The sequence below is a fragment of the Malaclemys terrapin genome, chromosome 18 (assembly GCF_027887155.1).
Source record: "Malaclemys terrapin pileata isolate rMalTer1 chromosome 18, rMalTer1.hap1, whole genome shotgun sequence".
Taxonomy (NCBI): Eukaryota; Metazoa; Chordata; order Testudines; family Emydidae; genus Malaclemys; species Malaclemys terrapin.
The window spans coordinates 4,164,839-4,617,712 of NC_071522.1; the positions used below are offsets into that span (position 1 = coordinate 4,164,839).

General features: G+C 47.7%; 13 protein-coding genes across 22 annotated transcripts; 7 read left to right on the forward strand and 6 right to left on the reverse strand.

Moving 5' to 3' along the window:
* The first annotated feature begins 2,567 nt into the window (after window positions 1-2,567).
* Window positions 2,568-17,560, forward strand: ALDH3A2 (aldehyde dehydrogenase 3 family member A2). The gene is made up of 11 exons (XM_054008089.1): window positions 2,568-2,600; window positions 5,159-5,326; window positions 5,884-6,115; window positions 6,228-6,313; window positions 7,088-7,296; window positions 9,003-9,120; window positions 9,833-9,974; window positions 11,662-11,828; window positions 13,279-13,378; window positions 13,949-14,184; window positions 16,237-17,560. Exons 2-11 carry the CDS (start codon window positions 5,165-5,167, stop codon window positions 16,249-16,251), a joined length of 1,467 nt encoding a protein of 488 aa, XP_053864064.1. The 5' UTR covers window positions 2,568-2,600; window positions 5,159-5,164; the 3' UTR covers window positions 16,252-17,560.
* Window positions 17,561-18,192: 632 nt separating this feature from the next.
* On the reverse strand, window positions 18,193-35,061 carry LOC128825526 (multidrug and toxin extrusion protein 1-like). The gene is made up of 17 exons (XM_054008088.1): window positions 34,810-35,061; window positions 33,089-33,190; window positions 32,759-32,827; window positions 31,419-31,567; window positions 30,578-30,620; window positions 29,843-29,887; window positions 28,424-28,521; window positions 27,216-27,313; window positions 26,350-26,463; window positions 25,728-25,795; window positions 24,617-24,725; window positions 24,016-24,091; window positions 23,170-23,239; window positions 22,333-22,465; window positions 20,990-21,084; window positions 19,891-19,975; window positions 18,193-18,857 (listed from the first exon to the last, which is right to left on the reverse strand). The coding sequence occupies exons 1-17, from the start codon at window positions 34,978-34,980 to the stop codon at window positions 18,637-18,639; spliced, it is 1,746 nt and encodes a 581-aa protein (XP_053864063.1). The 5' UTR covers window positions 34,981-35,061; the 3' UTR covers window positions 18,193-18,636.
* A 3,160-nt stretch (window positions 35,062-38,221) lies between these two features.
* On the reverse strand, window positions 38,222-57,304 carry LOC128825897 (multidrug and toxin extrusion protein 2-like). Of its 2 annotated transcripts, XM_054008784.1 has the most exons (17): window positions 56,976-57,292; window positions 52,806-52,907; window positions 52,288-52,356; window positions 51,302-51,450; window positions 50,618-50,660; window positions 49,597-49,641; window positions 48,850-48,947; window positions 48,154-48,251; window positions 47,589-47,702; window positions 47,257-47,324; window positions 46,474-46,582; window positions 43,540-43,615; window positions 43,042-43,111; window positions 42,164-42,296; window positions 41,328-41,422; window positions 39,804-39,885; window positions 38,222-38,914 (listed from the first exon to the last, which is right to left on the reverse strand). In XM_054008784.1, the coding sequence occupies exons 1-17, from the start codon at window positions 57,120-57,122 to the stop codon at window positions 38,670-38,672; spliced, it is 1,743 nt and encodes a 580-aa protein (XP_053864759.1). In that variant the 5' UTR covers window positions 57,123-57,292; the 3' UTR covers window positions 38,222-38,669. The 2 variants fall into 2 exon arrangements, 1 of the variants encoding a protein (XP_053864759.1); XR_008442751.1 differs by lacking the exons at window positions 38,222-38,914; window positions 39,804-39,885 and adding an exon at window positions 41,685-41,882 and having other exon boundaries at window positions 41,336-41,422; window positions 56,976-57,304.
* Window positions 57,305-68,988: 11,684 nt separating this feature from the next.
* NXN (nucleoredoxin) lies at window positions 68,989-174,515 on the forward strand. The gene is made up of 8 exons (XM_054008462.1): window positions 68,989-69,377; window positions 139,503-139,620; window positions 141,678-141,811; window positions 142,243-142,343; window positions 143,163-143,269; window positions 156,830-157,009; window positions 162,095-162,219; window positions 173,345-174,515. The coding sequence occupies exons 1-8, from the start codon at window positions 69,060-69,062 to the stop codon at window positions 173,525-173,527; spliced, it is 1,266 nt and encodes a 421-aa protein (XP_053864437.1). The 5' UTR covers window positions 68,989-69,059; the 3' UTR covers window positions 173,528-174,515.
* A 5,545-nt stretch (window positions 174,516-180,060) lies between these two features.
* MRM3 (mitochondrial rRNA methyltransferase 3) lies at window positions 180,061-185,225 on the reverse strand. Its single transcript, XM_054008136.1, is given in 6 exon segments — window positions 180,061-180,758; window positions 181,201-181,368; window positions 181,994-182,238; window positions 184,798-185,101; window positions 185,104-185,179; window positions 185,181-185,225. Coding segments are annotated over 6 exon segments (1,431 nt in total). The 3' UTR covers window positions 180,061-180,165.
* GLOD4 (glyoxalase domain containing 4) lies at window positions 185,205-195,858 on the forward strand. 3 transcript variants are annotated; one of them, XM_054008137.1, is made up of 9 exons: window positions 185,205-185,313; window positions 186,235-186,284; window positions 187,876-187,996; window positions 189,018-189,162; window positions 189,372-189,508; window positions 190,264-190,350; window positions 190,611-190,724; window positions 190,821-190,907; window positions 194,754-195,858. In XM_054008137.1, the coding sequence occupies exons 1-9, from the start codon at window positions 185,224-185,226 to the stop codon at window positions 194,907-194,909; spliced, it is 987 nt and encodes a 328-aa protein (XP_053864112.1). In that variant the 5' UTR covers window positions 185,205-185,223; the 3' UTR covers window positions 194,910-195,858. The 3 variants fall into 3 exon arrangements, with proteins under 3 accessions (XP_053864112.1, XP_053864113.1, XP_053864114.1); XM_054008138.1 differs by lacking the exon at window positions 194,754-195,858 and adding an exon at window positions 191,770-193,808; XM_054008139.1 differs by lacking the exon at window positions 194,754-195,858 and adding an exon at window positions 193,404-193,808.
* Window positions 195,859-196,993: 1,135 nt separating this feature from the next.
* Window positions 196,994-213,294, reverse strand: LOC128825562 (diazepam-binding inhibitor-like 5). Its single transcript, XM_054008169.1, has 2 exons — window positions 213,209-213,294; window positions 196,994-198,162 (listed from the first exon to the last, which is right to left on the reverse strand). The coding sequence occupies exon 2, from the start codon at window positions 198,075-198,077 to the stop codon at window positions 197,814-197,816; it is 264 nt and encodes an 87-aa protein (XP_053864144.1). The 5' UTR covers window positions 198,078-198,162; window positions 213,209-213,294; the 3' UTR covers window positions 196,994-197,813.
* Window positions 198,081-215,459, reverse strand: TLCD3A (TLC domain containing 3A). Of its 3 annotated transcripts, none has more exons than XM_054008168.1 (6): window positions 214,782-215,459; window positions 213,209-213,292; window positions 210,502-210,709; window positions 209,442-209,537; window positions 208,455-208,751; window positions 198,081-198,162 (listed from the first exon to the last, which is right to left on the reverse strand). In XM_054008168.1, exons 1-5 carry the CDS (start codon window positions 214,901-214,903, stop codon window positions 208,482-208,484), a joined length of 780 nt encoding a protein of 259 aa, XP_053864143.1. In that variant the 5' UTR covers window positions 214,904-215,459; the 3' UTR covers window positions 198,081-198,162; window positions 208,455-208,481. The 3 variants fall into 3 exon arrangements, with proteins under 3 accessions (XP_053864143.1, XP_053864142.1, XP_053864140.1); XM_054008167.1 differs by lacking the exon at window positions 198,081-198,162 and adding an exon at window positions 206,718-207,681; XM_054008165.1 differs by lacking the exon at window positions 198,081-198,162 and having other exon boundaries at window positions 206,718-208,751; window positions 214,782-215,458.
* GEMIN4 (gem nuclear organelle associated protein 4) lies at window positions 199,778-206,223 on the forward strand. The gene is made up of 2 exons (XM_054008164.1): window positions 199,778-199,915; window positions 202,844-206,223. Exons 1-2 carry the CDS (start codon window positions 199,906-199,908, stop codon window positions 206,029-206,031), a joined length of 3,198 nt encoding a protein of 1,065 aa, XP_053864139.1. The 5' UTR covers window positions 199,778-199,905; the 3' UTR covers window positions 206,032-206,223.
* Window positions 215,460-222,176: 6,717 nt separating the features above from the next.
* On the forward strand, window positions 222,177-311,059 carry VPS53 (VPS53 subunit of GARP complex). Its single transcript, XM_054008008.1, has 22 exons — window positions 222,177-222,260; window positions 229,365-229,445; window positions 230,645-230,694; window positions 231,385-231,451; window positions 253,306-253,392; window positions 253,691-253,806; window positions 255,064-255,183; window positions 261,061-261,139; window positions 265,201-265,344; window positions 266,017-266,159; window positions 266,892-267,033; window positions 269,525-269,626; window positions 273,815-273,909; window positions 280,452-280,694; window positions 282,422-282,569; window positions 283,654-283,736; window positions 287,912-287,990; window positions 292,904-293,052; window positions 298,973-299,042; window positions 305,170-305,307; window positions 306,434-306,538; window positions 306,951-311,059. The coding sequence occupies exons 1-22, from the start codon at window positions 222,177-222,179 to the stop codon at window positions 307,119-307,121; spliced, it is 2,496 nt and encodes an 831-aa protein (XP_053863983.1). The 3' UTR covers window positions 307,122-311,059.
* A 7,719-nt stretch (window positions 311,060-318,778) lies between these two features.
* RFLNB (refilin B) lies at window positions 318,779-323,432 on the forward strand. Its single transcript, XM_054008010.1, has 3 exons — window positions 318,779-318,998; window positions 321,191-321,300; window positions 322,904-323,432. Exons 1-3 carry the CDS (start codon window positions 318,810-318,812, stop codon window positions 323,232-323,234), a joined length of 630 nt encoding a protein of 209 aa, XP_053863985.1. The 5' UTR covers window positions 318,779-318,809; the 3' UTR covers window positions 323,235-323,432.
* An 18-nt stretch (window positions 323,433-323,450) lies between these two features.
* LIAT1 (ligand of ATE1) lies at window positions 323,451-332,346 on the reverse strand. The gene is made up of 3 exons (XM_054008011.1): window positions 332,275-332,346; window positions 331,500-331,776; window positions 323,451-328,573 (listed from the first exon to the last, which is right to left on the reverse strand). The coding sequence occupies exons 2-3, from the start codon at window positions 331,735-331,737 to the stop codon at window positions 328,047-328,049; spliced, it is 765 nt and encodes a 254-aa protein (XP_053863986.1). The 5' UTR covers window positions 331,738-331,776; window positions 332,275-332,346; the 3' UTR covers window positions 323,451-328,046.
* Window positions 332,347-335,623: 3,277 nt separating this feature from the next.
* On the forward strand, window positions 335,624-427,875 carry RPH3AL (rabphilin 3A like (without C2 domains)). Of its 5 annotated transcripts, none has more exons than XM_054008645.1 (10): window positions 335,624-335,643; window positions 352,548-352,644; window positions 366,965-367,077; window positions 369,786-369,929; window positions 372,025-372,154; window positions 379,725-379,811; window positions 396,297-396,468; window positions 409,952-410,065; window positions 410,845-411,018; window positions 424,262-427,875. In XM_054008645.1, the coding sequence occupies exons 3-10, from the start codon at window positions 367,001-367,003 to the stop codon at window positions 424,294-424,296; spliced, it is 933 nt and encodes a 310-aa protein (XP_053864620.1). In that variant the 5' UTR covers window positions 335,624-335,643; window positions 352,548-352,644; window positions 366,965-367,000; the 3' UTR covers window positions 424,297-427,875. The 5 variants fall into 5 exon arrangements, with proteins under 5 accessions (XP_053864620.1, XP_053864619.1, XP_053864618.1 ...); XM_054008644.1 differs by lacking the exon at window positions 335,624-335,643 and adding an exon at window positions 346,649-346,749; XM_054008643.1 differs by lacking the exons at window positions 335,624-335,643; window positions 352,548-352,644 and adding an exon at window positions 346,649-346,749.
* The last annotated feature ends 24,999 nt before the right edge of the window (window positions 427,876-452,874 follow it).

The window sequence follows — 452,874 nt, forward strand, 5'->3', positions numbered from 1 at the left end:
GTTTCCATGGATTCCCCCGCTGTCTGTCTGCATCAATCTGTTGTCTATTATCTTCTGTTTAGATTTGTTTGCTCTTTGGAGCAGGGGCCCATCTTTTGTTGTGTGTTTGTTCAGCACATACCACTGGGCCTCCGAGGTGCCATGGTAATACATATAATAAAGAATAACCTGCCTGACCTAATTTGGTGTTAAAATATGTGGGAGGACTCACTCAGGGGAGATTTTGTTTGTGCACCTGTCTGCTTTGGGAAGTTCATTCTTTCACCGGCCTGGCGGTCGCAGTCATTCAGACAGAACGAAGCAGATTCATAGATTCTAGGACTGGAAGGGACCTCGAGAGGTCATAAAGTCCAGTCTCCTGCCCGCATGGCAGGACCAAATACTGTCTAAACCATCCCTGATAGACATTTATCTAACCTACTCTTAAATATCTCCAGAGATGGAGATTCCACAACCTCCCTAGGCAATTTATTCCAATGTTTAACCACCCTGATAGTTAGGAACTTTTTCCTAATGTCCAACCTAGGCCTCCCTTGCTGCAGTTTAAACCCATTGCTTCTTGTTCTATCCTTAGAGGCTAAAGTGAACAAGTTTTCTCCCTCCTCCTTATGACACCCTTTTAGATACCTGAAAACTGCTATCATGTCCCCTCTCAGTCTTCTCTTTTCCAAACTAAACAAACCCAATTCTTTCAGCCTTCCTTCATAGGTCATGTTCTCAAGACCTTTAATCATTCTTGTTGCTCTTCTCTGGACCCTCTCCAATTTCTCCACATCTTTCTTGAAATGCGGTGCCCAGAACTGGACACAATACTCTAGCTGAGGCCTAACCAGAACAGAGCAGAGCGGAAGAATGACTTCTCGTGTCTTGCTCACAACACACCTGTTAATACATCCCAGAATCACGTTTGCTTTTTTTTTTGCAACAACATCACACTGTTGACTCATATTTAGCTTGTGGTCCACTATAACCCCTAGATCCCTTTCTGCCGTACTCCTTCCTAGACAGTCTCTTCCCATTCTGTATGTGTGAAACTGATTTTTTCTTTCTAAGTGGAGCACTTTGCATTTGTCTTTGTTAAACTTCATCCTGTTTAACTCAGACCATTTCTCCTCCAATTTGTCCAGATCATTTTGAATTATGACCCTGTCCTCCAAAGCAGTTGCAATCCCTCCCAGTTTGGTATCATCCGCAAACTTAATAAGCGTACTTTCTATGCCAATATCTAAGTCGTTAATGAAGATATTGAACAGAGCCGGTCCCAAAAACAGACCCCTGCAGAACCCCATTCGTTATGCCTTTCCAGCAGGATTGGGAACCATTAATAACAACTCTGAGTGCGGTTATCCAGCCAGTTATGCACCCACCTTATAGTAGCCCCATCTAAATTGTATTTGCCTAGTTTATCGATAAGAATATCATGCGCGACCGTATCAAATGCCTTACTAAAGTCTAGGTATACCACATCCACAGCTTCTCCCTTATCCACAAGACTCATTATCCTATCGAAGAAAGCTATCAGATTGGTTTGACACAATTTGTTCTTTACAAATCTATGCTGGCTATTCCCTATCACCTTACCACCTTCCAAGTGTTTGCAGATGATTTCCTTAATTACTTGCTCCATTATCTTCCCTGGCACAGAAGTTAAACTAACTGGTCTGTAGTTTCCTGGGTTGTTTTTATTTCCCTTTTTATAGATGGGCACTATATTTGCCCTTTTCCAGTCTTCTGGAATCTCTCCCATCTCCCGTGATTTTCCAAAGATAATAGCTAGAGGCTCAGATATCTCCTCTATTAGATGTCCATTGCCTCGATGGACTCTTCTCACATGATCTCACTGGAATCTACTTTTCCTTCAAACCCTCTCACACACCCCCTCGGCCCCCCAAAAAAACAACAAAACCAAAACTGAAATGGAGAATTCAAAATTTTCTTTTGGAGCAGAAACCCCTTAGGAAACAGGTTTACAGATGACTGGGTCAGATGTTGCTAGAGGTGTATGGAGATTCCTTGTAAACTTCCCTCCTGGAAATCCTAACATTTCTTTCTGTTGCTTATCTTTTCTTCCTTTCCTGTCTTTATCTTCTTTACCTTCTCTGCCCATTCCCTCTTTCTTAAATCTCTCCTCTTGGATATAGGTGCAGTGAAAGAAAATCCTCTGAGATGCAGCCCGGAAATCAAGTAAGATGGACTGAGACCTAGAGGGAATGGAGTTAAGATTTTAAGGAGAGTGAGAACTGAGATGTTGAGCTCAAGGAGGGAACAGTGGTCCAGATCCTGAAAGATTTTGGCATCTAACTCCCACTAATTCTAATGGGAGTTAGGCACTTAATACCTTTCAGGATCTGGGCCAATGTACTTTGGACTTTGTAGAACCTGCCAAGAACCACACGCAAGAAAATAATTGGCAACTAAATATTAACGGTCCACAATTATGTATAAAGATGTTTCTTGCAAATACTATACAGGTGACCCTGGGCTTGGAGCCAGATTTCCTTAGTGGGAGGGATGAAGTCAAAGTAGGGAGGTGTTAGGGGCAGGGCTGTGTTCTTTGCACTCATTGCTGTCGAGAAGTCTGGGGAGAAGCTGCGTTTAAGGTAATGTCTTTTCATAACAAGCCACTTTTGTTAAATCTTAATAGCAAACTACCTACTCCCAGGGAAGGGGAGCCACTGCGCCTATTTACTATGAAATTTCTGCCCTTTGTTTTCTCAGGCAAGGAAGAGAGCTTTTGCAGGAATAGCTTTCCTCCTCTTGCTTCGGTATTAATTATGTAGTGGAAGCTGCTTCTAGTAAACTCTGATATACAGAGACGTAGAATGAAATGCCTGTATTGTTTTAATAGAGTGGACTGGGGAGAGGGTGACCCTAGATTGAATGAAGTCTCCATTTACAGTGAAGTTGTTCTGTGAACACAGATGGCTTCATTATAACCAGGAGCTCCTATCATTGTAAAATTTGCAATGATCAAGCTGTGTTTTGCAGGGTGGGTGCCCAGCCACTAGAGTGAATGGTGCCACACTTCAAAATAAATTCATTCTTAATATTTACATTTTTTGGTAGCATTTAAATAAACATGAGGGTGTGGAGGGATATGTTTAAATAAATTCCCTAAGTCTGGGAAAGAATGTGGGCAGGGCAGATTTGTCAGCTGCCCTACCTCACCCTGGGAACTGGCAAGAGAGCAACTGGTATCCCATGGACCTCTCTGAAATAGACTTACTGAGAGAGAGTGCCATAGGTCAAGCAGCTGTGTTCTGTTGGTGTGTTGTCCGTAGGCTTTTACTATTATTTGCATGAACATAGGGTCCTTTAGTGCTCAGGAGTCTCTCTGCCCCCTGCTAACTATTCCCCAATCGCAGCCATAATCTTGTGACTTCATGATCTCAAAATTAATGAGCAGAGGATTAGTAGCCTTGCCAACAGCTGCAGGGCACTGGCAGAGATGCCAACTCCCTGGGCCAAGCTGTGGCTCTACCTGCTGGGAGGGGTGAAGTAGCTCTATGTAAATGCCTATGTACCTGTTTGTTCAAATGAGTCCTACATGCTCTGCAAATATTGACTCAGGTTCAGGAACAAGCCTCTTAGGCTGGCTATACCTGAACCTGTCAGGGCCCTGGTGTTTGCAAATTTGCAGAGTAATTTACCTCGTGCCCTAGATTGCAATGGCTCCTTCATTATATCTTCCACCCTTCTCTGTCTCTACCTTCATCTCTCCTACAGTTAGTCCCTCCCTTCCGCCCCTCTGTCTACTCCTGATCTTGTATCCGTTGTCATGCTGCTGCCCTAGGCCCCTGCATCCACCTCCCAGGTGCTGCACATCAAGTGCCCCTGTTCCTAAGGACAGCTGAAATTGCACCTCTATGTGAAATTCAGATCCAAACCCCGTACACTTTCTTTTGCTTGTTCTATATCATACTTGCTGCTCAGGCCTTTAGGGTATGTCCCTACGGCAGCTGGGTAAGTGCCTCCTAGACCGACAGGGCTAGCTCTGCTCTAGCTAGCGTCCTAAAAATAGACAGGGCAGGAGCGAGAGACTCAAGTATAGACCCAGGTGGGTGGGCAGGCTCAAATAGGGGGGATAGCCCATTCCACAACCTCCACACAGCTATTTTTAGCACACTACGTGGAGTCAGTCTACCAGGCCAGGAGGCACGCTACCAGCTGCAGTGTAGACATCCTGAGGCAGGGACTCACTATCTGTGGCACAACTCACAGCTGCACAGCACTGGGTACAATGGGCCTGATTTTTAGGGGTATGTAGCCCCCACCGCTCCACATAAAGTCACGGAGCTGCAGGTGCTCAATGCTTCTGAAAATCAGCCCTAAGAAAAGCAGAACGGGCTGCAGAAGCCACAGACAGATGGAATAAAGCAGGTGTTATGGGCTGGTGCCTGGCTCTGCATGATGGGGGCATGCACCCACCCCCATTGCACCTACTCTGACACTGACCCCACCCACCCCCAACACTGCACTTGCTCACCACCCACCTCCTGGGGACCTGCACCCACCCCTCCATAGTGCTCACCCTGCCAGGGATCCTCTACAAACTCCACGTGCTTGGGAGCAGGTGGGGCATCGGGGTCCCGCCCTTCCCTGGGTGTGTTGGGGGAGGCATCAGGCTCACTCTCCCCCGTGCCCCCTCCATTCTCTCTCTAGGGGGGTCTGGGTTCCACTAGCGTCCCCTCCATTCTCTGGGGGGTGTCCCCCAGGGGCCCCTCCATTCTCTCGGGGGGGGGGAGTCTGAGTCTCTCCCAGGGGCCCCTCCATTCTCTCGGGGGGGGGGGGGGGGAGTCTGAGTCCCTCCCAGGGGCTCCTCCATCCTCTGGGGGGGGTGGGGAGCCTGAGTCTCTCCCAGGGGCTCCTCCATTCTCTCGGGGGGGGTGGGGAGCCTGAGTCCCTCCCAGGGGCTCCTCCATCCTCTGGGGGGGGGGGAGCCTGAGTCCCTCCCAGGGGCCCCTCCATTCTCTCGGGGGGGGGTTCCCCCAGGGCCCCTCCATTCTCTTGGGGGGGGGGAGCCTGAGTCCCTCCCATTGAGGTGGGTGGGGGGACCGGAAGTGCGGCTGCCCCCTACCCGGTCAGGTGACCGGAAGGAGGCCGTGTCAGGGCAGGGGGGTGGAGCGGAGCCGCCTGTGACCGCCGCTCTCTCCGGCAGCTCGCGATGGACGCCCGGCAGCAGGTGGTGGCGCGAGCCGGGGCCGCGTTCCGCTCGGGCCGGTCCCGCCCGCTGGAGTTCCGGCTCCGGCAGCTGCGGGCCCTGGAGCGGATGGTGAAGGAGAAGGAGCCGGAGATCGCCGCCGCCCTGCGCGCGGATCTGCACAAGGTGCCCGGTGCCCCCCTTGTCCCCACGGGCCGGCCGGGCCCGGCCTGTGCCCCGGGGCCCGAGCGTACCCCGAGCTGCGCCGGGCTGGGGAGCGACGCCTCAGGCCTGGGGTGGCCGGAGCCGCCGAGTCCTGCAGCCGCATGGGGGGCAGGGAGGGGCAGCTCAGGGGTTGGCGCACTGGCCTGCTAAACCCGGTGGTGAGTTCAGTCCCCACTTAGGGATCGGGGGTAAAGTCAGTCCTTGGCCCGGCTAGTGAAGGCAGGGGGCTGGCCTCGACCTTTCGGGGTCCCTTCCAGCTCTAGGAGATGGGATAGCTCCGTATATAGGCTCTGAAGCAGAGTCACGTCTGTTGTATAAACGTGTCCCCAGGGGGAATGTCCCAATCACCTCCCCGCTGTTGTGCAATGTGCGCGCTGCGAAGGAGACCGCGCCGTCAGCTCGATGCAGGTTCAGCTTGTGCTAATTGTATTGGCCATCGTCCTGTTTCTGGCTCTGGGTGTCAATATGGCTCCATTGCTTTGGCGTTCACTTACAGAGCACCCTGTTATTTATGACAGAGCGAATGCAATGCATTCAGTTTCGAGATTATGGGAGTGTTGGGGGAGATCGCCCTGATGGTGGACAACCTTCCTACGTGGGTCGCCCCTAAGTCTGTTCCCAAGAATATAATGACGCTGACAGATGAGGTCTACATCCACCATGAACCGCTGGGTGTGGTCCTGGTCATTGGGGCTTGGAATTACCCCTTTGTCCTGATTATGCAGCCTCTAATAGGGGCCATTGCAGCAGGTATGGTATAATCCTTATGCCTTGTTTTGTTGGCCTTTACGGTCATCTTTTCTCTCCTTAGTGTGTTACAGGCTCAAGCAGACAACACATTGTCCTGATTTTTGTCTCTTAGGAAATGCTGTAGTAATCAAACCTTCAGAGATAAGTGAAAATACAGCAAAACTTGTAGCTGAGCTGATCCCACAGTATATTGACAAGGTCAGTAAAAGCCAACACTCCTGACAGTTCTGTTATTTTTAGTTGTTTGTTTGTTTGTTTGTTTTGTAGTGCCTGGGCCCTACGGATACAAACTTTGTATCCGTATCTGATCCACGATCCACAAACATGATCTGTGGATATCTGCAGATATGAAATGGATCTCTGCAGGGCTCTAGACATAAAATTTGGATCCACATCCATCCGTAAACATTGTCCGCAGACATAAAGTAGATATCTGCAGGGCTCTGCCAATCCAAGTTCCATCATGCCAAGTACTGTACCGGCGTGTACCAAAGATGGTCTCTGCCCTACAGAGTTTGCAGGTGGATGCAACAAACAGACAGGGTGGAGGGGGAGCACACGCTAACGGTGAGACTATTCTGAACAACAGGATCAACAGAGGGGAGTTTATGGAGGGATTAGAAGGAAAATCATGAGGTGGCTTTGCAGGTGTCCATGAGGAGCTCATGCATGAGGGAATGTTCCAGGCAGTTAGTGTCTTGTAAAGTCAAGCAGACTGAGTCTTTCGGTCAGTGTTCCGAGCTGCATCTGAAGGATCTGGAGTGAACAGCTCACATCAGGCGTGGGAGACATTTTGCAGTGTTGAGATTTCTAGGCAAACAGTCCAAATGGGATGGTGGCTCTGCATTTGCAATGACCTTGTCATGCAGTGACAGCAAAGTAATGATCTAGTGTTACAAATCTCTTGACCTTTATTGCACCAAAGTCAAGTCAGTTACACAAACGTCTTGCTCTTTCTGCCTGCATTTGAAGGACCTGTACCCAGTTATTAATGGAGGGGTCACGGAGACAACTGAGCTGCTAAAGGAGAGGTTTGATCACATCTTCTATACCGGGAGTTCCCAAGTGGGCAAAATTGTCATGGAAGCTGCTGCCAAGCACCTCACCCCTGTCACGCTTGAACTGGGTGGAAAAAGTCCGTGTTACATTGATAAGGACTGCAACCTGGACATTGCCTGCAGGTGAGCTCGTCCTCTGGGGGTCAGTTGCTGGGGGCGGGGAGAAGTCCATGAGGAGTGTTTGTGGCTCTCACAGTTGGACACATGCCTCTCTGATTATGGTGGCGGCTTATGGCCAGACTCTCCTTTCCTACGCTGGTTTCTCTCTGTCTGGGGGTTTTGGTTGGCTCCCACTTGACCCCCCTTCTGCTTGTTTGAGTTTGGACAAATAGAAACTGAAAGATGAACCGTTTATTTTAGCATATTTGGCTCTGTTAATGTTTTTTAAAAGCTTTTATCTAATTAGTTTAAATACATTTGATGTAGCAGTTTGCACAGTTGATTATACTTGACTGTCCGCATTGGGCGAGGGAGGAGACTTTAAAAGGTGCAAAAAATTAGCTTAAGCTGCCCCCTCGTTATTTAAATGGACCCAATCTTGCAAGTTGCTCCATGTGCAAGTAGCTGGCAGGATGAGGCTGTGGTTTTGGATTTTTGTTTGTTTCATCCCATTCAGTTTCACAGCCATCCTGCAGAATCTAGAACAAAGGGCACAAGTCCAGAGTCCCCCAACAGCAATCTCGGAACACTCCCCCAGACTCGTGTCTGGCAGTTGCCGTGCCTTGATGGGACCCTGCTCTGTAAATTACTGAGCAGTACAAAACCAAATATTTAGAAAGCTGTTTTTAAAATAGGAGGCAACATTCTTTAAAGCAGCTGTTAGAGGCCTAATTCAGTAACTCCGCTTATTATGGATGCTGGGGTATTAACATTTTTCCTGCAGCAGAGCAAAAGAAAATGGGTCAGATTGAAAAGTTGCGGAGAAGAAGCATATTCTATTGTACGCTCATGACTCAGTTTTCCATTTGCCCGAGCAGAGCTTGAGTATCTCGTGTGGGGGCCCCAAGGCTTGCGTTAATTGTAAGAACGCAGAGTTCTTTAACATAAGAAAATCATAGCATGGCACACATGACTTGGGTCGCGTTTCAGTCATTGCAGCCACTGAATTTTTTTTAATCCCACTTGAAGTCTCGCTTTGTCTTTCCCGGATTTGGTGGGTGGTACCGTCTTTCCCAGAACATCCAGCTATATATGCTTACATGCCTGTGCTCCTGTTTAATCTTGTAAAATGAGACTAAAACCTGCACTGTTTGTACAAACATGCACTAACGGTCTTGCTAGGCAGAGACTTTGGAAGGCTGCAGCCTGTAGATATGGTCGACTGATAGCCAATGCTGATGCAGCGTGTTACAGAAAGATAGCTGCTGTACCTTGATCAAGGCTCTTGCTCTAACTCTTGGCTATTTTTAATTAAAGCAGAACACTGCAGGGTTCAGGTGCTCTTGAATTGCTGGAGTTTGTGCTGCTGTTGATCTGCATGCAGCATTGGTTTCAGAATCCCCTGTCAGCATCAGCTGGGGGAATCCTGTGACTCTTAACGGGGGTTCCAATGAGATCATCTTATCTAGGTTTCAAAATTTGTTTACAGAGCACTAGAAAAGAACACCATTGGGGTGTAGTCTCTGGTAAGAAGCATTCCTTCTCTCCCCACCATGACTCAGCCTCCTGCAGGGAGCTGTGCTCCTAGGAGATGCTGAACATCAAGCTAGTAATCACTTCAGAATGGTTTGGGATGGGCGTGGTGCATCGGCAGTGCTCCAGGTAGAGATGTCTCTTTTTGTCAGTAAAACACTAGTAAATGGAGATCAATCCTTTTCTTCCTTCCTTAGACGGGTAGCTTGGGGGAAGTATTTGAACTGTGGGCAGACCTGCATCGCCCCCGATTACATCCTATGTGACCAGTCCATCCAGAACAAAGTAGTGGAGAATATCAAGAAGACTCTCAGGGTAAGTGTTAAGTGACGTGTGCTTTGAAAATCTGCGGCTGCTTTCCTTGTAATTGTAGCCGTGTGTGTTTTGCTCTTGTATTTCAGGCTCATGATGGTGTCAAGTGTGTGCCTTGCAATGTTTGTAAACTGCTTGACAACTCCAAAGCCCTTGTAGCAGTGCCAGATCTGGGGACTCACTCTGGCCTTGGCTACACTTGAGAAGCGCCGCCAGCGCTGCGAGTACTCCACCTCTCTGAGGGGAGTAGCTTGCAGCGCTGCGAGCGAGCGTGCAGCGCTGCAGGCGCTGATTACACTGGCGCTTTACAGATTACATTGGCGCTGCGCTCGGAGGGGGGGGGGTTCACACCCCCGAGCGCAGCAAGTTGCAGCGCTGTACAGCACCAGTGTAGCCAAGGCCTTAGTCAGATGGTCCCGCTTGTGTTTCCTAGTGTCGATTCAGTTTTCCCAAGCCTGTCGAGTTTCAGATCTGTGCTGTCAAGTGTAGCTGGAAATCCACACCCGCAGAGAGCACACGAATACATTTCAAGGAAGTGACAGGCACCTCAGAGGCTGAGAAACGGCCTCATCTGAGTCATGACAGGATTTGCAGCCTCTGCAGTAGTCCAGCGGATGGCTGTGCTGACTCTGGCCTAGGAAGGGAGGTGCCAGATTATTGATCAAACATGTCCAGTTTTTAAACCCCACCCCCTTTTCTTTTCTCTTTTTTACAGGAATTCCATGGGGAAGATATAAAAAAATCTCCAGATTATGAAAGGATCGTCAACAAGCACCACTTTAAAAGGCTCGTGACACTGCTGGAAGGACAGAAGATAGCTTACGGAGGGGAGACTGATGAGGCTACGTGCTTTATAGGTATTCCTTCTACATTTGCTTGGGACAAGAGGGTGGCATATAGCTGTTACCGTGATCCTTATGCCAGCTAGTGTCCGCTCCTCTCTGAGCTGATGTGTAGTCAGACTTCTGGCTCATTTCGCCTGTATTTAATCCAGTTGGTGCATATGATTAAAATAAAAAGCGAATATCTCCTCCTACTCCAGCCTAATGTTCCTACGGGACATGTGTTTGGCGGCTGTTTCCGTGTTTTGATATAGCTATTCATTCTCCTCAGGTCTAGTATGAACAAAGCACTGGTGAATGGCAGAATAACAGACCAGCTTCAGTTTCCTCATTTTCAGGTCTTCCCTTCCCTCCTTCCCCCCAAGCTCTCAGGCTCCTGTTAATCTGTACAAATCTCTTCTAAGTCACAGAGACTTGTGGTACCTGTTTGGAAGTCACACCATGGTGCAAAGCCTCTGATTGTGCTCAGGTGGTGCCAACACCACAGGCATGAGGTCTGCCTTTTGCCTTCCTTTTTTAAAAGGGATAAAGCGTGGGGCTGGGATCCAGGAAACCCGGGTTTGTTCTTTGCTCTGCCACTGACTTCCCGTGTGACCTTGGGCATGTCACTTGACCTAACTGCTAATGATACATAATGTAGCCTGGTCCTATAATAAATGCCAATTGGTACTCCGCTAAGGAGAGGAGACCCTTATGGTTCTTGCCCCAGGATCAGACACAACAGAGTCAAAACTGACAAGTTCAGTAACTTGTAGGGAACCCCAGGCTGTATGGGAAGGGTACTCACCTGGAGACCAAAACACAACCTTAACCACCTTTTATTAATACAATTAATAGAGACAAGAAAGCTCTGAACCACAGAAGCAAATAGCAATAATAGAGTATTAGAGAAATCTTAACCGTTATTCCTTGCCTAGCATATGCTCATACTTATATACTCACACCCCTTTCTTGGAGATCTGGTGGTCAGAGACAAGACAAAGGACCAGCCCTGTCTCTGGCATGCAAAATGGGTTTGATGGTCCGGATCCCCGGTGCTTGAAGATAGGTGATAAAGGATTGAAGGCTGGTGGGCTAGCTGCCTTCTTCACGTGGGTTCTTGCTTATATAAGGCCTGGGAATCAGCCTGAATATTCATACAAAAACTCTGCCTCCTCTGTCCATATCCAACTTCCTCACCCTCATAATATTGGGGTGCCTTTCCCTGATAGGCTAGCATATTCATCCTTATTGACTCATCCCTATTGCTAAAGCAAATTTGTGGTTAGATGTCTGCCAACAATCCTCTCTGAAAATATCCAAGCTTAGTATCAGTTCAGTATTCCTGCGGTTGCTCAGTCTCATGTCAACTTTTCTCATAAGCAAGCTAGTCCCAGTTCCTCAAAATCTAGGGCAACTGTTGGACCACTTTATTTGTGCTAAAGGTCAGAGGTCTATGCTTTACTTACACTAACTTGCTTAGGCCAGTGTCTGTCAGGATGCAGGCCTGTAGGTTCCTTGCATTACTGCTAGTGAAATAAGGCTACTCTGGCCCTACGGACTACGTACCCACCTGACTAGAGCAACAAAACGCCGTTTATTTTCTTTGAAAATTGAGATGGGGATACTTGCTGTGCTAGATGCAGGAGAGTGGGTGGGGCTTCCTGAGCAGAGCATTTATTTCCCTATGTCCTAATTCAGTCTTCTCCCCTGTCTGTTGTAGCCCCGACTATACTCACTGATGTTAGCCCAGAATCCAAGATCATGAAAGAAGAGATTTTTGGCCCCCTCCTTCCAATCGTGACCATAAAGAGTGCGGATGAAGCAATTCAGTTCATAAATCAGCGGGAGAAGCCACTCGCCCTTTATTTATTTTCCAATGATAAAAAGGTAGGTCCTGGGCTCCAGAGTTGGAGACACACAACTCTGCCCTGCATATTATAAACACAGAGCCAGGTTCATCCTTGGCATAGCTTCATTAAGTGCGTTTGGCTTTAGCTCCTGTTAAATCCCAGCTCTTGGGTCCTCTGGAATCTGATATTCCCAAAGCTTCTGGAACTCCCCTATCCTTAATGGTGGCAGATTAAATCAATCTGTTTTGCCCTCACACCCAGGTGGGAACACAACATAGATGGGTCATTTTGACAAGTGGCTTCCCACCACTCCAGTGCTCGTCATAATAGCTCAGGGTGACCGGGCTCTCGAAACAGGTCAGGCCTGTTCATACACCACCAGAAGAGTGCTATGTAAGAATGTGTAGCTTGGCAACGTAGCAGAGACTGAAATACTAGCTCAGGTAAGGACACAGTCAGTAACAGAGGCTGGTAATCTTTAATTACAATATTAGGCAAGTTGTGGCCTCTGGACTTGCAAAGATTCTAGCTAGTACAGATCTTGTACAGATCACTGAATCAGCTATTGCTAGTGGGAACGTGATAAAGCCAAATACATTATAAGCAAAAGGGAAAGGGGTGTGTGCGTCTGTCTGCCTGGGAAAGCGAAGTTTAACCCAGCTGCTGGTGCAGTTCCATTGAGGGCCGTGGGGTTGTACTTGTGTAGCTAAGAGAATTTGTCATCTTGAATCTGAACTCCTAGTTCTAAAACAGGAAAGAACTCTGTTAATGCAGAGTATTAAGACTCTGTACAAAGGGTAGCTCCTCCTGCAAAAGACAGTTATCAGGCATCTCAAAGTCTGAGCATCAAAGGATCTTGTGCCGTCAGCACCAACTTCTTCATGGTGACACCTGGCCCTAGTTAGCCTGCTTGCCAGCCCTTGGAATACAGCTGAGATTTTATTACATTTATAACCATATAAAACCTGCATCTCTTATGGGTGGCTTATTAGAGTGTTTCCTTAGTTGGCCAGTCTCTGGGTTCTCTCAGGGGAACTTTTCAATCCTTCCTTAGTCAGGGCTGACGAATTACCAGCTGAATTCCGGAGCTGTGTGATGTAACCCTGATCAGCCACCCGTTCTCACCTCTTGATTCTCACTGCATTTAGCTTTGAAATATTTGTCCCTTTAAACATTTCTAAAACTTGACTCTATAGTGGTGATCTTAAAGCATTCATCACAATGCTGTAATCTGACAAGAGGCCAAGGAAAATGTTGGGTGCTACGTGAACACTACATGGTGCTGTTTTGGAGACTTCCACCTCCAAAAAAATGTCCCCATTAAATGTCTGGAGAAACAGAACATTTCTGAAGCCACAGGTAGTAAACTCAGTGAGCGGGTTCCCATCATCCCTAAATTTCTTTGTCAAGATCATCCCTCTAAAACTTTATATTAAACACAGCCGGTAGGTTATCTAGCATTGTATCGTCTGTTTGTGTTTTATTAGTTGATCAAAAGGATGATATCAGAGACCTCCAGCGGCGGTGTCACTGCAAACGATGTCATTATGCATTACACTCTCCCAGATCTGCCCTTCGGTGGAGTCGGTGAGTGACTCTGTGTAATAAACCATGAGTGTGCTGTGTAGTCCTGCTCTCTGTATCTTAGCCACTGGTTCTTTCTAATGATCACGTGACTGATCAGAGCCTTGGAGTTCTGTACAGCAGGCGGCCCCTCGTCCTTCTTAAATAAATACAGACAGCAGGTTCCCGTAGAAAGGTGCTGGCCTGAATTCCCCCTGTTTATCCTCAGAACAGGTAGACACGCACCCATACGCAGCTTCCAGCACACCCGCATGTGCTGCACTAACGTTCCTCCACCTGGAATGACCTCTTCTGTGGATGAGCCGCTAACTCCGTTTCCAGGCCCATTCAGTCCTTGGTCCCTCTGCTGAGAGTGCCATCAAGGGGTCCCGGTGTGGTGCAGACACCTGTTCTCTGGGAACGGGACTTAGACCCCCGAAGGTTTGACAAAGGGCAGGTTACTGAAGAGGAAATGGGTTTCGAAAGGAACTTGTCATATTCTGTGTCTTTGGCACTGCTAGCCTGGATGTGCCCAACGGATTAACTTGCCCAACCAACTGCATGCTAACTAGTGGTGTGTGTTGACACATTCAGGGAACAGTGGAATGGGCAACTACCATGGCAGACACAGCTTTGAGACCTTCTCCCATCGCCGCTCCTGCTTAATTAAGTCTCTGACGATGGAAAGTGTGAACAAAATCCGGTACCCGCCAAACAGTCAGAGGAAACTGGACTGGGCCAAGTTCTTCTTCTTGAAGCGATTTAACAAAGGCCGCCTGGGGCTCATTGCCCTGGCCCTGCTGGGAGCCATCCTGGCTGCGGTGATAAAGGTGAGCTTTGGGGCTCTGGTTTTCTGTACCATTGTGTGTTTTCAATGAAGGTTTATTTCTGAGCCCAGTTAGCGCATGGAGGTCCCACTTCCCAGCCTTGCTCCTCTCCTGGAAGCTGGTCTACTGTAACTTTTGAGCTGAGATCTGTGTGAAAGCAGGGCCAGCCAGAAGCCCTTAAATCTGCTTCGATCTCACTTAGGCTAGCAGGATCCAGACCGGTAACAGGGCTGAGCTGATCCTTGGGCAAATCCTCTGAGTCTGCTAGGCCATTATTGCTCTAATTTGATGGGTAACGTGTGAGAAACTGAGTCCTCCTCCTGAAGAACGGGTTGGGACGTGGCTAGATGCAAGAGCTGCTTCCACCACTCTTTCCCCATTAGAGCTTTCTTTGGGAGTAGTTGGCTGGCTGGCTAACGAACTGAATGTGTGGCATTTGTAGCTGCGCATTGCTTACAGGGATACTGAGGAGGGGAAGGTTGGCTCTTGGCTCTGCTGCAGACAGCCCATGTAACCTTGGACAAATCACTTCCCCATGTGGATGTGGGGCTACTTCCCTCCCTCCCAGAGGTGCTGTCAAGCTCTGGAGAGGGGGAGCAGGGCTGTCTGGGTGGCATGAAACTCTTGCAGTTTGGAGTAGATGGAGGATTCAAGATGGTCCATGATACAGAACGTCTTTAAATGTCCAAATGAACAACTTCCAATAATACAGCAAACCAGGCACTACACCAGGAGTCAGCAACCTTTCAGAAGTGGTGTGCCGTGTCTTCATTTATTCACTCTGATTTAAGGTTTCGCGTGCCAGTAATAATTTTAATGTTTTTAGAATGTCTCTTTCTATAAATCTATAATATATAACCAAACTATTTAAAGTAAAGTAAATAAGGTTTTTAAAATGTTTAAGAAGCTTCATTTAAAATTAAATTAAAATGCAGAGCCTGCCGGTGCCCAGGATGGTGACAGTGTGAGTGCCATTGAAAATCAGCTTGCGTGCCACAGGTTGCCTACCTCTGCACTACACGCTGCCTTGGGGGAAGTGAGGGTAACCAGGGGCTGGGTGTGCTGTCATGCCACACAGCATAATGTCAACCCTAACTTGTGAATCTTTCCTGCCACAGCATGGGTAGACTTGCGGGCGGAGGGGAAGGGTAATACTAGATCAGCATGTCAGTAAAGACTGGTTGAATTGGAATCACCATTGGGGATCACATCCACTGTCCCTCTAGTGCCGTATCCTGTCTGACCATGGCCAGCCGGAGATGCAAGATCCCCACATCAGGCAATTGCAGGCTAATCGTTGCCCACATTAGGTCTCCACTCGTCAGAGTTTGGCTTGAGCCCCGAAGCACACGGTTTTCTGTCCCTTCCCGAATTCTTTGTTACCATGCATTATGAGATGAGGTCCCTCTTAAACTATTGTGCCAGTCTGTGACCAACTCTGTCTTTGAAATAAAACCTTATTCTACCATCACCCCGCACCTCGTTACGTGCCGGCTCAGTGAAGCGGGCGACGTTTGGGTTTTCCCAGAATCAGTGGCCTGTGCTGAAGAGAAAAGCCCTGGGTGGTGTCTTGGCAGTGCAGACACTGTGTGCCTGGTCTGTCATTGCTCAGAAGCAGCAGGTTTCAAAGCCAGGCTAGTCCTGCTGAAGCAAGAGAGGACGTTCCTTGTGTGGCGTATTACAGACCCTGCTTGTAGAGGGGGGAATCTTTCAGAGCCATGGATGTGGGTACTGTGTGGAGTGAGCAGGCTTTCCTTCTGTCCATCACTCTGACTCTTGACCCTTACAGCCAGCTCACAGGGGGTTGTGAACAGCTGATTCTTCTCTTGCATGCAGCATCTAGGCTGTGGATTCTACACCGTACTCAAAACAAGAGTCAAAAGGGGGTGAGAATAGGGAATAAGAGACTGACAAGGGGGCCAGGAAAAGCAGTGCCTGTTGGATCCAGAGTTTGTTCAAGTGGGGAATGCGCACCCACCTTTGTTAATATCTAGGCGTTGGAATTTATTCCATCTCTCTGCTGAAGTTATACAAGATCTTTCTTTGCCTTCACAGGTGGCCTACTCTTGAAGAAAAGAAGTGACCTGACCTGCTATAACCAATCCACAGTACTCGTACTCCGAGCGCACACTTTATGTAATGACCTTTTTCAACTTGAGAGTTTTTTACTTTTTTTCTATGAAATATTAAGGGCACAAAGCAATGAGAAGTAAAGTAAGAATGCACTAGCTCGTAACAGTGCTGGGGCTAGCACTTGGTATTGATTTGAAAAGCCATGCGGCAATACAGGGATTAATGCAGCAGTGGGCATAAAGTATTGGTTGTGCAACCAGCGAGAAGAGAACTGCAAAGCAGGAAGCAGAGCACCCTCAGTTGCTACTCTATGCTGTATCAAGACCGTGCTTATGTCTTCTCAGGACTGTCACCTCCTGAGCTCGCCCAGTCTTTGCTGGAGAAGTAGAACGTGGGCTTACGTTTCAGTCTGGGAGCCATCACCGTTCAGTTCCTCCAGTGATTTTTCCAGAGTCCTCCAAAAAGAGGGAAATCAGGACCTGATACACTTAATGTAAAGAGTAAAAGCCCAAAATAAAACAGAGGTAGCCTTTTTACATCTTAATGGGCAGATACATTTTCTTTAGAGTTCTTCCCTTTTATGGTATCTGCCTAGTGTTGTAGTAAGTATCTTCCACACCTTGTAATTAGTCTTCTATGTCTTCCTTTCTGGTGTGGTGGAGACAGATTTTACTAATACTCAAGACTAATTCTGACTAAATGCACATTGAGGCTGCTGCTCACCTTCTAACCCAGGACATGTATCCCTAGAATCTCCCCCAGAAAAAAAAAGATTGTCCACTCGTTAGCCCTGTGATTTAATCTGACCGCACAGTCAACTAGCTGCAGCTTCCAAAGTGAAAGACCTGCTACAACTGTTAGAGGGTTGCAAGGTATCTGTCTTGTAATGCTGCAGTCACCTGTGCTCCTATCTGCCCAGCTTGCCTTTTGTGATGCAGGGGCTGTGTTTAGAGCATTAGGAACTAAAGAATTCACTCTTGGCATATTTCCATTTGCTGCTGGAGAGAAGCCAGAACATACTTTCAAGTGAAGTATACCTAATTTTATGAAGACACCAGTTAATTAACAAGGGACCTATTTCAGCTGAAGGGGAAGAGACTGGATAAACTTAAGCACTAGAAGAGGTTCCAACTTTTTAAAACAAATATTTTTAAACAATAAGGAAAATAACCTGATATACTATTAAATTTCACTGAAGAATTTATATTGAAAAATTATTTGCCTTTTGTTCAGTAGCTGGAAATGTATGCTGTTTAGTTAAATAGATTTTGAAAGTACTAAATAAACGCTGACTGACAAACAAGAATGAATGGAGCTTTGTTGGCTCAATAGAGGAGGCAGTATAGATAAGTACCTGAGAGGGAGTCAGGAAACTGGGGTTATGTGCAGTTCTGCCACTGATTCCAGGCAAGGCTCTTCACCCGACTTTCCCCATTTGTAAACTGGGAATATTTCCCCCCCAGAAAAAGCCCTTTAACCTCTAGGTGAACAGTGCTCTGAGGGGTAAGTTATTACAGATATTAACCTTTCATGCTCTGTCTGTTAGTATAGCCTGGTGCTGGGTATGACTACAGGTTAGGGAGGGAGCCAGCAAAACTCTACTGGAAGCTTCATGCTAGAGCTACCCATATTATTGAAATCTCCTTCCTGCCCATAGAGAGGCGTGAGGTGAGGAAGAATGAGATCTGCACACACTGTTCCTGTGTCAAATGAGTTGATGCTAATGCAAACTCCTTTGGAAAGCTGTTCCTTCCCTGACTACTGTCTCTCCCCGTATGGAGCAGTCCTTTCAGGCAGCATGCATTTGAAGCAGATACCCCACTCTGAGAGCAGAGATGGAGAATATGCTCTGAAGAGGTTCACAGCTAACTAGAGCTCAGTGATTGTCTTCTGCCGTGGCAGCCAAACACTAACATGAATTTCAAACCAGAGGAGCCATTGCAATACCCTCACTGGCAGCTTGAGAGATTTATTCATCATTAAATGCCATTTAATCACCATGCCAGCAGTCCTGTACACACACAAGCTATTGCTGCTGCTATCTGATTGCAAGCAATAAAAGTTCACAGTGGTGATAAGTTATCACTGCTTGCACTGGAGAAGCTGCTGCGGGTAGAGAGGGCAGTCCTCCAAAGTATTTCCAGCCTGTTCAGCCAGCTGTGGGATGAGATTCCCATAGCAGCCTGTGGCCGTTTCCAAGGGCACCATGTAGAGCAACTCATAGTGCTGGTCAGTTCTAGTCTTCTGCTGAAGTGGGATCTTTGCCCTTGCTGTGACAGTAGGACCTGTGGAGCATTAGTCGTCTGTAGCTGGGTCCATGTTTCAGCTACCGCGTGAGCCAGAAGGGGTCTCCTTTTCTTTATCCACACCCCTAGAGTGATGCTAGTGGTGGATAGTAATGACCCTTATTAGAATGCCTACTGCGAGTACAGCAATAGCTCCGGTGACGGCCAGCCCGCGCCGTATGATTAGCTGCTTCACAGACAGCATTTCACCCACAGTGGAAAGGGCAGGTGTGGCTTCCTGGAGCGTTAGCTGGTACGTCTGACCCTCGGTCTTAGTGATGCGCGTCAGAACAACGCCGTTCAGGGCTTCTGCTTCCACTGCAACACAGCGGGGGGTGTGGGGGGGGAGAATGGTACTGCTCAGGCTGTAGAACTGAGTTGCCAGCTGGCAGTGCTAGGATAGCCGGCAGAGACTTCACAAATGAAACTGCTCCCTGGCCCAATGCTGAAGATGTCTCTCTGGGAGCACTGTCCTTAAACTGCTTCCTTACAACCCAGATGATCCCCGCCTCTTCTGCCTTTATGCCTCAATTCCCATTCTTCTAGCTGGTGTTTCCCTCCTCTTCAAAGCCTGCAGGAAGAGCCCTGTGCCCGCCCCTCAGTACAGGGTGCAAAGGAAAATAGAGCTGAGCAGACCAAGCACTTATTAGAAGTAGGAGGGGTTTTGCTGTCTCTGCTCTTTAAAACCCATTTATTGTTTTAAGATAAGCTGGATTGCAGGCCTGCTGCAGAAGGGAACAGGCTCCACCCTCCCAGGTGCTCTGGGCGCAGCCTACTGCTGCTGGTGCCTAGAAATTCCACTTGGGGAGCAGCCTAGATCTTCATGGGTTGAGAGACAGCAGCTCAAAACCAGCACGGGCAAGAGTCCACTCAGCCCAGAGCTATGCGGCGACACCCTTAGTTTCCCTGCAGGTATGTCAGGTTTCCACATTGGGACTCGAGGGTTCCTTTCCTAACACTAGCCCTAGCGTGGCTTGCATTGTAACTAGTGCAGAGCATGGTAATGCTGCTTTTACGCATTATGTAATCAATGCACTTAAAAGCAGCTTCCCCCAAACTGCTTAGACACGTGCACACATACTGCCCAACATACTTGCCGAGAACGGGAGTGATTTTAGTTAGCTACCCACTGGGCAGCGCTTCAGTTACTCAGGAGTCATATATGTGCTACCTGAACATCTGCAGGTCACAATTAAGGTGACCAGATGTCTGGATTTTATAGGGACAGTCCTGATTTTTGGTCTTTTTCTTATATAAGCTCCTATTACCCCCTACCCTGATTTTTCACACTTCTTGTCTGGTCACCCTACTCACAATATTAAGCCATTAGTAAATCAACCCCGTTCCCTACCAGAGGGGAGCGCCATCTTGTGTGAGACAGGAGCTGAGTTCAAATCCTTGCCGGCCAGCTGGCTCACACCTGCCCGTTGCTGAGCCTAGGAACATAAACACACTGTACAGTACTCAGACGATCACTGTTGTATGCAGCAGGTTGGAAGGGAAAATATATTTGTCTTACAAAGCAAGTTTTACTATCACCTTTCAGATATACAGTTTGTCTCACAGGAGCTATTACTGCCCGGCCCTGAGATTTGTGTGACATGAATATGGAGCTTTTACGGGCGTGGATGTTGTGAGTAAAGGAAGAACCCAGAGAGCAACGCCAGACCAAAAAGTATCCAAGGGCTGAGAGGTTTAAGTTGCTTGTGTGTGTTTTATCCAAACTGGTTTGCTCATGAGCTCTCTAGCCAGAGTCGGCATTAAAACCCCGCAAGGATCCAGTGAGTTAGAGGTGACCTGAACTGCTTTCAACTATATATGAAAAACTAGCAGGAGCCCAAACCATGGGCTACACAAACCCCTTGCATTAAGCCAAAATAGCTACAGATCAGTTTTCATGGTGCTGTCCAGCCTTCTCCTGCAACATGGAAGCACTCAGCGGTGCGGGGTCTGGCACCTTTTGCTGGGCTTTGTGTGCTCAGGCTGGCAGCGAAGGTTGCAGGAGCTCCGTGGAACTCAGAACAGGGCCGGGAAGAGGCCTTCCTTCCCTTCACCTTTAACCACGTGGCCAGCTGGCTCCCTGCCATGGGAACAGAGCGGCCCCACTCGTGGTTAACGCGTTGAGAAGAGTGACTGGGGAGGCCCCTAAAGGAGTAACTGATTATTGATTAGTCAGGAGGGATAGATACGGTGACGAGTGTTAGCCAGTCATCGTGATTCTAACATTAATATTTAGTCAGAGCTGTTAAAGGCAGGAGTGGCCAATATGGCGGCATACCAGGGCCGAGAACCTCACCCAAGGGCTGCACTGAGCCCACTGCTGCTGTCTAAGTCACCGCTATTCAGGGACCCGAAGGTGTTTCACTAATAGGTCTGCGCCATCACCCCCCGCCCCCCACTTGTACACATGCCAGATATAACCTGCAATACACTCAAGTAAAGCTGGTTACCTCCTCGGAGGCCCTTTTCCAGTTCATCCGCCCAATGTAGATGACGGAGCAGATGGCTGGGATAAAGGCGCTGATCAGCAAGCCGACCCAGATGCCTGGGAGAGGAAATGCTGGCGTTAACCAGACGAACTCGCTCGGTCCCCAGATGAAAGCTAGGGTGGCAGGTGCTATAGAAACACTTCAGATGGAATCTCCTCCTGGCCCTGCAAGCCTGTGTCTCCCGCTGCTTTGCTGCCTACACACGCCCAGCATGGGCCCGAACCCTTAGGATTGGGCCACCAGGGAACTGGGGAATTGCTCCTGCCCTGTGCTTGGCCTCGCTGTACCTGGTGGGGAGCTGCGCAACACTGCCACCTACTGGCCATCGCTGCACAGTACAGTCAGGGCCCTTAATACTACACCTGCCTGCTCAGGTGTCTCCTCCCCAATCCGAGGAGGGACTCCCAAGGGAAGAGCCAGGCCCAAAGGAACCCAGCCAGGGCGAGGCCCTGAGCAGCCCAGCCAGCCTAGGGGATCTCCTGTTTCTGCCAGACTCCCCAGGTAAGGGGGGAAAGGGGGTGTTAACCAGCCAGGGTGTAGATGAATACGGTGGTGGGAGGGAGATGGAATGGGGGGGAGTTGGAGAGAACACTGGTGTTGAAGCCGAGGTTGGGTTGTGGGGGGGAGGGAACTAGGGGGGTTGTGGGGGCGGTCGCAGCCCCTGGCTTGAAGTGGTTTCCATTATATACAGGGTTTGCTGTTTGGGTCAATGGCTCCCAGCACCCCTGGGGGGGGGTGGAGAGATGGAATTTTTCTGGGGCTGTCAGCCAGTGCTGGAACTGTTCTGGGAGGCGGGGGGTGCGAGATGTGGGCTGTGCGGGGGTTGGGTTTTTAGGGGGAGCTGGGGGCTGGATGGAATTTGGGCTGTTTCAAGGAGGGGCGAAGGGACAGAAGACAGCTCACTGGGGTCCCTGCTGGCTTTGGAATCTGTGCTTCTAAAGCACATTTCAGCTGAGTTTAGTAGGCACCAAACAGGCGAATGTCCCAAACCCACTTCCTCGAAACCCACCCCAGCCTCCGAGCCCCCCCCCTACCAACCCCAGCCAGCACAAGGACGGGGTAACCTTTAGGCGCATTTTAAAGGCACTAAAGTTTTTATGCCTTGGGTTAAAAACAAAACAAAAAAAAGCAGCCAAGAGACATGGCCAAAGGCAGGGTAACAACTTAGCCCTGTTCCTGGGACACGACCAGTGGCGTCTAACCTAGAACATCTGGAGCTGGGCCTGTTTTGCCCTGAGATTTTGGCCTCTGTATTTCCAGGGCTAAAGGGCCAATTCCCTTTCCCCCCGTTCCGCTGTTTGTACCTATCATTCCAATCCTGGCCACGAACAACAGCACGCTTCCCAATGGCAGGCCCACGGCATAGTAGCCAACAGCATTCAAGATCGCGCCGATCTTCTGCTTCCCCACGCCTCTTAGCACTCCGCTGGTTACGCACTGCAAGGGGGGAGGACAAGACAACTCTGAAGGATGTGTGCTGGTTGCACTAAGACCCCTAGGCTCGGTGCTGGCTGCAGCAGCTACCCACACATATTGGTTGCTTTACTTGTCCTTATTGACCCCTATCGAACCCCGGGGGGGGGGGGGGGAAAGACACCCTTATACCACAGCTGAGCCCTCACTTCATGGCTGGTTGCAGCCAGGCAGCTGGTAACCCCTGGAAGCTTGTATAAGAGCCTCGCCCCAGGAGAACCTGCTTTCTTCAATCCAGCCCCTGGCAGCCATGGGCTGCTTCCAAATGACCACGGTTTGTCTCTCTTCTGTACTCACTGCTCTGTCTCCTGCTCACAGACGATCCACACAGTAATTCCTGTAGGCCCAAAGGTAGGGAATGTCTCCTGCGTTCCTTCCCTTCTTTCCCCATACCTACCTCCTCCCTTCCATCTGAATGCACCATGCACTGACTATTAGCCCTGCTATTACATGGTTTTCCTTTTGGCCAGTTTCCCCATTACATCGGATGTATTCGTTCCTCTGAGTCCATCCCTAGGGCCTGTGAACTTGGAGGCAGACATTACTCAGGCTCGTAGCCATGAGCTCTGAATTCTCTCCTTGATCAACCTGGAACTGAATCCCACCAGCGTCAGAAATACCGTCTGATAGCAAATGCAGCAGCACAGCTAATTCCCTGAAGTACTTACACAGCCGGCTTCAAACACGTGGACGATCACGTACACTGGCATAACCCAAGCCACCAGGGCAATGATCTCTCTGTTTGAGGAATGAAGGAGGCAATCGGGCTTAGAAATAAAATGCATCTGTCACAACTCAACTAATTCGTGCCCCTAACACATTGCTGCATTCCGTACAACCTGCTGACCCTCACAAACTTGCACCAATGTGCCCGGAGAGAGACTTGTTTACAGCACACGCTTTATAGTGCAACCGAGCCCAGCGGTACTACAGGGCCGCACCGCAGGCTGGGACTAAACTGTGAGTTACAGGAAGTTCTGAGCCTCGTTTCTGCTGCTGCCTTGGGAAAAGTCAGCCGCTCATAAATCACTCTTCGCCCTCGGCTGGCTGGTCTTTAACCAGCGATTGAGGGTTTCGGGCGTCTTCGTGTGTGATCAGGAAAATCAGTTGGGCCGGGTGGCATCTGCACCGCCCTGCTAACTAAGCTTTTCGCAGCAGACTTTCCCCTGTGACTTGATCAGCTGACGTCTCCCGAAACAAAATTCACTCTGATCCAAATAAAGAGGAACATACACCAAGGCGCGCTCTCTTTCGAGTGAAGCCTGACTCAGAGGCAGCCAGTGAGATCCCGGCTTTGTACTCGGATGACTAAGGGAGACTGAGCGTAGGAGAAGGCAAGTGTGTCCACCCTATGCGTTAAGGTCCCCTGCAGTCACTGGGAACCTTTCCCCTGACTTCAATTTGGGAGCAGGCTCTTCTAAGCCTCCAAACAAGTCTTCCCTTGGCTCAATCTTTAATAGTGACTTGTCATCTTTGTTCTGAAAGGACTGTAGTACCGAATCGGAGCAACTCACCTGTCACTGGTAAATATGTATCCCAGCACATCCTTTGTGGCTGCTAATATGACGCCTACCACCAGGCAAAGAAACCCTGAAAAGCAGAGTCAGGAGTCAGTCGAACAGAGCAAACACAAGCTGACGACTACGTGAAATCCAGTTCCTGTCAGAGCCTGAGCAACCTGGCTCAGGCCACAAGCGTAAACAAAACCGGGGCTGTAGGGTGACCAGACAGCAAACGTGAAAAATCGGGATGGGGGTGGGGGGTAATAGGAACCTATATAAGAAAAAGACCCAAAAATCGGGACTGTCCCTATAAAATTGGGACATCTGGTCACCCTACGGGGCTGTCACCCTGGTCCCTAGGTGTGCAAATCACTAAATAACTGCAGGCGGTCCGGCTGAATCCCACGACTGCAAACAATAGGACGCTGCAGGGGACAACTGAGGTGCAACTGGCACAGATCGGTGTAGGAAGCTTGCAAAAACAGCTGCCCTTGCTATGCCCGGCACTAGGCAGAGCCATGAGCGTCTCGCTTTGACTGGCACCGTAGCACATGGACTGAGCCCCCACTCCCTGGCCACCGAGGAGGGGTGGAGCCAGTGCAGAGTCATGTACCTGTGCACAGCATGCTGGTGGTGGACGATCTCTTGGCCTCCTCTATGTTCCCAGCGCCCAGCGCGTTCCCCACCTGAATGCTGACGGCTATGCTGAGTCCGTAGGGAATCTGAAATCCCAAAGCACCGACACATGTTGGTCTGGGGAGGGGACGTCGTGGGCGACAGTGACCCAGGGGGACGAGTGTTACAACCCCTCCAGCCGAGACAATCGCTCGGAGGCGGCCGTGAGCTAATGAAAGTGAATGTGGAGAGAGCTCTGCAGAGCAGGAGGCAAAACTTTAGGTCGGGCAGAGTGAGGGGCTACAGCCGGATGTAATCGGCGCCCAGGCAGGGGCTCTCATCCTGCCTCTGACCCCAATTCCCATCTGTGACCTTGGGCAAGTCACTTCACCTCCCAGCCTCAGTTTCCCCATCTGTAAATAAGGGAGAACACTGGCCTGCCTGATGGCTGGGGAGTGCTGATAACGTCTCTCTAAACCCCAAACTTCTGGGTATTATGGATTGACAGGCCAGGAGCAGGAGACAGGCACAGGTCTGGGCACATGTGGAAGCTGAGCCCAGGAGACAGATGTGGGACATGTTTGGGGCTGACTGTGGTTAAGGCTAATACTTCAGTCTGAGTGGCTGTCTGGTGACAGGCGTTGGTGTCGTTCGGCCTTAGGCTGATGGCCTCTAGCGCCATCAAGGCTAGTTAGGGGCTGGCTCCGTTTGCTGGATGAACAGGTTTAAGGAACGGAGTAGAAGGCACCTGGGGGCTGCTGTTAGGCTTGTGAGTCCCGCCTCGCCCCCACAGAGCCTCTTCCTGGGAATGGCTGGAGCAGCTACAAATGAATGCAGATATTAGCCCCTCTCGACTGAGCTTGGGGCTCGGATCTGGGGTTGACTCCCTGCTCTGCCACCAGATGCCCTGGGCGACCCCGAGCAAGTCTCTCTGGGCCTCGCCTCCCGCCCTACCCACTGTGGATACTTCCTCTGCCTATTTCGACCGTAAGTGCGTCAGAGCAGGGGCTGTCTCGCGTGGCCTGTCAGCGCCCAGCACAATGGGGGGGCTCTCTCAGGGGGGGCCTTTAGGTGGTGCAGGAACGTAAATAATAACCCCGAAGTCTTACCATGTACGACACCGTGGACACCTCATAAATGATGGAGTGTGCGGAAAGCTCCACTACGCTCAGCAGGCCTGAATTCGGGGGGAAACATCAGAATTTTGTAGTTTGCTCCCCAGAAAAGGAGCCTTTTAAAGAGCAGGTGAAACGTCAGCAGATCGGTGGCTCTCAACCTGTCCGGACTCCTTTCAGGAGGCTGGTTTGTCTTGCGTACCCCAAGTTTAAAAACTCCCGCACTCAAAAACTACTCGCCTACAACATCACACACAAAGATACACAAGTGCCACCGCACGCTAGTACTGAAAAACTGCTGCTGTTCTCCTCTTTACCATATCATTAGAAACTAAATCGATTGGAAGAGAAAGATTGTACTTACATTTCAGTGTATAGTCTATAGAGCAGTGTAAACAAGTCATTGTACGAACTTTTGGTTTGTACTGACTTCGCTAGTGCTTTTTATGTATCCCGTTGTAAAACTAGGCAAGTATCTAGCTGGGTTGATGTACCCCCAGGAAGACGTCTGAGTACCCCCAAGGGTACGTGTACCCCTGGTTGAGAACCACTGTGGTGATCCTCCTTGGGGATGATATTTCTAGTGCCCCATCAACATGCTCCTCCCATCACTAACCTATCAGGAAGCTTCCGATTTCGTAGGTCCACCACTCGATGCATATCATGAGCATGCTGGGCACAGCCAGAGTGATGAAGGTGTCCCACTCCTGGAGGCACTCGCTGGACCAGCCTGGGACAAGAAGATGAAGGGTGTAAAGAGTCAGCCTGGGGGGGGTCAGCACATGGAGAACCAGGAAGTGAAACTGACTGGGTCTATTTTCACTTTCCAGAGCAAGCGACGTGCAAAGAGAAAAAGCCCCGATTCAGATGCACCCAAACTCCAAGAGGGTTTAGAGTTGGCCCTAATCTCTTCGGGGCCTAGGCCATGTTAGAGAGAGTGCTAGGGACCAGGTTGGACATTTCTGTAAATCCCAGGGGGAAACTGCCACCCTTTCTGTACTCAATGGGCCCTCCCAAGCCACGCTGTAACCTCAGCAGGAACTCCAGCAATGGCGAGTGTGCTTTGTCCATTAACACATCCCAGTGGGCCCAGAGAGCCCTAAGTGACACTCTCAAACTCAGGCCCCAGTTCTACAGGTGACTCCTGCACCTGCGCAGAACAGCCAGCAGGATGGGACGGGTGCTGTTCTGATGGCAGCACGGGGACCTCTGGCAGCTTTAGAAGCGAGGTTCAGTTCAGCCAGGAATGCTGCTCACCGACACGACTTTCTTTCCAGGCTCACCCAGCATTCGTGATACGCTCTGTCGATCTGAGCTGTAACTTACACAACACGGCATCTGGCAGACAGGCTTATACCAAGGTTAATATTAACTCTTCTCACCCATGGAATGAAAATCAATGGAAGGGGGAGCTGAGAGGGTCTCCCATGGGAAGCAGAGAGTTTTGCAGACACACGAGAGCATAACAGAAAGATACTACACCTCCCCAGGTCTCCACATGGAGCTTCTTCGCGACAATGTACAGGAACAGGAAGATGGCTTGAGTGTATTGAGCAATAGTGTTTGCGCAGGCGGAACCCCTAGGAAAGGGACAGAGAAAGCCAGTTGGACTTTCGGCTCTTGCAGAGAGCCCTGTCTCACCAGCAGTTGCTCTAGCTGCAGCTAAAGCCTCGCTTAGGAATTGAACTGAAGACACTTGCGCAGACGACAAGAGCATCTCACCCACTCCACACCCAGGGTTGCATTGCTGAGCGGGTACTCAGTGAGTGGGGAGTTCACCTCCCTCTGAAGCATTAGGAATCGGTCCCTCCAGGGGGCAGAATGCTGGGGTGGATGGACTAGACTAACACCCCACCTGCTTATCCTCACGGGCTGGTTTGCTACGGCACAAACATCTCACTAGATACGATCTGATTGGCCGGGACTCCATATCCCAGAAGGCTCCATGGAACCCTTTGCTACCAGTCAGTTTCCAGCTGGCGTGTGTATATTTGCCCTGTGCTTTTACCCAGATAAATGACTCCATCCTACAAATAACCAGCACTTTCCATCTCCCAAGCATTGCACAAACAGGAACTCACAACTGCTTCACTTCCTACGCTAATGCTTTTAGGTCCTGAAGTCCTGCCTCCGTCACAGCCAGTGCTGAGAGAGCAAGTGGGGGTTTTACAGAGGAAGGACGTCAGGGCAATGTCTGTTCTGTATCTGGTGAATATACCCAGTGAGAGGGGACTGCATTTCTGCAATGGCCAATGGGATCCCTATTGATTGCCTCAGGGCCTGGTTTTCTGGATGAAGAGAGCTAATCATACCACTGGGCCAAATATTCGGCCCTTGCTTGGTTTTATCCTTTAAGCAAAGTCCCACTGGCCTCAGCTGGAAACCATGTGCAAGTTAAGAGAGCTTTAGTATCCTCTAGAGATCCAAGCTGTGTCTCAGTAGCCATCCGTGACCATCACATTTGTTCACTTGGGCCACGATTTTTCACAAGTGGCTAATGCTTTTGGGTGCCCAACTTGAGACGCCTGTAAAGGGATCTGATTTTTCTGAAGTGCTAAGCATCTGGTCTCTGAAAAACTGAGCCCCTTGAAAGGAGGTCTCAAATTGGCCCCCCAAAATCAGTACCACTCAGGATCGAGCCATAGCTGGACGTCTAGTTTCTGTCTTCCAAATATTCAGGCACTACTCACATGACTCCGAGGTCCAGCACGTAGATAAAGACATAGTTTGCAATGGCATTTATGATATTTCCAATGATGCCACTTAGCACCTCCGGCCAGATTATCCTCTGAAATTAAACAAAATACAGATATGTATTTTTTTCCAGGGCTCCTGGATTTTTGTTGCCTTGTCTAAAATATAAACATGGCTTCTGGAGAAAGACGTATGTTTGTGCTTCACCGATCTGTTCAATACCAAACTCTTGGGTAGCAATGGAAGCAGATGGGAGTGGGGGAGTGACTGGGCAGGGTAGAACTGGTGATGCTATGGTGGAATTTTATTCAAGAAAGCAGCTTTGTATTGCGGGGAAGTAGCTCTGTATTCTGATTGGCTAGGAGCCTCCAGTTGTATCAGAATTATTGCTCTTTACAAACACCATTCAGGAAGCAGCGGGTTGAGTGGTGAGAGCAGGAGATCTGAGTTCTGTTCCCAATTACATCATTAACTTGCCGTGTAATCCTGGGCAAGTAACGTAGGCCCAGATTTTCAAAAGGGGCCTCTAATTTAGGGTACCGTTAGTCTGTAGGTGCCCAAAATCAGAGCCCCAAGGCCTGATTTTCAGAAGCACTGAGCATCCATAATCCATTTGAAGTCAGTGGGAGCTATTGGTACTCAGCACTTCTGAAAGCCTGACCACAGATTTAGAGGCCACTCCTGAAATGTCTAGTTCTTAACTGTTCTGTGCCTCAGTTTCCCTACATGTAGACTAGGCATAATGGTACTTTGCACATCCTTGCAAAACGTGGCTGAGATCCTCAGAGCTGTGCAAATATTGTTTCTGAGTGGCAGTTCTTACTGCAGAGAGCTCCTCAAAGAAGGAATACAGATGCAGAACTAATACCCTACCGTCCTGCTGCAGTTATTAGTTAGAGTCGGGAATGCCCACAAACCCACCGAACCAGAACTGGCTACAATGATTGACCTTGGAAAATAAAGCCAGAGAGCAAAATTCACGCTTGCTATTGCCTTGGAAAATAGGCGGCACGCAGCTGATCCACTGAAATATCAGCATGTGCAAAGTGAGACGATTAATTAGCTGGAATCTAAAAGGGCAGCTACATGCATTCGGAGTGAGCGCCAATGGGAATGTCATGTTGGAAAACCTTTGTTTTTCCCGAACTCATAACAGAAGTAGGATTGGCCAATCATTAGCACAAATGCAAACGAAGCTGCTGCACTGAACCCAGGCCCTGGTGGTCGGCTCAAACTGCAGCACGAGGACCCTACCTGGCATGCGTTTTATATGTGCTACTGGACATGGTGCAAAACAGATGTGAGCTCTCGGGGCCAATGACCTGAGAGAGAGACCCTGCGCAATGGCACAGAATGAGAGATTTGCCCCCTTTACTCAACAAAGATGTGAACGTGAAGGTAAAGGGGCAGCCTACCTGATTCTGCAAATATCTCGTCTCCAACTGGTACAGAAATACGGCCTGCAAAAATCAGTGAATCAGACTGAGATCAGGGGACCGTTCAGAGCAGAGTCTAGAGATGACAGGAGAAGCAGAAAGCACAGTGCCCAGCTGGTGTTCCTGGGGCACAGGAAGGAGGGTCTGGTTTGGATGGCATCGCTGCGGCTGGGGGTGCAGGACAAAAACGTACTTCCAGTGCCATTCAAAAGACCTAGCAGCTAACAGAGCCCAGGGCTAACTGCAAAGTCAGGGTGAGATGCCGGATTCATCCTGCGCCCCACATTAAACCTACTAAGGCAGCTTGGTAAATGAAAATTTAGCAGCCCCAGCACAAAAACCCTTAAGATGCTCTTGGACACTAGGGAAAAAATAACAGTAGTAACAACATTATCTATTCACTAGCCCTTGAAGAGAATGAAAAAGCGAAGAGAGTTTACTGGCCTGTCCTAAAAATCCCACAGAGCACGTGCGCGGGGCCAGTGCCCAAGTAGATCTTGCGAGGCTCCACCAAGGGCTGTTCCCAATTTTGAACATTCCTGCAGGAAGGAGAGAGACTATTTCGCATGCAAGAAGCCACTGCAGGCGAGAAAGGGGCCATGGGACTCCATTGAGCTGAGGGGGCGGGCGCAGGCGGCATCTGGCTTTGGGCTCTGGGGGAAGTGACTTCCTAGCAGTGACTGATCGAGAGAGTCGAGGGTAATGGGAACTTACGGGAAGAGCTGGGATAAAAATCATCACATAAACCTGGGTTAACCTGGGGAAGATACAAAACCCCAAAATTAGTACCAGGGCATCTTCCAAAACAACCCTCTTCCCCTGCCAGCCCTGGCCTGCCCCTCCGCACTCGCTGGGTAATGTAGGGGGGTATGGGACCAGCAGGACCAGCTATCCTCTACCTTCCTCCGAGCCACAGCTCAGCAGCATTGTTACAAGAAATGGCTCCCCTGCGGAGACCCGTTTGATATGCCGCCTGCCACGGGATAATCCGTGCTGTGCAAGAGGGAGGCAGAGAATTTGCCTTCAAAAGGCAGCAAGATTCAGGGCCAAATTGTGCCTTGGGTTATACCCATGGATGTGACCCCAATTAATACGATGGCAGGGCTACATGGGGCGGGCTGATGGCAGAACCCAATAGGGAGAGAGGGGTTGCGCCAGTGTCGCCAAGGGCTAGGCCCGGCCAATGGAGGAGGCTATACTGGTGTCGCCGAGGGCTGGGCCCGGCCAATGGGGAGAAGGGAGTGCTCCACCAGTGTCGCCGAGGGCTGGGCCCGGCCAATGGGGAGAAGGGAGTGCTCCACCAGTGTCGCCGAGGGCTGGGCCCGGCCAATGGGGAGAAGGGAGTGCTCCACCGGTGTCGCCGAGGGCTGGGCCCGGCCAATGGGGAGAAGGGAGTGCTCCACCGGTGTTGCTGAGGGCAGGGCCTGGTCCATGAGGGGGCTGCTCTGGTGTCACTGAGGCCTTAGCATGTAATGTAAGGCACCCGTCCCCTGGGTTTCTTGGAGAGAGTGTGACCCGCAGCATGGAGCTGTACAAACTGGAGCACACGCCCAACCTGGAGACCTCCGGGTCCTGCCGGACCAGCAGCAGGATCTGCTCGGTGTTGATGAAGAGAGCCCAGCAGGGGAAGCAGCAAAGCAGCAGGATGAGGGTGCCACGCTGCAGGATGATCCCCACCCGCTTCATGTTCTTACCGCCGTACGTCTGGAAAACAAGAGGTTAAATCCAATGGCATCCTTCAGCCACGCTCTCCACCTCTGACCCCTGGACTGCACTAAGAGTCTGCGGGGTCCATACAGGAACTGCACAGGAGTGTCAGGCGTCACCCACTGCCTATTGTAGCACAAGGGCATGTGAGGACTTTGAGGGTCATTAAAAACATGCCCTGGGATCCTTCAGTATCCATGGAAAGCAGGTAGGATGTGGTTTTTAGGGTGGTGTAAGACAGTGGTTCTCAAGCAGGGGTACATGTAGCCCTGGGGGTACTCAGAGATCTTTCAGGGGGTACACCAACTCGTCTAGATATTTGCCTACTTTTACAACAGGCTACATAGAAAGCACTAGTGAAGTCAGTACAAACTAAAATTTCATACAGACCGTGACATGTTCATACTGCCCTAGATAGTATAGTATAAATATATATACACTGAAATGTAAGTACAATATTTATATTCCAATTGATTTATTTTATAATCATGTGGTAAAAATGAGAAAGTCAGCAATTTTTCAGTAACTGTGCTGCATTTTGATGTTTGATTTTTGTAAGCAAGTAGTTTTGAACTGGGGTGAAACTTGGGGTACGTAAGACAAATCAGACTCTTGAAAGGGGTCCAGTTGTCTGGAAAGGTTGAGACCCACTAGTCTAAAAGCTGCTACCACCGTGTGGATCTCTGACCCCACTTAGTGGCTTATGAGTCTGTTACAGCCCTGGAGTTAATGGACCTGGTCCTTTTGCTACAGGAGTAAGAGGCTCATATCTTTAGATCCAGAAGTCCTGGGCTCAACTCCTGCAGCCAGATTGTCCCGGGAGAACATTGCCGTCTCATTCTGCAGAAGCATGACATGTGATTGATCCTTGCGAGATGAAGAGCCACATTGGACCCAGATGGAGCTTTGAACTGCATGTTCTAGGGCCTCTAGGTAATTGCTTAGACAACTGAGTCATTCCTTGGTATGATCCTTTCATAGGATCTGCTCACCTGGGTGTCCTGAAGGGCAAAACCTATGGAGTTTGGAATTTCTAAGGGTTCAGCTACTTGGCTCTGACTCTTCCAGAAGCTCAGACACCAATTATGACAGTACTGTGCAATATAGGCGACTCTGTTCAGCCAGTGTCTTTAAAAAACCACATCATCTCTAAAACAAAGAGATCAGAAACCAGCAGCTGTTACCTACCTGGGATATTAACGTGTCACATGCGGAAGATAAACCAACCCCCACAGAGATGCCAGTAACATTTATAACCTGGAAATAGTCATAATGATAAAACAACAGTGAAAAAACATGAAAGTGCAATTTCAGACGGTCACAGGTTTCATCTAGGGCTGGGTTTGAAAGGCAAAGGCGATGTCAAAGGTCCCCCTCTATCCCAGGCTGCTACCAGCCCTTCAGCTATCAACCCACCGCTCCAACTACCTAGTTACTGTTTGATAAGAGACGTTTAGTATACATGAGCTGGCATGAAAGGATACAACCTATGTAAAGACTCAGAACTAAAATACTTACAGCAACAGCAAGTGAGACGGAGGCCAACTCAACCTTCCCCAGATGGCCACAGAATATAGAGCTTACAATGTGTACCATAAAGACCAGCAACTGGATCAAGGTCTAGAAAGGGTGGAGGGGGAAGAAAAACAGAGATCATGGTGACTGCAGGCTGCAGAGTCCAGGGCAGGAATACACTGAGAGGCTCCCTAAGGACACACTCTTCCTGTACTGTACAAAAGAGAGAGGGCGGGATTGTCCCCATTCAAATGGTTTAACGAATAATGTTAGAATATTTAAAAAAACAACAACAAAACCCAACCCCCAGATTAAGCTGGTTTTAGGTTTATCCACCAGCCATTGGAAATTCTCTGCAAGACTTGGCGATGCAATGACTCTCCGTCACCAACTCGTTTCCTCACGGTTCTAGCCGGTCCCTGGTCAGCTCAGGGTTAATCACTCCACTTGACGCTCCACGAGGGCTGGTGACATCAGACGCCAGCAGCTCTCGGTGTTTTGGCGAAATCGGCCAGACTCTGATCTCGGCTACATCTGGGTAAGCCTGGAGTAATGCTGCCAAGCCCAGATTGGAACGGGTGCGACGGAGCTGCATTTCGACACCCCAGGCCCAATTTACACCAGAAATCTCTCACATTTGGTAATATCTGATCGGCTCCACTGGTGGGAAGAGTCTTAGTCTAGATGGGCCCCAAGCCGCTGCCACCATTTTAAATGCTGAAACTAGCCCTGCTCCATTTCCTTTGGGTCACAGCATCTCCTCAACCACCCCAGCGCAGCCTCCGGCTCGCCTCCGGCTCTTTCGTGCGCAAGACACCTGCCGCAAGGCACACGCCAAGAAGCCTTCAGCAGTGCAGCCTGGGGAAGGGTGTGCCTGCACCCATGGATCTCTCGCTCCTTCCAGGAACAGGGGCTTTCCTGCTAGCGTCTGTGATGTCTCGTTCCTTTCCTTCTCCGAGTGAGCACCATCCACCCGCGTCCCCAGTGCTGGGGGCTTCAACAGTGCCGCACTGTACCCAATCCTACGGTTCCTCCCTCCCTTTCCTCTCTCACCCATTCCTCCTTTGCTGATTATACCACAGGAAGCGGCAAATGGTCATTTCAGCATGCAGCAAAGGGGAGGGGCAGGACCAGGGGATGAACTGAACCATGGCTCCGAGCCTTGCAATAAGAGGGGGCCTGGACTTTCTAGGAGAACCAGTGGACGAAGGGTGAGTGCTGAGCTGAGCTGGGCTGGCCAGCTTGCCTGCCTGCTAAGGGAGGAAGATCCAGGATGGGGCAGGAAGGACGACGAGAATCAAACCCCCAAATGCCACTTAAAACCTACAAAAGCAGCAAAGAGTCCTGTGGCACCTTATAGACTAACAGATGTATTGGAGCATGAGCTTTTGTGGGTGACTACCCACTTCTTCGGATGCATGTAGGTATTCACCCACGAAAGCTCATGCTCCAATACATCTGTTAGTCTATAAGGTGCCACAGGACTCTTTGCTGCTTTTACAGATTCAGACTAACACGGCTACCCCTCTGATACCTAAAACCTACAGGAGCTCATCCCCTGGAAGTCTGGAATCCATCCAGCAGCCCCTTTCCCCCACCCTCCAGCAAGCAGGATTCAAACCCATGTGACTCGGGGCTCTGCTGATCCAACTTGAGGGGACCCGCCTGCACCAATTCACTGGGCAAACGCAAACCCGGCTATCTCTATCCCTCCCTCGCCTCACCAATGGCCCCGACAGCACCAGCAGCTTCTTCGCCTCTTCCCAGAAGTTGAATGGGATCAGCTGGCGAATCCAGCAGCTGCTCTTCTGCCCGCAGCTGGAGGATGGCGCAGGCGGGACGATGCTCCTGACATCTCTGAAGGGGTTCTCATCAGCGGGGCCCGCGAGCTCCATGCTGCCACTGCTCCAGGGAATAACGAACCCTCTTTTCCTTCCCTGTTGGTTAAACCCGTTCGATTCACCTGACCCGAGCAGGCGACCGTTACGTAACCGCAGCAGAGTGCACTTCAGTCATGGCTGAGCGAGCATGCCCCTATCCGCCACCCCCTCTTGTTGGCACAGCCCGAGAACAGGTGATGAGTAAAGTCCCTGGACACACGGAGGAGGAGCAGGAGCAGAACAGCCTCTAGCAGAGTCTGATACTGTTCTAGGTATGCTTGGTTCTGCCTCCATGCAGGGGGTGGCCTAGCTGACCTCTCGAGGTCCCTTCCAGCCCTGCACATCTATGATTCTATGGCAGGGTGGCCTGGACAGCCCTGATGGGGGCAGCTGGAGACAGCAACCTCTGGGGATGGGGAATTCCTGCAGCCAGACTGCCTTGCGATGTTGTCTTGCATGCTAATCAAGGCTGGTACCAGCCCATAATTGAATGGGAGGTCTAAGGACAGAAGAAGTGCTGCAAAAAGTGTCATGGCTGATCCGGAAGGTGGCGTTCCTCTTTCTGAGTCAGTACTCAAGTAAAGCTCCTTAATAAACCCATGGCACTGAGCACGGGTGTCCTGGCCATGGGCTGTGTGCTGGATGCAGTGGGGATATGTGGGCTGAGGAAGGAAGGTGGGATTTGTCCCCTGTGGATTTCACGTTGCTGCCTGAGGCCTTGTCTGCACTGCCAATTGTTTGTATGGCAGCCGTGCCAACTGCCCTTGAGGTCTCAATATGATAAGCGCTGTACAAACACGGTGAGAGAGAGTCCCCGCCAGAGCACGTATCACCAGGAACAAGCTGGAAAGGGAGCGGGAGGTGAAGTGACTTCAGATCAGTGTCAGGGCCAGGAACAGAACCCAGGTTTCTGACTAACAGTGGAGCCAGACTGCTGCACAGGCATAGCCAGGACTCTGGGTTTGGTTTGGTTTTTTTTACCACCACGCCATCTAGAGCTGTGCAGAATAGAATTAGAGGGGCCGGGGGTAACAATGCTGGAGTCCTGTCTACACTGCAGCTTCCACTGGTACTGAACTGTGGCACGGGTAAGCAGTGTAGCCAGTGCAACTTACACATCCTCTGGTGCCACTGAGAGAAGGCACACGCTTTCTGCCATGCTGTTACTGCTAGGGTCTGACTCCATTGCAATCAGTGACAAAGCACCCAGTGACTTCAATGGATGCAGGATTAGGCCCTTCAAGAGCTGCCCGCCTATTATTTTGGTTGGCTGAGGCTTTCACCTGATCCCTTCCAGTGACGGTTGTGCTGTCCTCTTTATAGAGTCTCGGGGTTGCTCCCCAAGTCACCTGGCTCCTAACTTTGGATTAGTCTATCTGCAGTTGGGACACAGCCCCACACCGAGATCTCTGCTCCTCTCTAACATTGCTTGATTCAGTTCCAAGCTTGCTCACTCCTGCTGAAGGAAACCGTTGTTGCCTTTTAGCCTAGCTGTGTTAATGAAAAACCAAGGCTGGGGGAAGCAGGTCAGAGGTGATGCTGGTCCTATAGCTTGTAAATCTGGCCTCCCCCCATGTTCACAGGGTCAGTGCTGGGGATTTCATTCAATGTATAAGCCATTGTACCCTTATACGGCCTTGCTTTGTTCTTTTGCTTTCCCTGCTAGCTGCATTTCTACCTCCGGCCTTCACCTGGTGAATTGAACATTAATTTGGCATCTGATTTCTCTCTGCGTGAAAGGCTTTGCCTTCTGGAACTTTCTGCATTCAAACAGACTCAGCCTCTGCCACTTTCTTTCCCCCCGTCCTGTGTTAGGATTGCCCTTTATTCCCTAACATCATTTGTATTCTGGTCATTCTCACAGTGACCTTTGCTACAGGTTACTCATCCATAGACATTTCTTACTACACAAGTCTGTGCCAGGTACTGGGAGTCCAACTCCCTGTTCCTGCACTGTGGGGCGAACGACTGCAGTGATTCAAAGCGTCTCAGTGCATGAATCACATGCAAGCAGAATTCAGAGCTGACCCCTGCACTACAGTGCAGAGAGGGGCAGGTATTTCTACTACTGTCCCATCTGTCCCTAGGCTGAACAGGGGGAGATGGAACAGCAGTTAGTGTGTCTGCACCCATCTCCAGGAGGGCTATGTTACTCATTGTAGATAGCTCAGTGGTTTGAGCAGTGGCCTGCTAAACTCAGGGTTGTGAGTTCAGTCCTTGAGGGGGCTTTTTAGGAATCTGGGGCAAAAATCTGTCTGGGGATTGGTCCTGCTTTGAGCAGGGGGTTGGACTAGATGACCTCCGGAGGTCCCTTCCAACCCTGATATTCTATGATTCAATTGTTCTGAGTTTAGACTAGATCGAAGATTGACCTGGACGAAGAAGCTGGGAGTTCAGATTAGGTGACGGGGTTTTGTGGATCTCATCTGCTCAAGACTTAGTAAAGGATTTCTTAACCAGCCGTCACTGTAATTCATTAAACCCTCACACTCACTGGAGGGAGCCGGAGAAGAATCCCAGCACGGCGTCACACACATGGACCCGGTTGCAACCATGTGCCACTTCTGTAGTAAGCCAGCTAAGCAACGGTAGCCAAGGGCAGTTCAAGACCTATTGCTAACACGTGCGCATGGCTCAGTGATGGGGATGCAGCGGCTTAAGGGGAGAGATGTTGGTTTCAGGATGAGCCAGTTTGTTGGAATGGGACTCAGTCTAACGAACTGGAGACCGTTGTATTCGTTTCAATACCAGTTAGCGATGATAGAGCAGGTTGTGCTGCGTGCGTCGCTCTGGCTTGAAAATCCAGAAGAAAAGTGGGTTGCTAGTAATGTGTCCATTGGGGTGCATAGCACCAAATGCATAGTTACGAGATCCAGCCATACATTTTCCGGATGATACTTTTCTTGGATCATGCTGGGGTGACTAGAAACTAGTAACATCAGGACAATCTGGAAGCAACCCCTGAGATCAATGAAACAACTGAATGTTTATGCATAAAAATGTACTGCATCAAAATGCTGGATTCCAAAAGGGTGAAAGAAGATTTCTTTACGCAACATGCCTGGTGAACGCTAGAGAATGCCACACAAAGTGCGTGTGTCAGTTTGCTCCAGCCATTGCTGGGTGATTCTATAAACGCTTTCCAACAAAGGAACACTTACCCTCCGTTTGCTTTGTGTTGCATTACAGGAGAGTCCCAGATCAAGTTCTGAAATGTAAAAAGTGCTCTAGTATAACATGGGAGGCACACAGCACATTCAGGGAAAACTCTGTATTTTGACCAAGCAGTGGAACATAAAAGACATGAACAAATACTCCTCAGGCTCAGGAAACAGTGAACCATTGGTAACGTTTGAGCGTCTGTCAGTGCATCAGTACCCATTCTCTGCAAGTGTTGTACAATCTGTCCATCAGCCGCGATGGGGACTTGCCCTACTGGCTCCGTCATACTGCTGTAGAAGGGATCAGCATAATTCGTGCAATGAATGCATGAGTGCTGGGCCTTCACCCAACCTGTTAAAACAGGAACAATCAGGGGTCCTAAACAGAACACTCTGACTTCACCATAATGCCAAGAGAAGTGGTCCTTGACGTGCTAGCAGAATGGATGAGCATCCTGTTTCACCCCAGCATCACCCTTCTTAGAGCACCCAACCATGGCCTCGTGCCGAAGTCCACTAATCCCAGTCTTCACACTGCTGCGCCTAGCCATTACCGGTCAGGAGCCGGACTACAACCCCCACTAGCAGGACTGCAACGGCCACAGCCAGAGCTAGCCCGCGACGGCAGATCAGCTCCTTCCCAGACAAGACGTTCTCTCCTGGAGAGATGGAGCCTGGTGCAGAGTCCTCCTGCCGGATGAGCTGGCGATCTGGCTGGCTCTCGCTCCTGGAGACAGGATCAGGCAAAACCACCACATTCTGGATGGCCGTTTCAACTGTGAAATACTCTGTGGGGCAGATAAATTAGGTTACACGTGGGAGGTTGGAACAGGCAGGGTCTGAGCTGGAAAACAAGCTGCAGAGCTTGAAAGCCAGTGGTTCCCAGCCACTCGCCCCATGGCTGGGACAGGCACTGGTGACAGATCGTCCTAACCCTCCTTTCCTTACCTGGATGAGCCTGGCCTTCGTTTGTCTGCTTTGAGAGAGAGCGGTGTTAGGAGCAGCAGCCGTTGGAGCGCTACTCCAGATGAGGCCATGCAAAACTGAATGGGAAGCAGTGGGCGAGGGCTGGCTGACATAACAGAGGTCTGATTCAGTCCCAGCTGGCGTAGGTGGGAGCCACGCTCGGGATCAGGCCCTCTGTATGCCAGGCTAGGTCCCGTCCCTGCCAAAGGCTAGAGCTGCAGCTCTCAATCTCTGTCTTCCCGCCAGGCGAAGGGCCTTGTTAGGCACTGTATGCCTGGAGACCACCACTTAGGGTGGGAGGGACATGTGTGAGCAAGACCATGCTCACACACAGAGGTATTGCTGCTAGTCTGCTACGAGACCATGAAGCTCGGATATCAGTGGGGCCCTGCCCTGCCCCGTTCCAGGGGAAACCCACCCCCATGCACAGGGTCCATCCCCAATCTGCTGCACTGCTCAAGCTCCCACAGTCCACCCGCTGAATAGCATCGGGCCACAGGGTATGTTACTTTGGCACTTAACCCCACACGTGCCTTATGCAAAACCGGGCTCTTCCTGGCTGTGCAGAGGGGCTGGCTCCATGGAATGTGGCAATAGAAGGCACAGAGCCTCTCTGTATTACAGGCATTACTGGCACGTCCTGTTGGCATTAGCTCAGGGGCATCAGAGAACTGCAGCCCCCTCCCCAAGTCCCAGCCTCCAGCCACGTACCTGAATCGCCTGTTTCATCAGCTCCAGCAAGACTGGAGGACACTGCTACCGGCTGCTCTTTGAGCCCTGCTCGGATTTGAGCCTAAGATAATAAAAAGAGCGAGGTCAGAATCGCCATGGACCCTGTACAGACAACAGTGCAACCAGCCAGGGACACACGGCAGGATGAACATACCACCAAAAACCCTACCACCATCAAGCCCGACACTAAACATGGTGTTCGCTGTGGGCAGAGGACGAGGGAACAAACCACACATGACCGAGGTTTAATCATGTTGCCTAATGCACTCAGCTACTCCAGGGATGAGGCAGGAGAAGAGACGGTACAGAACAGGATTGAAAGTTGCCAGAAGAGCAGAAGGGCTTGTTGCGCCGAGAACTGCCCATCCTGTTGATGTTGCAATGGAGACAGTTAAATATTCCACGTGGTTTAGATGTTCTCTAGAACTAGGAGTCTAATTGCACCTTTCCGAAGACAGCAGCTCAATGGCAGAGTCACTTTACCTCTGACTCTCCATTTCCCATCAATAAAATGGGGTTAATGTGGACAATAAAAGAGTTGGGAAGCTTAAGTCATTGAAGCTCCCTTCATCCGAGGCCCTTCACATTTGAAAAGTACTTTGAAGTCCCTGAAAGGAAAGCCCTAGAGATGAGCTGGTAAGAGGAGGAATCACGGGGAATCTTTCCTCTAGTTTCCTATACACAGGAGAAGATCTCCAATCCCAGGAGAGACTTTCAGTGCAGACACAGGCAAATACTGCAAGCCCAGAGAGCTGCAATGGAAAGCAGGGATCACTTCTTAAACTCTTTCAGCCCCACAACGGCCCCCTAGGCAACTAGAGCCACAGCACAGGATGCAGTGGAAGACTCCACAGAAACAATACTGACAGGGGCCCAAGGGGAGAACTTGGACGCATCTTAGACACCCTGTCCTGATAGCGTGATCTAAAGCGAAATGGCTCTTCGGTTGGGTGTCTTGTGATCCTTCCAGCTGGCAGGCGACTACTCAGGTAAGCTAATAACGTTATACACACACTCCCACCCAGCTCCACTGATCCTGGAGAGAGCCAGCCTTTTGTTATTCAGGTGTCCTTCCAACCCCTCAGACTCTCCTGAACTGCCTCCAAGACCACAAGGCCATTACTTCTAATGGGACAATCCTTCAGGCTGGAGACTGTTCTGCAGGGAATAATCCTGCCCTGCCCCAGAGCTAGGCTAGACAGGATCCAAGCCAACCTGCCCAGCTCGGATTTCTAGGTCTTCAGCTGGAACATGGGAATTCCATGATCAACAAGTGACTCTGAACCCAGGACCCTTCTGCTGCCTCCTTTTCAGGTTTATAACCAGTGAACTGCAGGCGTTCACCCCCCAGCAATCCTGCCGGGAAGCAGTTCTTGAACCACAGAACCAGAGGGACAGATTGTGCAGTTACACCAGTACAGTACCCTGGAGGTCTGTGATTTGCACTAGTGCAAGATTTGACCCACGGTCTTTGGAAGCAACTAAAGAGAGTGTGAATCTTACCTCCTCTGCAGCTTTCTTCCAGTCCATGCGCAAGACAAAAATCAAGAACGAAAGGGCTTGGAAGAAGATGCAGACGGCCATCCCTATCCAGAGGCCTGGAGCAAAGGGAAATCTAGGTCAGTGGTAGCACTTCCATAGACTTGAATGGGAATCTGCATTTGACTCCACATGTCTAGTTGGTTTCCTAATACTTCAGACCTGATCCCGAGATAGACATGCACAACTTGTAATCAAGGCCAGTATCGTGGAGTCCCATTAGTAAGCCTGGAAGACCTCCTCCTATGTTAACTGGAGGCAATGTTTAGTGCATCTTTTAATCACAGAACAGACACTGTGCTGAGTTCTCGTCCTGCTTACCTGGGTTAGCTCCATAAAGTTGAATTTGTGTTACTAAGTCAACACACAAATACAACTCGATTTCTTTGGAGTTGAACTCCAGTTTTCTGAAGGCAATGGAGAAGAACTTGGCTCAGTGTCCGTTCCTTTCAAATTGCTGGTCCCAAGACACGACACAAATGCTGGAGTCGGAGGGAGGCTTCCATCCCTTGGAGGCCCCTGCAGAAAGCAGCTGCTTAGCCGAGCCCAGACTCAGTCATATGCGCAAGTCCCATTGCGGTCATTAGAACTGAAACATGTGTTGCAGAGCTGGGGCCCTGGGGAGGTTAAACCTGGGAGCAGACGTGTACAGCTAGTGGACCCAGCTCTCCGCACGTCGCAGCCACCGGCAAGACTCCTACAGACTTCAACAGGTGCAGGACTGAGCCCAATATAAGCAGTGACAGTCAATTGAACTAGTCAGGATATTCAGCCTCGCTCAGCGCCAGCCACACACGTACCTAGTACCCCGAGCTTGGCAGCGAACATCAGCGAGATTCCAATGGGGAAGCCGATGACGTAATACCCGATGGCATTGGCGATGGCGCCGATCTTCTGTTTCCCGGTCCCTCCCAGCACGCCGCCGCACGTAGCCTATGGAAACATGCACGAGTCAGAGCCATGTTTGCTGGCCTCTGGCATGTAGTGGGAACCTGATGGACCCGGGGGGAGAGGGGAGCTTGGTAGCTATTAATAAGGCAATACTGTAGCGTGAACCCACAGAGCCGAGAGGGGCTGACGTCCCATTTCACAAATTTCCCTCCAACGAGGAGATTGTATATAAAGATTCCTGCCTGAGCTAGTATCAAAAGCAGCGGATCAGTGCACATACCAAGAGGTGTAGCAGCTGGTACACCTGTCCTTGAGAGTGTCCTGGATCTGCTATTCTGTATGCAGCAGTGGGCCCCCCAATGTTTCCATGGGGTGGAGAACTGGTGGGTGCGAAAAGATCTGAAAGTACCACATCAATGGCCGTACCTTGGTGCTATCGGGAGCTCGTGTGTGCTCAGCACCTCCCAAAATCAGGCCATGTGTTTGGGTGTCTAAATAGGAATCAAAGCACTAGCGTAAGTCGTCCAAGTTAGGCAACTTTGACTCCAGATTTTGAAACCTTTAGGTGGCAGGAGCTGGGACGTCCTGATTGTAACAAGTGATGGCTACAAGCACCCTGGGGTTTAAAGTGCCCCATGATGCCACAGGCTGCTGCTTTCAGATGCAGCTGGAATTTTTTCCCTTTAATTTTAGCAGACTGCAGGGAAGCGTCAAAGGACGCAAGACAATAGAAAATGCCAGCCAGTTCCAATCAAGAGTATGTAGCTTGGTGCACTAAAATACTCACTGCTATTGCATCAAGCAAGTGGAAGGGAGCAAATATCAGCATCACCTTCGACACCAAGGTAATAATCTCTCTGTTGGGAGAAAGATGTAATGATCAGTCTGGAGCGTGATATAAGCAGCATGGCTGAACACAGGGCAGGAAGCAAGGAACTCCTGGTTTCTAATCCTAGCTCGGACACCGGCTCGCCACCACTTATGGACAAAGTCACCAAGAGCCTGATCCAAAGCCCAACAACAATCAGTGGGACTCTTTCTACGGCCTTTAGGTCAGGCTGAGTTAGTGGTGCTGTAGTGTTTCACACTGGAACCCATGCTACCCAATGGCTTCCTGTGCTGGGGAGATTCTCTGAGGAGTGGGCTTGCTAGATCTAGGATAACACGCCCCATCCTCAACTGGCTGCTTCTCAGTCTGTCCCTCATACTCAGCAACTGGAAAACAACAGTTCCAGAAAAGCCCTTTAAGTTAAATAATCGTCTTTGATGGAATCAGATTACCCACTTGTCGCTGGTGAAGATATAGCCCACTACGTCCTTCAAGGATCCCAGTAGGGCACCGACCACCACGGCAAACACTCCTGGAAGACAGTCAAGCAACAGCGAATTTGATCAAGATGGGTGCCACGTTGTTCTCCTTTCCTGGGCTGCTGTTTGGGACCAAGATCTCTGGGCTGTTGGTAACATGTTTGTTCACTGTTTAATACAGTGTAGGCCTGATCTTCCATAGAGGAGCTTAACTGAGCCTTCTTTACTGAGGAGTACAGTCCAAATAAGGCCTGCATGTGACCCACCTTCACAAAGAAATTAAAAAAATAAAAAAGTGACAGTCCCCATTTCCAAGGAATTTGAAGGCTATACTTTAACAGCGACACCCTCTTTTTCCCCCCCCAAAACCCTCAACCCACTGTCAAAACCCCATAAAAAAAAAAATTAGCCTGAAATTTTGTAGGGCTGTCAAGTGACTACATTTTTTAATCACGATTAATTTTTTTAATCCCACTGTTAAGCAATGATAGAATACCATTTAAATAAATATATTTGGACTTTTTCTACATTTTCAAATATACTGATTTCAATTACAACACAGAATACAAAATGTACAGCGCTCACTTTCTATTTATTTTTTATTACAAATATTTGCACTGTAAAAAAACCAAAAGAAATATTCAATTCACCTAGTACAAGTATTGCAGTGCAATCTATCCTGAAAGTTGAACTTACAAATGTAGAATTATGTAAAAAAACTGCATTCAAAAATAAAACAATATAAATTTTAGAGCCTGCAAGTCCACTCAATCCTACTTCGTGTATAGCCAATCGCTAAGACAAACAAGTTTGTTTACATTTGCAGGAGATAATGCTGCCTGCTTCTTGTTCACAGTGTCACCTGAAAGTGAGAACAGGCATTCACATGGCACTGATGTAGCCAGCATCACAAGATATTTTTATTTACATGCCAGATGCGCTAAAGATTCGTATGTCCCTTCATGCTTCGGCCACCAGTCCAGGGGACATGCATCCATGCGGATGACAGGTTCTGCTCAATAACAATCCAAAGTAGTGTGGAGCGACACATGTTCATTTTCATTATCAGAATCAGATGCCGCCAGCAGAAGATTGATTTTCTTTTTTGGTGATTTGGGTTCTGTAGTTTCTGCATCTAAGTGTTACTCTTTTAAGACTTCTGAAAGCATGCTCCACCCCCCCATCCTGATCAGATTTTGGAAGGCACTTCAGATTCTTAAACCTTAGGGTGAGTGCTATCTTTAGAAATCTCACATTGGTACCTTCTTTGTGTTTTGTCAAATCTGCAGTGAAAGTGTTCTTAAAATGAACAACATGTGCTGGGTCATCATCCGAGACTGCTAGAACATGAAATGTATGGCAGAATGCAGGTAAAACAGAGCAGGGGCCATACAATTCTTCCCCAAGGAGTTCAGTCACAAATTTCATACATTATTTTTTTTTAACGAGCATCATCATCATGGAAGCATGTCTTCTGGAATGGTGGCCGAAGCAAGAAGGGGCATATGAATGTTTAGCATATCTGGCATGCAAATACCTTGCAATGCCAGCTACAAAAGTACCATGCAAAGCCTGTTCTCACTTTCTGATGACACTATAAATAAGAAGAGGGCAGCATTATCTCCTGTAAATGTACACAAACTTGTTTGTCTTAGAGATTGGCTGAACAAGACGTAGGACTGAATGGACTTCCAGGCTCTAAAATTTTACACTATTTTGTTTTTGAGTGCAGTTATGTAACAAAAACAAAATCTACATTTGTAAGTTACACTTTCAGGATAAAGAGATTGTACTACAGTACTTGTATGAGGTGAATTGAAAATACTATTTCTTTTATCATTTTTACAGTTCAAATATTTGTAATCAAAAATAATATACACTTTGATTTCAATTACAACACCCAATACAATATATATGAAAATGTAGAAAAACATCCAAAATATTTAATACATTTCAACTGCTATTCTATTGTTTAACAGTGCAATTAAAACTGCGGTTAATCTCGATTAATTTTTTTTTAGTTAATCGCTTGAGTTAACTACGATTAATTGACAGCCCTAAAATTGAGGTTGGACATTAGGAAAATCTTCCTAACTGTCAGGGAAGTTAAGCACTGGAACAAATTGCCTAGAGAAGTTGTGGAATCTCCATCATTGGAGGTTTTTAAGGCAGGTTAGACAAACATCAGTCAGGGATGGTCTAGATAACTTAGTCCTGCCTCTGCCTGTGGGGTAGACTAGATGACCTATCGATGTCTCTTCCAGCCCTACATTTATTTGAGTCACAGCAACATCCAGTACAGGTATAATATCAAGTTTAAAGGGAGACTCTACATGGTAAATTCTCAGAGGTGGGGATTTTAAAGTGCTTAGCACGTATTGTTGATAGATTGGAACAAATGGCTGTAATTTAGGCTTCATTAAAAAAAAAAAACCTGTCTGGGGCAGGGTACAAAACCTAGTATCCGCAGAAATGTTTTTAGGGTCAGATTTTCAAAAGAGTTGAACAATGGCAAATTCCTCCCCCAACCCCTACATGAAACAATCTTGCTGCAGTTTTGCATCCGCCGCCCTTTTGAAAATCTGCCCTTTATTTTTTTGAACAGTGAGAGGATTGTCTCCCATCCCCCTTAATTTAAGAAGTTCTCTTCTATGCTGGAGCACTGCCCCACTGCACAAGCCCTGTGCTGCTGGGTTAGGCCCAGACAGGGGACGTGGCTATGAAGAGAGACCAGTCTAGTTTAATCAGCTGCAAACTGATATTACACAGAGTCACCAATGGTGAAAAGGAAATTAAGCCTTTGTAACAGAGTAGTTAACAGGGAAGGAATTTTTCTCCTCTTGGTGCTGTTCCCTTAAGGGCCACCAGGAAAACCTCACTCCAGCAGGCACTGGAGAGAGAACATGCCCACCTGTGCACAGCAGTGCTGTTATACAGGACTTCTTTGCCTGCTCTGCATTGCCCGCTCCCAAGGCGTTGCCAACTCGGACCGTGGCAGCCACGCTGAAGCCCAGTGGCACCTAAGCACGAGGAAACAGATGAGACCATGTGTTTGTGGTTGGAGTCTGTTCGACTATGATCATGACAGGACGCCAATGGCTGGCAGAGCCTGCAGCAATCTAGCTCTCCCCTTGCAGGAAGGATCGGTACAAACCAGCATAACTTGCACCCTGTCACCTCTTCATACTGTCTATGACCCTCCCAAGCTATCTGTGCCCTGGGGTAAGTACTGCAGCATGCTGGAAAGGCAGCAAGTCCTCACTGATTTGAAGAATTTTCCTGCTGGGTTTAGCATCCATGACTGTTGGAGTAATAGCACAGACATAAGGGAAGTGCAACAGGCAGGGGCTGCGCAAACTTCTTCAATGCACCAATCAGAGGCAGCACCCTCTTATTCCAGACCTGTAGTGCCTCCCATGTCAGTTCTGCCAACGCACCTCAGTCCTGATGTGCATTAAAAAGCCCCTGCCATTCCAGACCTCGGAACCACCCCCCACAAGCCCCGGGTTCGCCAATACATCTGCGCCTCGACAGGCAGCAGCCCCTGCTATGCCAGTCTTCTGCTCCCTGCCAATGGCTCTGCCAACCCTCCTCCGTCTTGCAGTGCCACTTGCTATTCCAGTCTTGGGACCCTCGAGTTCTCGATGCGCCTCGATCCGGACACGAAGCGTGTCTCGCAAGCTCGGGCTCTTACCATGTACGCTGCAGTGAACAGTTCGTAGATTACGGACTGTGTTCCCAGCTCCACCATACTGATCAGACCTAGGAAAGAGGCACAGCTTTTGTTTTGCAAACGAGAATGAAAAGAGACCCTCACTCCTGGGGGAAGACATTAATGGGTTGTGATCTGACAGCAGCCGTGGAGGATCAGCCTACCAAACCCAGGACAGGATGACAGGCTGGAGTTGCCTCTGGGGGCATCATGAAGGTCTGCTCAGCCACCTGGGATGGTCCCCAAAACAGCACGAACAGGAGACTCCTGCTAATGTGGGGAAGGGAACAGGCATTCGTAGAAGGCTCTTTCACCTGCAAGAAAGCTCCCAATCTCAAAGGTCCACCACTCGATACACTTCATGAGCATGCCGGGCACGGCCAGCTGAATAAAAGACCCCCAGTCCTGGAGACATTCCCTGGTCCAGCCTGCAACAACAAGCAGGGAGGGATAAGGAAGATGGAGTAACTGCCTCCCTCGGTCCCCGCAGGACGCTGGAGTTGTAATCGCCACAGGCGGCAGCTCAGCATGACCGAGGAGAGCAGCCACGAGCCCCACAGTAGAACTCCACGGGCCCCAGGCCAGCCATTTCTGCAGTCCCATGCATTGGTGTAACGTGCTCAGAGTGATTGAACTCAGGGCCATGCTTAGGCATGAGCCAGAGGCCACAATCCCCCCCACGCTCCACACACTGTGCACGAGTCTCAGATGAAGAGGCTGAGGGGAAATCCTCTGGCAGCAGCTAACACGTTTGCACCTTGAATACAAAATCTACAGGCCTGGCTTCCGGGGCATCAGAAACCAAGGCCAGGCTCCCCTCTGTTCTAACAGCCGCAGGACCAGCCTAGTAACATATAACAGGATGGAGACCTACGCTACCTCCCCAGGTCTTGACGTGTATTTTCTTCCACCACACGTACAGGAAGAGGAGAACAGCCTGGGTGTATTGGGAAACAGTGTTGGACCAGGCAGAGCCCCTGCAGAGAGAGGGTTGAATGGTTACAAGGGGCACATCTATTAAACTGGGGATCATTCCCTTCCCCACCCCTATGTATTTTCTCTGCATGGATTCAAAGAACAGGATAAGCCGGCATTTGATCAGGTTTGAGGCAGGGGCAGGTTTGAGCACACAGCTCTGCTAATGCACTGGGGGCGATATGCAGAACCCACCCGCTGTTCCAGTCCTGGCTCTCTCCAGCCGCAGCTTTCCCAATGCACCTGCATGCTGAGCGGTAGCCCCTAGTTAAACCATAACTCAGCTCAGCAAGGCACTCGCGTGTGCAATCCGGTGACACATCTCGGCAAGCCTGTGTGCCACTGCCCTGGACCGAAGGGACTCGCCTGTGATGAAGTGTAGCATCATGATGGCCTGCTAGGAGCACACAGCCCTCAATAATAGTGATGCCAAACAGGCGTTTCCATTGGCAATCATGGCGGATTCAGTTCTCTACAGGCTGGGTGCACCCACGGACAGAGACCAGCGCTACCAAGTCAGGGAACACCCATGAGAGAACAGGTCTCAGGATCTTTGCTAAAACCCAGCGACCAGGAGTCTCTGGCCCCGTTCATACTCACACTACTCCCAGCTTCAGTGCATACAGGAAGAAGGCGTTCATGGCCACGTTGAGGAGATTGGCTGCAACACCCGTCACGATCTGAGGCAAGATGATTGCCTGGAAGGGAGAGTGAGTGTCTTTGAAAGAGAGTTTCCCAAGTGCCACAGCCGGATCCCCAACTGCTGGGACCAGTTTAGGAACCCAGCAGCCATTTCTAAGTCTAACAGCATCATTTGGGAGGGAATTAAGCCACCTACAGGGCCCCAGGAGGCAGCCAGGCTGATATCTCCTGACCAGACAGAGTTTTCAGCCAGGTCCAGCTGAAGGCAAGATAATGCTGAAGGCGAAGAGGAGACCTGAAGGCAGCAGAACCTGCCATTTGGGAGGCCAACACTGAAATCAACAATTAGTGCACAAAAGTTCCTAAGCAGACGGGGATGGAACTGGGCCTTCCATCACCCGCTCTCTCTCTCTCCACCCCTCAAAGGCCCTGTATTGGACAGACTCATCTCTCCAGCCAACAAGGCCTCAACAGCTCCCTCTAGAGCTCACCAAAGCAGCTCTGTCCTTGAAAGAGGGACAGCGAGTGCCAGAAAACACTGTGCTCCCACCATCGTAGGGGACAAATCCTCTGCCGTGTTTCCCAGGCTGTGCCTCCAGCAGGGAGGGAATGAGCTGTGACCCTCTGCTTTCGCGATGGTCAGAAAGACACATTTCAATCTGTGTCCCACAGTCCAACTAGTTATACAACTAGCAGGAGCCCTACCTGGCTTTGTAAATATCTTGTCTGCAGCTGATACAGAAACGCTGCCTGCAAGACAGAGAGAGTTAGGTTCCATTTCATTAGAGCCACCTTGAGGACATACAGGGCTTCCCACAAATTGCTTTTTACCATAACTTAGTGGGGATCCAGGGATTAGACACCCCACTGTCAGTCCTGGGGCAGGCATGGGTTACAATTAAGGTCACAGACAACAAGATTCCTCTCTTCTTCAGCCACCCCAACTCCCTGTCCAAAGCACTCTGACATGACCAAATACACTGCAGCAGGTCCCTACGCCCTGCTTTGTTTTAACACTTCTAGTTCAGCTGCTCAGCCCTTAATGTTAGCAAAGTTCAGCCATTTGTTTTTCCTTCTCCCCCACACTGGCTCGGTGTCTTGCTCTCCTGCTGTTTGGAGCACTGCCCTTTCCTCAGCTGGGCACCGAACATCTCCTCTCACGCAGGGATGAGGTGATGGTCTCCGAACTACAGAGAGACCTCCTGGGCCTTGCCATTCAGGATGAAGGAACCCAAGAGCCTCAGAGAAAGTGGACAGAGCATGGACTTATGAACAGACTGTGCTCCAAAGCCCCAGAACACATCTAGTAGAACGTGGTACTCAGATGGCCAGGAAGGCACTTTGTCCAACCCAGGCCTGTTCTGACCCCTTGCCATGTGCCTGGCAGCTACTAATGTGTGCAAAATCAAGCAGATTGCAGGTGCCTCTATCGCCCACGGAGACCTCAGGTCCCAGTTATCCTAGGAGATAATTTAATATGCAAAGGTGCTGCCTGCAAAAACTACAGATTCCAGCATGCAACGCTCAGTCTGAGTGACAAGAGGGAAGGTTGCATGGTAGGACCTGCAGTCTCAGGGGGCTGCACCTCTGTATTAAAGATTAAGATAAAGTGGGGCACATTGTCAAAACCCCATAAGTCACACAGGCCTCTCATGTTCTGCGGAGCAGGGAGCACATCCCGTTACCCAGAAAGGTAAAGTGCACAATAACCTTAGCCGCAACTTACGGGAAGGGCTGGGATAAAGATCATCACGTAAATCTGGGTTAACCTGGAAAAACAATGTGATTTCCATCCAGTTAACAGTACAGTAAGAGAAGAACCAAACCTAGCAAGTGTGCACCCAAAATCCCCCTCTGCTTTCTACTATATGTCTTTGCCTGGTAATCCACCAGCAGCCTGGGGCTCCTTGCACACAGGGACAAGTAGGGGACAGACATTATAAGGTAAGTGACTTGGAAAATTGTATGGTGTCTAAACAGGTCTTTCTCTTAATCCAGTGCTGGAGAAGGATGCTGGAGTGAAAGCCCTGGCGACAGCAGTCTTCTCAATGCAGAGAGCAGGTGTAGCAGGGCATCAGCCGTGTAGGTGCTCCTATCCCAGCAAGCTGACTCAGTCATGACCTGGAAGGGACAGAGGGGCATGGAGTCTAAGTGGCTCATTCCACGCTGCTGATCTGCTAAGAAGGGAGGCAAGTCTGGTTCTTTGGCTCCCAGACTGACTAAACAGGGCTTGTGGGGCCTGTCGTCACCACTCAGGGTCTCCTGAAGTCCTGGCGTGGACTCCACAATCACGGAAGGGGCTGCCGACTATGCTGGAGTGGTCGTCAGTATCAACAGGGGAGTCAGAATAGGGGCAGAGCCTGAACTGCTGAGAGGCAGGGACAGGACAGGATTAGATATCACGCTAGACCTGGAGACTTCCGGGTCCTGTCTGAAGAGCAGCAGGATCTGCTCGGTGTTGACGAAGAGAGCCCAGCAGGGGAAGCAGCAAAGCAGCAGGATGAGGGTGCCACGCTGCAAGATGATCCCCACCCGCTTCATGTTCTTACCGCCGTACGTCTGGGGAAGAGAAGTGGTACCAAGAGGTGAGTTATCCGTGGCAAGAGGTGTATGAGGAAATAGGGTTAGATCAGTGGTCCACAAACTTTGTACCTCATTTCACCCCCCTTACCCTTGTCTGTGCTCCCCTCCAGCCCCCCCCCCCCCCCCCCCCCCCCCAGGGCCAGGAGTGGGGCCGTGGCTCCGGGAGGGGAGATGCAGATGGGTAAGGAGGCCAAGGTTTCGGCCACAGCTCGGGCACGGGGCCAGCAGCAAGGGCAACAGCTGGGGCGCAGGGCCGGCAGCCAGGCTGGGTGGCTCTCCCTCCCCGCCCCCTCATGGGGGCTGGCCCGGGCCCCAGCTGCGCCCTCCCGAACGTTCCTTGGTGCCCCACAGATTGGGGACCTCTGGGTTAGATAAATGTGGGGGAGGGGAGGTCATTTAACCGACCTTGCTGCGAGGCAAGACTTTATAAAAAAGGCCTCAGGCTTGTCATCAGGGTCAGAGATGGTCTGTCAGCAGGTCCCAGCAGGGACTGTCAAGAAATTACATATGGGCCAGACCAAGATTCACCAACGCCAATAGGAGTCTCTTAACCTCAAAGGATTTGGATCATCCCCATACGCTGCTAACCCCCTCCATTTGGTGGGGGCAGCCCCCCAGGATCTGCAGCGATGGGGGGAGGAGATGTGCTCTGAGGACCAACCGGGCTGTGAAGCAGCCAAATGGAAGGGTGAGATGATGATTGTCAGTTTTCAACCCTCCTTCCCCCCACATCCCCAGAAGGAAAACCTCTACAGGTGCAAGACACAATCAAAGGGAACAAGTAAACGAGCCGGCCATAGGGCAGTTCCCCACCTGGGACATTAGGGTGTCGCATGCCGATGCTAAGCCAGAGCCAACTGAGATGCCGGTAACATTGATAACCTGGAGATGAGAGCACAAAGAGACAAAGCAACCCATCAGGGAAGGAGAAAGCTCAGGCTGCCAGGCAGGCTCAGAAAAACAGCAGCTGGATTTTTTCCCCCAACTGGATGGAGGTGCAGTGGTGGTTTCAGGGCCTATTTTTTTAGCCTTCCAAACTTGGGTCTAGATAATAGCATATCCTCTTGTTACCAAGGAGAAGCACCACATTTAGTGGAAGGGCTATCTTTAGTTGCAAATCAACACGTTTAATGGTTACTAACTAATGAGAATAAGCCTTTCTTTCAAAAATGAACTACAAAAGTACAATGCAAAACAAGATTGAAATAGATCGTTTTAACCGAGGTTTCCTGCTTGCGGATTTAAATACTGATTACAACTGGTGATTTGAATCACTGTGATCCATCCATCTCACAACTGAAATGTGTAAGGGAAAACAGGGTAATACGTACGGATACAGCAAGCGTCACAGCATCTAGCTCAGCTTTCCCCAGATGGCCACAGAATATGGAGCTGACCACGCTGATCAGGAAGATCAACAACTGGGATAGGAACTGGGGTGGAAAGAAAGGAAGTATAAAAACGAGAAGGAAGCCAGTCAGACATGGGGTTAGGCTGGAACAGCGGGGAGGGTATTTCATAAACTGATGCATTCAAATGAAATACGTTAGAATTAATCCCAGAATCAAGTCAGTTTGATTTTGTCTGTGTGTTAGTGTTACAGTAATACTTAAACCCAGTTTGACGTGTTTGCATGTGTGTCTATACATTACAGTAATACTTAGGCTGTCTTCCTACTGTACTGAGACACAAGCCCTTGTCAGAGGCCTGGTATGAAGCCTAAGGCCTGAACTAAAGTAGTGGTCAAGCTTTAGGCCTCATACCAGGCCTCTGATACAAGAGCTTATGTCTCAGGCTCTCTTCCTACTACACTTAGAAGCCCCAATGGAGACCACAGCTTCACTGTCCTAGGCTCTGCATACACCTTGTAAGAGAGAGTTCCTGACCTAAAGAGCTTACAGTCTGGCAAGACACAGTGACAATTGCAACGGAAGACCCGTCAGGTGCTGCAAGATTTTTAAACCTTACTGTTGCCTGCCCTCCCCCCAGTGGACAGCGTGGATGTTCTAGTCCAGTGGTTCTCAAGCAGGGGTAAGTGGAGGTCTTCCCGGTGGTACATCAACTCATCTAGATATTTGCCTAGTTTTACAACAGACTACACAAAAAGCACGAACAAAGTCAGTGCAAACTAAAATTTCATACAGACAATGACTTGTTTATACTGTTCTATGTACTGTACACTTAAATGTAAGTAAAATATTAATATTTCAATTGATTTATGCTATAATTATATGGTAAAAATTAGAAAGTAAGCAATTTTTCAGTAAGTGTGGTGTGACACTTGTGTATATTTATGTCTGATTTTGTAAGCAAGTAGTTTAAGTGAGGTGAAATTTAAGGGTACACAAGACAAATCAGACTCCTGAAAGTGGTAAAGTAGTCTGGAAAGGTTGGGAACCACTGTTCTAGTCTATCGCCTAGCAGATCTCTCTTCTCTGGGGTTTAAACTCTAAGCTTTGGTTCCAGGAGGTAAATGTATCTACAGAGGAAAGGGCAAAACAGGCAAAAAGATTGCACCAAGTGTTTAAACTTCCCTTATAACTACTCATGAGATTAGTAACTTCTACCTAACCACCATATTGTCCACCCCACGGCTGGAGGGGGCAGCAATACCCTAGTTCTTGGTCTGGAGAGCATGTGATAGGGCTGAAAGATGGAGGACTGTCGCCACACCATTGGCGCCCACTCTCCCCTAGCCCACTGGAAGTCCCTCTGTGAATGCCCAGTGGGGTACAGAATCCAGGCAGAGAGACAGGGCTGAGAGGAAGGGGAAGATTATGACAGGATTATACTCCTGGGCCTTTGTTCGTAAATCTGCAATTTGGAAGCCACCAACCTCCCTTTACCCCATGGGGAGCCTCTGGCAACACAGTACCTGCAAGAGCCAGATCTAGTACAGAAATACAAGGGCTGTTTCTCTGTGAATCTCCCATAATCCACTTGTTTAGGAGGGGGACTTCTCAGCTAGCTCCCCAAGGATGAAACCCCGCCTCACGATGGAAGACTTCCAGCAGGACTCAATGAGTTCAAACTAATAAAGAACCCCAGCCACTCAGTGAGTAATCTCCCTGCCCGGACACATCCCTGCCCTCAGCAGCATCCCAGCCACGTGTCTGGGCAGGAACTCGCTTGAAAATGTACATTTGTTACTTTTGGCTAAATATGGAGCTTGTTTTTAACACAGGCTCTGTGTTTTGCACTTAATTGTTGCAGTGTTTGTGCTCAGAGGGGGCCTAGAATAACTCTGGGAACACAAGTCGGAGAGGCACATGCCACAACAAAAACAAAGGCCAGTGTTCGGAAGTTGTGAAGGCACAGTGTTGGACTCAACTACTGTTTGATACCCCCCTCAGCACTTAGTCTGAAACGTCTCAGAAGACGGTGAATAAGAGAATTGTGCCTCGGTGAAGATTTTCCGTTAATGTCGATTTGCCAGATAAACACAAGAGCCTGCCTCAAGTCACAAGATTCGGGTCTAGGTTTCACACACGCCAAGGTTCAAGGGGGTTTGGATACACAGGGCTGGTTCAGGCCCCATCTCTAATGAAAACAATTTTTTGCTTTCATTACAGCAGGGCCTTGAGTCCTCAGCAGAGGCTGGGAATCCTATTGTATTAAGCATTGTCCAAACATAGTACGAGTCCCAGCCCCAAAGAGATTCCAATCTAAAGAAGACCAGACGGACAAAGGAAGTGTTCTCTCTATTTTACAAACAGGAAAGGAGGCACAAGAGAAAGTAAGGGCCAGACTTTCAGAAAAAACTCAGCACCCACGGTGCTTGAAAATCTCCCTCCGATTGTGGGTGCCAAGCTAAATGACTTGTCTAAGGTCACACAGGAACGTTTGCAGCAGAGTCTGAAATTGAATCCATGTTTCTCAAGCTCTAGTCTAGTGCCAGATTGTCACTTCTCTCTTAAGGCAACATTCTGATCTTCCCTCTCATAACACCTCATCTTCCAACAGCGCCAACGTTGGTCCAAGAACAACATCACGAGAGGATGGAATCCTAGTCACACATTTCTTCTGGGGCAGAAACGACACGGAGAAGGTAGCCTGGGTCAGCACCAAAGAGAGAAAATGGCAGAACAGTGCCCCAGTCCCAAAGGCCAAGGACTTAGGGAGGAGAAGAGGCCCGGGAACCTGAAGGCCTGTTTGGCATCAGCCAGAATGTACCCTCATCTATCTTTGGTTTTTAAGGAAATGCCCACGAGAGATGAAGTGAGGCAACTGACCCCGGGATCCCCTTGAGACAGAACAAAGCAGAACCAACCCAAAGGGTTCTGGGCCATTGATGCTATGAGGAAAGGAGAAACATGTGACTGGCCAAGCTAAAGAAAAGGATACAGAAGGGATAATAAAGGATTTACATCCTTGCCATTACTGTTGTGATGAGGCAAGATGAATCCAAGTAGGACAATTTCCTTGGGAGCCAACTGATGCCGCTTAGCCCCCGGGGTTGGTGATGAAAAACACAAGGAACTTCTTTCCCCACAAGGAGTGATGCTGACCTGGGACCAGGTCTGCGCCTTGTGCATCAATCTGCAGAAAACTAAGCCCTCAATTCTTGGCGGGGTCCAAGAAAGTAACTTGGATGTTCCTTGCACCTGGATCCAAAGGCAACTGTACTAGGCACGAGTCTGATCTTTGGACACTGCTGTAACGCAAACATTGATTTTTTATTTCTTGGTTTGCTAAGGAGCCTTGACCATTGAACTAAATCATGGATCATTTAAGCAGTGATAAGACAGGGCAGTTCTGGCAGACAGCAAGTGATACCAATGTAACAAAAAGAATTTAACCCACAGCCTTTCAAAGGCGAAGATACTTTAATGCATCCGAAGAAGTGGGTTGTAGCCCACGAAAGCTTATGCTGTAATAAATTTGTTAGTCTCTGAGGTGCCACAAGTACTCCTGTTCTTTTTGAGGATACAGACTAACACGGCTGCTACCCTGAAACCATACTTTAATCTGTCAACCCAGTAAAACGGGCCTTTTTAAGGCACGTCAGACTTGCACATTTCTTTGCACTCACGGTTTCTTTTAGGGGGAAATTGGGAGCTTCAGGATCATCTTTCAGCAACTGATTCCCTGTGGCTGTTGCTTCCCTAGTCGCATTTTCTGCCTCCATCACAAGAGGACACATCCTGCTTTACCAGGGAATGCCAAGACAGGCACCGACCGCCAGCAAAACGGGTGAGCTTTCCCTGTCCCGGTTTGGGGGTGACTTTAACCACTGCAGTCCCCCCAACTCCTTGAGGGAGGAAGAACTTAACTAGACCCCAATTTCCCTCAGTTCACCCCACATCAGCTCCACTCTAGCCCCTCGCTCCTTACAGAAATCCCCATCCGGATACCGCCTAACCCCTTCGCCTCTTTCCTGCCCCAGCTCCCCAACTCTTCTAGGGGGACACCCAACCAGACACCCCCCAACCAGCGCCCCCCGGGGCTGCTCAGAGCCGCAGCCCCTGGGCGAGAGCCCCCGCGGCAGGCCGCCTCCTTACCACCGGCCCCCCGATCTTGGCCAGCTCCTGGGTCTCCTGCCAGGCGCCCACGGGCAGGAGGTTGCGGAGCCTCCGCAGGCAGCTTCCCCGCAGCGAGGCGGGCTGGGCTGGGCGCGTCGCGGCGGCGAGGACGGGGACTCCCTCCATAGCCGGGAAGGAGCGAGGTCTGGGCGGCCGTGTTTATATAACTGCAGCCGGGAGCCTCCGCCGCTTTCCCGCCCCCGACAGCGGCACCTCCCTCCCCGCCTCTAGCGCTGACGGAGCCGGGGGTCCCGGCTGGGAGCGGGGTCCCCGGGCCGCGAACCCCACCAGCCCCGGGAGATCCCCCCCCCGGGGGTCCGGCCACGTGGGGAAGGCTCTGCTGCGGGGACCCGCCGGGCCCGACCTGGCCACGTGCGGGAAAGTCCTCCCCCACCCCGGCCTGCAGGCGCCCATCCCAGTTCCCCGGCTCCGGGCAGGCGCCGCCGCCACCAGGGGTCTGTCACTGCACCCCAGCCCCAGAGAGACCCCCGTCCCCCTCGGCTGTCACTGCACCCCAGCCCCAGAGAGACCCCGTCCCCCTCGGCTGTCACTGCACCCCAGCCCCAGAGAGACCCCGTCGCCCTCGGCTGTCACTGCACCCCAACCCCAGAGAGACCCCGTCCTCCTCGGCTGTCACTGCACCCCAACCCCAGAGAGACCCCGTCCCCCTCGGCTGTCACTGCACCCCAACCCCAGAGAGACCCCCGTCCCCCTCGGCTGTCACTGCACCCCAACCCCAGAGAGACCCCCGTCCCCCTCGGCTGTCACTGCACCCCAACCCCAGAGAGACCCCTGTCCCCCTCGGCTGTCACTGCACCCCAACCCCAGAGAGACCCCTGTCCCCCTCGGCTGTCACTGCACCCCAACCCCAGAGAGACCCCGTCCCCCTCGGCTGTCACTGCACCCCAACCCCAGAGAGACCCCCGTCCCCCTCGGCTGTCACTGCACCCCAACCCCAGAGAGACCCCCGTCCCCCTCGGCTGTCACTGCACCCCAGCCCCAGAGAGACCCCCGTCCCCCTCGGCTGTCACTGCACCCCAAGCCCCAGAGAGACCCCGTCCCCCTCGGCTGTCACTGCACCCCAACCCCAGAGAGACCCCGTCCCCCTCGGCTGTCACTGCACCCAAACCCCAGAGAGACCCCGTCCCCCTTGGCTGTCACTGCACCCCAGCCCCAGAGAGACCCCGTCCCCCTTGGCTGTCACTGCACCCCAACCCCAGAGAGACCCCGTCCTCCTCGGCTGTCACTGCACCCCAACCCTAGAGAGACCCCTATCCCCCTCGGCTGTCACTGCACCCCAAGCCTAGACAGACCCCGTCCCCCTCGGCTGTCACTGCACCCCAACCCCAGAGAGACCCCGTCCCCCTCGGCTGTCACTGCACCCCAACCCCAGAGAGACCCCGTCCTCCTCGGCTGTCACTGCACCCCAACCCCAGAGAGACCCCTATCCCCCTCGGCTGTCACTGCACCCCAACCCCAGAGAGACCCCTATCCCCCTCGGCTGTCACTGCACCCCAAGCCTAGAGAGACCCCGCCCCCCTCGGCTGTCACTGCACCCAAACCCCAGAGAGACCCCGTCCCCCTTGGCTGTCACTGCACCCAAACCCCAGAGAGACCCCTATCCCCCTCGGCTGTCACTGCACCCCAAGCCTAGAGAGACCCCGTCCCCCTCGGCTGTCACTGCACCCCAACCCTAGAGAGACCCCTATCCCCCTCGGCTGTCACTGCACCCCAACCCCAGAGAGACCCCTATCCCCCTCGGCTGTCACTGCACCCCAACCCCAGAGAGACCCCGTCCCCCTCGGCTGTCACTGCACCCCAACCCCAGAGAGACCCCGTCCCCCTCGGCTGTCACTGCACCCCAACCCTAGAGAGACCCCGTCCTCCTCGGCTGTCACTGCACCCCAACCCCAGAGAGACCCCGTCCCCCTCGGCTGTCACTGCACCCCAACCCCAGAGAGACCCCGTCCCCCTCGGCTGTCACTGCACCCCAACCCCAGAGAGACCCCGTCCCCCTCGGCTGTCACTGCACCCCAACCCTAGAGAGACCCCCGTCCCCCTCGGCTGTCACTGCACCCCAAGCCCAGAGAGACCCCTGTCCCCCTCGGCTGTCACTGCACCCCACTCCTAGAGAGACCCCTATCCCCCTCGGCTGTCACTGCACCCCAAGCCTAGAGAGACCCCGTCCCCCTCGGCTGTCACTGCACCCCAACCCCAGAGAGATCCCGTCCCCCTCGGCTGTCACTGCACCCCAACCCCAGAGAGACCCCCGTCCCCCTCGGCTGTCACTGCACCCCAACCCTAGAGAGACCCCCGTCCCCCTCGGCTGTCACTGCACCCCAAGCCCAGAGAGACCCCCGTCCCCCTCGGCTGTCACTGCACCCCAAGCCCAGAGAGACCCCCTTCCCCCTCGGCTGTCACTGCACCCCAAGCCCAGAGAGACCCCCGTCCCCCTCGGCTGTCACTGCACCCCAAGCCCAGAGAGACCCCCGTCCCCCTCGGCTGTCACTGCACCCCAAGCCCAGAGAGACCCCCGTCCCCCTCGGCTGTCACTGCACCCCAAGCCCAGAGAGACCCCCCGTCCCCCTCGGCTGTCACTGCACCCCAAGCCTAGAGAGACCCCTGTCCCCCTCGGCTGTCACTGCACCCCACTCCTAGAGAGACCCCTGTCCCCCTCGGCTGTCACTGCACCCCAAGCCTAGAGAGACCCCGTCCCCCTCGGCTGTCACTGCACCCCAACCCCAGAGAGACCCCGTCCCCCTCGGCTGTCACTGCACCCCAACCCCAGAGAGATCCCGTCCCCCTCGGCTGTCACTGCACCCCAACCCCAGAGAGACCCCGTCCCCCTCGGCTGTCACTGCACCCCAAGCCTAGAGAGATCCCGTCCCCCTTGGCTGTCACTGCACCCCAACCCCAGAGAGACCCCTATCACACTTGGCTGTCACTGCACCCCAACCCCAGAGAGACCCCTATCCCCCTTGGCTGTCACTGCACCCCAACCCTAGAGAGACCCCGTCCCCCTTGGCTGTCACTGCACCCCAACCCCAGAGAGACCTCTATTCCCCTTGGCTGTCACTGCACCCCAACCCCAGAGAGACCCCGTCCCCCTCGGCTGTCACTGCACCCCAACCCCAGAGAGACCCCGTCCCCCTCGGCTGTCACTGCACCCCAACCCCAGAGAGACCCCGTCCCCCTCGGCTGTCACTGCACCCCAAGCCCAGAGAGACCCCCGTCCCCCTCGGCTGTCACTGCACCCCAAGCCCAGAGAGACCCCTGTCCCCCTCGGCTGTCACTGCACCCCACTCCTAGAGAGACCCCTATCCCCCTCGGCTGTCACTGCACCCCAAGCCTAGAGAGACCCCGTCCCCCTCGGCTGTCACTGCACCCCAACCCCAGAGAGATCCCGTCCCCCTCGGCTGTCACTGCACCCCAACCCCAGAGAGACCCCGTCCCCCTCGGCTGTCACTGCACCCCAAGCCTAGAGAGATCCCGTCCCCCTTGGCTGTCACTGCACCCCAACCCCAGAGAGACCCCTATCACACTTGGCTGTCACTGCACCCCAACCCCAGAGAGACCCCTATCCCCCTCGGCTGTCACTGCACCCCAACCCTAGAGAGACCCCGTCCCCCTTGGCTGTCACTGCACCCCAACCCCAGAGAGACCTCTATTCCCCTTGGCTGTCACTGCACCCCAACCCCAGAGAGACCCCGTCCCCCTCGGCTGTCACTGCACCCCAACCCCAGAGAGACCCCGTCCCCCTCGGCTGTCACTGCACCCCAACCCCAGAGAGACCCCGTCCTCCTCGGCTGTCACTGCACCCCAACCCCAGAGAGACCCCTGTCCCCCTCGGCTGTCACTGCACCCCAACCCCAGAGAGACCCCTGTCCCCCTCGGCTGTCACTGTACCCCACTCCTAGAGAGACCCCTGTCCCCCTCGGCTGTCACTGCACCCCAACCCCAGAGAGACCCCTGTCCCCCTCGGCTGTCACTGCACCCCACTCCTAGAGAGACCCCTATCCCCCTCGGCTGTCACTGCACCCAAACCCCAGAGAGACCCCGTCCCCCTCGGCTGTCACTGCACCCCAACCCCAGAGAGACCCCGTCCCCCTCGGCTGTCATTGCACCCCAACCCCAGAGAGACCCCGTCCCCCTCGGCTGTCACTGCACCCCAAGCCTAGAGAGTTCCCGTCCCCCTTGGCTGTCACTGCACCCCAACCCTAGAGAGATCCCGTCCCCCTCGGCTGTCACTGCACCCCAACCCCAGAGAGACCCCTATCACACTTGGCTGTCACTGCACCCCAACCCCAGAGAGACCCCTATCCCCCTCGGCTGTCACTGCACCCCAACCCTAGAGAGACCCCGTCCCCCTTGGCTGTCACTGCACCCCAACCCCAGAGAGACCTCTATTCCCCTTGGCTGTCACTGCACCCCAACCCCAGAGAGACCCCGTCCCCCTTGGCTGTCACTGCACCCCAACCCCAGAGAGACCCCTATCCCCCTTGGCTGTCACTGCACCCCAACCCGAGAGAGACCCCGTCCCCCTCGGCTGTCACTGCACCCCAACCCTAGAGAGACCCCTATCCCCCTTGGCTGTCACTGCACCCCAACCCCAGAGAGACCCCGTCCCCCTTGGCTGTCACTGCACCCCAACCCGAGAGAGACCCCTATCCCCCTTGGCTGTCACTGCACCCCAACCCCAGAGAGACGCTCGTCCCCCTGGCTGTCACTGCACCCCAACCCCAGGGAGACCCCCGTCTCCCTCGGCTGTCACTGCACCCCAACCCTAGAGACACCCCGTCCCCCTGCAGTGCACCCCAACCCTAGGGAGACCCCGTGCCCCTTGGCTGTCAGTGCACCCCAACCCGAGAGAGACCCCATCCCCCTTGGCTGTCACTGCACTCCAACCCCAGAGAGACCCCCGTCCCCCTGGCTGTCACTGCACCCCAACCCCAGGGAGACCCCCGTCCCCCTCGGCTGTCACTCCACACCAACCCCTGAGAGACCCTGTCCCCCTGTCACTGCACCCCAACCCTAGAGAGACCCCTATCCCCTCAGCACCTGCAAATTGTGGTTAAATTGGTTATTATTTATTATTTGTATTACCTTGAAGCCCTAGTCACGGACCAGGACCCCATTGTGCAAGGCACTGTACAAACACAGAACAAAAAGATGGTTCTTCGTGGTGTACTCCAAAGGGTTTTCTTTTCCAATCCCCCAAACTCTTTTGTTAGGTTCCGAAAGAGGGGGAAAGCATAATGAGCTGTTGTTTACAAATGTAGAGCACAGTCCTGTTCCCACTAAATCCGTGGGACCTTTGCCATTGGCTTAAACGGAAACAAGCTTGGGCCTGTGTTTAGCACTGTACTTTACACAGTTAGTGACAGTTTTCCCTTCCTTAAGGGAGCTGCAGATGCTTGTCACTTGTCAGGGCTGGCCTCTCATAGGTGGGGGAATGTCTTTGACAAGGAGGAAAGTCAGGACAACATTTTCAAATGCCTGGATCTAAGTCAGGTTCCTAAATGAATATTTAGGCAGATGAGTAATGGCTGATTCAGCTCCCACTGAAGTCAATTGTAGATACAGTTGCTCACTGCCTTTGAAAATCAGGCTAAAAAGGAAATTAGGTATCTAACTCTAAGTACTCGGGCGTGAAAATCTTCGCCATAGCCTATTAGGGAAGGCAGTGGACTGAAGAGATGGAAGAAACACACGTCATCCCAGTCCTTTGATAGAAAGGGAAAACCCAGCATGTTTTATTGAGGGTCTGCCTAGGATCTCACCCATCACCCCCCACGTTAAGATAGAGTCCAGGGAGTGAGTCTTTGTAAATTTCAATCTGCTCCCTGCTCAGAAAAATGACCAGCAGAGGACGACAGTTTGATGTGCATGAAGGAATTTTAAGAAACTCAACACTCAGAGACTGTTGGCTGGTGTCAAGGATGTGGAAGTTGCCTGTAACCAACTATTAATATTCCATCTGTTAGTCTGATTGTTATGTTGTTGGCTAGCTATGTGATAACCAAGGGTTAATTCCAGCAGAAGCTGTCTTGCATGTGCACAGGAAGGGAGACCATACATTTCAGATAACGCCACTGGCAATAGTAAAACAGGTGTGTCACTCCCTTTACCTTCGACCATGTTGGGTTCTCCATCCCTGGGTGGGTACTGAGGAGGGGGGAATCCCAGTGGGAAAACTGGAACAAAAAATATTGGAGTGAGTAAAAATCTGAGCTCTGAGGAGACAGTCACAGAGACAGACTGTCCCCCAACCCCAGCAGTGCATGCCTGGGATAAGGTAGGCCTACCTAAGCTTTAGGTGAGACAGATGTGTGTAGACTGTTCGTTGTGTTGAAAACCCTCTTTTTGTTATGCTTTGTGCCTACTGTTGAGATTAAACAATGCTTTGATTTTGGAAAGGCTGTTTTATGTCACTGTGTTCACGCACTGGTCACAGCCCTGAAAGGGCAGCTGAATCCACTAATCACGGTTGGTAAACAGGGTCCCAATCTGAAGAGTTGAGGAAGAATCCCACCCCAGACAGGTAAAAGCTTGTGATCTGTCACCTGGAGGGGTTGCACTCAAAGACTGCGAGGGCTGAAAGGTGCTGCTAGCCCTGAATTGTGACAGCAGGTTGCTAGGTGAGTAGTGATTTTATCGATGTTGCAACACCAGTTAGGAAAAAAAATGTAGTGGGTCACATTATCCCATAGGGTAACATCATTGTCTTCAGTAGGTTTACACCTCAGACTGCAGTGAATTTGGCCAGTATTTTGAAACCTTTTGTTTTGATGGATCCCTATTGAAAAGAGGTAATGTGTGACTAGCTGTAAGCCAATTGGAGCATGCAGATGCTCTGCCCTTTTAGCGCTGATTTTAGCATCTGGTGCCTAGTTCTGTTCTCAGTTCCCCTGGCAAAAATCCAGAATAATGGCGTTGAAATCAATGTGATTACTCCCATTGCTACTATGTGAGAGAGCAGAACTTGTCCCTTTGTCTGCAGATTTGGTATATGACTTTTCAAGGCTTCCCCCCAGGCGCACGCACATCCGTATTCTGAACTGCAGCCAAGATCCAGTTATAAAAATAAAAAACACAAATGTACCATGTCTGGAACCCGTAAGATTAAGAGCTACCAAATGAGAGAAGTGTCAGAATACAATAGGTTTATGTCAAAGGCTTAACTGTTTGAAGAGTGTCCCTTTCTTGGAAGGGGCCCTGTTGCTGTCTGATGTCCAGATGCCATGGAAAATCAACTCTCCTTTATGGTGGGCTTTTGCACTTCTGAGCTGGGGGTAACACAAAATTAAAAACTAAAGAGTCTTTTGGAATCAAATTAGTTTTTATTTAAGCAACGAAGAGTCGCATGATCAGAGGTGTTAGTTGTCAGCGGGTGCAGTGAATCCACAGATGTAGGGCTTGTCTATACAGGGAAATTGACTGGAATAGTTATTGCAGAATAAGCTATTCCTCAGTAGCGATTCCAGAATAGCTTCCTGTGTGGACACTCTGTTCTGGAATAAAAGTCGCTTTAATTCGGAATGATGAGGGCACATTATTCCAAAACAGAATGATTTTTATTGCAGAATAGCTTATTTCACAACAGCTGTTCCAGTCAATTTCCCCATGTATACACACCCCTAGGCTCGTCCTTCAGCTTGTGCTGTTCCTCAGGACCTAAGCTTTTAACTGCTTCACTGCTGCCTCCTGTTCCCAGGGTCTTGGGCAAAAAACACCTCCAGCAATACTACAAGCAAGTCACCTTTGAAATGCTGGATGCTGGTGCAGCCATCACACAGAAGTTGGAGCAGGGACTAACAGCTGCCCAGCTGCACGAAAAAAATCAAAACCTACTTGCAACCTACCAGCTCACCCACACGGGATGGAGACAACCTCTGATTGTTACCTGCTTATTCTCCAAAAGGTTCTTGTCACTTGCAACAGTGCTGTGACCCCCATCACCAGTGAAGATGTACCCTGGAGGTAAAAATAGATGGATAGGGAGAAAAACTTGAATCACAAAATAAGGACATCTGGAAGAAAGGGTTTCAGAGGACCTAGTAATGGAGACACAAAGGATGAAAAATAGTTTGAGGGAAAACAACAAGGAAAACAAGATGCAGCAGGATATGGGAGGAAAAGTAGGAAATAGGAAGACTAAAGGAAAAGGAGGGAAAAGAACATTGAGTTTGATATTCAAAAGGGTAGAAGCTTAGGGCCAATTTCTCACCTAACGTGCACCTGCAATCCCTGTGAATTGCTCATGATACTGAACACCTACTTGCTCTAATATCCATTTATGCATTTTGTATGAAAATTAGGCTTGTATTTGCATACATATTTTCTCCACATGACCCTGGACTTCTGCCTTTTTGAAAATCAGGTCCAGCACAGTGGTTTTCTTTTCTTTAAGTTCCATGGTAAATTCTCTTATGCATCTGCTTTTAATCTATGGCATCATGGTGATTTAGCCACTGCTACCAAAAAAAACCCAAATCCAAAAACAAACAACCTGAACATTTCCGTGGTTTTTGGCTATCTTAGTTTCTTCTCCAGTCTGGCCTCCTTTTGAGGACATTGATCCCCCTCAATTTAATTTGGATAAATTGACAGGCATAAATCTTTGTTTTACTTTCTCCAGATCCTAATCTCCCAAAGGGTCGAGGTTGCTTGGCTCTGGGATTTTGGTTTGGATCTTTCTGTAATAACTCATACAGTCATTTACAAATATTTACATATTGATAAGATCTGTGTTTAATTTCTTCACATTACCTTCCTACTGACCTCTCCCGCTACTCAGCCACCAACACATCCCCTTTGCCCCTCTCTGCTTATTTCTCTGTGGCTACTCCTTCCTGTCCTAGCTCTCCACAACCCCACCTTCCCTTTTCTGGCAGCTTGTCTCTTCACAAATGGTATGGCCAGGCCTGAGCCGAAGCCTGTGCAGTCTCTAGGCACAAGAGGGAGTGTTAAGGGGGCACTGTGTTTTGCCAAAATGGTTGTTGGTATTGCATTTCAGGTTGCCTTAATGCTTGGGCTGTAAACTCAAATTCATTGCTGCCTGTAGCCACTAGATGTCACTAGAGCACCATTAACTGTCCTAATTTTTTGTTTGTTTTTTTACTATATCACTACAGCCATAGCACCATCTATTTGAAATTCATGTTTGTGTCTGAAATTGTTGTACCATCACTAGTTACAGGCAACACCCCAGGTTAATAGAAGTGAAAGAAGTTAGGGATAAACATTATTTCCCTCTCTTTTCCCAGTTTGTTCCCTTTTTTGCATTTGACAGAACTTTATGTATAGTCCGTTTCTGTTGTCTCCCTTGTACACTCAGGTAAATAGTCAATTTCACGCTGGTTGAAATGATCTATTATGATTAGACCTGTACAAATATTTTTAAAGAAAAATTCAGGACAAACTATTTCAAGTCGGCTGGAATTTTTAAATAATAATTTGGTCAGTTGGCCACATCCCTTTAAAGACAGGAAATAAGTGTATTAGAATCCCTTGGCTGGCTCCCTGTTTCTTCTCTCGCTCTCTGTCATGATAGTTTAGTGACATATATTCTGGTCCTGCAATGAGCTCTGTATGGGGACATGGTCCATTCACGTTGCAGAATCGGGGCCTTATGCATTTGCATAATTTTACTCATGTGAGTAGAGTTATGTTTTTGTTTAACTTTTTTCATTCTTAAAGCACAGAAAGCAGAAACAGCTGTTCATTCATTCTGTATTTCTTGCAGAGCATCATAACTTCACTTGCTGAATAATTGACTGTGACTGAGAGAAAAAATATTATTGTTCTTACAAAGCTTATATCGGACTGCAGATTTGTCTGTGAATCAGGACTGTACATTAAAAAACATGTTCCCTGCTTTGAAGAGCCTGACTAGCTAAATAAGGCAGGACAAACAAAAACAAGACAAAACATATCTTGCTTTGAACCATCTCTGGGGAGCAGGTCTTGGCAGAGGAAAAGAGAGATTGTAATGCTGTAATAATAGTAATGATAATTAATAATAATGTTATTTATAAAATATCCCCGGAGGTGTTCTGGATACAGCACAACAATTTTAAATATAATAAAAAGCAACAAAATTGTAAATCCAGATTAAAAGAATGAAGCATCATTAAATTAAGGGTGTCCTTTACAGCAGCTGGCAGAATTTAAAACTGTTTTCAGGTGCTCTTTACAAATGGAAAGGAATGTGCTGTATAATATACACCTATATCTGAGTCTGTATAGCTACTTATATCTATATATCTCTTTGTGTGTCCAGAGAAGATACTTGTACACAGACATTATATGGATAGGCCAACATTTTCAGATTTGGGATTGGGAGTTTAAAACTAGGCACCAAAAGCCATATTTTGGACCCAATCCTGTAAATACTGACACTCTTGTTTAAATGTACTTGCGTGAGTAATCCCATTTCACTCAATTGATCTATTGTCATGCTTAGAGGTTTTGCTGGTGGGACCAGAGTGCTCGGCACCTCGCAGTAGGGAACCCTGGAAGCAGAATAAGACAAATCAGGTTATTTCTTGATCTATGTTTCTAGTTAAAAGCAACAGAGGGTTGCATCTGAAGAAGTGAGGTTCTTACCCACGAAAGCTTATGCTCCCAATACTTCTGTTAGTCTTAAAGGTGCCACAGGACCCTCTGTTGCTTTTTACAGATTCAGACTAACACGGCTACCCCTCTGATGTTTCTAGTTAGTACTTTGGGGAAGATTCTTCCCTGGTGCAATATGTCGCAGCCCCATTTAAGTCAATTTTCACCAGTCCTGCAATGAGCTCTGTGAACGCCCAGGGATCTGACTACAAGGATCAGACCTTGGATTACTACAAGAGAAGTAATTTTTCAAGCCCAGTTTGGATGTCATTGTTTACACTTTGTTTCCATTTTGCATTTCTGCCAGATGGACAATATAATTCAATTACGTAAGTTTCACTTTTAGAGTCTTAGTACAACAGTGTTTGTTTTTGAAACACTGCAAGAGAGAAATATTTGTTTAAAAATCAAATGTTTTCATTGGAATGTATAAAGAAATTATGGAAACATTTCCTATTGCTGTTAGGCCTTGTGAAAGATTGGTAACACACAATTTAAGTTTGGGGCCAAACTGAAGCTGCTTGTCCCTGGGAGAACAATACAGGATGAGTAATCTGGCTGAGTTAACTTTCAGGTAATTTAAATGTGCATTCATGAGGGTTTGCCTAGTTGTTTGGCTCTTTCCTGACTACAATTTATATACATAAAAATCTAAATTACTTAGTCGGGGCCCTGGTCCTGCAAACACATATGTACGTGCTTAATTTTACTAGTGTGAGTAGTTTCAGTGGGATTGCTAATTGTAGTGAAGTTAAGCACATGCCCAAGTGTCTTTAGGATCAAGGCCCTAAACTTAACCATCTTTCACCAGGGCTAGCAGGGTGGGTGCATTTGCTCTCCAGCTGCAGGATCAGGGATGGGTTTGGGGGAGCCGTGGCTGGCAGGATCCCCTGGGGGGGATGCGTTTGCTCTCCAGCTGCAGGATCAGGGGTGGGTTTGGGGGAGCCGTGGCTGGCAGGATCCCGGGGGGGGGGATGCGTTTGCTCTCCAGCTGCAGGATCGGGGTGGGTTTGGGGGAGCCGTGGCTGACAGGATCCCCCGGGGTAAGTGCATTTGCTCTCCCGCTGCAGGATGAGGGGTGGGTTGGGGGAGCCGTGGCTGGCAGGATCCCCCGGGGTGGATGCGTTTGCTCTCCCGCTGCAGGATCAGGGGGTGGGTTGGGGGTGCCGGGGCTGGCGGGATCCCGGGGGGGGGTGCCTTTGCTCTCCAGCTGCAGGGTTGGGCTGTGGGGTCCGTGACCGCCAGGCTCCGGGGGCGGGCGGCCAGCAGCCCCTGCAGGCTCAGGGAGCCGCGGTCTCGGCCGTCCCGCGGCGGCGGGCCGTGCTGTGCGGCAGCGCCCCCTGCCGGGCAGGCCGGGCGCAGAGCAGGGCTCGGCTCCGCCGGCGCTGGCTGCGGCTCGCTCGGTGCGGGCGGAGCGGAGCGGAGGCGGCCGGCGGCGCTGGGGGCATGGCGGGCGCGCTGGCGGAGGTGCTGGGCGAGGTGCTGGTGGCCCCGGACGGGGAGGAGGTGGCGGTAGCGGCGCTGGCCTCCCGCGGGGTCTCGCTGGTCGGGCTCTACTTCGGCTGCAGCCTGAGCGGCCCCTGCGCGCAGGTCGGCGCCAGCCTGGCCGCCTTCTACGGGCGCTTCAGGGGGGAGGCGGCCGGGGCCGGGGCGCAGCGGCTCGAGATCGTCTTCGTGTCGGCGGAGCAGGAGCAGCAGCAGTGGCAGGAGGCCGTGCGGGCCATGCCCTGGCTGGCGCTGCCCTTCGCCGACAAGCGCCGCAAGGTGAGAGCGCCCGGGCGAGACAGACCGGGCACCGGCCGGGGGGGGGGCTGAGTCGAGGGGGGACCGGGCACCGGCCGGGGGGAGGGGGAGTGTGGCGGGGGGGACGACCGGACACTGGCCGGGAGGGGGACCGGGCACCGGGCACCGGCCGGGGGGGAGGGGTTGAGGCGGGGGGGGGAGGAATGTGGCGGGGGGGGACCGGACACTGGCCGGGGGGGGGGCTGAGGCGAGGGGGGACCGGGCACCGGCGGGGGGGGGGCTGAGGCGAGGGGGGGACGGGGCACCGGCCGGGGGGGGGGGTGAGGCGAGGGGGGGACCGGGCACCGGCCGGGGGGGGGCTGAGGCGAGGGGGGGACCGGGCACCGGCCGGGGGGGGGCTGAGGCGAGGGGGGACCGGGCACCGGCCGGGGGGGGGGCTGAGGCGAGGGGGGGACGATCCTGAGGAGGGAGGGTGGCGGCGAGGGGGGCCCGGCCGGGCAGGGGGCCCAGAGGAGGGGGGGCACTGGGCTGGGGCCGTGAGGGGAGACCGAGCCCTGGCGGGGGGGGGGGGCGCAGAGGCCCAGGGACCCCGAGGAAGAAGAGGGGGGCGGCTGCCGGCTGCCAGGGGAAGGGGGTTGGGGGCGAGGGGAGCCGGGGCTGACGCCGCCTGTCGGGGAGCAGCCCCGGGGCGAGCGAGCAGCCGGCTCCCAGCGGGGGCAGCGGCCCGAGCTCTGTCGGGAGCCGGGTCTCTGTGGGTCTCGTGCTGCCCTGAGGGGACCCCCGCGGCTCCTCCTGCCCCTTGGCCCGGCAGCAGCCGCTCTCTGGGGTCCCCGTTGTGCGGAGCCTGGCCCGGTCGCCGCGGCTGGGGGACCCGCAGAGCCCCGTCCAGGTGGGGCTGCAGCATCCTGCGAGCAGGTGCCCTGTCCTGTCCCCCTCCCAGGGGTGCAGTCCGGGCAACCCCCTGCATGGGAGCTGGGAGCCGGCCCTGGACCCTGGCATGCCCGGGGGTGCAGCTGGCTGTTGGGAGAGCTGGTGGGGGAGAAGAGAAGTCTCTGTCCTTCCTGGTTTACTCCAGATGTGGATGGGCCGCTTGGGGGAACGGCTGGGGGGCTGGGCACTTGGACAAAGCTCCCTCCTAGTTTTGGCTGCATCTGCTTTCGGGACAGTTGCAAATGTGACACCACCATAATGGTCTATGGGAGTTGCCTGCTTTAAACTTAGGGATGTAGAAGGTTCACATCTATCTATGTGGGATTTCAGGAAGGGATCCTTTCTTTGTTTCCCTTTGTACATGGACGTGGCAGGAGGAGGGTAGGGTGATGGAGTGATTTCAATGCCACAGGGGTGACGTGGGGATGCAGTGCTGCATCCCTCAAAAGCCCCTCTTGTTAAAGGAAAATGGAACTCGCGTATAAAACCGCAGTTAATGTTTTGCATCCCTACCGTCTTAATGCTGGAAAATCACTGCGCTGAAAAACATAGCATACGATTTCAGTAATGGTCAGTAGAACATCCCACAGCATTTAGTGGGTGAGAGACACATCTGAAGTGTAAAATAATATTTACTAAACTCCCAGTTTGTAGGGTTTGAATTTGTGGCTGCAGACAAATTGTTCTAAACGTCTAGTCAGTAAAACTGGTTGACACGCTCATAGTCGTAACCCTAGAGTAATCATCTGAATGAGTTAGTTGTAAGGTTAGACAATATTTAAAATTGCCCATCACTTTGGCACAGGGTTGCTCTTCAGACTCTGGGCTTGTCTATACACAGTCATCACCATTTTAAGATATGATTTCAACCTGATTTAGCTAAACTGATGTCAGAGGCTATGTGGGTACTCTTGGTTTAGTTTAAACCAGACTTATTTGGCCTTAGCTGAAGTTGATTAGAAACAGGTCTCAGCTAACCTGAAATAAGAATGTCCACATGAGGGATTGCACTGGTTAAAGTAAATTGGTGCATGTTTCTGTGTAGAGAAGGCCTTGGATAAGTCACTGATAGGTGGGAATTACTAATGCATGTGTATAATATTTTACAGTTTCAAAGTACTGGCGGTTGTTGGTTTGTGTTGGCTTTTATGATCCTTCTAGAAGAAATAAGTCAAGGTTAGATGGTGTGTAAAAAAAGGAATGTTTTTATGTTTTTTAATATCAAGGCCTACTGCTGATTTTGCTGTGTTTAAATCAGATGTCAATTTATAAGCCATATCTAGGAGGGATGTGTAAATAATGTTTTATCAAATTGCATATATGTGAAAAAATAAAATCCACTGCCCTTCATTAGGGGAGTGGGACAGAATCTTTGCTTGCCCTTCATTAGGGGAGTGGGACAGAATCTTTGCTTGCACCGAATGTGTATGTTTTTCATATATAAGCAAAAAGTAAACTTTCCATAAGTGGTGTGGAAAGGGGAAAGGGAGGAATTATGGTGTGGGTGTTTGGAGTTAGAAAAGTCATTATATAAAAATGGTATTTTCTTGATAAACATCTTAGTTCCTGGCTGTGTTTGCCAGTGAAGTGAGCAGATATAATTTAGTATTAAAAATCCAAGCCCCAGACCTGGAATTTGAGGCACATTGGCAAACAGTGGCACCTAGATGGGGTAAATTAACTTCACTGGGGTTCTATGCAGGTTTAAAGGATCTGATTGCAGGACTGGGCCCTTGGTTATTGTTAGTTTTACAGAGCCAATTCAGCTCCAGGGATGTGAGCGGGATTCTAGCCTGCATTATGAATTATCAACAAAAACATCAGCTGGATTCAAATGGCGCTATTAATTACCACTGTTTATTTAAGTGTGGATGAAATACTTGATGCTGTCCAAGATGCAGACAGTCCATATCCCGAGTAGTTTAATCTAAAAGACAGACAACGATCAGACAATAAAACACTGACAGACCCAGAGGCTGGAGTTTGTGAGAGGCAGAATGGCCAAGACTGGATTTGAAGATTCTGGTTTGAGTATGCAGCACTGGCAGATAAGAAAATTTGCTCTTTACAAAGCTAAAAATAATATGCTCTGAAAGCCATTGAAAGCAAATGAATAAGGAGCCCTGCAGTGTCGTTTTTAGGCATCTTTTTAGAATATAACTACACCTGAGTATCTGAAAGTGATGGTTACTTCTGTGCCCTGTGATGAGAGGCTCCTCTACAACAGTGGTTGTTTACTCTTTACAGAAGAAAAAAATAATTTTGTGCACTTTGGAATGGGAGCAGTTTCCCAATTGAAGACTTCCAGCTGGGCTTTGATTAAAATTCTTACCTATAAATTCCAGATTGGCCTGAGCTGCAAGGCATCCAATCCAGATTTCAAACCTCTTAAAGGTGTTTGTCTCCAGAGTTAAGTTCAGTGTTTGGATTCAGAAGCCCTCTGTCACCATGCAACCAGACAGACCTCTTCTATCTCCGCTAAGGGTCTTTGAATTCCACACTGGCTGGAATTCTTTAGGTGAAAGCTTCATTGTAAAGAGACTGTCCGGTGGAGTCTGGGTTGCAAGTCTGATGCCCTCTTCCCAAATATAATTTTATGTGTGTTGGGACCTAGAATTCTGAATTGCGCTCATCTGCTGTCGAACTTGTCACTAAGGTCCTGATCCAGCAAATGGATAGACAACAGGCTTAACGTGATGACCTGGGTAGTCCCATTGAAGTCCCCAGTTCTTGCACGTTGAAGTCAGGGGAGCTACTTGTGCATAAAGCTAAGCCTGTGTGTGTGCGCGCACGCATGCAGGATCATGGCCTTCTTTAACAAGATGGAGTGGGAGGGCAGCTTCATCCTTTAGAGAAACTGAAGTTCCAATTCCCATTCCAATTTTTGAAAAGTTATCTCTAGCATCAGCTTTTCCAGGCAGTTTGCAGCTCCTCTTCCTATTGGTGCATGAGAGGAAGATGGTTCCAATTAGTAGCTGGCATTTCCCTACAGAAAACGGAGAATTTTTAGCTGGTGGGAATTACATCTGGCATATTTTCTTTAAAAACACAACAACAATTCCCCTTTAATATATTTAGATTGTGGGGGAGCTGTAAAAGTGGGAGGTGGCATTGACTTGCCCTCCCATCTCTTAGATTGTGAGAAAACATTAAATAAAAAGATTACTGGATATGAAAATCTTACCCCAAGAAACCCTGAGCTATTCTGGCTTGTCTTTGTGTGGCATGTGAAGTAATTGAAGCTTGTGCTGTATATTTTCAAAACTAAACAGATGTGATGTAGCTTTGGAGAAAGTTTAATCTATGGCTAACGGAGAACGTACTTGTAAGTTATAAGGGCAATTATGACAGGATATAAAATTTCTAAACAGCAGATTTATAACCTCTAGTCCAGATGGTTAAAAGTTTCCTGGTCTAATAGGCGGGTTTTTAAATAGTAGGTTTAATGATGTGACTCATCCAGAAATGCACAAACTTTCTGTTTTTCTTATAAGTACCATTTATTACAGGGGCCCGATTCTACACCAGTGGGAGCTGAGGGCACTTAGCATGTGTGCAGCACCTTGCAGGCCCTAATTTTGTTAGAAAATGTATAGTCCCATGGCATCTGGATGCCCCAACAGAGATAAGGACCCATTGTGCTAGAGGCTGTACGAACATGCAGAATGAGACAACTGCCCCAGAGAGGTGTCTAGGCTTGGCAGACAAAGATAATTTTACAAATGTGGAACAGAGGCGCAGAGAGATTGTGACTTGGTGAAGGTAATATAGGGTATGTGTGGCAGAACTGGGAATTGAACCTGGACCCTCGGAGTCGCAGTCTAGTGCCTTAGACCTGAGTCTATCCTCTTTATGAGTAGTTGACTCAACTGCCAAGATTGTAAGGTCTTCGGGGCAGAGACTATGCCTTGTTCTGTAAAGCCTGTAGCACAGTTTCACCTGCTCACAACAAATAATAGAACAGATTGGGTCCTGGTTTTGTGTTCGTTAGAGAGATATCTGGGGTCCTTTCTGAACACCCAGGGTGGACTCATTATACCAGTACTAGTATTGCTACAGAGATGGGCCCATGTAAACGTGCAGAGTAATTATCATTACATTTTGATCATTGCTCAGTGGGAGAAGAAAATAGTCGTGGTAAAACAAGTTTTTTAAAACATTTCAAAAGATCAGTGCGAAGTTCTGTCTTACTCTTACATTTAAATGAGATCAGGATCAGACCTTGTTTGGTATGTGTACTGAAGCCGATGTGTTCGCCAGCACTATCCATGTTGACTATTAACCAACAGTGTTCGTTTAGACCTATATACATATGGAATTAGAATGTGCTAGCTGGAAGAATCTTGTGCCTTGTAGTGAGCTTGGCAGAGATACAGAAGATGCAAAATTTTCTTTTTAAAGTTATTGTTATTGGAAGGAAAATGCTGAAGGGGTTTTGTTTTTTGGATTTTTAAGTACAAAAGAAACATGAAAATCCAAAGGGGTGGCAACCAGTGGTGAGTTTGTTTTTCTGTTTTGTATTTTCTGTAAAGAGCTTAGTGTATTTGTTGGTGCCATAAAATAATAATAAATAACGATTGTAAGGATAAAATAGTACTTGTGCAGTATGCCAGACAATATGACTGATCTCACATAGGACAGGCTGTTGCATAGAATGGACAGTTCTTAAGGAAAAGAAATGGGGCTAAATGTGTGTGTTTTGATCCATCCAAGTTGGGTGGTTGGTAATGACTGTGCAACACACTGATGGTTCTGGATGTTTACCGCTTATAAATTTAAACAAATGATCTGTCTTGGGTACTTATCCAACCCCTGTAACAGAGCATCTACACAATCTTTAATCCTCACAAAATGTTAATGTTATCACAACACCCTGGTGGGGAAGTAGCATTATCTCATTTTATAGATAGGGAACTGAGTCACAGAGAGACAAGTTAGTTGCCCAAGGTTACATGGAAAGTTTGAAGTGGAGCAGGGACTTGAATTTGCATCTCCCAAGTTCTATGCTAGCGCCCTATGCATTGGGCCATCCTTCCTTTCATCAAATTAAGGAAGTCCTACAGCTGCCAGCTGTAACATTTATAATCCTCTGAAATCAGTTATGTTCTTATGTGAAACTTCTGGATTAACTGTAACTGGAACAAGCCACTTTAACTATGACTAGGTGAATATTCCACCCCATGTCGCTAAGGTTATTCTATAGCAGCCATCACCCTAATTACTTAGGGTGCATCTGGCAACATTCTAAACAGAACTCAGAAATTGCTTTGGGTTCTTTTTTCTCAACAGTAGCCGTTGCTGCCTGTCCTTGGGATAATTGGAATAATACCAGTAGGTCTTGTAGAGATGTTACATAGTGGCACATGCATTATCTAACCCTTTACACCCCCACCCCCAAACAAACAAAGCTGAACAATATGGCTGAAATATTTGACAGTGAATGAATTTTCTCTCATCTTAAAAAAAAATTGAGTGCACAGAAGAGATTGCTCCTCCCACCATAAATTCCTGACGCATCATTAATAAATATTGCAAACCTCACTCCGCCCAGCACTAGAATTCCTACAGCCCCAAAATCAAGACATAATCTCAACCTTGTGTTATTGGTAGAAGTGGCATGATCGGTATCTAGGATACCAGGCGCTCTTCTTTTACTACCACAATAATTTGATAATGCTAATGCTGTGGTTACCAAGGATATAACAATTGGTGGTACTTGTAGCAACAAACTGAATTTGAATAACGTTAGTATATAGCAATCATTGTCTTTCAAGCAGGAGATGTAAGGGTGCAATGGAAATTAGCAAACGTCTGGACATTGGAAGACCTTTTGATTAAGGATGGCATTACGCCTTATTCTGAGCCATGGAATGTGATATTGTGGGTTTGCTCAAGAATAAAACCATTATGTGCTTTGTGTGATTTTAATAGCTATCCTCCAGTTAAGCTGTTCAGGCCTGGTTTTGGATAGCTGTCGGCAGCTGTTGCTAATTGATTTGCCTTCTGATAATGATTGGAGCTGCTCAATGGAACATAGGAGAGAGATGTTGGTCTGTGTCTTTGTTTTTATTTAGGGGTTTTGGTTTAACATTACTCTGTTATCTGTTTGCATAAACAGCTGCTGAGTTTTGGAGGGTTGGTTTACAAACAGCCTTAATTTCCCACTGTCATACAAGGCATTAAGAGCCTCCAGTAATGTAAATGTTTCCCACACAGGTACATCTGTAAGTGTGCACTCATGACTGGACAACATCCTCCCAACTACTCCACCTTCATCAGCCCGTCCTTCATATCAAGAGTCTCACCTCTTTAGGTGGAGCAGCAGGAAGTCTGGTATGGCAAGGACCATGGTGTGTTAGCAAGCAGGAAGTGGCTGAGGGTCAGGGGTTCTCTCTGGAGAGGGAGCTAGGATGGTGACTGTGAGGTGTGGCATCACAGCAGGATGTATCTTCGCACACCACCTATGTTGTTCCTCTTAGAATGTTGGTCATGAATGCCATTGAGTAAATGTATACCCCTCATCCTTTAATATGTAGCTTAGGTGCTGAAGGGTAGAAAGAAGTGGGTGTGTAGTGGGAAAAACAACTAATGAGGGTGTAAATGAATGTGTTTTGGGTGGGAGGGTGTCCCTTATCTTCCCCTCGCCTTACTTGCTTTTCCTGCTACACCCCACCCCCCTTTCTTGCATTGTTGGATTGCAAGTTACGCTTATTTTGCATGCCCACTGGATGCTAAAGAAAGAGGTGTAAATTTTACATGCTTTGCCACTTGTTTACTGATCACCTTACTCTATATTTATGTGTCTGCTTGAACTTTACCCAGATTTTTCCATGGGGGTTGCACCGGCTTAACCTGTGTTCAATTAAAAAACAAGAACTTAAACAGCAACTCTTAGTTCTAATGGAACATCTGCAAGTGTTTAATGACAATTGATGTGGTGTCATCTGAATGTTGAGTTGTGGGTGCTGCGCGAGGAGGAATCTCTTCAGTGAAGTGCTTAATCTTTACACACACGGAAATGAAACATTATTAAAGATGCTCCCAGTGGGCACACAGGGTCCTGAGGATTGGATCTTGTTTGCCTGGGTTTTATTTTTCCCTTCTGTTAGTATGAAAATGGGGCCTCTCTTAATGTGGTCTGTTGCCAAGAGGAAAACAGTCTCTTTTCTGTTTTAAAGAAAAGAAATTTAAACTTGTGTGCCCTAAGGCGAGGGAAAGGAACTCATTCTTGTTCTTTGTCATGACCGGAGTGATAAAATAAGGCTAATAGTAATCTGCCACTAACTCCGGAACATGCATGCTGTGCTTTAGGGACACCATTCGTGGCATATTAATAGAGGCTCACTGTTGAGGTCAGTAGATAAGAAACATTACCTACTTCTCTTACACATTTGCAAATGTCTCTCCACAACATCTTTTACAACAAATATCTTTTCACTACTTCCGTGGGTTTTTTCTTCCTTCTTCCCAAAGCAAATTAAAAAAACAACATCATCATCTGTGCAAGAAGGCCATCCATCATATGAGAAATCCTACAATAACAAACGGATGCAACAATTCAGGATTCATAAGACAACTGGTGTGCAAAGCCTGGCAATAGTGAGCCACCCTCTCATAACAAGCCAGTGAGTGCCCAGCTGTGTGCGCGTGAGCAGTCATATACAAGTTAGCAGTCACGTGTGGTAGAGACAGATTCCAGTGTCAAGACAAAGGGTGGAGTTTTATAAACAATAGTTAAATCAAGGTTTATACAGTTATGAAAAATAGAACCGTTTTCAGTATAAACCATGATTTTCAGAGGCTTATAACTTTGTCATTTGAAATCACATCTGGCCGAGATCAGGGGAGCAAGCGGTCAGTCCAGATGTAGGATTTGTCTTTAACAAAAGATTTCATAAATCTTTTAAGCAGCTTTTGAGTTTCAAAGTCACACACACACACACACACACACACACACAGTTGCTCTCAGCTGCTGTCTGACTTGGTATTTTTGGTGGGGGGCAGAGCGGTTGTAAAATTTTTGGATCTTGGAGATGTATATTTTAAAATACTGGTCCTTTCATGGCATGAAGATATCCCAGTGAATGACATGGTGGTAGCAGCACCAGCAGATTGTTGTTGTTGTTTCTTTGTTACTCAGTGATTCCGAAACTGAGCAATGGGTGATGTATGAAGGCAGCCAAAAGATGCCTATGTACTGTTTTTTATTGTGACATTTTAATCCAGATGTGGAGATGACAAAACACATTTTTTTTAAAATGCAAAGTTGGTGATTTTGTTTGGTTTTCTGTTTGTAGATCTCAACATCTCAACTTTATTATTTAAAAAGAAATCATAAGTAATTGGAACAGAACTCTCCTCAGAAATAGCCTGTTAAGGGACCAATGTGAATATTTATTTGAGGAAGAGTTTAACTTTACTGAAAAAATACAAAATGTGAAATTTTTCTCTTCTACATAGTTCTATAGACAAACACAACAGTGAACATTAAATTGAGATTGGCGACGTTTTGACCATGGAAAAGTTATTTAGTATTTCCACATCAGGAGGACAGCAACAGAGCCAAAACATTTTCTAATCCCTGTGTTTGTTGTTGCTGTTTTTCTGAATTACTTCTGAGTACAGTTTTTATAAACCCATATAGTGACATTGCATTGGTTTATCACAGTTTATTCCCATGCAATTATTCCTGCAATTAAATCCTATCAAGTGTCCACCGGTATGGATTTGGTTGCAGGATAAGGGCCTATGGATGAAATCTGGGTCCCACTGAAATCAATAGCAAAAATCCATACTGACTTTAATGGGGCCAGGATTTCACCCTATATCCGCCATATGCTGCTTTAGTTCTTCTACCCAGAGGCAAAACTCTACCTTAAATATCTTGCCTACATGCTGGCGCTGCGTTGTTTTCCTCCAGTAGGCTATCAGAGAATATAGGCCCCAATCTAAAAGCCACCCATACTCCATCTATGATGAAATAATAAGCATGCTCTCTGGTCCATAACTAGTAAGAAATAATGGAACTTTAACTACTGTTACCCACAATCAAGTCTTGTAATGGAACCTATGGCTTCTGTGGCATTTGGGATGAAAGCTGGCATACATTTTGTATTGCCTTTGGGTCGTGACTTTTAAACTATAGCCCTAAGGTTTTGAGCAATTTTAATGCGAAATTCAGCAGATTTTCTCTCTTATTTTAAACACTTGAGACAAATATCTAATGTTACCACCTGTAGTACTGAGAGAGCTCCCACAAAGTGTTTCATTGTTAGCAGACACCAGTTATGAGAGAATCAAGGAATTTTCTGCATTTCAGTATTTTGATGCTTCCTCTTGAACAGGCTTTTAATGTTGTAAAGCAGACTATGGTAAGGTTAGCTAGCCCTGTTTGGGTAGGGTTTCACTTCTTTTGCGTTTCATCTGGGTGAAATTCTGTACTTTGGATTCTTGTTTTTCAGCAAAGTCCTCAGCATGAAACTGGGGTATGGTTTTAATCTATGTAGTCAGAAGATACTGCATTTTTTTTAGTGTGATCAGATCAGGACAGCTCCTTCCCCCCAGATCAAGACAGCTTCAGCATAACACTCATCTGTTACTCATTGCTAAAGTTTTGATGTGAAATCTAAAGACATGGGCAAACTGAAACGCTTTCAGAGGGTAAATGTGATGTGGCTAGCTGAACTCTGAATTAAAAAGTGTGTTTGACCAACGCTTGTCAGCGCATTTTGGATAGTTAGAATTTCTCTTGTGTGTGAGACACATGTTCTCTTTCTCTCTTTGTCTCTTTTCTCTCTCTCTTACAACTCCACACTCTCACCCTCACACCCACACATTGTTCTGGACCAAAGTTCCAAGGAAAATATTCCGAAGTGATTTAATTACTCTTCAAAATGCAACTTTGTCTCCTGTCAGCTGTGTGGATTTATGTTTGCTGCTTTGATTTGGCAGTTAATGGTTTGTCATTCTTTTAAACCGCTTACACGCTACGGGAATCTGTGATTTTGATGCTTTACAAAGTAGAGATGTTGAATTAACTGCAGCTTTGAACTCTCCAAGGATAATTTCAGACCTCCTGCTTTCAGTGGGTAACAAACTGACTGCTGAGCTTTCAGGTTAGATTAAATATTGAATAACTAAGACTTTATAGTTTGCTTTTTTAACCAGTTCCATAACACATTACAGTACAATGGAATGGATCTTTGAAATTTTGATTGAAATGTTTGTTCTCTAGATCAGTGGGTGTCTTTGTCTTAATGCCATCTCAACATGAGAATAATTAGGATGGAAAGTAGACAAACTAAAGTGATTTCAAATATTGTAAAACTAGTTGAAATTATTATCATTATTATTATTTTTGTCTTGAGTTCTTTCTTTTGGAATAGATTGCATTAACCAGCATTAAAGTTTTGTACTACTTTAATCAGAGCGTCTCTGATCTGTACAAACTTCAGTAACATCTCATAGCTTTCTGCGAGGTAGGTATTACAGCCATTTCACTGAGGAGTAACCTGAGGCACAGAGAGCTAAGGAATGTGCCCACGGTCACACAAGTCCATGCCATTGCAGATAATAGAACTCTACCTCAAAAACCCTATATTTTAAATAGACAAGACTGATACAGGGAAATCAAGTGACTCAAGATCACACAGAGAATCTGTTGGGAAATCTGGATTCAGTTCCCAGTTCTGGACTGGGACTTTCTAGTTCAGAGCCAAAACTACAACATTATCCTTCACTTCTGGTTTGTTCATTTCCTGGGAAATGAGGCACAGGTATTGGTGTCAGCAGTCCTCCTTAGCTAGATTGTTTTCGTGCAGGGCATCCCTTGGTTGCTTTTGTGATGGGTGCTGTGGGGAACATTAGGAGTCCTGAAACCAGATCTGTAAAGAGCATGGGAAAACCTGGCAAGAGACAAACTGATTGAGAATTAGAGAACAAGACCAGATAGTGCCATTTGGTGAGTGCTGAAGTGTGGGGGAACTGTACTCTTCTTAATGCTCCAAGAATATCACGCAGTTTCCTATAATACAACTTCTTTTTTGTGCTATATCTTCCAGCTGCCTCTCCAAACACTTTAGAGGCAGATAACACAGTTGCAGAGTTGAAACAATAGCAGAGGAACTAAAGAGGTGTGGCAACGGAGACTCTGAGAAATGAGCTGACGAGTTGATGAGGTGGAGAAAAAGACATAAACATACTAAATTCACTAATGGCAGAGAAGAGGGGTTAATGAGTAATGCATATGGATGTACCCCCACTGCAGTGTGAATATCCTGCGTGTTTGCCCAACTATAAAATAGGTGCACTTCCTGAGATCTGCCTCAGATTTCCTAAGGAAATGTAATGTCTTACTGTACAGTACAGAGGATTAAAAAGATGCAGAAGTGACTGCTAAATACTTTCATGTCTGTCTTAAAACACTGTGAACAGTTGAAACCAATTTAAGATGTTGAGAATTTGTGGTCTGATCTCAGAATTACTTGTTCTCATTCCGATTGCATCAGGACAAAAGGCTGAGATTTTGCAATGCTCTAGTCTGACCTCCTGCTGGGAATACAGTTTGCAGCCCTGGTCTCAAAACAAACACTCTGGGAGCCTCTGAAGATGTACAGCAGAATGCAAGAGACTGCTGCCTCTCGGCCTGAGCTGTAGAAGTGTGAATTTTAAAAAGGACCATAGATTGTAAATTTAGGAGGAGAGGAGCTGATTAAGAAACCCAAAGCCCCAAATGATGTTGTGTAGATGATATGGGCCAAAATAACTGCAGCAACCACAAACTATGCTTCCAGCCCAATTAGAGCGGTAGGAGGGGATCGGAAGTGCATAAGTGGAATCTCAGAGAAGCAAATTGAGGACAGAACAGACCTTGAAGTGCTCACTCCAAAGCTGAATGAATGCCTGGAATGAGGGATTGGGTAAGGTTACCAGAGAGCTTGGAAAACATCTCTGTCACCCTGGGAAGAGTGCATAGATGTTAGGGTTACCATACGTCCTCTTTTTCCCGGACATGTCCGGCTTTTCGGCAGTCAAACCCCCGTCCGGGGGGAATTGCCAAAAAGCGGAACATGTCCGGGAAAATGGCGGCTCTGTTTAAGAGCCCGGCTGCCTGAACGCTACCGGCTTCGGGCAGCCCCGTGCCTGGAGACCCTGCGCCGCTGGAGCCCGGGAGGGGAAGTGCCCGGCTGGGGGCGCAGGGTCTGGAGGCACGGGGCTGCCCGAAGCCGGTAGCGCTCCGGCAGCCCGGCTCTTAAATAGAGCCGCGGGGACTGGAGCCTCCAGTCGCCGGGGCTGTGTGTAACTGACACAGTGTCAGTTACACAGAGCCCCAGCCGCTGGAGGCTCTGTTTAAGAACCGGGCTGCCCGAGAGCTACTGGCTTCGGGCAGCCCCCTTGCCTCCGGACCCTGCGCCCCCAGCCGGGCACTTCCCCTCTCGGGCTCCGGCGGCACAGGGTCCGGAGGCACGGGGGCTGCCCAAAGCCGGTAGCGCTGGGGCAGCCCGGCTCTTAAACAGAGCCTAAGAGGAGCAGAGCCTCCAGCTGCGGGGGCTCTGCTCCTCTTCGGCTCTGTGTAACTTATACAGTGTAAGTTACGCAGAGCCGCCGGAGCCCCGGAGGGGAAGTGCCCGGCTGGGGGCACAGGGTCCGGAGGCATGGGGGCTGCCCAAAGCCCGAGCGCTACCGGCTTCACGGTTTGCTGGGCAGCCTCCAGACCCTGCGCCCCCAGCTGGGCGCTTCCCCTCCCGGGCACCAGCTGCGCTGGGGAAGCGCCGGCTGGGGGCGCAGGGTCTGGGGGCTGCCCGGGAAACCGTGATGCTGGTAGCACTGGGGCAGCCCTTTCCCCCTGGCTGGGAGTGGGAGGGAGGAGGGGGCGGAGTTAGGGTGGGGGAAGGGGCGGAGTTGGGGCGGGGCTAGGGGTGGGGAAATGGGCGGGGGCATGGCCCGTGGAGGGTCCTCTTTTTTTATTTATGAGATATGGTAACCCTATAGATGTCAATGTCAGATGGGGGGACTAAGTAGGGTGGGTGGGGGGCTAGTTTGAAAAGGAAGAGTTTGTTCCGTGTATGTTCTGTTAGTGAAGTTCTGATAATGGAGCACAAGTTGAGCTACCCTGCATCCTATGTCACCTTGACCTACAGAGAAAGAACACTCCACTGAGTTCCCTGGAAATGTTTTTCTGCCTTTTAAAACTGTGACTAACCCTGACCTTACAATATTTCAGTGTGGAAACAGAGTTCAGAGGTCCCTGTTTAAAAATCATTTGCCAACCCCATTCTTTTTCCTGTTCTACATGCAGAGGAAAATGGTGGCATCATGAGATCTTAGTGTGTGGTAGCTGTTGGCAAATGGCAGCATTGTGGAGACCGCTGTGGGTCTGACTCCTTCCACAGATGATGAGCATGAGATGGGGTTGACAGCAGGAATGTGGGAGTCAAGTGATCTTCCCAGGGAGAGGATTAGAACTGGGTTGGGTTTGACAGCTGGAAAAGGGACTCTCTGTGTCATGTTTTCAATGCAAGAATGTAAGAGTTGGGTGAGATTTAGAAAGGTAATTTTTCTTTTAATTGAGGGAGGAATAATGCAACTGGTCCAAACTGCAATTGCACAAGCAAGCTAGAGAGAGAGAAAAATTCTAGTTGTGTCTCTATCCAAAGAGACTTCACCAGAAGCACAAAGTTGCACCCAATACATCATCAGTATAAACTCTGCTCGCACTGCACCCTAGACAAATGAGATTAATCTCACCCATGAATCTAAAACCCATGTACAGTGTATGCAGATGGGGTTAGGGTCTCACCCCAAAGTCCAATTCCAGCAGAGCTGTGGGAGCCTCTTGGAAGGAGCATGAAATCTGTTATAGCCGATGCTGATGATCTAGTGACAAATCCAGGCTGCTAGACCTTCTAAACATGAGCCTGTGACTTTCTTGAGGGGGCCTCTCACTTTGCTCTGCCTCACGCTTATGGTTTCAGTGCCTAATATATTTCCATACATGGAAGCATTCCTACCCTAGCCTGGGCTAATGCTGACATGCCTTTGCATCTGGACGTTCGTTTCTTGCAGCTGACACTGTACTAAGGCAGATCTCTGAAGTTGCTTTTAGTTTAATGTGGTTAATGAAACAAACAAAAGTCTCACCCAGTTTACTAGCCAGAAAAATCTGTCATTTCCCCTTCCTTGCAAAGGTGCTGGGAAGATTAACTAGTTCCTCTTTCTGCTGAGCTTTGCAGATGCTTATTGTTTAAATTAGGAAGGGCCCAAACCACTCCCTGTGCCCACATCTGACTTTTATATTTCCAGAACACACAGAACCAGCCTCCTTTTTATTGGACCCCCTCTGGTGTGCAGTAGACGTGCCCCTTCCCATACACATGCCCTCCTCCTTTGCCCCCTTCATCACGTCATAGTATAGATGCCACCATCTTTTTTCTCCTGCCGGTCAGGTTTCTCTTTCATCCTGTTTGTTTTCTGTATAGTCTTTCTCCTCCCTTCTCATCAATGATTTATGCTCTTCTCCCCTTGTCCTGCTCTTCAAGAGTTTTTGTCTGCCTCCTGCTCTTGGGGGCTTGCCCTCTCGCTCGGTCGGGCTGGTACTCCTGGGCTCTTGTGATGGAATTGAATGCCAAAGTAGCACAGAAGAAAGAGAGGCTTGTGCTGGTGAGCTGCTGTATGAGCCCCAGGTCTGTTTATAATACCTCCCTCAGAGGAGGTGGGTTGTGAGTTTTAATTAAATGTTTGTAAGTGCTTTGAGATCCACTGCGGAAAGGATCTGCGTAAGGGCAAAGTCTTTCAATAAAACCTGCAGAACTGTGCCACCCGTTGTGATACGTTTGAAACTAAAATGGCAAGATTCGGTCAGTTTGATCTCAACAGCTGGTTTTTCTCCCCCCCCCCCTATCCCCAACCCTTTGATGGTTCAAAAGAATTATTCTGACTCCACGCTTCCAAAAAAAGAGAACCAGGGAGCAAAACAGCGCTTTTATTAGTGTTTGCTAGCGATCTGAGTTCCAACCCCTTCTACTCCTAGTTAAAAGATTCCATGCTGTGCTAGAAATATACACAGAGAGAGTGTTTCATTTGTGAGATGCAGAGCACTTTCCTTGGAGTTAAGCGCCCACTTGCCAGACTCTGTGTGACCCTGCTGACCTGTTAATTGTCCTGCAGGCAGTGAAGGCCAGTCCTCTGTATGTGTATGAGGAGTAAATTACTTAGTGGCTTTTGCACTGCTTTTCCCCAGCACTTTCCTCAGAAGCTGCTGGTTGGGCAGCAACGCTGTGTACCAGAGGCTGCAGGGCTGCTTGTTGGTCAGGCAGGCATCTTTGAGGGCTAATACTGTGGCTTTTTCCTCTCCTCACTTGGCTGTTTCTTTTTTAACCCAGTGCTGGGCACTGCGGAGCCCAAAGATGCAGCAAAGCAGGATTTGAAATGAAAAGGGAACGGGCTGGTGGTGGGTAAAATGCACTTCTCGTTTGAAACAAATGAGCTAGTTTAATAATATGAGGAGAAGGAGGATTCTAGTTAAAGCTTCACCATTTGAGACAAACCAAACTGGTGCTGATTTTGACTTCCTAATTGACCTGTTTCTGCACCAGCCCCGGCTGGGTCCTGAGGGCATGGGTAGGGGGTCAGCAAAGCATGGGTCAGAGAGACACTGTGTTAGCCATGAGTTAGCCAGTTTATTAATCACAAATAATAATTCTCTGACTTTCCATAGTGCCTTCAAGCATCACAGTACCTCTGTGAGTGAGGCAGTCTCTGTGTTTCGGTTTGAGTTACAAAATCTTGATGGGAATAGAACTCAGGAGTCCTGACTTACAGTCCTGTGTCCTAACCACAGTCCTTCCCCAGGAACAACACTGCGGCTAGCTCTTCATACCTGTGCACTTACACATGGTCCTGAGGAATCTTGGCGTTGGAGACGTTGCCAAGGCACTTGAGACACTATTGATTCAACATGGTTTTTTTGGACTCTGCTTAGACATTCTGAGAGCTAATTGCAGGGCACCAGACCATGAACACAACCTAGGGGTGCTGCCTGGATCTTTGGCTTGCAAGAAAGCACTTCTCATACTGAGTAACACCTAAGATTATTTCAACAGGGCCATGGTTTAACCCGTTTCTTTTCCAAGTAGTCAATGACTGGTCTGTACAAAACTGCTTTCCTGCCTGCTACCTTACATGCCTCTCTTTCTTAATGGCTTCATGTTTTAGGAGTTTACTCAGCAGCATGTGAGTCTACTTTTAAGACTCTTTCTCAACCCTTAATGTGAGCTATTATAATTTACGGTACCATAGGCAAGGAGTGTGATCTAGTGGTTAAAGGCGGGGGCTGTGACTCTCCCACTGTGTCATTGTCAGGGCCGGTTCCAGCATTTCTGCTGCCCCAAGCAAAAAAAAAAAAAAAAAGCTGTGATCGGCGGCGGCAATTGGAAAAAAAAAAAAAAAAAAAAAAAGCTGTGATCGGCGGTGGCAGTTCAGCGGCAGGTCCTTCGCTCCCAGAGGGAGTGAGGGACCTGCCGCCCCCGAATCGCCGCAGGTGCTGCCCCTCTCTCTTGGCCGCCCCAAGCACCTGCTTGTTAAGCTGGTGCCTGGAGCCAGCTCTGCTCATTGTAGAACCTTGGGAAAGTCATTGCACCTCACTGTGCTTCAGTTCCTTCAGCTGTAAAATAGGGATAATCTTCTGGGTATCTCAGGTGGTTCTGAGGCCTTATAAAACAAAGTGCCTTGTGATCCTCTGCTAAAAGGCGTGGTGTGTTATTATCTACTTCCAAATATTCTCCTGAGAAAGCTGTGTTGGAGAAGTCATTCTTCCAGCTCTCCCAAGGAGCTTGGGGTGACATAGTTGACTAACATACTTAGAAGATGTCTTTAGCAAGACGAGGTGCAGCAGAAATGGTAACCAAATCCCCTACCCTGCATCCATTAACCTTGTAGCACCCTTTGGAAATTCTTGAGTCCAAGAGTTAGAAAGGGATTCAACTGTATAATAAGTAACAAATTCTCTAGTCCCGCTAGGGAGTAAGTTTTAGTGCCTTAAGCTTGGTTGGCTGATCTCAAAGCACAGGATTTAGAGGGAACATTTGCTGACTGGTTTTCTTAATGCATGTTTCTGCGAAACAAAGCTTTATTTCTGCAATGGCTCATTGCCTGTGGATGGCTCCTGCTGGGATTATACGGCAAGAAAGACATTTAGTCTTTTGGATACACTGGAGCCTAATAAATATATATAGTTTTTAAAAAAAAGAATATGGCAGTTTCAGAGAGCAGCACAGATGGTCGGAAATTGAGGGCCGAGAGGACTTAAGTGCTAGCGTATGGCATAGCTTTGATTTTTAAAAATAGGAAAAGCTGTGGGCTGCTGTATTAGCATTTTTTTTCTCCCATAGAATCATAGACTTAAGGTCAGAGGGACCATTATGATCGTCTAGTCTGATCCTCCTGCACAACACAGGCCACAGAATCTCACCCACCCACTCCTGTATCAAACCCCTAACCTATGTCTGAGCTATTGAAGTTCTAAAATCGTGGCTTAAAGAATTCAAAGTGCAGAGAATCCTCCAACAAGTGACCCGTGCCCCACGCTGCAGAGGAAGACAAAAATCCCCAGGGCCTCTGCCATATTTGGGGTCGGGAAGGAATTTTCCTCCAGGGCAGATTGGCAATCAGCTAAACCCTGAGCATGTGGGCAAGAGTCACCAGCCAGACACCCAGGAAAGAATTCTCTGTAGTAACTCAGATCCCATCCACTAAACACTTCTGTCCAAAGACTTACAGGCCACCTCAAGCCTTGTCTAACATCTCTGTCCTGTTAGCCAGCCTATGAGGCAGACTTGTAGGCTCTGGAAGGACCTTCACCTGTTGGGGGGGAGGGGGAGTGTGTGTGTGTGTGTGTGTGTGCGGGGAGTGAATGAGGTGGCCTTTGTGGGACAGCTTTATTTTCTGGCTTACACAGTGCAGCATTGTCGCATTCTGCAGATTGCACTGATCTTTTTTGATGTTAAACCCTGTTGGAATGGTTTAAAGAAACAAAATATAAACCCAGAATTGTACCCTAAAAGCACTTTTCTCCTTTTCCTGATTGGTTAAGGGGTGATTTGATCATAGTCTATGACAGAAATTTGATAACAGAGCTCTTCAGTCTAGCAGACAAAGGTATAACAAGATCCAAAGGCTGGAAGCTGAAGCTGGACAAAATCAGATGCAAATTTTAAATAGTGAGGGTAATGAACCATTGGAACAGCTTACCATGGGTTGTGGTGGATTTGCCATCACTGGAAATGTTTGCATCAAAATCAGATTTTTTCTGAAAGATCTGTTCTAGTTCAAACAGGAAATAATTCAGGGAAGTTCTATGGCCTGAGGTATACAGGAGGTCAGACTAGATAATTACAGTCGTTCTCTCTGGCCTTAAACTCTATAAATGTTCAATATAGTAGGTGCCCAGGAGTCCTGGGGATATGTGCAGCTCTCCGCTTTCATTTCAGATTTAAAAGTGAGAGCTTGGGCCTCCTGATTGTGGATGAAATCTTAAAAACACAAATTCGAAAGTTTCAAAACCCAGCTGGCTAATGAAAAGAAAGCAATGTATGATTTTTAAAATGGTGTGATTTTTAAAGCAAATCTCTTGGTTTTTCAGTGCTTGGGGTTAGTGATACTGCAGCTGCTTCTTCCAGCAGCTAGTTTTCCTCTCGGTGTGTGTTTTCAGGGCTAGCTCTGTTGTACACAAACAGGACATTGCTATATTAGCGCCTGGATATGACAGGTCTTGGTGCCTTACAAATACTGAGTGTAGCATCAAAGTCAATGACTAGGTCTTCACGGCAAAATGGTGCATTTTTTACATCAAGATAACTCCCTTGATGTGTAGGAGGTGAAGGGCTTGAGGTTTAGGGTTGATCTCAGCTAGTTCCATTGCAATAAAAACTATCATTTCTTATCTTCATTAGGGTTTCCCATCAGGACAGTTCTCTTGATGTGAAAAAAATAACCTTTCTTTGAAGTGAAGACAAAGCCAATGCAAGTTTTGACTCTAAAGTCTATGAAAGTCAGATCAGACCTTACTACAGTAACTGGAATAGTGGGAAAGGATCCTGTCCATATATGTGGCTGTCACCCCCTCTTCCATCCTTAAATTCAAGTGGGTTCAATTGAACTGGCCTGTCTAGTGCATAACTGAGCCCTTTTTGACCTGCTGCTCAAATAGATCTGGAGTGATAAAGTTAAACTACTTACATTGTTTTTTCTGGGGTGTGGTGATTGGTTGGACTCTTTCTGCCTTCAGCCTTGTGCTTTCCAGGCATCCCCTAGGTGTAGTGTCTATTAGATGGTATTGCCACACCTTAGTGGGGCTTGAATTTTTGTCCTGATTAGATTTGATCTCGGGTAGCTTTTATTTTGCTGCTGTTATCCCTGCCAGATTCCAGCCTGGGTAACTGCATTTTCTTATCTAAACTCCACCTGCATTTTCATTCATGTAGAGAATTTTTCACATGCTGCCCTAAACACTTACTATTATTTGTATGACAGCACATAAGGTACGTGTACACAACGAGTGGCAGTCTGCAGCAGTGAATCTCCAAGCTGCAAACATTGACATGGTTATTGACATCATTATTTTTAGCATGGTAGTGCAAACTCCTAAAGACCTCATTCAGTATAAGTGACCTTCGGTGCTAGGTGCGATACAGAGTAAAAGATGGTCTCTGCCCCAAATCTCTTACAGCCAAATTAAAACAAAATTCAACAACTGTGCAGAAGGAAACAGGGATGGGTAGTTTCAAGCTGGTTAATTTTTATTTTGTAAACTATCAGATAAATATTGCAGTCCCAGCTGGCCGCCTTCCTAGCTGTTACCAGCTGGCAGCTTCTTGTCAATATCCTTGGTCGCAGTGGGTCTGATCTGGAGGAGGAATTGGAAGGACGAGGACAGGGTAGCAGCTTTGTGCAGTAGTTTGGATAAGATGATCCCCACGTAGGGGCAAGAAAGCCCCGGAGGTGTTGTGGGAAGAGTGGACAGCTGGATGATGAATCTGGCATGGTTGATTAGTGGAGGGGGCAGGAGCTATGTGATAGGCATGAGTGGATAAGTAGTGAGGGGCTAAATTGTATTTCCGGGAAGTTGCTGTCCTCCATGTGCTTTGCCTTGAAATCACAGTGAGTGCTGGCATTTTATTCCATTTTAAAAATAAAATGCCCTATTAATCCGGCGTGTTTTATGTTGTTCTTTGGCTCTGGTTGACAGTCTGCCTGTCTTGGGCCTCCATCCAGAGTTCTCCTTTTGATGTTTATCTCCAGGAGAGTTTACTGGAGTCTGGATGGCTGAGAATGTGGAGTGGTCTGGGTAAAAGCTGATTTCTCTTTTGCAAATGGGAGACAACAACAGCATGTTACCCCTTTGTCAATTCCCATCCCTCTAATAATGAGCCATTATTATTTATTGTATTAAGGTAGAGTCTAGGGCCCCAGACATGGCTCAAGGGCCCGTTGTGCTAGGTGCAGTACAAACACGTAGCAAAGAGACGATCCCTGCCCCGAAGCGCTTATATTCCAAGTAGACATTGTGACTTTCATCTGAGCATCCCAAAGTGCTTTGTGAACATCAATGAATCAATCTGCCAGCAGCCCGTGTGAGACAGGTATTATCCCCATGTTACAGAAGGGGAAACCGAGGCTCGGGGAAGTGAAGTGATTTGTGCAAGTTTATGGTAGAGCTGGAAATGGAACAGATGCCTTAACCCCAGTACCAGTCTTTAACTACTTGACCCAGTTTTAAAGCCCTAGTCTCCAAATATTTCTGAAATCCTCACTGGGTTGAGACCAGGGTGACTTGGCTATCCAGGGTGTGGCTGGGTGCTTTCACCACAGTTGCTGGAGACATGGCCTGCCCTGCAGGCTGCTGGGGCCAAACAACCCTCAGCTTTATTGTCGTGGAAAGTTTTACCCCGTAGCTTAGCAGGGCCTGAAGTTTGCCCCTTTGGCCTTGTTTGGCTTCCTTGTGACCATAAAAGCTGCACGGGTGCTCTCCAGGGCAGTAGCAGGTGTGTAATGAGCAATATGGAGATGTTGGTGACCTCCAAGGCAAGTTTCAAAGGACGAACCCTCCTCTCACCTTGCCAATAAAACATTTATTCTGGCCAAACTCTTGTAGCTTGTAGATGTTGTTGGGTGCAAAGGCAAATAATTTTGCTAACTTGGGCACAGGTCACTGACTTTTCCTTGGACTCCATTGCTGTCTGGGATGGGTTTTTGGAGCTGGCATGAAGATTTGCTTTGGTACTTGGTGGAGTCAGTACTTGGCCCTCATGTGCCCAGGTATTGTGCTCTGAGCAGCATCTCTGTGGAACATACTGTTTTTATGCACAGGAGAGGCCTCCCTTACCTGCCTAGCGCATCAAGTCCTGGTCCCCCAGAGAAACGCATGCCTTAGAGCAACACAGTAAACAGCCAGGGAGGAATGCAGCAGCCAGCTACTCAAGAGTGGCTAAACCCCAGACAAAGACCAGCTGTTTCAGCCAGCAGTTAAAGAACCTGAATGCTTATACTCCAGATGTTTCCCAGTCCAATAAAATGGGTGTTTCTTGCATACATGGTAGTGCACAGGGTTCACGCAAATCTCAGGCCAAAGCTTATTGCATTTTTCTAAATGTTGTTTTGGGGGGTGGAGGGGTTTGCATTAAAACCGAAATCTCAAGTTTATTCTCCAGTGACAGTAAAAGAGGGGGATAAAGAATACCTTTCATATTCCTGCCTTACTGTAAAAATCTGGCCCGGTGCACTAGATCTCTGAGTGACTGTACAGACCTCCTGATGTCTGCTGTGGAAAATTTATTACAGCAGCGGCAGTGCTGCCTCCTTTGGCCAAACAAATCCAGAACTTTACTCCTTGTCTTTAGGAATCTAAATTCCTGATAGCAGGCCTCAAGAACACAGATTACACAGAACAAATCCTTTTACCAAGATACAGAGTTCTATTAAAGAAACCAGAGGAGCGCTGGAATGAACCATTCCTTTGTCACACCACCAGCACAGGAGCCAATGCAAACATCTGGCACTGAAACTGAAAGCTGTGTTTCTCCTGCAACAGGGGGTTTCTGTAAGATAAGACTTTGTGTTTCTTTCAACCTTCCCCCCTTTCTAAACTTAGGCTGTCTTTGTCTAGAAAGTGTGGGCTGGCTTTGCAGAATACAAAATTCCCATCCAGTTACAAAGGAATAATAAGTTTATGAAGAGGGAGGGTGGGAGTGAGACGGGGGCAAGTGGCATTAAATAAGTCAAGCTTGGTATTTGCAGGTTGTTTTTGTAATGGTTGAAGCCCAGATTAGAAAATGAGATTGTTAGGGTTTCTTTGCCCAAGTGGAGTGATCTACATTTTGGGGCTTATGATGAGGAATTTAAAAGTATGTTTCCAACCCTACAATATCCATTGTACAAATGTGATGGTTAGGTAGGGAATTCTGTGTGTATTCAGTATTTCGTTTCTCGTTGGGAGTCAGGGAATGAGGAGCGTTCTGTTTGTTATTCTATTTAATTGGGTTTGAAATACAGGCACTGAAGTCTCCAGAGCATCTACATTCATGTCTGTTTATCGAAAGCTAAATTGGCCAACAGAAATGTCTTCACATCCAGCCACGTCAAAGGGGAAATTCAGTCAACCCTATTCAGGAGAAAAATTCTTTCAATTATTTGAACTTTTTTCAGTCAGCCAATCACATCCTGAAAAATTCCCCATGTAAACCATTTAAATGTCTTTGCTGACTAAAAGCCACAGTTACTAAGTCATTTGGGTGAAGCAACCTCTAAGGCAGAAGAAGTGGAGCGATTCAGTGATGACACTGAGAGGGTTTGGGGAGTTATTTTCAACTTTTGCTTTTGAATTATTTTCCAGCAAATAACATCTGGTGTAAATTAGCTCTCCGTTGCTACCCCATGTACGTTATTTGCTAAGTCACTGCTGTGCTGCAGAAGCTCCAGTGGATTGCTGGGTCTTAAAAGAATGGAGCTTTATGTTGAAGCAGATGCCAGCAGTGAGTGGTTCAAGTTATACATGTGTTAAGCTTAAACCACATTGATATTATCTCATAAACCTAACCAGTTCTCTCCCCCAACCGAAATAATATGCATTATTTGAATAACCCGTTCAGTGCGTAATGACTACATCCTCATAGCATCATATGTGTGTGTCCCTGAGCAATTATAGAGGGACAGTATTTCTAATGGCTTGAGTACAGGACTAGAAAGCTGGATATTTGCTTTGCCACTGACTTGTTACGTGACGGTGGGCTGGTCACCTAAGCTCTCTCCTTTAGTTTGTTAATTGGGAATAACATTAATCAGCCTTGGGGTAATTAAAGTTTGTACAGCATTTGATGATGTAAAGTGCTGTAGTAATGCTAAATATTATGATTATTATTTATTATGTTACAAAGTTATTGGAAAGAAGATGAGACTTTACCTTGCAGACATGTAAACAAGGAAGTTAAATGTGATTGTGTTGTATCTGCATAAATAAACAAACTTGTACTTAGAAAAAGAAGTCACCCAAGTAAGCTAGTGCAAGTTTCTTCTAAATTTGCTTTTTTTTTAAATATTGTCTCTCTAAAACGGTAACAATCAGTCTGCTGGCAGTGTGGAACCGTGTTTTGAAGCTAATGCACGTTGCACTGACAGCTCTCGTGTGAGTGAATAATACGGCTCCAAGCCTCCTTGTTAGAAGCATTGAAGAACACTGCGGGGTTCCCCCCTTCCCCCTGCTAACTAAATTTCACGAAAGAAAATAAGTTTAATCAAGACCAGACCTTTTTGCAGGAATCAACATGCCATTCTCCCCACCCCATGCTTTCTCCCCTTCCCTCTGCAGAACGCAGGGGGCACTGTGCAGTCTCAGCTGTCACTCTTTGATTATGGAGGAAAAGCCTTGTTTGTTTGCTGGAGTTTAAAGATCCCACCGCAGCAGTCAGAAAACCAGTAAAATGTTAATTCTGGTGGTCTGGCTGCCATCCCTTTTTGTCCCCCTCAAACCCTATTGCTCAGGACATGCCCATCAAATCCCATCCAAGGATTATTTTCGTTCATGTATGAACTGATTTCCCTTCTGCTTATGTTCCACTTACAAGGAGAGGTGCGAGCGAGCTTATTTTTCTGATAATACAAGATGAGAAGGGACCAGAGGTTTGTAAAATGGCCTTCGGAATTACCAACAAAAAGGTTTAAGGATCTGTGCCCCAATAGGATTTCCCACTGGTTTGGAGTCAGTCTCTCTCTCTCTTTCTCTCTTTTTTTTTTTTTGAAGATGAAATTTCTTCTTTCCATTTGTGTTGATGCCCTGCCAGAGGTTCTAGCCGCTTTAGCCTTCAGATCTGCCGGAGGTTACTTTCTCTTGGAAGCAGTTCAAGAAACCATCACTCCTTTTCTCTTTTTTTTTTTTTCGGCATCTGACTAAGCCGCTGCTTTGGCAGCCTAACATGGGGGCTCTTAAGAGCTTGGACGTTTTACTTTTCAAGATGTGAGTTTAAAATTAGTTAATCTGGTAACTGGAAAAGCAAAACTTAATGTCCTGAAGGAAACACGTTTCAATAATTAGAAAACATGAAACAAAGTCTATTCAAAATAACAGTAACGATCTCAGTTAAACCTACTCAAGCAAGGAAATTAAAGACAAGGTTGAAGCCTGTGATAGATTCTCTAAGGTTTGGGCAACCAGGAGAGGTTGGCCAAGTGGATCTTTAGAAAAGGCTTAGCATGACCATTTTTAGACCCACCTGGGGCCTGATCAGTGTGTGTGTTTTGAAAGTAAAGGACTTCTGGGTAGGGCCTGTTTGTTTGATACTTGGAGCTGGTCTTTTGTGTCCTCGCTGCAACTACAGGAGCTAAACACAGCAGCACAGAGACAGCATGCTCTGCTGCAAGGGATGAAGATCACAGAGCTGGTGGCAATGCCTAATCCTCCCACCTGATTTAGGAGTAACGGTGATGTACTTTGAAGAATGCTCTGTGGAAGGAAGGTGGCGTTGCTGTGGGAAGAGCTAATTTGACCCGGAGCTATTTGTCTATTGTAGTACAACGCAGTGACCCTTTGTCTGATGATTCACAGAGACCAAAAGTGCCTTCAGGAACTTTAATGTTGTGTTTGATAGGGGTTTGTTGCACTAAACTTGGAATGGCCCCAGGAAATCTCAAATGGCTGGCATCCGTAGGTTGCCAGGACATGGGGCCTTAAGGAAAAGGGCTATACGCTAGGGAGGAAGGGGAAGCAGAATTTTCCAAATAAATCCTCCGAGTTAAGGGCCGGTCCTCCATTATCCAAGTAGTGGAATCCTAGGGCTGCATTTCAGTCATACCATTTCTCCTTGACTTTGTGGATTTGAGTTAACTCCTTAATATTACTGTAAACTTGTTAAATTTCCCCTTTTAGGATAGGATTTTAAAAAGTAACTAAAGAAGGGGAAAACCCCCCAAAAGTTGTCTCAAAAAGGAAGTGAGTGAGACCTTGTATTACATCATGTTATGTCTGGTCTGGGCGGCAGCATGTGAAAGATGCTGCTTTGTGGGAGCTCTGAGTAGTGTTTATGATCTAGATGGAAGTGTATGAGGCAGGTTTCCAGTGTGGTCAGTTAATCAGTGTGCAGGAAGGGTCTTGTGTGTCGACCTGCCTCCTGTGCATCCATTTCAAAAACGCACCCCTTTGCTCTCCATACCTCCATTTTGCCTTGACATAATAGAATGAGCTAAAACCACAATTGGCCTTGGTGGAAAATGGTTTTCGTGGTGGTGCCTCACAGGTTCTTCTGGTTTTTAGGGAAGATGTGGTAAGTTTGCTGACTGGGGAACTGGCTGAACACACTAGCTTTTGTTGTCAACCAGAGCCTGCGCAGTATTTGATGTGTCAAAGAATTGTATTTCCAAAGAATTCCTATCACTGAGGCATTGACAGATTGATTGTTCACACCCTGGCCTTCAGGCCAGACTATTGTGAAAATTCAAGTTGAGCCTAAATTTTATTTCAGTGGCTTGGAAAGTTGCAATCTGATGGGCTAAAAAAATTGAGTCCAACTCTCACCCTTATTAGAAGCTTGATCTGAAATCCAGTGGCAGCCAAAACAAGGGGGAGTCTGAAAAGCAGCAAAATGGAACAAGAAATGTGCATCTAATTTACAGTAATTCTGTGCAACCTTAGTTCTGCCCCTTTGTGCATATACACTACAGTATAGTCTGTAATGACACAGTTACATACTGTTTATTCCACAGGACCCCTGCCTCATTCAATGCACTGGCTGGACCATGCTCTGGGTTCTGTGGTGGAGGAATCTGTTGTCTGTAGGACCCCTGCTGCATTTGTGGCCGAAGTTGGAAGGTGTGTAGTGAATGAGGCAGGGGATTGCAGGAAGAGAGAGGATGGTCGTATGGTTAAGGCAGTTGAATGCCCTGGAGAATTGGATTCTAACTCTGCCACAGAGTTTCTGTCTGAAGCTAGGCAATTCACGTTAAACTGAACTTTTCACAGGTGATTGTGTGTTCTTCGTTTTCTGCCGCCTGACTTGAGACCCTGGAGTCTGGTTTATGGAAGTGCTGAGTACTCATAGCTGTTATTGAAGTCACTGGGATCTGTGCTTTGAACATATAAAGTGCTATAAATTGCTAAGAACTCTGAAAAGTCAGACTGTAAGCATCTCAGATTCAGAACTAAAAATTAGTGGATACTTTTGACCTTAGTATCTCTGTGCCTCAGTTCTCTATCTGTAAAATGGGGATAAAACGATCCCCTCATATCACAGGAGTATTGTGAAAATACATTCATTAATATTTGTGAAATATTTGGATACTATAGTGATGAGTGCCATAGAAAAACTCACGAGAAAATTAGTAATTCTGTCTTCAAAGCAGGTTTGAATAGCAAGCAGTAAATAAGGCCTAGGGTCACATATTGAACAACAAGGGCAAAACCAAGTATTGAATAGCTGCTTATTCAGTGAGCACCATCCCCCCTGTACACTGAATGAGGTAGGGCCCTATGGAAAAAATAGTGTGTGATCATGACATTATGTGTACTGTCTTATAATGCACAAGGGGGCCGAATGAAGGTGGCACGGGCAGTCTTACTTCTGGCATTTCCTGATTTTTGAGTGCTTGACTTGGCAACCTTAATGTTCTTTTCATGTAGTCTCTTGGCTGTGATATGGTATAAATGACAGGAGACGGGGGTGTCAGGGTAGTATCTGATGGCTAAATGAAAGCATGCAGTTGAGCATCTTGTTGCCAGAGGCTCTGATGGCTTCTCAGCCCAGATGTGGTAACTTACTTTTTTGACCTGCAGCATAAAGCTGAAACTTTTTCAGATCAGTCAGAAGAAATCTTGTGGGTTGTTTAGGTTAGTAGCACCAGATGTCTGCTTTTGGCTTAGCCTAACATAGATTTTGTTTGATCTTTTGATCAACACACAATAGTGGTGCAGAGCCTTGGTTGCAGCAAAGCTCCTGTATCTATTGAAGAAAGGGTTCGAGGAAGTTATTTTTCCTGCGGTTTTATGGAACTTCAGACAGCAGTCGGTCGTTAAGGAAGACCTGACGTGTGATGGCTCCACAGCTCTGTAACTTGATGGAGAGGGCATGTTGTAATGGGGGTGCACTAATAATGGGTTTGCACAGTCTTGAACCAATAGTGGTGCCTAGTTTGCTGCTTCCTCCCCCCCAACCCCCGCCTTCTGAACCTGCTCCAGTTCACTTCCTTCCCCACAAAACGTGGGCTCAGGGGCTAGCGTTCCAGTCTGTCCATGTGGAGAAGCAATATGGCAGCCCAAACTGTGCTCCTTCTTGCAGGGAGAGCTCTTCTGAAGCATTCCACTCATCCCCTCTCCCCTGGGGCTTGACGGGATTTCGAGTGGAGCTCTCTCAAATCAGCAGATGTTGCCAGGCATGCACAGGCAGACCGTTTGGTCTAATTCACTCTAATTATTACGATTCTTGGCAGAAGCTCCATGTGAGTCAGCTACAAAGCATCATGTTAAAAAAGTTAGAGTTCCAAGTCTGACTTCAGCCCAGGAAAGTGAGGAAAGTCAGAGTTAAGTCTGCAAATCCAGTCTGTCACTCCACCTTACCTCACATCCTTTTTGTTTGGAAGGAGCCGGGGGAGGAAGAGAGACAACAGTGTGAGTCAAGACCCAGGAGTCAGCCCAGCTTTGCACCTTCAGCTCTCTGAAGCTGGTGGCAGGGTGTGTAGTGTGAATCCGGGTGGATTGTGAAGGTCTATTAGATAGTTAGGCTTGGAACAGGGCTACAGTTTGAGTCTGAATCAGGGCAAGGCCTTGGATTTGGGGATATTCAAATACAGGAAGCCATTCGCACAGGTGTTCAGCCCCAAATAGTCCAAAGTCATGCAGGATTCTCATGAGATTTCTACTAGGAAGCATAAAGCACTCCTGAGGCTTCAGCCACGTCTGAACCAGACCTGGGAAATAGGCTTCTTCTGGATTGGCTCCGAAACCAGAACCAAAAACCACTGCTGGACTAGAGGCTTTGTAACTATGGAGACGCCAGATTTAGGAAAGAATTTCCCCTGCTGACACAGGAGCTGCCGACCGTGACTTTTTCTGCCTTCGTATGGAGCGTTGAAAGGAGGTTGCTGAGTTGGCACTGGAGAGCCATATACAACATCATCTGTATCCTGCAATTGCTGGGGGTGGGGAGGAGACTGCTTCTGTTTAGTCCCTCCCATCTCATGTCTTCATTTAACCCTAGAATACCTACAGTTGAACACACAGACTGTACAACCCGTGTGGTGTTTGGCTATTAATGGCGTCATAGCCAAGGAACTTGCAGTCTGGCTCCATAGATGAAATAGAGGAAGGCTCAGACCTCGGCAGTTGTGAATCAGTTGTGAGTGCTATCGGTGCATTTCAGAACAGTCCCCTAGAAACGTTGATGGGCGGTTGGTGTTTTTTTGTAAAGTCTTTTCTTAAACCACATAACTTATTCCCCCTGGAATCTTTTTCAGGCGTCTGCTCTGAGTGTGTTTTGGCCTGTCTGTCCATTGCTGGTTTTGAATCCCAGGCCCAGTGGTGGGAAGGTTTTAGAATTAATGCCAGTTGTATTTTTTAAATAGAATTGCAGTGTCCGCTTGTGGGTTTTAAAATAAATATCCTTCCCTTCACGTTTTGCCAGCAAGTAGTCAGAATCCAAGGGCTACATAGCCAGCAACAGCTATGCTACAAGGAAAGGACACAGCATTTCCCCTCTCATCATAAATGAATTTGGGCTTTTCTTTTAATCCGTCTTGTGCCTCCCAAGAGCAGATTCTGCAGCTGCCACATACTAAGAACCGTTTGGTTTGCTTGTCTGTCCTGCTACAGCATGCAGTATGCTGCCTTTATTGTTAGGTTGTACAATGGTCTCCCAAGGGAAATGGTGCGGAATCCCCATTGCTAGAGTCGTTTAAAATGAGACCATTGTACAGTGGGGATGGATATGACCTAATAGGTCTCATCTCTTTTTTGGTAAGGCAGGCAGCATCCCCTAGCAGTTATGTGGAGCTTGGCTGTTTTTTTTGTTTCAGCCACTTGCCCTTACCTGGTGTAAGGTTGTCCTTTCCAAACAGTTTGCTGCTCAGCATTAATTTTTATTTTCCTCCGTTTAATCTGGAGGTTGCCTTGATTTCCTATCTGGTGTCCTTGATCACATGGCCCTAAAGTGCTTTCTTCCTCTGCAGATATTCCTCTGTGCCCAAAGCAGGCAGCTGAGTGCTGGTGCGTTGGCAGCCCTCCTGTTTCATGAAAGATGGACTATTAAGTTCTCCAAAGTGCCCCAGCCTGGGCTTGCCTAGTAGCTGCTTAGGAACCAGAGGGAGAAATGTTTTACAGGGGAGGGCAGCATGCTGCAGCCAGCCCATTATTAGCATACGTGTGTATGTTACAGTGATGCTATTGTTAAGGTGGTTGTCAGTGTTTCCATTATGAAATCTGGGTTTCCACAGTACTAAGTCGTCTGTAAGGTATTTTTTAAAATAGGCCATTCCCCAAGGATATTTTATGAATGTGAAGAAACCACCTTGTGTTCTCAGATGCAGAAGTGCTGACTGTGGAGTGTTGGTCAGTTGCAGTTGTGTAGTGTAGCTTGTTTCCTGTGGTCGGTCCACTCCTCCCTCAGCAGGGCAGTTTGGAATGGGTCAACTACATAATATTTCAAGATCTTGATGTGCTTTGAGCTTAAAGGAAGGGAAGAAATCAAGAGAATTGCTGACTGTGTGGATGAATGAAGGTGCCCTGCTTTGAAGATCAGGCGCTGTCCTATGGAAGATGCAAAAAGGAGACTGTATATTTGGGAAATAAAGATCAACTCACTTTCCTTCCCCAACTACAGTTAATCTGAGCTGGCTAAGGTCCTCTGCACTTTCCATGCTGCGGATGCAAACTCTTACTAATTCATATATTAGGGTAGGTCTATACTTACCTCCGGGTCCGGCGGTAAGCAATCGATCTTCTGGGATCGATTTATCGCGTCTTGTCTAGACGCGATAAATCGATCCTGGATCGATCCCGGAAGTGCTCGCCATCGACGCCGGTACTCCTGCTCCGCGAGAGGAGTACGCGGAGTCGATGGGGGAGCCTGCCTGCCGCGTCTGGACCCGCGGTAAGTTCGAACTAATAAGTTCGAACGTTATTCACGTAGCTGAAGTTGCATATCTTAGTTCGAAGTGGGGGGTTAGTGTGGACCAGGCCTTAGTTGCATGAAGTTATCAATAAATTTGGGACTTGATTGTACCTTCCAGACTTTTATGTGAAAAGATCATACAGAAAATCCTCCCAGTGAACAGACAGGAACACCAGCGTAGGCGATTGGTTTGTGCACCAGGGAAAGAGGACTGTAGATGTGCCTTTTATTGGCATAGGGGAGTGATGCCAAGTGCCTGATAGGGTTGCATATGTTGGTGAAAACTTGTAAATGTCTTTTCTGTGTCCCACCCTAAAAAGCATCTGTCATAGACTCCTTAATGCTGGCGTGGCAGAGCATGTGTTTGCCATACGGACCCCTAGCTGTACTGTAAATCTTCCCCATGTTTGGAAGAGCTTGTCAAAGTGCTATGTTATCCAGCTAGGAGGAGAAAGAGGATTAAAACAGAATCCCTCCCTGTTTACAGACTGTCTATGTGAATGGAGTGTAATGTTCTTTCCTTTGTAATGAAATAAAGCATCACCACAGCAACCCAGGACTTTGGAAAACCTATGGGTTGAATCTTCAGGATTATATCATGGGAGTGGGAGGGGGGAAACAGTAGGACATGTTGAGATTTTTCAGCTTGCAGATTTGAAATGAGTTTTGTTAAAACTTTAATGATCTGCCACCTGCAGATTCCCTGGAGAGTATGAAGGGGAAGGGATAGTGGAGAACAGCATTTGGGACATACACTCTTCCCCCCAGCACCCCAATGAGGGATTTGGTTTTAAATCTTGGTATTTTATAAGTATGTCTAGACTTGGAAGATGTTAATTATTTTGCATTATGTTTAATAGGGCTCTTCCATGGAAGTTGCTAACCCCTTTCCTTCCCACTTTGTAAACCATCTTCTACATTCAAATCTTGTATATATGGGTCTTTTTTTGTTAGCCTGCAGGAGTAGGCTGGGTTCCAGCAAGCCAGACAGTGTCTGGAAGTGTTCAATCGAGCTGCTAGCTAAGAGCAACTCTTATGCTTTCTGGAGAGTTCAGGAACCGGGAACTCACCAGAGCAGACTTCTTTTTTTAAATGCTAATAACCCAAAGCACCAAGTCATTATGTTTGGGGTTAAAACTTTCTCTTTGGTCTTCAGTTCAGTCCCCGGGACAGAGATGACACTTGGTTAGTGAAGTGCTGGGTAAAAATCAAAGAGATTCAAGGTTCAGGTTGAGTTCCAGTGCTGGATAGCCCCTAAACTTGGACCCTGACCCTGCAAAAGGATCCGTGCAGGCAGACCCTTCTGCCTGTTCAGCGTCCCACTGATTCATTGGCTAGCCCATGACACATCTGTTCCCTGAAGCATAGCACTGTTCATCGGGCACCTTGCAAAACTCTGTGCAGTTTGTAATAGGCAAAGCAAATACCGTTATCTCCATAAATCGCAGACAGGCCGTTTCTGTGTAGGGTTTCTGTTATCTAAACCACCTGGCTCAATTCTTTATTTCTCTGGGGTCTGGAATTTCCTGGGGTTGGGCATTTATGCAAACCCTTGAGCTCAAGGCAGACCCCTCTGGCATGCGTCTGCAGGTGGCAGGGAGAGGGGAGCACCAGGGCAGGTGACAAATGCTAGGTTCTGCTACGAAACTGTTTCACGTGATACGGATAAGCAGGCTTCTCCTCTCCCCAGGATCCCATTCCTCAGTATGGAGGGCACTGAGTCCTTCCCTGAGCCCTTCGTGTCCTGGCCACTCGTCTGGGCTTGCCGAGAGACAGCATAGACCGGCAGGGTGTGGAAAACCAGTGCTGCACGTTTCTCTCAACTTTCTCTCTTGTTTAACTGCCTAATGCTCAGCCTTCCCTTTCTGTTTACTTGAGGGTTTGTTATGACAAATAAGATGGATTTTTCCTGGCTCTTGAATTTACAGTATCTAAACCATCAAGATGCAGTACATGGGTGAAGGTGTGAAGTGTGCTGTGATCCAGGAACTTTGGCTGTGTGTGTCTTTTTTGTCTTGTTGGTGTTTACTCATTGCTGTGTGTGCCGCTCACATTTCACCTCCTCAGACTGGACAGGACATCTCGCCTCCGATTCTCGCCAGCTCACAATGCACAGTCTTGTTCCTGGTCATTCAGCCTATAAATAGGGAAAATTGAGATAGGGAAAAACAAAGACATACCTCTCAAGTCCAGTGAACCCCACCGGGCAAGGTGAGCTGTTGGGGAGAATGGGCTGGAAATATGGTAGGTGTTTTGCTAACACATAGGATGGGCTGGTTTGAGAGTGTTCTCTTTCCCTCCTCTTCCCCCTGCAGATCCAGGTTTGGCAGATCCCACAATCAGGATGGTTTCTGCGCAATCTCTTCATTGTTTCCCTCCTGGATTGTTGGCTTCTTGTCCTTCTCCTCATAGGTTCTTTTACTTCCCCCTGCCTTGCTAATCCATAATGGTGATATCGTGTAGCCTAGCAACGCTAACTCTTGCAGAAATGTCTTGAAAGAAAATGCCATCTTCTTTGGTTCTCAGCCAGCTGTACACCCCGAAATACCAGGTGTCTAATCAGATCTCTTAATGGCTTTTCCCTTGGCAAAGTCTGAACCCCAGCACTTGGCTGGGACAGAAGAAACCTTGGGCTCCACTTTTCAAAAGACCAGATCACTAACAAACTGATCAGAAGCTTATAACGTTCAGATGGGTCAGGTGTTTCAATCAATATGTGGCTGATTATTCATCTTAATCCTGGGATTCATCTCTGTTCAATGGCCAAGACTTTACGATTCTTCCCATTTCACTTCTGGTCATAATTTCTCTGTGAGAGGGAGAGGGGAGGTGGAATAATGTTCATGCCTCAGTCAGTGGGCAAAAATTCAGACAGATGGGTCAGCTAGAAAGGGCCTGTTAAGCTGAGATCCTGCTGGCCACCCCTCTCTGTCGCTTGTCCGTAAGTCACTCAGAGAGGGCCCCCGGGATTGGACTGAAGAGTTTTAGCTGCTGCGTGAACGTTAAGATGATGATTTGCAATAATTGATTGAAAAGTTCATACTTGTCATCCCAGGCCTGACTTGTACAGAGCCGCCCGGGGATGACCAAGGGCACCTCTGTGCTTGCATCCTTCATCCATCCAATGGGTATGGGCTCTCGGGGGGTGAGTATGCATGTGCACAGCAGGGGGTGGGGAATGTTTTGGTCCTTGGGCTTGTTTACATGGGAAAGTTTGACCAGTTACACCAGTATAATTATACCAGTATATCTCCCCAGGTGGATGATCTTATTCCTGTTTAAGAGGGGGCTTTTGGGGAGGGGTTTACACTAAAATTGGAAGGAGGTACATAAGTGTGCACCGGGGACTTGTCCCAGTGTAACTATGTGTTAAATTCACACCCTATCGTACACCAGTGTAACTCCCCTGAATAGACAACCTTGTGTCTTTATGGGCAGGCCAAGGACAGTGCAGGGTTTTTGTTTGTAATGGAAGCTGATCCTCGCAGGGCTCTATGCGTTTGGACGGGGCAGTGAGAACGTGGCCAGTTCCTCCGGGGAGTTATGTCACAGATGAAAAAAGTTTTTCTCCAGCATTTGCTAGCGAAGAGAAGTTTGCAAAGCAAGTGGGTGTCAATTTTTTGGGGGGAGGGGGGCAGGGAAGGGATATTAAAACTTGGCAACTCTTTGATCCTATTCGGTATGTTTTGCCAGTCCTGCCCACAAGTTCTTGCCTGCCTGCCCACCCCCTTTTCCTAGCCCGCTGTAGTGTGCCAGTAATTCTGCTAGTGTATCCCTGGACCTGGGGCCCTGTCCGCAGTGACAACCGTTCTGAGTGTTGTTTCTTTTTTATCCAGCGGGCACTGGGGGACTCGAGCGTTTTCTGTTTCACAGACCGCATCCGAATTCTGTCCCATCTCACATTTAGTGGTAAAGTGGACTCTTTCAAAGGTTCCTCCCAAAGGGAATGCTGTTTAATAAAGCTAATGTTCAAAAATGATTTAATACACAGGTTAAGAAAAGAGCGTCTGTACATCTGGGTATAGAGCTTAGATTATCCACAAATACAAAGTTTGTTTTAAAAGTCATATAGTAAACGAAGTCCAGGCCCAAACGAACTGTAAACCACCCGCTTTGCAGCCTCTCCTCCCCCAGCTCTGTGTAAGAGTCTGAGCCTGTGAGTTCTATTGCTCTGTATTTGTGGGGTCTTGGAACTACTGGGAATGAAAAAGGCTCTGGGTTTGGGGTTTCTGATAAAATCACTCACTTTCCACCTTAGGCCCAGGGTTTGGGATTTAAATGCAATAAATTTGGTGGCTATCAGCTCATTTCCCAGTGAACATCGTAAAACTGTCCCAGGCCGAGGGCATTTGGTACAGCTGGCAGTGGTCTCTGTCCAGGAGACGACTGTGCTGGGGTCTGACAGTGCATGGAGAGATGATGCAGCACCAGGTATGGATGGCAGCCGTGGGGACTTGGGGTAAGAGAATCCACTGGATCAAAGCAGCAGTCCTGGGGGACGTAGGGGTGGCTGAGAATGCCGAGCTGGGGTCTGCCCATTGGTGGTCAGGGGATTGTGGTGACGGAATGCAGCACTCTATGTGATTTTCAGCCTCAGGGATTTCATGGTCTGGACAGCTGTCCTGCAGGATTTCGGGGTACTAAAGAATCACGCGCTGGGTCTGGGGGTGGCATTGGGACTTTGGGGGTGCAGGGAAAGTTGCACTGAGCAAGGGCTGTGGAACTCCTGAGTAACTGAAAATGGTTCTGGGGCTCAAGGCTTTCATGTCCAGTTGTGCATATTTCTGAAAAATCAGTGGGTCTGGGTATCATTGCATAGCGGGTGCCTGTACGTCTGTGTGTTGAGTTTTCTTCCGTGAGCTCGGGTAGAGTGAGGCCGAGGCAGAGCAGGGAAGAGGCTATAGCTGGCCCTCTGGCTGTTAGGCTATCGGGGCTCCTGACCGTTAACCTTCATGAGGAACCATGTTTTTGCAGTCAGCAAGCCCGTGCCCTAGTGTGAAGGGGAATCGTTTGGACAGAGCCAGGAGATTCCTTACTTATGAATCAGTCTTCATGTAGGTGAAAGGAATTTCTGTTGTCTGCTTTGTTTCTCTCCTCTGGGCAGAATTCTGCATACCAAGATCACAGCAAAAATCTGGGTCATGAAATCCCTTCAAATCTACAGGGAGAAGAAGTTTCCAGAAAACTTTTGGCAGCGTTCATCCAACTTGGGGGGAAAGGAAGGACGGGGGCGGGGGCTCTCTCATTTTACCAAAGCAAAATATATTCTTTGTACTGCCATCTACTGGAGTTAAAAAGCTTGATGCTGCTTACCTGGATTGTGAGCTGAAGAGAGGACTAAAAACTAATGGATTAAATAGAAGGATGCACAGACTTCCTTGTGGTCATCATGCAGTGCACCCTGCACTTTATCCCAGTTTACTGTGGAAGGAGTGTCATGTAATGCAGTGTTGTTGTAGCCATGGTGGTCCCAGGATATTAGAGACAAGGTGGGGGAAGGCCATGTCTGTTATTGGACCAACTTCTGTTGGTGAGAGAGATGAGCTCTGAAAGCTTCTCTCTCTCACTAACAGAAGTTGGTCCAGTAAAATATATGACGTCCCCCCACCTTGTCTTTCTAATGTAGGTGCTTGGGGCACGGGAGCTTGGGCGGCGGGAATCCTGGGTTCGGTTCTCGGTTCTGCTGTATGACCTTAGGTAAGTCAGCTTACCCCTTTCTGGGTCTGTTTACCCAGCTCTAAAAAGGGGATTAATATTTTGGGATGTTCAGAGCTTTAATTTGTGAAAGGGTTTGTGTTCTTCAGAGGAAAGCTACCATGGGAGCGTGAAGTATTCTTACTATGTTAGCAATGTATTGTGCTGTCTTCCTGTTGTTTATGCATTTGAAGAATGCTCCTCTCAGATACAGTGTGTCACAGTTCATCAGTAGAAATGCACACACCGCTAAATGTACAACCCTTAGATAGAGGGAAAAGGTAATCTGTAAATCCCAAAGCAGTGCTGGGTTCCACTGTTTATCCCATACTTATTACAGATGACATCAAATTCTTCCTAGAGAGAGAGGCAACTAACTCCATCTTCTTTATCAGACCAACTGTCGTGGTATGTGGATTTACCACTCAGTTCTAGGTGGTAGGGTTTATCTGGGGTTGCCCTTCTCAGTGCTGGTGGCTTGTAATCTTGACTTCCATCCTGTGATACTGGCTGGACCCATTTGCTGGCTAGAGCACTGGACTGGGACTCAAGAGATCTAGGCTGTATTCTCTACTCTGCCACTAGCCTGCAGGGTGAGCTTGGGCAAGTCATGTCACTGCTTGGTGCCTCGGTTTCCCTGACTGTGAAATGGGGATAATGATACTGAGCCTCCTTTGTAATCTGCTGATGATCAATGCTATGTCAGAGGCAGGTGGTATTATTATCTCTGTTACTCTTTGGGCTTTCTTGATAGCACTTGGCCATTTCAGCATTCAAAAAGTCTTCTTGAAATATCTTGCCTAGACTCCTATCTGCCCTTGGTCTCTGACCCTACACACACAACAAAATGGACCCTGTTTAAGGCACAACTGAAGAGCGGGAGAATCTTCGCTCTCTAGAGAGATTTTGATGGACAGATAATTCAGTAAAAAGCAACAGAGAGTCCTGTGGCACCTTTAAGACTATGTTGGAGAATAACAGAGAATCTCTGCTTCCACAACTAACAGATGGATTGGAACATAAGCTTTCGTGAGTGAATGCCCACTTCGTCGGATTCAGTGATACCAGTATGTTCCTGAATCTGGATCCACTTCAGTTTCAGTTCTGAAGCTGTGATTGCTTATGGAGGGGCTGGAGGGAGAGAAGTGAATAATATGGGCTTTTCCTACTTACCAATCTGTAGTCAGTTTCCCTGTGTCATGTAAATTGCTCCCTGCCTGCCACACTTGTACATACAAGTCCTCCTTTTCCTGCCTCTTTGGGTTGGTTTCCCAATCTATGCTCAGAGGCTGGTGAAAGATTCCTGGCAGACTTGCGCAATGGCCACTTAATGTTGTTAGTGCTGGTTTGTTAATGAGTGAGTCCTCTGAGTGTCTGAAGCGTCCTTGTTGAAGGATGCTGGCACGCTGACAACACAGACTGGCAAAGTGGCTGATTTCTCATGTGTTCACTCAGCAAACTATTGCTGCAGTAAACACAAATGAATGGAACAGAAGTTCCTTTCACATCTGATGGATATGCTAACCTTTGTTTCCATTATTTCTAAAGAATGGGGCTCCCTGGGGGTGTTATGAATGCTGCAGCAATAACTGGGCTTTCATTTCCAAACATCAGGAAACTCCCTAAAGCAATTTTTTTTTTTTAAATACAGAAAAGTCCCTTGCTTCCAGAATAGCCACAGGTTGGCTTTGTTGTTAAAGGCTTTTAAACACACACGGGCACAAACCAGACATCAGTGCACCACTCCCTGACGTTTGTGTGCCTGTGGATCAGAACCAGAAGTGTAGCTTCAATGCTAAGAAGAACCTTATTAACAGGGTGTAAATTGAAAGGCCATTTCATCTCCCTCAGGGCTGGGTTAGCAACAGGGACACACCATAGCCCGCTTTGTTCCTTCTAGCCTCATTATTTAATAGCGCATGTTGGTTAGGTGGCCTAGGGTGGCAGTCTCCCTTAATCAGGCACTGACTTCACTGATCTACTGACACTTTTATTTTGCCATGTGGTAAATTGAGCTGTATTTATAGCATCTTGTCCTTCAAAATCCCTGGTGAATAATGGAGAGATCAGGGATCTGATCCAAAGCCCACTAAATCTGGTGGGAGTCTTTCTACTGACTTCAGTGGACTTTGGATGAGGACTCAGTGGAACCGTTTTTCAGACTTTTGATCTGAACTGATTGCCAGTTTTTGTTGCATGCTGGGTTTTCCTCTTTGGGGCGTAGATTCCCAGTGGTGTGTCTAATCTACAGTAGAGGAGCAAATGTTAGAACATGAAAGTGGAGCACAGAAGTGCCTTACGGAAAGCTTGTATTACTGGGATTACATGTAAGGTTTTCGTGGTGACCCTGGGCTCTGGCATTCTGAGACCCTGTGGTGCCCTCGTTGGCCCTGTGCGCCAGAGCCCCATGGAACCCTTCATAACTCTGGGCTCAGCTGTTCTCATTCATAGTTTAAAAAACAACACTTTGCCCTACATTTGGCAGATTAAAAGTGTATTGCTCTTATCCCAGAGAGATAAAGTCTGTCTTATTCCTCATAAGAGAAGGCCAGGTGCTCCAGCTGTGATAGCAGCCAAAATGCAGGCCCATATTTTCTCTGGTCTGGAACACGAGTGGAACCAAAAGTTCCCTGGTGCTGTCTGGTCTGAGAGGTGGTACAGCGGGGTCAAAAGCTTTGGGACAAGAAACAGCTGATGAATATAACCATGCTCAGGAATGGAACAGCAGCAGCGTGTGCGTGCGCGCTAGGGGCGTGGCTCTCTTTTTAGGTTTCCTGCCCTTTGATGTGCCTCAGTGTGTGTAATGGACACCTGCCCTCTAAAAGGAAACAGATTTGTGGTATAAATTAAATAAATAAATAAAAAAGGGGTAGGGGTGGGGGGGGAAGCAGCAGCTTTGCTTAATTGTTTTCACACTGATATAGGGGCTCTTCTGTAAGAGCAAACAGCACCTGCATCAAGAGTAGTCTAGGCTGCTCCACTCTAGTGTGGAGATTGGAGTCTCTGGTTCTGCTGCCAACAACCAGCTTCAGTTCTCCTGTGGATTAGATCAGCGACTTCTCCCCCTTTCGTTGTCCAGACACTTTCAGGGTTTTTTTTTTTTAAATCTGTTTAATTTTTAAAAATAGCCCTAACTGGGGAGGAGATGTCTCTGCTGCATGAATCCTGCTGGCAGAGTGCCAGAAACAAAGTGTTAATTCGTATCCAGAGCACTTTATCAAATACACTAAAAAATACATTAGTGATGATGATCCATTAGCTCTTGTCAACTCATGGGGAGAAGGTGGGTTTATTGCTAGTAGATTCAAACTCCCCAAACTATACCCTGCCCACAAGTCTAAAGAATCTTTAGTGGAACACTAGAGTCGATACAGTATGTTACTAGAGCAATGCATTGCAGATGCAGATTATCTTCCAGTTCACAGTTACTCCATCTAGCGACACTGGGTCCAGACTAGGAATGTGACAAATTCATGTTCTATGGAATTTTAAGTTGGTGAATCCAAGCTGTTTTTTTTTTTTTTTTTTTCCCTCTCCATCAGTTGCTGGAGAGCCAGTGACGTCACTGTTTTGTATTAACCAGCATTTGCTTGAGTTAAGATTTGTTTCCAATAGATGTAGTTAGAGTAGAATTTGGATCAATTAAATCATGCTGTTGTGTTATCCTCTACGTTAATGAACGTGTGCCTGTTTTGTGTATTAAAGAGAGGGCTTCTGTTACCAGGACTGTCAGTCTGTCACTGGTATCTTTCAATCAGCCAAGGTGGGATGGGATGTGTGATAAAGAAACCAAAAAAAATACTCAGTCACAAACCTGAACATACTTTAAACAACTCATTCTGCACCCTCAGGTTCATGATTTGCTCTTTCTGATGTAAATAATTTTCAAGGGTAAGAGCAACTTTTTCAAACTTCAGGTTTCAGAGTAGCAGCCGTGTTAGTCTGTATCCGCAAAAAGAACAGGAGTACTTGTGGCACCTTAGAGACTAACAAATGTATTAGAGCATAAGCTTTCGTGGACTACAGCCCACTTATGCATCCGAAGAAGTGGGCTGTAGTCCACGAAAGCTTATGCTCTAATAAATTTGTTAGTCTCTAAGGTGCCACAAGTACTCCTGTTCTTTTTTCAAACTTGTGAGGAATGTAGGTGACTTTGGGACTAAAGGCAGTGATCTGCCTGGAAACGAGGTATTCTTCAGAGGTATGCTGACAACTTAGCCAATTAAATTCACACTCTCCGTTTAAAAAGTAGAAAAACAAGCTGGCACTTTACCTGTATATGTTTGTATGTCTTGGTATCAGGGATGGTTGGAAATTTAATAAACAGCCACCCCACACGTACACAAATTACTTTTCAGACATCCTACGCTCTGTTGCCACTGTGCCCAACACAGACTTTAAACAGCCGCCCTACTTAGAGAAGCTTTACCGTGAAGAGTGTAATAATTATGTCTTAACCTACAATTAGCTGACAGTGATCTCGTTGTTTGTGTCTCTCTCATAAAATTATCTCGTGTAGGGAGTGACAGAGATGAGGCCACACTATATTTTGGGTTATGTTGAACCTGGGGGCACCAAGGGCCTTTTCCCAGAGCATTGGCATTTTGTCTGGAGCTCTGTGGCAGCACCTAATCTACACATTTACTGAAAATAATTGCATGCCACTTTATCAGTTTAGGATTGTATCTTCCTGGCGAGTGGACAATTGCTCTCCAGCAAACAGTTCTTATCTGTCTGGCCCCATTACTGTAGTGTCTGATCTTTAATGGATGGGTCCCCACAGCCCCCCTGTAAAGCAGGGCACTGCTTTCATCCCCATTGTACAGATGGGAAACTGAGGTACAGAGACACTAAGTGACTTGCATGAGATCACACAGGAAGTCTGGTGGGAGCAGGGAACTGAATCCAGGTTTCTCACATCCCTAACCAGTGGACCACCCCACCTCCATGTTGTTTAGGTCAGTCAGTTTTAATCACTAAGAGCACAACCACGGGATGCTGCTTCGGATGCTATGGGCTGTGTTTGGTTCTTGGCACGCACTTTAGGTGCCCTGGAATGAAAGCTGCTGATTCTTTGTTTATCAATAAAAGTCAGTTGGCAGGAGAATACTGGGGTCTTGTCCTCCCTGTAAGAGCAGGTTCTTGGGGCTCAGCTGGTGGAACTGCATCAGGATATTGATCTGAATCTCAGCTGTGGGAACAAGCAATGTTCAGCCAGTCCTGCCATCAAATGGGGAGATTCCACAGCCTGGTTTTAGCCCTGTTTGGCCCCTGGCCATCAGATGAGAGACCAAACAGAATCCTACAGTACAAGATGAAGGCGGGGTACAGGCTTTGTTCACATCAATAGGATTCAATGAGAAAAGGTAAGCTCTGGTGCTTGTGCCTTTAAAGAGAGAGAATTAACCAGGGGAGAATGGAACCAAAAGAGACACATTTGACCTGTGTGCTTTCTTTCTTTAAAATTTGCATGAGTGTGGTAAAAGGTCATCTTAGCTGCAGAATCTCTCCTTCGGCTCCTAGCCTGTTGGTTGCTGATTGCAAGAGCCTGTTGCTAAGTGTTCCAGGAAACGGAATAAAGATGAAGCAAGATAATTGAAAAATGACCCGGAGAGAGAGAGAAGCTCAGAGCTAATAGTCTAACTGCAGAGCTGCCAAATGAGATGAAGATGTTGGAATTTGACTCTTGATGCATTTAATTAGTTCTGACTGAGGGGTGGAGAAGGGGGTGACCATGCCCTGAGCTTCCAGAACAGATCCTTGGAAAAAACTGCTTTGGTTTCAAGCTGATTAGTCAGTTTCAATTTCTGCAGATCTTCTTATTCCCAGATCTTTGCTTTCTAACAAACATTTAGGCTTGTCTATGCTCAAAACACTGCAGCTGTAGCGCTTCAGTGAAGACACTGCCTATGCTGATGGGCGGGATTCTTCCATCAGTGTAGGTACTCCGTCTCCCCGGGAGGTGGTAGCTAGGTTGACCTAGCGCTGTCTACACGGGGTGTGTGTTAGGTTGGTTTAACTGTGTTGCTCAGAGGTATGGATAATTTTCACACCTTTGAACAGCGTAGTTATACCGACCTAGTTTCCCAGTGTAGACCAGATGTTAATTTCATGTACTTTATACCAAAAGGGAAAGAAGTAAAGCTTGTATCCTGCACACTCTCTGTGTGTGGTGATTGTGTTAAAAGATCTCATTCCTCAGATTTGTGTTTGCTTACAGCGTGTTAAAGGATTTTGTGTAAGCAATTAGAAACCACAAACAAACCCAAAGCCCTAAACTCCAGGCAACCTCCAAGGAATCTTTTCTGCCAATCTTTGCTCAGACTTCCTCGGTCAGTTTGGGAAGCAGCACGCCTTTGGGGTTGGAAAGTGGAGATGAGTGTTGTCTACCAGACTCCTGTCTAAAGGGAAGTTTGGCTTAAGTGAGATCTTCAAATCATGTCTTTAGCTCTCATCATAATTAATGAACAGGGCCGGCTGCAGCGAAAAAAAAAAAAAAAAAAAGCTGCGATTGGCGGTGGCAGTTCAGCGGCAGGTCCTTCGCTCCTAGAGGGAGTGAGGGACCTGCCGCTCCCGAATTGCCGCAGGTGCCGCCCCTCTCCCTTGGCCGCCCCAAGCACCTGCTTGTTAAGCTGGTGCCTGGAGCCGGCCCTGTTAGTGAGGAAGGACACTAGTTCACATTTCATAGTGTTTTGGTCCCCTTGAGGAAACTCAATGGTGGGGGAGGTACAGAGCAACCAAAGGGTCCAGTGAGAGTGGAGGGCTCTCAGGGCTTCACAGAATTGGGTCAGTAGGAAGCTTTTGATGCTCAGTTCGGAACAAGAGAGTGACATTAACACTATTATTATTCAGAAGTTATTCAGAAGTTTTTCTTCCAAATCCCTTCTGAAACAGAAGGGGATTGCTTTGTCACCACTGTAGCCAGTCAGGTATGAGCTCAGAGGGTTGAATGTGGACTTCTAGCTCCCCTTACTTGTCTCTGTGCATGTATCTCAAACATTTGATAAGAGCAGAGACTAAAGATTCTATATCTATATACAGAATAAGTGATTTTGCAAGCTCTAGGGGATTTTCCCCTTGTAGTGTGGACATGTTTCCATTCCCTGATACTCTGAAAGCATCCTGTACCTGCAGTCCTTGTCACCACAATGGGGAACTAGCATTCTCCTGGTATGTTACAAAATCAAGTAAAATCCTGAAAAACCTCTTGCCCTGTTTTCTAGTATTTTCAGTAATGGTGTCCCCCCTTACCATTCTTGCATTTCCCGTTTAAGATTCTAAAACCACATTATTTTCCTCTCTCTGTGGATCAGTTGTCAGGGCCCAGTTTTAATAACTATGTTTTAGAGTGATGTTCATCATCCCAAAACACTTGACAAACTCTGTTCACACAGCAACAATTGAAATGTGCCCACCTCAGCAGTGTGAGGAGAAGTTTTGGGCAAGAACATGTGACCAACTGTTAATCTTGTACAAAATCTTCCGGATCCCCACAGAACAGACAAGGCCTCTTTTCAACCTGACATCCCAGCAGAAAGTTGCACTGGGCTGTATTTCAGAAGGATGGAATTGACTGTAGTGAGATTTGAACCTGTGGTTCCAAGGAATTTCAGTCCTGGTGCTGCAGCCTCTGAACCACCTCTTCCAGCTGGCTAGGAGCCTAAAAAGAGGTAATGAATGCAGAGTGCATCTTATCTGACATTTTGAATGGCCCTATGGGATTTGTGTTGTCATCAGTTATTGGAATGAGTGTCTCATTCAGTACAAATTGCTGCCGCTGTCTCTGCACTGCTCTGAGGTTCCATATAAACTACAGGGCCACAGCGAGTCTCTGCTCACTTGGAATCATTCATGTTGCAGGATCAGTTCTTGCTTTTCCTGTTGTTGGATTAACTGACTCCACCCTGCATGATAAACTCCCACAGATGGACTCACCCCTCCAGGAGATATATTGTGACTTCCAAGGGTGAAGTCAGGATATCGCTGAAGGTTCTGACCTTGTTGCTGATTAATAGCTGTCCAGTTTTTTCTTTTGAATTGGTTCTGAGCTTGTAAAGCATGCTGCTTAGGCTTAAAATAGAGAAGATAAAATTGCTCCCTCATGTGCTGTGGCTTCTCCTGTTTGTAGATGCTGTCTGGAGTTGTGGGCCTTGGGCAGCTCGGGCTTTGCAGGACCAGATTTCCTCGCTTTGCACCTGGCCCTCCATGTATTTTCAAACGTTGAGCCTTTGACCGAGCTGCACCAAGGTCTCTGCAGTGGCTCAGCTTCCATCTGGTACCCACCAAATGCTTTTCTCAGTCATTGAATGGACCCCTGGTTCGCGTTGTATGTATCTGTCATAAACCTCTTCACCCCATGGACCTTGTCTCTGGTCCCCTTGTCTGCTCATGTAGCAATGGCTTCCTCTCTCTCCCATCAGTACAGCTGTGGCATCCTTTTTGCAAGAGCCTTTTTCTCTATAACTCCATCTTGTTCAGTCTCCTACTATCTGTCTGCCTCATCAATTCTCCATCTCCTTTCAGAGCTCAGCTGAAAACAGCTCTACTCCATTGTCCTATGCCGCTCCCTTTCTAGGTAATTGTAGTTAATTCTGTAAAGAGTTTTAGGGGAGCGTTTTATCAGACATGCTGTCTACAAAATAAATGATGAATCTAGTCCCTTGTGTACATGCATTCGCTGTTCAGGTGTAAACATTAAATCTAGACTGTATTTGATGTTAATCTGGACTGGTTTCTTAACATATGGCTTTGATTAATTGCTAGTGCTAGACGTATGGTGATATTTTCGTATTTAGACATCATTGACTTGTCTTTTGTCAGCTTTGAGTCTCTGGGCTCCAGCCTCTTTGGAAAAGGGATTGAGTTTTGCTTTTGGACACAGGATGAAAAAGAAAAGGGAAGTAGTTTTGCATGCAGCTTTCTGAAATAATCAGTGTATGTATAGATTGTAAGGCAGAAGGGACCATTGTGATAATCAAAGGCCAGTGGTTCTCAAGCAGGGGTACGTATAACTCTGGGGCTATGTGGAGGTCTTCCCGGGGGTACATCAACTCATCTAGATATTTGCCTAGTTTTACAACAGGCTACATAAAAAGCACTAGTCAAGTCAGTACAAACTAAAATTTCACACGGACAATGACATGTTTATACTGCTCTATAGACTATACTCTGAAATGAAAGTACAATATTTATATTCCAAATGATTTATTTTATAATAATATGGTAAAAATGAGGAAGTCAGCAATTTTTCAGTGCTGTGAGACTTGTGTATTTTTTTATGTCTGATTTTGTAAGCAAGTCGTTTTTAAGCGAGGTGAAACTTGCGGGTACGTAAGACAAATCAGATTCCTGAAAGGGGTCCAGTAGTCTGGAAAGGTTGAGAGTCACTGATCTAGGCTGACCTCCTACATAACACAGGCCATAGGACTTCCCTGAACTAATTCTTGTTTTAACTAAAGCCCATCTTTTGGAAAAAATCCAGTCCTTTTATTTAAAATTTGCCAGTGATGGTGAATCTATCATGGCCCTAGGCAAGCTGTTCCAGTGGTTAATTCCCTCATTCGTAAGAATTTGCAGCTTGTTGGGCTTTATTCAGACCATTCGACTCTAAGGTGCAGATTTCTCCCATTATTTTCCATGGCCCACCATTGCTGCTCTGCTGACTCCTCTGAGAAGTGGGGAAGGAGGCGGTGATATGGGAAAGGAAAGCATTTTCCAGGTAGTCTTGGCCCATGAAGTCATCCATCATGCTTCCTGGTTAGCGGTTAGCCTGACAAGGATTCCTCTACACGGGAACTCGCAGCAGCACTGACCACCACTGTCACTGGGGTTCAGTTGTGGTTGCAACGTCCATTAATGGCAAGAGAATTTAAGGCCCAGAGTCAGCTCTGCAAAGGGCGTCCTTTACAGCTCCGCCTGAAGCTATTTCAGTGGTGAGATGTTTATGGAAACGGATTTTAATGGCTCAGAAAAAGAATTCCCCAGCCCATGCGCACTCTGCGTATTTGAACAAATTGAGCAGCCGTGGCCCTGTGTGTTACTGTAAACATCTCCAGGAGCACAGAGGGGATCAGCTGGGATGGTAGTGCTACCAGTTGAGGGTCCAGAGCTCACCAGAGAGTGCTTAAGAACAGATGGATTTGGTTAATTTTCTGTATGCTCCTTGCCATTGTAGAGTTGTTCCAGTGTGCTTGGGCTGTGGGAGGAAGGATGGGATTCAGACAGCTGGGTTCTCTATTCCTAGCTCTGTCACTGACTCACCATGTGGCGTTTGGAGGCAGTGTGTCCCTTGTCTGTTCCTGACTTGGCTAACCTGGAAAATGAGAACAACAGCTGACTCTCAAAGGGGCTGTGAGGTTTAATTCTTTCATATCTGTACAAGTGCTTTGAGATCCTCAAGATGGAAGGTGCTTGTTGCATATTATTGTAGGAGTGCTGGGGCTCCACAAGTCCGTGCCTGTTTGATACCAGAGGGTTGCTCGGGAGCGCTGGTTTTGCATGTTCGGGCAGTTTTTAATTTTTGATAGTTCTGCAATATTTTCCGACTGCATTTTAGCATCCCCTTCACATTGTACATTTGTAGACAGCATTTGCACACAAGGCAGGCTACTGTCATGGAGGTTTGGTCCTGTGGAATAACTTCCATGCTGATTGTCTGAATGTCCTGGAAAGATCCCTCAACCCCTGCTGCTGCTGGGAAGCTCCAGGGAACATCCTTGACTTCCTAGCCAGCCTTGGATTCATTAAAGGACTACCAAGCATGGCATTGCTTTCTCCCTGAGAGCTTTTCTGATCTGATTGTTTAAAGTTCTCTTTCTGGATTAGCTGCTAAAAATGAAAACAAACCCACAGTAATACCTCATTGTGTGCACTGAAAACAATCCCAGCTTCCCTGTGGATTTTGGAGGCCTTTGTGTTTGGTGGGAGCCCTGGTGAAAGCTCATGCTTAAAACATTTTTGTTTGTTTCTTAATGACTTGGGCTTGTGAGGCCTGGACCCAGAGATAGCTATCTGTGCTGGATGCTGGCTGCCTGCAAGCCTCTGGCAGCCGCAAAAGCAGACTTTGCAGATCGGAAACCCATGCTGCAATGGAAGGTCATTTTGGCAGCTGGCCTATTAAGAATGACAGATGAGACTTGAGACCTTGGGAGACTTTTACTCTATATTCGACATCCCAAATCACCACCCCACCCCTACCCTTTCCTATGAACATATGGAAAAATATCCCTTCCCCATAGAGAGATGGATAAATTATTATTTTTTCTTATTACCTTTGTGTTTATATAGCTGTTTCTTACTCCAAACTAGTCATTTGGGGGCATAACTTATAGGGCCCACGTTTGATGCCCTTTCCCATCTGTCTTGTATTTCTTTCCCCTGTATCCTCTCCTCCCACCAGCTAAACACGCTCTGTTCTTGCTGCTTTTTATTTCCCTGTGCTGTGTGGCTTTTTGCTTTCCCAGCTTCTGATAGGGAAACAATAGAGAGGTTACAGCCACGTTCAAATGCGAAATATATCCCACAGCCCCGTATTATTAACCGGTGAATGTTAATCCTCTTTGTTCATATGGATCAGAGCATTTCACAAGGGTGCTGGTGGAAAAGGGCCTATCTGACAGTCCTGGAGACTGAAGTTCCTCTTTATCCCCAGAACAGGTGCTGCTGGGGCAACCACATGCAAGCTTCCCTGGCAATGTGTCTCTCTCCTGCAGCTGTCCCGTCTCTAGAGGTGGGGGAGAGAATTCAGTCCTTGTTTTGCTTCAGTCTTTGATCTCTGCCAACACTGCCAACAAAGATACCAATCAATGGCAATTGTAGTGGTGGTTCTTGTGATACAGCCAGCTTTCCACTGGGAACCACCAAACAGCCATTGGATGAGAATGTGAGTTGGCCACCATTGCCCTGAGCAAAATTTGAACCAATGACTGGGACGTAAAAGGCTCCAAGTTCCACTGACCTGCACCATCTGCAATATTATTTATTCTCTTTGTTCCCAGCAGTGCCCATAATGTGCTAGGCTCTGCACAAACAAAGGAGGGGTCATTCCCAAAGAGCTAAACAACCCTCCCCCCAAAAATTTTAATTCAGTGGGAGGAATTGGCCGTCATTAACTTGTGACTGTTGCTGCCGGGTTCAGCTAGCACGGTCTTTTGGAAACATCTGCTGCTTGCCCGCTTACTACAGAGCCACTCAAACTGCGCAGGTGTGTGTGTGCCATGGTCGGTGCCTTCTTTCCACTCACTTCTTTCCCCTTTCTAGGGAGAAGAATTTGTGTCCCCCATTGTAGCTTGACTCCTTTTCCATGCCAGTGTTCTGGAGCTGCAGGTGTGCCGAGCTGAGAGCTGTCCATGCAGAAAAGCAAAGTGTATTCTCCCTGGGGGATGGGAACGAGTGATGAACTGAGAGGAGAGTAGGAAGTTGTGAGCAGCTAATGGCTCCACCATGAAACATGTTCAGGACTGACACCCAAACCCGTAATTTATACTCAAATACCACTTTTCCTCTGCTGACCTTCAGTTTTCATCTTTCAGAGGGGTAGCTGTGTTAGTCTGAATCTGTAAAAAGCAACAGAGGGTCCTGTGGCACCTTTAAGACTAACAGAAGTATAGGGAGCATAAGCGTTCGTGGGTAAGAACCTCACTTCTTCAGATGCAAATAATGGAAATTTCCAGAGGCAGGTATAAATCAGTACGGAGATAACGAGGTTAGTTCAGTATGAACTCCATACTGATTTATACCTGCCTCTGGAAATTTCCATTACTTGCATCTGAAGAAGTGAGGTTCTTACCCACGAAAGCTTATGCTCCCAATACTTCTGTTAGTCTTAAAGGTGCCACAGGACCCTCTGTTGCAGTTTTCATCTTGAGAGGAGAGTCTCATCATCGTGTCTAGTTTATTGCTGTTGGGTTAGCAAAGGCTGCTTTAAACGCCCACGCTGAGTGTGGTGGAAATGCAAACTTCAAGCACCATCCAAGTTTGAGGTTTTTACCCAAGTTGCTTTTCTGATGGTGATTTATTTGTTTAGGAAAATTGTATTTTAGTGACCAAATGAAGCCCGGAGGACTGAAATATTGCGGTGTCTTTTGGCTGGACTTGGATGGAAATCTGGAAATCTGACTTGACACATTTATTCTTCCCCTTCCCATGTACTGCCCTTTCTCTAGTTATGCCCATGCCAATGTGAAATTGTGGTAGTGACAACATCACAGAAAACATGGGATAATAGTTCAAGCTAGTGACTCAGAATCTCTGATACTTTCCCCATCTTACTTGTTTTAAATCTATTTTTTTTTTTTTTTTTGAAGATTGTGGTCAGGTGGGTAAAGCAGGGTGACTTAGGGACCACATAGCTTCTGTCTCCAACTTTGCCACTGACTTGCTGTGTGACATTCACTCAGGGCCGGCTTTAAGCTGATTCAGCTGATTCCCCGGAATGGGGCCCCGCACCTAAGAGAGCCCCGCAACATCCGGGGCTGCTGGCGGAGCGAAAAAAAAAAAAAAAGCCGCACCTTGCTTCTCCCCCCTCCCTCCAGCGCTTGCGCCGCCATACAGCTGATCAGTGCAAGCCTGGGAAGGAGGGGTGAGGAGGAGGAATGCGGCATGCTTGGGGAAGAGGCGGGCCAGGGCGGGGATTTGGGGAGGGATCCAATGGGGCAGGGAGGGGGCGGAGTCGGGGTGGAGTTGGGGCAGGGGGGCGCGAGACAATTCGCGTCCTGGTGCGGGGCCCCGCACCTGCTAAAGCCGGCCCTGCTGTCACTGCATCCGTATACCTCAGTTTACCCGTCTGTGAAGAGGGAATGCTTAATTAGTTCACAGAAGGTGTCAGGACTGAGATTCCCACTTTGAACTTTAGGGTACAAATGTAGGGGCCTGCGTGAAAAACTTTTAAGCTTAACTACCAGCTTAGCTTTGGTTTGGCTGCCACCATTAATGGATTTCCTCCCTGGGAAGCCTTGAAAAACCCTCACTAAATCCCTGGTGAAAACAAATCCAAAACCCCTTGGATCTTAAAACAAGGAGAAATTAACCATTCCCCTCCTTCCTCCCACCAACTTCTGGTGAATTAGTTCCAACCCCCCCCTGAGATCTACAACAGGGAGAAATTAACCATCCCCCCTCCTTCCTCCCACCAACTCCTGGTGAATCAAGATCCAAAACCCCTTTGGATCTAAAACAAGGAAAAATTAATCAGGTTCTTAAAAAGAAGGTTTTTAATTAAAGAAAAAGGTAAAAATCATTTCTGTAAAATCAGTATGGAAATAACCTTACAGGGTAATTAAACTTAAAGAGCTTAGAGGACTCCCCTCTAGTCTCAGGTTTAAAGTACAGCAAACAAAGATAAACACTCTGGTAAAAGGTACATTTACAAGTTGAGAAAAACAAAGGAAAACTAACACGCCTTGCCTGGCTATTTACTTACAAGTTTGAAATAGGAGAGACTTGCTTAGAAAGATGTGGAGAACCTGGATTGATGTCTGGTCCCTCTCAGTCCCCGAGAACGAACACACTCCCAAACAAAGAACACAAACAAAAGCCTTCCCCCCCCAAGATTTGAAAGTATCTTGTCCCCTTATTGGTCCTTTAGGTCAGATGCCAGCCAGGTTACCTGAGCTTCTTAACCCTTTACAGGGAAAAGGATTTTGGAGTCTCTGGCCAGGAAGGATTTATAGGACAGCTATTACCCTTCCCTTTATAGTTATGACACGCCCCCCAAATCACAGATAGTGTTGGATGTTTGGTTCCACACTGGCTGTGATTTCTTCCTGGAGTTCTAGGAGAAAACAGAGTTAAAAAGACACATGTACCTTTAGACATACTACTGATTATATAAAAACTAACAATATGTTTTATTTCAAGAACAATTGTTAATTAGTTAACTCTGGGAAACTTTTCCGGGAGAGTGCATCAGCCACTTTGTTAGAAGCTCCCGAAATGTGTTGTATTTTAAAATTAAAATCTTGGAGAGCTAAACTCCACCGAAGAAGTTTTTTGTTATTTTCCTTGGCGGTATGAAGCCACTGTAGCGCAGCATGGTCTGTTTGTAGTTGGAAACGCCGTCCCCAAACATATGGGCGTAGCTTTTCCAGCGCGTACACAATGGCGTAGCATTCCTTTTCGCTGATTGACCAATGGCTTTCCCTCTCAGACAGTTTTTTACTGAGAAAGACGACAGGATGGAATTCTTGATCCGGTCCTTCCTGCATTAAAACTGCTCCCACGCCTCGCTCGGACGCATTTGTGGTTACTAGGAACGGTTTGTCAAAGTCTGGGGCCCTTAGCACAGGGTTAGACATGAGTGTTGCCTTAAGCTGGTTAAAGGCCTTTTGACACTTATTAGTCCACTGAACTGCATTTGGCTGGTTCTTTTTGGTTAGGTCTGTCAGCGGGGCGGCGATTTGGCTGTAGTGGGGTACAAATCGCCTATAATATCCAGCCAAGCTTAAGAAGGATTGGACCTGTTTCTTAGACTTTGGAACCGGCCACTTTTGGATAGCATTCACTTTGGCCTGTATGGGATTTATAGTTCCTTGACCCACCTGGTGCCCCAGGTAAGTCACTTTGTTTTGGCCTATTTGACACTTTTTAGCCTTAACAGTTAGTCCTGCCTGCTGGATGCGCTTGAAAACTTTTTTCAGGTGCTCCATGTGCTCTGCCCATGAATTAGAAAAAATGGCCACATCATCGAGGTAGGCAACTGCAGATTCTCCCAATCCCGCTAGGAGACCATCTACAAGTTTTTGGAAGGTGGCGGGTGCATTTTGCAACCCGAAAGGGAGTACATTGAATTCATACACCCCTGCCTGGGTGACGAAGGCTGACCTTTCCTTAGCGGGTTTATCTAGTGGTACTTGCCAGTACCCCTTGGTTAAGTTTAAAGTAGAGATGAATTGGGCATGTTCCAATTTCTCCAATAGCTCATCTGTGCGTGGCATTGGATAGTTGTTAGGACGAGTTACAGCATTTAGCTTACGGTAGTCCACGCAAAAGCGTATTTCCCCATCTGGTTTGGGAACTAGAACCACTGGAGATGCCCATGCACTCTTAGAGGGGCGGATTATACCCATCTGTAGCATGTCCTGGATCTCCCTTTGTATAGCAGTTTTGGCATGAGGTGACTCCCGGTAGGGTGGGGTTCTAATAGGGTGAGCATTACCTGTGTCAATGGAGTGGTATGCCCGTTCGGTCCATCCTGGAGTGGCTGAGAAAATTGGTGCAAAGCTTGTGCACAGCTCCTTGATTTGCTGTCGCTGCAGACGTCCAAGGGTCATGGAGAGGTTCACCTTTTTCACGCCACCATCCTTTTTTTCTTCGTAGTAGACACCTTCAGGCCACTTCGCGTCATTTGTTTCCTGGGCTGTAAACTGGCAAACGTTTAATTTTTTGGAATAAAAGGGCTTAAGAGAATTAACATGGTATACCTTAGGCTTTATGTTGGAGGTGGGGGAGGCTATGAGATAGTTAACAGCTCCTAGGCGCTCCTGGACCGTGAATGGTCCTTCCCACGACGCTTTCATTTTATGGGCCTGGATTGCCTTTAAGACCATGACTTGGTCTTCTACTTTGAAGGACCGTTCTCTGGAATGTTTATTATACCAGGCCTTTTGCTCTTCCTGAGCATCCTTTAGGTTTTTTTTAGCAAGGGCCAAAGAATGTCGGAGGGTGTTTTGTAGGTTGCTTACAAAGTCTAGAATGTTTGTTCCTGGAGAAGGCGTAAACCCCTCCCATTGCTGCTTCACCAACTGTAATGGCCCCTTAACCTCACGGCCATACACAAGTTTAAATGGTGAAAACCCTAAACTGGGATGTGGTACAGCCCTGTAGGCAAAAAGCAACTGCTGCAACACTAGGTCCCAATTATTGGAGTGTTCATTTACAAATTTACGTATTATGGCCCCCAAAGTTCCATTAAACCTCTCCACCAGGCCATTGGTTTCATGGTGGTAAGGGGTGGCAACCAAGTGATTCACCCCATGAGCTTCCCACAGGTTTTCCATGGTTCCTGCCAGGAAGTTAGTTCCCGAATCTGTAAGGATGTCGGAGGGCCAACCTACCCTGGCAAAAATGTCTGTTAATGCCTGGCACACACCTTTAGCCCTGGTGTTGCTTAAGGGTACTGCTTCCGGCCATCGGGTAGCAAAATCCATGAAAGTCAGTACGTACTGCTTTTCTCTGGGTGTCTTCTTTGGGAAAGGACCCAGAATATCCACAGCTACGCGCTGAAATGGGACCTCAATTATGGGTAGTGGCTGGAGAGGGGCTTTAACCTGGTCTTGGGGTTTTCCCACTTGTTGGCACACCTTACAAGACCGGACATAATTAGCAGCGTCCTTGCCCATTCCCTCCCAGTGGAAGGACTTCCCCAACCGGTCTTTGGTTCTGTTCACCCCAGAATGGCCACTGGGATGATCATGGGCTAAGCTTAAGAGCTTTACCCGATACTTAGTGGGAACTACCAACTGCCTTTGAGGATGCCAGTCTTCCTGGTGCCCACCAGAAAGAGTCTCCTTGTATAAAAGTCCTTGTTTTACAACAAACCGGGATCGGTTAGAAGAGCTGAGAGGCAGTGGGGTGCTCCGCGCCGCCGCCCAAGCTTTCTGAAGGCTGTCATCTGCTTTCTGCTTGGCCTGGAACTGTTCCCTTGATGCTGGAGACATCAGTTCCTCCTTGGACTGTGGACTGGGGCTTGGTCCCTCTGGAAGTGATGCAGGTGCTGGGGCTGTTTCCATTGACTGTGAACCGCTGTCCGCTGGTGCACTATGTGGTAACTCAGGCTCTGGCTGAGCCTTTTGGGTAGGGTTATCTGCTGCTTCTGCCAGTTCAGGCTCGCTGGTGCCCTCTGGCATTGGAGTTGTAGACGGGTTTGCAAGCGCTGGACTCAGGGCTGGCAATGGTTCTGGTGCTGGTTGCGTTGCCAGTTCCGGTTCTGGGACTGGCTTTGGCTGGGTCTCTGGGATTGGATCCACTACGGCTGTTGCAGTCGTTGGCAGAGGATTCAGTTCCACCACCTTTGTCTGGGTCTCCGGTAACACAGACGGGGCCCTGGTGGACAGCTCAGGAACAGGGATGGGGGTGAAAGCTTGCTTAGCCTGGCTGCGGGTGACTATTCCCACCCTCTTGGCTACCTTCACATGGTTGGCCAAATTTTCCCCCAGCAGCATGGGAATGGGATAATTGTCATAGACTGCAAAAGTCCACATTCCTGACTAGCCCTTGTACTGGACATGCAACGTGGCTGTAGGCAAGGTTACAGATTGTGACACGAAGGGTTGAATTGTCACTGTAGCCTCTGGGTTGATGAGTTTGGGGTCCACTAGGGATTGGTGGATAGTTGACACTTGAGCCCCAGTGTCCCTCCAAGCGGTAACCTTCCTTCCGCCCACTCTCAAGGTTTCCCTTCGCTCCGAGGGTATGAGAGAGGCATCTGGGTTTGGGGATTTTTGGTGTGATTGGGGTGTAATGAACTGTAATTGGTTGGGGTTCTTGGGGCAGTGAGCCTTTATATGTCCCAGTCCATTACATTTAAAACATCGCCCTGCTAAGGTATCACCGGGACGAGGTTGGTTGGTGGAGACTGGTGTGGTGGGGTGAGAAGGCGTCTGGGGTTTCCCTTGGGATGTGGGTGGGGCCTTGGGTTGTCCCCGGTGGTAAGGTTTTGTTTCGGCTTGCCCCTTCTGATATTCGCTTCAACTGCTACTAGTTTTTTTCTTTTCTGCCACCTCCACCCATTGGGCTCCAATCTCCCCCGCCTCAGTTACAGTTTTGGGCTTCCTATCTAGGATGTACCTTTTTATTTCCTCAGGAACACCCTCTAAAAACTGCTCCATTTTTACTAGGGAAAGCAGATCTTCCAGAGATTTAACATTTGCTCCTGATACCCAGGCATCACAATTTTTGTCAATGTGGTAGGCATGACGGGTAAATGACACATCCGGTTTCCACTTTAGGGCTCTGAACCGCCGACGGGCATGCTCGGGTGTTAGCCCCATTCTGAGTCTGGCCTTGTTTTTAAAAAGTTCATAACTGTTTATGTGTTCCTTAGGCATTTCAGCCGCCACCTCTGCTAAGGGTCCACTGAGCTGCGGCCTCAGCTCTACCATGTACTGGTCTGCAGTGATGCTGTATCCAAGGCAGGCCCTTTCAAAATTTTCTAAGAAGGCCTCAGTATCATCGCCTGCCTTGTAGATGGGGAATTTTCTGGGATGGGAAGTGGTACCTGGAGGGGGGTTGTTAGCATTGGCTGGTGCATCCTGCTTAGCCTTTGCTACTTCCAGTTCATGCTTCCTTTCTTTTTCTCTCTCCTCCATTTCTTTTTCTTTTATTTTCATTTTTTTTTTCAGCTCCATCTCTTTCTTGTGGGCCTCCTCTTTGGCTTTTTCTTTTCTTTCTCTCTGCTCTGTCTCGAGTTTTGTTAATTGAAGCAGTTTCTGATGTTTTCTTTCATTTTCTTCTGCTTCTAGTTTGGCCAGTTTTATTTTGTTAGCTACTTCTTTGGTAGTCATTTTCCTGTTTTCTTGTGCTGGGTAACCCCCTTTGCAGTTGACAAACTGGGAAGCTCTCAGCTCTGGCTGCTGCAGAGTTAACAGTAACTTTCTAACTAGCTACTTCCGAGGATGTAAAAAGAAAAAAAAAAAACAATTCAGCTTGTAAATACCTTTTACCAGTCATTTGCTAATTGAACCCTTCTCTTAACAAAGGACCTGTAAAAAAAACTTAACACCTCTGCCTTCAGGCAAGGAGAGATAAGATATGCATCTATCTACTTCCAGCTCGGCTTTCCAAGCAGCTAGAAGGAAAAAAAAATCTCACTGGCTTTTGGGTTTAAAATGATCCCACCTCTGCCACCATGTCAGGACTGAGATCCCCACTTTGAACTTTAGGGTACAAATGTAGGGGCCTGCGTGAAAAACTTCTAAGCTTAACTACCAGCTTAGCTCTGGTTCGGCTGCCACCATCAATGAATTCCCTCCCTGGGAAGCCTTGAAAAACCCTCACCAAATCCCTGGTGAAAACAAATCCAAAACCCCTTGGATCTTAAAACAAGGAGAAATTAACCATTCCCCTCCTTCCTCCCACCAACTCCTGGTGAATCAGTTCCAACCCCCCCCTGAGATCTACAGCAGGGAGAAATTAACCATCCCCCCAACTCCTGGTGAATCAAGATCCAAAACCCCTTTGGATCTAAAACAAGGAAAAATCAATCAGGTTCTTAAAAAGAAGGTTTTTAATTAAAGAAAAAGGTAAAAATCATCTCTGTAAAATCAGTATGGAAATAACCTTACAGGGTAATCAAACTTAAAGAGCTCAGAGGACTCCCCTCTAGTCTCAGGTTCAAAGTACAGCAAACAAAGATAAACACTCTGGTAAAAGGTACATTTACAAGTTGAGAAAAACAAAGGAAAACTAACACGCCTTGCCTGGCTATTTACTTACAAGTTTGAAATAGGAGAGACTTGCTTAGAAAGATGTGGAGAACCTGGATTGATGTCTGGTCCCTCTCAGTCCCTGAGAACGAACACACTCCCAAACAAAGAACACAAACAAAAGCCTCCCCCCCCCCCCCCCCCCCAAGATTTGAAAGTATCTTGTCCCCTTATTGGTCCTTTAGGTCAGATGCCAGCCAGGTTACCTGAGCTTCTTAACCCTTTACAGGGAAAAGGATTTTGGAGTCTCTGGCCAGGAGGGATTTATAGGACAGCTATTACCCTTCCCTTTATAGTTATGACAGAATGGTTGTGATGCTTAAGCAAGGGAGTGTAAAACATCATGAGATCTTTGGGTAAAAGGCACAATATAAATGCAAAACATTATTATTAAGCTTGTCAAATCTTATTGTGATGGAAGAATGCCCGTCCTAGAAATGTACAGTCTGTAGTGAAGTGTGTATTCTAGTATGTGGATACGTGATATTTACCCAGTTTTAAAAGTTCTTCTTTCTTTCTGTTCTCCAGTCTCTGACTCTCACCCACTATTTGGAGAGCTTTGCTTAGCTCATGTGGATTAGCGAGTGCAGCTGAGCTCTGTGGTGCCTTTTTGTCTCCACAATGTATGGACACTCTCTGAGGGCAACCAAATTAATAGGCCCATCATAGGTTCTCCCATAAACTTTTCACTGACCAAATTATCATCCATACACTTAGAAGATTAGTAAGGTGTAAAGTTGCTGAATAATCTTACACTGTATATATAACTTCTTGCTTTCCTCATGTACCATGGAATCAGTAAATCTATTGCTTCTGGAGCATGCAGCCATTCTAGGTTTCATGGACCATGCAGCAAGCGGAAATTCCTAGGAACTGGTAGGAAACAGGTACAGCCTGCTGGTATTTGCAGCATGAACAAAATCATGTTTTTTTCCTAAGTAGAGTCTGAATTGACGTCTTTGATCAATTACATTGGTGTAAACATGTAACTTTTCTTTTTAATCCATGCCCAAGACAAAGCCCAGTGACTCTTTGTCCACCTCTCTGTCTGTGTTTGAAGCACAGGTCTGTATTGCTGATATTGTTTTGTATTATAGTAGGGTCTTCTACGCAGACCCTGAGATCATGCCCCATAGTGACTACACAAACACTTAGTGAAACAGTCCCTGCCCTGAGGAACTTATCATCTAAATAGACAAGAGAGACAAAGGATGGAAGAAAGGAAAGATTATCCCCATTTTATAGAGCAGGACCTCAGATGGAGTGTGATTTGCCTAGAGTCTCTCTGGACATCTCTGGCAGAGCCAGAGATTGAACCCAGGGTGTCTGGGTCCTAGTCCAGTGTCTTGACTCTAGGAAAAGGTTGACCCATCGCTATCAAATGGCTGTTGGATGTGGCCTGTGTGAAATGATCCCCATAGGTCGGAGTTGGTGGGGCAGCATGAGGGAAGCTTGCATTGGTGCTGCCTGCACTGTACTTGTTCTGGGTACAGCACCTTTCACCAGCCCTGAATTCTCTTTACAAGTTGAAAACGTAAAACAAACCAGGCCTCCTTTTAGAGGGGTAGCCGTGTTAGTCTGAATCTGTAAAAAGCAACAGAGGGTCCTGTGGCACCTTTAAGACTAACAGAAGTATTGAGAGCATAAGCTTTCGTGGTAAGAACCTCACTTCTTGCATCTGAAGAAGTGAGGTTCTTACCCACGAAAGCTTATGCTCCCAACACTTCTGTTAGTCTTAAAGGTGCCACAGGACCCTCAGGCCTCCTTTGCCCTCCATTTTTAGCCCTGAGGCTTTCACTCTCTGTAGATCATGTGAACCACTGTTCAGTCGCTCCAAGCTCTGCTCAACAAATTGGATGTTTCCATGTCAGCCGTGGGCTGTAGGAAATCCAGTCTGTCAGCCTGTGCAATTTGTATCCTGCAAAAAGGAGGCAGCTCATCCTCGCGCTCTGGAGTGTCTGCCAGAGCCTGGTGGCCATGCACTGCTCTGCCCTCAAATACAGTGCTCTGATTGGCTTGGTTGGTAGTGCAGGAAATTGTAAAGCGAGGTAATTGGGGTGGCTTAATTGGCAATGTAAATGGCCTGTACTGTTGCCTGGTGGGGGGAGGGGAGCAGGGTAACAGGAGGTCAGGATGGAACCATGCGGTGGTTGAGGATGGAGTGTTAATGGGATTAGGTATGCTGGAAGAGAGAAAGATATTTGAATCTGGCTCTAGCTAGGATGAACCTAGTTTACACTAAAAAGAACAGGAGTCCTTGTGGCACCTTAGAAACTAACACATTTATTTGAGCATAAGCTTTCATGGGCTACAGCCCACTTCATCGGAGGCATAGAATGGAACATATAGTAAGGAGATCTATATACATACAGAGAACATGAAAAGGTGGGGGTTGCCCTACCCACTCTAAGAGGCTAATTAATTAAGATGGGCTATTATCAGCAGGAGAAAAAACACGTTTGTAGTGATAATCAAGAGGGCCCATTTCAGACAGTTTGACAAGAAGGTGTGAGGATACTTAACATGGGGAAATAGATTCAATGTGTGTAATAGTTTACACTGGGATTCCTGCCACCCATGTAGCTGCATTGGTAGATACTCCAAGTATAGACAGGGTTTACATGAGGGCAGCGTGATTTGCACCAGGCAGCGTTCCAAATTGGGATGAGCTGCACCAGTGTAACTCACATCTATCCTAAGGATGTGCAGTGTTTGAAATCACAGCGTGGACAAGGCCTGAGTCGGTGAGCTGAATGATTTTTGGCAATGGGATGATTTAAAAAGAGAATTTTAGGCAGAACATCAAAGGAAATGACTTGACAGTGAGATTGTGGTGGAAGGATGGAAGATGACTGAGATTGTGGTGGTCCAAGGCTTGTCACTTGAGGACATTTAAAACTAGACTGGACAAACCACTAAAAAACAGTATAGGGAACAACCCTGCACTAGCTCAGGAGATCAACTAGAAAAGCCTACACTAATTGTTCTCTTCCATCTTTGATCTTTAAATAGTTGTTTTGTTTGTCAATCACAAAATGAACAATATTCTGGGTGGAAACTTGCAGGCAGACACATGAGTCTTCTGTGGCTCCCTGCACACTCGCCATCCTGCAGCTGCTTTGCCGGTTGACTTATGAATCACGTTTGCAGGGATGCTGATGGGACTAGGGAGCAGAATCAGAGGTAGGCCAAAGGAGACAATACATATAGCAGTGGGGGCTTTTTTATTTATTTCGTTTAGGGTTTTTTAGCTGACAAACCCACATTGGTGGAACAAAGTCCGATACTGGAACATGGCGCTGGAAAGGAAGCTCCCAGCAAGAGCTGCTGAGGCATGCATTATTTGATTGTAATTCCGGTGTGGAATAGGAGACTGTTTACAGTGTTGATTTCAGCTGGCCTGTATCTTCTCAAGGGTTGAGGGCGGAGGGGTGGGTAGGGAGAGAACCACCCATGCCACACAGATGGTACCTTTGTCTGCTCAGTGCCCAATACACACACAGCAACAGGAACATCTTGATCATCATCAATGGACTCCTCATCGGGTGTATTTCTAGTGGGGTCCTGCAGGGATCAGTTCTCAGCCCTATTCCATTTAACATTTTTATCAATGACCTGGAAGAAAACATGAAATCATCACTGGTCAAGTTCACAGATGACACAGAAATTAGGGGAGTGGCTGATAATGAAGAGGACAAGTTACTGATACAGAGCGATCCGGATCGCTCACTAAGTGTAAGTAACTGGTATGCATTTTGAATATGGCTAAATGCAAAAGTATGACTGTAGGCCATACTTAGAGGATGGGGGATTCTATCCTGGGGAGCAGTGACTCTGAAAAAGATTTGGGGATTGTGGTGGATAATCGGCTGAACATGAGCTCCCAGTGCAATGTGATGGTCACAAGGGTTAATGCGATCCTTGGATGCATAAAAGGGAATCTTGAGCGGGAATAGAGAGGTCATTTTATCTCTGTATTTGGCACTGATGTGACTGTTGCTGGAATACTGTGTCCAGTTCTGGTGTCCACAATTCAAGAAGGAAGTTGATAAATTGGAGAGGATTCAGAGAAGAGCCACAAAAGTGATTAAAGGATTTGATAACATGCCTTATACAGACTAAAAGAGCTCAATATATTTAGTTTAACAAAGAGAAGGTTAAGGGGTGACTTCATCACAGTCTATAAGTACCTGCATAGGGAACAAATATTTAATAATGGGCTTTTTAGTCTAGCAGAAAAAGGTCTAACACAATCTAGTGGTTGGAAGTTGAAGCTACACAAATTCAGAATGCAAATAAGACATAGTTTTTAGCAGTGATGATAATTAATTACCAAGACCTGTGGTGGATCCACCATAACTGACAAGTTTAAAATCAAGATCAGATGTTTCTCTAAAAGATCTGCTCTAGGAATTATTTTGGGGAGGTTCTGTGGCCCATGCTATACAGGAGGTCAGACTATATGATCACCCTATTCCCTTCTGGCCTTTGAATCTACAAATCATTTTCATTGATCTTGTATATTACACTTTACAGGTGCAAATGCCTCCTCCTCTGTTTAGTAATGCTCTAGGAGGAAATCTCTATCTCTTGTACTTTTTGGGGGGGCAATTGTTTTTCAGAGAGAAATAACTAGCAATACAGTAAAAAATAATGTATCCAAACCCACATATTCAGCTCTCTATCCTTCCTAACTCAGTCCTCCAGCAGGCATAATTTGCCTTGAAACGTCCCCCTTTCTACCTAGAGAAATGTCATGCCCCCCATTCTATTTGGATTAAGGAGGTTCAGCTACACAAGGAGATAGTGGAGAGTTGTGAAGGCAGTTGGAGAAGTCCTTCCCTTCTGAGCTAAGCTTGAATTGGAAGGACAGGCATGAACTGGATTTGAATTGACAGGGCGAGGGCATGCTCCGTTGTCCTGCAGCACCCCACCTGCTGCGTGCAACATCCGGGTGGCCCCCTCACACTTGTAAATCCATTAGGGCACAATGTACAAGCTGCGAGTTAGCATTAGGAGTGAGTGAGGCCATGGGGAGGGCATTCATCTCACTGCACTGACTGAGAATGAAGTGTCATGAACAATTGAGGATGTCTCGACATCCTGGAACCAATCCACAGGACAGAGTTGGAGCCAGCCTGTCTTCTCCAGCTCCCGGAGCCATAGTAATTTTTCCAGCAGAGCAATACCTGTACGTTTCTCAAACAGACCTCTCAGTATTTCAGCTGATGGCCCTGTAATGAGAGACCAACAGGAATTGAGCTCATGTCTGTCTGTCTGTCTTCCACTGGAGAGAGATATGATGATCCCTGTCCAAATAGCATACTCAGGAGAGTGGAGGAAGAGAGGATTGGATTTGTTGTTAGTGTCCTAGTGAAGAACTAAACTTGGATTGCATTGCTGGCAAGAAGTCCCACCCCAGCAATTCTCAACCTGTATTTTATGACTTATGAATCCCCTCCCCAGTCGTTTTCTGTTGTGGGAGGGGGAAGGTGAATTACAAGTTTCTCCCATTCCCTGTTTCCGGTCTCGTGCTGAAACAGGTTTGCCAATTATAATGCTCTTGCTTTACTTCTTGAAATCACTCATGTTGGACAATGAGCCTACACTGGTCAGTTTCACTTCCTGATAATCACTCATTGCTGCTGTGTTTGGATTGTAGATGTTGCAGGGAGCAGTTTAAATCCAAACAGAAAAATGTTTCCCTGTTAGGTTCTGTAAACCACGACTCCCCCGCTGATTGTGGGGATTAAACTAACAGACAATGTGCCTTTAAACAATTCTAAGATTGATCAGTATAACTGTGCTCCTAGGGGGGAAATGTTTTCTTTTAATTTTTAATGTACAGTATCACTTCTCTGTAAGAGGAATTTTTAACTGCCCCACCCACAATCTCCAAGTACCAAATTAATTTATCTGCTCACTCGAAACTACTATCAATATACTGACCTCCCCAAAGAAGAAACCTAAACCGAGCTGCACTGAAGTCTGTCCAATTGTCAGGGTGGTGGAAAACAGGATCTTTTAAGGGTCCTTCAGAGGAAATTAACAAGACTCTGAAGGCACTGCCTCCAAAGGAGAATTTGAAGGAAATGTTGCATTGCTTTTCATTTAATGGAAAGCAGCAGCACTCCATATTGGGAACACATTCCATTATTGTTGACAGATCTGCTCTTGAGTTTTTAAATTAACTTTGTCTGCTTGAATTTCCCAGGGTTAAGGCAGAAGCCTGGGTTGCAGTAAATATGATGATATTGCTTGGGCAAATGCCTCTCAGAGCATTCATCTGACTTGGATGAAGACAGGCAAAAGTCTTTATCCTAACACGGTTTGAGGAGTGGAATCTAGCACAGTTTCACGCAGCTAATGTGACAGTGAAGACACCCTTATTATGGACACCAGTTGCCATACTGGACTGCCGCTAACCAAGTTCCAGTGGGAACAAATCTCACGCTTGGGGTTCTGCATGCACTGAAAGCAGTTTCATGTTATCTTTGTCAGTGGGAACCATCCCCGCCTAGAGTTTGCACTAGTGAGTTAATGCATCCTACGCAGATACCAGGGCTGAGAAGTCAGTCGGCAGGACCAAAAATAGCACCCTGCAGCTGTTAGTGGAGGGGGAGATTCCCATTCCTACTAGCATGCCACTGGGGAGAATGAGAGTCCTCATTCTCCTTGAGACCCAATCCAGTCGGTTTTATTCAGTCTGTAGCCCAGTAGGTTTATAACCTGTCCCCTGGCCGTTATGTGCTTTAGAACAGAGACGTTTCCTGCTGTGTGGGTGTTTAACACCTGTGATCTGATTTTTGTGTCCAACTCCAAGGTTCTCCCATGTACTTCATGCTGGTCCATTTCCAGAGGAAGGAAGAGGGAGGAAACAAATGAGCAAATGATTAGTGACTGCAGTAGCATAGCAACCAATAGCAATACTTTGCCCTCCCATAATGCCTCTAGTCTGAGGCTCTCCAGTCACCTTGCCAACAATAGTTAATGAAGTATATCACTCCGCAATGTTCGTTCTGTTTGACAGATGGGGACTGAGGCTCTGAAACGTTCAGTGATTTGTATGTAAAGTCAAACCGTGAGTCAGGATTTGAACTCAGGTCCTGATTTCTGAGCTCCTGCCAATTAAATCTATTGATGACTTTGTGTTATGGATCAGATTACAAAACCGGTAACTCGGTTTTCCACCGGAACTGTTCTGTTAAGCACCTGTACAAGGTACTAGGCTAAGTTCTCTCTAAGCTATCACAGGTGGGGAGAGGCGCCTCTCCACGGGTCCCAGCCCAGGATCTGCCACTGCCAGGGAGAGGCACCTCTCCCCTGGGCTCGGGCTGCTGTGGCGAGAGAGGGCTGAGGGGAGTTCTCTCTCCCCACCGCAGCCCTGGGCAGCCTGCACCCCAAACCACTCATCCCCGGCCCCAGCTAGAGCCTTCACCGCCCCCACCTCAGCCTTGAGCCCCTTCCCGCTCCCTGAACCCCTCATCCCTGGCCCTACCCCAGAACCCTCACCCCCCACATCCCAACCCTATGCCCCAGCTCTGAGCCCCCTTCCACACCCCTAATCCCCATCCCTGCCCCAGAGCCTGCACCCCCAGCCAGAGCGCTGACCCCCTCCCCCATACCCCAACTCTCTGCCCTAGCCCTAAACCCCCTCCCGGACCCCAAACCCCTCATCCCCGGCCCAATCCCAGAGTCCTCACCCCCCCTGTACCCCAGCCCTGAGTCCCCTCCCACACTCCAAACCCCTCAGCCCTACCCCCGCCACACATCACCTCCATATTGATGCATATAACAAAATTCATTATGCACTTGGATGAAAAAATTAGAGGGAATATTGGTAACAGGTATATTTCTGTATAAACTGGTCACTCTATGTCAGTGGTGTCTCGAGAAGAGAATGCTTCTGCAGCTCCTATTCCAACTGGCTTTCTGTGCGGAGTAGACTATTTAACTTACCAGGAGTACTGTGTGAATCGGGAGTGAGGAGCAGTCTGAAAGGATCAGCTGATTTCAGACTGAAAAGTCTAGATTAATTCCACATCTGTGTTAGGTTTGGCTTGATCCTGCAGATTTGCAACAGCTGTTGGGAAGTGTAGCAAAGAATCCCCTCTTTAAATGCATGATCAAATCCTCTGAGCAAGAAGCATGTTATTTCAGTGTCATTCTCCTCCAGACAGGAAAAGCTGCATTTAAAAGTTGCTGAGGCAGCGTTCTCCTGCAGCATCCTCTGATCTTCCTGTGGTTTCTGATGAGCTCACGTTTGGCTTTCCATCCACCATGGTCCTTTCAGGGGCACAATACATGGTCCTTTCAGGGGCGATTGTTCACCTACTTGTACTGTGACTGCCTTTTCTTTCTCTTTCATTTGCCTTACTGTGTGGATCACAAATGCCAAATTGCTCAGAATAAATTTAGCCAACTTCCTGTGCCAGCAGGCCAGAGGAGACCCTTTGCCAGTAATTGGAGTCTGCTTGTGCCACGTTGACAGCCTTGTAGAGACAGTCAGCTAGTGGCTAGGACTTCGCCAAGCTCCGTTCTTTCACTTTGCACAGGCGCGTACAAACGTTGGCTTCAAGTCTGGATCTTCCCTTCAGTTTCAGGCCACATTGGTGACTTGCTTGGATCTAAGAGGGAATTTCCATAACATGAAACATGTTGCGGCCATTCTCGCCTTTAATACAGCTGTGTGGCCTGCTGATGCTACAGGATCACAGCACTCCATGTTCTGTCTTCAGCCAAGCAGCTTCAAGACAGAGCATGACATGCTGGGCACCTGTCATCTCTGTCGGCTTCATTTTTGTATGACAGGTATTGTCGAAAGGCTGCACAAATTAAAATTCCAGATACTTCACTATGAGGTTAATTAACCATTGGAGCAATTTTCCAAGGGATGTGGTGCATTCTCCCATCACTGACCTCTTTAAATCAGGACTGAAAGTATTTCTTAGCGCTCTAGCTCAGCCATAAGATATGGGCTTGATGCAGGAATCACTGGGTAAAATACTGTGGTCCATGTTATGCAGGAAATCAGACTAGGTGATCACAGTGAGCTTTTCCTGTCGTACATCTCTCAATCTACGTTACTGTTCTATATCAAATGCTGATCGGTCCTCGGTTTTTCTGTAGTGCCCATTCACCTCTGTAGTATCTCAGTACTGATGGAATCTCTTTGCTGTCTTTGTATTTCCAGATGTTTCACTGTGATTTTAACAACGAAAGTTTCCAACCACCAAATGGCTGTTTATAAGTTTGGGTAGTTGTAAGGTTAAAAGCTGAGGCTGTCTGGCACTTACTGAGGCCACTATTCCCTTTCAACTCTTAACAAAACACAGACTATTCTTCTTCGTACAAAGGGGGGGAAATCTATCCCGTTCTTCGAGTGGAGAGGAGAGAATCCGAGGGAATTTGAATTACAGAAATAAGCAGTAAATGAAAAAACCCAGTTTCCTATCAAGGTTATGTACTTTCGGATCAGACCTGCCGTAAAATGAGCCATTCGTCTTTCTCTTAGAAGTGTCTGATCTGCTTTGGAAAGCGGAGCGTGATTGAAAGAGCTCATTGCCATGGGAATGGTGGTAAATCTTGGCAATCATCCTTCAGTGCATGCGTTTTTCATTTCCAATCAACTTTCCCAATGCACAGGAGAATCATCAAATCAGACTGCTCAGACTTTGAACAGCACATTCATGTACTTTCTAATACAGACATCCACATTAATACGGCTAGTGCTTGGAGACCACTAATTTGCTATTCAGGCCTTTCATAACTGGGTTTATATGACAGCACATTCTGGTGTTCTTAAATGCAATTGTCTTGTTTGTTCATCCGTGTCTCATGCTGCATTTAAATTATAGCCCAACTAATAGTCTGGACTTATATAGCTGTTTGTCAAGGGATTTATTTATTATTATCACCACAGAGCTCTTCACCAATCTGAGCTGTTTAAACTTCACAGGCTGCTGCATTGCTGTGCAAAATGTTCTCAGCCCACACTGAACAGGGTGTGAAATTTACCAGGTTTCAGCTTCTTTTACAGCTGAGTCTTAGCACCGCCCAGCTTTGATGAGGTTCACAGATGTTTAGAGTGGACCAGGGACTGATGGATGATTTTGAGTTGAAGCTATGTGATAGTCACAGCTCTGTGTGGATTCAACAGGAAAGTCAGCCATTGTGACTGATTTTTATTATTTTGCTTGAGATTTGTGCATAACTGAGCTGGATCCAGTGGTAATGCCCAGCACTATCATAACAGTGACCTGAGTTTGAGTCCCAAGCTCAATCCCTTCTTCCCCCTTTGGTCTTGTAGCCTGGGCAGCCCCAGAACCTCGGGTTGATCTGCAGTGATACCTTTGGTTATTTATACAGCACCCACAGATGTGCAGGACATATAAACCCTGTTGATTATAAATGGCTGAGTTCAGAGCACTGTTGGTTGGGCACAATGTAGAGACTGCTACCACCGTTCCCCCAAAAAGGAAAGCTGCCACAGCATACTATAGGGCCTTGAGGGGAGTCTGTTGAATATGGCAAAGACATGACAAAATAGAGTAAAATGTGAGCAGCTATTTACAGAGAGCTCTCCAGTTACTTTCTGTACCTCTTTATTGTTTGCAACACCCTCTTAGATAGATGCTTGAAAAACATGTGATCCTTGTAAAGATCCCTTTAAACTTCACAAACTTGGATTTACTTTCTGTGTTTTGAACCAAACTCAATTTAACACGGCTGATTTACATTTAGCAAAGTCTTTGCAGCTTTTGTGGCCAAATCCATTTAGCTTGTCCATCAGCATCATCAAGTTTCAGGTAAGATAAATTTTGATAGCCTTGTCAAGTCTCTCAAAACACAGTAACCTCGACAGAATACAGATTTTTGCCCAAGAACAAATTCCAGAAGAGCAAATTAGATACTGGCATTAAAACCTAAATTGCTCTCTGACTCGCACCCTTAGCTTACGTGTCTTTAAGCATATAAAAAGCTAGATCACCCAGTTCGCTCTGGCTGGAGGTTGCATCCTTTTCCCACACCCTTCATCTGTCTTGTCCGCTAGACTGTAAACTCTTCAGGGCTGGGATTGTCTCAGCACAATACAGAGTCTTCAGCATCTCCATCATACAGTGCTTAACACAATGGGGGCCCAGTTTCAACTGAGACTTGTGAGTATTACTCTGATATGAATAAAAGAATAAGATGGATCAGAATACAGAAGCATGTGCTTTGAGGTTTATTCTGGATCCATTAGTTTGCATTGCAAAATAACTGAGCATAAAGTATCAGAAGTAGTGGAATTGTGAGTTTTATTAATATTGAGGCTCCATTCTGCTGTTCTTCCATTGCGGTTTTTTGTTCTCCACTGGCCCAAATGAATGTCATAAATATCTATGGCGCCAGGGAGAGTTTGCAGCACATTATTTGATGATGTGGGAAACTAATGATTCATTTCCTTCCCTCCCCTCCCCTCTGTCCTCTCTGGTTCTGTGTTGTGATCTGATTGCATTTAAGAGGTTGATCATTCATCACCGGGCTGTTTAGGTCGAAGTGCCTTGGAAAAATGTAAGTGAACTGCTCAGATTGGAATGTTTTAGGTACTCGAAGCTCTGAGATCAGCTCCTCAGACCACAGCCTTTCCTGGCTTTTCGTTACGGTTGAAAATGCATTGGAGTGGTTACAGAAGGCTTCCCAAGCCTCATATACACCTGCAGGTTATGCCTTGCCAGCAGCTATCTTTCTCTTTCTATACTTCCTTCTAGAGCTGGTGTTTTTTAGAACTCAGAATTTATTTATCTGTACGTGCAGAAATATGATGCCAGACGAGAAGTGTGTGACCCCAGGTGTGTTTCAGTTATTGGCGTTGGACAAAGTTAAGTTGTGCGGGGAGTTCTAGTCTACTAATCAAGATGGCCAAAATGCAGCAGGGTCTAGGCAGAATCATCGCTCCACATTTCTGGATGTCAGCCATGTTTTCAGTGTGAACATGACTTGGGCATGGACTGGAGATTAGTGTCATGAATGGTGAGCTGGGAGTGAAGGAAGCAGCTGAAACAGGATTGCCTCATGGTGGTGATAGCATATCCCACGTACAGTGCCTTCCAGTCAGAGATCTCAAAGTGCTCCATAAGGGGGAAGCAGAGGCACTGGGAGATAAACTCGTGTGTCCCAGGTCACATAGCAAGTGCATGGCAGAGCTGGGAGTAGAATGCAGACTTAACTCCCGGCCCTGGGCACCAACCGAGTGATACAAGGAAGTTCCGGTCAACGCGATGCCATTTTCTTTTGAGGTCACCAGGCTAGCAGTAGCTGGGCTCCTGTGTGAGCCCTTTGGATGCTCTGCTGCAAACTGCCGCTCTGTCGTCTTCTGCTTCTTTCTGATCGCTGGCCTGTAAGGTGCTGCTGCTCAAAAGTATTAATGGTGAAGCTGCTTAGAGTTTACCTCTTCTTCTCCCTCCCGCTCTCTTTTACAGCTAAAACTATGGAACAAATACAGAGTCTCCAACATTCCATCACTGATATTTATAGATGCTTCCACGGGGAAGGTTGTGTGCAGAAATGGCTTGTTGGTGATCCGGGATGACCCCGAAGGTAAGACCTGGAGCACTGCACACCCATATGACGGCTGACAATCTGCTTCTCTTTTAGCTCCCTTTCTAAAGTGTGCCTGGAAGCAAAAAATGGAAACAAATGAAGATCATCAGACTTACCTCATCAAAGCACTGGATTATTTTCAGCATGAAATTCCCTGCATTGTTCCCATTAGAGTTAGGGTTTCATTTTTTAACGAACAAAGGCATCCCTTCTGGGTTTGCTGTCTGAAGTGCAAATGAGGAAAAAGTTAGATGAAATGAAACGCTGCAGTAAGCATTTCACTGGGGGGACATAGGCGGACAAACTGAGGACCCACCTTTTTCATAACTTAAGATCTGTGCTGCTCTCATCTAGTGAGTGGTGCGGATATTAGTAACACCACACAGTCTGTGACAGAAAAGTTCCCTTGGTACTTACAGATGGTGCCTAAAAGAAGCTACAGTTTTCTTTTCTAAATCATACCATGCGGCATGTTTATACCAGACCTCGCCTTCTCTGAATCGGCAAGTGCTGAAAACAAATAAACATTGCTGCACATATTTGTGGTCCCCACACAAAATGAAAGCGGGGCACCTGCCTGCCCACCTTTGACCCTTCAGCATATGTGCCTCCGCATTCCATGCGGTTGTCATTTCCCCAGTGCGGGAATGACAGATCCCGAAAACAAGCCCCTAGGTGTAACGCAGGGGGCGGGAGCTGTGCAGCATGACAGGCTAAGTATAATTTGTGGTCTAAGCCATCTGGTAATGTTTCTTTAGTTCTGGCTGAATTTACGGGCTGCTTATTCTGGGAATTGGCAGCAGGAATAGTCAGAATATATAGACGCTTTTTTCAGGTGGGCAAGGAAACCTGTGTGTCCATTATCCAGTCTTAAAGCTAGGGACAAAGCAGCCCTGTGTGAGGGAAATGAAAATGGTGACAGCTTTAAGGAAGCCAGCTGCAGTTCCTAAAAGACAAAGACTGAGGTGGGAGTTGAGCTGCAGTAACCGAGGCTAGATCAGCTGCTTCTCGATGGTTTTAAAATGGTAGCTGTTCAGGAAGCAGAATGGCTGCGAGGAGCGGGATGGGCAGATTGACCTGTTCTCTAAAAGATGAATAGTCAGAGTACGTGACCTGCACCCCCAGCCAGGAGCAGAGAGAACCCGACCCTGCAGAGCTCTGCCAAACTCATTGAAAAGGGAAGAATGAAGCAGACGGCTTGCCCAAAGCAGGACTATTTGCATTGTTCCCAGAGAGCATTCTGACATCTTGAGACTGGGTGAATGCACGCAAACACGCTTTGCGGCTTAGAAGTCACAGGGATCCCTGACGGTCAGATCCTGCCCCTCTGTGGGCACTGAGGGTCCTGACCAGAGTAGAAAGCAGTGCAGCTGTGCTGTGTGGGGTTGGGGGGGAGGAGGGAAGAGGATACTGAGAGCCTACGTAGGAGATGTGGACCCCCTGCACGATACAAAGCACGGCTCCTCTGGGGTGTTCTGAGGACGGAGGTACAAGGGCAGCAAGTAGATTTGCAGCTGCACAGGTCCGCTGGGTGAGCACTCCATTGTGGGGAGGAGGGGGACAAATCCGGGGCTGCATAAACGACTTCATCCCTGAGACCCCAGTAGTGGCTGAACCCTGGGAGGGGGGTGTGAATCTCTGAGGGACATCTCTCCCCCCCCCCCCCCCCCCCCCGTGGAAAACCTGATTGCCCGGGATTGGGGGGGCAGAGAATATGGCCCTTTGTAGGGCGGCTCTCCTCTGTGTCTCTCGGGGGGCGGGGGGTTCAGAGCGTGGTTTTCCCTTCAGAACAAATGTGCTGGTTAACGTTTGGTGCCGATCCCCCCCGGGTGTGTGTGGCCCAGTCTCTGGGTGGAAGGGGGCAGAGGAGGTCTACATGGAAAGACATCAGTGCAGATGGATGAAGAGGACTCTCCGCTCCTGTCTGTTGCACGACTGCCCGCCGAGATGCCTTTGGAGAAGCGGGGAGGGCCTCAGTAAAGCCATTTAAAGTGTAAATGCTCTCACTCTTCTTCTCTCTGCCTTCTCCCCTTGCCCATCCCAAACTCCCCTAGGGCTGGAGTTCCCCTGGGGACCAAAACCCTTCAGCGAAGTTGTTGCAGGGCCTCTGCTCAGAAACAACGGCCAGTCGCTGGACAGCACCGCCCTGGAGGGCTCTCACGTGGGGGTCTATTTCTCTGCGCACTGGGTGAGTAGCTGGCACCTCTCCATCGCAGAGTAAATGGAAGGGGTTGGAGATGAATGGCAGCTCTGTGAGAAGGCTGAGCCCTGACTGCAGCTCCTCACGGTAGATAACCACACCTGCGCTGGCTGGACTGCCAGAGTCACTTTTGCAGGGGCAGCTGTGCCTGAGGTGAAATTCCCCTTCCCCTTCCAGGTAGCTGGCGGAGGTTGCACTGGTGACTTTCTGAATCAGAGCCCCCTGTCCAGCAGGCCCAGCCACTTGGCAGACTGCGAGACTGCCTCTAGGCCCCCTGGGAAAGCAGAGCTCATGGGGGCCTCATGGGGCTCCCTGTTCCCCCTGCTGAGGGAAGCTGTGGAGTGAATCGGGCCCATTGACTTAGGTGAGAGCTTTGTCCCTGGTGTCCAGATACTATGTGCTCCTCTGTGTTTTTCCAGTGCCCCCCCTGCCGAAGCCTCACGAGGGTCTTGGTGGAGTCCTACCGGAAAATCAAGGAGGCGGGGCAGAAATTTGAGATTGTCTTCATTAGCGCAGACAGGTAATGTCTGCTGTTTGCTTTGGAGAGCTCTGTGCTGTGCCGTGGTGCAAGGGGCTGGAGGGGCAAGGCATGTCTGCAGGCCAGACTGGAGAAACTCATGCCCCGAAGCAAGGAGGGAGCTGGGAGTTACTAGAAGTCCGGTTTTGTGATGTATTCAGCTGTTTGATATGTGCTCGCGGGGTGGAAGAAACTCCAAGTATTAATGGATACGGCACCTGCTTTAAAGAGAGAACCCAATCGGGCCTCTCCCTGTTGGATACACAAGAGACCGGGCTCTAGGTGTGGAGAGGGAGGGAGGCAGGGCTGGACAGGGTTGTTCTGGATAATAAGGACCCTGCACCCCAACCTGGTAGCATAAGATGGCTCTGATTCCGCAGTGGCCAGATACCTTCACCCTGCTGGCTCTGGGGAGAGACTAAAGGAGCCAGGGGAAAGATGGATTAGCCAGGGCAGGGGTGGAGTCAAGAACAAGCCCACAACCCTTGAGGTGGGCTCGACATTTTGCTTTGATGTTCATGCGTGCCCAGGATACAAGCCCGAGGACTGCGGGGCCCTTGAGCAGCAGCTGTCAGAATTGAGATTTTAAATCTCTTCTTGAAACTTGCTGCAAACTCCTTCTTTGGCTCCGGCTTTAAAATCAATGCGGTCTCACCCTGGGTGGGTGCGACTTGGCCTGCCCCACGTACAGGTGGGCTCTGGGCCCTGGGGAAGTGTCAGGCGTCTGCTGGGCTGCATATGGGCAAAGGGTTAAACAGGAAAAAGGGCTGCAGAAGGACGTAATGAGGGTTCATTTATCTGACCTCCATTTCCATTGCCTAGGTCAGAGGACTCTTTTAAGCAGTATTTCAGCGAGATGCCCTGGCTAGCCGTGCCATACGCTGACGAAGCCAGAAGATCGCGCCTCAACCGGCTCTATGGCATCCAAGGTAGGAAACACCCCCGAGCCTGGCATGAAAATCACTCCTGCCCACTCCTCCCATTTAACTTTGTTCTTAAATGTCTCCTCTTGTTTAAATAAAACAAAAAAAACAGCAAAACAAAGGGCCTCCGGCAGAGCTCTCTTCTCTGCAGACTAACGTTCCTACCGTAACCTGCCAGCCCGTTAGCCAAAACAGGACTTCAAAAGCAACCTAATAATTCCTCCTGGAAACTTGGAGCCTTCCAGGCTTGGATGTTTTATCCCTAATTGATTTATTTATTTGTTTTGCTTTTCTTTAAGGTTTCATTGTTGTTTTCTTGCTCTTCTATGTGATAGGAACTCAGGCCATTGTTCTCTGTAGAGAGTGAGGAAGATGGCGTCTGGTTTGTGTTAGTGACATGAGATTTGCATGTTTGATGTAAACCATGGCTTTGCTTCTGCTCTTCCGGGTGTCAGTTCCAGAATTACCCAGGCCTTGGCTGCTGAGGCGGGGGGAGTGAGAGAGAGATTGTGTGTGTGTTTTTCAAGGTGTTCCAAAGACTTTGTGCACTCACAGGAGCTCTAAATGCAACTGACGTAATGCACTGACCCTGCAGTAAACAAAGGACAGCATTGATCTCTCGCCTAGTGGGTGTAGGACGGGGAAGGATAAATGGGGCCATTAGCTAGCAGGGAAGTTTTCAGTATTTATGCATGTTTCCTCCCTGTGAGTAGGGGACTGAAGGGATTGATTTATGATGGGAGATGAAAAGAACTAAGGATAATTTGGGTAAGTGATGGCTCAGGGGAAGTTGTATGATGACAGCTTGCAAGTGTCTGAGAGATGCAAACACCACGAAGGGAATGGAGTTGCTGAGGGTGGTCCGAGGTGCAGCTACGGGCCTGCCCTTACGCAGGGTCTTGCAAGGCCTGACTCTGTTACACTAAGTCGCCTTCACACCTCTGTGGCAGCATCCATGAGCCATAAAGTGGGTGTAAATGTCATTTACCTAACCCTGACTGTCACGTCAATGCTATCTAAAGAGTTTTGAAAATCAGGGAGAGTAAATAATTGGCTCTTTGCATCTGCACCAACAGTTATTCCCCTTTACAAAATAATCAGCTCTGTCTGGTCTGGCCTGCCTTTCCCAAATCTATGCTGGCCTTCACGTTTCCAAACATGTCCATGAACCATACATTATAAACTGCCCCTCTTTGGAGCTCTGCATACATACCGAGGCAGAATCTTGCCTGTAGATGTTAGGTTATCCTTTGCAGACGCTTTGGGACTATACCATCCCTGGACTTTTAGTCGTTCGTTACTTCTCCAGGATCGAGATAATAGTTGAGTGGTTTAACTGTTTCATCCTTGACCTGTAACCCACCTCTCCCAGTGTCCTAGCCAAATTATTGCCTCCCATTCTGTCACCTCAGTCTGTCCTCCAGCTTATCCTCCTTAGTAAACACAAGCGCATCATGGAGGGATGTGTTGTTAAAATCCTCCTTGTCAAATGTGGATGTGAAGGAACTACTGCTGCAACTACCAATAGTTTATTACTCTGCTGCCTTATTATTGGCTTTTCTGGGTTTGTCTTGTTTTCCAGACCTCTGGTATAGTTTAAAACCCATGTTATTCGTCACGGATCTCCCTAGCTATATTTGCTGCTGTGTTTCCATTTTACTCTCTGAATGCCCCCTTGACATTCCTTCTGTTTCACATAAAACTCTGACAATGCTGCATTGCTCCCGGTAGTGTTGAGGAGCTCTGTGTTTGCTCTCTCTGATTCTCCTTAGTTTGTCATTCCTCCCTGTTTTAGAACTCTGTAGGAGCCAGCGAGAAACCTGTCACTGTAACCCTTAGCAGCCCTGCCTTGTCCCTCTTCATTCCACAAGATGGGAAGCCTGGTATGGCCCTTTCTCAGACGGCGGGCACCAGGCATGTGCCCCGGTAGTGTTTGTTTCACAAGTCTTTAAATGCCTCACAAGTCCATTCACAGAGCTGAAATAACACAGGATCTTGTTTTCTCAAACTCTTCCAGTTCCTGAGTGGAGGAATGCAGCGAGATGACCAGATCTCTTGTTATTTTGCTCCCGTAACTGGCTCCCTTTGGCACTGAGGAAGCCAGGAAAAAATGTAGATACAAATACTGAGTTACTGGGCTTTTATTTGGGTTTCCCTGAATGCCTTTCTCCTAGTGTGGAGCAGGAGGGTGAACCATTCCCACCTTATTAACTTGCTTGGGCATCCAGCTCTATTTATCTTGAGCTTTATTCATTTCTTGCATTGTGGCTATTCAGAAATAATTCCCCATTGTGCACACCATTCCCAAGTTTCATGTGAATTGCCTCCTTCAGTTCCCTCCTCCTACAGAACAAGGACCAGCGATGAATTTTATGAACAAATGGGAATTTTCTCTTACTAATTTTTATTTAGAGAGAGGTTTTGGATTGGTAGAAATCCCCATTGATCCCCTCAAATCTCCTTTGGATTGGCAGTGATTATAGGAGATGCTGCTTTCCTTAAAAATTGGTCTGTCCATCTGTCTAGGTTTACAAGGTTGCCCATCACCGTGGTGTCTGAGAGCATTTAGCGAGAAGCAAACAAGGCAGTCTCTCTCTTCCTGCCCAGGAACAATTTTAAAGTTATTGTAGGGAAATGTGTCCCGTTCTGGACTCAGGAAAGCAAAAACCCTGCTAGTCGCAACAGATGGGATAGCCGGTCCAATTGCTTTTTTCCTTTAAAAACAAGACAAAAACTGCTGCAAATGCTTCATTTAGCTTATCCATGGGACACAGAACTTTGCCTCTGATCATCACAAATCCATAACTAACAGATTTTGTAAAAACCCAGATTTTCTTGTCAGTCATCTTAGAATAAGAATATTGTCAGATGTGGTAGCAGAAAATTCTGTCACTGAGTTTTTGTAAAATGTTAAGTCAAGTGGGAAAGAAGAAAGATGGAAACCTCTTTTCTAGGGGCTAAAATCTAACTGATGAGTCCATCTGTCCTATTCTTAATCTAAACTTTTATACGACACTTATCACCATGGCCCCTGATTTCATGATTGTATCTTCAAAGGATAGTTAATAAAGTCTGGCTTTATCACAGCCAAAGGAGTTGACCTTTAAAAAAAGTTTTTCTGGGAACTAAAAGAGGATCTGGTGGTATGTGTGTGAGGGATGTATAACATAGGGGTTAGCTGGTGTGAAATATGTTTGCTTTCGGGTTTATATGCCAAAAATGCTGCCCTGGATACCATCGGCCTGTATCTCCGCAGATGGGATATGAATGCCATAGGATTGTGGTGGTGTCAAGTTGTGCTGGGCAAGGCGTTAAATTCTCTTTTCCTCTATGTCCCCTCCCCCACAGTTGCTTTGTGAGCTGACACACTAGCTAGGGGAAGCCATCAGTGAAGAACTGGGGAAGACCTGAGAACCAGGTGACAATATGCTCTGTTTTAAGCAGGGCAATAAAAGGCTCTTTTGCACCACTGGCAGGGGGAGAGAGGCAATAAAAGTTCTTGTGAATTGTCCGAGTTGAGCAGCAATGCAGAGAGTGAGTCCTGTAGGAGGGAGATTTCTGCCCTTTGCAGACTGAAGGGGCTAGTGCCTCCACACAAAGACAAGACACTGCTGAAGATGGACCGTCGTCCTTGATGCATTTGCTTTAATTCTCTCCCTCTTCTGCCATGCTTCATAGAGGGCCTCTTCAGCCTTGACCAGAAGTGCAGCTTTCTGGGGGGGGTTTAGCTCACGGGGGCCAGTTGTTGCTGGCTGAGGAATACCTGGAACCTGCAGTCAGTGCGTTTTTTGGGGAAACTTTATTAAGGTGAAGTTACAATAAAACTATTAATAAAAATATTAAATCGCACATTATTTGTTACTGATTCAGGATCAGGTTAATAGTCAAAGAACCAGGGTAAAGAACTCTCCTCGTCTGAGCACACTAAAAAGGGTGACCAAATTTCCCCTTTTTGGTGCTTCTCTTGTGTACATGCTTGGTGTGAAAGCTTTTCTATTACACGGACAGTCCATATTTGACTACGCCACAATTCCATTATCTGTTTTCCAGTAATGAGCAATACAAAGTCTTTCTGCTAACACTAACAAATACATTAATTTGTCATTCTGCTTACAATGTATCTCCCTTACTGGAGCATTACGTGAACCGGTCAGGGGATGTCTAGGGGAAGCTGGATAAAATGAATCTGTTTAATAGTTTCCTCCCAAAACTGACTGGACACAACCATCACAAGTGCAAGTGTGTTCCTCTCTCCCCGCAACCCATCCACTACAGCACCTCCCTAGTAGCAAAAATACTAAGAATCTTAACTGGAGTCAAATACCACCTGTACAGTTACTTATACACATATTCTTTATGAGCTACCCAAACTGAAAATATCGATCCCCTTTCCTTTCTCACATAGAGACCAACTCATCCCGATCAATTTCTTTGTCCAAATCCCTCTCCCATCTTTCAGTCTGGGTTGTTTTCTCATTACCATCTTTTTTTCACTCAGAAACGGAACCTTTTGTTCCAGCTTGCTCCTTTGTCAACTCCTCAGACGTGGTTACAGGTCTAGATAAGAGCCTTTTCGTATCCACATTTCACACTAAAATGTTTGACTTATAAGTATTGAAAATATGGGACTTTGTTCTTGTTTATGTTGTTGCCTGTCTCTTGGTATGATTTCGAATCTGCATCCAGGAGCAGCTGTCTGGGTTGAATAGTCTCAGCTCTTACCCACAACGAATAGTCGTTTACGGGATATTTCTGACGGATGAATTCCTGATTGCGAATGAAAGTAGCAAAGGGGCAGGGCCTCGGCAGCAGGAATATACCAAACCTGCCACGGTGGGGTCTGGATGAATAGGTGTGACCTACATTTCTTTTTCACCCAACAGTTACTATGACTAGCTATATTTGGGCTCTGGTCTTGTTCCAACCGAATCAATACATATTTTAGACTCGTTAAAGGGACACTGTCAGATTGAAAATCCAGAAATCCCCTTGTGTGTTTACCTGAAAACAGTAACCATTTATTCTTTTAACTTTTAGGCCCTGATTTTCTGGGTGTAGTTTTACACTTGCAGGTAATTCGTTTCATAGCAGTTAGATGTCTTGCTATCTGATCGTGCCCGGAAATCAAGTGGGGTCTAAATGCTATGAGCAGTGCACACACATTGTCTGCAGATGCAGAATTATGCCATTAAAATTAGGCCAACAGTTGAAATCAGGCCCTTAGATTTCCCTAGTCAGCAGAGCTAATGTGAGATCTTTACCTTTGTATAAAGGGAATCTCTGAGAGATGAGATTAAGTGACTTGCCCAAGGTCACACAGGAATGTCTGTGGCAGAGCTGGGAGTTGACTCCAGTAAGTGTCTTGACACAGGACTTATGACTGGGAGTTTCAGCAGTGTCACATGATCTGGAGGAGGAGATCAAAGTGCAGAGCGAGTTGGGATTGGAATTCTAAGGGGATAAAGGTCTCAGTCCGGTGAGATGTGTCACAGCCTCTGTGTCTGTTGACGTCACTGGTCAGGGTATTCTCCTTCTCACAGATTAGGGCTCAAAGTGAGTTTCCCAGTTCCTCGCTCGCTTTCTGACTTGACCCTCCGCAGCTATCTCAAATGGCATCAGGTGATGAATAAGCTCTTCTGTGAATCAAATAATTTTTTTGGCATAACCTTGGGATTTGTAACTCATCCACCAAGCTAGGTTAATGTGCTGTTCTTCCTGCTAATCTAGGGTGTGCAGCCTCAGTATGTACGAAGGAATTTAAAGCTGCGCTGTCTGGGGCTGGAATGAGGGGAATGTAATCGCTCGCTGGGGCTTGCAGGCATATGGCGAACAGACAAATGTCCATGGATCTCTTAGTGAAATGCTTAGAATGCAAAGATGTGCGAGTAGCCTGCTGTTTTCCACACGTGTGCATGCAGGTCCAGGAGGGCGCCAGTAACTTCACTTGCTTTCCGCTACGCTGAAAATGGTTCTGAGGAGCCTTTGGAACAAGACTCCTGGGCTGAAATGCATGAGACCCAGCCGGGAGTGTTTGACTCGTCTGAATTTGCCAATTCTAATTTACAGGAGGTTGCTGGGCATGGGAGGAGCAAGACACTCAATAGCAAATAGATGGATGCAAGAGTGGTGAGAACCAGACACCAAAATGCTGGCTCCTTGACTCTTAGCAGCCCCGGATATTAAATTGTCTCTGTCCTTCCCTGGGAGGAGACAAAGAAGAAACATTTTTCCATCTGAGAATGCCAATGTCGGGTTATTTGTGAAGCCTTTTGAATTTCCAGATTCTAATGTTTCAGCTCCCATCCACTTTGTCTTAGACAGGTCGAGACGGGCACCTGAAGCAGCCGTGCATTGCTCAGAGAGATCACTGAGCCTACAGGTCTCCTCCTCCTCTGTCACTAGACCGGTTTGTACAGCGGCTGTTCCTTCTTCAGGCTGCCCAAGTGGAGAGACCTCCCTCCACCCCCTATTCATCGAGTCCCCTCTGCTGGTGGTTCCTGTTGTTTTGGTAGCTGGCCTCTTCTCATTCCTGAATGGCTCCATTGCTCAAACCTTACACTCCCATTTGAACAATAATCTCTTCCCCTGGCTGTTTGCTCAGCTCTCCCAAATGGAGCGGCAGGGCACAATCTGCAGCAGCATTTTTTCCAGCTTCTTGGAAGCTTATTAGCTGCTTTCCAAGCCAGCAAATGGAGCTTGTACTGTGGGGGTCCCTTCTGTGTTTGATGGGGATGTTCTGGCCACTTCAGCCATGCCTTGGGCTTCCTCATGCAAAAAGATACCTGCCTTGATCTGCAAGCCAACTACAAGGAGTCATTCATGGAACCTGTCTGCTCTGTGAAAGTTTCAGTGGTACCAAGACTGTGGGTCACATCCTAGGCTGGTGGAGATTGCCATAGTTCTATTGCAGTCAATGAACCTAGGCTGATTTATACCAGCTCCTGTAGCCTTGGTACCATTGAAACTTATGCAGGCTGGACAGTCATCTTGTTCATTGGGCAGCCATCAAAATCAAGGCAGTGAACATACAGGGTTCTGTTGCTTCCAGAATCTGAGCATTAACATTCAAACGTGGAGCCAAAACTCAGGGCTCTTCTGGGACTGGGGGAGGTTAGGCCAAACGAAGGCTCCGGCCATGTCTACACTACAAAGTTTTAACGACACAAGTTACATCGATCTAAAGCTGCCATGATTAGTACATCACTTGTGCGCATACATACTTGGCTCCTTGCGTCAGCACTGCACGTACTCACCAGGAGTGCTTGCGTCAATGCACAGTGCAGTGCACTATGGGTAGGTGTCCCAGTGTGCATCCTGCCTCCATCCAGTGCACTCTCTCTTGGGAAGTTTTGGCAATGCACAGTGGAGCAGAAATAAGTTGTGCAGGGGTGACTAGGAGCAACTGTCTGCATCCCATAATGTCATTTCTAACCCATCATTTTTGTGCCTTATTAAAAAATCCCATGAACCCGCCAAGTATGACATGAAGCTTTTTGTAAAAGTGGCAGGTCTGCAGCTCAGCACCGGACTGACTATTCGCCACCCTGGTCTTCAGATATGCCTGACGCAGTTCTATGGCTTTTACGCAGTACTGCTGCTGGTGCTTGTCATATCCTTTTCCTGCATGCCCCATGCAGTGTGCTAGGACATGTCCACATTTCTACAGCTGGGCCAGAGCTGTGCTTGCACAGACTGGATCTCCTGGGAGAAGAGGATCTCCTCTCTGCTCCAAGCCGGGACGTGTAGCCAGCAGGGTCAGCCGAGCAGTTTCATGCAACAATGGAGAGCTGCTAGATGTGCTCGCCAATGGACAATCATGGTTCTGGTCTCCGTGGTCCCTGAGCCATGATGTTCACAACTCTGAGCACCGCAGTCAGTGTCGGGCATTGTGGGACAGCTGCTGGAGGACTGTTAAGGTTGACGTAAGTAATGCACTGTCTACACTCCCGCTGCATCGACCTCAGGACAACTACCAGGGCTCAATGCCCCTGGGGGAAGTAGTGTTACTATGTTGGTGTAATGAGGTGCTTACACCAGTAGGAGACAAATTTAAGTGTAGACACGTGCACAACTAGGTCGATGCAAGGCAGTTTACATCAACCTAACTTTGTAGTGTGGACCAGGCCTATGTCTACACTTTAAATGGTACAGCAGCACAGCTGCAGTTCGGAAGGCTTCAGTGTAGACACTCACTACAGTGAGGAGAGGGGTTTCTGCTGTAGTTAATCTACCTCCCCAAGAGGCGGTGGCTAGATTGACGGAAGAATTCTTTGTCAACCTAGCACTGTCTCCACCAGGGAGTTAGTTTGGCTTAACTACGTATCTCCGGGGTGTGGATTTTTGACACCCCTGAGAGATATAGCTATGCAGTGTAACTTAGTCAAGGTAGCAGGTAACTGAGGAATTTGCCTGTTTTCTATTTAAAGGCATTTGAGGATCTATGTTTAACAGTGCGCTTCCCTGCTAGCAGAAATGAATAGTTGTAGTTAAAAATTAGTGGGCGTGATCAGGTTTTTGGGGTTTTTTTTAATCTGTTGGTGTTGAAATGTGCTGAATTCACAGGCCTGAAGACTGAAGTTCTCAGACAGATCAGGTGCAACTCGGACAGTACTGAGTGAAGCAAGCTTCTCCATACTGGCCAGGGCTCTTCAGTCTCTGGGGCTTTTCTGTTAGTATGTGGGGGCTAGATGGGAGGGTGAATCTTATGAAGTGCTGGTGTGAGACCTCAGATCACTGAACAGCTGTCAGGTAGTAACAACTTCCAGTCGCTACCACTCTGGCTGGATTTGAATTGGTGATTTGCAGCAAATCTCTAGTATGACTCCATTTACTTCACTTTGTTTTACACGGGTGAATTTGGCCCTTAGAGATCAAAGGCTCTGTATTGCACTGCCAATCCTCCAAGCCAGCCTTCTGTTTTTTCAATTAAGTTGCATTTTTTGATAATTTGTCCTGCATCATTAAGACTGAGCTAAATCCTGCCCTTCGTAAAAAGATAAAAGTCCATTGAATGCACTGAAGTTGCACTGGCTTCCACGAGGGCTGAAACTGGTCTTTTGGAGTCTAAATCCAACCTCTGTTTGAATTTCTGACAATGAGCCTGTTTGAAAATACTACTTGCGGGTAGGGATTCCAGTCTTATCCCACAATATAGCCTTGTGCCGCTAAACACTCTCCCACTCGGAGTCCATACGCCATGTGTATGCAGACACTTCAAAATGCTCTGCTGAATAAAACATTTGGCTAGACTTTAGAAGGGCAAAGCCCAGTTGGACCTGAGTGAGCAATCCGGCACAGCAGGGGGCACAGCGCTCTTTGCCGTGGGGACTAGGAGCAGAACTTGCCTTTGTTTTTGCAGGACTTTTGTAAAAATGAAATATGTGCTCGTAACCTCCAGGAAGGCTGTTCTTTAACACATCTGCTTCAGCCAGGCGGGATGAATTAAGATATCTATAAAGCTGCATCCACAGCAACTTAAGTGCACTAATCCTTGAGAGAAAAAAATCTGTTAACAATTGTCAGGAGGTCTTTCTACTTCATTTCCAAGTGCTTGTTTTAATAGACTTCCCACCAGCCTTTCCCTGTAAGACTGACCTTTCCCAACCATACAGTTGTGTGGAGAATCATACACCTTTACCTTGGCACCAGAACCTTCCCTCCCTCATCCCCCAAAATACCATCATGATTAGCAGGATCCCATATTAGTTTAGGGTGACCAGATGTCCTGATTTTATAGGGACAGTCCCGATTTGGGGGCTTTTTCTTATATAGGCACCTATTACCCCCCACCCCCGTCCTGATTTTTTACACTTGCTATCTGGTCACCCTATATTAGTTCCAGAATGTTGGGACATTCTTGATGCAGCTCTGTTGGCTTCCAGGAAATGTCTGTGATCAAAGATGAATCTGGCTGGGTTTGTATGGCTATATACATTTATTGGACTCTCCCACTTTCTCTGGTATAAGGAAGTGTATGTTCTCCCCACTCCCCAAGGTAAGACTTGATCAAAGGAGTAACATGTGATATCATGTAGGAGGAGGAACAGCCAATCAAAGTTCTGCTCCTGCACGGTTGAAGTTCAGTAAGGCATTTTGCCATTGATTTCAGTGAAGAGGAGGGCTGGGTTCCAGGTTTCCTGCCACAGAGATCTGCAGGCCAGCACCAGCGTGTTAGGGGATCTCCCTTCCCTCCTGTTTTTGCTAGGGTGACCAGATGTCCTGATTTTATAGGGACAGTCCCAATTTTTGGGTCTTTTTCTTATATAGGCTCCTGTTACCTCCCACCCCCTGTCCTGATTTTTCACATTTGCTGTCTGGTCACCCTAGTTTTTGCAGACACGCTATTCCCTTGCAAGCTGATGTGTTTTTCATCCTGAGGTGAAGATTGCTAACTTTAACGAGCAAAGCACACTGCCAGTGACTATACTTCTCTTAGCTAGCTTGGGATACTACTGCTTCAGCAAAATACCACCTGTTCAGCTTGAGTTTGGTCTTTGAGACTTTGGAAACTGACACCGGGGGGGCGAAGAGGAAAGTATAATTTTGATCTTGGGCCAAGGTCATTAAGTGCCAAGAGACTGGTCTCAGCCTTATATCGGAGAAGGCTGGAAAGCAGCAGGGAGCATTTCAGGACTGCATTAGGCCTCATTACATTTCAGTGAGGTTGAGCAGGCCGCATGGAACGTAGAGACTCAGTGAGGTGAGTTTCAGGTTTCGCTGTGAAAGTTTCACCCACTTTGGGCGTGGAACTCAAAAGGGCTGTGAAATGAGCCCAGCGCTGCGTCAATTACTTAGGACAGAGCTGTGGGAAGGGAAGCTGGGCCCCTGTGAGATTGATAATGACAACCTCCTGATAGCGTTTGTGGCTGTGGCCAAGAAGGAACTCTTCCCACCCAAGGGGGATTCTGTGTTTCCTTTTGCTGCAATCACACCCAGCTCGTAAATCACAGTCTGCCGAACAATGCCTGAGAGCAGAGAAAGCCGAGAGTTGCGCGGCCTGTTTCTGTAACACAATGACGGTTCTCAGTCTTCACTCTGGGAATTCGTACCATCAGTTTGTCGGCAGCCTCTTCATGAGACCTGTGGTTCCCCCTCCCCCAATAAAACACTTTCCCATCAGGCTCAGAAAGGGGCTGCGGCCCCGGGGGGAAAGGATCTCATCCCACTCCCCCATGCTTGCAGCACTGGGACTCAATCCTGCAAGGTGCTGAGCACCTGCCATTGGCATTAGCTTCAGTGGGAGTTGAGGGCATTTAGCGCCTGGTGAGACTGGTCCTTAGCTAGTGACCAGCACTTTCACTACCTCCAGAGCCAGAGTCCCGGACAGTGAAATCAGTCTCCATACAAGTGATGCCTCCAGGATGAACTTTCTGCTCCCTCTGCTCTGAGGACCTAGAAGCAAAAGTGACTATAAACCGACACGATGCAGACTACGCTGAACAGCCTCGTTCCACTGCCTGAGCAGAGCCAACAGCATAAATGATGCAAGTCAGATTGGTCTTAACAGATTCCTTCAGTGTGTGGCAGTAATGCAGGAAAAGAAGAATTGGGGGAGGGGAGATGTTCTTTTAACCATTGTAGCTATTGATTACCAAAGCAAGGCAGCTGGGGCCTGGAACCACTGCTTATAACACCCAGTCCTCTCCCAGTTGCTGGGTTCTCCCCTGTCTGCTTGCTGAATCCACCACTTCTCTCCTAGACTGTAAGCTCTCTGGGGCAGGGGCTATCTTTTCCTTCTGTGTGGACAGTGGGGGGCCTTCAGTGCTCTGGTGATACAAATCACCACTAATGCTGCTACGCAGGATTGAAGTCTGCACAACAAGTAACTGTTGGAAGGAACTGTGCACAGCTGGAATTTAACGTGCAAGCCCATTGGGAGGGTATTTTGAATAGCCTACTGGTCAGCTGTGGAATAATAAAATGTGAAATGATTGCCTGTGAAATGTATTTGTAATCTATGAAATAGTGAAGAGCTCTGGCTTCTCACGCCTGTGAACTGCCGCTTCGATCCCGGGAGCTACCTAGATGTGCCATGTTGGGGTGGGGCATTGTGGGAGAGCTTTATGCTGGCCCTACATGAAGGAAGCAATGCTCTGTAACAGCTGGGAAGCAGGTGGTGGCCTCAGACTGACTGTCGCCCTTTGCCTGTTCACTCTGCCCCAGTGGAGCTGGGAGAGTGGCAGCGGGGAGACAATGGCCTGATGTGGAGAAAAAAGAGTTAGGAAGAAAAGTCAGGGGATGGCTCTAAATAAATAGTTTCCCCTTTAATAGCCTTGTCATGTACTTTCGTGCCCCACCTGTGCTGCTGCCATGTTTGGCACAGTGCTTTTGTCCCTGGTTCTCTTTAATTCTGGCCTCTGCTGGAAGGTCTCCTCTGCTACTCAGTGTCCTTGTTAGCGAAGCTTTAGCGTGTGCATTGCTGTTCCCTGTGCTGCGTTCCTGCTCCCCAGAGGCAAGGGCCCATGATAGAGGCCCACAGCTAAGAAAACGTCGGCCATGGCATTCATCAATACAAATTGTGCACTGAGGCTTTATGAGCTGAAGTCCTTTCAGGACTGCGCTGCCTCGCTGCAGGGGGTGGGAAGTGCGTTCTCTCGGCTCAGTGGGGCTCCATAGTAAAAATCCTTATTAAGCTAATACAGTTCCTGCGATGCAGCTGCTTCTCAGACATCAGGCCTTTCGTCACATTGTAAACGTCAGCCGCGTACGTTACTGAGGCCCAGGCTGAAGTTGCGAGAACGCAAGAGCATCTAAACCCAGTCGCGTGGGGGTAGTTTGGGACGCAGCCATAGTCTGTTACGACAACTGAACAGATTATCTTCAGACAGCTTAAGGACTGTGACTTTCTGAGGCCTTGCAATGCCACTTATCCCAGAGCCTAGTTTGATAGCAGTTAATGGCCACTGAATTGTAAGGATTTATAATGGAAATAATTGCACCCACCTTCCTCCATAGACGTTGTGTAGGGTTGCTGTGCACAGCATGGCCATAGCCCATTGAAGTCAATGGAAAGACGCCCATGGATTTCTTTGGGCTGTGGATTAGGCCCTGAGATGCCATAATCTACCCCAGAGGTGGTTGCATTTGAGTGGCAGCCCAACGGTTCCTGTACATAACATATGTAGCACTGTTCACCCAAGGATCTGAAAGCACTTTACAATCTTTAAAGAAGCCTGGCAGGAAAGATACCTGTGTGGGATTTTTATCTGTCTTGCCGAGCAGTGACCAGATCCACCAAAGCCATAATAATGTGTCCCTAAGTTCACGCGGCAAATCTGTGGCAGAGTGAGGACAGAACCCAGGAGTCCTGCCTCCTAGCTTTCCTGCTTTGAGTGCTAGACTACACTCCCCTCGCAAGGTCAGAAATAAAACCCAGGAGTCCTGAGCCTGCACTCCCTCACTTTGGGAGCAAAAGGTGCTGTAGAAACATGAGATATTATTTGTTTCACCACCAGAATGACAGACGTGAATACAAACTCTTGTCTCATCAGCTCCCCAGCCTCCTTCCTCCTCCCCATGCAGTTATTGTTGTGCCTGAGCCATCCCTTTGTTCTTCCTCTGCCGCAGGCATCCCCACGCTCATCGTCCTGGACACCAAGGGAGACGTGATCACGCGGCAGGGGCGGGTGGAAGTGCTGAATGACACTGAATGCCGAGAGTTCCCCTGGCATCCCAAGCCTGTGCTGGAGCTGACAGACTCCAATGCTGTCCAGCTGAATGAGGGCCCATGCCTCGTTCTCTTTGTAGGTATGGAGTGCTGTGGATTTCTTTCTTTTTTAATCCATTACCTTATTCTTTGGGTTTCATCAGGTGGGGTGGGGTGTCTCTTTGGAGGAGATATCAGTGGGATGCTGTTCGGTGTGACGTTCTCCTTGGCAATGGAGCCAGCAAGGTACTAGATCTTTCTCTCTCTCTCTCTCTCACTCACACACACACACACACACAGTGTCTGGGCCAACACACACACCAGTGTCTGGGCAGCCATCCTGCTCGGTATCTGCACGAGCCAGGGCATTATGGGTACCTATCCCATGGTTCCCAGCACAGCTTCCGGAAGCCGGGCTTTATAGAAGTAGCAATGTACCTTTGGAGAGGTGCTGTACGATTCAAGTGTTCCCGTGAGAGCCGTGGAAATCAGTGTTTGCAGCACTGGAAATCCATCACAGTGGTCCGTGTGCTTCTTGCACCTTTATGGAGCAGAAACCTCGGGAGCATCAAGTTTCCGAAGCTGCGGCAGACTCCGGGGACACTGTGCAGAGTGGTCACTGGAAGGGGTGGCAGGAGCGTTATGGGACTATGTGGAGAAGTCCAGTTTCAAGGCTGCAGCCTCAGTGTCAGCACGTTGTCTATGCTAGTTCTGCCGTGGTGCATGGTCAGCCTTTGCTCTGAGCAAGGGCAACAGTGTGGTGCTGACCATACTTGTGAACCATCCCAGTCTCTTGTGCACGTGAACCCAAGGTGTGTTCCAAGCAGGGCTGGGGCTAGCAGTGCTAAAACCCTCTAGACTGGACCAGGCATAGAGAGTGGTGGACGTGCAGACCAAGGATTATCTTGCCCTCCCCAAAACCCCGTGTTCACCCCAATCCATGAAAATGGGGCTCCTTCAGAAAGGACACTCCCCCTCACCCCCAAAAGAAACCCCCATGTGAGATTCAGCATGACAGGTGTAGTGCTAGGAGCCGTTAGAACAGGGGTTCTCAAACTGGGGGTTGGGACCTCTCAGGGGGTCACGAGGTTATTACATGGGGGGGGTCATGAGCTGTCAGGCTGCACCCCAAACCCTGCTTTGCCTCCAGCATTTATAATGGTGTTAAATATATAAACAAGAGTTTTTAAATCATAAGGGAAGATCGCACTCGCAGGCTTGCTATGTGACGGGGTCAGCAGTACAAAAGTTTGAGAACCACTGTGTTAGAACATGCGGCTGAGTTACACCCGGTTGCTTCCCTTAAAGTTGCAATTCTGCAAATAATGCTGATCTCTCTCTGTGTATGACGCTTGGCTGGATTCTTTTTTAAACAGCAAACAGGTTCCAGAGCTATTCTATGCTGTAAAAAGTGACAGAGAGTCCAGTGGTATCTTATAGACACAGGACTCTGTCGCTTTTTACAGCTCCAGACTAACCCGGCTACCCCTCAGATACATTCTATACGTGTGTGAGAGAGCTGTACATGTGGGATGGGGTGTGCTGGGATGTATTTTGTACAAACTCACTCCATCCCCCAGGATATTATTTGTATCTGAACGTTATTGCTTGCAGGACCAAGCATGTGGAGCGTGCTCTTGGGTCACAGTATCTGAAAAGAACTCCCATGGGTAATGACGGATGCATTTTGGTTTGATCTACCTCTGCTCAAAGCGTTCAGACCACAAACCCGCTGGAACAATCAGGGAGGCATGGAGTCACTGATCATAGCAAGAGAGACCAGTTCTCTCCTCCTCTGGGGTAGAAATAAGAATGGTCTCACTGGGTGAGACCAATGGTCCATCTAGCCCAGTATCCCATCTCTGACAGCAGCCTGTACCAGAGTTTCAGGGCGAATGTAAGGAACAGGACGTTTTTGGAGAGATTCACTCTGTCTTCCCCTTCCAGCTACTGGCACTCAGGTTTAGGGTCGCCCCAAGCAGGGGGTTGCATCCCTGACCATTTTGGCTAATCGCCAGTGTTGGACCTATCCTTCCTGAACTTATTGAGTAATTTGTGAACCCAGTTATACTTGTGGCCATCACAACATCCCATGGCAATGAGTTCCACAAATAATAATATATGGAGATATCCCATCTCCTAGAGCTGGAAGGGACCCCGAAAGGTCATTGAGTCCAGCCCCCTGCCTTCACTAGCAGGACCAAGGACTGATTTTGTCCCAGATCCCTCAATGGCCCCCTCAAGGATTGAACTCTCAACCCTGGGTTTAGCAGGACAATGCTCGAACCACTGAGCTATCCCTCCCCACAAGTTAACTGTGCCCTGTGTGAAAAAGTATTTCCTCTTGTTTGTATTAAACCTGCTGCCTATTAATTTCATCAGGTGACCTCTGGTTTTTGTATTGTGGAAAAGGGTAAATAACACCTCTATTCACTTTTTTCATGGTTTTATAGACCTCTGTCATGTCCCCCCTTTTCTCATCTGAACAGCCATCATCTTTTTAGTCTTTCCTTGTGCGGAAGCCATTCCATACCCTTGATCATCTTTGTTGCCCTTTTCTGAAACTTGTCCAGTTCCACTACATCTTTTTGGAGATGTGGTGACCAGAACTGCTCACAGTATTCAAGGTGTGGGTGTGCCAGGGATCTGTATAGTGGCATTATGATATTTTCTGTCCTGTCCCTAAATGAAGTGTAGTGTTGTAGTTATGCTGTGGGATGGCTGTATCCAGAGGCAGGGAGGGATTAGGGGGAGCTCCATGCCCTTTGTCATGGATAGCACGCTTTTCCATAGCATTAATAATATGGCTTTTGTACCTTCACTTTTTTCCTTTTCAGCCTTGCTTTTGACCCTGATTATTTATTCAGTGGCGCCCAGCATGGACGTGAGCGCAGAGTGAAAAGCCCTCTGACCCCCGCTCTTTTTCCTGCCTCCTTGCTGGGAGGAAGAGCTTGATGGGCTCTGCGTGAGTGAGGCTGTCACTGCACAGACACACGCCTCGGAAGTTAGTTTTATCTTGCTCTAAGTAAAGTTTTTCTAGCATCTGTCGGCAAACAGTGTGCTGGGAGGAGACTCCCTGACGGAGACTGGGGGCTCCCCGTGAAGTGCTAGGAGATGCTCAGCCAACGTGGCAGGCGGCTCTTTGTGGCACTGCACATAATCACTGTCGAACACCCTGATTATCCTAACAGGATGCCAGGGTGCTCGGTGGACATTGGGGCTGCTTAGCAGGCTTCAGAGCAGACAGGGATCCTAAATCCAACCCACTGAATTTTCTAATTTAACTGAAGAAGTGGGTTTTTTACCCACGAAAGCTTACGCCCAAATAAATCTGTTAGTCTTTAAAGTGCCACCGGACTCTTTGTTGTTTTTCTAATTTAACTGAATCTTTTTAGTCTCCAGGTATTGCCTGGACCAGTGGATCTCAACCTATTTACCATTGTGGGCCGCATATGCAGCTCTCTCTCGTGTTCTGTGGGCCACAGCCACACAATATATATACACTCCCTGTATGGATGGCACATGGACCACAGCTGTGTGCTGACTGGGTGGGCTGCGGGTTGAGAACTACTGGCCTAGACCAAGGTTGCCGCGCACAATGCAATTGTCGCTCTAGCAGGTCCAGGGAAGAGGTGGCATTTACAGAGACATCCCATGTCCTTTCACATACCCAGCATTTTAGGAGCAGTTTCTGCTCTGTTTAATGAATACTGTGCTAGCACTCTCCATCCAAGCCTCTCCAGACACACTCTGAACACTCATTAAGTGTCACAGCCATCCTGCAAAGCAGGAAATCAACTCCACATTTTACAGACAGATAAACGAAGCACAGAACGGCGAAGAGATTTGACCAAGGATACATAGCAAGTCAGTGGCATCGTTAGGAAAAGAATGCAGGAGTCATTGTTCCCTCAGCGCCTGGCTCCAGTCACTAGACGCCCTCTTTTTGAAAGTCCCCAAGTCAGTTAGATATACCAGTGTTTTGAAACGGAGAATCCCTCCTTTGGGGGCATCTGGATAGCAGCGACTGTGCTTTATTTTATGGTCCTAGAGCTCAATGCTTCAACTCCGGAGGAGAGCGATACCCCGTAAATAATAGGAGTCTCTGAGCGGCTTCAGGCTCTGGAGAAAGGGCTGGGATCTCTAGGCCTTTGGGGGAGGGGTTCTAGGCTGCAGCATTTGGCTCAACGGAGCGTCAATTATGAATATGACAAGTTTATGGGGTAGGTCGGCCACAGCACAGAGAGCTGAGTTGGAGTTTAGCCAGTAGAGTTTGTGTGTAGAAAATCAATCACAGTCCACCCCCATCGCTCTCTCACACACAGAGACACTGCAGATGATAGCTCTGGAAGCTGTTTAAACAAGCGAGGGAACCGGGGGGAGCAGAGAAGCTGTGTCTGGTGGGCCATGTCTCTGTCCAAGGGCAGACAGAGCTCCCTGCTGTGGTGGGATGGGTATTCTCTCAGCGTCACCTCCAGCAGCTGGAGGGTCGGTCTCGTGCTGGCAGCGGGGCAGTCTGCGCCTCTGAGAACTCGGTGGTGGCACAGTTACCAAGAGGCATGTCCGGGGGAGTTCACGGCGGGGCTGTTTTTTCCTTTGTTTTGATGCTGAAAGCTGCCCCGCATTGAGCTCTTTTCATCTAGCTGCTGCTCAAGGACAGGTTGTGTCTCTTCCTTCCAACCAAGCATTGGTACTTCATTCGTGGCTGGCGTTGGCTGGATGTTCTCATCCCTTTCCACTGCACCTCTGCCAAGTCCCAGCTCGTTCCATAGGGCTGCTGCTGTAGAGACTCACAAGTGGGCAAGCGCCTGAGCAGTCATCCCAAGGTGGACAGACGGGCGGAGGGGGGACAGGCAGTGTCAGATCAGCGTGCTCTCTGGTCTCCAAATGGCTGACTAGCTTCTCGGTGTGTGTTTGGCCCTGCGCTTCAGGGGAGCAAATGCTGCAATGTTTTGGGAGCAGGAGCTGCTCCTCCGGTAGGATTTATTTCCCAGGCTCATGAAAGTACGTTTCAGCTGCTCCCTAATTGCTACAAGGCCACACTGGCTTTGAAGTTGCTGCCACATGTTCTGGCTCCTGTTTTCTCCATGGAATAAAGCCTCCCGTAACACAGGGTCTTTGGATCCGCTTGATTGTAACCTCCCTCTTGTGTTGCCTTTTTCTCTCCCGCTGCCCGTGCCCTGCAGATTCGGAGGATGACGGGGAGTCGGAGGCAGCTAAACAACTGATTCAGCCGATAGCAGAAAAAATCATTGCCAAGTACAAAGCCAAAGACGAGGAGGCGCCGCTGCTGTTCTTTGTGGCAGGAGAGGTAAGAGGGAGAGGAACTTCCTTGGCTTTATTTTTTCTGCTTTTTACATTAAGGGCCCGATTCTGCGGCTCTTAGACCTGTAATTCCCATTGAGGCCGGGAGTTCTGTGTGGGGCAGGGCTGCAGGACCAGGATTTTTATCAGCTACACAAGCATCTGCTTCTCTTTGGAAAGTAATTTGGGGGACTTCCTGCACATCTTGCGAAGAGTGAGCTGATCTCCCACCCACCCTGGAGCACCTGCCCCCGAGGATCTCCTGGCATTTTACAGTCACGAATAAATACACGAATGTAGTACTTGTCCCCAGTATACAGGGGAGTAAACGGGCACAGAGCGAGCCTAGTACAGAACCCAGGAATCCTGGCTCCCAGCAGCCCAGCTCTAACCACTAGACACTGGTTTTTAACAAACCAATCAAAATAGCATTTTGGGAACACAAACTCCCCAGCTTCAGGCCTCTATTTGATAAAACTCAAACTAACCCCAGAAGTTTCCAAGCAGTCAAAGAGAGCGTGACACTCCTAGCATTCTTTAAATGTTTTGCCCTTAAGACGAATGGGGAAGTGGGGTTGGCAGGATTGCCGCACTGCAGGGGTTGTTGGCTTTGAAACTCCTCTTGTGCCAGTTTTCTCTTTGACTTTCCTATCAAATGAGGCCTGTGGTAACATAACATGGCTTCAAGTATCAGAGGGGTAGCCATGTTAGTCTGAATCTGTAAAAAGCAACAGAGGGTCCTGTGGCACCTTTGAGACTAACAGAAGTACTGGGAGCATAAGCTTTCGTGGATAAGAACTTCACTTACTTGCATCTGAAGAAGTGAGGTTCTTACCCACGAAAGCTTATGCTCCCAATACTTCTGTTAGTCTCAAAGGTGCCACAGGACCCTCTGTTGCTTATAACATGGCTTGGGGCTGACTTCATGAACAGGTTGCTTGTATTCAGATGACAGCCTGGGGGCCAGGGCAGAGTTTTGAGGATAGAACCAAAGGGTTTTCTAGATTCTCAGATGTTGTTTAACTGATCGGAGACTCTCAATGCAAGACTCTGGTGTGACTTGTCCATTCCTGACTTTCAAGCCACATGAGACTGTGGAGTAACATCCCAAGCAGAGAGAGGCCCTTCCCTGGAGACATCGATAGACAGGACAGAGCTCTAGCAAACAGGCAGTGGGGAACAGTCTTACTGTGCTTTTCAGAAGAGTGGCCTAGCTGGGACCTGACAGGAGCTCTCCATTTCTGATTCATAGGGGACACTAATGCCTTTGCCCTCGCTGGATGAGGACTTGATGCAATCAGTGTGCACTCTCCCTCTGTCTGTGGGGTATGGAGGGGGGCGGGGGGAGTAGAGGTTGCCACCCACTGCAAGGAGTAGAGACCGCTCCGCTGGTACTGAAGGTTCAGAGGCTAAGAATTCAGAGCCAGCATCTCAATGACTGGACTAAAGACGTAACATTTACAGGCTTCCCCTGATGGGGAGGGTGTGTTTGAATCAGAGAGTGATGTCACGTTGTCAATAGTCCTGCTTCACCCGCCCAGACTGTGCTGCTCTGGGGACTCAGTGCCAAGAGGGGAGATGATGCTTTAACTGGGAGAAGAAGCTGAGTGGCACTTGTTAATTGTGCTCTCTGTTTGCACCCCCCGCAGCCACTCTGAAAACGTACAGGGCGGGCTGGTCAGGCCTAGGGCGGGCGGGGGTGTGTGTGAAATGCATTGCTCAGCACATCCCTTTGGAGCATCGAGCCAAACTGGCCCACTTCTGTTGAATGCGGCCCTGTAACAAAGTGTGCTCTAGTGGCCTCTAATTGGAGGCATTCCTGTGTGAGATTTATCGAGAGCTCCCAAGTGGAGCCGACAGCCCCGTGATGGATGTGTCTCTGCGGTCCAGCTTCTGTCTGTCTAGAGAAGGAGCAGTGAGCGTGTTCCTGGTGTCCTGGAGGGAAGCGCTCCTCCCTGGCTCTGCAGCGCGCTCGGAGCCGCAGGGACAGGCGGGTGTCCTGTCCAGAGGCGTCCCTGCTGTTCAGAGGCTTTGCAGATGGTGCCTCTGGCTGGCTGAGTACCGCATGTACTGGCAGCCTGCTGTGTGCTCCATCACATGCTGCGAGAGCCTCGCTGGCAGTGGGCAGGGTGAATTCTCTTGGTGTGCTGTCAGTGCATCGTGCTTCCCCCCTCGCTGGGTGCAAGAGGTCCTTCGATCACATCTCGGCGACTCCAGGGCTGCACCAGGTTTCCCTTTACACTCTCTCCACAGCTCTGCATGGTAGGTGACCAGCAGTCCTCTGGCTGAGGTTGCTCAAATGTGATTCCTTCCTCAGCTGGCTAGAGAGGTTTCTGCAGGGCAATGCAAAGACCCTCCTTCTTCCTGGCCCTGCTCCACGGGCTGAGCAGGCTGCCTCGGATGTTCTATCATGGTCCTGAAAATGAACATAGGCAATTGGGGACTCCAGGAGATTGGTGGGTCTCCAGCTTTCTGTCGGGTCCTGAGGTGGGGCCTTGGCTCTGAGCTGGATGACTCCTGGGCTCTGCGGAGTCCCTCTGCCAGGGCTGGCACTGAAGGAGAATGCGTTGGAAGTCTCCGGGGCACCTCATGAATATTAGAAACTGGCCAGCTGGCTTGGATCTAAAAAGAACTGACCTGAACCTTCCCCAGAGACTGACAGGAACCCAGGAAGGCTGGGGAGAACTAGGCTCCTTTCCCTGATCCCACTTCCTTGCACCTTTTGTGGGCACGTCTAAAAGTGGAAGCGCCAAAATACAGCGGCAGAGACAGGACGCCCCACAACTCCTAGGAGAGTCTGCGCACGAGACATGCAGCTGCATTTTTGGCTGCTGGACGGAACTTCCGAACTCTTGGAAGTTTGCTGGTTGCTGCTTCTAATACTAAGCCCCTCAGTATTTATTGCACAGACAGGAAACTTGGCAGGGCAGGCAAAGAGATGAACAAATGCAAACCAGCCTTTTCTTTCAGTCCTTGCTGGCTGCTAGGTGTGTCCGACCCCATTCAGCAATACCCTGGCATGGTGCGGCGCGCAGAGGTACTCCTTTAAGGCCCTGTTTTCTTGCTACACCCCAGCAGCACCAAGGGGAGGTCGGGATCAATACTTAAATCTTATTCCCTGGGGAGCTGGCAGCTGACCAAAGCGATTGCTGCAGTGCCACCACTTCCTCGGGCCAGTGTAGGAAAGGGGCTTTTGCGTCTGACACAGGCACCAGGGGCTGACTCCAGTGTGGGTGTGAGAGGATGCAGCTCCCGTGGGGATCACTGAGCCAGATTCAGTGACGTGACTAGCAGGGCACGTTGCAGGCCAGGTGGAAGTGATTTGGCATGCAGTGGGTGAACAAGAGGAGTGGGGAACTCGTGCGTAGCTTCTCTGCAAGCTGCATGTGGTCAGTGAAACAGCAACAAGCATAGGGCTGAGTGCTGGGAATGTCTAGGCCTAAGTTTGGGTCAGCACAACCCCAGCAATTTCACTGGCTGGCACAAGGGTGGCTGAGCGCAGCATTTGACCTTGCTGTGGGACCTTTCACGCTCCAGGCCTGTTTCCTCGTGTGTCCAGTGGAGACAGCGTTTCCCTTGCTGGCTGGGGGCTGTGAGGATGGGGGTTTGTAGAAAGCCTAGAAGCCCAGTGGAAGGAGCTCAGTGTGAACAGATCTTGTCAGCCCTTTCCTAGCCTGTGCTGGTCAGGCTGTCACTGTAGGCTTGAAAATTACAAACATGTTTTAAACAAGGATTGGAAAATCCATGGTGCCCTTTAGCTCCCCTGGCGGGGCCCAGGAGGAAGGGTCTGTGTCTCTCTTCCAGGCACCCAAAGCAGGCGGCTGTCCCAGGGAATCGCTGAGCATGGGGCAGGTGCAAAGCCTCCCATGGCTGTGTAACATACGTGCATGTGCCCAGTCCCCGTGCGCACACCCAGCCCTTAGTGCTCCCGTCAGGGCCGCATGGGGCCTGGAGCAAGTCAGTTCCCTCCTGAGCTCCATTGCACAAAGAGGGGAGCCTACTGTCCCACCCCTGCGGCTCCCTCCCCCATTCCAGGGGCGTGCGCTGCTCTCCGTGACACACACGTCCATCTCTCTCACACGCCGTACCCCGCCCCCACTAACATCACCCCCTCCCCGGCTCAGCCCGGCTCTCTGAATAACCTCCTTGTTGGAAAGGCGTGTATTAGAACGGTGCTGTGCTCGCGCCCCTCCCCTGTAGCCTCTGGAGCGTTTTCTTCCCTAGCCCTCTTGCTCGCTGGCAGTAGCTGAAACACTGATGCTTATTCATGCTGCTGCCAGCTTCCCAGCCTCTATGAGTGGGGGAGCATCCTGAAAGTCCCATTCATCACTTTCTCAATAGCTCTGACTGCCGGCTCCATGGCCATCCCTGCATTGCCGGTGGCCCTGCTCAGCCCTGGCTCTGCAGCTTACAATGCGGCCTGCGCGGGCGCCGCCCACTTCTCTCCCGGCACCTCTGAGGCCCATTTGCATTTATTAGAAGGTTGCAGTGGTTTTGCAACAGTCCAGTAAAGGGTGGGAACTCCTGCCGCCTTGCGTCTGGGCTGGCTCTTGTGACTCACGAGCCAGCTTCGTCTTCAGGCCCATCAGCCGGTTCCAGGTCGGAAGAAGCGCAGGTTGGAAACGTCTGGGAAAATGCGGTGCTAAGGCCCTCAGCAGTTTCACAGAAACAAAGCCGCAGAGACTGGTCAGTCATTCCTCCCCTGCCACATCCACCATCGAACTGGCTGCTCTCGAAACCCCCGGCATTATAAATTACCTTCCGTGGCTGGTCGCAGCTAAGTGCTACAGGCTACCCAGCTGACTAAAAAAATTTTTATTACCACTGTTGAAAAAATGACTCTGGAAAAAGGCCCAATTTCAGATGCTGCACATTCTGGGTTTGGCCACATTAACTGGAGCGCAGAAAAAAGCATCCTACTATGGTGCTTGGAGCCAGGAGTGAGAAATGAATCACTCCAGCCCTGGCTTTGTAATTCCGCAGCTCTGGCAGTGACAAATTGGTTTTTACCCTTTCCCCAGAGCTCTGATTTCCCTGCACGCATTGACCAAAATTAATGCAACCCCTGCTGCACATGCCCCCACCAAGCAGCGCTCTGGTTGGATTCATTACAGCCTCCGTGTGTGTCTGGGGACATCTTGGACGAGGCTCTATTGTTCCAGGATTCTCTCCAAAATATGTTGTTGAATTGTCATTCTTTAATTGGTTGTGTGCTCGCGTACCTTCCGCGAGCTCAGATGTCACGTCTGTTCCTTGGCTCTACGCCTCTGACATTTCACACCCTTCCATTCGTGCTTTGCTCTTCTCTGGCACCTTGTGTCCAATGATCACAAAGCATTTCACAAACCACAGCGATATTGGTACTGAAACCAGTATGATGGTTGGTACTACGCGATCTACCACAACTACGTAGATCTTCATACCCAGAACTGGAAGAGAACTCAGATTCCCCTGCTCCAAAAGCACAGGCCCTTACCATTTGAGTTAAAGGAGAATCTCCATTAGCAGCAATCAGCACAGAGCCCGTGTCACACAATTGATCTGTTCTGATCCCATCCAGCAGAGGGCAGTCACATACACACATTGGCCAGCTCATTCTAGTACTATCCTGTTTTACAGAGGAGGAAACTGAGGCACGGAGCAGTCAGGTGACTTGTCCGAGGCCACATAGTGACCCAGTGGCAGAATGGTGAATAGAACCTGGAACCTCCTAGCTTCTTGTCCTGTGCTGTAACCACTAGGTTACGCAAAGAGCAGGGCCATTAGGAAAATTACAGTTTGTACTAATACTAGTCAGGTGCGGTGGTGCGCAAATTTAATCCCATAAGAACGGCCATACTGGGTCAGACCAAAGGTCCATCTAGCCCAGTATCCTGTCTTCTGACAGTGGCCAGTGCCAGGGGCCTCAGAGGGAACAAACAGAACAGGGAATCATCAAGTGATCCATTCCTTGTCACCCATCCCCAGCTTGTGGCAAACAGAGGCTAGGGACACCATCCCTGCCCATCCTGGCTAATAGCCATTGATGGACCTATCCTCCATGAATTTATCTAGTTGTTTTTTGAACCCTCTTATAGTCTTGGCCTTCACAACATCCTCTGGCAAGGAGTTCCACAGGTTGACTGTGCGTTGTGTGGGAGGCTGAGGCTGGCGGATCGCTCAGGGATTCTGGGCTGCGGTGCTGATCAAGTGTCCGGTGCCACTGACAGCCTGGCCAGCAGGTGGCTGAAGGACTGGCTGGAACAACACGAATGACGTGTTGTGATCTGCGCTCTCTCTGTGAGGGTTGATGGACCGATTGATCAAGGTGACTAACTTTGTACCAGTTTGCTAGATGGACTTGGGCTATTCCACCCAGTGCCCACTGCCTCCCTCCCACTTGAGATGCATGTTGCCCTGGCCCTCCATGGAGCTTGGTCCACCCAAGTCCCAGGCTTGCAATCAGTTGCAGTCGGAGTGGGCAGTGGAGGCACTGTGCACAGGAGGGAGGGAGGGAACAGGGTTAGCTGGCAAAGGCTGAAGTATGTCGTGCGAGTACATGCACGACTGTTCTAACATCTCTCTTGTTCTCTCATGCGTGTGCATGGTGGTGGCTGGGAGGGGGAAGGGGGCCGGTGGAAGGGAGTATCTATTCATGTCCTGGCTGGGGCAGGGTGGGTGGGTTAAGCAGAGCATTGAGAAGTGAACAGCAAATCCCTCCAGCCCTCATGGGTCGCCGAGAGGCTGTTGTGTAGCCTACAGCTGACTGGGCACGCTTGAAGCAGCTAAAGAAACAATGGCTTTGTGCTGAGATTGGATTTCTGAGCTGGCATGCCATTCTCTCAGGACACGCTAGGCGAGAGCATCCTGGCGTCCTCGGGGAAGGGGGCCTTTACCTCTAGCTCCTTGCTTTTATCTCGGTAGCCTGGGTGGCACTGACTTGCTCTTGGAGCTTTCTTAGTTGCTCTCCTTGTCTTGTGACAGACAGTTCTGGGCAGAGGAGTGCAAACAAAGCCCACCTACTACTCAGAGCTGGTAGTGGCTGCAGGGCTCAGATGAAACTTTCCTGCATCCCCTGCTTTTCTTTCTTTGGGCTTTATGCTCAGGGGCAGTTGGCCCCAGGGAGGTCATTCCCACCCCCGCCCATTACAGCTGTCTCCGTTAAGGGTGGTGCAAAGTCTAGAAGAGTGTGGGGTGTTCTAGCTCAGCCATCCTCATTCCATCAGGCCACTCCACGGCGTGAAATCACTGCCGCAGTGAGTCTCCATTTGTTGGTCACTAGGAATGTTGCAACCAAGGCGGCTCAGTCCAGGACTTGGGGGGGCTACTGTTTGGGCATAGAAATGGGCTCATCTCATGCTTAGCGCCTCTTGGCTAACTGCTGTAGCGCAGCCCAGGGGTAAACGCTGGCCACTGTCATTAGAGGAGCTGCTCCATCTTCATCTGAACAGTCAGCGCAGCACCTCATTAAGCACTGCATGATGGGATTTGTAGTCTCTCTGGGCTGCACCTCTGTATTACAGATGATGGCGGAGCAGTCAGTTCCACTGTTTGCAGCATCAGGCCCACCTACCCACAGAAATTGTCCAGTATGAGGATGGGCAAAAACCCATTTTGCCGGTGCACGTTGCAGTGCGTGTTCGCACAGCAGCATGCTGTGTCGCTACAGTTGTGGGGCACTGGGAGTAGGTTTCCCAGCCCTCTGGCTCATACAGTAGTGAACAGGGCTACAGAGCCCCAGAGTTAGCCTTAATATTGGTGAGCGTCCCCTCAGAGAAGAGAGGGAACAAGACGACTAATGGGAATACAGATGAGAGAGGACAGATTGGGGTTGGATGACATGAGGTAAATAAGCCCAAATGATACCTAGGTCATGTCCACTTAGCGACCAGGGCCCCATAGTCAGTAGTTCAGTAAGTTCCCTACTAACAAGCTGCATGGTGGAAGTGGGTTATAGAGGGATCTGAATGAGGTCTGGCTGATGCTTGCCCAGGATCTCTTAGAGGGTGTTCCAGGTGGATGGACAGCAGCATGGAGGTGTTTGCGTGAGGAGGGGAGTGTCCAGGCTGACCTGATGGGGGGAGAGGCACAATGCTGGGATAAAGGAGCTCCTTCCGTCTGCTTGCTCTCTAGGGATCTGCGTTTCCTTGGCTCAGATAAGGACTGCTTTGGAGGAGAGACGCGTGTCGGAGCTTTTTCTGCGTTCTGCAGTTTTGATTTGAGAAACCAGGGCCCAGTAGGAGAGGCTCTTCACCTTTATCTTCAAACACGTTGATCAAATCCAGGCAACTGGGGGAGACACCTGGCTGTTTGTCCGAATCAAGGGCTTGCTGCTACGAATTTCAATAGAGCGCATTTAGCAAAAGGCCTTTCCAGGGAGGTGTATTTGAAGGGAACTTGCCTGCAGAGAGAGCTGTTCTCTTTGTTCTGGCATTCGCTGTATCTCAGGAAAATAGATCAGAGGATCCAAGGCTCAGGATAGAAAAGACTTGTCAGGTTGTCATGTTCGTCCATTTCTCCACCATCACTAATCTGTCTCCTGCAGGATCTTTTCCAGGACTTGTCCAGTTTTAAATCACCCAGTGCTTCCACCACTTCCCTCGAGGGGCCTATTCTTCAGCTGTACAGTTCTGACCTTTCCTTCTTTCCCGCCTCTGCTCCTAGCTATCCCCTTCTCCCTAGAACTGCCCTAGACAATCAGCATCTCTCCCGCCTTGGGGCTTAGACATGCCAAACACATGTAGGTGGTTATTGTATTCCCTCCACCCCTCAGGCATTACATAGCCACGCTGCACATAGTTGGGTCTTTTCATCTTCCCTCCTCCCGTGATTGTTATTCCTGCTCTTCTCTGAGCTCCTTTTGGTACTGGTAACTGCCTCCCTCCGGGACGGGACGCTCGAGTGCTCTGCGGGAGTTGAAGGGCAGAGTGGGCTGATGAACCAGACAGGTGAAGATGAATGCCTGGCAGCGCTGTCGCATGGGAACAGCGGGAGCTTGCAGCAGTGCAGCTAATGGCAGGTAGCGAGCAGCAGCCAGGATAGGGCACTGCTCCCTGCTTGTCAGTTACACTCCAGGATCCCAGGAGTGGGGGGGGGGGGGAGTGGAGCAAGCCTGGCAGCCTTGGGGGGATGCGCTGGTCTGCTGCATGGCTTTTCCTGCGTTTATAGGGAAACCTGCTGGAGAGTTTCAAACCTAGCTAAGTGGTAAGGGGGGTTGTGTTAAGTTAGATGGAACGTACGGACTAAAGGTGTTAACATAACCCAGTCACTGTCCAGCATTCAGCAAGGTTTGGGGCTGGCAGACAGAAACCTCCGCCAACTCACCATTAACAATCCTGTTAACCTTGTATCGAAGACAGAGCAAAGAAGGCAAAACAGGTAAAGCATTTGCAGTGTAAAGTGCTGGGAAAGGCTTTCATTTGAACCACATCCCTTGTTCCTTTTCCTTTAGCTGGAGAAGGCTGCCTCCCGTTGGACCGTCCCTCTGACGGTAACAAAGATGATAATGACTGTCCTTGGCGGGGGGGAGAAATACGTTGGGATGGGCGAGAGCTGATGTTGCTGTTAAAGTCTGATCCTGGTCCTCCCCAGGTGGTGGTTGGGATTCAGCTGGAGATGGTGGAAGTGGTGATATCTGGGTTGCTCTCTCTGGCCGGGTCAGGACATTTCTCCGGATCATGATGATGAACCCCAGGGATCTCAGGAGATTGTGGGGGTGGCCACCATGAAGCTTGCTCCAGTAGCCAGTTTTTCTCACCAAAGTCTCTTTCTTTAACCCACAAAGAGAGTGGTGGGTCCAATAGCCCATCATTTTGTCCACCAATTTTGGTTCACTGATTTCTTGTTCCAAACTTTTCTTATTTACCAGGCATGATCTTAACACCGTCAATGAGTTCTGGCCCTAGGAATCTGAGTTGGGTCTCTGCCTTCTCCATCCAGGGGAGTGGGGGAAAACCTGACTCCCAGGCCTGTGCTGTAACCATTCAGACCAGTGGTTCTCAACCTTTTTTTACGTAGGGACCCCTAAACTTAAATAGATAAACCTGCAGACCCCTACTCCTCCCTCATTATTTTGTTGCTCATAATTTGTTTCTCTTACGTTACTTTAATAGTTATCACAAATATTACTGTCGAGAAATTATTATTATTTGAACAGATCAACAACAAAACAGCAAATCAAAATATTGACAGCTTACCTGATACGAATGCGATCCTTGGCCTTGTTTGGCAGCACACAGCTTGTCCAGTTGAGGGGTAATTTCAGTTAGGCAAGTGCAAAGGTCATCTTGAGCATTCATTCTTGAACAGTGTTTGATTTTTCGTGCTGGTGAGGGCAGAGAATCTATTTTCACATACTGAAGGTGCTTTAAATGATAAACTACAGTGTTCAAGGTGATGTATGGGCAGCGCCAAGTCGCTATTGACTTGAAATGTCAGAACATGGTGTATCATTATTATGTAGGTGCTGGCACATTCACAGACACCCTTGATTATACTGGTGGACCCTAAGTTGAGAACCACTGCATTAGACCATACTCCTCTCTTTGTTGCCTGAGATCACTAATTATGTGGCAGTCCAAGGGCTGTCAAGTTGAAGTGAGGATCCCAGCATTGCCCATGAGTCTGCATCTCCCACAGCCGTATGTGTGATGCAGAAGACTGGCCAAGTCCTAAGGCTGAACAGATAGTCACTGTTCAGTTTGACTACCTCAGAGTTTAGCTGTTACTACAGCTAAACCGTACACCAATACATGGTAATAACAGCTGCTTGTTAGTAAGGATGAGCAGGGCTGAAGCCAGAGAATTGTGATCCTGGTTTGGATTTTGATATCCATTCTCCCCCCACCCCCTCCGAATCTCAGGCCATTGTGCTCAGGGTGGGAGAGCCATGCGATTCGATCCCAGGTCTGGATAAACTGTGTTTGCTTGTTTAAAGCATGAACTGTTTCAAGCCCTGTGGGGTTGGCTCGGTGCTTTCATTGGGGTGGGGCTGGGGTGCTGTTCCCTTTGGCGTGGTCACTGAATCAAGCGTATTGTGCAGGGCCAGAGTTCTTCATGAAATGCGCAGCCTGGATGCTGTGTCACACCAGCCAATTCTCCATCTCTTGGGCTTCATTCTCTTTGTTTATGGGCTCTTTCTTGCTGGCTTTCAGGATGACATGACTGACTCTCTGCGGGATTACACCAACCTGCCCGAAGCGGCGCCCCTGCTCACCATCCTGGACATGTCGGCCAGAGCCAAGTACGTGATGGACGTCGAGGAAATCACTCCTGAGATTGTGGAAGCCTTTGTGAGCGACTTTCTAGCGGACAAGCTAAAACCTGAACCCATCTGAGGGGCTTTCAGCACCGACAGACGTTATTTAAAACTAGGTCTCTTCCTCCGCTAGCAGAGTGCTCAGCGTGTTCTCTCGCACGACCCAGTACCCAGCCTTCCTGTGGTGCCTTGTTTTACGCAATGAATCCTCCTCCTAAGCAGACTCCTGGAGATGCACTTTCAGCAGGGAGTCGCTGGCATTTGGAGACTTTGCTTGTGCTTCATGGTGATATATTCTCTAATAACCAGGCCAGAACTGTTACCGTATTGTTATTTTATACACGGCACTAGCTAGCAGGCAAACGTTTTGCATGGTGTTCTTGCCAACTTAAGCATCAGGCAGTGGACTGGGGTTCTCGGGGCTCTTATATTACACTCCTCTTCTCCCTTCTCATCTTCACCCTTCTCTCCTCTGCCCAGCCCTTCCCAGACAGACAATGCCAATGAAGCAATAAGAGAATTCTCCACTTTGCCACACAACCTCCTTTCCCTCTTCAGTATCAGTGAGCCCACAGTGCCAAGTCGAAGTGTAACTGCTGAAAAGCTCCATGTGGATTGGTCATGATGCAGCAAAGGTCTTCCTCCTAGTTCAAGAACTCTTGTTTCTAGATTGTATTTAGCCTCCCGCCACCTCCATACCAAACACACAGCAGCCTTAGTTAAGTGTCAGTCATATGCGTTTGGGGGAAATCCCACGTACCCACCATACACCCCCCAACCCCGAGCCAAAAGGAGAAACAATGCAGGGCTGCCCTGATCCTCCTCTGCTGTTCTGACATTTTCTCATTCTCTCTTGCCCTTTTCTTTCCTCTCCCCCGCTCCCTGGTATGAAATGTCCTCCCCCTACATTAGTTGATTAAGATGTTCTTTGTAGCTGTTTCCCAAGCCCAGCCTTGATGGTGCTGTTCTAAACACAACCCCAAGCAGCTCAGCTGAGCCCCCAGAAAATTGAGGTTGTAAAAACTGTACATGGTGATTGGAACTTTGTAATAAAATAGTTACAGTCACCTGGTTCCTGGAGGTGCAGATTCCTCACAACAAAGCCATCGTTATGGCTGGGGTGAGGGTTTGGAGATGGGCCCGGGGGCAGGGGGGCTGAGGGAGAAGCATGTCTGGTGAAGACCTGCAGGCCTTACTTGCATGAGTAAAGGGTTTTGGTTTGGGGTCCTCACTGTGGCCTTTCTGTGCCCAAGGGGCTGCTGTACCAGTCTGTGGCTGGAACCAACCAACCTTGGTAGATCTTGGTGCTGTGTTTCATACAAAGAGTTTGTTGTTAAATTGGAACGTGACTCCTGATTGCTGCAGGTTACGGGTTTATCCCATGTAGCCCCTTGTTAGAAGCATTTAAACCAGGCCTTCCAGTGCTGGAGAGTCCAGGTTTTCTGCTTGAGCGGGTCAATGGACACTACTGTGAACAGCTCCAGCACATGGCACGCATGCACACCCATTCCAGATCGGGACCACACATCTCAAAGAACCTCCAGTTACAGTAAGTAACCTCCTCATAGACTCAAAGACTTTAAGGTCAGAAGGGACCATTATGATCATCTGGTCTGACCCCCTGCATGCTGCAGGCCACAAAACCGTTCCTACCCCTTCCCTGGACTCTGCTGTTGAAGTCCCCAATCCTGTGTTTTAGTGACTTCAATTGGCAGAGACCCTCCTGCTAGTGATCCCTGCCCCATGCTGCGGAGGAAGGCGAAAAACCTCCAGAGGCTCTTAGAGATCCTGCTGTGTTCTTCCAACCAACCGTGTATTTTGGAGCTGTGGCCTCTCCTGGATTGGTTAGTTCATCCATGAGCTCTTTTCCTTACGTTGACCAAGCAGTGACAGTATTAGTGGGCTCTGGGGTATCCCAGAAGCCAGTGGAATCTGAGCTGTAAGGTGGGAATATGTATAGTAGAGACATACACAGACACCCCACTGTGTATCAACGCAGTGCACGCTCTGAACAGCTGAGGAATGGAAGAAAAACGCTAACCTGGAAACAATGCCATGTGCTGCTACAGCCCCTTCCATCCACGTAGGTCCCAGGGCCTTACCAACGGGCGGTAGGTAGGTTAGAGTTGTTGGCCGTGTTTCACAGAGGGAGAAGCAGTTTACCGAGAAGGGAAGTGACTTGCCCAACATCTGTAGTGAGTTGGTGGCCCCATCCCAGCAGGCTTTCCCAGTCCGTGGGGGAGAGAGCTGAACATTTGTGTGTTGGGTGCCTCATGAAATGGTGATGTCTGGAGGCCTTGCACCTGTGTGTGTATGCAAACGCACAGCTGGAGAGAAGGGATTATTTTGAAGTTGTTAGTTGCTGCGTCCTCACCCTCCTGAAGGAGGTGCTATTGTCCCCACTTTACAGGCCAGAGAGAGAGAGGGAAAGAAAGTGGTAGAGCAGCACTAGGCCAGCTGCCTGGACTTGCGGGCCCCTGCTTAATTTGCCAGACCACGCTGCCTTTCATAACAAATCAGTGGCTGAAAGCTGGACTGAGAGTCCCTGTAGGCATTTCCTCAGTCATGTAGCTCTGTCGGTGATCATTTCCTTTAACAAACCTACATGCGTCCTTGGGGAGGGGCGTGTTGGGGAGCCATGTGGTGGTTTGTGTGTGTTGAATAGCTGGGAGCGTGCAAACTGCTGCTGCTTTCCCCTTCAGCCCATTTGTCACTTATGGCAGGATTGTAGCCTCCCCTTTTATCCATGCTACAACAACCTACTAAGGAAGGAGCTTGGAAAGCCAGCCAGCTGCGTGAGAGAGAGGAGTCGTATCAATCTAGACAGCACAGACAGTGCTTCAGGGCCTGTATTTTATTTAGTGATCATTAACTAGGCAATGAATAACTCAAAAAGCAGCAGGACTGGCTGTTGAGTTGGAGACAAACACTGCAGACAATTAAGCCGAAGAGGGATTGGTGGTTGGTGGCATCGATCTGGGTTCTGGTCAAGGTGCTAATGTCCATTGTGCTAGGTGCTGTACAAATACCACGTCAAGCCTGTCAAGTGTGACTCCAACCCAGGGGGGAGGCACTGGAGCCTGTTGCGCTGCGGGCTGCTCAACAGCCAATGAGATGGGTCAGTCCAGGTACCAGAGACCAGGCTGCGCACTGGGCAGCAGAAAGGTCTAGCAGCCCTGGTCCCAAGCTGCTGGGTGTGACCGAACAGTCCCGTGCACTAGAATTCTCCACTTGTCCCTCAGGCTGGTCTGTCCGTGTGGCAGTCAAAACGTGGGGTGGGGAGGTCTGCCCCCAGTTGGTGCTTCAAGAGGATTTCTGTCTCTGCAGCTGCTACTCAGGCACCTTTCTCTAGTGCTCCCAGCCCTGAATCACTCAAAATACACCCTTGTAAGTGGAATCTGCAGCAAAATACCAAAAAGTAACTTAAAATCCACCAGGGGAAGGGGGGTGGTAAGTGAGAAATTCTGCAGTCCTGAAGTTTTGACCAAAGCTGCATGCACAGAAGTGGCTGACAATAGGCTTGTCTAAGCAGGGTAATTGCTTCCAGATCCCATTGCCACCTGGTGCATGTTCTGTTTCCATAGCCTGGGTTTCTGGTGCTATAGCGAGAGAATGGTGTCTATGCAGTTTGAATGAGAATCACAATAAGGCGCTTAAATGGGATATGGTTGGTTCATGCAGCACTGGCTGATTCTAGACATTAGGTTAGGAGCAAAAACCCCATCTGGCAGAGGCTGCTCAGGCTCCCAGAGTAGGACTGTAGGTGTAACGCTGAGTCCATGAAATAAAATCACTTAATATGGGGTATGTTGAAGTGACTGCGGCACCTACTCAACTAGGGCTAAAGTGAAGTGTAAATGTTTGTGTCAACCTGGCTCTTCCCCTGGCCAGGGCTGGCATCTGGTTCGGAGGAAGGAGCTGATGCACTTTCAGTCTTGATACTGGCAATGCCTTTGAACGGGGCTGTGTTAAATGCTCCCTTCCAACAAAGGAAAGGTTGGATCAGGATGTGCCTAAGGGAACAACCACATTCTTTCTCCATGTATTTATCGAGCATCCAGTTCCCAGGATGGCTCTGTGCCAAAGGAAATGGTGGGCCACTGCTAAATCATTGTACGATCATGACAGCCTCTGAAACTTTGGGTTTTTAATATGGACTAAGATAGAAAGGGATCTCTTAGCAGCAGCTGGTATTGTAGCTGGAGAGCTCGCGCTCTAAACAAACCATTTGAAGGAGTTGGAGAAATAGTGTAGGGCACCAAGGGGCGTAGTTCCCAAAGGGCTTCCTGCTGCTCCTCGGTGCCAGGACCTGATAGAGCTTGGAGAGCCTAATTCCACCGGCATGTGATCACCCAGGGCCAGGTTTACTGCATATTGTCCTGCCACCATCCAACCTCCTGCTCCCAGATTGAAGGGGGTGGCCCAGCTCTTAAGAGAATCTATTTTTTGGATTTCTCCTCCTGCACAGCCCAGAGCCCGTCTGCTGGATGGGGAAGAACTCAAGGCATTTCCCATAGAATGGGACTCATTTTGCAGTTCTTTCCCTCCTCACGTCCTCTTTCTTCTTCTCCTTCACTCCCCCCCCCCTGCCCGTTTCCTTCAGAGTTTAAATCTGTGCCATGGGGGCACTAGGAACAACTCTGGTTCCCACACAGGCTGCATTCATGACAAATACTGCCACCTCCTGGCAGAAGGCTTAACCTCCGACTTAAATTAGAACACAATGCCCGGAGCTAAAATTGAGGATTAAACTCTAGCAAAGAGTGTTTGATGGAATTGGAAAACTGACAGTCTTTGCAGGGACAGCACACCACCCTAATTGTGCCACAAAGCATCACCCAGAGAAGCCTGTATCACGCATAAGTACCTCCCCCATGTCTGTCTGCTCTAAGGGCTACCATCCTGCTGGTTTGTCCCTGGCCTCTTGCTAAGGTTGGTGTTTACTGAACCAGTGTTGATGTTACTAAGGAACTCCATTAACTGGAATAGCTTCCTGTCCCCTGCACCAGCAGCTGTGTTCACCTCCCACTTCCTTTGCCAAATCTGGATGGGGCATGAAGGTCACAGTAGGAATTTTGCAGCTGCAAGGGTAACAAGATTTCCCACAGACCAACAGTGTCTGTGACAGACTTGATCTATAGAGTTTTGTGGGTATGTTTCACCGTTTCAAATGTCAGGACTCTGCATCCCTCCAATGTGCTACTTCTCTTGCCTCCCGTTAGCCTATCCTGCTGACAGCGGGGACCACAGATTTAGGGGCTAGTGGGGGAAGGGAGCTTTTGAACTGATTTAAGCTATTACCATGAACGCAAACAGCTGTCGGTGCTTTATCACATTCTTCACCATGTTTCTTTGTGTAAACCTACATACACAGGGCCCAGGATTATGGGAAAGGGGGAAAAATACCACCAGCTGTTGCCCTCCACTACAGCACCTGCAGTAGGACCTCCACCAGGAATAGTTTTAAGGGATACAATGGAAAGTTTGCTGGCGGGGACCTGGCCCAAAGCAGCGCTGCAGGAAGAGATAAAAGCCATTACACTGGAACTGTTTAAATAATGCACAAGGCTGCATGAACAAACAGGCCTGGGGAGAGAGAACTGCATTCCAAAGAGCAGCTATGGCAGAGCCAGTGGGCCCCCTGCCATAACTGATTAGCCACTTCACGTCCTCACTGGGGGGTTTACAGAGCACTAGTGACACTACATTCCAATGGATTTTACTGCCAGCTGCTGACACTTCAATACAGAGGTTTTTCCCCTACTGAAAAGGAAGCCAGGGGTGTTTTTTCTTCTGAGAGAACCACATCTCGAGCCATTGTACAATACAACTTACGCTTCATCACTGCTGCACTGGCTCTTACCTTCCCCCCGGCCCTGTAAAGCCACATGAAGGTCAGCTGCATTATGGGCAAGCCAGCCGTGCAGCGTGACCAGCATCCTCTGCCTTACAACGAAGGAGAGAACCTCTGAGGCCCTGGTGAGAGACTCCCTCCTGCCCTTTTCTTCAGGATGGGGGAGTCACCCACCCCAAGAAAAAAAGTCCCCTTAGGAGAACTGTCTGTAAACTACACCCAATTGTAAAACCTCTCCTTTGCTTTTCCTACTCCCAGTAATGCGAGTCACTGGAAGCTAGCTTGGTGTACAAGGGTCAGAAGCGAGAAAGGGGGTGTGTGTTATTGCTCAACAGATAGCACCAAACCCAACCTCATTTCAGAGGTGGGGGAGCAGGCCTGGATTTGAGGACTTAAGCTCACTTGATAGGGACTTAACTAAATCACTCAACGGCTGTGTTAGCAATTGCTAATTCTTTTGACTACCTCTAAAAATGGCTCTCTGCTAACCCCCTTATGGCATTCCTAGGGAACAGGTCAGAGCAGCAGGTGCAAAGGCCTGCTCTCTCCAAAGCCTACACCTTGATGGAAGCTGCAGGTAAGTGTGGCCCTTGGAGTCCCAAAATTTGGGCACACTACCCAAAGTTTCATGTGTTCACTAATGCTAAGGGGCATCAAGTGCAGAAGATGGGCACTCTGTGGAGCCTCTGGGTGTTGAACATGGGCATGGACCTCTCGGGGGCAGGTCTGTTTTAACAGCTGTGCAAGTGTAAACTGAATAGCAGTGGCAAAACCTGTGATTTTATTGATTCCCCTGCAAGCTGCCTGCATGGGAACATACAGAAGAGGAGGCTCGGTCTGTGCAGAATGGTCTCCTGCACAATTTAGCCCAAGGCAGGGAACTTCTGTCCTTTGCTCTCTTGCTTCTCTCTCAGCTGCAATTGTCTCTTCCCCTCAAACAACAGGATGCTCGCAGCCATGGCTGAGTTCAAACTGTCCATGCCTGGGACCACAGGAATAATCAGTCTCTTCCCCCCGGTGCTCTCTGCTAGCCGAAGTGCTTCTGTGCTCAAACCATGGGTCTCCCCACCAATCACCACTGCTGCTGCTGGCGCCCGTGTCCAGTTCTCGTGGTAACATTGAGTGTCAAGTTCTGGGAACCAGGCCTCATCTGTTCCCTGCTCCTCCTCTTCGCTCTCTGAATCAAAAGCCAAGTCCTCTCTGCCTATCGGAGCCTTCAAGTTGTGAGGTCTGGAAACCCAACCATAGCTGCTGGCCTTTCCCGACCTGGCCTTTCCCGACCCATCCTCCATCTTGTCCTGTGTTCTTGGGTCGCGGCTGTCGGCCACGTAGACCTGTGTGTCTGTGGGAAGATAGTTGGAAATGGATTCCCACTCCAGATTGGCAATGATGGGCAGGCGGAAGTGAGCCCCCATGCCTGCACGAAGCACTTTGGGCTCCCACGGATCCACGCAGCCTGTAATAGAAAACAGTGAAGGTGCAAGGGCTCCACAAGAATATGCATTCAGCACCTTGTGCCAGTGAGAGAGCACATCAAAGGAGAATGCTTAAAAGCTCCCTGGGGCAAGCCATCCTCTGAAACAGCCAGGAGGGGTTATATGGGCCTATGGGACTGTAGCAGCCCACAAATTGGAAAGCTAACCTCTCTTAGCTCCCTCAGTATGCAGTTATTGATGGGGCACTGTATTTATGAACCTGCCTTTGTTCTAGGCCCCTAGACTTGCTAGGTATCATGGGAGTATCCACAGAAGGTCCAACACACTGTGAGCTGTTGTGTATTTCCATCCACATCAAGTGAAATCTCATCACTTTTCCAAACGATTGATTTTTCATTAAACTCTCCTGACCCCACAGCTGAAGTCATCACAGACTTCTGCTCTCCAGAAGGAGGGGCCTACCTTTGGTGAGCAGCACTTTGCTGCAGCCTGCTCCAGCTGCAGATCTCAGTATAGTCCCCAGGTTTCCTGGATCGCGGAGATTGTCACAGATAAGGGACAGGGGCAGCCAATTCTGTTGCTGGACAGCTGGGTAAGTCATCTTGGTATGGTCAGGTCTGGAAAAGATTCCTAAGGAAACAAAGGGAGAAAGGCCCCTTGGCAAATGAGGCTCAAAGGCTTTTCTGACACAGCACGGCCCTTGGGATGTATCTGTTTTAATCACTTCTGATTTAACTGATACTTTTGTGGTGGAACCGGAAGTACTGAAGATCGAGTGAGGAGCAGTACTGCTGGAGTCTGCGTAAGACTGTTTTCCTAGTAAAGTAAAGACTGAAAGCATCATTTAAAACACCCCCCCCACCCCCCCATGGGCATCATCACCTCAGAGATTGTAGGTGCCATTTTTCCACAGGCCACAGCAGAATACCTGTATCACCAGGCACCATCAAGGATGTCAGTTAGACACAGGCCTCAGAGCCACCATGAAAGTGCCAATCATCTTCCAAGCTTTGAGGAGGTCTATTGAAATGTTGTCCCCTCCTCAAGTGGAGGGGCAGGTGACAAGATGGTCTCTCACATCAGTTTGAGTGGAAGCAGAGAAATCCTCTCTCTAGCCAATTCTACTTGACACCATGTCACTGGCATGCAGGAATAGGCTAGCAAAGAGACAGTCAAGTTGTATTTGTCACTACATTTATTTTAATAAATGCTAAGTGCAGCTACCCTTTGTTTACTATTTCTAAAGCAAACTTACCTATCAGCCCTTGAGGAGTTATGAGGTCAGACCAGTTCTTAATGTCTTCAAACTTCACCTTAACTAGAGTGGTTTTCTTCAGCTTTTCCTCAGGCAGTTCCTTCAGGTGCCCCACAGTACTGAAGAAGAGAGTCTGGGGCACTGCTCCAGCGTCCAGGGCATCCTTGATAAGTCTCTGACCCTCCAGCAGAATCTTCCCATGCTGGTCGCGAAACTTCTTCGACTTGGCAATTGTCACCACTTTTCTACAGAGAAGATGACCAGTTAAAACTGCTGGAATGTTAGTAACATCTCTGGTCTGCTTTGAAGTTTGCCACTTGCAAGTGGGGGGTGTCACTCGAAACTTTCCTGGACTCAATATTATTCCTTCTGTCCAATGATTGTCTGCATACATATTTTAGAGAGGCTGCAGCTAGTCCTGATATTGTATGGGATCCATTATTCTCACCCTTATTAATCTCTACAGCAGGATCAATATAAGGCAATGGTTCTCAACCAGAAGGGGGTGCAGGAGCCCAACTTTCTTGGGGGCCTTGGCTGCGCAGCGAGCCTTCTTGGGGGATTTGCATTGATCTGCTTTTCAGTACCGAACAAGCCCAAATTTCTCAAAGACTGACAGTAGCAGCACTAATTCAGGTAAGGAGTGTTTTTATAATACCATTTGACTTGCATTTTGATGTAAGTAATTTCAGGTATCTCCTGAACAAACACATTAGCAACAGTAGGTGGCAGTATCCTTCTCGCTATTCTAAAGGGAGAGGGGCCACTGCCAATATATATAAAAAAAAAGGGACATAATTCAAAAAAGGATTGAGAACTCTAAGGGATTTACGAACAGACACAGAAATGGGACTCTGAACAGACACTGACCACAGAGTGCCATGTTAGCAAATTCTTTGCAAGTGCTTTAGCTGAAATCTTAATAGTTACATGGAAAAATCCAAAAGCAAGAAGGCTCATGCACCGGCAGGCAAGCACCAGAGTCAGAAACTTGGTGCCTCTCCCAAGAGCTGACAGAAGAATTTCACATATGTAGCATATTAAGGCTTTGTTCTGCTCTTACCATAACAGCTGAGGTTTTGAAAATTGTTCCCTCTACTGTCAGGACTTACTCTGACATAGTGAATTTCGCCACTGGCCCCAGTTTCTCTCTTTCCATTATTTCATGTAGATGTTTATTATGGCAGTGCCAAAGGGCCAGGCCCCATTGTGCTAGGAGCTGCAAAAAACAGCAAAATAAACAGTCCCTGCCCCAAAGAGCTTCCAGTCTAAACAGACAAGACAGACACTGGGTAGAAGAAAGGATTTAACACGAGCAGAGTGAACAATGTGAAGGCAGCAAACATCCTGCTCGTTCCATGACTTTTTTTTTTTAAGCCAAAGTAAAGAAAACTGAAGGGAAGCAGGGTGATGGGGACAAGGCAGAGGAAAAGAGTAAAAGCAACGGGTGGAGTGAAGCTAAGATGAACTGGTAGCATGCTTTCCTTTCATGGTTCATGTATGCACTCAAACATGGAGCTGGCATGCTCCACATTTGGTGGCAACACAATTGAAATCATAACTTGAAGCCAAATGTAAAAACCTCACTTGTGCACTAATAACTTGGAGACTTATTATGATTTAGCAGATAGTTAAAATTGTGATTATCTATTAGCCTTGATGATGTAAGTCTGAATATTGCATTGACTATCTGAAAGGAACACTGATTTTTACAATGAGTTTTTGCACAAGAAGAACATAAGAATGGCCATACTGGGTCAGACCAAAGGTCCATCTAGACTAGTATCCTGTCTGCCAACAGTGGCTAATGCCAGGTGCCCCAGAGGGAATGAACCTAACAGGTAATGATCAAGTGATTTCTCTCCTGCCATCCATCTCCACCCTCTGACAGAGAGGCTAGGGACACCATTCCTTACCCATCCTGGCTAATAGCCATTAATGGACTTAACCTCCATGAATTTATATAGTTCTCTTTTAAACCCTGTTATAGTCCTAGTCTTCACAACCTTTTCAGGCAAGGAGTTTCCACAGGTTAACTGTGCGCTGTGTGAAGAACTTCCTTTTATTTGTTTTAAACCTGCTGCCCATCAATTTCAGTGGGTGGCCCCTAGTTCTTGTATTATGGGAACAAGTAAATAACTTTTCCTTATTCACTTTCTCCACTCATGATTTTATATACCTCTATCATATCCCCCCCTTAGTCTCCTCTTTTCCAAGCTGAAGAGTCCTAGCCTCTTTAATCTCTCCTCGTATGGGACCCGTTCCAAACACCTAATCATTTTAGTTGCCCTTCTCTAAACCTTTTCTAGTGCCAGTATATCTTTTTTGAGATGAGGAGACCACATCTGTACACAGTATTCAAGATGTGGGCGTACCATGGATTTATAAGGGCAAGAAGATATTCTCAGTTATACTTTCCAATCGCTACAACCAGAAACCAGGACCATTCAGTGCTGGAGTCTGGCTTACTGCTTCGGATTCATTGCCAATTACATTCTGCCCACCTCGGGGCCCACAACTCAAGTAGCAGGGAGCTACTCCATGGGCCAGCAGGTACCTTGGCCTGGCAGCAGATGGCGGCAGTCTGGGTGTGGGGGGACGGGCTATGGCTCCGGCAATCTGCCCGGGTGTTGCGCGATGCGTCTGTCACCGGGGAAGGAGCCCAGGGAAACGGGGGGGGGGGGGGGGACGAGCTGTCCGTTCAGACGTTGTTTTGCTGCCATGGTAACGGTGTCCGGGACCCCTGCGGGGAGAAGCGGATTGGGGGGTGGGATGGGGGTGCGGGGAGCGCCGCAGGGCCTTACCCCAGCCGCCTGTCTCCGGGCTCCGCCTTCTCGAAGCGCAGCTCCTGCCCGGCCGGGCTCTTCTCCGGGGCCGGCCACAGCCGGGCTCCCTTCGGCTCCGCGGGTTCCCGCCCGGCCGCTCTCTGCTCTTTGCGCGGGGGCAGCACGCGGACCGGGCTCCGCCTCAGCGCCCGCACCCAGCGCCGCCCCGCAGCCGCGCCCGCCCCGGCTCCTCCCGGCTGAGCCCGAAGCAGCGCGACGGCAGCGGCGGCAGGACCCAGCGTGAGCCGCCTGAGCGCCGCCATCTTGCCCTGACGCCAGGTGACCCGGCCGGCCGGATATCCGGCTGCGCACGTGACTCCCCCCTCGGCTTCCTAATCTGCTGGGTGGGGGTGTGTGACTGATTACGTCATCATCATGCGCCGGAAGTAAGGGCAGAAGTCAGACATGGGAGCCCGGCGCGCGCTGCACTTTGTGTTCAAAGTGGGGAACCGTGGCCAGAGCGCCCGCTTCTACCGCGACCTGCTGGGCATGAGGGTGAGCGAGCGAGCGGGGGGCGGGGCCTGAGGTGGCTGCGTCTGGCCCGGCGCCGGGGGTTGGCGCTGTCCCCTTCCCCCCTCAACACGCACCCGCTGCCCCGTTCTGGGGCTGGGGTGGGGCGCGGGGATCCCTGGGGGGTTTAATGGGTCGCCAGGCCCAGCATTGGGTTTGCTGGGAGCTGGGGCCGAAGCCGAGCTCCGCCCCCACCCGTCATGTAGTAACTTTGTTGTCTGAAGGGGTCGCGGTGCAATGACGTTTGAGACCCCCCCCCCGCCCCCGTTTTACAGCTAATGGCCCCTTCGTGCTAGTGTGTCTGCTTCCAGGCTAGGGCGTGTCGTGGTGTGCTTGTTCCTGTTAACATCTCCCTCCCCAGACCGAAATAGCTGTACTGTTCCCCGGGCTGTGTATGGCAAGTCCCATAGTAGTTGGTCAGGGTATGTTTACGCTGTACTAAAAGATCCACTGCACAGCCACGGCTGGGCCGGGTTAGCTGACTTAGGCTGTGGGGCAATAAAATTGCACTGTAGATGTTTGTTTGAGCTCACGCTGGAGCCTGGGCTCTGAGACCTTGCAAGGTGAGAGGGTTGCCTCATGGTATGTCTACACTGCAATTCAACACCCGTGTCTGGCCTGTATCCGCTGACTCAGACTCGGGCTATCAGGGTGTTTAATTGTGATGTAGATGCTGGAGCTGCAGCTCAAGCTCTGGGACGCTATCGGTTTGTGGTGTCCCAGAGCCCAGGCTGAACCTGTACACTGCTACTCTGAGCCCCACAAACCTGAGTCAGCTGACTTGGAGCCCTGGGTTTTTTGGTCACAGGACAGATGGACCCTAGGCGTTCTATTGGGGTGTGCTTAGGCCTATTTCCTTCTAAGAACTAAGTAGACTTTATTTGTTACATGTGCTTGATCTGCCAGATTCTAAGACATGAAGAATTTGAGGAAGGCTGCAAAGCTACTTGTAATGGGTATGTACCGTTATTTCTCTTTGTAATCTTTAGCTAAACTAAAACATCTGCAGATGCTGACTAACCAAAAAGGCTTACTTATAGACCTTTGAGCATACTTCTTAAACGTTGCTCATTTCATTTGAAGAAAGTAAGAATGTACCTTCTTGTGTTTGTCTGTGGTGCTTACGTTGGAACATAAGCATTGCTATGGCAGATCAACAGTCTACGTAGTCAGGGCGGCCCAGATCTTCAAAGGCAGTTAGGTGCCTAAATCCCTTTGATTTGGGTTACAGTTCCTGAAAGAAATTACTACTTCATGCTTCTGGGATTTGATTTTATTGTGTTTAATGATATTAGGGCGCCTAGTGCCTTGGGTAGGCATCGTATTCTCTTAAATCCAAATAAATCAATTAAAATAAAATACCCCGCTACCTCCAGTGGCCTTTCATTTCTTTTCAAAAAGAAAGCGCTTAGGCTGTATTGTCTAACTGTACAATTTGCCTAGATCATGATGAGGAAATCGCTTTTTTGACTCCACCTGGTGAGCAGTTTATGCTCTGAAACATGAAGCTTGAGGGCACTTAATGTTATCCTAGCTCTAGCACTATAGTTGCAGTTCCTACGCTTGAGGAATTATGGATCAAATCCTATGAAAACTACCATTGCTCATTCTTTTAGATGGCTGTGCAGTTGTGCCTTCTTAGTCACACATTAACATAGCTTAGCAGGAAAGGTCAAGGGGTGACTTGATTATCGTGTATAAGTCCCTACATGGGAATCAAGTATTTGATAACAGAGGGCTCTTCAGACTAACCGAGAAAGGTATAACAAGATCCAGTGGCTGGAAGTTGAAGTTAAACAAATTCAGACTTGAAATGAGGCATACAGTTTTAACAGTAGGGTAATTAACCACTGGAGCAGTTTACCAAGGGTTGTGGTGGATTCTCCACAAGAGGAATCAAGATTGGATGTTTTACTAGAAGCTGTAGTCTATGAATCATTTTGGGGCAGTTCTCTGGCCTGTGGTTTACAGAAGGTCAGACTAGATGATCACAATGGCCCCTTCTGGCCTTGGAATCTATTAAATTAAGAATTTACTGGAAAGTTACTGTGTTCTGTCACACTTTATGGGAATCCCTTAGTCATGGTGCCTTCTCCTCCTGTTAGCCAGAAGTCATTTTTTTTAAAATGACTTTTATATGGTGAATAAGTAACCAGCGGAACTTGCTGCTGCAATCAAATAGTTTAGTAAATTTCAAAACAAGATTAGACTATTTGTAGGAGAGCTGCATCTGCTGTTACATAAGAAACTAGATAGGAGAGGATAAAACTATAAGGATCCTTTCATGGTTGAGGACATGAAGTAGGCACTGACTGGCATGCTCTTTCAGTGATATAGTATTGTATAAAAGTTGGTATGGTATGGGTTTCTGCACCTTCCCCTGAAGCATCTGGCACTGATTGCTGTCAGGGGTAGGATATTGGATTAGCTGGACCACTGGTTATGTAGTTCCTATCCTGAGGCACTTCTTTCTTGTGGTGTGTGGCGGGGTGTGTGTGTGTCTTTGTGTCTGATACTGACGACAAATAAATGTGATGGTTGTTCTAGCCCTTATGATGGAAAGTGGAGCAAAACAATGGTGGGCTATGGGCCCGAAGATGATCACTTTGTTGCAGAGTTGACCTACAATTATGGAGTTGGAGAGTATCGACTCGGCAGTGACTTTCTGGTAAATATAATTTGCCCTTCTAACGTTCTTTTGTTCTTGTTGTGAGCTTTTTGGCTAGGAGTCCATTCAGACTATGTCCTGGATGCACTTTCCTGATGCTGTTTGATTCCCTATCCATTTTTGTTCCCTGAGCTACTCTTGTGGGTGCTGTTTGCACATCTTTTGTGCAAGGAAGAGGAAGGGGAGAGAGGTGCTTTGTGCTCATGCTGCAGTTGGAGGCCGGGGGGCAGTTGTATTTGTTCTCGGGGGGCCCTCACTCCCCACCCCACTGACAGCAAAATTTGGAGCTTTCTGACAGATCAGTCTTGTGAATGCAGCATCGCTTTTATTTCCCCGGACTTCCAGCCAAGGAGGAACTCACTTTCTCCTCCCAATGGCGGTACTGTGTGTGCTCCTTGTTTCACTGGTATCCTCCTCTTCCCCCCGTGGAGTCAGAGATGGTTGGATGGCCATGGAAGCCACTCATCTGTAAGGTGGCAGAACTCTGGATTTGATTTGGCCTCTGTCTCTGCAAAACCCAATTGGTCAGTGCAGTTCTAGTGGGCTCTGCAAAGACTGGTAGAGCCAGGATCTGGACCATTAAGCTCTATCTCTCTGCTTCATATTTCCCTGTTGTGTAAGAGGTGTATTGACCTCAAACAGTTGCACTAATTTTATAAAGGCAAGATAACCAGCCTCTCAGAGGTCGTTTAGATCCTTGTTCAGGATGGCTCCAACTCTTACCGCAGACCACTTGTGTAATTATTGCCCTTTCTCTTGGAGGAAGATAATTGAAAGCTGGGGGCAAGGAACCAGTATCTGGGCTGTTGAGGTCTCCTTCGGACCAGTAGGTGTTTTAGCCCAGGGTATAGAGCAGAGACTACACTGATGATTGCTCTCTTCCTGGCAATGGATGAAGATTAGGATTCCATGCTGATACTTGGAAATCTATCGGCTGACTTCAGTACCACTGACCAAAAAGATGGTGTTGGTACATCTTTGCACTGGTGTATCGCATGTTTGTGCTTTGTATTCTTGCTAGGGCATGACTCTTCTGTCCAGCCAGGCAGTGAGCAATGCCAGGAAGATGGGATGGCCACTCAAAGAAGTTGCAAAGGGTATATTTGAAACTGAAGCCCCAGGAGGATACAAGTTCTACTTGGAAGACAAAGAACAACCAAAGCAAGGTAACGCATTCATACCCTTTCCTCTATTCATCGGAGACTGAGAGCTGGAACTTCACAAGAGGTTGCAAATCTGGCTTGGCCAAGCTTTATGGGAATGTGTGCCTGCCTCATGTTGTTGCTATTTGTTTCTCATTATCATGAGCACAAAAACCTAGAGTTTAAAACTACAACATATACACCACTAATAGGAAACTATTACAATCTTGCAGATCCTGTGCTAAAAGTAACTTTGGCAGTCTCGAACCTGCAGAAGTCTGTTAGCTACTGGTCTGATCTGCTGGGAATGAAAATTTATGAGACGAATGAGGAAAAGCAAAGGGCTTTGCTAGGCTATGCAGATAACCAGGTTAGTCATTTAGAGAAGTGACTATTCTCAAAGAATAGCATGTTGTGGGATTGGTTCATTTCATAATGACCGAACCTTAAATAAATAAATCAAGCAATCTTACTGAAAATAGCTGTTACTCTAATCTAATCTTCTAAATGCTTGCTTTGTCAATGTGTCTGCCATACTGCCTTCCTGCTAAGAACATACATGTAAAAAGGTGGAATTGTCAAATTGGTTAGTAGTTCTGCTCTTAACTTTTGAACTAAAAGACTTAAAGTACAGGCATCATAATGCCCATGCTTCATTTCATATGTAGGGCTTTCTTGAAAGCAAGCAAATAGCCATATAAAAATGAGAACCCAGCTGCAGCTGCTCAGGAAAGAGGCACAAAGGTTAAGATACCATGAAATATGGTAATTTTGAGGGAAAAGAGAAATCAGTGACCTAAGCTGCTCTTTCTACAGAGAGGTTAACATGAACATGAGATTATCCATTCAGTAATTTGCAGTCAGACTAAATTTGTCAAATACTCGGGGTGAATCATTGTGCTTTTGTTTTTGTATCTGCTTACAGCCTCTGTTTCAAATAAGGTGACCGTGGTCACTACTACCTTAATGCACTGGGAAATAAGCATATGTGGCTTTGACGTGATTAGCTTATTATGTAATGCTGATTAGCATGCATGCAAAAATGCAGTAAAAATTGTATGAATTCTTTTTTGTCTTCAGATTAGTTTCCCTGCAAGCTAGACTGTTTCAATCCCTCTCTTTCAGTGTAAATTGGAGCTGCAGGGCATTGGCGGAGCAGTGGATCATGGCACAGCTTTTGGGCGGATTGCCTTCTCTTGCCCAAAGGAAGAGGTAACAATCTGATTTCCTTCTTCCTTCGGCCCTTTCCTATATTTCCGGGGCTGGCCATGTGGAGGGTGACTCATGGTAATACCAATAGCCACTTGAAGGTCTCTCACCGTCAGTATGTGAACAAGATAATAACATCAAATGAAAGTTCTGTTTAACTTTCTCTTGGTGGGAATGTGATGGAGATGTGGGTAATGGGTACAGTAAATGATCGCAGCCTGATATGACACAACTGACCTTCAGCTCACTCTTTGTTTTTTAAGTTGCCAAACATTGAAGCACTGATGAAGAAGGAGAAGCAGAAGATTTTAACTCCCCTAGTTAGCTTGGACACCCCTGGAAAAGCAACAGTGCAAGTGGTTATCCTGGCTGATCCCGTGAGTGATGTTTGAAATAGTGACAAAATAAACTTTAATTCAGCCCCTCCCTCCCCCCCAGTAATTTCACTTTCTCTCCTGTAAAATCTGGTTTAGGACGGCCATGAAATCTGCTTTGTAGGAGATGAAGCATTTAGAGAGCTTTCCAAGATGGATCCTAATGGCAACAAGTTGTTAGATGATGTAAGTAATATATTCTCTGTATTGTTTGTTGGTGGAGAAGTCGGAGCATCAGGATAGAAATGCATAGGCTACCTGTATGTTTTAAAATCCCACCACAGTCCAGTCCTTCAGCGGCAGGTACACTGAGTTCTAAAGGGGGTCTTTCAGATGAGTGCTTCATGCCGTTCTTCAGATGTTAAAAATCCCAAATAGCTTTTGGGGTTTGCCTCGGTATCCTGGAAAGAATTTTCCTTCCCTGCTCTTGTGAGCTATCCCTCAGTTCAGAGGTAGCTGCAGGATGGAAAATGCTAGAGGTGCAAAGTATCAACTACAAATCAATCTAAGTAAGAGTGGAAACTGGCTTGTTGGTTGTAACGACAATCAGGTCAGTGCAGTAGAACAGCTTCACAAGATAATGGGCTGCTGCTACAGAAATGACAAGCGGTTTCAGGAAAAGTCTGAAAACAAAAGGGACATTTCAGAGCAGGAGACACTGATCCTGTCATGCCTGTGTCTTATCAAATCGCTTCGTCGGATACATTTATCTGGTGCAGCAGTGACAGTCGCTCACCGTACCATTTTTAACTTGCTTCTGAAACTAGCTTGTATTGTTGCAGGGAGTATCTGTTGCTTTTGTTGTACTGTAGTCCGGAGGTGATTCCTAAAGAGCATTGTTTTTCATTTACAGTGTGGTAGAACTGTTTGCTTCAGGTAATCACAGATCAACTTAAGAGTTGGTCCCTGTTGGTGAATAAGTCAGTTATCCAGTTGTTTGACTGCTTGGCACTAACCCAAATAGAATCCTGGACACGTTTGCTTCTGTAAATGGCTGTTGTTTTAATAACTTTATCGTTCTACAAATTGTTCGCTTCTATTTGTACAGGCAATGGCAGCGGACAAAAGTGACGAGTGGTTTGCTAAGCACAAAATGCAGAAGGCTTCTGCTTAGCTGAAGAGAATTGTCTCATAAATGGTGCCTTTAGCTGCTAAACACGTGAGATGTGTCCAGTTTTGCAGTCATGTGGTCCACGTTCAGTGAGAGAATCTGCAATGCCCGTTGATTTAATAAAAAATTCCAGCCCTTACTTAGAGGCTGGATTCTCCTTGCAGAAGTCTATAGGAGAAAAGGGGGAAAGTTTTGTTGTGCTGTGATGGGTAGATTGAGCACTTGATTTCATAACATGGGGGACCATGGACTTGTAATAGGCCACCCTCTCAAGCTTTTCTCTTTCCTGTTGGATTGAAAAAAAACAACAGAGTTTAGTCTAGAAATTCGCTGCATCTTTTTGGTATTTTAGGTAGCCTATATCTACTGCAGTGTGTGTACTGAGCTATCGTACTGCAGGGATTTAGGAGTGAAAAATAATTCAATTTCAAATTCACCCTGTTGAATAAGACCAGAATTAAAACAGAACGCTAGCAAGGGGGATTTAGATTCAATTACGGTATTTTATTCTAATTGGCAGGTCTCTTCCAAATAATTCATGCTGCTAAACCTTGACAGAATGAAAATTCATGGTTCAGAACTGGGTGGAAAAAAGCTCTTTGGAAGTGTTGAAATACTTGCTTTCAAAGCAAAGTATAGGTTAAAGAATAAAGCAAATGCCATATTGATGGTTGGTTCCATTCATGGAAAATGTCTTGGACAACTCCAGGACTTAGAACTTATTGCCAGGAAGCGAAAGGGACAACATTAATTGTGGTACAATAGCAAATAGACTTGTAGTGTATGTTACAGAGCATTTTGTAAGGTCGGTGGCGTTAGCAATGCTTGGTCTGCTGCACATGGAAAAGAAAAGGCCTTGGGGTAGCTACTCCTTGTTGTGAACAGTGCATGTATTGTGTTTTTATGACCTAGATTAAAGCTGGAACTGAGAGCTTGTCTACATGGGGAAATTGATCAGCATAATTATAATAATAAATATCTAGCTCTTAGTGGAACAGCTGTTCTGCTGTAGCTATGTAGGTCAGTTTCCCTATGTAGGCAAACCCTACGGCTGACATCTAGGTTTTGATTCTGAGAAAAACCTCCTTGAAGCCAACTGTAGATGAATAGCTCAGTTCCGGTTAGCTGGCATAAGATTAAAATATTTGAGCACAGCTTATCTTTTTTTTCCAAATAAACCTTAAACAAATAAATCACTGCAGTACTAATGAGAACATTGTGATGAGCTTAGTATAAATGCCCAAGTCAACAGAATGTAAGATACATGGACCGAGCTTCTTAGCTTTCAAACCATCAAGACACAAAGGTGTGACGTAGACCTTAAAATACTGGGCAAAGTCAATGGATGGAATTGGGGGGGGGAAAAAAATCTTAGACACATTAACCAATTCTCAGCATGTTTCCTATTCAGAATTTCTAAAGAATGATGCAGTGACTGACTTGGGAAGAACCAATATATAGAGTTTAAAATGTGTGATTCACAGTTGAGAAATATGCTTTAGTTACCTCTTCAAAAGCTTTGTTTTGTCTCTGTACTGCCAGGGTAACTGTTCTTCCATTTCCCCACTCAGCATAAAATCCTGGCTCCATCTCAAACCATCCTTTCAGGCCAGAGGAAATGAGGTTATTTTGGAGAATGAGGAAAGCTGAGGATTCCCTGATAGTCCTTATTGGACTAGGTCTGTCCTATGGCTTCCAGGCACGTTAAGCTGCATTATATCTATCTGCTAACTGCAGCGCACCAAACACTTGACATTCCAAATGGGAGTTATGTAGCAAACTAGAGCCAGACAGACTTTATTATTTGTCAGTGGGGAAGAGTAAAGTGACAAATGAACAGCTGTCTTGAAATTAGCTTTGTTGTTAACTGTGTTAATTTAACAACTTGTCTTTCTCTGGGTTGAACTGACTTGAATGCCTGCTATTGCTGATGGAACTGTAGAATCAGCATGTTCTGAATAAATATCTACAATATACTTGTTGCATATGTTTACTGGTTTTTAATAGTTCTCTGGGAAAAGTTAAATTAGCCTCTTGTGTTACAAAAACAAGTGAGCAAAAATCAACTTGCAAGCAAATGTCACCCACTTACTTTCATCCAATTTCTTAACATAATAAAAACCAAAATATTTGAAATTAGTCTTTGGTTTAAGCAGAAAGGGGCCAGTTAACCTTCAGCTTCCCAGTATTTTTTTGTTTTTGAAAGATTGGGATAAACTTTTCAGTTCAACGAGGTAGCAATTGTAAAACTAAAACAAAACAACAAAGTTTAACTGAAGACTTGAAAAGAAAAAGTAGCTCAATGTTGGAGTAATAGTGGGCCCTTTAGTATCCTTTCCCCCTCGGTTTTTAATAGTGGTAGTGTTAAGTTTGTTACCAGTCTTTCATTTTGACCCCTGATATCTTAAGAATTTACTCTAATAGTGCCCTTTTTCTTTGTCATTGATACTACACGTGAGACTGAGCATTAAGTATGGTGAGGAAGCTTTGATTTTCAGGTGTGGTTTAAATTACATTGTATGCACACTCTGACTCTAATGTGTCCAGAGATAAGGCTAAAGATTATATTGGAATACATGGGAGCTTATACTGTGCAAGCTATACTGGGCAACAAGGAAACATTTGAACAAAAATGCTATTCATTGAAGAAGTAAATGTTTCAGCTTGCCTCAACTGCCAGATGCAGAGTGCCATTTCATTTGCAGGTAATAGTGAATGTTACAATCTGCTATATACATGGTAACAGGCCTGGAAGAGGGAAGCTGTAGAGAGGAGTGTGTTAAAGTTTTTTGGCTGTGGTTTATTATTTCAACCTGCTTTCAGTAATGCATACATCAAAAGAGTTAATCCGAGGCTATAATTGTATCATCGTCCTCTACTGTAAGACAAAACATATTAACCTTTTCTCTTGCTGTTTGCAGTGCTATCAGAACCCTAAAAGTTACTGCATCATCCTGTCTAGGCCTATGATCTACATAGGAGAAAGGACCACTTGGAATATCTTTCAGTTAAAACATCTGTATTTATATTGTGATGTGAAAATGCACCAAACCCGTTGGGCCTCACACTCTGCATAATACTACAGATTTGTCTAATGCTCATATTGAAATGGACTGTGAACATACAGTAAATGTTGGGAATAACATGCTTAAACTTATCTCTGGAGGGTTGGATCTCAGCTGTTGTTCACTGAGACGTTTTCAAAGCCCAGTTTGAAACTGTTTAGTTTTGAGCGTGTGCTGGATATTGTCTTAACCTTACTATTACATATGTTCACTTTTAAAGAGATAGTGTCAAAGACCCTTTTCAGTAAGGGTGAAGCTGCCTATGGAAAGCTGTCAAATACAGTCAAACAATAGAAATATTTTCCATCCAGTTCCTTAACATACAGTAAGCTTAAGTATCACTTCTAACTCGGGTAAGTGCAACATTTCCAGACAGTAATGTTTCCAGCCAATACACTTTCATAGTTTTGTCAATTAAGTCTGAATTATTGGTAACGGTTTAATAGACATCTTCAACAATGTCTGGCCTATTCTTAAACTGAAATGGACCTCCACAGTTGTGTGAACTCTCAAATAGCAGCTTCCTGTAACTGTCTCTGCAAAGTTAATGTTTTGGGTGTCTCAGCCCCCTCCTTCTCTTGCTCAGCCTCCCTTCTGTGATGCCTCTAGGGTGAGTAAGAGCCTGACTACTGCATGTGATGACATCTCAATGCTGGGGAGTGCCTGAATCAGTCAATGAAGGGGGGTAAATTCCCTGACCAGCTCAGCCAGGCAATGCTGCCAGATACCTGAAAAGCTCTGCCCTGGACAGAAGTGCCTCAAATACCATACAACTAAAACATAACAGGAGGTGAAGATGCATAAACCACACCACAAAGCTTCAGACTCTGTGCATGACACTAATGACCTGGCTCTAATTTTTGTATTGAAATGGGATGTGAATGTACTCCCGGTGTCAGGAGTAGCACGCTCGCTTTTATTCTCAAATGGTTGGATGTCAACCTGTCAGTTCACACAGCCCAGTTAAAAAAAATATATATATACACAGAGAGAGAGAGAGAGGTGGTGATGGCGGCGGCCAAGCCACAAACAAGGGCCCCAGCTCTTGCGTGCTGTACAACACACAACAAAGGTGGGTTCGTTTTAATAATGTGTTGGCTGCTGTAACAGTCTCAGGTTAAGCTCAGTGTTTATCTTTGTATCATTTACCTCTTAAAAGACAGTTGGCAGGACAGCCAGGAAAGTGAAATGGAAACATTATTATTATTATTATACTCAAAACAGGTGGCTGCTGTTTGTGAACTTGGGCTTTGACTACAATGAAATGTGGCTGCCACTGACTGTATTTACAGATTTTAAAATCCAGCTTTTCCTGACTGGTAAAGTTTAACAGGTGTGATCATCCATGCCAATGACAAAGTTCCTTCTGTACACTCTTCTATATATTGTCAGAGAGCCTGCTCCTTAAGGTAGTTGGAGGCCCGATCCTCAAAGGTCTTTAAGTGCCCAACTCCCCATGAAATCAATGGGAATTAGGTGCCTAAATACATTTTGAGGCTCTTTTAAGCGCATTCCAGTCATGCACAAAGTGACTGATGTTTGTCATGTGTCTGTTCTTTCCTCATCACAGCGGGGCAGAAGTGCGTGCAGTGAAGTGGGGTTTGGGTGTGTTTGTTTTTAATTTTATATTAAATACATGCCACTTCGCTATAGATTTGTTACAGAAGGCAAGGTCAAAGAAATACACCTTGCACTTGGGGCAGAAGATGGTGATGTTTGGCGTGGTCCTTAGTTGGTGGTAGAGTTCATTCCCCAGCGGTCTGCAAGACCGCTCTGTCTTCTGCAGTAGATGAGTTTAAGCTCGTTGGAAAGAGTTCCATTGCATCAGAAGAGCGGAGTGGCCAACTGCTGTCTACATCCCAACCCAAATTCTCTGCTTGTGGTGCTGCATGTGTGAAGGGCACATGGAAGGTTTTCTAAATAACACACTTGGAAATAATCCTGTGTTTTATTTAGAGGGGCAAGTACCTGCAAATGGCAGTTTGGATGGTGAGGAATTCATCTGCTTCTTGGTCCTTGACATCATCATTCTAATGACATCACAATCTTTGCCATAGCAATTAATTTAAAGTGAGAGGTGGGAGCTGCTGGACCTCTCAATGAGCCCCCATCATCCAATTATTTGCATATATCTAGTAGCAGCCTCCCACCCTGGCACCAGTGAGAGAAGGAGAATGGTTTCTAAATCAACAGTTTGCCATGGAGTTGTATTGCTTTAGCTTGCTAAGCTGATGTGCTTCCTTAGGGACTAAGCATCAGCGCAGACTCTGGAGCATAAAAAGGTTAAAAGGAAATTAAAGTGGAGAGGGAGAGATTGTCTCTAGATGAACCCTGGCCTGTTCTGGATTAATGATTGCCCACCATTTGACCTTGTAAAGGCTGCCTGTGGAGTTTCTTCTCCACACCCCAGGATTACTGGCAATGTGGTTCCTTCTTTAATTGTCTGGTTTCCACAGGCCCATTTTAGTAAGGGAGAAACTGCACAAGGTCAAACAACAGTCCATCAAGTTCCTCTATGTCCCATCAGCTTGAGCAGCTCTTGTAACTATGGTAAGTGCAACACTGTCAGACAGTAATGTGTTTTTCAAAGGGAGGGTGTTCCTTTAAACAAATACACCGGCTTGTGAAGTAAGCCTCTTAAGTATTGGTAAGAGTTTATCAGAAATCATAAACAATGACTGGACTATCCTTATCCTCAAATGAACTTCCACACATGTATAGATTCTCAAAGGGTAGCATGCAAACGATGCACAATTTTTTTCAGTCATATACACTCCATTGTTTTGATTACAGTTTTATTGGCTTGGCAGCTACGCTACATTGATCTAAGGGTGAGAGGAAACTCCCCAGCAGGGATGTTGGGTCAAAAGCCCTGCTAATGGCACATGGCTGCCTGATATCTATGAATGCTTAATTTTACGCTCCATACTTTTTTTTCAGCTCTTCTGCTTTTGCTATGTAATTCTTCATGGCATCAGCCTTGCTCATCCCTTTGCGTCCATTCCAGGCCTCCCATTTGGCTTTGCCTGTTACATCGGTTGCACAAGGGCAGGGGATGTTGATGTCCCCGATGGTGGCTTGTTTGTAGAGACTGTAAATCTCCAGTTTTTCTTGCTCGGAGGTCGGAACCTTCATTTCCCTGACCATCGCAGCGGCTTTCTCAAATTCCGCCTGAGACATGGTGAGAGTTCAGCGTCAGGACTGCTGCTTCCTCCGCGGTGGAGGGCTTGCCAAGATTCTCAAGGGCTGACCCAGGCCCCGACAACTGGAATGAAGGAGAGTTGCAACAGCAGAGTACGATTTTTAAATGCCTCAATGGAAGAGTGTAACTGCCTTTAGCAGGAGCAATACAATTTTCAAATGGCCTTAAAATTAATCCCAGATTAGGGGAGTTAGCAGATTTTACAGATTTTTACAGTCAATTCTTCTTGGACCTAGCATTACTTTTCCTTTTGGAGACAGGATCTTGGGGTCTGTTTCTCTTTATGTTTGGCAGTTAATCTCTCTACTGGGATAAACATGGTATAAAAATATAGACTGTTTATAAATCTGGTTTGTAAAGTATGTAGCCATTTATTCATCAGAAACCTGCTAAACATATGGACAGCTTTAGTCTCCCTTTGTAACCAGTGTGGAAGAAGATCAAAGGAAGACAATTACTCAACGAAAACAAATTGAGCTAGGAATTTGGTCTTAGCTCTATCTATGTCAGTCTGGATTTCAGGGGCGTTGCTCTGGATTTCTGCTAAGAAGAATATAACCCTCTGTGCCTATATATTGGCAGTTTGCCTCAGGAAGAAGCAGTGTTACCACCTGTTCTGCTATTTATTTTGTGTTTTTCTAAAAGCCCCAGTTGCTGGAGTCAGGTGATTATCCCACAATCTCAGCCCTCATGTAAGAGGGGGTAGAAAAATCTAAGTTTCTATCCCTGATCATTGCCGAGAAAAACCTGAAAAATGTGACTTAAACATTTAAAAATCCAGAAGGCAAATAAAAAGAAACCAAGTATTCTTTTTAAAGTTAATTTTGATGGGGCCTTATACATGATTTTGGAAGCCTTGAGTTTAGTAATACTGGAACAGAACCCAAACCCCACGCTGAACTTTTGTGCCTCCAATGACAGTCATATGTAAATAACTGTGATATCTGCCTCTTAGCTAGTCCAGCAGTGGAAGTTTTTGTGCTATACTAAAATAGATATGTATAAAGTGCCCTGTCATTGTAGCACCTAGCTCAGCAATGCACCTATGCCTATTGATGAAAATACTTCTCTATAACCAATTGCTGACTGCTTGTAAGTTCCTTACGAGGTCTGGGCCCTCTGTTTCAAAGCTGGGTGCACCTAAATAAGAGTGACCCAGTGGGTCAGCATCTCCTAAAACCAGTCTGGTTTGGCTGAGGTGCCTCAACCCTCTGGCTGTGGGGGGGGGGGGTTCTCCCGGCCCCCTTTAATTAAATTTTAAAATGATGCTCTAACACCCCCTCCCCCCCAATGTCGGGGGTGTCAGGGATTCTGTGAGTCCCGGGGAGCTCCCGGCCCATGGGGCTGAGGGAATCTGAAGTGTCCTGGGGAAGCGAATCTCCCTGTCCCGGACTCAGACTTTGACCCCAGCAGGGGCAGGTCAAGGTGGGGAGGGGGGAGCTGAGAGTTTGAAGAGGGGAAGAGTTTCAGTGTCTGGGGGGGGGGCTGTCGGGGGATCCCCCACCCAGGAGGGGCGGGACGGGGCATTACCGACTGGGCACGGCCCTGTGACCGCCGCTCCGTGCAGTACCGGGCAGGCGCCTGCAGAGCCCGCTGTGCCGCCGCGTCCCGTCCCGTCCCGTCCCGCCCCGCCCCGCCGCGCTGCGGGGAGCCGCGGCCACGTGGCTCGCAGGCGGCGGCGGCGGGTGGGGAGCGTCACAGAGCCGGGCGCGCCTGGCTCACAGCGCCCGCCTCGGGGAGCCGCGCCCGCCCCTGCCGGGCCGTGCCGGGCCGCCGCCTGCGCCGGAGGAGCGGAGAGGCCGGGCCATGGAGCTAGGTGGGTGCTTCGCTGGCGGCCCGGCCCCGCTGCCGGGTGCAGCCGCGGGTGGGTGTGGGGACACGCGTGGGGGTGTTGGGTTGGGTGGGGACGCGCGTGGGGTTGGGTGGGGACGCGCGTGGTGGGGTGGGGCGTGCATCAGGGGTGGGGTGGGGACACGCAGCACCTTAAATCCGCCTCACCCGCCCGCTTGCCTCACCCGCCGGGTGTTTAATAAATAGCTCCGGAATAGAAAGTCCTTCCCACGTTTCTGGGCCGGCCAGGCGCCAGGGATCGCAGAGCCTGGCCCGGCGGTTGGCCAAGCTACTCTGAGGTGAGCGTGCGCCCCCGCCGCGTTGCATTACACAAGGATGCTGGACTGGTCCCAGCAGGGCACCAGCCTTCCCCCCCCACATACACCCTTAAATTAGGACCCTGGACTGAGCTAAGTAATTGCACCAGATGGCTGAGTCAGCAAGGGGGTTAGCAGAAATCAGCCCAGAGAGAGAATCGTTTGCCCGGTTGGTACACCCTATTGCATGTACCACAAAAGTGCTTCAGGGATTTTTGATTCCATGTGTGTGCATGAAAGACAGACACTGGCAAATTCCTCTTTGCTCCTCATGCTGTTGCTAGAATGGCCTGCCAGCCTCGCCCACAGCGTGTGAGGAGCAGAGGGTGCCTGTCTGGACAAGAGGTACACAATTCTTATAGAGCATTATACCGCAGCCAGTAATGCTGTTTGGAAACGGTTCAGGAGGGGACAATGCATCTTCTGTGAGCAGGCAATGTAAACAGACACTAAGATTGGAATCCAGTAACAAATACACACCAGCATCCTACAGGGAAACCCCACCTACTGTGGGAATCCAATGCCAGTCCCCTTGATCTCTGCACTGGAGATTTAGAATTAATGGAGATATCCCATCTCCTAGAACTGGAAGGGACCTTGAAAGGTCATGGAGTCCAGCCCCCTGCCTTCACTAGCAGGACCAAGTACTGACTTTGCCCCAGATCCCTAAGTGGCCCCCTCAAGGATTGAACTCACAACCCTGGGTTTAGCAGGCCACTGCTCAAACCACTGAGCTATCCCTCCCCCCAAAGCTTTAGGCCAATGGGGTATGTTCTATTAGGAGGAGAATTTGCAGAGTGCAACATGATCAGTGAGATCAAGGATTGTCTTGGGGCAGTGTTTTAGCCACAGGACTTCCCTGGAAGCAAGGCCTAGCCTTTCCTCTGGGGCGGGCACTTGTATGCAGGATCCTTGCAGGGGTGTCCTGGACTGCAGCTCACATTTTAGAGCTGTGCAACATTCCACCATGCTGGTACGTTGGTCTGACTTTGCCACTGATGTGTGACCTCGCATGAGTGACTTAACCTGTTTGTGCCTCTAGTGTACGTGAGCCTGACAGTAGCACTCCTCCCCCACCCCCCATGAGATCCTCTCTTGGAAAGTGCCGTATAGGCTCAAAGTCTCACAATTCTGTATTTACATACAACACCAAAGCAGGGGCCGTTGCCAAGCAGACACAGGGACTTTAGGCAGCGGGGCCACCGTATTCCTTCCCCATCCCTCAAGAAGCCCCTGTTATGCAGCTTTTGCCTCCGTAGCAGTGGAAGGGCAGTTTCACAGATTCCGTCCTCCTCTGGATTAGAAACCTTGAGTTCTCTGTATGTGAGAGAGAAGTGGTGGGGTTGGCGATCTTAGGAACCAAAGCCCTGTTTGTGCTGTGTGGGCAATACTAATCCCGTGGCATGTTTTGTAAGAGGAGGAGTTTACACTGGTGGCCAGAGCCCACCCCCAGCAGTTGCGTTGTGTGTTCAGTGCATGGGTGTTGGTACACATTGTCCCTGCCTGCCTGCATTTCAGTGCTGCATAATTTGTGAAGTGCTTTGGGACTATAGGCTCTATAGAAACCCAGGGTGATACTACAATCATCAGCTGGAAAACATCCCTTTCCCTGCAAGCTGTTGTGCATGTGTGTGCCTGTGTAATCCTCTTTCCCAGGCTGCCCTATGCTAATGAAGGAGCTACTGCAAGGTGTAAACTGATGGTGTTTTTGTGTGTAATTGGTATGTCTCGTGTTCCTGTTTGGAGTTCAGGACAGTTGCATCATCTCTCTAATCCCCAGATCTGGTGGACTTGCTGCATTAAGGATTAATGCAGGGTTGTTTTTCCACCTATAAGATGGAAGGTTGAATCTTTTACTTCTTTGCAGCATTTCCGTAACAATCCATTAACATTCCTCGGTGTAAGTTAGTTTAAGTAAACTATTTGTGTTATAGCAGTGCCCCGTGCTAGGCGCTGTGTGTACACATAGAAAGAGACAGTGCCCGCTCCAAAGAGCTTGCAGTTTAAAGAGATGAAACAAAAGAAGTTCCAAGGAGTTCCACAGGTTGACTGTGCGTTGTGTGAAGAAATACTTCCTTTTATTTGTTTTAAACCTCCTGCCTATTAATTTAATTTGGTGATGCACAAGAACCAGAGGATGTTGTGAAGGCCAAAACCATAACAGGGTTTAAAAAAAAAAAAAAACTAGATAAATTCATGGAGGATAGGTCCATCAATGGCTATTAGCCAGGATGGGCAGGAATGGTGTCCCTAGCCTCTGTTTGCCAAAAGCTGGAAATGAGCGACGGGATGGATGACTTGATGATTACTTGTTCTGTTCAATTCCTCTGGGGCACCTGGCACTGGCCACTGTCGGAAGACAGGATACTGCGCTAGATGGACCTTTGGTCTGACTCAGTAGGGCCATTCTTATGTTCTTAAGAAAGATAGAGAAAGGAAGTAGTACTAGCCCCATTTTACAGACTGACTAGCCTAAGGTCAAACAAGGAGGCTGTGGCAGAACATTGAAACCAGCTCTTCTGAGCCCTGATCTAATCACAAGAACATCCTTCCTCTCAGATTTAATGGCATGTCCGTGTGTGCTTCTCTTTAAACAGGACCCTTGAACGTCTGTGAGGAAACAACCATTCTGCATGGCGGATTCCTGCTAGCAGCAAAGTTGTCTCATCCCAAAGCGTTGACAGAGTTGGCCAAATCCGACTGGCCCCGGGTCGGGCAGCCTATAACTGATGCCTTGAAGGAGATATGCAGCAGCCGTTCCTCTTCCCCATCCCAACCCAATGTGTGGAAGAAGAAAGCGGTTATCATCATCTGGGCCAAAATCCTCCTCCCCTGCCCCTTGTCCTCCGCGGGCTCCACCTCAGTCGACCAACGGTGGAAGGAAGATGTCTTCTTCTCGGTGGGCAGCATGATCCCGCGTATAAACCGCACCGTCCTCTTCGAGCTGCTCAAGGCTCTGAATGCGCCACGGCTCTTTGTGCAACTGCTGCTGGCGCTGCCCACAGCGGTGCGTCAGCAGGAGCTTGAGCTCTTTGTCAAGTACGTTGTGAACGAGACATCCCTGGTGGACGTCACCTTCTTCCTGGACGTCTGGTGGGAGATAATGAAACACAAGGAGGGCGAGCAAGACAAAATGATCCTGATGTTCAGCACTCTAGCCCATCAACACCTGTCCAAGTCTCCAGATGAGCCCTGCCACCCGGCAAAGAGATTCAAGGGGGACCCCTTCTCCCTGCAGAGCTCCCCCGTGGCCACTGGCCTGTTGACGGTTCTGATCGACGGGCTAAAGCAGCTCTATGAGAGTATCGTCCTCCCCAAGATGAAGTGCTGTGCTCTCGCCAACCTGGCGGAGCTGCTGTCGGTCTTCACGGTGATAGAGCGTGAGTCCAGCTCGTTGCCCGTCAAAGCATACCTAGACAAGATCGCATCCGTCGTCGCCATCTGGAACGACGACCGCGAGAACCGGTACAACGGAAGGGGGCTGGAGGAGAAAGTGAAGGAGGCCGAAAGGAGCGTGAGCTTGCTGTCTGTGGTCAAGCTGTCCAACGAAGAGCTGTTTGTTGGCTTGAGCTTCCTCCGTAGCTTGCTCCAGGGCTGGGGGGAGGAGCTGCAATGCATGCTGAACAACCACAAAGAGATCTGCTACGAAAGCTACCGACTCCTTGACAGCCTCAATGCCTTCGGGAAGAACCTGATCTCCTTTGCCAAGTCTGGAGACCTGAGTGAGGACGAGAAGCAGATGGTGTCAGAACTGGGACAGATCATTGTGGACTTCCTCAAGAAGATCAATCCGAAGCCGAAAGGCAGGAATTCAGACAGCAGTGTCATGGCTTTGGTTGCCATGGCAATTATCGAGAAGAGGATGGACCGGCACACGGAAATGTGCTCCATTTTTGCTTCTGAGAAGGCCTGGGCCTTTTCTAAGGACTGGGTCGCCTGTCTTGTTAAAAACAGAGCCCTCTTCCAGAAACCGGAGCTGGTCTTGAAATTGCTGGAGACCACCGTGACTTTTAGCCTGTCTGCCGATAACAGAGAGAGCAGGGAGCTGCAGAGTCAAGTGATCAAAACCATTCTGGAGTGTTACGCTGAGCTTCCATTATCCGACAAGAACAAAGTGATCTCGGGCGTCCTGGCTTCTTGGGGTGGGCAGGGCCTGTCCTTGAACTTGAAGGCTTCCATGGAAGGTTTTCAAGAGGAGCTGAACTTGGCTTTCAACCAGATCACGCAGAGTGCGTCAGATCAAGGTCTCACCAAGGCTGTCGCCTCTGTGGCGAGGCTGACTCTGCTCCACCCAGAGGCGACTGTGAAGAAGGTCTGCAACCTCGCAATCGTCAACCTGGGAACGCACCGGTTCCTAGCACAGATCCTGTGCTCCTTCCCAGCGCTGAGCTTCCAGGAGGCACGAGACGACCCAAACCAGTCGGGCAGCCTGCTAGAGAGATGTCTAAAGGAGACTGTTTGGGGGAAACTCTCCTCCGCTAAGGAAAAGGAGCAGTTTGTAGAGTTCTTGGCCTTTCTCATGCAGCCGAGTTCAGGGCATTCACTCCTCTCCCCCGCAGAGGTGACCAAAGCCTTTGTCCTTCCCCATTTGAAATCAGACTTTGCTCACATCGAGCTGAGCTTGCAGATCCTCACTAAGGTTCTGGAGGTCCAGCCTGATCCAGAGGAACAGTGGCTCAAGTCCTGCTACCCCTTCCCGCTCCTTCTGGGCCTCTGCAAGCTCCTGGATGGCTACACGAAGTACTGGCACCGGTTCAGGGACCAACACTGCCCTTCGCTGGAGACCAAAGACCTGATTGCCACCACCCTCGCTCAGCTTTGCGACATGGTGGGGCAGAAAACTGCCCCCTCCCCAGAAGTGTGGATCCAGTCGCTGGCGTGGCTACACCGGAAGGTCGAGCTGCTGGACTGGACCGTTGGTCTCCGGCTGAAGAAGCTTTTCGGGGATCACTTCAAGAACGAAGTCCCAGCTACCCTGTTTCAAATTTGCAAGCTCTCAGAGGACGAGTGGACGTCCCGCCCCGCCCCGGCATATGGGGCAGGCAGTGGGCTCCTGGCCTGGATGGAGTGCTGCTGCATATCCACGGCGCTGCGGGAGCAAATGCTCTCTCTCCTCACCGTGGATGTGGACAACCCAGAAGAAGTCAACTTGTTCAGCAAAGGGTTCCTGGTGGCCCTGATACAGGTCCTTCCGTGGTGCAGCCACAGCGAATGGAAGAGACTCACGCAGGTGATTGAAAGCCTGCTGCACAGGCAAGTCCTTCACGTACCGTATACTCTGGAGTACGTGCAGTACATGCCGCTGCTCAACTTCAAGCCGTTTGCCCATTATCTCCAGTTCTCCGTGCTGTTCTTGAGAGGATTCCAGCTGCTCTGCAGTTCCAGCTGCTCCAGCTGGCTGCCGGCAGACGCCTGGCAGCACGTGGTGAGACTCTACAGTAGCAGCCTCACCGAGCTGCTGGGCTCGGTCAAGAGGGATTCCCAATCTCACTGGCACTCTGCCGACGACAAGAACCCCACGCAGGAAGTGTCCTTCGTCTACATCCAGGTGTTCTGCCACGTGCTGCACGTGGCGGCCATGCTGCCAGATGACCGCTCCGGTGAGCCGCTCCTGGTCCTGGCCTTGGAGATCCTCTCGCAGTACGAAACGCTCAGTGCCGCCGACAAGTCCCTGAGCAGCGCACTCAGGAAAGCCAACGAGAAGCACTTCCTGGAGTCCATCACCGACAACGTCAGCAACAAGGAGCTCCGGGCCACGCTCCTGCAGAAGCTGAGCAAGCTGTGAGCCATCCCAGGTGGCAAACCGGTCGCAGATTACACCTGGAGCGAAACGGCGTGTCTCGGCTCCACGGACCATCAAAGCTCAGAGGCGTGACCGAATGAGACACGCCGGTGTTGAACAGAGCCTAAACCCTACAAAGATGAGGAGAAGTGACTTGGGGATTTGTCAGATCTATAATAAACCTTTTCTTTTGGACTTGGTTGTGTAGCTGTATTTTTTAACATGCCTGAGAGTGTCATGGTGTGTTTAGAAATTGAGGTCTGCGTCCTCTGTGAAACCTGACAGTTAAAATAGCCTCCATTTTAGTTGTTCTGGACTTGCACCCGCAACTCCAATCTGGCCTTTTAATATCTTGTTACTGTGTTTGCTGTTAAGGAGTTTCGCACCAGGCCTACAGCCCTGTAACCCTGATCCAGGGACGCTCAGCCTCCATTGGCTATTCAGTAACCAGGCCCCCTGCTAACACTGTCAGCAAAAGGGGCTTAGATCCTCATGGGCAGATTGCGACCTCACCACCTGCCTGCTGGGGAAAATGAAGTGACCCCCCCCCAAAGCAGCTTGGTAATGTATTTGGGTTGCTTCTGTGCTGGGCTGGATTCAGACTGGTAACCCTGACTCCCCCTCAGCCGGCTAGAGCCTCTCTCCTCAGAAAGTGCACGTTGTACAAGACAGATTCACCATCCAGTGGCTCTGGAAAGAGGTCTTTATTCCGACAGGTGTAGTAGTGAGTAGGGGCAATGTTAGTGCAAACTTTAAACTGTCCCAAGAGCTTTTTTCCTTTCCGTTACATAAGGCAAATTATTTGTAACAAAAACAGCAAGATAAAAATGCCTGCAACACCGAGAGCATGTTACAAAGTGGAAACCCACCCATCTGACTGGCCTGTGTAGTTAATAATAATCAAAACAAAACACGTTACTAATCCGACAGTCATTGCAGGGGCGCATTGTTAGAGCGAAGCTTGGAAAGAGCCCATTCCTTTATTCTTCCAGGAACATGTCCAGGGTCAGGCCGGATGCCTGAAGGAATTGGGATTCGGAGAGCTAAGTGCTTTCAAACACAGTCTTCAGCTCTTGCGCGGCGGCTGAATAAAAGCTACAAGGCAGCCTATCCTTTTGTAAACTCCCTGCTTCACGGATAGGTCAGGGCCAGATTTGCCCCTGGGGGAGCTACTCACTTCTGTGGAGTTATTCTCCAGGGACAAATGCAGCCTGTTAGCGCTGGCACCAAAGGTTACAAAGAGCCGGTGATTGTCCTGGTGTTTCTTGTGCATATGGTGATTGTCCATCAGGGGTTTGTGCTCAGAGTGGTTGGCGTTTTGCTTGTGCGCCTGCTAGGGTCTTTAGTCCACAGTTATAAAGAAAGATCTGGTTCTCAGCCTTTAGCAAAGTGCTGCAGTCTGGGGCTGGTCTTGCAGAGGGTGTCGTACTAAGCAGGGTCAGGGGAAACAATTAGTGCAGCAGATACTGTGGGCCCAAGTCAGCGTTGGTGTAAGTGGGTGTAGGACTAGACTAGGGGTGTCAGTCAGTGACCACTGTTCTGGTGCTGCCACCTCCAGCAGCTTGTTGCATTTCACCTATAATTCCTAACTCCAGTTTCTTCTCTCTGGTTCTTTTCACCAGGGCTGAGTTAGTGGGTTGGGTAATCCCAGACCTGGGGAAACATGGCACTTAGGTCTGCATGGAGTATTGCCAAGGGACAAACTCATGCTTAGCAGCAACTAGAAACTTCCCCGGAGGCAATGGACCAAATTCAGCCATGGCACAAGGGCGGTGTAAGGGGAGCAAACTGTTCAGAACATCACCCCATCAGGGCCAGATTCTGCTCTGAGCTGGAAGGGTGTAAATCAGAATAACTCAGAACCTGAGCCAAGTGAACCTGCCCCTCAGTATGTATGACACACTGGTTTTCCACAACTACAGAAGGCCAGATCACACCAGTGACCCCCACCACCACCGCCACTGAATTTGGCCCAGAGTCTTCTGTGGGTGTTACACCCACTGCTGCCAGGTCTGGGTCTGTGCCATACTCTTTCAATGCCAATTTCACCTATTAATTGACCGGAATATTTATAACCAACCCTCTTGCCTCCCTTCTCTCCCCTTTAGCATTTCATTGACCAATAGCTAGAGAGTCTGACAAAGCAAGGCTCTTTAGTGCTTCACCTACATAACCCTCCCACTAGCCAGGTTCTCCCGCAGACAGAAGGACCCAGGACACTTGAGTGTTACAGAAAGAAAGTCCTTCTGTAACAGGCTGGTGCTGCTTCCCTGAACTGCAGCGGAGACAACATAGCTGCTTTAAAGTAAAAGAGCCTCCTAATACTAATGGGCAATGATGTTCTGGTCCCAACCAGGTACCTACAACACTGATTTTAATGGCAAGGCAGCTGGGAGAAGAGCCAGGATGCTGGCTTAGTCTCAAACCTTGTGGTCTGCAGCTGCCGCCGGCAATTATCTATTCTTGTTGGACGGCGAACTGCTGTAGAGTCGGACAGCTTTCCTGCAGATCAGCATGAACCAGTAGAGCTGTGGGGCGATGAGAGAGGCATTGGCCACGTTGCAGTGCATGGGGATGTGGAAAGGCACCATGTAGATGGGGATCCCTGCATGCCTGGCGTAGGCCCCGTACATGAACGGGAAGAGGACGATCCGGCAGAGGAAGAACGTCACCAGGATGAGAATCCCATTCACCTTGTGCAGGAGCGTGTCCTGCATTTTTAGCTGCAAAAGAAACAAAGGCGGGGGTGGGGAGAGAACGCACGGTAAATGCTGCATATAAAGAGTGACTGTCCATTTCTATGTCACTGATTATTATCCCTGCAGTATTGTAATGCCTGGAGACATACAGGCATGTAGGGAAACAGTCCTTGTCTCAAAGACCTGAGCTAGTACACAGAGAAGACAATGGCAAGTCTCTCATTGGCTCCAAAGAGCTTTGGATCAAGCCCATGGACGAGACAACGACAGGACGGCCTGTGAGGGGAGGGTGACTGGTGACAAAGGATTTCCTAAAGAAAGAGGATTGGTGAGGAGAGCTGCTGCTCTTTGGCTGGTGAGGACTTAGTCCATCCATCTTTGACTACAATATGATGGAAGCAAGTGGGAACTAGGACGCCAGTGTGGTCTTAAAACAGGGATTTCCAGATGTGTGGATCACAAACAGCTGCTGTGGGGGTCCTGACCACCTGCTTTCCCCACAATGTTAAATGAAAGAGGGCTCCTAGTTGGATAGAAAGCAGTTCCAGGTAGATCCTGGGGTGGAAAAGGATGAGAACCACTGCTGAATTTCCCAGGTAACCTTGCTGTTAGCATTAAGGCTTTTTTGATCCCAATATTTAGAGGGAGAGCAGCATGGGTAAAACAATACACCCCACCCTGTTCTTTTTAAAGATACATATGGGCCAGGCCTACCTGCATCAGGATTTTGCCCAGTGACACAAACGGAGTGCTCAGTTCCGCCACAAAGATGCAACCAACAAAGAAATCTCCAAGCTCTCCTCTGAGGTACTAGAAATAACCAGAGTGATTAGTGCAGGGACCTTCTTCGTGGCCAAGAGAGGCCCAGTCCAACTCCCACTGATGCCAACTGGAGGCTTCCCAGTGCTTTCAGTGCCGTTGGCTCACACCCCTCCTGAACAAAGCTGGAAGGAAGGTAACTTTAAGGATTACCATGGGGATCGCAGCTTCTCTTTTGGGTCCAGATGCCCCTTCTTCCCCCGAAGGTGGACTTGGAAGCAAAGATTTCTAAGTGTTTAAGATACTAATCGATGGTGACAGATACAGATCAAAGGTACACAGACTGATTAAAGCTTCCACTTGACTAAATTTTATGTTCAGACTAAACTGGTTTCAGTCCTGATAGGTTCAGAATAAGTCTAGGAGCAGAGCGTGGCATGTGCTGCTTGTAGACTCTGCGAAAGGAGGTGGAGGACTGTCCCATCTTTAGAGTCCCACCTACTAGTCAGTCTGTGAAATGTCCTAAATGGGAGAGATGTGGTGTCCCCTGTGTTTCCAGGCATAGGTGCTGGAACTGGTGCTGCTGCACCCCCTGGTTTGTGGTTTCCATTATACACAGGGTTTACAGTTTGGTTCAGTGGCTCTCAGCATGCCTGTTCCCTGGTAGAAGAAGGTGCCCTGGAGCAATGGTTGATGGGGGATGACCATGGAGCTGCACAGATGGTTCAGGAACAGAGTGAAGTGGATGAGGTGGAGCTGGGTGTGGGGAGCCCGGCTGCTGCAGTGGGGGACAATCAAAGGTGAAAGCCAAGCAAAACTCCCATGGATGTCTATAGAGCCAGGATTTCACCCCTGTGTTTAGAGACCACCCAGGAGGTAATGGGAATCAACAAAGACCACAACTGAGGGCACCATGTGCCCAGGCGTTACTCCCAGTCTGGAACCAGGTGAGCGCTTCACTGTGTGTCTCACTCTTATGTTCAGTTAGACTGGCAATCCCGATTGCTGCCCCTACCTGCGCGACGGGCGTGAGGACAACAAGAATGAAGAGATGGTGCGTCACCATGAGGCGATCCTTTTCCAGGAAGCTCCTCACGCTGGCCAGCGAATGCTTCTTCTCCGAGGTGTCTTTGCTTTTGTGCCAATGGCAGAGGTACATGACGTATATGTCGTAGATCATGTATGGGACGATGACCCAAACATACTCTACTGCGAGCCAGTACCTAAGGGGAGGAAGTGATCTCGCATTACCATAGCCTCGTGCACACGCGGACGGCTGGAAGATGGAGGCATGCATGATACTCCACTTTTAGTCTGGTCTAACTCCATTGTCTGCAAGGCCCAAAGGAAAACTTGCCTCTGATAGGCCAACGCCTGCCGTGGGCCCCCACTTTACCCTGCTGCTCACATTTCCATTACAATGTTGTTCAACCTTCACTTCAAAAGCTAGGCTGGGGCTGCTACGCTGCAGAACATCCCCTATCAAAGGATTTCACAGCACTTCCCCCAAGGTGTTGCCCTCCTCTGAACAGACAGAGAAATTGAGGCATTCAGAGACAAAGCTGCTTCCCCAAGGTCACTTCAGTGCCACAGCCAAGAACAGAACCCAGGAGTCCTGAGCTCTAACTAGCCGGGAAGCTGCCACAGGTTAGCAGGCAGCTCCAGTGTCCTGCCAGGTTCTGAGTGCTCTGGTCCTGATGCAGCATCTTACAGGATTGAGCTCTTCAGCCCTTACTTGAAGGGAGAGGCACTTTCGCGGAGCAGTCTCACAATTCAGATGGGGCACTAGTAAATGCTACCTAGTGTGGCTTGTAGAACTGGGCTTGTAACATTGCTGTGCCTCGGTTTCTCAATCAGTAAAATGAGGACAAGAGTGCTTACCTAATCCACGTTCATTACTGTTTGGAAAGCACTTTGGGATCCCGGAGTTAATCCCTGTTAGTTACTTTTGAGATCTCTGCCTGCCAGGTCTGAAAGAGACCTGCAGAGTATTTTATTTATGCAATAAAATCCCCCAGGATGTGTGGTTATTGGGGAAACAGCCGCATGCGGCAGCCTGTTCTCAACGTATCTTGGTGTGTCAATTGCACAACGTGGAATAACTGTAACTGATGCCTTGCAAAGAGAGAGGAGCCCTTGTAAGAACTGCTGAGAATGTTACTGATCGATAACTTCTCCGCAGAAATGTGTTCTGAGGCCTGAACAACCTCTGGTGTCTTGATGTCTAAAGAAACGTTTTCCTTCCATTCCTATTTCAAATGGGGGGTGGGACAGGCCAGAAGGGATCACCAGCTCATCTACTTCCTCCTGTGCATCACAGCAGCCCCTCCCTCCCCACCCCCCAGTAAACCCAACAACCAAAATTAGACTACAGCATTATAGTCCATGGTTACTCTGTACAGCACTTGGCATCATGTGGCCCCAGTTCTGGTCGGGGCTTCCAAGAAGGGCCACGGTACCAGTAACGAAATAATCAGTCTTTGCCTATAGATACTGCATTTCTAATTACTGTGATCTTGAGATACCCCCTTGTACCCAAGTTCCAGGCTGTGTAGACGCCTTTCTTAGCTTGTTCCATGACCATAGCCACTCAACTCCCGCGTGGAACTCTGTTAAATATCTGTTGAAAATCTAAGGCTCTGGCTACATTACAGAGCTTACAACTGCACTGCTGAGGGACTGCTAGTGCAGACACTCCAAGCCAACAGGGGAGTTCTCTCCCGTCGACTCCAGCTTCCGTGATCGGGGGGAGAAGCTCTCCACACCGGGGCTTAGGTTGGTGTAACTGACGTCACTGGGGGGGTAGCTTATTCACACCGCTGAGCGACATATACCGATGTAGTATGTACATAACCCCTGAATTATCCCTCCAGGCGTTACGTTTGAGAGGGTGACAGATTGATAAACCTATTCCAATTGCCTTGAGCGATGATGTTAAACAGGACTTTACCTGTTCGCATGCAGCCACAGAGGGTTTTAACTGTGGCCTATCTATGCAATGGATTTTCTTATAATGAAAAGATGGGACCTACAGCCCTATGACTTAGCCTGATCTCTTAGATTTCACACAATAAACCGGGTTGAACAAGTGTGATAGTTGGATGGGAGACCTCAGATAATACCCACGTGTTGCAAGAAATAGTCCATTCTTTCCTCTGAGTTAATAATCCATCCCTAGTTGGTAGAGCTGTTTCCTTTGGGGTGAAAAATTATATATATAAAGTGCCTTTCACTCATCTACTTTCAGCATTCTCACTAGTTTTTTCTTGTTAGAAACTAGGACTTTCAGTAAGTGTGCTTAATATCTGCATAAAAATTGCCTATAAATAAATACAGATTTATATTACAAATATAAAAATAAAAATAGACTGGATTCTCCTGCCTGTCCTGAATTATTTCAATCCTGAGCAAATTAAAATCTAAAATGCATCAGTGATGGGGGAGATTCCCTTACCCCATTTCTACTTTAAAAAAGAATGGTAGAACAGTGTCTGAGAGCATCCTCAAAGCCACCACTTTTCAAAGAATGGCATTCCTGGAGCATTTCTTTACAGCTGATTTGAAGTAGGAGGGAAGGAGAACACAGGACGTTTATTCCTAGCTACCCCTTACACTCTTCCTCTTTATCATAAAAATCTATTTACGGGCTGCCTGCCCAGCACCCTCTTCCGTGATTCTTGTATAGCCTTTGCAAAATTGTGATTGAGGTTAGGTTTAATTACCTGTCATGTACCACATCCTTGCAATTAAGGACAACAATGATCCCAGAAACAGTAGCCATGGTAGCTTGAATAGAAGACACCATCCTGAAATTGACAAATAAGAAAAAAATCATACCCCTGCTAATCTTGCTGTGACTAGAATGAAAGCGCCTCAGTGGTTGGAGGGATCACTGACAGAAAGGTGCGTATTTACTTGAGTCCTACTCTGCACCCTTCTAGCGTCAAAGGTGATGGTACCTCTCTCCTCCCACACACAGTGTTTGTGTCTGAAACATGCCAATCCTTGGGTGATGTAAACTGACACAGGTCTATTGAAATCACTGTAGTTGCATCACTTTTATCAGCTGAGGATGGGGCCTGCAGTTTTTTTTCAAGGCCTAGCTCTATTAAACACATTCCCTGGAAATAATAATGCAGAATTCCTAAAATACACATGGTCTTGCCCAGTAGCTGAACTATGTTTAGGGTGACCAGACAGCAAATGTGAAAAATCGGGATGGAGGGTGGGGGGTAATAGGAGCCTATATAAGAAAAAGACCCCAAAAGTGGGACTGTCCCTATAAAATCAGGACATCTGGTCACCCTAACTGTTAAACTGTCCCTTTTCCAAAGAGTTTGCATTCTAAAGGTACGAGTAGGTATGAAACAGTACAACACAGACAAACAAAACAGAGCTGAAACATGCTGTTTGTTTCTGGATGTCTCTTGCAGTCACACACACTGTGTATCTGAGACCCATGCTGTGATGTTTTAGATGCACATCACGCAAACACGGGGGCTACCAGAAATGTGCTATTCTCTTCTAGATGTACATAACACACAGTCTGCACAAGTCAGAAATGATCCGCAATTCTAGAGGCATGGTGCATAGACACACGCAGTCTACACGTCAGAAATGTTATGCTGTTCTAGATGGGTGATGCACAGCATCACACAATCTCACCAGGTCAGGGACAAGCTCTTCTGTTCTAGGTGCCCATCGTATCTACACACGCACACTCTGTCCTTGTGAGGATGCTGCTGCTCGGTTCTATCCTAGATCTATGGGGATGTCTATACTTACATGTAGAGTGGATGCTGCATGCCCAGTTAGCAGGGGTATAAATAGTGGAGAGGGTGAAGTGGCTTAGGTGAGTAGAGTGCCCTACAGGCCTGAACCTGCAGAGTCCATACCCTACCCGGGCTCTCTACAGGGCTATATTTAACAGCCTTGAATCCCGCTGCCTCCTGCCAGTGCCTCCCCCACTGCGGAATGCTCCACCCGCATGAAGCTACACACTGACACGTGTGGATGCAGCCTGCCTTTCACTACAGCAGGCGGTGCCTGGACACTGTCTGACACCATCCCGGTAGATCACACAGGCTGCCCGTGTCAGGCTCATGCCAGTGGGATCTAGATCAATGTCTCACACACACGCTGCCCTGTCCTGGCTATGCCCATCACTGCCCCATGCCAGCAGCACTGTGCTGGGTCTCCCACACGCTGCAGCAGGCGCCAGATGTTGGTAGCCAGCTGTGCCGACCTCGCCGGTCGCCTAAGAGACTCCGGATGACTCCCCCATGCCCCCGGTACCTGCTGCTGAGGAGGATCCGGTCCTTGAGGCTCCATGCCGGGGCAGCCCAGCCGAGACTCCGAACGGACAGAGCGAAGAGACCCGGGAAAACCACCGAAGCGATCGCCAGCGTTTGCCACATGAGCTCGGCGGAGTGCCCTGCCCCGCTCGCGGCTGGGCGCTGACAGCTGCCGGGCGAAGGGCTCCCGGAGCGCCAGCAGCCGCTGCCCAGCGGGACTCTCCCCGCACCTGGTTTGTCAACAGCAGGCCGGGCGGCGGGGAGGAGGAGCCGAGCCGAGGGTGGTGGGCGGCTTAGCGCCTCCTATCAGCCACTCGGTCAGCCACTCCCCGGGCCTTGCTCCTCTGCCCCCCGCGGTAAAACGCGCTGGGCTGCTGCTGTGGATTCCGCCCGCAGAACGCGGGGCTGCTCCTCGGCGTTCCACCGGGAGAACGCTCGTACAGCGGAGAGTTCCGCCCGCAGAACGCTGGTAGCGCGGGGCTGCTCCTCGGCGTTCCACCGGGAGAACGTTCGTACAGCGGAGGGTTCCGCCCACAGAACGCTGGTGGCGCGGGGCTGCTCCTCAGCGTTCCACCGGGAGAACGCTCGTACAGCGGAGGGGGCGCCCGTGGAACGTTGAAACGCTTCCCCTGCCTCTGTGGAGTTCCCGGTTAAAGTCTGCGCGGCTGGGGAGGGGGGAAGCGCAAGCCGTGCACGGGTTATCAGAGAGTGCTGGGGTGGCAGAGGTTGCGGAAGGGTGAGTGGGTGGAAGGCTGAAAGTCCAGGGCAAAGCTGCCACTGACTTCGAGGGGGGTGACGACAAAGGATAGGATCCTTTATTAACAACCCCGTTGTCTAGGACCTGAGCTCTCACTGAACTATACTGAAACCATTTTTTTTAAATCCTCCACTAAATAAACATGAAGCTATTTATAATAATTTAATTTACTCCTTCAGAATACTCCTACAAAATTACCAGCCTATGCACAAATATGTTCCCCCTGCTCTTTACGACGGTGATGAAAAAACTCGTGATAGTGTATATCCTGTATAAAAAAAAACACATGGATGAATAGAATTTTGCAAGCTCTGGCTGATGTTGATAGTTCGTAGAAGTGCCTTGGAGATGGAAAAATGCTCAGCGCTGTTCACGTTAAAACACTGTCTGTATTCCTGATGCGGTTACTTTAGGTCTGAGGTCTCCAGCACATTCTGCTCTGATTCTTGCCCCCATTTCATTACATTCTATCTCTTGCAGTCAGACTGTAAGCTTTGCAGGGTAGGGACTTTATTTTCTAATGTATTTGTAAGATGCCACATATAGCATTAAATTAATAATGTCCAGTGGCAACTCTGTGGGAAATTCGGCTATGCAACTACCCAACCTCATCTTCACAAGAGCTACTTTGCCAAGTAACGCTGTGCACTCAGAAGTAGTAAAACAGGTTTGGCCATAATAACCCACAAACCTTGCAGGCAAATGTAAAGTTCTGGTATTGCCAAACCAATCTGAGGATGAAACTATGGTAGGAAGATCAAAAGGGAGGAGTATCTAACAGTGTGGTACTGGAAGAGGTACCATAACCAGCATCATCTCCATCTTTCCAGATAAGAGACTAGACTGTTTAAATATATAGCTTTGCACTTCTATTACATCCTTTATCTGAGGAGCTTAAAGTGCGGTAGAATCATCAATTAATTTAGTCTCAGCACCCCAGTGACGTGGGGGAAACCTTGTTGTGGGTTCAGTTAAAACCTCATTCAAACTGTTGTATGAAAACACCCTTCAATTAAGTTATTTGTAGGAGATGATTAAGGGGCTACCCCTAAAACAAGGCCTATTAGAGCCTGACCAGAAACTAGTACCATGTGGGTGTGGTTAATTCTACTGGGTATTGTAAGCAGGTGTGAGAGAGAACATGCACAACCTGAGAGAGAGAGAGAGAGAGAGAGGGAGGCAGGTAGGGTCAAAAAGGAAGAAAGCCAAGCAGTAGCCTGCAAACACAGTGTTAGCCTGGAAAAAGCTAGAGAGCTTTTGGTCTGGTGTTGGCTAAAGAGGCTTTGGGACTGTAAATTAAGAAACCTTCCCTTGGAGAGGTGGATTACCTACACTGATGGGGAAAACCCCTTTAGTTGATGTAGGAAGTATGTACAGTGTGGTGCTACAGCAGCCCTGCTACATTGCCATAGATGTGCTGCTAGCACAGACAGACCCCTTGTTAGGGATTGAGTTAAAATTGCATTCAAATTGACGTGTGAACACATACTTAATTTAAAATTGTAAGAGACTGTTAAGGGGCCATCCCTAAAACAAGGCCTATCAGAGTCTGCCCAGAAACAAGCATCATGTGGGCAGGGGGTTGCACTGCGTGTTGTGAGTGACCAAGTGGAATTGGAAACTGAGAACAGAGAGAGACAGGAAGAGGCGAAAAACAAAAAAGCCAAGCAGTAGCCTGTGAGTGAAGTATGGAAAAAGCTAGAGAGAAAGTGGTTTTGGGTCTCTTGTTGACTAAAGAGGCTTTGAGCTGTAAGCTGAGGAACTGCTCCTTTTGTTCTTAGCTCCTCCTGTGTTTGGAGAAACAGGACTTTGTAGTTCCTTTCAAATAAACAAGATCGCATCAAGAGAATACCAGATTCCATCAATTTCTCTTTCCAACTGGGCCCCAAAATTTGACTAGCCACTGGGTCATCCCCATTTGACAGGCAAGACAGCTGGCACATAAATAAGTTAACTCATTTGCACAAGAAAACAGAGCTGAGAACATGTCCATTTACCCTGGCTCACAGCCCCCTTCTTTAATCACTAGATAAAGATTCCTTGCTAGTGAGGTTTTCTTTGATACTGCTATAAATCTGTGTAGAGTTCAACCAAAGCAGACCTGACACACAAGATAATGAAATCAGTTTGTAAATAAATGTGAATACAAGTGTCAGGCACTTCCCTGGATGTTTTGTAAATAGTGTGTTGATCATCAGATTATTCCCCATGCAGATTTTGGTTGTATTAACAGCACAAGTGAGCTCCTGTTCCAATAATTTTTGTACTGCCCCATGTCTATTCTCACCACCTTGTAATAAACACATGTAAGTGTAACAAAATCTTCCTAGGCAGTCATTTCCCATTTTGTATGTGTGCAACTGATTGTCCCTTCTTAAGTGGAGCACTTTGGATTAGTCCTTATTGAATTTGATGTGAATGGGAGCCTTTCCCTTTACTTTGACGGGTTTTGGATCAAGCCCTTATGTAGGTGAGTAGCCCCATTGAGGTCAATGAGTAATGGTTGTGGGACTGGCTGCTATACTAATTTAGGGAAATTTCAATTGTGTTTAAGTGAAAGTGTCCATTTAACAAGTCCATAAATCCAACTCATTTAAACTGTACCTTTGAGAGTTAGTCTATAGTGGGACTGAAGCAGCAGCAGCATGTAGGAACATGTATTGTGATTGCCCATATTGTGTAAATCCTGTGAACAAAAAAAGAAATTAATTTTCCGAAGAGACAGGAGCAAACCAATCCCAGGATTGAAATAATTCAGGACAGGTAGGAGAATCCAGTCTATTTTTATTTTTATATTTGTAATATAAATCTGTATTTATTTATAGGCAATTTTTATGCTAATTTGCTTTCCCCATTTTCTGTATTACTTTCAGCATTTCACATTATGGGGGAGAACAAAAGCACGCTTGTGACACTGTGTGCATTTCTGATTATGTTTCATTGATAACAATCTTTGCTTTCCATCAACCGTTACTGTTTAATTGTGTGTTCAGTGTTATCTTCTAAGCAATTCTGGGGAGGGTTAGTAAGTCCAAGGCCACGTCTTTGGTGTTATATATAGATGAAATTTAACTTCTTTGTTTTTGTTTTTCAGAAAGTTTTGGGGAGTAAAGGTGGTGGTGGGAAGTGAAAATTAACATGAGTTATTGAATGAAGAAGGGTCACGTTGGGAGAGGCTAGGCTAAGGTGGGGTGGATGAAGGAACCGTGTAAGAGCTGCTAGCAGGCCTAATGTTAACAACAGTAGCTGTGCTAACTTGCCAGGTGAGGGCTCTGCCAGTTAGCAAGAAGGAGGGGGAGTGGAGAGGCAGTGTTAAGGATGGGGAGGAGCTGTAGTCAGAGGAGCAAGCTAAGTATTTGTGATTTTAAGTGTGCTCTGGGTGTACTAAGATTTTGAGCATTGAGCAATTCCTGATCCATCTCTGAAGTGGCACATCAGAAATAAAGGGCTACATTTATTATTACAGCAGGGTTCTCAAACCTTCCTGGAATGTGAACCACACTGCAAGACATTGTTTCACAGAGTCCCCCTTCTGTTCCTAATTGTAGAACATGGCCACCCTGAGGGCAACTAGTGCAATTGTGACATGGGCAAGTCATACTGGGAAAGTATATGAGGTAGGTTCATCTACTTTTAATACAATGTAGCAGCTGGGAAAGAGGCAAAATCAAACCACGTGACCAGCAGGTGTTCCACAGCCCCCCATTTGAAAATCGCTGCAGTACAATATGCTTAATAGGTTTGTTGCAGGATAAAAGTCTTACTTAGTGTGTGAGGCCTGCAGGCTACGCACCCTCAAACGGAAACACGCACACACACACACGTAGTTGCATGGACTCAGTGGGACTACTCTTGTGCAAAAATGAAGCATGCATATAAGTATTTGCAGGAATCTTTGGGACTATTCACAGGAGTAATTACTGTCCCTGTTCTCGGCCCCTGCACCTGTATTTCTCCTGAGTGGTCCAGCAAGGGCCCCACTCTCAGGCTTCCAGCTGCTGAGCCTTTTCGAGTGGAGACCTGTATTTCTCTCCCTTTGGACTGGGGTTTCCCATGCTGCACTGTTCCCTGCCTTAACTGGCTGATTCCCAGCAGCGACAGGCTGCCCAAGCACACCCGCTTGCTTTCTCTTCAGAGACTGACAAGAGTAATTGTCCACATTTGTAAGTTACTACACAGGTCTTTCTAAGCAAACCTATTTTATTCTTCAGGTAAACCACTACAGAGGAAATACATTGACAAACAATAAAGTAACCTACCCCATGCTAATAACCTTACCAGGCCCCAACCCCATTCTACCATGAGCTCTGGCAGGAACAGTCCTTCTATACCCCAGCCACAGTGTTTCCTTTGTGGTCACAAGTTCATCACAGCTTCAGCTCAGAACAACCACCCAGTCTTACAGGGCCTCAGTAGGCCCAGTCCTTCCAACTCTACCCCAAGGATTGGGGTCCTCCATGGATCAGGAGACTTGTCCGTTTGCTGGATCAGGAAGAAAGCCCTGAGCCAGTTTAAAACTAGACTATTTATCCAAAAAGCCTTTGTCCGTTAGTCCCCAGACAATCTAGTTTGAACTAGTATATGTACACCTCTCCAGGGGTGGCTTCAAAGGGCTGATAACATAGGAAGTACATTAGCCTCCACCTCCAACTAGAGAACACTGCCACAATCACACATACACAATTGTATTTGTAATACAATGGACCCCTTAAAAGTATTAATCATTCTACTTCAATAAGGTTTAACTTCATTCAATAAAATTCATTTAGGATATTACAGGTTAGTGTTGGTCTGTCACAACTACAACTAGGTTAGGCCCTGAGGCCCAGATCCTCAAAGGTATGACCCTTGAGTTTCTGACTTTCAGTGCTAAGAACAGGTTTTGAGAGTGCCAGCTTGGCAAGATGGGAGAGTGGCACCATGTAAAACTGAAACTAAACAAAGCCAGAGTGCGATCAAAGGTCTGTAAGCAGCGGAGTTAGGAACTAACGAGTAGACGAGCTTGTTGGCCATAGGGAAATTTGCACTCCTCTGCACTGGTGAGGAGGATCGTCCAGCAGGGGGTTATAACAGGATGTGCAGACTCCATGGGCTACTCATCATCGAGGTTTAGCCTTATAGACAGACATGTGTGGTTTTTTTTTCCTCTCCCCCTTCCCCCCAATCTCAAATCCTGCCGCTTACAACCTGGTTCTGATGCTTGTGTTTTCACCCTTTCTGAGGAGGATGCAGTAGTATGGCCTAGTGGAACGGGCACCATACAGGGAATCAGAAGATTTGGTTCGGTTCCCTACTCTGCAACTGATCTGTTGTGAGAACCTTAGGCAAATCACCACTCTGTGCCTTTGTTTCCGTTCCTGTCTGTCTTGTCTAGTTAGACCATTAGCTTGGGGGAGCAGGGACTATCTCTCACTTAGGGTGACCAGATGTCCCGATTTTATAGGGACAATCCCGATTTTTGGGTCTTTTTCTTATATAGACTCCTATTACCCCCCACCCCCTGTCCCGATTTTTCACACTTGCTGTCTGGTCACCCTACCTCACTATATGTTTTCATAGCACCTAATGCATGGGGACCTCTAGGAGCTTCTGGAATACAAATAAATAAATATTATAACAGAATATAACACACTGCAATAATACCTGCGGTGAGTTAACTGGGGTCTCTGCTGGAGTGGAATTCACAAGTGTTCGGCTGCGCTACACGAAAACAGGATTTAAGACAGACATAACTATGCACAGAAATATGTAATCAAGACAAACAGATTTTCATTAGCGCTGTAAGGTGGTGGGCCAGCCTGAGCACTCTAGCACCAGGAGGAATAATGGACTTTTGATAAATGAAGGATCATTATAAAGAAAATACACATCTTTTATTCCGGAGTGCTCTAGTGCTCTGAATACAGAACTGGGTGACAGGAGTTCAGTTCCCAGTTCTCTCTGAATTCCCAACCTCGGGCAACTAATTTCACCCTTCAAGCTTAGGGGTGATAACATTTCAGAGGGTCTCATCCTGTCCCCCTTGGGAGTCTTTCCGGCCACTCCAAATTCTAACACCAAAAGCAAGGGCCCTGATAAGGAAAGGTTTGTCTTTTTCCTGGTATCTGACCTTCACTTAATGCCAGAAATCCCACTGGGTGCCTCCAGCACAGCACCCCACTCCTCTCTCCAGTGCTGCCAGCCCACTGCTCCTAGTGCCCCCTCCTCCTTCTCCAGTGCTGCTAGCCCACTGCCCCCACCCCCTTCTCCCGTGCTGCCAGCCCACTGCCCCCAGTGCCTGCTCCAGTGCTGACAGCCCACTGCCCCCACCTCCTTCTCCAGTGGTGCCAGCCCCCAGCCCCTTCTCCACTGCTCCCAGTGTTGCCTCCTCCTCCTGTGCTGCCAGCCCCGTGAACCCTCCTCCTCCCCCAGTGCTGGCAGCCCACTGCCCGTCTCCCCACTCCAGTGCTTGCACTGCCCCCTAGTGCCCCCCCTCACTGCCCTTCCCGCCCCCCTCACTCCTGCCCCCCCCGACCAGTGCCCCAATCCCGAGGCTGCCCCGCCCCCAGGAGCCGGCAGGCAGGGCGGCCGCTGATTGGCCAGAGTCCTCCGGCGTCCCGGCGTCCCGCGGATCCCGGAAGCGGCGCGGGGCAGGCCGGGATGGAGGAGGACGAGCTGGAGGGTGTGGAGGAGCTGGAGGCCGTGCTGCAGCTGGCCCCGGAGGTGCAGCTGGCCATAGAGCAGGTGAGGGCCGGGCCGGGGGTTAGAGGTGCTGGGGGAGGCGGGGCTGCTCTCCCGGGCGGCGGGGCTCCTGGGGGGCTGGGACGCTCTCCTGGGGGGGCTGGGATGGGTTGGTTGGGGGGGGGGTCTGGAATGGGCTGGTTGGGGGGGACTGGGATGCTCTTCTCTGGGGGGGGTCTGGAATGGGCTGGTTGGGGGAGGCTGGGATGCTCTTCTCTGGGGGGGGTCTGGAATGGGCTGGTTGGGGGGGCTGGGATGCTCTCTGGGGGGGACTGGGATGGGCTGGTTGGGGGGGCTGGGATGCTCTCTGGGGGGGACTGGGATGGGCTGGTTGGGGGGGCTGGGATGCTCTCCTCTGGGGGGGACTGGGATGGGCTGGTTGGGGGGGCTGGGATGCTCTCCTCTGGGGGGGTCTGGGATGGGCTGGTTGGGGGGGACTGGGATGCTCTTCTCTGGGGGGGGTCTGGGATGGGCTGGTTGGGGGGGTCTGGGATGCTCTTCTCTGGGGGGGGTCTGGGATGGGCTGGTTGGGGGGGCTGGGATGCTCTTCTCTGGGGGGGGTCTGGGATGGGCTGGTTGGGGGGGCTGGGATGCTCTTCTCTGGGGGGGTCTGGAATGGGCTGGTTGGGGGGTCTGGAATGGGCTGGTTGGGGGGGCTGGGATGGGCTGGTTGGGGGGGCTGGGATGCTCTTCTCTGGGGGGGGTCTGGGATGGGCTGGTTGGGGGGGACTGGGATGCTCTTCTCTGGGGGGGGTCTGGAATGGGCTGGTTGGGGGGGCTGGGATGCTCTTCTCTGGGGGGGGTCTGGGATGGGCTGGTTGGGGGGGCTGGGATGCTCTCCTCTGGGGGGGGTCTGGGATGGGCTGGTTGGGGGGGCTGGGATGCTCTTCTCTGGGGGGGTCTGGAATGGGCTGGTTGGGGGGGCTGGGATGCTCTCCTCTGGGGGGGACTGGGATGGGCTGGTTGGGGGGGACTGGGATGGGCTGGTTGGGGGGGGCTGGGATGCTCTCCTCTGGGGGGGTCTGGGATGGGCTGGTTGGGGGGGACTGGGATGCTCTTCTCTGGGGGGGGTCTGGGATGGGCTGTTTGGGGGGGTCTGGGATGCTCTTCTCTGGGGGGGGTCTGGGATGGGCTGGTTGGGGGGGCTGGGATGCTCTTCTCTGGGGGGGGGTCTGGAATGGGCTGGTTGGGGGGGCTGGGATGCTCTTCTCTGGGGGGGGTCTGGGATGGGCTGGTAGGGGGGGCTGGGATGGGCTGGTTGGGGGGGGCTGGGATGCTCTTCTCTGGGGGGGGTCTGGGATGGGCTGGTTGGGGGGGACTGGGATGCTCTTCTCTGGGGGGGGTCTGGAATGGGCTGGTTGGGGGGGGCTGGGATGCTCTTCTCTGGGGGGGGGTCTGGGATGGGCTGGTTGGGGGGGCTGGGATGCTCTTCTCTGGGGGGGGTCTGGGATGGGCTGGTTGGGGGGGCTGGGATGCTCTTCTCTGGGGGGGGGTCTGGGATGGGCTGGTTGGGGGGGCTGGGATGCTCTCCTCTGGGGGGGGTCTGGGATGGGCTGGTTGGGGGGGCTGGGATGCTCTCCTCTGGGGGGGACTGGGATGGGCTGGTTAAGGGCGGGGATGCTCTCCTCTGGGGGGGACTGGGATGGGCTGGTTAAGGGCGGGGATGCTCTCCTCTGGGGGGGACTGGGATGGGCTGGTTAAGGGCGGGGATGCTCTCCTCTGGGGGGGACTGGGATGGGCTGGTTAAGGGCGAGGATGCTCTCCTCTGGGGGGGCTGGGATTCTGGTGGAATCTTAGATTAATTTATTTATCGTTCAGGTAGTATTAACTTTCCTAGTAAATAAATGTCTCTCCATGCCTTGGCCTGTTGCCCTTCTCTCCCCCCCCCCCCCCCCCCCCCGTTGCTTCAGGCCTGGACTGTAGAGGGAGCCAACCTGTGTGTGGATTTTGTCAACCATTATAGGCTTAAGTAAAGCACAAAAGAACCCCCTGGCTGATTTGGATCTTGGAGAGATTTCGCCCCGTCCCACCCTTTCATAGGAGGCCATTGATTTGCAGTGGCATGCGTCAGGGCGCTCAAAACCCTTTCCACGTGAGCAGCCCACATGTATCCTCCTGGAACCAGAGTCCTCAGATATGCCTTACAATTCTTTGTGGGCCAAAGGAGGTGCAATGGAATTAGCAGCAACTTGTGGTGAAATCCTGGCCCTGTTGAAATCAATGGCAAAATTTACATTGACTTCCCTTGGGCCAGGATTTCACCCCTGCTGTCTGAAGAGGAACCTGTTGTAGGTGAAAATCTAGAGGCAGGGAACGGGAGCTGCCTCACAACACAGCACTCAGGTGACCCTCTTGGGTGTTAAAGTTAACAAGTTAAGTTGCAGACTTTCTTTGAATGAGCTAGAGGGGGTGATGGAGACTGACACAGCGGCAGGGGTGCACAGCACCTATCAATAAGGAAGGCAGCAGCATTTCTTTGTCATTGTTCTTGTGGGTGTCATTTTTTCTATGAGGTTAACGAGTTGTTGTTGTTTTTGTTTAAAGCAATATTCCAGACACTTTGGGATCTTCACATGGGATAGGGGGGAAGATGCTGAACAGTTGAACCATTTTCATTGAGAACTTTAGAGCTGCTAAATTAATCCTGAGGTCTAATGGAAACTGGAACTTGTCTGGAATAATACTACTTTGCATTTCATAGATTCATAAATGCTAAGGGCAGAAGGGATCATTATAATCATCTAGTCTGATTTCCTGCATGCCACAGACTAAAGAACCTCATCCAATATTCTCCGAGCTATAGCATATCTTTTAGAATGATAGCCAGTCTGGAGAATCCACCATGTCTCTGAGTTGTTTCAATGGATAATTATTCTCACTGTTTTAAAAAAATAAAAATAAAAAAATTGCACCTTACTTTTGAATTTGATTCACTTCAGTTTCCAACTACTGGGTCTCATTGTGCCTTTTTCTGCTAGTGACACTTTATTTTAAGTGCCTGCAAGGACTGAGTTAAAGGAACACTATTAATTCAAATTTGGCCCCACATTTAAATATTTATTTATAAAAAAAGCCTCTAAGGCCAATGGCAAATGTTCTTATAAATAATAATAAAAAGCAATGAAAACAATTGTTTTAAAACAAATATTTTGCTCCACTGTTGGAAATTCAACCAACTATGGCACTAGGAACATGAGAATGAAATTGGCTATAAACAAAGGCGCTACTGACTGTCAGTGGCCAAGCTGAGAGTAATGGAAAAAGTTAGCATCCCAGGTAAATAAACTTGTTTATTGCATATGATTTTAAAGTTGAAGACTTCAGGTCTTGCCTGTGATGTATCATAATCCCTGTGTTAGAGGTAGAGAGCCACCTAGACAACACAAAACAGTAGGCCCATTAACCTTAGTGAGAGCTTTAATTCCTTCAGGGTGATGAGATTTCTTTCCTTTTCCTCTCAAAAATATTTTAAGTTCTATATGGAGAGTTAAGATGGGGAGTTTTATATGGAGATTGACTTTGGTCTAGTGTCTGGGCTCAAATCTGTTCAATATAATTACAACATAAGCACAATTTCCCACTGTTTTGGGCCAATAAAGATTGTTTAGGGAACTAGACAAAGATTGTAACATTTTTGTTAAAATGTGCGTCTGTAAATCTCCACTTTTGCTATAACCATAATATTTTTTTACATGTTGCTATAGTTGAATGGTTCTAACAAGGAAACTTTGCCAATCTACTGATTGGTTCCATATCCTACTCCTGGGGGAATTCTGCAGAAAAATATTAAAAATTCTGCACCGAGAATTAAAAATTCTGTGCACAATATTTTAAAATTCTGCACATTTTATTTGTCAAACTAATGCAATATAATCATGCCAGTTTCAATTATTTTGGTAGTTTATTTAAACTACAATACAATGGATGGAGAATGGGAGTGGGGAGCATTGGAAGAAATCCCCAACCCCCCTTGCCTAATAGTAATGTCACCAGGTTTGACCCTTTATTTCTAGTTACTAGTCAACAAATGTATGCAGCCGTATGCTCAGTGTTACATCATAGGCAACTGAAGAGGAAGTGGGGGCTGGGAAATCAAACTCACAATTTATATTGGCTACTGACCAACTCCAGAAAGGTAAGAACCAAACAATTCATGGAGCACATTTTAATAGAAATTTTTTTCAGTCCAAAAATTTAGACCAGTTCTAATCACTAAAGCACTATAAGCATGTATAAGACCATATTGTCCTTTACACCACTCTGGCAATGTAAAGGAGCCTTAAAAGTTTTACTCCTGTTTTATCTTCCTGCGGGAATTCACAAATGTGATGGGAACAATTCACTAAGCAGGTAGGTTGCTACATTCTGCTTTGCCCCACACCTACCTCCCCAGAAACAACCCAAAGCCCTGGCTCTCCACACCAAGTGTGCCGCAATAGCAAGCAAGAGGGACAGAGTCTCTCTCTCCTCTCACACGCATGACTGCCCAGCCTTCCCGCCCCTGTCCTAGTGGTGATTTATGTCTCTACCTGCTGCTCTGAGTGCCTGAACCAACCTGCCTGCACTGCTGGGGAGAGGCTCATGACCGCTCTTGTGGGTTTCCCTTTGCTTCCCCATCAGAAGTCATTTTTCTGTGGGGAAGCAAATAAATTTGCGGGGGACATGAATTCTGCACGTGCACAGTGACGCAGAATTCCCCCAGGAGTAATATCCAGAACAGTTTACAGTCAAAGGACTGCGTGCGGAATAGCAAGTGATTTTCAGGTAGAAAGGTTCACAAAGTGAGTGACTCTCCAGGAGTGTTTGGAAGGAGGCAAAGGGAATATTTAGCAAATATTAATTACAAGACTGTGCTGGGTGTGGGGGATTGCATGAAAGGAGGCACAGAACTGGGAATGAACAAAGGATGGTCTTATGGTTAAAGCTGGGGTTCAGAAATCTGAGTTCATGTCCCAGCTCTGCAACAGGCAGATGAGGGGAGGGGAAGATGCTGGATTCATTAGCTAATGCATTAATTGTAATGTTGCTATACTTGATGGTTCAAGTGGTCTTTTCCAGCCCTACGCCTGCATCTTAGTGATGAAGTCACACAGTTATTTTCTAATGCTGTGTCTTGTAAATAAAATGTTGGATTTTCTGATTAAAAAAGAAAATCTGTACAAACTTCAAAAAATCAATATAAAATAATGATTTTTCACTCCCCTGGGATTTTTTATATCAGGTGACATTGGCTGTAAAGGCTGATATGAATCAGCAGAGGAGGCAGGCTGTCAGGGATAGCAAGGGAGATTTCACCATTCTGCTGCACTAGAGAATACTGCAGTGAAGTAACACATTCATTTCCTGCAACTTTTCCGTAGTGATTGAGGAAGCTTGACCCAGGCTGATGCCCCTTCTCTACTGTATTATGACCTCCCCCATTACCCTTATTACAAGCCTGAGATGCTATACTTTTTTCATAAATATTGTCTTAGTTTTATGTGGTGCCTTTCCATCACCTCTCCATCTGGTTGTCCTGTAGTACCTTGCTGGTCAAGTGCTTAGAGGCACTCAGTTCGATTTCACTGGTCTGTTCATTTGTGCCCCTGCAATGTTGCCACACTCAGCTTACAGTACTATTAGCTTTTCTCGTCAAATGCTCAGTCAAATATGCTTAGCTGTGTGTCTGCTCAGTCACCTGCCAACCACAATCCTCTCCCCACATCCTGAATCTGATGGATGTGTTTAAATCTCCCGGAATCCATGACTCTCCTTGCAGCCATCGCCAACCTTAATCTTTCGTAAGAACTATCAGTACTGTCACTGCTTGCCTCTAGAAACAGCAGACGGTAGCAAGACACAAACAGTTAGTAGTCAAACTGCAGTTTCCCAGCTAGAGTAGGAATCTGAGACAGAGTTTTGTTTAGTTTTTTGGCAAGACTATTCGCTATCACAATCGATCTGTTGTGCTGTCTGTGTTGCCCAGTAGAAGATCAGGGAGTCGGGCCACCTGGCTTCTGTTCCTGATTTTGCCACTGGTTTGCTGTGTAATATTGGAGAACATCATTTAATATTCCTGTGCCTCAGTTTCTAGTTCCCCAAGTTCCTCAGCTGAAAGGTGGACAAATCCCATATTAATAGTAGTGAGGCCCTCTAAGTTACAATCCTTTCAGAAACACTAGATTTTCTCTTTGAAAAAAGCATATCAAATTTAGATACTCCGTGTGCTATGATAGCAAAAAGTTTGAATTGAAGGTTTTGTGTAGGATTTTCTTTTGTCTAATGCAGCTGCCTATAGCCAGCTTGGAATGACTAGAATGACGCACATGGGTGACACCGCGCAATGGCTGATGTGATTTACTGTACATCCAGGACGTGGTTTAGACTGGGGAGGGAGGGATTGATGTCTGCATGGCACAGAACAAACGTAACTGGGAAGGTAATGCATCATATTTTAGTTTATGATGGAGGAAAAATAATTTAACAACCTTACTTGGATCATTGGAGCACCCCCTGAAGACAGATTAGAAAGAGTTGCTGCTCTTTTCTCCTTTTCTGGGATAACTAGATCATTTAACAGATTGACCCTCTCTCTTTTCCATGTTTGCATGGGGTGAAATCTAGGTCTCCAGGGATCTGGTTTGACCATTTTCTTAATTTATCATGTTTGATATTACAAGTTTGTGAAAGACAAAGTCTCCATCTCTCACCAGATGGCCCTACCCAAGAGAAGGGCATGGTCGCAGCATGAGCTTTTAATTTCCAGGCAATGATGAAAAGATCAACATGGTTTTAGATACATAATTAATAGTTTCTGTCTCTTGGGAGTTTGTAGCACATGATTGATTGTGCTGGTATTGAATCTCGGGATGTGCATATATATTACATCTGTGTTTACCCAGTCTGATAACTGCAGGAATTTTAATAGCACAAAGACCTCCAGGGGTTTAATCACAAAAACTATTTATTCTCCATTGAATGAAGGCCTGACTGCTCTCCATGCAGACCTGTCAGGACCATGCTGTTAAACATAATCCCATGTCTGTGTTTTAGTTATTAAAATAACAGATACTGTTTAAGTTACAGATGATCAAGCTGCTATTTTGTGTTTCTTTTCCCGCTCTCTAGGTGTTTCCCAGCCAAGATCCACTGGACAGGGCAGACTTCAATGCTGTGGAGTATATTAATACTCTCTTTCCAACTGAGCAAGTAAGTCAAATGCTTGGGGTTCTGCTGTCCCATGAGCCATGGGGTAACCTTAATGGTGATTCAATGTGTAAATCCCCCTGCATGTCCATGGAAAGACAGATTTAAAAATATACCCAGGGCTTCTTTCTAAAGTGCAGCAAAATTATGACTTTCAGTGGCAATTACTTCTTAAACTCAGACCTAGTGAAATAGAATGACCGTCTCCCAATGTGCTAGCTGCAGTTTCAAATATAATGAAACTTCCATTTTGGTCTCTAGAAAGAAACAGTTTCACTATGCAAGGGTTTGTTTGTTTTTGCAGTTGAATTTCAGATCCTGCTGGATCAATATACTGGGAGGCCCCAAGGATTCTAGCCACACCAGGGATGTTTTGAACGTGAAGTGTCAGCAAGTCCAGTCACAATCAGACTAGATTTTAAAACCATTGTTTCCTTTCAGGGATAAAGAAGGGAGATCTAGTGGCGTTGAATCCTTCCCTAGTTCAACCCACGAACTAGGCTTGGCTTGGGGTTGGGAGGTCTATTGAGATGAGGAGGGCCCTTGGGTGAGCTCCTGAAAATTTGCTGGAACTCCCTAGATTCTGCTGCGTTTGGGATGACTGCAGAAGCAGAGCAGGCAGTAGGATTTTTCCTTTTAGGAGCTTCTGTTCAATTTGTTCTGCTTGATTTGCTCACACCCAGATACCAGTCAGGCATCCTTCATTGCCCTGGATCTCAGGCATTTGGGGCCCATTGCATTCCTCTGGGGGTTGCTGAAGTTCAAAATACTGTAAGGTTGAACCCTAACATACGTTGATCCTATTTGCTTTTTGACTGCGTTATCCACTAGAGGTCACCATCACCATTTCCTTTAACTGCTTCCTCTGAAGGAGGATTCGTAAAATCGCAAAGAGAAATCGTAGTTGTACTCAGCGTGTTTATGCATGTGCAGGGGCAAGTTGAAGAGTCATTGTAGTTTGTAGATCTGGCTTGTGTTCCAGGCTCTGTCACTGACCTCTATGTGACCTTGAGCAAGTCACCAAACTACTTGGTGCCTCAGTTTCCCTGTCTATAAAAGGGGGATTATGCTACTGAACCACTTTTCTAAAGTGCTATGAAAGAAAATGCCAAGTATTATTCAAAGGGAAGTTAGAGTCTCCGATTTGCGTGTATGTAGCGAAAAAACATTTTTCTTTTGAAAAATTGTTTTTTATCTTGCAGTCTTTGGCAAACATTGATGAAGTTGTGAACAAAATCAGACTGAAAATAAGGTAAGTACGGCTCTGTTTCCTTTCATTGTCACATAATTGGGAAGTGGCCATATGGTTGTTAGATTTTTCATCCAACTCTTTCCTATAGTGTGTGCCACTCAAACAAGATTGCTCTAATGCAGTGTTTCTCAACCTCACGAAAGACAATTCGGCACTGAAAATTGTGTTACAATTCTAAAGCAAAGAAAAACAAAACTCCCAGAATAACTTCGGTGGCCAAAACCTTCTTGTTGATGAGATCAAACATCGTAGCTGTAGTAATAGTTGTAGTGCATAAGCTTTATTTTTGTCATTCTTACGTTTGTTATAAAGGTAAGAATAAAAAATATAAGGGGGTTGTGACATTTTTTTTACTTTGAAGAAAGGATTGTCTACCTGAAAGCACTGCTCTAGTGCAGGAGAACCAGAAAGGGAAATGACCAATATTATCAGACTGGGCAAACTGGAGCAAAATGCAAAAAGTGAATTGGATTTTAAAAATAATTTTCATATTTTGCCAATATTCAGTGTTGTTGCTAATATTCAGGAGAATCGGAGGTATTTATAAAAATGTCAGTTTTATGCTGTCAGCACCATTTAAAAACAAACCAACCCAAGTACAATTTTGTTCTTTCTGTGCACTGGTTTTCACAACCGATCTGTGCCATGTATGCAGTGGGTTATGTTGACGTTGTCTGCTTTTCCCCAAAGGAGGCTGGATGACAATATTCGAACAGTAGTGAGAGGACAGACAAACGTGGGACAGGATGGCAGACAGGTACTTGTGTCTTCTATCACAAAAAAATCCCAAGCCTCTCTTCTCCCTCTGCTAAAAAGAAAAACAGCTATGGCATGCAGAAGTCTCAAAGACTCATGGACTTTAAGGTCAAAAGGGACCATCATGGTCATTAGTCTGACCTCCTGCACATTGAAGGCCACAAAACCTCATGCACCCACTCCTGTAATAGACCCCAACCTCTGGCTGAGTTACTGAAGTCCTCAAATCAGGGTTTAAAGACTTAAATACAGAGAATCCACTATTTACATTTGTTTAAACCTGCAAGTGACCCGTGCCCTTGCTGCAGAGGAAGATGGAAAACCCCCCAGGGTCTCTGCCAATCTGAGCTGGGGGGAAATTCTTTCCCGATCCCAAATATGGCGATCAGTTAGACCCTGAGCATGTGGGCAAGACCTGGGAAAAGATACCCTGTAGTAACTCGGAGCCCTCCCCATCTAGTGTCCCATCGTAGTGATGCTACTAACATCTTGCGCGCACACACACGTAACACTGTATGTACCACGGAGAATGAATACACTAAGTCATATTGAAGAGTCACTTACAGACACAGCTGTTATTACTTGTCTTCTGATCAGTCTATGGAAGGAGGCAAGAGAGAAATTGAGTTTAATGAAATCAAAACAGAAACGTGATGCCTGCAGTTGAGTCAGTCTCAGAAGTTGATTCCAGAGGTATAGGAGGAAAGCAGTTAAAAACAGGCCCACTGTTAAGTGGGAATGGATAGCTCAGGGGATTGGTACTGGGATATGGAGCCTTTTAACTAGGTCACTGGTTGGAATGTCCTAGGTAATTACTGCCTGATTGAGTGGCCCCCGTGAAACGAGATGGCAGGTTTCAGTTTATTCTCTATTTGACAAGTGTCCGTACCCCAGTACCCAGAACTTAACAGCAAGGCCAAGGATATAATAGCCATGAAGACTGAACTACCTTCTTACCTGTAGATGTGATTCATCGTTGAGGCACCTAGCACTGTTGCTGCATGTCTTGCAGCTGTTTTATGGGTAAATGGGGAGCTTCCATATCAATCCAGCACCTTCCATGAGTATTACATTTAGTATTAAGAAGAGGAAACAATGGTTAAGAAGTAGTACCTGGAGACAGGACTGCCTTTCCCCCACTAGTAGACCCTTTGGATGTATTTTTCAGTTTTTCCTGAAGTACAGTTTGTGTGGGTTTGCTTCTTTCCTTCTGGAGCACACAGTGATAGACTCTGTTGAAAGCCTCAATCTGAAGTGCACCTGCTTGCAAAAATCTACCATGACGAAAGAATAACTGCTAGGCAAATAAAAGCACTTGAGCCCATGTGCCAAGTGATGAAAGATGAGCTGTTCTGCATGGAAAGGACACAGACCACCATTAAAACGTATTCAGTTTGCCACTCCCAATAGACTGATCTTGTAGTTTATAGTCACAAATAAAAGAACCTACACAAGTAGGTCTTATGAAGTGTGGACTGAGCCCAGAGCTAGGAGCCAAGGACTTCCTGAGTTCTCATCCTGTTTCCGCTGCTGATTCTTGCTGTGGTTTGAGTAAATTATTTAACCTCTCTTTGCCTCAGTATTAATGTCTGGAAAATGGGGGTTGTTTACCTATCGGAGGAGGACTGTTTAACATTGGTATGGATCCCTGAGCACTAAATATTACTGAGTTAGGGACACATTTGGCAGATATCATGGTGGAGACTGGAGACTATTCCTAGAATAAGAGAAAATGTGAAAGACAGCCTTGGTCAGGAGTGAAGTGGGGGCCAACAGAGTGGTCAGGAGAAGGGTGTCAGAAGAAATGAGGTCAGAAATACACATGGAAGGGGAGTTGTTGAGGCTGAGGAGAAGCCAGTGCAGCAGTTAGAGAAGAGGGTTGAAATATGCTCAGGATGACAGAAGTGGGGCAGATGGTTTTGGCAGCAGCTTCTCGGACAGACTGAAGGGTAGAGGGGTGATTGGGAGAACACAAAGAAGAGGAGGAGAGTGCAGTCAAGGGGAAAAAATAAAAAGAGCATGGCCTAGGGTTTTGGCAGGTCCAGGGGATGAATTTGACGAGGGGGACAAAATAAAAGAAGCTGTTCCTACATGGTGACACAAGGCCACAGCTCAGCAGTGTTGGTCAGTGCTGAGCATCCATGGAAATGCTGGCTGTGGAATCCTCTGTAGAGAAACCTCTTGCAAGAACCGCTGGACAGAACTTGAGGAGGCTGCTTGGGATTACCAGGGGAAATGATGACTTGCTGAATGAGTTTCCTAGGCTGTTGACGGATGTGTACTATGGAGGTCCAGCATCCTCCATGTGAAGCTCTGCCTTCTATGTCTCACATCCTTGAGTTCCTTAGAGGGTCACTGTGCCATATCGAAACAGTGCAGGCCTTAGCCAGTACCCTGTGCAGTAGCACTGGAGGGTGTCGGAGAAAAAACAGATTTCTCACTCTCAGGTTGGGTGCAGCAAGTCAGATACTTTATTATCTATAGCAATTGCATGGAGGGAGAGAGCAAAACAAGTCTCTCACAGGTAAACAATTACAGCAAGCATTTATACCTTTTGTTACATACAATAACGGGCAACAGCTGCATTTTGTTTATACATGTCATCCTGATATCTTATTTTCCTCCTCAATTTAGACTATAGTCTACATTCCATACTTATCTAACACAAGGTCACAACAACTTCTCTCACAGTTCTTTCCCACTCACCTCACACCATCCTTGCTTCTACAAATCTCGCGTTATTAGGGTTACAGCTAGCCTGACTCTTGCTCACATAAGGAGACTGCGTGGATTTGAAATCCCCTTCAAATCCCTGTCAGTTCTTTCTCTACTTCCACAAGGGGTAAATACGTTTATGAAGCCCCTAGTTAGTTTGCCTGTTAAGGGACTTATTAAAATTCCGTCAGAATAAAACCACAGAATATTTACGTGTGTGGGGCATGTTCATGCAGAGTCCCTTTGAAGTGGCTTAATGCAGTATTTAGTCATGAGCGTTTCCATGTTGAATCACTTTACTGCTGTTCAAAGTAATAGCGCTTTATTTTACTGAACGTAACCAGAGTGTGTCACGTTAAAGGCAGGTACTCTTCTAGCAATGCAACTAAGCCTTTAATACTTTCAAAGAGTTTGAAATATTGACACCAAGAAATTGTTGGAAAGCTTTATTCTCTCTCAAGGATCCGTGTGTATTTTAAAGGATGGGTGCTTTCCTCTGTGCCTGCACAACATACATGTATGTATGTGTGAACACATGTTTTGTACATGGATTGCTGGAACAAAGCTGTGTCAATATTGGGAAGGGCAGGCTTAGAAGTATCAAACTTGCAGGAATGTCAGTAATTCCAGGCCTCAGACATTAGTAGGTCAAAGGGTATTGCAGTTGAGCAGGTCAGATTACAGAGGGAGAGAAAGTCGTGAATAGCATTTCAGTTAGAGATGGAATTTTGCATTCATCTCCCCAGAACCCAGACAGAAAGGAAACACAGAAGAAATAATTGCTATTCCTGTCCATGCCATAGTTCTTTCTTTCTCAGTGGCTCAGGATGCAGGCGAATGGAGAGAGGGGCCCTTTCAAATAATGGCCTTGTTAATAGTTTGTGGGGGTGAAAACCTTGATCTTTAGCACCGGCTGTCTGTTCTTTTGCTGAAGGGAGCCTTTGTTTGACTAGCGCATGTTCAGTGGAAATATGGATGCTCAGAAATGTTAAGTTTTTATAGGGCAAGAGGCCCAGCTTTTCCCTCTTGGATGGAACAGAGGAAGAGTTTAATTTTCCAAAGTATTGTAAGAATTTGTTTCTAAGTACCGACAAGTGAGGCACATCTAAGAAAAACAGATGCTCGGCTATGGAGCGAATCAATGCTGTAGTAAAGAGAGTGGGACTTTTTAAAAAAACAGCAGCATGCTTCAGGCTAAAAGCCACGCTGACCAGGAAGCCCTATTTATCCCCTTCTGTCTGGATCCTATGTTCTATACGTCATCTGAATGCTCCAACAATTCTATTTTTTCCTGGCAGAAATTTCCCTGCCTGGTGATTCCAGGTCTCTTCTCATTCCTTATCACCCTTTTTCGATTCATTTTGTCTTTTGGATTTTGCTGGAAGTTGATGCGCGTGTAGAAATGGCAGCTACTCTGTAACCTTTTTACTTGGTAATCTCGCTCTTTCCTGCTGTGCCTTCCCTTCTCCACTCCCAGAGACTAAGCCGTAGCAAACTGTTCTGTGCTGCTTAGCTAGAGGGCAGCTTTCCCTTCACCAGTGGGTTGCTTTTAATTTAAGGTGTGTGACAGATGCTGTAACCCAGGGATGACAATCTGCTCTCGTGGAGCCGAACTTGGTTTGTGCATGTTGGTGGACGGATGTGTAAATCTGTCAAAAACGTGCTTCATTCCTGGATTGCGGGTTCTTCTGCGTGCATGTTTGGAGAGAGCATTTTATATTTCAGTTGTTTACCCAGTCTGTAATGTTAATGATTAGGGAGACACAGGTGTGTTTGAGCACAAGATAGAAAGCCAGGAAGTCGTGAGTTCTAATCCCGTCTCTGACACTGATTCACCCTTTGGCCTTGATCAAGTTACCTAGTCTCTCTGCATCAGTCTCCTCATCTCTGAAACAGGGATAATATCTGCCACACTTCCTCTACACTTTTCTCTAGCACAGTCCGATGATGTGCTTGCACTCTGCATTTGTCTCCGTTCTGTGTGTCGGACCTTTTAAATAAACATAAGAATTCAATAAGTAACATTTTAAAATAAAATTCTCTTTATGGCAAGACTCGGTCTCATAGATTCTAAGGTCAGAAGGGACCATCATGATCATCTAGTCTGACCTCCTGTCTGACAGTATGACAGGTCTGACCCAAATAAAAACTGTTATTGCATTTGAACACTCTTTTGCAAAGTGCTTTGCTTACTAAAGAGGAACTTGGTTGGCAGAGAGTTTGCAATTCACTAATCACGTTTGGTATTTTGAAACCAAACATTAAAAACCGCCACGACAAGAACACTTAAACCTCAGATACCATATCCCGGTTGTAATGATTTCATAGCAGCTGAGATGGCCATCATGAGTTCATTACACAGCATGCTGGGGGGGCTTTAAAGAAGCCACTCCCATCTCTTAACCATATAACAACACGTAGGTGACCAGAAGAAGCTGTTCACATCTGTCGGGTCCACGTGGAGGTAGACAAGTGTCATATTTTCAGCCAGTTATTATAACATGGGTCCTGATGCTGCCAGGGGTCGAATAACTGCTAATTTCTGTGAGCGTGGAGGATGCGGGTGCCTTGTAGAATTGAGGGTAAATCACTGTTTTTATAAACACCCTGGAAAGGCTTTGACCTTCTTCCCAAAGAAATATAACCCCCAGATGCTAAGACAACACGAAAGGTTTTATTTGAGCCAACAAAAGCCAGGAGGAGGTGCCAAGCTGAGCCGGCACTCTTCCCTGAAGGAGGCAGTTCACTGTGGTGTGGGAGCAGGCAGTATTGTGGATACAGAAGTTTATTCTCCCCTCTGTTTTTATTGAGGGGATCAACATGTACATTGCAGAAGGGGGGAAGAATATTCAGAACTGTCACCCTTGTCTTTGAGTTTCCCATCTCTCATCTGCATAACTTGGCTGCTGAATGAGGGAACAGGAGTCTGGAGCCTTTCATTTGTAGGTGGCTGGTTCAAATCCTTTCTATTCCAGCGAGAGGGGCCACTAAAGAGCTGAGCACAAGCAAAGTGGGGGTGCTCTTTTTACTTGCCAACTGCATCTTCCCCTTCTGTCCACGAGGGGGGAGCACAACTTTGCTTTTGAGACCAGGCTAGCATTTGATTTTGCTCATCAGCTGGTGGAAGAGAGAGAGTCTGGGGAAGGTATGGTCTGTACAGTGGCTCAGATTTCTCACTAGGCCTGCAGATAGCACAGTTGCTCCGGATCGTGGGTCTTCGCCTACAGCAGCAGGGTGCGTTCCCAGTGCAACATCCAGCCTTGAGAGAGAGTGAGAGACAGGGCCAGGAAGTATGGAGTTCTAATTCCAGGTCCAACGCTAACAGCCTCTGTGCTAGAAGCAGGTCACTTAACCACTAGGTCTCCGTCTCCACTTCTGTAGTATGGGGATAATATTACTGTGCTTCACAGGGCCATTGCACACATTAATGAGTGTCAAGTAGATGAAAAATGCTGGATTTTACTGCCTTTTAAACGGAGAGCCCCAAATGTTTTATATTACCCAAAGGAAAAAAAGTAGCAAGATGGTTGAAAATAAGTGCTTGAATTTAAAATTAAAACGAATCAAATGAATGTAGCACCAAAGGAACCACTTAAAACAGCTTTACAGTCTGGAATGCTCCATCTTCTCCATATAGTGTAACATTTCCCAGTTCAAAGCCATCTGCAGTTTTGAAATTTTGCCCTAGAATTTTCTCCAAATGCAAAGGCCTTTAAATAGTCTGGCTCATTTGGCTTCCCCTTTCTTGTGTGATATTTTTGTGACATCTGTAGGCAATACCGTGAACTTCAAAAATTAACTTGCTAATGACCTCTTTATGGTGTGTGGGGGGGAACAACAGCCGTGGGTGAAACATTCCATGGCAGGGTGTAACAAAACTTTCCTTGGGAGTCCCAGACATCAACTATTTCTGATGCCTTGGGAGAGGCTGGGAATGCAGAAGCTGCTGTGGGTCAGTTGTAACAATATGTAGTTTGGGCTGTGCCTGTATTTTGTAGGGACCCAGTGCTATGGATCCCCCTTTAGGGTTTTCTCAGATCTGACATGGGAAAGGCGCTTATACTGCCTTTGCTAAAAAGCTAAGGTCCAGTTACTGCACGCTTTCATATCTGCTCCAGGTTACGGTATGGGCAGTTCCCATAGATTTTCCACTACACATTTAGCATGTTGTCAGTACATTTCTAATATGCTGCCAGTTAGTCCTGTTTATTACCAAAGCTTCTAAATATGTGAGCTATAATTTATTTGACAATCACTGACTTTTTTGTAATGTTCTTTTGGCCTGAGCTGCTTCACCCATTCCCTCAAACTCCCTTTTTGTAATGTATCCTCTGTATTTTCAGACTCTAATTTAACTCTTTTGTTCCATCTCTGCAGCCAGAACATTTGCAAGCCTGAGTTATTAAAGGACAGACAACTTGAAATCTACTCCATTTCAAAATTACTTAGAATTAGTTTCATATCCAACCCTCTCTGCCACTGTTTGTGGTTTTACTATTGAATTTCTCTACTTAAAATTCCCCCCCCCCCCCAAACTTCCTGACCTTCACAAACAACAAGGGACACAAAGAAATGATTGAAACTGATGAAACAGGTTGTCTTTTATAGGGAAAAAAATCTTTCCATCCCAATCTTTTGTTATAATGATCGTAGGTTTTACTGTTACAACAGCAGATGAACATTTTTTCAGATGGATGTGTGAATTTGTTTTTAAGTTGCTAGTGTCCCTTTAAGAAAAACAAAACATAATTTAACCTAGAAGATTTCCTAGCATAATGGAGGCCAGTCTGATTGGCTTCTAGGTCCCAGTGCAATATAAACATTGAATAATAAGAAAAAGGAAGTGCACATGTTCTGGACAGGGAACAACCTTGCCTGTTTTTTGGTGGGTGAAGATATTAGTTTGGTAACTCAGTTGGCTTTGACTGGCTCCCAGCTCTGTTTTTTTGACTCTTAATATTGGAAATATGTTCTCCTTATCCATAGGAGTGCAGGAGAAAAGACGGCAGCTGCTGGTGTTCATAAGAATGCAAGTAAATTGCTGTCTAGCTTGCACCCAGCTCAGCGGTGGACACTTTAATTAGCTGTCTGGTACTTTCATAAACAATGCTGCATATAAAGATAAATGTGTAGCACCTTTGCCGCTGGGGGAAGGTTAGCAATGCCTTCTCTTCCCAAGCCATGTGCACAGTGTAGTTTGTTGCTATGTTTAAACCTGTGAAAGGACGGAGATGGTTGCATCTGGTGTAGAGAAATACCCACAGCTCTCTTGGGTTTGGCAAGGTCTTAGACTGACATGCATTGGATACTTACCCTCACTCAGCTATGTCAGTGGAGATCAGGGAGGACTTTACAGAATGGATGCAGGGAGGAAGGGAATTGCATATGGAGATTGAGCAGAGGAGGTGAGAGGTGAAAATGATACGGGTGCCACGAAGCCCTCTTGCAGCCTAAGCACAGGGAGAGAGACTGGAAGGTGAGGATAAGACCCCAATCTGGCAAAACACTTAAGTCCATCTGTAATTTAAAGCATGTGAGTAAGCCACTGAAGACAGTTTTGCATAGGCTAGTTGTGCCCTCAGTCTCGCTTGCTGCCACCTAGCCATTGTCCAGTGCTTGTGCCCGCCTCCCTTAAGCTCTGGTCCAGCAAAACACTGAAGTGCATGAATAGTTGCTTTGAAGTCAGTGAGACAGGCATATTTGTGACTTTAAGCATATGACCTAAGTGCTGGGCTTTGGATAGGGTGACCAGATAGCAACTGTGAAAAAACGGGACGTGAGTGGGGGGTAATAGGCGCCTATATAAGAAAAAGTCCCAAAAAACGGGACTGTCCCTTTAAAAATGGGACATCTGGTCACCCTAGCTTTGGACAACAATTGCCAGGCAGGTAGACAGCTAAATTGTGTGTACAGCTAGGCTAGGCAACAACATGCTAAGGTTACTGTCACTTCATCCTCTCTCCCTCCCAGTAACCCACCCATTTATTTGTTTCACGCATGTGTTGTGTCTTGTGTTTAAGAAAAGATTGTTGGCATTTTGGGGTAGAGCCCATCTCTTTACTTAATGTTTTGTGCAATGCCAAGCTCAGTGGGGCTGCGATTCCTGATTAGCGCCTCTAGGTGCTACCAGTATAACAGGTTAGCTTCAAAGCAGGCTTTGAAGAGCCTGTAAAAACATCAGCCTGTTCGCAACAAGTGTTTAAGCCTGACATTTTAAATAATATCATTTGTAGGCTTTTCTTTGGCACAATCACTTTAATATCTCCCATGCCTCTTATGTAGAACACTCTTCTATCATTCTATCATGAACCATTCAACATTCTTGTCTCCTATTTTTCTCTACAGAAACTTTTATCCTGATTGTTAGCAGGCAAAGGCTAATATTCAGGATTTTTGTGTGGAGTGTGTGTGTCGGGGGGAATGCAGATTTAGGGAATGTCTTAAGCTCTGTGTGTAAGTTTAAAAAAAAAAAAAATCCACACCACATATTTCTTAAAACCCAGGCCTTGTGATTAAAGTCACAGAGTTCTTAAGCTTTTGTAGCCAATGAATAATAAACAGAAGTCAAGCTGCCAAAATAAATCAAACTTCAGATTCATTTAGATCATTTCTTTAGCAAGTTATGGCAGTTGGATGGTCTCTTCCAAGCTGTAGGAACACAGTAAGCCTTTCTAGTCTAAAACATGCTTATTGAAAAGGGTTTTAGGCAAATGGCATGCCAAGAAGAAATACTGTTATTTATTATCCTTTTGGACATTGGCCATTAAAACTGGCATCTGCAGCTACACAAAGAGGTCAAGCATAACTTTTGCCATCTGCTGTGTATCCAAGTTCAGGGGAGAAGCAAGTCGAAGCGTGACCTTTTCTTGTGCTTCTATATCATAAGTGGGTAAATGCAGTTTGTCACCATCCTGTAGCTCTGTGGTTCTCAACCAAGGGTACACCGACCCCGAGGGGTAAGCAGAAGGCTTTCAGGAGGTACATCAATTCATCTATATATTTGTCTAGTTTTACAATAGGCTACATAAAAAGCATTAGCAAAGTCAGTACAAACTACATTTAATACAGACAATGACTTGTTTATGCTGCTCTATATACGATATTATACGGTAACGTATGCACTGTATTAGACATGCATGCATTTTATATCATTCACTGATGCATGCAAGCATGTTTGAGGTTGACGTTGTCATGTTGTGTATGTGGTTGCGATGTAAAAATGGATAGCTTTTGGAAACGGGGAGCTGGAAGCAGCAGTAGTGGTGACAGTGACAGTATGATTCACAGCCTCCCAGAATGACAAGGCTCACAAGTGAAAAATAGGCTCATGTATCACACGGAAACGTAAGTTCAATATTTATCTCCCCATCGATTTATTTTTCACACTACGGTAAAAACGAAAGGAAGCAATTTTTCTGTAATAGCCTACTGTGACGGACTTGTATTTGTAGGTCTGATTTTTGTAAGCAAGTAGTTTTTAAATGAGGTGAAACTTGGGGGTATGCAAGAGAAATCAGTGTCCTGAAGGGGTACAGTCGTCTGGAAAAGCTGAGAGCTACTGCTGTAGCTGTCCAGGGTGTGGCTTGGGTCATGTTTTGTGCTGGCAACAGGCAAACTTCATTCCCCGATGGACCCAAGCCCGGAGTAAGTTACAAAGCAAGATCTTGCTGGGTCAGAGCTGGTGCTTTTGCCACATGCCAACTGCATGAGAAGTCCACTCCACCAGTGAAAATGTTAACAGGCAGGAGTTTGAAGCTTGGTTTTACTATGCAGTGCCACTCCCTCCCCACCCCTCCCAATGGGGAAATGTTTATTCCAGCCATTAGGTTGACATGCCTACGGCTGAAGATCCGTCAGCATTTCCATTTATAAATCTCGATTTTCAGGGTTTGTAATGCAGCTGTACAATCCTAGGCCTCAACCCAAGAGTGGATTTATCTTACAAAATCTGAAAAGCGTTATTTTGGTCCGGTTTTGGAGGTACACAGTGTGCGAACCAAACATGGCTCTGATTGATCAGATGCGATTTGGTGGGAACAGCTGAAATGCTGAGTTCTCTAATGGGCTTTACAGGCATGTAATTGACAAGGGCCCTGCCCTAAGGAGTTTACAGGTGAACTAGGCAAATGCGATGCACAAGATTGCAGTTCAAATACACAGGGAGGTGCAGGCCATGTTGGAGTGGAGATCAGATTTGTTGAATCTGGAGGAGTAATGGAGGTTACTGAGATCAGGGCGGCTCTCTGGAGCATAGAGGGTAGAACGAAATGAGGCATGCATGGAATTGCGTGAGGAAGGTGGAGACAAAAGGTGCAGTTAGGAACAGGAGCAGCATGGGGGGTAAAGACTCAACACTTATGAATTCTAAAAAAAATTAGATCAACAAGAGAGAATCACAGCTTGTCTACCAGGGACTTTACCTGTACCATTATACAGGTATGGTTATACTGGTAAAACTCCTTGTGTGAAGACTTATTCTGGAATAGTGTCCACATGGGGGTGTTATAGCAGTAGAATTACAGTGGCATACTTAGACTGGTATAGTTACGCTGCCCATTTTCCCTGTGTAGACAAGCCCTCGTCCACAGCACGTTTCCCCAGTGGCTCATGATACGTCTACACAGAAAAAAAACACCCTCTGCAGTAACGAGCCTCAGCCCAGGTCAAGTGACTTGGGCTTGCAGGGCTTGAACTGCAGAGCTAAAAATAGCCGTGTAGATGCTCAGGCTGGAGCCCGGGCTCTGAGACCCTCCCTCATTGGCAGGGCTGCAGGCTGCGCTGCTGTTTATAGCCTCACAGAGCGCGCCCCAGTCCGTTGAACCAGACTCTGAGGCTCTCTGCCGCGGGCGCGTTTTGCTGTGTAGACCTCCCCTCGCTCTAATAATCCTGAGGCGTTTCCAGTCCTTCAGGGCTAGGCTGTAATTTTACAAACCGCTCTGAGTGAGACGTGGGGAGTAGCCGCTTTGTTTTTTTGTTTTTTTTTTAAAGCGTCTGAAATTATTTGGATTTGGAACTCTTAGGCCCTGTCTGGAATAGGAAAATAGGTGGTGTTTGAACATGTGAGCATGTGCAGACTGTTTAAAACCTTTTAAAAACCTGTCAATTGGTTGTGGTCGCTCCTAGTGGCTAGAGGGCTCCTGGGATTAGGTACTCCAGTGATGGGCAGCCGTGTAAAGCCCTAAGGGCTTGTCTACTTGGTGAAAATGATCAGCACAGCTATAGCAGAATAGCTGATTCCACAATAGTTATGCCAGTTAATTTACTTGTGAAGACAAGCCCTGCGTGGGTCACCTACAGCCAGTTAACATGTTTTTAAAGGCGTTAAACTGAATCTACAGTAGGTGCAATGTAATGTTTAAAATCATGTCAGCTAACGCATATTAGCCAACACGTTTTCCAGTACACCCTATTTTCCTAGACACAACCATGGACTCAGTGAAGAGGGGTTTGTGTGTGGCAGCTTTCAGCAGAGTAAATTGTAGGCATAAGAAATAAGTAGTCAGAGTTTTTCCAAATTGTGCTCCTGTTTTCCCGAGGCTTGACTATATTTCAGAGCAACTTAATCCTAGATTGTGTTGTAATTCTTACAGCATCCTCTAACATGAAATCCGAACAGAGTATTTTTTTTGCCTTTTCTCAAACTGGAGGGACTCACAGGTATGAGACCTTAATGGAAGAAATTGTTAGTGTGGTCACAGTATATAAAAGTCTTTTTGAAAGTGCTGCAGTTGAGGCTCCTTTGAGTTGTTAGATGGGAATTTATTTTTAACCATGCTCGAGGTTTTCATTGATTTCAATTGTAAGTGTGGCAAGGAATAAAAGAAGACTTAACTCTCTGCAGTTGAGAATGGGGAGGTTTCCAGAAGTTCAAAGCTCTCAATATCCTAACCACAGCCCAATTTGTAACATGAAGGACACATTTGGACTTTAAGAAATTGGGCAGATGTGTCAAGTGTCTATAAAATACTTAGCACTGGGCAGTTTTCCAGTATGAGTAATAACATCCAGTGGAAATGTATATTTGCTAGACTCAAATAAAACCAGCAAGTTTTTACTCCACACCAATCAGCATGTGGAAATCATGTAAGTAGTTTAACCATTATTACCAGAACAACGTGGATCCTAGTGGCCCTCAGGCTTAAAGTTTCCTAAGCAAGCAACCTATCCCAGCACATTTTTTTTCTTTCCCCCAATGAAATGTTGTTCTGTAATAGTGCACAGTATAGTATAGTTCCTTTTGTCTGAGGATTTCCGAACCCTTCAATATTTGAACGAGCTCCACAACAGCCCTGGAAGGGTGGATAGGGGCTGTTCAGAGATCACTGCACCCACCACTGAATTGTCACCACGTCACTGGTAGAAAGTGGCAACTGTTCAATAGAGCACAGCAACTCCGCCCACCTTTTTAGGGTGGAGATGAAGATGGCTACCGTGTCAACTTGGAACTGCAAGAGGAATTCAGAGAGGTAGAGCGTAATTCCCTGTGTTGGATTTCGGGTAGGATGCTATGTGCAACATCCCTACTCCTGCACATAAGTGCTAAGACATCCTTTAATTGCCATAAGTGGCAAGAACATTGGTTTTAAAGGGACACATCAAGTCAAAGTCAAATTGATTTAAAAAAAAAAAAAAAAAAAAAGTTCAGTAGTGTCTGGTACTGCCTGACTTCCCCTGCCAATTATGGTTTTACAATCACATTTTCATCTCTTAAAAGCTGTTTTTCTGTCCTCCTTTGCTATGCAAAACACCCAAAACCAAGGGGAAACAATGTAACTGACTATACCCAAAGTGATCTTATGGTTACTTCTAACAATACTGAGGTCTGGTCTACACTATGGACCTATATCGGTTTCACACCCTTGAGCAACATAGTTATACTGACCTTAACTCCCCGTGTAGACAGCGCTATGTTGGCTGGAGAGCTTCCCCTGGTGATATAGCTACCACCTCTCAAGCAGGTGGATTAACTACGCCAATGGGAGAGCTCTCTCCCATCAGCTTAGAGCATCTTCATTGAAGCACTACAGTGGTGCAGCTGCACTGATGCAGTGTTTTAAGTGTGGATTTGCTCGAAGTAAACAAATTTTTTTCAGACTGTGTCATCTTTCATTGTGTGTGTATTTGTGGTCAGTCTCACACTCTCATCCTTATGCACTAATCAAATACTGCAACGTTTTGGTTTCAGTTGCTACAGGCAGACTGTTTAAATCCAAACAAACTGTTTTCATCATCATCAGAACAAAGCTTCATGAAAATATTGTTAAGCTTTGTCAAGCAAACCAAACTTTTATTTTGTCCCAACACCACATTTTACATCTAAACTACCAAATGGTGCCCCATGACTTAAAAAGCATGGAACAGGTTTTCACACAGCTTTTCCGTGTGTCTGAGCGAAATGTTATGTTATCTCTCTTCTTAACTTAAAACATTTCTGAGGTACAAAAAATGCCAAACATGCCCAGAGCTCATCAATTAAGTAGGTTTTTCTAGGTCAAAAAGAAATATGCAGCCCCCCAGCACCATTGTATCATTCAGAGCTACTACTGTGTTGCTTGAAGGTTATATTTTAAGGGGTAAGTAAAGGGGTTTGAAGTAAGCTGTAAGAAATCAAATCAATATTTATTAGCAATTCTACTTCGTACTGGTGCTCCTGAAATTTACAACATTGTCAAGTTTTGTTATTGACAGTTTTGGAAACTTGTACCTTGTTCTAAAAATTGCAGTATAAAACTTAAACCGAATACCAGCTGCTATGCCTGTCTCTTCTCTTCCCCCACATCCCAACCACGTTATTCAGCAAAGCAGCAGGAGACTTGAGTTCTTTAATTCATAAAACAGGGCCAGAGCTCATGTTGTCCGAACTGTGACTCCCCAGAGCCCTTCAGTAGGTAAAAGTAGCAGATGTGGGCCCCACATGATGGTAGTTGTTGACCTTTTTTTGGGCTGTTAAAGTGTCTGGGGGCAAAATCCTGGTTTAGTTTGGTCACCGATCCAGTGACAATTTGTTAACTTTGGAGCTTGCCATTGGCTTCACTGCTCCATCTCCAACGAAGTGCAAAATAATAATCAAGAGAAATATTTTTTCACACATAAACCACTTTCACCCTAAAGGGTTCCCCGGTTTAAATATTTGACTCTCTATTATTTTATTGCTTCTTGTCCCATTTCTGAAACAAGAGAGAGCTGGAGTATCCTGAAAGTATGAAAGAGAGAATGTATTGTACACGAGCAGGCAGACACTCTTTTCAGGGCCTGGGCTTTTTCTGAGAATAAAATACGATGCAACCAGTGTTTGGTGGTGTGAGTTGACTGGTAATTATTAAGGGTGCTCCCATGTTCATGATTGGGGATATGTTCATCCCACTGAGATGAAATGGAAGGGGGATATTTTTATCTCCATGAATGGGGATTTCTACTTATAAACCCCCCATGAACTGAGATGACATTATGCCCCCCACCGTCTTGTTCTTCTCTGGAATCGAACTCTTCGGGATCAAACCAAGGACAAATGCAAGCTTGAGACTCTGCAATGACAGTTAAAGCATCAGCACATCATGCACTTTTTTGCAGAACAGATTAGAAATAACCTTGATAGATGGTTGGAGGTATGGGAATGCAGACTGGAGGCCGTGTGCCAAACCCAGGAGAATACTACTGCTCTTACATTCTCTCTGTCCAAGTCCATGATTTAAAAACTAGTGATCACTGAACAGGGGTATAGAATTTCAAAAAAATATTGTGTAGGTGCTTGTCACTTATCTGGACTGATCCTGTTGAGTTTTTCAATAACTTCATACTGTTATGGGTAAGCCTTGATGTACGGTTTATAGAAAATCCTGCCCAAGAGACAAGCAGTGCGTAGGAAATTTGGCAGGAGTAAGGCTAGCTGATACTGACTCTGAAGGGTGGGGAGATGAAAGGATAGCCCTCCTTTCCTTTCACCATCTCCTAATAGTGACCAGGTCTTACCAGGAGCTTGATAACAGATTTGGATTTTAGTATGAGATGCTGACCCTTTTCTTGTTGCCTTTTCAGACCTTTAGAAAAGAACCTCTGGTAGCCCCCGGTCCTGCTAACCCTTATGCACGTGTTTAACTTTATGAGCTAGAGTAACTTGGGGCTATTTACAGTAGCAAAGTTAAGCATGCATGTAACCACTTTCAGAATCAGGACCCTAATGGTTAACTTTTTAGAGAGAGGTCTGGCTATTTTTATTTTCCACTGCTTTCTCCAGTTATTTTTGATAACTGAAGTGGACAGGACTTCAAAGAGCAACTTGTCATTCCAACACCATATATTTTGTCTAAGTACCACAGGGTAAAAATAACAAAGCAATCTTTAACTCAGGAGACTGATGGCTAGTAATATTTCTTAGACCTCGCATAGTACTCTACAGCTTTAAATCACCAGCCACACATTCATCGCTAATGTGCTTTGCAGAGGTCACCTTAAGGCAAGCTGCCAACTTCTTAAAAACTCGTATCAAAGCAACCTTTATCAGAATACCTCCATGTTAGATGCAAGATGCGATTGTGTGCCAGATGGGATGTTGGCAGGGGATGAAGGCAGAATTAAGGTGGCTTGGGTGGCTGTGAATTTTCCTGCCTTCTAATATTTGCCCTCTTACTATAATGTAAATATGGAATTATTGGCTTTCTTACCTTGTATGATTTTTGAGAAAACACCAACATTCTCTTATATAATTGATACATACTTCAGTTTATTGAAGCTTTTTTTTTGGTCTGTGAATTTTAAATAATGAAAGTGTAACCTACGTTCAATGGCCCTTTCACAGGTAAGGGTTGGATTCTGATATTGTACTCACATTGAGTGGCATCTTACTGATTTGAATAGTCACAGCTGGCCTACCTGCAGAGTAAGGTGCTACTCAGTGTGAATGAGGCAAATCCTGGTTTTATATGATGCTGTATGTCTCCAAAGACTTAGAAACATCAATTAGTAAGTAAGGGCAAGAAATAATCTTTTGATATTTGTAGCAGAACATAAAGGACTTTCCCATAAAACTAGATACAAAAGCTCTGTACAAAGTGTATCTAGAGCAAATATCGTGTACCTTGCAATAGCTTGTGTGCAACCTTCAATGTCTAGAACCTTTTGTACCTAAATGTGGTTATCTGTCAGTTACTGCACTGGGGTTATCATTTAACTTCATTGTGAAATGTTATTGGTGTTTGCCCATCCCCCATGATAGTCACCGAGGAGGCTCTGAATGGAGCTCAGTTTAGCATCTCATACCAAAGAATTATCGGTCCCTGAAGGCTAAGTTTGTTTTGGGTGGTCCAAGGTCTAAATGGATGTCATGACATTGCCTCTGCTTTGGATAAGAATGAAGTAATCGAGCGGTGATGCTTCCATGGGAGCTAATTTCATCTCTTGGCCAGATCTGGCCTCTGTATCTCTTTATTTAGAGCTCTGTTTCCAACATCCCTCTTGGTTTGAAATACCAATTAGTGGTAGCAGTCAGTGCTGTGCTGAAACAAAAGGAAATGTAGCAACTGGCCTCTGGGAAGGACTTTGGGTTGACTTTTTAGAGGCCTATCCAAGTCTCAGAATATGCAAGAACATCACTTTGGTAACGGCCTGTATAATAGCTGAAATGGAGATCTGGTACCTATACAGAGACTATGGTTAAATACATGGGAGAGAGAATTCTTTATTAATTTAGTTTTTGTTTTTAATCCATATGCCTGGGAATGGATATGGAATAAAAGGCAAGATTTTATTATAGAAAGAAACTAGGGGCTAAGACCCAAACTCTATCTCCCTCTCACACAGGTGAGTAGTTAAGGAAGATGTCAATTGCAGGTGAACGATGTAACTATCTCTGTAGGATGTACATTCACTTCACTAATCGAATGTGTTGGATGATTGGCTAAGGAACGTTAAATAGATAAAAGTTAATGCTCACATGATTCTGATACTTCCGATGAGACCTTTTTTCCCCTCTGGAAAGTGAATTATAAAATGTTCTCCAACTTAGTCACATTTATTATAAAAAGTAAAAAACCATTCCGGGGGGGGGGAGGATCCTTCTGCCAAGTTGGTCTTCATTTTGATCTTGGAAACACAAGATTGTGATAAATTTATTTGTTTTTTCAAGGAGTATGTAGCTACAATAATATCCTTGCTCATGGGATTTGATATAAAAAGGGGGATGGAATAGAAGCTTACTTAACAGCAGAAGACAAAGGGAGCTGGTGGTGGAGATGTTATCAAGACGGAAAGGGGTTATGTATAGAGTTACTTCATAGGTCGGTTTTAGGATGCGATCAGGTGGCTTTCCCCACTCAGATACACTCCAAACACAGTTCACACCAGTTGTGCTGGGGTCTAAACTTACTTCCTTTGTGGGGTTTGGTCTTATTCACGTAAGGCACTGAAAATACCACACAAAATCCAGCCCTCTGTCTATAGAGAGTCATTCCCACTTTCCTTAGGGTGAGATATTGAACTACCCGCAACAGTGAATCGACAAAGGATACTTAATGTTTTCAGCATGATCATAAGGAGGTTTTCAAGCAAACACTTCCATCTCTGTGCATAATGTTATATATTCCACACACACAAAATTAGTTATCTTTGAACTGAGGTTGCTAGTTGCATATCCTATGAGTGCAAAATATGAAAAGCAAGGAAAAGAAGCAGGCAAGTCATCCAACAGCCCATGTACAGGCCACCTTTTTGTTCCCCTTCTCAGCCTCAGCAGCCTCCTCTCCACAGTCTACAGCCCACTTACCACCACCCTTCTCCTGAACAGCCATGTACGGATGAAACTCTAACCATAAATACAATTCCACAGCAGGCGCACACGTAGATTTCCATTCTGTAACTTGAACATAAACAATACCAAATTGTGAGTGATCAAGACAGAAAATGCAGTTGTCCTCGGAAGAGCTAATGTGCCAGATTTGGCAACCAAATTCAGTTATTAAAATGTGAAACAGAAAAATGTCAGTCGTGCTTAGAGTACAGCTCTCTACACTGACTGAGCCATGGTATTACCCCTGTAATAGAGCAGCAGGAAGGCTAAGCACTTTTACAGATAGGTATGCAGATAAGGTTGTGCCCCAGAGTCCACCAATGGAGGGCTGGGATTGAAAGCCAAGTGACCCAGATGTGGGGTTTTACATTCCTTCATTCCATAACTTTTGAGTTTTCCATTTAGGTTTATTTTCATCTTTTTTGCTAGCACTTCTTTGGAGGAAGAGCCGATGCTTGCGGGCCTTTGGCAGAAGTGTGATTTGTGGAGGAAGGGAATTGAAGTGAGGGAGGGTGTGAAAATAGGAATGATTTGAATGAAATTGTTGTAAATGAGCCCTTCAGGTCTGCAGACGATAATGGAATTGCAGACCGCAAATAAGTACAACCACCGTCGGATGCGAAAGGAACTGAATAACTTAGGCCAACAAATGATGGATGCACTTCATTATAGAACAACGCACAATGCTTTGAAAGCAAAGAATTGGTCATCCAGCCCAGTGATCAGGGAAAGATTTGGGAGAGATGCCATTGAAACTAGCTGCTCAGTGTACAGTAGCAGCCAAGAAACCTGGGGCAAGTTTCCTCAGTGGTGTGAATCAATGTGTTTGCTGGCTGAGGATCTTGTCCTCAGGTGACTTGTTTTGCATAAGACACATGTACAGGTGTGTTTAAAACTAAAGAGCTCAGTAGGGCCTGATCCTGCTCTATTGAAGCCAAATAGTCTATTGGTTTCAGGGGTGTATGAATTGGGCCCTTACTGAATACATGCTTTACAAAGTTACCATACCATGGTGGATTCAGTTTGTCTAGTCAAATTCCCAAATGTGATTAAATCATAATATGTCTGGAAGCGAATTTTTACAACTGATTTACAAATGTCTGCAAACAGAGGTTTGTAGTTGAAGTGCTGTCACGCCCTTAACTGTAGCAATGATACAGACAAGAATGCTGTCCTCTCTCTCTTCAAGGCCTAGTCTTCACTTACCGGCTGGTCCGGCGGCACGCCATCGATGTTCTGGGATCGATTTATTGCGTCTGGTTAAGACGCGATAAATCGATCCCGGATCGATCCCGGAAGTGCTCACAGTCGGCGCCGGTACTCCAGCTCGCCGAGAGGAGTACGTGGCGTCGACGGGGGGAGACTTCCGGCCGCGTCTGGACCGCGGTAAGTTCGGACTAAGATACTTCGAATTCAGCTACGTTAATAACGTAGCTGAATTTGCGTACCTTAGTCCGAAGTCCGGACTAAGTGGGGACCAGGCCCAAGAGAGATGCTAATGTATGAGCTTGACTGTGAATCTTAGGCCTGGTCCCCACTTAGTCCGGACTTCGGACTAAGGTACGCAAATTCAGCTACGTTAATAACGTAGCTGAATTCGAAGTACCTTAGTCCGAACTTACCGCGGTCCAGACGCGGCCGGAAGTCTCCCCCCGTCGACGCCGCGTACTCCTCTCGGCGAGCTGGAGTACCGGCGCCGACTGTGAGCACTTCCGGGATCGATTTATCGCGTCTTAACCAGACGCGATAAATCGATCCCAGAACATCGATGGCGTGCCGCCGGACCAGCCGGTAAGTGAAGACTAGGCCTTATTCTTACCCTGCAAAGAAGCTGTTGCTGTGTCTGCCTCTGCTCCCGTTTCCCACTGTGGAAATCTCAGAGAAACATGGAAGGAAGGAAGGAAAGGAGAAATTTCTCGCCTTTCGCTATTATTATTTGCAACGTGTTAAATATTTCACCACACACTTTTTCCTTGAAACAATGGGCAAAGTATAATGACCTTCCCTGTGTAATATTACAGCGCAGACCCTGGGAAAGTTCTGTTCGACACTAGGCACTATGTGAGTTTAGATTAGGAGGTGGTTGTAACCCTCCAGTTCAGCATCTAAGCGGCTTTGTAAAAATAAAACATGGTTTGTTCCTTTTTTTTTTTTAATTTAAAACTTATGGGCGCTCCTGGGTTTTTATGGTGGCTGCTGCTTTCCTTTGCTGTCCGAGCTCAAGCTTTGTTGTTATTAAAAAAACAGGAACCACTCTACAGATTGACAGACAGGAGGATGCATGGCAATATCGCACCGTGGTACTTACAAAAACAGAACAGGAACCTGGAAATGAGAGATCCTCAATGTGCTCGATGTGTTCTTAATAGGTTCCCTGTGTTGCTGTATGCCTCGCTCTGGGCTACACAAATCTCACTCTCCTTGAGGGCTGCACTCCTTTTGCTGTTTCTCTGTTATAGCGCTCTGTGGCATGATTTTGGTGCGTTGGACCAAGGGGGATTTCTTCATTTTATTTATTGTTTGTATGATAGTATTAACTAGAGCCCGGAACCAAGATCTCCCCATTGTGGTAGGTGCTGTAGGTACACCTGGGAAGAGGCAGTGTTGCTCCGAAGAGCAAACATTCTAATTAAACAAGAGTTATAAGGGATGGAAGAATTTTAAATTTAAATATTCTTATCCCCATTTTATAGACGGGGAACTAAGCCACAGAAACACTGGAGTAGAAGTCTCTGGCAAAGCCAGGAATTAAACACAGATTTCCTGAGGCCTAGGCCAGCGTTTTAACCACAAAGCCTCCTTCCCCCTTATTTAGGAGACTTATTCATTTAGCAAACACGGCAAGTTCAGTTCCTCTGTCCCCTAGGTAACTCACTCGATACTTTTTCCATTGATGACACCTCTTTCATTATCACATTTTTTTGGTAGGGTAGATATTTTCTTCTGATCCACTGTAAATATGTGGATCAGTGGAGGTTTTAAGTGTCTTTCCAGTTTCACTAGATGGGTGGAAAATATTCTGGTTTTCTTAAATATCGTGACTTTCCGGTTTGTAATCTGTAGAAACAAACTCTTAGAGCTCTTAACTCGGGCACTTAGAGTCCCATTATAAAATTCACATTGAGCCATCGGTCACAAAGAATAAAATCCTATCCAATTTATTTTAAAAAGGTCTTGGGAAATATTCCTTGTCTCAGGTCTTTCTATTCAACCTTGGGACAATACAATTGTATATTGGCCTCTGATATATGGATTGAATGTTATGTGTAGTAAAAATGCTACAAACTTTGCGGTAGGGAGCAACTGCATAGTTCCTTTGATGATGGAAACTGAGTATGAATCTTTTCCTTTTCTCTCAGGCTCTTGAAGAGGCCCAAAAAGCCATTCAGCAACTCTTTGGTAAGATTAAAGATATCAAAGACAAGGCGGAAAAATCAGAGCAAATGGTGAGTGTCAGTTTCTTCCTGGCCTTTAAAGGGAGCGGGAGATCTTCTTTTGTTCCCAGCATTTGTGCTTTGTCCATCCTAATGGTCACATATTGGTAACACATGCTATTGAGAGTTCATTCTGGCTCTAGTTCTACATGTTGTATGTAGGTTCTGAACCCTTGTCCCTATGTTAATGTGGCTGTAGAAGCTAGCAAGGTTCCAATTCCAGAGAGGACAGGGCCCATCACATCCTCTCCTTACAATTTGCTGTAGTGGCTTGGATGTTTAATCAGTCCCTCTTGTTTTTAATCCCTAGGTTAAAGAAATCACACGAGATATCAAGCAACTAGATCATGCCAAGCGGCATCTGACCACCTCCATCACTACCCTCAATCACCTACACATGCTGGCAGGGGGTGTGGATTCACTTGAGTAAGCCACAGGAACTTTCACTGGAGCTTTTATCAATATGGGGCTTTGCAGCTGTATTCTGGAGTACTGGACAGCATTCTAAATAGTTCTTTATTAGCCGATTCTTCTTCCAGGGAATGTGTGCTCACAGAATTAGCAATGGCTATTATAAATTCTGTTGTCAGGTCTTTTCTGCATGTACCCGGTAGGTCCTGCAGTCCCTGTCCCATATGAATAGGAACTACTGTTGCTGCCTTGGACTCGAGTCGTGTCCCTGATAATCAGCATTAGAGGACCATAGTTGCTATGTTGGTGAATAATGTTGTTCCATTCGGTTGGATGTCCTAATTCTGAGTGTGGCCTTTACAAATTAGAGCATCCCCCAAGTGGTATTTGAGATTAGTGAAATTTATCTATTTCTTTAGTTGTTTGCATTTCTAAGGTGCCACCACTACTGTGTGCAGGTGCTGTTACATAAATTACGAAGTACGTTTAATGACCCTTCAAGAGAAGGGAACCCAATTCTTCTCTTCCGCCTGCATTTTGAAACTATGCTTTATCTGTAGTAGTCTCTAGTTGGTTTACTTGAGGAGCACACTGCCGGGGCAATCCACAGGTTTTACTTGTTGATGAGATGAGTTTTGCAAGCAACTGGAAAGTTGCAAGACAAGGGCTAGGCCTGGTTTGCATGGTAGTGAATTACCCAACTGAGAGCCCGCTGCAGAGAGCCTCCTGTTTCTAGACACTTATAGGTTAAACCCAGCCTTCCCAGCTGTACAGAGCCTAAAAAAGAATTCAGAAAAAGAACTAATTCAATTTGACTTTTCATCATTTGCTCATGAAAGACATTAACAATAAAATCAAGGCCAACAGCTTTTCATTATAATTCTCTTCCCTATGAGGCTGTAACTCATACTCTTCTGGGATGAGAAATATCTTGATTTGGGTCAATATGGCAAAATAACATTTACTGCCTTCAAACCCATACTGTGAAGTTGATGCATTCAATAGTTTACATGTTCTTTGCCAAGAGTTACTTTTGACGTCCGTGTTTTTGAAGCATTATTAGATGTATGCTGTCTCCGTTTATTTTAGCATCAGTTAAAACAAATTCTAATGCTGCAGTGGAATGTTAATGAAGATTTGTGTATTTTAGACAAATAAATTTCAGTATGCGTGGCTGTGGCCCAGAGCATGATGAGGTAATCTATGGAATTGCCACCCAAGATCTGCCGTTAACATTGAGCCTGGTTTTATAATCTCTGATTTCCTCTTCAGGGCTATGACCAGGAGGAGACAGTACGGGGAAGTTGCCAATCTCCTGCAAGGTGTTGTGAATGTGTTAGAGCACTTCAACAAATATATGGGGATTTCACAGATACGACAGCTTTCCGAAAGGTAAAATGATCAGTCTTTGTGCACTTCACATGCCTGCGGGGAAAGGAGGTTAGAAAATGCATTGCACAGGGTAACTTTTCCAAGAATTTAAAGGCTGGATACATTCTTTACAATTTATATCCAGCCAAAATGGATAGTTTAAAATTGGATGCAACTGGTTCATCTCTTTAACTGTCCATTTTATTCATAACAATGATTAATATGTATACAATTCACAAATGACCTGAGCTTCCCATTGCCTGGCTTTTAATAGGCACAGTAATTAATTTATTAGCAGTGAACATTGTTTTATGTGACCTCATATGAATCAGTATTTGTAATAAACCCAGAGCTGATCTTTTCCACCACTTTCTTAGCCTCGTGACTTTGGCCCAGAAGTGTAACACAAAGTAGAAGATACATACATTTAAAACAAAATAATGCTCGGGGCCCGTTTCTGTCCTGACTTCCACCTGACTTCAAGGGAGTTGCACAGAGCTTAAGTCAGGGCAGAACTTTTCCCCATAGTGTTGAGTCTGGAGCTTCATGTGTGTCCGATTCCCATTGGTTCATGCAGCTGGAGTCGTCACTTTATTTCCCTCAAAATAACCAAATAAGGCTTTTCTGAATCCACTGAGTTGTGTATGGTTTCCACCTGAAACTGGCCCCACTTGGCTCAGAGCTCAGCAATATGAATGCAATTGAGGTTTGCAGCCACCACCCCACCCAGGAAAAAAATAAATGGACAAAACATGCCTGGTTCTGCTATGAAACTTTTTCACCCAGCTTGGTCATGGTGCTGTTTTTCTGGAATTGATTTAATAACAAAATCCAAACTAGTGAGCTGAGCTTGTGGTCTTTCTCTACACTGCTGCATGGGATACTCAGCCTTGATCTCTGGTTCTGGTCTCTTCTTGAATTAGCAGTGTATCTTGTCACCCAGTACCACCCCCATCTAGCTGATTAAGGATCAGTGTTGAGTGACCCACCCAAGCCGCCTTGGGGTGGCTTGGCTTCAGTTGGGAATTTGAGGATGGGGCTGAGAAAATGTCTCGGAGACAGCTAGTGTGTTTTACCATCCCCCTCACTCCTTGGTGGTTAAAATGAACAACACTGAGTACAGAACTGCCTGAGACCGTGCTAAGGGCAGATCCAAAGAATCAAATTAAACGTGTGCTGCTAACGTTCATGCAGGGGATGGACTGACAATGTTTTCATAGTAATGTGAACTCCTAGTCTTTGCTTTAGCCTAATGTTTGCTTTTTTGCATGCATGTGACTGCCATTCTCGGATATCGAAGCGGGGGCTTGGTATATGAGAGGGGCTTGGCGGAGCTCTGCAGATACAGTGTGGATAGTGGCTTTCGATGGCATCCTTCCTAGGGAAAGCAACTAGCAGTCCAAGGCAGTATAGGATTGCAGGCAATATTGATGTCATTGCTTTGGTGTGTCCTTCTCGATTACTCCTGGTCTGCACAGTACCAATCCTCTGTGAGTGGGGATCCGTGGATGGGACTATTGCTGGCCCTTACACAGCCACATAGTAATGCAATTTTGCAGCTAATATACGTAATTGCTTATGCAGTGAGCCAGAATTCGGCCCGGGGTTCCTTTTCTAATGTGCAGCCATTTATTTTACAGTGGCTTGGACTGTAAAACGAAAACTTTTTGTAATGCCGGTGAAAGACACAGTGGTATCCAGTCCTACCACAAAATCTGGTGGGGGCCGGGAAGAAAATCTTTTTCTGTTTTACGGCCTCTCTAAGATAAGGCATTTAGAAGCGTAGGGAAAGTCTGTTCTTACTATTTTTAAGATCCTCTTTGTGGGATTTTCCTTTCTCTGTTTAGACAGTTACAGACGCACCATCTGGTAAAGATAGAAGTGGTTGTTTGTGGGGTGAAAGAAGAGCTACACCCAACACATTGCTAGGATCTCGTTAGTACTTGACAGGCAGCAACTTACTGTAAAATGATTTATTGTTCTGTAATATCTAACTGAGTTTGAGTACATGTGTCCATGTTCCAGCATGATTTGGAGTTTGCATTTCTTTTCTCTTTCTTGCTTGGAAGTGTTTTAATGATGAATGTAACATTGAAGAAGATTTTCTAAGCTTTAATACTATTTTCATCCTTTCAAGTTATTATTTTTGGTGTACCCATTCATTTGTTCTTTGGATTAACAATCAATGCAACCCAAAGTGGGTTGCGGGGCCTTGCGTGTTTGTGAAATCAAGCAATGCCTCTTAAAAGTAGAGTTGGATGAAGAACGACAACAACAATAATCATTTTGATTATTTTATTTGTTAAATTGCTACATGACTATTTGACTAGTTCTCTTGTTCAGAGTGAATGAGATGAAGCCAAATGTGAAAACTTGGGAAAGAAAAGGGACAGCTGAACACTACTGGGTGGATTTTTGCAAGAAATATGGTTTTAATTTAGGTTCTTGCTGCTTGATGTTGCCAAACTTAATTGTATGTCATTTAACTGTTGTATTTCTACAGTTCTTGGTAAGTAACTCACCAGGTGCTTTATAAGAGATTTGGGTTGATCCTCTTCTATTCAGGTTCTTGTATTGATGCTTTATATGGATCTATTGAGCATCAGATTTTGCATTCAAATTCAGCTGATATTTTTTTCCAGCCATGCTTCTTAAAACAACTACTTGTGGTGTATTAAAGGATGCTGATTACAGTAAACAGAGATACTGTTATCTCTCATTTCTGCTCTGCTTTCTATCTGCAGAGGGAGGATATAATTAGTGGTGAGAAACCCACCCATGAAAATGGTTTAAAAAGATTTGCAGATAGTGAGGGGAAAAAGCCTGGAAAATATTTAGAAGAGACATAATTATAAGTCTACCACAGAAAAACAGGCTAGTTCAGCCTCTTTTTATCTCAGCAGGCTGCCAGGCGCAGTCTAATATTTCTGGTAGCTTTGGCAAAAGGAATTGTGGTTTCTAGTAATTTACTGTTATTTGAAACTTAGTAAAGTTATTAAAAAAAAAAAAAAAAAAAAAAAAAAGTAGGGGGGTAGGAGAGAAACAAAGCCTTTGCTAATACCGATGTAGCCAAAGGTTGAAGGCGTGTGCGAGCAGCCATAGCGGAATGCCCAGTCCGGGCTATTTAGGTTCAAGGTGGCTGCTCTGTGACCGTCCCAGCACTTGCTGGGCATCAGGTAAAGAGATGTTGTCAGCATAAAATTAGCATTAATAAACGTCCAAAACTGAGTTAAACTAGCAACATCTGGAATGGCTAAAACTGCTGAAATTTTTAACTTCTGATTTATATTTCACCATCGATGCTATTGGTGTCGTCTTTGCATTTCAGCTTGGGCACTGAAACAAGACAAGACCGTAGTTTTACAAATGCTTAAACGTGTGCCGTGTTTTACATGTGCAAATAGGCCTGGGACTGCTAACACGAGTGAAGTCACTCAGATGTGTAAGTGTAGCCGGACTGAGGCCTCACTCACTACACTTCCTGTTTCCCTGTTCTAATATTTTGAGTTCCTCACAATGAGGGGAATGTTTAATAAAGTATCACAAAATCACACCTGTCATCCTTGACTTCTTTTAAAAAGAAGAGATTTCTGTTTGTTAGATTTAGTTAAAATCTATTTTAAAGCTTTGATTCAGCAAGGCACATGCATAATTTTTAGCATGTGGGCACTCCCCTGGCAGTCACTGGGACTACTCACTTGCTTAAAGTTAAGCACATCCTTAAGTACTTTTCTGAATTAGTGCCTAAAACAACAAATTCCAAAATTGGGTCTATAACTACTTGACGGGCCTCTTTAATTCGTTCACCTTTTTAGAAGCCAGCAGTTCTCCTGTTCTGAGGTTCCTTTGTACTTTGTATTTCAGCTGGAGTCAAATGCTGATATTACTGTATCCTGTCAAATTTAAGGAAACGGGAATTACAGCAAACAGGTCCACATGTTCATATAAAGTCTCTTATTCACATGGCTCCAGACATGTTTTGAGCCTAAAAGCTTGTTTGTTAGTCTTTTAAAAGATGCTGCTTTCTCAATCCACTTTTTTTTTTTCTTGAGGATCAAGAGGTCTGATCCTATAGTCTTTCCTCACATGAGTTACTCATCAGACTTAAACAGGGTTACACCCATGAGTAAGGGCTGATGGAGTGGGCCTCTCTGTTGCTACAATTTCCCCCCATAGTTTTATTATATAAATAAAATTCCTTTCATATCTGGATTAGAGCTGGTTGGAAATGTTCGACCAAACAGAGTCAGTCAGCCCTGGGGAGCAGCTGGCCTAGGAGTCCAAAAGCCGTGGGGTCTATAGTGCAGCATGGGAGTGACCCTGCCAGCCTGGGTAACCAATGACTGACATTGATGTGAATCTTGTCAATTTCAGTCAGCCGCAGCTGGGATTCTGAGGAGCATATTTTGTTTCAGAAGCACCTTGTACTGGTGTTTCCAAAAGGATTCCCCCCCCTCCACCCCACCCCAAAATGTCCAGTTCTCAGGACATTTAAAAATTTGGTGCAAGCCAGAAATCCCAAATTTCAGCCAGCTCTAAGCTTGACCACAAAATAGAAGTCTGACTGTAGATCTGAACCTGGAACGTTTGTATAAACTTTCAAATAGCACCGGACAGCAAAGCACGTAAGTGAGAATTGCGTTCAACGTTGCAGGTGGAAAGCTTTTGGAAGGAAGATCCATCTAAACCGGGGAAAAGCAGATCATACTGTGAGAGCCGTACCTCAATATATACGTACAAACAGAAAATCTCACCGTCATTTGTCCTGATATGGATTTTTCTGCATTTCGGCACCCAAGAGAAAATGACAGTTAAAGAATCCCACGTTGTTATTGTCACTTCTTGTAGCATTTTAGCTATTGCTGGAACTGAACTGGGAATATTAAAGAAGCAAATCCTTCTTAGATATGGCTGGAGGGTCTTTTTAAACAATCCAAATCCACCCTCAATAAACGTTTAAAAAAAAAAAAAAATCCCAATCGCTCTTGCTAACATATCTGTCTCTATGGAACAATCCACAGTTTTGTATAATCCGTTTTAGTCCTTAAAGCAGTTCCAGTACAGTAAAAAGTGATGGAAGGTTTCAAGGGTTGCAGAGGGACTTAAATGCTTAACTATTTACTTTGGCACATTCCAGAATGTGTAGGCATTTCCATTTCTCTAGAAGAATCAATTAAGCCCTGTCAACTTTTATTTCTGGAAGTTAGACGCTTTGTTCTCTCAGCTAAGTCAAACAAAAGATGGATCTTGTATATGGCTCTTTAAAGAAAACAAAAGATTGTTTAAACATTTCCACCCTCTTGAAGTCCTAGCTTTTTCGTTCTCCTAAAGAAATAAAAGACTTATTATGTGTGACCATAGTCAAATGATACTCGAATGGAGGTATTTAACAATAGGTCAGTCCACCTGGGAGCTGTGAATAATTCCACTCTGGAAACAGAGGTTTTGTGAAGCCTTTTATACATTAAAAATACACTTTTCATTAAAATATCAATGGTGCACGTGAAGATAGAGGCCTAGATTGTCTGCCTGTGTAAACTGGTATAGTTCCATTGGAGTTAAAAGAACTACTTTGATTTATACCAGCTGAGAAACTGATCCAGAATGACAGCACTAATTTATAAGGGGGGGATTAAAATCAAGGATTTCTTCCATTAGAACTTAATAAACACTGTCACAGCACTGACTTGTTAGCCAGATGTACCCAAAAAATCCCACCTGACCCAGTTTTGATGAAATAGCCTACATCATGTGGATATTACTTTAATCTATGCTACATTTTTGTGTATTTTCATCTAGCTGCTTGTGTTGTGTTTTAGCAACATTTGTCGATTTCAAACACAAAACAACTAGTTGTAATTCTGGGAACAAAGTAATTGCTTGCTCTTTCTCCGGCAGGGTAAAGGCTGCCCAAAATGAGTTAGGACAACAAATCTTGGCAGATTTTGAAGAAGCTTTTCCTTCCCAGGGCACAAAGGTATTGTGGCTTTTTTCTCCCTCTAATGAACAGTCTGTTGTTCAAATGAAATGTCAAGCATAATCATCTTGGGCTTTTATTTACTATTTGATCTATGTGTGACTTGTTTTAGGAGATATTTTAGAAAGAAACCTAGTCTCCTGCATGGTAGTGTAATGCGTGTCATTTTCTTACTGTTTTCCATCAAGTAAATGTATGTAAATAGGATGGCATTCAATAAAGACAAATGCAAAGTGCTCCACTTAGGAAGGAACAATCAGTTGCACACATACAAAATTGGAAATGACTGCCTAGGAAGGAGTACTGTGGAAAAATATCTGGGAGTTATAGTGGATCACAAGCTAAATATGAGTCAACAGTGTAACACCGTTGCAAAAAAACCAAACATCATTCTGGGATGTTTTAAGCAGGAGTGTTGTAACAAGACACAAGAATAATTCTTCTGCTCTACTCCACGCTGATTAAGCCTCAGCTGGAGTATTGTATCCAGTTCCGGGTGCCACATTTCAGGAAAGATGTGCACAAATTGGAGAGAGTCCAGAGAAGAGCAACAAAAATGATTAAAGGTCTAGAAAACATGACCTATGAGGGAAGATTGAAAAGATTGGGTTTGTTTAATCTGGAGAAGAGAAGACTGAGGGGGGACATAACAGTTTTCAAGTACGTAAAAAGTTGTTACAAGGAGGAGGGAGAAAAAATTTTCTCGTTAACTTCTGAGGATAGGACAAGAAGCAATGGGCTTAAATTGCAGCAAGGGAGGTTTAGGTTGGACATTAGGAAAAACTTCCTAACTGTCAGGGCAGTTAAGCACTGGAATAAATTGCTTTGGGAGGTTGTGGAATCTCTGTCATTGGAGATTTTTAAGAGCAGGTTGGACAAACACCTGTCAGGAATGGTCTAGATAATACTTAGTCCTGCCTTGAGTGCAAAGGACTGGATTAAGTGACTTCTCGAGGTCCCTTCCAGTCCTACAATTCTATTAATATGTTCTGGATCAGGCCTTCGGGGTTGCAAGAGCAGGCCCTTACCTTTCACTGTTTATCCTGTTGGTTCACTTTTTGCATTTGTCCCTTCCAGTCCTGTGATTCTATGTGAGAGATGTGGCGTTCAGTTTATCTCACAGTATTTTAGATCCATACTCGGTAGTTGTGAGATTGCAATCAATTTCATCTGATTTCATAAGAATATAGTATTCCATAGTATTGCAACTTTTTTTATAGAAGGGGCCCCCAAAATTGCTTTGCCCCAGGCCCCCTGAATCCTCTGGGTGGCCCTGATTGTGGTTCAGCCACTGATTCAAGTCACTTAATTTTACTGCTTCAGTTACATCAGGGGTTCTCAAACTGGGGGTTGGAACCCCTCGGGGGTTGCGAGGTTATTACATGGGGGGGTCGCAAGCGGTCAACCTCCACCCCAAACCCCGCTTTGCCTCCAGCATTTATAATGGTGTTAAATATTTAAAAAAGTGTTTTTAATGTATAAGGGGGGGGTTCGCACTCAGGGACTTGCTGTGTGAAAGGGGTCACCAGGAAAAAAGTTTGAGAGCCACTGAGTTACATCGTCTGTTTTAATGGGGTTAACTTTACCTCCCTCCCAGTTGTGGTGTTGGGATTAATTAGCACTTTAAAACATTAACTGTTAATATTTGTTTTTCTATAGCCATAGATACTCATTCAATATTCCTGTATCCTCTCCCTGTGACCATAAATAATAATGTCTTAGAAACTTAGCAAAACAGCACTGGAAGGGACCTTCTGGGTAATCAAGCCCAGTCCCCTGCTATTGCTGGTAGGCACTTGGAGCAGATGATCATACTGCTTCAGAGAACATTGGGTGACCATTTGAGAGAGAGGGACTTGTTCAGTTAGAAAACGGATCCTTTCATCCAACTGGAATTCATACTGTTTGATGTCTTTGATCATTCGGAGAGGCTGCATCTGGATGGTGTCCTATTGGAAGGCTGCCTAGGAAAACACTTTTCATGGTTAGAAACCTTCTTCTCATTTCCAGATTAAATTTATTCATGATCAATGTATACCCCTTTCTTCTTGTGCTAATGTCCGTTAGTTTAAATAGCTGTTTACCCTTCTAGTGTATTTATAGAGAGCAAGTTCTTGTGCTTGGTCCCAGCTTTTAATAATTCTGGGGGGCACCCAGCTGATTGGCTGTGCATGGCTCTCCTACCATACTCTCTACTGAGCTTATCCAGCAGCCACCAAAAACCTTGTTGACAAAAGACAACACTAACATGAAAGAAGTTAGTCCCAAGGGGAGGCTCTGACTTTTCAGACTTCGTAGAGCAGAGCGGCTGGCTGCAGTTCACGTTTCTTTCCCTAATTCAGCAATCTGCCTCATGAGCTCTACCTGCTGGAAGTGTGCGTGTATATGGATTGTAAAAGTTAGCCAGGCCTCTCTGCTCCATTGCCAGTCCCTGGAGCAGCAGAAAAATGAAAACCCCACTATGCTGCAATGAGCCGGTATGTTCGTGCATACTAAGAAGCAGAAGTCTAGCAATAATTTTGAATTACTGTTTGCTCAGTGGAGAATTTGGATTCCTTGCATGGGAGGAGCTAACTCTGTCTTCCAAAATACCACCACTGCTCCTTGACCATGTACCTAATAAATCATTTGCCTTGTCTCTTCAAGGAACTAACAGAGACTTGCAGTTTCATTGCCCAGGGACGTGACCCATGAATACAACAGAGTCCCATCAGTTTCATGGTTTACTTTTAATATTTTAAATGAGCACCTGAAGGTGCAATTAATGTCCTAAGTTTTTTCCTTCTCTGGAGGCCTGGGCTCAAATCTGGCTTATTTGTCAGAAACAAAATGAGTCTTGTAGCGAGAGGGTTAGTCCACATCAAAGATCCTAGCAGTAGCAGATCCTGGTTAGGAGCAGTTAAAGTGTGTCGCAGGTCATGACTGAATTGTGATGGCAAGGCTGTGTAAAGGAAGCTTGCAAAGTGGCAGCCCCCCAGTCTCTGGCTTCTGACCACTGTTGTCACTATCGCTTATTTTTAATTTTAAAAACTCACTTCCAAGGTCAGATCCTCAGCTGGGGTCAGCTGTTATAGCTATTAAGACCAGCAGAGCTGCACTGTTTTACAGATCTAGGCCATGTTTTTTTATAAAAGGTAACAACATTGGGACAGGCACTGTCTCTTTGTTCTCCCACAGTGGGCCTGCTTGGCGCTATGGGGATGCAAAAGATGGTGATAATACATGTAACAATTCTTAGACTTGGCTTACTTCTTCTTGCTTATCCCTCCTGCAAAGCCTAGAGTTCTCTGAGAATAAAGCGTCTTACATGCAGATGGGCCTCAAAACACTTTAAAAATGTTACTAAGCCCTTGTACAAGTATAGGGATCGCTTTGCCCACCACTGCACTGGTGGAACGCAGCAAATGTTTAAGAACAGGGATTGCACAATGGCAACCTTACTTCAAGCTCATTGAAATCAATGGAGAGACTTTGGAATTGCCCCTGAACGAAGAGTAACTCTGTGTCCAATTGAAACTCCCTTGGGGCGTGGGATTTTACTGAAGATGCTTCTAAGCAACTGTGATGTTTGTGGTCTTCTGCAGTAAAGCTGTGGTATGTGCCAATATTGACCAGCAATCAAATAACTTTCTAAATGTTGAAGCTTTGATCAACTCCTGTCTGCTTTTTATTTTTATTTTATATTTTGGCCCTCCATGTGGGTGGGAACATGTTTGCTTGTCCCAGGATTGCTTTGTTAGCCCTCCTCCTTCAGAGAATTATTCTGTGTATAGTGAAGGGCTTAACAAAAATGATGTGCCGAGCTGGCTGCGCTTTTCCAGCAGGCACCAATCGAGTTGTCAAGCCACAGGGCACCTTTTGCTGAGAGATGTTTCATTGTTCATCCACCAGAACCCAGATACCTGAGCGTCAATAAGCAGGGGCAGCAGCAGCAGTGGTGGGAAAAGGGAACTAATAGTAGAGGACAAAAACAAGATGAAGCTACAAAAGCCAGTAGATTTTGCAATCTCTCCTTTAGGCTTTTTGGCTAGTAAATCTTTTGTTCTTGTTTATTTTGACAGAGGCCTGGCGGACCCAGCAATGTCCTCCGTGATGCATGTCTAGTTGCTAACGTCTTAGATCCCAGAATCAAACAGGAAATCATCAAGAAATTTATTAAACAACACCTCTCGGAATACCTGGTACTTTTCCAGGAAAACCAAGACGTAAGTGGAACACAGCATGCTCTGGTTGGATTTTACGTTTTGCAAAAGAAACAGATTTTGCTTTGTTGGCAGTTACTAATTTCATACTTACCCAGCTTGATTTTGTAATATTTGTTTCTGAACTAACTGTGTCCGAGATGAGTAATGACTTAACGATGTGCTATTGAGTGGATGATGATTTAGGAGATGTGGTCTTGGGCTGTACTTTTTCCTTCTATGCAGCGCTAGTAAGGAACCCGCAGGCAACTAGTGGCCCAAGGGCCAGAGTTTGAAAGCCAGCTGAAAATGGGAATCCAGGAATTCCTAAACTCTAATCCCCCTGACTTCCTCAGGGGGTTCAAATTCCCCTTCTCTAAAACGGGAATAATATGTACCTTGCTGGGAATAAATGAGAGAATGGGTGAGCTTTTCAAAAGCACCTGAGTGATTTAAGAGCACAACTCCCACTGACATTCAGTAAGACTTGTGCTATTAAATCACATTGGCATGTCTGAAAATCCCTCCTGTATTTAAGAAGTCTGAAGATGTGCTAAGTATTATTTTTGTTGTTCAATTCCATATGACTTCAAGTTTCTTAGCCCCGCTTCTTCTCTAAAGCACTAGAATATACTTAGGCAACATGTCTAAATATTAGCAGCTGCAGGACTGTACAGTGTTCTTCATCTCATTCAGGTCGCCTGGCTAGATAAAATTGACAGACGCTATGCTTGGATTAAACGTCAGCTGATGGACTACGAGGAAAAGTACGGGCGTATGTTTCCGCAGGAGTGGTGCATGACGGAGCGTATCGCCGTTGAGTTCTGCCATGTTACGAGGTGAGCACAAACAGTGAATTTTGCTAAGAGGGCATACTGTAGCAATCGGTGTTTTTCCCTGAGTTGATGGCAGATCTGTAAGATTTTTAAAATGCTGCTGCTAAATGTCTTTGTAGAATGGCTACTGCTTGGGACTTGCAAGAGGAAAAAAAAAAATGCTGTTTAGGTGATAATCCTGAAAGAGAATCACAGAAATACATTGAATACGCAGATATTGGTATAAAAGGAAAAACAACTTCCCGGCAGCAGAGCTGTAGATAAGTAACGTGGTGGGGAAGCCTGGGGCTGCCATCTCACAGAGCTAGCTCCTTGAAAGCCAATTCCCCCAGGAGACCGAAAAGTATGCGCCAACCAAGGTCCCCAAAGCTCTTGTCCCTGCTGCTGTTCTCTGACCCCCATTATAAGCACTGCTCTTGCCAAAGCTGTGTTACTGTAGGGTTTTCTGGCTAAGAAGAGTACATTGGATGTAGGGGCTGGTGTCCTGTTACGCACAAACCTCCCAACAACTGTGGGTATGAATTCTGAAACCTAATCTGTATGGGAGGTTAGTAGTTAAATGAGAGTGGCTTAGGAATTAACTTGGAATTTAGTAATGAGAGCTGGTTCGCTATAGGAACTGGACTGAGTTACGACCATAAGCTTCAAATCTTTTTCTTAATATGTGCAGAAGTAATTGATAGTTCTCTTCAAGCAGGAAATCGCATCCTTCATTTCCCTCCCTCTCCCTTTCAGGACAGAGCTTGCTAAGATCATGCGCACAAGAGCTAAAGAGATTGAGGTGAAATTGCTTTTGTTTGCCATTCAGAGAACGACCAACTTCGAAGGGCTGATGGCTAAACGCTTCTCGGGGTGCACTCTGGCTGACGGGACCGTGGTAAGGAAACTTCTAAAGAACAGCCCTACAGCCCCAGCTGTTACAGGAAGAAACTCCCATCCTCCGCTGTAACTGGGGCAGTGAGGTGCTATAAAGGATATCTTTTGAAAGCCCTCCTCTGCTCCAAAGATGTTAGCCCAGAGAGTTTGTGTGGTGGTGGGATCCTGGGGCACAGAGGACACCCTTCCTCTCCTACCTCTTGAGATGCATGGTTCTCCTACTTCAACTCTCCTACGCCTCTTGAATTAAATTACAGCTGAAGCCCCTTTGTTATGAAGAACCACCACATAATTGTGCCGCAGTGTATTCATCATGACACAAGTTTCTTGCACGCTGATACAACATCCTCTTTTCCCCTCTTCTCAGTGCTCCTTTCCAATTACTGCCTGGGGAAGGGGCTTTGGGAAAGGTCCCTGGCAGCTTGCACGCTGCCTTGTCTCATTTCAGTGTCCCGAGCTCTGTCTGTTACCAGCATGCCCAGTAGCTTAGGGAGTGTCCTGGGATTGTCCCTCTGCTTTTTCTGCCTGGAATCTAAGCTGAGCAAGTGGAGTGCTAATCAAATGCTGCCTAGACAGCACAAATTCCAGATGTGGCTCAAAGACCGCAAGTTTGAGGAGCGCTGCTCCGCACTGTTCATCTGCGGAGGCCTGTTTGGACTCTTGTCTTTGAGGGAGCTGTGTAGGTGTAATGGATGATGGATTGAACCATTGCTCTTTGCTGTAATGCACTGGCTGGTGCCAGTTAAAGGGGGAGTTCTTTAACACTTCCTTCAATTGATTGATTGGAGAGTTCTTAACAATCTGATTTTCATTTTTCCAGAATATTTATTATCCAATGTGCTGTTAATTATCTGACTGCATTGGGTTGCTCTCATTATCCCTTCAGAAATGGGATGCACGGAAGCGATTATAATTGAAGATCAACAAAAGAGGAGAGAAGAGGGTTTGAAATAAGGAAAATTAATTTCTTTTCCTGGCAGCCTTTCTCCCACTTCTGATTCTATTTAGGGACCATGAAGCCCTGGATTGCTGTCATCTGAACTCTTTTTAAACATAAAACAAAGCATGTAATTATATACGGGTATACGGACAATACACAGTGGAGACGAGTGGCAGAGGGGAGCTGTAATGCCGGATTTGCTGCAGCAGCACTGTTCTCATGTCTGTAGTTAACTGTTGTGTCAGCAATTCTGTCATAAAGCCCCTGTTTAAAGAGGTTAGAACCAAGTCTTGCCAATGCAGTCTGGGCAAGACTTGGCCAATGTAGTGGGTGGGCCCCTTTTGAATGGTAGGAGTGTAACCAATAAAGCCCCATTCTGGCTTTGCATGCTTTGTAGTGTTTCTGTGAGTTACAAGGAGCTTGCAGAGGTTTCCTGTGTGAGGAGCGCACAGATGATGAGGTGCCACCTCACTTTCTACCAAGCCCGTTGGAGACCAATGGGCAGAACCCTCAGCTGGCAACGATGAACGACACTCCCACCAGCAGCAGAGTTTAGTCCCTTTCCTTGGAGCTTTTGTGCACTGAGTCGTAAACAAAAGATTCCAGATAAAACCAAGCAGCCCAAGAACAATGCATCCCAATTGCGGGAGCCCTTTCTAGCTTCGTAGCCTGTTGCGGAGGAAAGGACACTTGAGCGAGCCACGCCATAGCCACTTGCTCTCTACCTTTCTGTGCCCACCCCCATTACTTATGTGGCAGGCAGATCTCTGGGTTAACCCTTCATGCACTGGGGCTGGCTTCCATATCACACTCTCATACCACCTGTGATTTGCCCCACAGCACAGTCTGTCTTGGCTGACTAGGCCAGTTTGGAAACCATGTGATTTGGAGTCTCACATGGGGATATTCTCCCCCATCTCTATATTTCCACCTAGGCCTGACCAAGAAGTGCTTTACGGGGCTGCCCTCCAATGGGAGCCACACTGCTCCCCTTCCCCTAGCAGGCTCTTCACCCTCTCTAGTGCCTCCACAGCACCATTCGCTCGTCAGCCAGCAAAGACCAGTGCTGGCACTAGTTCAAACTCTGCTTCTTCCCTCTTGAGTGTTTAGCACCAGTTCTGGGCTCTGCTTCTAATGCAGCGAGCAGAATTTGGAGCCCTGAACCGTGACTCGCTGACCACCCAGCTTGCTGGCTATTAAAGATTGCAGGGCTAATTTGGGGAGAGTAGGAATTTGTTGTGGTATCATTAGCCAGAATTTCCCGTCCTGAGGTGCATTGGCAGAGTTGTTGAAGTTGGGGAGCCCAGCACTGGAACAGAAGGGCGTGTCGCATGTCAGGAGTGAGATGCATTGGTAGAGCAGAGGAGGAGGATGGAGGACTAGACTTTAGTTCTCGCAGGAGGTCAGGATTGAGGCGCATTGCACGTAACACTTGGCAGTACTTGCAAGAAATGCAGAAAGGGCTTAGGAAGGCAAAGCGAGAATGCAGCAATGTGGCTGATATCCCAAAAGGAAACTTTCTCTCCCTTTACTGACTTTCTTTTTTTAACAGAAAAAGGCAGAGCTGCCACCTCCCTCCACCAACCCATTTCTGGAAGATGAAAGTGGGACAGAGACAGACGAAACTGTGATAGAGAAAGGCGATATAGATAGAGTAAGTCTTCCGAGTTCCTTATCTGCAAACAAAAGAGTCCCAGTTTCTGAGACTCTCTGGAAGTCCCTAAGCTGTTTTTCCAAATCTATTTGAGAAGTTCATTGTCATTGCCACATGCTTAGCGTGATCTTGGTCCAACAAATACATCGTAGTAATGGTCCCTCACTTGACACATCTCCCCATGTGACTTCAGGTCATAGGTGCTCACTTTATTGAAACAAACTGGTTTTACTCCTCCAAGGTAGGGAGAATGAGCTGGGTTCTAGTCAACCTTGCATGTCACCAACAAGGTCAGCAGCTGAAGCGTAACCGCAGAACCTTTACTGACAAAAGACACCAGAATACAGTTGGGTTTTCAGATCCTAGATGATGATTGCTGTGCTGGCCATAGAGAAAGCCAGCCACAAGGAAAGGTGTTGGGGAGGGAGTAAAGTGTAGGAAAAACTGAGGGGATTCTCAGGGGTGCCAGAAGGCAGGCGAAGGACTAAATGAACTGCAGAACCAGCCCCTGTTTTTAATGAACAGCTGAATGTACTAACTTGTCAGAAGGCAATTCAAGTATTTCTGAGCAGGGAATTGTCTAGTTCCCAGCATGCAAGGAAGCTGGTTTCCTTCCTGGCATCAAGTCTGTGCCAGCCTGTCACGCTATTCCGTGTAGTGCTGCTTGTGGGGGAGGGAGCCCCACTTTTGGCATTCCCCAGATTACTACGCTTGAGAATGGCACCATGATTGGCTGGAGCTGTGAGTGCACTCAGCAAAGCCCCGCCCAGCTGAGGCACACCTGGGAAGGAGGTTTGCTCCTAGGCAGCAACACTTGCACGTTATATATTTCACTCGCTTTTGCTGGCGGGAGAGGAGCAGAAAAAGGAAAGGGTGGAGGGAGCTGGGAGGCAGAAAGCCTCTAAGACATTAGTGCTGGTGACTGAGGACACATGTAAGTGGAAGAGGGTTACTAGAGGGAGCAGAAGAGTGAGGGGAAAGAAATAAAAGAAAACCACCTTAAAAAGAAACCCTTCTGGTGATCCTAGCAGTTAGATTTAATCTGTTTACTTTGGATAGTAATAAAAGGAAACTGGGCCAGCTGCAGACCTGCTTACTGTGACAACAGTAACCTTTTATTATTCCATCAAACTCCAGGAGGAAATAGTTTAAACATCTGCAGCTCTTGGACAGCATTCATGCACTCTGAAATACTGCTTCACTGCTACTGTTAGAAGATTTAGTATTCTGTCTCTCTCAGCCATGCGGGGTGCAGGATGATGCAAAGACTGAGAGAGAGAGACACACACACAGACACACACACAACCTCTGCTTTAATCCAGCTCTTCCAGCCACAGGAACGGTAAACATCACTAGCCTAGTAAATCCCTGATTCCCTGCTGCACAAGGTGGTCCTGTCAGAGCTCCTGAGACCTCTGGGAACGGTGCGTTTTAGAAATGCCACCCATTGCTTTCTTCCCAAAGCTGAGGCATGTACACACCCAACTGGATGCATAGGCGCTGGCAAAGCACAGGATCGGGGGATGCTGGGCAGTTGCTCTCTCCCAGAGTCGTAAAAGCTCGCATTCCCCAATGTCGTTGTTCCTGAAAAGGTTAATGAAACCAGGTTCATGGAGTGTTCTGGCCTCCATAAATCGTTGGTTCACGTAGGCTTTGCAGCCACACGTTATTACTCATTTTTGTGTGCGCTAGTCTTAATTATTTCTCTGAAATGCTGGCGTTTCCAGTCTCGGTGCACATTCCACAGGTGACCCAGTGCCTCCTTGTCTCTTGTTTAGGAAAGCACATGGGAAAGAGCTCTCTAGTTCCTTTTCTTAGGGTGAAAAGGCTTTTTCAAAGCGGAAAACTCGCTCTTCATTGGCTGGGCATTGGACCCAAGTCTCTGGCAAGGGAAGTGAGAATTCTGCCACTGAATCACCAATGCTTTCTTTGCAGGCTGTGAAATTGTCTGGTTGCTAAGAAATGGAGACAACAGCAGAAAGAGTCAATAACAACATTTTAAAATTCTAGATATGGTACAAATATTTGGAGCCTTTAAAGCCTTAATTCAGCAGTGCCCTTAAGCATGTGCGGAACTTTAAGCACACGAACAGCCCCACTGAGACATGCTTACACTCTTTGCTGAATCAGTGAATGAGCTGGGCTTTGGAAATGTAGACTCACAGAAAGGAGGAGGTGCCATGGTTGCGAGTAAGGCTCGGCACATTAAAAATATTTTATGTAATAAAATGAGAATAAGACAGATGACACTAAATTGTGCATGTACTTAATGTTGCAAATCTGACATGAAAAATAGTATTTTTAGTGATCATTTTAAAACATAACCTCCTTCCACCCATAAAATATGTTGTCATAGTGAAAGAGATCATACAGCCCTCTGTGCATTGATAACTGCAACTCTTGGAATTGTGATCTGCTTACCTAAATTCCACCTTAGAATAGTGAATTTCATGTCTTCAAATGTAGGCATGTGTTCATTTAATTATATTTGGTGAATCATAGAATATTAGGGTTGGAAGAGACCTCAGGAGGTCATCTAGTCCAACCCCCTGCTCAAAGCAGGACCAATCCCCCAATGGCCTCCTCAAGGATTGAACTCACAACCCTGGGTTTAGCAGGCCAATGCTCAAACCACTGAGCTATCCCTTCTCCTATAGTAATACCTAGCTCTTCTATAGATCTCAAAGGACTTTACAAAGGACATCAGTATTATCATCTGCATTTTTACACATGGGGAAATCGGTGCACTGACTTGCCCACGGTCACCCAGCATTCCAATGGTGGGAATTGAACCAAGGTCTCCTGAGTGCTAATCCAGTGTCACATCCACTAGACTATGCTGCTTCCTTTTAAACAGCTGCTGTGCCCATCTCTGATGGGGATGGCCTTTCCTTACTATTAACCAATCTTTACAACATCCCTATTTATTTGTAAAGTGCTTAGAGAGCCTCTGTTGAAAGGTGTTATAAAAACACAAACTATTCTTTATTGTAAGAGAGCTCTACAAGTGAAAAGACAACTCTCAGAAAGATCATACATTTATTTTACTACATGCTAGGAGGGGTTGAAAGCACTTGGGAAGACAAGATGTGAATTCAAAATGTCCTTGACACATGGGAGAAATGGTCTGAAATCAACATGATGAAATTCAGTGAAGACAAGCACAAATTACTTCACTTAGGAAGGAAAAATCAAATGCACAACTACAAAATGGGGAATAACTGGCTAGATGGTAGTACTGCTGTGAAGGATCTGGGGGTTATAGTGGATCATAAATTGAATACAAGTCAACAATGTGATGCAGTTGTGAAAAAACGAATCCAATTCTAGGGTGTATTAACAGGAGTGTTGTATGTAAGAGCCGAAAGGTAATTGTCCTGCTCTACTCGGCGCTGGTAAGGCCTCAGCTGGAGTACTGTGTCCAGTTCTGGGCGCCACCACGCTTTAGGAAAGATGTGGACAAATTGGCAAGAGTCCAAAGGAGAGCAACAAAAATGATCAAAGGTTAAGAGAACCTGACTGATGAGGAAAGGTTAGAAAAACTGGGCATGTTTAGTCTTGAGAAAAGAAGAATGAGGGGGACGTGATAACAGTCTTCAAATATGTTAAGGGCTGCTATAAAGATGACAGTGATCAATTGTTCTCTAAGTCTACGGAAGGTAGAACAGGAAGTAAAGGGCTTCATCTGCAGCAAGGGAGAGTTAGGTTGGATATTTGGAGAGGCTTACTAACTATAAGTTAAACTCTGGAATAGACTTCCAAGGGAGGTTAATGGAATCCCTGTCATTGGAGGTTTTTAAGAACAGGTTGGACAAACACTTGTCAGGGATGTTCTAGGTTTACTTGGTCCTGCCTCAGTACAGGGGGCTGGATTTGATGACTTCTTGAGGTCTCTTCCAGCCCTACACTTCCATGATTCTATGGACATCTTATGATGTGAAGGGTCCAAACCAGGTTATATATGTTATTAGCAACTCTTCATCTTTCAAAGCAAATAAACCAGGCAATTAAACACACAAGAATATTGCTAGACTGAGGCAAACCGTGACCCTCTGTACGTTGTTGGTTATCTAGCAATAGAGTTCTGGGTTACAATAAAGTTCTAAAGAACATAAGTCCTGCTGTGCTATCTTCTGTAGAAGTTTGATGGCAGGTTTGCAATCATTGCTCTAAATGGTTTCCTTGCAGCCCAAGAAGCCGAAGGCCCCGGACAACCCATTTCATGGCATCATTTCCAAGTGCTTTGAACCTCACCTCTATGTGTATATTGAGTCCCAGGACAAGTGAGTAACAAGCATGCCCCCCCCTTTTTTTTTTTTTTTGTCTTGACTGAATATGTATTATGACGAGGGTTTTCTCAAATTCTGCTTTGCTTGCTTTAATCAGCAACATCCCTCATCTCTTAGAAAGGATGTGATGTACAGAGATGCGCCTCCCAAAAAAAGAAACCGCAGAGGGATTTTTGTGTTTGGGACACACACCAGGCTAGAAAATTCACAATGAAAGGTGGCCAAAATAGGGCCCACCAAGTCCTGTAATGCAGTCTGTTGCTTCCTTGCTGAGAGATGTGACTCTCAGCATGCACCATTTTGACAGTCTGGGCTGCCAAACCACATTGCAGGTTCCATTAATTTCCGCACCTCTTGCTTCCTTATTTAAAAAGGAGAGTGGCTACCATTGGATGTTTGTATTCAAATCAGGAACAGAATTTAGGCTTCTGGTAAGTTACTAGTGTGGCCTTGGGTTGGGCAAAGTTTGAAGGCCCCTGATGTGATTGGATCATGGTGTTATCTCTAGTCCCATAGGCTTGGAGCAGTGATCCATGTTGGTTTCTTGGGGAAGCAAGCTTTTCTCCCGCAATATGAGCAATGAAGACTCGGAGCACAGTCAACTGCCCCTCCATGATAAATGCTCATCTTTCATCTCATGTCCTACCCACCTATAGTTTTGCTTAATAGTGTTTTGCAACTGACTTATCCTTGCTGTGCGTGGGTTTACCCCTGTGTAAAATGGATGTAACACCTACCTTACAGGGGTGTTCTGAGATTTGATGATTTGTATAAAGATCTTCATATGAAGCGTGCTATGAATGTGCTAGGTATTATCAAATGTGTTTTCTGTCACTCCCAGCCCATCGCTTTGCTTAGTATCTGAGTCACCATAAACTATTAAAGCATCACCATCGTTTCTGACTCACTGCAGAATATTTAGAGATCCTTTGAATGGAAGATGTTCTAGCCTAGGGGCTTTCAAACTTTTCCATAGGCTTGACCACATCTTCATAGACAGTCTCCTGGGCACCTCCCCTCCCATTGGTGATCAAATAACGCCCCTGTGACAACTGCAGTGACTGATTACAGGGAAAAGTGATAATGGGAAAGTATTTAAAATAGTTTAGCTTCTTTTAATATAACTTAAGGGCTGGGGGAGCAGGGAGGAGTCACCATCATGTGACCAGCCAGCTCCCTGAGGCCTACCAGAGGAGAGAAAAATGAATGGACTTAAACTGGATTAAAAAAAACAAAAACAAGGAGTCCTTGTGGCACCTTAGAGACTAACAAATTTATTTGGGCATAAGCTTTCGTGGGCTAGAACTCCACGTTAAACTAGATAGAGGCTCATGGTGGTGATATAATTATTATTATTCATATTATCATAGTCCTAGGAGCTCCAGTCATGGATCGGAACCCTGCTGTGTCCCAGTTGCATTGAAATGCCAGGTAGCAATCCTGGGTCAGTTTTTCCATGTCCCATAAACCTTTTATGCTTTAAAAAAAAAGTGCAATAGTCTGCCCTTCTGGGGCTAGATTCCACTCGCACAGCAGAACAAAGGGAAATGTCTTTTTTCCTCCCTCTCCGCAAGCTAAACACCAACGTGTATGAACATTCCACCCCCCACCCTGCCCCCTTTGGCCAATTCAATCCCTGTTTTCAGTAATCCTACCTCACCCTGCTCCTGCTCTCACATTTTTTTCCTCCTATTTTCTTCCACAGTCCCCAAGATGTTTTACATTAGCTTGATAGCTACAGACAGCAGGGAGTTCAAAGAAAAACTGCCACATTAGCCCAAAAAAAAAAAAAAAGTTTGCTTTTCTGTACAATCTTTTCTCCTGGGATTGAATTTTTGAGGGATCTGTTTGATTGATATCTGCACAGGGGATGTCGCTCAGAGAATTAATTGGGTATTTGGCCAGCAAATAGAAAGGATGGTGGGACAGAAGTGTTGTTTAGTGCTCCCTTAGTTCGTGGCAGAATGCAGCTGGTTCCTTTTCTGCTGGAAAATTGTTTCCATACCAGTGTGAAGAAACATGGAGCCAACATCTGTAGCAGTTTCTCAGGAGATACCTGGAAGAAAGCCTTTAAAGATTCGTGGCTTTTTTCCCCCCAAGCTTGGTTACAATTCGAATATCAGGCATCGGATTGCACTTCAGTCTCTCTGGGATATAAGCGTCTGACTCTTATGCACAACTTCTGTGAGTGATATGAATAGATATAATGTTGGAAATAAACAAAGCTATATTATAGCAGAGCACTAGCTCTGTTAAAGTTGAGACCTGCTAACTATTAGCAACCAATATTTCTAAGTCCTCTAAAATCCCCACAGACTCAAACTGTCTTGAAAATCACTGTGCCTTATTGTAGTCCAGCAGAGGGTTAGTGTTCTGAATGTGGGGTCACTTGCGCAAGGAGTTCCAGGGGTATCCGATAGTGTGTTATACCCTACAATTGACCTGGACTACTTCACGTTATTTGCTCCTACTACCGAGATGATGCGTGTTATCTAGATTGAACAAACTGGCTTGTTAAATACAGTGTGTTCTTTATTCATATTGCTTCATGGCTTGATATCCAGCTCTTTTTCATGAAGATTGTGCATCCTCCCATTCTTCTAATGAAGAACGAAGCACTGGCTATTAATTCTGTCATTGCTTAGCTGACAGCTGTGTCGTGATAGCACTAACTAGGAACTTGTGTTAATTGCATACTGTCGTAGATCTAGAAAAAAGTACTGACGTTCTGGAGACCAGGACAGAGAGCGAATCAAGAAAAGGGTGAGCGTGCAAATAGAAGAGTTTGAGTCCAATAGAAACAGAGTAAAATTCTGCACTTGAGTGATTTCATTGCAGTTTCTCTCTCTTATCTCGTTTTGGAAAATCTGCTCCTAACTAGTCTGCCGTTGTTTGGAGAGACTTCTCGTTTGCATATGGAAGTAAAGATGTCCTGTCAGCAGCAGTCTCATTTCCAAAACCTGGATAGGAGAGATTCCTTTTCTGTCTCTCTCACCTTCTTCACACTTCAGCTCCTAATGGTCGGGAACAACTTTTCCCTATCTGGTGCTTCACGCTGCTGTGAGGCCAATATGTTGTTCCCGTGGTGCGTTGGCAGAAAAGTGCCTATTTGTTCACAGTCCAGCTGCCATGAGTTTGCCAGCTCCCAAGCAACAGCTGCTGCAAAGAATTGTCACGGTCTCCTGGCTCATCAAGACCCAAAAGCACATCAGTCCCCAGGGCCGGCTCCAGGCACCAGCAGAGAAAGCATGTGACTGGGGCGGCACATGCTAAGGGGCGGCATTCTGTCCATTCTTGGGGCGGCACAATCCGAGCGGCTTTTTTTTTTTTTTTTTTTTTCCTTGGGGCGGCAAAAATGGTAGAGCCGGTCCTGTCAGTCCTACGCTGGACAAGACCTCCAGAATGGCCTGGGGACAAATGAGGGTGCTCTGTTGACCCTGCTGGCTCACAGTGAAGGTTGTGCAATCCATCAGAAAAGTGACAAAACAGTTATTTGGACTAACTTAAATGCTTTAGGCACTTGTACAGCATTTGGGCCTGCAGCTACTAAAGTCAATGGGAAAACTTCATTGACATCAATAGAAGCAAAATTGAGCTTCTTGTTTACAATAACTTCCAAATGCAAATTGGACCAATGTCCACAATTAGAATTCCTTCAGCACAGGACTCTCCCCTCCACCCCAAGCCATCCATCCTCTCCAGCTTGCTCACCTGGAAAAGCCTGAAGGAATGGACGGCTTTGCAATATGACCAGAAGGCCAGCTCATTCAGTCAGTCTCTGATGTCTGAAGGGAGGGGAAGTGAATTCCAGAGTTGAGGATCCTTTGCTGACGTGGTGATCCGTGGTATTTGGCTAATGCAGGAACCTGACATTTGCCTGTGCAGCTTAGTCTAAAAACAGGCATAGTACAATAGCATTGCTTTCCCAGCCATTTCAGACAACTGTAGTTGCAGCTCCATGTGCTTGTATTGAGAAGGCTTTGTGGGAGCCAGGAAATGCATTGAACTCGCTCTGCATAGCGGAGGAGAATGTGTTGTGGAGATCGAGCATATGAGGTGTAAAGAAATAAAAGCCACTGCCGTTGCTCACCGTGTCTTGGGATAGAAGAAATCAGAACAATATGGCTGCTGCCTACTCAAAGAGTCAGTTTTGTGTGCACACATGGAGCAAACCACAGGTGCCGGGAAGAAAAGCAGCTGTTGAATTTAGTAGGATGTTTACTAGGACCAGGCCATGTCAGTTATCCTTTGAGACACTGAAGAAATGCTGCAGGCTACCGTATGTGAGCCATCTTCAGTAGGCATCAGCTCTGCTGATGCTGCAGCCATGGCAGGAACCTCCCTGATTCTGCGTCTGTTTCTCCCCTCTGTTCCCATTCACGTCTCCTGACGGAAGAAAATCATCATCATCACAGGTTTGCATACTGCTCTAGGTGTTAGATAAACAGAGAGGAAGGTACAGGGCCTGTCCCGCAGAGCTCACAGATCACTGGACTGATATAGTTGAGTTTCTGTCTCTGGCACTTTGCTAGGCCTACCCTATCTACAGACACATCCTTGCAAAATTGGTAGTTGGCTCTCCATAATGTATTTAATTGCTAAAGGGGCTCCACGGCACAGAATAGGATCATAAGCCATAAGATCAAGGCTGAGCAGTCATTCCTTCCATGTCCCCATGGCAGGCATGTTGTTTCGTTGCTTTCGGTTGCTCTGACTGCACAAATGCATGTAGTTCTTCAACTTCTGCAGCATCAAAGTGGAAGTGTCCAGTATCAGGCTCTTCAGTCCTTGATTGCAAGCCTGGCTGTGGTGAAGGCAGTTGAACCCTGATGCTGAGGGTCCATCTTCATCTGCAAGAGAAAATAAGTGTAATTCTGTTCTGAGACTGTATGGAAATTATGTTTGGAAAGGTGTTACAGGACCTTTCCTGAAGCCCAGCATCAGACGCATAGTGGAAGAAGGGTTATTGTGCCCTTTTCAGGGGAACCCAGTGCACGTGATTCTCCCAGCCCCTTTGGGTTAATTATCTGATTTGCCAGGTCTCGGGCATTGAATGTAGAGCTGGTTGAAAAGTTCAGTTGAAATTAGGCAAGGGGTTGGTTGTTCTTTGTTTAACGGAAAATTGTATTTTGACCAAATGACATTTTTTGCAGAAAGTGTCTACTTTCTGTGGAATATTTTGATATTTTGTTGAAAAAAATGAACACCTGAAAACCCAAATATTTTATCTGAAAACTGAAACATTTCAGTTCAAAATGGCACTGCTGTGCCTCATGGTTGTTGTAGTTGAGTTGCTTTATGGTACCATTTTCCCCTATGGGTTGGGCTGGGTTTTTTGGCTGGACGACATCTACCATGATGCACCACAGCCTGGCACTTTTATGATGTATCTGCCTCTTCTTATCAAGAGGAGTGCATCATGGGGGAGACAGCCTCGCCAGAGAGCCTAGACTATAAAGAAGAATGGGAGAGTAAGGATCCAAACCACAATTCCCATGAAACACCATGGTGCCATTTTGAATGGAACTTTCAGTTTTCTGCAGAAATATTTTGATTTTTGATATTTTACTGAAAACCCAATATTTTCTGTTTGGGGTGGGGTGGGAGCGCTATTTTTCAACCAGCTCTAATGAAACCTGTCACACAGAGACTAGCAAACCCATCCGTACTCTAAGACCAGAACCTGGTATGCTAACACTGAGGTGCTGGGCTTGGAGAAGTGGGACCAAGGGGAACTCCCTTTGATCAGAAGACGCGTGTTGATTCTGTAGTGCTTGCATCAGCCATCTGCCAAGCTGAAAAGCCTTTTCTCCCTAGTGGGGTAGGCAATGAGTGAACTTTGTTGGGGCATATACATCCTATCCCCTGTAGTGATTACAGTTAGCAAAGAGCGGATTAACTCTGGTGCTCCACAGCTCAGAGGGGACAGCAAACAAAACCATGATTGTATACAATAAATAGTCCGTGATTAAAAAGAGCTTGAATAAAAAACACACTTTCATGTGTTAATAATAATTGTTGTCTATTAATAAAGCTTCTTTAAAGGATTTATGTGTTTTCTGCACAACCAACGGAAACCATGAAACAACAAATGGCACCAATGCCGTACCGTTTTGAGCTCGTCCCTTTAAACGGCTTGTTCCACATGGCCTGATTTGGAGGTGGCTGAGCTGTGCAATACGACTGTTACTTCAACTGGTGCCAGGAATGAAACTTGAGCATAGGCTTTATGCACTTGCATTTAATATGCTGAACCTGGTCCTGGCAGGGTTTGTAATATTTTATATGTGACTGGAGAACCAATTGAAGCTGCCATTAAAATTCTGGGTACACAAGGTCATCATTCTTCCACCCTGTTCATTGTTGTTGAACAAGCTTTGTGCTGAATGGGTGGGGACAGGAGAGGTCTAAAGCATCAGACTGCGAAGATTTGAATTCACTTGATTGGTATCATACGACAAGACATCTGGTTTTAAGCATATCTTTTTTTATTTTTTTACCACCATATTAAAATCTCTTTATTTTCCTTGCATTAGAAATCTTGGCGAGCTGATTGACAGATTTGTCGCTGATTTCAAAGCTCAAGGGCCTCCCAAGCCAAATGTGGATGAAGGGGGAGCTGTCCTGCCCAGCTGTGCTGACCTCTTTGTCTATTACAAGAAGTGCATGGTGCAGTGTTCGCAGCTTAGCACTGGCGAACCCATGATAGCATTGACCACCATATTTCAGAAGTACCTCCGGGAATATGCCTGGAAAATTCTCTCTGGAAACCTGCCCAAGTAAGTTTAGTTTCTCAAATGCTAGGCCACAGTCCGGGGATACCGTGTGGGTAGAGATGTGTTGTAACAATAACTGGCTAATAAATCAACACTTGTGAATGCCAGCATTGCACTTTCAAAAGAAACGCGTAGCTGTGGTATGACTCCCTTATGTAAATCCAAAGTACTATTACGTTGCATTGAGAGACAGCAGGAGGATAAACAGAAGAGCTAGCGCTGGGATTTTCAGGAGAGTCTCTGGGAGTTAGGACCCTCTCCCATTGTAATTCAGTGGGAGTTGGATACCCTGCCAAGAAAAATAAACACTGGAGATCTGACTTTCAGAACTGCTTGTGCACAGCTACCCCAATGGCCGATTCAGGCCCCAATTCTCCATTGCCCTACACCTTGTGTCACGTGCAAAGTGAGTGTGAAACTACTAGATAGGAAGAGTAGCATTGTACACCAACTTTACACAGTGTGAATATCAACACAAGAGGCCAAGATGTAAGGTAGTGAAGAGTCAGGCCCTTTCACATTGGGTGGTTGTATATGCAAAAGGCCTGACATACACATCTGTGATAATCACACATGCAAATTAGAAGCCAAGTTGTACAAGCACAGTTTTGAAAATCAGGGCAATCAAGTTGATACTGATGGGATTCATATACTAACTAGTAATAAAGGTAATTTCTTTGTAGGGTTCTGAAGTGTCTTGATTGGAACTATTTTAGGGGTGTGTGTACACAAGCACATAATTAATTGACCTGAGCTCTGTTAAACAGGTGTCAATCCAGCGAAGTCATTGAAGTCATGGATTTACACTAGTGTAAATAAGAGTGAAAATTGTCCCAGTGAATTCACTAGGAAATCGTCAATGTTAGTTCCAGGTAATGAACACATACAACTATTTGGTCTATCCAGGCTGTCTCCCTTTCTAAATCTGGGAGCAGCAGAGTGAATTTCTGAAACCAGCTAAAATGTTTTACATATGGTAGTGGGGTTACATTTAGAAAAGTGGAAAGATGAATTTAACGTGTGTTCTCCAGACCTCAATTACATTCTTTGAACATATGACTTTTTGTGCTCTATTTCTGCTGTCCAAGATAAATATCGCTGTCCTATTTTTTTTTTTAAAGGATTTGGATTATAGACAGTTGAAATAGCCAGGGAATTTCCTGACTCCCAACTGTTCTGATCCTTTGATTAACTGCTGTGTATCAACAAATCAGTAGAAAATACAGGAGATAATCTCCAAATGCTGTTATTTACTATCCTTTTAGTTACCACGGTATTTGAAATGCCTGCTAAACTCGGAGCTATATGTTGAAATCTATTTAGTTATCAGATAATAAATAGCTTATTACCATGTTGCATAATAGCTATTGAGATCTTCCTGTAGCCATTAAGCAGAGTATCGGAGCAGTTGACAACCAAGGTAGGGTTAGCCATGAAATGTGTATTAAATTTGGTAAAGTTCTAATACACTGGAATGGGCTGGATTTTCCATCACTTGAAGTCACTAAATAAAAACTGAACTCTTTCTATAAGATTTGCTGTAGCTGAAACAGAAGGGATGGGCTTGGTGTCGATATTACTGGATGAGATTCTTTGGACTGTTTTATGCAGGAGGTCAGACTAGTTCCTCCTGGCCTTTAAATCTATAAATAGTGCATTTGGTGATGTGTGTACGTGTACCAGAAAGCACAGTTGATGGTTGAGCCTCACCATTTTTGTCTTTCCCGCAGAACAACAAGCAGCAGTGGTGGACTGACCATCACCAGCCTGCTGAAAGAAAAGGAGGGCTCGGAAGTGGCTAAGTTTACTGTAGAAGAACTCTGTCTCATCTGTAGCATCCTGAGCACGGCAGAGTACTGCTTGGCAACAACCCAACAGGTGAACTTCCCTCTGCAACACCTGTAATATTGTATCCCATCCAGCACACAATTATGCCATGGCAAATCAGGCAATGAAGTACTGCTCCTTGGCCCTCAGCTGTACTAAGTAATAGCTTGTTATATTTAATTTTAAAATTAAAGGTTGCTACTCATCTAATTAAAGAAGTCGGGTTCTGTGCTGAAATTGACATAGTAATTTCTGCTGTGCATAATGCTGGGTTAATTGTGGAACTAGAACATTAATTAAAACCATTTTTCAAAGACGAGAGTGTTGATTTTGCTGCCCTTGCTGGATCAGAACGGTTTTGTGACTTAAACCCTAACTGGTATGTCCCTTTTGGGTAGCATTCTTTCATACTTGATACATAAACTGCTTTAATCCAATAGAGGGAGAATCATCAAAATCCCTTCTCCCGTTATCCTTCAAGGCCTAACTTGATTAACCACATTCCTGGTCCTACAATGTAGCAGGGCACAGTGAAAAGAGGGGACACAAATGTTTCCCTCCGGCTTCTCCACCATTGCAGTTAACTCTACATTTAACGTGTTCTCAGAATGTCTTAGCTTAGTGGATGCCCTGTGTTAGCCGCCATCTTGGCCAATCCACTGGGGGTTCAACCGGGGACCACAAGAGCTAACAGCATGAGCTGCTACTGTTTTAACTAAAGAACTAAGGCGCTCTAGCTGGAGCTGTAATAGACTCATAGCCTCTGCACATCTGGCACAAATGGGGACCTGTAATGCACGTTCATCGGAGGGTGACACACCTGGTTTAGGTGAGTTAGTACCCTAGTACATTGTCATGTTAGATTTGTGTGTGGTACTGGGCCAGAAAGTCTGCTTTTACAGCCTTGGACGTTAACTGCTTCAAGGAGACACCACCATTGTGTCTAGAGCTTCTGACAGACAGGAAATCTCTATTCTGGATACTATTATCCACTAAGCAAATCTCAGACAGGTTGCAATAGTCTAGGACCATTTCCTGATTTAACAAGCTGGCTTTTCCAGGAGTTTAGGCAGCTAAGTTATCAATTTAGGTAGAAATCTGATGTCTGTCTGTTACTCATTTTGTCCCCTGACAGCTTGAAGAAAAACTCAAAGAAAAAGTGGACGCAAGTCTCATGGAACGAATCAACCTGACAGGAGAGATGGATACATTCAGCATGTATGTCCAGCAGGGCGTCTTTCTATAATGCTGGCAAATGTCATAGTCGATCTGTTCAGTGATGTAGGCCAGGCCAGTACTAGCAGAATGGCTGGTAGATGTAGGATATAAAATGGTAATGCCATGATGTTTAAGTTGAGAAATAGGCATTTCACAGGTGAAACAGCTGTCTCTCTCCTGGACAGCCCAAAAACACGAGTGGTATTGATCATTGATGTAGCTGTTCCCCATCATTATGGCCAAAGGAACAAAAAGACAGAGAGGAAAGGAAATAGTGAGTTCCCATCTGGAATAACATTCGCATTTTGGCAGCTGTCTGATATTGCTCTTACATTTCAAGAAGGAAGCCATCCTGGTACAGTCTCCTTCCTCCAGTAATTTCCCAGTGTCAATCAGCAGTATTTTCATTATTATCAAACGCCATTTCATGTGGCATAAAATGATCGGCCCAAGATGCAAGATCCTGGCATTTAAGGAACGTAATTGAGGGGGAAATTGTGATCATGCATTAAAATGATTTTTGTCCCATGTTAATAATAAGACCATCGCTGGCACCTTCCATCAGAGGACCTCAAAGTTCGCTCCAACCATCTAGCCTATGAGGGAAGTAGTCTTCTTATCCCCATCTTTCTTTCAGGTGAGGAACTTGAGACATAGCGTGATTGATTGGCTTGCCCAGGGTCTCTCACACAGTCTCTGGCGAAGCTAGGAACAGAACCCAGATATCCTGACTCTCTGATCTGTCACAGCACCACTGTTGCTTGAAATCCTAATTGAACAAGTGTTTAATCAAATTGTACACTCTTACTGATGCTTCTTGTCAGTCCTGGAGTTAAGATTCAGTAAAGATAACAAGCCCATGTTGCTCTGCTGCTACCAGCAAGGCTGTTTTAGAATTTTTTTCCTATCTGGCTCCAGCTAAGACAATTCCTCCTGTCTTGCTGTAATGGGCAAGATGACAAACAAAATACCCACGCAGGATTTTCACACTCTCTAGGGCTCCTATTGCTTCTCCAGCCTGGTTTCCTTCTGATCTGAGCAAACTCCCTTTCTCTGCGCTAGCTCTCAAATCCTAACTAAGAAGAGCGAATCCCTAGCCTATGGCTGAGGTTGGAAAGACTTTCTGTGACATGGTTGAAACACCAAAGCAAATTAGCCCGGAAGTGGGAATGTAAATTGCCATTCTGCCGTGTGGTAGAATTTTCCTAATAAGGGCAGTGTGAGGGTGCGTGCTGCATTCTGCCCTGACCAGCTCTTTTGTGTCGCCATTTAGTTTCAGTTGTGGTTGTCTCACTTGGCGGCTAATGAGATGAGGTTTTGGAAGTTGTTTTGACATACCGTTCACACATTGGCCATTAAAGTTAGACCTTCAGGGCTGATGCGTCTCATAGCAGAGGCTTTTAAAGGCCTTTAAATCAGAGTAGCACTTTGGCCAGTGTCCTGTCAGTGTAGGACACGCCTCTGAACCTCATTTTGATGTAGACATTTTTCTGTAACAATAAACAAGTCCCTTCTACTGGGATCTGGAGCTTAGTTATGCCCAGGAGTAAATAAAGCCATAAAATGTGTCTGGTAACACACCCCACCCACTGTTTTACTGAACGTGTCATTAGGCCTAGCAGCTGGTTTTTTTCTTCTCTTTGTAATTGCATAAGAGAAGGCGAAAATCACTGGAATGCGTGTAAAGAATGTGTATTAGCAATTAGCTAGGGAAGCGTTTGTCATTGGGATCGCTGCGCGGGTTGTTTAGGAAATGACAGGAGCGTAACAAACAGTGTCTTCTTGAGGCAAACTTGAAGGATAAATTGCATCGTGGTCTGAACATGGAACCAAGAAACTCTTAGGGTCTTGCCCCACCTCTGCTGCTGCTTTGCTGTGTGATTCTGGGCAAGTCACTTCGGGATGGATTTGTAAAGGGCTTGTACTGATCCTACTGAGAGGGTATCTAGTGTGAACTTCCTTGCCTCCTTGGAAAAGGCCAGGCTTGGTGTCTCCATGCCTCGGTGTCATCATCTGTGAAACAGGGATTATAGATGCCTTTCTCACAGGGGTGATGTGGATTAATTGGTTAGTTTGTAAAAGGCTGTAAGCTCTGCATCTACGGATCGTTTGTACGGCACCGAGCTCAGCAAGGCCCCAGTTCCGATCAGGGATTCTGGGCACTACTGATCATGCACTCTGCGTTTGGTGCTGCTCGGTAAATCAGGTGCTGCTGCAATCTCATTGCTCCTGTAAGCCACTCAGGCTGAGTTTTAAAAGTGGATTCCGCCCCCCCCCCCAACTTTCTAGCTACTGCTCTTTACCCCAGACTCTGTGCCTGGTGACAAAGCCCTAGGTAGGCTACTAACATATGGAAGCCAGTCACGAGCTACTTGCCTTCTATTAAAATGGTCATGTTTCATTTTGGTGCTAAACCACAACTATTTTCCTACATCTCGCTGACAGCAGACGTCCTGTCGAACTCAGACGTACCCAAGCAGTCCGGTTATCTCAATCCCAGCTATCTTGGTATTGCTTGAGCTTGTGTAGTTTCCTTAGGGAGCAAATCATGTGGCGCCAACCAGATGGCAGAGAGAGACAGCAGCCAAGTAGTAATGGCCACAAGTGTTTTTGTTTTAGTGCAAATGCCACATCATTTATTTTAAAGACAACAGCCGCTTCATCTCTAATATTTTTCAGGCTTGTTTTTGACAGGTTTGCCTGTTAAGGTCACTTTTTAGAAACACATTCTGTATTGGACAGGAGTCATCTTTCTATTTAGGGCACTGCTCCTGTCGTCTTGTGCTTTTAGCTCTACTGGAGAGATCGGACAGCTTGCAGGGGCTTTCCAGTGTTGAGTATGTGTGTGAGAGGAGGGACAATGTGGAGTGAATTGGTAGCTGGTTGATGGTGTCCATCTAGGTCAATAATTGCATTTAAATGTCTAAAGGAAAATTCCAACCCTTGAGCTGGTAAGTTGCAGAGCAGCATCTACAGAATGTTACTTATGGTGGGGGTGGGAAAGAAAGTAGAACTCGGGGTTTGTTACGCACTCGGCAAGTTCCGGTTAGGCCAGCATCATTTGCAAGGCAAATAGCAAAACCTGATTATGGAGAATTAAGAGGTCATTCATGAAAGGCTTGAGGCCTGTACTGAGGCTAAAATCTGTTTAGTTAGTGGGAGGGGGATTTGCCTTGTATACCTCCTAGCGAAAGCCTGCGGTAAAGGCACTGCTGGGCCACACGTCCGTGGGGATGATCCGAGATACAGAAGATGAACATACAATGTTCTTTCACTGTTGTTTTAGGTTAAGGAGCCTCTACAGGTCCATGGTTTTTAAGTCCAAACTTTAGTGTAGTGGGGTCAACTATGGCTCTAAGTATTATTAGTAATTTTTTTTTTAAAGTCCATGGTTTAGCATGTCCTATAATTCTGGAGAAACGAGAACAATGGACTGGTGCAATTCTAGACATGTTATAAATGACCCATCTGCTGTCACCCTGGCAAAAGGAAGACAGACATTCAGAACTCCTCCAGATGCACAGTTTTAGCTGCATTATTTAAAAGCTTTATTGTAAGGTTCTCTGGTTAATATGTGAACAACAAAATATCAAGTGGAAGCCATCCCAATGCTGCATAGTATAGAACTGCCTATTGGAAATGAAATTTTAATTTTAAAAAGACCGGATGCAGTTTTGAAACAGAATCACAAACAGGCTTCAAGGGTGAGCTCTGCCCCCGGTGCTGGATGATTTAGTCATTGGGAGTGACACATGTACATATGTGCTGGAACTAGGAGCACTGGGGGTGCGGCCGCACCCCCTGGCTTGAAGTGGTTTCCCTCCTATACAAGGTTTTCAGTTTGGGTCAATGGCTCCCAGCACCCGCACTATACAAATTGTTCCAGCACTGCTGCCCATGTAAGTGATCTGGCACATTACTGGGATCCCATTCCCCCTCTGTATGTCAAGGCATGGTGAAAGGCGGTCTCTGTCTAGATTATATCACATCTGCTAGCTCCCCTGTAAATGGCATGCAAAATTTCCTGGGTTCTGAGAAATAAAAATTCTAGCTGCGTATCTCTTCACAATTCAGTACAAATGTCACCGTTTTTTTCTCCTTTAACGTTCAGAGAAGTCAGTTTTGGCACTGGGTTGCTGAGTACTATCATAATGCCTGTACTTTATATTTTTCAGCGTGATCTCAAACAGCATACAGCTGTTAGTGCAGGACTTGGACGCAGCCTGTGACCCGGCCCTTACCGCTATGAGCAAGGTAGGTTTTAAAAGAGGTAGCCTTAAGTCATGCTTTGCAGCTGTTGCTCAGTGACACTGTTCAGTTTCACTCGGGATGTTTCCTTTGCCCCATTCTGAGAGTAACTGTGTGGTGCCGGCTTGGGTTTTAAAGCTGCCACCACTTTATAGCTCAAGTCGTGCTTCGTTTCCAGATGAACTTTTGTGTGACTCCAGTAAGAGCTTCTGTTTTCTCACAGCTAAATAAGCCACCTGGGCAATAGAACGCTGCCAGTGAATGTTCATCCCTGTCCTTCCTTTTAGCTCTCAGTGCTCATGGGAATCTTTGAGATTGGGAGAAATTTGATTAACTCTAAATGCCATATGCCCTTTGTGTCTCACTTTCCCCTCCACACCCTCTGTCCAGGAGCTTTCCCAAGCCTTTTCTAATGCTGGCCTGTGAACTGTCCGTCTGGAGGTACCCAAAGGGCAGTATAGGGCTGGGTTGTGCCCTGTTGCTTCTCTGATGCTCCCAGTTACATGTGGCACGGTGCCTAGAGAGGCCAGAAGTCCGACCTTTCTTTGTGAGTTACCAGCTCTTTTGGGTTCTGTGGCAGTTGCATTGTTCTCTTTCGCTCCTCAGCCGAAACGGAGAGCGGTGTTTGTCTTGCCAAGGTGTTGTGAAAAGCCCAGGTTGCTTTAGGCAGAGGTGAGGACGATGAAAGTAGATTGACCTATGGGTTGGGTTTTCTCTCAATTAGAAATTTTAAGCAGAGGTCTCCATTTTGTAGCATCGACTTACTTCCTAACTGCCATGAGTTTTAATAGCATTCTGGTTCGTGATGTGTTCCAGCTGCAACTACCCTCCACCCCCAGTTAGAGTGTGAGTCGGAATGCAGCTGCTAACAGAATTTGTACATGTCCCAAGTGGAAAGAGAAATTTTTCCAGGAAAATAACACTATGTGGGGGAGGGGATTAGCACTTCAGGTGTTGCTTATGTGCCCTGTCAGTCCCTTAGATGCTCCTACCCCCACTAGGACAGTACGTCCGAATCCCTGAGCTTGGGTTGTTTATACCGTAGCAAAACCGCAGGACTGGGAAAGCAGCAGCTGGTCGGCCATTTATTTTTGTCTTTGGAACACCAGCAAAATGAAATCCATGTGATGGGAATGATCGGCTATAAACAAGCTAAGCACTGCGAAACTTGCTAAGTAAATACTTGTCATTTGCACACCCATTCCTCCATTTGCAGCAGGCAGGCAGTTGCTTGTATGCAAGTTTTACTGGAATTTTGAAAGAGCTGGATTTGATGTAAGAGATTTTTCTTTTTTGTTTGTTTTTTTGTTTTTACTTTCTCAAGACCTATTTATTACCTCTCTAGCTGAATAACAAAGACATTAACATTTGGAAGAGTAAAATTTCATTCTGTTTTGGAGTAATGAAGGATGTGCCTATGAATCCACTCTTATTTTCCTATAATATGAATACATGTCTGTTCCAGAGGTATAGTTCAGAGCTTTTACTGTAGATAAACCCTCAGAAATCTGCAAGGCAGACTATTCTGGGCTCTTCTTAATTCTGAAACATGGCTGTTTTCTTGGGAAAGAATTTGTTAGCAATAGAAGCGAATTATGAAATACCCAAGCATCTAAGCATATCTTGGTTTCATTATTCATAGAGATATTTCACACGGAAAATAAATAATGTGAATATCCATTTCAGACGGAAATGGTCCTGGATTTTCTCTTATCGTGAGTATTTTGGGCAAATCTTAAGTGAAGATAGGACTCCACCTTCCAAAATGTGTATGTAGCCTTTGGGTATCATCTTTGCGTCTAAGTAGATAGTTACGTTTAATAACTGCTTCCATGGCTATTGTGGGACACCACTTACGTTTTATGATGTTTTCTCCTGGCCCTTCAATTTTAGAGGTGGTATTTATAATTATAATTGGAATGCTCTAAGTATATGTGGTGCTGCAGAAAGGCATAAGGACTGCACTATCCAAGTGCTTAATCTGACTTGGATAAAAAGGGTACACTAGGGAGACAGTCAGCTTTGGGAGAGTTCACGAGAGAAGTGGGTTTGAAGGAGGAGAGGGATGTTGTTGGATTTGGAAGGCTCTTCGGGTGCAGAGGTAGCATGAAAAGATGTAAAGAGAGTGAGAAAGAAATGAAAGTAGTTTGGGGACAGCCTTAGGAGTATAAGGAACATATGGGGCTGGGTGGTATGGAGAGATTTATTGTATCAACCAGAAACAGTATGTGATGGTAGGTACCTTAGATCGGTTAGACAAGGTGTCTTTGCCCCTAATGGCTGATGGCATCATTGTGAAAGCCAAAAAGTAGATGGAAAACAGTCTTGAAAGTGAGGATAAGAAATTTTACTTAGATACAGAAAATGAGAAGAGACTCAGTGAAAGGCTTCAAATCGGGAGTGACCTGTGTGATGAGTTGGAGAGACTCTTTGCGCAAGGGTATGTGCATGTGTCTGTATAGAACGTACACCAAACACTCATAATACACATCTGCCAGCAGAAAAGCTGCATGCAGCAGAAAAGCTGTGATTTGTAGTGCTGACATAACTCACAAAGCTGAACATTTCTCAGTGAAAGGAACAAAACTTGCAAAATAAACACTATTGCAATGAAGTGACCACGTTGCTGTAACATGAACTGCCTTCATTGGAACATTTGTTATAAATTTATATAATAAAAAACAAGGACTTCTGCAGTTCTAGTTACATAGCAAACCACCCGAGTTTTGCTGGTGGGTTTTTTTTAGGATCCTTTCAGAACCCCTCAGCACAGTATGCTTTTATCTGTGCAATTCTCAGTTGCTCATCCCTTATTCTCACATTGTCACATTTTCTCTCTCACACACACACATGAGTTGAGACCTTATATTTTTGGTTGTTTATGTACAATACCAGACAAAAACTATCTGGGGATATCCCAAGACAAACACAAATGGAAAAAACACTTGAGTCCTGAAGAGTAAATTTAAAATGACAGGAGAAAAGTTACCCTTTACCAGAAAAATTGGGTTCATATTTCTTTGGATGACTTTTCAGTATGTGTGCTCACTATTCCTTTCGTTGCAGCTACGGTTGTCCTATTGAAAAATGTGCACACACAGCTAATTTGAATTTTACATTTTGATAAGATTGTTTATCAGAATTGCTTTAGGAATGAAACCCAGCAAAACAAATTGTCTACAGCTGGGGGAGGGAGGGGAAGTGTTGCACCATCAGCTAAGCAATACTCTTATGATTGTTCTGGATGTGCTCTGTCTATCCCGACCATGCGTTAATTTAAAATTACCGTCGGTGGGGAAGATGTGGTGCTGGGAGTGTGTGAAAGTGCGGCAAGGAAACCATTACTAGGTGTATTTCTTCAGATGTGGTGGTTGCTGTGAGCAGCTGAAGAGCAGTTGGACTAGTCTGAACAATCCCTCCAATGGGAGGTTGGCAGAGTAAGAGTTACAAACTACTGAACAGGCAGTGAGAAAAACGTCCCTCTTGCCTACTGAGTGTATGTGTGTTTCTCTTCAGTTTTGTTAACTTAAAAAGGCTTTGTATGGGACATATGTAGACTCTGCCACTAGACACGGGAGATTTGGCTGCTCTAACCTACTAAGTCACCTGTGCCACTCATAATTTGCATGGAGTTGAATATGGAAAGTCGTATGGAACAAAGCATCTGTAATAAGTTAATAATATCAGGGGAGCAATACATGCAGATCTGGGGCTTAGGCAAGCAAATGCATCCCTCAAAGGAAACACAAATAGTTGTATCTTTCTTCCCCTCAAACTAAGTCCAGTTTTCCATCCTGATTTTCTGTTGTTCCAGTCGTTCATAATTCATCTTAATGGCTTCCTTGAACGTTAGGGCCGCGGTGCTAACCTGGAACCATAATGCGACATGGAATCATGAGTGCTTACCATTACTCAGTAAATGTGCATGTACGGTAAGAGCACTAAGCAGCACCTCTTTGGACATTCTTACTCCTCGGGAAATTGCTATGAACAAAGATGTCTTTCTAGGGACCTCAAGACCTCAGCTGTTCACCTCCTATCAGAAGGTTTCTGCTGTTTGTTTTGTATGTTTTGAACGTTATCAGAGCAGTCAAACGTCTTACTGAAGGCAGCTATTCAGTTGTACTTTGGCTGAAGGTCTAGGAATATGAGAAGGGGGATGGAGTCGTTATTCTTTTGCTGTTGTATAGTTTTATATATGCATTTCGGATGAGCTGAAGTCTTGCATTCTAGCTTTCCACACCAGTAACACTGTGAGGTTTGCTGTCAGCTGAGCTCATGTGGAATGTTTCCGAGTTGCACTGGCTTTCTTATCTCTTTTCCATCTAGCTGTCCTCAGCCTAACCTGTGGTAATGCTCCTACTTCGATACAGGCATCAAGCCTTTTTCCCATCTTGCAGTCAATTTCTGAAAGGCCCAGAATCAGGCTTTATGGGAGCTGTTGAAAAGAAACTTTCAAACAGGCTGGAGTGTCCCCATAACTTACACCAAAAGCTGTTTATCCCTGTGCTCTACCCATGTACATGTGCACACCCTTCCAAAACCCATAAGCACTGGTACATATTCCCACCTCAACTCTGTATTTTGATACATTAGGACCATTCTAGCTCTTCTTTCTTCACGTCTTCTCTATTGTTCAACAGGCCCTATGGTTCTTAGACAACAAGTAACTAAGTTGATGAGAAAATAGGTCTTAGTTTCTCTGCCAGGGGTTTGGTCATCAGTCGGCTGACACAGAGGGCCGCCTGGTTAAAGAATTATGGTAACTTTTTCCAGGAGACTTTCTACGGAGCTTTGTAAAGGCTGGATTGGTAAAAGCCAGTGCTCACTTCAACACTCTACACTGCTGTGTATTTTTACATTGTCTAAAGCCTAATGAATTAAGAGGTCTTCTTTTTTTTTTTTTCCCCCTTGTGCAGATGCAGTGGCAGAATGTGGAGCATGTTGGCGACCAGAGTCCTTATGTCACGTCCGTTATTCTTCATATTAAGCAGAATGTTCCCATCATCCGTGACAATCTGGCCTCCACGAGAAAATACTTCACTCAGTTCTGCATTAAATTTGCAAAGTAGGTCACTGCCTGTCCCGGCGTTCTCTGGTAATTCTGATTGTCGTTAGCCTGGTTATGTACCTGCCTTTTAGTACATTATATCAGTAACTTTTGACATATAGGTCAAGAGCTTCCCAAGTCTAGGGGAATGGGGTCACCTGCAGCTGTCCGTGAGATTGCGAGGTGCTTCCATTCCTTGTCTTGAGTGTCCTGCTGAAGCAAATTTGCTCAGTCGTCTGCATGGATTCCTTCTCACGTGCCCGGACCAACGGTAAACTATTTGAATGATCGCTGGAGCACTGCTTTCTAAGTGCAGAGATTTCTGGGGTGGGCCTCTGCAAAAGACCAGTTTTGAGTGTCTGTATGTGGAGTCCCAGTGCAGGAGAGGTTGACAATCAGCATTTGGTGGATATTTAAAAGAACACTTCAGCTTCGTTATGGGAATCTCTTTTCCTTGGTATAAACCTGTGCCGGCTCCCAACTCTCATGACAATTCTTCTCCTTCTAATCACACACTTTTTAAACAACCAGCAGGCTGCGAAGCTGCATTTAACTAGAAGTAAACACACAGTGCACAATCCTGTCCTAGAGCTGCTTATTTGTGCAAAGACAGTGATCAGTACAGACTGGAAATGTACCTCAGGTATGTGGAGCCTTTGTGATGATCTGCTTCCTGGCCTGCCCATGCTAGACAGGTTAATAGTAATCGGAGGATGCAGAGAATAAGGCTGGCCATTTTGGAGTTCAGGGCCCAGCTCCCACTGATTTTCATTGCAGTCGAGTGCCCACCTCTCTTAGACGCCCTTAAAAATCCCAGCTTCTGAGTCTCTTTTTTTGAGAGCCTTTTTAGAGCCCTGTTTCTTAGAGCCAAATGACCTTTGAAGGGATTATGGGCAATTTCTTTTAAACTCCCTTGTGTTCGTCTGAGACCAATCAAACACTGCAGGCCTATGACCCAGGAAAAAGCTCTTAAAGGCCATGGTAGCGACAGCTACTGGCTGTCGAGTTCTGCATGGCCAGCCCAGCAGAAGACATGAGCGGGAAACACTGCACGTGCCATATTTCATACTTAAAAATACCTAAACATTTCATTCAGTTCTAATAAGCTAATCTCTCCAAAGTAACTTGCAGTTACGGAGTGGCTGTTAGAATCAGAGCTTCAGTTTCTACTTCAGCAGAAAAGGATGTAGTGGAAAGTCTTGAGAGCTATTAGCTTCTTCAGCAGGGCGGATGGCCTGAGAGTTACACTCCCTTTTCCGTCTCCGGGTGCTCATTAGTTTGCATTAAGAAGCAGTTACTGATCAATCATATGATGACACTGCCCATAATCACTGTTCGAAACGCTGTCTCTGAAAATTTATTGCGCATAAGCCTCCTATGTGGTTACATTTGAATTTTATATAGCTACCATGGTGATAAATGAAAAATCAGCTGTTCACAGCACAGTCTAATACCTTGGCTTAGTTGCCTCCTTTTAAACTTTATTGTTAAGCACATACCAAGTGAATTGTGGATAAAGCACCCGGCTCTCCCATCTGGGATGAGTTCAGATCTAAGCTAGTGAGTGAGTGGACCAAAGTTTGTTCCTTGGTAGATCTTGGAAAACTGCAAAACTACCACTCAAAAGACCTCTGACTAAAACTGTGGACCTGCTCCAACGTCCCTTTAAGTTGAGAGAAAGTCCTGCTGTCTTCACAGGGCTCTGGATCAGGCCCTGCATGTGAGAATTCAGCTCCTTTCGTACTCCTGATGATGATGATTTTGCCAGTAAGACTTGCTTCTAAACAGAACCAGTACACTAGTTAATGATATCTTGATCTTTCTCAGCACCCATGTGACACTTTAATACCGACCCATATCTGGGTGCCTTTAAGACGCTCAATCCCTAGAGTATTAACGTTCTAGGCTGGTCTGTCTACTAGACATTGTACCTTTTGTGTGCTACACAACACTGAAAATCCTGTTTGCATTTTGTGTGGGAACATCTGTATCTTTTTGCACCGGCAGCCACTTCTTAAATCTAATTGTATTGCACTAGGGCTGGTTTTGAGTTACAGGACCACGGGGCAGATAAAGTTTCTAAAGTTGCAGAACTTAAAACCAACTCAAGAAATTTGAGCCAAATTTGGAGGAAGAAAATTCCTCACCAGGGACTTGATATGTCTTTCGGTGTATGCTATTTTTTCCCCTTTTTGGCCAAGACTCTCATGCTCCCAAAATAGACTGGGGTAGTTGAAATTCAAGATGACACTTAAGAGCAACACTAATGAACCCCTCTCTTACATTCTCACGGGTACCTAAATCACTCCCCTATTAAATACAAAATATAGTGCGGCGGAAGAGGCTTCCACATCTGTATGAACATTTGCTCAACCTACCTTTGCAAGTTGCAAGGAGATTTGAACGGGGGATAGAAACCCAGGCGTGTGGTAAGGCTTTTAAAGGTAATTATCTTTTCCTCTGCCCCAGATTGGCTTATGTTAGCTACATACTGTAGAATGTTGTGGATAATTAGAGTGAACGTTTTCCTAATGACTTGGAGGGACTTTGATCGGGCATTCAGTGAGAATTACATGAAAGAAGATTGTGACATTCAGGCAGCATATGCTAGTGCTGAAGCAGCCTGAAGTAAATCTTGTTGTTTCGGAGACAGTGGCTGATCTGAACATCAGAGGGTTATTTAAACCTAAGAGATTCTCTATTGCTAGTGACTCAAGAACAGCTGGACGCTTTGAACAACATTCTGTAGCAGCTCATCTCTAAAACGAACGTACTGTGGTTGCATATCTGTCTGTCTTGCTTAGTGAGGTATTGTGTTTAATGCATCATCAGTGCAAGGGATTAGGAAAACACAAGCTTGGCAAAGCTACTCCTGTTGGATGGGAGCCTTTCAAGTGCTGTGGTTTCTGTTTTCAGGCTCCTAATCTGTCTTGCTCTGCTTTATTATTACCTTGGGGACTAGTCTGCTTGTACAAAGTGTTTGGTTATGATTTTACAGTTCAAATTGTAAATGAGTTGTGGCATTAAAATGTAGAGCTCTGAGTACAGTGGAGCACATTTTTCAAAGTGCTTAAACCATGCGCAGAGAATATGCAGTTGAATAAATCTATATTCCTCTTATTGGGACTGTCTACACGTGCTAGAGGGGAGTCGGGCTTTGGAGCTGACTTTAGGAATTGTGCTGTCTAGGCCTTCGGAGACGAGAAGCTCAGATGAGCTGAGATTCTTGGTCATGCTGCAGCATTCTTGATGGCCTCTGCCAGCCAACACATAGAAGAGGGGTAGTGTCACTCATCTTGCCCACCCTGCTGGACATGAGAAGCTGTTTCCAGTTAGACAGGGCATAATATAACATAACAGGCAGCATCCAGGGGTGGAAAGGTCACTCCATCCCCCCTTCTGTGCTCATTGCAGGGAGAGCAGGTGGCCATTCTCTGATGCCTCGAAATTTTCACGCTAAGCAAAACCTCCCCTATTGAAGATTATGGCTGGACAACTGAAAGAGGGAATCCTTGGGCCACGTGAATGCAGATTCCTTACCTGAAATGCTGCAGAATTAAGCAATGTCACTGTCTCCCATATGCAACGTGAAAGTCTTCGCACCAGACCTGCCCTTGGGTTAGACGGACATGTGAGATCAAAGATGCATGTAATCTTGCACGCTCCTCCATTTGCAGTGAACTGCTGCGGCCAGAACTGCTACTGATTGTCCGTTTTATAGGCTCGCATGAACTCGAGCTGTTCTTGGCTCTCTCTAATTGGCCTTTGGGATTTATTTATACCCCTGAAAAATAGACTTATGAGACCGATAACTTTCATCCCTGCCTTAATGCTTTCCTGCAGTAGGGGCTGGTGTTTGTTTTCCTACCGTTGTTTATGCCGAGTTGCCAAGGCTCGTTTTCTCAGGTGGCCAGACTGGAAGCCATTTGGGGGCAGCCTCGGAGCTTGTTCTCAGTAATGATTTTAAAATTGTTCCCCATTGAGGCTCCCCTCCCATCCAGGCAAAGATTATTCCTTGTGAGAGGCCATGGCCATGAGTTGAAAAGAGAGAGGAGAAAATTCTTTCGTTGAAAGAGCTGCTTTCTTTTAACAGTTTTTTGCTCATGTAATGAGTGCTTTGCATGTGCTGCAGACACACAGCTCGTGTCATTCTGACCTGAGTAAGGGAAAGGAGAAATTACCTGGCGAGAATAACTGGTGGCAGGACAAAGAGGGTCTTGGCCAGGCTGCTTCCTTCGCGGGATGGAAATAAATCACTTGACAGATGCAAAGGGAAAACCAAACTGAATTCCAATGACTGCAGTAAGTGGAGCTTTCTGCAAGGAGAAAGAAAACAGACCAATGCAAACAAAATACAGGACTGAGCCATTAAAGCCTAAACCTGTCACTGGGTCCCAGACATAGGACAGGAAACATGAGACATGCAGGTGTTCAGCCAAATGGAGACCAGGTGAAGGAAGCCAAGTAAATTACAAATGAGCGAATCAGAGGAAAAGGGGGCGTTAGTGATGTGGTCCTACCAAACTGCTCATCAGGGTCCAGATAACTTCCTTTTGCTTGTGCTAGCCACTCTCCTTGAGTTCGGCTACTGAATGCATCTAGTGCAGCCTTTTGGTTTTATTGGTAAGTATTGTGGGCCTGAGTCTGAATTGCCTTAAGGCCCCTTTACATCACTCTGGCAGCGTAAAGGGGCCTTAAAGAGGGTGTTACTGCCGGGGTGGGGTAAAGGTAGTGTAACTCGGTGGTGTCCTGTGTAGCTTGGCCTTTTGATTGTCAGCACATGTAAAATTCAGACATGCGTACAATACTGAAACATACACGTCATGTGTCTTCTGTGTACGTTTTAGTTTTGATACGCTGTGGCATAGACACTATAATACCTTAACCATGTCTTCTGGACTGAGGGGTCAACCACTGAGATCCCACCTTCTTTCACCCTCAAAACACATACCCAGATGTAGGCCGATGGCAGTGTTAGGGAGGGGGCTGATGAGCCCTGGAATAACCGTCCACCTGCTGGGAGACCATCCCTCAGAGCAAGGGGCTTCAGAGGGTGCCAGATTGACATGGAAAAGACATTTAACATTGATAAGACTTTTCCTTCTCAAGGAGGGGAGAGGGGAGAAGTTCTGTTTCCATTATAAAAATCACCACCTACAAAACCTAAAATCAAGAAAAAAAACAGAAACTTAACCCAGAAAATGTACGTCCTACCATGTATCATTCAGGGTGGGCTTGTGTTTAAGCACTGAACTGGGATTCAGAAGATCTGGATTCAGTTCCCAGCTCTGCTAAAGACTGACCATGTGACATAAACTCTGGCAGCTTCTTTTCCCTAGCTGTAAAATGGGGATAGTAACGCTGCCTTTCTTCCCACCTTTTGTCTTATCTGCATGGACTGTAAGATCTTTGGGACAGGGACTTTCTGTCACTTTGTGCATATGTACAGCACCTCAGACAGTGGATCTCTGATCTTGGTGGGAATCTCACGGTACTTCTGTAATAGTTATTTTTATGTGTATATAGTATTTCTATATCCTGTATGGAATAGGTTCTTGTTATAAAGATGCTTTCACTCCATGAATAGTTATTGTCCTGGTGTTTTGATATTTATTATATAGTCTGATAACTTACTTAACTGATCCGAACTGACACTATAATCTATTACTCCATTGTCCCAGAAATACTTACGTATAACATGTACGTGGCCTCCAAATTAACTTTTAGACCAGCATGGTTAAAGAAAAAGAACTCTACTTCACCTATTTGTATATTTAAAAAAAATAATGTATGCTCAGAATCCATTTGAGAGCTGTATGCACTTGCAATGCCATAATGGAAAATCCCGATATATTTTGCACAGTGTTAGCTTACGATTTTATGTGACTGAGAGTATTGAAATTCAAATATGTAATTTTGGTACTCTTCTTCTCCGCAGCTCCTTCATTCCCAAGTTCATCAACCACCTATTCAAGTGCAAACCGATTAGCATGGTGGGGGCAGAACAGGTGAGACAAATTAATTACCTCCTGCTGTAGAGCTCTCAGCTTCATGGTGTCTGTGTATCGAATTGCACAGAACTAGGGCGTTTATTGCTAAAGTAGTGGGGTGTTGGTGGTTATGCATTGTCTGAATTTCAATACAGGTAAGTGTCCAGTGATTATTTTAGGGCTTTATGACCAATGATATCATGATACATTTTGGGGAGTGGGGAAGTGGGATACGAAAGATTGCCAGGCGCCAGTAGGCAGGGTGGTCTAGGGTTAGATCAGGGAAGAGTTCAGGTTCCGGGTTTTGTTTCCAGTTCTGCTGCTGCTTCGCTGGATGACTTGGGACAAAGTCCCTTCATTTCTCTGTACCTAAGATTATCCTTGCGTAAAATGGGGATAGTGGAGTTCACGGTACCTGTCTCACAGTGTTGCAGTGAGGTGTAATGCTCCTAAAGGGCCTGGTGAAAAGCACGCGCTCGGAGTGAATGGTTATTTATGGCTAAAGCTACTGTAGGAAGTACAGGTATCCTCATGGGAAATAAAGGTAGCTTGTGTGTCCAGGATCCTCCCTGGGTAACCCACCCAACCTCCCAGCACCACCTATTGTGCTGGCCACCTGCAGTCATGCGAACACAACCGGAGGATGATGGAAATTGAAGCCCGGGACTCCTCTGTGATTAGCTCCCATCATCAGAAGGGTTGGTGCAGAGGCATCCCTGGATGGCTGTATCAGATGTGCCCCCACGCTCCCAAACCAGGTCCAACACAGCGCTTAAATGGTGCGGAGAGCCCTGCGCAATGGTGAATTTCATCCACTCTTCATCTAAATGTCCAGTCTTGAAAGGGGAATTGCTGCAGAAAGCGCCATGTGGCAGGTGGCGATTCCACTGTAAATGAATTGGCTGCTGTGGCTTTTCCAAATCCAGCCATTTAAAGACTGAAAAGCAGAGCAAGGGCTGCCAGAGTGGGAAGGCAAAGCCGTTTGCATAGTAAATAGTCTAGAGACGACCCAAGGCACATTGGTTTGTCAGCCTGGAAATGGAAGCTCAGCTGCAAACATTGCCTCCTTAATGGAGAGAATTCTGATCAGGGCCGGAAATTGCCTCCAACTCAAAGCCAACAGCTCAGTTCTGACTGATTGCCCCTGCCTCGAAGTGCCCAGTAATCAGTCAATATCCATAGCATTCGTATTCGTTTGTGTTCCTAGTCCCCAGACATGGCCGTGGCAAACAAACCATGAAGGTGATTGGTTCGAAATGTTGCATTGTCATTTGGTTGTTGCTTTTCTAAGTGCTAGAAGATTTGTGATGATGTAAACATGTGCTAGAGAGCTGCTCTCTTGGTTTCTTTTATGACTTAAATGCAGAGTGTATCAGGTTTTTAAGTTAGTCTCCTTTTGAGAGAGCAATTGAATCATGATAACATGGCTAGATTCATAACAGGGAAAATATTGTGTGACTTTGTAAAGTTATTTTAGTTAGAGTTGGTAGAACCTGTTTTCTTGAGAACAAGAAGTTACATTTAATCTTAACTAGAGAGATACAGGTGTGTTGATGGTGTTCGGAACAGTTCCTGAGAGACTGGCTAATGTTAAAGGAAGAGGAGGCCGTTTTTATTGTAGTCTTCCCACCACCTGTATGTGCTCATTGGGGAATTGCTCTCAGCACTTTTGACCCTGGTTACACACTGCTAGAGCAGCCCTGGCTTTTGAAGCGTCTCAAGTGCATAGCCCTTGACCTGTGTGTAGGTGTCCGTATTTAGTAGTGGGAGCTGAGGGGGAATGTTTCACAATGAAACGTCCAAGCAACACCCTGCAAGTGGCTTTTAAATAATGTAAAGTTTGTAACCCAATCCAGCAGAAGCCTTGGACTCCTACATTACAGCCAGAATTAACCCTGTTGTGCCTAGGTGCTGAGATCAGTTGCTGATGACATGCTGTAATAATAATAGTAAGATTAAGAAAAATAATGGAAGTGTGAGAGAAGTTTCTGCCTTTCCTTGGCTTTGTTAGCTTGTTTCCCAGCTAGCGTTTTGTTCAAACAGGATATTAAAACGTGGATTGTGTAGATCCCTGTTTGTATTTCCTTTTATAGCAGTTTGGGGAACAAAATGCTGCACATAAGTGTGGGTTGCTGCATTAGACCATGACTGGCTTTGGAGCTGTGAACAGCTTATTGTGAATGTAGTTTAAACAAAAAACGACATCCTTTATAGGGCCTGGGGCTAAGAGGTGTAGCTCCCAGCGGTGCCATTTGTGGTTTCTACAGGTGCTTGCAGCATTCTCTCCAGTTTTTTGCAGCATTTCTCCATCCTGCATACCTGAGCCTGCAATGGAAATTCCAGCTGCACGCACAAGCTGGTTGTGTTCATCTGATGGGTCTTGGCTTTTTATGACGCTTTTAAACAGGCAGATGGAGGCCTGACGTGGTCTGGTGGCTTAAGATGGACCATCACAGCCGTGAGTGAGTGAGAAGGTCTGGTTGGGAAGGGTTTGGGGAAAAGAAGATTGAGGAGTCCTTTTAGATGCTGTGGGGACCTAGGAGGAATGTGATGGGGGAGTGAGACTGAGAGGAAGAGTCCAGTGGGTAAGAGAGGAAGATCAAGAGTTCTGGGTGGAGAAAGGAATTGGAAGAGAGAAATATTTGTCAGGATGTGACTTTGGACACCTCAATTTTGGGTGCACTGCTTGAGACCCCCTTTAAAGGGTCCTACTTTTCAGAAAATACTCGACTCCCACTCGCTGAAAACTAGGCCCAGTTAAAATGTCTCAGTTTGGACATCCAAAATCTAAGGCACTCAAACTCACTAGTGGGTTTTAAAAATCCTGACCTTACTCTTAATCCACGCGCTTCTAAAAATGTCTGTCTGTTTTTGTGTTTTTTTTTACTATTGTGTAATTAAAAGCAGCCAAACTGATTTAAAAAAAAAAAGTTTTTAAAGGCTGAGAATTTGTGCCAAGGTACAGCCCAAAGCAGATTTGTTTGCATGAATTCCTAACCCACTTCTGTACAGGTTTTATAATGAAAATGCTCAGTGTTGTACATCCCATGGACTCTGTGTGTGTCAGATCTCAAGCTTCAGTAAGTGGCAGCCCTGCTCAGGATTCTGATAGGAAATCTCCAAGGTCACTCCAGCTGCTGTTTTGGGAGAAATATAGAAGTAAGGTCCCGAGTACTGGTGATAATCAGAGATCTCATGGCAGTTTTGTCAGGAGTTGATGTTAAGCCATGTGTCCTGGCTAACTTCCAGCGTGGGCAATTATATTCTGCCTCCTGCAGTTCCTTTTGTATTTCCAGATGGATATGATATTCCTCTCTTTAAAAACACTCTGGTGTGGTGGTGCTGATACAGAATGGCTGCTGAGGGAGCTTGGCAAACCCTTTGGAGTGTTGCTGGATGAAAGATGCTGTGGCACTTATAAAATGCCTTTCATCTCAGGATCTCCACGTGCTTTACAAACCATTTCAGACACACCGCAGCATCATGACGTAGATAAGTGTGCTCAGTTTCAGAGATGGGGAAACTGAGGCACTAAAGTGGTCACACAGTGGGGCCAATGGCAGGCTCAGGACTAGAACTCTGAGCTCCTGGCTCCCAGTTCTTTGTCTCCTTTCTTCTCTGTATCTTCCCTAGAGAGCCCCAAAAGTAACAGACAGCAAATAGCACCCTTAGAAAGCAAGTGGTTTTGTCAGTATCTTTGACATATATAGAAACAGTGAACTTTGATACGTACCCATGTATCAGGGAATGCAAATGACTGGACAGATCAGGAGAGTTTGCATTACCTTTCCATTCGGGTGTAGCTGCTGGGTCTGTTGCCCCAGCTATTCTGTCTTAATACACCTGTCTGGTGTCTGGGACAGCCCTGTTCTTTGTTTGAAGACGTGGCTTGGGTGGGACAGGCTTTCAGATGGGAGAACAGTGAACTTCTAATTAATGTCTTAAAAGCTACCAGCTGCCAAGGAATCAGAATCCGGGTCTCTGAGCAACATACTTTTGTGAAATGAAACCGGATCTTTTTAAAAAATAAAATAAAAAGATGTTGCTGTGTTTGTGTAAAGACTGAACTCCTGCTGCTTTCCCTAATAGAAAGCAAATGGCGGAAGTACAATTCCTAGTTGCCTTGTATAATAAACATTATTAGAGACTCCAGGTTGTTACTGGAGCTTTTCTGAATAACCATGTGGTTAAAGTGATTAACCCGTTCCCAGCAGTGCATTTGGGTGGTTGTTATTAGGGTAATGGCATAACTTGTCCATTTCAGTTCTCTGATCACTGTGTTGTCTAATGCAAACAGAACAGTGAAGGTCTGTTAGTCTTTGATCTACCCTGAATCCATTTCATTCGGAGTGATGCTTGTTCTCTTGGGGATGGATTGACAAAGATATTTAGGCGCTTAGGGATGCGGATAGGCACTTAGTGAGATTTCCTAAAGCACCTGCATATGGTAGGTGACTAACTCCTATTGATTTTCAATGGCAGTCAGGTGCCTAACCTGCTCTAGGCACTTCTGAAAATCCCGCTAAGCCCCTATTTGCATCATTAGTTGTCTAAAGACCTTTGTAAATCTGGCCCCTTGGGGCAAACGTTACCATAATAGTGTTGCTTTGTAGTGCCACTGCTGATCTCTGAAGGGAGTTTCTCAGCTATTTAACAGCAGTTGCATTCACATCCAGGCACCGGTACAATGTTTGTGAACGTGTTTTTTTTATTATAGGGAATCCTGTTCCCTCTGCACTGAACCGAGACCATCAATTCATTTCTCTCACACCTTGAGACGGCCGTCGTAGAGTGTCCCTTTTTGAATCTGGTCCACATTTGAGCTGGTGAACTTGCCATGGCCACTCCTTTTGGGATCAGTATCCCAAGGATATTAACTAACGCCAGGGCCGGTGCAAGGAAGTTTCGCGCCCTAGGCGAAACTTCCACCTTGCGCCCCCCCCGCCCTGAGGTGCCCACCCAGCGGCAGCTCCCCACCTCAGCTCACCTCTGCTCCGCCTCCTCCCTGAGCACGCCGCCCCCGCTCTAATTCTCCTCCCCTCCCAGGCTTGTGGCACCAAACAGCTGTTTGGCGCCACAAGCCTGGGAGGTGGGAGAAGTGGAGCAGCAACAGCGCGCTCGGGGAGGGGGCATAGGAATGCTGTTTAAAAAAAAAAAAAAAAAAAAAAAAAAAAAAAAATTAGGGGCACCGCTTTTTGGCACCTCCAAATCTTGGCGCCCTAGGCAACCGCCTAGATAGCCTTAATGGTAGCACTGGCCCTGACTAACGCCTTCGTATGTTAACTCAACTCTGTGTGCTTAGGACCGTAACACAAATGTCCTTAACTATTGTAGGGATTTTTGCAGTGCTGGTAAGGTTGTGGGGAGCACACTTCCGCCTGATTCTAGCTCCTTTGCAGGAATGAGCTGTGTATGTGGATACCCAGAGTGTTTCCTGTCCCATGTTAACAAATCAAGTTGTGTTCCAATTCTGGTTAAGCAAAAATACAGCCCAAATGACTCAGGTCTCTGCTCCGCGGCGGGTCTCCACCCTGCTTTTTAATCCAGACCTGAAGGTTTTATGGTAATTAAGCTCTGGCTGAGGGCACCTTTTCCAGCTTAGCTATTAATGAGCACCAGCCCCTTTCCCATTATGCTGCATGAAGTGTTGGATGAGGCCAGTTTTGTGAACTTTCACATCCCCCGTACTGAGAGCTGCCCTGAGTCAGTCAGTGCAGTGCGGGAGTGGGAGCTGTCGGTATATGTACTGTTCTGTCGTTTTATTAGTGGTTGAGTGACTGCAGACCAATGGAGAGCATTGCAGACTGGGAGGCAAAGGGATCAAGGTGGTGTTGAGTTGGTCGTAGTCACTCGTTAACATTACAGCTTACAAATGGGTGACACACTATGAGCCAGATCCTGAGCTCACCAGGAATCACCGTAACTCCATTAGGGTCAGGGGAGATCTCCTGATATACACCAACCGAGGGGTCTGGTCCTTTGAGGCTCCATCACGGTGATTCATTCCTTCTGTGCCAACAGAGATGTAAATGCCAAGATGTTCTAGGATTGTAAAGAGTTTAACTTTTAGACTTTGTGGCATCCTAGCTGCTAATAGCACTTAGCTGGGAACAGTATAACAGCAGAGTGTGATTAACTATTACAGCTGCTGTTGGACACTCACTCTCTGAAGATGGTTCTCTTGGATCTGCCTTCCATTGGGTCCCAGGTGGTGAGGAAGGCTCCTGCCAGCTACACAAAGATAGTGGTGAAAGGCATGACGCGGGCGGAAATGATCCTGAAGGTAACTCTCGAGATTCTTTATTCTGAGTACTGAGTCTGCTTGACCTGGAAACTCGGAGTGTGACGGCCATAGGGCCCTTTCTTTGGAACCCAGAGTTACCGAGAGCACATGTGCGTATGTGCACATTGGTACAGTGTGGCTGGCATTTCCAGGGCATCAGGGAGTTGGGCATTTCTGGCTCCAGAGCTGTTAGCTGAGGCTTTTCACCAGCACCACGTTCATGGCTCTTCTCTCTGGGCAGGTTCCTTCCAGTGGTATTGAAGAGACTCATGCTTCCCAGTTTAATAAAATAAAATTTCGAACCCCGCTCCCCAGTGCCTGCCAGCCCGCAAGCTGGGAGGCAGAGTCCTACAGCAGCTTCAACACAATACACAGTCCCTGCAGCCTCTCGGATCTGTTCAGTTTCTGTGTAACAATTGACAATTCATAAACGGGACCCCTGGCCCCTCCCTGCTCTGGGATTTGTCACTGCTTTGCTCTGCCCACTTGCCCGCACCTTTCAGTAACAGTATGCGTGGATGGCCCCTTTTCCGTTCTTTAGCCATCGTAGGTTCCGCTGGTTTGCACAGAGACGAGACTGGACGCTGTTTGTTCTACATGGATAGCACAAGCTACCCACAACGGTGTCTGTGGCATGGTGCCCAGACAGTTCCATTGTAAGACGGCCCTGCTTTGGGCTCTGGGTGAAAGGCCTTGGAAGTCTGTGTGGAGATCGTTGGGAGGACAGAGCACAGGGACTGAGCAGGAGAGTGTTGTCCTGAGCCCTCCAGAGCTTTGCTCTTTTAAAGCACAAAGCTTTATCCTGCAGTTTTAAAAAGCAGAATCTGCCTTTACCCAGGTAAAGCTGGAGCAGGACTTCAGCTCTTGTAAAATGTGCATCGTTCCCCTCCTCTCCAGAATCCCTCCGCCTGGATTTAGTTTAAACTGCAACGGTTCTTCATCCTTTGCAGAGGCCAGGTTGTGTAGGGGACAATTCAACCTAATGAACTTCAGTTGGGCTTTTAGAAGCTCGGCTTATATGTCAGGAGAAACTTCTCCCTCCACCATTGATATGGCTCTTCGTATAGCTGGTTGGTGGGTTAATATGTTCATAGCTTGTGTCTGATGCATCTCTCTCTCTCTGCAGGTGGTTATGGCCCCTCATGAGCCCCCCGTTGTGTTTGTTGACAATTACATCAAACTCCTTGCTGATTGCAGCACAGATACTTTCCAGAAGATACTAGACATGAAGGTTAGAACCAACCCAGCAGAATTTACGGTCCTATAATAAAGTCCCCCTCTGGAGAAATCTGAATGCCTTGGCAACTGTTTCAGTGGAAACGTGTAGGGCTTCTGAAGTATGAAAAGGCAATTTACAGAACAAATGCATCCTCCCTGCTCTGAAAGCGTGGAGAGTTGCTATTGATTGATGGTCTTACCCTGCTTTCCCTTTGCGCACTGACTTGGGAGTTCAATTCCAGGCTTCAGGCTTAGCTTTCCTTTGTCCAGAACAGTGGGGTGGCTGTATCCTGCCCTTGCAGGGGAGGAGGAGAAGACAGATTTGAACCTGGGTCTCCAGTAGCTCTTTTCTGGCGCCCAGTGTCCAGGTTCAGTAATGCTCTCACTGTGTATTGTGATTCCACTTTCCTTTTGTTTCTTAACAGGGCCTAAAGAGAAGTGAGCAAAGCAGCATGTTGGAACTGTTCCGCCAGAGGCTGCCTGCCCCTCCCTCTGGGGTAGAGAACACCAGCTCCATGTCCCTGACGGCGCCCACACCTGAGCAGGAGTCCTCACGAATACGAAAACTGGAGAAACTCATCAAAAAGAGACTGTAGATGAACAGAAGCAACATCTGCCGCCCCCCCCCCCCCCCCCCCCCCAGCAACTTTGGCCAGGTCTTGTGCAGGCTCCTCGTTATCCTACACTACGTCACTGAAAAATAGCTGCCGAATCAATGCCACGCCCTGAGACGCATTAACCGTATTGCTCTGAATGAGAAGCAGCATGATTTTGGCAAGGGATGAATGCTTCCCAGGGCTCTGTGCCCTTGGGATAGATTAGCCGAGTGAAACCTGTCTCACTGGGGCTTCTCCATGCCTATGGCTTGGAGGAGATGCAGTGAGTTGAAAATGGTTTGACTGAATTACATCCAAGGTTCGCCTGCTGCTCACACCATGCTAGTCGCTCAGCGTCTAGCTGCAGTTCCCATTTGGGGTCTCCCAATGTGGCGTGTTGGACTCTGCCCTGAAAGTGACAAGACGACATTCCTTCCCCATCATAGAGCTGCTTGTTTCTTTAAAAATAAGATTCCCTTAAATCGCTGGCCTCTGGCCCCTAGGACTCTACCAAGCTCCTTCTAAATGCCCAGGACAGGACACTGCAACATCTCCCCTGTGCTCTGAGGGCAGTACCGTGTGCTGAAGCTGTCAGTAAAACAGCAAGGAGAACCCTCTGTGGGAAGCAAGGAGGGGGCGAAATCACTGCATTCACCAGTCAAATCACACCTTACTGCTAACAAGCCAGCGGTCTCTGTTGCTTTTGCTGCTTTAAGGCCAAATTCTACATCTGCTGAAGCAGTCTCCAACGTCTCATTATTTTCTCACGTGCACTGGGCTACCCCGCCCTCTCCAACCCACACTACACCTCTCCCTCTCCTCCACAAAGGGCTGTTCATGGAATAAGCCCTTGGAAGCCAAGCATCAAATGGCACTATCCCCCCATGCTTGTGGCCTCCTGTTTCATGCCAGCTGGAGCCCAGAATGTGGGTGTGCCACTTTGGCACCATCGCTGCCCTGAAGGCAGAGCCGCTGGAAATGTTAGTTTTAATTATAGGCCTGCTGCTTCCAGGATTTCTTCACAGGATGGAACTCTCTCATTGGCTTTAAACGTAAAGGACCTGGTTCTCCTCTCGCTTACGCTGCTGCAACTTGGACTGAGTGGCTCCAGATTTGTACTGGAATATCTGAGGGAAGCATTGGGCCCCAAATCTCACAACACAGCTTGTTTTAAAGTAACCGGAATTGCAATCCAGTTCCCATTGGAGTCAGCAAGAAGGTGCTCCTTGATTTCAGTAATAGCAGGATTTGGGTTGATGGATCTAAATTGTAAAGTGTTTGTGTGAAAAGTGCTCATCTTGGCACATGCTTGCCTGAGAAGCCTTAACTGAGTGACACAATCCCCTCATTATCCCCACTGGATTTCTTCCCAAACCCCCTGGCAACCTCTCCATGTGGTTCTAAAGGTGTGTTTCAGACCAGCTGATGATACAAGACCACAGGGATTTTGATGGTGGGAGAGTTCATGTGCAGCTTCCGTATTGTAATCCATGCTTTCCTACCCAATCTGCAGGAGGCACGTGCATTCAGTGTTTGTGTCAGGTGAGGAGTCACTGCAGCTGACTAGCAATGGTCTCAGGAGAATCACACTCCCACGGCACATCTGGCTTGCTTCTAATTCTAGTATTGATTTGGGGGCCACTGTAGATCCAGGTTGGTTAGTGTTTGCAGCCACTGTTCAGGGATCTGTAGTTCACTTGAGGGAGAGGGAGAGAACACTCCAGATCAAGTACAGATTTATTTTAACCAAACTCCACACACACAAAGCTATGTCTAAAATTAAAAACCCTGCAGAGTTTCAGTGACACTCGGGAGTGGGGGGCACCAAATGAGAAATGTCCTTATTGAGACTAAAAATCTGGCCTGACAGTAGCTTCATGTTCATCTTTTTTGCACTGTCCTGTCCTCTCTTGCACCTGCTCCTTCCCATGTGCGGAGGGAGGGAAGGAGGGACGGATGCGCGCGCGCACACACACACACACGATTTGTTTAAATCCTGTTACAAGTAGGATCTGTTAGAAGCTGGATGTAATAAAATAACCTGAACCAAACTCTGGTCAAATAACTGATAATGGTTGCAATATGTGCAATATTCTGCATTTCCTTTACTGAGAGCTTATTTGATGGATGCTACATGAAGATAACTATTCATGTTACTAAGCATTAACACTCCTGTCCCTCCTCGAAAGACCTTTATTGATGTCTAGGTCTTGAACAAATCTAATATTTATGCTCCATCCCTGCCTTGTTTCCTTTGCCATAATTTGCTAATTTTCAGCATGTGGTAATGCAAGCTGCTGAAGTTCCTACCTTCTCTATATCTGGCTCATTCCCAGCATTCAGTGGTTGGGGTGACCCTGTCCTGTCACAGGTTTTTAAAAGTGGAATCAGAGATGAATGTTTTGGAAAAGGTCCCATAACTTTCTTTCACTTCCCTTTAACGTCCAAGTATCATTCTCGTATGATTATAGGCCTGCTTTGAACAGTTCTGTTGGAATAAGAAATTTTGCCTTTTTTTTTTGTACTGGCAAATAATACATTAAGCCTGCATTTTCCAAAGTCATTGGTGATTTTTGGATTTCTGACTTGAGACACCTTCAGTGGCCCTGATTTTCAGAAGTTGTATGTTTAGTGGCCCTGTTAAGGTGACTCAAGTCAGGCACCCAATCACTAGTCATTTTTGAAAACATAGGCTCCAGTGTTTTCCCTTATCAGCCCCGTGTGAGTGGGACAGTAGATTCTGTGCCTGGGCTGGTAATGATAATAGTGATTTTTCCAAGACTGATAAATCAGCCTGTGTCCTAATAGTTTATGAACCGATAGACTGATTACAGTAGAATTGGGAAATCAGCAGATAAAATCATTTGTATCTGACCAAAACTGTTAAAATAAGAACTGACACTTAAATGAGAGTTGAGATATTGTAACACCTACATTAACCTTGTCTACACCAGGAAATCTTTACAAAAAACTCCTACCATTGAAACGGGTTCGAATGGTGTGCTGGTGTTAAAATGCTGGGAGTCCTAGAGTAGGCAGCTGTTGGAGGCAGCCGGACATGTACACTGGGGAGTCCTGTATCGCTAAGCATGCACCTGAAACAGTGTTAGTGGGAGGAATTTTTGTCAACTTGGCTAAAAGGAGTGACTACAAGCTCGTTATGTGAACTTCTGAAACCTTATCAGAAAGCCTGTTGTTGGATCACACCACTTCCCCTAGGTGCCGATTATTGTTTCTGACACTTCTGCTAGTTTTACAACCTGCATTCTCAGGGAGTGGTGTTTGCACTTCATACTGATCAGTTTACAAAAGACAACCTAAGAAAAGAGGGTGTGTAGTCTGTCTTTCCTGAAGAACAAATAATTAAACCCAACATGGGTTATTAATAGTTATTACCAAATGCAGTAGCCAAGCCCTATGGGAATGCAGGTTGTTTGCATAGATTCATTATCTGCGTGCTGGACTAGTAACTTCACTTTAAATTATTTTTTTCCTCACAATGAAAATTAGCAATAGTGTGGTCAGTGCTGTAATATACTGTGTAGGGATGAAATCTGAACTATTTCCATGTTTCTTTACCCAGAAGACTCCTAAATTGTCGATCTCTGCCATTCAGAATTCTAGAGATAAAAGGAAAGGTTAATAAAGAAAATCAGAAGAATGTTAGAAACCCAGGTGCATTGAATTGTACCCGGTAAAGGACATGTTTGCATTTGTCTTCCTTGATTTGAAATGTTCTTCTCTTGTTCTTGTGTATTTCTCAGAGTGGACGCTTCTGAAAGTGTAAGTGTCAGCTGGTTGAGTTGTACATTTTCTGAGGATAAAGGAATTGTGTTTCTGTATAAAATATCTTCTTAAGTTTTCTGTCCAGGAAGTAATTTCTTGATGTCTATTGGAGTGTGACACTAAAGCTAATTAAATCATTACTAATGACCCTCTTCTAGCCTGTGTTTTGAAGCAATTTATAGAGAACAAACTGGATCCGATTTGCATTTGGAGGGAGGGAATCTGAAAGCTGTGTGTACACGTGCCCATACACACACCTGCACTGCACAGAATGCAGCCTTTGTCCTGAGGGCGTTTGCTTGTGGAAGAATGATATCCCTGTCTTTGTATTCACCACCGAGTGTTACCTGATGTGTTTTAAAATCCAATTGCGTGGTGCTCATGGTATAATACAACACGTGCTGGCCTTGTAAACTTTTACAAACCTTTCTGTATCTCATTTCTTCTCCTCTCTTAGCAGACGGGGTTTCCCTCTTGTTATCTTTCCACCTTGCAGATTTCTATGGCTCCAGCAAAGTGACCTTTCGCAGACAGTATTTGTATTAGTAGCAGCAGAGCCAATGGGATTCTTCCCTGCCCAGCCCAGGTGGGAGGCAGTCCAGGAAAGTTAATCTTGTGTTAGTCAATAATTAGATGATGATGTCTCTACTGCTTACCTTCCAGAAAAGACTTCTCTGGGTACCTTCTGTTTCCTGTATTAATAATGAAAAGTCAGTGACTTTTAGAATACAATAGATATTATTTTATTTTAGTCCACTTCTTTTGCTCTGAGAGTCAGTGGTTCATTTCTCTCTAATATGTTTCCCCTTGCCCTTCCTCCATCAAGTGATCAGGCAGAAATGTGCATGTTAATCCACCTCTTTCACCAAATTTGCAGTGATGAATGTGACTCTCTGTGTTATATCATATGAGTCATAGTGAGTTTCTCCTGACTGCAGGTTGGGAGTGGTAACAGAGGTTTTCCCATCAACAGGCAATTTAAGACCGGTTGGCTCTTTAACATGCTATACTTACATGAACTGAAATGTTTTATTTCCGGCTATGTCACAAGTTGTTTGAACAAAACACATTCCTCTGTGTGTGAGTTGGTATAGGTGGGGCTGGTAGCACCACCTATTGGCTATCATTAAGGTTGCCTGACACTTCCCATTATAAGATCCTGTTTTCTATTCCTTATACCTCTGCCAAATCCTAACTGTTTGGGCTGAAATTTTCCATGCCAGGTGTCTGTCTCACCATTGCTCTGCTATCAGTGAATGTCTATGAAACCCAGCAAAGTGTCCTGTGTCTCTCTAGTGCTGTTCCCAATAAAGGATGACAACCTACCACTGCTAGTAGTTACTCCATTAGCTCTGTCAGGTGGATCTAAAGGTTCCAACCTTACTGATGACCTATGTGGTGTTGATATAATGCTACATAATGGATTTTCTGTTTCTTCAGTTTGCCTTTTTTTAAAATCTAGGAAATTACACACCAAAAAAGTATGTTAAAATAACATTAAGGTTGCAAAGTCAAGCACTCAAAAGTTAGGAAATGCCAGAACTAATTTTTTTTCTGTGCAACCTTAATTCAGCACACTTGTGTGTATGCAATATGATACAATCTTTAATTCCATGATCACTTACTATTTTCCCCACAGACAACCTTTATTCTGGCATTTCCTAACTTTTGAGTGCTTGACTTTTCAACCTTAATAATGTTCTTTGTATGTAGTTGTGTGTGCAATAGTTATGTTGTGGTAGCCATTTGGCTTGTATTAATGAAAGCATCCACTGTGGAACGTCAGTAGCAATCCTCCCGGTATAGATATTATATATTTTCCAAGACAGGCTCACCCAAATTCAGGTAGTAACAGATGAACGTTATAGTGTTCTGTTGGTTGGTTTGTTAGCTCATCAGGCTGCAAATAAGAAATTCCGTTCCTGTTTATGTTGATTTTGTTCTGTCTAAACCACCATGAAACCCATTTTCTAACCCTGCAAAGTGATCTCCGATGAAACTGATGAATCTGTTACTGAGTTCAGTTACAGCACGAGAGGACGTGGACTGGTTCAATGTTCTGACTCTGTCTTGTCTTTTGTTGAGATGCTCTTGCACTGGGTCACCTCGTAGGCTCTCAGCAGAAGGTTGTGAACCTCGTGACCTTGTTAAAAGGGTCACTTTCTTGGGGATCTTTTCTTCTGGAGCCCCCAGGAGGACACAGTTAATAAAAGGAACAGCAATTATAATTCAGGGTAGGAAATAGTGAAATGGAAAATACAGCAAACATTTCTGTTAATCTCACCAAACCCTTTGCTTATTTTCAGCCAACAGAGCTCACAGTTTCCTGCCTGCTGATAACGCTTAGCACCTACAAAGCACTTTACAAATGTTAACTGAGCTTCCCAAGCACCTGTTTGAGGTAGGTGAATGTTATGTCCATTTTACAAATGGGGAAGCAAAGGTACAAAAATCTTGACCTGTTCAAGGCCAGCCACTGAGTCAGTATAACACAGAGGAGTGTGTGACTCCTGGCTCCGTGCTGAGATGCCACTATACCAGGGTGCTTTCTTCATGTTGGTTAAAAAGGGGCCGTATTAGGCAGCAAACAGAAGTGAAGCTGTTGGATGCTGTGAGGAATTAGATCCAACTGCTAAGGGGAAGAGTGAGCCACCTGCCAGAATCCCAGCTGCTACCAGCAACTGAGAGTGGCAGAGGCGTGCATCCTCCACCCCGGGTTTAAGTGTTTGGAAAGGTGCTCCACACCAGCAATGACACACAGGGATTCTGTGCTGTGCAGCAAAGGGAACTGCTGGAAACTGATCAGGGCTTCTAATAACCAGAGTTACATGCAGTCCATGTTCATGAATTTAGTCTACATCCCAGGGAAACAAACGTTTATAGAGCACATGTTAAATCACCTGCCTTGAAGTTTAACTGAGTGTGATTCAAGCACCTTATGTTTTCTCAGACCACGCTGGGGTGAGAAGCCTGGAATTTCCCATTATTTGGAAATGATTTTTCCATCATTATCAAATAACTCAAATTGCTCCTGTTGTTTTTTTTTCTCTCTCATTGATTTCTCCTCTGGACCAACATCAGTGTAGCTATTGTGTGATTACTGATTAAGCTCAGAAAGCTGGCCTGTGTGGAAAGTCCCCTATGGAACGAGGGTCCTGATAAGTTACTTGTATTCTGGATGCATGTGGGCATTAGAGGAAGTAAATGAGATGGACAAACAAGCTGTTACTTACACACACTGGCAAGCATTTTCAAAAGAGACTAGTGATTTTGGGTGCCCACCTTGAGATGTTTTAAAGGGGCCAGGCTTTCAGGAGGGGCTAGGAGCGTGGGCTCCTTTAAGGGATCTCACAATGGGCATCTAAAATCACTAGTCTCTTTTGAAAATAATGTCCCTCCCATCTTACATGGAGTAACAGGAGCGTTTGTGACACACACTGGAATTGCTTACTGCACCTACGGTCTCACAAACCTCTTCCTCTTTGGTTGAAGTTGAACAGTAACTTGGTGCTGTCTCCCATCAGCTCTCCGTGCTGGGCTGGGTCAGCACTTGGATGGGAAACATTCAAAGAACACGAAAGCACTTGATGAAGGAGGGGATAATGATTCAGGAGATGTGCTCTGAGTCAGTCCTGAATCCAGACCCCCATATAGCACTTGGGTGTCTTTCAGATGAGCGGTAAAACCTAGAACCCTGGTGACTTGTGGTGATTAAAGTTCCCGTGACACTTTTCATAAGAGAGGGTTCTTTAACTTGCATTGTCAGCTGGGTTTGATGTTCTTTACCTTCTGTTCTAAGTTAGTGCGTAACATTGCTGTGCACTGTCGAACAGTTGCCACATTTCAGTGGTATGTGAAGGGTCCCCCAATGCAGCTTGTAGAAGCGCTTTGGGATCCTTCAGGGTAAAACGTGCAATGTGAACATGAGACTCTTGCTCCAGGCTGTCAAAGCAGGTTTAGCATTTGATTTACCGGACTTCAGTAAAGAGAAGGCAATAAACACAGGACACTGAACTCTTTGGCTTTCTGCAAGGAGTGACGGGCTCTTGGGACAATGACACTGGTGCTTTTACTACAGATGTACAGAAAGGAGCAATCCAGTGTGCTCCTGCCTCATCTCCAGTTTAGCTCTTTATGGAAGTATTGGTCTCTACTGAATGGACCAAAGTTCTAAATGAGATAAATCAGTCATCTCTTGGCAGTTTTAGCATGCTGTAAATTCAGACTTCTTGATAGTGGAAATCTAGCTTCTCCCCACCCCACCCCATTAAATTTCTCTAGCTACATTATCAGCTGAGTGTCCTCTGATCTGAGAAGCTTGGCAGCAGCTCTGAAATACTAATCATGTTAGCTTGGAAATGGCTTCTTGAACCTTTTCGGGCCTCTCATTTCATAAAGGGTTTTTGATGGGAGATTTGGAAGTAAAAGGTGATCTGCTTTCCCATTGTTAGAGAGACCAAAATGTCCGGCCTTGGGTGTATTTAAAACAAAAGCAACAAACCACCTGTCCAGCACTTTTACTCTGACCACTGATTTGAATCAGGTTTTTAATGTACTTTTTTAAATCCACATTTTTCAGTGAAGACAAACAACCTAATAGCATTTCTTCAAAGGAATGTAAATTCCTTAAGGAAGTATCCGGAGTTCCCAGCAGTACATAGCTGCAAACCACAGACGCCTCTGGCTGAAGGCTCTGTTCTGCTTTTAATTTGGGGGTAGGGGAGGAATTCTTTTGAAGGGTTCGGGTTCACTTGTGCTGGGCCCGTCAGGCTAGATTGTGTGTTACTGTACAGCAACGTGTTTGCTTTGGCTGCCAGCAAACCTTTCTTTCCCCTAGAGGAGTCTTCCCCCATCAAATCTGATGATGCGGCATGATTATTCAATTAGGATTTTCCGAAAGCCATTCCATTAGCCTTCCTAGCACTACAGGAGTCTGGAGACCTTTCCCTCCGCTCCTCTGTCCCCTGCACCCCCATCAACTGTGCCTCTGTAGCAGAGGCCATTTAGAAATCCAATTAACCGGACAAGTGCTATTTATATAGGACAACATTGTAAGGGTAAGTATGTCTTGGAAAGTACTGTGGCCTACACACAAAGTTGCGTTGCTTTAATGAAAAGCATGCCTTTAAACTGAATTAGGGCAACTTTGGTGTAGTTTCTCATATCAGTTTAAACCTGGTTTATATCAGTTTAGCCTGCCCTTGTAAATTTACAAGGGCAGGCTAAGCTGCTAGACAAAATGTATTTAAGACAATGTAAGTGTGCCCACAAAGGAGTTAGCACCAGATTAACTAAATCATTTTAAAATAGCCCCTTTAAGGCCTGGCCTACACCTAAAACTTAGGTCGACCTAGTTGTGTCACTCAGGGCTTGTGAAATTTTCACACCCTGAGCTCCATCGTTAGGTCGACCTAACGCTCCGCTGTATGTGGAAGGATTCCATTGACCTAGCTACCTTCTCCAAGAGAGGCAGGTTAACTACACTGAGAGAAAAAATACTTCTGTCAGTGTAGGAAGCATCTACGCTATTGCGCTGGTGCAGCACTGGAGCTCTGCTCCTGTAGTGTAGACATACCCTAAGGTAAACTGGTGCAACTTCTGTGTGCCGGCAAAGCCCTACTGGGCCGTGGTCCCACACACCCTTCACACATGTGCCGAACGTCACGCGTGTGACTCCAGTGGGACTACTCGCCGGAGTAAAGTTAAGCACGTGCAGAAGAGTTTGCAGGATAGCAGCCTGAATAAGGAGCTCAGGTTTTAGGCTCTGGGAATGCGCACTGCTGGCTGCTCTGAATAAAAACAGGGAAATTGCCAGAGGATCTCGGAGATTGCTGAAATTAAAGGAAATCGTATCCACTTGACTCCTTATAAACACCCCTACCCTCCCCCCCCCCGACCCCCTGGGCGCTGATTGAATTACGTAGCCAGACCTTTCCCCCGGCAGCTCTAGATAGAGTAACAGCAGAGCGATATTTTCCTCCGTCCCTCCCAAGCAGTGACAATTGGGTGCTTAGAAAGCGCTGACTTCAACCATTACACTGCAATCAGTTTGAAGAGGGGCTTCTTAGAACTCCTCCCGTGTGTGCTAGGGCAGGGAAAATGTAAACCTAGCTCCCGGTTTGCTGCTCTGAACTACCTTGGCTGGGTGGTTTCATGTTTCCATGTGGCTGCGTTTTTCATGTTTCCAGTGTGGTCATTGAGATTTTCTCCAGGGTGAATGTAAGCTGTTTAAAGCGGGAAGGAGGGTCTAGGGCAGCAGCCCTGTCTTCAGACCACCTCTGGAGTACAGTGTACACACGCCCTAGCTAGGGACCAGGCCTCTGTTTTACGATCTGCCTTTATGAGTTTAAAAAATGCGGTGACACCAAAGATAAATAATACCTTGGCAGTTATATTTCATACTTGCACATGGTCTCAGTAAATAGGCTGCTCCCCTGGAGTCACAAGATCTGAAATATATGGCCAAATGAGTGCTCGGCTGTTTGCATTAATAACTAAACCCACTTCCAAGCTGATAAAATCAGGGGAGTGACTTTGAACGGGGACAATGTGGAAGGGTGTCACGCCTGGGTTTAAAACTGTGACTCAGCCCTCTCTTGGGGTGCGCAGGATGTACAGTCATGCAGAGTGGGACTGGATAGGAGTGAATTTGGCTGTTAAATGAGGAGACGTGAAGATGTTTACAGCATAAATTATCAGGGTTACCTTTGGCCCAATTTGAAACCGCTGGGGCAGGGAGTGCTGGCTGCTGGAATGTGACTGCAGTGAAGTAGGGGCTACCAGCCCTTTGGGTCCCCAGTAGGCCAGTGTAGGAAAATCCATTTGTTTCCTCCTCTGAGGGAGACCGCAGGCAGATAAATACCCCCCTGGATTAACAGTACCTTCATGCAGGCAGGGAGAAGGGGTAGTGTCAAGCTCTGGAAGGCTGGGCAGAGCTGTGACTCTGGGTGCCTGGCCTGTGTAGACAGGATGGAACAGCAGTAGATCTTACTCCTCTTCATAACAAAAGCCAGGATAGACTCAGGGAATGGTACTGACAGGTAGCTGTATCAGCCCAGGATCCCCACTTCCCCTATTGTGCAGATTTGATGTCTCTCAGCCCAGCTCTGCGGAAGTACTGACCCAGTGAGTGGTGTGTGGAGATGCCCTGGGTGAAATTCTGGCTCTGCTGAAGTCACTAGAAGTTTTGCCATTGACTTCAGTGAGGCCAGGGTTTCACCCCTTCTTCCTAAAGTCCAGCCAAGCAGAATTCCCTGCAAACTTAATACCCTATAACAGTGTGAGAGTCCCAGAGCAGTGAGGTGTCTCAGCTCAGCTGGAGTGGGACAGAGGAGATGTGGGTGCTGCAGGAGTCTCGGCTACAGGTCTGTTGGGTAACCTAGGGCAAGTGACTGCCTTTCGGTGCCTCTATTTCCCCACCTGTGAAAGGGGGGTGATGCTACTTCCCTGCCCCACTGGGGCTGTGGTGAGTGACCTGCTCTGAGAGCCTGACCTGCAAGGCGCTGGAGAAGGGAGAGCGCTGTTTAACCCGTCACAGGGTCCCATCAACAACTGGCATTTTTGTCTCGCCCTGTGCTGCACCGGAGCCCTGTAAAGCCCGGGGGAAGCAGGCTCGCTGTGCGACAGACACCATCCGAACCGCGGGGCTGGGTCTGAACCCCCCGGCCCCAGTGCGCTGGAGGCTGCGTTCAGCGTCTGGGGATTTCAGAGGGGCAGGGTCCCCCCTTCGCAGGCTGGTTCCCCGGGGCCCGGGCGGGGAGCCGCGTCCCCTCTGTGCAGCGGGGCGGAGCGGGGGGGTGGGACGCCGGGGCCCCGCCCGCTCCAGTCCCCGCGGCCGGGGGCGGGCCCTGCTGCCCAGGAGCCGGCGGGCCGGGAGCGCGGCCAGTGCTGCCGGGCCGGGCCATGGTGGGGACGCTGGCGCTGCCCGAGGGGCCCGAGCCGCTGGACAGGAAGCGGCGCGGCGAGCGGGTGCTGGACAGCCCCGACTCCGGCCTGCCGCCCAGCCCCAGCCACTGGCTGCTGGCCGCCGGCCCCGAGCGCGCTGCGCCCCCCGGGCTGCCCGAGCCGGACGCCGCGGGCCAGGCGCCGCCGGTGAGTCTTGCACGGGCCGGGGCAGGGGCGCTGGGCGTGCAGCGGAGTTGGGGGCGTATGCACGTCAGCAGGACCCGGCAGTGTCCGGGGGTGTATGGGTGCATGCACGGGGCAGCGGGACCCGGGGGTGTATGGGTGCATGCACGGGGCAGCGGGACCCGGGGGTGTCCGGGCATGCATCTCTGCTAGGGGTAGCCGAGGGGCACAGGGGCGTATTGGTGCATGCCCGGGGTTGTGTTGGGGGCGCTGGGTTCAGGCTGTGAAAGTTTTCCTTCCCGATGATCGTGCATCCCCAGCAGGGCTCGTCCCTGGTTCCCCCTCAGCAGTGGCTGCACCTCCCGGTGTGACCGAATGTGGGTGAGGGCTCTGGTGATCAGCAGCGTCCCCCTCCGCCTGTCCCCTCTCTGCAAAGATGCGGCTCCTGCCTGCAGAGTGATGCAATGCTTTGGCTCTCCTGCTCGGCGGAGTAGACAGGAGCACAGTCGAGCTCACAAATCCGCCGGTGTTTCTCGTCCGCTTGTGGTGTGCAGAGATGTCCTCGGCCGGTTCTCTCCCGCAGCGTTCCAGCCCCGCTGGCTAGAGGCGCAGCTGCGAAAGCTTGATCCCTTTGGTGACCGTCAGCTCCTCTCCGCAGAACTGTTTGCGCATCTTTTGGTAACAATCCCGAAGCCAGAGGGCAGGGGGTTAAGGTGGTGTGCCTGCCAGGAATATACTGGAAAGGAAAGGCTGGGTTGTGTAGCTGGCGATAGATTCTTTTTATTTAGATTTTGGTCTCAAGTCACACCAGAAGGCATCCATCCAAGCCCTGAGCATGCGTTTAAAAACCCAGTCGCAGCAGAGTGGCAGTTAGAACTGGTACAGATTTTCACCTGGAAGAATGCATCTAGACAAGAGAGAAGTCGAAAACAAGTGACCCCTTCACCCAGAACTGCTGCTGCTTTACTGTTTAATTTATCTGTGCGGGGGCTGTACCCACAAAGTGCCCAGCACCCTCTTGGCATGATGGAAGTACAGACATCAGTACCAGTGGCTGGTGGCGGAATTGTAGAATCATGAAACTGAGTTATTCATTTACAACACCTCCCAGCTTTCTGTCTGTGACAGGAATTCCATACGGCCCGTCACTCTTGCACACAGACTGTCTGGAGTCATTTTCCACCAGGCCTTTTTAAAGGTCTGTCGCACACTCAGATCTTGCTGAAGTGAAAGCCGCAAACTGGCTTCTAAGGTATAGGGGGCCAGGGGTGAATTCTGGGGTCTGATTTTTTTTCAAAGGTGCTGAGTACCTGCATCGTTCGCTAATTTCACTTGGAGTTTGGGGTGCTCATTACCTCTGAAAACCAGGCCTTTTATTGTAGATACCGGACACCTCACTGGCTCATCTAGATCAAAGATGTGTTTAAGATAATGCAAGGAAAAGGGAGAACAGCTTAGAAATGCCAAAGATTGAACCATAAGATTCTTGTAACATCCAGGGGTCTTAAAGGAGCATTCCCAAAGCTGTATTCAGGAAAAGCAGAATTCGCCTGCTTGGAGGTGCTGTGCTAGCCTCAGCATGCAGACCATTCTCCTCCTCCTTCCCAGCTGGGGCGCCTTGGCAGCAGGGAAAGCGCCTCACAGTCCATATGGTGCTGTAAGAGAGGAGACGGTGGACTTCTCCATTCCTGGAGAAACCCCAAGCTAGAAAGTTGCCCCCTTCCTGCAGCGCATGTACATACTGGATGCAGCTGAGCTTGGGAAATAGGGAGCCGGGAAGGCTGTTCGGAAGTTCATGGAACTTAATAACCTGTGAAGGTTTCTCTTGCAATTGATGTATATAATTGACCGATGAATCCAGTGTTGAGAGGTTTCATACACACTTTGCAAAATATTAATGATGATAAACCCAAACATAAATCCCCGTAGCAGGCAGTTTACATGACACCATGCTACCCCTGGAGGATGTACTGACTCCAGCCCCTCGCGGTGGGGAAGGACCTTTTCTGTATGAAGGCCCCCGAAGTACCAGGCACACCTATTGTGTAAATCCGTGGGTCTCCGTGGAAGTCAATGGAACTGTCAGTCATTTACAGATAAGTCTGTTTTGGGTAATGTTAACTTTATCCTTGACATAGGAGGTGACTAAACATCCATCCCCTCCTGGGATTGTACTGAATTGCTATATTAAAGGGACTCTCTTTGCACTTTTGCAGAATGCTGTGTTCTCTCCCAACCCGCTGCTCTCCAGCTGCCCTGCGAGGTTATGCCCTTTATCCTTTGGCGAAGGAGTTGAGTTTGACCCTCTGCCACCAAAGGAAATAAGGTAAATACAGCATTACCATCAGTTAGTGTTTAAACTTCCCCTTCCCAGGGGCATAGGATGCAGTAAAGATTTAACAGTCACTGTGCAAAGGAGCAATAGGATTTATCAATGTGTGTCTTCGATGCAAGCTCAGTTATTTGTAGGACTGTATAGTTCCACCCAGCCAGTACATTCCTCCACTTATGCCTTCACCCAGCCCTTTGCAAAGGAGTGTTCTGTCTCCTTTAACCACCTCGAAGAAGAATTTTCAAGGGAAGGCTTCCCCTGTCTCTTTATTATGCTTCTTAGTTCATTATACAGCTGCTAAATCTTGGGTTCTGTTTAATAACTTGAAAGGTAATCACGAGCAAAGATCTTCAAAGGGAGTAGCTTTCTAAAGGGTTGTTTTATTAGCGGAAAGGAATTCCACTTTCTTAAGCTGATGGTTTTATAGAGAAGGTTCTATCTTATCAGCAAGAGGTAATCCTGTGAACTGGAGGGAAAAGCTAATATTTCGAGATGTGGAATTTTTTTAATACAGTGCCTCAGTTCATAGTATGTGAATTATTCCTCTGGACATAATTTTGCAGTAAAAAGGAACAAAGTTTCCCTTTCTATAGGCATAAGTAGAACGATCATATTGATCAAACAGCACGCTGATAGATAGGAGGATTTAAAAAATGTTCACTAGTGTTGACAAAGGACCCAATCCTGAGGTTGGAATTGACGCTTGGTACCATGCAGGATCAGGCCCGGTGTGAAGCTGAGAGGGAAAATCTTTTTCGGTGCACACAGGCTTCCAGTCCCATCTCATATTACAAACCCAGACATTCTTGATATTAATTTTCATATCAGAAATGCTCAATACAATAATTGTATTATTTTTTGGCCAGTCGAGTCCATGGTGGTTTTTCTCATGGAAACAAGTGGGTATAATTGTATTTGCCTTGGCTGATGACCCCAAGGATGGGGAAGGATAAAGAACTCCCATAGGACCCTTGATGGATAAAAATACAGAAAACAGCATCTGCTTCCATAGGAGCTGCAAGGGGTCGACAGCTATGAAAATCAGGCCACAGGGAGTCTAAATGGATCTAGGTGCCTGGTTGGGCTGCCAGAGTCTGAAAAGGGTTGTTTAGGCCTCACCAGGCTAAGAAGATGGTTAAACTGATGGCATTTCTGGAAATTCCAATAGAAAAGGAGATCCTGCCTAGAGCTTGTGCTTGGACAAACAATGAAAACGCCAGGCGTGCTACAAGCAGAAGGTGGTTTTCCTCTACCCCTAAATGGAAAGAGAGAGATCGGTGGGAAAATATATATTTTAAATAAAAAAAGCTTTGGACTAGGAATCCTAGTGTTTATCCAGCACTTTTCATCCATGGATCTCAAAGCACTTGACAAAGGAGATCAGGATTGTCCGCCCCATTTTACAGATGAGGAAACTGAGGCCCGGAGAGAGGAAGTGGCTAGCCCAAGGTCATATGGCTGGGAATGGAACCCCTTGTGCCCTAGCTAGGAGATCACCTTGCCTCCCATAGTGTCTTTGGCTAGCTACATCTCCCAGTGAGCACTGGCCGCTGGAGCGAAGTGAGATTCACACTAGGGTCTCTCTTGTGTGTTTCAGGTACACCTCCTCGGTGAAGTATGACTCAGAGAAGCACTTCATCGATGATGTCTATATGCCTGTGGGGTTAGGCATTTCCTCGTGCAGCCAAACGGTCGTCTGCATCCCTGATTGCACATGGCGCAGTTACAAAGCCGAGGTCCACTTTGAGCCTCGGAACAAGCCCCTGCGTTTCGCCAGCACCACCATTGTCTACCCAAAGCACACCAAAACTGTGTACACCACCACTCTGGATTACAACTGCAGGAAGTCCATGCGGCGGTTCTTGTCCAGCATAGAGCTGGAGTCTGCAGAATACCCTGGGAATGATTACCTCCTGGATGGCTGCTGACTGACACCTGTCTCTCTTGCTATGATCCATCCTAGTTCCTTTCTACTGTACTGTACTAACTCTCCACTAGCTAAAGTGGGTAAAAAAACCTAATTGCCCAGTCACTCTAAGGGAACCTTACCTGTCGCTACCTCTGACCCAGCTCATAAATTCAGCTTTAAGCGTCAAAATGGCCTGCATTTAATTTTCTATGGGAATTTAGCTTTTCGAGATACCAGTTTATCCTCCTTTAGAGCTGCTGATTCCCTCCCCTGTTCCCACGTTGCAGTAATCGGGTGAAAATAAGGGAAATGTTTCCAAAGAGGAAAAGTTAATTGCTCTTTCACAGATAAGGGAGCGTCTGGGACAGTGGAAAAATGTACATGATCTTCATGCTGATGTGTAAAACCAATGACAATTCTCTTGCTGCAGAAAATTTAGCAGATAATTCAGCCACTTGTAAACAGAGAGCCATAATTAATTTCAGCTTTGGTCACAGGACCTTGGTAAAGCAGAAAGTGCTGATATCCTTTGGCATAGGCTAGCTGATGGGAAATCCACAATTTTATATTTAAGCAGATGTTTTTTAATCGCATTCATGCCTGTTTTTAAAGATGTTTCCTTTAAGGGGTGGGGGTGTGTGTGGAAAGAGTTTTGATTAGAGCAAGAGTTAAATTGCATTTGGGTAGCTGTAGGCAATCAGCATAGAAGGAACTGAGTTATCTTTCTTCCGGGTCCCCTAATCTTACAGAACATCTTGTGTACTTCTCAGTTAGTTAACCCAGCCTCAAACTTGTGCAACTATTTGTCAGTGCAGCAGATACTAGAATTTGCAGGCACTGTACTGTAACTTGTGAAAAATATTATGCAGAAAATTATCTCTATGGGGTGATGAATTTTGGAAAGCCAAGTGTAGACATCCGCTAGTGTCAAACCGCTAGTATCTGGTATGTGCTAATGCTGGCACTGTTTCTCACTCAAATGGAGCTACAACAGTGGGAGAATGTTAGGAAATCCACAGTGTGGAGGTCATAAAGTGGAAGTAGAAACCTGGGAATCCAGCAGCATCACCTAGGGTACGTGGGAGTGACTTGCCAAGAAAGGCATTGATTGCGACAAAGGGAATGCAAAATTGTCAACTGGCTAGATCCACAGCCATGCCGGTGCTTTCCCTGTTGCACTTCACAAAGATCATTATTCTGTCTCAGTTTTTCGATCTGATGGTGTTGATGATTTCACTGGGGCAAGGAAGGTCTTCCATACCCAGCAGCGTCCTGAGCAGCCCTGCAGTAACACATCAGAGTGCATTTCAGCTGGAGATCACTGAGGGTTGGGGAGTGGGCAGGAGAGAGGTGGTGAGAATAATCACTTCAGAATAACCTGCACCTTAACATTGACTTTGTCACACTTTCATGCACTTTGACCAAACAGGTGTGGCTTTCTAAATCTCCAAAATCGTTGTATCTTTGTTGAAAGAGAGGAGAGCAGCATGGAAAGTGCGTGCTTTCAAAGATGTTTCTTGTACTCTGTGGTGGTGTAGTAGTGATATTGTGGATGTTCCACAGAAGCCGGCTCATGTCTTTTTTTGATATATCTCCCCCAACTCAGATGGGGCAAAATTCATCCCTCTTTAGAGCAACAACCCAAGACCACCTCTCAAAAGGGGACTTCTGTAGGGCATCGGGACAAGGGAAAATGTCATCAGTAGAGAGCAAGGAATGCAGAATGTGTGCTGGCTGGAGATTATTATTGGGGCTGCAGTAAGATAGATCCTGCAGTTTTACAAATGGCCTGTGCAGAGGTATACTTTGCAGTTTGGTACAAATGGCATGTGCAGAGGTATATTCTGCAGTGTGCTACTAATGTGAGCTGAAATGATTCAAGAGACTGAAAGTGCAATGGAAGAGGGGATTTGTTGGGTTTTTTGTTTTGCCTATTGATTCCCTTGAATCAGTTGTTTCTTTAAACCTTGTTTCCTGCCCTAAAACATTTCCAAGGGAGACTTGGAATGCTGAATTTAAATAGCCATCCCCATAAGAGACTATGGGTACAGGGATTCTGACCAGACCTTTGACCCCACTGAAGCTATTGGAACTTCATGGGGTGTGAATCAGGGCCAGAACTACCAACATGACTAGTATAGCCTAGTACCAAATGCACTGAATCTAGTCTGTACTATTTAAGAAATGCTAATTACATTCCCACTAAGACCATTCCTTAAGTGTTTGCCAAAAGTGCAGTCACGACAGGGCACAAGCCAACCTCTGTGTGTAGGGGTTTCAAACATAACTTCTCTGTTGGACAGGTTATTCCATTATTGCTAGCTTGTACTTTCCTCCTGCCACTGTAGGAGACAGGATACTGGACTAGAATGGATGCCTGGTTTACTCCACATCACTGTTCCCCTGAATTCATTACAAGATTTTGGAGAGAAGTTTTATTTTAAAATTGTAACCATGACCTGTTCCAAGTTAAATTAGAAAGAACACTTACACTATGGTTTGACACAACACATGGTTTAAAAACACAGATTTATTGATGTTCCTCTTTAAAAAGATGGTAACTGATGGAAGATGCTTTTTAAAAAATTCAGATTACTATATTGCAACACCTTGGTTCTCACTGTGCAAGATCCAATACATTCTGCTGTCTGTGACATGATTTCCCCCCCCAAAAAAACAACAACAAAGTTTTAATTTGCTTTATCTCGTTTAACTAGTAATAAATTATATGAAAACCATAATTGTAGGGAAGTCTCTTTTTAACTGAAGCCTTATTGGTTGTTGATGGGTCTTGAATGCGAACTAGAGTCACAAATGGCTGGTTCATCTCTACTGCATTAACTCTGTCTGGCTGGGAGTTATTACTGAAATTAGTGGGTAAGTACGGTGTGGAACAGTTAGATATCATTTATTACACGATTTACTTAGAACTAAAGACTTAATATATTCAGCTGATCTTAGATCCTGTTTCTTTTATCAGACTTGATTGTTGCTAAATTCTCTAATAAGCCATATCAAGTATAAAATTGCCTATACAAATATAATACAAATGCTATGGCTTCATGAGTTTAGTAAGACACTTGAAGATGTTCTTTTAAGACTATTGGAAATTCTCCCCACAGCATGTATTTCACATCTGGTACCATTTTATTCCTAAAGAGCTAGTTCTGGTTTCTGATATGTATTTTGCCACATATTGCAAACAAAGCAGTTGTTGTTTTCAAATGAACTGAGTATTTAAACAGACAAAACTCTTTTGATTGTGGATTTTTTTTTAAATGGGGGTGGGGATAGTCCAGGTGCTCTGATGGGCATAGTATATAAAAAGTTATTGGAATGTATTATATATTTAAAAAAAAATTTGATTTGTGACCAGCTGTTCTTGTCAGAGAACTCTAACTTATGTGTCTGGATGCCTACTGTCTTGTTAAATGCTTCTGACTTTCCAGGCTTGTGGATTTTTTTTTTTTTTTTTTTAATATCGATAGAAGGGTAGGAATTGATGCAACAGAATACCAATTCTTTAATTCATAATAGAGTTTTTTGTGTACTTTTTTCGCTGCTCATTTGCCCACCCCTTTGCATAAGCGCTTGGTTTTCAAGTAATGACATTGTTGGAATCTAGTGAGTCTTGAAACAGAATATATTTATAAAGAACCAACCTGCCATTGCAAAAGTGCCAGTGGCATTATGCAGCCAATTAAAGGCAATAGGATTAGAGGATCATTCAGTGATAAAATATTAAAGAAAACAGAGGAGTCCTATGCATATAAGACAATAGTTGTTAGAAAAGACCAGTGCATTCAAATAGCGTTTAAGAAGTGTTTTTAAATCAAAGGAACATATTTCCGAGCAGGTAGAGGGAAGTTACGAGAACTTATTATCTCTCTTCTTTCAGATGCATGGTCTTTTTTTCCCCAAAACATCTCCTTTTGTCTGCCCTTGGCTATTTTTTAATATTCTAATATTGTAAAAGTATTCTGAGGAAGTCGTATGAAAGACATTACTGTGTGTGTGATGAAAAACAAGGGCATCTGAAAGGCTGATGGAATGGGCGGGGAAGCCTATTAAGTGAAAGACTAATGATTTTTTTTGTTTTGTTAATTTTGGCCACCGATGCAGAAGACACCCAGAGCCATGTTGCTGCAGCAATCACGGTATTGACAAGGACAATCCTGTCACTTGAGAAAAGGGCACTTTTCAATTTAGTGCACTTTGTTTCTGATTTAAATCTCCGAGTTCAGGGATCAATACAATAAGTTTTTGTAACAGAAGAAAGTAGTATTGTCTAGCAAGATTGCCATAAGAGCAAGCCAGGCACTGAGACCTGGATTTTAATCCTGATTCTTCAATGCATCTGACCTTAGGCAAGCCTATCTGCATATCACTTACTCTAGTCTCTATGCACAGTATCAAATCACTTAGCTACTTACTGCCTCAATTTCCCCATCTGCAACATGGGCTAACATCTGCCCACTTCACAGAGGTACTGTGAGGCTTAATGCATTCGTGTTTGAAAAGCACTGAGATAATCCAGTAAGACACTGCTATTTATGAATAACGTCTGAGCAGTAAGAGGGTACTTGAGGGCAGAGTAGTAGGATGTAGAGAACCTTTTAATAAAACCATCAAAATAATTGTTTTATTGTCCACTTTCCATGTAGAGTTTTATAACAGGTCTGGCAGAAGTAAATGGAATACCCTGTTAGTATGGGGAATAAATCCCACTAACAACATTGCCGTGAACAAAGGTATATACAAAGTTTCAAAGTGACGGTTTTGTTGCCGTTACTGTTTTAAATACAGATATAAAATAGAGAACAATACTGGTTTACACAACTTCCTGAGAAATATTTGGTAATGCTGCTGGTTGCAGTTCAGACACTTTGGTAGCTAGCTCAGCATTCAGGACCTCTTCTTTATTTTCCTGAAAATAAGGACTGGAGCGATCCTCCTGACATATTGTCTGACCACTGTTTGTGTATGGATCTTTGGTTTGAAGTAATGGGAAATGCTTCAGAGTCAAACATGGCTCTGTGGGTAGCTGTTGCTGGACATATAACCCGTAGCGTTTCCTTCTGTTCAGTTTATAGATACGCAGCCTTTCTTCCTCAGCAGCAGGATCTTCAAGAATCCCATCCCACCGAAGGCTTTCATTGATCTGATCAGAAATGTCCTGCTCTGTTTGGGTAGAGCCTGAAGTATTGGAAGCTGATAATAAAAACTTATTTATTTCTGCATCAATGTGAATCCCCTTTACAGCATTTTGTGCTAGGTCAGGATCCTTCCTGACGCTTAGTATTTCAAGTAACTGAGCAGAGAGGGTCTGATGCTTCCTGCTTTTGCTGTGATGTTTATCTGGTGAAATGAGAAATAATATTAACAGAGAGCTTATACGGCATCACTGTCACCTGGGCTTTACTGTTCACAAGGTGATGAGAAAGATACAGATAAAAAATCATTAAACATAGCACAGACTCACTGCCAAGAAACCAGATTTGTTAACAAAATATCAATCACATAAGAGCTCATTGTTGAGGGGAAATATGTATTTAGCTCAATGACTGACGCCATTTATAGAACTACTGTACTCATATAAAATGTACGTAAGCAGAACTTTTAACATACTCATAACACTTTGATACCAGCATCATGCCCATTGGACCAGTATGACTATTGCGTTTTGTAAAGTAGTTGTGTGCACTTTAGTATTGTGTTTTTTCCAATGTGAATGTTAAACATTTGAGTTAAAAGAATGGCAGAAACTGAAATGAGAAATTGTGACCATTATTTGAATACCACCTCAGGCTTTTAATGCTCTGCTAACCAGGGAAACGAGATAGTCCTTGTGCCAAAAAGTTTACAGTCCTAAACTAGAGAAAGTTTTCATAAATCCTCCCTCAAAAAATCAGATTGAGAGTTTCCCTGCTACAACTAGGATTAATTTCAGTTTTAATTTGTCTCTCCAGTTAAAGGGCTAGTGAACAGATACTACTGAGGAAAAATGTCTCTTGCAAGCTGTGCTGGAGCTATTTTTTAAAGTCTTGCCCTATTTAGGCCTCAGCTTCCACCAATGGTTATTCTAACTAGCTTTTGCCATTGTAATAAATTAGTCCTGCTTCCTTCTAAAGTTTAAACTTCACAAAATAGACAGATTTTTTAAAAATCCCTGATGTTTTAGTAATGTGAGTAATGTTATTTTAATAAGATGCCTGACATAACTTTAATAGTTCTGTTTCTTTACATGATTGAAGAAAACCTCCCCCATTAAGAAGTTTTGAAATTAACCCTCACTCTGTTGGTGTATTAGCAAGCCAAATACTGTTCATTAGAGGTCAAATAAATTTTGACTCGCATCAATTAAATGTTGAACATTCAACCAACTGTAGTTCAGCTCTGTGGAAAAAAAATCAAAAATATATCCAGCTACCTCAAATCTTGTAGCAGTTTTGTGAAACTACCTACTCTCCAACAGATGTCCTATGCCTCCTACAGTCCACATGAGGGAGCTACATGTACTTCCAATAAACCATTTGTTTAACAAAAAGCAAAGGCTACAACAAAAAGTACTAACAGGCTATAATTCTAGGTGGAGGTTCTAAAATGTATAAGATTCCTTCTCACCAAAAGCCCAAACTTATTTCCTGGGATCTACAGCAGCTAATCTTTTTTTTTTTTTTTTTTTAACCTATGACTGAACAGTAGTGAAAAAGGATGTCTAATTATCCCAGTATAATAGTAGTTTTTTACACTATGAACAGGTACGTAAATAAAGCCAATCTCAACTCAAGACTGTGTGTGGTTCTATATTTATAGCTACCCATTCCAAAATATTACACACGCTCTGTGACGTTCCCCTAGGGTTATCTGGACTGGTGATCTGCTAGGTCACTCCAATCCTCGACTCTGGGAGCCAGCCTTCCCTGCTCTGCTGTGAGAACCCCCACTCCTGGCTGTTCACGCACAGCCTCTGGTATGTAAGCTGCTTGGATTGTGCATCTGAATGACTAGCCAATATCTCTGGTCCCAGACACAACCCTATGAACCTCTGTCTTGCAGTGTCCAGTTATGCCCGCTGAATGCTGCAAGCTTATGAGTTTGTCAATTTAACAAAGAAATTGATATGTACCAGGCTTGTTCTCCCAAGGGAAGTTTCTGACATGCTTCAAACCAAATTCACGCTTCAGGTAGAATTAATAAATTTATTAACTACAAAGATAGATTTTAAGTGATTATAAGTCAAAGCATAACAAGTCAGATTTGGTCAGATGAAATAAAAGCAAAATACATTCTAAGCTGCTCTTAACACTTTCAGTGCCCTCACAAACTTTGATGCTTTTCACCACAGGCTGGCTGGTTGCCCTTCAGCCAGGCTTTCACCTTTGATCAGCGCTTCAGTTGCTTGGTGTGGTGGTGTCTGTAGATGGAGGTGGAAGAGAGAGGAAGAGCATGGGAAAGGGAAGGGGGTGACTCACTTGAGAGTCCAACAGATCCTTTGTTGCTGCCGGGCTAGTGTCCTTTGTTCCTGTGAGGCTGGGCTGGGTTTGTCCAATACATGCCCTGATGAGGTCTGAACTGCCCCTCGGTTCCTGGACAGTTTTGCCTGGGCTTGTTTTAAGCCATGAGGACACATTTTCAGCCTCATAACTATATACATTAAATTACAACCTATAACATTATTATAACAACAATGCTCAGTGCATCATGAGCCTTCCAAAGACACCAGACATGACAAACTTTGCATTGGGTACCACACAATCATAAGGATGAACATGGGGGTGTAGGGTGTTCCTCTGAAGTACAGAGCTTCACACCCTCCAATACATACACAGAGGTATAGCAGGCAATCTATACATATGCTGGCTGATCAATACACACAATCAGTAATTATACCCATAACCTCTAAAGGTGATAACGCACTTCCCTCACTAACAGCAGGGACAGCAAAGTGGAGACAGACTTGATTCTCCACTACCTTACCCTTTGTGTGGTCATGTGCACCAGGCAAAGGGCATAAAACTGCCATTCTCATTTGGTAGCATGTTCCATAGAGTGCGCTGGTGTAAGTGATGGTCCAAGGCACTGGAGCATTGGGCCCACTGGAGCTAGCGATATGTTATGCAAAAGCCAACCTGGCCATAGCCAGAACCAGTGTGGCCTTTGAGAAGTGACAGCTGCTTTCCACCATGCACACCTGCCTCCCATCCACTCCTTGCAGGCTGTGCCCCCATCCTCCAGGTGCTGTGCCCATTGGCACCCATTGCTATAACACTGCATTGCTAACCTGTCTCCTCAGAGGCGGAGGGGCTGCTGCCATGCCCGCTGCTCCTGGTGTTACTATCATCCTGGTCTGCTTTCTTTTTCTTCTTCTTCTGTGGTTTCTTCTTGCCTGTGGCCTGTGGTAGGGATGAGGATGGCGTAGGGGTTAGGATCCCCTTACCTGGCTGCTTGCTGCTGGTCTTGCCTTTCTCCTTCCCAAGCAGCAATTCCTGCACCCCCTTGCATCCTGGACTCTCCTGCATGGGGCACACCCTGGCTCTCACACTGAGCTACTGCTGAGCCTGCAAATAGGGGGAAAGACTTGTTGAAGGGCCTTTCGGTGCCCCCTTCATCTGCTGCAAAGTCCACCATCTTCCTAGCGCAGGGCCCACACATCCCACACAGTCCACTCAGTTCACCTCCTTCCACATCACCCTTCCCCCAATCCTCCAAGTCTTTCCCCCTGCATCTTACTCCTTAGAGCCCTCAGGACCTGACTCCAGAGACCCCCGAGTCCTCAGTCCCCCCCAATCCCTGTCCCCTTGATCACACACTCTAGTGATCTGTCATCTATCTCGACCCCCAGTCCATGTCCCTCGGGCCCCTACTCCCCAGACATCTGCCCCCAGAGACCCCTGTTCTCCCCAGGCCCTACCCCTGGATTCAACTCCCCAGAGAGCCCCCCACTCCCCAGAGTCCCTCCCCCGGCCCCTATTCTCCAGAGAGCCCCCGACCCCTACTCCCCACAGCCCCCCGTCCCTCCAGACCCCTAGTCCTGCCCCCCCGGGGCCGGAGGTCACCTTCCCCCCGGAGCCGCCGCCGCCTCTCTCTAGGGCCCCCCCCCCGACGCGTCTCCATGGCAGTGACTCAGCACCAGCTCCCGCGCCCTCCGCCAGAACAAATAGTCCGTGTGTTCCCCGCCTCGAGCCGGGCACGGAGCCCGCGCTGCAGACGGGGGGAGGGCGGCAGCTGCTCGTCCACGGGCTGTTCCGTCTCCAAGGCGACGGGCCTGCCGCCCCGTACACCCCAGGGGCCCGGATCGGGGCCCTCCACCCGCCAGCCCTAAGGTGGGGTGACCCGCGCCAGAGCCCATTGCACGGCTGAGGGCGAGCCTGGCAGAGCCGCCTTGTCCCCGCGGGGAGGCAGAGGCCACTTGTCATTCTCTGGGGGGGGGCAGCCCCTAGCCCAACACCCCCCGGCCCGCGCGGGGCCACAGGGGCTCCCGGCAGGAGACACAGCCCCGCAAGCGACTGACCCTGAGGTAGGACTAACTGAGCACGAGGGCCGGTAAGGAGCTCGCCAAGGCGGCCCTTTGCTCCAATCCCTGCTTAACCCTCACCACAGCAACGGGGTGAGCGCTCTGCGGCCAGGGGTAGTGACAGACGGGCAAGGGCAGCAGTCGCGACATTGCTACAAGCAACAGAGGGTCCTGTGGCACCTTTGAGACTAACTGAAGTACTGGGAGCATAAGCTTTCGTGGGTAAGATGCAAGAAGTGAGGTTCTCACCCACAAAAGCTTATGCTCCCAGTACTTCTGTTAGTCTTAAAGGTGCCACAGGACCCTCTGTTGCTTTTTACAGATTCAGACTAACACGGCTACCCCTCTGATACTTGACATTGCTACCGTTAGGCAGACCTAGCGGAAAGGTATCATGGTTTCTCTGTTCTTTTAGCCGTACTCCAGAGGGATGATGCTCAAACACGGTCATTACTCTTGCTACAAGGAGTTCATAGACCCCGGTGGTGGGCGTGGTAGAAGAACCTGAACAGAGTAACTGCTGGAGGCCCTGATCCTGCAGGGATTTGCACCTGGGCTTCATTTTATGCCCTGTGAGTGTGTAAAGTTCACCACATGCTCATACGGGGTGTAAATTGAAGCCCGTGCCTCAGTCTTTGCAGGATCAGGGACTAACTAACTCTGTTACTATAGCTTGCTGCCTGTCACCCTGTAGCTACCTGTCCCATTTGCAAAGGTCTCCCACAGCCTTTGCCCAATCGCCTGGTGTTTTAAACCTTTTATGCCTGTTACAAAAATCATGATTCTGTTTTTATATACCCGGGTTAGTTAAACCTCAGCCTCTCAACAGCTGCCACACTCCCTTGCCCTGTAGTGACCCTGTAGCTCTGCTTCCCTGAGCCCCATCATTCCCTTCACCAACTAGGACTCTTGCTACACAAATTCCCCTCCAGGGCTCTTGGGCTAAGGTCCTCAGAGGATGGAGATGGATGGCAGGAGAGAGATCACTTGATCATTGCCTGTTAGGTTCACTCCCTCTGGGGCACCTGGCATTGGCCACTGTCGGTAGACAGGATACTGGGCTAGATGGACCTTTGGTCTGACCCGGTACGACCTTTCTTATGTTCTTATGTTCCTCCTGGTCCATGTAGGCATAGTGTCCAAGCATGAATGCTGGTCTTGCTGGAGGCAATCCTAGCAGATTTATAGTGACGAGGGGCACGCTTGGTAGGCTTTCAGGCACTCGCTCTCTCCTATATGTGGCCTGCTTGCTCCTCTGCTGCTAACAGGCGCTTTGGGAAGGGGCTGTTTTGTCTCCCCTCTGCGGAGTCATTGGTTGGATGGGAGGGAGGGGAAGAGTCTGTTTGCAGCAGCCTGTCAGCAAGAGGGATGATTTATGCAATGTGGAGAAGTCGGGAGGCGACACAAGTTGCCATGTGAGCCAGAAATTCATCTCCATAAAGGTCTGTAAATGATGCATGATTCCTGATGTCCTAACAGAGTAAATGATCCGCCTGTCTATAACTCATGAATTTTCTCCCTAAGCATCCCAGTCTAAGCCATATAAATGTAGGGCTTACTCAGTTTTCTCTTCCCTCACAAATACGAGTAGAATTGGACCAATAATCGTGTTGCAATGATGTATTTAGTGCACTGTTACTGTATTTTGAACTAGGCTTTCTCTGCCTCAGTTCCTTCACCTGTCAAAAGAAGATAATCAATCCCTTGTCTTCTGGGGGAAAGGGGAGGGATGAAGGGGCTTGTGGGGGGGCTTAGTTAACTAATGTGTATGCTGACAGGCACTGTGTGTTGGTCCCTAGCAGCTGGAAAGTGACAGAAGTGTTTCCCAGTCACTCTTGGAGCACACAGCAGGAGGGGCTGAAGCATTGCTAGTGTTACAAGGGAGAGGTATTGTCACTACTAAACAGCAGTGTGTTAGCAGGGTATTGGAACCAGAGCCAGAGTCCACTCAGTGAGTCAGTGGCAGAGGTGGAAAGAGAAGTGCTGATGGCCAGCCAGCCCTGTGCTCAGTCCACTACTCCAACCTCACAGGGGTTAGCGGGAGACAGGAGGTGGGGCCTATTAGGGAATGACCCCTATGCAGTTTTGCCAGTTCTCACCATGTTATCACGACTCTGGCAATGTGTTTTTTTTTGTGTGTGTGTGTCTTACCTGCCTCCTGAAAACCTGCTGAAAAGCGCTTTTTCCTGTTATTGTCAACGGGGCTCACACTAGCAAGATGGTCGCTATTTCACTGCAGTCTAGCCACATCCCTCCTTATTATTGAACAAGCAGCAGCACTGCCATTGCATGAGGCATGCAGAGCTGGCCTGGGCTGTCTCCTTGGCAAGGAAATCCCTTCAGCCGCACTGGCATGTGGGGGAAACCGGCCACACTGGGCCCAGTCTCCCTCCTTGGGAGGGACTTGAAAGTAGATTTCCAGCTGATGAAGCACTTTACAATAGGTTCCAATTAACAGGCAAATTCGCCATGTCCCTTCTTTTCAAGTGCCCCATCTTTGAGAAAACCAATTAAGTCAGGTAGCCTGTGACCAACTCAGCCAGCGCTGGCGTAAGTGAGCCATGGCTCAGCTCCGCATGTAATTTCCAGTGCTGACACTGCTGCATGCATGCACCCTGCAAGTGGGTGAGGCTTGGCCCAGGGCAGCAATCTGCATGCACCTCGTAATGCTCTTGCAGCAGTGTGTGAGCCCTGGGCCCACCTCTGCACGCACGATGACAGCTAACGCCTGGGCTCGTGCTCCCAGCTCTGCACAGCCCTGGGGCTGCCGCCTGCTGGGATACTCTGATTGGCTGGGCAGGAGCCGGGGCTGGCGCGAGCTCGCTGCTTCCCGGCTCCTGGTTCCTTGCAGTTGTCGCTAGAGGGCAACGAGGGTGCATGGAAGGGGAGTAGCAACCAACGTGTGTGCACGGTAAGAGGGTCGGGGAACGTGGTTACTTGTAGCCGCCTCCAGCCTTCAATTAAGCAATCAGTGAGCGCCAAACACAGCAGCAACGCTTGCAAAGAGAGCCTGCCGGGTGGTGAGGATTAGCAGTAGCTCCTGTTAGATGTGGTCACGGGGCGCGGGCAGTTTTCAAACAGACTCCCACAGAGGGGGTTGCAGAAGATGGGGAATGTGGTTGCATTTAAATCTGCCAGTGCAAAGTGCTTGCTGTTCCGGGGTGACTGGGAGCGGCCCGAACACAAGTTGCTTTTGCAGGAAGTTTTTGTACTTCGCAATTCAGAAAAGAAAGCAAAATAACCCCGGGCAATAACTGCTGAGGGTGTGCCAGCCTGCCTGGGACAGTGTCACTCTCTGCAGCGAGCAGGGTGGGTGGGCTGGGCTGGGACGGCAGTTTTGCTTGGGACGCTGGAGCAAAACCAGAGACAGGCTGCGGGGTGATTTTTATGCAGGATGTTATTAACGTGGATGTAAGCAAAAAAGTTGTTCGACCTTTCCCACCCTCCTCCCAAAAAAGAATCAACAAGGAGTTCAGGGTTAGAGGCGATGAGGATCTGTCTGTTAAAAGGCTTCCAACCCTGGTGATAAATCACTACATATACTCTGGAGTCGGTACAATGCTAAGATCTCCCTGCATTTGGTTTTATGGCATATGAACTGTTTGCAAGTGTGTGTGTGTGTGTGGGGGGGGGTGTTAAAGCCCCACCGCTGTGTCTCTAATCCAGAAGTGAACCTGGATGAAAAGCATTTACAATGTAGTTACTGAAGCAAAAACAAAATGTTCTCCTCTCATTTCCTTGACATGAAGGGGGATTGAGTTGCATTCTGCTGACTTCCCTCTCTTCCCCCTCTTCCGGAGATTGAGAGGTTTAGATGCAGAGCTGGTGCTAGTCCATTTGGGAGCCCTAAACAGGAATATTTTGCCCTCCCCCCAACACATACTAATAGTTAATAGGGGGCCCCCTTGAGCTGCTCAGGGCTCTAAGCAATTATGCCTATCGCCAGCTCTGCTTAAATGCAGAGTTTGGCAACAGGCGTGCTCAGGCAGGTTGTTATGAAATCAGACTCCCAGGAGCTTTCTCCCAAGACAGACCTTGAGCTACAGGCAGCTGTTCCCTGACAACAGTTAATAGTTTTGTTCTAGTTTCAAAATGTCAGTAGCAGGGATTTCTTGATAATGGGTATTCCTAATGCTGCACGATAGCTAATAGTTCCCTGTGAGATTAGAAGTGAGGAGGGGGGAATGGAAAACAGGAGCAACAATGATATGATATAAAATAACTCAGAATATAAGAGTTTTGTGGACTGTGCGGCCTACAGGGAACTGGCTATTGCTGTTATGATCGATGTGCATTACAATAAGGTCTGGAGACTCCAACCAGGAGGGCTCTGTTGTGTTCGGTGCTGTACACACACACACACAGAAAGATGATGGTTCATCTTTCTGACAACTTCTTTTCAATGAGCTGTTTGTTCAGTCCATCTGTTCCCTGCCATCTTAGGGCTGGTTGACATTAGAAAGTTGAGTTGACCCAGCTACATCACTCAGGGGTGTGAAAAATGTAAACCCCTGAGAGACATGGTTAAGCCGACCTAAGTCCTAGTGTAGACAGCAGTAGGTTAACAGCAGAATTCTCCTGTCGACCTTGCTACTGCCAGTCGGAGAGGTGGATTTACTACAGTGATGGAAGAAGTGTATGAGTGACAGTAGTGCTGCTGCAGCTGTCCCATTGTAGCGTTTCTAGTATAGACAAACCCTAGGTATGTAGTTGCACTGTGCTATCAATATACACTCCTAAGCAGTGTGTGGGGGGGGGAATGGTTAAAATGTTTATTATTTTGGTTCAAGTTTGGGGGAGGAGCTTTCAGAGCTTATGATCATGATAAAGATTGCAGGGTGAATGGACTGTGGGAGATACAGAATAAAAGTTGGGGAAGCTGCTAACAGTCATTTTTGGGGAAATGACTACAGTACTATTATACTGTACTTCTAGACTTGCTAGGAATTACTTAAGCAAAGTAAGCTGTCGTGGGATAAGAGGGAAGGTCCTCTTCATGGATTGGTAACTGGTTAAAAGATAAGAAACAAAGGGTAGGAATAAATGGTCAGTTTTCAGAATGGAGAGTAAGCAGTGGTGTTCCCCAGGGCTCTGTACTGGGTCCAGTCCTATTCAACGTATTAATAAATGATCTGGAAAAAGGGGTAAAGAGTGAGGTGGCAAAATTTGCAGATGATACAAAACTACTCAAAATAGTTAAGTCCCAGGCACACTGCAAAGAGCTACAAAAGGATCTCTCAAAACGGGGTGACTGGGCAACAATATGGCAGATGAAATTCAATGTTGGTAAATGCAAAGTAATGCACGTTGGAAAACATAATTCCAACTATACATATAAAATGAAGGGGTCTAAATTAACTGTTACCACTCAAGAAAGAGATCTTGGTGTCATTGTGGATAGTTCTCTGAAAACATCCACTCAATGTGCAGCGGCAGTCAAAAAAGCAAACAGAATGTTGGGAATCATTAGGAAAGGATTAGATAATAAGACAGAAAATATCATATTGCTTCTATATAAATCCATGGTACACCCACATCTTGAATACTGCGTGCAGATCTAGTCGCCCCATCTCAAAAAAGATGTATTGGAATTAGAAAAAGTTCAGAAAAGGGCAACAAAAATGATTAGGTGTATGGAATTGCTTCCGTATGAGGAGAGATTAATAAGACTGGGACTTTTCAGCTTGGAAAAGAGACGATTAAGTGGGGATATGATTGAGGTCTGTAAAATCCTGACTGGTGTGGAGAAAGTAAATAAAGAAGTTTCAGAGTAACAGCCGTGTTAGTCTGTATCCGCAAAAAGAAGAACAGGAGTACTTGTGGCACCTTAGAGACTAACAAATTTATTAGAGCATAAGCTTTCGTGGACTACAGCCCACTTCTTATATGCATATATGCATCCGAAGAAGTGGGCTGTAGTCCACGAAAGCTTATGCTCTAATAAATTTGTTAGCCTCTAAGGTGCCACAAGTACTCCTGTTCTTCTTTTTGTAAATAAAGAAGTGTTATTTACTCCTTCTCATAACACAAGAACTAGGGGTCACCCAATGAAATTAATAGGCAGCAGGTTTAAAACAAACAAAAGAAAGTTTTTTTTTCACGCAACACACAGTGAACCTGTGGAACTCAGCCGGAGGATGTTGTGAAGGCCAAGACTATACCAGGGTTCAAAAAAGAACTAGATAAATTCAGTGAGGCTAGGTCCATTAATGGCTATTAGCCAGAATAGACAGGGATGGTGTCCCCAGACTCTGTTTGCCAGAAGCTGGGAATGAACGACGGGATGGATCACTTAATGATTATCTGTTCTGTTCATTTCCTCTGGGGCACCTGGCATTGGCCACTGTCCGAAGACAGGATACTGGGCTAGATGGGCCTTTGGTCTGACCCAGTATGGCCGTTCTTATGTACTCTGCCTGAGGTTTCATCAGTTTCATAATAAATGTAAATGTCATAGGATTGACTCATGAGGAAGGTAGCGGATTTTGACTATGGAGAAATGGGCTCAGTTCCATTGCTGCCTTTGATACTTCTGTTGAATTCCTGCTTGTAAATGGGAATAATGGTACCCCTTTCCCCCCATCTGTTGTCTGTCTTGTGTACTTCAAGACCTACCCCATTCAGTGGGGCTTCATGCAGGTGCAGTGATCGGCCTCAGCCTGGATGCTGGAATCATGCAGAATCAGGGCCTTAGATTGTAAACTGTGAGAGGCAAGGTATTCCCGGCTCTGCCACGGGGTTGCTGGGTGACCTTGGACAAGTCCTTTCTTCTCTCTCTACCTCTGATTCCCTCCCATTCACTCTGAGTCTGTTTAAATCAAATCCCAGTAAATCAAAGTTTTATTGTAAACTCATTTTAATCTTCTGTTTTGGAGCAGTGCCAATATGGAATTATGGATCCTTAATACTGGTCCACTCTTTTATCAATATAAGGGTAATTTCACTGTAACTAATCTATCAGTACTATTTGTAATATGCTTATTGGTATGTGTGTATGTAATAAATATTAGTTCAGGTTGTGTATATTTTACATGGAGGCATAAACATTTTTAGGGTTAGGTAATAATATAAGATTTTAAAATATCACAATTTAAGATAAAGGCCCATTATTGAAACCTTGCTCTCAAGAGTATAATCACTCAAATCAGTTGGAGGACTAATGTGAGTAAGGATTGCTAGATCAATCCTTAAATTTGCTTAAGTGTTCCCACTGTCTCTTTTAATCTTAGCTGCCCGCATTATGAATGTAAAATGAAGTAAAGGTAGGAATGTACTTGTCCTCTTTTGAAATAGGGTTGTCATGACGACCCACAGTTCAGTATGAAATCTGATGAATGCAACAGGCCGGCACCTCTGACTGCGGAGGTTTGTGATTAATTCCCATATTCTGATTGCTTGTAAAATTACTAGTTTTTCCACCCATATAGAATTGTTGCTACTAGGGAAAAAACATTGCAGGCCCTTTATCCACAGCAGAGTGGAAGTATAATCTGGCTTTGAAAAGTGACTCCTTACAGAGACCGTGTATATGTGTGTGGTTGTTTTATTAGTCCATGGAATCAGGCAAAAGCCCAAATATCTTAAGCAAGTTTCAGAGTAAGTGGGTTGACTATTTAATGTAAACTGGTGCCTGGACGGTGATGTTTGCTGAGATCCGACTATAGTAGTATTTCTGCGACCAGTAAGGAAAAAAACATTCCACTTACTCAGCAACAACAGTGATGTCTCTCATTGCCTTAGTTAGATCTGGTGCATTAGGGTTCCTGTGGTAGCTGAAGTCAGTGGCAAAATTCCCAGTGGCTTTAATGGGATTGGGATCCCCCCTTTAATATATTGTAGTAGCCAAGTCAGACTTCATGGTTGTTGCTATGACCATTTGGTACTTCACAGGAGATGCAGAGATCACCCTCAGGTCTTACTGCTCTAAAACAAGGGTTTTCAACAAATGAGATCCAAGAGAATCTCTGCTAGCAATACAGGGCATATGACACATTCTTGTCATATGTCCAGTAGACGGCAGTTGGTAGGGTACTGAAATGCAGCCTTGCAGAACTGGATACTTGCTAAATGGCATTCCAGTTGATGTCCTGGTGTTGAATTGTGATGGTGATGTTGCGTAGTTGTGATCTGATATCTTAGTGTGTTTACTGAGCAGCACAGTGCAGTGGGCCAAAGTGTGATCCAGTGGGCAGAATTTCACTCTTCCTTAATGCAGGGAGTCAATATACTTCTCAGCTCCAGATGCAACCACGCTGAGAAGTCACTTTTGGATTTCTCCTAAGGGTCCAATTCAAACCAAAATAGGTCTGACTTCTGTACTTCAAAAGTGTGGGAGCTGGACTTAGTGTTATCAGACTGGGCCCATAAAAAAATCACCCTATGAAATATTTTAAACGCCACTAGAGACCAATCCAGGTTATGGGGGGGAACATGAAGACTGAGATAGCTGGAACTGAAACACATGTAAAGAAAACAGTGGATCAGACTGGGGAGTTGGTTTTTACAGGTGCTGAAACGGGAGATTTATTGGCCAGGAAACCTAATTGCTTTTTAAAAAATTGTTCTGGCTTTATTACATTTTCCAGTGGGCAGGACAGGTTTCTTTTAGGTTAGCGATTGAATTATCAATCTCCTTATGAAAAAAACAAAACACAGTTCTAGGGAAGAGTAAAAACTGACTGTCTGACAGCTGAAGGGATCAGAGTAACATTTTCGTAAAAGGGTTGTTTATGTGCTGTAAAGCAATTAGCTTAGAAGGGATGGGTCACGTTTCGAAGGGGAATGGAAGCTCAGAATGACAGTGACTTACAGCAGCACTCACCAGTTCTGACCCTCACGCCCTGAAGAAAGTTCCCAGTTTATACTTTGGTTGATGATCAGTGTAAATCGGGGAGAATTAATGGTCTCTTGTTATTGTTTGTGTTACAGCAGTTCCTCCTGAGTTCTCGTTGGCTCTGGTGCCACTGACTCCCTGTGTGACCTCGGGCAAGTCACTGCACCCTTCTGAGCACTAATTAATGTTTGTTTGGCGCTTTTGAATTGTAAAGTGAGGTGTGTGTATTGCAATGACCTGCTAGGGAGTGGAGACAAAGCAACAGCAATAGATAATATAAAAGGAACTATTCTCAGCCTTTTGGTCACACAAGCAGTGTATATTAGGTCCCAAAATGCAGACCTGTAAGGCAGACCAGCTGAGTTAATATTGGCCTGTCATGTACACGTGCTTTGGGCATGAAACTTTACCTGATTTGCAGCCCTTCACACAAACAAGGGCTCTTATTGATGTGGAAAGGCTGTAGACCAGGCCTTTTATAGCATCAGTGGGTTCCAAATATTCTCTTTTACTCTGTTGCCAACAATCCAGGACAGGAAGCAAATCTCCCCTGTCCTTTCATCTGTGTAGTAACTGCACTTTGAAAACTCCATTTGCTCCTTCATGTGAAGAATTCTGTTTTTTAGAATGGGACCCTCTGTTGTTCAATGGATAATTTGCTCGTTGAAATAATAATTTTTTCTTGTTATCCAAAGATTTCCAAGCATATTACAAATGTAACTCAGTTCTCACAATCTACCAGTGGCTATTTGACAGAGATACAAAAATGACTGGAGGGAGCAGAGTCACGCAGGATAGCAGCTGCTGTGCTGGAAATAGAACCCAGGAGTCCTGAGTAGCAGTCCCCTGCTTTAAAATCTACATCTCCCAGAGCTGGGACTAGAACTTATGGGTCTTCCCGACTCCTCATGCTTTGTCTAACTTCTAGATTGGGGTTCTCAACCTTTTTCTGAGACCCCCCTCAACATGCTATAAAAACTCCAGGGCCCAGCAGGAGACAGGTGGTAGGGACTTGGGGCTCCGGCCTGGCTATGGGACCTCGGGCATAGGCTTAATTTAACTTCTATTTTTGGGGGGCTTGGGCCAGCTCTGCAAAAAGTGTCCAGGGAGGCAGTGCCACCTCCACAGACCACCCAGCCTGTCTGGGGGTTTAGCTCAAAAAATTTGAAGACTGCTCAGGGTCCAGGGAGGAGGTAGCTGGGGGCTGTGTGCAGGCAGGGGGTAGCTCGGGGTACAGGGAGGGGGGAACTAAGGGCTGTGTGTGGGCGGGGGGTAGCTCAGGGGGCAGGGAGGGGGGAGCTAGGGGCTGTGTGTTGGCAGGGAGGAGCTCAGGATGCAGGGAGAGGGTAGCTAGGGGCTGTGTGTGACCCCCCCCGGGACTCCGCCCCGACTCCATCCCTGCCCTGCCCCCTCCTGCCCCGCCCCCATTCCAACCCCTTCCCCAAAGTCTCCGCCCCCTCCCTGTCCCTATTGGACTCCTTCCCCAAATCCCTGCCCTGGCCCCGCCTCTTCCCCGAGTGCGCCGCGTTCCCCTTCCTCTCCCCTCCCTCGCAGTGCTTGCTGTGCGAAACAGCTTTTTCGTGGCGGCAAGCACTGGGAGCTCAGGGGAAAAACGGGGACACGGTGCACTCAGGGGAGGAGGTGGAGCTGGGGCGGGTCGGGGAGCTGCCAGTGGGTGCAGAGCACCCACCAATTTTTCCCCATGGGTGCTCCATCCCTGGAGCACCCAGAGTCGGCACCTATGGCAGTGGGGTAGAAGGGAGACCAGTGCTCGGGGTTTCAGCCCTGCAGCGAGGGATACTGGGGCTCAGGATTTCAGCCCTGTGATGGGTCTCGAGGTTTCAGCCCCGTGATGGGGGGCGCTGCGCAGGGGCTTGAGGTTGCAGCCCCGCAATGGTGGGTGCCTGGGCTCAGATTTTCAGCCCCGCATCGGGGGGCTCCAGATTCTCAGGTTTTCAGCTATATGGTGAGGGATATCAGGCCTTAGGATTTCAGCTCCACGGCGGTGCGTGTCAGGGCTTGCGCTCTGGGTTTCAGCCAGGGGGTCCCGTGGACCCCCTGAAAGGGCTCGTGGACCCCTGGTTGAGAACTGCTGTTCTAGATAATGTTTCTTCCCAGCGCTTAGCCTAGCACCCTAATACCTGACTCCTCACCCCCTCTTCCCCACAAGGCGAGACAGCCCTGGTCCGATGCCCGTACCCTGTGGTCACTGTAGTCATTCCCATGTGATCAGCGTGTCTCAGAAAGCGGAACTGAAGCACTTTGGATGGGGGAGTCCCTTGCTGGCGGCGTTGTTTTCGGTGCTGTGTGGGATGCACTTTCCAGACAGTGAAAGGCGTCGTGTCCCTATTAGTGAATAGCCAGTGGCTGGCACTACTGCCTCCATCACAAGCATGTCCAGCTCCCAGGCGACAGGGCAGTGAAGCAGGAAGCAGGGTGTTAAATGACATTGGTGCTGTGTCCCAATTATTTCCATTGAATGGCGTTAATCTCAGGAGCTGGGTGCAAAAAGCTGCAGGGTTGGCGGGGGGGAGGGTGTTTGAAAACTGTTAAATGAAGCCTCCACCCCTCTGTTACAGAGATATTGAGGGAGGCGGTGCAGGTTACCCATGTGGGGCCTGGCGAGGCAGGGGTTAACGCATGCTGGCTCCCAAGAGTGCCCCACTGATAGCAATTAGGCTTCTCTCTCTCCCCAATAGCAGGTGGTCCAGTGAAAGATATTGCCTCACACACCTTGTCTCTCTAATACCCTGGAACACACATGGCTACACCCCCACTGCATACAGTGGTTGGGCTTGTCAGCATTTCCTTCAGGAGACTCCTGCTGGCTAAGCAAAGAGAATTGCCATGCCCCAGGACCCCTGGAGGGCAGGGCTATAAACCCACCTGGGGGAGCACTTATTCTCGGCATTGCCTCTGAGCCTGGCCCTGCTGGCCAGGCAGGTGCTGTCTGGCACGAGCCTTTACAATCTTCTCCTAGCCTTGGAGGATTAGACCAGGGTTTGTAGAGCCACCTTGTTTTCTCAGGGCAGCTGGGCAAACTGGTTTCGGTTCAGTAAGAACCAGATGCCATGCTGTTTGTTCTTGAGCTCTACAGGGCCAGGATGGCAAGCTCAAGAAACCCCAGTGGTAAAGATTTAAGTTCAGCTGCCTGTGACCACAATGTATCCTGTTGCAATGAAAAAGGATCTTTTGGTTCTTGTATTTCTCAGGGGCACATGAGAACTGACCTGGAGAGACTAGGGGATGCGATCTGCATTGTCTGTCTGCCAGGAAGTATACCATGGCTCCAAAATATAGTCCTGTGCCACCTATTGCCGCTGTTCCATTGAACGGTCCTCTCTGATGTACTGTCAGAGAGTCTTAGCTATTTCAGAAAAGGGGCATCTTGACTGTAGCCCTCATTTTTTATGAGACCTTAAGATGAAATCATGAAGTAAGCTGTACTGATTGTTGCCTGCATGCAGCAATACAGCCAGGGCCCTGCCTTCACACCTAATCGCCTGGGGGCAATGCCCGCTGGGACCAAAAGGTTGGAGACTGGCATTGTCTTGGTCGCACCAGTGATGATACGAAGGGCAGAGTTGGTCATTGAGTCCAACTTGCCACATAGATGACTGGAGCCCGCAAGGCATTTGGCAGATGCAGTAATTAGGGCATTGGTAGATGTCCATCGGGTTTCGTGCTGGTGCCCCATGAGTGGCCAGCAGTCTTGGAGAGGAGTCCAGCTCTCGACTGGATTTTAGCACGGGTCTTCTCGATGTGTTGTCAGAAGGACAGAGTGCTCTCTGTCAAGTTTTATCCCCAAGTGTGTAGGGCACGGTTCAAAAACGATTGGCTGTTGTAGTTACTTTATGTTATTAGAGGGTGGGTTTTGTTCTTGTTTCGTTCTGTTGTTGAATTACAGTGGCGCCACGGGATCCCAGCTGGGATCAGGGCCCCACTCTGCTAGGTACTGTATACATGGGTAATAGGAGACAATTCTGGCCCTAAAGAGCTTAGCGTTGAAATAGACAAGACAGACAAAGGGTGGAGGGGGCTCTTTCTCTCTCTCTCTCTCTCTCTCACCTTCTCCCCATTAAAGCAGAGTGTAGTAAACCAGGCCAGCTCACTCGCTCTCTGTATCGGAGTGTTCTCTTGCCTTGCGTATTTGTTCGACCGCTGCCTTCTGTTCATGGTTGATTTGCTAATTTCAGTATCTGATGTTATGGAAAAATCTTTAAAATGACGAATCGAAAATGTTTGTGCTGTGTGTGTTTTCTCCGGGCAACTGGAAAAATGGGCTGCAGCGTATTAAATCTCCAGCTGTGTGCTTGAGCCTTCATCCTGCGTGGGCGCTGACTGGTTTCCTGGGTGATTGGAGGGACGACACAGGAGCTGGAAAGTGACCCACCTATAAAGTAATGGGACACAGGGACTGCTAATAAAGGGCTGATGAGCCCAACAGAATACATAGGATCCAGTCAGTCAGTACTGGGCTATAGTGGGCCATTAGACCATGGGGGTGAGGGGGAGAGTAATTTTGGTCCCATCAGTGCCTCTTAGCGAATTGTCAGGTGTGACTGCCTGCCTTCTGATGAATGAAATCATCAGAGGGGGTTCCCTCCGAGAGAGGGAAGGTCTCCCCATGCTGAGCACTGGAGAGAAATGCTCCTCCGCTTTCTGCTCCCCACACAGTTCTTGTACCAGTATAACCATTTCAGTGAGGAGTGGGATGGTTTTTTTAATGGATATAGTTATACCAGCGCAACCCCTACTATAGATGCAGTTATACCAATATAAAGGTGCTTTAGCGGGGTACAGCGGTTCCTTTACTAGCTTTGAGATCAGCACCTTGATAGCAGTACACCTGCGCCTATGCTTAGGGCGGGGAGGAGGGGTTTGTACTGGTATAGTTAAAGTGGTACAATTGCTGTATGTAGACAAGACCTTAATGACTCCTGATTAGTATCCGTAGTCCAGCTCCACCGTGGCTGCAAATCCAGGCCTTTGTTTAGCTCCAGCTGTACAGTTCACTGGTTGCTGCTACATATTTATTTAAGGGCTGAGTAATGCAAGTTGTCTAGAGTGCACCTCATGTTGCCCGGGAGTACACAACAGCCGCCTCATCCGACAGATGAGGACGCCGTCCCTGCCCGCGGGAGCTGGCAGCTGAGGGGCCGGGTGACCATCTTGGTGGGCATGGTGAGTCTCACCGTAGGTCTTCTCATTCTGAGTTGGCCATTCTTTTACTTGCGTGTGCAGAAAGAAGATCTTAGTTAGAAATCCAAACACCCTGCTTTGCTCTTTGTCGTTTCCCCGTGGGCGCTCCCGAGAGGCCTGTTGTTTCCCTTTGTCTCCCCTGAATCCCTGAGCGTGTTCCTTCTGCACAGAAAATCACACAGTGCAGCCCTGTGACTAGTGCTACTGTTAATGGGAAGCATACTGCTGTACACAGACGCCTTCAAAGCCCTGCTGACAGTGGGCTAGAGCTGCACACTGGAGTAGCTCATTTCCTGGTGGGTTTTGATCCTTCAGCCATGCCTCCCATGTGAGTGTGAGAGTTTGTAATGGAGCAAAACAAGTAGAGATGGTCTCCGGAGCGCGTGGTAGGAAATGCAGTAGCAGAGGGAGAAGTCTGGAGCTGCTCACAACTTCCACGTTGCTCCACGGATTCTCCCGAGTGATTTATTATTCTCTGTCCCATATTTGTTCAAAATGTAGAGAAGCAAAGATCCGTCACCAACAATAAACTCCAAAGCAGTGCAGGAGAGCTTAGTTCTGCAGGGAGCTGAGCACTCTGGCCCTGATCCAGCAGAGCCCTTGAGCATGTTCTTAATTTTAAACGCATCATTAACTCCAATGGGTCTCATGTGCTCAAGTCTTCTTGCTGAATTGGAGTCGGAGCGCTCATCACCTTGTAGGATTGACCCCTGAAAGAAGGAAAAATGGAACTCCTGATGTATCTTGTATATGTTGTTTTGTGTGTGTTCATATGGCTCAGGCCCGGAGCCTGCATCCCTCACTCACTAGAGTGGCTTTGTTGAAGTTGCCTGTATGAATAAGATCTTCTCCCAGGAGTATGACTTACAGGATTGGGTCCTTGATCAGCTGCATCATCCAGGCTTCTTCTGCCAGCTTCTCTTTACATGAAGAGTAGAGTTTCTTGGGTCTGTAGTTCACCAAAGCAGGCGACCGGAGCTTGAAAGGTCATGTTACCCATTGTCCAGTGAAAGGCTCTAGCCACAGCTGGGAATTTCAATATCAGCTACAAACTTTGAAGGTTTAAAACTAACTAGTTATCTTAGGCTGTCCACTTTCCTCCTTCCTCAGGGCTGCTCACCATGTGACTCCCAGTGGCATTAAAGTAGAATTTCAGTGAGAGCCTAGCAGGGAAATCCCAGAGCAGAAGCAGAGCCCGCTGCATGTACATTACACTGTAAGGTCCTGACTTCCAAAACTCAGCCAGGCAGGTCCCTCAGCTGGCGTAGGCTGGCGTTGCTCCATAATAGAGCAATGGTGATTTACGCTAGCTGTGGATCTGGTCTGGGAGTCTAGGATCCCATGTAAAACACGTGTAGTTAATTTGCACTGACAGCTATCACGGTTGAACATGAGTTAGATATTTGCAGGCCCAAAGAACAATTTAATTATTTGTGTGTGCAAACATCTCATCTGCATGCGCGGTCATAGCAACTGCAGTTGCATGCACATTTTTGACTTCTGCCCTGGACTCCTGGAGTTTAAATATTTATTAATTAGACTTTTATTGTTCACATCACATACTTTAGGCTTGTAAACTGCGAATCACACCAAAGCCAAGCAGATTGGTTACTTAGCAAAGCTCTTTTACCATTTGTATGTGAGCTTGGGTGTAGTGGTCACCAAGTGTGGAACTGTCCTGTAGCGAGATTTCCAGATCCTTGTGTTAAAGAAACCGTCCTCAGTTCCAAAAGGAAGAAACAGGACCCGAAAAGCAGATCAGTCTGTGATCAACTTAGCTGTAGAATGGAAGAAATGATCACAGCCATTTTCCTCCACAGCTTATTCAGAATTAATTGAAACTAGGCCAGTTCTGATGGTTGATCCCCATTAATTGATTTAGTATATTTCCTATATAAAGTTTCAGCCCCTTTCTGTATGAATTCATCTTCTGCCCCCAGCAGTATTTCATGCAACCCTTTTGTGTCTTTGAGAGACACGTGTTTCCATTCCTGGTCCCATTCAACTGACACCCTTTGCATGGGGGCAGAGCAGGCTGATTTTCTAAACTTCAGAGGACTCTCTCTTGGTTTTGGAGTCTGATGTATTCGCTGCCGGTTACTTAAGGGGGGCTGCAGAGTTGCCGAGCTGATGTATACAGCACGATGCTTAAGCGACCAAGACCTGTGACTAATTAAAACATGACTGAAAATGTTCCAGTAATGCTGCAAGGTGAATTGCATCAGGTTGAGCTTGTTTTCTGGCTGCTTAGATGGATCTTAGCTTAATGAAATTAACTGAACACAAATGAGAGGATTTGGAACAACTGCATGAAAAATAGTAAGTAAGGGGTCAAAAATGGCACCGGTAATCTGAATATTGGTGAACCTGGCATGCTCCCCAGGGCTCTTGTGCCCAGTCATGCTGAGCCATCTGACCCTGTATGGATGGGTGTGTATTGTGGAGGAGCCATTTAGGGTACATCTGCACGGCACACTAAGCCCGAACTCTGACTCAGATCTAAGGCCCGCTTCTGTCCACACACAAATCGGTCTGAGTCAGGTCAGCAACCACCCAGGTTCCAGGACCCTGTGGGGGCCTGGGTCAGAGCCTGGGTCCTGCTGTTACTCAGGTCCAAGCCCTGTCATTTTGCAGTGTGGATGCAACTCAAGCCACAGACCCAAGTCAGAAGGTCTGCATAGGGCAGTATGGACGTGTTAGCACAGCTGCGAGACCAAGGTCCAGCAATTGTAAACCAAAGTTTATGATGCAGCATGGATGCTCAAACATGGGGTTGGAAACACTGTGGGTACAACTGTACTGCAATAAAAATCTCCCCGTAAGAAGGGTGGGTCTCAGAGCCTGGGCTCCAGCCTGATCCCGAACATCTACGCTTCAATTTTATAGCCTCACAGCCTGAGCTCCGCGAGACTGAGTCAGCTAACCCAGGCCAGCTGCAGCTGTGCTGTGGGACTTTTATTCCAGCCTGGACCCTGGTCCCACAGACCCAGGGTTACAGTGAAGTGTAGAGATACCCTTCGAGCCAGTGGAGCTTTGCTAAGGGTCCCCAGAAACCGTAGTGATGGGCAGCTTTTAAGTGTGTGGCGCAATAGCTTGCACTGCACTCAGCCACAGACTTTGGTCCAGGGTTGCCCAGGTTTCTCCATCAGCGCATGCTGCAAAGCTCTTGCCCATAAAGGGTGGGTGATGTGTAGCCATGTATGTGAGAATTAAATGTTGTTGCTGGGATCTCGGGTAACTGGCGGATCTGTTGGTTTAGTGCATTTTTGAAAGATCACCAAGGAATCCCCAAGCTTCTCATGTAGAGTAGGAATAATCACATAGAGTAATTCATTCCCCATATCTCCCAGATCTCATCAAAGACCTAACAGCTGAGTGGTGTCGTGAGGTCTAATTACAAACCCTAGGGTTCTGAAAGGTGCTGGAGATGGTTCATTCTTGGCTGTGCTTGCAGTTAAACTACTTGGTGCTGGTTCATGTGGGCCTGCTGTCAGTAATGGACATGCTCTTCCTGGTTTAGACAAGGCTCCAGGTGAAATAAAGACCCTGCGAGCGCTCCCAGCCAGCAGTTTTCTGGACAAGGCCAGCCTATTCTGTACACTCCTGCGCTGGTCCAACTCTTTCTCAGAAATTCAAAGCTAGTCTGCAGCTTGGTCAGTGGGTTCTGCTGACCTCCCACAACCCAAGGGCCCCTTGGATTCATTAGCATATCAAAACTGGGACAGGTGTCTCCCTAATGGCAGTTTATAGGCTAATTGGCATCTCCTGAGCCTTCCCCAGAGGAACCTGCTCACCGGCCATCTGACTGGGAAGGAGCAGAGCGTGATGCATTTGTGAATGATTTACTCAGCACAAATACACCTGGCCATGGTGATGCAGGGCCAAGGTCTGAGAGGTGTGCTTTCTAGGGACAAGTCCTGGGTAGGGTGGAACATCACAGCAACTCTCCTCCTTCTTGAACCCCAGGGATGTCCTGTAAGGACCCTTCTGTTTGGCTAATGGAATGTTCTTTACAGTGTGTGCTTATTAGTCAGGTAACCCGGCTAATAAAGAGCCCCTCATTAGCATTGGATCCTTTGGGAGCGTGTTAATGACCTTGTTGGTACTAACAGAAAAGCTGTACGGACTTGCCTACCGCTTTCCCAGTGGAGCTCATTGTCCCTTGACTCCGATGAGATCTTTGTATGTGATCCCCCTCTCCGTGGAAAGTCATGCTTAATATGAGGACATCAGTCACTGGCTTTGACCCTGTTGGCATGCTGTAGAGAGCGAAATTCCTGACACTCTTAAAGAGAGCGACCCTGGGCTCCATTTGACATCAGGGGGGCTTCTGCTTCTGGTTGGACATGTGAAACTCTTTATTTTGAAGTGTGAATCAGCCCCAGGTTAACAGACACTGCAGGGATCATGTGGAAACACAAGCACCAATGCTGTGTGGACAGAGAGTAGCGTGAATTGTGTCCGGTATCTGTTAGGTAGCGCCTCACATCTCCAGATCGAATCCATCATAGGCGTTTGGTTCTGAGCAGTTAGATTACTAACGAACAACCCAGGTCTCTGTGAGATTAATGTTCAGATAATCTGGGTATCAAAAGGGGACTAGATACCTTGGAATTCTTGGTACTTCTCTGTGTGGGGAAGCCCAGTGGCAAATCATTTGATAATGAAAATAGACTCTGCCCTAGCAACGGGTGGCTCCCTGTGGCAGCTCTGGTAAAGGGACATGCTAGAATTGAACCCGCTCATGATATGTGGTGTGTCCTGGGTACTGCATTGTAGCCCTTTGTCCTCCAGCTGGGACAGAGGATGCTGGGTCATCAAATCCAGTCTTCAGCTTGAAGTGGTGCCAATCTTTTTCCATCCAAATCATCTGGGTCTGGCAAATCCTAGTGCATTTAGCTCAGTTTTGTTTGATGATCTTGGGTTCATTTTGAGCTTGGAACTAGAGCTGGACCCAACTCAACCCCTGGATTCAAAGTCCTCTGAACTTTGCATGCATTTGCTGTAGACCCAAACATCGTAGCTGACCAGTAACTGCAGTGGGGCAAACCAACCCACGCGCGCCCCTCTCCTCTCCCAGATCCAAACTTGTCCAAAGTTTAGAGAAGTTTGCATGTGATCTCTGCAGTCTGGACCCATCTCAACTCAAAGCTAAAGGCCAAGCTCAGCTTTGTGACCCCAAACCCATGGGCTTTGTGCATTTCTTAGGTGGTGCTCTGCACAATACAGATCCTTTGATTAAAACCCTCTTGAATGTCCTAGTGGAAAAATATCTCTGACCAGGAATGAAGTGTTGTGTAAGCTAGCAGATGATGATTGTCAGAATTTCCTCTGTGCACCTCCTATGCCACTTACCCTCAGCCTGATATACTTGTCCACCCACTTGGGTATTGCCTGTATAAATGCACCGCCTCTACCAATGTGGTGGATCTGAGGGAACTGAGACATGGTAAAGTTTCCTGGCACTGTAGGTTTCTTTTCACAGCCTGGGGTTGGGAGTTCTTTGCGAAGCTGCTGCCTCAGAGATGAGTGATGGCAAAGAGGCCTGCTTTCATCATGCTGTGTCAGCTTCACTTCGTATCTCTGCTGTTCAGTGTACAGTTGGGGCCGGTTGTACAAACCGGCTCTTGGTGTTCAGACCACTGTGGCTGGCAAGTTTTTGAGCCAGACCCTTTTTGTACATTTTGACTCTGGATTTCCCTCCCCCCCCCTCCTTTGTGGAAGTATTTGTAAAACTGCATTTAAAATAAAATAAAATAATTCTTGTTCATGTTCCACAGCTTCCATACAAGGGATGGAGGAACCAGAACAATCATATACTATTCTTCATATTTAGTGCTTACCATCCATAGATCTCAAAGCAATGTGCAGAGAAAGGTGAGTATCATTATCTCTGTTTTACAGATGGGGAAACAGAGGCACAGAGCAGGGCAGTAACTTAACCAAGGTTGCCCAGCAGTGCAGTGGCAGAAGCAGAAATAGAACGCAGGCCCCCAGTCTGGTGTACGTTTGTCTGGCCCATGCCGCCTAAGCTTGTTTTGCCGTTAAGACAGGGATCTTGTTTCCTGTGGAAGTGCTGTGGTTCTGAGTCAGGCCTGTAGAGTTAATTAGGCGAGTGCTAGGTTTATGGAGTTAATCATGCATAGATGTAGAGGTCTGTAAAGCCTTCTTGTTATTAGGTTTTACAGATCTTGACAGTGCGGGTTATTCCAAGTGTGTAACTGCCAAAGGGCACCAGCACCTCAGTCTCTTAGCTATATTTGAAACTTCTCAGAACCAGCGTGACACGTGAGAAGTTAGGGTAGCTGCGTGCTCATATCTGGCTCGAAGCGTAACCTAAATGACAGCCAGTGCTAGGATGCAGTAGTATCGCACAGGGCTGCGAGTTACATTGCAGCAGCCGAGCTGTGGCACGTTCTGTGCCCTGCTGACGTGCAGGAGGGATTGCTCTGGAGATGTGAGGGCACAATGGTTATCTGGTTTGATCGCTTTGGAGACAGCTGCTAGCTGTGTTCTGTAAACCAGCTGCCTGCCAAGCAGGGTAGTGGGAGGTGGGGCTTGGCGTATGGGAGGGGCTGTGGGGCCTGCCCTTTTAATACGATGAATGTCTGGGAGCAGGCAAGGAATGGAAGAGTCGTTATAAGGCTCAGAGGAGTGATAATGAAAAATCAGCCCACTGCTGGAATAGCTACAGCTGATGTTATCAGAGAGATCCTGGTCATCTCGGTCTGTATGGATGCAAGGAGTAGGGTGACTTGTTGTCTGATGAAGGTTCATAACCATGTACACACACCCCGTGGGTGCAGGGAGGGGGCACAGGAGCTCAGCTTATAACGGGAAGGTTTTCAAATGAATGAAAGAAAAACCTTAATTGGGGCTGCTTAAATCAAGTCGTCATCATGGGAGGGGCTTTGAGGAGTTTAATTTGACAGTGGTTTTCTAATGGGATTGACTCAAACTTGGTGAGGCTTCTGTGGAGGTTCATTGCTCCGGCATCTGACTGCACAGCCCTCAATCTCTGCTGGCTGAAAAATGGAGTGTGAGTGTGTCTTAACCCTAAAGCACCCGCGTAACGTTAGGGAGATGGTCCATCCAGTCCTAACGGCTTGCACTAGCACTGGGGACTAATGTTGATAGGTAATTACCGTCATGCAGGCCAGCTGCATGGCCAAACAGAAGAGAGACAGGCCCATTTAAACCAATCCTGCCTGCCCCACTGCCCCCCACAATGGTGTAGTCTGACATTATGAAACTTCATCTAATCTGACTGCTTGATTGGCTTGAATGTCCCCGGCTCTCCTGCGTGCTAAGAGGGCACTTCCTGCTGTTGTTGGGCTGTTCCGAACTCCTGTCAGCTTGTCGTGCGACTGCTTGCAAGCTGCTTAACCCCAGGCTGGCTTATTTGTAAAATATGGACACTGACACTTGCCTGTTTCCCTGGCGGGTGGGCTGAGATTGTGTGTGTGTCTCAAGTGAAATCCTGGGGTGGGAGCTATTGTATTAGACCCGGGCTCAGCCAGGCACGTACGCACCTTGGGGCCTGGAATTTAAGCACGTCCTTAAAGATAAACGTTGGCGGAGTGCACTGTCATTAGGCGCACTTGCAATTTTAAGAATTTGGGATTAGCCTATTGTTGAAAAGGCCCTGAATTTGGAAATACTGCTGCGACGCTAGGAGAGAAGACCCAGGTCTGCAATACACGCTGTCAGTGCTGGGAGAGTACAGGAGGCGAGGACGTGGTTTAACCTTTTATTTCTTTACTAGTCATTTAGTCTCTGTTATAGTAACTGAGTGAATGTTTGTTCTTGTTGCTAAGGTTTCCTCGGGATAATGGGTGCTGGTGTGTGCCTCAGAGACTAATTACACAGCATCTTTGAGCGAGTAGCGGCTAAAGGAAAACTAGGGTAGAACTGCACCTGAGCCGAGCTGGTGGTCCTGGGGGAAGCAGGGCGTCCCCCATTGGTAGCTTATTGAGCAGGAGGCCTGTTAATTGCATTAGCAGGGCAGGTACTGCAGACCAATAACTTGGCTCAGGCTGGCCCCTCGTGTCTTTTACAAAAATAAATACATTAGGAATTGGCTAACTAATTCACCAATTTGTTATAGATGTGAGACTGCTTAGCTAAGCTGATTAGCAAATCAAAGCTAGTCGGAGATCTCCTGCAGCTCATTTGTATGGCCGTACAGGACATTTCTGTATGAACTGGCCTGCTAGGATTTCATGCTGTGTTGGCCAAACTTGGCCAACAGACCTTCCTTTGCAGTGAAGACATGGCCCCCCTGAAGGCCATGTGAATTAGGCTGAGCCGGCCTTCAGGGGGGACTATGTCTTCACTGCAAAGGAAGGTCTGTTTCTACATTAAGGTAGCTATCTCAATGTAAAGTCCTAGTGGAAAGAAGGCCCAGGTAGCTTGGACCTCCATGTACTTAGTTGAGGTCAACCCCAGGTGTGGAGAGGTATGGGGCTGACCTAGACCAGCAATTGAAAACTAGAGTGTCTTGTCTCCAGTTGGATTTACAGTGAGGCAGCTGCCTCCTTGTAAAAACTCACCTTTCTTTGCAGTGAAGACACAGCCTTCGCCCTTCTTTGAAGGGCCAAGTGTCCAAGGCTGTATCATTGTACATTGCCTCTGGCTGCATCCTGTAGCATGAGGTGTGAAGGTGGCAATACGTCCCCCCAGCATTCCCGACTCTCATTGGTAAGTATCATGTTGGTTCATCAGAAAACACATCAGGAGCTGTCTCCAAGTGCCTAACCCACGTAAGTGACTCCAGAGGCACGGCGTTATGCTGAACGGGGGATATATGCAATGCTGTAGAAAAGCCTGGCCTAATCGCCTGCTTTGAGGAATAAAGAGGGAAAAAATAGCTCTCTGTAGAATAAACAGGCCCGTGGGAGAGGAGTGAAGTACTAAGCTGGTAACTTGAAGGTAACTTAACATGATCGCTATTAATTTTAAACTGGGAGATGGCTTTGTTCTCTACCAGCACTGCCAGCAGCAGAGAGAACTATTCTCTCTCCCCCCACATCCCATCACAAAATCCATCTGCAGTGGTGGCCTGAAATCCCGGTTCTGGAGCTTCCATCTGCCCCTTTGTATTCTGGGCCAGCCTCTTTGCATTTTGCAGGCTAATTGCAGAGGAGAAGCAATAGGCCAGTGTGTGCTGACGCTTAACGCCCAGAGGTTCACTGACCAAGCTGCTTGGAGCGGAGGGTGTCTGCGCACTGAGTCTTTTGTGCCCATTAACCCTATCCACCAGCAATAGGACCTGCTTCTAACAGATGCTGCAGTGTTAGCGAGGGTCATTAGCTCAAAGAAAGATTCCAAGCCAAACCCCTTGAATACAACATGCTCCACCTTTGTTTCCTGAGCCTTATGCTTCTGCTTTTTCTCTAGTCGCATAGGCCCATGTCCTCAAAGATATTTAAGTGCCTAATTCCACACTGAAACCATTGGGAGTTAGGCACCTTAATACCTTTGTGGATCTGGGCCACAGTCCTTGCTAGGCTGGATCCAAGCCAAAGCCAGTCTGGTTCAGTCTCCTATCTTTCGCAGTGGTCAGCCCTAGATGCCTCGCAGGAAAGCGCAAGAACCCCATGATAGTAGGTGTGGGTGACATGGTTCCAGGGCTGACTGCACCATCCGTTGTGGTCTCTGAGTGCACACCCTCTGGTGTCAGGCCTCATGCCTTCACCTCTTCTGGAGTGGAATGCCACCATTTTGCCAGTCCTACACCAAGCCTTGGGTACAGTGCCCTGGGTGTGTATCAGTTGTGCTTACCCAGCAGGTCTGCCTGGATGCAAAACTTGGCATTGCTCTCTGTGGCAGTCTGTGATCAGAGGATACAGCGACCAGGCAGCCTCCTTAAACCAAAGGATGTATTATTTCAACACCAGGGGTGGAACATTGACAGAAAAAGGGTTTTAAACCCCTGCCCATCTCTCTTACCCAAAGGTTTAACATCCCCTAATGAGAGCCTTGGCAGGCCTGGCTTCTCCAGATGCCCTACCAGGTCCTGGGGGTCAGCCGTGTCCCCACAAACAGCTTCTTTCCCTCTTGAGAGAGGGATCCCTTTGAATGCTGCCAGAATTCCTTGATTCACGTCAGCTCTTGGGCTTTTGCCATGCACAACCAAACCAGTTTGGTAAGTTGGCTGGATCCAAGAGCTACAATCTGCAGAGCTCATCGCTGGGGCAGGGTCTCTCAACAACCCTGAAGTATTTACCAAGGCATGGCTTATTCTGAGCTATTGCTTTCTTTTGTGCTTATAGCCCCCTAATACTAAGCCAATATGTTCATGCAGTAAGCAGCCCAGCAACCCGGTCAACATACCGTATCCATAGGACACTAGAGGGCAACTCCAGTTTTGTCACCGGGGGATGATCTGCCCTCCATGCAGGTCTCTTCCCATTGCTCAGAGATTGGTCTGTGCCCTGAAGACGGCTTCTTTCTTCACAGACACAGCCCCTGCCCCACAGAGCTTACAGTCGAAACCAACAAGACAGACACAGGGTGGGAGACAGGGGTGATATTCCTGCTAGTTTTCCATTGAGGTTCTGCATAGGTAACGTCTCTTAATAGACATACATTGAGAGGGCTCACGAGACATTTAATAGCCTCCCCCAGCCACCTTTCTCTAGTTGCTCCCTGCTTCCCGACAAGCCGCATGTTTTACGTTTACCTACAAAACCAAAAACCTTTTCCTCCCTTCCTGAGTGAGATCCTGCCCTCTGCCATGTCACATCCACCTGCTCAGCATGGCACTGTGGTTTGTCTCGTCATACGCAGGCAGGCTCTGCCTGCTCCTGCAGAGATGCATGTCACCTGCACAGCACCTCACCATGGCGCGTGAGATTTGTTTGCACCTTGACAGTCATAGGGAGGGTCTGTGTGTTGCCGAGGATCCCTTGCTGTCGAAAGTCTGCTCCCTTCCCCTGTTTCTGATGGAGGCTTCTGTGGTTCATCTTTGGAGAGGCATATGCAGAGTTACATAGAGGACTCTTCTAATCTAGACTTGGTTGATTGAAGCGCTCTGTGCAGTCTATCGCATGAGTGACTGCCTTAGCTGGGTGCTGTCTTCACGTGGCCTCCAGTACCTCTCTGCTTTGGGCTGTCCTTGAGAGGCCTGGCTAATTGAAAAGATTCTTTGGTTCTTTGCCATCTGATGGGTGTTCTGCAGGGAGTTCATCCGTGTTACAGATTTTTCACACTGTGCTGTGTTGCTCACTGATGCATGTGACTCATCTGGAGCTGTTCCCCACTCCTACACACACACGCACACGCATGCACGCACCCTGGGTCCAGCCTGATTCATGCTCTCTAGGCATCTTATCCTGTTGCCAGCTGCACCGGCCATGTCTGCTCACCAAGGAGAAGCATCTCACTAGTGGCTCTGTAGGTGGAAAAGGGCTTGGAACATACATAGTGTGTTCCCGAGAGATTCACAGAGAGAAACCAGATATAAGGAAGGGAAATTTTCCTATAGACAGAATGAAGTTTCACCATGCAAGGAGCAGGGTCCATTTACACAAGGCATGTCAGTGTGGTCTCACCTTACTGTGTTCCTGATGAACAGGCTCTGTTGTACATCCTTTTGCGCTGAGATACTTGGGACACTACTCAGATCTAACACCTCATAGCTTCTCAGAGCTAATCCCGTCTCTATGGCAGCGTCCAACCCTGAGGACGTGCAAGATATCAGACTAAGTTCTCTCCATGCTCCCTTGTTCGAGCAGTGATTTCTAAAGCCCAGGAATTCAGACTGTGTCCTCCTCATTCGCTGCTGGAAATAGCTGTGTCAAACCATCTAGGGTCCTTAGTGGATCTGATTTCTCAGAGGGAGAGATGTTGAGCCACCCACAACTTCAGGTTAAGTCAGTGGGAGGAGTAGATCCTCGGTACCAGTGAAAAACCAGCAGAAATAATGATTCCGCTGCAACTAGTGTATAGAATAATCCATCTAAAGACCAGTCCTGGGTCTTGGTGAGTCCTCTGAGCCATGTTCCTCCCCCCTCCCCTCCTCCTTCTCTCTCTGCAGGCAGTGTTCAGAGAACAATGGGAAGCCAGACAAGTGTTCTGGGTAATGAGAAGCAAAAGAGCATGATGCTATGTGTTTTGATCAGTCATGCTAGGAGAACATTCCTTATTTACTCTGGTGTGTCTAGAGAACATGCTCAGATCTGTCCTGATGGAAAGCCTTGATCGAACGCTGCTTTATTCCAGCCTGTCATCATCAATACTAAAGGAGCTAAAGCTCCAAAGATAAGGGACTGATGGGCCTCTCCACCCAATAGAAAATACAACTGCCAGCAAAGCAGGCTTCTCTGTCCCACCAGGAAGGACTGAATCCCAGGTCTGTAGGGCGTTATGCTCTTCTGGGCTCAAGAGTTGGTCACTGCATCTCGGTGTTCCGTGAAGTCAATGGAATTACACCGGGGTGAAGTTAGTCCCCTGTGTCTAACAAAACTTGCCCCCTTAGATCTCTTATTCTGAGTGTGAGTATAAAAGGCCTGGGAAGCGAGATCCAATAGGCAGCTGCTGCGTGTATCCTCAATCTGCATCTCCCTGGTTGACCCAGCAGCCGGCATAGGGGAAATGTGGGTGAAATCCACTAATCCACCAGACGCCAGCGCTGTGCCTTTAAACCTGTCGCAGCCCAAGGGTTGACTCTAAAACAGGATGTTTTTCTGCTGAGAACAATTGTCATGTGAGCTGCAAAAGGACATGGCCAGCTTTTAGAAGCAAGGGAGCAGCTCTAGTCTCTGCAGCAGTGTCAAGTTCAGTAGGTTAAAGCAACAGTGATGCATGCTGCCCTGGTCTGTGTATTTACACAGAACTCCTGTGAATGCAGAAAGGGAAGTGACACTGGTTTGGATTTTAGGGGGAACCAGCTAAGGTGGTTTTCTCCCTTTGCTACAATGTGCATGCTTGTTACTTCGCTTGGTCTGCACAAGGCCTGAAGGTGAGAGTGCAGTTGCTTTTAGACTTCCCCGAATGTACGACAAACACTTAAGGAGTAATGACATTACTGACTTCTTCAGACATCCCAGTCTGAAATCAATTGGCCACCACAAAGTGGAATAATAAATCTCAGATTTAGTTTCTAATTCTCATCCCTCAATACTTTAAATGTTCACTTTAAATTCTTAAATTTTATTGCACCAGTCAGTTTCACACTTGGGCATAAAGAGGCAGGCTGAGATTTTCAAAGCCATCTAGGGAATTTGGACACCCCATTCTCACTTGTGTCTAAACCCCCTAGGCAGCTGCGGAAATCTCATGCTGGATTTGGAAGACCCAGTTGCTGCAGCATAGTCCCGGATCAAAGCTGGCATGCGGGCCCTGATTGAGCAAAGCATTCAGTGAAGCATGTGACTCCAGTGGGACTTAAGCCTGTGCTCTAAGTGCTTTGCTGAATCTGGACCAGAATGTTTAGATTTGGAGCCAGTGGTCTACAACAAAGCAATTCCTGGGGAATTCTCTGGCTTGTCTGAGAGGGCTTCTTGGCTTTAGTTACCACCTTTTGGCTACGTGGGCACCGGTTCTGTTCAGGGCCCTTCCTGCAGCTGTGGCCAGATAGATCAGGCCCAGGTCTGATACCCTTGATCTGAATAGAATAAGACAATGCTTTTGTCTCCGGCTCAATAGCATTGTTTTGGACCAGAGCATGCATACAAAATAGCATCAGCCAATAAACATCTGCTGCAGCATCTGCTGACAAGGGCATGTGATGCCCTTCATAACATCACTATGGGATTGTGGCAAAACAGCTGTTTCTGAGACTGATTCCAGCCATGATGTGTTGAAGTGGCATTGGCGTTGTTTTCTGGAAAACTTAGGAGATGGTTTATCTAGGGAGGTGGTGGAATCTCCTTCCTTAGAGGTTTTTAAGGCCCGGCTTGACAAAGCCCTGGCTGGGATGATTTAGCTGGGAATTGGTCCTGCTTTGAGCAGGGGGTTGGACTAGATGACCTCCTGAGGTCCCTTCCAACCCTGATATTCTATGATTCAAATCAGTCTTGACTATTCTAGACTTCTGTCTGGCTTGGATGGCTTTGCAATACATTGGGGCTATGGGAGCCGAATCCATGTATCTCACATGTGGGGGCAGTCTGGAGCCCTCAGTATTAGCCTAAAAATATGTGTATGTTTCTGTAGCACCTTGAACTGATCAAACTTAACACCAGTGGGAATCAGAGGACTGGGCTGTGTTATCTTTCAGGTGTGTACAAACATAGGGAGTGCATGTGGCGTGTCTGGAAAGCTGTTTAAAGTGTGTGTGTGAGAGAGAGCATGCGCACGATACCTCTGGGTGTTTGCAATCCTTTAAAGATGTGTCCTAATCTTGGAAAATGTCTCCACTCTTCAAAGCCAGGGGCTCTATAACCCTGATTTAAAATTGCAACTTCTGTTTGTTTCCCCCACTCCAGGGATTCTTGGTGTAGAAGGTTTGACCGCCCCCTTTGCGTGAGCAGGCCAAGTATCAAAAGTATACAGGACCTGCTTGCCAGGCCCTCCAAGGTCATTAAGAGCTGTAAAAGAAATGCAAGTGTTACGAAACAACCAGGGTAAGCTGACCATGCGGGGAAAGTGCCCAGTGATCTGAACTTTAAGATTAGAGTGCTCATCTTTGTCCTGTCTCAGAGACTCTAAGGTCAGAAGGGACCATTATGATCATCTAGTCGTCTCAGATACCAGGATTTCATCTAGTAAATATCACCTATTTTTTTTAACTGGGTCATCTTTTTGATTAGTGTAATGTAATGAATAAAATTGCACAGCATTTCTCTCTGTCTTCCCTTCCTGGCTGGACTTCCTGAGGTCCGATCTCGCAACTGAATAATTGTTGCAGTATCTCTCCCACAGCTGGTTATGCCGTGGGATCAGACACAGCTGAGTGTTATGCTGTGTTGTTCTAGCCTTCAGCCTGCTGCCCCACTCACTGAGCTTTTCCTAAACGCGTCCTTTCTCCAGCACCAGCAGAAATCCATTCTTTTCATCCCTTGTTGTTCCTACACTTCTACTGCTGGGTAACGAGTCCTAGCTCAGCTCTGGCCAGGAGTCAGGGGGGCAAGGAGGAGAGAATCCATTGGTGGACTTGAGTCCTTATTGTTTAGGTTCACAAAGCTCAAGGAGAGTTTGGAGCAAAATAACTGTTCTGTCGCGTGGCTGGTATTCCTGTGCCTCGAGGTGGGAGTGCTGTGAAGTGCATGAAATACTCAGCCAGTGCTGCACTGGTGAGCTCAGCGCAGGGGAGCGATCTGTTTGCTCAAGCTGTGTGCTTTCCTGTGGAAAAGGGCCAAGGCCATGCTGCTTGTTGCGCATCTGTGCCTTGCATGGAAACAGCAAGCTGTGTGTGTCAACAGCAGAAAGTGAGCGTAGGCTCAGCCAACTGAACAGCAGCGTGTCGGGGTAAGTGCGCTATTTATGGAGACGGGAACGTGTGTTTTCTTGGGTTTACTGCACTTTTTGTCGGTGACGTGTCTTGATTGGTATTAACAAATGTCAGATGAGTATTTGCCCATCGTTCACACCTTTAAATAGCCAGGTTATCTCTGCTCAGCAGGTACAGTTTTAATGCTAGGAAATGTCACCACCAGGGCAGGTATATATTGATATGTGTGAATCTATATAGTTAATATTGGTGCTTATGCAACAGCTGCTTTGCTGGAGAGACCTGACGTCTGCCAAAGCTTTTTCTGCTATTCAGTCCCTCTGTGCTTTCGACTGAAGTGGCACAAGGTTGCTTAGCTGCAAAGAGGCCTCCAGAAGTGCGATGAAGTGGAGACCCTCGCTGCCTGTGGTGGTGGCGGCACATTGTGATCTGCGTACGGTCTTATTGTAACTGAACAGCAGGAGCCGTTGGCATGGTCACACTGGTATAGGACAGGGGCAATAGAAGTTCTGTTGACAGATGCTATCTCTCAGACAGTGTAAACAAGATGATTTCCCTTGGTTGGGGGTGGTTAATATAATCTTAGATAATTAACATGGGGAGAGTTTTGTGGAACCAATATTCGTAGCACTGTTTATGCTGATGGTTTAATTTTTGCATCGCAGGACAGTGGAAATCATCAATGTCTGTTTGATTTTTCTTTGTAGACATTTTGACTGTCAGCTTGACAGGGCTGCAGTCCTAGCATGACAAACCCTCTAGGGCATTTTTGTTCAAAATGAACTGGATTAAAAGAAAACGTCATGGTAAAAATTACTAGCATCAGTGGGGTCTTCTTAGTTTTTATAAAATCAAAACTTCAAGCCACATCTTAAGATGGAGGGTGTCTATTGAAGGGTTGGGTTTTTGAAGTGGAGACCTCTAATGTTTTTATTGCCAGCTACAACTGGGAATCTCACAGTGACACACACAATTTGTGGTTGGGGAGACTAGCACACGGCGGGTGAAATCTTGGCCCCATTGCAGGCAGTGGTAAAACTCCCAGTGTGCTTTTCACTTCTCATCCCAGTGTAGCTGAGGTAACTGGTGTGTTGGCGATGTGATTGCTTGTTAATGCAATTATTCCCCAAAGGGGAAGCAACCTGTAATACAGCTAGCAATTGCTTGAAGTGCTACCGCATTTTGTATCTTCTTGAAGGTCATGTGCTTTGCACCATCCTGTATTAATCTAGGCAATTAATCTAGGCAGTTAACTTGCATGCACATGAGTTCAACCGGAGTGAATCTGACTCCTGAGTTGCCGTCTGTTTAGAAGCCTGTGGCATTATTGCAGAGCGAAAGTGGCTTGATGCTCCTTGAGCTCTGCCCAGGTTGTACAGGCGGCCTGGCTACAAAGCTGCTCAGAGCACTGAGGTAATCCACAGGGGTGCCTTGCAGTTCTTCAATGTGCAGCATAAGTTGTACTTTGTCCCATTGCTTACCTAGAAGACAGAGTAGAAATTCTACAATTGATACAAAGAGGAAAATGTCTACTGGATGTGGGCACTTACTTGAGATCTTTCTCAAACAGCTGGTGATTTGGGTGGATTTTTACTGTAGCCAAACTGGCTTGGTTCTCCTAGCCCTGGTCCTTCCTTGCTAGCATCTAGCTGGAGATAGGCAAGTCTGACTATCCCGCTGGAGACCGTGTGTTGGGGAATGGAGATAGAGACGGGTCACAGCTTCTTGCTCAGACATGTTTTGACCATAGGAAGGGCATATGTTCCTGGCTGGGTGAGATGAACTATGAGACAAGGGATGATGCAGTAACGACATGAAACATCTGACATTGCTCCAGCTCGTTACCTTTGGGGTCTCTCTTTCCCATGCCATTCTACAGGGTGATGTGTAGCCTGCTGAGCTTGCTCTGAGTCACCCCGTGAATTGTCTAGGTCGGGTGAGCAAGTGTGACTCCGTGCTTCTTCCTGTCCTTCTGCAGCCATTATGCTGCCTCTCATGTAGCATTGCTCTGTAGGAGGAAAAGACAACATCCTCCCAGCTGCTGAAACAGGGACGATAAATCCGAAAGCTGTAGGTGTTGGCCAATGGAAATGAGCAGGACTTCCCTGCTTGCATGCATCATTGTGAGTCTTCCCAGGCACTGAGGGTAGATGTACCCTCTGTGCCCACCTCTGAAAATTCTGACCCTGCAGACTACTTTGGCTTCTCTATAGGCCTAGATGTCTGTCTGTCCGTCCCTCTCATACAGGACCTGTCTAGGCTAGGCGTGAGAAGCAGGCTGATCCCAATGCAGAGGGAAATATTGTCTCCCCACTTAAGCAATGGACATTCCACAATCTCTAGTGAAAGTTCCCACGGATAGCCTCCCTGCTTCCCTGGTGCGTGGTGCCTTCGGCTATGCTCTGCACGGAGTATCGCTAGGCACGCATGTCATGTTTACTTTGGTTTAGCACTTAGGGCAGTCTGCGGCTTTTCTGCCAGCCCTACTGGGATGCGAAGGTGAATTCCCCGTCACACACTGGCACCCAAAGCTGAGCATAAATGCTGAACCCAGAACTTGCTGCTATCAAGCAGCTAGCACAAGGAGCCCGCTCAGGTGCTACTGTTTCGCAGTTCAACCTCAACTGTTGATATGCATAGCAGTGAAGACCCTGCCTTCCAGAGTGCTGGGTGTGCTCTGCAGCATGCTTGGTCTTTGAGCAGATTCCACACCTGTGCAGTTCTTCCAGGGATCGCACCCCGGAATGCGCTCGCCCCAAGAGTTATATCTCGCTTTAAAACCCCTTTAGTGTTTAGAAGTTTACAGCAAATGACTGCAAACACTCTTCCCAGAGTCCATGTTCCCAGTGAGAATGTGGACCCATGAAGCAGGACTCCTGATTGATCAGTTCCCCTCTCTCTGCCTCAGCTTACGTGTCAGTAAAATGGGGTGATGATATTCACCTACTTTACCAGGTGGGGGGAATTGTGAAGCCTAATATTTGCACAGAGCTTTGAGCTCACCTGCTGGGAAGTGCCACTGTATGTTCACTATATACTGTCCAAATAACACACTACCCCGTGTGTCCCTGCAGCAGCTGGGATCAAGCTAACGGTCCCCAGATGCAAACATCTGCACACGCATTCTCAGTGGAAGCTCCTTGATTCTGCTGGTCTGATAGAGCTGGAGTGTATTGTATTGAAGATGTAGTGCAAAGTGGAGAGGAACCGGAGGGAGTCAGAGAGTGATTTTTTGTTTGTTTGTTTGAACACTGTTTATAAAAAACAGTGCATTAAATGAAGCATGTGCTCCCTGAGCTACTGGCATCAGGCATATTTTGTAAATTAAAAAATAAATGGACCCATAACTCTTAAGTGCCAAGTGGTTTTAGCCTCAGCAGGAACTGCAAAAACCTACCGGCACTTTTACAGCATTTTGTTGGGGATCCAGGAGACCAAACAGCTACGCGCCCTCACTCTGAAACTGCTGCTTGGGGAATGCCTCGTGCCATCTGGCTGAGAGCACTTGGATGAGAGACAAGCTTGGTGAAAAGACTTGGGAGCTTTTATTGACTGTAGACAAGAGTCTTTCAATGTTTTTCTTTCTTGTCCCTGCTGGAATCAAAACTATACAGATTAAGCCAGGAAGGACATAGAGCCAGCAGCTGTTCACATTTCCTCCCCTCTCATTGATAACCCTGGTGTTCCTGAAGGGTTAGAAAACCAGTTCAAGCTTAAATCACTTCTTAGGAAAGAATTTGTCTGTACTCTGCCCTGGGCCGAAGTAACAAGGGTTTGCAATATGATAAGCAAGCCCCTGTGTATAAAATCCTCAGCATTCACAAAGCACAGGCTTCCGATGAGAGCTGTAGGTAAAAGCAAGTAAATTACAGCTAGAGAAAGCTATTTAGTGCAACATGTTCACCTGTTAGCCAACCTGCCATCTTAATGAAATACATTTCCTTATGTAGATCAACGTAAAGCCTCAATTGTTTTTTTGCCCAGAACAGCTACAGGCCTATAGCAGCTGTTGAAGACAAATAATTTCCTCCCTTGGAGCAGCAGATAGAGACTAGATTGAAATAGTATTGTCTCTGTGTGGGTGCACTGGTCTGGAATTAAACCGTGATCCCTGATGCTGGACTGATCCGCAGTTCATTGCTGGCTATTCCATTGGAAGGCTGTAATGGGTACACAGAGATGGTCTGGCATGTACAGGGGATGTGTCTAAAGCAATCACATGCTGGTGTTTTGAGCAGCAGCCAAGGTTCATTTTGTGGAAGGACAAAGAGGCCACGATTCTTGCAGTACGGATCAGTGTGGCAAGAAAGTTTGGCCTAGATGGTTTTCTGGCATCATGCTTTAAGGACCATCAAAATGCAACTTACAATTGTGCAGAATCTGTCACCAGCCCTTTGCTGGCTTGGGGCAGTAAGAGTCCAGGCACAAGAACGGAACGCATGTCTCCTGCGTGGCAGGGCAGAGCACTAGCTCCCTGGGCCTGCCCATTCCCAGCTCCGGGTCCCAGCTCTCCAATGCGCTGCTCTGAGGAGTGTGTTTCTCCTGAGACCTTGAGTCTTGCTGTGCAAAGGTACGTGAGCGCTGCCCTTGGTTAGTGCCCTGATGTGTTCAGCCCACGAGCCAAGCTCTGCCCTTGGATCTGAATGCTGGAGCTCGGCTCCCATGGTCTGCCGTCTGCTGCTGAGAGCAGCACATGGAGCTGGGCTCTGAGCGGAGCCTTGGTCTGGTGGCTATGTTCACTCTAGGCAGGTGTTGGTCAATGACTGACTTAGTGTTTGGTGCTGTTTCCTTTTCTTACAGGTGTGATTCCTCCGGCCGTCTCTGCAGTCTCCTGCCATGGCTGATACTATCTTTGGTAACGGCAGCGATCAGTGGGTGTGTCCCAATGACCGGCAGCTGGCGCTGAGAGCCAAGTGAGTGCTTCCTGCTGTTTCCCCTCTCTCTGTTACCAGCAGGGTCTGCAGAGCGTGATCTCTTACAGCGTTTACTGACTGTTGCCCTCCAGGCTGATTCTCAGGCTGTGGGTCTGGGGCAGAAGGGGCGGTGCTAGTTGCCTGGGAGGCAGGGCCCCCTGGATCTCAGAGCATCCGAACTGCAAAGACAAAGCCTGTAAGGGGGGGAGGAAAGATTTCCCAGTGGTTAGAGCAGTGGTCTGGGGCTTGGGTTCAATTCCTGGCTCTCCCACAAGCTTCCTGTCTTTTCCGAGGCAAGCGAGAGGGGTGCTGTAAGGATCCATACATTCAAGGCTGTCAGGCACTCAGATGCTATGGTGCATAGATAGGCCAAAACCCAGTTTATTATTGGCCATGCGAGAGGAACCCAATGGAAACCCCCCACAATCCATCCCTCCAAACTGGCTTCCCTTGCCAGACCTGTGAGGTTTTTCCTTCACCAGACTGACTTGCACCCTGCCCAGGGCTGGTCCACACACAAACTGGAACCGTCTTGTGTTCTTCCCGTGCAAATCTGAGTGTGGGATTAGCACGTGAAAACCAGAGCTGTTCAGTGGACATCAGACACTTCCATTCTGAACAACTGCTACCCACTGACACACTTGCAGCCAAGTAGCTAACGGGGTGGATCAAAACCCGGTTAGTTACATTGGTTCTGGTTTGTGGGCAGCCCAAGCTCTAGCTTTCATTCCACACCCTGGAGAGGGTTCCCAGCCTGCCCAGCTCGTGAAAGGGTCAGGCCCTGTCTCTTTACCTGGTCTAGAGACTAGGGGAGAGCTGGGTCTCTCCACACCCACAGCTGTGGCTGCTTTTCAGACCCGGCATGGGGCTTGGGCAGGAGTGGGAGAGGAGAGGTCTCTCCTGCTCCCCGTGAGACCTGAGCTTCCTCGGAGTTGTTGGCTTTGCTCCTGTGCTGAGGAGGGCACGTAATAACATCCTGCATCGCTCCTATTGCTCCTTCCTGCCTGAAGGGACTGAACGTGCTCTAAAACCTGAAACTGATCCACAAGCTGTGCAATGATCAGAGCGTCACTGCAGTGCAGCCACCCCTTGGGTGAAATGGGGCAGCTGCTTAGGAGGTAACATGCACTCCAATGGATAACTTGGAGAAGGCTGTACCCCACTGACGCTGCCAGGTGCGTTTAGACAGAATGGAACGGCCTGGATTGACTCCTGCTCTGGTGAAGTGTGCCAAGGTACTATTAACGACCACCGTGAGTTGTCCATCTGCCTCATAAGACAGCCTGTAGCAGCAGGCCTGGGCCTTGGTGTGTTACTAAGTCAAAAAGGGGGCACCAGCTAGTGGTTTGCCTGCCCCACTGAGAGCAGTACCTATCTGCCCCAGCCAGTCTCCCATCCAAGTAATGACCTGACCTGACCCTGCTTAGCTTGTGAAGTCTGCCAGGACCCACAGCGCAGGGTTTTTCTCAAAGCCGCTGCACTGCTCCAGGTGTTATAGTCACAATGCAGCTGCCTTGCTGGAGGCCAACTATGTCATTTGGCTTCCCTGAGGACAGCCACAGGAATCGCTGCTTGGATGCCTCTTGAGGTGCAGCCCTGTGTTCGGATGCTGTCTGGAGTTTCCTTTCTGTGCAATAGCTTGCAACCCCCACCCTCCTTTGAGTTCCCACCACCAACCCTATATTTAATAAGCAAAGTTGGTGGATGCAAAAGCCAGTCCTAGCAGCGCCCCATCTATAATTCATGGCCTCCCCCAGCTGGCGTCTGCTCTTTTGTTTGGAGGCACATGTCATTTGATCTTGTTTTCTCCCTCAAGTCAGATTGCTGGCGGGGAGGGGACTGGGATAAGTCAGTGGCTTGAATTGTATTTGTTCTAGCTGCTTTCCTCTGGCAGCATCCTGTGCCCTGTTGCCCCCAGTCCTGCTCCCAGCTGAACCTCCTGGGTCAGCGTCAAAGGGCTTAAAAATGTAACAGCGCCCAGCTGGACAGGACTGTGGCTGTAAGCATTGTATGGGCAGGACAGAGCCTCCTGCAGTCACTGCTGTGGAGCTCTCCTTTAGGCTCGGCTATCTGGCACTGAGCCGCATGTTATCATGGTGCTCTGTGCTGCTCGAGCATATCTAAGGTCATTTAGTGGTCTCAGAACCCTTTACTAATGCTAGTGAGTTAGGCCTGTAAGCCTGTGAGATGTAGGAGAATTAAACCATTTGACAGAGAGGAGAAACAGGCATCCCCCAGGTCACCTCGCAGGTCAGTGGCTGAGCTGGGGATGAACTCCCAGGCCTATGGTTCCAAAAGTGCCTAATAATGTTGGGTGCCCAGCATGAGATGCCTTTAAGGGGCCTGTCAGTGTGTGGGGGGAGGGACCCCTGCTTTAACCACTGGACGGTGCTTTCTTCTCCTGCTGACACCCCACCTGGGGTAATGACACCCAAGTGTAAAATGAAAACTAGGCCTGCTCAAAAGACGGGAGGCATCCAAGGACGGGAGGAGTTAGGTCAGTAGCAGGAAATCGGTTCTCAGCCCTGTGGGGAAGGTGAAGTGTGGGACGTGAAACAGTCGTGTCAATAGATTTCTGCTTGGGACCCGGCATCTCTGCAGGCAAGTCGATGGCCGTGATTTTCTAGGTTCCCAGGTTCAGGACCTGGGGCGTGGCAGAGGATTTCTGTGCTGTTCCAGCCTTCAGTGTGACACTGCCCACCCTGCAGGCTCCAGACTGGCTGGTCGGTGCACACAAACCAGACTGACAAGCAGAGGAAAACGCAGGTGCTGAACCCGAAGGAGCTGGAGGTCATCCTGGAGGTCATCCGCAGGGCGGAGAAGCTGGACCTTGTTGAGCAGCAGCGAATCGGGTACGGTCGCCTCGCCCAGCTAGGGACTTGCTGTTTATTTCTCCCTGGAGGAGGACATAGGATCCATCCTAGGAAGGTGGCTCTCCGGTCCTGCTGTGCTCCAATCACCACGCAGGCTGCGCATCAGTTCGGTCAGTGTCTCCCACACCCAGTCTGTCTAGCCCTGATTTGGGCTGGGCGAAAAGCAGGATGGGGGCTCTCTTCCTTCTCACTCCCATACTTGGAGATTGTCTAGACCAGGGGTTTGCTCTGACTACAGCCACTGGGGCAACACCTCGTGTAGCTGGGGGGTGAGCTCATCCTGGCTACGGTAGCCACACCCATGGCTCCTACCAAGGCCTTAGGAACCCGACTGAGCTGCGCAGTTGCCCAGCATTGGGGCTGCAGTCAGAATTCCTGGGTGACAGTCTCCGACTGCCCAGTAGTTCTCTAGGGTTGTTTGCTCAGAGCAGTGAGCGTGGAGTGTTCTGGCTGGCTGACTCCATGGGAAGGGTTTGTTAGCCGGAGTCATTAACTGACTGGCACCATCCTCGTCCATTAGTGCCTTCGCCACGCCATGTTTCGTTTGACTTTTGGCTGAGTTGAAGGACTGGTCTGGCAGTTGGGACAGTGTCAACCCTGCGCCTGACTGTATCAAAGCAGGCAAGTCGCCCAGGGGGAAGCCACTGGGGGCTTGTTATTAAAGGGCAAGGAGAAAGGAAGACCCCTGGATCAGGCACAGCTTGTGCAAAATTCCCCCGATGCACCAAAACCTTTCCCTGGAAACTGACTTCCCTGGACCTCGGGGAGGGTGCTATTTAGTGCCAGCCGCGGTGGTTTGTGTCCGTGTGCTGTAAGACCCATCATATGTGAAAGCTACTGCACAAGCATCAGATGGTAACCGCTCCCTCTTGGCTGGTGAGCTAAGGGTGGAAAGCCCTAGGTCCCTCTAAGCACCAGCCCCTGGCTTGTTAAAGCCCTCGCTGAAGTTCTTCTACTAACTCTTTAAAGTTCTGTTATGTGGAGGCCACAGATCATAGAATCATCCGCGATGGCTCCTTATGGCTCTGCTGTCTGTCCCAACCGCCTCACTATAGGGTCTGCGCCCCTTCCAAACAAACCTTGCTTTCCCATCGGTGCCTGGCTTGCTTTATGGGGCTCTGGTCCCAATGAGAACGTAGGTGGGTGAAAAATGGCCTTGCCTTTTCTCCCTGAGCGCACCCACATGCACGGCTGCTGCTGGTTTCTGGCGTTGATAAACTCCATTATTATTATTTTGCTCCCTGTATAAATAGAAGCACTGCTGGTGAGCTAGAGCCATAATCCTAGCTCTGTACCCCATCCACGTTCTGTAGTCACATTGGCAGCCCCTGCATTCCCACTCCAGCTGCTGTGGACGCCTCACATGCAGACTTTGGTTTTTTTGCATGGAAAGCAGCCTATTTATTCATGCGAAGTCTCGCTGGTGTTCCCCATCCCGCTTGGGGTCCTGTGGCCTCAGATTTGGGCTTCCCAGCTTGGAGCCAGGCATAGGTTGGTATCTCCAGAGCTCCCACCCCTGCACTGGCAGCCCATGGTAATGTCCTAGAACCTGAGCTGTTGCCAGTGGGGTATTACCCAGCTTCCTCTGTGCCCTTCATTTTGGGCTGGGTTGTTTTCCTGTAGGAGCCCCGCTTTCTGACATATGCATTTAAAGCCCATCTGCGTCCCAAAGGCAGGAAGCCTTTGCTCCGTGCTGCAAGCTGAAGGCCATACAACCCGTGTGATGCTGCCCCATTACCCACCCTTCGTTAGAATGCTGAAACATCCCCTGCAAGCACTGAGAACATAACTTCTTGCTCTGCACTCACTGGCCGAGCCAGGGATACAACATGGCTGCCCCCAGTCTGTTTATATTGTGTTACCTGGGTGGTGGTGTTCCCATTTTGCAGATGGGTAAACTGAGTCATGGGGATTAAGTGATTTGCTCAAAGCTTCACGAAGAGGTGTGGTGGGCATGGGCCAGGATCAGAACCCAGGTGTCCAGATCTAACCACTAGCCCGTGCTCCTCCCTGCAGAGTCTGCCTCACTCCAGTAATTCCAAAGGAATCTCCTCTAATCTCTGCTCCCCTACAGGCGCCTGGTGGAGCGGCTGGAAAACATGAGGAAGAACGTGATGGGGAATGGGCTGTCTCAGTGCTTACTCTGTGGCGAGCTGTTGGGGCTTCTGGGGACCACATCGGTCTTCTGTCAGGACTGCAAAAAGGTGAGCTTCCCGGCATCTTGTTTTCCTATAAATACCCAGGAGGCTAATCCATCTCAGGTTGATCTTGCGGGGGTGGGGATGGGGACTGGCTGGACAGCATTTAACTCTGGTGTGCTTTGTAATAAAACCCCAGAGTATCTGGTCCCTGCCCAGTCCTTAATATCTCATTAAATGTCTCATTCCCCCAAGATCCCAAAAAAGCTTTACAAGCCCTGTGTCTAGAACCCCAATGAACTGCAGCCACCTCTGGGGTGGAAGGCATCAGTCAGGCAAACAGTGGGCTTGCACAGTGAGGGGTGGGGGCAGCAATTATGCTCAATGAGGAACTCTGACAGGAAGCTCCATGCGCCTCATTATCGAGGTCTTGTCCGAACGTCCGCCCAGTAACCGCAAGGTGCTCAGTTTCTCTACCTCAGAGGTCTGAAGGTTCAAATCCACCCTTTTGGAACTAGTTATTTCAGGGCTAATGTGTAGTCCCCTAAGCCATCCCCCTGGCTAGTGCATGGTTAAACCTTGCTGCAAGGTTACAGCATGTTGCTGTCCCAGTGACATCCGTGCTATTTGAAATAGGTGGCGGGCTTCAGTTTGCAGGGTTTTTGTTGCAATGCAATGTTTCGATGGGAGACCACTGCTTGTCCAGACTCCAGCAACCAAGGGGTTAAGCCAGAGAGCTGCTGAGATGACGATCTCCAAGGCAACCACCACCTCCTCAGAGAGCCTCTGCTGGGATGTTGCTTTTTTCATACCTTTGAAACCCATCATGCCCTGGGAGAAATCTCCCTTTTCCATAGTTCTGCCTCAGTGACATGTACAGGGAAGCATGAGCATAGGTGCAAGGCTTAGAGCAGGGTGGGGAGCAGCGTGTCTGTTCAGGGCCCAGCTCAGCCTTGCAAGGAGGCTGAAGGGAGCCGCCCACATTGGCAATATCCCCTCTGGGTAGCAGTGGCTGAAGTGAGGCCTGTGGGGCAGCTGGAGCTGCCCCATGGACCCCAGTCCCACCACCACAAGGGAGGTGGCCTCATGGAGCCCACAGCATGCAACCCAGCAGTCCTCTCCGATAAAGATGGAGTATTGCATCCTGGGACCTGTAGTCTCAATGGCTGTACCATCCCATTAAGCTGGCTGCTCAGATCACGGGGGAGAGCACTGGGTGGAGGGACAGTAATCTGTGTGGACCACGTATTTGTACGATGCTAACTGTGTCTGCAGTCTGTGGTATCTCGGGCTCTCGGTAGGCTGGAAAGACGGCCCTGCATCGGGCAGCATCTGGGCTCCTGCTGCTGTTGGGTTCTGTGGAGCGAGGGGCTCAGAGTCGTTATTCATGAAGGTCAATGCACATTTACCGCATGTCAGTGCTGAAATCCCCGGAGCCCTCTTCATGTTCACTTTGGTGTCGGCAGCAGAGCTCGCTAGGCAGCACCCGCGCTGGCTTGGGATGGGATAACTTGGAGCTCTGAGTGTGCTCTGCCACGCTGAGCAAACTTAGGGTGTGGCAGGGTGTTTGGGACTGTTACGAAGTGCCTGTGTCCTGGCTGGACGCTCGCCAAGCTGCTGTGCTTGGGACCCACCTGTGAGATCTGTGCGCTCTTGGTCTTCCTTTGGCCTGGGCAGGTTCCAACGCGGTCTCTCTGGTCCCGCTGGCGCACCCCAGGGCACAGACCCTTTGTTACCCCTTCACGGAAGTGGGACCTCACAGTCCAGCTGCCCGAGGCCCCAGGACCAGGGCAGACCCCCTAAGACACGCCAGTAGCTTAAGCTCACCCTGTTGCAGAGCTCCGGCCTTGTGGGTGCCCTGGGTTACTGTTCCTCTCTCTAGGGACATGTGATAATTGAAGCACAGGACATGCAGGCTTTGCAAAGGTTTCCAGCACAGTTACCCTTTTCTTTAGACAGCACACAAGCTATGCCAAGTTGTACCCACATGCCCTTCCCTGCCTCAGTTTCCTCACCACTCCTGAGCATCCTTTGGTATTCGATCAGAGCCCTCTAGGGTGTCCAGGATCCCCCTCCTGTACATGGCTTCTCCCCCAAATGTCCACCCTTGGATCACCTAACAAACAGGCTAGCTGTTGCTTAGTTACCAGCCCAGTTGGACAGAACTGATTTTCTTGTTTTGGCCATCTTCTTTAGCATACCCATTGTATTGCCCTGTTAGATCTAGGCCGAATGTCAGTAGTCCACTCACCCAATCCAGGTGCCACTGCTCTGCCTCCTTAGCACAAGGAGCATGAAACAAGAACTCAGTAAAGTTCTAAGACATAAGGAAGGATAAAGAGAGTTAATAAAATCAAACTGGAATTCAGAAGGTATACGTAGACTGATTTCCCAACTGGTAGCAGCAGTGTTGGGGTGAGTGTGTGCAAATATGCGAACCACCAGGCCCAGATTATTTCAGAGAGATCCTCAACTCAGAACACAGGTGGAAGGAAGGAGAGAATCCCCCTAGAAGATATAATGAAGGAGACACCTGTACGGTGGAGGTGGTCCCTGAGCTGAAGCACAGAGATGGGGCAAACTGGGTGGTCTGAGCAACTGCCCTTGGTGGAGCAGAGGGCAAAGGTCACTCGGGTAGCTTGGACACAAATCCTGCGACTCTCTCAGTTGTTCGTAGGGAGGTAAGGGCTGGTGCACAGGAGTCTGCTCTTTATTTCCTTCATTTCAAGCGAGGAGAATTACAGGACATGCTGTGCTCCCCGCCCTCTTCCCCTGGAAATCCTGCTTTCAGCACATCCACAACCAGCTAGGTTAGAACCGCAGGGAAACATCCATTTACTGGGGCATTTTCTGGTCTCCCTTCCAGTGAATCCCACATGCTGAGGATGGGGCAGAGGGTGGCATGAACTGTCTCTCAGCTTCCCCCTCTGTGAAATAGGGTTAATAACGTTACCTTCCCTGCAGGGCGCATGGGTGTGTTGGGAACCCTAAAGCACCTTGAGAGCCTTGCATGGTAGGCCTGTCCAAGGGCAAACTTATTTGTTTTTTCCAGACGATGATTCCCCGTTAGCCAGGAATTCATGGGACACGGATTGGAGAAGGTCAGCTGGAATTCAGGGAAGAACTCTGCTATCTAGTATCAGAGGGGTAGCCGTGTTAGTCTGAGTCTGTAAAAAGCAACAGAGGGTCCTGTGGCACCTTTGAGACTAACAGTCTGTTAGTCTCAAAGGTGCCACAGGACCCTCTGTTGCTTTCTGCTATCTAGTGAATTTCACAACTGCTGTATGGTGATAGGAACCTCTTGCTGTGAGGACTCCTGAGGCTTTGAGCACACAGGGTACCACTTGTTTGAGGACTTATGGGTTGGTTTCTTTTACTCCCCTTTCAGCAGCGTGGTAGGGGTGGGTAGTGACCAGGCATGATGTACTGCAGACTCGTAAGCCTCAGCAGGTAGAAAGATGCAACATAACTTCATGCTCCCTCCCGCCTTCCCTTAAGAAGAAATCGGTCACGTGTTCCATGTTTTGTGCAATAAGCAGTGACTTGTCAGGGGATTATGGACTTCTGAAGTTCATAATTTTCTTGCTAATGCTGCCATCTCATTGGAATCCCAACACCCTCCACATGTAGTTCAGTAACAGGAATTTTGGTAATGAATGCAACATAATGCATACGAAACAGAGCAATGAATACATCTTAAGTGAGTTGCCTCTGCAAAATATAGAGGCTTCCAGCCCTTTGAATCCTGTGGGTTTTCTTGCTCCTACCTTCTGGTTTAGAATTTGAAGTTAAAATAATTTTTCCTTTTCAATATTAAAAAGATTGTTTATTATTTTAGAAATAAATACAACACAACAAGTGTGAAATCAGCGTAGCATTTAAATGCAGAGTCTACATTTAGCAATAACAGCAATTACACACAGTCTGATATTCCACTTACTGAGGATGTGTCAGTAATGACTATTGTAAACATATCATAAATATAAACCTGTAATAAATAGGTGAAGAAGAAAGAGTCTGGCATTTCAGCTAATGAATGACAGGTTTTGGGGGTTTTTTAAGTGTCTGCAAATCCACATATCTATTTATGTGAGGCTTTCTTCAGAACCTAACAGTGAGGTTTTGGGGATAAGATTCCAGTTTTCCAGCAAGTCTGAGAAAAACAAAACAAAACAAAAAACCCGAACCTCCAGTGTGTTAAAATATGGAGTTAAAATTGAATAAAAGTTCTGCAAATCTCCACTAGGGGGAGCATGTGAATGCATTATTCCATGTGGCGTTTTAAACTTGCCGGTGTATTAAAGGCTGAGTTTGAATCAGTCTTCAGAGAGAGGAGGAGGTTGGGGTGCAGTGAAACGGGTGGCAGGTAATGACTGCACACTCTGCTGCTTGAATCTACTGTCCCTGTCAGTTTGTGCAGCAAGGCATTGAGTCCTGACAGCCCCATTCCAAGTGGGGACAGCAAGTTGCTGGTTATTTCACAGCAGAGGGGAGGGATGAGAATTGGGGAGAAACAAAGAACAGCATCTCTGTGGAATTGTTTAGTGCTTCCTCCAGCTAATACCCGCTCCCCATGTCAGCTGGCTGGCCGGTCATGCAGAGCACAGCATACAGGGCACAGTTGTTTGTTCCCTCCATTGTGGGCAGCTCCGGTTCCTTGTTCTGGAACCATGGAGTGGAGTTTGGTCTCTCGGGCCTCAGCTGACTCTGCCCACACGGGGCTGCATTTGCATGCTGGTTGGGTGATGCTGCTGGAGCGATACCGGCAGAGCTGCCTCCAGCCTGTATTATGAGCCACATTGTGAACGGAACGGGGCTCAGCAAAGAGGGAGGCGAGGCCATGTGGTTTTCATCCCCCTGAAGTGTCGGAGATGCCCTGTCCCAAACTAGCTGGCAGTGAGATCGGAGTCCCGGGCAGAGGGCAAGATAGGACCGTCAGCGATGTTCCCATCACCTGATGCACTGCAAGGCTCTTTGTCAGCCTCCTGGATATATTTTTACTACTCTGGTATCTATTGTGGAGTTGGGATATGCTCTGCTTTCCATGTCCACGTGGTGATGGGTCCATTAGGAGCCATTCATGGACACCATATTGTGGGAGCCGGAGTTTACATTTGCACAGCTGACCGTGCTTGGGTTGGGGTGAGAAGTTAGGCAATTGGAAATGGAGCAACTACTGCCTGTTCTGCCTTAAGGTTTTGAGGGGTGCATCTCTCCTGTGGGGGCAAGGGGCCTGTTCTGATGTGTGCCTTCAGAGGTGAATGGATGCCAGGTTTTCCGGAGGGTTGTGGTGTGGTGTGGTCACGTCTCCTCTTAGGACCTGCACTTGGACCCCCGTTCTCTTCACGTAGGCCATTGATCTGGCAGTGGAACCCATACTGTATTGTGAAGTGGGAGGAGCGAGCTCCATGTCCTTTGCTGAGCTGAGATTTAATGGTGAGAGTGACAGACACATGTGATTGAGGTTCCAGGCTGTTAGGCTCCATGCAGAGCCCATTTGCTTCTCCCCGGGAGTGCAGGGAACATCTACGGGGGTCACACGCTCGCACAGAGAGAACAGTGTTGTGATTCTCCAGAGTCCCTGCCAAAGAAATGGTAGAGGGGCAGGGGATTGTCCGTCTGTCTGTTGTGTACATCTGTGTAGTAATGCCCTCTCGATGTAATCATCCCGCCCCATTACAAAGGCTGTGCCCCATCTAAGCTCTCGAAATAGGGCGTGAGGAGGATGTCAGCAGAGCCTAAACCTTGTGCGGGCTCCTTGTGCGAGGGTGAATTTCACATGGGGAGGAGAAAACTGCCTTTGTGCAACATCTCCATGAGCAGGAGGTTTGCCCTGTTCAGATTGCGAGCTGCATATCACAGTGCACTGAAATACACGTGGCACTGAGGGCTTGGGTGGCTCATGCGGTTGGAAATGGGACAGGGAGCTGTTCCCCATTACACCAACTCAGAACCAGAGCCTCACAGATTGTAGGGCCAGAAGGGGCCATCACAATCTTCTAGTCTGACCTCCTGCATGTCGCAGGCCACAGAACCTCGCTCACCCACTCCTGTAATAGAGCCCTAACCTCTGGCTGACTTACTGAAGTCCTCAAATCTTGATGTAAAGACTTCAGGTTACAGAGACTGTACCGTTTACTCTCTGCCAATCTGACGCAGGGGGAAATTCTTTCCCACCCCAAATATGGCGATCAGTTAGACCTGGAGCGTGTGGGCAAGACCCACCAGCCAGGTAGCTGGGAAAGAATTCTCTGTAGTAGCTCAGAGCCCTCCCATCTAGTGTCCCATCACCAGCCATTGGAGATATTTGCTTATGGCAGTCACTCGCTTAAAGCCATCCAAGCTTGGTAGTGAGTGTCTGATGGCCTGCAGTGTAGCAGTTGCAGATGCTCATTTTTAGTGGGGTATTGTAAACATCCCCTGGGGATTCTGAGACCCAGAGTGATTGCGTCTTGGATGTGGCCGTTCAGTGAGTTGGTGGCAGAGCCAGGGTCAAAGCTCAGGAGCACAACCTCCGGACTACACTGCCCAAAATAGTTGGTCTTTAGGCTTGTACCCGGTGGTACAGGTGTCTGCATGCCAAAAGTGGCATCGGTCACCCCTTTAGCTCAGTCCCAGCAGAGAGGCCAAGAATTGAATGAGACATGGAGACTGAATGTGCATCCCTGGAGCTGGTCCTGGTGGGGCAGATCAGAGGAATATGTAAAATCCCAACTGGGGGCTTTAATTCCTCTTTGCTGTAAACAAGATGTCACTCTCCTAGGCCCTTGGGTGAGTGGCTTTTGCTGTGATGTCCAAAGAGGCTCAAAGACTCCATCCCATTCCTCATTCAAGTTGTACGCCAAGACTGATGTACATCAGCTTTGTTATAGAATATTAGATGATTCAAGCTATAAATGACTTGTTATGCCAGTGGAGACATGGAAGTTTCCTTGTACAGGAACAGAGTCCATAAAATGCTATTCAGGTGTTGTCTCCAGGAAATACACCTGTTTGTATGGTCTGCTCCATTTCCAGCTCAGCAGAGAATCAATAACTGCCCAGCCACTTTCTGAAAGGGACACTGTCAGGTTAAAAATCACATAGGGATGGTGGGGTTCTTTTACCTGACTCACTCAAATTGAAAGAATTTTAAAACTCTAATAGTTTTTCCCTATTAAAATTTTATATTGCAGTGAAAATGGATGAGATCATTTCATTTGTGTTTCTTGTCAGTTTCAGTGCTGCTATGTTTGGGTCTTAGAGTTTGTAGGGAAATGATTACCTTCATTTGGGGATCATTTAAAAAAAAAAACCCAACAATGTGGGAAATATTTCTGTGGGTCTCAGGTTTTGTTTAAATGTTACACCTGATTCTCCTTCGGCCCTGCTATAAATTAGTAGTAACACAACTGGAAGCAGTGGGGCAGATTCTCCTCTCACTGGTTCCAGTGTAGATCAGGAGTGACTCCCCTGGGATCACTAGTTACGCTGGTGTAAATGAAAGGAGAAGCAAAATCATTGTTTTTGCAGAACCTAAATTCTGGGGTGAAACTTGCCCCGGCACAGACCCTTCGAAGTGGCGTTGTGAGGAGTCGGAGTGAGGAAGCTATTGACGTTGTCCTGTGTCCTTCTCTTTCTCTCTCCTTATTTTCAGAAAGTCTGCACCAAATGTGGAATTGAAAGTCTCGGGACCCAGAAACGCCCTCTCTGGCTGTGCAAAATCTGCAGTGAACAAAGAGAGGTAAAGAGCCACAAAGGAGAGCGGTACCTTTCCCCAATGTAAATCTGTGTAAGAAATACATGCCTGGTGCCAGAAATTCGTGCTGTGCCTCCAAGAGAGGGCGAGGGAGCATGGGGCTGGACTTGCGATGCTAAGCTCACGGTCAGGTTAGCCTGGCAGAGAGACACTGAGGCGAGAGGTCTAGCTTCTGAGGGAGATGGGTGGAGTGGTGGTGGTGGATCTCTTAATGCTTCCTGTCTGGTGAGTCATTGGTCATAGGAGACACCTAGCATGGTTTGGTGGGGACCGGATTGGGAGTTGGGCGATGTGGGTTCTGTTCCCTGCCTTTCCACTGGTTTTACATAGCCAGTGTAAACAAGACTACCACTTTGCACGGTGCTGGCCCTTGAGTTGCAGTATAGAAAACCTATCACATAGCTGTAGTGGTATTTGTCCTACCTGTTCCAGAGCAAAAGCACAGTAATTTCCACCTTGGGGCTTCGTGTTGCAGAGTCCTAGGCTGCTTCCATGATTATTTAATGTCTGGCATCCCCCAACTATGGGCCTCACCCAGAGCCCATTGAAGTTTATGGGAATCTTTCCATCGGCTTCAGATCTGACCCTCTGTCTATCAAGTGCCTGTCTCTATGGTATCTAAGCGTCTACACTATGAAACCCAGCCAATGCGTCCCTTCTTTTCACCTGCTTAGCACTCCGGGGTGTCTACACCACAGTCAGAGGTGTGACTGCAGCACGTGTAGACATACCCAAGCTAAGCTATGATCTAGCTAGTTCCAGTAATAGCAGTGAAGCTGCAGCAGGGTAGGATAGTCGCTCAAATACATACCCAGGCTCCCAGGTGGGCGTGTACAGCCAATCCTGCCACCCTGGCTGCTTTCGTTATTTGAGCTAGCTGGATTGAAGCTAGTCTAGCTGTGTCTATTCGTGCGGAAGTCAGACCGCTCTTTGCAGGGTAGACATCCCCTTAGTTGCTGAAGCTTGTATGGCAGTTGCAGAAGCATCAAACTGCATCTAGTTCTTGGGGGATCTTCGCCCCAGCCATCTCTAGAATCTGTTTGGCTCTGAGTGAGGCGTTTGGGGTGCAAAGTCTCTGCCAACAGCTCTTCCAGAGGTTGCCTTGTTTGCACAGATCAGAATAGGGCTTCTTAAACTGCAACAACTAACCCCAAAAAGTGTAGATGGAAACTTTGAAACATGGAGCTGTGTCTGATAGGTGAAGATGCCCCAGTGTGGCAAATTGCAGAACTAACTAGGTCCAAGAAAACCCTTCTCACAGTCATTTGGCTGCTGAGAAATTGTGTGTACCTAGATTTGAAATGGAAAAGTGGTTTCTGTGCGGGTGTAATTGGCAAGCTCACATTTAGCTCCAGCTGAGTTTCTGTGGGTGCCTTGTGTGTATAATTCTGGGTTCACAACAGGAAGGCCGTGCTGGGTGATGAGCCTCTAGTGATCTCCAGGGAGATAATTCTCATGTTCTGTACCCCAGACTCAGGTGCAGGTTTGTAACGTAAGGCAAGGCAAGGCATGCTTTGTGCTCTACAGAGAGCTGGGGGCTGGCGCTGGACTGAAATCGGTCTCTCTTTCTCGTGCATTATCTTTTCCCATCTCGGTTTAATTGCCTTTTTAAAAATTCTTTATATCAAAATAATAAAAGCCGTGATCACTAGACAGAAAAGAACATTAAAATGTCCAGTAATAAGTGTTATGTGTGCCCAGCATGCCAGGTGACGATAACCTTCAGAGCTTTCTCTGTAGCTGAAACCACAGCTCCAAACAAAGTGCTGCTCTGTCTAATGAAAACTGATGGAACCTTTCTTCTTAGACCAGCAGTAAAATAGCCTTATCTCTTCCTCTCTCTCTCCCCCTTCCCCCTCCGGAATTCTGTCTCTTCGGTTTCTTTTCGTGTTGCTCACCAGTGAAAAGTACTGGCTTGGGCAACCTTGGACAGCAAAGTGCCGGAACAGATAGTGACGCAGCAAAGAGCACTGGAGGGGGACTCAGGAGCTCTGGGCTGCTGCTGGGTGATCTCTGGCAAAACACATCACTGTTCTGTGCCTCAGTTTCCCCATCTGTAAAATGGGGACGATGATACTGACCTTTGTAAAGTACTTCGAGATCTACTGATGAAAAGTGCCTTGGGCTACCAACCCATTTTGCGATATTCCTCCCCTGCCTCGAAAAGCAAAGGAATTAGGGAAAAATCTAATGCCCAGAAAACAAGTCCTTCCTCACTGCTTTATTGGGACTGCAGTGAGAGTGGCGCTGTGGCAAGCAGGCTCCTGCAGTTGGCAGTGCTGCGGTTGTGCCTAGCATGTGCCATGCTGGAGCCAGTCATAGAAGGTGGCTCAGAGCCCATCTCTGAGATAGCCGGGGCCCTGCCAGGCAGCACCTTCAAGGTCAGCCCCAGGATTCGGAGCTGGGCCAGCTCTTAGACTGGCACGCTGAGCCCTGGGGCAGAATCCTGTCTCTCTGGATGCCTGGCCTGACGGGTGCTCCCCCAGCAGGGGTGTTGCTGTGGCCTCCACGGAGGAATGCAAATGGAGTGAATTGCAGTAATCAGTCTATCTGAGCAGTGTAACAAGGAACAAGAGACATGCTGGACAGCGAGCTGTGTGTGTTGTTGAAAGGGCTCCATGGAGCTCGTTTTGCTGCCTTTTGTTTTGTTTGGCTGACTCCCTGCTCCTTTGCTGGATTCTCTGTGTATCCTCGCCCTCGGGTACTGGTGAGCTCTGATGGGGCCCTGCTCTACCACCACTACTGAACACTGGCCCCCGTTTAGCTGTGGGGGGAGCATTAGCCCTGGTCTACACTCAACAATGCCCCCAGTCAGCTGTTGGTGTAGCAGCACCATCACTGAGCCCATGTGTGGACCACGGCAAGCCGGGGTTTGCATTAACTCAGTCAGTGCCTTTGCTGAAGGGACAGCTCCAGAATAGCTGCACTGATTGCTCAAAAGGAGGTGTAACAAAACCTTGACATAGACAAGGTGCCTGTGGCTGCCTGTGTTTTAGCGCTGTGTTGTCTGGTGCTGCAATGAGCAGGTTAGATCATAGAATCATAGAAGATTAGGGTTGGAAGAGACCTCAGGAGGTCATCTAGTCCAACCCCCTGCTCAAAGCAGGACCAAGCCCCAACTAAATCATCCCAGCCAGGGCTTTGTCAAGCCGGGCCTTAAAAACCTCTAAGGATGGAGATTCCACCACCTCCCTAGGTAACCCATTCCAGTGCTTCACCACCCTCCTAGTGAAAAAGTTTTTCCTAATATCCAACCTAGACCTCTCCCACTGCAACTTGAGACCATTACTCCTTGTTCTGTCATCTGCCACCACTGAGAACAGCCGAGCTCCATCCTCTTTGGAACCCCCCTTCAGGTAGTTGAAGGCTGCTATCAAATCCCCCCTCACTCTTCTGTTCTGGAGACTAAATAAGCCCAGTTCCTTCAGCCTCTCCTCATAAGTCATGTGGGGCAGGGATCGCTAGCAGGAGGGTTCTCTGCCAATTGAAGTCACTAAAACACAGGATTTGGGGACTTCATCAGCAGAGTCAAGGGAAGGGTAGGGACGGTTTTGTGGCCTGCAGCATGCAGGGGGTCAGACCAGATGATCATAATGGTCCCTTCTGACCTTAAAGTCTATGAGTCTATGAGCCCCAGTCCCCTAATCATTTTTGAGGCCCTCCGCTGGACTCCCTCCAATTTATCCACATCCTTTCTGTAGTGGGGGGCCCAAAATTGGACACAGTACATCAGATGTGGCCTCACCAGTGCTGAATAGAGGGAAATAATCACTTCCCTTGATCTGCTGGCAATGTTCCTACTAATGCAGCCCAATATACTGTTAGCCTTCTTGGCAACAAGGGCATACTGCTGACTCATATCCAGCTTCTCGTCCACTGTAATCTCCAGGTCTTTTTCTGCAGAACTGCCGCTTAGCCAGTCGGTCCCCAGGCTGTAGCAGTGCATTGGATTCTTCTGTCCTAAGTGCAGGACTCTGCACTTGTCCTTGTTGAACCTCATCAAATTTCTTTTAGCCAATCCTCCAATTTGTCTAAGTCATTCTGGACCCTATCACTACCCTCCAGTGTATCTACCTCTCCCCCCATCTTAGTGTCATCTGCAAACTTGCTGAGGGTGTAATCCATCCCATCATCCAGACCATTAATGAAGATGTTGAACAAAACTGGCCCCAGGACCGACCCTTGGGGCACTCTGCTAGACATCGAGCCGTTGATGACTACCCGTTGAGCCCAATGATCTAGCCAGCTTTCTATCCACCTTATGGTCCATTCATCCAATCCATACTTTTTTAACTTGCTGGCAAGAATACTGTGGGAGACAGTATCAAAAGCTTTGCTAATATCAAGATCTATCACGTGCACCGCTTTCCCCATATCCACAGCGCCAGTTATCTCATCATAGAAAGCAATCAGGTTTGTCAAGCGTGACTTGCCCTTGGTGAATCCATGTTGACTGTTCCTGATTACCTTCCTCTCCTCCAAGTGCTTCAAAATGGATTCCTTGAGGACCTGCTCCATGATTTTTCCAGGGACTGAGGTGAGGCTGACCGGTCTGTAGTTCCCTGGATTCTCCTTCTTCCCTTTTTTAAAGATGGGCACTATATTTGCCTTTTTCCAATCGTCTGGGACCTCCCCCGATTGCCACAAATTTTCAAAGATAATGGCCAATGGCTCTGCAATCACATCAGCCAACTCCCTCAGCATCCTCGGAAGCATTAGATCCAGACCAATGGACTTGTGCATGTCCAACTTTTCTAAATAGTCCTTAACCTGTTCCTTCACCACTGTGGGCTGCTCACCTCCTCCCCATACTGTGCTGCCCGGTGCAGCAGTCTGGGAGCTGACCTTGTCTGTGAAGACCGAGGCACAAAAAGCATTGAGTACTTCAGCTTTTTCCACATCGTCTCTCACTAGGTTGCCTCCCCCATTCAGTAAGATGTCCTGGTGGTAAAAACAGAGACGCCCTCTTGACACTAGCTCTTCCACTGGTGGAGCTACTTTGATGCTAGTACGGTGGTGGGAAAATGCTGGCACAAGCAAGCCTGTGGTTCAAACCAGGACCGTGTTGAATCATTTGCTTAACTTACAGCATTCCCGGAAATCCCCGGGAGAGTTGAGCACGTTTAACTACTTCCCCAAAGTGGAAATGCTTTCCTGACTTGGGGCTGAGCTCTGGAGCAACTGCATGGCCTTTTTATGTCAATCTGACCCAGGAGCTGCGTGAATCACCTTGATCTTGTATAAAGCGCTCCGCCCCCTCTTGCCAGGTCCTGTGCTCTAAGGGACAGCAGGACAAAACCTTAACTCCAGGCATTCCAAATGTTCCCCTTCCTGCTTTTCTCCCTCCACTGCCTAGCCATTAAAAGCCCGTTAATGCATTTGGCTGGAGTGGTGGGTTGCAGAGAAAATAAATTCTTTTACCATTGTTGTTCCCTTTTGGAAATGCACGATGATTGCTGTGTGTATCTGCGCAGAGGAGGGGACTTTCTGTCATTGCTTGCTTAGCAGCGTTCTGTTCCCAAGGCATTTTGCAGCTCGAGAGATGCACACCATTTACCCCGAGTTCTGGTCTCTGAGCAGTCGGTTATTTACGTAGGCGGGATTGGGAGGTGCGATGGCATGTGCCTCTCTGTCGCTGTGCTTGGGAGGACGGCGTCTATCAGCCTGTGGTGGCGGAAAATGCCCTTGTTTTAAATCCCTTGTGGAACGTCTTGGAGCATAGATCAGTGTCCACTCTCAACCCCCCACCACCTGGCAAAGTGGGCAAGTTCTGTCACCTCATTTTACAGACTTATGTCCTCAGGAGACTAAACTGTTGTGTGTGCCCCCGGCAGAGAACGGGAGAGACTGAGATGGCACCGATGCCCCTGCAATGGCAGGAAATCGATTAGGTGGGCTGTGCCCGGTCGATCCCGGCAGATGACCCGCGCCCTGTTCTGCAGAGGAAAGGGAATACACACACACGCCGTGTCCGTGCCAATCCGATCCAGGGGAATATTCCTTCCAAAGGGATCAGTAGCAAGGCTGGGATGGAAGCCTGCTGCTGGGCAAGTGATAACATGGGCGTTCTTAGCCATCTGCCTAACGAATGGTGAGGGATTGGAGGGCTCAGGTGACAATGGGAGGTTTCTGCTTCCAGGTCATTCTAAAGCTGCTTCCTTTTCCTAATGGCTAGTGCCCAACATAGCACCATTTTCCCTTGGCACCACTCCTCCCTCCCTGCTCAGCCCATTGAGAATCCTACAAATTTCTTGACATGTGTTTGGAAACTGGTTGCTTTTAAACAAAAGTCACTGGCCCAATAAGGACCTGAAGCTTAGTTTTGTTTATTAGCAGCATGTGGTGGTTTGTCAGCTGAGAGTTTGTTTTGGAGGCACGGGGTGGGCGGGGGAGTTAATTTAATGCCTGTGGCACAGCAGTGCATTGCTTCTTATACATACAACATCGGCACTTTCACACCCATTGCCTGTGTCATGGTTCACCAAGGCAGGTCTGTAAATCCTCCCTTAGGATTCAGGAGACCCGGGGGGCTGCACATTCAGCCCCACTTTTGATTCGCCTATGAACAGTGGCTCTGGAATAAGAGCATTAACATGACCTTTCATGCACCCATGGTGGTTGAAGGCCAGAGCCATGGAATTAGCGGTGGGTCCAAAACTGTCTTCCAGATGGATGCTTGCCAGTGCACAGAGGTGGGTTCCATAGAAGGCTTTTTGCTGTAACTGAGCAGAAGACACTGAGAAGTTAATGGAAATGGAAGCTTTGCTCTCTGCTGCTGATTGCTTCCAAGGTAATACATGGAAGTGTCCAAATTATCCATCCAGAAAGCCAGCGGTGCCTTCTTGGGTGCATGTCCTCACTACACCCTGTGGCGTAGCACAGGCAAATAGTTTCCCGTAAACCATCACCTGGTCCCAGACATGCCATAGTAACACAGAGGAGAATGGCTCTCGTGGCCCAGTGGTGGGCACGGTATTTCGGCAGTGGTGCAGCACTGCTTGCTCAGGGCAGGAGCGCGATTATGACACTGCAGCTCTGCCCTTTGAGTCCGCCTCAGACCCATGAGAAGAAGTACTGGGCTCATGTGCACCCATGATGGTTTGCCTCACCAAGTGCTAGTACTGGATACCTGCCCTTGAATTAGCAGCCAGGTGATCGGGTGAGCCACTGGGAATGCCCTCGCAGAAGTGGGTGGGCATGGAGGCTGGGGAGAAGGGGGACACTTTGTGGGTCAAGACATCTGGGCTACAGCAGCAGACTGGGAGTCGGTGCCCCCGGTTCTGTTCCCCGCCCTGCTGCTGACTTGCTGGGTCACCTCACAGTAAGTCACTTGGTCCTGGGCATTACTGGAATCACACTCGGAGGACAGTTTACCTCAAGTCAAAGCACCTATACAAGAAGTTTGAGGCTCCCCTGACTGCCTAGAAAACGTCCCTGTTCTATCAGAACGAGCCTACTCTGGCTGGCTGCTGGAATGGAGAAGCAAAACAGGTTCATTCTGTCTCTAACTCTGCTGATTCGGCCTAGAGAGCATCCCCCTGCTGCGCTGAGGAGGCCGTGTAGTTCTGCAATGGTACCTGTTCTGTCTCACTGTCTCCCTCCCTTCCTTAGCACACTGGAGCCATTCACAATGCAGGGGAGATGGTATCTGTGCTGCCACGCCTGCAGTTAACTCCCCAATGGGCCTGGACCAAAAACAAGGCCTAAATAACAAAGGCTGGTATTTACATTGACTTTTAATGGGAGTTAAGTGCCCAACGCCCCTAGGCCCCATTGGAAATTTCAGACACAGTCGTTCAGAGTCCTCGTTGCTCTGTTTCCTTGAAGCCTCTGCTGAGCAGGCTGCTTTGAATAGCAATAAGGAATAAGTTCCTCTGACACTGTCTTATTTCTGGAGAGCTACAGTGATTAATGGATTCTGCCTGCGGCTGGGCACTGGTGCCCCAGCCATCCAGAAGCAAAACACCATGTTCAGCCCCGATCATTTTACTAAGGGTGGGGTGCAGAAATAACACGCATGCACTCACCCACCCATGAGGGAAAGTGCTGCAGTACTGCTGAGCAATAACATGGGCAGGTAAACTAGATGGAGCCTGGATACAGTTCCTGATAGACGATCAGCTGTGAAATTCCCGTTCCCACCCTGCAGAATGAAGAGAGGGTTTGTGTCCCTTGCCGTGAAATGTGGTTGATCTGATCTGCATTAGGCTAAGACTGTTCTCTGGGTGACAGACAAGCAGCCCCAGCTGTGCCACTCCCCCTTCTCCCCCCCCCCCCCCCCCCGATGTTGTTTACTGTAGCTTAGCACTCGTGATAAAGGCACTGGGCACGTTTTCCTAACAGATGCATCCAAGGCTACAGATGGATTTAAAGTGGGACCTGGATGATGTGTACAGCCCACAGTGCCATCTGTAGCAAGGTGGGCTCAGATAAAGGCAATCCAATCTCATGCTCCAGAGGCCGAGCTCATCACTGGGGATCCGGAAGCAAGTCTTATCCTCCACCCCTGCACCATGTGCAGCATCGCAGAACTGGCAAGGAGCATTAGCCAGAGTTGCATCTAACCTGCTTCTGAGGAGTCCCCAGACAGGAGACTGGACGGGACAGGCCCATGGACTGATCCACTCTAACAAATTCCTCTCCCCAAATGACCATGTCTCCCTCGCCTGGTATGATAGGGCAGCTCTCCCGCTTCCATCTAGGCTGGTGTTAGCAAGGGGATTGTAACAAGGCCAATTGCTAACCTGGCAGATGTTGATAAAGCAGTAAGCCGCTCTCAGTGATGCCGGGGTCGTGAAGATGCACAGCCGGCACACTGGCAGAGGAACTTGTTGCGACAGCTATCAGTGGAATAAGGCCCAGGTCTTGAGGGCTCTAATCGGGGCATTTGTGGCAGTAAGTGTGGTTCCCAGAAGCCTGAGTTGTGACAACTCGAGTTGCCTGCTGTCTGGAGGCCGTCTCCATTGCTGGAAGACAGTTTGGTGTAAGAATGAAAATCTTTGCCTTGTGACTCCTTGTAACCACAGTTCTGTGGGTCTCATGATTTCCCACCCGGGGCAGGGGCTGTCTATCAACTGGCATGAAATACGCATCTTGATGTGTGGGGGATAGGCTGCCCCAACTTGCCACAGTGCCTTTCCATGCCCATCCTGGTGGGCGAAGGGCCTTCCTTCCTGTTATTATTCGGAGTCCCTGCATGACCCATTAGCGCTGTACTTTGGCTGGCTTTGACTGATCCTGCCAGGTTCTACCAAGCGCCTTCCTGAATTACCACTTACTTTATATCTATATATATTTATATATCAATAATTAGTGATGCTATCATCATAATTAAAATCCTCTTGGAAGCGTTCGTGCACATTTACATCTGAATTGACACAGCCACATTTGTAGCGATAACGAAAACAACTTAAGTGGGTGCAAAGGGGGAAATAATTAAAAAAAAACAACCCCAACCATTCAGTCCCAAAGAGAATGAAACGCCATCAGGAACCTAACAAAAGCTCCATTATGCCTTCATCAACCCCCTCTGTTTTTTTTACCTCCCTTTGCTAAATGATGTTTTCAAGGCTGGCTGCATCTCTTGGTTTATCACAATAAACCACACATAGGCGGAAGATTGCTGTTCTGGAAGAACATATTTCACCTCCTCCCAGGCTCATTATAAATGGCCTTAGCCGACGGTTATGCCTTTCCTGGGGTGGTGTTTGGCAAAATACCCCGCTGCCAGAGGAGCGTTTATTTTGGGTGACTCTGGATCCAATTCAAGTGCCACGCACCTGTTTGTTCCCCAATAGCAACGATACTATTTTGGGGGCTGAGAGTGAATGTATAGAATTAAAATAACATCCTCCCTCACAGACCCACGACAGAAAGGAGGCCTGATGGAGGGTGCAATGCAGAATAATTGAAGCCCAGCAGCCACTGCATTGTAGCAAACGCTCGGGTCAGAGGCGCGATTGATTTTGCTATTCAGTAAGCAATGGCAGGATGGCGGTTTCGCTGCCCTTCAATTTGCTTTGTCCTCCAATGCCTAAGGTAGGAGGAAAGACAGCTGGGTGTAAATAATGGAATTGGAAATCTCTGCGTTACGGAAAAGCAGATGAAGGCAAACAATGAAACTAAAGAGCGCTCACTTGTGTAGCTTATCATCCTGGTGTCGGGCCGTAGGGTTGGACTGAAATGAGTGTGTAGGCACATCCCACACGTGGGCATCAATAATAAATGTTATCCCAGTGCAGTGTAATACAAGAGCTAGCATTTACATAAGGCTTTGCATCTTCAGAGAGCACCACAGATGCTAATTAAGAAACCACTGCCATCTCTGCTTTATGCATAAGGAAATTGAGGCCAGGAGGCCCAGAGATGCTCAAGGCCAGCAAAGGAATCTGCATAAGAGCTGGGACTAGAACGCAGGTGTTGCTGCCTTCCTTGGAGCAGAAGCATGTGTGCATTAGTTACAAACACACCCTCTTCTAGTGCAGCTTGGTCCCTCCTCCCCGTCCCCAGGGTAATTGTGCTGTTCCAGGCAGTGCACTCTCACAGGAGATGGCCTGTCTGGAAGCCTGGCTCTTCCTCTTCACCTCCTAACAAACCCCTGCACTGGCACTGGTGGGCAGGTGGCCTCTGGAAGGCTGCATCAGCTTGGCTGCCCCAGCAACTCTGTGCTCCCTGGTTGGAGCAGCTGCTGAGACCAGGAGCCAAGGATTCCTCCTTGTCCCTTCCCCACCCCATAGGAATCTAGTGCCAGTTGTTCTGTTCCAACAGAGGAAGGGGGTGGTGCTGGCCTTGGGATTCCAGGGTGGAGAGTCATTGCCCCTGGCTTTGAGTGGATCCCCACCACATGGTCCTGCTGTTGTAGCAGTCTAGGTAATCACACTCCATCTCTGGACAGTTCTGTGTAATGTGCCCGGGCTGGGCACACCTTAAGCATACCCATGGCTTCCCTTCTGCAGGCACAGCCTGACCCAATCACACTCTTCTCCCCACTCTTTGCTTGCTCTCTGGCAGCCCTTTGCAGGTCCAGGTGTAGCACCCCAGCCCCCTTGAATTGGCTGAGTTGGGATTGCTTCCCTGCCTCGAGTCGCTTCTGAGTTTCCCAACTGAGGCTAAATTGACTTGGATAAAATAGACGTTTGTCTCCAAGCACCTGGTTGCAACTCTCCTCCTCTAACGTGAACAAGGACTTGAGGCAACTGCAGTGGGAATACAGCAGAGCTATAAAATCACAATGAATGTTCTGGGCTCATCGCAGATATGGCTGTTTAAATCGTTTTCCATAATGAACAGCTGAATCTGCTGTCCAGTATTTTAATTTGTTTAGGATGAACAAAATCTCCCCCGAGGCAGATCTACCCAAGCCCAGATAGGGCCAGTGTTATTGTTCAACATCGGCTTCATCCTTAGTGCGTCTGCCCACAGAAACACAAAGCCGTTTCTCTTACGATACTGTGGCCCACGAGCAAAGTCTGAGAGTTCAGGGGCAGGGAGATAGACCAGCCCAGAGGATAGTGAACTGGACTGGGAGACAGGCAGCCTGGATTCTGTTCCTGCTGGCTGGATGACCTTGGGAAGTCCCATCCCATCTCTGTGCCTCTGTTTCCTTAGCTTTACAATGGTGATGAGATTTACCCTCCTTTGTAAAGTGCTTTGAGAGCTGTGGATAAAAAATGCAATGTCAGAGCTAGGTGCTATTATATATTGGACAGTTTTGCTATCCATCTCTCCTGATAAGCAGTCCTATGGTGAAATCCCACTGAAACTCTCATCGACGTCAGTGGGGCCAGGAGTTTACCCCGAATGTTTGTGTAACCAGCGAGAGTAAACACTGCTTTCCTAGAAAAGCATAAAGCTCAGAGCTAAAAGACCCAAACTGAAGGATTATATGATAGCTTTTATTTTTGAAGCATCACTGTAGATGTATTTTATTTAAAATTAATCAAGAATCCTGCTCTTTCCTCTTCATCGATTGCACTGCTAGCCTGTTTGCTGTGTCCATGAGTTTGATTCATGGCCACTAGAGCTAAACGTCATGTGTCCTGGCTCAAAAAGAATATAAAGCACAGACTATTTCAGACATTGTGCCTGTAAGTAACACAGCTGAGTGTATTGAATTAATAGTGGGTAAACTCTCTTGCCTTCATTCTGTGTTGGGACTGGTCTAAACACAGGTTTTTGTACTGCTATAACTAGGTTTTGTGTATGTGTGTAAGTGCCTTTATACTGGTGTAATCCATGCTAGGCGGGTTGTATCTATTCAACTGTTTCAGTTGCTAAGTCAGTCTAGTAATAACAGGACAAAAACCTATGCATAGCTCCACCTTTACTTACTATGATCCTTTCAGTGTGTACTTCAGTGTGTGTGCACTTGGGATTGTACCTTGCCTGAAGGTATTGGCTCCTCTTGGTGCTGGGTATTTTATAGAGACATGGCATATTCAGAGCTGAATGAATAAAGAGAAAAGCAGAGTGCTTCTGTCCCCCACAAAAGATACATGGAAGCACTCTGTATCATCAACCCCAACTGTTCAAAAATCATGAGATTGGCTTAGAAACCATCAGGGTTTTTTATTTAAAAGAAAATTGGGGTTCTGTATATTTGATCTCTGAGCCTGTAGGAGGTACCCTAGAGTGAGCTCAGGGTCCATTTTCATACTTGTTTTTTACAGCTATGAGAACTAGAAACTTCTTTAAAAAAGGGGGGGGGTTTGTTGCGTAATCAGCTGACTCCAGGAGTTGGGGCTTTAATTTAAACATCAGATCAAACTCGTGATAAAATCATGAGAGTTTAGGATATGCCCACACTGCAATCAGAGGTGGGATCATAACCAAGCTAGCTTTGATCTAGCTAGCTTGAATAACAATAGCAGTGACCTCTTCAGTACAGACTGGAGTGTGGGCTAATTACCCAGGGTCCCTGGCTTCCCCTGAATCCCCTTCTGCCACGGCTTTGCTGCTCCTGGTGGTCTCGCTAGCTAGATTAAAGCTAGCTGTGGGTATGCCTGCAGTTGTAGTGTAGACGCATCATGGAAAGAGGCTGTGGGCTGTTGCTTTATGTTAGGTCACAACCCCTAATACAGGTGAGGGGCACATGCTTTGTAGGCTGGACCTAGGGTGACCAGATGTCCCGATTTTTCACACTTGCTCTCTGGTCACCCTAGCTGGACCTCAGCAGCAGTGCTGCCCTTTTGCAGCCAGGTGGGGAGACTTTCCACAGACTCAGCTTCTGCTGGGTGAAACTTTATCCACTCTGAGTTTGGGCCCATTTGTGAGGCCAGGTCTACACCACAGCCTTGCATCAGTATAACTGTGCCCCTTAGGGGTGTGAAAAATCCACACCCTTGAGTAACATAGTTCTATCAGCCTAACCCCCGGTCTGCACAGCACTATGTTAGCAGGAGAGCGTGTCCTCGATACTGGCTCCCTCGAAAAGTCTCCACTCCCTCTTATATTTATCAGCAGAGACAATGTTGTAGGAGCAATGTGAAATGACAAACGTGTTCTTTATTAGCTAGCAAGTTGGGGGGAGAGGTCAGAGATTTGGCTGTCTGGAGCATAACTGCTTAATTGTCATTGTTTCTGTTGCTATACTGGGGAAGGAATTGGGAACCGCAGTTCTTCAGCCCCTGCCCTCTCAGAATCCACCTCGTCTCGTGGAGATGCACAGTGGCTCAGCTCACGACTCAACCCAGGGTCTGTCACGCTGCGGAAGGGGGTTTCTGGGCCAGTCACTGGCGACTGTTTGATCTCGTGGTTCATGTTCAAGCATGTTAGAGGCCAGAGCAACTGGCTTACTAAAAAGAACCAGCACTACGCCGGGGCTGACCTGGTACAGCAGAACCCCAGTGCTGAGCCTGACAGGCAGCATGGACCAGCGCAGAGGGCACTGGACTGTGAATTGATAAACTTGGGATTTGTTCCCCACTCTGCCTCTAACCAACCATCAGACCGTGGGTAAATCACTTAACTTCTCCATGCCTCAGTTTCCTCATCTGTGAAACAGGGACGATGCTGATTCTTCCCTGCATGCAAAAAAAATCCTCTAGCAATGCTAAACACTGTTATCATTGAGCATTTCAAGCATTGTTTGATTATGCCCTGCTGTAAAAATGCAAGTTGCAGAATCCCTGGTGCAGTTAAGTGTGCTCACCATTGCACCTCTGTTTGTATTGAGACCCACATTTCCAAAGTGCTTTGAGAACGCCGGGTGAAAAGTTCAGTAAGAACCACCAAGTACGGCTATTTCCTCCGTCAGCTGCGCCAGCTCCAAGCAGAACTGGAAGATTCACATTCTGCATGCAATATTTAAGGATTTGATCTGTTGTAATATATTCACTTATTCTTGGACAACGTGTCTCGTTAGTTCATTATTCCGTGTGCTGGGAGGCTCAAATGAAATTGCATTTTCCGGTATTTATTCTTCTTCACTGCTGCTCACCTCTGCCGCATCCCCATGCTTTATGTTAAATATGTTTAACATGGTTGCTTCATCACAGTGATGGCATTAAAAACTAAATTAGAGATATTACAAGTTACTGCCCTTTCCATGCCTGCTGCACATTTGAATTGGCTGAGCTTTCTTCTCTTTGTGCTTGTATTTTCAAGTTCTTCTTCGAGTGATTGCTCATATCGATTCCAGTTAGGTGTGCGCGTGCTGTGTGCACAGTCGTCGGAAAGTTTTCCCTTAGCAGCTCCCGTTGGGTCGGGTCGGCTGTGGAGCCCCATGGAGTGGTGCCTTCATGGCACTGTATATATGCCCCTGCCAACCCGACCCCTCCTCAGTTCCTTCTTACCGCCTGTGATGGCCGTTGGAATGGTGATCGCTTGCCTAGCAAGTGCTTCCCTTAGTGTTCTTTTCATAGCATAGTCAGTTTAGTTGTAGTTCTTCCAATCCCCCGTCTGGGCAGGGCCAAGGTCGGCGCACCCACCACGACACCAGAGCCTTTCCCCTTGTTTTATGAATCGTCTATTCCACTTCTACCGTGCTTGATTCCCAAATAACATCGGACCGCTGGGTTCTTCGCACAGTAGAAGTGGGATATTCTCTCCAATTCTGCTCCTCCCCTCCATTCCACGCCACCTTCCTCGTCCCTCTTCAGGGACCCTTTTCACAAGCAACTCTTTATCCAGGAGGTGCAGGCGCTCCTCCCCATGGGAGCAGTAGAGGAGGTTCCTCAGGAACTATGGGGCAAGGGGATTCTACTCCCTCTATTTCCTAATCCCCAAGGCAAAGGGGGGTGGGTCACATCCATTTTATTTTGGGGTTAGTTTAGCGTTGCCCCTTAAGACTCTCAAAAGCAAAGCGGTCCTGATGCAGCAACAGTCTTTGGCCCATTTACAACTTTAAGCGCAGGAGTAGGGTGACCAGATGTCCTGATTTTATAGGGACAGTCCTGATTTTTGGATCTTTTTCTTATATAGGCTCCTATTATCCCCTGCCCCATCCCAATTTTTCACACTTGCTGTCTGGTCACCCTACGCACGAGTAGCTGTGTTGGAAGCTAATGGAACTTGCTCATTTGAGCTGAGCGTGCTCTTTCAGATCTGTTTGCTGCAGGAGGTTTGTGTCTTGTCGTAGATTTTTTTTAAGGCCACAAGGGACCATTAGACTATCTAGTGAGAGCATGTGTACAGCTAGGGGATATCCCAGACTAGGGATTGGTAGGGGCTTCCATGTGTTATACTTAGCTGCAAGGAAGAGCAAGTAGAGATGGGGCGAAGGGACGGGAGGTTTGTTGGAAAGAAAGTGGGCCTCACCTGACAGGTAGCAGTTTGTCCTACTCCTGGCTTGGTGGGAAGAGAGCTCAGGGGTATAAATTTTGGGCATAGGATTTAATCCTGTTAATTCTGGAGACATTTGAATAAAGCACATGTCCCAGGAAGGCATCCCACCATGATTTGAAGACCTCAAGAGACAGAGAATCCACTGCTTCCCCTTGCTAGCTGGTTGCCCTAGCTAATCAGCTAACCTGACCTCGCTGTTATAAAGTTGTGCCCTATTTCTAATTTGAATTTATCTGGCTTTTTGAAATCGCTGATAATCTGTTGCTGCCATGTGGGGGAGGTTGTCCATTGCAGAGAGCACCCCGGGGGTCACCGGGTTCTTGCAGTGGGTCTGGCTGGCGATCTTTGCAAAGCATGCTGGGTCTGCTCCAGAGGAGCTCTTTGAACTCTCCTTCCTTTTGTGTCTATCTTAGGAGGAGAGAGATGGAGCTTCAGAGGAGGGCCTGGGGAGAGAAATGTCGCTCTAGCAGTGATGAGTGTTATCCCCACGGGGATGTCCTGATGTTCACACAATAACTTGCTCCAGGGAACTGGTGTTACTCTGTCACTGCAGGTCTCAGTTGGGTGGGGGCTAGCCAGCCAAAGCATGCTGGCCTAGCACAGTCGATGGGGCAGTCTCTGAGCCCACATGCTCCTGCCAGAAACATGCACTGGCCTATGGGTAAACACGTCTCTGTCTCCGAACAGGTTTGGAAGAGGTCCGGCGCATGGTTCTACAAAGGACTGCCTAAGTACATCATGCCTTTGAAAACCACCAAAGCCAACGAACTGCGTCTGCGGCCTCGACAAGCTGAGCCAGATGTGCAAGAAGTGAAGGGTGTCGGGACAAACCGCTCCTACACCTGGGCCAGAGGGAGAGGTCAGTCGTTAATTTCTTCCCTGCGTTTTCCTGACTCGGGAGGACTGGGAGTGAGTCAGGTGCAGTGGGGCTGAGGCGTCCCATTGGTATCACCCAAGAGTTCTGAAGGAACTCAAAAGTGAAACTGCAGAACTACTAACTGTCGTCTGTAACCTATCATTTAAATCAGCTTCTGTGCCAGGTGACTGGAGGATAGCTAAGGTGACGCCAATTTTTAAAAAGGGCTCCAGAGGTGATCCTGGCAATTATGGGCCGGTAAGCCTGACTTCAGTACTGGGGAAACTGGTTGAAACTATAATAAAGAACAATATTGTCAGACATATAGATGAACATAATTTGTTGAGGAAGAGTCAACATGGTTTTAGTAAAGGGAAATCATGCCTCACCAATCTACAAGAATTCTTTGAGGGGGTCAACAAGCATGTGGACCAAGGGGATCCAGTGGGTATAGTGTACTTAGATTTTCAGAAAGCCTTTGACAGGTCCATCACCAAAGGCTCTTACGCAAAGTAAGTTGCCGTGGGATAAGAGGGAAGATGCTCTCATGGATTGGTAACTGGTTAAAAGATAGGAAACAAAGGGTAGGTATAAATGGTCAGTTTTCAGAATGGAGAGAGGTAAATAGTGGTGTCCCCCAGAGGTCTGTTCTGGGATCAGTCCTATCAACATATTCATAAATAATCTGGGAAAAGGGATAAACAGTGAGGTGGCAAAATTTTCAGATGATACAAAACTACTAAAGATAGTTATGTCCCAAGCACACTGCAAAGAGCTACAAAAGGATCTCTCAAAACGGGGTGACTGGGCATCAAAATGGCAGATGAAATTCAATGTTGGTAAATGCAAAGTAATGCACATTGGAAAGCATAATCCCAACTCTACATATAAAATGAAGGGGTCTAAATTAACTGTATCACTCAAGAAAGAGATCTTGGAGTCATTGTGCACAGCGGCTGAGCTGGATTCCTGCATTTTCCAGGGTTTTAGGGCTAAATCCAGAGACTGGGCCAGCTGGGCTGTGGTGGGATTTGGCTGACCTGTGCCTGTAGTAAAGGAGAGGTTTTTGTTGCAGGCCAGTCCTGCTCTGGATTGTTGTGGACTGGGGTCAGCATGACCTGTGAAGGAAAGGAGGGTGATGGGGACTCCGTTCCTTTAACTTGCACGGTATGGTCTGCAGCAGTGTGTGTTTCCTAGTGATTAGCACACGGAACTGGGAGCTCTTGGTTTCTGCCACTCGCTCCGTGTGTGACTCAAATCCTTTCCCCAAGCTCCATGCCTCAGTTTCCCCCCCTGTAGCTAGGGGATAACGATACTGCCCCATCTCCCACAGGGGTTATTAATGTGTGCAAGGCAAAGCACTGCTCATCTCAGCCCGCCCCCCGCAATCATTGCTAATAACGATTGATTACAGGACTGTGAGGGAGGCCAGACGGGGCATGGCTGCTCTGTACGTGTGGTGTGCGCGTTGCATTTATAACAGGCAGGAGAGCTCGCTGTCGGAGGCAGATGAGTGGGATCATTCACTGATAAGAGACTGGCTTCTGTTGTCTGGCAAACTCGACCAGTTTAACATGTTAATGGCACATGTCTTATCACTACCTGGCTGTTAACATGTGTTAGCCAACACCTTCCAAAGCCTAGGGCATACAAGACCACTATGGCCGCCATATAAAATCCCACCTCTATTGAGCAGATGTGCTCAGAAAGGAATAATGACATTAATGTACCTGCCCCTCTCTAGCAAAACCAGAGAGGTTAACTTCTGAGGCTGCTCCTAATGGGCTTTTTGTTCCCTTGGGCGACAGTAAGGGGAAGATGGTTGGCTTAAGGCAGACAAATGCCTCTTGTGAGGCTTCGCAGTGACCTCAGGTCTCCAGGCTTTTAAAGAGTTGAAGCAAAGCACAGGAGACGTGGGATCAAGCCTTGACCTCAAGGTGAATTAAAGGAAAAACCTGCTTGGCAGCAGGAGCATAATTAACCTGCTGCCTGTAGCTGGGGAGTTTAGCAGCTCAGGTATGTGCAGCAGCACGTCTGGAAGCTGAAATCTCTCTGTTCTATCCCAGCAGAAGGGGCTCCTCATCCCGGCTGTCAGACTGAGGTGAACATTTGTCACATCATATTTTACATACCTCAAAGGAAGGCCTCTGTCGATGAGTCTAGCTGTGTACTCAGGTACAGGCCCTTACAGCAGTTGCTGCGGCTGCTGAATAACGCCACATGGGGATTAGGTTGGTCGGCTGATTTTTGAGTCCCCTGCGCTGATCCGAGGGGAAGAATGATCCAGTGGGTCTCTGGAAACCTGGGTTCAATTCCCAGCTCGTCCACAGACTCCCTGGGTGATGTGGAGCACGTCACTCGGTCTCTCTGCGTCTCAGCTCTCCATCTGTAAAACAGGGATAGTAGCTTTACCCTGCCTCGCAGGGGCATTGAGGGAGATCCAGTAGAGACCAAGCTGCTCAAATACTACCGTAGTGGGGCCCCAGAAGGACCTAGATAGAGCAAGCTCCCGCCTGTCAATGGGATCCATCCCGAAGCAGTCACTTGTTCTTGCACTGTGACAGCTGAGGGGTGAGGGGATGGCTCCATGGCTTAAGCATCACAAATGAAATCCGTAGGCTTGGTGGAACCACTGGTGTGAATTCCAACACTGTGGACCTGTTAGCTGTGCGTGTCGCTTTTCAGGGAAGGGTTTAAAACCCCATGTCCAGCCTGCTCTACGTGGGCATTATAGGCATGTTTCAGAAGATATGGGGTTTGTCCACATATCCTTGGCCAACTTCTGCATTCAGTGCCAATCAGCTGCTGAGCTTCGGCCCAGAGCTGGCTGCATTTCGGCAGTGCTGGGTGTATGAACCTTGGGATAAAGGGCACTGTGTAAATGTGCAATATTATTACTACATGTAACCCACGTTTACCAGCTGTGACAGCCCAGCTGAATTGTGAACAAGTCCGTCCAACACCCCTCTCTGCTGGCCCCAGGACTTGAAATGTTCCTTTTAACACAAAAATAATTCTAGTCTTCCTGGCTGTGAAGAAACTTTCCCTGCATGTGACCCTTTGTCCTGCCCTCTGAAACAGCAGCTCAGAAAGGGACAAGCTACTCCTGAGCTCATTTCAATGACTCTGAAGCCACGTTAACGCCTTTGCTGCCCGTAACAGATGTATGCAGCTGTTTTGGGACAGTTAGTGGAGCTTACTCCAGAGGGTGGAGTTTGGGATCATGGGTGGAGCTTAACTAAAATGCCATTCCTCATCCCCCCCCCCCCCCCCCCCCTCCGTAAGGGATCTGTGTAGGGTTCTGGTAACTGTGTATATTGTGTTCTGTGCCCGTCTATGAAGACCTGGAGTGAGGAGGAGAAAGCCAACCAGAAATGGGCCCCTGTTTGGGTCGTTCAGCTGAAGGGGGTGGTGGGGTGAGGGAGGCACAAAGCCATCGAAACACGCTTGGTCACTGCACCGCCTGACACCTGCGAGTATGCTTAGTGAAAGATAAGCAAGAGTTTTGTACGCACCCATTCTCCCTCGCTGACACCAGGATTTGCTATTGCCTTTAGTCTTTCTGTAATAAACAAGCAGTTGCCGTGGGAACTCTGCTATTATTTAAGTCACAAATATGTATTGTCCCCATGAGAATGGCAGTCACGTTTCCTGTCCTCGAGGACAGCTCTGCTAGCTATGTTGGAGCATTTGGGTGTTTGCAGTAGGACAGGAGGGACCTGGGCAGAGGAGAGGTGCCAAATTAATAGCAGACACTTTCTTCAGGCACCTTTGAATCCTGCAGAAGAATTAAAGGATTCCCCCCTCCCCCAACCCCAAGGGGTCTGGTCTGGTCCCTAAGCAGTGGCATCGCTGGTATCACAATTTCACACAGCCGTGTTGTCCAGCTCTTGTCTCTTCTAACAATGGGCACAAGTCCTGTTGCCAGGGGATGTGCTGAGGTGTCAGTCATTCTGCGGGCGGCACAGAGAGCAGCTGTGGGGCGCAGGACAATACAGCTTAGGGTCCTGCAGCATCTTTGTGCAGGAATTCTATCCCCAGGTTGTGGCATTCAGTTAATGCATGTTATGCTCAATTAAAGAGCTAAAAATCATTTATTATCGACAGGACTTAACTCCCCCAGAACATCCCTTTTCCCCCTCAGCCACCACACCACTCTTTTGCCATCCCCCCGTCAAACCCTCTACGTGGACCCTCCTTTCATCCCACCTCTTCTTGTCCCCTCCCCACCCAGGTACTGATATGGCCTCCATCTCTGTAGTACCCAGGGCCTGTGGCACAGAGCTCAAATGGCTTCCTAAGGCCCTATGGGGGAGTTGGGAGTTGAACATCGATCTCCAGAGGCCTGATTCGATGATTAGGGCACTAGCCTGGGACCCAGGGTCAGTTCCCTGCTCTGGCACAGACATGCTGTGTGACCTTGGGAAAGTCACTTAGCCTCTCCATGCCTTTGTGAAATGGTGATAAGAGCCCTGCCCTGCCTCGCAGAGGGGCTGTGAGGAGAAATCCATTCATGAGTGGGAGGGCCATGGAAGTGCCTTAGATTGACTTAGCCCCAAGATCAGCCTCCCTGCCTCCGTCTCCAGTGCCTGCCACCTTTGCCTCTTTCCAAAGAAAACATCCCTCCTGCCCTTTGCGGTTGCAGCACCATAGCTACACTGTGCACAAAGAAACCTGGGGTCTAACAATGGCACAGGGCACCTTGCATGGCCCTGCACCCCTGAATGCGTGACTCATCAGGGCTGCCCCCAATGGCGCTTGCAGTTTGTAATTGGTCTTTTCCTGTGAGTATGAGCTTAGCAGCTCTTTTCTCTGATTTTTTTTTGGGGGGTGGGGCGTTGTTGTTGTTAGACACTTCTCCTCCCCCACAGTACCTGGGGCTGATTGCTCCAGGAGAGAGAGCTCAGAAAGTGCTCTTTAAAAACGTGATGTCAACACTCAGCTCAACTGGTAAACACAGCTCGAATGCGTGGGACTTGGTGCCCACCCCCACTGTGAAGGATTCGCTTGGTAAGACCATTCCCGTTGCAGGCAAGAGGGTACAAAAGCAGTCAGGGATTTGTCTGATTTATCTCTCTGAGGCTAGAAAACCTTGTCCTGTCCTCCCAGGCCAAGCAGGGCCTACTGGGTCAGCACTTGCTTGAGAAAGCATCCGGGAATGGCCTGGTACTGTTGAATCAGCAGGAGACATTCTGTTCTTCCCACTCAGTCAGATTTCACCGTGGGCTCAGAGGGCCCTGGGCCTCTGGCAGCGCCCAGGAGACAGAAAGCCAAGGTCCAGATCACCTGTTGTCTGCTGCTTTTTCTTAAGAGTAATGGTGTTGACTCTGCTGTCTTTGCCAAATTTCAACTGGCTTCTGATCTGTCTACCAGGGATAGCTCAGTGGTTTGAGTATTGGCCTTCTAAACCCAGGGTTGTGAGTTCAGTCCTTGAGGGGGCCATTATAGGGATCTGGGGCAAAAATCTGTCTGGGGATTGGCCCTGCTTTGAGCAGGGGGTTGGACTAGATGACCTCCTGAGGTCCCTTCCAACCCTGATATTCTATGATTCTACCTAAAAGCCTCCTGCAGTTTTAATTAGACTACAGTATTCTTCTTCATCTCCTGACCTGTTGTGTAGTGTTGCTATGAGCTGTTAAAAGAGCCACTGTGTTCCGCTCCAGACAAGGTTGCAGGAGAACTAATCCCTATATTTATCCCTTTTTAACAATGTGTTGTCTTAGTTACTTAATGTCTGTAAAGAAAGCACTCTAAGATCTTCTGGTGACAGGTGTTATCCAAGTGTCAGGTGTTATCATTAATATGAGCTTATTCACAGGGCTATCGAAGGGAAGGGGCATAAATGTCTATCTGGGTTCTCCAACCTCAAAATCCCTCCTGATTTCTCGTTCTTTACCCCAAATTCAGATTTCCCGGTGCCTAGGAGAGTGTGGGTAGGAGTCAGTCTTTCAGATCATTAGACAGCAACAGAAGCTGTCGGGTTTATTATGTTGGCACCTAGAGACCCCACACAGCTGAGATCTGGGCCCCATTCTGATAGGCTCACAGTCTAGACAAGACAGACACAGGGTGGAAGGGGGAATAGAACCACAGAGAACTCGCCCAGGTAACTTGCCCAAGGTCGCACAGCAGAGCTGGGAGTGGAACCAGAGTCCCTCTTCGTTGCCTTATCTGTTGGGCTGGGCTGCTGTTCCTTTGTAAATTGATTTCCAGACGCTGAGCATCCGTGCCTTGTGACACCTCTCCGCTGCCTTGCTTGGCCCCAGCCCTTGCTCTTTATAGGCAATCTTGGAGTCTAGCCCAGGGATTACCTCGGCTGATTTATTGCTGTTTGCAGCGTTTCTGAAGCCAGTGGTGACTCTCCTCTCCTGTCCTGCTGGGAAGGCTTCATCCAGGCCTTTTACATTTTGTCACGTTACAGCCGAAGCTTTGCCTGCACTCAACTGTTTTCATGCGTCAACATGATCCACAACCAATTATCAAAGGAAAACCAGCTAGCAGCACTCTGCATCTGCCAGGGCTCTACCCAGCGCTCACGGGGAAGGCTCTCGCCTTCCTTGGGTGGGAGGTTTGTCATGGATCCCCACACGAGTACTTTTGGAAAATGGGACATGACAAGCACTTAGAACAGGCCTTTGGTGGACCGTAAAAAGAGAGAATTGCCTTTGCTTCATTGAGACATAAAGCCAGTTTTGGCTTTGTGTTCAGTTACAAGTAAATCCTAGGGGAGGACTCTCACCTCCTAAGTTTTCAAAATTCTGTCTCTCTGGGCAGACACGAATGTGCGCTCACCAGACCCTACTCCTGCTTTAGAACTATGCAGACAGAGCGAGGGCTAGTGTACGCTTGAAATGCTGCAGTGCATCAGTGTAGACACTCACTACAGCGATGGGAGGGGTTTTCCTATCAGTGCAGGTAATCCAGCTTCCGTCAACCTAACCCTTGGTGTAGACCAGTGGTTCTCAAAGTGTGGGTCGGGACCCCATTTTAATGGGGTTGCCAGGGCTGGCATTAGACTTGCTGGGGCATGGAGCTGAAGCCAAAGTCTGAGCCCTACTACCCAGGGCGGCGGGGCTTTGGTCCCCCTTCCTGGGTCATGTAGTATTTTTTGTTGTCAGAAGGAGGTCATGGTGCAATGAAGTTTAAGAAACCCTTGGTGTAGACAGTGCTAGGTCGGCTTAACTACATCACTCAGGGGTGTGGATTTTTCAGACCCTTGAGCAACGTAGCTGGGTCAACTTAACTTTTGAGTATAGACTTGGCCTAAGACGTAATCTTGTCCTGAAGTATTGGTATCCCTGCTACACCCTCAACACCTAAAACCAGCTCGGATGCTCTTGATAATGTAAAGCCCACCTGCTGGGATCAGGAGCAGCATCTGAACTCAGGACTGTGAAGCATCACAGCATGCATCTCTATCACTGGAGTTAAAGGAGTAACTCCATGAGCTGGAAGCAGTAGTAGGCTATTATCCTCCATGTAGACAACTTGCTAGGAGTGTATGGAACATCACATGCTTCACAAGCATGTTGAAGCAACAGTTCCTAGCTGTGGGATATTATGTATTCTCTTCTGTATAGGTTCTTATACCACTTTCCTGTATCTGAGCGCTTCCAGTCAGGCATTCAGCAAGGTGACCAACATCTGTCATGTGTTCGTTCTCTCATCCTCTCTCTGGGGGAGGGGCGTATCCAGTGCAGTAGAGTTTTAGGTTTTGTTTTCTAAAAAATACATGTGTTAATGTCAGAGACAGCAAGTCAAAGAATTGTGCCTGGCGATTGGAACGGGAGGCGGGGATGTTTGGGATGGTCTTTAGTTCCTGGAGAAGTTAATTGCGCCATCCCCAGGCCACCTCTAAGAATGCCGTGTCTCCCATGCAGATGAGCTTCACCCTTCTTTGTAGAGAGTTCCATTGTGCCAGAGGAGTGAAGTTGTTCACCACGGCCTTCATCCCAGAGCTTGTGGCCATGGCGCACCTGCAAGATTTTACTGACACTTAGAACTGGATTCTCAGCAGAGGCGGCTCCACTCTGCAGTATGGTTCCCCTGTTGGGGTGGCGAAGCCAGGATTTGTTGGGTTTCAGTGCATGCTACAAGGGCCTTCTGGCTACTCAGGCTTCTGCATGAGCGGCATTTACTGAAGGGGGAAAAATTGGAGGTCCCAGAGTTGGGGGATAGGTGTTTATTGTCAGGTCTTAGAAACTTTCTCTGGAAGCCAGAAGACAGCACCTGCCGATCAGAGGGCAGTAGGGGAGATGCTAGTTCTGGGAGCTACAGCTCTAGTGTTCACAGATTTCCTAAGCATCTGAAATGCATGTGGCTCTTGTTGGTTTCATGATTGGTCATAGGGTTCTGAACCACCTCAGTGAAACTGACCCAGCTCTGCTCAGGGAGCAGGCTACGAACCCCAAGATCCTGGCGGTGGAGAGGAGAGAGAGAGGAGCGTGGGAGATGGCAGAGGCTGCTAGATGGAACACTGATGGAGATCTTTAATTACCAAAAGCAGATTAGGAGCTGGGTGTCCATTCTCATTTGAAAGGCAGCAGAGGCCAAATCTAAAGAATTGCTTAAAAACACAGCAGTAAATCTCAGTCTGAACGAGATGATGAAGGACAAAGATAGATATCACAATCTCTGAAAATACAGCCACCCCGAAGACTCCTAGTGATATATCAGCATCTGCTTGAGCGCCAGATTTATGTTGTCTGGGCTCCGCAATGCTCCAGCAACAAGCCAAGCAGACTTGGGAGAAAAATTACTTTTAAAAAGAAACATCAGCACGATGGGTAATATCTGCACTAACAGCAGCAGTGGAAGCCAGAGCAGAGTGGGCTGCTCCTGCCATCAGTGGTGCCTTGCAATCATTAATATCTGTCTCATCCCAAGCCATCCCTCTCTGGCCCATTTAAAGCGAAACAGGGTTGCAAGATAAAACCATCTCGTCTTGATTCATCGGTGGGCCCACCTCAGCAGTCACCTCTTCATAGTGGATGATGTAAAGGAGACGTCTCCCAAATAACCCCTCTCCCCCCCACCTTTCTTTTTAAGTGGCTCTAGGAGGCAGGAGCAGAGATGGAAATATTTGTTAATCTAAACAAAGGGTCCACTCACTTTTCAGCAAAGGGGAGGGGATTTAAGCTACGTATTAGGATAAGCTTCCTAACTGGAAGGGTATTTAAGCTCTGGAACTGGCTTCCAAGAGAGGTTGAAGAATCCCCTCATTGGAGGTTTTTAAGAACAGGTTGGACTAACACCTGTCACAGGTTATTTGGTTCTGCTTCAGCTCAGACGGCTGGACTAGGTGACCTCTCAAGGTCCCTTCCAGCCCAACGTTTCTGTGATTATAAAAATCAAGCAGGAGGACCTGGAGGGTGGGGTGCCTGAGGGAGTTAGGTGACTGTCCGTGGGAACTACATGCCTAAATCCCATGGGCTCCTTTGAAACTCCCAGCTGGAGGCAATAGAATCAGAATGGACAATTAGCCGAGGCCTGTGGTTTATAGTGACAGGCCTGCGATTTTTCATCCCTGCTTGATTCTTGGGAAAGGTAATGACTTTTCTTAACAAAATAAACCCCCTTGTTTTAAGGCTCTTGGCCAGAAGATCCATCCCTGCTGGTACATTCCCATTTGTAATGCAGTTATGGTCTCCGCTACGTTTGGCTCCTTTCTCAGCAGAATTTATTAAAGCCGATGAGAGGTGCGACCGACAGCTGAAGGCTGGGCCAGTCCGGGAGGGTGACTCGTAAACACAATAAGAGTTGCTGCCATTGAGGAACAAGCTGATTGGAATGAGAAAATTGGCTGGCGGGCCGCACTCCCTCTTCAGCTCTGCAGAGCCGTTCTGATCAAGATTGCTCTGTGAAGATAGCTGGCAGCGAGGTCAATTTCTATAGCCTTCCAATAATGCCAGCAGCCAGGTTTAATATACTCGGAGATGATAACTCAAGAAATGCTTTATTTGAGATATTAACATTTTTGTAGTAAAAAAAAATTCATGTCCTACAGCGAGCTGCCTGCACGCGATAACGCTCGCAGAGGACCTTGGTGGAACAGTTCAACAGCCTGCCTGCCTGCGGGGAAATATACTAGCCCTTGTCCTGCCTCTGTCCAGTACAATGTAAATCAGTATGTAGCTTTGCAAAGCACGTGTGTTAATCTGAGTGCTGGTGAAAAGTGACAGCCCTGTCTTAGGTACTTTATATCTTCCATTTCCATAGTATGTGAGCATCTCACAGTCTCTGAAGCACTTATCCTTCCAATACCCCAGTGAGGCAGGGCATTTCCACTGTCTCCATTGTACAGGTGGGGAACTGTGGCCCAGACAGACTAAGTGACTTGCCTGAGGTGATAAAGGGAGTCAGTGGCAGAGCAGGGAATTGAATCCCAAACTAGCATCCTGACCACTGGGCTCTTCTTCCTCTCTGCAATGGGCAACGATGTCCTTTCTTGATCTGGAGAATAATGACAATGCGCAGTTTGGCAGCAAGTCAAGCTTCTCCCCGCAAAGACCTGGGGGGAGGAAGGACTCTCCTGAGGGGACCCATTTACCCTCCATGATATATTCAGTCCTTTCTGTACCCTGTGGACAGCTGAACTTTTCCTTGTGCGGGGATGGGGGTTGGGGTGAAATTCTCCCCGGCACAGAGGGTCAGGCTGTGGGCCCATCCGTGGGATTGAACTACTGCATAGATGTAGTGCTGGTTCTCGGCACAGGGCTGAAAGCCACCCACTGTAAGCTTCGTTTTCGGGGCTCACTCAGGTTTCTGGTGAGGGGCAGGCGGCTCTGGGGGACCTGTCTGGGCATTGCTCTCTCTCACCCACACTGTCCGTGCGTAGCTAGCTTACCCCAAGAGCCTAATCCAGCAAAGCCCAGAGCACCCTTACCTCCCATTGATTTCAAAGGCACTTGACCCCTCGTGAGACCCCGGGCCCTAAATCTGTGGCTTGTTAATAAATGTTCTTCCTTAGGCTGGACACATAACTTGTGCCCAATTCCTTGTATTGGAGTTCTGTAGTCACCTTGCTGGTACCGGGGTTGAGAGACTAGGACACGGCAGCCCTGGATTCTGCCACCAATTTCTTGGGCTATCTTGGGCCAGTTACTTAATCTGGGTGCCGCCGTTTTCCCGCCTTGCCCTGAGGATAATGGTAATTTCTTACCTCGCAGGGGTGACTCCCTGCATGTTTGGCAAGATGCTCAGGTATTATGGTGATAGAAAAGTTTATCAATAAATACCAGAGAGTGTTTTCTTTATGGGGATGTTTCAGCTTGTCACTTTGACTCTCTTAAGGCTGAGACGAGCTAACTTCACACTTGCCGCAAGGATTTTGAACCATATTTGAGAATGAGACAATGGTTATTGGGCTGCAGATATACTTGCTTGAATCAAATGAGCAAAAGCCACCCAACCAGTCCAGGAGACAAATCCATCCCAAAGTCTCTGGGCTGGCGTGAGCCAGGAAGGATGGCAAGCAGAGGGAAGCGTTTTGAAGAACGTGCAGCCATGGTGCAGTCTCAGCTGGTTGAAGATACACACGCACAATTGGTCAGTTCAGTGTGTAGTCTAGGAGTGCTCTTGGATTCCTCCCTGATGCTGAGCTCTCACATCCTGGCATCCGTGAGTAATGCTTTGTAACATCTCTGCCTGCCTAGGAAACACCATCCCATCCCGGTGACCCACACCAGGCCTCTGTGCTTCACGTTGTTGTCACTCCTTGGCTGGACTATGGCAATGTGATATACCTGGTACAAAGCCATCAGCACTTAGAAAACCCCAACCAGTGCAGAAAGCTGCGGTGTGTTTCCCCAGCAGCACGGGCTACTAGGAATGTGCCAGACCTGTCTTCCGCTCTCTACGCTGGCTTCCCACAGACTATCAAATTAAGGTCAGGGTCTTGGGCCTTCTCTTCAAGGAGCTCCCTGGCGCGCTCAGGACATCTAAAAGGTCATCTAAAGCTCTGGGATGAAAACCGCGGTCGACAGCTGTGCTCCTCTGGCCCAGTGGAACTCTGAACAATAAGGGTGATGCTCATTGGTGCAGGAGACAGAACCTTATCTGGGGGTGTGCTGAGCCGATGGAACGAAGGACCATCCCAAACCTCCCCACTTTCCACTCCCAAGTTCAAGGTGCATTTCTTTGATGTTGCCTTCTCTGATATAAACACATAGCAACAGGTATATTTATGTTCAGCCGACCAACCAAACACCCCCTGCCAAAACAAGACACTCCTCTGCACACAATTCTTCTGGGGGGAGGATGAGAGAACAGGCGGCATGTGCTAGATTAAGGTGGCTTAATGCATGACTGGATTGTGCTCAGATCGGATACTGCGGTGAAGAGCATGAGAAACCCTGTATAGAATAGAAGCGAATGTGATTGACACGGTAATACTGAGGATTTAACTGGCACTTTTCATCATAGATTCACAAAGGAGAGTTAGGGCTTGTCTACATGTTGACGCTAACTCGAATGGAGGTAGGGTGTGAATTTAAAGCACTGCAGCCGTTCCAGAATAGCTCCCTACGTGGACTCTCCTATTCTGGAATAAGAGTGTCCACACCCAGAATCATTCAGGAACAGCTCCATGTGCAGACGAGTCCTTGGTATCATCGTCCCCACTTCACCCCCCGGGGATCTGGGGCACCAAAAGAGGAAGGCTCTCACAGAAGCAAGTCAGTGGGACTTAGAACCAGCCCTCCTGCCTCCCTAGCCTGGTCACCACCTTGCCTGCTGGACTGTGCCGCCTCCTTGGGTGCTTATGCAGCACTTTCATCGCTGTTCACGTACACAGCACGCCACAATTAATAACCGTGGCCCACACTGTGATCCAGAGTGGCACTTCACTCCATTGAAATCAGGGCAGCTGCTTGTGGTGTTCAGTGCGGGTCAGCATGAGGACAGGCTGTGGCCGCGTGGCCCTGTATGTAATCTGTGAGGCCATGTCACAAACCAGGGGCGGGGGGAGTGCAAAGTGACCGGGCCAGTACTTGAACTGAGTCTGTAACACGTGGCCCTGAACCGTAAAACCCCTCTAGAAAGGAAAGCCCAAGTGTGAATAGCTACGTGGGAGCTACAGGGGAATCGCACCATGGAGGAGGAACAGTCTTAAGCTATGTCTACACTACAAACCTTACAGCGGCACAGCTGTACTGCTGCAGCTACGCCACTGTAAGGTCTCCTGTGTAGCTGCCCTATGCCGGCAGGAGAGAGCTCTCCTGCTGGCATAATTAAACCACCCCTAACGAGTGGCGGTAGCTATGTCAGCAGGAGAGCATCTCCCGCTGCCGTAGCACTGTCCTCACCGGCGCTTTTGTGGTATTGTCACACCCTGACCGACAAAAGTGTTACTGACAGACGTGCTAGTGTAGACAAAGCCCTCAAGTCGTTATGTCCTGTGTTGTCTTTTGGCTCCATCTGGCCCTCTGCAGTAAGGACTGTGAACGTTGGGAATGGTCTGACTCCCCTCCCTCTCTGTCTCTTGCAGTGGTTTCTAGCGACAGCGAGAGCGACTCAGAATTCAGCTCCTCGAGCCTGGATGACAAGTCCTTGTCTGGGGGGCCCAAGGGCTTGAAGATCGGGAAGCATCATGCGGAATCAGGTGAGGAATTGGCTGTTACCCCTGCATGTGGGCACGGAAATGGGTGTTGGAAATGTAGCGTAGGGTGACAATTGTTACTGTGCACTTTGGACCAGCTGCTCAGCTGCTGTAAATTGGCGTCGTTCTGCTGGCCTCACTTTCCGTCAGCTGAGGGTCTGGCTATCCCCAGGAATTACGGGCTAGTGCGGAGGTTGAGAGCCTGCTCGGGGAAGGATAGAGTCTCCATCATGTGTGTTTGCAGAGTGCATGGCACAGCAGTGAGCCCAGCTGAGGCCCTCGAGCATGACTGAACTAGAATGGTTAATTAATAATAACGGGAGACAGGATGGCTCGGCAGGACTGGTGACGGGAAGGGTCATCCTACCGTGAGGTTGCTGGTTTGCTAAAGGGACCAGCCTCCTGCCAGCTCTCATCCCCCACCCACATGTGGGAGTGCATTGCAAATGTATGGTCTCACGTTAAAACAATGGCAATGCTTTGGGGTTGGCCTCTCCATCCCTGTAGCTGGGTGCGTGCCTGCCTGTTGGGGGGCAGCGTATCACGCCGGGCCAGGGCAGGTCTGGTGCCAGCAAATACAACAGAGGGAGACTGAGCTGGAGATGGGCCCTGCTCGGGTCAGGCGGAGGCATGCTGGCAGGGCAGGGTGTGGGAAGCTGGCCTCATGTCTGCTCTGTGGATGTCTAGGGCCGGCAACCCAGCCCCTTCCACACCCATAAACCCCAGCAGCTTCCCCAGACTGAGACAGCCCTGCAGCAAACTGCTCCCCTGTGTCTCTGCAGCGGCTGGCAGTGACTCCCCCAGAATGCCCAGCGGGAGCACCCACGCCAGCGCCTTCTCGGAGAGCCGCAGCAGCCTCGGCAGCGAGCGCGGGGGAGGCCCGAGTGCTACCGAGAGCTGCCAGAATGACCTGCTGGCAGAGGAGTGTGACAGCGATGTCAGCAGGAGTGCCCCCGGTGAGTGAAAAGCCTCATCGCCCCCAGGCCGGCTTCCTCTCTAGAGCTCATGGCACAGCGCCCCTCCCGAGCACCAGGCAGGCAGCCCGGCCCACTGAGCTTAGAGAAGGCTGCCGAGAAAACCCCCATGCGCTTCTAATCGGAGTCCGTGCCCAGCATTGTCAGAGAAGCCGTGTGGCCCTTGCGCAGGGTCAGAGAGGCCCGGGGTTTAGTGGCCAGATGCTGGGTGGTGTTGGTGGCCTGTGATATACAGGAAGTCAGACTGCATTATCCGGTGGCCACTTCTGGCCTTGAACTCATGGCTGACTTTCAGGCTGTTCCTCACACTAGACTTTCCCCCTAGTGATGGGACTTCCACAAACACCCCTACGTTTGCCCATTAAATCCCAGCATTTGCAGCATGGATCTGAACTTTGATTGAAGCAAAGTGCAAATCCAGGTGTTTTACAGGGAAATAAAAATGCTTTGTATATGTCAGGCTGGCTCATAAATTAAAACATGTCACTTCCCGGCCCTCTGCAGTGTAAACTCGACCTCCCCACTCCATCCCCAGCCAGCTCAGAGGAATTAAGTGAGTGTAAAAGCAGATCTGCACACTGCTTTCACTTCCGATCTGGAGCAGCTGGAAGCAATGCATATATTTTCTCTCTGCAGTTCACATTTATATACACAGTAACCCCGGAGGTTATCATTTAACACCTCTCCCTCCCAGCTGTTCCTGTCACCTTTCTGGCAACCGTTCCTTTTGGTTCTTGAGTCGGTTTCATGGCTTGTGTGTCAAGGTGTAAATTAGATTTGAGAGAACAGTGAAGGGGTTGATCACTCAGTGCAACATTCATTCCTGTGCCGCCTCCTCCCTGCACTCAGCTGCTGGGGGTCATCAGCTTAAAAATCCGCCCTTCCTGCTGTAAAAAATCTGACCCCGAAATGCCAGGGTTAACCTCTCGCGGTCAGGTCAGGTGACATATGACGTGTATCTAGGACTGCGACTTTCTCTGGGCTAGTAAAGCTTGAGCCCGGCTAAAATAGGGTGTAGGTGGGATCCGGGCTCAGAAGAGGGGCAGTCAGGTTTGCGGGGCTAACTAGCAAACGTTTTAAAAGTACCTTCTTTTTGGCCTGGGGTTGTTCACCTCCCATTCCTGCCGCAGGACTGTGCGTGCTGGAATTGTTTCATTCAGACACTGGTTCTTTTGCTGGATGAGTTCTTTGCCGTGACCCACATAACTCCGGTGATGGCAGGGCGGGGGGGAACAGCAGCCATTTCCACACAAGTCTATTTGATTTTTGTGCTTGATTCGATTGTGAACAGCTGACCTCAGGCTGGTGGCCCTGTTGGGAGCAGAATGCAGCATCTCACGCCATCGTGGGAGCCTCGTAGCCGCGAAGCATCCACCCTGTCCCGTGCGGCGGATTGCAGGGGATAGATTAGACGGGCCATTTAAGCAGTGACTTGTGCCACCCGGCATGGCATTTGGAGCACTACTTCCACCATCAGGGCTAATTATACCAGGGATCCCTGTCCATACCGCAGTGGAGCCAGGGTGTAGTGGAACGGCAGAGGTGCTGCTGGATGTGCCTGAAGCAAGCCTAATCCAAACGGTATGTGCCCTTGGCAGCACTTGGGTGTGTAGACACACGGGTTATGGGCATGCTGGGGGATCATGCCCCAACAAGTACATCAGCTGTGTCTAGAGCCAACGGGCTCGGGCTCCATTTCCGTCCTGCATTCATGCAGATATCTCAGCGATCCCAGCCAGGTACTAAAGGAATTCAGCTGCTTCTGTTGATTGCAAGAGACAATCGATCTGGCATGGGTATGGTCTGTTTCCTTGGGTGAGTACTTTATCCTCACACACCCCTGCCAGGCCTCTCTCATTTGAAGGCATTATATAAAACACAATCTGCAGGTTGGGGAAAGGGTTTTTGCTTTAATTTTTAAAGCTCTGTTTTCCTTCCAAAACAATTCTGGTCTCCAACCCTCCAAAAACAATTTTCTCCACTGTGCCCAGATGACATGAGCCTAAAGTGAATGGCTCTGCAAGCCATTAACATGACTGTAGCATTCCCCAAAATAGGGAGACGCTGCAGCAATGTGATGTGTGCAGAGTTTAATGGCAGTCGTGGTACATTATGCATGAATATGGCTGTCAGCAATATACTGTAGTACACACGTGATGTCCTTGTGTTCTATACAACACCTTCATGAGTAGTTTAAATCAGACATTCTATAGTCCATTGTAATCCAGCCCCACCACCTCTCCAACCATGTGGTGTGAGGCAGTGGTTCTCAACCTTTCCTGACTGCTGTAGCCCTTTAAGGCATGTAAAGCCCGAGCCCCACCTCCCGGGGCTGAAGCTTGTAACTTAGCTTTGTGGGACCCCCTGTGGCGTGGTTCCCTGGGCAGTTGCCCTGCTTGCCACCTCCTAATGTCGGCCCTGTACTTGTGACTCCCTCCCCTCCCCCGCAAACCCATCCTGCAACACCCCCCGGGAGTCGCGACCTGCAAGTTGAGAAACACTGATCTAGATGAGTTGACTTACCCGTGGAAGACCTCTGCGAACCCCCCGGGGTACGTGTAAGAGACCCACTGGTACCTGTAACAAAGAGAAACGGAGAGCGGCACCAATGCAGCGGCCCTTAAAGAATCCCCTGCAGTGTGAAGCAGTGAGCGTGCTACTTCAGACACTCAGGGAGGTCCAATGAGCAGGGCACTGGCCTGGCAGTCAGGAGACCTTATTCCCAGCTCTGCCTGCCCTGTGGAGCTCTGCCACAAACTGGTCTACACTACGGGTTTAGGTCGACTTTAGCAGCGTTAAACCGAATTAAGCCTGGACACGTCCACACAACGAGGCCCTTTCTTTCGAATTAAAGGGCCCTTTAAACCGGTTTCTTTACACCACCTCCGACGAGGGGATTAGCGATAAAACCGGCCTTTGCGGGTCGGAATTGGGGTAGTGTGGACGGAATTCGATGTTATTGGCCTCCGGGAGCTATCCCACAGTGCTTCATTGTGACCGCTCTGGACAGCGCTCTCAACTCAGATGCACTGACCAGGTAGACAGGAAAAGACCCGCGAAGGTTTGAATTTCATTTCCTGTTTGCCCAGCGTGGAGAGCACAGGTGACCACGCAGAGCTCATCAGCACAGGTAACCGTCATGGAGTCCTCCCAGGATCGCAAAAGAGCTCCAGCATGGACCGAACGGGAGGTACGAGATCTGCTCGCCATATGGGGAGATGAAGCAGTGATAGCTGAACTCCGTAGCAGTAAAAGAAATGGAAAAGTATTAGAAAAGATCTCCAAGGCCATGAAGGACCGAGGCCATAACAGGGACACACAGCAGTGCCGCGTGAAAATTAAGGAGCTAAGGCAAGCCTACCACAAAGCCAGAGAAGCAAACGGAAGGTCCGGGGCAGAGCCGCAAACTTGCCGCTACTACGCGGAGCTGCATGCGATCCTAGGGGGTGCAGCCACCACTACCCCAACCGTGTGCTATGACTCTCTCACTGGAGAAACACACAGGGAAGACGGTTCGGGGAACGAGGAAGATGACGATGGAGGTACTGTAGGTAGCTCACAGCAGCAAGGAAGCGGAGAAACCGGTTTCCCCAACAGCCAGGATATGTTTGTGACCCTGGACCTGGAACCAGTAACCCCCGAACTCACCCAAGACCCTCAGGGCACACAGGAGACCTCTGGTGAGTGTAACTTTGTAAATATTTGTAAACATTACAAAAAAAAAGCAAGCAAGTCTGTTAACGTGTATGGGGATGGAGCGGAAATCCTCCAGGGACATCTCCAGAAAGCTCTCCTGGTTGAAATGGGGTGATTTTATTAAGGGGGACATTCAGAGGCGCCCGTTCCTGCTCTTCTGACCAGAAATGTTCCCCGCTGTTAACCACGCGGTGGGGGGGAGGGGTGAAGTGATCATCCCAGAGAATCGTGTGTGTGTGTGTGGGGGGGGGTGGTTTACTTGTGTTTGTGCCGCATGTTAACCGGGAAACCGCAGCCCCCTCCTTTTACATTGAAACCCCATTTTAAATGGACAACCCAATTCATCCTTGATATGGGAAATGCGCTGCTGTTTGCAACCTTTCCCGCATGTTAAGAAGGTTAAAAAAGCCAAAACACTGTGGCCTACGATGGCTGCCTGCAAGCCGAAATATGCGACCTTGTAATGAAAGAGTGTACCCATTGTTCCCTAAAATGTGTCTTTTTTAACCACCTCTCCCTTCTCCTCCACCAGCTGCAAATGTTTCTCCTTCGCAGAGGCTCGTGAACATTAGAAAGAGAAAACGTAAGACGAGGGACGAGATGTTCACGGAGCTGCAGATGTCCGCCCAGGCTGATAGAGCACAGCAGAATGCGTGGAGGCAGTCAATGACGGAGATGAGAAAAGCCCAATATGAACGAGAGGAGAGGTGGCGGGCTGAATCGCGGGAAGAACAGAGCAAGTGGCGGGCTGAAGACGATAGGTGGCGTCAGCTTGCAGACAGACGGCAAGAGGCAATGCTCCGTCTGCTGGAGCATCAAAGTGATATGCTCGAGCGTATGGTTGAGTTGCAGGAAAGGCAGCAGGAGCAGAGACCGCCGCTACAGCCCCTGTGTAACCAACAGCCCTCCTCCCCAAGTTCCATAGCCTCCTCACCCAGACGCCCAAGAACACGGTGGGGGGGCCTCCGTCCACCCAGTCACTCCACCCCAGATGATCGCCAAAGCATCAGAAGGCTGGCCTTCAATAAGAGTTAAAGTTTTAAAATGCAGTGTGTCCTTTTCCATCCCTCCTCCCCCACCCATCCCAGGCTACCTTGGCAATTATCCCCCTACCTCTGTAAGGAACTAATAAAGAATGCATGAATGTGAAAAAACAATGACTTTATTGCCTCTGCAAGGGGGAGGGGAGGGTGGGGTGGGGTGGTTGGTTTACAGGGAAGTAGAGTGAACCGGGTCGGGGGGGGGGGTTGGAGGGTTCATCAAGGAGAAACAAACAGAAGTTTCACACAGTAGCCTGGCCAGTCACAAAACTCGTTTTCAAAGCTTCTCTGATGCGCACCGCGCCCTGCTGTGCTCCTCTAACCGCCCTGGTGTCTGGCTGCGCGTAATCAGCGGCCAGGCGAGTTGCCTCAACCTCCCACCCCGCCATAAAGGTCTCCCCCTTACTCTCACAGATATTGTGGAGCGCACAGCAAGCAGCAATAACAATAGGGATATTCTTTTCGCTGAGGTCTGAGCGAGTCAGTAAGCTGCGCCAGCGCGCTTTTAAACGTCCAAATGCACATTCCACCACCATTCGGCACTTGCTCAGCCTGTAGTTGAACAGGTCCTGACTCCTGTCCAGGCTGCCTGTGTACGGCTTCATGAGCCATGGCATTAAGGGGTAGGCTGGGTCCCCAAGGATCACGATAGGCATTTCAACATCCCCAATGGTCACTTTCTGGTCCGGGAAGAAAGTCCCTTCCTCCAGCTTTCGAAACAGAGCAGAGTTCCTGAAGACGCGAGCATCATGTACCTTTCCCGGCCATCCCACGTTGATGTTGGTGAAACGTCCCTTGTGATCCACCAGGGCTTGCAGCAGCATTGAAAAGTACCCCTTGCGGTTTACGTAGTCGGTGGCTTGGTGCTCCGGTGACAAGATAGGGATATGGGTTCCGTCTATGGCCCCGCCACAGTTTGGGAATCCCATTTCAGCAAAACCATCCACTATTGACTGCACGTTGCCCAGAGTCACTACCCTTGCTATCACCAGGTCTTTCATTGCCCTGGCAAATTGGATCACAGCAGCCCCCACCGTAGATTTGCCCACTCCAAATTGATTCCCGACTGACCAGTAGCTGTCTGGCGTTGCAAGCTTCCACAGGGCTATCGCCACTCGCTTCTCAACTGTGAGGGCTGCTCTCATCTTGGTATTCTGGCGCTTCAGGGCAGGGGAAAGCAAGTCACAAAGTTCCATGAAAGTGGCCTTACGCATGCGAAAGTTTCGCAGCCACTGGGAATCGTCCCATACCTGCAGCACGATGCGATCCCACCAGTCTGTGCTTGTTTCCCGGGCCCAGAATCGGCGTTCCACGGTATCAACCTGCCCCAGTGACACCATGATTTCCACATTGCTGGGGCCTGTGCCTTGTGAGAGGTCTATGGCCATGTCAATTTCCTCATCACTCTCGTCGCCGTGCTGCAATCGCCTCCTCGCCTGGTCCGGGTTTCGCCTTGGCATGTTCTGGCTCTGCATATACTCCAGGACAATGCGCGTGGTGTTCATAGTGCTCATAATTGCCGCGGTGATCTGAGCGGGCTCCATGATCCCAGTGCTAGCTATGGCGCCTGGTCAGAAAAAAGGCGCGAAAGTAGTATCTGATGGACCAGGAGAAGGAGGGCGGGAGGGAGGGAGGGAGGGAGGGCCAAGTGACGACATGGCGTACAGGTACAGGAACAGGGAGAAACACAAACAACTGTCACACAGAATGGTCCCCCCAAAGATTAAACTGGAAACCCTGGGCTTAGCAGGCCGTTGATTTCACGGAGGAAGGGGAAGCAAATGAACACAGAATAAATCTATTTTTTACATCTTAAGGTGGCAGCCGACGCTGCAGCATGAGTGACAGCCATACCAGTACGATGATGATGGGTACCAATCATAATATACCATCATCTGCCAAAAGGCAAGGGGCTGCTGCTGTGTAGCAATGCAGCCCCATGTCTGCCAGCCCCACGTCCGCCAGCATCGCCCTCGGCCTCTTCTGGGTGCTTAGCAGACAATATTGGGCAATTGGCAGAAAATAGTACATTATGACTGGTAACCGTCATCATCGAGACAGTAGCATGTCTGCCCAGGTGGCCATGATTGACAGCCACTCCAGTACGACGACGACGGGTACCAGTCATAATATACCATCGCCTGGAAGGGGCTGGTGCAATGCAGCCCTACGGCTGCCAGCCCCACGGCTATCACTCATGCTACACCGTCTACTGCCAAAAGGCAGTTAGCAGCTGCTGCTGTGTAGCAATGCAGTCCCACGTCTGCCGGCACCCAGAGGACATATGGTGACGGTGAGCTCAGCTGTGCTGAGCGGGCTCCATGTTGTCTGCACAGATAACCCAGGTAAAAAGGCGCGAATCTATTGTCTGCCGTTGCTGTGACGGGGGAGGGAGGGGCCTGACGACATGTACCCAGAACCGCCCGCGACACTGTTTTGCATCATCCGGGCATTGGGATCTCAACCCAGAATTCAAAGAAAAGGCGTGAACCGCTTCGCGGCTCGAGCTGTGGCGCAAACGTAGTATCTGACGGCCTAGGGGAAGGAGGGAGGGGGGCCGAGTGACGACATGGCGTACAGGCACAGGGAATTAAAATAAAGAACGGTGGCTGTGCATCAGGGAGAGACACAAACAACTGTCACAGACTGGTCCCCCCCAAAGATTAAACTGAAAACCCTGGGTTTAGCAGGCCGTTGATTTGACGGAGGGAGGGGGAAGCAAATGAATACAGAGAAAATCTATTTTTTACATCTTAAGACGACGGTGCAGCGTGACTGATAGCCCTCGGCATCTTTCTGGGTGCTTGGCAGCAAATACGGGGCGGTGTATGACGATGGTCTTCAGGCCTATTGCACGAGCTGCTGCTCAGGGAAGACTCTGCTAATGTGCGATGACCCGACTTGTAATAGGCCGGCTAACAGTCATAATACACCATTTACTGCCAAAAGGCAAGCCCCACGGCTGCCAGCACCCAGATCGCCGATGAAGGCTACCAGTCTACTGCACCGTCTACCGCCAAAAGGCAGTTAGCAGCTGCTGCTGTGTAGCAATGCAGTCCCACGTCTGCCGGCACCAAGAGGATATATGGTGACGGTGAGCTCAGCTGTGCTGAGCGGGCTCCATGTTGTCTGCACAGGTAACCCAGGTAACCCAGATAAAAAGGCGCGAATCTATTGTCTGCCGTTGCTGTGACGGGGGAGGGAGGGGCCTGACGACATGTACCCAGAACCGCCCGCGACACTGTTTTGCATCATCCGGGCATTGGGATCTCAACCCAGAATTCCAAGGGGCGGCGGAGACTGCGGGAACTGTGGGATAGCTGTGGGATAGCTACCCATAGTGCAATGCTCCGGAAGTCGACGCTAGCCTCGTACTGTGGACGTGGTCTGCCGACTAGAGCACCTAGAGCATTTTATTGTGTGGACATACACAATCGGCTGTATACAACCGATTTCAATAAAACCGGCTTCTATAAATTCGAACTAATTTCGTAGTGTAGACATACCCAGAGTGTAAGTCACTCTGTCTCCCTGTGCTTTGGTTCCCATCTGTTCAAGCAGGAGAACAGCCCTGCCCTGGCTCACAGGGGTGTTGTGAGGCACTCAGGTGCCACACCAGTGGGGCCAGATGAGTACCTCAGCTAGATAGATCTCTGCCTCTCTTTCCCCTCCCATGCTTTGTCTGTTTAGACTGTACGTTCTTGCTGTGTGTCTGGCAGTACCTAACAGAACGGGGCCTCTAGGCCCTACTGTGATACAAATATAATTAATAACTCTTATTAAAGACCATTTCTTCTTAATTTCTCTAGGAAGGGCTGGCGTGGATGGGTTCCTAACTGCCAGACACAGTGTATCATAGTGAAGCATTCGTGCAAAATTCTTTGTAACTATCCACAATCTTCTCCATGCCCCGCTCTGCCCCTTATACTGCAGGGCTCCTGGGTGTGACTAGAGTTCAGAGAGAGATGGGGCGTGCAAGGGGGAAAGATCCCAGTTCATTTAACCATCTGCACCTTGTTGCAGAATAAGATCCCAGTGGCGGAATTTATCTATCGCTTTTCTGAAAGTCTCCATAACACTCTAATGGTACCAATTTGTGTCTCATAGCAGTAGCTCAAGTGTTGTTCTTTTTTTATTTTTAATGCAGATCTCATTCTCGCCTCTTCTCTAATTCTGTACCAAAGTGCAACTCTCAGATGCCTTTCGCATCCTAAGAACAAATCCCAGGTCGCTATCTTGTTGAAGAGTTCCTGTGATGATTCCAAAGCAATTTTACCCTGACAATCTGTAGCTCTCCCACTCCGGCTCTGGGAAGGGGGAGGGGAGAGGGTTGGAAAGGGAGCATGGCCAAGGGTCTGGTTGTAGGGGAAGACAAGGGACTGGTGAAAAAGGCCATGAACTTCCAGTGTATTTGTAACATTTGTGGCTGACCTTTTCAAAGGCACATCATTTGACTGCCCAATTCCCAGTAAAATTACTGGGTGTCCAGATCCCCTCTGCAGCTTTGAGAATCTGTGCCTAGATCTCTAAATACGGGTCTAAATCTTCAGAAGCAACTAGTGAATTTGGACGCCACAGTTTTGGGACATCCAATTTGAGATGCCATATAGAGGCCTGGACTTCAGAGAGTGGGTGCTCAGCACTTTGTGAAAACCAGGCTCCTGTGAGGCATCTCCAGTTGGGCACCCCAGAACTTACAAGCGGCTCTTGAAAAGTGTGTCCGTTACCTGTATTTCTCTCCACTCTGTGGAGTGAGCACGGTGCAGATGGGAAGGTGCTGCACTGGCATCTGTGGAGGCTGCTGTTAACGGAACGAGGACGGGATGGGCGCGTAAGGCAAGCGTTCTTTGCCACCCCATCGCTCGGGAAGAACCGCGTGTAGGGGAGAAAGGAGGAGTTCTGTCTCGGTGGTCCATCCAGTCCTCGATCTCTCGGCTGGGAGCAGCAGCAAAGGTACGGCTGGGATTGTGAGCTGGACGCTAGCCCAGCAGGAAGTGGCCTTGGACCTTAGGCCGCCTGGTGCCTGCTGGGTGGGCCCTGCTGCCGTTCCCAAAGGCTCTCGCAGAGCTGCCTAAATCAGTGGGCTTTTGCTGCTGCAAGTGCCTCTTGAAGCAATTTGTTCCAACAGGTTTGTTTAGCCAGCGGGAGGCTGAGCAAGCAACTGGCTCCACCAGCAGTCCTCCTGTGACAGCCACGGCAGACGCTTCAGCGAGGCGGTGCATGCTGCCAAAGCTTCACAGAGAGAGCACCCCACTCGATTAGCCAGAGGCAGTTCTGCCGTGCTCTGCTGCTTAAGGGAGCCCGGCGATTCACAGCCAGCCAGTGGGAATGCATTACACCAGCAAACGCACGGACTTCCTTAGTGCACCAGCTGCTGGCCCTGGGAAGCGCAAGCTAAAGAGGAGGGGCGGCTGCAAGGTAGCGCTGCTCCCCCAAGCCCAGGAGAGGAAGGGCAACTGCCCTCTGTTTCCAGCAGGATGTGGAGCTGCATCTTGCCCTGCCGCCCTTTATTGTAGGGCTTCGGTTCTGGCTAGCAGGGTCTGTCTGTCTGTCTCTCTGTGATTTGCCGTTCCAGTCAAGGTCACTGGGACAGTGGGCAGTAATGGAGTCTGATCCTGAGAACCACTGAGCCCCCACAATCCCTCTGGGAGCTGCAGGTGCTTTTCAGCCAATCTGGAAATCTGGCCTCTAGTGTCAGCTGGGGCTGGGTGTGGTCTGTGCTTAGAGGCCAGGGCGATGGGAGCCCCACGGGTACTGGCGCAGTAGGTTGTGGAGTCTTGGGGCTCCTTTTCTCTATGGACTATAACTGTGGTTTAACAATCAGGCTAGCTGGCCCCATGCTGCCCACGGCTGCTGATGTTCAGCATCACCTAGCTCCATGGGCTTGGGATAACTTTCCCCCAGGGATGACTTCCTTCTAAAACTGCCTACTACACAGTTCATCTGGTGCAGGCTGCAGTCAGAGACAGGCTGCTGGGCTATTGGGACCTTATATTGGTCCGACCCAAGCTGGCATTTCCTCTGTTCCTAGCCCTGAGTGAACCCTGGTTGGCCCACAACTTGGCGCTGAGGGTGACTTGTCTGCACTGTGTGCCAGCTGGCTCAGGTTGCGAGCGGTCAAGTGCTGCCTGTTAGGGCCCAGTGCTAGGCCCTTTGTCTTCCCAGAGGACGATGAGGTGGCCTGAGTTCTGGGGAGCGATGGTTGGGGGGGGGGGGGTGTTAGGTTCTGCAGATGTACCCTGAGCTGTGGGATATATTTTATAAATGAAGGGGAGGAAAAAAGCCCCAGTCCAAGCACGGCCCACAGTGAATCTGGCTGTTCTGTGCCAGCCCTGGCTCTGTGGTGCCCTGGGGTTTGCTGATCACCAGAAGGAGGTTCCCCCTGTAGAGAGTGGGCTGTGCAGGGCTCCAATGGGTTTGTCTTGTGATTCTCATTTTGTCCCCAGCCCTCCAGGAGGGCTAAATTCCACTGGATCCAATGCATGGGCGGCGCATATCATAGGGTGGGGGAGGCTGGGCCTCCCCAAAAAGCCCTGCATGGCCCCACCCACACTCCACCCTGAGGCCCCTCCTGCTTGCCCTTGGCCCCAGCCCAGGCAGGCTGCTCATCTTCCAGGAAGCCGGCTGGGGCGAGGGGAGCCGCCACCAGCCTGTGGCTGAGACTTGCAGTGGCTGGGGCCGCCCAGCGCTGCGGGGGCCCTGGACGCTGTGGCCGTGCTGCCTGCCCTGTGCTCAGGGGGCACTTTGGGGGCCACACCTCCCACGCAGTGCTCGGGGGCTGGGGGGCCACATGCTGGCTGGGGGGTGGAGGGAGAGGCTCCAGGCTCCAGCAGGGGAAGCACTCTCAGTGCTGTGCTGTGGCTAAAAGGGGTGATTTGGTCCTTGGATGTGTAAAAGGGACTATCAAGCAGAGGCAGGAAGTGATCTCCTTACGCAGCGTTGTTTAGGACACTACTGGAATATTGTGCCCAGTCTGGGGCCTGCAAGAAGGAGGTGGAAATACTGGAGAAAATTCAGTGAGGACCACGAAGATATCTGGGGGCTAGAAATCAAGCCGTACAACGTGAGGCGTAAGGAGCTCAGTTTATTCGGATTCTCGAAGAGAAGGATGAGCGACGGCTTGCTCACCCTGTGTAGGTGCTTGCGCATGGAGAAGAGATCTGATAGTGGGGGCTTTTCAGCCTTGCTGACAAAGGCATAACAAGATTCAATGGCTGGAAGCTGAAGTCAGAGGCATTCAACCTTGAAATAAGATGCAGTCTCCTAGCTGTGAGGATAATTAAACATTGGAACAGCTTACCAGGGGAGGGGGCGGGCTCCCTGTGGCTCGGAGTCTTTAAGACGGAGCTCTTTAATCCAACTTCTAGGAGAAGGTCTATGGCCTGTATGTGCAGGGAGCGGTCGGTCTGGGTGGTTGCAGTGGTCCCTTCTGGTTGTGGAGTATGAATCCCCCTGTTCATTCCCTGCGCCTTAGAGAGAACCGAATTGACTGATTAAGACAGTAACTATAATCAAAGCTCATGCTTCAGGGCTTGAGCCAGTTGCCTGTAAGGGTCAGGAAGGATTTTTTCCCCAATGCACAATTAGCTAGATGTAATCTGCTGGAGGTGGGGGGTGGGGGTCACTTTCCTCTGATGTATCAGGGTGCAACCACAGCTGGAGATAGGACAGTGTTGGCATGGGCCAATGTGAGATGGTACAAAAAGTCCTCTTTCTTAGATGTCAGGCTGATGTCTCTCGCTCACATCCCCAAGGTCAAAATGATTACCAGCTGTGGGGCTGGGAAGGAATCCTCCTCTCCCCTATCAGATTGGCAGGGATCTTGGTGGGGGGATGAGGGGGTTCAACTTCTTCTGCAGTGTGAGGTGAGTCACCTGCTAGCATCGTCTGGGTACATCTCACCTAATCAATTTCATGCCATCGCAGGGGCTTGAGGGCACCTCAGTTTCTCTTGTGGCACACACAATAGCTTACTCTCCTGAGGACTGAAATGCTTCAGTCCAACTGAAGTCACATGGCTCAATGTAATGGTATGTGGGTAAAATTTAATGACCTGTGATATGCTGAAAATCAGACTATATGAGCTAATGATGCCTTCTGGCCATAAACACTGTGAATCTATAAAAGTGCTGGACATCATAAACTCCTTTTGGAACCCTGGGAGTTGAGGCTCGGCACCTCCCAGGAGTTCAGTGAAGAAGGCAGCTCAACCAGTTCTCCTGTTCCATGAGCAACCCTTCCGTTTTCTTTCTTTCTCACCCATTCTCTCCTCCCGTCCTTATTCTCTCAGCTCTGCTTCCTTTAATAAAGTTTAATGGAGCTTGACTGCTGACGCAGCCCCCCGTAATGATCCACAGTCATTCTCATCGCCGCTGTTCCTAGCGAGCTTTTCAAATGATGCCGAGGAGGTGAAAGCAACACAAAATAATTATATCAAGCTGCTCTCCCTCCCACAGCCAACCAAATCTTTGTCTTTATTTATTTCAAAGGCAAACGACGCATCCACCCAAGTCCCTGGTGCTGATGGGAGCCGACGTCTCACTGCTTGACCTGGATCCAGCACGCTTGTCTGACACATCCAGTCTTGTACTCTCCACGTGGATTGAGCGAACCCCGGCATTCTGTGGCTTCTGAGTCGCCGTGATTCCACACAGACCTTAATTTATTTGCCGTTGGCTGGAAAGAGACATTGCTGTCCGCTCGGCATAGTTTGTCCCGCTTTTGTTTTTGCCTCCTGCTGGCTGCAGAAGAATTGGAAACGTTTGCGTTGGAGGGATGCTCTTCTGAGTGAGGAAGGGAGCAGGTGACACCATGGAAGCCAGCCAGCTGTGTATTAGTATTTCCACTGAGATTCATTTCCCCCCCTCTGTAAAATGGAGAGCCCAACACTTACCCACCTCGGTAAGGACATCGCAGTGCAGCGTGGTGAGAGCACTGAACTAGGATCAAGATGCTTGTGTTGTATTCCTGGTTCACTGAGCGACCTTGAGCAAATCACGTTGTGCATCTCTGTGCCTGAGATTCCTCGCCTGTAAATGATTTTTGTAAGAGTTCTGCCCGTTTTTTGTGAAGTGCTTTGAGATCCACAGGTGAACGGCACTACGTGAGATTCACACCCACACCCTGCCCACGGGCCTGCACGTCAGGAAAGCTCTTGAAATAGAGCGTGTGAGTGGCGCATAGCTTTGTGCTGCTTCTCTGCACAGGGTGAACGTCCCTCGATAAGCGGCAAGGGTGAAATCCTGGCTCACTTGAAGTCAGTGAGAACTTTACTACCAACTTCTGTGGGGCCAGGTTTCCATCCTGAGTATTCTCATCGCAGTTATTACTGGGTTTATTATTGTTTTAATCAGGGATCCCCGTTAGCCGATGTGATGGCGCTCCACCCTCCTCCCTTCGAAGGGCCCTTCTTGAACATGGCTGCCTGCTGGGGATGGTAATTTATTTAGAGAGGGAGGGAGCCGTGGAAGAGGATGGCTGGTGCGATTCCTTTAATCTTTCTCCAGTAGGATGTTTCCTCTCCTTTCTGGTCTCTGCTGTGTTGAAGTTGGTGTTGTGAGCAGCCTCTCTCTGTGCTGCCAACTCTGTGTGTTTTACCTTTCAGTGGGAGAACCCTGATGGCACTGGGCAGCCATCTCAGCCATGTGTTCTAAAAAGAAGGCTGCTTTCCCTTGTGAGGGTGGAAGAAGCCAGGTCTGTGTTTTCTCCTTGCTGTCCCCAGATCTCATGCATCTGTCTGGCTGCAGTTTCTTATGCGCTAATACTTGGGTCTTTGGCACTGATCTAAACTGGAGAGAGCTGCTGGTCTGGTGCCATCCCCACCTCTTCTCTGAGGTATACACTCTTCCCCAATGTCTGGCAGATGCCTAGAGGCCAAGCCCATGACTCCTATAAAGTGATCAAGCATTTTAAGGTCTGAGCCAAAGCCCAGAGATCAATGGGAGTCCTTCAAAGGGCTTTGCATGAGGCACATATTCTGCAAAGAGACCCAGAGACTCCAAAGAGTGCTGTCCAGGGACGACTGATCACTTTAAAAGCAATTCACTGCCACTAGTGAGTCACCTTCCCCTTTGTAAACTAGCCACGCTGATCTGTTTAAACAATTTCTCCTCCCCCTTCCCGGTTCACTAATTGATTGTAGGGTTATTAGAATATATATAGCAGTTTGTTTTTGAGGATTGCTTCTGAGACCTGCAGAAATTGGGGGTTTTATGAGAGGGTGGGGTGGTGGGGGAATATTTGTTTTTAATAGGAAAGTACCCTGCAATGTACATACACACGCATTGGATTTTACAAATGACTATAGGATAAAGATAAATGAGATCAGGTACTGGGGCTCCCAACCCCAAGTGGTTTTGCATCCAACCAAGCACCCTGCTGTTGCTCTTTGTGCTGCCTGCTGGGGTGATGTGCTACGGGATGGGCATTTTAACTTTTGGTCTGGGTTATGAGACTAAGACATTTAGGGCCAGATTTTCAAAGGTATTTAGGCACCTAAAGATGTAGATGGATGCCTAGGTGCCAAATGGGATTTTCAAAAGCGCCTATCTCCATCTTCACGTGCCTAAATACCTTTGAAAATCTGGCCTACGTTACTTCTGAAAATGGGACTTAAACATCTAAATTTCAGGGGCATTTTTGAAACTGTTACCCCAGTTTTTTACAACCCAGTTTCCTTCCGTGTCTTATTTACCACCACTTTGCGTTAGTAAGGCAGAATCGAATTTTCCTTATCACCATCCACCCTGCTTGTTTCATTGTTATACTTCACTCAGCTTGGACAATGAAAACCGCCTAGTCAGTTTTGTTGTGTTTCACAGCCACTTTTGCTCTTTGGTTCTCGTTCACCAGCACATATAAATCGCCAACACTACGGGAGGGATGTTTTACTCCTGACATACTCCTCGCTGCTTTGTTGGGTTGCTTTAAAGCCTGAAAATGCTTCAATTAACATTGTTTTGTGAAACACTCTTGCTTAAACATCGATGTGGGGCTGATACTGTCCCAAAACCCTTTTCACCCCTTGCTCACACCTGTATAACTCTGTTGACTTCAGCAGAGTTGCCCCTGATTCAGAGTCGGATCTGGAACCTGTTGACGTGGATACAGGATACAGGCCCCAAGTGAGAGAAGAGCCAGGCCCAATCCATGTTGACTATCGATATGTTTCCACTTTGAGCTGGAAAGTGCAAATTTCAGCTCAAGGAGACATACCTGCACTAGCTCTCATCAAGCTAGCATGCTAAAAATAGCTAAAAATAAAAATCACTGCAGCAGCGCCAGTGATCCCAGATACATACTCAGGGGAACAATCCCACAGCTGAGAGTATGCTCTATTTTTAGCATGCTCCTTGAACTGGAATGTACACCTTCAGCATGAAGTGTAGACATCCACCCATGCAAATGCGGTATGCAGACATGCGCAACTCTGCTAATACTTTTTACGAAAGAGATTTTTCATCCCTTAAAGGTGTACTTCACCCTAATATGTGTTTACATGTCTTCAACCAGGTCTTTATCTTCATTATAACCAGTAACAGATGCCTGCATTTTTAGTTGGGGGGTGGGCAGGAAAGGGAATGTGAATGGGTCTCCGTTTACTAGGATGTTGTGTGTGTCCCTTCCCTCCCTCGTTGTGTTATGTAACATTTTAGAATTGGAAATAATAAAGCTTTGACGCTGCACCAACTGCCTGGCCTTCCTGAAACAATACAAAATTTCTCTGTTCCCAAGTTGCAGATATTCTTCAAATCTTCAGGCTGCCTCCAGCAGGGAGCTAATTCCACCACTGGGCTGGTGAATCACAGGTAATTAACAAGTGTGCTGAACCTCAAGGTTCTGTTTTCTATATTCCCACCTCTTAGATATCTAAATGCGGCAATGGGAGCTGATCCACAGGTACATTTTTAGCCTTTTTGTAGAGCGTTTCTTTCTCTGTTGAAAGCACTAAGCATAATGCAGCAGTAATTACCATTCTGCAAAGAGTCATCATTCTTGGCCTTGTGAAGCTTGTCACTCACTCTCGTCTGGCAATTAGGGTCTATTTAATATTCTCCACCAAGAAACATCTACAGTATTCAATAAAGCTATATATACACATGTGTGTTTTTTGTCCCACGGTGCATTTAATTTCAAGGTTTCAAAAGGCTTTTTAATATCTGTTTTGCTTTTCCGTTTTAAACTCACCACGCAAATTGTTGTTGTGATTGTTCTGATGATGGTGCTTGGGCGCTGTCATTGGCTTGAGGGCACAGCTTGTCAAGGACTATGCAGCTCCTACAATTCTCCCCTCACCACAATGTCAAGGATAGAGGGGAGTCAGTTCTGCCATCTTTGAGGTGGGAAAAATGCTGTCCATGAACTACCAAACTGAAATGTTTCCCTCGTGGTTCACTTTAATGCATTGAAGCTTCAGGATCTAATCTGGTTGAAAAAAATCCTCACATACATATTATAGGAACTTAACATGCTGAAGCGAATGGGCTGCCAATTAGGGTTGCTAATTTTGGTATGAAAGATTAATCTTTAATTCCACAATATTGTCTGACTTGAACTAAGGGACTCTGTTACCCTGGAAGGGGTTGGATGCTTTAAAGTGGCTTGACTGATGGAGGCTAAAGATGGGTGAGGGGACACAGAGACAGAAGTGTTGCAACACTGGGTCTGACCAGGAGGGGGCGCTCCAGAATGGTGAGTCATGTAACATGCTGGTACTGTATAAGTTCAGGTGTGAATTTAAACCTCTCCAGCCAAACTGGTGCTAAAGGCAGTGTGGACACGGTTGTTTCAGTATGAGACTGGCTTATTTTGGTTTCACTGAAGTTGATTAGGAACAGGTTTAACTGAACTGAAATACCCTGAAACAAGAGGGTCCACGGTCCACACAACCCTTTGGCAACGGTTTAACTTCATAAAATGTCAATTTAAACCCAAGTTCTACCAGTCCCGCTGCCTTGTGTAGACACAGTTTGGTGCTAGACTGTGTGAAATCTCCTCTTCCCTGTGCATCTTACTCTACTTTATCCAGTCAAGTCCAAGTAAGTCTTCTCCTAGTTTAGCCCACAGATCATTTCCAGATGCCGTTGGACTCCGCACTGTGTGAAGAACCCAGTCGTCCTTGATCTGACCCAAGACTCTCGGCTTTGAGGGGGAATTTGGGGTTGATAATAGGGGAACTGATTGTCACTTGGCTCAAGCTTTCCAGTTTGGACTTGGAGCCTCATGTTAAGGCCACCTTTTGATTACATGGAGGAGCTATTAGGAATGTCATGGGGGAAACGGGAGGAGAACCTAGATCTTCCTGTTCCAAAAGCGCAGGCTCCTCCTGCGTCAGCTAAAGGAGACTCTCCAGTATTAACTGCAGCAGCCATATGACACAATTGAGCAATTCCCATGTCATCCATTAGAAGGCAGGTGGGACTCCAGGACACACAGCGCGTTCCTTAGGGTGAATTTTCAGGAGGGTGACATTTTGTTGGTTTCCTTTTTTTTAAAAGGCTGAGTCTTGAATGATGCAGTCACATAAACCAGAAATCCTGATTCCCCTGGAGCCAGGCTGCAGTTTAAAGATTAGAACACCAAGATGTGTGTCTGCCAGTGAAGCTTAGCATCAGAGACATGCGCACAAATATTTATACACCTCCCACTCTGCCTCTTTCATGGCAGAAATATTTCTTCTCATCTTAATGGTAAAAATCCAAAGCTAATGTACTGTGATGCTGCTTTTTTAGCATTTCCATCTCCTGAGCTGCTTTTCCATGTGTCCCCTGGAGAATATTATGTAGCATGAAAAGTTGGCGCTCTGCCCCAGTTTGACTGCAAGTTGCACCTTGGAGTAAATTAATTCAAATCCCCTGGAGAAGGCGGGTCGGTGCTCATGTGGTGGAGCTTTGCAGAGGTTCTGTGGATTTATTTGAATTCATCAATAGCATTTTTTTTTCTTTTCCCTCTTTCTGTGTGACATATAAAGCTGTTCAGATAATCATGGATGGATTATGGTGCTTGCTTTTACCTCAGGAGTGGGTGGCATTTTGTGTTTATGTGGGGGATTGGAAGAAGCAAGTTGCATTTGAAAGACATTTTGATTGTGCACAAAATCAACGTAATGACAATGAACAACCTTCATTCATTCCACTTCTCTCCCTTCCCACACATCCTGCACCTGTGGCGTTCTCTGTAGTCCCTTTAATCAATAGATCAATTTCTTTCTGATTAAAAATAGAAAGGCTAAGATCACTTGGTTTCCATCTTTATGGCTCATCCTACCAGGTGCTGGGCATTGTGACCCCAGTCCAACAGAGCACTTAATACACATGCTTGTCTTTGGCACTGATTTCAGTGGGGCTATTCATGTTATGCTTAAATGCTCTACTGATCTGGGGCTGGAGGGCTCAGCTCCTTGCAGGAGCAAGCCCCTAATGTGTAGAAAGAAACCATTGCTGAAAAACGACTGGCATCAGCGCTATATGCTACCAGGTCTGAAGGGCCAAATTCTACTATTACAGCCGTGTAAATCTGAAGCAATTTACCCAAAATTAAGACTCTAATGCTGGAAATCTGTAATTTAGAATTCCTGAAGCTGTCTTAGTTCAGCAGGGCAGAGTTGATCCTGAACTAGCCAAGCCTAATAGGCAAGTCACTCCTTGTATGCTCTGACTTTCGGCTAAATAATTAAGTTAATTTGGTCACGCTCTCCATTGATAATGTAAAAGGAAGAATACATAAAGGCCTCAGTTGCCAGGTGTGGGGTTCATACCCGGGGCCCAAATTCTGCGCACTCAGCTACTGGTGGAAATGCAGAGTAATGCCTTTGACTCCTATGGAGTCATGCCAGATCTACAGCAACATATCCGAGAGCAGCAGGTGGCCCCTCTGTGTGCAAACTGCTCTTAGATGGTTTGTAACTTACTCTTGGAAATTGATGAGCCTAATGTAAATGGTCTATTTAATACCATCTTATGACAGAACAGAATTTGGCTCTGTCTACATCTGCAGCAGCTCCTGATAACTTCAGTGGGCTTTGCACCCTCTGTAACTGACAGCAGACTTCTTACTGAATCCATGTAAGTTCCAGAGAGGGTGGATGGGTCTAGCATCCTTTTGCATCACAGGGCACTATGGGCCTCTTACTAACAGGCACATAGCTGAGAGGCAAGTATAGGGTGGATGCACAAGAGGAACTATTAACCCTTTGAGTAAAGGTTAGATTGTAAGTCAGCATGCTGTAGTAAAACAACAAGGAGTCTGGTGGCACCTTAAAGACTAACAGATTTATTTGGGCATAAGCTTTCGTGAGTTAAAACCTCACTTCTTCGGATGCATCCGAAGAAGTGAGGTTTTAACTCACGAAAGCTTATGCCCAAATAAATCTGTTAGTCTTTAAGGTGCCACCAGACTCCTTGTTGTTTTTGTAGATACAGACTAACACGGCTACCCCCTGATACTTGACACCATGCTGTAGTAGTGGAAAGAGCAGGGGGCTGGGAGTCTGGCTCCTGGATTCTATTACCTGATCTGTCCCCCCAATTTACAGTGTAATCTAGGTGCAATCAATAACCCTCACGTTCCCAGTCTGGTAATACCTAACGCTAAGATTTTGACATGGATATTTTTAGTAAAAGTCATGGACAGGTCAAGGGCAATAAAGAAAAATTCACGGATGCCCATGACCAGTTTAACTTTTACTAAAAAATATCCGTGACAAAATGGGGAGCTCAGCTGTGGGGTCCCCCCGTTGCCTGCATCAGCCAGAAGCTGCTCAGAGCTCCAGGGGATCCTGCAGCTCCCCGCCGCTGCCAGCTGAAGTGACGGAGGTCTCGGAAGTCACGGATTCCATGACTTCCACGACCTCTGTGATAAAATTGTAGCCTTACTAATAGTGGTTGTCTGGGTTTGTTCCAGTGATTCTCAGCCTTTAACAGATCTGGATCTCCCTCCTATACAGCAGGGCTCTAACTGGGGTGGAGGGTTTAGCAACATAGGATGGTCTAGCAGCTGGTTGAGACAGTCTGACGTAATGACTGTTGGCTCTCTAGAAATGCAAGGTATCCTTATTAGAATACCCTGTGCCTCTGCCCTGGAATAAAGCTGTGGAGGCAGATTAGCTGTTAGAAACACCTGCTGTGACTCTTCCCTCCCCCCTCCCCAAACGTGTTTTCCCTTTGCTGGTTTCTCTGCTCCCCTGATATCTCTCTCCTGACTAGCCTGTGATGCTTCTCTCCTTCCCTTCCAGGGTTCCCCTGCTCCCCTTATTCCCCCCCCCCCCACGCACACACCCTTCAGCTACTGCAGAGTTGAGTGTAGCACACTGCAATAGTTCACCACACCTCCAGCAAACACCTGCGGCCACACAGTCCCCAAGCTGCTGGTGTCTGTGCCGAGGCTCCAGTGCGAAGAAGTGACAGCACGGGGAGAAGTGGCGGCATAAAGTAGCAGGAAAGGGCTCTAGTTAATTGTCAGTGATAACACAACATAAACAGGGGCTGGATTTGGTGCTGCTGGCATTAAGCCAGTGGAGTTACCTGAGTAACTGGACAGCAGCTCCATTAACCCTCCCAGCCACGGGGCAGATTCTGTTCAACTGCCTTCAAAACACAGACCTTATGTTTGTGGCTGTGGAGAGTGTGGTGCTAGCTGGTGATGTTAACTGATATCACCTGAGCAGAGGCTTGTGGAGGCAGCCTGTCGCCCTACATCTTCCCTCAATGGGTTCTATGGTTTTATAAGTGAGCACTTTGATCCTGCTGTGGGTGTGGCAGGCAGAAGGATGGTCCAGGGCTTAGGGCACTAGCCTGGGACCCAGGTTCTATTCCCTGATCTGCCACAGACTTCCTGTGTGACCTTGGGTGAGTCACTTAGTCTCTATGCCCCCATCTGTAAATGGGGGTAACACAGCGCTTCCGTTCCTCACAGGGATGTTGTGAGGATAAGTACATCAAATATGGTGAAGTGCTCAGATATTATGGGGGGCAATAAGCACCTCAGAGCTAGGTCTGCAGAGATCTAATTCTAGGTGTCTACAGAGTCCCAAACTAGCCTGAATCCTCTGGCTCACAGGTTAATGTCCTCGGGGAAGTGGGGGGGGTCTGAATCATAGAAACATAGAATATCAGGGTTGGAAGGGACCGCTCAGTTGGGTGGATATCCAGGGCTCCAGATGTGATCCCTTTTCATGGCAATGTTTTCTAACTGCCTTCCTCCCAAATAATGCACTGTACAGTGTCGTCAAGGTGCCAACACACTGCTCACCTCGAAAGGCCTGCGTCAGAGCTGCACAAACAGGGATTTCCCAGGGCCCCAGCCCAAGGCTCTGATCAGACTGATTCCCTGTATGCTGAATGACAGCCATGTTTTCTGTGTATTCCTGCTAGTCTCTTGTGCACCGAGAGCACCATTATTGCAGATCCCTTCAGAAAGCAGCCTGCCCCTTCCCTACGCACAAGCGAAAACAGAGGGGCTGTCAGTGCCCAGCCTGCCCTTCTCTGCTCCTGCCTTTTTTATTCTCAGTGGTGTCTGTGCTAAAAATCCCACCCTTAACTGAGATGGAAGAAGCTGGTGCCATAGCAGCCATCTTACCGTGCAGAATTTTTCCCATTTGACTTTGTCATTAAAGAGAAGCCCTTCATTCCAGACCACAGAAGAAGAAAACCTGTCAACAGGGAGCTTCGTAGACCTGCAGGAAGTCTGAGCAGAATCTTTCAGATCTTGAATCTTGAACCCATACAAACATGGGTTTAATAGAGCGTGTTGGTCCCAGGGTTACAGCGTAGGACTGACAGGCAGGACTCCTGCCTTCTGTTCCTCGTTCTGCCACCGACTTGCTGTTTGACCTGGGGAGAGTCACTTGATTTCTCTGTGCTGCAGCTTCTCCGTCTGTGAAATGTTGGTACCCATCTTGCCAGAGTGTTTGAGACTTAATCAGTGTTTGTAAAGAGCAGGGAGATCAAGATCATTGGACAGTGCATAATATTAATAAGCTACCCCAAACAATAGCTCAGTACCATTGGACTATAGGATGTGACCTTTTCCTGGCTTCAGGATTCCTAGAGCTGAATTCTGCCTTCAGCTATAGAAGTGCAACTCCTGTTGGGAGTGGTGGTATAGTTTAAAACTCCCTTCAGTTGTGTATCAGCTGATCCACTGGCTGCATCTCCAGCTGCTACAAACTATAGAGAGTTGTGGATGCTCCAGTTGTGCAGCCAGCTTGCCTGATTTGTGTGCGCAAAACACAGAGCTTGTGCACCCGCATGGGTAGAAATGGGCTGTACAAAATCAGAAGCTGCTTGGGAAGGGAGTTCTTTCACCCTGACCTTGAGAGGCTGGAAAATCTGTGCATGTGGGTCTGATCTTTCTACCTCTTGCAAAAAAATATAACCAAGCCTGTACTTGAAGCTTGCCTATTAAATAGCAACGGCCCACGAAAAGCAGGTGAGTCACCTGGGGGAAAGGGCTGCAAAGAGCTGTCATTCTCCTCTCCCTTTCCGACACTTTAACTAGCTTTAATGTCTGGTTTGGGAAAATAAAATATTGGTGCTCTTGTGGAAACACAGTTCTGCATCTGCAAGTCTTGGGTGCCTTGCGAAGCTCAGTGCAGATTCTCCTATCTGCCCATGGATGCGGAGGTCTGATCTCTGCTTTTAGCACCTGCTAACCCTGACAGTCAGATGCCCCCCGCCCCAGCTCTCCGGCTCAGTCATTTTTGCTGGAGTCTAGTTGCCCCAGGGGAGGAATGTGTTGTAAATATTCTAACTCTAAAAGCCTTATAGCCACAATGTTCCCTGAGACACAGAGACAGCCCAAGATCAGGATGGCTGCTTAATATTAGCCGCAAGGTTTAAAGACAGAAATCTGTGCCTGTGGTTGGTAGGGTGGAATTATAATGAGAACCATCAGTTTTCATCAGCCTGGGCTGGAGAGACTGCCTAGAAATTGCAGGTTAAAGCACAGTGTCCACCCAAGTCAAATCTCTAGCATCACATGTTAACAGGCCGGCCTGCCAGTTTCCTACCTTCCCCCGTGATCCCCTCCTTTCATGGCGCCTGAACGCCGTCTCGCACTGGTGAAAGGTGCCAGATTGATGGTCCTGGAGAAGGAAGCCCATGCTTGAGGCCTGATTCTCTGCTCACACTGGTTTAACACCGCTGCCACTCTGACTCCAGAGTGAGAGAAGGTTCAGGATCTTTCCCCAGAAAGGGACAAGCAGCAGTGGTGCAAGCTGCCCCTGCTCCCGCCCACATGCTGCAGCCCCTCACCTGGAGGGATCGCTGCTAAGGGCCGTGGGGGCGGGAGAATCCGTTGGCCTCCCTGATGAGACTTCCAAAAGGCATCTAGCTGGTGCCACTTGTAGTGGTGGATCTGGGACATGGCTACATGTGATGACCAGGAGCTGGATTGAGAGCTGCCAGGCTTGTCGCATAGGCCACAAAACAGCCCTGTGTGGTAACACGGTTCAGTCACTGCTGGCCTGGGCTCCCTTTGAACCGGTGGCCGGCAGGTGAGAGGCTGCGCTGAGTCAATGTGTTTTCATGTTCCCCTGTAGCTTTTGCTCTATTGGAGGTGGGGGTGTCTCCCCCGTCAGGGCTCCAAGCTGTTTGTTAAGGTTAATCACTGTAAATAGCTATTATGTTGTGTTTGAGATTTTCTTTCTATTAATTACATCCTCATTAGGGCTGTTTTTAGTGAAGGGGATGGGGGAGGAGGGGAGATATGAGATCTTGTGCTCTCAAGACTCCGTCGACTGCTACTTATTGGGATAGTTCAGTGTAATTAGCCCAGTACTGTTGCCAGATGAAATTCCTTTTAATCATCAGTGGCCTCCCACTTCCCATCAGAGCAGCCTCTTTTCCCAGCAGGGATTGCTCTCGGAACTGCCTTCTAGACTCTGAGATTCTTGCTGATTAAACTGGAAGCCGGGGAGGAAGGATGAGAATTAGCTGCTCCGTGGCTGGTGCCCACCCCAAGGTGCTGCCTTGCTTTGTAATGACTTCACTAGCATTGCACAAGCAACCTGTGGCACTGTTGGGTAGTCCGTGTGCCACATCTCTAAACACACTTGCCTTTACCCTCCAGAATCCAGGCTAATAGACAGGGTAGCCCCGATTCAGGCAGCTGTTGGACCATAGAAAGAGTGGAATCCCACCTCTTACTTTGTGTTCTCCTGGTCAAGGAGCCGAGCTCATGAAGCCCAGCAAGGCCCATCTGAGCCCTCACGAGGGGGAATCGAAACCAACTTTCCCAGTGGGACATCTGTGCCCCATGGCTGGGTAGCCACGTCCTGGAGCCTAGCAGAGCCTGAGGGTGCATTCAAACATCATGGGTGGGTGGCCCCGCAGAACCCATTTGATCACGGCTTTGAACCTCGGCACAATCTACCATCTCACTTTGGTGTCTCGAGGGGATGGAGCTAATATTGTGGGTGAAACGTGGAAGAGTACCGCCACCTTTCCACCCTCACCACCAGTGCGAGATAGCAAGGCAAAGGGACACTAGCTGCATACGCTCATGGACGAACCCATTGCATTCCCATCTCTGCGTTCTCTCTTATCCACGAGATGGAATCTTCTCGGGGCAGGTACTGGACAGTCTGCTTGCGTTTGAGGCCCTGGTTTAAGTGCTCCCAAGAGCAGCAAGGGGACCAAGTGTCATTTCCAGATCGCTTTCAGGCAGCTCTGTTGGCAGCCTGTCTCGCGCCAAATGATGTGCTGCCAAGCAGTTACAAAACCGCCATTATGGCAGTGTCTTGGAGGGGAGGAAAATAAGCTGAAAAGTGCAAATGAAGAGTATCCATCTTTCTAATTCAGCCTGAGAGGGACCTGCATGATTCACATCACCGGGGAGCCTTGACATAAAAGGTACTAAATAGGAAACTTGCTTCTTTGTCACGAGAAGCCTAGATTTTGACCCCAAATGACCCACCACTTTGGGTCCGAGTACCATTTAGGGTTGCCAGGTGCCTGGTTTTTGACCAGAAAGTCTGGTTTAAAAGGGGACCAGGCAGTGTCCTGTCAGATGTACTGGCCGGACACCAAAAGTCTGGTTATTGTGGGGGGCAGGAGGCACCGGGTCATTAACCCGCACCAGCCCTGCTCAGCGGGCTCTGTCAGGCTGCAGAGGGAGCCTTGCTGGGGTGGGTGGGAGATGGAGACGATCCAGCGAGGGGGGAGGAGTGAGCAATGGAGGCGGGGCCTTGGGGAAAGAGGCGGGTCAGGGTCAATGGCACACACTGCTCCACCTATGGTATTACTGCAGCACCTAGCATACCCCGTCATGGAGCCGGACTCCCCTGTGCTAGGCACTGTACAAACTCTGAACACAGGGCCTCAGCCCTGTTCTGATGGCATCTCTTCTAAGAATAGGAGGGGTGTTTAGTCTGCCTTGTCCGCTGGGACAATTATGGTGGTGTGGGGTCGACAGGTTTTGTTTTGTTGATGAGGGCATTCCTCCCTTAGGAAGTGGTCTGAGAATTACCCGAGTCATTAAATGAGGCAGGGCTGGTCATGTACTGTTTTGTACAGAACCTAGCGCTATGTGGGCACTGGCTGAGGCTTTCAAGCACTACTGCAATATAAACAGGTTAAATAATACACGGGGGTCACCGAACAATTGGCCAAAGCTGGATTTGAACTAGTAAGCTCGGGGCTCTGTCTGTCACTTACCCATCGTCTGACCATTGCCTTGTTCATAGGCTATTTTATTATTCTGCAGGCACTTGCACAATGATATTCAGCTGATCGCTACTCCCAATCTGTCCCTGCTTGAGGCCGCGGGGTTGGAATGATGAATGTTTTATAAAGAGAAACAACAACAGTGCTGCACTGGTACAGCCTGAATGATGCCTTCTTTTGTTGGCTTGCCATTCAAGTGTAATAAGACCAGTGAAGATAATTCATGTGTTCTCACAAACACCGTCTTCCCCCCTGTGTTTTACCAGCTGCGGAGCAATTGGGAAGGCAGAGCTGCACACTCACTCTTGCATGGCTATGAACTCTGGCAGCTGTTTTGCTAAGATGAGATGTGAGAGCAAAAGGGTTGGAGGGTGGGGCACCTCGGGATCAGAGGGAAGGGATGGAATGGGATGTGGTTGCATGGACTCCTTGGCCCATTTGTTGAATGGCTCCCTCTGATTTATTAACTTACATTGTGTGTAAGTTACCTGGTCTGTGTGGGTTAAACTGCAGGACGGTCCCGCATGGGAACATGTGGAAGGAAGTGATGCAATATTTAGCAGTTGAAGCTGCATGGGTGGGAGTCAAGATTGCAGGATTCTGTTCCTGCCTCTGCCATTGATTTCCCTGTGTGACCTAGAGGTTAAGTCATTTTCTTCTCTCACTCTGTGCCTCAGTTTTTCCATGTGAAAAATGGGTTTGATAACAAACTTGCCTACCTCCCGGAGGGAGCAAAGCGCTTAGAGCTCTTGGCTAAGTGCAGTGTGCTGTGATAAACTCATCTCATGCCGTACCCTCTTCGATCCATTTGCAGATCCCTCCTCAACACTGCCACAAGACACCCATCACTGCTACCTTTACTCCCCCCCCCCCCCCCAAATCTATCCACGAAACTCTGCTGCAGTTTGCACTGCTGGAAATAAAAATCCCCATCTGTGCTTGGCCTCCATTTCTAAGGTGCATTACTGACCTTGGCCCATCCACATCCTGGGGTATTAATAGCCATTGGCTTTAATGACTTTCAGCTTCACTTTCAGCCAGCAGTCCTGCCAGCTGGTCATTAAACCCCAGAAAATGCCTTGGGCCTTCATTATTCAACCTTAATTACAGTAGATTCTGCTTAATAGCAACCAAGATATTGACAACTTCAGGTTAATAGCAACATTTTGCCAGGAACCAATCCTATCTCATCCACTTTAATGTTAATGGAATTTGGATACTGGCATGCCACTTCTTAACAACACTTTTTGGAAGGAAGGGCCCAGCTGCAGGCAGGTTTGCGAGGCTGCAGCCAAGGAAGTGCTGGGACATCCTTCCCTGATGCAGCTCTGCAAACCTCCCTGGGCCTGGGGACAGCACAGAAGGTCAGGGGCTGTGGGCTGGGCAGTAGTGAGGAGCGGGGCTGCAACCCAGAGTCCAGAGCTGCCCACTCCAGGCTGCACCCAGGGAAGGAAGCACTGGGATGTGCTGAGCACAGGGAGAGGTCCTGTGCAATCCCACGGGGCCCCTGATCCCCATAGAAAGCCCTGGCATCTGGGCTCCAGACCCTTTCCCTGCTGCTGCCCTGCCCACAGGCAAATGTGTGGGGCTGCAGCCAGGGAAGGCACATCCCAGAGTTTCCTTCCCTGACTGCAGCCGCACAAACCTGCCTTCCACTTATTAGCAACTGCGGGATAATGACAACTTTTTGCTGGCAACTGAGGCATTATTAAGCAGCGGAATCTACTGTATATGTTTATTTAACAATAAAACAAGGCACCAACTGGCTGGCTTAGGTCTGAATGCTCCCCAAGTGGCATACTGCCAAAATCAGATGCTCTAGCTGCATGGCTGTCAGGCTTATGAGTAATGCTGCTGATCAATGCCTCTGTGCGCAATGAAAGACTGATGCGTTTGCGAGGCTTGTTTTTTATTTGGGTGTGTTCTGCCTTTGAAAGCTGCAGTGCAGGACGAAAAGGAAAACAAACCCGGAGTGCGGGTGCTGCCTGTGGGAGACTGAAAGCCAGTGAGCATGGCAGGAGGAGGAGGATGTGATCTCTTGAAAGAGATTCATGGCTTATGCGAAGGGTCTGCCTGCCCAAGGCTAGATTGAGAAGAGACAACAGTCAGTGCTGGATGAGAGCACCAGAAAGGCCTGGGACTGGCAGACCGCTCTGCTCTGTTCAGACTAACCCACGCAACCCAGCAGATGCACCTAAAATGACAGTAGGGGGCAGCAGGGAGAGAGAGAGGCTACATGCACCCTCTGAAGGTCACGGGGGTTACTTGCACTGCAGATGAAGCTGCTGTATGTCAATAATCTCTAGTGTGGAATAAGCTGAGTGGGTCTCCGCTCCAATTCCCAACGGACGAGCGTTGTCCTGTTTCCAACACCACTGCAAATGGCACTGACTTGGCTCCGTTACTGTCTCAGTGGGACCTGCGTACTGAGCTACCTTTCTCTCCCCCTCACAGGTGGGCCTGGGCAGCCAGCGTGGGGGAAGACTGCATAACCACACAAGGAGAGGATGGGCTCTTTGTCCTCGGAAGAGATCCAAGAGCACCGCAGCGGCTAGGGACTGAATCCTTCAGCACCAGAGGCTCCTGCAGAGAGCACTGTGGGTCCCAAGTTCAAACCCTGCTGCTAGAAAGTCAGTGACCGTTCTGCTATTGTTGCCATATAGCTAGATGGAGAGCTCAGAGGAAAGGGCTGGGGTGGCAGGAAAGAGATGGCACAGGAGAATCCGGAGCTGCATCTGAATGGTGAGCGCAGGGGCTGGAGTCTCCAGAGAGGCAGGTTCTCGTGGTGTTGGCCAGTCACAAAGGCTGTTGGGTAGAAATCTGCATAAGGTTAATTACTTTGGCAGAGATGCTTGTATTTCGCCCGCCACGCTGTGTGCTCTTTAATCTGCCAATGTATTTTGTCAATGCTTTCATTACCCTTTTCTTATTTGTAAAATAATTCAGCAAAATGGGATCAGCGCCTTCTGTCCTCCAGATAGTGCAGGGCGTTTGTCCCCATTCCTCCGACACGGGCTTGTTCTGAATGACAAATGCAGCTTGTGTTTGCTGAGTAGTAGAGCAGCCATTCAGAAGAACAGAGGCCAGTTGTTCATCCAGGCGTCAGTCTAGTCGCTATGTGTGAAAAATTTCCTAGTTAAAAACCAAAAGCAGGCTGGCTTCCTATCCCACAGGGCTTCATGGACACTTTTGTAGCCTGGACCACAGCTTCACAGAGAGACCATCTCATGGACACTTCTCCTTCTATACACAATTCTGGGGACTAGCGCCCTTCCCTCTGTGGGCTGGCCTGGTGTCACTGCTCTGAGCAGGCTTAGAAAACTGTGTGAAAACTGATAGATTCATAGAACTTAAGTTCAAAAGGGACCACCTGATAATATAATGTATGCACAGGCTGTACATTTCACCCAGTTATTTCAGCACGGAGCCCAGTAACCATCTGCACAAGCGCTCCCACGTTGGAGCTGCACTAGTGTTAGTAATGCTGCGGAATTTTTTTCCCAAGAAAACCCTAGTGTAGACAGAGCCTGTCTCCAGACTCCACCCCCTTCCTGGAGTTTGGCTTTATTGGTAACACAACATAAATTTCAGCCTAAGCTGCTTCCTGGTGCTTGGCAGCTGCTCAGGTTTCACACTCGGAGTGCCACTGTCCCAAAGAGAGGCTCTCACCTCCTATAAGCTATGGCTAGAATTAACTAGACAGCCAGGGCCAGACTTAGGGGTGGGCAGGGCCGGATTTACACCTTATGTGCCTCTAGGCGCGGCATCTTCAGCCCTCCTCCCTCCTCCCCCCTCCCCCCACCACCTACATCTGACCTTTGTGTTTTCCATAAAAAATGAAACTTTTAACTTCTAGGCGCCCCTAGAACGCTGGTGCCCCTAGGCATGTGCCTGCTGTGCCTAACTGGAAATCCGGACCTGGCGATGGGTGACTCAGCAATAACCAGCCTGAATCCCAGGGCAGAGCTCTGTCATCTGAGCCTACAGTCACTCAACAGAGGAGTCCTTTGTTCCTGGACAGGCTCCTCGAGTCTGCCCACCCTGTTCCAGAGCGCCAGCCAGACCGGTCGCTGTATGTTGGGTGTGCATTTAGAGAGCCACGATGCCCCCGGCTGTTCTACAACTCCAGTCACTTTGGAGTGAATACAGCAAACTGGTAGTAAAGCAGTAAACCTTCTTTGTTTGCTTTTTTTGAAAAGAAAGATCCATTTGGACGAGAGGCCTGGGGAGCAGTGAAAAGGGGTCAGTTTTATCCCAGGCACTGGCTTCTTGAGCTGTGAGCCATTACAGTGACGTGAGATTGAATCAAAACTGCTAGGGTGTTGGATCAGATTCCTTTCTACGTGGCCATAAAGAACTTAAATCTTCTGTCTCCAGCCGAACCTGCACATCCTCTGCACTACAGAGCTGTGCCGTGATGCGAGGCTCACAACTTCATCACTTGTGACATGGCATCGTTAAACATTAACCATTGTGTCATAAGGTTCAGATACCAATCATGTTCTTACTCCAAGCGGGTTTCTGTTGCAACCAGGAATTCAGGCTGGCTCCCCTCTTGAGGCTGGGTTTCTCTGGCTTATCCTCTGCTTACTTTTTGTTGTAGGCTTTTCTTGATTTGAAGGTCTGAAATGCAGCTAATGCATGTATTACACAATAGCTTTATACGTTGTTACATATATAAATATGTGAACCAATAAGTCACTAATGCTTCTCAATCACTCTCCATCCAAGGACCTCAACATACTTTCCAACCATTACCATGCTGTCCCCCTATGGGGTAAGTAAATATTCTCCCCCATTTAACTGACTGGGAACAGGTTAAGTGAGCGTCTCTAAAGACACTCAGGGAGTCAGTGCCAGAGATGGGAAAAGAACACAGCTCTCCTAACTCCTATGTTTGTGCCTTTACTATAAGGCCCTGTTCCCTGTCCCTCTAATGACACTTTGTGCTGTGTGGTTTTCAGGGAGGTGGATGAGTCTGGATGTTGATTTTGCACATCCAGATGGATATGCACAACTGCTTGCATCTGTAAAATTGGGCACATGGTCACTGGACTGGCTTGAGATTGGCCAGCTGAAAATGTGGGTTCTTTGTGTCCATTACGAAGAATAATCTCTCTGCTTTTCATAGATCTCAGCGGTGGGAAAAGACCCAGCACTTTGTGGGGCTTTTTTTTTTTTTTTTTTTACTTCCCTAAACTTCTTAATGTGCAGGGAACAGGTGCTGGTGGAGGGGGTGGGGATGGAGTGGAATCAAGGACATGTCGGTTTACTTGGATAGACAGATGCTCGGGTGTCAGACTATCTGGTTTTGGTTTGAGCTCTGGTTTGATTTCAATGGAAAAATCTTTTGTTTGCACTGATGAAGAGGCACATTCTGACAAACTTCCCTTTATGGGAAGGGTGGTTAAACACTGGAACAAATTGCCTAGGGAGGTTGTGGAATCTCCGTCTCTGGAGATATTTAAGAGTAGGTTAGATAAATGTCTATCAGGGATGGTCTAGACAGTATTTGGTCCTGCCATGCGGGCAGGGGACTGGACTCAATGACCTCTGGAGGTCCCTTCCAGTCCTATAATCTATGAATCTATGACTCTTATGAGTCGCTTGTCCCTGTGCTGCTCCTGCTTATCTTGGGCATCTTTAAAGCAGAGGGATACTTCAGCATGCAGAAAGCAGGATAGCCGTCTGGGTCACGCTGGTCAAGAGCTAGCGACAAGTCTTTACAATTTGCAGCAAAGCTTTCAGTGGCTCCAAAGATTTTCCCGGTCTGAATCTCTGGAGATCGTTGGGACTTCGGCATGATCCTTTGTCCGTCTTCATGTTGGCATTTGCGAATAACGTGTTAAGAGCATATTTGCCATTTATATAAGTGGAGACGTCTGGAGAATGAGGACAAACCTCCTGGGCACACCTGACTTACGATCATTGGGGCCTGGCCTGCCAAAGGGCTCTGCAAACGGTCTGTGCAGTGTTCTATTAAAAAGCACTTAGGGACATTTAGTCAATCCGACAGCTGCTCTGTGGCTGGCAAAATGCTCCTAGCCCTGTAATTTTGCAGGTGGGCTGTAGGACTTTCTACTCTGCTATTACAGTTGTTCCATTTGAACGGTGGAACGGCTTTATCTGAAGGTTACACTGTGAGTGCGGGGGAGAGGGAGCCCACTTCATTTTTATGGTACCATAAACCTGATGCTATTGCTGTATTACTGCAATGTGATTTCAGGGCTTTATTGTGCCCAATTCTGGTCCCCTGGCAGGGACCGGTCTGTGGGATGATATCCTCAGTCAGGGGGGCTGCAGAGCTTGATTTAAAATGTGTGTGTAGGGGGATGCCATAGATTTGCCTTCTGACCCCAGACCCATGAGCTCCCACACCCATCCCCTCCAAATCTGAGTGCACTGCACTGCAATTCAGCACACAAGGTTGCAGTGCCACTCAGGTTTGGCCTGGCCAAAAACTAGTTAGGCCATGGCCTGGGTGACCCCCCCTGGCTCCACAGCCTGTGACCTCAGTATTGCCAAACCCAAGGCCCCCAAAATCGTGAGATTGGGCTGAAAACCATGAGATTTTTAAAAAAGTCTGTGTTGGGTTCTCTTTCTTTGCCTGCTGGGTTCTGAGCCTTTGGGAGCTCTCGAGTCACATTTTCCAGCTTTTCTCCTCAACCAGGAGCTGGGTCTCTACGAAAATTACCAGGTATCGCGAGAGTTGGCTGGGACCATGGTATCCAATGCAGCGAGGGTTAGGCTGGTGTAACTGAGATGCCCAAGTGGGAGGAAGAAGAGGGGTAATCAGGAAAAGCCTGGGACAGGAGCATATGAGATGAAGTTGGGAGCTGAGTCAGTTATCGCTGCAAAAGCAAGAGGCAGGACAGCGTTTCGTTCCACTGAGGGCTAATGACGTAGGTATGTAACGGGGAATCTCTTCCGCTCGTTTACATGGCCGCACAGGGTGATCCTCTCTGCTTTATGGTGGGAGGTTTTCCTTGCAGAGAGAACCCCCTGCAGCTGGGTCTGAACCTCCGGATTAGCCTAACCCCAGCTGCAGTCTGGGTTTCTCTGATCCGCTGGCTATTTTGCAGCTCTGGCCCCAGCAGCTGTGAGATCTGACATGGCAGGATCAGTGCAGAGGCTGCAGCCCTGAAGAGCAGGCAGCCGGGTGCTGTTGTGGCAGCAACAGTCTCTTCCCAGCCCAGAGCAGTGGGACGAGGCACGGGATCAATTCTGTGTTCTTTTGCTTGTGCAAAACTCCCCCAGGCTGCAGAGGGGGCTGTGGGGAGGCCAGGGCTGGGGTCCGGTCCAGTGACCAGCTTGTGGCAACACGAAGAGGAGCTGGAAGACCGAAACTGTCGCTTTAAAGACGGTGCTAGCCCCCAAACTGGAAAGTCACTGCTGCGGTCTTGATGGGCTGCCCCTGGGGGCAGAGCTGCCCCTGGGGCATTACTGGTCACCAAGAGAGTTGCTGATAATGCAATGGAAAGGGGTTCATCAGGATGCAAATGGATGGAAATTCATGTAAACATGCCCCCTGCGTAGGTAGTTACTCTTCCCAAATTATGCAGAGGTTCTGATCCAATAATGCTAATGTGGGGATTACCCAGCAATGTACGGTTCATTAATACATTTCCCTTGCTTCTGCTCCCATCGCTGTCTGTCAGCATGGTTCCTGCTGACGCAGAGGCTTACATAGTCCCAGCCTCTAGCTCTGGAATCGGGCTGGCTCCCAGGCCAGCGCCCTGTTCCAGTAGCATAGGCCCTGGCAGGTATCCCTCATCCCAATCCTCGCTGCCCCACCAACTGCCTCCCAAGTACAGGCTCCACCTCCCGCCAGCTGCTCCCCCGCCCCAGGCGAGGCCCACTGCTCCCCATGCCCCCCTGCGGAGATGTCTCTCCTGCAGCTGCTTACTCATTGCTGGCTCTGCTGTCCGCCCTGGTGGGGAGGTGCCAGGCTCACATGGGAGAGCTCCGGTCTTCAGTGTGCGTGTTGGCACCGTCTTCCTTGCACCTGGGTAACCATCTTCTTTGCACCTGGGTAACCTTCCCCCACACAAGCAGTCAGCCTGTGGAACTCACTGCCAGGGGATGTTGTGAAGGCCAAAACTGTAACTGAGTTCAAAAAAGAATGTGATCAGTTCATGGAGGATAGGTCCATCAATGGCTATTAACCACAATGGACAGGGATGCAACCCCATGCCCTGGGTGTCCCTAAGCCTCTGACTGCCAGACGCTGGGACTGGACGACAGGGAATGAATCACTCAATAATTGCCCTGTTCTGTTCATTCCCTCTGAAGCGTTTGGCACTGGCCACTGTCAGAAGACAGGATCCTGGGCTAGACGGATCATTGGTCTGACCCACTGTGGCCGTTCTGATGTTCAGTAGCTATCCCTGAAGAGACGATTCTCGGTCAGAGAGAGACTTTACACTCAGCCTCCAAAAGGGAGTTACATCCAGTTAACCAGCCAGCATTTCATCAAGCTCCAGCCCCTGTGTGTTCAGATGAACAGAACTGACAGGCGCATGGGGGGACGCCTTGCTGAGAGGGCAGTAGAGGGCGGCCTGTCTGCTCAATGGCTTGTGATTTTTTGCGTGGCTGGGTACCATTATGTTTTCAGTGTCTTAAGCCATTTTCCCTCTGATCAGAATTGCTCACACCACCGATACATCTCATGTGCTGCCTATGTCCACATGGACCAGTGGGCTCAGAGTGTGCTAGTCAGGGTGCCGTATGCAGACACGGGCTGGTTGGCGACAGCTCGCAGTGTTTGTACGTGAAACAACCCAGAGAAAGTACAGGCTGGGGGTCTGGCAAAGTGCCGTTTGCTTAGTATTGGGCCTCTGGTTCCCCGGGGAAGAGCTTGGAGCAGGACTGTTTGTTCGAGTGCAGGTTGAATTTCTCCCTGTTACTGAAGAGTGAAGTGGTGGTGAGGAATCTGCCCTTCCACCTGCTAAACCAGGCTGGCACTGATAACTCATGAGGAAATTGTTGGCTTCCTCCAAACTCCTGATTCCTGCTCTCTGGGAGCTCCATTCCCACAGGATTTCAGCTACTCTAAGTTGCTTGGGGACAGGCTGAGAGCCAGGAGCCCCTGAGTTCCAATCCTGGCTCCCCCACCTACTTGCTGCACCACCGTGGGCAGATGGGTTTGCCCCTCTCTGTCTGTTTGCCTGTCAGTAAAGTGGGGAGACCCCTGTGAAATGGGGCAAAGTTGCTCTTGTTTGTACAGTACTTTGAACAAGGAAAATGCCTTAAATTCTGACTGGGATTTTCAAAGGAGCAGATCCCGTTGCGATTCAGAGGGAGTTGAGCACCAACGTCCCTTTGGCTCCTTGGAGAATCTCAGGCTCCCAGCATTATTAGCATCAGGCTGCTGAGGGAGGTGGCAGGACCGGAGCAGTGAGTTTACCGTCATTCCCTGATGACCAGGAGACACAACAACTGACGCCAGCAAGGAACTCTGAGCAGGAGCAGGCAGCCCCTTCCAAGCAGTGAGCCAGGCCTGGAAGCTTTCTAGCAGACTGGGGCCGTCACTCGCTGCCTGATGCTGTCTGCCTGCCTTCCCGTCACCTGCCGTTCTGTCCCAGGCAGAGGGTAAGGAGCCAGGAACTCCAGCTCTGAAACATCCCATGATCCCGGAGCTCCAGCAGTGCTGGGGACTTGGGTGGGTGCTAGCTGGCGACGCACTGCTTAGGCCTTGTAAACATGACTAACTCCCCAGGCAGAGGCGTTGGCAGACCCTCCTGGAGAGTGTGCCGATGCCAGGAGCCGCGTGACCCCTGCATGAGAGGGGAATCCAGCCCGCATGTTTCATCGCCCTTAGTAATTGAGAAGATGGAGCTAGAAAGCTGACACCTGACTGAAGGGGAGGCTTGCTCACTGCCTCAGGACCTGCAGGATCCAGCTTTAATCCGTGCCGGAAGCAACCAGCCGGGAGCGTTGTCTCGCCAAAGGGGCCTGACGAGCTTGACAGGATGAAAACAGCATCCCAACCTGAGTCCTTCGCCCTCCCTGTCTGATATGCTCTTCTCAATCTTCTGCCTTCCCGCTTCCCCTCAGCACGCTCTGCCCTCCAGACCACCCTCTCAGACCTTGCGTCTGGAATGGGTTTTCATCTCTGCTTAAACTGGTGTGACTCTGGAGTCACTCCTTGTCTGCAGAGCAGCTACTTGATTCCTTGGACTCCTCAGAGTGGCAGGTGTTGTCTGGGGTTCTGTGTTGGGTGTCCCGTCACTAACCCTATGGCCTGCATGCCTGTCCCGTTTTTGTTCATTTATTTTTGTCCCCCATACATATTTCCTGTAGCCCCTCCCTCCTCCTAAGGCATGACCTTCCTTCGCTTACTTTGGGCTCCACCTACCAGCCCCAGGACTTAATAGGCTGCGTTCATACCGCTGTGGCTGAGATCCAGGATCTGCCCTCTGCCCTTTCCCACTTGGCACATGCTGATTGGTATCTTCCTGCAGCTGGAAAGCAGCAGAACCTGTCCCGGGCTGCTTTATGCGTGTCTTCACTGGGTGGTTGGGAGTGTCACTGAGAACACGCACAGCTCTCAGAGTGCTGCTTGTGCCCGAACTGCTTCGACTGGGGCAGTGGTTTTTCAGTCTGTGGTCCGCGGACCCTGGGGGTCATGTCTAAGATTTCCAAAGGGGTCTGCATGGCCATTTGAGATTTTGTAGAGGTCCTCAAATGTAAAAAGGCTGAGAACCACTGGTGCATGCCCATTGCTTCCCGTGAGCTGAACCCACCTGGTAGCTGTTGTGTACCTTACTGTGCTTAGTGATGAGAATGTTAAGCTTTTGAAGGGATTCCGCTCTCAGACTTTCACTAGGACCTGGGCTCCCAAAGCCACTCGGTGCAATGGAAAATGTCCCAGTGAAGTGGGTGTGGATGCAGAGGAAGGTTAGAGCAGTAGGCTGGGACTCAGCAGACCTTGGTTCAATTCCCCGCTCCACCACAGGCTTCTCCGGTGACCTTAGCCGAGTCACTTAGTCTCTCTGGGCCTCAGCTCCCCATCCATAAAATGGAGAAACTAGCCCTGCCGGGGCAGTGGAGGATAAATGCATTTGAGCTGGAGGTGCTCAGATGTGATGTAATAGGGGTCATGTAGGTACAGGGAGATGTGTCTGTACCTCCCTCGGTTGGGGGATTAGGACAGGAAGCTTCCATTCCCCAGCCCCCTCCAAAGCATATGCCGCATTCTGTGCCACCGTGTCAGTCCACTTCTGCCCAGCGCCTGGGCTTTGGTCAGCTCCCTGAGTGCTCCCTTAAGCTAGGGTTCACAGAGAATCCGTTGAGCTTAACACTAGGAGCAATGTGCTGAACCCCTCCGGCCCAGCGTTTCTTTATGGCTCGATAGAATGTGTTTTTCTACAGTACTGGGTGTTAGCACTGCATAGAAGGGTTGAACGCTCAGTGGTTGGTTCTGAGTTGTACTACAGGAGGGCCTAGGAACCCCTCTCGGTGCCCGTTGTGCTAGGCTCTGTGTACGTGACTAATGGAGGAGGCAGTCCCTGGCCCGAGAACTGCCGCTTTGCAGGTAGGAGGCACCAGGGGATCGAAGCAGGCAAATGGAGAGGGGAGTATCAGGATCTGGTAACTAGCAGAGTTTTGCAGGAGTCCAGCTGGCCGCTTGCCTAGCTGCTGCCAGGCTGCCGTGATTTGTGTCCTTATTAGCTCTCGGTGCCCCTGTGCACAGAACAGATAGGAAGAGGGAGGGTTCGTCCTACCCTGTGCAAACACCCAAGCAGGGTTGCTTGAGCTCCCCAGCTCTGGGAGCGTTTTTATTTCCTCTGCCTCACCGTGACTGTGTTTGAGCAGGGAGTGGCCATCACCGCCCGAGCCTAGACACCCAGTAGCCCATAGGCAGCACTCTGACTGGTGCTGTATCGTGTGACAATGTGTCACGGTTCCCTAGTAGCAAAAGGTCTCTGAGCTCAGCAGTTTCCATGAAGAGCGGGGTCAGGAGGATCTGTGCAGCGCCTTTTGGAAGAGAGGGGTGCCTTGTTTTGTGGAAACTCCTGGAGCTGCCACGTCACTCCTGATACCCAGTTGAGCCCTGCAGTGAATGGATGGCAGGTAGCTGGAGTGATGATTTTTCAATTGTGAAGCAAGTGCTGAGCTGCTGTGGGTGTCGTTGTGAGCCAGACCCCTGGTTGGGAGGAGGGGTAAAGCTCCACCAGGGGCAGCTGGAGGCAATATGCCGGCAGAGGTCAGGACTGGGCAGAATGTCTCCAGGAATGCACCTCTCCTCCAGCCTGCCATGCTCCCACCCCGACTACTGCCCCATGGCTGCTATGCGATGGGGGAGGGGAGGGTTAGCCACAGCCCCTACCCAGTCAGCCGTGTACCATGGCTTTGCTAGCCGGTCTCCTCCATGCCATGTCCTCCAGTAGCCAGACACAGTGGAGGGGAGGGGTACCCGGGCACTGTCTCCCCTCTTATGCACCCACAGCCAGGATTGGGGCCTCTGTACCATGCACAGAAGGACACTGTTGGACTCAACAAGGGCTGGATATAGGCGTGTTGATGGCCTTGCATACATGTGGCTAAGGGAAATGGGTGGGTGTGTGGGCAATCCGATCTTGTGCTTCAGGGCAGTAACTTCCGCAGTGGGCTGGATTCTGCTCTGTGACATGAGTCACTGGGGAATCTACACCATTGGCATGCCTGGAGCAGTGCTTGCTACAGCAACAGGGCATTTAGCTTGTGCTTAAGGATGCTGTCGTTCTGCCTGATGCCCGCTCTGGACGTAGAGTACCAGTCTCCAGCAGTTAAACAGAGCAGGACAATGGTAACTAGCTGAAAAAGGCAAGAGTCCTTGTTTATTCCACCCTTATTGTGTCCTGATGCTAGCTATTGCATCCGTGGGCATGGGTAAGGCAAGAAGTAGGAAGGGGTAGCAGTCCGAGGGCTTGATCAGTCTCAGCAGACACTGCATCACATCCTGAATTCTAGCTCCAGGCAAGCAGCACACTTTTCGAATCTCCCGGTCTAGATGGCAGATGGATGACTCCATCCCCCTTAGGAGGAAGTCCCCAACCACCACCACCTGTCTCCTCCTCTTGGGAGTGGTGGTCGTGGAACCCCCATCCCTAGGACAATACATCCCAGGCCTTCCGGTTGATGGGGTCTCCTTCTGATCCTTTCCCCCAGATGGCTCTTCCAAACCATTCTCCACCATAGTACCTGTGCAGAGAGCCTGAAAACAGTTTCTTACCTCTATCTGCACTGGGGATACATGTTCTCCTCTTTCTTCTTCTGGAGGTCACATGCTGCCAATTTCCTTCCCCGTTCTGCCCTGACCTCTCTGATTCTTCCACATGCTGTGCCTGCAGGACCGAATGCTGACGTTTGTCCAGAAAGTCTATAAGGTGGATCGAACGCTGGCTAGATCGTCTGGCTCAATAGGTAGTGATTAACGGCTCGATGTCTAGTTGGCAGTTGGAATCAAGCAGAGGGCCCCATGGGTTGGTCCTGGGGCAGGTTTTGTTCAACATCTTTATTAATCTGGATGATGGGATGGATTGCAACCTCAGCAAGTTTGCAGATGACACTAAGATGGGGAGAGAGGTAGATATGCTGAAGGGTATGGATTGGGTCCAGAGTGACTAGACAATTGGAGGATTGGCTAAAAGAAATCTGATGAGGTTCAACAAGGACAAAGTGCAGAGTCCTGCACTTAGGACAGAAGAATCCCATGTACTGCTACAGCCTGGGGACCGACTGGCTAAGCGGCAGTTCTGCAGAAAAAGTCCTGGAGATTACAGTGGACGAGAAGCTGGATATGAGTCAGCAGTGTGCCCTTGTTGCCAAGAAGGCTAACAGTATATTGGGCTGCATTAGTAGGAATATTGCCAGCAGATCAAGGGAAGTGATTATTCCCCTCTATTCAGCACTGGTGAGGCCACATCTGATGTACTGTGTCCAATTTTGGGCCCCCCACTACAGAAAGGATGTAGATAAATTGGAGGGAGTCCAGCGGAGCGCAACGAAAATGATTAAGGGGCTGGGGCACATGACTTATGAGGAGAGGCTGAAGGAACTGGGCTTATTTAGTCTCCAGAAGAGAAGAGTGAGGGGGGATTTGATAGCAGCCTTCAACTACCTGAAGGGGGGTTCCAGAGAGGATGGAGCTTGGCTGTTCTCAGTGGTGGCAGATGACAGAACAAGGAGTAATGGTCTCAAGTTGCAGTGGGAGAGGTCTAGGTTGGATATTAGGAAAAACTTTTTCACTAGGAGGGTGGTGAAGCACTGGAATGGGTTACCTAGGGAGGTGGTGGAATCTCCATCCTTAGAGGTTTTTAAGGCCCGGCTTGACAAAGCCCTGGCTGGGATGATTTAGCTGGGGTTGGTCCTGCTTTGAGCAGGCAATTGGACTAGATACCTCCTGAGGTCTCTTCCAACCCTAATCTTCTATGATTCTAAGGCTAGCTCTCCTGGAGTCCTTGCACCATGGGGTCCTGGGGTTGATTGGCTATCTGAAAAAGATACCTGTCTGAGGGGGGACAAAGCTCCCTCTGTCGAGACTGAGAACTGGGAACTTACATTGCCATAGCTACGTCTCTCAGGGTGTGACAAATCCACGCTCCTGGGAGATGTGGCTATGCCACCCTAACCCCCGGCATAGACAGCACTAAGGCAACAGAAGGATTCTTCCATAGACCTAGTTACCGCCTCTTGGGCTTAAGTAATCCACCTCTCCCTGTCTACACTGAAGTGCTGCAGCGACACAGCTGTGCCACTGTAATGGTTTAAGTGTAGCCATAGCCTGAGGCTTGGTCTTTCATTAGTCACACTCACCAACTAGCCATTGGGTTTTTAGTTTGATTTTAAACATTTATTGCAGACTCTTGAGGTTATTTGAATTGTGCGTGTTGGATTTTTTTCCCTCCTTGAGTGGCCACTAGCACCAGACCCTGGGCACCCGTATTCCAGAGGTGGGTGCTCACAGCTGCATGGACTTGCCTAAACGCCCCCTCTATATCCGTGTAACCTCCAGGCTTGGCAAGTGGAGGATTGACACGAACTGCCCCTTTCATTGCCAGCCTCGGCCGTGAGCACAAAGATTGAATTGTGGATCCTGGAGACTTAACGTTCCCGGGCCAGGAGCTCTGAGAATCCCATGCTGGTGCTCTCACTCCAGCACAGGGCTGAAAAGCATTGGCAGAGCGGTGTGGTGGGAGTTTGCGTTGCTGCTTTCTGTGCTGCGGGTGTTCTTCAGGATTTTGTGCCCACCCTGAGCTCATTCCACCAGCTTTCAGGTCCACTACAGTACTAGCCACCTGTGAAGATAGGATCTGGATCAGAACTTACCCCAGCTCTGGGGTTTGGGCCTGCTCTGCTTCACAAATAATAGAGAAGAACTTGCTACTTTTTTCTTTTTTTGAATAGAAAATGCATCATGATTGTTATACTAAGCCCCATTGCCTAGCAGAGCGGCA

Excerpts from the sequence above, each read along its gene's own strand:
- ALDH3A2 (XM_054008089.1), top strand. The coding sequence starts at position 5,165 with ATGGACGCCCGGCAGCAGGTGGTGGCGCGAGCCGGGGCCGCGTTCCGC. Across the intron at positions 9,121-9,832 it reads ATATCAAGAAGACTCTCAGG|GAATTCCATGGGGAAGATAT; the intron begins GTAAGTGTTAAG and ends TCTTTTTTACAG. Across the intron at positions 13,379-13,948 it reads TCTGCCCTTCGGTGGAGTCG|GGAACAGTGGAATGGGCAAC; the intron begins GTGAGTGACTCT and ends TGACACATTCAG.
- LOC128825526 (XM_054008088.1), bottom strand. The coding sequence starts at position 34,980 with ATGGAGCTCGCGGGCCCCGCTGATGAGAACCCCTTCAGAGATGTCAGG. Across the intron at positions 29,888-30,577 it reads TTTTTATCCCAGCTCTTCCC|GCCGTATTTCTGTACCAGTT; the intron begins GTAAGTTCCCAT and ends TGATTTTTGCAG. Across the intron at positions 22,466-23,169 it reads ACGTGTTTGAAGCCGGCTGT|TGCGTAACCAGCGGAGTGCT; the intron begins GTAAGTACTTCA and ends CCCCCCTTGCAG.
- LOC128825897 (XM_054008784.1), bottom strand. The coding sequence starts at position 57,122 with ATGGAGGGAGTCCCCGTCCTCGCCGCCGCGACGCGCCCAGCCCAGCCC. Across the intron at positions 48,252-48,849 it reads GCACTGAAGCTGGGAGTAGT|GGGCTCTGCCTGGTCCAACA; the intron begins GTGAGTATGAAC and ends CTCTCTCTGCAG. Across the intron at positions 41,423-42,163 it reads TGCCAAGCTCGGGGTACTAG|GCCTCTGGATAGGGATGGCC; the intron begins GTACGTGTGTGG and ends CCTTTGCTCCAG.
- NXN (XM_054008462.1), top strand. The coding sequence starts at position 69,060 with ATGGCGGGCGCGCTGGCGGAGGTGCTGGGCGAGGTGCTGGTGGCCCCG. Across the intron at positions 139,621-141,677 it reads GATCCGGGATGACCCCGAAG|GGCTGGAGTTCCCCTGGGGA; the intron begins GTAAGACCTGGA and ends AAACTCCCCTAG. Across the intron at positions 143,270-156,829 it reads CCGGCTCTATGGCATCCAAG|GCATCCCCACGCTCATCGTC; the intron begins GTAGGAAACACC and ends CCTCTGCCGCAG.
- GLOD4 (XM_054008137.1), top strand. The coding sequence starts at position 185,224 with ATGGGAGCCCGGCGCGCGCTGCACTTTGTGTTCAAAGTGGGGAACCGT. Across the intron at positions 189,163-189,371 it reads CAAAGAACAACCAAAGCAAG|ATCCTGTGCTAAAAGTAACT; the intron begins GTAACGCATTCA and ends ACAATCTTGCAG. Across the intron at positions 189,509-190,263 it reads TAGGCTATGCAGATAACCAG|TGTAAATTGGAGCTGCAGGG; the intron begins GTTAGTCATTTA and ends CCTCTCTTTCAG.
- LOC128825562 (XM_054008169.1), bottom strand. The coding sequence starts at position 198,077 with ATGTCTCAGGCGGAATTTGAGAAAGCCGCTGCGATGGTCAGGGAAATG.
- TLCD3A (XM_054008168.1), bottom strand. The coding sequence starts at position 214,903 with ATGTGGCAAACGCTGGCGATCGCTTCGGTGGTTTTCCCGGGTCTCTTC. Across the intron at positions 210,710-213,208 it reads AAGGATGTGGTACATGACAG|GTACTGGCTCGCAGTAGAGT; the intron begins GTAATTAAACCT and ends TCCTCCCCTTAG. Across the intron at positions 208,752-209,441 it reads TGGGCAAAATCCTGATGCAG|CTAAAAATGCAGGACACGCT; the intron begins GTAGGCCTGGCC and ends TTTCTTTTGCAG.
- VPS53 (XM_054008008.1), top strand. The coding sequence starts at position 222,177 with ATGGAGGAGGACGAGCTGGAGGGTGTGGAGGAGCTGGAGGCCGTGCTG. Across the intron at positions 253,393-253,690 it reads CGGAAAAATCAGAGCAAATG|GTTAAAGAAATCACACGAGA; the intron begins GTGAGTGTCAGT and ends TTTAATCCCTAG. Across the intron at positions 280,695-282,421 it reads CTCTCTGGAAACCTGCCCAA|AACAACAAGCAGCAGTGGTG; the intron begins GTAAGTTTAGTT and ends TCTTTCCCGCAG.
- RFLNB (XM_054008010.1), top strand. The coding sequence starts at position 318,810 with ATGGTGGGGACGCTGGCGCTGCCCGAGGGGCCCGAGCCGCTGGACAGG. Across the intron at positions 318,999-321,190 it reads CCGCGGGCCAGGCGCCGCCG|AATGCTGTGTTCTCTCCCAA; the intron begins GTGAGTCTTGCA and ends GCACTTTTGCAG. Across the intron at positions 321,301-322,903 it reads CTGCCACCAAAGGAAATAAG|GTACACCTCCTCGGTGAAGT; the intron begins GTAAATACAGCA and ends TGTGTGTTTCAG.
- LIAT1 (XM_054008011.1), bottom strand. The coding sequence starts at position 331,737 with ATGCAGGAGAGTCCAGGATGCAAGGGGGTGCAGGAATTGCTGCTTGGG. Across the intron at positions 328,574-331,499 it reads CTCCGCCTCTGAGGAGACAG|ATAAACATCACAGCAAAAGC; the intron begins GTTAGCAATGCA and ends TCATTTCACCAG.
- RPH3AL (XM_054008645.1), top strand. The coding sequence starts at position 367,001 with ATGGCTGATACTATCTTTGGTAACGGCAGCGATCAGTGGGTGTGTCCC. Across the intron at positions 396,469-409,951 it reads CACCTGGGCCAGAGGGAGAG|TGGTTTCTAGCGACAGCGAG; the intron begins GTCAGTCGTTAA and ends TGTCTCTTGCAG. Across the intron at positions 410,066-410,844 it reads GAAGCATCATGCGGAATCAG|CGGCTGGCAGTGACTCCCCC; the intron begins GTGAGGAATTGG and ends GTGTCTCTGCAG.